Source organism: Dermacentor andersoni, chromosome 3, assembly GCF_023375885.2.
Source record: "Dermacentor andersoni chromosome 3, qqDerAnde1_hic_scaffold, whole genome shotgun sequence".
Taxonomy (NCBI): Eukaryota; Metazoa; Arthropoda; class Arachnida; order Ixodida; family Ixodidae; genus Dermacentor; species Dermacentor andersoni.
Genome location: NC_092816.1, coordinates 175,794,183 through 176,370,898, shown reverse-complemented (window position 1 = coordinate 176,370,898; position 576,716 = coordinate 175,794,183). Strand labels below are relative to the sequence as shown.

The following is a 576,716-nucleotide window of genomic DNA, read 5'->3' as shown; positions in this document are numbered from 1 at the left end:
AACAAGCAGGGCGTTGGGAACGGCTGCATTAGATGTTTCGTAGAAGGTTCTACGACTTTCCCACTGGTAGCTTTGTCCTTCTGTTAATACTTGTGAAGCTTCTTGACTAATCATGCAGTTAGGTAGAATGCAAAACCTGCATTTCAAGTTCACCTAGAGAGCTTTGACATATTTTTTAAACTTTAGCCGCAGTTAGCTCCCACACCTTGCATAAACGATTTGATTGACCAGTAAAAAAGAATGCGGTTTGCATGGTACAAAATGAATTGCGTTAATCCTACGGATGAATGATAGCAACACAATGTCATTGTCTGTACGACTGTAACTGCTTGAATTACAGACCTACCTTGTAAGCAGACTACTCTTTACAGCAGAAAAATATGCTGAGTAGCTGGTATAGTTCGAGGCGGTCTGCATGCATCAACGCCATAAATGTTGAGTATTACATCTAAGAAAAATATAAGAAGCGTCGGGAAATTCAATGCCTATTGTAAATGCATAATTACCGAACTTAAAAGCCGATTTCATCGAACAGAACCTAATTTTGTTAAGCAGACATGAGAAACCTTACCTTTTAAAGCTAGTTACAAATTTCAGCATTGTTCAGAAGCTTACATAAATATTTGGGCAATGCAATTATTTGTATATCTAGAAACTCTGGCGGCACGCTGGTGAAGGCGTCTCGGATTTGCGCCTCATGTTCTTGCATAGTACGGTGCTCGGTGCTGTTATATACTTCTCGCTTCGCCCACCTCGACAAAACATTCTATGGCGTCGTGTGGGGCAGCATGGTAGCCAGACATGTACACCAAGGCGGCCATACGAACGCCCTGGAAATTGGCTTGCCAAATCACTTCCCGAGAGGCCACGCGAGCCGGTGTGTTTTGCCATTTTTTCGGTCACACATGTTCTCCTAACTGAAAAAAAAACGAAGTCATATCCTTATGTGGGGCATCTACAAATACCAATGTGTATTTAATAAACTCCGGAAATTAAATCGGCTCGCAACTTCCATTGCCTAGTCGCAAAAAAATGTCACATTCTGCTGATGATGCATTGTTCCAAAGCGGCCTCCGCATTGTCTTTAGTGCGGTGCTAGCAGTTACGAACCTTCACAAGCCAATCCGTGTGACTTACGTGAAGGACAGCGCCGTCACTATAGAAAACGTTCTCGACCTATTTGGGCCATTCGCCGTTACTACATAAGCATTATTGCAGCATACTCTGCGGGACAACGCGACTGTATCCGTCATTCTTTTATGATACTATGGCTTGTGCGCGGAGGAGGAGGAGGAGGAGGAAAGAACTTTATTGTGTGCCCTGCGAGTTGGTGGGGAGGGCCAAAGGCCCCGCCTAGGTGACGGCCAGGAGTTCTTGGGTCCTGGCGGCATCCTCGGCCCGCTGGACGGCCCATAGTTGATCTTCGAGGGCGGGGCTGAGCAGCGCGGCTTCCCAGTGCGTGCGAAGGCTGCTGCTAGAGGCCGCGTTTTCTTTATTGTTATTTATTCCTCGGCATTCCCATAATATATGCTCCAGAGTGGCTCTGGATTCACATGTTTTGCATTTGTCCGTAGGATATACATACGGATATATGATGTGCGAGAGCGCAGGATTCGGATATGTCCTAGTTTGTAACTGCCGCCATGCGACAGACTGCTTTTTTGTCAATTTTGCGTAAGGTCGCGGGAATATGCGCCTCTGTAACCTATAATGTTTTGTAATGTCATTATATGTTGTCATTCTGTCCTCCCACTCCCACTCATTTACCGCACCGTCACGTCCGGAGGCTGTCGGGGCGTCACTTGCGACTGCGGCTCGGTCTGTAAGCCCTCGAGCCGCGTCGTGTGCCGCCTCGTTGTTGCCGTCCTCCGCGAGGGTGTGAGCGGGTGTCCAGGTGATGCAAGTAGAATTCGTAGTGCCTCCGGGGAGATTCGGCCGTTGGCAAAGTTTCTTATTGCCGTCTGAGAGTCGCTGACTATCACGGTTGCGTTAGTCTGAGCTGCTGCGAGTGCTATGGCTACTTCTTCAGCTATCTCATTACTTGTGGTGCGTATCGTCGCGCACGTCTTGCACCGTTTCTCCCTATAGATTACGGCTGCCATAAACCCCCGTCTGCGACTGTATCGAGCCGCGTCTACGAACACTGCGTCCTTGTTGCTGCCGAATTTCTTCTGTATTTGCTTCGCTCTGTTCTTTCTTCTGTCCTTATTGTGTTCTGGGTGCATGTTCTTTGGTAAGGGAGGTATTACCAATCTTTCCTTCGTATCTCTCGGAATGTCCACCTTGACACCATGCTGTGTGTGGTAACGTATGTCTAATCTCTCTAGGATGTGTCTGCCTGCTCTAGTCTTAGAGAGGCGTTCATATTGTGCCGTACGTTGTGCTTCAATGAGCTCGTCTATAGTGTTGTGTAGGCCTAATTGCAGCAACTTGTCCGTGCTGGTGCTGATCGGTAGTCCTATGGCTAGTTTGTATATTTTCCGAATGAGGCATTCTAGTTTGATCTTTTCCGCGACCTGCCATTTTAAGTATGGTGCTACGTACACTATTCTACTTATTACGAAGGCCTGTATTAACCTGATCGTGTTTTCCTCTTTCATCCCGCTATGTTTATTTGTTATCCTTCTGATTAGCCTCATGATGTGCGCTACAGTTCCCTCCAGTCTTCTGAGGGTTTCTCCGTTGTTGCCCTTGGCTTCAATGAGGAGCCCCAATACCCTGATCCTATCGACCTTGGGTATGGGTTTCCCATCGGCCGTCTTTAACTGTATCTCCTCTCTATGGGTGAGCTCTTCCCTGTAGTTGCCTGGTTTGCGACCTCTGCGAGTCGGTCTGTACAGTAACAGCTCCGATTTCTCTGCCGAACATGTTATCCCTGTCCCCTCTAGATATTTTTCGATTGTTTCTACCGCTGTTTGAAGCGTTTGTTCTATCTGCCCGTCACTTCCGTATCTCACCCATAGGGTGATATCGTCTGCGTATAAGGTATGATTTAGACCCTCGATTTCTTGCAGCTTGACTGGCAGCCCGATTAGGGCCAGATTGAATAGCATCGGTGATAAGACCGAGCCCTGTGGCGTACCTGCGCTGCCTATCTCGATATCCTCCGAAACTAGGTCCGCTATCGTGATCTTTGCCTTTCTACCAGTTAAAAAATTGCGTACATAATCGTACGTGCGTTTTCCCAGTCCTAATTCGCCTACTCTATCTAGTATCGTTGCATGTGTTACGTTATCGAAGGCCTTTTTTAGGTCCAACCCGAGAATTGCCTTTGTCGATCTGCCCGAATCGTCTATGATCTGATGTTTTAGTTGTAACAGAGCGTCCTGCGCTGAGAGGTTTCTCCTGAATCCTATCATCGTGGGCGGGAGCGCGTCGCAGTCTTCGAGGTAGGTGGTTATCCTCGCTAGGACCACGTGCTCCATGAGTTTCCCCACGCAAGAAGTGAGAGATATGGGTCTCAAGTTCTCAATTTGCAGTCGCTTGCCCGGTTTAGGTATTAACACGATTTGTGCCGTCTTTCATTGCTGCGGAATCTGCCCTGCCTCCCAGCATTCGTTAATATATTCGGTTAACTTAGCTATAGACTCATCGTCCAAGTTCCTTAGCGTTTTATTCGTTACACCATCTAGTCCGGGTGCCGACTTGGTATTGAGTTTCTGCAGGGCTGCCCTGACCTCTGACTCGCCGATTTTGCTGTCTAATTCGTCATTTACCTGCCCTGTGTAGTCAGGGTGTATGACGGGCAGCGCTTGCGAGATGTACCTTTTCTCGATTTCCTTGAGGAAGTGCTGCTCTGTCCCTCGGTACGTTTGTATTAGCCGATTTATATTTTGCCTATGTGCCGACTTTGTCCCGTCCGGGTCTAACAAATATCGAAGGATGTTCCACGTTTTTGCCATTCCAATCTGACTGTCCATGTTGTTGCATTTTTCCTCCCACTGTTGTTTGCATAGCTGCTGGGCGTACTTTTCTATGTCCCTGTTCAATTTGGCTATCTTTCTACGAAGCGTCCGGTTGTGTCTTTGTTTTTTCCATCTCCGTTGCAACCCTGCCTTAGCTTCCCACATGTGTAGAAGCTTACTGTCTACGTTCTCTAGATGCGCCTCCGGCGGGACCGTTTTCGTAGCTGCCGCCACATCTGCCTTTAGTTTTTCGGTCCATTCCTCAATACCTTGTGTCGTGTCATCGGCCTCCTCCCTTATTTTCCTGAATTTGTCCCAGTCGACAATCTTAAGTGGTCTACCCTTTGTCTTGCGCGGTCCTGCCCTTACCGTTATTTCTAGTATATTGTGATCGCTCCCAAAGTCGTGTTGCGTATTTGTCCACTGCGCGTCCCGTATGTTCTCGGTGAATGTTAAATCTGGCGTAGTATCCGCGCAAACGCTGGTACCTATTCTCGTGGGAACCGATGGGTTGGTCACGAGGGTCAGGCCTTCCTGTTGCGCGTCTAGCCATAGGTTCCTGCCTTTTTGAGTTTCGATTTTGTAACCTCATGCCGCGTGTTGGGCGTTAAAATCGCCTCCGATCACTACCGCTCGGTTGTCCGCTATGGCTAGGGCTTTTTTAAAGAGCGATCGAAATTTATGGTGTCTGCACTTTGGACTGCTATAAATATTTAATACAAAGAGGCTGTCCTTCGTTTTCCGCATGGGTATGAGTTCTAAAAGAATGTGATCGATTGACTTAACTTCCGTGTCGTGTTGAACGACCGAGTGATTTCGCTTTACCAACGTCGTTAGCGCCTACGTCTCCCCTTCGGCACTCCCAAAGGACTTGTAACCCGACAATTTTGCCAGCCCATTTGTTTCCTGCATCATTATAATATCCGGGTTTTCTTTGTCTTTAAGGTGTTGTTGCAAAATGTATCGTTTTCGATCGTATCCTCTACAATTCCATTGCCAAATCGTGTATCTAATTCGTCTGTCCATGGCGGCGTTACAGGTTCTCCAATCCCTCGGCGGGTACGGGGGGCCTTGTGTACGGCTTAATGGCCGTCTTAACCGGTCCCCCCCTACTTGTTTGCGGTCCCCATATTGCTAGTTTGGCTTCGAAGTCAGCCATCATTTGTTGCACTTGCTGTAGTATCGCCTTTCCTAGCGCCTCCATCTTTGCCTCTATCTTCGCCTCAAGCCTCACTTCCAGTTGTTCTAGTTTAGTTTCAAATTTTGTTTCGTTCTGTTTGATGCTGGTTTCGATTTCCTGTTCAAATTCCTCCTGTCTTCCTTGGAGCGTCGTGACTGGCTTGGGTTTCTTTAATCCGGTTTCAATCGGAGCGCTCTCGGTTTTACGTTTAATGGCGGTGAGGGCTACGTCCTCTTCCATTGCTGTCTCTTTTTCCTCCCTTATAACTCGCGAGCTTTCCTCGTTGCGTGGCACTTTCCCGCTCCTCAAACGGTCGTTCTCTTGCCTGAGTTTTTTAATTTCATCCATAAACGCAACATTGCTCTGCCTGATTTGCGCCAATTCTTTCTCTAGCGTCTTAACTCTATTTTGAAAAGCAGCCTCTGCCTCCGCACGCGCCCCGGAAGCCGCGTCCGCCCAGCTCACCTGTAAGGGTCCCGCGGCGCCGTTGATGTTGCTCTTTCCTTTTGGGCTCTGAGATCTTCCTCCCCCCTGTGCTCTGAGAGATTCGGTATTACTGGTCTTGGGTCTGGATCTCGATCTGGTTCTGCTCGACGTCGAGCGGCCCCTTTCCCTTGCCTGGAGCTTGGGGAAATCTTCTAGTCCAGATCCTTCCCTTGTCCGATGTTCCGACCGCTGTCTCCAGTCTTCCCGTCCTGGCCTGTACAGTCTTTCAGCTTCCCTTTCGTGGTACATCGTTTCTTCTTCCTGTCGTCTGACTCGCTCCCAGCGGCGCCTCTTTACCAAATAGGGTAACTTGTATCTGGCATTACATCGGCGATCCGCCGTAGGGTGGTCTTTGCCGCAGAGCTGGCACTTCGCTTCGCACTCGTGGTCCTGTGGCGGGTTCTCCATCCCGCAGCCTCTACATATCCTGGTGTTCGGGTTCGGGCAGACATCGGCTCTGTGTCCGAGGCGTCCGCACTGGTAGCATATGTCTATTTGCTTTCGGTATAGTGAGCACTTGACCAGTGCCCTTCCGTATCTCACGTAGTTTGGGACGTGATGCCCGTCGAAAAGGATGATGACGTTCGTGGTGTTTCCCATCCTTTTGGCCATGAGGACCGTCGGATTCCTTGGTGTTACAAGCATCTCCACTATTTCTCTAGGAGACACCTCGTGCGTTACTCCTCTTATCACTCCCTTAGATGTATCCTCCGGAGCCGACTCGTACGCGTTGGCTTCGAACTCTTTGTCTCCCATCCTCAGTCGAGTGATAGTCCTGTATTTTTCGGCACGCTCCTCCGATGGCGTGCTGATCACTAGAATGTTCTGTTTGTAGTTGGCACACACCGTGTCATCTTCCGATTCCTTCCTGGGGATTCCCGCGGCGTTGACGACGCAGCCTTCTAGGCGATTGATCCCATAGTCTGTGACCTTAAAGCTGTCACGTGGGCGCACTATTATCTTGTACTCCGCCTTCGGCAAACTGGGCATCCTGCTTGCCGCCATGATTTGTCTTGCTTTTTGTCCCTTGTTCCACCTATTATTGAATGCGTTCTCGCTGGAGAAGCGCGCTGCCTGATCCTTGGCTCCGTGAGATTTTGTCCGCTCATTGGCACATCCTCCTCTCTTCACAACGCGCCAACCTGCTTCGTCCTCATACTCTTCTCTCGTTATATCATCCCCTTCGACGCTCACCGCTGCCATCTTGCAGCTCTAACCCGAAAAGAGGCGGGGCTCCAGCCACCAGCTTCGTTGGGTCAGGCTTAGCGGCCGTGTCGGCGTGGCGCTATATAATGTGGTCGATGTGCCGAAAATAAACAGTCCACCTACTTGAGAATGATATCACGGTGGTCCGTGGAACTTGCACTTCCTTCTCGATAATAAGGCGTCGGTGAATTCTTCGGTGTACGCCGAGAATCATTCAAAATCTGCGGAGCCGACGCGACACACATCCGCACTTTGCGTCTTCTTCTTCTTCCCCTTGTGCGCGGAAAAAAAATGTTTTGAGAAAGAAGGATAAATTGCGTGTCACGGAAGGACACGCTCACGGGAATTCACATGTTGGAACTTTTTCGGATCAACTTTAGAATAAATGTCGCTGAATGGTTTCTAGCATCTGAGCCGACGAAAAGGAGGGTCGCTGATTTCTTCTGCTGGCATAAGGTATGGATCCTGATGTTAATACACGAACAATGTCAACTCTTAACAGTTGTTGCGCTGACAGATGTTATACCCGTCATACGCTTCCTTTCACGATTTTTTCATGCGTACTGTGGCGTGCAGCAATTTATACATGCATGCTTCAGGAGCGTGTTCACGAACCGCAAGCCAGGCTTCGGTGTGCCCTGTCGCCTACATAAAGCAATTCTCGCCTGTTTGGTTCAAAATATTTTAGTTTCTGATAAATAAATGGAAAAGTGTTAACCTGATCCCAAATAGATAGATATCGACTTTCCAGGCACCGAGTGCTAATGAAGACATAAGCTATCAACAAAACAATGTTCTAGCTCTGAGAGATGTTTTCTATTGACAAACGAAATAATTCCTACGGTTGTATGACTATTTATTGTCTGTCATGAATAATGTTTACTTTATTTTACTATGAGCCCTTGCAAAAACCACAATTTGCAGCTCGCAACAGACAACATGTGATCCAAAACGTTATTCATCAAGAACGCATATAAAAGTTTGTTTTAACGTTATATCAACGCTTTCAGGGATTAATTATTTGCAGTAGGCCTTACTTCAAGTAATGAGATGCACTCCTCAGTGTCGGGCAGTGCAAAATGAAGGAATAGTTGATACTCGTCCTCACAATCAGCCCTGAGGTAAAAATCGACGCGCTGCTCCCACCAAAAAGCAAACATGAAAGTGTGACTTGCAGCTCCTTGTCCACGCGTTTTCAGCAGGACTGCAGTGATTTAAACTATCAGCAACAAAATTCACTGTGTCACCACTATAGTGATTTCAATTGACGCGTACTAGTCAACGGCATGACAGCTCTTCGTGAGTGCACAAAACCATCTCAACTTGCGCTCAATTTACTTCGAAGGATCTATAAGCCATTCGCATGTTTTATCGCTGCGTTAAAATGTGAGTCTCACAATTATTAACTTGTACTCTCTTTGTAAATGCGGAATGGGGGTGGCAATCACTACTAAGTTTTTTAGTGATGTTATTTGTGCGATGAAGTAGCAATAAGAGGAAACTGTGCTCACTCTGCTATAAATCCTTTGGCCAACGAGTGGAATGTGACCAACGGAGTCCGGGAGTAGGGGGGGTCCATTTCATTCATCACGGCTCTGACGCTGCGAAAAGGACGCTCCTTGCAAAACCAATTGTCTTGAAAAACCTGTAAAAAATGCAGGTAGGCTGGCAAAATGAGTAATATTTCGCGTAATTTACTACGACTATATGGCCATAAGGTGAGTGCTGCCTTTTACATTACGGGCTTTTGATTTTTTTTTAATCAAATTCGGGCAAGTACAGACGGATTTTATATCGACCAACTCTCCCGATTGGCATTGGATATTTCCGAACGCCAACCAATTTCGCAATCCTACGGATGTCGCCATAAATGTCGCTAAATCCTGTGCCACCCCCACCGTGGAAACAACTTATAAAAATAATTAACATAAAACGTGTCATGCTGCACAGCCGCATCACAATTGTCTTTATCCGCTAGGTAGAAAGTCGTATATAAATTCAAGTTTTTTGCGTATAGGCTGCGTAGGCCTAAGTCGGTTCTTTTCAGACAAGACATGCACCAAGGATTGCGCGTGGGTAAAAGGTCTAATATGCGTTTTATAACTGCTGCTTCCGGGAGATAGCAGGGATGCTATCTCGCGGAATTAATGAGATGACATCAACGCCAGAAAGGTTTTGATCTCCCACGGCGAATAGTAATACGCTAATAAGGCAATTTAATATACGAAGAACATTATGCAGTCACAACAACGTCATGATGCTTAAAGGTTATGAGTGCACAGTGCTCCACTTAATCATGCAGATCTTCGAAAGGCTGTTCGAGTGCATTCTACGAGCGGCGTTTATAAAGTTTGTATTATTGCCATGAAGGAAAAGAGACAAAGAACTGAAATATGAGAAGAATTTTATTCTTTCTTTAGGTTATCTCCTCCGAAAGTCGAGAACTTCTGTCCACAATGGATGGACTGCCGCAGGCCATCGCCGTAGAGCTCCTCATTGTAGGTGTTCCGGAAGAGCTCGGTTAGAGCGATCACTTCATCGTCATCCCGAAAACGTTTCCTACACAGTGTGCTCTTTATGCGAGGGAAAATTAATAAGTCACATGGTGCGTGTTCAGGTGATGATAATGGGTGGGGCATAATTCAGTAGCCTATGGAGGCTGTATGTTTCACCGTCACCTGTGCCGAGTGATCCGTTTAGTAGCCTCGCAGCATATACAAAAAAGCGTTATGATCGGTGCAATCGCGTTGTGAAGTTCCGCGAGGTTCTTGGGTGCTCTATTCGTAACTATGTCTTCGGGTTGGCCTCTCCCGAAAGTTTTTCTCTTGCTACACAGGGTCTTATGAAGTACTACGTCATGTTACCGACGTAAATTACCCGATTTCGCCGCTACAGTTTGATGCATCCTCAAGTCCGACGCCTGTTGACGCCGTGCACATTTCGAGGCTGAAGCCATACTTCGCTCCCAATTCTTCGCCTACCATGCGCCGACACGGCACTTCACCACTCGCGGTCCTGATATGGAAGGATGAAAGAAGAGAGAGGAAGAAGAAGATCGCGGGACGGTGGCTGCTGCGTGTTGTTGGTGGTCAGCTATTTCAACTACTCTGACCCATCTTGTATATATATTGCAAATAAAGTCTTTCTATACTCTCAACATCTCCGTAACAATATTGAAGCACCTTGGTTGAGGCGAAAGGAAGAGGAAGAGGACGACGGATCTTTTTGGTGCGAAGCGCGGAACGAAAGCGGTGCTAGACTGTCTTTCCTAGATTCATCCATGTCATCCATCATATGTAAATAAACATGCCTCGTCCGTAACAGTTTTGTGGTGGAAGTGCTGGGTACTGAAACAAGCAGCTCGGTTCTGCAACCATCTGATCTAAGCGGAATCCGCCGCCTTCCTGGCATGACCCCGTTGCCGCTGATGGTTGAGATTTCTCGTGGTTAAGACAGACCCCGGAATGTCCCAGTTCCTGCAGCTACAGCCCCTGCCCTGGCTACAGCTGCTGCTTCGGTACCTGCCTCAGCCCCGGCTGGTCCCTGGCAGAGTCAGTACCTGATAGAGTCTCGCAAGTTCGGAGGCAAATTTGGCGAGGACGTGGATGAGTCGCTCACACACTACAAACAGTTCAGCAACTATTACAATTGGGATGCGGTACCTCAGCTTTCAAAGGTCGTGCTTTTCTTAACGGACATGGCGCTTGTGTAGTTTGACAATCATGAGGACACCCTTAGGATGTGGGATCGGTTCGCGTCCGAAATAACGGAGTGTTTGGGGCTCAGTCGCGAAGAGGAAGCAGGCTGAACAAACGCTGCTGCGAAGAGCCCAGGTCCCAGGTGAGACGTGCACAACGTATACTGAGGCTATATGGTAATATATATATATACTACTTCTCTTCACTAGATCTACGATCGCGTATTGGCAGATTTCAATGCACCCTGCTTACAAAAAGACTGCATTCGTGACGCCCAATGGACTGTATCAATTTACTGTTATCCCGTTTTGGCGTGACAATGCTCTCGCTTTGTGGACTCAGATTTATTATTACTTATTAAGATTTATGGAAGCAATTCTTTGCGGTCTGAAATGGGAGGTATGTTTGTGCTATCTAGATGACGTTGTCATTTTCGGACATACCTTCGAAGAGCATTACGCCCGTTTATGTATCGGTTTAGACTACGTTGAAAAGGCCGGCTTGGTTTTGAATTCGAAGAAGTGCCGGTTTGGCGAACGACAAGCATTCGTCCTTGGTCACCTGGTTGACAAAGATAGTGTCAGGCCAGACCCCCGAAAAATAGAAGCAGTCAATACCATTAGGCCAGCTCAGACACTAAAATATCTCCGCAGTTTCCTGGGATTATAATCCTACTTCCGACGGTTCGTGCGCATTAGCGGACGTTGCTTATCCATTGGCAAGTCTTCCGAAAAGACAGTCCATACGAGTGGAAACCTGAATGCAACACGGCATTCTCTCAAGTTTCTGCTGACATCAGAACCCATTCTTCGTCACGTCGTTCCGTCTGCTCCTACTGCAAGTGCAAAGTGATGTTATCCGTGTCATGCATGATGATCCGACGTCAGGCCATCTTGAATTCATTCACACCTTACATCGAACACAAGGGCGGTTTTATTGCCCTAAGATGCGACATTCTATTAAACAATACGTGTCGAGCTCCGACAAGTACCAGCGTCACAAGCGACCTACAGGCGCTCCGCAAGGCGTTCTTCATCCTGCACCGCCGCCTACTACTACACCTTTCGAGCAAGTTGGTATCGACCTGCTCGGACCATTTCCACGATATTCGAACAATAATCACTCGGTCATCGGCTGTGTCGATCACCCCACTATACAAGCGGAAACCGCTGCGATATCTTCCTCCGCAGCCGCTTGTGTATCTGCCTTCTTGTTATGCTGCGTAATTCTTCGCCACAGTCGGCCTCGTGTAATCGTAAGCGAACGCGGTCTCCGATTCGTCGCCGACACCGTGGAAGAATTGCTTAGACTGTGGACTTCGCAGTTCCGCCACTCAGCATAATATCATCCCCAGACGAATGGCCTTGTCGAACGTCCCAGCCACACCCCGACCAACATGCTGGCTGTGTATGTATCGTCCAATCACAACAACTGGGATGACATCTTACTGTTTATCACCTACGCATACAATACAGTGACGCACGAAACCACAGACTTCACACCTTTCTGGCTTCTCTACACTCGGGAACCGTGCCACTGTCTCGATACCATTTTCACTTTTACGCTCCATGCAGACAACTCACGCTGTGCTGAATAAGCTCGACAAATTGCTCGCCTGCGTACATTGGCATCACAAGATCCCTCCGAAGGGCCGTATGACTGCCACCACGACACGCTTTCATTCGAAAAAGGTGACTTGGTGTGGCTGTAGATCCCTCAGCGCAGAGGCAGGTTACTCCAAAAGTTTTTGGCTCAGTGTGCCCTTCCCTTCACAGTCATTGACCGCATTAGTGATTTAGCGTATGTGCTCGCCCCTGCAAGGTCACCAGGACTCCGCTCTAGCGCTAGTCAACTTGCGCACGTTACGCACCTCAAGCGATATCACACATCACTCAGTGCTAACTCACATGGCAGGCTTCGTCTGCGAAACGGGGAATGCGACGCCTTGGTTGACGCGAAAGGAAAACGAAGTGGACAACGGATCTTTTTGGTGCGGAGCGCAGAACGAAGCCGGCGCTGGACTGTTTTTCCTAGACTCATCCATCTCATTCATCACGTTTAAATAAACACGCCTAGTTCGTAACAATATGAACATTATGAACGTCTCTCCTACTAAGCGCCGTCGCCAAAAGACTGCGGTCGGCTGCATGGTATTTCCAGCTTAGTTAAAGAAGCTATGTTTCTGTGAGCTGTTAAATTTATGGAAGTGCGTACTGCTTGAATGGCTTGATCAGTAATTTGCTAAGGCGGTTCAAAGTGTAGCGACGCCCAAAGCGTTCAGTTATCACAATTCCCCCAATAACTACCGTGCATGTCATTACCCCACTGTACTCGATGAAACCGTTTATTCGACCTTCACGGCAATAAAAGGTTGTTATGGGGGTACATTGAACGAGCCTATTTTTGCATTGTAGTGTAAATATTATTTAACATTTCAGTGGCAGCCTAAAAATGCAGTCGTATTAGAGGAATGAATAAAGCACGAGGACGTCAACCCCGTAAACGACGAGTCAAAGGCTGTTACCGAAACGGCAACTAGAGTTCCCCTTTTAGAAATTGAGAAATCGGTACACTCCGCAAATGTGACTTTTATTATTTAAAGGCGCATTTACATCAATGCAACAGTAACGCATCTACGTCTTTAGCGTGTCGCATCCATGCAAACGGGAATGATGCGCTATGAACACGAATACCCACCAGACGCAGCTTTAGGGATCCCTGAGCACGCCCCACCGAAGATTTCAGTTAATTACTGAAAGCGAGAAAGCGCAGCTAGGGAGTATATTGCTGCCTTCACTTTTGAGAATGGTCCGTTATTAGAGAAAACAAGATAAGGTTTAATATATTGGTATCCTGCTGCCAAGACGCGAGCTTTACTGCCAACGTAACACCTTGCCTTGCCCTCAAGTAACGTCCGAAAGCGACAGTCATTCTCTGCCTTTTTCGTTGAAGAGCTGAGGGAGCGAGTCCAGTTGAGGTCAGCAGCACCGTTTCGTTTTCCTTTTCATTCGGTTAGCATCCTCCGCCTATTTCAGCCACTTCGAGTCTAGTTATCTATCGAGCCTTTTACGGCACCGAAGTGAGCCAAGTTGTCTAGTGGATTGAGTCACTGTATGTGTTCGTGGTCGTGATGCCGTCGTCATTCTAACTTCGTCAACCGACTCTCGTCATGCCGTCTTCGTAAGCCATCGTCGTCATATAGTCGCCATCCCATTGACGATGTTTGGCTGGTGGCAAGACGACATCATTTCAGCAACGTCATCCCATTGTCGTCACCGTCATACCAGCTTCGTCGTTTCATCTACCGCATTCCTTCTTCCTCACAGCATCGTAATTATGCTGTCGTTATTCAGTCATGAATATGTCGCCGTTGTCGTGCCATCGTTGTCACTGCATCGTCGTCATGCATTCGTTGACATACAGTCATCCTGGTCTTTTCAACTTCCTCGTCAATCATTATCAGGCCGTCGTCGTGACGCACTCGTCCTAATTCCATTGTATTCCCGCGTTCGTCGTCGCGCTGTGGTTGGTATGCCATCGTCATCAATTGAGACTCGCCATCCAATTGTCGACGTGCCATCATCATCAAACTGGCTTCGTCATTTCGCTTACGTAATTCCTTCTTCGTGATCCCGTTGTCGTCATCCAATGATGGGCAGGGCTGGCCCTGCTGAGCGAGCGTCATAGCAGAAAGGCCTGATCCCGGACACAATGTATGTCCCATATAACGATACATTGAAGATTTTAGAATTACCACTACGATTCTAAATAAAGGTGTCTTCATCAATAAGGTGTGTGGCTTCGTTGTTTGAATGCTAATGTTATTAGCAGCTACAGCCGTAGTGAGATGGGTTCTGGTGGATTTTTATTGCGATAGCAATTATGTGGACACACAAGGCGCTTTTCCGCCGTCGTAGGCGCCTGATGTTTCGTATAAAGTCCAAGTGCAACAGCATCGCGACCGCGCGCCGTAAGCTGTGTTCTCGCCGCTTAGTTAGCGCAGACGCTGGAGGCAGCACGAGGGTGCATTCGCTACTTGTGCTGCCGCCCCTCCTCAGGCCAGCGTTCTGACAGCGAGTGTCCGTGGTCGTCGATTGACGTGTGCTCATGTTTGCCTTGGCCCGCGTGACCCCATGTTTGGTAATCTAACAAGTAAACAAATCTTTACAAGTTTATATGGCCACTAAAAGTACTAGGCTTACTGCGTATAGCTGTCTAAAATTTACAGTCGCAATCGATGCTTCGCAGCTCCAGTGTGCACTTCCCCGGTTGTTCTCGCAGTGGCATTGACAGTACTGCATGAGCAGAAAAACTCACCAGAGCGGGTCATTCTACCGAAAGCCACTTTCAGTGATCTTAAGGCTGTATTCAGATGCAAGGTGCGATAGCGCTGTACTTGTGGGCTTCTGCAGAGGTAGTAGTGTGAATTCGTCACAATGGTTGTTGTTAGGACCAACTAACTTTACTAGAATTTGGGACGTCGTCTGTTCGTCTTAGTAAAAAAAATAAAGCTTTTGCAAACTCCAATTATCTTAAGATCATTTTTCTTGCTCAAGGAATAAGGAAACAGCTGACTCACCTCATCCGCAAGAATTACTAGCTGATTTTTGTAAGCAAACTCAACAATATCTTCGATCTGCTGCGTGGAGAGCACGGTACCTGAAAGTGAAGAAAGAAATGTTATGTCAAGTGATGGCTTTATCAAAGCAACGGGAGTGGCGATATGGGTTCTTGGTTGATCATCATGGAAGGGCATGTAGTGAAGCGCAGCCATAACTAGGCCACAACAAGAAACAGACCACAGACACGAGCGCTAACTTTCAACAGCGCATTTTTTTTTTTTGGCATCAGTTGCACTTGTACGCACCCAAAACCACGTGCACAGTGATTTTAGTGTTAATATATACTACTTTAGAAGCAAGCACGAAAGAGAAGTGCCGAAAGAAAAACAGGAAACCTATGTGTGCATAGCAGATGTAATTACCTCTCAAGGCATGCACAAATAATCAGGCTCTTTAGCGGACAAGGACAATGAAGGTTGACTGAATCATTTATGATCCTCAGGGAGAGGATGCGCAGAGTTTGAATGGCTAAGTCTATGGTTAATCCTGCAGTTTTACATTCACTTCTGCCAATACAATAGCGGTGCCTTCTAGAACGGGACGGTATGCGAGCGTTTTACACATTTTTGCACTGTTTCTTGGCCTACAAATCCGTGCAAACGTTGAAGATTGGGCGAGTAGGTAACCTTGTACCGTGAATGTATTCTCAGAGCAAACATATTTAGAAAAAGGGACCGGAAGAGTGAAAGAGCGCGGACTTCCTAGTTTTATTTCCACGAAGAAATGCAAATATACGCTGGCAAAATAAAATGCATCAAATACACTTAAAACTGCTTACGTGGGGGAATGCAAAGCATTATATTTGCTTTGTTGAGATATTTCTTTCTGCGTGTTCTTTGTCCGCGCAACCACTCGCCTGCGCTGTAACTGCGCCTCGGTAAGGCAAAATAAAAACGCAGAAAGCGTCTGAATGCGCTCGCTAGTTCGCGAGGAATGCACAACTCGTAGGACAACTCAGCGGCATTCAATTGGACAATAATGGTTTTTATTTTACACACTCGTGACGTGGCGCCAACTCCTGCTCACTGACTGCGCCGTCACGTGTCCAACAACGCACGCAAAACACCACACATTCAGCGAGCGAGATGGCTGCGCCGTGACGTGCGCAATGACGCTCGCACTACGCTGAGATTTAGTCAAACAGAACCGGGGAAGCGTGCTCGTCTCCCGTCTCGGAGGCGCGGGTTCGATTCTCACCCAGACCGAAATTTACCAAATATTTTCAAATGGCTTAATGTACTTTGTTTACTGGAATTTCCCTCAGAAATCGGACTCCGATCCGCTATTTTATTATGTGATTTTACTCTTGACCGTAGGCCATTTTTGCTATCATCGTTCGCTAACACCACCGACTACAACGCCGGATTTTTGTGTAATGGGCACATAATGCTTTCGCATTAAAAGAAGAAAGCAAGGCATATGAATGATATGCAAGGAGAGCAACTAGTACATTACAGGGGAGCTGTTTACCTCTAGCCCCCTTGAACGTCCCCCACGTGCGTTCCCAGAGGGAGCACCTTGGCCGGCTTACGTCCTTATCATGGCGCGTGTACAGGAACACGTGGGTTGATCCCGGATATTTGTGCAATACCTGGCCATTCCCAAGGGGGCACCCAGGCCGACTTGCGTGTGTATCACGGTGCGTGGACAACAATACGTGGGCCGATGCCGGAGATAGTGCATACCGAGCCTACCCGCGGTGGAGGTGCAGAGCTGCTCCGATCTCGGGGCCCAGCAAGGCCCACATTGCTCGGGCCAAAGCAGCGGTATTCCTATGACGTCCCGGACTGAGGAAGACACCTAGTCTGCAGGGGGCCCCTACACTCTCTTTTCTGTAATGAAGTTTTTCACCACCACCTCCACCCATGCTCCAAGCACTCCGCCAACTTCCAAAAATAAGTTAGATATCGGGGGTCCAAATAGAACCACATAAATTCCGCGTTCGAAGAGAAACACTATACATATATACACAAGTGCATTTAGTGCAGCAAGTTGGCCTTCATGCGCTTTCTTTGCTTTAAGTTCTATTTTACGAATAATGAGAGGGGGAAAGAGTGTGGCGACGGCGCCTGTGGACATGGCCAGCGTTTCTGCGCTTGTGACGTCACGCGCGTGTTGCGTGCCGGCACGACTGTAGCAGCAGTTGTGGTAGATGCATGGGAAGTGCGGTGATCGCGGAGGCACTTCTGTGGCCATAGTGTAGTGCCGTATAAAACAAAAATGCACGATTTCATAATGTATATGCAGCCCATGCATGCAGCTTAAACAGCTTCGCTGGTAATCAGTTCCCACATGCATCTTGTCGCCCCACAAATTTTCATCAACTGTCGTGACTTGAGGAGGTGCTCACATTTGCCTTAGAAACCAATAGGACATTCGGTTTATTGATTTGACAGCGCTATAGAAGGTACGCTCACACGTATATAACCCAGCGTATATATATTTTCAGCATCGATAATTTCGCGAGTTAGCTGTGTCCTATGCTTTTTCGTCACTTTGCATTCATTAAAAAGGGGTGCGCAACCGCACCTCTAGTGTTTCTCAGCGGCTGAAAAGACCAACAGCAAGTTTGCGTGCTGTCAAATATTTTACGCGCGAGCGTAAATTCCCCGCCCGTGAATAGGCGAAGTTAAGTTTGAAGCCGGGAAAGAAGCGAGCGTCGGAGGAGGAAGACTCCTGGAGGTAAACAGAATCGCGCGCCGGGGACACCGCGAAGAAGCGCGTAGAGCGCGCGGCAGAGCAAAGCCACCTAGAGTAAAGTTTAAAGCCCCAACCACAAGGATCCGACTTGCGACGAATTTTAGGCTTCGGCGCCGGCCAGCGGCACGCAGCGTTGACGCTTGACGAGGTTTATCAACGGCTCACCACCACAAGACGCTCTCGACTTCGGCGTGTTTCAAGCGTAGCGCAATCTGGCCAGTTCTTCCCCCGAGTTTAGCCATCCAATTTCGGAAAATGTTGCGCTAACAAAACACTTGTTTGTACTTCATAAACAATTGCTGTAGACTTAAAACTTCCTAAAAAACTGTAGTTAGATTTATCAGAAATTTTGCATGTCTGTACTGAAACATGTAACACCAGTGACATAGTATCACTAGCAGCAGCCATGCTCGCTAGCATCGCTAGAGCACACGTGTGAACTCCGGCATTCGTTGCAGCTTCTTGTCTGTGAGTACTGGCACGCAACCTTCTCCTACATTGTAGTTAGGACCGACAGTTATCAGTGGACAGAAAAGAGGAGGAATTGCTTTTCTTGTAGAAGAAGCTTCTGTTGCTGAAGTTAAAGCAGAGAGATGAGAGACGGGAAACGCCGTTGGGTGGGTGAGGCCTGTGTTCCTGCACCGAAAAACGGAAAGCCGCTATTATACAGCGGCCAGCAGAATTTCTTCATTTAACACTGCTTTTAACCGATTTGAATTGGAAGGCTTACTGAAAAAAGAGGTCAAAGCACCATTGGTGCAAAGCAAACATACCTCTTGATTGCGCAGCCAAATTTAAAGCTAGCGTCTTTCCATCATACAACTAGTACGCGTGGACTGTCGCAGATATTCTAAGTCTATATTTTTCTTTCTTGAACAGATGCAGCGCATGCGCAACAGCGACCAAGATCTTTTCTTTTTCAAATATTACCGAATGAAGCCTGGAATGTTGGACCTACTGCTGTCCTACGTTCCGGAAGACTTTAACCGCAGTCATGTCATCAGAGAGCCATTAGAGCCTGCTGAACGTTTGGCGACAGCCTTGAGGTGAGCCCCCATTTATTTCGCACTGCATAGCCTACTTCCTGCTAGTTTGCATAACGGCACTCTTCGCTAGTTGCAGCGGGGTCGTAAATGTTTTATTTTCCAGTTAATGTGAATACGGAAAATGGTATTGTGTGCTAACCCCACGGCCCCTGCCACAGAGCCAGATGTAGAGAATAGATGGTCTGCCAAGCAAAAATATCAGTGACCACGAGCAACAATGCCGCCTGTCCCGCACCCCCCCTCCTGGCATTCCCCAGCCTTGGGAGCACACGGCGTAGGCGCTCTATTATCTACCATGTGCACGGTCCAATAGCAGTGCAGATCAGATTGCAACAAACAATTATATACATTTTATTGCGTTCTGTATTACAGCTATGTGGCCTCAGGTCAACATATTCAAGACGTCGCCATGGCCTACAGGGTAGGCATCGAAACAGCTCGCTTGAGCATCGACGTGTCAGGTCGTGCAATTTGGGCTCGACTGAAAGATCACTTCATGAAGGTATTCTATATATAGAGGCCCAATGCTTACAAGTTGAACTCGCATGCTTTTGTGCCGTAGCAGTGCAATTAAGACTAGTTAATATAGATTTTTATTATGGTTCTAACCGCAGTAATCACCAAATACAACTAGAATGAAGATAAAATACAGAACTGCTCTGAATCACCAGGGATCAAAAGAATACAGTTACAGAAAATTAATGTGTCTTCTTTATTATCTTTTTTTTTGTTTCGCAGCAGTTACAACCATCTTTATTAAGGATGGTTGGATATTAATGTCTGTGGAGCCATGTCTAGAAAGGGACTTGTCTTCATTGGGGCCCTGTTATCGAACTGTTAGCTCCAACGAGATTTCCTGTTCGACTACTGTTGATCTTTTCAAGTGTACATATTTCTGTGATTATTTCTCTAATTTCACGTTCAATAATGTAGAAAAAATATTTGTTCCCAAATGTGTAGTTGAAACATGCTGACATTTACTTCAATGTTATATACCATTATCAATAATGGACCATTTTCAACCTACCAAAATATGATATTTTCCATGATGCAGATGCCCACCGAAGCTGAATGGGTGCATGTTGCAGATGACTTTGCAAGGACATGGCAGTTCCCAAATTGCCTGAGGGCTGTGGATGGGAAGCACATTGCAATCACGCAGCCTCGCCCCCCCCCCCCTCCCCAGATCTGGAAGCCTGTATTAGGACTACAAGGACGTGCTGTTGCGCATCCTATGCACTGTAATATAGTCACAATTAATGCACAAAGAGCATCGGACATGCTAATTTGGCTTACCAGTAACAATGCTGCTGTAATATATGTACTAACTATCACTCCTACATTCCCTCTGTCTAGCACGCATTTTACATCGTCTTGACGGCAGCTGTGAACAGTGCATACAGATACATCCTCGTTGATGTCGGTGTAGAGGGCCGCAAAAGGAATGGAGGCGTTTTGAAAAATTCAGTTTGGGAAAGCTCTAGAGAACAGAAATCTAGGACTACCATCGGCGAGCCCATTCCCGGGAACTGGGGTGATGGCACCTTATGCCTTCGTAGGTGACGAAGCCTTTCAACTCAGAGAGTACTTCGTGCGTCCATTCCCAGCGAAACAGCTGAGGAATGATTGAAGAATACTCAATTACAGGCTGAGCCGGGCACTGTAAGTGGCACACGTTCGTGCTCCTGTCGAGAAATTTCTTAATGCATCAGTACATACAGAGTGTCGTAATTTTTATGATTACTGTAGGTGCGTAGAGTATGCCTTTGGCATAACGGCAACAATGTGGCGCATTCTGCTGAGAACAATCAACGTGCACCCTAAGAATGTGGACTACATTGTAAAAGCAGCTTGCATTCTGCACAATTTTCTCACTGTGCTCAACAGCCAAACGCAAGTGCATGCAGACAAGGAGGACAATTTTATAAATGCCATTGCAGGCCAGTGGCGACACCGCATTGGCACAACAATTACCAACTATGAATCTTACTACTTCGCTCTACAAGCAACACACGCACGTAATTACAACGGTAGTGCTGCAGATGCCCAGAAGTTCTTCAATGCTTATTTCTGCAGCAGTATTGGGGAGGCCCGTGGCTGTGGCTACAGCCGGGCATTACAAAAGAAGCGGCCATGAGGCAGGTGCAGCGGGACCAGCGTCTAGCACCTGACTGACAGTAAGCCTTTTAATTATGAATACTCAAGAAAAACAAAGTGTATGGAAGCTTTTATGAACACCTAATTCACTTTTCGAGGATAAAAATTGCCTAGTATAATTGGCTTATCTTTACTGCTTCAATCAGTGTGATAAAGCTACAATGGCGCTGTGGCTGCACTAAGCTGTTAGCTTTATATCAGGATATTACATAACGCATCCGAGTAGCCAAATGCTCGCAGCATGCGGTTGCCCAGGTATTCGTAGATGTGAATTGCAAAAAGTCATGCCCTGGTGGAGGAGTTGTGCCACACCACTGCAGTGTAAAATATAGTGCATTTCGCTCAGAAGTGTGTGCCTGTGCCCCGATTGGGAATTAGAGACAGCCCTTGCTATGGTGGCAGCACAGTGTTAGGACGTGATAGCTGCTATCGGACATTACACGGGCTCCCGGTTCCTTGAATTTCCTTTAGGGTTGGTGTGCCGTGGCTTCACTCTGGGCCACTGCTTGTGCCAGTATCCGAGCAGCTGCAGGCTTCCTGCATGTGGTTGTCCGGGTACTGGTGCAGACCACTCGCAAATGTTTCGTGCTCTGGTCATGGTTGCAGAACTCTCTCATGAGTGCCTTTTTTTGTTAACGCTTGCCTCGGCTTGGCGTAGCTCATGAGAATCACCATCCAGGCCTTGCGCTTGAGCATGAATGTTCTATGCATGTCAATTATTGTGTCAGTTGTGCTTTCTTTCTTTGCTTGCATTTTTGCTTTTTTATGTCGCAACATGAAATAGATGGGCTCCTGGAGTGGCTGGTGCTGCTCAGTTGAAAGATCCTTTTGCATATCTTTTGGTTCCTATTGGCCTTGAAACTATTGTTTTGTGCTATCTTCCGCCTCATTGATCAAATGGCTGTAAAACGAGACTATTGCAGTGGCACTCTCGGCAACACCTGCCGGCTAGAGAGTGCGGTCCCCAGGTGGCAGATGGGGGGCCTGCTTTTGCACATTACAGCAAAACCAGTGGTGCTCGCATCTCGCCGACCAACATGCCTTTTTTCCTTCCCTGATTTTTTAGGTACTCCAGCTGAAATTGGGGTTGCAGAGTCAGTTTATGTTGTGGAGCTGTATAAATCTGATGCAGTCGTGTGCCCCGTACGTTGTTCTGTTGACAGAAACGCTGCCACTACCATGTGGCTGCACCAAACCTTGCAAGACGCAATCCCCCAACAGTTAGCCTGCTGCCCAGTTCTCTATTCCATGTTTCTATTTATGTCACTAGTTGACAGCAAACGTTAATGACCATAAGTGCATGCCGTTGCATGAAACATTGCATGGCACACTGAAGCAAAGAAAACCAAATCGCAGATTCAGTTTGCATTTAAGGGCATCTCTACCTCTTCATGGGTGGTGCATAGCTTGCTGCATTAAACATTTGCTGCAGCACAGTTCTGTTGCTCGTCTTAATCTGCAAGCTACAGGTAACAAATGTGTACGGCCAATAATGGCAGGCTGCATGCAAGCGGTGATGGGTGGCTCGAGCATAAATAGTCCCTAAACCAACTCCCAGCTTTCAAGCGACTGATACTGCTCCATGTGCTTTCGTTTTTTCACAGTTATTTCAATGTGCATAAATTGAATGTATACAGCAACTCCACAAAGTGTTCTGAGCGCGCCATGGTCATATTCTATGTCAAGAGAACAAGGATAAGTGAGAAATGTGCATACTCTTCTTCTTCTTCAAAAAAGAAAACTGCAATGTAAACTTTACATAAACCACCATAAACAAGGTCAAGAAATATTACAAGATGCCACTTAGTCTGCCAAGGCATGGACAATGTTAACCTTGAAGCCAGCTATGTGGGATGAGATTTATGAGAATAATAATAAAGAAATAAGCCGGTTCGAAATAAGACAGAGGGTTGACGTCCTTGCGCGCTACCTTTTTTAAGTGACGGTAGGCTACGCAGAAGGGCCAGCTGCCATCTTTCTTCTTGACTAGGACGACCTGTGATGCCCGTGGACTGCATGAAGGTTCAATGACGTCCTTGGTGAGCATCTTGTCGACTTGTCGCTGTATCACTTGTCGCTCGGCATAGGACACGCGGTAAGGACGTCATCTGATTGGGCTGGCGTCCCCAGTATTGACATTATAAGTGACCAGAGATTTCTGTCCCAAAGGACGGTCATTAAAGTCAAATATTTCGCGGTAGGTTTTTAGTATGCGCTACGTAACGGCTGGCTGAGCAGGAAGGACGTCAGACGCTATCATCTTGTCGATATCACCGTCGACGAGATTGTGCGAGGAAGGGGAAGCGGGAGAGGAAATAAAAGCGGCAGTGACGAATGCAGAAACGGCACACTCATCGATAGAAAGATGTGGGCTAGACTCATGCCGCCTGGCATAATTTGCGTGCACCATCTAAAGTTTAATATGGGTAGAGACGTTCGATTATCCGTAACTCTAATAAGGGTGTTAGGAAGAGCGACGTTTTTGGTGAACAAGACGTGAACGATCGGGATCAAGATGCAATTGCCATCGGGAATGGGAGAAAAAGATGCAAGTTCACATATATAACGGCTTGAGGAGGTAGATGAACCTAATCCACTGAGCGCAATCGCTGTTGGCGTGCAGTAGAAGCGTCATGGTATCACGGTAGGTCTAGCTGAAGCAAGCCAGTTCCCCAGTCAATAAGGGCAGAATGGGCAGACAGAAAATCTATACCGAGGAAGAATTCATGCGAACATTTCTCGAGCACGGCAAGTAGTACCCTTGTGGATCGGTGGGCAACACTTATTCAAGTGGAGCACATGCCTAGCACGGGAAACATTCCTCCATCGGTGACACGAATAAACGGTGCTGTGGGTGGTGTTAGGATCTTCTTAACGCGTCGACGAAGCTCTGAATTCATCTTTGATATCTGAGCCCCAGTATCGACTAGAGCAACAACATGTGCATCATCCAGTTTAACGTGTGTCAGGTTTCGTCTTGCGTGCAGTGTGGTCAGATGACTTGGCAGGCGGGTGGTTGATGCAGCATCAGCTCTGGGAGGTGCATCGTTGAGTTTTCCTGAGGGAGTCGATCAATAAGCGGCGAAGGGCGGCGAAATCGGGGCGAGCGAAATGATTGGCGACGTCACAAGGGTGAACGGGACTTGTAACCACGTGGGGATGGTGAATGACGATACGGCATGGAGGTAGCGTCGTCGTCGGTGGTTTCAGGAGGCTCGCGGTAGGGCTGAAATCAGCGATGTTCCCTGTCGGGGCGACGGTTGTTATCCATGAGGCGCCTGATACCAATACCATCGGCTGTTACAATGGCGCGCCACATGTCCAGTACGACAGCAGTTGAAGCAAAATGGACGGTCTTCTGGAGTCCTCCATTCGGCTGGATGGCGAGTACAGAACGGCGGCCTTTGACCTTGGGCGTGCGAAAGTGAGGAACGGTGGTCGATCGGATGGTAGGGAGCTGCGGCGCACTCAGAGTCCAGGCCAGCATTGGAGAGCTCCAGATGAACGACAGCTTAGACTAGTGGCACCATCTGGAAATTATGGTCACAGGTATGGCCGCACATAGAAGCAGGACACACAGCCTCAAGTTCACGTCGGATGATTTTCACGTGTTTTATGGTGAGCGGCGCTGACGGCTCAGGTACCTCTACGCCCGACGAGCGAAATGATGGGCAATGCGTCGACTTTTGGCGGCCTCAGAGCGCTTCCACTCTTGGATGATGGCATCGACGGTGTCGCAGTCTTTGCAGATTAGCTTATTGAAGGCATCATCTTCTATGCCCTTTAACAGATGGTGCACTTTCTCGGACTCCATCATGCCGTCATTCACTTTGCGGCAAAGGGCAAGCGCGTTCTGTATATAAGTCACGTATGACTCTGTCGCTGTCTGCGCACGAGATGCTAGCTCCTTCTTTGCTGCTGCCTTTCTACCTGCAAACTTGCCGAACAGGAAACGCATCTTTTGCCCCTTGCATGCATCCCAGCTCCCAATTTCGTCTTCTTTATTCTCAAACCACACCTGCGCTGTTTCTTTGAGGTAAAATAATATGTCTGCAAACATGATCGTCTCATCCTAGTGATTGTTCTTATTTGCACGCACGTACAGGGGCAGCAAGTCGTCGATGTCGGCGTTGTCAGTCCCACAGAATGTGCCTGGGTCTTTTAGCTAAGCCAGGACGACCGTTGTCGCTGCAGTCGCCTTGGTGGGCGCCGACCCTTCTTCCGCCATTGTGGAGAAAGCAAACGTTCGGCCGCTGCGGAGCTCCGTTATAACGTGTGGGTACCCCCACCTCCCACCAAAATGCCACGGGGCTGAGAGTAGCCAAAAGGGATGGAAAAGTGTATTTACAAAATATATGCAGAGAGAGACGGCTGCAGGCTAGATGGCCGCAAACAACACGAGCGCTACTCTGATCGTCGTCTTTACCGTCTTTCTGGCGCATTCTTCCATGCTTGGCAGGATGCGTAATTCAATTACGCGGGAATAGCGCGTAACAATATTAATAAAGCGCGCGGAGCGTCGCTCCAACCACTGTCTAAGCGCGAAAAGAAATGGCTTCGCTAGAACATCGCGGCGTTGAACTTAAGTAAACATAGAGATATCCTTACATCAATCACACACACACACACACACACACACACACACACACACACACACACACACACACACACACACACACACACACACACACACACACACACACACACACACACACACACACACACACACGCGCGCGCTTATGTGCATGGATGAATGTATGGATGGATGTTATGAGCGGCCCCTTTGAAACGAGGTGGTGGGTTGCGCAACCAAGCTCTTGTTATTATACTGCATAATGGCCTACCTAGGTTAAACGATAAACAAGAACACTATGAACTCCCGCAACCAAATTTGCAGATCCCCTATTGCGAACTGTGCTTTTGTACGTCTCAGTTTTTTGTAGTTTCCCTACTTTTCTTCCACCAATCCTCCAATCGCCTCTAACTAATCCCTATTGCGGACATGTTTACTTTTTCACTGCTCTCGGTGAACCAGGAGCTTCTAGGAGGCCAGTGGTGCCTAAATCGACCGCTGGGTAGACGTCTTCGCATTCTAATAATACATGCTCCATAGTTTCCCTAGCTTTACCGCAGCAAGCACATGCTTCTTCTTCCTTCTTATATATCGATTTATAGCTACGTGTTCTAAGGCATCCAGATCTCGCTTGGAAAAGTAATGAGCTTCCATTTCAATTATCATAAATTGTTTCTTTCCTGATTTCGTTTTTTCCTCTGAAGTAGTTACTCATGGCAGGTTCCTTTTCAATTGTCGCCACCCATGAGATTATTTCAGCCTCTCTAACTTTCCGCTCGACGTTCTTTGTTGCTGTGTTGCCCACACTACAGGCCGCATACTTGCTGGTAAGCTTGCTAGTTCTCTTTCTCCACTGTGAATCAATGTTTTTCCTGTACAGATACCTCAACGCTCTCCCAGCCCACTTAATTTGTTCCATATTCCTCAGTCGTTCGTCATACTCAATTTTACTGTGAGCTTCCTCACTTCAAAACTAGTCCAGCCCATATCACCCTGCACAGCTTCATTTGTAGTCTTCCCGTGAGCGCCCAATGCGAGGCGACCGCTGATCTTTGGCTCACATTGAGTCCTGATTGTACCCCTGATTTAAAGCTAGCAACCGCATTTCCAAAAGTAAGTCCTGGAACCATTACACCTTTCCACATACCACGGAGCACCTCGTACCTATTGTATCCCCATAGCGCTCTGTGCTTCATTATGGCTGCATTTCTCTTCCCCTTCACTGTTAGTGTTTCTTTCTGTGTTTTCATATATCTGTTGCCTTCATTTGTCCATTTACCAAGGTATTTATATTCTGTTACCCAAAGTATTTCCTAGCTCTGTATCGACACTGTCTGTTCACCGTTCTAATTGAATACCATAACACGTGATTTTCTAACACTACATTTCAAACCTAAATTGTTGCCTTCCTGTCCACAGATATTAGCCAGACGTTGCAAATCACTTTGCTTGTTAGCTAGCAACAAAATGTCGTCCGCACAAAATAAACCTGGAAGTTGCTGCTCTACTACTGCACGCGCCTGTTTGTATGAGAGATGAAAGCTTATATTACTTCCTTCTAGCATCCTCTCTAACCTCACCATGTACGTCATAAACAGAAGTGGGGATAAAGGGCACCCCTGCCTCAGTCGCTTGTTGATATGAACTTTCTCCTAGCTACTCATCCCTTCCCATTCAACGCAAACGGTATTTACAAGGTAAATCTCCCTCAAAAGCTGCAGACAATCGTCACCTCAGCTTTCCCTTTCCAGAATATCCCACAAAATGTTGCGGTCTACTTTGCCATACGCTCCTGTAATGTCTAAAAAGGCCACATATAACGGTGTGCTTTCTACTCTTAACATTCCAATACACTGAGTAAGAACAATTAGGGTATCATTCAAACGCCTACCTATTCTGAAGTCATTCTGAAGTTCTCCCAAAATGCCATTATTCTCTGCCCATGCTTGCAGCTTTAGTTTGATTGCCTGCACAGCTAGCCTGTATATTACCGATGTAACGGTCAATGGTCTATACGAGTGAATTCTAACTTTCTGCCCCTTACCTTTATGAATTCAATTCATTCTACTTTGTCGCCAACTGTCTGGTATTCGTCTATCTATTAAAGTTTCTTCTGCTGCTTTCACCAGAGACTCCTTACTTTCTGGTCCTAGTTCATTAATCAGCCTAACTGGAACCTCGTCTTGTCTTGCGGATGTGCGCTTCAGAATTTCATCTTCGGCTTGCATACGCACTTCACTTGTCGCCCCTCTTGTAGCACTCAAAAGGGGAGGACCGTTTACCCCTTGCATGCGTATCTTGCGTCACCACCACCGGTGACCCGAACATCGGCTACAATACCTTCTTTTCGGCGGAATGTAATGCTGAGTAGCATAACCTGAGGTCTAAACCTTTCATGACAAGCAACTATCAGTGTCAAACCTCTAGCTCGAACGGGAGCTGCGATACGAGAATAGTTAAACTCAAAGGAGCGCCGGCTGCTGAAGCACAGCGAGACAAGCGCGTACTCAGGCATCTCGGCCTATACACTGCAGACATCAGCCAGCCCTTCTCGTTTTGATGCGTGAAATTAGGATGAAGAGAAGGTTAAGCCAATGCCTCAGAATTTGTAAATTGATATATGGGCCATAAGGTAATTAGTTCGAAACTTATTAAGTTAATTTTTGTGAATTATTCGATTATGCATTTCAATTTTGCTGTGCAAGTAGTGTCCGCCACTTCGAATAGAGCACCTCATGAACTAGAACTTTGCTATCTGCCACAGGCAACGTTTAAGAATTTTTCCAAAGTGTTCCCTGAATTACCCGTATACCTGGCGCCGCGCATTTCTCGCCCTAGAGCTGCTCACCAGTACTCAGCGCCTTCCAGTATGTGGCGCCTGAACAGTGTCCCAGCAACCAGCGCGCGACAGTGGACCCATAATCTCCCATGTCACTACACACTGGATAGTGGGTTTTGCAATAGGGAAAACTCTCGAAAGCTTGAATGAGCATTTTCTAGAAGCTGTGTGATCATTCCAGATGTTTCAAACTATCGGTATACATCACTTCTGATGCTGCCTCCATTCTCTGCACGAAATGATGCAATAAAGGCTTATAAACAGATAAAAAACGGTGCTTTAACATTTTCACTTAGTTCCTGATTTAAAAAAAAATTAATTATGCGCCAAATCCACTTTCTGATTATGAGGCATGCCGTAGTGGAGGACTCCGGAAATTTCGACCTCCTGGGGTTCTCTAACGTGCACCTAAATCTAAGTACACGTGTGTTTTCGCATTTCGCCCCTATCGCAATGCGGCCGCCATGACCGGGATTCGATCCCGAGACCTTGTGCTCAGCAGCCCAACACCATAGCCACTGAGCAACCACGGCGGGTAGTTCCTGATTTACCGTCGTACTGCAAAATTCACCGGCATACTACCCCTATCATATACATCTACATAAACATGTGTATATTGAAGTAGTAACTTGGTACTGAAAAAAATGTTAAGGTATGGAAGGTGTCTCTAGTGCCTGTTCAAAGAGCGATGATTTCACATTTCTTTGAATAGAGCCAGATGGTTAAATCTCTTATTCGTAAATTTGTATCATTTGTAATTTCTAATCGGCTACCTTTGCAACGTTGCACGAGTACAGCATAACTTCTTATGCTGGGCAGAATGGAGTCATTTTGAGGCGTTTTCTCTGATCATGAATGCAATGGTATTTGTTAGCATTCGTTGTTTCAGTGCACGATAAACATGAATAGTTTGCGTCTCGTAACATGTGTGTAGCGCTCCCTTGACTAACCAGAAATTAGTAATCGAAAATTGCGTTGTCCTTGTATGTTACAGTGGTCCTTGAGAGGCTGCGCACTTATTGGTCGCGCGGTAGACTGGTCTTATCACGTGAAGCTGTACTCACTTGACGGGTTGCCAGGATTGACTAAAACAAGGCATCGTGGCTTGCATTTCATGCGCGAAGCGTCCAGAGCCTTCTGCATAGCGGTGGTATCGTGAGCCCAACCGTGATCTTCATCCAAGCAATAACAGGCCTGTATTTTTATACAGTAAAAATATTAGTGAAAGAATATGGAAAAAGTCTACAAAGAAATATTACGCACATGGAATAAAAACGGACTAATGCGGGCTATTTTAAGAACAATTAGAACAGAATACAGTGTAGGGCAGCCACGTATTCTAGATCACTGCGCAGACCGTTAGACGCTTGGAGTTACGACGAGTCAAATTCCCAGGTATTTCGGTAATAGCAGCTTGGCAGTTCGGTAGCAGTGCATCTTGAGCACACAGCTAAGTAGCTATCTGCTTTGCAGCTTACCGCTTTCGTCGCTTAAGCAAGGTTTGAGTACGGGCTAGTTGTTATTCCATGGTATTCCATGGTCGCTTAATTGGCCGCCCGTGAAACAGTGGTGTGACGCCTACAAGATTGCGGAGCTACATCGCCCTGAGACTTGGAGAAAATTGCAGATTTCTCCCTAATTAATCATAGCGTTTAATGCCTCACTATTCGTCTTCAAGCGGGATTTTTTTTCAGTAGTCTACAGACTGCCCTGTTGCAACAAAAAAGAATTATTTTACTTTGTGGATAAGCTGCTAGCTCATCTTAGCGGCACGGGCAAAATGTTCGCTATACTAGGTGCTTTGAACATAGATATGGTGGCTGAAAATACAATAACACCGGAATATAACCAGCTGCTGTACACTTAGGCATGCTCGAATATTATAACCTTGCCAACACAAGTAACAGCACATAAGCGAAACCTTATCAGATGACTGTGTCACTAATGTACATGTTTCCCCTGTGACTGCTGGCGTCATGGCCTTTGACATAAGCGATCATCTTCCAATATATTGTTTTCTGCGTTGTTCCCAGAAATACGAGCCAAATGCGCCTGTATATTCCTACCGCCTCATCAATACAACGACGCTAGCCTATTTTCGTTCTCTTATTCGTGAGAAAAAAAACTGGGTATCTGAGATAACTGAAAGTGAACCAAATAAGGCGAACAACTCATTTTTCGATAGACTAATCACTTGCTACGACATAGCCTTCCCACAGCATAGTGCTCCAAAACGACAAAAAAAAAAAAAAAAATTGAAAGCCATGGATAGATGTGCTTTTTACAAAAATAGAAAATAAAAATAAAATGTGCCATACATTTCTTAAAACATGAGGCATGAGTCAATTAACCAAAGTCAAGGAGTACCGTAACCAAATAAAATCAGAATAAAAAAAGGTAAAAGAAAAATATTATGAGGACGCGTTCTCGCGCAATTACACGAATCTAAGAAACGTTTGGCCGGAAAATAGGAAGATATCTGGAGGAAAGACCAGCCTTCAAGACCTATGAATAGCTTCGGTTAACGGTACTCTTGGAGGTGAAGAAGCTGTCTCTGTCCTAACCACTGACTTTGTTGAATGATGCAGCAACATTTCTGCAGTAGGTCCAGAAGATATACGGCATACTATTTTGAAACCGACTGTGCACAATTCTTTAATGTTATTTCCGGCGACACCAAGCGAAGTAGAAAGCGTGATAAATAACTAAGAGTCAAACAGTGCTGCAAGTTTAGACGGTATCATGGCATCTTCTATAAAATGTGTGTCTGGCATCGTCTCTAATGTCTTACCTCACATTATTAATCAAATGTTTGCTTCCGGAGCTTTTCCTAGCAAGCATAAGATAGCCAGAGTTTGCCCGGTTCATAACGGTGGCGCTGACCATAGTGTAAACAATTTCCGACCCATATCATTACTACCTCTTTTTTGAAACTTTCTGAAACTGTCCTAAACGCTCGACTAGAAGGTTTCTTAAGGAAATATGCTATTATTAGTACGGCACTGCATGGATTTCAGAAAAATTAATCATGTGAGGATGCGCTTCAAACTATAAAACATCAAGCACTGCAAAATGTTGAAAAACATTTGAGCATAGTACGCTTATTTCTGGACCTGCGTAAGGCGTTTGACAGTGTAAATGATGTTTTACTTCTGTCCAGACTTAATGACTACGGTATACTTCGTACAGCATAGGATCTAATGATACTTAACGAATCGTTACCATTTTGTTTCATTTAATCGAGCGACTTCCTCACATAGACTGGCGTGCCACAGGGACCCCTACTCGGTCGCTTCGTGAAATTTCTTCCTCACCTAATATCATCATGTACTCGGATAATACAAATCTTGTCTTTAGAAATTCTTCCCTGCAATGCTTAGAAAAATAAATAACTGATTACATTAATTTATTATGTGAAGGGCTCTACATAAAAAACTACAATCGAATGTAAGCAAAACCAAGTCTATAATATTTAAACCAATAAATAAGCCATTGTGTTTTAATGTAACTGTTTTATTTCAAGCAAGGAGGCTAGAACAAGTAACAACGCAAACGTTTTTGGGGGTGTGGTTTCAACAGAACTTCTCCTGGGACAATCATGTCAATAAGCTTAGCAATGCTCTTAGCAAGGTAGTAGGCTGTATGTATATACTAGGCCTTTTTTTACTCGGAGCTAAATTATTGTACCTTGATTTAGGGAACAATGACAACAGAAAACTATGAGAAGTTATTAAGCTTGCAAAAAGAAGTAGTCGAATTTTTGAAAACTACCATGGTAGGCCGCGTGGCACACCCACACACAAGCTGTTTGGTAAACATTTACTGATAAAAGCAAACCAAGTTTTTTATTATAGATTACTCTTACATATAAAAAAAAACCACAGGCTGCATGTTGTGAGCAAACCCACGTCTTCTCCTGGATACCCATTACGTAATCAAATCAGAAAAATACCATTTACGCGTACCAACTACGGATGTCAGAATATAAACTATCAAATACCAAGGCTACTAAACATCGTTGAGCGAAAAATTCATTTTCCCGCACCTCATTTTAAGCACTATATAAAAAGCTTTCTCTTATATTATCAAATTACTTATGCATAAAATGGTATCGCACTAACATTTTTATGCACTATATATATATGTCTTAATCTGCGCTGCACTCTGAATGTACGAAAAAAATTTAAGCGTAAAATGTATTTTTACATAGTAACTGTATAATGTACAAACTATCTTGTTTATTTGTATTTTCTACATCGTACTCGCTCGTTCTTGTGCTATATTTCATTTTTCTTGCATTGAATTATCATGTAAGCCGAACGCGCATAGAAACAAGAGCCAGGCCATGTGGCCTTTAGCTCTTGTTTCCTATTTTTGTAATAAAGAAAGAAATAAACTTCAAACTTCCGTCCTTCTTTCCCATGTGAAAACCGCGGCTCAGAAGATGGGTCATCCTATAGTTCACAGATGTCCGAATACGTTGCCACCACATGTCCAACAAGAGGCATACATTGGCAATACCTCATTGCAAGTGAGACGTGCTTTCTGACTTCAGCATGTGCGAGACCCTTTTATTTGGACTCCCGAGTTTCCTGGCCGAGCTTCATCAGTGTCCATGGTATCACATCCTAGCACAGGTTGTCTATCCCCTGGGTGTGGGGATCTCCAGGCGTTCCCGACAACGGTAAACACTGAATGCGGCAAGTACTGAAGAGGCGCGTGCCGTGGCGTTCATGAGAAATCGAGATGGAACAAGAGGTGAGGTGAGTGATGAGCGACGTATTATGGCTCGATGCGAGTTTGACCCAAAACAATACACGATGAGACATTCAAATACATGTGAGCCATTGAGTGAATTCAAGTACATTTCACGTCATCGCCATCTGTCTTGCGGTGAAGCTGTCACGTTCAAAATAAACATTTATTCAGATTTGTCCTTCTAGATCGGCGGCCCTTTGTGTGCGTGTTCTCTTTACAGAAAAATAAAAATACAGTTGGCTTGTTCGACCTTGCAGAACCACAGCGCAATTTGCAGTCAAGCTGTTGCTTTCGAGTAGTTGCAATAAAGATTTCACTTGCCTGACATTAAGCCGCACACTTTAAAACGTTGCCCGCATAAAACTCCCTAATTCGTAACCTTGCCGCTATTAATTTAGTGGGCAGAGGTGGGAAGAGTGGGACAGTTGGAGGTGGGGGACAGTGAAAGTAAAAAAAAAAATGTAACCTCATACATGAGTGCGCTAGTACGATTTGTCGGCAAAAGTTCTGTCTTGCTTTGTGTTTCTTTTTTTCTTTCTTTCAAAGGCAACAGAAGGTAAAGAACGCTCCTGGCACGAATATATGTGCGATGGTCACGATACCAAGAAAAGAAACGTGGGAATTCTTCCTTCCCACCGATCCAGATGCCTGTTCAGTATTGACGCTTTTCCCGGAGTAGCTTATTCTAGAGAAACCAGATGACGCTGTCTGCAGCAAGCCGCATGTTGCGTCAGCGACAGCGCACAAATACGAAACCATTACCACTTCCACCTTGCTTCTCTGTGATCAGTAATCGGAAACAGAACTGAGTTTTCGCTAACGCACTCTGCTCCAATCGTGCTGCAAATAGTCAAGCGGTGCATTGAAGACGTGCGCAGTAGTCGACCGCGAAAATGGTGATTGCTATATCAAGGAATGCAGCTAATTTGTCTGACCAAGCTCACGGACTGCTGTTACACAAAGGTAGCTTGTGTTGCCGGGCCTTCGCGACGCACGACTTTCCCGGAGAATAAGACTTCACGCATCGGCCAGCGTCGCATCGCAATCGTCCAAAGAAGGGGCTTTAACCATGGAACGTCGGCAAGAGGGAGTACCGCTTGTTAAACAATGACAAAGGGAGCGCTGTTGCCGCTCATTGTAAGTTTCGCGCTCAGTATCACGCACATCTACCACAACTGGCACGGGAACTTACGCCCACTCTGTCGCCAGCGTATCAAGAATATGTAATAGGCGCACACTTGAATATATGCAGCGCACTTTATACGCACAATAAATAGCGTAATACACCGACAGCTGACATGTTGTCGAAGGTAAATGTCTCGTGACGGTCCACAAGAGTAAGCGGTATAGCGATAATACAGGGTTCGGCATATTTCGCTGTGCGTGTTCAAAAAAAGGTTTTGCGCTAACTGCACTGTTCTTGCTCACGCTTTGTTGAAAGATCCCATTTCGGAGCCTACATCGTTTGGTATAACACATGCCACAGTTAGCTGGCTGCTGTTTTAAAGAAAGTTGCCTGCACTTATTAGGTTGCGAGCTGCTGCAGCGACGAAGCTAGCATAAACATGTGCCTGCGCCTGCAGGCAGCTGCAGAAAGCAACCGGTCATGGGGGTTTGCTCTAAGAAGATGTATGGTTTGCTGCGTGTTGCAGGAGCCGGCAACACGCGGCGAACCTCCCTCATCGGCTGCTTTCTGCAGCTGCCGGCAGGCAGGTACACAAATTTATGCTAGTGCCGTCGCTACAGCAGCTCGCATCCGCGTAAGTGTAAGCTAATTTGCACTTCTTGAAAAAGCAAGCAACGAACTGTTGTGTTTCACTAAAAGACGTAGTCTCCAAACTGGGACAGTTTAGCAAAATTTGAGCAAGAACAGCGTAGCGGTGAGCGCAAAACTTCTTTTTTTTTTTGAAGAAGCGCAGCGAAATATAAAGGACCCCATACATCTCTGCTACAAGGCATTTCAATGCACACTCTAAAAGAAGTTGCACCCTTTGGGGTGTATATTTGCCACAGAACAATAATCGTTATCTGTCTTGCCCATAGTTCCTTTCTTTAACGCTGCAAGCCCTGTACTTCCAAGTTAGGAACGGCATGCTCGTTATCAGCAAGACAGAGCATTCTCGACAGGAAAGTAGCGGGCGCGGCGTTTTCAAGAAAGGAAACGCAAGCAATGCAGAAGACGATTATTGTTGTGTGGCAAATATACACCCTAACGGTGCAACTGTTTGTAGAATTCACAGAACAGCCAAATTTCAAGCCTCGCGCGTAGTACGAACAAATCTATCGAGACTTAGGACACCTGCGACCGATTAGGCAGAAAATAATGAGGTAGTGACCGCACCGAAAAATTTCACTCACTCAGAAACATGACAAGCCACTGTTTCAAAGTATTTGCCAAATAAAGAAGGAAAAGCCAAACACACGGATGCTTATTCAAATCATAATCGGAAAGTTTGGATTGCTTGGAACAAATACTTAGGCCCACTTTTAAAACAAGCACTACATACGCTGCTTGCGCATTTTGGACTTAGGCCTATCAGCTCCGAAAGCGCTTTTATATGTTAGCTGCAGTTGCGGACAGAGCGTCTTGTCGTCCACCGGGTCACCATCTAAGATATCTCCCGAAACAGAGGTTTGTTAAACCGCAACGGTGTGATACACGTCCATTTAAACACGGAGCCAATGGAGGTAGCCGAGGAAACGAATACACATGTCACAACGTAATCAAACATGACAGAGCCCACGGTATTGCCGCTTAAAGGGTCAATAGAGCAACCTTCGTGAGAAAAGAGAGAGAAGTGGCCGCGTGATCGAATAATAGTAATAAAAAAAAAACACCGACGACCGTGTTTGTTTTCAATGTCCGCCCCCGGATGTATGAAGTGCAATATATGAATTTTCGTGCCATATGTAGTGCGTCCCATTGCTCGATTTGTCCCACTATTCTGAACAGAAAGGCTGGGTAGAGATACATTTCATTGCTTACAATCTTCTTTTTACGATACCTCCAGAACAACCTCGCAGGAAGGCTTTCTGTGATCGTGTTGCTGAAAGTCTGCTTTAAATTTAGAGTAGTTGGACTTCTACCGATGCGACCGATCAAGTATTAAAGAAAACTTTCAAGTGAAACCTCTCCCGCTCTTCCCATATCTCCGTTAGAAGGCTTTAAAACGCTTTATTAGTAATATTGCTGTTGCTTTTTGGAAAAGCTAGGATCCAGCCACACATAATTTACTTCGAGGAAAGGTCGCTCATATTTCGCCCCATTTCCGTGAAAATGTATTTGAGAGGCACAGAACCTCTCCGATGAGAGCAAATAAAATTTTGTGCCGCTCAAAAAAAAAATATAAATAAGAATATTAGTCACCCCCCCCCCCTCCCTCTGTGAGGAACGATTGTCATCTGAGCTAGATGGGCCCCTTAATAGCGAACTTCACCTCCGCAACGGGTTGCCCGGTATTGCGCAATCTTCGGGTTTGGCCCAGGTATGGGGAATACTAAACGCCTGCCTAGCTTCACCATGGGTTGGTCCCGCATTGCACTATCATGGTGTTCGGCCTCCGTATGAGGAGTGCTTAACGCCTGCTTCGCCTCCGCCGCGGGTTGGCCCGGTATTGCACTCTCTTCGGGATCGGAACACGTTTGGGGAGTGCTTAAAGCCTGCCTCAGTTGCGCTGTGGGTCGGCCCGGCATTGAACTATCTTCAGGATTGGCCCACGTATGGACCTGCTACCACCTGCTTCGCCTCCGCAGCGGGTTGGCCCGGTATTGCACTATCTTCGGGATCAGCAAACGTGTGGGCAGTGCTTAAAGCCTGCCTCACTTCCGTCGTGGGTCGGCCCGGCATTGCTCTATCTTCGGGATCGGCACACGCGAGGGGAGTGCTTAACGCCTGCTTCTCCGCCACCGGTTGTCCAGGTATTGCACTATATTCAGGAGCAGCCCTTGTATGGGTAGTGCTTAACGGCGGCTTCGCCTCCGCCCTGGGTTGGCCCGGTATTGGATTATCTTCGGGATGGGCCCATGTATGTTCTGTGGTTAATGCATGCCGCACCTCCACCGCGGGTCGTTCCGGCATTGCACCTTTTTCGTGATTGGCCCACGTAGGAAAAATTGTTGGTGTACGCGCGGACGCGACCCGCCAGGACCTAGCCATATACAACTTTGTAAAAAAATAAAAGACAAACACATTTACAACGGTCCTGGTTGTTCGAATACATCATAATCATCATCGTCAGCCTATATTATGTCCGCTGCAGGACGAAGGCCGCTCCCTGCAATTTACAATTAACCCTGTCCTGCGCCAACGGATTCTAACTAGCGACCTTGAATTTCCTAATTTCATAGCTCCACCTAGTCTGCTGCCTTCGTCGACTGCGCTTTCCTTCTCTTGGCCCACTTCGTGTAACCCTAATGGCCCACCGTTTAGCTAACCTACTCATTAGAAATATTTTCTCCCATTCTTCCAGCATCTCCGCTAAAACGCTTTCACTTTATTAAAATTTGTTTTTACAAAGCTGGGATTCAGACACATATTTTGCGTCGCGAAAGCGTCGTTCATAATGTTGCCCTATTTACGGCCTTAAGCGTAAATTACACGTAATTTACGCTTAAGGCCGCAATTATTACACGCGCTTTGAACTCTTCCCGCTTATTACCCATAACTTGCCCGCACACTTACCCACTGCTAAAGCAGGTGCATTCTTGAGTTCACTGAAGACATTGGATAAACTTACCCCGAAACCCACATCACCCACATCACCCATTAAAATAAGGGAACAACGGGCACTCTGTTGTTATTTGCAACGCTCCTAAGTAACTTAGAAAGGTTTAGTTTTCACCACAACATAAAAGTAAAATGTCCACCATTTCCACTAAATGCAAGCGCGGTTTAACGTACAATTCTTTGTTGACACGAGGAAACAGCATGTTATGATCATGTAATGTTTACAAACAATTCGTAAAGCGTTTAACAAAGATAGTCGTTACTGCACAAGATTTTAATTACTCACATTCACTTGAAATTATCCCCCCCCCTCCCGATTTATCTGCTTCTTTCAGCGTGGCGTGAAAGCAGGAATATATCAATTTTCAGTGTTTCTAGTGGCATTAACACCCTTTCTCGGTGATTGCGGTTTCCACCTGGTTGGGTTGCTTGGCGACCGCTCTGCACTCTTTGAAAACAGGATGACAATAGTACACTCATTAGTGCAATTGCCCTGTTGCCTAACCTTTAGGCACGTTCTTTTCTAAGCTACGTAGATATTTTCACGCGAGCGTGGGATCGTATACACATCCTTCTAAGTGCACCCCCATATTTCTTTGCTTCTTTGCCCATGTGTGAGCTCTTTGTCTCATATAAAAAAAATATCTCTGGCCTGGTCGAGTGCTCTACATTTTCAAATCGTCGCTAAACAAAAACAGCGTACCTCGCAATCACCAATGAATGCTTCCATTACACGGAATCACACAGCTAATGCGCTCGGCGCAATTATTTTGGGAGTACTCTTTCCTGAATTCTCGACGTGTCCATTGACTTAAACAATTCTTTGTGTTGTCGTAGCAAAGCCAGAGACACCATTCTTCGTCCAGTCAAACCCCAACATTATCAGCAAGCGATCTAAAAATGCTAAATGCTAAAAATGTTCATTAGCCAATACTGCTAAAAAATTACAATTATTTCAATTTGCTATAAGTCCTGAGTGTAATTGCAAAATAGAGGCTGTCGAGCACACTAGGCCTGAATTTGAAACGAACATTGTCTTCTTATCTGCCGAGCATTTCCTTTTAATTACGTCTGATTAATGGAGCAATGCTACCTTGTCAAAAGAACAACAGAGAAGCGGGTGGCTCAACCACTGTTTCTCAACTTTTTCGCGACATTACAATGAAACTTTTAACTTACCAGGTAGTAGCCTTCCTGCTTAAACACATCATGGAAGCCCATGTATTGTGGAATACAGGTTAATGCACCGGCTTTCTCCCCGTTCAACCGTCGCTTTAGCACTTGAAGTACAATCTGGAATATGGCGGTAATAGGGATACGAGTCAATTAAATAATTGGTATGACAGGTGTCCTGGTTTGCCGCGAGGCATAATGTCGGGATGAAGTTGCATATAAATACGGAGGCCTCTTTCTCACAGACATTACAACAGCGACCTATGAAATGTATTCTCTACGAGCACGCTGGAGGATATTTTCGGGCAATGAGGACACAGCGGGGGCCCGACGGAAGAGAAAAAGAGGCTACAGGTGGCGGGATAGAGCAGCCTTGTATTCCGGAATATCATTGTTGTGGCCACGGTGCAGCACGCAGTGGACAGTGATGCTTACATGTTACTTGTAAAATATATGAATATGCTTGCAAATACGGCAAGCATAGTGTTTTAATAAATGCACAGATTTACACAGTTTTCGGTTGGCAAGGGTCACCTTTGCTTTGCAAGAAGAGTGATATTCTTATTATCGGGAAGAAAATTGAGGTGTTCTTTCTTTCTATTAATCAAGTGACTTGCTAGTCGCATGTTTATCATTCATTTATTTAACGGTTGTACAATCATACAGTTCAACCTGATTCAGGCCGCCCAGTAGGCATTGTCCAAGAGACGCTGGAGGAGTGTCGAGTATCATACATTCAGCGTCACAGGTTTGGAAAACGGGCCTTCGCAGCAGGCAGAAATGGTCTCCTACACATATTACGAAATCTCTAAATTCTTACAGCCGTACTTTAATGTGGGTTAGTTGGTGAATGCTGCTTGCAGCACTATGGTGAGCACAAAGAACGAATACAAAATTAACCAAGTCGACATAAAGAAATTCGGTATTATGTGGCTCAGAGCTCAGCTGTCTGTATTTGACGTGACACTACAAAACGGTGGCATATCTATAAAAGCATACGTGGACACGTGCATGTGCCAGAATTCGGCAGTGTTTAGTGTATTTGATGCGCAGAGTGCTGAAAGCAGCCGGTTTTTCAAAATAAATGTCCCTTAGAAGTTCGAGGCCCGTTATACATACTACCCGTGCTCCTTTTCATCCTCGTTTCTTGGCGCCCATATATTGCTTCTCGTAATATTTTTGTTGTCTTATTAATACTAATACTTCCTAAATTTTAGCGACAAGTCGCTCAGGGTTTTTTTTTTTTTTTCTTCTCTGCTGCTCGCAAAAGTCCCTTCCACCAATAAGGCGCGTGCTGCAGATAGTATTGTAAAGCTGTCACAAAAAAAAAAAAATATATATTTTATGAAGCTGTCGTTTAACGTCGCTACAGAGATTTAGCTCGCATTTGAGGTCGTTTTTTTCTTCTCATGATAAGCTGAAAGGCATAGCATCAAATGCAGAATGGTGCACAGCACAGAACAGTGTATGCATTTGCTGCGTCGTAGGATCAATTATTCACTATGCACTTGAACATGTGAAATAATCTGTACACATATTGCAGATTAGTGAACGGTATGGGCAAATTATTACAAAGACAGATCAATTCATGCGTGCTGGCAAAACACGGTAAAATAGTCCGTGCATCTATGGTGCACATCACAATCATTAAGCGCGCATTATTCCACGGTAGGAGAAATTAAGCATACGTACGGATACTCCATGCATTACTCCATGCGTTATCCAGATATTCTCGGCGGCAGCTTGAACGGAATCTTTCTTGCTGATGAATTCGGCAATGTGCGTTCGGATGGTTGGGTGCCCTTGTAAGTCCATAGAACCTGAGTGGGCAAATGTCACATTCCAGTTAGATTTTAAAAGCATGCTGATCACAACAGCGCATAACACTTTGCACCAAACGCTCCTAAAGAAGCTTGCACTCTTTGTTGCTTATCTTGTTCTAGAACGATAATCGTCATCAATCTTGCGCGTATTTCCTTTTTTTAAAGCTGCGCCATCGGTAGTTCCACGTCAGGAACACCATGTGCGTTACAGGCGTGACATGGCATGCTCGACAGGAAAACTAGCGAACGCATAGTTTTCGAGGAAGTAAACGCAAGCACGGCAGATGACGATTGCTGTTGTGGGACAACCCCTAAGGGCGCAAACTTTTTAAAGAGTGATCACAGTTTCTGCCACAGCAATTAATAGAGAGCTAAAGAAAAAAAAGGAAAGATGGCGAAGCAGCCCACAGCAACACTGGCTACGGCTGGCGTCCTACGACTCGAAACTACTTCCAGTATCGCCAAAGTTACCGTGGCAAGTAAAAAAGTGCTTGTGCCAATAATCCAAATAATTTTTCGTCAAAATCGAAGCAGAAGCGCTCAAACCCTATGTTCGAAAGATATGCCTCACGGAGTTTAAGGGTCGTTTGGCTCTATTAAAGGGGGCATGACACGGTCACCCAACAATTTGCGGTTTTCCGTGAGAAATAGTAGTAGAGGGTCTATTATGGCTATACACTGTAGAAACTGGGCAGTAGACGCACATTGACGTCCAAAATATGGCTAGAATTTGTCGGCTCTAAGCCGCGCCCTCGGGCGCCGACCACTATATTACCACGCCATGTGTGACGTAATGTGCTGCACGAAACCAAGCCAGCGTCTGCTACAAAATCGGCCACCGCACCAGGTGAGGTCAGAGCGTAGCCGCCGGTTGTTGCCGTATTTTCTCCGAATATCGCGTGCCATGTCTTCGACACCACCAAATTCGCGTGAAGCAGTAAGCGACGAATATTGGAGCAGCCGAAGCTGCGAAGGCTTCGTATGCGCTGCGCATTTTGACTTTAACCCCTTTGCCAGCAGCTCAAGTAATGAAATGTGGCCTCCGAGATATGCGCGCGCCGGCTTTTGCGCAACACCAATGTCGTCATCTATGTGACCACGGTTACTAAGCTGCCTTCGTCCGAGACAGCTTAGTGAACGTGGTACTATAGATGGCGACATTGGTGTTGCGCGAGACGATGCGGATGCTTTTCAGTACTGTTGAGTACCATAGATTCATTAATTTATTTCACCATATGCGAGAAGCGCTGCTTAGGCAGACGTTCGCGGGAGACGAAGTCTGGCACTCCTTCGCACAATGTAAATTGTTATGCGTCTAGGCTGTTTGCTGGAATGCATTCCATACATATATGTCTCTCGTACGCGTATTGTTTTTCCTCTGTAGTTGTAAGCAAATGCCGGCACACATCTGTCCGCGGCGCAAGGATCTTGCGTGATGTACGTTTTGGCACAACCTCTGCTTGAACTTGCTGTAATACACTCAATATCAGTAAAGACATATATCAAGGCTGACGTATCGCCAGGGCACCACCTGTCAGATGACTCGGTACGCGAATTTGGTCGGCATTACGTCTCGCCGCAGCGTCAACTTTTTGACGGGTATCCCAAACTTGTCGAGCAGGTGCAAATCGTCGTTGTAGCTGCCTGGCGTAAAGTGTCCCGGGAACAAAACAAAAGCTTCAGATGAGCTCCAGTTCTTTTTGCCCAGTATAATGTCCCACGCTCGACGGGTTCCTTGGGGAAGCTGAAGAACGATACGGGGCACCCCGTGGTCCGTTCCCTCTGGCACACTGCAGCGCTACATAGGCAGCACTGTGGCATTGTTTCAGCCTCTGCAAGTTGAACAATTCCAATGGCAAGCTGAAGAAAACAAACTTCCGGTATGCGCGCACAGCTGAAGCAAGGATTCTTCGCCGGAATATACCTGCTCGCTCGGCAAGTATGCAGCTTGTGACGTCCCAGATCGCGAACGTGCCAGTGTTGCGCGACTGTTACCCCGTTCGAGTGTAGTGTAAAAAATTCAATTACAAATCAGGTTCTGGCTCAAATGCGCAAAAACTTTGCCAACGTGTTCTTCAACGCACAAGGATTACTTCACGCAATACAGATTATAATAGAGATTTGCGTGTCGTGTCCCCTTTCAGCGAATGAAAAGCCGCCCAAGATTCTTACCCCGCGGTTTGCGCTAAGTCATCGTTTCCGCACGTCATCTCATCCCAGTATGTCATAGATGTCATCCTGCTGATTCAGGCGTATGGCGTCTGCGGTGGGGAAATGGAGAGAAATTCCCTTCATTTTATTTTGTATCCTGCCTTTCATGTTTTCTCACTGGCTCTTAAATAAGAAAATTTTGCAGCTCATTGCTGCTAGACGGATCAGTTGCCACGCGTCAGCGAATCATAGCTGTCCTGGCGTATGCTCTTTTTAGTTTAGCAACGCCAGCAGCGTAATATGATGTGCCGTGAGGCTACCACTATTTCTTGCACCTATCAAAGGAAATAACCCATGAAACGCTCGCAGGTGCACGCGGAGCTCCCTCGTGTCGACATGGAGAACGCAGAAGTCATGCTGGAGGTATTGCTTCCCGTTTGTGAAATGCTGAGAGACGACTTCTTCTCCTCCTATTTCCTATATTGCCTTTCAGCTTTGACCACTGATGACATTTGAATCCTTTAACCTTCGTGATGATGTATACATAGGCTGTGGCTAAAGGTACGTCCGACGTCTCCCTTCACCTTTCTTAAGTTAGCTTCTTAACAAAGTACGTTACAAAGTACGTCAGAGGGATCCGGCAGTGTCCTTAAGGAAGTGCGTCTGCTGTTTCACGTTGCTTTCCGTGTTTCAGGTTAGGATACGTCAGGCGTAAACACGCTGACCAGGTAAATACATCTTCCCCCACGTCAGTACTTATTCTGTGTGTGTTTCGGTGCAATGTGCCTGTTTTAACGCAGTCCGTGTACATCGGCGTACTGATCATTGCTGGAATAACTGCCGCATCTGGTTCCATAGCGTTAATGCGAGCTTCCAGAGAAAAAGCTGCCACTCAGTCACGCACTTTAGCTATAGCCACTGACCTAGTTGCACTGCAGACAGCTATTGTTGGCCTCATAGACCAGAAGGCCGAGTCTCGTGCACTCTTTACCAACTCATGAGCGGCCCTGCAGTACTTCAAGTCGCCAAGTAAGCAAGAACAACTCGTCATGGATATCGGACGCCTATGCGTGAAAGCCTGCGAGCTGCATGGCAGCGTTGTGCTGCAGTAGTTATCAGCCCACTGCTGTATAGAAGCTGACTGCGCTACAGAAACTAAACACAACACTTCGAGAGAAATGGTCCCGATACATGTCTCAAGAAAGGACGCGGCGATACTGACGTCTGCGCACGCTTGGCCTTTACAGTGATCTCTCTGGACAGTTCCAAATTTTAGTACAAACCCTTATATAAAAATTATCCTCCTTGTGATGCTTATATGCCATGCGTTCTCAAAAGGCAAGATCAAACATGCTTTCGTCATATCAGACTCATCGGGGCTTACACGTACTTCAAGTGCAGGATTTAGGTGACGGGCTCGCCAATGTGTTCTGAATGCAAGGTCCTTAAAGACCTGTAAAATGTTGTGCGCGACTGCTGCCGCTATTTGTCAGAGAGACAGTCTATGAAGGTGGCACTACACCACCAGTAAACCACCAGCTGCGCTTTGCGAGCCACGAAAGCGCTGCTGATGTTCTTCGGGTCGCATGCCTTAGCAAAATTTTGTAAATATATCTATAGCGTATATGTGACTGTACGGGCTGGTTAAGTGTTTATCACTGTGTATAATATACTGTTGCGGTGTAACCAAGAGTGGCGCCAGTCAGAAGAAGGACGATTTGACGTGTGCAGGTGGAATCATTCCCAATTTGTTACGCTACAGAAGTCACATATAAATATGTATTTACAATATTCAGAAGAGAGACAAGCATGCATAAAAAAGATGGTTGTCGAGAGCGATTCCACCTCTACTCGTGAAATCGTCTTTTCTGACTGGTGCCACTTTTGGTTGCGCCGTAACGTAACCTCCGCCTGCGCCGCCTCAGCGCTAACTACAACGGAGGTTAACTCTCGTCAAAGTAATTCTTCAGCTGGGATACATAGACAGCGTCCGTGGGGACACGCGAGTCTAGAGGAGCGATTTCGCTGTTGACATCGCCACGCTGACGCCATATCGTGTAGGGCGCTGTGTATCGTGGCAGCAGCTTTTCAGACAAGCCAACGCGGCGACGTGGTGTCCATAGGAGGACAACGGAGCCAGGAGTTAATGGAACGTCGCGAAGCGCAACCCTGAGACTCAGTGGGCCGGGAGCCGGCAGTCTGGCGTGCCGTGTGAGCCCGGAAGAAGACGTCTTGAGCATATTCAGTGGAGATTATTAATTGAGGAAGGAAGCAGTCTGTCCAAGGGCAAGGAAGGGTAGCAGCTGAACTGAGGATAAAAGAGGGAAAAGCCAGCTGTGCAGTGACGGAACCAATTATAGGCGAAAGTTACGAAGGGTAACGTGCTGTCCCAATCACTCTGGCCCCCGGAAACGTACATAGACAGCATTTCTCTCTATGTTTGATTGAGCCGCTCCGACAGTCCGTTTTTCTGTGGTTAGTAGGCGGTAGAAGTCTTGTGCTCAGTTGTACAGGAGCGAAGTCGGTCTTCAACTACTTGGGATAAGAATGTGAGGCTGCGACCCGTGAGGAACTGCCGAGGAGAGCCGTGGTGGAGGATGACGTCACGTAAAAGGAAATATACCACCTCAGTTGCACACCTTCTGCGCAAAACTCGCGTGATCGCGTACCGGTCGCGTAATAAGTTGTGACAGCCACCCAATTATTGCCAGATTTCGACGCCGGCAAAGGGCCCAGATGATCGACACCGAAGCGAAAGAAGGGTTCTGAGGGTGCATCGATGGGGTGAAGGCGTCCAGCGGGCACTGCAGGTTTTTTTCAGTAATGGCGGAGTGCACAGGCTTGAATGTAGCGGTGCACAGAGCGGTACAGGCTTGGCATGTAGAAGCTTGGCCCTGCAAGTCATATGTGACCAGGACGCAAGAGTCGGTGTCACGCTTCATATTCAGGGCGGTCGAACGGGTGACGGGAGTGGCAGTCGGCGTCCTTGAACAGACGGCATGACGTGTATAAAACAGCAAGTGAATATTGTTGGAGCAGTAGCGCCGATCTACCGAATCGTCCAGTGGGAGCCAGCACAAGGTGTGGTGATCGGTAACCACGGGAACAGGGAGGCCGTGCAAGTAGGGGTGGAATCTGGCAACTGCCCAAACTAAGGCGACGCACTCCCGTTCGGCAATTGAAATATTCCTCTCGGTGGGTCACAGGAGGTGGCTGGCGTACGCAATTACGTGCTCTGCGTCACGCTGCCATTCAACAAGTACAGCCCCAATTTCATGGCCACTGGCATCCGCGTGAAGTACAGTGGCAAAAGGTGCATTATAGTGAGCCAGCAATGGGGGAGCCGTTAGCAACCGTACGAGGGCGGAGAAGAGTTTGGTTTGAGCAAGGCATCATGCGCAATGCAGCGTCCTTCTTAGGTCGGTGAGTGGACGAGCGATTTCGGCGAAATTCTTGATAAATCGACGGTAATTCGAGCATAGCCCAACAAAGCTTCTTACCTCTGGGGAGAAATACGGAACAGAAAAGTTCTGGACATCGCGAAGCTTGTCAGGGTCGGGTTGAACGCCAGCGGCACTGGCGAGGTGGCGAAAAACGGCAAATTGACATAGTCGATAGTGGCAGTTGGATGTGTTCAACTATACCGATAAAGCAATAAAACAATACCGCTCTTCCAGGTATTGCTGCAGTCTGCTATATATCACCCTCTCATAAAGCTTTCCCATGCAGGACGCGAGCGATATCGGCCGGAGTGTATCGATCAAGAGATTCTTTTTGGTTTGGGGACTATGATTTTTTCATCCAATTTCCATTCCTGGTGCAAGTAACCCTTGACCCCGAGTCGCTGTTGGAAATCTTTGTTATTCTCGCTAGGGCCGCCGAAGCCTGTTTCGTATCATTGAATTTGTGATCGAGTCTGGGCACGGTGCCGAGTTTTTAACTGCGGCTTGTGACGCCTCGCACACTTAGGCGAGTGTTATTTCCTCGTCTAATTTAGGGTTGGCTTCTCCCGCGTATGGCCTCGTCGTGTAGGACGATCCCGTCGCGGTTGAGGATCCTATGTATTTGTTCTGAAGGACGTCTTGTAGTTCTTGGTCTGTATCTTCTAAGTTGTCTGCTGTAATTTGAAGCTTCTTGTTATTCTCAGTACGTGTGCTCATGCTTCGCAGCATGCTCCGTAGTTTTCGCCACGTACTGGTCGTTCCCAGACTTCCTGATAGGGTTCCGCAGAACGTCGCTCACTTGTTTTCAGCTAGCTCGTTGGCGTGGCCTTGGGCTTGCTCTGCCAAGAGAGCGATGCGTAGTCTCAGGTGTTTGTTTAGTCCTTGTCCTTTCCACCTTTTGGCCAGTTTCCGCCGCTCTTCTCCTAGGCTGACCAGGTGAGAGTCTACCACCGGTGCCTTCGCCGTGCTCACAATGGCTTTGGTGGTGTCCGCGTGCACTCGTTGAAGAAATTGAGTACATTCCTGCGTGTTGGTTGGGGTGGTATCAGACTCCTCCAGCGCTCTTTGGAATTCGCTATAACGAGGCCAGTCGGTCAACTTAGTGGTGCCTATTGTCCGCCAGATGTTCGGCGTGGAGAGCGCTGTTCTTATGCCCTCGTGGTCTCTTCCCAGGTATTCTTCGAGGGAAACCCACTACACCTCTTTGACGTCAACTGTAAATGCGCGGTGGGGCACCATGTCTCTGCCGACACTGTTACCCGTGCACGTCGGTTTGCCGATTTGATTGATTGCCCGTAAGCCCAAGGCCATGGCAGTGTGCTCGAGTATAGGAACCCTTTGGGCGACGTTATCGCGTATCCCCATAGCATGTGGGGTGCGTCAAAACCCCCCGCTATCACCCGCCTTATCCCTGGTACCCGTTAAACTTTTTGTTGCCGAGAGAATTTAGGGTAGGTTATCCTCTTTGCTTTTGGTTGGACAGTGCATGTTTGTGATTATTGTGTGTACCTTACTTCCTTTTATTGGCATCACACTGATAACTATGGAATTAGCACGTCACTCAATTTCTGGAAGTGTTAATAATTGAGCGTTTATCGACTTTCTCGCCAATGCGCCGAGCTTCGAAATTTGGGGAATGATAAGAGTGTAGTATCCTTGCATTTTGGCCGGCTTGACTCCGACCTCCTGCAGACACATCACTTTCGGAGCGATTTCACAGTTTTCGATAAACTGTCGGAGAGCTGCCGCTTTCCTAGAGAAGGAGCGGCAGTTCCATTGTCAGATCTCCAACTGATCTGAACTTGTTATTCGTTGTTGCTTCTTAGTGTGACTAGCCATGCTGGCCACTCATATTTTGTGCCCTTTGTGTTTCCATGTCCGAGCGCCGTCGCATTCTGTCATACAGTGGCTTATTTAAAATTTTGCTGAACCCGCTCGTATCGAAATTGCGCGTTTTTTTTGTCGGAACAGCCTTCGTGACTGCTTTAAGTTGTTCTGCCACCAATGACTTATGTTGTTCCATGTCATTCGTGCATAGTTGTTGAAACTCCATTAGCTTTTGATTAACGAACGCCATCATTTCATGTATGAATATTTTCATGTTTTCCGTGATCATTGTTTAGAATGGCGCTGCCCTTGTTTGCTTGTTATTTGAGATTGGTGTTGTCGGAGACGGCGCGGAATCCGACGTTATATCTGCCGTGGCCTTCGTTTTGGCTACTTCTTTAAACTGACGCGGCGTTTGCAGCTGCAATATCTTGTTATTTAGTCGTGCCTCTAATTGTAACTTTTGTTTCTGTAGTGATTTTCGTTTGCGTTCTTCTAAAAACTGTTCTCTTAGTAACGTGTAGTCCTTTTCCATTTCCTTGATTCGTTTATAATTTTCGCCGGTATTCTGTTTTAGAGCGTTGGAAGAAACAAGCCCCGCCCAGCTCACGTGCTGTTTTTGAGGCAGTGACGACTTTGACCGCTGGGAAGCTCTGGAGGTGGAGGGGTCCCTTGATGGGTTAGTGCTCTTCGCTTCGCTTCTCTGTGGCGACCTGGATCCCGATCGGCATCGGCAGAGGTCTTTCTCCGTCTCCGTTGACTCAAACCAAGGCCCCGCGGTGTCTTTTTGGTGTTCTTCCCCGACCGCTCCCGCGATCGAGACTTCCGAGTAGTCTTCCCACGCTTGGTGGCGATCAGTTCGAGCATGCTCGAACCGCCGCCACACACACGGCGCACTTCGCTTCACATTCGTGTCCTTGTGGGGTGGATTTTCCTGTCCGCAGCCCCGCCATACCTTCTTGGGGTTTGGACACACCTCTGAACGGTGTCCTTCTTGCATGCACTCCAGGTACATTTGGATTATCGGTCTGTACTCCATACACCGCATCTGTACTACTATGTAGTACACGAATTTGGGGCGCGTGCCTCCCGAGAAGGAGAGGAGAGCGGTTTTGGAGCTTCCTAGTATTCGGGCCCTCTCGATGGTCACTCCTTGGGTCCTGAATCGCAGGTGTGGCTGGAGATCTGCTGATTTGGTGTGGGCTGGGAATCCGTGCACCACCCCTTTGTAGTTATCTTCTGGATCCACTATGTACACGCTGAAGGGCCGGATGTTGTTCTTCTTGTTGTTTTTTTTCGACGAATGACGTCCGCCACCTCCAGTGAGGGTGTGGAGAAGATGGTGATATAGTCCCTTCCCGGATTCGCAGTATGAAATCATCTCCGGCGATGTTTTGTTGGTTCGTCCGTTTCGTGGGAGTATCGCCCAGGTATCCCGGATAATCGCCTGTGGTATCTCTGTTGTGACGCATTCTTTCAAAATGTGTCCCTTGTGGGGTTTCAGTATCATCTTAACGTCATTCTTCGGTAATCTTGGTAGAGGATACTCCTTATTTGTATGCATACTGAGATGACCCGTGCCCATCTCTCCTTTCTGCCCGTCTCCTTTCGCGCCGCCAGCTGATCGCTGTCCGTTAATCTTATTCTTGTTGTTGGAATAAATTTCCCTGTTGGTCTGCTTGGTAGCGTCTCGCTGTCGTCGCAATAAAACTGGCTGCCAGCCGTCCGTCGCGTGGTTAAGGGCGGCGATCCCCTGGCTTTGGCTAGCCCCCGCTTCATACATTCGTATTAAGTCCCCGTTTGCGTCCGTGTTGTTATTCGTATGCGGGGGGATTATTTCGAGATGCATATCTTCTGACGAAGCCTGCTCCTGCTCTCGGTAAGGGCGATCCAGTTATTAACAAGTAGCGAAGCGGTCACTCCCGCGCTAAGCCTATCGAGGCCTAAAGGGGCTTCCGCCGCTTCTAATTTTCAAATTCTTATTGGATGAGAAATTCACTCACTGACTTGAGCTTGGTCTTGAAACGCAGCTATTGTCGATTGTAATCTGAACGGCTGCTCGAGGCAGGCACACTTGGTAATATTCGGCTAAAAAGTCGGTAGTCGGCAGAGCACATGTGAAGAACGAGTTCTCATGCGAACTTCTTCCTCCTCAACGACAATAAAATCTCGAATGAATTTTATGTGCGCGGGGCGAGGAAAGGAAGGACAACTCTAGTTTATCCTTATCAATAAATACTTTTTCTCAGCGTCCACTATAAGAAGGGGCGGGGACACCGCCATAGCTTGCAAAGCAGTGCACCTCTTGAAGTGGGCCGAAAGGCGCGCTCGTAAAGTTCACCTGCTGCAATGCGCCCCTCTCGTGCGTTGCGTTTTGCTTGTTGAAGTTTACGTGAATTTGCTATTGCGGGTGGTTTCATCGTTTCTTAACGTGTGCAATCAAGTGTAGTGAGTTGCGTCTACCAGGTAATTGTTTGTTTTAGCTGTTTTCGTGCGGCTACGCTGCTCCACAGGCTTGGCGTCCGATGATGGGACCAGCACTCTGCACCTATAGCCTTCGTCGTCCTCTACAAAAATAAAAGTATGTTCTGTACAGGGGTACGACTTTGACACCCGTACGAAAGACATTTTGCTGCATCGCTTCCCGCGCTGAAAGGCCGAAACGCCCACCAAGTCGAATGGCTGTACATTTGAATGGCAGGCCAACAAAACAAATGTCACACCTTTGAGAACAATATCAGGGCGCGCAGATGGCGCTAACGCACATGAACCGCCGAGGAACCTCCATCTTTATAAAGCACGGGCTTCTATGGAAGGTTCGCTACCAAGTATATTTACCGTGCAGAAACTACCGCAAGGCAGCCGTTGTCTTATCATTGCGGTGAAATCTCCGGTTGCAGCACTGAGTACTTGGGTTATACAGCAATGCACAATATTTTTTCTATTATTTTATTTGTCTGCAGCAGTTTGCCTGACGCAGCCAAAAACCTTTCCGGCCCTTCGTCACTCTCGTCTTGCCTATGCAAGACGAGAGTAATCACTGCTGCGGTGCTGCTGAACGCATGGGACCGTCTCGTAATGCATTTGATTATGTATCTGAGAGCGGAATGCGCCGTTCTTGCATGCTCTACAGAGCAAATGTAAAAACAGCGCAAAAAGCGTACTTGTACGACCCGATGGTTCATTAGATCTGGCTGTAGAGCAGCCGTGAGGACGGGTTGCTTGCTCTCATCTAAATTATCAGCTCTAGATGGAGAAAATGTTTTCAGGACACACTGGCAAGAAATTCTAACTGGGAAAAAAGTTTCCTTCCGCTGGGAATCGAAACTGGGACCGAGGCCTGCAAGAATGAGATTGGCTTCAACGCCAGCGATGGAACATTGCAGCTGGCTTTTCCAGTTGGTACAGTAACCACTGCTTGAGAGCTGTTTTGGCCTTTTCCGCATTATTTGTGTTGACTTCACTGTTTTTGAGGTCGATTCTTGAGCACTATGTGAGCATTCCTCTCCAGTCTCCGGTCTCATAGCGTATTTAACGCCTACATACAGTCGCTTTCAAAGGCCTCTTTCGTTGAAACGTTCCGCCGCCCTAGCACTATTTGCCGTCGAAGTGCGCTACGGCATGTACTCCTCCCTCGTGTTCCTGCAAATTCCTAGCTCGCACATGTGATGACGGACAGGTATGCGTATATGGATAGGCAGCTCTGAACGTATTTTGACCACTGCGTGTTTAACGTAGTGCGAAGCACCCCGGAATGCAGACTCGCGTTGTGACAGTACAAATACGGTCGGAACTTGGCGACAGCCCAAACTAAAGCCAACCACTCCCGCTCGGTGATGGAGTAATTTCTCTCAGCAGGTGACAGCAGGCGGCTGGCGTACGCTATCACGCATTCGGTACGATACTATCGTCGGGCGAGAGCAGCGCCTATGTCATGGCCGCTAGTGTCAGTGTGGACTTCGGTCGGTGCAGATGGCTCAAAGTGGGCAAGTACAGGAGGGGTGGTCAGAAACCCGATTAGAGCGGAGAACGCGTGAGCCTGTTCCGGGCCCCATGAGAATGGCGTGTTCTTCTTTCGAAGATCTCGTAAAGGCCGAGCAACGTCAGCGAAGTTTTTGATGCAACGGTGAAAGTAAGAAAACAGGCCGACGAAGCAGCTCACGTCGGAAGCAGAACGTGGCACAGTGAAACTGTGTACGGCGTGAATTTTTTCCGGATCGCCTTGGGCACCGGATGCGTGAACGAGATGTCCCAACACAGTAATCTGATGGCGCCCGAATTGACATTTCGTGGAGTTCAGTCGGAGGCTGGCTTTTCGGAAAACTGCAAGAATTCCAGCGAGTCGGGTAAGGTGGTTGCCGAACATGAGAGAAAAAACAATAATGTCGTGAAGGTAACAAAGACAGGTGGTCGATTTGTAGCCTTGCAGAATAGCGTCCATCATGCGTTCAACTGTCGCAGTAGCATTGCATAGGCCAAAGGGCATGACTTTGAACTGATATAAGCCAGTTTGCATGATGAAGGCCGTCTTCTCGCGGTCCATTCCATCAGCTGAAATCTGCCAGTAGCTGGATCAAACATCGATGGAGGAGAAGTATTTAATTCCATGCAAGCAGTCCAAGGCGTTATCGATGCGTGGCAGTGGGCAGACACCTTTTCGCGTGATCTTGTTTAAGTGCCGATAATCGACGCAAAAACGCCAGGTGCCATCTTTCTTTTTCAAATGGTCGACAGGCGAAGCCCAAGGGTTGTCTGATGGCTGGATGGCTCCTTTGCGGAGCATTTTGTCCACGTCTGATTGGATGATTCGACGTTCAGCATGCGATACACGATAGCGGCTCCGACAAATAGGATTCTCGTCTCCAGTGTTTATACGGTGGTGAACAACAGATGTTTGGCCTAAAGGCCTGTCACCGAAATCAAAGATGTCACTGTATGATTCAAGCATAGAGACCTATGTCTGTGGCCTGGGCAGAGGTGACGTCAGGTGCAATCATTTTCGCGAAGTCATCCGTTAAGGAACCAGAGCTGTGAGCTGCAATTGGCACTAAGAAACCACTCTCCGCATTCAGAGCCTCAATGTCAAATTCGAAACCAAAAGAAACGCTGGCCAAGAACATGCCGGCCGGAATCACTTGAGGGCACAGGCTGAAATTCAGAAGTGGCAAAACGACGTCGTTATTAGTAACCGTGACGAGCGTATGCGGAACACAAGGTTCCGGTTCAAAAGCACGTTGATGATGGGGCGAAGGGTATATTCACTGTCAGGAACTTGTGGCAGGGCGGTCATAGTGGCGTAAGTAACTGCCTCGGGTAGCAGGCGCACATGCTGAAGCGAGCACAAGTACGGTGGGGCGCTGGTCGGAGGATCGGCGAGTTGAAGCAGTTCTAACTGAAGAACGCCGGTTGTGCAGTCGATGAGAGCAGAATGAGTGGATAAAATGCCCAATCCAAGGATATCGTCGGGAGGGCAATTGTCGATCACAGCAAAGAGAACAGAAGTAGGGCGGCCGGCTATGCATTAACGCGCAGCACACATTCAAAGAACAACCAGCACTCCGCCGTCGGTCCCACGAAGCACTTGGGCCGCTGCTGGGGTGAGGACCTTCTTTAAACGTCTATGTAGGCTAGCACGCATCACATATACCTAGGCTCCAGTGTATACGGGTGCTTGGACAGGTACACCGTCTATTTTAACGACAATTACACTTCTTGTGGCCACAAACTGATGATTTGCTGCAGTAGGAGACAATGCAGCACCACCTCCGACGGCTGCATTTCTTAGTTTTCCGAAAGGGTGCGGCCAAACGCCCCAGGAGAGCAAAGGCAACGTGGCTGCGGCGAACGGGAAGATGGTCGACGTGTTTGCTGTGAATGAGAGTGGTGTCCGCGAGGCGATGGTGAGCGACTGTACCACATGTTCCTAGCGGAGTTGTCGGCACTGTTAGACTCTTCGGTGGGCGGGCGAAAGATTGACATCGAAGCGGCTCAGGTTGGTCGGCGCACGAGGTGTTCAAGGCAACGAGTTGCGACAGTATAGGGCGACGTGACCAATGCGGCGACAGGTGAAACATATCGGCTGGTCGTCCGCAGTTCTCCAGTCAGTCGGGTTGTGATAAGGTGGAGAGAAGCGTCAGGGTGGGGTGAAAATAGTAGAAGGGCGTTCGTTAGCTCTGCGATTGGCGACAGCACAGACAGAATGTAAACCAATGTTTTCAGGTACCTGGCGAATGATGGCTGTAGGAGAGGAACGGAAAAAGTGGTAGCATAACGGCTACGCGATCAGAAAGCTGCGGGCGCCATCGCATCCAGTTCACGTCGAATGATTCGCACCACATCCTCTGATGGCGACGCCTGCTGCTGTGCCGGTTGATCTTTACACGTCGATGTTGCGGCAGTATTGGGAAGTGTGGCGAATGGTTGCAAGACGCCTCGGCTATTGGCCTGCTCGAATTGTCGGCAATCTTTAATGATAGCGTCAACTGTAGAGCACCTTTTGCACATGAGCAGATTAAAGGCGTCGCCAGCAATGCCCTTAAGAACGTGCCCGACCTTCTCAACTTCTGTCATGTTGTGATCGGCTTTACGACAAAGTGCCTGCACGTCCTGGATGTACGAGACATAGTATTTCGTGGGGGATTGGGCACGGGAGGCCAGTTCCTGCTTTGCGCGGGAAATTTACGGCCGGCTGGTTTGACAAACACCTCTGTCAACTTCGCTTTGCATTGGTACCAGCTGGTTAGCTCCTCTTCGTGGTTTTCGTACCACACCTTTGCCGTGCCTCTTAGGTAGAACAACAGGTTAGCTAGCATAAGCTTAGGGTCCCCTCCGTTGATTCCACTCACGCGTTCGTACATAGCCACCCACTCTTCAACGTCGGCGCCATCGGTCCCGCAGAAAGTTCCAGGATGCTTGGGTCGCACAACCACAACCGAAGGTGATAGCGACATAGCTGGCGCCGGTGATGTTGGACGCGGCAACGACGTTGATCCCGCGTGCTCACCGTCATTCATGGTACGGACGGTGATGCGACGTCCACTGCGGAGCTCCGCTTCCAGCCGTGGTACCATGCACCTCCCACCAATATCTTACGGGGATGTTGGAAGTATAGAAGAACTGTATTTACAATATATGTACAGATGAGTCAGAGTAATTAAGATGGCTAACCACCACCAACACGCAGCATCCAACGTCTCCGATCTTCTTGCTCTCTCTTCTGTCATGCTTGCGTAACAGTATTTTCGCAAACAACGGTTAATTTTTTTAAATTCTTGCTTTTCCTTCCTGTTTGGCTGCTGCCTCGGCTCTACCTTCGTAGATAGCTTAATTTTTAAACGCCTTGCGGCTCTTCTTTTTAGTTTCCAAGTTCGCACTAATGGTACTGTACAATTATGGAAAATCCAGACGAGGTAACGGATGACATTTATATTGGTCATGCGTATAACGGTTATTGCAGGGTTTGATGATGGACGGTCTTTCACAGGATTTTATTTCCATCTTGTCTAACGCACATGACGAGATTTGGTTCCTAGGATCTGCCAGCGTCGCGACGAGGCGTCACTCGAGGAAATAATAAAGCAAAATGAAAAGTTAAACGCAACTGGTGTTTTCTGCGGCCGCAACTCGCTCCATGAGCATACAGACCAGCTGACTACGAAGTGAGTCCCATTCCTGGTCCCTGGATCAGTCTGAACAAAGAAGGTTGAACTAAGGAAGCAACAGGGATGCGCGTGGCCGTTGCCATAGAAGGGGACAACTGAACGCTTCTTGAGTTTATAGCGCGGGCATCGAATCTATGAGAAAACTGGCCTTCACACCTCAGGAGATGCTAACGACTACGGCCATCCAAAAGGAGTGAAAAAAAGCAGCAATATGTTGACCTCCGAATAGCTGTCGAGTCTCAAGGTTGATTTGGCAGCGCTTTAGGATTGTGTGTGAGGAGTGGAGCCGTTGACGAGGGTGGGGGGTTAAGTCGCTTAATTTCGTGCCCCTCCCCCTTTCTGGGCACATGCCTGGTGAATGGGGAAGCTTACAGTAGGGTTGGGCCAAATGAAATTTGGGGTTGGGTCAATTTTAATTTTGGTGTCGGGTCGGCTTCAAGTTTGGAGGTGGGCCAATTGAAATTTGGGGGTGGACCAACTTGAAATTTGGACATGGGTCAATTTAAATTTCGGGGTGCGCTAATTGAAATTGGGGGAGGGGGGGCAACATGAAATTTGGACATGGCTCAAATGAAATTTTGGGGTGGGCGTTCTTGAGCATTGGGGGTGGGCCAACTGGAAAAGTGGGGGTGGGCGAAGGTAATTTCGCGGGTGGGACAACTTAAATTTGTGGGTGGACCAACTTCTTGGCCACCCAAATTTGCATGTGGCCGAAGTGATCTTCACCTCGATTCCGGCTGCTGTTCCTGCGCATCGGACGCCGGATAGGACGCCCAATCGGACAGCGTGTCAACCGCTTCAGGCCGCAGCATATGAAAATTGGACAGTACACAAGCAACCACTGTGGCGTGGACACTGTCAGAGCTGTTCAAAAACAATTCCCTTATATCTATGGCCTCGACGCCTACTGCGACTTGTGATGTGCCGTCGCGACGATTTAATCTTTCTTTTCTTCAACACTCTTGTACGTTTGAATATCATTATTTATCAAGTTGAGTTGCACTGTGTGTTCATCGGTCTTCTAAGCAAGAAATTCCCTCTACTTCTTTCTTTTTTAATCCAGTGCAATATTCATTGTGTGGTGCTACACAAGGATCAGCATATGCCAAGCCATAGGCGCCGACTACAGGAGGGCTCCGGGGCCGGGGCCCCCTCCAGATTTTTCCAGCTGGGGCTGAGCAACCTCCCCCCCCCCCCCCCCAGCGATGCCAAAGCCTACAGCCCTCCACCCCCTGATATGTCAGCGCGAGTGTTTTGTCACCCACATCACTTGAGGTTTCTTTTGGCTTGCCTCGACCGTGTCATTTAAAATTTTGTTGAGGCTAATAGCTTATTGCGTCATTGTAGGCGCGGCCGTGAACGGATTTTAATTCATACTTTGATTTCTTTCTGCAAATCCTGACAATAGGAGAATCAGCGCATTAGCAGTACCACCGGCGGCTACTTCACCCGTATTGTCTCACTTGAACAGTGTTTTAAATTGCCACTGTAAGGACCGTGCACATACACAATATATTTAAAATGTACAAAGGACAATGTTTATTATATTTTTAATAAGAAGAAGTTACGCCAATGAACAATTATTTCTAAAGGTATGCTTAGCTTACGCATAAAGAATGAATACGTTGCTGTATGTTCACTTCGCTTCAAAATGCCTTGCGTGCATTTTTGACCCTGGAAAAAACCTGTAAACTTCAGTGACCCCTTCGCCAAAGTCTTTTATCAATGCCATGTGAAATGCGCGTGAATTATATCTGTCTTAGCATCGCTTCTCTTTCCAGTAAGCAAAGCTCGCCACTAATTAAAAGAACGCTTCTGATAATTTACAATATTTGATGATGATGATGCGTGTGGTTTAGTGGCGCAAGGGCCAGATATGGCCAAAGAGCGCCAAGACAGTGTTAGTGATTTCGCGGTGGAATGATGGGTCCTGTGAAGAAGATGTCAATTAGCTGTAAAGTGGCCTAAAAATGGTCGCTGTAAAGTGCGTAAAATCTACGTGCTATAAAATTATGGCGATGACTAATGACGAATACTATGAACACTAGAATGTATTGGGAAAAATGATACAATGTACAAAATATATGAGATGATAAAATTTTCTAAGAGCACTACTGCCTCGCCAGAGCCCTTGAGCCCAAGGGACGAGAGGCATGTGCTATACGAAACAACTATCACAGCGCTATCCTCTATTGAGAGGAGGCGCTACGAACGTATGGGCTACTTACATGTAATACAACATCTTTCAGGAAACCTAGGACATCGGTAGTATCAAAGAGCGGTTCTGCACCGAGTAACACAACAGGATGAAGGGGGATGTGCTGCCGGTATGCTAAGGGAAAATGCTTCTTTCTTTCATATTCGGCTTCCCGACACTCCAGCAGGACGTGGAGGACGGTCAGCCTCTCCCCGCATCTACCACAGGTTGGAGGCTCGTTTCCAGTAAGTAAAAAGTTATGTGTGCCAAATGTGTGTCCTATTCTTAGACGACAGAATAGGACATCTGTCCGGCGTTATTTGGTTACGGAAGGCCAGAATCCTAACTGTGGCTTTATCACGTGGAGCTTATTATTTGTTTCCGCGTCCCATAGGCGTTGCCACTGGTTCAGTAGTTCCCCCGTAAGAAGGGCTTCAGGTCTGTGACAGGAACTGCAGCGGTGGGATTAGCAGAATGTGACGCAACTGACGTGGCCATCTGGTCCGCCAGAACGTTACCTTCTATGCCCCTATGACCTGGCACCCAGCATATGATGACATGCTGATTACCAATATACGCTTTACACAGAGCAGAATAGAGTTCGTTAATTACCGGATTTTTGTGGTTTGAGAATGCCATCAAGGCCTTCACAACACTAAGGGAATCCGTATATATAACTGCTTTCTGGAGTTTTGATTTCCTGATATGCTTCACAGCCGACAATAGTGCGTAGGCCTCAGCCGTAAAGACACTAGTTTCCGCATGCAGTACATCGGTTTCCGAGAGCGATGGCCCGACGGCTGCGTAGGACACCCCGTCGTGTGACTTCGATGCGTCTGTGTAGAACTCCGTGCAGGAGTATTGTGCTGGAGTTCCCGGAAATGCATTTGGATTTCAATCTCTGGAGCGTTTTTTGTAACTTCCATGAAAGATGTATCGCATTGTATCAACTGCCACTCCCAAGGAGGTAGCAGCTTGGCTGGATGCATTAGGCGAAGTTCGAGAAGTGGAACATGCATTTCATGACTAAGCTCCCTCACACGCAGCGAGAAAGGCTGTCTTACGGAAGGACGATTACGAAACAGTGTAGCATATGTCATATCATTAATGGTGTTAAAACAGGGATGTTCAGGATTAGAGTGGACTTTCAAAAAATATGTTTGGCTGATGTATGTTCTCTGGATACGAAGTGACCACTCATTCGATTCTGCATATAAACTTTGTACGGGACTCGTTCTGAAAGCTCCTGTGGCTAAACGGATACCCAGATGGTGAACAGGGTCTAGCATCTTTAGCGCGCTCGGGGCGGCAGATTTATATACCACGGCACCATAATCTAATCGTGACCGGATGAGGCTCTTATAGAGATTCATTAGGCACTTCCTGTCACTACCCGACGTAGTCCGGGATAGAAGTTTCATTATGTTCATTGTTTTTAGACACTTTTCTTTACGATGTTTAATGTGTGGGACGAAAGTGAGTCTATTGTCGAGTATAACACCTAGAAATTTGTGCTCTTTGTTTACAGGTATCTGTTGCCCACACATTTCTAAGCAGGGATCCGGAACCAGGCCTCTCTTCCTTGTAAACAAAACACAAGAACTCTTATGAGGATTGATTTTGAATCCATTTTTCTCTGCCCACCCTGACACCTTGTTCAAACCATGCTGTACCTGTCTCTCGCACACTGCGAGGTTACAGGATTTGAAACCTATTTCAATGTCGTCCACATAGACGGAATATAAAATGGCCGGTGGTAAGGAAACACGAAGTGTTGTCATCTTGAGAATAAAGAGTGTGCGACTGAGCACGCCACCCTGGGGTACACCGGTTTCTTGTATAAAAGGACGTGACAGCACATTGCCTACTTTCACCCGGAAGGTACGATTGGACAAGTAGCTTTTTATTACGTTTAGCATATTACCATGAATGCCCATTTCTGACAAATCTCTCAAGATTCCGTAGCGCCAGGTCGTATCGTACGCGTTCTGCATATCGAGGAATATCGATAAGAAAAACTGTTTGTTTACAAACGCGTCACGAATATGTCCTTCAATACGTACAAGATGGTCGGTTGAGGAGCGCCCTTCTCGGAAGTCACACTGATAGGGATCAAGCATTTTGTTTTGTTCAAGGAAATGGATGAGTCGCCGATTTATCATTTTTTTCAAAAACCTTACACAGGCATCTTGTAAGAGCTATGGATGGGTCTTTCCCCTGCTTCAAAACAGGGACCACAATTGCTTCTTTCCATGCAGTTGGAAAGTATCCTGCAGCCCAAATAGTGTTGAAAATTGTGAGTAGTGTAACTTGGGTGTCATTGTGTAGGTTTTTGATCATTTCATACGTGATTCTGTCAGAACCTGGTGCGGAGCTCTTGCATGATCTCAAGGCAGCTCTGAACTCGGCAATACTAAATGGACAGTTGTATGGTTCATTCTTTCGACATTTTCCTATGAGTGGCTTACATTCTTCTATTTGTTTGTATTTGAGAAAGGATTCTGAATAATTTGTTGAACTTGACACGCTCTGAAAGTGCTCCCCAAGTGAGTCTGCCTGGTCTTGCAGCATATCACCCTGTGTGTTTACCAGAGGGAGTGAATATGTTTGTCGCCCTCTCATTCTATTTACGCGGTTCCAGACTTTGGCCTCATCTGCAAACGAGGTAATACTGAATAAAAAGTTCTGCCAACTTTCTCTTCTGGCCTGCCTGCGGGTACTCCTGCCTTGAGATTTTACTTTCTTAAAGTTGATAAGATTCTCTGCAGTGGGGGAAGCACGTAGCAACCCCCAGGCTTTGTTCTGTTTCTTACGAGCAATCCTACATTCGTCGTTCCACCACGGGACACGCCGTCTGCATGCCAAACCACTTCCTTCAGATATGCATTTAGATGCGGCATCTATTATAAACGCTGTAAAATACTCCACAGCGGCATCAATTTCTAGAGAAGACATATCAGCCCATGAGATGCTAGATAGATTTCGATATTTCTCCCAGTCGGCTGTATCTATCTTCCACCTAGGAGCTTGTGGGGGAAATTCATTTTCTTTAGATGTTCTTAGCAGTACGGGGAAGTGATCGCTCCCGTAAGGATTGCTCGTAACTTCGCATTTGAGTTCGGGCAGTATAGACGCGGAAACTACAGTAAGATCTATTGACGAAAAGGATCTGTTTGCAAGAGAGTAATATGTGGGTTCTTTCTTATTTAGAAGGCACGCTCCAGAAGAAAAAAGGAACTCTTCAACGAGACGACCTCGCGCATCGATGCGAGAGTCTCCCCACAAGGTGCTATGCGCATTGAAATCGCCCAGGACAACATAAGGTTCTGGCAATTGATCTACATAGGATTGAAATTCATGTTTCGTTAATTTGTAATGTGGGGGTATGTAAAGAGAGCTAATGGTGATGAGTATGTTTAGGAGAACAGCTCGAACCGCCACTGCTTCGAGAGGCGTTTGTAGCTGTAAAAGTTGACACGCGATGCTCTTATGGATAACAATGGCGACACCGCACGATGATGCGACAGCATCATCGCGATCCTTGCGATAAGTTATGTACTGTCGGAGAAAGTTTGTGTGTTTGGATTTTAGGTGTGTTTCCTGTAAACACAGCACTTTTGGATTGTGTTTTTCTATGAGTTCCTGCACATCATCTATGTTTCTAAGAAGACCTCTGATGTTCCATTGAATTATTTGTGTATCCATATTGGTAGTGAATAGGTGCTGTGTGTACGGAAACGGATGTTATGCCTTAGATTACAGAGCTCTTTCGAGGCCCTGTAATCGGGGTTTTGCCCTTTCTGGAGCGTTCGAGGGAGCCTCGCCGCTCCTTAGGCGCTTGGCGCGCCGTGAGGACAGGTGTAGTGTCCATTGCCTCTTGTGAGGCGCCGGACACATGCTCTTGCGAGCGAGAAGTTTTCTGTGAGGGTCCTGCCTCGGAAGGCAAGATCCCTGCGCCCACCAGCCCGGAGGTCGATGGGGCTCCCTGAGGGATCTGGCTGCGCCGGCTGTTGCCAGCGCTGGATGGGGCCGGGGAGGTTGGGGTAGCCTCGGCTGCGCACACCTACGGGGTCGATGGCCCCGTCGGCTGTGTTGGCGTAGCAGCTCTAGCTGCAGCCGCCGGGGGGGGGGGGGGGGGGCGGATGGCGTCACTGCCGCCTCACTGGGTGTGGGACGGTCAGCCGCCGGAGACCGTTGTGGCAATGCCCCCTGAGGCGCCACTTCGGCAAATGTGTTCTTAGGCAGGTATGCCACCCGCCTACGTGCCTCCTTTAACGATATATTTTCTTTCACTTCGATCGTGCCAATTTCTTTTTCTTTTTTCCAAGACGGGCACGACCGCGAGTACGCGGCGTGCTCTCGCCTTCACAGTTTACACAATGGAGAGAGTTTTCACAAGATTCAGAGGTGTGCTCATGAGCACTGCATTTCGCGCAGGTTTGGCGGCCTCGGCATCTCTGTGAACTGTGTCCGAAACGCTGGCATTTAAAACAACACAGGGGATTAGGAACATATGGGCAAACACGGAGCTTGATATACCCGGCCTCGATGGACTCGGGCACAACACTTGTGCCAAAAGTAAGTATCAGATTTTTGGTCTGTATTTCCTTATTATCATGCCTCATCTTAATTCGCTTTACATTTATGACATTCTGCTCACTGAAGCCCTCCAAGAGCTCAGCCTCAGTCAGCTCCAAGAGATCATCATCAGAGACTACGCCACGGGTGGTATTCATGGTACGATGAGGAGTTACGGTTACTTTGGCGTCACCAAATGAAACTAGATTAGGTAGCTTTTCATACTGTTTCTGGTTGCGGAGTTCCAAGAGGAGATCGCCGCTTGCCATACTGGATGCTTTATAACCTGTACCAAAAACTTGGGTAAGAGACTTGGACACGAGGAATGGTGAGATTGTTCGCACGGGTTTGTGTGGTGTTTCGGAGTGCACTACATGGAAACGAGGAAAATTTTCTTTTTGACGGGCAAAACATTCGAAGACATCATCGGTGCGCCCCCTCTTGAGGGAGCGATCAGGTAAGGGGGGAAAGAAGAAGCCATAAGGGATTGTAATTTCGGCAGTAACGCCAGCCACCCACCGTGGAGTCCTACAAGGGGACGTTGCAGGACCTGTGAAACACGGCCTGCAAACGCCAGCTGTACATTACCACTATAACCAAATATGATATAACCTAGGCTGGCTATTCACACAAGGTTAACCCTTGCTGCCTGCAAAATTGGAAGTAAGCGGAAGCTAGGAGAAGACAGGAAAGATGAAAAGTGAGAGAAAGAAGACTAGAGGAAGAGAGAGACAGGAAAAGGCAACTACCGATTTCCCCCGGGTGGGTCAGTCCGGGGGTGCCGTCTATGTGAAGCAGAGGCCAAAGAGGTGTGTTGCCTCCGCCGGGGGGCCTTAAAGGTCCAAACACTCGGCATCGGCTCAACCCCCAGGATCCCCCTTTCCCCAGACACGGCTAAGCCGCGCACGATTACACGCAGGAGGGTCCAACCCTCGTGTGCTCGGGTACGTGGTGTCGCAACACACCAAACGCCTGCTGACGCAGACGCCCCTGCGAGGAATTTACAACATTTATTAGGGATGGAAAGGTGACACTTGAATGCAGAGGTCATAAATAGGTACATGGTGTCCCAATTAAAGATCATGCACCAAGACTGAAAAAAAAAAGCAATGCGTTGCTCGAAGAAAACAGTGCACATTGTTCCGATTACAGTGCAGTAGCTGGCGGTATTTTTTCGTTACGGAGATTTAATTAGGTAATTGTATTTATTATCTAGGTCGAGACGTACAATCATAATTATCAACGAGTCAATGAGGCCTCTCTAGGCACAGCCAAGGGACATCTAACTGCGGTATTTTCAGCAATGTGCTAAGAGCGTACTATTTTTTCCGACTGATAAACAAACCCTGCGAAATACGGCGTCTACCACGTGACTGCGCTTCCACCGGCATCATAAAGCAGGACCCTCGAACAGGCTCCTTCTGAGTTAGCTAGAACGAAATGAAGGAAACAAAGAAAAAGATCACCGTCCAAGCACTCCGTATCCTGGGCCTGCTGGACAGCCCAGAGTTGGTCAGCCAGAAGAGGGCTGCGGAGAACCGCCTCCCATCTGGCCGAGCTGTTAGCGATGATAGAGCGTGACCGGGCACACCGCCAGAGCATGTGGTCTAACGTGGCTATTTCTCCACAATCGTGGCAGGTAGCATTGGTGTAAATATCAGGATAGATTTTATGTAAAAGCGAAGGATTGGGATAGGTATTCGTTTGTCTGACAAACTCTGGGCTGTCAAGCAGGCCCACGATGTGGCCGAGAGGCTCGGCCTTCCGGTTCCCACGTTGGAGTGGCCCGCTTCGTGAAGACTCACGACCTGCAGGACTTCATTAAAGCTTTACCATACCATACCATACCATACCATACCAAGCACTCCGCACAGATCGTTACCCACCGAAGCTGAAACGTGCGGCCTCGGTGTTTATCGCTCGGTTAACCCCGACGGTTCATTAAACGGCAGCTTGGTAGGCTGCCGGATCATAGGTACGCAGTTGCTGCTTGCGATCGGCTGCACGAGCCTGCTTTTGTGCCCCGGCTGCAGCACCGGGGACGGCGCAGACGAGCGCGTTCCCGGTTCTGCTCGCGGCGTTGCTGGCCCGCTATTTTGTAGTGATGCATTATGCCTTATTCTATGCTATTCTTATCATCCACCACACAGGGCCGCCTGATCGCGTTGATAATGTGGGCAGACCGTCGCTCTGACCAGTGGCCAAGCGCGAAAAGCCTGAAAAAGCATGGAATCGGAAATGGCATCGCTACAGAATACCGGCCCTGATCGAAAGCTGCCTACTCCTCGAGAGTATGTACGACGCGTGGTCTACCCATGTCGGAGCCGGAGAGAAACTGCTCAGCGCCCGCTCAGCTGCGACAGAGAGCGACGACGTCACTATTAGCGCAGCCAATCACGCGCCTCTTGCTTTTTTTTTTTTCGTGCATTCGCATGGGGTTGCGCTGGAAGAGTTTTCGGCGTACAGACGACAGACGACAGCCAATACCTCTTCACTGTAATACATCGTGATAGAGGTATTGCCTTATCTGCCGCGCCTCGGCCGAAGTAATACATCGCGTTTGGTGCTAGTTGGAAACAAGCGGTGATGGCTATTATCTTAGCGTAGATAAAGTGCCCGAAAGGTTCTTTTTCTTTACCACAAGATCGAATTGACAACCTTAGTGTAAGTGTTTAAAGGTGCATTTCGTTTCCTCCCAGCCGCCATGTCTTTCTCTAGTGACCACAAGGTAAAAATCATTAAGGGGAAGAATAAAGGGAAAATCAGACATCCCCCTGTTCGTAGCAATTGCTACAAAGGAAACCCATACGGGTTCCTCGAAAGAAAAGCCTCATAGTTGAAGAAACATTCGTCCTGGTAAATGAGACGTCCACCCAAACGTAGCTAAGTGCTACAAAGAAAACCTATATGAGTTCCTCGAAAGAAAAGCCTCGCAGTTGAAGAAAAATCGCCCTGCCATCTGCTAGCCGCCTGGTTAGGTCTATGGTAGAGCGGCTGCGCCGGAAAAGTGGCGGTCCCGGGTTCGAATCCCAGAGACGGACAATTTTTTCTTCACCTGCGAGGTTTTTCTTTCGAGGAACCCATATGGGTTTCCTTTGTAGCGCTAGCTACGCTTGGGTGAATGTCTAATTTCCCCTTATTAATTACTGCTCTCTACCTTGCTGGTTTCCGGAGAACTGTTACGTCAGAAGGTAAAAATTATCCTTGCCTTGGGAGCTGAAAATGTCGACAAGACGAAGGCCGCAAATATATATCAGTCATGGAAGTGCGGCGGTAGACCAAACGCGTCGACTGTCATCAGAAATGATGAAAACCTGAGACAGACCGGCAGCTTCAAAAAACAGCGCCGCTAGGACTCCATCATTGAGTCCTAGCCTACACACGGATGTTCTAGCATTTATGGCCTCAAACCCTCATGCAAGCATGCGGGACGTGACCACCCAGGAACCAATTTCCAAGTCATCCGTTGGGAGAATCCGTAACGAAGGCCTTTCACTCTTACCACCTTAACGAACACCAATGCTTGGAAAATAAGGACCCGTATAATCATCTAGATTTCTCGAATCCTTACAAAAGCCGATCAGTCACCGGAATTTTTGAGCAACCTGATGTGCTCAGGTGAAGCCAATTTTTACAGAAACGCCCAGGCAAATTCACATAATGAACACTATTGGACTGATTACAATGCACACTGAGTAAAGCGCAATCAGCACCAGAACCAGTGGTCGTTCAACATATGGTGTGGAATTTACGCCGGTGTTATAATCGGTCCCATCTTCTTCGATCGCACTCTGACTGGACAGCGTTACGTGGATGAAATCCTTGAAGGAGTGGTGGATGAGTTTCTCAGCCAAGTCCCGCTGTCACGTCTTCCGCTTCTGTGGTGTCAAAATGATGGAGCACCAGCACACAGCAGCACGCCGAGCACGAAATTGGCTGGATGCGACTTTTCATGCGCAATAGATTAGAAGTTACGGGCCTGTAAATTGGCCGCCCAAGTCACCTGACCCCTTTCCACTCGATTTATTTCTTTGGGATTACGTTAAAGATCGTGCTTACATGATCGAGGCGGACGTCAGATTAGCTCAAGACAAGGATAACGGATGTCTGCAGTAGAATTCGAGTGTCGGTCGTAAAGAAAGTCACTGGATATGTGATAAAGCAGACTCAGTACTGCGTAGCTGCAGAAGGAGACCTATTCGAACACGTCCTCTAGGAAGCAGCTGGTGTTCAACGGCGCTACGAATTCATAGATAATAAGGGCCCATTGAAATCTGATGTATTTTTTGTGCAGGCCTATTTGGCTAATCTATAAGTGGCTATTTACTTTCTTGACCGCATCGGTATTGCCTTTTCTCAACACATGGGTAGCTTCTCGGTCTGTTTGTTTCGCTTTTATTTTGCGTCATGAAGCTGTTTTTGCGGCTTTGGTCCAAAGCAAGTTTCTGGCGCGAAATATAGCAGCGCGCACTCTGTTGAAGTGGTGGGAACATGCTATGCCTATTACATTGCTTTTCGCGTTCCGTGCGTGGCCAGAGCGGCGCTTCGGCAACATTGTCAAGGTTTCTTTTTATCAATGTGATCAGTCGGCCTTGAGATACGGATAACAAGTGTGACGTTGAGAGGAAGGAATAGCTGCAAAGCCGCGAAACCTGCTGTTGATGCTCCTTCTGTACCATTATCAAGGTGATGCGCTGTCTCTTCGGGTTTGTGACAGGCAGTGCACTTACTTTCAATTAGCTTATTTGAGGGCGCTGCTTTACGGATGCTGGTTGGAGCGCAGTCACGCGGTATTTTTCATATTTCGTGAGGTTTGTTTGCCAGTCGGAAAAAATTGCTCGCAAATAGTACGTTGCTGAAAACACAACAGTTAGGTATCATCGGGGGGTGTCTGGGGGTGCCTACAAATGCCTCTTTGACACTTTCATAATTCGGACAGTACTTCTCGAATTAGATGATTAGTTACAACTGTCGAATTAATTTTCAGGAACGAAAGAATCACTGGCGGCTACTAACTGTATTGGAAACAATATCCACTAGGTTTTCTTCGAATAACGTGACTGCTCTTTTTTTTAAAGTCCTGATACACTATAGTTGGGTACCCTGTATAATTCACTCAGTAACCGAAATGAGGCCAAGCCAGATTCCCGAAATCAGAATCAATGACAGTCATGTGCAGGAGCGCTTACGTTCGGACTCACATAGCAATAAAAATAAAAGACAGAGGCTGCAGTTTTGACGGAAAGCCGAAGCAGTATTAGTGACAGCGAAGTATACGACAATTCCACGAAGGCAGATTGCACCACCGTGATATATATATATATATATATATATATATATATATATATATATATATATATATATATATACATATGAGGCTCCGAAAGTTGGTCGAGCCCCAGCCCTCACCCCCATCGGAAAAAGGAAGCTTTCTGCCTTTGTGCCATCCTTTCTTTAATGTGCTTTGTACCGCTCCCTCTCTATCCCAGTGAACTTGCCAGCATCTAGCATCAGCAAGATCATAGACCAAAGCTTCATTACACTAGACGTGCTGCGCGCGCGGGCAGCTTCTAAGGGCGCGCTTTCTGCTACTCGTCGAACATCGAAGCTCCCACGCTGTATCGGGAATCTTCCCCGTGGAAGTGCTTGCTGCACACCCGAATTGTAGCCGAAGGCTCTTTGCCAGTTCTAAGCATTGCGATGCAAGCTTCACGCAGCTTCTTGTCCAAAGGCTATGTGTGAAGACTGACAGCGGGCTCCGTTGCGTACGTCCGGCCCTGCGGCAACGAGCAGTAGCCTGCCATGTTCCTACATAGTAAGGTACGTAAAAGCGCAACACAAGACACGGACAAAAACAAGGTTAAATCGGCGACACGCCGCTTTTACCTTCCATTCGTCCGTGTCTTGTGTTACGCTGTTATGAACCTTACAATGAATCCTAACCAACTGGCACAACTTGCCCTCTTCATGCACTTTCGTACATGTTGGACGGCTTCAAAGGAAGCCACTACCTATTATAGTACTTTCAAGTACTGTTAAGCACACACCCGAAGCGGGAAAACTTCCTCAATTAATCAGATCCACTAAAACTTTATTTTTAGCTCGCTTCGGCGCTTCCGAAGCAGCCGACGCGGCAGCTGTTCCAACGTGATCCCTCATACCAAGTCACGCCGACGGCGGCTGCTCCAGCTCAGGCATTCGAAACAGCATATTTTGAGTCTGTCATAATTATAAGCAGGGTAACTGCATGAGACAACCTTATTTCTGTAAGACCAGTTTCCTCAGAGACCAGCCCTGTAAACATTGATATTTTTTCAAGCATTATTAACTCCATCACCTAGAGGACAGGTTTACCTAGCGTGTGAGAATTTTTGTGCTGTTTGCTGCGTTATATATTTTGTAACTTATACTGCATGTTATACTTTAACAAATTGCATGAATTCGTTTGGCGATTATTCGTAACAAACAAAGTACTCATGCGTCAAAAAGATTACTAATTTTCTTTCCTAAATTCTTGGCACATTACCACAACTTAGTGACCCTAGGCTCAATCATCACAGCAGCGCTTCATTTGTACCTGAATTCGACAGTAACTTTTGTGAAGCACTTTCTTTCTGCATACCTGATACTTTGCCTCTGCCGATTTACGAGCGAAAAAATTAGCAATAGGTAAATATGTTAATAACTTGGCTCACCAACAGATCGACCTGGGCACTTATCGAGTATTTCTCGCGCCCGCTCAACGACGTCCTTTGGCATGTTTTCAGCAACTCCTGCATGTGCGCACACGCTGACAACCTGCAAACAAGTCATGCAATTTCACAGAAAGCGTTATATATGAAAAGTTAAATTGTCATTTTGAGGATTCAGTACGTTTTATTCGTCCTTTTAGACGGCATGTCAAAATTGAAAATGGCCCGACCATGCTGAAAGTGATTCCGCTGTTTTAGCACCAAGTTGGACAGCGAAATTAATTTCGCTTTTCTCGCACGGCCGCTGTCAGGGCAGTACCTCACCAAAAAAATGTTGCCACACTAACTTGTATTCTGAAGCCGGCATCAGCCTCCAATGCTGCTTTATGTTTTGAAATCGCTGTCAGTGTGTTGTATTATGTCCCAACTACAGGATGAATCCCATGTGTCTGCAGGTGAAGGTGTCTCTGCAACATCCTCGATGTGCCTCTACTAGACGAAACATTGCAATTTTCAAGGGTGAGAAGCTTGTGTTTCTTCGGCAGACGTTAGGGAGCTATTCCACAATGTGCCGCAAAGAGGTGTTCTCTCCGAAGTGAAGAGCTTCATAGAATGCATTGACATGTTTGGGTCCATCGACTTAAAGAGTTTCTGATTACTTTTGCGGAGAAATAAACGCCCACTGAGTGTAAAAGTCAAATGCAAACTGAGCGTAAGCATATTTTTCGTGCTTGTTGAACGGGTATTTGCAGTCTCTGTTCGTGAAATTCAAAGAGTGTGCGTTGATACAAAACCAACTGTTGTGTACTGGCGTGCCCGATAGCCTTGAGACTTTACGATTTATTCATTGTGCGAAGTGTCCGGTGCATTATGCCCAACTTAGAAACAAAAGGCGTCAAAAAGTGCTTTAGATATGTTGAGGATTCTGTGGTGAGAATATCATGAGCAGACTTCTCTTCAGCAAGGAGAGATGGCATAAACATTAACTACCCTACGCTCTGGCAAGAAGGATAACCGGCGAAGCTCTATTGGGATGACTATATTGACAACTATATTGATTTATATTCACTGCTATTAGATTGCTACATTGATTGAATAAAGAAAGATATACGTAACTTCAGGGTTTTTATCGCCTTTATTTTGTCTGATTCGTTACCCCAGTGACCATGGCTTTGTGGTCGCTGTAGTACACCGCGATCAGTTGTACTGCTATGCTATACAAGTTCTTAACAAAAGTTAAAATCTATACACTACTGGTGACGCTTGGTCGGCACATTGGTGTCCGTGTAGAATTCAATTCCAAACCGTTTCAACAGGAAGGGTACAATGCACGCACTGAAATCTCGGCGCCCAAGCGGACACGTCACGTGGTGTTTTTTGTATTTCACGGGTATCATCAGTAAGCTGAAGAACAATAATACTTAATAGATCTAAAGACAGAAACTGTTTATTCCAACGTTTTGCAAACGGCTGTGCAACTTTCCAGTTGGAATTTTTTCCCTAGCTTTGTTGATTCAGAAATTGGTTAATTAAACTTGACTAATGATCTAACCAAGCCAAATACAAAAAACAGCGTGCATCGGCATATTTCTAAACTCTGGCTAAAGTTAGCTGAAACAACATGTATAAGCAGGAAATGCGCGGCGTGTATCACTCATACAATGTTTCCACCCTTCACGGAGAGACGGGCGTGAAAGACAATGAGGCAGCCTGGTGCGGTCGACATTCACAACATATTGCAACATTGTAGTGACAGTGAACACCCACGGTGCACCAATCGCAAGCCACGAAACTATTATTGGGCAAACCTTAGCCTAGCACGACAAGCAGGTAACACTTGGCGCAATGACACCGGCCAGCACACTCGTCGATCGTCGAATCTGATATGCGGATCATTGGCGTCGGCGTCTATACCTCATTCGTCGAAGGTTCCCGCGTAACCTCGGACGATGGTTTGTAGCCAGAAATAAGATCGAATGAGCTTTCCGCTTAGTTGACATTGGGGTATGAGGGCCCAAGCTGGGGGCGCTATAGCGTAAAACTATTCCAAGCTTTTCTATTGCAATTGTGCCACCAGCCCTTCGCGATTGGTCAAAAACGTTTTTGGACCACCCCCACTTCACCTGTCTGTCACGCGACGTCACGAAAACCGAGATAGCTCCCCATCTGATATGACGTGTACACGCTGATTGTGCATGATTTGACCGAAGAAAAGTAAAATAGTCATTTCTGATTCAATGCCTTTTCGCCATTAGCCCTCCGCTATTGGTCAAAAGTTTTCGAGCTGCACCCCCTTCACCTGCCTGTCACGCCAGTTCACAAAACCGTAATAACTCACCACGTCAAAGCGACATGTACGCGTTAAAGATGCATTAATCCTTTCCTACATCTCCCAGTTTACAACAACGTTCCGCCACATCAAGGGCACTGACAACGTTCCAGTCGGTGTTCTGAGTCGCGTCAATGTCGTTTCTACTTTGACGTCGGAACCTTTCCTCATCGATGTCGACTTATTCGCCAGTCAACAGCGTGACGACACCGAACTTTGTACACTCCGGAATTCGTCAACGTCCCTGAAATTGGAGGACGTGGTTGTAACTCCAGGTGGTACGTCCGTCGTCGGCGATACGTCTTTCGACACACCTAGACCATACATTCCGGCATCCCTTCGCAGACAGCTTTTCGAAACCGTGCACATCCTGTCGCATCCTGGTATACGCGCGACACACAAGTTTCTTTCCAGTCGTTTCGTTCGTCCTCGGCTAAACGCGCAAGTTCGCGATTGCGTTCGCTGCTGTTTGTCGTGTCAACGCTCTAAGATCCAGCGTCACCCCATTCCGCCTGCCAAGTCTTTTCTTCCACCGCATTCTCATTTTGACACCGCACACCTGGACCTCGTCGGCCCTCTCGCACCTTCGAAAGGTTAGTGCTACATGCTGACATGCATCGACCGCTATACACGGTGACCAGAAGCTTCACCTATATCTGACATCTCAGCGCCCACTGTGGCAGCAGCGTTCGCGTCTACATGAATAGCAAGGTTCGGCTACCCATCCACAATAGTCACCGATCGCGGTCGGCAGTTTCACTCAGCACTCTTCAACGAGCTACTCAAACTACTCGGAACCACGCGTTTTCGCACGACTGCTTACCACCCGCAGTCCAATGGCCTAGTTGAACGTTTTCACCGGCATATCAAGACCTCCTTATGGCGCATGAATCGCCGGAGAAGTGGGTTCTACATTTGCCTCTCGTCGTACTTGGCATCCATGCCGCACTTAAGAGCGACCTAGGTTCCTCCTATGCTGAGCTAGTCTACGGCATTCATCTACGCCTTCCGTGCGATTTCTTTGTCGCCACTACCAAAACACCTATGCCATCACCTGCCGACTACGTTGCCGGAACCCGCCGTGGTTGCTCAGTGGCTATGGTGTTGGGTTGCTGAGCACGAGGTCGCGGGATCGAATCCCGGCCACGGCGGCCGCATTTCGATGGGGGCGAAATGCGAAAACACCCGTGTACTTAGATTTAGGTGCACGTTAAAGAACCCCAGGTGGTCGAAATTTCCGGAGTCCTCCACTACGGCGTGCCTCATAATCAGAAAGTGGTTTTGGCACGTAAAACCCCATAATTTAATTTTTTATACGATGCCGGACTGCAAGATTTCTTCAGCCAGATACGCCTCGTGCCTACACGTTTACAAGAAGCAAGGTCTGCGTACGTTTCTCCCGCACTCGCCTCTGCTACCCACGTTTTCGTGCGTAACTGTGCCGTGCGGAAGCCTTTGCAGCCACACTACTTCGGGCCATGTTGTGTTCTCGAGCGGCGTCCGACGACTTTTGTCGTGAAGGTCAACGGCCGATCAGACACAATTGCCCTGGAACGTCTCAAACCCGCCTACTTCGAAGTACCCGTGCCATCGGCTCCACCAATATGTGACGGAACCCTGCTGCATCCTTCGATGCGGCCTCCGTACGCGACACCCAAGACCAACGCCAAGACACGCCGCGTCACGTGGACTTTCCATCGGTCGTCGAATATTCCTTCTCTCTAGGGGGGAGCCCTGTGTAGCTGCAGCGGCATCGGCGTCGCGTGAGAATTACGTAGTCGCTCGCGTCTACACGAGGCACGCGTAGCTGACATGCTCCAGCACGGGCAAGCGTTTCGAAAGGGATTGAAAAATGCTGCGCTAAGAGATCGAGTGTCGGGTCTACGTGGTCGCTCTTCGCCACAACAGCATCTTGCAGGGTGTCTTGAATGTGTCCTGCCGAGCCGCGATTCATACAAAGGGTGATATCATCGGCGTATATAGTGTAGTGTAAATCTGGGATGGTGACCAGCGCTCGATGTATGTGGCGCATGGCGAGGTTTAAAAGAGTGGGCGACAGTACGGAGCCCTGTGGAATGCCACTTTGGGGGTGGTCGTAGTTTGGGGATGTGACTGCGCCTAAGCTGAGACAGTATGTGCGGCTGCGAAGAAAGCAACGGACGTAGTTATATAGCCTGCCTCCACAGTTTGTTGCTTGTAGCTCCTCTGACATGCTGTCATGATGGACGTTATCGAAAGCCATTTCGAGGTCGACGGCAAGAATTTCCTTCAGTTGAGCGGTGCTGGTGGTGGCGAATATTGCTTCCTGTAGTTGGAGAAGCGCATCCACGGTTGAAATGTGTTGTCTGTAACCGGTAAGGGAGTGGGGGGAGGGGCGGGAGGTGTTGTGTAGTGTGCAGGTGTGTGTGAAGTGGACGAAGGATTACTCGCTCCATAAGCTTTTCCGCACAAGTGAGGCAAATGGGTCGAAGATTGTCAATGAGAGGCGGCTTGTCCGGCTTGGAGATGAAGGTGATTGTGGCCGTCTTCCATTCTCTAGGAAGTGCACTGGAATGCCAAGCACTATTCATCAGTTCGAGTAGGTTATCGTAATCTCGGTCGGCTAGGTTGCGAAGTTGGTGTACAGTGAGATTGTCGGGGCCCGACGCCGTGTTTACGCGGGTTTCTGCCACAACCTTTTTGAGTTCGGCTAACGTGATATCCGCAGCTAGGGAGGTGTCGTTAGGTTCGTGTCCACTGTAGTCTTTGCACGCGGGTTCCGTTGGAGTGGCGGTATATTTTAACCATAGGGCACGGTAAAGGTTGTCGGGAGATGCGTATTCGTCAAGAATTTTGCTTAGGGTTGTGCGTGCGGTGATATTAGTTTGAGAAGGATTAAGTAGTCAACGAAACCCTATTGCAAAACCCAGTGCCACTGGGTTTTGCAATAGGTTTTGCAGTGCGCCGGATTATGGGCCCAGTGCAGCGCGCTGGACGCTAAGGCGCTGGACGCTGGGGCGCTGGGAAGGCGCTGGGAAGCGCGGCGTACTGGGAGGCACTGGCTACCCGTGCGAAAAACAGCTCTAGCGCGTTAAATATGCGGTGCCTGGGCACCGTATATATTTGTTTGAATACAGAAAGCAAGAAAAGCCGTTTTAGTGCAATAAAAAAAAGGAAAAAAAACGTAAAAATAAAGCTACTCGAACAAGGATTCAAACGTCAGACCTACAGATCCCAAGCCCGTCACTTTACCACTAGGCCACGCCATCAGACGGAAGTGTGCAGATAATTTGCCATGTCAAAGCCGAGAAGCAGTTTGTTTCGCAGAGCTACGTCTCGTACAGACATGGTTGATGCGCTATCGCCCAGCACCTAAAACTCACGCCTGTACCAGAAAGAAAAAGTTGCTGTCCGTATTCAGCAGTATGCTTGGAAGTGCCACACCATCGATTTTTACTTGCGATTGCTATTTTCACTTCGAAAAAAAAAGTCCTAAATGAACCGCCGACCCGGGATGGTGTATGGCCTGTTACTGCCGATTTCGATAGCCATTTCTTGTTCTTCACGCAAAGGATATGCACCGTTTCCTTAGTTCAGTGATGCCTTTCAGTCAACACGCCTGTCTAGTCATAGATCTTCGTCAGAGAAGCGCAGGCTAGTGCTGGGAGCCTTCGGCGATAGCACACATACCTGTGTTTATGACGCGTCACATCTGCGGTCATCGCTTCTTGTGCTGGCACTGTAGACAAGAAAAAATTGTTCAAGAACATCGATGCGAAAGCTGAAATATAGAGTGATTTATCCTTCTTAGATTTCTTGATTCCTGCGCCTAGACACGCCGATAGCTTGAGGACGGACTCGGCGGATACGCTAGGCCTAAGCTTCGGTGGGGAGCGATCGCGGTGTGGGTAGCTGGCGAAAGCTAAAATGTGTGTATTTGAGCCCCAGAACTTTTTTAGTACATTTTAGTACGCACGAATCACCTCAGCTTTGTTATCGGCGCGATAATATCAGTCAGCGATAGGCTTCAAACTCGGGGTCCGTTCGCGCGCGTCTGAACATGTCCACTCAACACTGCGACAACGGCGACAACTCCCAGTCATATGTTACGTGCGAACTACTAAAAAACTAAATCGATGGTGTGGCACTTCCACGCATACTGCTGAATACGGACAGTAACTTTCTTTCTGGTACAGGCGTGAGTTTTAGTTGCTGGGCGGTAGCGCATCAACCATGTCTGTACGAGACGTAGCTCCGCGAAACAAACTGCTTCTCGGCTTTGACATGGCAAATTATCCGCGCATTTCCGTGTGATGGCGTGGCGTAGTCGTCGTCCACTTCCGGCCACCGCAGTGAACGGACGCGGAATGTCTTGCTCCCCAGGAGCGGTTACAGCGGCCCTTGGCCGCGGTTCCCGGTCAACGGAAAAGCCTTCTCCGGACTACCAGATGGTTCTACCACAACTTCCTTCAGGTGCTAGTGTTTTGAACACTATTTTTATCCACGGCGAAGTTAAAGCACGGCCTTACCGTGTTGAGAAATTCAGAGACGCGCTTTCAAGACTGATGCTGCTGCCGGAAGTGGTGGCCCTCGGGGCTTATCAGATGAATCATGTGTGGGCCGTAACTTTTTCGAACGAGGCGGCAAAAAAGAAGATACTTGACGCTGAAGCATTTCTTGTTAAAGAACATCAATGCGTGGTCATTGACCCGTGCAATCAGGGTGTCAGGCTCAAGCTCTTCTGGCTGCTGCACGGTGTTCCCGATGAAGACGTCCGAACAGCGTTGGCACCGTACGGGAGAGTGACCCAAGTGACGAGGGAGAAGTGGAAAGTACAAGGCTGCAACGACAAAGGAACCACGACACGGTCTGTGGTCCTTAAACTCAAGCCCGGAATGACAGCGGACGACCTACCACATGAGCTTCAGGTCGCGGAAGACCTGGCTCTCGTCATTGTCCCGGGCAGAGCACCCCTCTGCCTCCGGTGCCGTGGCACCGGACACATTAGACGAGAATGCCGGGTTCCACGCTGTGGGCTGTGTCGTCGCTTCGGCCACGAGGAGACCCAGTGCGTGAGAACGTACGCCAACGTTGCTGGTCCAGGCAGGAGCGAAGACACATCGGAGCTCCTTATGGATCAAGAGGATGCCGAGGAGGCCGCTAAGGAAGCAGCTGAAGGGGCGGATGCTCAGTCTACATCTCTGGAAATGAAGACCGAAAAGGTGAACTCGGAGGGGACTGATAAGGGCAACGTGCCCGATTCTGCGCCTCCACCTGCCAAGGTTCAAGTCAAGGAAAGTGGTGTTGAGGCGACGAGTGCGTCTTCAACTATCCAAGCAACCCCAACCACCGTGGTTGACGAGACAGTCAGCATCTCCGAGAGCATGGACATGACTTCCAACGCTAAGGGTGCCGGAAAGCGGTTGCGCGACGATGTTGAGGACCGCAGCCGAGACACCGACGGCGTGGGTACCGAAAGACCGGCACAGAAAACCCAGACAGGCCGAAGGTCGACGTTCAAGGTCAAACTCAACGTGCCGCCAGACAGACGGCTTCTACACGGGCCACCTCCGCCTTAGCGGAGGTAGTGTCCCGGAAAGAACTTCCAAAACCCGATCTTTGATCGGGAATGGGCCTGCGACTACGTGGGTTGGCAGTCGTCGGCTCGAAAGGGAGGGCCATGTTCAACGAGCATCACTGCATACCAGAGTCCGTATGTTTCCTAAGAAAAATTGTGTAGGGGCGTACCCTAAATCTAACTAAAACAATGGCAGACGCTATTAACCTCACCAGTCTGCTTCGTTTGGCAACATTAAACGTCAGAGGGTTGTCGCAGAGGCGAAGACAGTGTCAGATAAGTCGCATGTTCCTAGAAAAAGACATTGATTTGATGGCTGTCCAAGAAACAAAAATTGAATCTGAAGAAAAAACGGCTCGATTGGTTGAAATTTTCAGAAATAAGTACAATGTATGCGTTTGCCACGCGAGTGGTACTTCTGCGGGCTGCCTTTTGTTTATTAGAAATACCATTGGGATAATAGAGCAACAAGTTACTTCATGTGAAGGGGGGCGTTTGCTTATTTGTGATTTTTCTTTTTCTGGATTGCTGTGGCGGGCGGTTTGTGTATACGCCCCTAATAATGCTCGAGAACGTGAACAATTTTTCGTTTATCTGAGGTCTTTCTTGCGGTGTGAAAGACACGTTCTAATGTTTGGCGACTTCAATTGTGTATGCCGGCCGATAGATCGATCGAAAAAGCAACTTAGCCAAGATAAAAGTGCCGCACTTCTGCATGAAATTTTGTGTGATGTTGATCTAGAGGATGTTGGGAGTGTTCTTGGTTCTTACAGTCATGTGCAATATACGCATTTTCAAGGAGACAGCCACTCAAGGTTAGACCGCATCTATGTTCCTGTTGACTTAGTTCCGCTACTTTCTGAATATGGTGTAGAATGTATCAGTTTCAGTGATCATTGTTTGGTAACGGTTACGATAGGTATGAAAAAGAAAGTACAAAAATTTAATTGGCACCAATGGAAACTTAACGACAACCTTATGCAAGATGAAGTATTTCTTAAAAGAATGAAAGAGAAATTAGACGCTGTGCTCCTTGAGGATGCAAAAAATGTTGTAGAAGCTTGGGAGATGTTGAAAACTGAAGCGAAAACAATTGCTTTAGAGAGAGCATGCGTGTTGCGGCAGAAACAAAAGCAAGAAGAAAAGCAACTACAATGCACGTTAGCATACCTGTTGAACATGGAAAGCGGCGGGGCTGGTATATTTGCTCATGATATTAAAGAACTTAAAGTGAAACTTGAAGTGATTGATGAAGAGAGATATCGTGGCGCGGTTTTAAGAGCACGTGCTGAACGTGTATGGCTGGGTGAAACGCCCACCAAGCGAGCTTTAAGTGAAGAGAAGAGGTACGCTATGACCAAGGAAGTAAAAGAAATCGTTTATCAAGGGCAGCTTACAAATGACGGGGAAATGATAGAACGTGCTTTCGTTGACTACTATAGCACGCTGCTAAGCAAGAGGACAAGCGAGATCTCTGCGTTCAAGAGTGAATATTTATCTCTTATGCCGAAAATTGATGGTGAACTTAAGGATGCCCTTGAGAGGCCGATTTCTGTAGCAGAAATTGAAAAGGCTATAGATGACCTTAGTGTAAGGAAATCGCCTGGACCGGACGGACTTGGGGCAGCAATATATAAAATTTTCAAGGTTGAAAAGGCTGAGCCTCTGCACCGCGTCATAACCAATTGTTACGAACAAAAATGGACGCCTCCTTCTTTCCGACAGACACACGTAGTACTGATACCTAAATCAACAGACCACATTAAACTTCAATCCGTAGAGGCTTACCGGCCAATAAGCTTAGCAAATATTGATTATAAAGTATTTATGAAAGTGCTCGCCCATCGCCTTCAAAGTGTAGTCAAATCCCTACTAGGTACACATCAGACATGCGGTATAAAAGGCAGGACTATATTCACAAATATACATATAGCGCGAAGCATACTTGAATGTTGCGATACGATGGGAGATCATGTAGCTATGCTACAACTAGATTTGGCCAAAGCTTTTGACAGGGTGTCCCAAGAAATCCTGTTTATGCTTCTTGATTATGTTAATGTCGGATCAGTCATTTTGGACGGGGTAAAAATGATGTATGATGGTTGTACCACAAACTTAATTATTAACAACAAACTGAGCAGGCGGATTGCAGTAACGTCTAGCATAAAGCAAGGCTGTCCGACCTCGGCCTTGCTCTTTGCACTTTATTTAGAACCTTTCTGTTTAAAGTTACTACATAGCCATAATATTCGCGGGTACACATTCCTTGGTAGAGAAATAAAAGTTTTAGCTTATGCCGACGACATAGCAGTGTTCTGTCGCGATAAACAGAGCACTGCAGAAGCTGTGAGAGAAGCCCAAGCTTTTTGCAATGCTTCCGGTAGTGCCATAAGTTGGTCAAAATGTTTAGGGCTTTGGCACGGGAATCGGCCAGATGCACCAGAATTCTTTTGCAAAATGCAGTGGAGTGTATTACCCGGCACTTATCTTGGGGTTCCGCTCAGTGCCTACCGTGAGCCAATCGAATACTGGACGAGCGAGAGAGACGGAATGAAAGAGCAAACTAACAAATGGGGAGGCCACAACTTTTCGATGTTTGCTAGGGCCAAAGTATGTAATATCTTTTTAGTAGCTAAAGTGTTCTACGTCCTGCAGGTGCTATGCATGAGCCGATCTTCAATTCAAAAAATACACAGAGTGTTTGCAGAGTTTATTTGGGGTTCGGTGTGGGAACGCACGAGCAGAAGTAATTTTTTTCACACATTGCGCAATGGGGGACTTGGTTTAACGCATTTGTTTTTCAAGCAACTTGTATCGAGATTTGTTTTCTTCCGCGACCAAAGCGATGGGTTTCTGCGGACGGTAATCCAAGTGAGATTGCGCGATGCTTTGCCCGATTTTGTTGTATCGTCGCACGCAATCAAACCGATGGCACTAAAGGGCTATCTGCGTGAAGTTTCCATGGCGATACGTCTTCTAAACGCTCGTTTTTCGAAAGATTACTTGTTTGCAGTCTCACGATAACAATTGTATAAGGATCTTGTTGAAGTGTTTGTACCTACACCAGTGTATCGTTCTATGTATTACTTAGGGCCTGAACGAGATGTTTTCAAGCGAGTCAATAATATGCCTGTACGAGCTAACACAAAATCATTCTTTTTCAAACTCCATACCGGCACACTGCCTGTTAAGCCATGGCTAAGAAGCAAGGGCTTGTTTGTCCCATGGTCAGACAACTGTCTTATATGTAACAAGGAAGAAACTGTCGAACATATTTTTCTTGACTGCCACGATGCCCGCTTTCTTTGGGACATCCTGCAAAGAACTTTAAAAAAGGAGCTTCCTATCACTGCGTTCGGAATAAGGTTTTTGCCATGTGCTGAACCTGACGGTGTGCCGGTGGACATGTTGATGCTATTGTGTACGCAAAGTGTGTGGCGAACTTGTATGGCTGTACGCAATACTGATGTTGATGCAAGGTCAGCAATGTATTATTTTACTGAGAACGTTAATTATACAAGCGAAGTGTTGAAACTGCTGAGTGATCCGCCAAATTGGCTTTCAGTGTTGGACAGTTTGGCTTCGATGAAGCCATTTTAACATGACACGTCAGTCTTAGTAACGACTAGACGTTTTAACATTCGGTTTTATTTGACAATATTTGTATGTACTTGCCAAGCCGGTAATAAAGAAAAAAAAATGGCGTGGCGTAGTGGTAAAGTGACGGGCTTGGGATATGTAGGTCGAAGGTTCGAATCCTTGGAGTACTTTCATTTTTACTTCCTTTTTCTTTTTTTTATTGCACTAAAACGGCTCTTTTTTGCTTTCTCTATTCAAAAAATATATATACGGTGTCCAGGCACCGCGTATTTAACGCGCTAGAGCTGTTTTTCGCACGGGTAGCCAGTGCCTCCCAGTACGCCGCGCCTTCCCAGCGTCCAGCGCGCTGCACTGGGCCCATAATCCGGCGCACTGGGTCCCAGTGGCACTGGGTTTTGCAATAGGGAATAGACGCCATGCCGAGGCAAGGTGCAGGGTGTCACTGAGTTTACCGGAAATGCTATACCACTGCTCCCATGTAAGAGAGCCCGAATAAGCGGCAATTTTATCATTGAGGAGAGAGATGCGTTTGTGCAGGCAGCGGTTACAATTGTTTCGTCTCCACCTGCGTATAAGGCCGTGACGGGCCTCCCAAAGGTGGAGAAGATGGGCGTCCGCCGCCGTCGCATCCTCTGATTGCTTTAAGGCGCGTATATGATGCTGAGTGCGATGATGAATTTGGTGCATCCAAGTGTCACAGTCGGTAGGGGTGGAAAGATTGTCTCAGTTAAGAGTCCTTACGAAACTTATGAAGGCTGACAGATTTTCTATAGCTGGGAGCCTGGGGGGTGACCTTAATACGCGTATAATCGCTATGAACGTGTCGTGCGTATTCGTCCATGTGGTCTGGGTTGGACCATTGTGGAGGGTGAAATTTGGTGTAGTATCCCGTTGCACAGAATTCCCGTGACGGGTGGGTGACTCGGGATCGTTAAGGAGGGTGGGTCGTTCTTGCTGGATGACGGTTAGGAGTTTGGTGCCGTTGGCGCTATTTTTGTTGTATTCCCATGCTGTGTGAGGTGCGTTGAAATCTCCGGCGATGAGGTGAGCGAAGATTCGTGAGGATCGGAAACGTGCTGTTGATTCAAGTAATTGAAGGGACTGTTTTGGTGAACTGTACGCGTTTTTTACGCAGACGTGATGAGCCGAAGTCTTCGCAAAAGGGCTCGAGGGAGATAGTTTACAACCTCACGCATAAAAGCGGGAGGTTGTAAACCGCCCGGTGGACACAATCGACGAATTTTTTGCCGTGATTTCCACAACTTGAAAAAGATGGCCAGGAGGGCGAATGTAAGAGTTTTTTTTACTGCTCCCAACAAGCTTGGCGAGCTTTGCAGGTTAACGGATCCGAATGCCGTCCCGTCCGATAAGTTCAGAAAGCATTACCACAAAAAGTTCGTCGATTGTGTCCACCGGGTGGTTTACAACCTCCCGCTTTCATGTGGGAAGCAATATATCGGGCAAAGTGGGCGTTGCCTCAATGATAGGCTCCGCGAACACAGCAACAACATAAAAAATGGCACCGGTGGGTTCTTGGCGATTCATTGTCACGATCATGGATGCAAAGCCATGGAGGACGAATGTGCGATTGTGTCCCGTGGCAAGACGCAGCTTATGCGTGCAATACTGAAGCGCAGATGATTGCAAAATTGGGTGATAAGTGTTTTAGCTTCCCTTCACTGGCTCTCACAGAAAAATAACTAAGTTTCTCGTAGGCGGCATCACATGACTCGTAACTATGTTACACGAATCCGCCGTCTACACCGCTTCACATGTATAAAACCGATTCAGTGGTACAATAAACTTAGTTGAAAGTTTGCTCTTAGTGTGTCTCCTTCTCTTACCTCCGTGTCGTTTTTGTTCCGCAATATTACTTGTGTAATGGATTACCAAGATGACCGGAATGCTGCTGTCATTAAGGTCGAGTTCTGAAGGGGCTGTTGACAATGCGGAGTGGAGTTGATGTTGTCAGAGGAGCGGATGGTTCATCGGTCTTCGCGGAGGCTGAGCCGTTTGAGGTAGGTGGCTTTACCGACGGCAATATCAGCCTGTCGACGTACCTCGCACCCGGGGTCATCGGCAGCGTGGTCTTTGCCGCAGCTTGGACATCCAGGCTTGCACTCGTGCGGTATTTCGGGATCTGGGATGTCAGTCCCACCAGTTTTGCAGCGGGGTAAATCATGGCGTGGACAAATGTCTTGTCGGTGACCGATGGCCAGGCATGTGGGAGAGAACTACGCGCTGGGGTGGTGAGGTGCGCATCGCTGTGCCCCGTTATTGTAATACACTGTGTATGGGACGTGGGATCCGCGAAATGTAACGAGGGATGTGCTGGTCTCGCCCATCATGCGAGCAGACAAGATGTCGCAGTTGTCAGCCTTGAAGTGTTTGAGGAGGTCTGTCGATGAATTGTGGGGTTCAACTTGATGTATGACGCCCTTGCAGGAGTGATAGGGAGGCAGCTCGTATATCTTAATAGAGAAGAGTCCGTAGGAAATGTTCACTGATTTGATGACAGACCACTTGGGAAAGATGTTTAAGTCCGTGACACGGAGGTTGGCAAGGTTCTTTGATGCGTGAATTGTGGTAATAACTTATAGGATTTCAGAGTCCGTGAGGCGGGCTGCACGACTCACGGCAAAGTGCAGCAGATGGGGCCATGGTGTTGCAAGTTCCAGACCTTGAGAGGGACGAAAAATTAGGAAAGTCTCCGTTGGTTTACATCTTGGTCGTCGAGGAGCCACCGTAGACCAGCCTTCGTTGTCTGTGACGTAGCGTGGAGGCATGGTGGACAGGCAGGAAGCCAGCGACTGCATGCACCTTGGTACGCTCCGTCGTCGTCAGCGGCTCGGGGCAGTGGTAGGTTTAGCGGTCGGCAGCGGTGCAAACGGACGTGATTCGTGCGTATGCCATGGTGAATGGCACACAGAGCGCTCGACGCCTCGGGAGGCCCGGGCAGGGGGCAACGGGCAAAAGTTACGCCTGATTGTTTCGGAGTGCGCGCCGACGGCGCGTACGTTCTCTTCGGGCAGATTTCGGGGTCCGGAGCACTCCGACGGAACGTCCGTTCACTTCGGATGGCTGTGGTGTTCTCCTGGGGCACTGTAAATAGGCTGCGACGTCGAGATTGTCTTTGTCGGTGACGCGTGGTAGCATGGCTTGCAGCGTCGACGCCGGGTTATTTTCGTAAACCAACTTAAACGGCATCATGTGCGTTGTTTCTTGCACCGCCGTCTTGTAAGCAAAATCTGCGCCTGGAAGGATGGCAACCCAGGTTTTGTGTTGGACGTAGATGTACATTGCCAACAAGTGAGCGAGGGTCTTAGGCGTTCTGTAAGACCAGTTGTTTGTGGGTGGTAAGCGGTAGTCTTACGGTGACTCTTATGGCTGTATTTCAGGATGGCTTGAGCCATCTCCGCTGTATAAGCTGTCGCTCTCCGTGATGATATATGGAGCAGGGTATTGTAGCACGGTGTTCTCGATTAAGAATTTCGTCGCTTCTGCCGCACTATCTTTGGGCAGAGCTTTCGGTTCGGCGTAGCGAAAGCGTAGGCGAAACCTTTCGAGGCTCATGGTGAAGTTTGTGTCGTCAGAACTGACCGCCGGAGTGTCCGCCTAAGCGTCATCACGCCATATGAAGACAAATTAAAGAGAAATCAAATAATATGAAATAGACATGTGCACTTACAGAATACACCCCCCCCCCCCCCCGCTCCCTGGTCAGAATAATCGACACCACACACAGGGGTATGTGCCGCTTATTCCGACGTGCCGAGCGACTGAGGCATACTAAAGCTGTGATAGAAAAGTGCATAGGAAAGTAATTAGAAAGTGCGAGAAATTCTGGACTATCGGAGTTCGTATTGCATAGGCATAGAAGGCCATCACGGAGGTCGACCAGGCGGGGGGACGCGTCGGAGTAACGAGAGCTTAGACGATGAATGGTGGATCTCAAGTTCTCATCGCTGAGCTGTTCGCTGCGTATGTAGCTCGAGTACATGGACGAGATATGCCGTGCATGCTGCTTTACCATTATACGCAAGGCCCACTGCCCGCTTGTGCGTCTGATCTTGCTGTCTCACTTCGTATAATTTGTATTTCTCATTCGTGAAATGGAAGGAGGCTCGAGAAAAAAGCGAAATCAATTTGCTTTAGAAGTTCGCGCCACCTTTACAGAACAGTTGAGCATATGTAAATAATTGTACCCGCCAGGATTTTTGAGCAACAAAAATAATCAAATTGTTGGAACGAGAAAAAGAAACAGAAAAAAAAGTAAGAACAACACAGGCTAATTACACCATTATTACACTTGTTCAAACTAAGTGGAAGTGTTACGTTGCCCGCATATACGATACAGCAAGTACAGTGCAAAATTTACGACTGTGGCATTACAAAACCTTTTAATATTTTGTTGTTTACTTTGTCTACCTTTATATTGTGTGGATGAAGTGTGTTAATAATACACGAATAGGGTAACAAAGCATTTGGTCGCGAAATGTCATAGGCAAAAAGGGGATTCTCCGTAGTTCACATACCCTAGACATATTTAGATGCGTATTATGTGCGAATGTTTCGAGCTATTTTAGCATGTTGTGAGTGTTTTCTTTGCCTTGATTATAATACTTAGCTAAACTGCATGAGTAAAGGTGTGAATTGGAAGGCAGTTTAGCCATTTAACAAGATAACGTGTATGTGCTCTGGTTGCACACCAGATGTATTACGCAGTGCTTTATTTTGCAGCTCATGCATCCGAGTTAGAGGAAGGCTAACTCGGCCCCCATAGAAGACAGAGTAATTATTGCAAGGTAAGAATTGGGTACTGTATATATGTAGTCTGACAGCTAACGGCTAAAAGAATTCGAGCTTATCCAATATAACGACGGCTCTTGATGTCTCTGTAATGGCACGGTTCACTTTGAGTCCACCCATGACATACCTCTTCGAAAATGGACACTAAGCATTTCAATTGTATATACTACTTCTACAGAAGAATAACCGATTGTAAAAGTGAGTCAACGTAGCTGTATTATGTGTATTACGTCTCAAATTTTCGAGCTATTTTAGCACGTTATGGGGGTCTCGTACGCCTTGATAATACTTAACTAAACTGAACGACTAAATATGGGAACTGACATGCTGTTCAGCCATTTAAAAGAATCAGGGCCAGTGTTCATAAAACGTACTCATGTTAGAGAAGTACGTAAGAGCAAATTTCAGCCAATCCCCCTGCTGGACGTACCTTTAGTAAAGGCAGCCAGCCAATGGCAAAGGGCACTTACGAATGAAAATAATTGTGAATTCGACCTTGGATCTATGTGCGTTGGTTTCATACCGGCTGTATGACGCAGTGCTTTATTTTGCAGCAAATGCATTTGAGTTAGAAGAGATAGCCTACTTGCGCCCCGTACAAGACAGAGTAATTAAGTTGAGATAAGGATTGGGTACTATGTATGTATAGCTTGACAGCTGACCTCAAAAAGAATCTGAACTTATCAATTATACCGACGGATCTTGATGTCTGTGTAATGGGACGGTTGACTCCAGTCCACCCGTGACACATGTGTTTGAAATTTGACGACAAATTATTTTAACTGTGTCTGAAACTTCAATGGAAGATTGGCCGATTGTAAAAGTGTGAGTGAACGTGGCTGTTTAATATCTTGGTATAAAAACAAGAAAATTTTTTTCTTAGGTCAATCTCTAAAGCCGCATTACGTTGCAGATGTATAGATCTTGAGCTCCTCCAATAATCTTTATATAATTTGACTGAAATGTACGAGAGCGAAATACCGGAAGTGTCATTATAGTAAAATGTATCCTGCATCAGAAGTCAACATTTCCATGTCGTTCCTGTAGAAGTTAAAAAGTAATGGTCCTGACATATATTCCTGTGGTACCCTGGTACGTGTTGACCGTAGACACAATAATAGCAGTGCACATACATTCCTTGCCTCGTATTACCTAAATACGATTTTATAAGGGGACGAAGTATACTCCGCATACCGCGCAGTTAGCGCTTAATCAATAAGGTTAACTGGTTCAGGCGGTCAAAGGCCTTGGAAAAGTGAAGGTGTAAATGTGCAACATATTCTTTTTCGAAAGCTTTCAAAACATTCTATGCGCCAAACGTGCGTGCTCTGCATACCGGCTCTTTCAGAAAGCAAGCTCTTTAAGGGACACTGAGGAAATATTCAATTAGCATATTTTGAATCCCAGTGTTCTGTTCTAATCTTTCAGCAAATGCCGGTAGAATGGAAATAGGGTGGTGATTTGTCAGGCTATTCTTATGTTCTCCCTTAGATAGCACAAAAATGATTGATATTTGCACCATTTTTGAAAACGCGCCAAGTGAAAATGCTAAGTTATCAGTGTTAGCTGAGGAGATATGACATCAATAAAATAGCAGAATGTGGGTGTAGGCTAGTTGGTTAGCCGTGATTTTGAAAAGTTACCGCAAAAAAACGTGAGACTTCAAGCAAGGGCCAACATGAAGCGGTGTTTCTCACGCTTCGTGTTGTCCCTTTCTTCAAGTCTCTTGTTTTCTTGCGGTAATTTCTCAAAATGAATAAGATGCTTTATGGACCTTATTTGACTGCCATCCTCGTCACGTATATAGCTCTTAATAAATAAAATGAATACATGACAGATCTCACTATCGCGAATAGGCTCTAAGTGGAGACTATTCATATTCATAGGCACTCTTTTCGAGGTCTCAAGGAAGTTAACTAAGGGGGATGGTTTCCGCGACTGTGTAACATGGGCAAGCGCATACTAGCTCAGATTGTTCGCTTCCGTGCGTTTTTGCTTTTGTTATGGTGTCTGCGACGTGATAAAAATGTGTAAATGATAAAACCAGTCATTACTTAGTCCTATCTCATGCTGAATACAATCTATTAACGGTGGTTTGCTGATATTATTCAGGTCAACTGCGTCTTTTGGCGCTTGAAGGCGCAGCGGAAAGTCACCGAGACGGGGAACTGTTCCGATTTACACGTAGCAGATATCGCAACAGTATTAACCTTGGCAGTTCTTTGGCAGACATTCTAAGAGGCTTATGCGTGACAGCATTATTATTAGAATTTACTATCTAGCCCGCTACGCCATGAAAGTATGCCGAAGTCCTTATCTATTGGCATGTCCCGGAACAGGACGACTTCTTCTTCAGCTGCGAGGGTTTTCTTTCTAGGAACCCGCTTAGGTTTCCTTTGTACCGATTTGCTGCCTTTGGGCAGATGTGTTATTCTTCTTTTTTTAGTTATTTCTGTCCACCTTGCGTGTTTCTGCAGAATTATTACGTCATGTCTACCGCAGTTTCTCAGAGCAGCGGGGCATATGCGCGTAGAGCTTAATGTATAACGTATCGCATTAAAATGAAACATGCAACGAAAACTGTCTATTACGAGATGTATGTTTCGGTCGACTGCATAAATTCTTGTGCGCTGCAGGGCTATTTGTAAGAGCACGTTTAGAGACAAAAAGCCCAAAGGCAGCATACGATTACATAAGGGCAAGACCATGATTTCCATGTTTGCGCTGCCCTTTCTATACTGTTTTCGCACAAACTAATAGAACTTCAACTCCTTATTCCCTATCAGTTGCCATGTTATCTAAGCTATTAAAAATACGAAATATGCCTTTTTCCAGGTCTTGGTAGCGGACCAAAACACGCATTTATATTTATTGGATGACCATTTGTCACGTATCCGAGCACATTACTTCTTAGCTGGTGCACGTGTAAAGAAATAGATGAGTACTTATGAGGACACTGTGTGTGCTTGCAAAAAGAATTAACTGTTGATCAATAAATAAATAAATAAATTAATTAATTAATAAATCAATAAATAATATCTTGAGGCTTTCCGTAGCACCACTCACCTGGCGAAGAAAAGTTATTGGCTTTTGGCCTTGCGCTTGTGGATCGCAGAGGTCACACCTAATGAGATAGGGAAATCCATGCTCTCTACCCTAACCAATAAGGAGAAAAAAGCAAGAAAGATATTGCCGAGACAAAATCTGCGGGTAAATTTGCAAGTTATTTGCAATGAGTGAAATACTATGTGAGTGTTAGCTCTAATCGGTATTTCTAGACAAATTTCTTTAACTTCTGAATAGAGATTGCATCCAACCATTATTTCCCGCTAATGCAGGAGTGTTTCCAGTGCACCATTTGAGAGGTCAATATCAGAGGAAGACCTTGTTACTTAAAGGCGCATTAGAGCTTCTGTTTCACACTGAGACAAAAGCAAATGAAAAGATCTTGTCGTGCTTACATTTTGCAACGAAGCTTCCAAGTTGTTTGATAACTCGAACATGCGCCAGAACGCCTCGTAGCCTTTGTATACATACGCGTGGTCATGGATTTCGTTCATTTCTACCCTCCTTCTGATCAGCTTGCGTGTGCAAGTAAGGCAAAGGCGCAAATGGAAGAATGGCGACTAACGACAGCCCGTACTTTTCTACTTATATAGCGTTGTTCAACACGTCGACAAAACTAACCTTCATACGCCTACTGCAGATGTGGCATCCTATGCTTGATGCTTTACGTGTCATACGCCTCTGTATATTTGCGATAACGGGACATGTTTCAGGGGCTGCGTGACGTTTGTCGTCGTGCGCGACGTAATACTACAGTTGAGTTACAGCGTGTGTGATGTGGCGGTCATAATAATAGATTTGAATACCATGAATTCTTTTCCAGAGAACTCTTAGCGAAAATATTAATTTCCAAACTCTTGCGCCTGGCTCCACATAGCACTTGACCTAGGCTCAACAAAGTGAATGGTAGCGCCACCCTTCGAGTAAAGTTTCCTCTACGCTTCATAAACTCCCAGAGCAAGTCCTAAGCGAAAATGTGACAAATTGTCCTCGGCGTCTACTAGAGTGCGCAACAGTGATATTGCGCTGTTAAAGCAGATCATCGTTGCATTTAGCAGATATGCCGGAGTGTGGCTTAATATAGCAGTCTCTTCTTCAGCCATTCCCACCCGAACTGACCTGGAGACTCAATTCAGGCTCCGCTACAAGGCCCCTTCCTTGGCGGTGGGCACTGTAATCCTCGACTCAAGACGCGCCCTCGGGCTCCCATAAACCTATTTTTACCCAGTCAAGTTATTTTTCTCTATCTTCAGTCGATACGCTGCAATGATCTCCACTAGACGGATCACTAACGTAGATATATCTGGCAAGTCAGTTTTGCGGAAGCCCGCAAGGCGGAGAAAAGTTTACTCTTTAGTTATCGGACCTACACACACACACACACACACACACACACACACACACACACATATATATATATATATATATATATATATATATATATATATATATATATATATATATATATATACACTAATTTGATCGACAATTTTTAACATGGTGGTACACGCTTCTGTTAGATTACTTTCACTGGCAATCACATGAACCACATTAAATTACCACTGAGCTTTAACTATTGCTCATATTTGACCATTTCTGAAAGATTGCGGACCCTGGAAAAAGAAACCTCCGACTAAAAGTACCGCCCAAACTAGCCTTCAAATGCTCGTAGCACTTACGGACAAATGTCGAAGTTTCATCCGAAAGCGAAGCATCGACGGTGATAGCAATTTAATGGACAATTATACAAAGTATAAATTGTGGCTTTATCTGTCGTATAATTTGGCAAACATTTGCATCCAACTAAATTAACAAGCATGGCGCCACGCGCACGCGAGAGAACATGAACACATATCAATCGATGAACGCAGACGCTCGCTGTCAAAACACTGGAGTGGGGAAGCATGGCAGCAGCAGCGATCGAATTGACCTTCGTGCTGCTTCTCGCATCAAAACGAACTAAGCCGCGAAAGCGCAGCGCACGTCGGACTCTGTCCCCGTCGCAGATGACTTTCAAGATACAGCAGCCTGGGAGGGCGGCCGCTTGGAGTGTCTGTATAATTGCTATCGCAATAAAAAATGTTACCCAAAATTTGGCCTCTGGTCACCTCGGTTGCATAATGTTCGAAGGACAGCAAGAATTAACTCACAGAAAGTTCTGTCGGGCTGGCTAACTTTCCGTAATGACGCCTAGGTTGTTACAACGATGTCTCATCGCCTGTTCCAGTGACCTTATTGATTACTGTGCAATATTGTGCAACACTCCACATTAATGTTGAGTATACTGTAACGAATCTGAGCAATACATGTCGATGCTTCAGCGCCACTTGAAGCCGCATTAGACTATTTTGATTGCACAGAAAAGCCGATCGAACGCATTATGCAATAACATGACTATTCTGCATGCTCGTTGACCTTACAGCATGGCTTCGCGTGCGTAAAGAACGCAGTCAAAAACGAGCCAGATGCTTGCTGAAATGAGCAAAAAGCAATGACCCATGCAAAATAAGAACTTAAGCGTTTTCACATTTGCGAAGCTGCTGTTTCCCCGCGTAGTTTAGATATCACTATGCCTAGCATTGACGAGTTCAAATCTGCATACTTCTTTTTTACGTGGTCAAACTTACAAAGCTGCAAACTAAGAGCCAAGTGCATATTTGTTAAACCTACCTTTTTTTTTTTTACTGTCAGTACTTCTACTAAAATAAGAAATTATTAGTTTCCTTCTAGTTCCTTGAAGTGCTGCGTTGAAAGAGTTAATGTGCAGGGCTCTCCTGCAGTGCGCAAGCGACAGCTTTGCTAGAAATGAAAGGAAAAGAACAATTGTCGTGGTTTCTGAAATGACGAATTGTGGCGCCATCGCTTTGTACCTTGTAGAAGCCTCAAAGAACTACACCTCCGTGGTGCCCACTGGTGGGTTCTGACGCCCTGAAATCAAGACCGCGAAAAGTGGAGCTGTAGTGAATGTGAGAAAAAAATATGTTGTCCTGTATCTTTACATTTAACATGTGACCTGAAAGATATGTACCCCACCAATACTTTTCGTACTGTCGAAGCTCCATATGTATATTCCTAAAGCTTTATTTATAGGCCAATCATTTGTGTCCTCGCTCCCTTATTCTTTTTGACCAAAAGCGCAGCAGATAAAGCTATGGTCTTGTACATTGTGCCTTGAATCTTTGCTTTATCAGTATGTAATTTCTGCCAAGTAACCGGGCAGATTATACGCAGAAGAATGGGGGGCTGTGACCATACTTCCATAACCTGGCTGATACAACGGGGCCTTGCTATATGAATGAATAATATTACTATGAAAGGCTTTATTTACAGAAGATAGACGATAGGCTGACCCCACTGTCCATCAGCCAAAACACTTTGTTACTCTCTCCTACTTCCTCAATCGACTTCTGATGCGTTCATTACTTTCACTCGGTAGCAGAGGAAGGTTATGGACAGGAAAAGGCAGAGAGGTCGGCTGGAAAGTGGAGTATCTGGCATGCTGCCCTGCGCAAGGGAAGTGGAAGAGGTGAAGAAAGAGATTCATAACGTGGGATGATGATGTGAGAAACGAGATAAAAAAACACATCGCATAAGTGCCAGCCGAGAAGCACAGGCTGAAAGCGGCCGAAGGCTGGTTCTTTCATTTTGTTTTCTTGCTGCAAGCTGTGTAGGCGTCGTGCGTGCTGCAAAGGTGGGTACCTTGAACAGACAGGAAATCCACAAAAGTCAAAAACAGGTGGGACTCGTGCTGCATATTATATCGAAGCTTTCTTTGCCTTTTCCTTCGACTTTCCCGCTTCTGCTGCTGCTGTTGTATGGCACACCGCGTCGGGGGGTAGTTCAGAGCGTGTTCTTGTAATCTCAGCGCTGACACCCGTTGTTGCAAATGGGTCGCAAGCCCCAAGGGTAGCGTTGGCCTGGCGGCCTGGGGCACAACTGGAAGCATCCGAAGGTCCTGGCAAAGCATGAGTCGACTGCTAACAGAACAACTTGTTTATTCTAGCATCGCAAAAGAGCGGCCGGTCAGGTCGACCGAAGTGGAGAGACGTGAGAGCACGTAACTCAACGGAAGAAATCTGAGCCTCCCCTCGGCGTCCGGGGGCAGCTGCTTTTATAGTCTCGGAGTCGAGGGCAAGAGGGAACGCCTGATAGAGGCGCACGTGACGCGCGGCACGGACAGGCTGAGAGACACGTTGGGACGAGTGTAGTGACGCATCCGCCGGGCCGGCGCCGGTCAGACCTTCTCGCTTCACACTTGGGGAGCTCCTCTACCCGGCTGCCGCGCTTTGACAAGCGTGGGCACCAACATGCACACACACACACACGCACACTTGAAGACACGTGGCATTGAAACATGCCTGGACGCGCTTGGCGGGGAGGCGTATCGGCGGCGCTGAACGGGCCAAAATGTCCGCCGCTTTGAACGAAGCCCCGGCGTCCATTGCATCCGCGCCGGCTATACCGCGCGTTGTAGGCGAAACGTAACAGACCGCCCCGCCGGGGGAAGGAGATCCCGATGGTCAGGGGACTGCATCCGCTGTCCGGAGGGATGTCGCTCGATGATGCTCATAACCGAAGTCGGGCGTCCTTCGGCGTTTCTTGAGCGCAGCGCACAGAGAAGGCCTCGTTCTCTCGTTCAGGTTCACCCAGGACACTGCAAAGTGACTTCGGGAGAGTTGACATTTTTGTTCTCGTTCCCGGCAAGCGTTAGAACTACGCCGAAACTCAACCGCTCAGTCAGCAAGCACGAAACAACCCTCACCAAGTCCTGCCAGGTTCTTTCCCCTTTTATACCACTGCCTAGTTCCTTACAGTAGTCTAGCAGCACTCAGAACGCGTCCACAAATTGGAAAATTGCACTAGAAAGCACGTCATCACTTTGAAACACTAAACAAAAGCAATATGTTAAAAATCCTGCCTCAGGAAGAAAAACATCAGCAACAAACAACTCTGAGGCTGATTCCTACGTTAGGGGCTTCGACTTAAGCCATCGGCGTTACCGTTGAGACTCCCCTTTTTGTAACGCACCTCAAAGGAATATTCTTGCAAAGCGAGGCTCCAGCGCAGGAGGCGGCCATTTTTGGGAGAGATGGTCTTCAGCCATTGGAGAGGGCAGTGATCCGTCTCAATGATAAACCTCGAGCCGGCTAGGTAGCATGACAATTTCTGAACGGCCCACACGAGACACGCACACTTTTTCTCGGTGGCGCTGTACGCCTGCTCACGACTGGTCAGCTTACGACTAGCATACAGGACGGGGTGTTCCACTTGTCCATTTTCCCGTTGGCACAGTACAACGCCCATGCCTCGCTCACTAGCATCGCACTGAACAACGAACCCTTTTGTGTAGTCTGGCGATCGTAGCACAGGCTGGCTTGTTAGGGCGCTCTTTAGGGCGCTTAAAAGCTCTTTCCTTTGTCTCGTCCCATACGACTGTTTGGGGCTCTGTTTTTCTTAGAGCATCCGTCAGGGGAGCCGCGATATCAGAGTACCTGGGGATGTACCTCTGATAGTAGCCGGCGACACCTAAGAACGACCGAATATCGGTCTTCGTGCGCGGTTGCGGGAAGTCTCGCACAGCGGCCACCTTTATTTCAGAGGGGCGGCGACGACCCCGTCCAATCACGTGACCGAGGTAGACAACCTCGGCCTGTGCTAACTGGCACTTGGGAGCCTTGACTGTCAAGCCCGCATCGCGCAGGCGGGTTAGCACTGCCCGCAAGTGGGCCATATGCTCAGGCCAGGATGCGGAGAATATCGCTACGTCGTCTAGATACGGTAAAGCGAATTCTTACTGTCCCCGCAAAACTTTATCCATGAGGCTTGAAAAGCAGTATGGCGCGTTCTTCAAACCAAAACTCAAAACTTTAGGACGGAACGTTCCCATTGGTGAAATGAACGCCGCATACCTACTAGCCTCTTCTGTAAGTGGAACCTGCCAATAACCCCTGACAAGATCTAGGGTGGAAATAAACTGAGCGCTACTAACTTTCTCAAGGCGCTCCTCGATGTTAGGGATCGGATAAATTTGATCCTTAGTGATGGAATAAAGCCTGCGGTAGTCGACGCAAGGACGAGGTTCCTTGCCCGGTACCTCAACTAAAATCAAAGGGGAGGTATAATCACTCTCACCCGCCTCAATAACTCCGAGCTGTAGCATTTTTTTTACCTCAGCCTCCATAATATCGCTCTGGCGGGGTGACACCCGGTACGCCTTGGATAGTACTGGCTCTGGGGAGGTAAGTTCTATGTCATGAGTAAGGACAGAAGTCCTACCAGGCCTCTCAGAGAACACACCTTGAAACTCTTGTAAGAGCTGGTGTAGTTCGGTTTTCTGCTCAGGCGACAGCGATGCTTTACTGATGAAGTCACTAATCACTTGATCGGTGTCTTTCCTGTTCGTCACTGAGCCTAGTCCCGGAAGCTCGACCGGAAGCTCTTCGGGAACGTTTACCATCATGCACACCACTGCTTCCCGTTGTTTATAGGGTTTGAGCAGATTACAGTGGTAAACTTGCTGTGCTTTCCGCTTTCCTGGCAGACTCACCAAGTAGTTAACGTCCGACAGTTTTTGAACAATCCGTGCTGGGCCCTCCCACTGCACGTCGAGTTTGTTCTTTAGCGACGTGCGCAATATCATGACCTCATCGCCCACCTCAAAACGACGGGCCCTGGCTGTCCGATCATAATAAACCTTGGCCCTCTGCTGGGCCTTTGCCATTGCTTCACCTGACAACTCCTGTGCCCTTCTTAAGCGTTCGAGGAGCCTAAGCACGTACTCCACCACGACTGGGTCGTCGCCCCTGCCTTCCCACGATTCTCGAAGCATGCGAAGCGGAGATCGCAGCGAGCGACCGTACACCAGCTCAGCTGGCGAAAACCCCGTAGCCGCATGCGGCGCGGTCCTTAATGCAAACATCACCCCAGGCAGACACAGCTCCCAGTCAGTTTGTTGTTCAAAACACAATGCTCTCAACACGCGCTTCATGACGGAGTGGAGCTTCTCAACGGAATTCGACTGTGGGTGGTACACTGAGCTGTGTAACAGCTTTACCCCGCACCTTTCGAGAAAGGCTGTCGTCAAAGCGCTCGTAAACACCGTGCCCTGATCTGACTGGATTTCCGCAGGAAAACCAACTCGCGCAAATATGGACAGTAGTGCATTGACTATCTCAACTGAGCTGAGTTCTTTAAGCGGCACTGCTTCAGGGAACTTTGTCGCTGGGCAGATCACAGTCAAAATGTGTCTGTACCCCGTGGCTGTTACCGGCAGAGGTCCCACTGTATCAATAACGAGCCGTCTGAAAGGCTCCGTAATGATAGGTACCAACTTCAACGGCGCCCTCGATTTGTCCCCTGGTTTGCCCACCCGCTGACAGGTGTCGCATGTCTTCACAAAGTGGTCTGCGTCCCGAAAACACCCTGGCCAATAGTACTCTTGCAAGACACGGTCCTTAGTTTTCTTAACTCCTAGGTGTCCGGACCACGAACCCCCATGCGACAAGCGCAACAGATCTTGACGGTAGCACTGAGGCACGATCAGCTGATCGAACTCCACTCCCCTGCGGTCTAGATACTTCCGGTACAGGACCCCACCTCTTTCCACAAAGCGAGCATTTTTCTTGGCGATACCTTCCTTGACAATGCAGCGTATGTTTTCTAGGCTGCCATCCTTCTTTTGCTCGGCTATCAAAGCCACCCGGCTGACTTTTAGCAACCTCTTAAGTCCGTCTGATGTAGGCGCGATGAGCAAATCTGCAGAAAGCTCTTCTAACTTTCCCGTGTCGGGCATTTCCTGTCCAGTATCTGGTGCCTTTAACGCTACAGGCTCAATTTTATTCAGTTCGGGCGTGCTCTGAATATCAGCTTGCTGCACCTCTGACCCTTTCTCATTGTTCGACAACGTCGGCCCCGCAACTACCGCCTTTGCAGCGAGCTCCCGAACCTTCGATCTGGTTAAGGCCTGAACGCTAGCCTCACCAAACAAAAGCCCCTTCTCGCGCAGGAGGTGATCGGACCTGTTCGAAAATAGGTACGGGTACTGGGGGGGCAGCATAGATGACACTGCCGCCTCCGTCTCAAGTGCTCCGAAAGGTCCTTCAATGAGCACTTTTGCTACGGGCAGACACACGCTATGAGCTTCCACGGCTTGCTTGATCCATGCGCACTCGCCCGTGAACATATCGGGTTCTACGTAAGAGGGGTGAACTACATCCATTGTAGCTGCGGAATCGCGAAGCACTCGGCACTCTTTCCCGTTCACGAGGAGGTCTCGCATGTAAGGCTCGAGAAGCTTCATGTTCTCGTCAGTGCTGCATAATGATAAAAACACGACTTTTGTTTTTGTTTCTGGACACTGCGCCGAAAAGTGACCCGGCTTCTGGCACGTATAACACACGCGCGCTTGCCTCGTCTCGAACCGCTTTCTGCGTTCGGCTTCGGTTGCCGCCGTCTCCTTACGTTCGGTCGGACTGCTTTCGCTCGCATCCGAACTACGTGTGTCCCCCTTTGCTCTCATGGGCGTGAGCTTCGGCCTCTCAAACTTGGAGCCAAATTCACCCTTTTGACCGTCCTTAGCTCCGCGAGCTCGACGCGTCACAAACTCCTCGGCTAGCTCAGCGGCTTTAGCAACCGTACTAACGTCTGGCCTATCCAAGACCAAGTACCGCACGTTCTCAGGTAACCGACTATAAAACTGTTCCAGCCCGAAACACTGCAGAACTTTCTCGTGGTCACCAAACGCTTTCTCTTCTTTGAGCCACTCCTGCATGTTTGACATTAGCCTGTAGGCAAACTCTGTATATGACTCACTTCTGCCTTTCTCATTTTCCCGAAACTTCCGACGGAACGCCTCCGCTGACAGCCTGTACTTTTTTAGCAGACTCGATTTCACTTTCTCGAAATCCTCTGCCTCCTCTCTCTTCAAGCGAGCGACTACGTCGGCCGCCTCGCCGGGTAACAAAGTGAGCAAGCGCTGTGGCCACGTTTCCAGAGAGAACCCCTGCTTCTCGCACGTTCGCTCAAAGTTAACCAGGAACAAACCAATGACCTCTCCAAGCTTAAACGGCCGCATCAGGTCAGTCATTTTGAACGATACTCGTTCTCCTGCACCGTGTGCCTGACTTCCATTACGAGCGCGTTCCATCTCTACCTCGACACGCTTCATTTCCAAAGCGTGTTGACGGTCGCGCTCTTCTTTTTCTTTTTGTTCTTTTCGTTCGCGCTCATCTTTCTGTTCTTTAAGTTCGCGCTCCTGTTTCTCTTTTTGCTCTTTTCGTTGGCGCTCCTGTTTCTCTTTTTGCTCTTTAAGTTCGCGCTCCTGTTTCTCTTTTTGCTCTTTAAGTTCGCGCTCATGTTTTTTTGCGTGCTCCTCAATGGTCTCAAGGCATTCCGACAGCTCGTCATCCTCAGCTTCTAACTCAAGAATAGCCCTCAGCAGTTCTGGTTTTCTGAGTTTGTCTGAGACATCCAGACCCAACTCTCTTGCAAGCTCCAGCAATTTCGGTTTGCGCAACGACTTCAAATCCATGGCTGCTCTGAATGCTGCTTTCTATACTGCCTACTATTGTCTTGCCGCAAACTAACCCGGCAGCAACGACAACTACAATTACCAGCTCTGTTTCTGACACTAACAAAAGCCTGGCAAAACTCAGAAGAAGAAAGTCCCGCACTCACCAAACCTCGCAGCCAAGAATTCAGCGCAGTCGTTCCGCTGCAGGCAACCAGTCATCACACAGGGCTCGTTGCACTGCTCCCGGATGGTCGTTGTGCTGCTCAGCATACAGTCGACCGGATATCTTCGCTGCTGGCCTCCGTTGTCGCGATCTCACCGCTGGCAGACAGTTGTTGTAATCTCAGCGCTGACACCCGTTGTTGCAAATGGGTCGCAAGCCCCAAGGGTAGCGTTGGCCTGGCGGCCTGGGGCACAACTGGAAGCATCCGAAGGTCCTGGCAAAGCATGAGTCCACTGCTAACAGAACAACTTGTTTATTCTAGCATCGCAAAAGAGCGGCCGGTCAGGTCGGCTGAAGTGGAGAGACGGGAGAGCACGTAACTCAACGGAAGAAATCGGAGCCTCCCTCGGCGTCCGGGGGCAGCTGCTTTTATAGTCTCGGAGTCGAGGGCAAGAGGGAACGCCTGATAGAGGCGCACGTGACGCGCGGCACGGACAGGCTGAGAGACACGTTGGGACGAGTGTAGTGACGCATCCGCCGGGCCGGCGCCGGTCAGACCTCCTCGCTTCACACTTGGGGAGCCCCTCTCCCCGGCTGCCGCGCTTTGACAAGCGTGAGCACCAACATGCACACACACACACACGCACACTTGAAGACACGTGGCATTGAAACATGCCTGGACGCGCTTGGCGGGGAGGCGTATCGGCGGCGCTGAACGGGCCAAAATGTCCGCCGCTTTGAACGAAGCCCCGGCGTTCGTTGCATCCGCGCCGGCTATACCGCGCGTTGTAGGCGAAACGTAACAGTGTGTATAAGGACAGGAGCGAGATATCGAGGAAATGTGACGCGCGAAACTCGTTTGTACGTTTGCACCGCGTGGAATGTGCACAGTGACCTCCGGAGATCCCTGGGCGGTGCCCTATTAGCCTCTTGACAGCTGTAATTATCCGTGATTCCCCGCAAAGGCATAGCAGAAATTGCAGTGGTTACCTTTCTACTAACGTGCAAATTTAGAGCGAAGCTTGATGGTATGGTAGAGAGGATGGGGAGAAGAGACTGCGTAATGATAGCAGCGACGCAGTCGCGAAATGAGTGAACAGCCTGGCCAATCTTCCCTAGCAGTTCTCTGACATAGAGGTGAAGTAGGAGATAGGAAATAGTTACGTGAGCAAGCAAGGAAATGCTGCTCCAAGACACCACAGTGGTTGCGGGAAAACGGGATAAATTTAAATTCAAGGTACGGTACGGCACGTTTCTGATATTTCTGAAAAAATAAACACCATGAAAGTATGTGAAGCGGACAGCTCACGCAGGGCGTGCAGAAGCCGAGCCGCAATAATTATAGCGCACCGCAGGGTCTAGGCGACGCTATGGAAGTGCTCGCTCGTAAGAGCAACACTTGCGCGCTCGGTGCGTTAGCTTTGCGGCTATGCAATCGCTCGACGTCGCGGATTTGATCCCAACCACGGCAGCCGCATTTTGAAGGGGTAGAAATAAAAAGCGCTCGTGCACTTTGACTTGGGGACACGTTAAAGATCACCACGGTGTCTAAGTTAATTCGGATCCGTCACTACGAGATGCATCATAATCCGATTGTGGTTTTGGCAAGTACAGCCCCTATAATTCAAGTTTAATACTTCTGCTACGATGCGACGTGCCTTGTCAGTAAATGACAATGATCAACCCTGTCATAGGTTATGAAATATGGCGCACAACAATGCCTCAAGCTAAGAGCTCTCCCTGTGTGTTTTGGTTACTACGCGGACAAGCAGCAGTGGTGCACGCAAGGTAACGGTCCACATCAACTAGCTACTCTCATGTTAGACTAAACGTTAAGCTTTCGCCGTCAACATCACCGCCAATTATCGGCAATCAAAGCAAACAGCACAGAAAGATCCGCGGACATTGATTCCAAAATTCGTATCTGCATAGTTTTTCTTTGCTGGCGGCTCTCGTGGTCATCCCATTGTCATGTGATTTGTACAGTGCCTGGCCTCCGTACGCGGCTCCAACAAGCCGCCTTTTGTATGCTCCGAGTGCGCGTGGGCTGCACCCTAGCGGCGAGCGCTGGAAACATGTTGTACGGCACATGACCTCAGAGTTTCCAGGCCGTTCCATTCGGGCGGAAAGCGCGCAGTAGGCGAAGTTTCCTCTCCCGCCACAGTGGCTCTAGCCATGGATATGACGTAAAGCCCCTATATTATAGCCCCTAGAATATGGGCACCATGCGTCCATTTTGGAAAGTAGCGACACTCTCCTCTCGCGCGTCTTCGTCCTAAATTCTCCTCGGATTTCACTCGTGGATTTTATTTGCGCACGGCACGCTATTCCTGCTAGCGGCCGCCGAACGCCGCAGAAGAATCAATGCATACGCTTTTTGTTTCATTGAAGCGTTATGGTGTGGAATTCGTTGCCCAATGACAGTGATATGACTGGTAAACTTGCGATATCTCGTGGCAGCGCCGCCTTGGCCATCCATGGCGCAGCGGAGCGCGGTATGTGAAAAATTGAAGCAGTGCAGACAATTCATGCGTTCATTTCGTGTGCGTGGCTTTAAAAGCACTTAATGTAAGCAAGAATATACATGATGGTATTTTTGCTTTAAATCCACCTTTATCTAGGGGCTTAAAGCATTTGAGCCAATGCCACTACGCGAGACGCATTCCGGGCTTGTGCGAAGAGCCAATAAAGGAAACAACGCACGCCCTTTAATTTCGCTTACGTCGCTTCAGAATAAACCAACAGCTTCCAACATGTACAATTTACCAGAACAGAAATGAAGGGACAAATGGAATGCGCATAGCTAGTATTCCGTTACGAGCCCCGAATAAAGCCCGTCAGTTACGCGATTTCCTTTCGTGTTGCTGGCTACTTACTGCCCTAACTGTTAGCAGCAGTCAAGTGATGTTTTATTTTTCAACCGGAAAGTCACAAACTCAACGGTGGGCGCTTACGACATGGACTTGAGAAATGAGGCCATATTCTTCAATTTATCTATACGAACTTAACATTATTTGGTTTGGTAGGAAACCTATGGGCATTTTTTTTTCTTAGAGCAATAGGCCATCGGTGTTCAAGAATTTCCGACACTTGACTATACGAACTGTCGAGCTGCTAGAGATGCGAGTACTAGTTAATAAAAGAAAAGATGAAATCGTGAGTTCGACAAAAACTCGTCTGGTTGGGATTACTTATAGTCATGAACAAGGCATCCGCATGGAGCTGAATCGTCTTGGTTTTCTTTTCTTTTGATATTTTTGGTCGGCGTACGTTTTACCCTTGTCTAAAAAAACGATGGTTCAGAGGTTTGTAGGCGTGACTGCTTTTGCGACTGGCAGGCGATACGCAAAACAACAAAGAAAAAGCAATCTATTGGGCATTTGCCTCACAGTAGTTATTATTAGATGAAAGGTTTTTTCCTAAATTTTTATTGGTGAATATAATTTCATGAGATAAATGCAGCCTCCAAAGGCAGACCAGTACGATTCTTCAGCTTGAATTAATCGTCTGAGAATTGCAACGTGATAGCGGTTTCTATGTTTTGTTACGGTGGGAAAAGAGGACGACAACGTCATCAAAGGTGAATATGACGAACTGGAAACAGCCTCTCGGGATTCTCAGCTGCTGTTTATATAAGCCTTGTAAATACATCATGTAAATAGTTTTATACCCGTGACATTTTGGTGGACGTGCGGGGTACGCGTCTTCGCCACGGAGCTCCGCAGTGGATGTCTCAACCAGTCTGGGACCATGCTTTCAGTGGAAGGTACCGCGTCTGCAGCTGCTATACTGACTACGCATACCCTGTGCGTTGCTCTACCTCAGCCACAAGACCCCTACAAGTTTACCGGCCTCGATGGGGTGGACGTAGAAGAGTGGTTGATGTATGAACGCGTCAGCAAGGTGAGCAGGTGGGATCCGACCGTAATGCTGGCCAATGTCGTGTTCTACCTCGACGGAACACCCCGAATGGGGCTTTACACAGACGAGCAAGAGCTAACCAGCTGGGAGTTGTTGAAAGAAAAGCTGTCCGGCGTTTTTGGCAATCCGACCGGTCGACAACTAGCCGCCAAGCAATAACTCGCCACGCGTGCCTCAAACTGCTATCGAGTCGTATGTCTCCTACATTCACGACGCCCTGACCCTCTGTCGTAAAATTGACACATAGATGCCAGAGGCCGACAAGGTTGGACACATTATCAAAGGCATCGCGGACGACACATTGAACCTTCTGGCCTTTAGAAACTTATCGACTGTCGACGCCATCATGAAGGACTGCCGCCGTTTCGAGCAGGCCAAGAGCCGCCGTATATACAATCAGGTTACACGGCTTCCAAATACTGCAGCGACCTCTTCCTGTACCAACCCCACCGACCAATCTAGCTCGCCGCCACCAATCGAATACGTGACCCGAATTCTACGTCGCGAACTCAAAGCAGCGTTTCCTGCCTCGCCTCAACAGACGTCTTGGAACAATACTGGTGAGACGATATCTCTGATCTAGTCCATGGTTCGCCTGAAAATCGCTAATATGGGTCTTCCCAGCGCCTGCTCCTGAAGTCGCCCTGACACCCTCCCTGCTCCTATGCCTCAGTCGTATCGCAGTGCCCCTCACAGTGTCCGTTATCCTTACACTACCATGAATCCATCGGACTGGCGTGTACCTGACGACAGGCCGATCTGCTTCTACTGCGGCCTAATAGGTCACATTTCCCGTCACGTCCGCACCCGTTGGCCGTCCCCTGCTAGAAACACTTTCTCGAAGTCAATTTCGCCACGAAGTTTTTCACCCCGTCACTTCAACGACGCTTCCGATGCCACTACCTCGACTCGCCGCTATGCTCGCTTGCCCTCGCCTCAACGTCGCCAGCCACGTCCGCCCCAGCTTCCCCGCTCGCCGTCGCTGACCTACCCAGGACTGTCCCAGCAGGAAAACTAGGCAATGCGGAACCTCGAGGTGCTGCAATGCCGGATTCGCCGCAAAATCCTCCTTTGACACTGTTTACGAGAAATAACCTTCTGGACGTCCAAGTTGATGGCGCACCCGTCACAGCACGCATAGATACCGGAGCACACATACCGATTATGATCAGCCGCCTACGCCGCCATTTAGAGAAAATTGTTACGCCTGCCGTTACTCGGTTCGTACAAATTGCCGACGGTAGCACGGTGACCGTGGTCGGAATGTTTACTGCACGTGTGAGCATTTCCGGCCGCCATACTGTCGTCCTTTTCACTGTGCTTGATCAATGACCTCGTACTAGGCCTAGACTTCCTCTCCGCCCATTCAGCGCTCATCAATTGTTCCTCCACTACTGTGCGTCTTGACCTGCCTCTGCTGGATGTTCCTCTGACACCACACGAAATTCGCCTAAGACCAACAGACTTTGTTCACGTTCCACCAAAGGTCTTGACGTACATCGAAATGTCGCTTTCTACACCAGTTCCCGATGGTGATTACATCTCCGCTCCCGTAACTGCCGTCGTTCTCACTCACAGCGCTACTGTCCCGCATGCAATACTGGGGGTCACAGACAATCGCACGTATCTCCCTGTGGTGGATTTCGAGCTCGCCAAGGAAATTCTGCTTAAAGAAATTCTGCCTGGCTACGATCACTGCTTCAGAAGTTACCTGCCTTGAGACTCTTGCCGTCGACGCTTCCTGTGAACTTTTCCGGTCTGCCAAATGTACTGACAACGACATTAGAAAATGATCGCCCCGAATCTCACTCCTGCCGAGGCTGAACAGTTCTGCAGTCTATTGCTTTCCTACAAGGATATATTTGAACTGAACAACCTACCCTAAGGCCAGACTTCACTTGTGAAACATTGCATGCATACATGCGATAATCCACCCATCCATCGGCGACCGTACCGAGTTTCAGCGTTGGAGCGCCACGTCATCAAAACGGAAGTTGACAAGATGCTAGCGAAAGACATCATTGAGCCATTGTCAAGTCCCTGTGCGTCACCTGTCGTGCTGGTCAAAAAGACGGCTCATGGAGATTCTGCGTCGATTACCGCCACCTCAACCGCATCACGAAAAAGGACGTCTAACCACTACCTCGTATCGATGACGCCCTCTATTGTCTACACGGGGCACAGTATTTTTCGTCCATCGACATACGGCCCCGATATTGGCAAATCGCTGTCGATGATCTAGGTCGTGGAAAGGCCGCCTTTATAACGTCTGATAGTCTTTACCACTTCAATGTTGTGCCTTTTGGGCTATGCAACTCTCCGGCTACCTTTGAGCGTATGATGGACTCATTACTCCAAAGATTCAAGTGGTCGACTTGTCTTTGCTACCTTGGTGATGTTATTGTGTTCTCGGCCTTGCTCAGCACACACATTGAGCGCCTTTCAGCGGTACTCACCCTTTTTCGCAAGGCCGGTCTACAGCTCAACTCCAGAAATGTAACTTTGGCCACCGCGAGATTACTGTTCTTGGGCATGTAGTCAATGCGACTGACATCCGACCGGACCTAGAGAAAATTCGCGCCGTGAAAGAGTTCCCTGCTCCACAGTCTGCAAAAGATGTCCGAAGTTTTCTGGGCCATTGCTTTTATTTCCGCCGCTTTGTTAAAAATTTTGCCACCATAGCACGCCCTGTCACAAATCTCCCAAAGAAAAGTGTGCCGTTTTCATAGGGATCCTCTCAGGCCGCCACCTTTTCTCGCATTACCACCATGCTCACCACCCAACCGACTCTAGGACACATCGCTACTTCAGCCCCTGCAGAGGTACGCACCGATGCGAGTGGCCACAGAATCAGCGCTTTCTTGGCACAAGTTCAACACGGCCATGAACGTGTCATCGTGTACGCTAGCCGTCTGTTGTCACCTTTGGAGCGGAACCCCCTCTTTATACGGCAGGCCCTTTTCTATTTTGAGGGACCATCGCGCCTTCTGCTGGCTTTCGTCCTGAAGGGAACCCACAGGGAGGCTTGGACGATGGGCTTTGCGGCTACAACAGTGTTCCTATTCGGTGGTATATGGGTCTGGTGGCCTACACATGGACGCCCACTGCTGATCCCGTTACCCTGTACATCCGCCTGCCAACGCCGACACGAATGCTTCCCCAAGTGTTATTTTCATATCCCAGCTTTTGGACATGGCCAACGAGCAACGCCATGACGCTACTTTGAGGACCCTCATTGACCGAACGGTATCTGTTCCTACTGATCCATCGTTACGGTGGTTCGTCCTCAACGACGGGATATTATACCGACGCAGTTTTCATCCTGACGGTCCTCTCCTTCTTTTTGTCGTTCCTCAACACCTCCGTTCAACCGTGCTTCAGAAGCTTCATGACACCATAACTTGCAGACACCTTGAGTTTTCTTGCACTAATTACGACCGCGTGCGCCGCCGCTTCTACTGGCCCGGCTTCGCACGCAAACCCTGTCAATATCGCAAGAAGCCAGCGACGCTTTCTGCCGGGTACTTACAGCCGATCGACATTCCTCCTAAGCCATCCATTCGCGTGGGTTTGGATCTCCTTGGCCCTTTCCCCGAGTCCAGCTCCGGCAACAGGTGGATCGCTGTCGCTACTGATTGTGCGACGCACTATGCCATCACTCGGCCACGTCCCATGAGCTGCGCAACCGACGTCGCAGATTTCCTACTCCGGGATATCATTTTAGTACATGGCGCGCCGCGACAACTCCTTAGTGACGGTGGTCGCACTTCCTTCTCCCAAGTTATGGCCGATATTCTACGCTCATGTTCTACCACGCACAAACTAGCTACCTCCTATTATCCCGAGACCAACGGCCTAACTGAGCGACTTAATCGGCCTATGACTAGCATGCTATCGAAATACGTTTTACCCTACCACAAGGACTGGGATGTGGCGCTACCTTATGTATGGTTCGCCTATAATTCATTACGCCACGATACTGCTAGGTGTTCCCCCTTTTACTTACTCAACGGTACGCTTAACCCGCCCCCCCTCCTCAATCGCCGCCATCGTAACACATATTTTTCACCAGGCTCGCTCGTACTACATTGGTCCCCTTGCCGCCGAGTGGGGCTCTCCGAGAAACTCCTTCTGTTCTACAAAGGCCCTTACCGCGTTCTACGTCAAGTGACCAATGTCACTTACGAGATGATCCCCGTTACCTCCGTCATGCCACCCAGTTCCACATCACCTGACGCCGTACACCATCTCTCGGCCTTACTATGCCCTTACCGACGGCCCCGTCTGAAGCACCGGGACGGTGCTCTTTCTGCCAGGGGTCGTGTTACGGTGGCAAAAGAGGACAATGTCGTCGGCGGTGAAGACGACGAAGTGGCAATAGCCTCTCGGGATTCTCAGCTGCTGTTTATTTATGCCCTGTAAATACATCGTATAAATAGTTTTATACCCGTGACAATGTATTTCAGGCGAGAGAACATACTCGGCGTATTCCTGTTTAATTACGTTGTTACATAACAACGTCGCCCGTAAAGGGTAGTTTTTATTGTAAACATGTCAAAAGACGTTAGTGATATACTGTATAATATCATAGTAGGATTCATGCCTTGCGCCGTAAAAAAAATGCCTCTATGAAAAAAATTTAATTCGCCACACAGAACACACGTAAACATACAAAGAGCAAAAAGTATCACGCTACCATGGCTTTCTAAGTGCTACATTCAGAAGTTCAGAAGGAAAGTATTGTAACTGCAGCATCCGTATGATTTATTGGCAGAACTGAAGCTGGCAACTACACGTGGCATTCTTGCTGCCTATCTTATGTTTCCCTCACCTTGGCTTCTTTTCTCTCCTTCGTGCACCTGTCTTTCTATTGCGACGTGGACTGAAAATAAACGAACATTCCAAGGTCAACAATAATAGGTCGTGAATCTTTGGGCGAAAACACGTTTCAGAAGAAATTGTCACCGATATCAGCAAGGTTACTTATGAAAGCAGTGATTGAAGCGCGACTATGTTTGGAGGCAACAAACATTGGGAAAGGAAAAAGCATTTTTTAATTAAAGCGAGATAGAGTTAGACTCATTCAACGAAAATGAAATTTCTTATCAATCTGACATATTCGCGACGAGTAAAGAAAGGACAACTCAATTTTATTTTATCATTATCAATAAATACCTTTTTTCAGCGCCCATCGTAAGAGGGAGCGCTGAGGCTGCTATCGCTTGTAAAGCAATGTAGCTCTTGAAGCGTTCAGACATCAGGACAACAGAAGTGCAATTACTTGTACGTACTGAATGAATTAAAGACATTATAAACTAATGGAAATGAAAGTTTATGAAAAAACAACTTGCTGCAGGTGGGAAAAGATCTCACGTCTTCACATTACGCGCGCGATGCTCTACTAATTGAGCTTCCGCGGCGCCGTTCCCCATCCACTTTCTTTGGTATTTATGTTTCCTACTGGAACTCTGGAAGCGTTAGCCAGCGCCACCACTCACAAACCTTGGCGGCGGATGTGGAACATCCTTTCTGCCGCCGGCGTCACGATTGCGTGATATATTTAGGTGAAGGCAACTTGTCAATAAACCCACGCATGCTACCTGAAGGCCTCAGTGTTGCCAAATTAAAGAGCCTCGTTATATAATAAACGAGAAGAAAGGGGGCCAGATTATTTGCCAGACCTAGTGGCCAGATTATTTGTTAATCATATCATCAGAAGCCAACAAACAAAAGACACCAAGGAAAACATGGGTGAAATTACTTGTACTTGCTAATGGAATTAAAGAAAATGATAAATTAGTGGCAGTGAAAGTAGATAACGAAACAACTTGCCGCAGGTGAGGAACGATCCTACGTCTTCGCATTACGCGTGAGATGCTCGCATCGCATCCGTAATGCGACGAATGCGAGGACGTGGGACGTGAACGGGGCTTCACTGCAGACTTAAATTGTGTCCGACTATAGCTGCCGTTTAAGCTGTTAGCATACGAAACACCTGTCAGTCGCAATGTTGAGTAGGAAAGCACCGTATTTGAACCTTGTCAATTAAGTCTCAATACAGCTCTTGAATCAGCCCAGAATTGTGATACTGGGTCCAGCCTAACTGATTCTTCTCCCAACTCTACCATACCACCTAGCTGATTGTTCTCGCAACTCGATCATCCCACTCTTGGCGATCATTGCAGAATATTTCCACTATATTGTATTTGTCACAACTTTTGCTATTCAATACCACCTAATAACAAGTCATCGCGCGCCCGTCGCGTGCCTCGGGCGTTGAATCCAACCGAATACCCTCGTTCCTATTAGGCTGCAAAGCACAAGGCCGCTGGATCGAATACAGGACACAGGGGCATCATTTCTATGGAGGCGAAATGAGACAACACCGGCGTACTTTAATATAGGTGCACCCTAAATTTCCGGAGTCCGCCACTAAGGCGTGCGTCATAATGAACTCGTGGTTTTTTCACGTAAAAACCCTTTCCCGGAAGACGAGATGGGCCGGGGTTGTGTTGCCAGTAACCCGGATCATCAGCACAGATGTCGCCCGAAGTGGGATCTCTGCGCGGGTCGTCATCTTACTGCAGATAAGAACTGCAAGCAGACATTTAAGGTCCCATACGTCGTCACGCAAAGGAGAAGGCCTACACACAATCAAGAACTCTATGAACACCACGACTTCTTGTACGCGGAGGCTACCCCTCTCAAGTCGGCCATCAGCGAGAATCTAGGTCCCGGAGTGTGGAGCCCAGAGACAGCCGCTATCGGGTACTGAAAGATGATACCAGCCCGAGCCAGGACAGAGCTTCATCCAGGGTTCACTCAAATGACCAGTCATCCTCGCGGGTCCGCAAAGGTACCAGGTCATGCTCTCGCTCGAGAGGGCGAACCCGCTCCAGGAGCACATCTGGGACCAGAGGTTGCTCCAATTCCCGGTCCCGCAGGCTGTGTGTCAGCATCCAGAAGCCAGATAAGCATGGAGCTAGTCCACATGGGCGGACGGAGTCAAGGGAAAGCCTAAAAAGGTAACCGCGGGTTCGCTGCCAAGGCATAGTAATGCTAGGGTAGCTTCAAGGTAGCGGTAGCGCGATTCAAAGGCGGGACAAAAGAAGACACAAAGGGACACACACAGCGCTAACTTCCAAGTGTTGGAAGTTAGCGCTGTGTTTGTCCCTTTAAGTGTTGGAAGTTAGCGCTGTGTGTGTCCCTTTGTGTCTTCTTTTGTCCCGTCTTTGAATCGCGCTACCGCTACCTTGAAGACGCATTACCAACAAGCCCACATTGCAACCCTCGTGAGCTAGGGTAGCGCAGTTTGAGAAATAGAAGGCAATGATGAAAAGGGCAATGGAGCAACTCAAAGCCGAGATAGCGGATCTAAGGAACGTCACTAAACCTAATTTAGCACGCTCTTCCGCGTCACCTTAGTATGTCGGGGGCGAAACTCCTGTGGAAGTCCCAGTTGAGGAATCACACTACGAATGTCCGGCTAAATATAGAACCATAGCGGAGCCAGAGCCGAGAAGTTCAGCCATGAAAGGAAAGTCAGAAATCAAAGACACCATTAAAGCACTTAGCATTACGATTGGGGCAATCGAAACCATGCTTGACGGTCTCGTGAAAAGTTTCAAATCACTTCGTAGCACACACGGCGAGCTTGAGATGCGCGCGTTTCACACGAGTCAACCACCACAGCCTACTAAGCGCAAGGAGCCAAGCTCCGCCTCGACTGAGCAGACAACGGTTGCATTTACTAGGATCTCATATGACCAACTAAGTTCCAAGTCTAATCATGTCGGGAAACCGCACGCGAATTCGAATCTAGAAAAAGACCTGTACGGAATTCCAACCCACGAGGAACATCCTACAGTAGTTTATCAATTCGCGTCAGGAGGAGCCGCTCGTCATCCTTCTAAAAGAAACCCTCACGGATTCGGTCCCCTTACCGGGCTGCAAAGCGTATACGACACACAGTAAAGGAAAAAGCGGAATCAGCACTCTGGTAACCAATAGAAGCAATTTCATCTGCTATGACACAAGCGATAATTCTAGAAAAGTTAACACCCTAGAAAAGGTAACTCCTTAGAAAATAAACTCCCTGTTAAAAATGATACCGGAGTGGTATAAACAACCGCAGTATCTTTATACTCATTATACAGCATGCATGGTGACCACAGGCATAGGTTTGCAGCGATTGTTGCGAAAGCGGCCAGCAAAGCAAAAAACTCCCCCATAATTGCAGCCGGAGACTTCAATGCTCCGCAACGAGCGTAGGGGTGCCCTCAGAATATCCGCAAAGGGGTCGACATATGGCAGAGTGCAGCTAATCACAACCTAGCTTTAATTGCCAACCCGGCATTCTCAACTAGACGGTAATTCCTGCACCAGTGATTCTACAGCAGATCTCACCTTCGTCAAGAATATGGATTCGGCGAACTAGGCCAACTTTTCAACGGACCTGGGCAACGGTCAAAACATCTTAGCCAGTAGCATTAACGCCGAGAAGAAACGACTCAGAAATTTTAGCATCACATATTGGGACCTGTTTCGCAATATCAGGGAAGAATGTAAGCAATCCAAGGTCCCGACCCCTACCTTGGACCAATGGACACAGCAGCTCAAAGAAGTTAGGGTGGTCACTAATTCGATCCAGACCGACCTCGAAGTCAACAGGATGGACAGTCATCCGGCGCAACTTCTGGAAGCCAAGAAGTCGCTCCTTGACAGGTGGAAGGCATACAGGTTCAATCGCAAACTCCGTAAAAGATTTCAGAATTGAATAGAACCACAGAAGTGCATTGTCAGGACCTAGTCCAACAATAGTGGGATGAAGTTTGCAGTTCGGTGTATGGTCAAATGATGACAGATTGACATGAACTTCAAGTCTAATCAAAGGCAAGTGATTGAGAAGGTTCTACACGAGGCGAGGCAATCGGAAACCGAAGATGCTACTGCAGGTAAACTGGCAAGCAGATATCTACCGGTCGAGAACGCCAGTCCAATCGACTACCCTGCATGCAGGGCGAGCCAAATCCAAAGCTCGACGAGTGATTCTGCACTAGCGAAGTTAGGGCGGTACTGCACACGCTAAATGACAAATTTGCTCCTTGTCCAGACGAAATCTCCAATAGAGCTCTAAAGGACCTGGACGATGGCTCCATTGAGCACCTCACTAAAGAGATTAATCAGGTCTGGGAGCGGGGATATCCGCCGAAAACATGGAAGTCCGCATCGGCTGTCCTCATTTAGAAGCCGGGAAAGCCCACGGGCCATACAAATCTTCGGCTCTTCTCTCTCATGTTGTGCATCGGTAAAGTGGCGGAGCACGTCATTCGCAAACGTGTTTCGGAACACGCTTAGAAGAACAATTTGTTTACATACGACATGTTTGGCTTTCGTCCGGCTTTGTCCACACAGGATGCGATGAAGATAATAAAATTCCAAGTCGCGGACAGCCCAACCTGAGATGTGAGGGCTATCCTGGGTTTAGATCTGGGGAATGCTTTTGACAATGTTTCTCACGTTCGCATTCTGAATGCCATGTAGGAGCTCAAACTGGGTGTTGCCTTTCGTAGCTATATAAGCCCCTTTCTCAAAGCGAGGCAGGCGATACTCAAGATCGGTGATTTCGAGACAGAGGCATTCGAGCTCGGACCTAGCGGTACGCCACCAGGGCGGTGGTATCTCCACTTTTCTTCAATGTAGCAATGAGGAGTCTCTCTGAAAAGCTCCCTGCCGCTGGTGCGGTCAGGCACACGCTTATGCAAATGATATAACCATCTGGTGCACCAAAAGAAAGGAAGGGGAGGTCGAAACAGGCCTCCAGACGGCACGACATGAGGTGGAATCATATCTGGTAAACACAGTACTGAGATGCTCGCCTATAAAACCGAGCTACTCCTTTCTAGGTCAATCAGAAAGGGCCCGAAGCCTAAGAGTTTGGAGCTGGTCTTGAACGTTGATATCAATCTAGTTACACGTGAAGGAAGCCTCATTCCCAGAGTCGACTCTATTCGCGTGCTAGGCATGGTTATTGAATACAATGGGTCCAACAACCTCACGTTAGCCGGAATCACCACGCAAACTGAAAATGTAATTAGGCTCATCAGGAGAGTCTCTAACAGAATGGAAGGCTTGAAGGAAGACAACCTTCTCAGGCTTTTCCACGCCTTCCTTATGAGTCACATCATTTAAGTAGCAGCTTCGCACAACTGGCACACTTGTGAGAGAAAGTTGCTAAACATCCTCATTCGAAAAAGCGTCAAAAGGGTACTCGGCATCCCCATGACCACCAGTACAGAACGTCTCTATCAATTGTGTATACACAGTTTATTGGAGGAGATTATCGAGGCGCCGGAATCGGCCCAACTGGATTGCTCTTCGGCGGGCAGAAGGCTTTTGGCCATCCTGAGCCTAAACCCACTACTTGTTGAAGAGAGACGGCATCGAATCACTGAGGAGCAAAGAGAAGGCATTTAGGTTGTGTCAATTCCTCGCAATGTACATGCGAAGCCAAACGGGGGAAGGCGTAAGGCCAGGGCGATTGCGATCCTGAAGAAGATCAATGACGAACCGCTATCCGTCTACTTTGTGGATGCGGCTCAAATGGCCGCTCGTCTCATTTTGGCATACTGGCAATAGATCCAAGAAGCCATGCTGTTTCGGCAGCCTCTGCTGCTGGCACCACATCTAAAGCAGCGCAGGTTGCTGTTGCTTTGGCTCTTTTCGACGACAACAGAACGCAAGTATACAGACACTCTATATCGGCAATCAGGGCGTTTCCCAGGCCCGCGTGCTAACACTCCGCGCGGGAGGAGGAGCCTTGTCACAGTCAAATGTCTAAGACTTCCGGGACACTCTTTTCGCCTTCATTTGAATTTGTAAAACATTTCTATCTTGACAGAAGAATCTGTCCCCCACCACATAAAATGCTCACAAAACCTCAAGCTATAACCCTTAGGATGCTTCAGACTTGCTCCTATCCTAGACTGGCCTTCATCCACTGTTTATTCCCGGACGTTTTTAGCTCACAGTGTCCAAGCTGCGGCGGGACATGCAATTTAGAGTGCATGCTCTGGCGGTGTCACTGGTTATGACAGGATAAGGACATCACTGAACAGAAGTGGAACTCGGCCATCAACAGCTCGAATACCAGTCAGCTTTGGGCTGTACGACAGCCTGCAATGCGGCGGTCAGGTTAGGCCTAACTGTCCCCACATGGGAGCGGCCCGCGATGCACCCTAAGGGCCGCGCTTCTCAGCATCCTTTTAGTAAAATCCTTCATATCTGTATCTGTATACTCGTTCTTCCACGTGCCCATATCACAATGTTTCAACAATCCTCTGTTATACGCACTGAACATGGCCGGAATTGCCTTCCCAGGCATAAAGCTGCAAGCATCGACCCCGCTGGCTTCAAAGTCACAGTTGAATAAATTGTGTTATCGTCGATAACACATAGGCATGACTGTACTGCACTGCTCTACCTTGTGTTATTTTATGCGCTGTTACAATACCTACCCCTCATGTATTCTCCGCCACGGGGCTATTGGCGTACTTTAAATAAATAATAACTAACTAAATAAATAAATATTCAAAGACAGATAGGCATAAATATGTCTTTCTTTTACATTTATTGAAGCACATTAAGTGATGAAAAATACTTTGATCCGTTTTTGTTTAGAAAACCTTCATACTAGCAGCAGGCGGTCAGATATAGGTGACTAATTTTCCGCGGATAGAGCTCAAATACGTGATATAAATACAGACGTTAATACTTATTGTCTACAGATAGCCACTTTGCGACTGCGATTTGTATTTACTGTCAGAAAATAGGATATACACAAATATTACTTGTCATGCATCTATAAGCAGCATCTTGAGATATTTGAGTTCTTACCTATGCGGTTGAAAGGAGCTTATCGGACCGCTCATAAAAAAAAGGGTTTGCTCCGAACGACATCTCACATACAAAAAATACACAAACACACACAAGCACAAGTACACACACACACACAGAATTAGCATAAATTTGCGCATTTGTTACAATATTGTGAATTATCCATAGCTTGGTTTGCATGTGTGTAGTATAGATGCACTTTATTTTACTTGTTTTGAATGAAGAAAAGCTGCGGTGTTTTTTTTTGTCCTCTCACTGGTACTTCATCAACAGTTCCTCATGAAAGGATTGAAGTCTGCCAAACAACTCCAACAGCTGCTCCCTGGGTGGAATTATTGTGATCCTGCAAAAAAGATTACCGTGTGAGCAATGCAGCACGAAATGGCAAAAAGAAGTCAAGAAATTCCTGAGAATGCATCTCTGTAGTTGTCAGTAAAGGTGTGCTGGATGTAGCGCCAGCATGAAGTAAGGTATTTCGCACACATCGACCTTCTACTGTGGTTTCTTCCGAGTTCCAAGTTTGTTATGCATTCGTGGTTTCTCTTCTGTGTCAAGGGCATAGAGGCCGGCCGTGGTAGCTTGTAGTCTCTTTCTGGCTTCTATTTGAGCGGCAGGGGCTCTTGCACTAAGCTCTTCGCCGGTGCCTGATACGCTGGTCGGGTACATGACTCGATAAATAAATTGTTGCATTTTTAATTAGGGTGCCAAGCTTGCAATGTATAACCCACTTCTATGAACACTTTGTAGCGACGTGCAAAATGTTTTCCTGACAAAATTACGTTCTCTTAATTACAATCGTTTGCACTTCGACCACGAAGCTGTCATCAGCCTGCCGGGATCCGCGTGCTCTCGCGCAGGTAACTTCATCTATCTTATGTGGCGGGCAAATTTTTAAAACGAACATTGCCTCGAACGTCTGCTTTATCTGAGTGTAAAGCGTCACTGCAGCATCACGAGGTTGCGGGTTGAAATGCTGGCAAATCCTTCCCACGGTGTGCGCATTTCGAAGGGCTATATGCGAAAACACCCGTGTACTTAGATTTAAGTGCACGTTCAAGAACCCTTTGTGGTCTAAATAATTCCGGAATCCTTCACTAGGCATTCCTCGTAATCCGACTGTATGGGGCGTTAAAACTCAGAATTGTTTTTTCACTGCAACATATTTAATAGTCACATAATGGCGATGGTTCAAATTTAGAATGAAAATTTAGAATCAGCAATGCCATTCGACGTTAAAATTGTACAGTTCTCACAGTGCGATTCTCAAAATTAAGATTCTAAGGTTAAAGTAGCGACATTTTAACGTGTACACCAATAGGTCCGGGATATTTATTTGATTCCTCTAGGCGTCGTGAAATATCCCGAAAATCTGAAAGAATACATCAGAGAAAGTGCATAATGGAACGTCGACATTTCACTGCACTGTACGAATTGTCGGAGTATAGAGTCTTACCTGTGCTTCCATGTGTCCTGGGGACACATGGATACATTTAGGTGGCTGTAAAGAAGCCTAAAAATAGTCGCTCTAAAGTACGTAAAATGTACGTGTTATACGATTATGGCGATGACTAATGACGTGTACTATGAGCCTTAAAGTACATTGCGAAATATGATATGATATGCAAAACTTGTCAGATGCGATGATAGGCCACAGACTAAGGCCTCACCAGAGTCCTTGAGACGCAAGGGCCTGGAGACATGTTCTATAGAATACTGCTATCGCAGCGGCATCCTCTGAAAAGAGGAAGCGCGCCCGATTCTGAGAAAGATGGACCGATAGCTGCGTAAGGAACCCCTGCATCTGACTTGGAAGCATCCGTGTGAAACTCAGTGCAAGAGTACTTATATTGGAGTTCTAAAAATGGATTTCAATATGTGCCTCTGGCGCATGTTTCGTGGCTTCTACAAAGGACAGTCTATGAGCTGCCACTGCCATGGCGGCAACAGTTTCGCTTGAGTCATAGTACAATGTTCAAGATTTCGGACAACCATTTGGTCAATGAGGTTCCTCACACGCAAAGCAAACGGCTTCCTCACTGCAGGTGGCTGTAGAAGAGCATAGCAGCGGCGATATCGTTTATGGTTGAATAACGAGGATGTTCTATGTTCGTTTGTACACTCAGAAAATATGTAAAACTGCTATATGACCGCTGCAGATGAAGAGACCACTGATTTGACTCTACGTAGGGGCTCTGTATTGGACTTATCCCGATTAATAGTGTTTATGGCGCACGGGCTACAACGACCAAAGAGCGCCAGTAACAGTGTTTAGTAGTGCGGTAGAATGTTACAAACATGACTGCGAGTATAAGAGGTTGCAATACCTGTGATGTGCTGCGGTGGCTCTAAAGGCCTAAGAATGAAAAAAAACATGAGTTTTGCATTTCTTGAGAGAATTTCGCATGATCATGTAGAATTTGGGGTAGCGTAGGGAAGACGGGTTTAAAAGCGGTAAGATGTGTTCTTTAAAAAGTTCACATAACAGCCCGTCGAGGTGGAACATCGGCTCAGCAGATAGGAAAAACGCAGGGTGCATAGGTAAATTGGTGCGGCAAAGTTAGCAAAGTATTTTTTTTTCGCGTAGCTTCCATGCCTGGGCATTGTATAAGATATGTATGACTGTTAATTGACTTCCACATCTGATGCAGACTGGTGGATTGGTACCGTTTAGGAAGTATGAGTGTGTTGCATGTGTGTGTCCTATCCTCAGTGTCGACATAATTACTTCCTCCTGTCTATGACGGTGTACAGGTGTTTGTGTAATGTAGGGTTGAATGATGTGAAGTTTGTTATTATTTTATGTGTCCCAAGCTTCTTGCCATGTGTGACGCAGTATTCGTCGAACAACAGGTTTCGTATCTTCATATGGCACACAGCATACATCTATATGGGGCCTTAGAGCTGCAAATGCCGCATTTGCGTCAGCCGCTTCATTACCAGGTACACTATTATGGCCAGGTATCCAGCAGATTATAATATGTAGCCCTTTCTTGTAGACTAAAATAATTATGAAGTTTTACGTGCCAAAACCACTTTCTGATTATGAGGCACGCCGTAGTGGAGGACTCCGGAGATTTCGACCACCTGGGGATCTTTAACGTGCACCTAAGTCTAAGTACACGTGTGTTTTCGCATTTCGCCTCCATCGAAATGTGGCCGCCATGGCCTGGATTCGATCCCGCGACCTCGTGCTCAGCAGCCTAACACCATAGCCACTGAGGAACTACGGCGGGTTTCTTGTAGGCTAAGGATAAGCTGCTGATAAGAGTGTTTATCACCGGATTCATTCTTCGTTTTTCTAGATGTGTCAACCGGACCACACTTAAGGGATCTGTGTATATTACGGATTGATTGATCTGTTTTATTGTTATTTCTTTAACTTCGAGAAGTATAGCATGAGCTTCAGCAGTGAAGTTACGTGTGTGTTTGCTTAATCCTAAATGGCCTAATAAATCTGGACCAATTGCAGTGCATGATGTTCATTCAACAGTTTTTGAAGCGTCAGTGTAAAATTCTGGACACTGGTACTTACTCTGTAGTGATAAGAAGTGTTGTCTTACAGCTTCTCGGGGTGTATGCTTTTTGTTTGTTTCTGTGAACGAGAAGTCACAATTTATAGTGACTGATTCCCATGGTGCTACTAACTCGTTAGTGTTATGCGGGTGAACGTCCCAAGCAATATGTTGTTTTCCTTCACATAACGACAGTGCTTTCAGTAGAAATGGCTTGGACTTGTCCTGCAAGCACCAGTTGCAAGACGGATAGCCAGATAGTGGACGGGGTCTATGATTTAATGCACATGGTGTTGCGTAATTATAAATTATTGCTCCATAATGAAGGCGGGCGCGGACAAGACTGTCATATAAGTTCAAAAGACACTTTCGATCACTACATCATGTAGTGCATGACAGAAGCTTGAGAAGGTTCATTGTTTTCAGACATTTTATTTTCAAATTTTGAATGAGGGGAATAAACGTGAGCTTTGACTCTAAAGTGATTCCGAGGAATTTATGCTGGCTGCTCACAGAGAGTTGGTCTCCTTGATCGTAATACTAGGCAGTGGTGCTAACCCTGTCTTGTTTGAGAAGAGTACGCAGGTGCTTTTTAGGGTGTTTGTTTTGAAGCCGTTCTCATCCCCTCATTCAGGCAATTTGTTTTTTCCAAGCTTTGCTTGTCGTTCGCAGATAGTAATATTGCATGATTTGAAACTTACTTGTACATCATCAACATAAACATAATAAAACATTGCGTGTGGAACGACTGTATGCAGGCTGTTCATTTTTACAGTAAACAGTATGCAACTAAGTACGCCCCCTTGCGGAACACTGGTTTCATGGGTAAATGATTTAGATAAAGCATTACCTACTTTTACGCGAAAAGTGACAGCTTTCATTGTGTTTAACATGTTCCCATGGACGCCCGTCGCGGAAAGATGGCGGACGATCCCGAATCGCCATGTCGTGTGGTACGGATTCTCTAGGTCTAGAAATACTGAAAGTAAAAACTGCTTATGCATGAATGCATCGCTAATGTTTGGCTCAATGCAAACAAGGTGGTCTATTGTCAATATTCCCTCTCGGAAATCATATTGAAGGGAGTCTAGTTAGTTCTTGCATTCTAGGAAGCTGATTAAGCTCCGGTGTAGCATTTTCTTTTCAAAAGCTTTGCACAGACAGCTTTTAAGCGCTATTGTCCTGTAGTTGCTGGCTAAGGCCGGGTCTTTCCCTTGCTAAAGTACGGGGATAACTATAGCTTCTTTCCAGGATGATGGGATCTACCCCGCCGCCCGCATGTTATTGAAAATAGATAGGAGTGTTTGCAGTATTTCAGGGTGTAGGTGCCTAATCATTTCGTATATGATACGATCGCCACCTGGCGCCGAGTTCTTGCAAGAAGCGAGACACGCCTTAAGTTCCGTCAAAGTAAATGGGCAATTGTAAGCATCACTCGATGGCCTTTTGCGGCTTAGAGGATGCTGCTCATCGTATTCTTTGAATCTTAGAAATGTTTCTGTATAGTGCGATGCACTCGACATATATTGAAAGTGTTCACTTAGACAATCCGCCTGATTTTCCAGGCTACTTACCTTGGCTACTTACCTTGGCTAGTTACTAACGGCAGGGGATGTGACTCCCAACCTATTAACTTATATAGCATATGCCATACTCTTGTTTCTTCAGTGTACGAATTTATACTAGAGATGTACCTATCTCAAATTTCTCTCTTTGCACGTGGACGTGTTTTCCGGCCTTGTGACTTGGCTTGTTTGAAATTAATAAGGTTTTCGGCGGTTGGACAATTTCGAAGGAATCTCCAGGCTTTATTTTGATTTTGTCGTGCTTTTCTACATTCGTCGTTCCAACATCGGATGCGACGTTTTCTTGCCAGTTCATTAGTTTTCTTGATACATTTAGTTGCAGCATCAATAATCAAACCTGTTAGATATGCCACAGCGTCGTCTACGTTAAAACCAGCAATGTTATCTCCGCATAAATACGTCAGCTTTCGGAACAGTTCCTAGTTGGTTGAGTTCACGTCCCATCGCGAAAAATCTGGCGAGCATTCATCCTGTTTCGTTGGATGGATGGATGGATACAACTTTCTTGTATGTCCGGCAAGGTTTAACGCGACCCGCGCTCAGGTCTCCCACGGAGGAACGTCAAGGCCCTGCCTCAACGCCGCTTCACGGGCTTGCTGGACTGCCCACATCTGAATTCCGAGGTCTGAGCTGCGCAGAGCGGCGGCCCACCTCGACGACAGGGTCTCCGGAGTAACTGCCATCCCTTCTATAACTACATTGCACTCCCACAGCATGTGTTTGAGTGTTGCTGGTCCTTCCTGGCACAATTTGCACGTGTCGTCCTGATGCTTATCTGGGAAGATACGTTTGAGACGGAATAGATTAGGGAACGTGTTTGTCTGTAGTTGTCGCCAGGCGACGGCCTGCCTCCTGTTCAATTTGGGACTCGGCGGTGGGTATATCCTTCTGGCGTTCAAATATGCACTGGTGATGTCGTTGTATCTGGTGAGCCTGTCCCGTTCTGCTCGAGAAGCGTTCGCTATCGTGCGAGAGGCGTTGCCCTGTTCGGCGCGGCGGGTCATGTCTCGCGCCGTCCGGTGCGCCGTCTCGTTTAGGTTCGGGAGCGCGTCGCCTTCCGTGGTTTCGTTAGGCTTAAAATAATCGGAAAGTGGTTGCTCCCAAATGTTTTCTTCAGGACTGTCCACTCAAGATACGGACTTCGTGTACTCGATACTATACTTAAGTCTACGGATAAGTACGTGCTATGTTCCACACTGTAGTAGGTTGGCTGCTTCTTATTAATTGTACATGCTCCTGAGGAAAGGCCTCTCGCATCGCAACGAGTCTCCCCCGCAAAGTGTTATGTGCGTTTAAGTCGCCGACACAGGAATGTATATAGAGCTAATAGTGACTAGCTTGTTAAACAGTACCCCTCGGACAGCAACTGCCTCTAGTGGCGTACGGAGTTTTAATTCCCGGCAGGCAACATCTTTGTCAACTATGAGAGCCACACCCCCGGACGACACGACAGAGTCATCGCGGTCTTTACGAAAAATAGCGTACTATCGGCGGAGATTAGTTTGCGTATGTTTTAGGTGTGTTTCTTGAACACACAGCACCATTGGACTATATCCATGTAGGAGTTCTTAAATGTCATCGAGATTGCGGAAGAGACCTCTGACATTCCAGCGTACTATTTGTGTTTCCATTATGGTAAATGTGTTGTGTGCTGTGTGTTTAAGAGAGGAGGATTAGCTCACGGGCCCTTTACAGGCGGCATGACGCGAGTGTTGCCTTTTTTGGAGCGCTCGAGTGAGGCTCGCCGCTCCTTAGGCGCTGGTGGCGCCGTCTTGCTGGTTGTGTCCATTGCCTCTTGCGAGGCGCTGGACACGCGCTCTTGCGAGCGCTGGGTTTGACTTGAAGGCCTCGTCTCAGTAGACGAGACCCTTGAGGCCACCGGCCCGAAGGTCAATGGTCCCTTCTGGTGTGGCGGAACAGCGTTAGCTGTAGCCACTGGGAAAGCGGGGGGGGGGGGAGGGGGGGCAGATGGCGTAATCGCCGAGTCACTGCCTGTGGGCCGGAGAGCCGCGGAAGCCGTTGTGACGCTGGCCCTTGACGCGTCACATCGGCAAAGGTGTCCTTTGGGAGGAAGGATACCCGCCTACGCGCCTCCTTGAAACTTATGTTCTCTTTTACTTTAACTGTAACAATTTCCTTTTCTTTTTTCCAAGATGGGCGCAACTGCGAGTACACAGCGTGCTCCACATCACAGTTTACACCGTGGAGAGAGTTTTTAGAAGATTCTGAGGTGTGCTGCCTCGGCGGCTCTGTGAACTGTGACCGAAGCGCTTGCATTTGAAACATCGCAGGGCATTTGGAACGTATTGCCGAACACGAAGCTTCGTGACTCGGCCTCGATAGACTCGGGCAGAGCACTTCTGCCAAAAGTAGGTATCAGGTGTTTGATCTGTATTTCCTTATTGTCACGCCTCATCTTAATTCGCTTAACATTGATGACGTTCTGCTCACTGAAGCCCTCCAGGAGTTCAGCTTCAGTCAGCTCCAAGATATCATCGGAAAGTACGCCACGCATTGTATTCATACTACGATACGGAGCTACTGTTACTTGGGCGTCCCCAAATGATACTAGATTGGGTAGCTTTTCATATTGTTTCTGGTTGTGGAGCTCCAAGAGGAGATCACCGTTTGACATCCTGGATGCTTTATGACCTGTACCAAAGACTTGGGGGAGAGACTTAGACGCGAGGAATGCGGAGATTGTTCGTACGGGTTTGGTTCTTCAGAATGGATTACATGGAAACGAGAGAAAGATTCTTTTTGACGGGCAAAATACTCGAAGACATGATCGGTGCGCCCCCTCTTCAGGGAGGGACTATATGTAGAGGGGGGAAGGAAGTAGCCATAAGAGACTGTAGCTTCGGCAGTAACGCCACCCACCCACCCTGGAGTCCTACAAAAGGACGCTGTAGAACCTGTGAAACACGGCCTGCGAACTCCAGCTATACATTACCACTATCACCAAATATGAAATAACCTAAGTTGGCTATTCACACAAGGTCAACCCTTGCTGCCCGGAAAAATTGGAAGTAAAAGGAAGCCAGAAGAAGACAGGAAAGATGGAAAGGGAGAGAAAGACGAAGGTTGGAGGAAGAGAGAGGCAAGAAAAGGTAACTACCGATTTCGCCCGGGTGAGTAAGTCCGGGGGTGCCGTCTATGTGAAACAGAGGCCAAAGAAGTGTGTTTCCTCCTCCGGGGTGCCTTAAAGGACGGAACACCCGGCATCGCCTCAACCCCCATCACACGGCTTTCCCCAGACACGCCTAATTCGCGCACGGCTACAAGCGCGAGGGTCGGACCCTCATGTGCTCGGGTACGTGGTGTCGCAACACACCAAACGCCTGCTGACGCAGATGCCCCTGTGGGGCCGCTCTTCCCGAAACAATCAGTACTCATGTGGCTCAACTTCACAAACGGGCCATAATAGAGTTCTGGATAAGGATGCCCAAAGTTTGGGGGACGCAAACCGCCGGTGTACAAAGGAACGTAAAGGGAGCAAAAAAGAGCACTGATTGCGCACAAGAAAGTTTGCGTCCCCAATTGCTTGGGGTAGGCTTGGGTGCCTGATACTATCTAATAACTCTTTCTAAATTACATTACTGGCGCTCCCGCAATTGAGAGTAGAGGTAAGCATGAAATGGCAACCGGCAAAGGAAATTGGTTGGAGATGATGCTAGCCAAGATCTTAAAATAGCTGTGGTGCATGTTCGCAACGGCACATCCAACCACACCACACCGCACCACTCCATACGGTGCACTGGTTCAATTGAACGCTGCCCAGCTAGAATAAGAAAACCGGCTGAAGGCGGAACGACAGCCAGCGAAAGACATCAGGGAGACGGTGCGCACTGCTCAGCTAGACGAAGACAATCGCCTGAAGGAGGCGCCATACAGCGTGACGCCATCTTTCGAGGCGACGCGAAACCCGCGCCGAGGAACTCAGGCACAGCTGGCGTTCAAAAGACCCCAGGGAACTCTGTATCGGCGCCAAATAATGGCTATTGGAAATAACAAATAAAACTTCAGCGTACTTGATGTTACAGCCTGAGTGATATTGTGAACAAATACTAGGGTGAACTCGGAAGCAATATTTTCCGTAATTTTGGGGGGCAGTAACTAGCATATCTTATGGGGGCCTGTACAAAGGGTTGAGGGCCAGAGACCGCATTCTTTCGAGTTTTGACTGGTTACCCAGATGATCTCGTTTTGTTTTCGCAACTTTCCCCTGATGTTTTAGTTTGAGCGCCCGGGCAGCGACTCTGGCTTTTGGCTCAAATCAACTTGAAAGTCGCCGCCAACGGAAGCTAAAAGCATTTCATGCTTAAAAAAGGTAACACACACACACCCTCTCACACACACAAACAGTAATACCAGCCTTGCCACCAAGGACAGGTAAGCGCCGTAACTCATAATAAAGGCTAATGCTATGAAAGCGAGTCAAGTTACTCGAGTAAATGAGGATAGTTCGATACTAACCTGTTCGACCGCAACGACCATTGAAATGCATGCATTGTCATTCTTACGCAACTGTTTGCCACCTGTTTGAACGCACTTTCATGTTTCCAACAATACACATGCGCAATTCACAAGCTTTTTACTTTGCCCATGTTACCATATGTGTAATATACGCGCTGCATATACCTAAGCAAACTCTGAAAATACTGTCGTGCATTTGCATTAACGGCGCCGGAAAAATCGGGGTGTGCTGCGGCTTCGACTAACATATCAGCTTGGCATGGAAGAAAAAAAAGCATATGGTACAAGCTTGTAACAAGCATTCCGAGCGCTGCCTAAACTTCTTCCTTTATTGCCGCAAACGGGCAGACAATAATCGGCAGACGTATGGCCATGGCGAGGCACAGTTGTCAGCGCATGGCGGATAATAAGCATTTTACAACATCTTTGTGATGATTGTGCAGCGAGATCTGCAAAACATATTTTTTGTCAGATGTTATTTCATTTAAGACGCAGGCGGTAAACTTCAGGATGCCTCATGTATTGCTTATGTATCGTTTCAAGAACGCGATAAACTAGGTACATAACTTACCACACGTGCCTTTGCGGACGCGCGCAAGTTCGCATTCCACGCGCTTTGCGCTTGCCGCGTGTCGCGAGGAATGGAGGTTTGCATCCACAAAGACGCATGACAGCGCGCACTCACTGTGCTCACTCATTGACGCATTGGTAGACACCACTTCGTAATTTGTTATCGACAGTGTTTAAAAGTGCTTCGATACCTCTGAGCGTAATTGTAATAATTTTATAGCTGTTAGATCAGCACAAAGAGGAAAGAAGAAGCACTTTCTCGCTTCATAAAAACCTGGGTCGGTATAACGTAAAACTATTCTGTTCTGTTTCTATTCCAAAATGGCCGACACCGCTCGCTCATTGGTCGAATTTTTTGGGGCCGCGCACATTTTTCCTGCCTGTCAAGCGACGTCAGGAATGCTCAAAAACTGCCGCGTCAAAGTAGGTTTACGCACTCATTATGCTAAATTATGCCGAACAAACCCGCCAAATTTGTGGAATAACCGGTGAGTGCCCCGCTCCGTTTGGAATAGAAAAAAATGGCGGCTTTCTTGATTGCGTTGGCGGCGGCGGCGGCGGCTCGTCAGCCCGGGCGCGGGAGGAGGGAGCCGGAGGATGCGTTTGAGATGCCAGACGATCTGTTTCGGCGGCACTTTCGCCTGAAGAAAGAAACTGTGCGGTGGCTGTGCGACGAAGTGGCGGAGGAACTCGGAGGCGTGAGAAAAACGGCGCTGTCGGTGTAGCGACGAGTGCTGTGCGCGTTGCGATTCTTCGCAACGGGCAGCCTTCAAGCCTCGGTAGGGAGCGAGGAGACGATCGGCGTGATCCAGCCTGCGGTCAGCAAGTGTGTGCGACGCGTGGCGGAGGCAATCGTCCACGCCGGGGCCCGCAACAAGTGGGTCCATTTCCCGAGGACGTCGGAGGAGAAGGCGGCCGTGAAGGAAGGGTTCCTTCGACGCGGCTCCATTCCCGGCGTCATCGGATGCGTGGACGGCAGCCTTATAGCGATCATCGCACCGAAGGGCGAGCAGAAGGCGGCATTCATGTGCCGCAAAGGCTACTACGCCCTCAACACAATGTTCGTAAGTACCTTAATTTTTGTCTAATTTGCCCGTCATAGCAACGCGTGGCTTATCTGTGCGCGCTCTCGTCAGATCTGAGACGCAGGCATGCGGATCCTCGCCGTCGACGCTCTGCGACCGGGGTCAGACCACGACGCCCACGTCTGGAGAACTACGTGGTTGCGTCGTCGGTTCCTGGAGGGGGCATATTGCCAAGGCCGGCGAACACCTCCTCGGTGAGCAGCGGGAAAATTTTGTACAGTTGCAATCCTGGCAGCATGCAGCAAAGCGTGCTCGCACCGTAAGAGAATATTGAAGCCCGAACCCCTTATGTTATAGTAGGTTATTAAGTATAGGCGAGATGTAGAAATATTTCAATAGTATCTGCACGAAACAAAGTGGTAAAACACCTGCGCTGTACTTTAAACTAATTTTTAATGTGAGCGTACAGTGCATGTGTTATCACATTCTTTTTTACACTGAAAATCATTTGTGAATGAAGACTGCACAAGGAGCTGCCTTGCTGCAAATAGGGATGCTACTATGTCCCAGCTATTGTTATCCGTGATCACAGCTGTGTCAGGTGCTCAGCCTGTATACTCCTTTATTGCAGCCTTTCTGTAGTAGGTCCATTTTACATGACCGATGCTTCGCCTACTAAACTTTGTGCAGACTTCATACCATTTTTTATGATCCTGCAGGTGACAGCGGCTACCCCCTGGAACCATGGCTCCTGACCCCAGTCACAGGCCACCCTCCCATGCACACTGCAGAAGGCAGGTACAACACTGCACATGCTGCCATGCGGTCCGTAGTGGAGCGGTGCATTGGGCTTCTGAAGAGCCGCTTCCGCTGCCTTCAGCGGTACCGCGCCCTCCACTACGAACCAGACCGTGCTGCCAACATCGTTGCAACATGTGCAGTGTTGCACAACTTGTGTCTTCACGAAGGTGGCGTGTCGGACGATGTTAGTGATGACAGCATCAGCAGCAGCAGTGACGATGAAAGTGGCTACCCCTCCCCACAGAGAGTTCCCCGAGTGAGGCCAGCACGCATAATGTACACAAAAGGCTGTGCTGCCCGGGATAATGTTATTAGCTCCTTCGGCACGGCACGGCAGCAGCACCAGCACTACCTGAAAAGGGTGCGAAGCGGCTGCGTCGACAGCAGCAATAAACACGTGCCTGAAACTGCAGGAAGATGTTTATTACTGCTGTCTACACACCTAATAGACAGCAGGAACCAATGTGAAGAAATGTGTGCAATTAGTGGATAGCGTGCTGTTTCTTTATGGAATCTGCTCAATCATAACCAGCGTTTTCATGTGTCCTCTGCCAGTGAGCTGTCACTACCGGAGATGATTGCATCATTCCATTGTGACACTACATGTGAGCCTTTCATTTAGTACCTGTGGATAGAACACTTTGTGTTCGTCAGCAGAATGTTGTAGCCACTTCTCTGGGCAGCTGGGGTTTGCCAAATTATTTGCTGCTGCTGCTGCTTGTTCTGTCATCACCGACACTGTCACCACCATCTGCACTGTGCATGGGAGGACATTGGTCTTCGTCTCCTCGCTTCCTATTTGGGCTGCTGCCAAGCACAACACTTCTCGCTCCACCATGTGTACTGTTCTCACGCACCTTGTAGGCCCTGCGGTGCTTAGCCACACAGCCACCGCACAGTTCCTTGACATAAGGCCAAGTTATGCCAAAACCGATCGCCTGGCATGTCAAGCGCGTTATTCTCCCTTGGGAGAGTGTGCATATGTAAATAGTTCTGAAATTGAAGGAACACAAATTGTAAATATTTATTTCAAGTGCCACTTGCATTGATTGTTTAAAATCGTTTATTCATATCTGCATTGTAAATAAAACCATGTGATCCATCTTCAATGCCATCTTTCATCAAAGCAATTGACAGACAAGCACACAGAGCATGACTTCATGGCGCCAAAATAGCAGTGTTATGTTCACTACATGGGACCCAGTACACTACCAATGGCAGATGTTAAACTGCATAAATATGACACGAGCATAATGATGTTTTTTTGAACTCGCACACAACCATTTATCCTCATCCAGCAACTTAACAGCAAGAAAGATGTCTTGTCTATTATGTAGTCAGCGTGTTTGTAGCACGAAATAGTTCAATGACTAGTGCCGTAATAAAATCACAATATAAAACAGGCATCACATGCTTTTAAGGAACGACAAGTTAGAAAATGTTTGGCACTTCAACGGTATTTCATATAACGGCTACAAGAGCAGCCTGGCAGCGAATGTCAAAATAGTGGCCACATCGGTGCCTCCATTATGTATGTCACAAACTGTGCTTAACTACAATGGGGACTAGATTGTACTGCTATCATAGGTAAGGACACCTGAAATATCATAATAACTATCACAAGTAACAGGCGCTTGGTGTTTAAAAAAATTCCAATTCGGCCACTTTGCATTGCGTAGGCACGAAATGTTTGACATTGCAAACATGACATACATATGGCATGAAAATTCATTTCCAGTTATCACAGCATTGTAGCTAAGTCCACCTGTATTTGTGCGAGACAATGTCGAAGTTGCTGTAAAAGTGATTGCATAGTGTATATCTTCCTTGGAAAAACGGTGCGCATTGAAACATATCAGTAACAGCAAAACAAAAGTGAACACCACCTAACGGAAATATGGCAAAAATTCTACATATAATTTATAACGTCTCACTTGGGCAAACTTGCACTGCAAGTGAAAATACATATGAAAAGAAATTACCTTGAAAAAAATATGATTAGGGACAGAAATGTAGGGAAAACAGTCATATCATCCTTTAGTGCTACATACAAAAAAAAAACACACACATTCGTGTTTCAAGTGACATCACAGCACTATCAGTTTTCGCTGCCATGGTCGCAAATGACCTGCACATAATTTCACAAGACTGGCTACAACTCGGCACAGCAGCTTTCGAGGACGTATGGGCACCACCACTAAATGCTGCAGCGGTGATTTGAACGGAAAGATGGACAACACTTGTACCTACTAGTACTAAAGGATGATATGGGGGGGGGGGGGGGTGGACTGTCCCACATGGCTGAGGCTGATCGCGGTAGCGAGCCAGGGCAGCCAGGAGCTGGCGCAGTGTTGTCGCGATGAGGCCAGTGGCCTCTCTCAAAGCACGCATATCTGCTGCCAGCTGCTGCTGCACCCCCCGGGTCGCCCTCAGCTCCTCCACCAGCTGCTGATGATGCTGCGAAACAAATTCACTTACTTCAGCTGCAGGTTATGCAATGTAAACGTTTGACTCGCACTGTTTGCAAGAGTTACAGGTTCAGCAAGGTTACTCTTGAGGGCAGCGAGATCACTTACATATGACATGAGAAATGACCGTGCAAACGTATAGGGTCTGTTATGTTTAAAACATGTCAAACGTAGCAAATCCTACCAAGCTGCCTCTGCCTGTCAGAAGACAGTATTCGTGACTAGTTAAATTGTTAGACAAAAGATGATCATGCTGTGGTGATACATGCAACCATGGAAATGTTTTTTAAGTTGCTATGTGCTAAAGAACACCTCAAAGGAAATGTATAAACGTGCATGAGCCAATGAGCCAAATGACTACAGATGCCTCTCATGTGTAATGTGGTTGTAATATACATTACCATGCGCACTAATCACCTCTTTAAAAAATGACCTGGCCAAGTTGTACGTACCTGCCTATTTTGCTGCAGCAGCAGCTGGTGGAAACTGGCGGCCTCAGCGTTCGCTGCCTCAGCCAGCTGCCCCTGCCGCGCATACTCGGCGGCTGCCCTGCAGGCCGCATCCTCCAGTGGCTGTTGGCGGGTTGGCGGAGTATCTGTACCGCCCGCACGGGGGAATGTATTACTGCGCAGCAGTGTGTGGCAGAGAAAAAAAAATGAGCTTCTGTTACAGACCACCTTCGATTTAAATCAGGACCTATATTCGGAGATAGTTGCGATCGTTTATAGAAAACGTTTACTTACCAGCTATCTGTTGAGATGCCTTCCAACCTTCATCAATTCTTCCGCATCCTATGCGAATAAAAGCAAAAGTGAACACCATGCGATCACCGCAGGTGTTCAGATGCTACTGCTCAGTCATTAAGCACAAGAAAGAATGATGTGTTTACTCACCGAGCACTACGCTTTCAAAGTATTCATGATGTTCACAGCTTTCGAAATTCTTCTAGGGCGAAAGTACATCTCGTACGCCGAGATTTCATCTAATCAGGCAGCTTTACGGGCAAAAATACACCAAGTGCGGCCCACAGAACCGATCAGCTGTTTTCACGTAGCCGCCATCTTACGTGTGCGTTGCGAAATGGATTGGATGCGGAATTGTCGCATGTGTGGCTATGACTCGAAAAATTAAAATATTTGTGTTTACTTTCAAGCGCGCTTCAACTTATCTTGCGTCAAAAGATTACAAAACAATTTTACTCTCAGCGACATACAATTGTTCTTTTATTAGGCATTAATATCTAAATGTTAGTTGCTATACGGTCCCTTTGCAAATAAAAAACGAGCAAAACATGCTTCCAGCAACGACGGAGGCTGCTGATTGGGCAGATTGAAAAACGTCGCAGGTTCCCGCCCCCGTACGCAGAAACAGTCACGTCATTTTGACGTCCGGAGTTTGGAATACTTTTTGTTTGGAATAGAGTTACGTTATCGCGCCCCTGCTTGACTGAGAGTTGAATGGAGCGCGCAGTAGCTGCGTATCCAGGCGCGCCGACGAGAGGTAGACCAAGTGCGCGATAATGGAGAGGAGCTGTTCACCGAGATTGCGCTGCGTTTCGACCCGTACGAACCGTGTCATACTGTCTGCGCATGCGGGGGCGCGCGGACGTGAGGTTGCGCACGTCCGCAAGCGTACGTGCGCTCTGGGCTTTAGGAGCCCGTCCCGTCGGCGAGCGTCGGCGCAACCGAGCGAACGAGCACAGCGAAAGATGAAAGCGAACGCGGAGCGCAGCAAGGTAGGAAAACTCGAGGGGGAAAGCGAAGGAGAGTGTCGCAAAAGTGCGAGAAGAAAAACGTGGTGCGGCCACGATGGCTGCGAGATGGCGCGAGAGTAGCGTTAGCGATGCTTGTCGGCGACGGCTGCTTTTAATCGTGTCCATGGGTCTCCCACGCGCTGGCTCTCGCACTTTTCAGATTAGCGAGACAGTCGCGCCATCTTCACACCGTTTACAACGTGCCGCACGAGACAGACTGCCCGCGGAAGCCACTATATCGCGATATGAAAACGCGTGTAGCGCTGCGCTTATATTTCGCACTAGGGAGTATCGTAACCGTCGTTGAATTTTTTGTAGGCATCGCCATAGCAACAAGAACTGTGTCATCTTGTATCGATCAGCTAAAGGCAGTATGCAAGGTTCCTGGCAGCTTTGTTAGCATATAGATGGGGGTTTATTATTTTGCTGAACAAGCTTTATGCAACCGAACTCTGCCTACACACACAGAGTACACACTAACTTCAAACTTTAAAGCCGCTAACTCAATTCTTCTTTCTTCAAGGGCTTTGCACATCAGCACAGTAGAGAGGGTATACTGGACGTATAGAGGCGACCAGCAGAGGATCAGCTCGTAAAGTTGGATTCACACGACGACGCAGGTAGCTGATTCAATCCACAGACGAGCGTCACGTAGCTCAGCTGCAAGAAATCGGACTGCTAACAGCTCGTCTGCGGCATTGTTCTGATTCTGCAGGAACGTGCGGCGTTGTGTTTGTCGACAAAAAAATTAAATTATGGGGCTTTACGTGCCAAAACCACTTTCTGATTATGAGGCACGCCGTAGTGAGGACTCCGGAAATTTCGACCACCTGGGGTTCTTTAACGTGCACCTAAATCTAAGTACACGGGTGTTTTCGCATTTCGCCCCCATCGAAATGCGGCCGCCGTGGCCGGGATTCGATCCCGCGACCTCGTGCTCAGCAGCCTAACACCATAGCCACTGGGCAACCACGGCGGGTTGTTTGTCGACAAAGTTCTGTCCGTCGTGTGAATCTAGTTAAATATGGACACTGCAAAGGAAGTGGCCAGTCTTTAGGATTCGTCGTGAATGAGATGAAATGGTGAAAATCTTTTTGTTTAGAACGATGAGAGTGCTCTGAAGACGTTTAGGGAGAATATACCACGGTGCCTTGAGGGGAAAATCTATGTACTCGGCTGTATAGGTACGCTTGGCAGCATTGGAATGACTCGCGAAGATCTAGAAATCTTATTCTATAGTTGTACCGCACATCATATTTATCTTTAGTATCTGTTTCGGAAAACGGGTGCGCTTTTCCTGCCCACCTGACGTGAAATCTTCCCGGCAACCGTCCAAACGCTGAGCCTGGCGTCACGCTGACTCCTTTCTTTTTCAGTAGCTCCTCAGCGTAAAATTCATCAGCACCCTTGTTTTGTCGCTGTAAAAAACAGAAAGAGAACGGCGAATTAGGCTGAAAACAGGCCTGCGAGCCAGTCCACAGGCGAGACAAAAGTGGGCTTACTGTCAGACAGGGAATCAGCTTGAAAAGATGCTACTATTCGAAAATTTTGCTTATACTAGCAGATAGGGGGTAAATATTAATATACGATGAAAGGGAGTATGAAGAACGAGTGAATGCTGCTGCAGGGTGACATTTTGGGCACTAAATGCCCTACTAAAGGCGGAAATGTGCAAGACAGCTTCAACAAGTCCTAATGATATCCATACCAGATTTCTGTGTGCTCGTTGTGTGTGTTTTGTGCCGAGAAACTGTGCATACAAAAAACCAGCGTCTATGCCTGGTATAATTGGGACCAACGGTACATTCAAATAAATAAAAATAAATAAATAAATTAATAAAATAAAACGAAATGAACGCCTAAAAGGAATCCTTATAAAATAACTACCTATGCATTTGACCAAAGAGATTAGCAATCGCGAGCTGCTAGATTCTCGTGTTACGGGTACGGCTGCACATACTGCACAGATACGGGTGCGGTCGAATTTTCGCTCAAACACTTTGCAAATTACAAACATTACTAACTCGTGTTAATTGTTAAGTTTGAAGCAGAAGAGGGCGAAATGCAGCGTGAAGAGCAATTCAAAAGCCGCTGCAGATATTTTTAGAGAACCGGCATATCTTTCTCTCAACGGCAACTCAGGAAATTGCATAGAATTTCCCACAGTCGCAGTTTGCGAATCTTCCTTGCAAAATATAGCAAAGTGTGCAGAACAACTTTGCTATGCCAAGTTTAGTAGCTCTATGGCTGGGAATGGTAGTTCCGTGATGAGGAAGGACATAGATGCACCTTATGGGCCTGTTCGTTCTTCGCATCGGCGAATAAATCCGCCGTTGCTCCTATAACAGTAAATCATGGCAGTGTTTGATTCGTCGCGGTGATTTCTAATTTTATAATCTTAGGCTTGCTGGTGAGAGTGAAGTGTGCCGCGTTGTGTAGGAGCAGGCTTGTTGAACAAAATCGTTCAGACGTCTAAGGTATGAAGCATACACATCTAGAAAAGAATTCATAGAAAGTGTTTTCGTAAAGGGAATATAAGAATTTAACATGGCAAATTAGTTTTGCGGAAGCCCGCAAGGAGGAAAGTTCATGAAAGGTAAACATTCGAAATAGTAAGATTCAAGGATTCGTTATTTGCGACTTATTTATAAATAGACTTCCACACTGCAGAAATTGGGCACGATAAAAAGAAAGCATATAGGGCTACATTCTGCAGCGTTTTCTCAGTGTCAGGCGTTACAGAACTAGAATATCAAATGTTTGCAGGAATGGAATATATCCATTGCTGTTCGTATTCAGGGAAATATTGCATGTGCAAATAATTTCATGTGCAGCACTTTCGTGCTCCAACCAACCTCCTTCCTTTCGCAGGTGCACCACGCAAGTCGGCTTTCCGCATCAAAACAACCTTGGTGTTAAAAAAGATGTCAGAGAGATCACCGTGCCTCAATGTAATGGGCAACCAGTACCGAATGTTATATTCCCTCATTGGACTGCAACCAGTGACCTCGAGTTCACATTGAGGGAAGATATAGGCAAAGGCGTCGATCACAAGAGTACCGATATGAACAATTATGCCTCTGCGCTACTGAATTTGTTCATTCAAGTCTTGGGCAGATGGAGATCTCTGTGAGTCAGCCTTGTTCTGGAACGGGCCTAACTTCGATGATGAAGGTTAGGAATACAGACAGGCGATCTAAGTGTACGGTCCGTCTTGCATACACAATTGTAGCTGTACTTATACTTCTGTCCTGCAGTGTCTGATTTTAGTGAGCCACAATATTTTACGGAACACGATATCTGAGGAAAAGCTGAATATATGCGCAGCTTCATAACGCAGTCTAGTATTCGCATTTACAGCCTCTACTTGTGTATCTGAACAACATAGTGATGTTCTGTTTTACTGACAACTTTTACACGCTGCTAGGAAATTGAACGTTTATGAGATCTTGTGTTCCTTTAGCTTCTATGGTTGGCTGCACTTTCCTTGCCGCAACAGCAATGTGGTACAAATTCCAGACGGGTCGCGTTGTTGCAACAAGCTGAGAGTTCAATATTTGAGCATGCTTTCAACAGTCGCATATTCTAACTTATGTTATAGCTTCCTAAAAATATATATACATATTTATTTGTTCTCCGCTTGGGTAGCTACAAATTTTGACAACTTCAGTGTGTCACATAAACTTCAGAGGCATCGACACTGCGAAAGCAGCGGTGCTAGATGCGTCACGAGCACATAGGCCAGTCGAAGCTAGTTCTTGTAGCATTGGCTGGATTTTCGCACTAGATGTTGGTGTTTTCTAATTTCTGTAGTTCTATGCGACACGAAATCACCATATTAATCACTGAACCAAAGTAGTAGATGCGTTTACTTTTGTTGCACTCCCATATTAGGCAAGAGTAATGACGCATCAAATATAAAATACCGTATACGTTCATGTAGTAGCTTCACTGTCTATAGCCCTACGTTGGTCATGCCTCATGGCTATACTACGTAAGCGCGGGAGATGCCTCTTGTGGCGTCAGCACTGGTGCCATTGACCACGATGGTGGCGTACTCGTGGATCGGCGGCTCCGAGAAACGAAACTAATCGTTACGAGGCACAAGATAATTGAAAGTGTAAATAGACGTGTAATAGTGATGAAACAGAGAAAAACAGAGACCAGATTCCGTATGCCAACAATTGAAACGAAAATGAGCCATGGAGAATGACAAATACATCAAGAAGGAAATCGGGAAGGAAAATCCGTACGACAACAGTGTGGGCATTGCCTGGCAATCAGAGGCCACAGCCGGCTTGCTGAGGACAGAAAAATGCCGGAGCAAATATTCGCAACAAGATGAGGCATGCGTCTGCGGCTGCAAAAGTACGGAGACGACTTAGCGCATCCTCTTGAAGTGCTAAGGTATTAACACTGCAAAATCCTTACAAAACGTCCACCTTAAAGAAGCGCTGGTACTCATTAGGATAAAACCATTACTTGGTCAGTAGTCGAGAGAAGCAAGAGACGTTTAGAGTGTTGGCACAAAGAAAGCAACCAACAGATTTATAGAACCGAACAAATATAGACAACTGTACAATATTCAGATAGGGTTCTAATGAAGACAGAAAAATATCAGAAAGAAAGCAAAAATGATTATATATATATGCAGGTTAGGTGACTATTTATTACAGGCCTGTTTTGCATGGGATGTAAACATATATTGTCATCATCAGCGCCTGGAGTTCAATGGAGGCAGAATGGAAGCACTTTCGTACTGAGTTTTAGGTGCACGTAACTGAAGTTCTAGCTGGACAAGTGAAATAAAGAGTCCACCAGTGCGCTTTTGGCTCACAGTTTCTGCATCGGTTCGTGTAGTGGTTTCCATTTGCCAGTGGACCATAACACACATCCATCATCAGGAAAATAAATGGATCGGTTGTTTGAATATAAGCTTAGTAATTCAAAAGCTTTAAGGGGCTCATACACCCGATGGACTTGAAAAAAAAATGCGTTATCTGTCAAAATGGTACATAACTATCATCATCATCATACCCCCCTATGTAAGCAAAAAATGCAATCGCTCATCCTTTTCGTAATGCAGAGGCTACAAGCACTCATTAAAGTGAAGCGTACAGTGCATATATTCATTGGAATCACGGGTACACACGTACAAGAAAGCGGTGTCTAGTGGAGTTGTGTAAAAAAGAACACGTGACTTTCTCAGTGGCTGATACGCCCGTCAGCAAGCAAAAAAAAATGCAAAGGCTCATACCCCCGTAAGGCTGAGCCTTCAAGAGCTCAGCAAAGTGAAATGAACATCGCATATATTCACTGAAATCACGCATACAACATACATAGTATCATATCTTTCAATACCCTGCTGAGAGGATGAAGCTGATGTCGAAATGCCGTTAACGTGAGTCTGACCGCACTGAACGAGCGCGCGAATCCTCAGCTAAGCGTCGAAAACGAGCCCATGAAGGAGAACTGCAAAAGCAGCAGCGCGAGGATGCGGGAGGGCGCTTTACCAAGTGTACAGCAGCCTTTCGCATTCGCACGCTACAGAATCGTAACATGCTGCCGAATTTTCTTGTGCTTCATCTTATTCATAATAAACTGCATTGCAGAATTGGACAAAAGCCGAAATTTGTAAGAAGTGTGTGCAAATGTCTTACAGACAAGTGGTGCGGAGTGTTGGCTTTCATGAGATGGACACCTGTGGCACCGTGACCTGTATCTAATGTCAGACAACAACTTGCGTCGGAGTTTTCGTACAACCAGGATGTCGTTGAGTACGTGCAGTTAAACACTTGCAGCGGTAAGGAGCCACCAGTAGCAAGAGCCAGTACCATAGCCTGCGCTGAAACCCCGAAGTGGCCATACCAGGGGTGCTATTCTAGGGGATATTCTGTAAATGTCCACATATTGGACATGTATATTTGGGGTGCAGCTGAAGCGCTGATTGGCCGCGCTGGGGTACCAGCGAAAAAGCAACGGACTCCCGCACATAGCTTCCTTCTCGCTCGTTCAGCGCGAGCCATGAGTGGCCGCCGAAATGGCGCAAGCAGCGTGAACCCCGAGATTCGCTGGTTCGCTGCTCACGGTGGCTTGGACAAGTGAAACCACTTGTGTGTTCGAGTCGCCGGCGTCAGAGTTGGTAAAGACGTTAGCTGGAGCCATCGCCCCGTTTACACGGCGGACAATCCTCGTCTATTCGCCCGAAGGGGGTGAAAGTTGAGGTCGCGGCCGCACTTCACACGAACGTGTTCCGTCAGTCAGCCGGGCGAATGGTCGTTAAGCACGGCGGCTCTTTGCCTAATCGAAGGGCTGGCAGTTGAGGAAATCGACAGTAGCACACCTTCTTCAAATGAGCAGGAATGCGTCGTTCGCAATCCCCTTCAGGACGTGGCTAACCTTGTCAGACACTGGCATGTCGCTGTCAACTTTACCACGCAGCGCCAGCACATTCTGTTTTACGACAGGTATCGCTCCGTGGACGTTTGGCTCGAGTTAACAGCTGTTTCTTTGCAGCAATTTTCGACTGGAGGCCTTACCGAACAGGTCACAGAGCTTTTCATTCATTGTATCCCGGCTCACAAGTTCATTCTCATGTCTGTCATGCCTCAACTTCGTCATTCCATTAAGACAAAACACCGCATCGGCCAGCATGACTGTCAAGTCGAAGTGATTGTCATCGCTCACCCGTTGTAATTGCGTCAGCCACCCCTCAGTGTTGATGCCATCGGTCCTGTTGAATGTTGCAGGATTTTAGGGTGGGCTAACACAATTGTGGTCCGCGGCGCAGCAGCAAATTCTGGCTGGTCTGCATGGTGGTCGCGCCGCTGGGGTGACCGCTTCGCAGCTCCCTCGCCTGGCAAGGTAACCCCGCACCTCCTTAAATGTGTGACGGCGCCTCAAACAGAGGAAAAGCGAAGCACGGTGCATAAACATAGTATTTACAGAGACTACCAAGAAGACTGAACACGCGCATCGTCCCTGGGATCGTCTTCTTCTTTGTAAGTTCAAGGAGCTGGCTCGTAACAATATTAAGCTCGGATATGTTTGAGGTGTACGAAATAATTCGGGTGCGCATTATACCGTGAACCGTTTGCAGTCCTGGAATTAATTTCGGCCAGCGGCAGACCAGACCTCTAAGACCTCCGAATGGGGCTTAAACTCCTTTACACATCTTTGATGCATGAGCTGCTTCAGTCCGCATACGTTCACGAATATTTTGTATGTCCTCTTCGTACACATGCATGTATCGCTTTTCTGCCTCATTACCAAACGTTCGAAATATTTTTCAGCAGAGGCTAAATTAATGGACCGTGTTCTGATAATCGTGCGTTCGGCGGACTTAAATTCTCTACGTGGGAGGCGGGAGAAGTTACGGCGAAAATTAACTCACGCGTGCTAATGCGTTCACAGGCTGTGAAAAGACTGGCTTTCACGCTGAACAACACCTGCCCATGTAAACACAACGTTAATGGCGTAACTGCCTGATATCCAATTTTCGCATCATGTGAGAAAGTAGTAGAAGAGGTGGACCGAATTTACTGTGAAAGCAGCCTCTCTTGGGTACAATAAAATTAACATAAACAATAGCTCGTCAGACGACGAACAGCCGGCATGACGTTAGCGCACAAACGTCTCTGATACATTTAAAGATTAAGACGAAAAGTATCTAATATGGCTCCGGTTTGCAGTAAGATGAATTAGTTCAGCAATGGTGGTGATAACGCAAGGGCCCGGGATGGCTGAGGAGCGCCAGAAAAGAAGGAACGCAAAGAAAAATATGGCCAGAAATAATCTGAGGATGATAGACAAATTGAAGCGTTAGCTTCCCCAAAAAGCCTGCCGAGATATGCTGCGGGAGAAAAACCCCTACAGTAGAACTGCGGCTATGGCGCTCAGGTTTTGAGCTTGACGTCGCATAGTCGATAGATGCCGCGGTGGTCGCATATCGACGAGACAAAAATGCAAAAATCGTCCCCTACATAGTTATATGTGTACCATTAAGGAGCCAAACTGGTGAAAATTAATTGGCAGACGCCCACTACGGCGTGCCTCATACTGAGAGCGTGTTTCTCACATTTGAAAGAGCATACATTTATTAATTTTGACAGACATCTCCTGCAGATTTTTTTCGTTACTGCTATAAGGCATATGGGTGCCACTGTATTGCACTGCTACCAGGGACGGCCAGCGTTATGAAGCACCTTAAAGAGATAATAAAGCAAGACAATACACAGCTTATAAAGGATTGTTTTAAAACTCTGTTGTCATTGATTTTACGATAATAAGTTGATTATTAGAAGAAAAATAAAATTCGAAGGAATTTTGGTTGTTTTCATTTAGTTTCGCGCCGAAACCTCAAACCGGTGCACCAGTTTGACGTCACGCATTTTAATGTGCTTTTTCTATTTGGGCCACGTTGGTTCTTCAATAGATACCGAAACTTGCCATATTTAGTCTTTGGCTCCTTCAGAAGAAAATGCAGTCCATAATTACCGGTGAATAATTACCTGTGCCTTAGTAGACATTGTCCAAATCTATGAGCTGGTGCGGGAACTGTAAGTCCACGCCTTCACCCTTCTTTGGTGTGTTTCGTTTTCTTTTCGGTCTCACCAAGCGTCTTCGCGTGGTAAGAGTAGTGCTTTTGTTATTGTCAAAGAGTGAAGTACAGACACAGACGAAACTATTATTCTCTTCAGCGTGCTTTTAAAGCCCTAAACAGGACGTATACCTTGCAGCTGTATCATGATCATATATAGTTGCAGTGCTATCCTGATTAGTCCACTGGGTCTCCACCATTGATCAGATTGACTCCGGGATAGGTACAGCTTGCATGGCCAGACAAGCCCACAAACAAAAGTTAGGGGATGTCCCGCAGAACAACAGCTTCAAAGATATTTCTCCAGATCACTTGCCTGAGCTTCCTCTATGGCTTTCGCAGGTATGTTGACACGAACGTAGGCGGACGTGGCACCCTGTATTGGTCTGCAATACATGCCTTCAATTGCGTTTAACCTTTCCTCTGCAAGCCGCGCTCTTTCCGCCAGGGATTCGATTATGCTTGTTTTCTCCTGGAAGAAAAGCGGTGTGATCCCTTTTGCTTCGACTTTCTCTTGGTAATTGCAAAAGGTGGCCGAAAATCTTTCTCGCCGACCAGCGGGTAATCAAGGCTCAATATTACGCAGTCACATAACACGAGAGAACACTCGTAATTTAACACATCAAAGTCCGATTGGCGAAGCGTCCCGCCGGTTGGTTTTCTCGGATGCTGCGGCAAGAAATGGATTGCAGAAAATCTTATCGGGCAAGAGCAACAACACACACTTGTGAACTAATGTACCTCTTAGCAATTTCTGATGAATTTTTTTGAACGTATAACCACAAATGCAACCTAATACTATGCGTATTCCGCGTGCACCAATGCTGGGGACGCGACTCTTTGTGCCTCTAGCAATATAGCCAACGCAGCTTCACTTGCATTTGCAGGCGGCTGCAGGGACTGCTAGTCCAGAATCTTTATGTAAACTCGTTGACCTACGTAAAGAATGAAACGCATTATGATTAAGCTTTAGCTCGGCACCAACTCCGTTTCCGCCTACTCCAATACATGTAAAACGCAGAATAATTTTTCTTATTGAACCTCATTGCAGATTTTAATGACAGTCGCAGAATTTGAGAAATAAATGTTCAATTGAAGTGCCTGTTGGAAGAGGAATTTCAATTTATGGCCTGAATATTTTTGCAAATATTGCCAAATATAGACTACTTTAAAAAAATGAACGCACGAAATTTACAAATCCGCAACTCTCCACCGAGAATAGATATCGCTGTTCTGTAATTTGTATCCATCACAACATCGAAAGCAGACAAATTTGATATATTTTATATGTTACATGATATTCTTACAATATTTACAAAGGAATTGCAAAAGTGCTATTCACATATTAGTGATGTATTTCAAAGGCTTGTATAATACATCACATTTGCCCGCTTTAGATGTACACTAGGTGCAATATACATAATTCTGGTATTGATTTGCTTTATTGAGTTATAGTTGTAAAATTGATAGTTTCGTTTTCTAAAGATCTGAAATTTCCAGAATTCTTTTCTGATTTCAACTTTTTCTTTTAAATGCAGCAAACCTCAGCAAAGTTGGTGCAGTGGCTGCCGAGAAAAACGATCTTTCCTTTCCCATGCATTTCGATAAGAAGCCCCGAGCTAAAGCATCCTCCTGATAACACAAGCACTCAAGTCAAGAAGTGCGTTGGACTTGAAGGTAAATACGTAAATTTTAGAGGCAGCATACAGACTTCAGTCATGACAAAATACATTTTCACGCGGGTTTACTCGCACGGTGGTGGAGAGGCTCACTCGCATCCCTGATTACTTTTGGGGTTGCTTATAAGCATCCCATTAAAAAGCAAGCATGCATGAATTTTGTCAGCTGTGTTTTCAAGAATCACGATGAGATTGCTTTGCAGTTCGTGATGATTTGTGAGTCACCATCCTTAAGTGAAGCAGCATCATTGATTTTTGTGTGGTGCACGTACTTTCACGTGAGAACACATTTTAATACATCTTACCTTATTGTACAAGTCGTAGGAAGGTTCAGCAAGCTGTGGGGGTTTTACCATGCAGTCCAGGGCAGCCTGGTGATGCCCAAAAGTAAAAAGAGCGTAAGTGCTGCAAACTATCATTCTGTGGAATTAGACGAAGACGTAGTGCAAAGATATATATCAAAGGACTGTGAGCACTTGATATGTTGTTCTCAGTGTTATGAGAAAAAGGAAGAGAAGCAAAAATTCTTGCAAATTCGGTGTCGGTGCCGCAGTATGCTGTACGACATTAACAAATCAATTCAGCTGACAAAGATTTATTCACACTACTTTTACGAGAACATGACTTCATGACGAAGATTATATTCGAACTTTCGTACATTTTTTGCGAAGCTGGAAGATCGTAAACGCAAAGTTCTCTTTCCTTAACCGTCGAGTCCTAAGATGTAGAAGTTTGGATCAAATCTAATGCATCACTTTTCAGGAGATATCTGTTCTCGTTACCTAAACTACTTCAGAAACGACTGACTTGCACTTATCGTATCTTTCAAAGGCTAACCTTTAGCTGGCAACATCAAAATTGCAGTCGCTTAAGCGATACGTATTTCCTGCTTAGTGGTAGGCTGTTCCGTTATATTCAACTAAAATAGCTGCGTAAGAGAATCCGTACAGTATTTGTAGGTGTCGTTATATTTGCATACACGCCAGCTTTGTTTCGCTCGTTCAGTGAAGGAGACTATAGTACCATGGCCTTATTCATGACAGCTGTGTGGTGGATGGTTTTTTTTGGCAGAACAAGAAATATGATATCTAAACTCTGCTCCTTTAAAGCACTGCGCGGTCTAAAGGTTCTACTAAATTATTTTTCACAGGGAAGCTATGCATAAATATTTAAAGATGATCCTCCCAACTATCACTCTGAAAGATATTGACTTGAACATCTCGTTTACTAACACAAGAACACACAAAAACACGGTTGCTTCTGTTGTGTGATAGAAGTGAGAGAGAGACAAAAGGGCAGGATAGACAGGGAGGTTAGCCAGTTTATGTACCGGGTGGCTATCCTGGGCTGGGGAAAGGGTTAAAGGGAATAGGAGAAAGAAGAAAAAGAAGAACAGAAAAATTCACACAGTAACGCGATGCTACGCGCTACAACATTCAAAGACGGTCGCACAATTTGCATGTCCTCAAAAACTTCAGCAAAGCTCATAAGGCCTTGAGTGCCGAAGCCCACCTGGACCAGTGTCCTAGAACTTTTCCCTCTGTGAAGGGGTGATTGTCCAGTTTTTCTAGCGCGGTCAAGAGCACTTTTCTTGGCACATTGTAACGGGAACAGTCACAAAGGAGGTGCTGGATCGCCTCCTCGCAGCATAAGGTGTCGCAAGTAGGGCTGTCGGCCATTAAAATGCGGAAGGAATAGGAGTTCATGAATGCCACGCCGAGCCACAGGCGACACACAAGTGTGGCTTCCGCTCGTGTTAACCCTGCTGCAAGACGGAGTTGCAGACGTGGATCCAATCTGTGGAGGCGTGCGTTCGTGAATTCACTGGTGTTCTGCAGATTCTAGGTGAGCTCGCGGGCGAGGGAGCGAAAACTTGTCGCTGCATCTGTTCTTGACAGTGGTATTGGTGTAATATGAGCACCATCGTGGGCCAATCGGGCAGGGTCATCCGCACTGTGATTTCCCGAAATTCCGCAGCGACCAGGTATCCACCGGTAGATGATGTTGTGCCCCTTGTCAGTTGCGTGATGGTGGAGTAGTCGGATGTCTACGACTAATTGCACATTAGGTCCTTGGATGAAAGGGAACATCAGACACTGCAGAGGTGCCTTTGATTCACATAAAATGAACCATGAATGAAAGGGGACATCAGACACTGGAGTCACATAAAATGGACCTTGGAGGATGGATGATGGACAATGATTTGTGACAGATAAACTCTAGCGCAGCACGGATAGTTGCGAGTTATGCAGCCGTCGATGATGTAATGTGAGACGTATTGAATTTGATGGTCACAGACTGCGGGAATTACCACTGCTCCAACTGAACTTTTATGGGAGACAGAACCGTCCGTGTAAACGTGGATGCGTTCTTTGCACTTGTCATGTAGGAATGAAATTACGGTTTGTTTGAGGGCGAAAGATGACATCTCCGTTTTCTTTTTGATGCCGGGAATGACAAGAAGAGCCGGAAGTGGATGGAGGCACCGCAGCGGTAGAAATTATAGTGTTGTAGGCGTAAAGTTTGACGGTAAAGTTCCATGGTCGGTGGCAATAATCCTGCTAAACGCTGAACGAGCTCGAGCGGCGAGTATGGAGGCGAGATGGTGTGACGAAAGTCGGCCGAAGTGCCTGATATTCATCCTTAAAATGTCGACTTTAATATACGCATTTATGGGGTGGTCATGCGCGATGGCTATTGTTGCTGCTGTGAATGCACATCTTGGAAGACCAAGGCAAATTCGCAGAGCTTGAGCTTGCACAGTCTGGAGGACACGAAGGTTGGTCTTACCGGTCCCACGCCGTACAGGTAAGCTATAGCTTTTGAGTGCTAGGAACACTGCGTTATAGAGTTGGAGCATCGCACTCACAAACGCACACCATGATTTTCCCGCAAGAAATCTGAGCACGTGGGTTATCATGACTAGCTTCCTTTTTAGGTAGGAGGTATGAGGACTCCAGGAGAGGTCTCCATCTATTATCGCTCCTAGAAAGCGGTGCGTCTTCTCGAAGGCAATAGGCTGTCCATTAATTCTGACAACGTATCGTTTCATTGCTAAGCGCGTGAAAGCAAGCATAGAGCACTTCTCGGAGGACATCTCCAGACCTCGTGCTCGAAGATAACTTGATGTTAGTGTGGCCGCTTCCTGAAGTCTTGCGCGCACCTGGGGACGCGTCGCTGCTGATGACCAAATGCATATCTCTTCTACATAGGTCGACACATGGACGGATCGCGGAAGGGTATGAACCAGGTCTATGAGCACGAGGTTAAATAGAGTGGGGCTCAATACGCCGCCTTGTGGTACGCCACGGTAGTTGTTATGTTGTGATGAAGCAGTATCCTGTGTTTTCACAAAGAAAGACCTGTCCTTCAAAAAGCTGTATAACCACTGAAAGGCAAGTCCAACTAGGCACTGATGTACTCATACTTCTGACAACATTGGGTAGAGGCTCGTGCTCAGGTGGCAGTCCTTGATGTCGACGGCTTGTCCGTTCGTGAACAGGAGTCAACTCGACCGGACTTTGTACTGAGCTTGTAGACGCTGTTCGATCTGGGGGTGGTAGCAGGTACCGCGTCCCTCCACCAGAGAAATGTAACGTAGATTGAAGACTGAGTCCTGCAAAATATACACTTCTCTTTAATGGCAGGCCAGAAGAAAAGCGTGTAGCTTACGCGTTTTATCGTCTTTCATGGCGCTGACCTTTGCGCGCACCGTCTCGCGGTGCGGGAGCCCGGCATCATTGTGTCGATATGCAAATATGAGAGATTGTCAAAGGCTTCCTCCAGGTCAACTCCCATGATGGCTCTGACATCTCTCGTCTGAACGTTGACAATTTGATGGTTGATTGACTTCATGGTGTCCTGGGTCGAAAGTGTTGGCCGGTAGCCAATCATGTTGTACGGAAAGAGACCGTGTTCTTCAATGTGTTTGTGAATGCCGGTGTTAATGATGTGTTCGCCATTTGCCCATAGAGGAAGTAAGCGATATGGGCCTGAGATTAGACATGCTCAAGGGGCGTCCCGGTTTCGGGATAGGAATGACTGACGCCAGTTTCCACGATGCCGGGATGGCGCCCGGTTCGCACACCCTGTTAATATCGTCCGTGAGAGTTTGTATGGAAGCATCGTCCAGATTACGGAGGAGGTTATTAGAGATCCCGTCCGGGCCTGGAACGGAGCGCCCATTCAGCCCTATGAGGGCCTATCTCTCTTCAGCCGTGCTGGAAGGTTCGTCTAGAGGCTCCGCGTGCGAACCCTCGTAAGGCGGATAGTCGGCGTCGCAAGAGAGATTAATCGGCAGATATTGTAGCGCGAGTTTTTCGAGTATTTCTTGGTCTGAATGTTCCTGTTTGGCCACATGGAGAATTTTGTTGATTGCCCCCTTTGGTTGGATTTCGTGTTTGATTCATTCAGAAGGTGCTTGAGCAAGTTACATTTGCTCCCCGTGCGCGCCTGGCCATCAACCGAGTTATAAACCTCGTCCCACTGTTGCCTAGAGCGCGTCTGACAGTGCTGCTCAACCTATTGATTCAGCTCAGCAATCTTCTTGCGGCGCCCACGGTTGAGCTTTTGTCCTTTCCACCTCACTAGAAGGGCGTTTTTTTAGCTTCGAGTAATTGCGCTAGATGGCTGTGCATTGTCGACCTTAAGATCAGTAACTAGGGACTTGGTGGCCGTAGCCACATCCTGTTTGAGTGGTGCTACGCAGTCGTTGAAAGATTCCAGTGATTGGCGGTCCTCAGCAGCTTGCTCGTTGTTTTTGCGGAAAAGGTCCCAATCCGTTAATGTAAATTCCATTGGGGCCTGTTCTTTACTTCCATCGAGGTGGCGAGAAAGTAGTGATCACTGCCGAGACTTTCGTTAAGGTTGTGTCAGGTTACCGACCCCCAGTTGGCCACGAAGCTGAGATCCACAGTAGTCTCTCTGGAGCCTGAAGTGCCAATTAGGTATGGAAGGAGGGATCAGTGTTTAAAGTGAGGTTGTCGTCCGAAGCCGCCTGACATAGATCTCCACCCTCTGCGTTAGTGTGGTTATATCCCCACTCCTGATGCGGGGAATTAAGTACCTGGCAATTATGAGTGGGCTACCGCCTGCCTTTCCGACTGCCTAGGATATGAGCCACGTGAAGCCTTGTCTCGTGTCCCTGGGAGTTCTGTAGATGTTGAGGATGACAAGGCTGTACCTAAACTACCTGCATGGTATAACTCTTTGGTCAAACCATGCAGGTGTGACCAAAAAATCATAAAGCTGAGCACTATTAACAAGTGCTTAGTTTTATGGTGGTTCAAAGAAAGATCGTGAACTATGGTGGTGAACTTCTTCGAGGCAAGGGCGCAGAAGCCCCTTTTATCCTGTCCGAAAAGACAATGAGACCTACAGCCCCATAGGGTGAATGAGCCCGTCAACGTATTTAGGAGTAGGATAATGTGCGGCTTGTTCGGATGAGATCTCCTCCTTTAAGCTCTGATTAACAACTGTTCCATCGCCAAATTAGGATGTTACTAGGTCGACCCTCCATGATTTATAATTTCAATGGATTCTTCCCTGCGGCGGATTTCTAACCACCGAAACCGGCGATGCAATTCCAACCGCGGATTCGAGCGCTCCTACTCTCAGGCTCACAGCAGAAAACGCTTCGCCAAGGGTCTTCAGCGTATTCCTCAATTCGGTCTGAAACTCTTTCATGTCAGTTCTAAATTCCATAACCTCAGATTTGAGCTATTTCAGTCCCTCATCTTGTAAGGGCTTTGACAGGGCTCTCTTAGCGAAGCGCCCGGCTACAGGCGCCGGCGACGGGATCTCAATAGGCGTGTCTACTGTCCCTGATGCGGGAGCCTATTGCGAATGCGGCGACGTGGCCGCTAATTTTAGTTCGTCTACCACTGCTTTAAGACGCTCAAAGGCACTCCTTAGCAAACCGTATTCGCGCTCGAGTTGTGCGATCGTAGCCGCGCCAAGCTCTGGCAGTGGTGATACTTTCCTCATTACCGTGGGTGACGTTCCCTTGACGCAGGCCTTGGCACAGTTGGTCCAGCGATTGTCCCCAGCGGGTGGTGCTTGTACTCGAACGGGAGGTGGTCCCCTGGATCAGGAGCGCTCCTGGAGCGGGAGCACCCGCTTGGCGAAGAGCGTGGTGCTCTCGATGTGGATCGGCTGCGGCTCTGCGCCTAGTCAGCACCGGTCGGCGCAGGTGGTTTGGCGCGCTCACGTTCGCGTCTTCGTCTGCGAACCACATGCGGTACTTGTAATCGCTGCTTGCACAGCTTATCCGATGTAGGGTGCGGCCCTCCACACAGGGCGCACTCGGGGGTTCACGTGTGATCCTCGGAAGGGGGATAGCTTCCCGCAACTTCTGCAAATCACGTACTGAGGCGCCGGGCAGACGTCGGCCCGGTGGCCTAACCTTGCTCATGCGTACCATACATCCGATTATCGATGGTAAAGCGCACACCGTAGCATACTTGGCCCCCACATGTCACAGCTGGGCACCTTGGGGCCGTCGAAGAGAATGACGACCGTTGTAGGGGTCTTTATGCGCTTGACCTGCAGTGCTCTGCAGTTTCTCGGTTGAACAATCATGCTGCTGAGCTGCTCTTTATTAAAGACCAGGTCGACGCCTCTGACGACCTCTTTACACGTGTTGTTCGGTGCGGCCAAGTAAGAGCTGACCTAATAGCTAGCCATCCCGACTATGGCTACTTCAATTATATACTATGCTCGGACATTCATTTCGGGCGGCGTAGGTAACGAGAATATTCTGCATAGGGTTGGGACACAATGTCTTCGGCTATCTCAGCCGGGCTGAGTTGTGCTGCCACTGCCAGGGCTTGGGCCACTTTGAGTTGGCTAACATTCTTTACGTTCAGGCCACTTCAAGCTCTAACGATGGTGCTATAGTGCTCCCTCGGTAGACGGGGAAGTCTCGATGCGGCGGCAAGACACTTCTTCACGCCGGCGAAGGTGCGGCTTCCGTTGGAAACGTCGCCACGTGTTGGCGAACTTCCGTACCCGTCTTGTACGAGCTCACCGTGTTGCTTGCGCTTTGCAATGGCCGTGGTACATACCTACTCAAGGCACTCTTCGGGTGCAACGTCCTCCCCTTGGACTTCAACTTGAATTGACGTCTTGTAGGAAAAGCATACCCGCGTGGGGGCAGAGTCGCCTCCGCAGCACTTTCGCCAGGGGAGTAAGCCGAGCTGTTGCAGGCCTAGTGGCCGTCCGGCGTCGTCTGGCAGAGAAGCTCCGAAAATTCGGTAACAGGACCACTCACCGAGAAAAGTCTGGTATCGACGTGATCCTCAGAGCAAACTGCGTCGAATGACGTAAAGTTCACCCACAGGAACTACAAATTTCCAACCCAGAACATTGAAAGTAACGTGAACCAATGTGTGCACATTCGTACTGGTCGGCTTCATCTTCCTTAGCTCGGATGCTCCTATCTAAATACAAGTAAAATGAAATGAATTTTTCTTGGATAGGATAGGATACACTTTATTGCTCTAATTTACAGAGTCATGCAGTGGTCAGGCCAAGTGCTTCCATCTTCTTGTCGATGGTGACTCCCGTCTTGCTGGGTTGGCGCCCCTATTCCACGGCACCACTGAGCGTGGCTGCTCGTCGGGCATGGTGTGCCAGCCCCCGTTGGAGGCATGGGTTGCCGCTGGAGAGCACACTCCCCGTCTGCTCCGCACTCGGATTTTCTATATTGTAGAATGTTTTGTTTTTGCTCCATCAACCACGGCACCAAATCTGACGAGGTTTGTTGCATTTAAAAGAAAAACTTTAAATCTTGTGACTGTTTGTTTCGAATGTTTTATTTATCTTTGAAATATATATTCTGAACTTCCTTTGATATTAATGTTTTTGTAGATATCTTTTTTATTGTTCTTTTTATCAACTGGCCGCAGAAATTTCGCTTTCTAGAATTTTGTTTTACCTAATAATTTTTTTGCAATATAGGTTTTTCGAAAAAGCATTTGATTATGCATGATATGCTGTGCTGCAATGTGTGCTGCGTTAAAATTTTTTGTGGTAGCGAAATTCTTTCCCGAGACATACAAAAAGCTAGCATTTTATCGCGGTAACGAAAGAGTTAAGTGTACTAACAAATTAACTTAGGTATTTGTAGGTGTTATTTCTTTGCAGATTTCGGCTGAAGCTCCCTGTGTACTGATGCGGCTTTTTTACTGTGACCCTCGGTCGACTCTACAAAAAAAATTGTCAACTTATATTTCGCGGGCACAAACAATGTAATATAGATGAGTCGGATACTCGGTTTCGACCTCATGCGTGCAGAGTTACAAAGAAAGCTGGAACATTCCATGTGAGATATCTATTGTACGTATTAAGTTTCAACATGACGTTAGCTGGGACAGAATGGCACTAGTGGAAGTTCTTTTGGTGTTTAACTGTCTTTATAACATGCCCATTTCTGAAAGGCACTAAACATTTTTTTTTCAATACCATAAATATATGTAAGAAAATTGGGAGGTTGTTTGAACTTGGTCTTTAAGAGGAAGCTTCAGCTCGGGCCCAACTCCGACGCAGCCTATTCAAATACATGTTAAACGCCAAAGCGTTTTTATGACATAACACAACCGATTTTCATGAAATTTGTTGCATTTGAAAGAGAAAGTTAAATTCTAGTGACTGTTGGAAGCGGAATTTCGATTTAGGGCTTGAATTTTCTTAAAACGATTTTCAAATATTTCACCGTTTGGAAAAAATAGAAGCACAAAGTTTACAAATTCACAGCTCTGCATCAAGAACTGATATCGCGGTTCTGTAAACGCCATCCATTAGATTATTCAAAGCGGACAAATTTGATATGTATTTTACATCTTACCTGAATTTGTTACGCTGGTTATATGGGCTCTGCAAAAGTTACATTTCCCTATTAATAAATTTTTTTAGCGTCAAGTGTAACATACCAGTTTTGTCCGCCTTAGATGTACTATTAAATGCAATTCACAGAATTCTATTATCATTTTTTGTTGTGGGGTTAAACAGTTGTAAACTTGATAGTTTCGTTTTTTGAAAAATATGGATATTTGCCAATGTTTATTAAAAATTGACGACCTCACTCAAAAATTTAAAACCAACAGTCACTAGATTTTAAGTTTTTCTTTTAAATGCAATAAACCTCGTAAAATTTGGTGCAGTGGTTGCCGAGAAAAGCGAATTCTCCTTTTAGATGTATTTAGATAGGAGCACCCGAGCTAAAGCTTCCTCTTAAGAGCGGAAAGCGATAGCATTCAAAGATCCCTGACTGCTTGTCACGCTTCCTGGCAACTGCGGTGCATGTAACAGTAATGTTTACTGGGAAACGCTCGCAGCGAATGCTATGTACGAAGTTGGGCTCTCTTATAGAATCGCGGGCTCTTGCGTGGGCCTTGATGCGGTGGAGGCGAGGGTCATCTGGAAGTGTTGCAAGGAAATGGGCGCACCACTCCTTGCCCTACAAGGTATTCGCACTCTGGCGAGCGCGAATGGCGGACGCCGTGACCGATCTATGGATGGGAGAAACACTGAAAAAGTGGGTTGTTTGAGTTTTTGCGTAACAGAATTACGTTATCTCTTGTATTCAACTTTCCATCCAACGCTATCTTGTCTGAAGGTTGCGTGTAAGTCGTACTTTACGATTATTCTGCATATTTTAGCTTGAGAAATTCAGTTCGTTCTGTAACTTCCTTGCGCCATATGGAGGGCCTGGGTACGGGTGTTCCGAAAATATTTTTGCCGAAAGGACGTTCGACGCTGAACGCCGCATGCCAACGCCGCATTTTCTGCGAGACGGGGACCTTAACGCTGTCGCGTTAACAGTCTCTCCAATGCTGTTTACTGCATCGTTAGAAGTATTCACGCTATTAGACTGGGAAGGCTGAGGAGAGAAGATCAACCGGAAATATCTCCACAACCTTTGGGTTGCAGATCAGATTGTCTGTTCAGGAACACCGGAGATCTATTGCAACAAAATATCGAGCACCTTAAGCTACAAAGCGTAGAGTAGGGTTCCAGATTAACATGCAGAAGACCAAGGTAATGTTCGATAGCCTGGCAAGGGAAAAAGATTTTGTATTTTATTATCACCAGCCAGGCTATGTAGCTTGGGAAGGAGTATCGTTATATAGGTCAATTACTCACAAGGGACCCTGAACATGAGAACGAAAATTGCAGAAGAACAAAATTGGACTTCAGGGCAAACGGAAGGTGCTACAAATCATGACTGAAAGTTTACCACTGTCTTTGAAATGGGAAACGTAAAATTCTTCCTATATACCGTTGTGAAAATGTCGGGCAGAAACTTGGAGGTATAACAAAGAAGCTCGATAGCAAGTTGAGAACCAGGCGAAGAGCGGTGGGACGAGAGATGTTAAGCGTAAGGTTAAGGAATGCAAGCAAGAGGTGTGGATCAGGTTGCAAACGGGGATAGCTGATACTCTCTTTGATATTAAGAAAAAACTAATAACAGAGCTTGGCAGGGGGTTGGGAAGAATGGGTGTTCTGAAAAGGGCAGCGCAGTCGAGCACGGCAGAAAATTAGGTGAAGTAGTGAAATTAAAACCTTTGCAGGCGGAAGTTGTAATCAGCTAGCGCACCAAAGGGTAATTGGAGATCGCGGGGAGAAGTCTTTGTCCAGCAGTGGACATAAACTACGCTCATGATGACGATGTATATAGAGCACGCTAGACAGGTGGTCGGTCACGTGCGGTTACCTTACCTGGGCTAATAATGGCACCATAGACAAGGTCATGGCACTCTCCAGATTTCCCCGATCCGTAGAGTCCAAGTTGACAGCCTCCAAGTATCCGACTCGGAAGCCTGCCCTTTGTAGAAGAAAACATGGTCGTTACATGATCTAAACAGACTGTGACACATTAGAAAAATTTAATTAACCTGCGAAAGAAACGGCATAAAATCAGTTCTTGAAGCCACAAGCTATACCTTGAATTGCTGCCCAGCAGGCTCTCTCGCACAAAGCTAAAGCTATGGCTGTCGCCTTGCGTTCTTTCGGTTTTTCATCCTCCCACCAATGACTCCTGGGGAATGATGGAAGTATAAAGCGTGGTGGAGGTGTCGTACTCGTCTTCTGCATCCCTATGGCAGGGTTTTTAAGTTATTCCTAGTCCGTCTTTTTCAGATCGTGCTAGCGCATGCGCCGTGTCCTAGTGGTTGCCCGCAAAACGTTTTGGAAGGCTCGCGCGCGCGGCCGCGGCACCCGACATCGGGGTATTCCTCAGAAAAAGCATTTACAATCTCACCGACGCACACTGCTGCAAACACTCGTGCCGTGTACCGCGCTGCAGCTCCACTGGTAGCTCTACCTCCGTGTTGAGCGGAAAACGTGCGTAGTGCAAGATCGCAACTCCACTTCAAACCATGAAGCAACCATGGCTTCCTCCGGAGCGCGCCCTTAATAACGTAGCAGCCGCCTTTATTTAATGGCTAGCAAATTTATCGAAAAACCCCGGCATTATACTTCGGCGACACTTCGAAAACATCCCGTTGCTAACGAAGCCTTCTTGCAGTGTCGGCCCTCACCTGCTCGTGGCGCCTGGCATCACATTCTCGTTTAAGTCGCGAGTCTACACGAGCCTAACAAGACGCTGACGTCAACGATTGGCCGAGTATTCAGCACAGAGTGTCGCCCAGACCATTTTATCATACCAGGCCGACAACCTCATAACTGACGAGCGCGAGTTGTCGTGGTACGATGGGCTTTCTTGTCGATGGCGGCAAGAAAATCAGCGTGCCGACCATCGTTCGACCGAACCCAGCGCGATTGGCCATCGAACCGAGACGCGATGGCCGCAGCGCTTGTATATATAATCATTCGCACAGAAAATACCTCAGATAATGCCTTCGAATGTGATCTGCAGAAGCTGCAGCACTCTCAAACCGTGCGCATAAAATTTGAGCCAATGTTGACCCTGTTCAGAGGAAGCTATAAGGGTTGGTGCCGTCGAGTTCGTCCACGCGCTATAGGTGGACCTGAACTTCACAAACAAAAACAGTTAGGACTTAGGAAACTGATTTTACAGTTGCCCTCAACCCACCCTGGTTTGTTAGTGGATATGGTGTTGGACTGCTAAGCACAAGATCACGGGATCGAATCCTGGTTACGGCGACGGCATTTCAGTTCGGGCGAAATACAAAAACACCCGTGATTTAGATGCGCGTTAAAGAACCCCAGATGGTCAAAATTTCCGGAGTTCCCTACTACGGCGTGCCTGAAGTTCTGCTGTTTTGACATTATTTCATATCACCAGAAAACAGCTTCAGCCTCCCAGTTTTAGTATCGTTGAGCTCTCGCCAGGCCTGAATGGACTCGACGTAGAAATGGCGGTCACATGAGACGTAAAGCGTGCTCACGCCTCAGCTTCTGGCTCGGACGTCGTCCCGGATCGCCACGCCGAGTTACAGCGGTCAAAGAAACCTCGTCCTTCTTCGGGAGGGTCGAAGTGTATTCTGTGACGTGTGTAGTGCATGTACCCTGGAATTGGTCCCTGGGTGCCGACTCGAACTCGACCAGGTCAGTTCAATAGCACTTTATTACTAAATATGACTGACACCCTGAATATTAATTCATTAAACGTACAGGGGTTTAGAATACCTATAAAACAAGTCGAAATTATCAGCCTGGTCCACACCAGTAAAAAATGCGGGATTTTACGTACCAAAACTACTTTCTGATTATGAGGCACGCCGTAGTGCAGGACTCCGCAAATTTCGACTGCCCGGGGTTCTTTAACGTGCACTTTAATCTAAGTACACGGGTGTTTTCGCATTTCGCTCCCATCGAAATGCGGCCGCCGTGGCCGAGATTCGATCCCGCATACTTGTGCTCAGCAACCTAACACCATATCCACTGAGCAACCAGCGTGGGAGCTAAATATTGTGACTTTCTGGGTTTACAAGAAGCAAATTTATTTCACCATTGAACATGTTCTTCCTTTGAAACGTACTTTTAACTTGCTTTTTCTCTTTCGCGACATCACGCTCTAGAGAAGTCGGTATTATTATTTTTAATAGAGCTTTCTTGCGAGATCTTCTTGTTTTTCGTGATGGGTCAGAGCGGATAAATGCATGTGATGGTGTGGTATCTTCATTTAGGTTACGATTTTGTGAACCTATGGACCGGCGCAAGCCAGAAAGTCCAATCATTGTTTTCGTGACCTAGACGTGTATTTGCTGGACGGTCGTCACGTGGTGCTTGTTGGTGATTTTGTGTTTTAGAAACGGGAGCAGATGTGCAAGCCCCGGACTGGGGTCGCCCTGATTGGAACGCACAGGAGTTATGTCGCCTCGTGAAGCACTTTTTGTTGCTAGATACATATGGACTTTTTCATGGTCCTTCATTTGTCTGGACGTGGCGACGCGGTGCGTCGTCAAGTCGGTTAGACCGTGCCTATTTGCCAAGCAATTTGGCTCTGTATGTCTTGCATTCTGATGTCATAACTTTACCTTCATCTTCTACTTATGTTTCCGGTAACAGACCAGTTATGCTTCAAGTTTGCTTCCCCAGTTGCTCATCAGGAAAGCATTGGCGCCAGAGTCTTGGGCACATCTCTATCTAGATGTGACCGAGAGTCGTGGGACGGACTCAAGGTGCAGTGGCGTCTGTATTGTTCAGTTGAAGGACGTGCACTGAGACGACGTATGTCAGAAGAACTGACGGACACTGCCACAATGCTCCGCATTGCTCTTCGGGTCAATCGACGGACTCCGATCATGCGGTCATTGCAGCGTAAGCTACGGAGGCGTTTCCAACGCCTTATTGCAGCACCGTCTTTGTCAGCTGCTGCTTGGCCAGTCAGATGTAATTCATCTGCGCACCCTGAAGTTCTGGGCTTTGCAAGACACTAGTTTTTAGACAATCGAATATATTCGGTTTGGCGGACCCAGGAGAAGTTCTTGTTATGTCACCTCCCGGGCGTAATTATTCGCTCTGTGTATCACCTTTTGAAAACATGGTGCGTACAACTATGCGAATTGCTTAGTGGCCTGCGTCAGATTTCACCTGAGGTCGCTGACCGTCTTTGTGCAAGACCGTCAGCTGGTGAGGTGAAGGTAACATTATCTTCCATGAAGCATGGCTCGGCCCCCGGGCCAGACGGGTTACCCGTTGAGCTTTATCTAATATTCTGGTAAGATAGTGGTGCCACTTCCGTATCTTTGAGAAGCTTGAATTTGCGGCTAGTTTTCGCGACGGTCGTATTGGGCTGATACCTAAGCACGATCTATCATCAGTTCGTCCAGACGAATGGAGGCCAATCACGCTTCTCAACGTTGACTACAAGCCCTTCACAACTGTTGTCACTCGACGCTTACGAAGTCGAATGCCTTCCTTAATAGGACATCAGGCATGCTCGGTCCCTCGCATAGAGATACATAATCTTTCCTTCGTTACGCATAACGTAATCACGTATACGATGACCAGGTTAGCACGTGGTCTCTTAATTTCCCTAGATCGAAAACAGGCATTCGATCGCCTTGAACATAGCTGCATATTTAATGTACTGACGTCGTTTGGGTTTTCTACAAATTGTTTTAACTTGTTAGGAATGCCTATTCAAATATCCAAAGCACATTGTTTCTTGATGATCGTGAAAGTGCACCATTCCCTGTTACATGCGGTGTTCGTCAAAGGTACCCTCTATCCCCAGTACTTTGTCGTCAGCCTTGAGCCATTTCTGCGCTCGGTACTGAGAAACCCTTGTGCGGTCGCACTGCCCAGTAGTGGTGTTTTGAAGTTAAAAGCCTTTCCCGATGACTTCACATTGTATCTCAGGAAAGAAGATTGTTTATCCCGTAGCCTTCGTATTTTGCCTGAGTACGGAATTATTTCAGGTGCTGCGCTAAATTTTTTAAAATGTCGTTTCTTCATTGGTTCACCACAGACACGCCTAAGTCCCCTTTTCCTTCTGCAAAAGAGCGATTATATTTGCAGTTTAGGCCTTCATTACACCTTTGATTATCAGGTTCTGGGTGGCTCCTAATTCTTGAAGTTATAAAGCGAAATATTCAGTTTGTTCAATGGTATGCTTTACAGCTATTAAAGAAAAATTTATTTAACACAGTCTGTATTTTGTGACCATGTGTTTTATTTTTGTCCCATTGTGCAGCCACCATTACGGGTTACTAGGTGCTTGCGTTCCCTTCTTGCATCCTTCTTCTGGTCGGGCAGTACAAAACTCGTATGCCGCGCGGCGCCTGGGCGACCAAACTCTCAAGGTGGGTTCGCACTCCCATCCCTGTCTGTCCGATGCCGGCTGCTTGCTCTGTAATTTCTGCTCAACCTTTTACAACGTGATCAATGTCCCGCGCGTGAAGTCGCCTGTCATTTCCTTTGCGCGAAAATTTGCTACATGTTACCGGGTTTGCACTGAAATCGCGGACCGGGAGTGTTAAACGCACCTGTATTTGACTCTGCGGCCGTGGCACTTTATCGCCACGTACAACAGGTATGTCCTGACGTAAACGTTCTGGAAAACCGTGTATCAGATACATTGTTCCAATATTGTGTCGTGGGGTGCGATAACCACGTCATTTGTGCTTCGCCATCTACGCGACTGCATGTGCGTATACGGTGGGGAAGCGCTCCCAATGCATGATAGACTCGAGCGGTGAGGCATAGTCCCATCTTCGCCGTGTTCCATTTGCCTTCTCCAAGAAACCAGCAAACAGGTGCTGTTGCAATTCGTCGTTGCTAGGGTATCTTGGAGGGCCGTGCATACTGGTTTCCATGGTCGCTGTTCACGTGACCGTTTCGCGCGACTTTTGATTGCTGCGGGGGCCTTTTCTCTATGGCGTAACCGGTGCGAGGCAGTTGCCGCGGGGCATCGTCGCCGCGCTCATTTTCCACTTCTGTAGATGCTATACTCTGAGCTAGTGTTGTGTCTGTCAGAGGAGTTGTTCCTCCTTGGGAGGAGGAGTACTTTCGATAGTGGTCATACCGCTCCCTATCGATCATTGGTGGACGCGTATGGCTTACTTTTCGACCAGCCTGGTTCTTCTAGCAGGGTCATCAAAAGAATTGATTGAATGTACATAGAATGTAGATGGCCGTGATTTCTGTGTGTGCGTGCTCTCGTACACATTACCATTTTTTGTACATACACATCTCATAGCTTCACTACAAAATTATGCAAAGTGTCTCTGTCACATTATCATTTACATAACCATTGTGTACACTGTATATATTGAAAATCATTTTGTATCATGTGAAAATTACGTTATTTCTAACTGTGCGTTTTCGTGGGCCTATGTGGCTATATGTTACAAAGTGAGGACTCAGACACTTCTTTGAAAACGTGCCGTCTATACAATACATTGTACTTTGCATATGTTAGCCTGGTGGAATTATGCCGTGATTATGACTCAGTATTAGCATCGTCTCTTGTTAAAATAAACTTTTTTCTAAGCAAATTTCATATGAGAGATGCCCCTTTTCCACACTATGTGAAGCTAACGGTCTGTGGCTGTATATTTCGATGTAAACGGATGCTTGTCTTTTTGAATACGACGCGCCAGGCTGTCCACGAAATCGTCTTTTACGTGCAAAATGTATTGAAAATGGGTAAAAAGAATACAAAAAGCGTGGTGCAGGTGCAGAAATCAGCGACAACGAAGTCCAAAGCATCCAACCGCATCGGCAGACAGAACTCAGCGTGCCCTTAGTCGGCCGCCCTATTAGCACAACTGCGCACTCAGGCCTGCTTATCGGAGCCAGAGTCGGTGAATGGTACATGGCTTCCTGGTACGACATACTGTCCCGGAGAAATCATTAATAATTCATCGCGATCCACGAAATGGTAACCGACGCACAGTCCACACGGGCGCAGGTACACAAATCAACTGGGGAAAGCCCCAGCACCCTTCCAAAACGTTTCGGGCGGCGTGCGGCAAAGAGCAGCACAGAGAAAGGAAAAAAGCGGATCATTATCCCAGACCCTCTAGCGCGGTCGTCTGATGTTCCGATGCTATGCGGCAGCTATACACCCGCAGAGCCAACATGTTATGTCACGTGTGGTATAACGACTGTGGTGCTGACTACAGTGGTGATGATTTTGCCAATTTTGTCATTGATTGTCAGCAGCCGAAGTTCGCGGTATCAGTGACGATATCTCGGTTGTTTTTAAATTGTACTTTCCGCAACACATAATAGAACATATGGAAAAATGCTCCTTTAGATATGGCATTATGCCTTGATGAAGAGCTTCTTTCTGCCGAAAAAACCGTAATGTGTCCTGTACGCACAATCAACACACAAGTCATGTCTATCACTCAACATGCGGGCGCAGTTACCATAGTGCACAAATTCGACTTTTTGTTGATGGTTGCGAAGAATCGATTTTTTCTACGTATTAGCAAAATTTCGACGACATTGTGTTGTCGTCAGAAAACCGTACATTGAAAATGAAAAAAAAAATTTGTTGAGTTTCATTTGAGCGGTGGATTGCTACATGAAAACTATGTATCTCAAGCTCCACACAGTGCCTGCGTGATATTAGCGAGAATGCAACAACAGTGACAGTAGTCACAACATAATCAGTGAGCAGGCAGGAATCACTAGAGATGTCCGTGACCATTTGCACAACTTGCCTTAAAGTTAACAGGAAAGAGGGTCCGTCCCAAAGATGAGAACGTGTGCATTTTCCAGAAGCAGATAATACAAAATTAAAGCAGGAAAATAAATGTGAGTACGGGACAAAAAAGAAGACACGGAGGAACGGTTTCCCGCTTCTTCTCCCATTGTCGCGTTTTATTTTTTAACACGAAAGTGTTTTATGGTGGGTTCGACCGCAATATATGTCCCGTTCGGCACATACCTCTGCAATCCTCATCACTCAAATGAGCGAGATGACGTTAAATTGCTATCTTCTACCTCTAACTATGCTTAGGAACGTAGACATAGAAAGGGTTGCTTCATTTAAAAGAAGTGTGCTCTTTGCGACGTATATTTGTTGCAATGAGGATGCTTACGTATCTCTTTTATCACTGATTAATGTCGTAGGCATCATGGCTGACTGCCCAGACAGTTATAGACCCAGTGAAAATGGCAGTGCATGCAAACGTATTGCGGTCTAACTCACCCGCCTTCTACGCGCAGCGGTGTTCCGGGCGTGATCCCTGAGAACCGTCAACGCTCAGTGGCGCCGCGGCGGCTCACGCCGTTTTCAAGCGGATGCTCGCCATGAAGGTTTTGCGCAAGTGCATGGACTCGCGATGCCGTCGCAGCTCTAACTGGCGCAGTTTCGCCTCATACGCACTCACCATTGCGTCAGATATACCCGTGACGTCCTGCAGCCTGCGGGGTTCCCTTTACACTGCGCAGCAGCCCAGGCCTCTGTGATTGCTATCGCTTGCAAGCTCACCGGCCTCAATTCGTAAACTAGAATATGTGCCGTAATTTAATTAACTCAGAAGCTAATTAGTACATTCTTGTTAATTAGTTGAATATGTGTTTCGATTTCTTGTGCCAGTAATGTACGCCTCATTGAATAATTCAGCTCAAGGACGAGAACTATTCTGTCTGCCACTGGCGATGTTGAAAAATGTCATAAAACTTCGGAATGATCGCCCTTTACGTTACACGACCATGCACAACTACCTACAGCAAATCTTTAATTATATGCCTGAGCTTTTTCGGAAGAAGCGACAGAATGCAAAGTGGTGGCTACTGTATGGATACAGCCGCGATATCCTGCATTCTGTTTAATCGCATAATTAGTGAAAATACAATTCACCAGATTGGCAAACGTTACCTTAGGTCAGCACTTCCACTGTGAAAATGATACAGCCTTCTAGGAAACATGTTTTTCAGCAGCTTTTTACTTTCTTCTTGTTACGTATTCATTTCTTTCTTGGTCTTATAAAGCGTCCGCGAAACACGAAGACAAAATTATGCACAAACTCCACTGGAGTTTTCTTAGTATACATAATTTACTTAATTTACCATTTACTTATCTGCATGCACCCCAGTGCCATTATCAACATTATCAAATTTGATACAATCAATATAAACCATTATCAATACTAATCGGTTGTTATCAACCTTTTAAAACTCGATGCGACCCTTACCAACACTTATCGGTCCTTATCTACCTTAGAGGACTTGATCCGGCCCTTATCAACTCTTAGTGGTCCTTAACCATCTTATCAGAATTTCTCCGACCATTATCGTTCTTATCCATCATCCATTATCATTATCCAAACCATTATAAGCCTTATCGTTCTTCAGCACCTTATCCAACCTCGTCCGACCGTTATTAACCGTGATGAGAACTATATAACCCCTCATAACTCTGTACCTTATCAACTGGCTGACTTCTTATCTGTCGGGGCTGCGTGACGCGAAGTTCATGATGCCTTAGGGATCGGTGGCATTTTGGTCGGTCTCGGAACCTCCTAACGGAAGGCGCATCCGGCGACCACTGTAACGCATCGGGGATGTGGCGTGTTGTGGAATTTGCATATGTCTACAAGGCTCCAACATTGGCTCGAAATCTGGTCCTATAGTGATGGCTTGTATTCCATCACTGCCAAATATTTGTGCAAAGCCTATATAAAAACTGTTCTCCTTAGAGATTTGTTTTCTACCGTCGGTACCATACACTCATATGGTTCAGATATATTCCCCTTCAGCGAGCGTGAGTGTTAAGCGAGTGGGTAAAACACTCGGCTTGGAGCATAGAGTTGTAGGCTCGAAATTTGACGCCGCCAACTTTTCGAATTTATTCGGTTTTTCTTAACAGAGCGCATCATGTTACGTGTTACGGAAGGAAAGACCGTCGCACACATTTCCTGCTTGAGTCACCTAAGAATGCTTACGATTTAAAGAACGCTCGACAAGCCCACTTCCACGCCGTGAATGCACTGCTCAGAAACTTACCGCACGTGAACGAAGAGCGCATCTAGCATCATATGCAGCCTGGTCTGCTTTTCGCTGTTGCGAACCACCGCGACAGAAGCACATTGCTGGCGTAGTTCGCGCAGCTTGTGTCAGTGCCTTGTCTGCTTTCAAGGAGTAGCGCACAAGGTTATGAAACTGTTCTTAGGTGCGCAGCACGTTTGAGAGCACTGTAGTCACGGCACGTAAGTGGGTCACCTGCAATATATTTTTTTTTCATATCTCCCAGGCTTTCCTTAGGATCCAAAAAACGTGGCTACACAACAAGTGGCACATTGGGAACGGCTGCATTAGAGATTTCGTAGAACGTTCTACGACATCCCCACTGGAAGTTTTGCCCCTCTGTTAATACTTGCGAAGCTTGTAATTAAACTTGACTAATTATGTTATTACGTTGAATTCAAAACCTGCATTTTAAGACCGCTTAGATTGCTTTGACATGTTTTTTTTTAACTTCAGCCGAAGTTAGCCCCGACACCTTGCATGAACGATCTGATAGACCTGTAAAAAAGAATGTGGTTTGCACCGCGCAAAATAAATTGCGTAAATCCTACAGACTAATGAAAGCAACACAATGTCATTGTCTGTACCACTGTAACTACTTCAATCACGGACCTACCTTGTAGGCACACTAATCTTTAATCCAGCAAAATATGTTCAGTAGCTGATTTAGTTCGAAATGCTCTGCATACATCAACGCCATAACGGTGGTGTGTTACAACTAAGAAAATATATAAAGCGTCGGGAAATTCAATGTCTATTGTAAATGCACAATTACGAACTTAAAAGCCGATTTTATTGAATAGAATTTAATTTTGTAAAGCACACACGAGAAATCTTCCGTTTTAACGCTCGTTACAGATTCCAGCTTTGTTCAGAATCTTACGTAAAAGTTTGAGCAATGCAATTATTGATTAATGTTGAAACTCTGGCGGCACGCTGGTAAAGGCGTCTAGGATTTGCGCCTCATGTTCTTCCATAGTACGGTGCTCGGTGCTGTTATAGACTTCTTGCTTCGCCAACCTCGACAAAAGATTGTACAGCGTCGTGCGGGGCAGCATGACAGGCAGACATGTACAACAAGGCGGTCATATGAACTCCCGGGAAAGTGGCTGCCAAGTCACTTCCCGACAGGTCGCGCGAAAGGGGGTGTTTTGGAGTCTTCTGTGTCACCTATGTTGTTAAACTGGAAAAACAAAGCCATATCCTTGTCTGGAGCATGAACAAATACCAATGTGCATTTATTGAACTCCGCAAATGAAATGGGCTCGCAACTTCAAATGACCAGCTGCAAAAAAAAAAAAAAAAATGTCACATTCTGCTGATGATGCAAGCTTCCAAAGTGGCCTCCGGATAGTCTTCAGTGCGGTGCTAGCAGTTACCAAGCTTCACAAGCTAATCCGTGTGGCTAACGTGAAGGATAGCGCCGTCACTATCGATAAAGTTCTCGACCAATTTGGGGCATTCGCCGTTACCACATAAGGATTATTGCAGCATACTCTACGGGACAAGGCGACTGCATCCGTCATTCCGTTATGGTAATACGTCTTGTGCACGTAAAATATTGCTTGAAAAAAGAAGGATGAATCGTCTGTCGCCCAATGACACGCTCACGGGAATTCTCATGTTTAGACTTGTTGGGACCTACTGTTGAATAAAAGTTGCTGCACGGTTTCTAGCATCAGAGCCGATGAAGAGGCGGGTCGCTGATTACTTCTGCTGGCATAAGGTTTCGATCCTGATGTTAATAAACGAACAATGTCAACTCTTAACAGTTGTTGCGCTGACAGATGTTATACCCATCATGCGCATCCTCTCACGGTTGTTGCATGTGTACTACGGGGTGCCGCATTTTATACATGCATGCTTGAGGAGCACGTTCACGAACGGCAAGCCCGGCATCGGTGTATGCTGTCGCCTACATAAAGAAATTCTCGACTGCTTGGTTCACAATGATTTAGTTTTTGATAAATAAATGCAAAAGTGTTAACCTGATCCCAAATATAAGATAGATGTCGACTTTCTAGGCACCAGGTGCTAATAGAGACATAAGCTATCAACAAAACAAAGTTCTAGCTTTGAGACATATTTTCTATTGACAAACAAACTAATTGCTGCGGTCGTATGACCATTTATTATCCGCCATGAATAACTTTTACTTTATTTTACTATGAGCGCTTGCGAAAAACACAATTTTCAGCTCGGAACAGACAACATGTGATCCAAAACGTTATTCATCAAGAACGCATATAAAGGTTTGTTTCAAAGTTATATCAACGCTTTCAGGGATTAGTTATTTGCAGTAGGCCTTACCTCAAGTAATGAGATGCACTCCTTAGTGTCGGGTAGTGCAAAATGAAGGAATCGTTGATACTACTCCTCACAATGAGCCCTGCGGTAAAAATCGACGTGCTGCTCCAACCAAAAAGCAAACATGAAAGTGGGACTTGCAGCTCCTTGTCCACGCGTCTTCAGCAGGACTGCAGTGATTTGAACTATCAGCAGCAAAGTCCACTGTGTCACCACTATAGTGGTTTCAATTGACGCCTACTAGTCAACGGCATGACAGCTCTTCGTGAGTGCGCAAAACCATCTCAACTTGCGCTCAATTTACTTCGAAGGATGTATAGGCCATTCGCATGTTTTATCGCTGCGTTAAAATGTGAGTCTCACAACTTGTACTCTCTTTGTAAATGCGGAATGGGTGATGCAATCACTACTAAGTTTTTTAGTGAGTTTATTTGTGCGATGAAGTAGCAATAAGAGGAAACTGTGCTTACTCTGCTATAAATCCTTTGGCCAACGAGTGGAATGTGACCAACGGAGTCCGGGCGTAAGGGGGGCCCATTTCATTCATCACGGCTCTGACGCTGCGAAAAGGACGCTCCTTGCAATACCAATTGTCTTGAAAAACCTGTAAAAAGTGCAGGCAGGCTGACAAAATGCGTAATATTTCGCGTAATTTACTACGACGATTTGGCCACAAAGTGAGTGCTGCCTTTTGCTTTACGGGCTTTTGATTTTTTTTTAATTCGGGCAAGTGCAGACGGATTTTATACCGACCAACTCTCCCGATTCCCTACTGGATATTTCCGAATGCCACCCAATATCGCGACCCTACGGACGTCGCCATAAATGTCCAGAAAATCTGTCCCATTCCCACCATGAAAAGACCACGTCAAAATAATTAATATAAAACGCGTCATGCTACACAGCCGCCTCACAACTGCCTTTATGCGCTAGGTAGCAAATCAGATTTAAATTCAAGCCTTTTGCGTATAGTCAGCGTAGGCTTAAGTCGGTTCGGTTCAGCCAAGACATGCAGCGAGCTGTGCGCGTAGGTAAGAGGTCTAATATGTGTTTTATAACTGCTGCTTCCGGGAGATAGCATGGATGCTATCTCGCGGAATTACTGAGAGGAAATCAACGCCAAAAAGGATTCGAACTCTCACGGCTAACAGTAATACACTAATAAGAGAATTTAATATAGGAAGAAAATTATGCAGTTACAACAACGTCACGATGCTTGAAGGTCTTGAGTGCACAGTGCTCCACTTATTCACACAGATCTTCGAAAAGACTAAGAGATTTCTTGGCATAATTATTGATAGAGATCTCCCATGCACATGACCCACTGCACATGACCCACTTGAAACAGCGTATGACAGCAATCTGCTAGCTTTTCAAATTTCTGGGGGGGGGAGAGACTAGGGAAATGTCAGTTCATGCAATGTTGGAATTGTACAGGGCTCTTTTTCTGAGCTTCTTGAGATACAGCTTGCCCGTACTGACCAACACTTGCCAGAGAAATCTTCGTGCTCTACAGGCTATACAAGCCCGAGCTTTCAGGGTTCGTCTTGGTTTGCCAAAATGCACATCGACAGTGGCGACTATTGCTATCGCCCGGGACCAACCCATGCAAGCACATATTGCGGTGGATGTATTGAGAGTGCACATTAGGGAGTTTTCCCGTGCCTGTTGCCGTCATCTGGCGACACTACCATCTGAAAGGCCGCAGGGATGATTTTGTGCTACAATTTCGGATTAATATACGCGCCTTCCACCAGGCTTCACCCCCGCAACCACGGCATCGATTCCTCCATGGTGTTTGGCTCGACCTGAAGTGCGCTTCTTGAGATACAGCTTGCCCGCACTGACTAACAGTTGCCAGACAAACCTCACCGTGCCAGGAATCATGAAAAAATCTGAGCTGTCATCAGCTGCTCTTAAACAACTGTGCAGCTTTTGCGTGAGAGGTACGCCGGCTGCGTACATATATATACTGACCGATCGGCAACTCCCCAGTGTTCCTTTGGAGCCGCGGTTTTTCCAGCGAAATCCACCACCATCAGTTTCAAGACGTGTCACCCAACGACACCTAGGCTGCGGATCTTGCAGCTCTTTGCGCTGCACTTCGTCTTGTCAGCCAAGAACAACCTCGTAGATGGTCAATATTCAGTGACTCGAAGGCATCACTGCAGTCTTTGCCATCAGCCCTGCAGCGTGGACCACACGATCAGCTGGTATTCTAGATTAGAGAAGTAATCCATACGTTGACTGAGGAAGAACACCGCGTGACCATTCAGTGGCTTGCCAGTCACTGCGGTGTCATTGGGAAGGAACACGCCGATAACGCTGCTCGGCTGACTCTTCAAGGCGACGAAGAGGAACCGATAGCCTTATCAAGGACAGATCCCACTATAAAACTTCAAATGCTCACCCGTGATATCACGTGCTCTTTGTGGAACGCAGGAATGTTTCAAACCAACCGGCTGTACACCCTAGACTCCTCTCTAAGCCTTTGCATTCCAGCTGGCCTTTGCCGTCCCGAAGTTACCCTTCTTTGTCTGCTTTGTCGAATATGGCTTGGGGTGGTCTTCACTAGGTTCTTTGCATTCTGAATCTGATGAGATGACGACGCCTCCTGTGATGACTGTGGTAGCGAGGAAACTCTTTAACACCTCCTCTATGACTGTCTTGACTACAATTTACAGAGACGATCGCTCGAAATCGCGATAGCGCCATTCGACCAAAGAGCTCTGGCAGATGAACCTATTTTAGAATGCCGAAATCACAAAACCATCGCTGCGGAGGGCGAGGAGGGCACTTTTGCACTTGTTAAGGGCAACAGAAGTGGACAAGCGGCTGTAGCCTGACCAGATGTTTATAGGGCTGCAAGAGCTACTGTGCTGTGTGGTGACACAATACGGTGACTATATTTGACTGTGATTGCATGTCTATGCTCCTTTCTTTGTATATGCTATCAATTTACCTCCTCCCCTCTCTCGCCAGCGTAGGGCATCAAACCGCATCTACCCATCTGGTTAACCTCACTGCCTTTCCCCCTTTCTTTTGTCTCTCTCTCTCTCTCTCTCTCGAAAGGCTGTTCGAGTGGCTTCTACGAGCGGCGTTCATAAAGATCGTAGTATTCGCATGAAGGAACAGGGACAAAGAAATGAAACTTGAGTGGAAGTTTATCCTTTCTTTACGTTATCTCCTACCAAAGTCGACAAATTCTGCCAACAATGGATAAACTTCCGCAGGCCATCGCCGCAGAACTCCTCATTGTTGAAGTTCAGGAAGAGCTCGGCCAGAGTGATAACTTCCTCTTCATGCCGAAAAGCCGTTTCCCTAGGCAATGTGCTGTTTATGTGAGGGAAGATTAAGAAGTCACTTGGTGCGAGTTCAGGTGAATAGGATGGGTGGAGCAAAATTTCGTAGCCTATGGAGGCTGCATGTTTCACCGTCACCTGGGCTGAGTGATCCGGTGCATTGTCATGGAGGAAATGGGCGCCTTTCGTGAGCTTTCCTCTGCGCTTCTCCTTGATGGCACCTTGCAATTTGGTGAGAGGCTCACAAAAGCAATTTTCTATAATAGTTTGGCCTTTGGGAACATGATATATGAGAAGAGCACCATGGTAGTCTCAGAAGACGCTCAGCCTGACTTTGCCTGATGAGGGCACAGCCTCGGCCTTTTTTGTCCGGGTGAGTTACCGTGCATCCATGGTTTGCATTGAAGTTTAGTTTCTAGGTCATATTTGTTCGCCCAACACTCACCAACGTTTATCAGGCGATCAAAAAAGTCGCGCGAGTCGCTCTCGCAAACTTCATCATTTTTACAGCTGCTTCCTTCCGGAAGTTTTTTTGTATTGGTGTCAGAAAACGCAGAATCGAGCGCGCGGCAACATTTGTCATTTGCAGCATGTTGTGATGTATGTTGTGCACATACCCTGCACTGAAAAGAACAGACTCATGCGCTAGTCGGTACTACATAACTTGAGGTGAAGAGCAAGAGAGCACGTCGGAGAATGGAAAGGGCCGAAGGCGCAGGATGCCGTACCATGGTGTATATGTGTTAACCAGGTGCAATAAAAACAGTTGTTAGTACCACTGTGTCTTCGTCCCCTTGTTTTCCTACGTACTCTGTGGCACTCAAGTCGTGCACTGAAGTTAACTTGTTCTACTTGTCTTTAAACAGTCAGCCACCGGTCAGCATGCACTAGAACCTCCACTTGCGCAACAATCCGTGGCTCAACATCGATGATGATGATGATGATGATGATGATGATGATGATGATGATGATGATGAAAAACGTTTATTTGGTCTATTTTGCAGTGATTTTTGCGGCTTCAGATGGAGTAATCCATCTTCTCTCCAACATCGAGCGATGGGTGGCCATTTCGTTCTTCGTCGTCCAGGCGTGTTTAACCGCACTTAAATCGTCTTCGCCGTTTGACAACACTGTCATAAGCTGAGTCATTGCCATCTGACACCGACACCAGCTCGGCATAAATCTTGGCATCTTGTTCCTTGAAATACAGAAAGCGGATTGCTGCACGTGTTTCAACTTTCCCCGTGGGTGCTGCCATATATGCTTTGTTACCCTAGCGGTGTTGCGCGGTATTATAAAGAACACAAGTTTTATATTGCTTTAAATCTAGATAGACGCTTGCTCATTTTGGTGCCTATTCTATACGCCTTTTACGAATAAATGACAGTGCTTATTGTAACACCTTGTTTGAGGCGAAATGAAAAGGAATAGGACGACGTATTTTTTGATGAGGAACGCAGAACGAAACCGGTGCTGGACTGTTTTTTTCCTGGCTCGTCCATCTCATCTATCATCTGTACATAAACACGCCTCGCCAGTGACATTTTTGTGGTGGAAGCGCTGATTACACAACCAAGCAGCACGGCTCTGCAACCACCTGATCTACGCCGAAGCCGGGGCCTTGCTGGCCTGCCCCCTGTTGATACTGGTGGCTGAGATGTCTCGCGGTGAAGACGGAACCCGGAATGTCCTAGTTCCTGCAGCTGCAGCCCCTGCCCTGGTTACAGCGGCCCCTTCGGTGCCTGCCTCAGCCGCGGCTGGTCCCTGGCAGCGTCAGTACCTGATAGAGCCTCTCACACTCGGAGGCAAATCTGGCGAGGACGTGTACGAGTGGTTCACACATTACAAACAGGTGACTAACTATTGCCATTGTGATGCGGTAACTCAGCTGTTCAACGGACATGGCGCTTGTTTGGTTTGACAACCATGAGGACACCCTCAGGACGTGGGATCGGTTCGTGTCCGAAATGACGGACTGTTTTCAGGAGTCAGTCGCGAAGAGGAAGCAGGCTGAACAAACGCTGCTGCAAAGAGCCCAATCCCACGCGAGACGCGCGAGACGTATATTGAGGCTGAATTGAAGCTCTGCAGGACCGCCAACCCTCACGCGTCAGAGGAATATATAAAAGGTCAGCCACCTCTTCAAATTAATTGCCGAGGATGTATATAACTTCCTCATCGGTAAAGAGAGCCTTGGTACCGTAGCTGACGTCACGCGACGTTGTCGAACGTTCCAGACCCTGTAGGTACGGCGTATCACGACCAAATTTGGTGGGGTACCGAATGTGACTGCCGTTACAAGTGTTGACGACTACACGTCCTTTGATCTCGCGTCTACAATACGGGATATTGCACGGAAAGAACTCACCCAAAACGCGCACTCGACACCTTATGATGCTGCCCCAATCCAGGGTCCCTCTAATCATGTTTCTATCGCTGCAACTGGCGTCTAGGACTACACATACACTTCCCACTCGCCACCGAGGCCGCAGCGCAATCACAACCCAGAGTCGAGGTACGAACACCGCTTCAACTATCCTCGTCAGCAGGCCGATACACACCAGGAGCCGCGTGAAGATGCGCTTGCTGGCTAGCGCCGCGACAATCATGTCAATAAGCTTTGCAATGATCTTAGCAAAGTAGTAGGCTGTATATATAAAATAGGTGATCTAATACCTTTATGGCTAAAGAAAGCAATATACTACGCCCTTTTTTACTCGAAGCTGACTTATTGTGTCTTGATCTGGGGAACAACTACAACAAAAAACTATGATAAGTTATTAAGCTTGCAAAAACGAGTAGTCCGAATTTTTGAAAACTACCATGGTAAGCCGCGTGACTTACCCACACACAATCTCTTCGTCAAACATTTATTGATCCGAGCAAATCAAGTATTTTATTATAGATTACTCTTACATATAAAAAGACACAGGCTCCATGTTGTCAGCATACCCACTTCTCTTCGATACCCATTACGTTATCAAATCAAGAAAATACCATTCACGCGTACTAACTACGGACGTCAGGATATAAACTATCAAATACCAAGGCTACTAAACATTGTTGAGCAAAATATTGATTTCTGTGCGCCTAATCTTAAGCAATGTATAAAAAACCTACTCATACACTATCAAATTATTTACACATAAATTGCTCTCGCACTAAATTGTTTTTTATGCACTATATATGTATTCCTTAATCCGCGCGGTAATGTGATTGCACAAACAAAAATTGAAGCATAAATGTCTTTTTCACATAGTCATTGTATAATGTACACATTATCTTGTTTATTTGTATTTTCTACATCGTACTTGTTTGTTTCTTGTTATATTTGCTTTTTTAGTACATGGGATCATCATGTAAGCCGAACGCACTTAGGAGCAAGAGCCCCTGTCAGGCCAAATGGCCTTTAGCTCTTGCTTCCTCTTTCTGTAGTGAAGAAAGGAAATAAACTTCAAACAAACAAACAAACAAAGCTTTTCAGGAGTACAATGCATATCGCCAACCTCCTGTGTGTTGTTGTGGTGCTAACGGGCACATACCTTGATTCTGTCGTCGGCGCAGAGAAACATCACGATACGATGCGCCATAAACGTTTCTTCGCGCCGGCAATGGTCACAACAACAGTCCCTGGTCCGCCCATTCTAGGAGCACCTAACGATAAGCGAGTCGGCGCAATAGTTCACCCGCTTTTGACCATAGTTTGACACCGCCGTCAGCCCAACTGCGCCGCTCGCCTTCACCACGACGGTGGCTGTCATAACCCCCACCGCCGGGAAGTTAGCCGGCACGGCCGATTGAGGTGAGGTCGCACAAAATGATTTAACTCAGATGCCTCCGCCAGTTATGATGCTTAGGAACAAAATACCCGTAATGATAGATGGAGTACGTGTAACAACTTCAGTGGACACTGGTGGAACCATTTATGTTATGAGTCATTCCTTCAGATTTCGTGGTGTCGTCGGGGAAATGCTTCACCCTCTCGGAGTTTGCGTTGTTAACGTCTTGTTGCCAGAAAGGTGTTCCCAACTGAGTTCCTGGTTCTACAGCGGCGTACACAAGAAGATATTGTCGGCATGGACTTTATCCAAGGGTGTGGTGCTTCCGTCAACTGTGGTGCCGGTGAACTTCCAGTCATCACTGAAGTTATTCCTGCCCTCGGTGACGACTTGCCACCCACACGCTGGTTGTTTCCGATGAATTGACAGTGCCACCATCGTCTGTGCGGCCAATTGTCGTGTTCACTTCCGCCATCATTCAACCTCTCACTGGTCAGTGTGCTTAGAAAGATATCTTAGTGCCTCGATGTATTCTGTCGATCAACAACCGAGCCACGTTTTTGTGGGCACTTAACTGTTCGCCAGTGCCTGTTCTACTTCCTCGAGGAATGAAGCTACTCGTCTTTGATGATGCCATCTTAAATTCTATCACTGCCGTTAACGAAGAAAAAGGTCGAAAACGCTTGACCGTTTATGAATGCAGTTGTTCCAATGGGTCTCACATTATGAGCATGGTTAGTAAGAACCTACGGTCACACGAACGACAAAAATTGGCCGAGCTATTGGAAAGACATGCTTCTGTGTTTGACTTCTGCGAAAATGAGAATGGGCCATTTTTGCTCTCTACTCAAGCTCAGAACATGATCGATACAAGCTCTGCTCACCCAGTCCAGCATAAACTTTACCGAGTGTCCCCATCGGAGCGGGAAGTTATTGCCGAACAAGTTCAAGATATTGGCGCAATATAGCCTGCACGGCTGCTGCGCCATAAAAATTCCAAATCATCATCATCAGTTCAGGATATGCTGCAGAAGGGCGTTACTCAAGAATCGTGCAGCGCATGGGCAGAAGCTGTCCTTTTGGTTAAGAAGAAAGACGGCTCTTGGAGGTTTTGCGTTGATTATAGACGATTAAACACCGTCAACCAAAAGATATGTACATTCATTGCTTCGGATAGACGATTTCAATGACTGCTTGCATTCGGCTTCCTACTTTTCTTCACTAGATCTACGATCGGGTGTTCCCAGATCCTTATGCACGCTGGTGACAAGAAGACTGCATTCGTGACGCCCGATGGTCTGTATAATCTTAATGTTGTGCCGTTTGGGCATTGCAATGATCCCGCTACTTTCCAAAGATTTATGGACTCAATTTTTCGGGGTCTGAAATGGGAGGGACGTTTGTGCAATCTAAAATACATTGTCATTTTAGGATGTGTTTTCGAAGAGCAGAACGCCCGTTTAGGCCTCAGTTTAGACTTCGTTCAAAAGGCCTGCTTGCTTTTCAATTCTATGAAGTGCCGGTTTGGCGAACGACAAGCATTAGTCCTTGGTCACCTGGTTGACAAAGATGGTGTCAGGCCAGACCTCCGAAAAATAGAAGCAGTCAATGCCTTTAAGCCACCTCAGACACTAAAAGAACTCCGCAGCTTTTAGGAATTATGCTCCTACTTCCGACGGTTCCTGCCGATTCGCGCACATCGCATCGAAATGTCTCTTGCGAAAAGACAGTCCATAGGAGTGGGCACATGAATGCGACGCGGCATTCTCTCAAGTTTCTGCTGACATCAGATCCATTCTTCGTCACTTCGATCCGTCTGCTCCTACTGAAGTGCACAGTGGCATTCTCAGTGCCATGCATGATGATCCGACGTCAGGCCATCTTGGATTCATTCGCACATTACATTGAGACACAGGAGTGGTTTTACTGGCCTTAGATGCGACGTTCTATTAAGCAATACGTGTCCAGCTACGGCAAGTGCCAGCGTCACAAGCCACTTAAATGTGCTCCACAAGACCTTCTTCGTACTGTAGCGCCGCTTACACCTTTCGACCGAATTGGTATCGACCTGCTAAGGCCATTTCCACGATATTCGAGCAATAATCGCAGGGTCATCGTCTGCGTCGATCACCTCACTAGATAAGCGGAAACCGCTGCGATATCTTCGTCTACAGCTGCTTGCGTCCTTGCCTTCTTGTTACGCTACGTAATTTGTCGGCATGGTCCGCCTTCTGTAATCATCAGCGACCGTGGTCGCCAATTCGTCGCCTACACCGTGGAAGAACTGCTTAGACCCTGCCACTCAACACCATATCATCCTCAGATGAAGAGCCTTGTCGAACGTGTACCATCCGCCCCCTGACGAACATGCTGGCTTCTATGTATCATGCAATCTCAAGAACTGGGATGACATGTTAGCATTTATCACCTACGTCTACAATACAGCAAAGCACGAAACCAAGGACTTCACACCTTTCTTCCTGCTCTACGCCCGGGCAGCGCACACCTGTCTCAACACCATTTCCCCTTTTACGCTCCATACAGAGGACTCAGTTGCCGAAACTTTGTGCCGTGCTGAAGAAGCTCGACAAATTGCTCGTCTGCGTACATCAGCATCACAAGATCACCCCAAAGAGCACTATGACCGCCGCCGCCACTCGGTTTAATTCGAAAAAAGGTGACTTGGTGTGCCTGTAGATCCCCCAGCGCGGACGCTGGTTATGCCAAAAGTTCTTGGCTTGGTTTCCCGGTCCCTTCACAGTAATTGACAACATCACTGATTTAACGTATGTGGGCGCCCCTGTAAGGTCACCAGGACTCCGCTCGAGCGCTACTCAACTTGCGCAAGTTACGCGCTTCAAGTGATATCACACATCAATGAGCCCTAACTCCCGAGCTGGGCTTCGTCTGGGAAACGGGGAATGTAACACCGTGGTTGAGGCGGAAGGAAGAGGTAGAGCACGACGGATCTTTTTGGTGTGGAGCGCAGTGCGAAACACGCGCTGGATTCTTCTTCCGAGACTCATACATCTCATCCATCGTCTTTAAATAAACACGCCTCGTCCGTAACGATATGAACATTATGAACGCCTCTGCTACTGAACCTCGTCGCCAGAGGGCTGCGGTGGGATGCATTGTGTTTCCAGCTTAGTGAAAGAAGCTGTGTTTCTGTGAGCTGTCAGATTTATGGAAGTGTACATTTTGAATGGTTTGATCAGTATATAGCTAAGGTGAATAAAGTCTAGCGACGCCCAGAGCATTCAGGTATCACAATTCCTCTAATAACTACCGTGCATATCATTACCCCCACTGTACTCGATAAAAGCATTTATTGTACCTTCACGACAACAAAACGTGGCTGAACGGCTACATTGAATGAGCCTATTTTTGCATTGTAGTGTTAGCATTATTGGACATTTCAGTGCCAGGGTAAAAATGCAGTTGTATGAGAGGAATGAATAAACCACAACAAGTGCAACCCCGTAAAAGACGAGTCACAGGCTGTTACCGAGATGGCATCTAGTATTTCTCTTTTAGAAATTGACACATTGGTACCCTAGGCAAATGTCACTTTTATTATTTAAAGGAAAATTTACATCAATGCGACAGTAACGCATCAATGTATTTAGCGTGTCGCATCCATGTAAACGGGAAGGATACGCTATGAACACGCATCACCCGCCAGGCGCAGCTTTAGGGATCCCTGATCACGCCCCGCCGAAGATTTCAGTTACTTACTGGAAGCGCAAAAGTACAGCTACGGAGAGTGTTGCTGCCTTGATTCTTGAAAATGGTCCGTTATTAGAGGAAACAGGATAAATTTTGATATATTGATATCCTGCTGTCAAGACGCGAGCTTCACCGCTAACGCAACACTCTGGCTTACCCTCAAGCAAAGTCCGCAAGTGATAGTCATTCTATGCATTTTTGTTTGAATAGCTGAGGGAGCGAGTCCACTTTAGGTCAGCAGCACCACCTCGATTTCCTTTTAATGGGTTGCATCCTTCGCCCACTTCAGGCACTTCGAGTCTGGTTATGTATCGAGCCTTTGACGCCACCCCAGTGACCCAAGTTCTCTAGTGGATTGAGTCACTATATGTGTGCGCGCGGTCGTGATGCCGTCATCATTCTAAGTTCATCATGCCGTCTTCGTGAAGTCATCGTCGTCATATAGTCGCCATTCTATTGACGATGGTAGGTCGGTGGCATGATGCCATCATTTCAGAAGCATCATCCCATTGTCGTCACAGCTTCGTCGTTTCATCGACCTTATTGCTTCTTCCTCACAGCTTCGTAATTATGATGTCGTTATTCAACCATGAATGTCGCCGTTGTCATGCCATCGTTATCACTGTGCCGTCGTCATGCATTCGTTGACATACAGTCATCGTGGGCTTTTCAGCTTCGTCATCAATCATTATGACGCCGTCGTACTGAGGCCACCGTCGTCATTCCTTTGCCTTCACGTGCTCGTCGTCGTGCTGTCGTTGTTATACCATCGTCATGAATTGAAAAAAAAAAATAAAAAATGGGGTTTTAAGTGCGAAAACCACTTTGTGATTATGAGGCACGCCGTAGTGGAGGACTCCGGAAATTTCGACCACCTGGGGTTCTTTAACGTGCACCGAAATCTAAGTACACGGGTGTTTTCGCATTTCGCCCCCATCGAAATGCCCGCCATGGCCGGGATTCGATCCCGCGACCTCGTGCTCAGCAGCCCAACACCAAAGCCACTGAGCAACTACGGCGGGTATGTCATCAATTGAGAATCGCCATCTAATTGTCGACATGCCGTTATCGTCATACTGACTTCGTCCTTTCACCTACGTAATTCCTTGTTCGTGATCGTGTCATCGTGATCCAATTATGGGTATGGCCGACCCTGCTGAGCGAGCGTCATAGCAGAGGCCTGGTCCCGGACACAGTGTATGTCCCTTATAAAGATATAATGAAATTTTGGAATTCGAAATAATTAAAAATAAAGAAAATTAGAAATAAGAAAGTTCTGAAATTTAGAAGGAAGGAAGACGAAGTGTCTGCGAGCCAGAACGCTATTTCTCTAGCTCAGCTGTTTTTTTTTTCCTTATTTCTGCGTACATCTTTGGAGAGCCGGCATGGTTCGTGGCGTGGATGCAAGTTGACTTCCCCGTGCCTCTGCCGGGAATGGCGTCTTCAGCGGCGGCTGCGTCTAGGAAGCAGACCGGCCTCCAGAGCGATACCGACGCCGATGGCGCCAGCGTCTACTCGCTCACCAGTGAGGACCTCTCCGATGACGCCTTCGAGCTTGTGCGGAGCAGCAAGGCGAAACGAAGACGCACCACCAGGGCATACATGTCTTCGAGCGCGCCAACGGTAGGACCAACTGAGAATACCGCACTCAGTACGATTCTATTTGTACCAGAACTCACTACCGACAACTGAGGCGACTCAACAGACAGTGAGTATCGCTGCAACTTGAAGCGGTGGCGCCAAATCAGATAGCAGATGTTAGAGTGAACACACGAAAAAAATGTGTTGGCTATGGACGTTACACATTAGACTGCGCTGAGAAATTGGACTACAGTTACAGAACTAGGTGGCGTTAAGCTCCGCTCGTACATCCCCCAGAACAGTGGTTCACCTACTGGTGTCACCTACGACGTGGACGTCTCCATCTCCAGCGCCGACTTGCCGATTCTAGTGAAGCCTGCCGTTGACGGCGTCGCCATAACACATGTGTATCGCCTCGACACATCCCGCTGTGTAAAAATTATATTCAAGGGTGAGACTCTCCCTTTGCACGTCAAGGTGGGCCACTTTAGACCCCCTGTGCGACCATTCATCCCAAGGCCACTGCAATGCCGCGATTGTATGAGGCTGGGACACGTGAGTGCCGTGTGCCAAAAACGAGAGTTTGCTCACGCTGCAGCGAGCCCCACGCTGCAGACTCTTGTGCGGCCACGGTTCTCAAATGCACAATTGCCTTGGGTCCCATGATGCTTCCTCGAAGGACTGCCCCAAAATGAAGAAGGAAAAGGTGATTTTGAAGCAGATGGCGAGAGACCATTTGTCTCGTTGGGAAGCTGTTGCGGCCGTTAGAAAGCGACGCTCCCGACACCGCCAGACTTCAAAGAACGCTGATACCTCTATGAACAGTACGCCCCATCTGACAACACCTCATCCTCTGCCCCCTAGGCCTGGGGAAATTCAATCTAAATCTGAGAAGGGCATGGGGGAGAACAATACAACTTGGTCCTCACTACTAAAGGAACAGCTAAAGCCAGAACAACAGCGGCAGTCACAACCGAAGCCACAGCTGATGCCGCAGCCTATGCCACAGTCGGTGGTACAGCCGATGCCACACCTGGAGGAGATTCCACAGCCGGAGGCGATACCGCAGCCGATGCCACAACCGGAGGCGATGCCGCAGCTGATGCCACAGCCGGAGCCGGAGCCACGTCAAATGATACAGCTGCGCACGGCTGTAGAGCGAATAGCGCGGGTTCCTGACAAATTGCCCGAAGAAGACAGGCAAGTCGTTATGATGCCCCAGTCTCTGATGAATACCCTTCGAATGCTCTTAAATAACCTGCACACTCCGTCAGCGCGAAGTGCAATGCAAGTGCTGGATGCTCTCAATTCAGTACTTGCAACTCTTGAGTAAGCATCATGGCCCACCCGCATCATTATATTCGCACTGAAGTCAGAACGGCTGGGGTTTAGCTTTAAAATATACTGCCACGCACTGCAACGTACTGCTGACGCCCACCGGATCCTTGGTCTTCACTGGTAACTTCAACGTGCATCACCAGCTATGAACCACCAAGAGTGACGGCACCCTAACGTATCGACGGAGCACTTGCTTTGACTTGACTGATTTCCAAGCACTTTGCTGCATGCAGAGATAGTGTTCCCTCTGTCCCGCTTTCCTCTTTCTGTTCCCCCTTTCCCTTCCCCCAGTGTAGGGTAGCAAACCGGACGCTCGTCTGGTTGACCTCCCTGCCATTCCTCTCTTTGCTATCTCCCTCTCTCTCTTTAGAATGACCACTTGGATTTTAAATAAAGGTATCTTCGGCAATAAGGTGTGTAGGTTCATTGCTTAAATACTAATGTTATTAGCAGCCACAGTCATAGCGAGATGTGTTCTGGCGGATTTTTTATTGCGATAGCAATTAGGTACACACTCAAGTCGCTTTTCCGCCGTAATAGTCGCCTGATATTTCGTATAAATTCCAAGTGCAATAACAACGAGGCCGCGCGCCGTAAGCAGCGTGTGCCAGTAAAGCGTGCCAATTGAGCCGGAGAAGTGACTCGATCTCGCGCGCGCAAGGCAGGAAGGCGGGGAGGAAGCGCACCATCTCCCATTGCGCGCAACGAACCAAGGGTGGAGGAGGCGTAATACCCTGCCGGCAGCTGCGTTATGGCGCGGCCACGCGGGCTCTTCGTGAAAGCGACCGGAGATATGGAAGAGTCAAGGCGTAGCGAAGACTGATAGCCTCGTGTGCGCTGTGTTCCCGCCGCTTATTAAGCGTAGACGCTGGAGGCAGCACGGGCTGGTTAATTCCTCCTGCTGCTGCAGCGCTTCCTCAGGCCAGCGTTCTGAAAGCGAGCTTCCGTGGTCATCGAGTGAGATGTGCTCATATTTGCCTGGGCGCGCGTGGCCCCATGTTTGTTAATTTAGCTAATAAGCGAATGTTTACAAGTTTATAGGGCCAATAAGAGTAATATGCTTACTTAGTATAGCTGTGTAATAATTTACAGTCGCAATCTACGCTTCGCTGCTCCAATGTGCGCTTCACGGGCGTTCTCGAACTAACAGTGACAATACTGCATGAGCAGAAAAACTCCCCAGAGATGTTCATTCTACCGGAAGCCGCTTTCAGTGAATCTGAAGGTTGCATTCAGATGCAAGGTGCGATAATGCTGCACTTGTTGGCTGCTACAGAGGTAGCAGTCTGAATTCGTCACAATTATTGTTGTTGGGACCAATGAACTTAGCTAGAATTTGGAACGGCGTCTTTTCGTCTTCGTACATAGTAAAAAGCTTTTGCGGAATACAGTTATCTCAACATTAATTTACGTCCTCGTGGAATAAGAAAACAGCTGACTCACCTCATCCGCAAGAATAATGAGCTGATTTTTGTAAGCAAACTCCACAATATCTTCGATCTGCTGCGTGGAGAGCACGGTGCCTGAAATTAATGAAAAACGTTATGTCAAGAGACGGCTTTATCAAAGGAACGAGAGTGGTGATATGGGCTTGCTGGTTGATTATCATGGAATGGCATGTAGTGTAGCGCAGCCATAACAAGGACAGAAGAAGAAACCGATCACACACACGAATGGTAACTTTGAACAGGAAAATTTTATTTTGGGATCAGTTACACTTGTACGCATCCAAAACCACGTGCACAGTGATATCAGTGTCACTGTACTAATTTAGAACCAAGCACCAAAGAGAATTTAGAAATAAAATCAAGAAACGGAGGTGCGCATAGCAGATGTAATCACCTCTCAAGGCATGCAAGAATAATCAAGCACTTCGGCGGACAAGGACAACGAAGGTAGACTGAATCATTTATACGCCGCAGGGGGAGGATGCGCTGGCTTTCAATGGTTAATTCTATTGTTAATCCTGTAGTTTCACATTTGTTTCTGCCTATGCCATAGCGGTGTCTTCTAGAACGGGACAACATGCACACATTTTATACATTATGGCACTGTTTGTTGACCTGTAAATCTGTGCGAATATTGAAGAGTGGGCGAGTAGGCAACCTTCTACCGTGAATTTATTCACAGCGCTAACGTATTTAGAAGAAGGGACGGGCAGAGTGAAAGAATGACTTCCTAGTTTTATTTCCATGAAGAACTGAATACATACGTTGGCGAAATAAAATGCGTCAAATGCACTTAAGGATGCTTACGTGTGGGAATGCAAAGGATTATAGCCGCTTTGGTGATGAAACGCTTTTCTTTCTGCGCGTTCCTTGTCCGCGCAACCATTCTCCTGTGCTTTAACTGCGCCTCGGTAAAGCCAGATGAAAAGGCGCCAAGCACATCAACGTGCTCACCAGCTCGCGGGGAATGCATAACTCGAAGGACCACTCAGCTGCATTCAATTGGACAATAATGCTTTTTATTTTATACGCTCGTGACGTGGCGCCAACTCCCACTCACTAACTGTGCCGTCACATGTCCAACAACGCACGCACAAGAACACACATTTAGTCAGCCAGATGGCTGCGTCGTGAGGTGCGCAATGAGGCACGCACTAGGGTGATGTTTAGTCAATCAGAACCGGGGAAGCGTGCTCGTCTGACATCTCGGAGGCCCCGGTTCGACTAACACCCAGACCGAAATTTACCTAGTGTTCGTCTCAAATGGCTTAATTTACTTTCTTTTACAGGAATTTCCCTGTGAAATCTGGCACCAATTGAACTATTTTATTGGTGTGGTTTTACTGTTTACTGTCGGCCATTTTTGGTATCATCATTCGTTAACGCCGCCGACTACAACTCCGTATTTTTCCGTAATGGGGCATATAATGCTTGCGCCTTAAAAGAAGGAAGCGAGGCATATCATAGATATGCAAGGAGAGCAACTAGTACATTACAGCGAAGCTGCTTATCTCTAGGCCGCGTGTACTTATTCCGCGTGTGTTCCCAGAGGGAGCACCTTGGCCGGCTTACGCCTGTTTCATGGCGCGTGGACAGGAATGCGTGGGCCATTTCCGGATATTGTGCAATACCGGGCCATTGCCAAGGAGATGCCCGGGCCGGCTTGCGCCATATCACGGTGCGTGCACAACAATGCATTGGCCGATGCCGGAGACAGTGCAATACCGAGCCGACCCGCGGCGGAAGTGCAGAGCTGCTCCAATCTCGGGACCCAACAGGCCCACATTACGCGGGCCAAACAGTGGTATCGTCCTATGTCGTCCCGGACTGAGGATGACACCTAGTCTGCAGGGGGTTCCTACACTCTCTTTTGTGTAATGAAGTTGTTCACCACCACCACCCCGGCTCCAAGCATTCCGCCAACTTCCAAAAATAAGTTAGATATCGTGGGAACAAATAAAATCGCATGAATTCGGCGTTGTAAGAGAAACACTATACATATATAAGCAAGTGCACTTAGTGTAGCAAGTTGGCCCTCATGCGCTTTATTTGTTTAAATCATATTTCAGGAATAATGAGAGGGGGAAGGAGTGTGGCGACGGCGCCTGTGAGCGTGGCCTGCGCTTCTGTGCTTGTAACGTCACGTGCGTGTTATGTGCCGGCGCGACTGTAGCAGCAGCTGAGGCAGACGCATGTGAGGTGCGGTGACCGCGGCGGCGCTTCTGTGGGCGTAGTGTGGTACTGTATGAAAAAAAAATTGCACGATTTCATAACGTATATGCAGCCCATGAATGCAGCTTAAGAAGCTTCGCTGGTAATCGGTTCGCATATGAATGTTGTCGCGCCACGAATTTTTATCAACTGTGGTGATTCGAGCAGGTGCTCACATTTACCTTACAAGCCTAGAGGAAATTTGGTATAATGATTTGACAGCGCAATAGAAGGTGCGCTCACGTGCATATAACCCAGCGTAGACATAATTTCAGCGCCGATAATTTCACGAGTTAGCGGGGTCGTATGATTGTGCATCCCTTTGCATTCATTAAAAATAGTTGCGCAACCGCGGTCGATGCAATTAACGCCGAGGCGAGCGCGCACTGTACTGTAAACGTTGATGTGATGCTCACGCATCCCATCGATGCCTTTTTGTCCGACGCATCTTTTTCTATATATCATTAGAATTGAATACGCGACCCCTACTACACAGGGGACGAAACGTCACATGTGCTTGACAGAACAAGCAGAGGCGCATTCGAGGGCTGCGTTCACCAACTTCTCTAGTGTGCCTCAGTGGCTGTAAAGACCAACAGCAAGTTGATGTGCTCTCAAATCTTCTACGCGCAAGCGTAAGTTCCCCGCCAGTTAATCGGCGAAGCTATGTTTGAAGCCGGTGAAGGAAGCGAGCGCTGGAGGAGGAAGGCACCTGGAGGCGAAGAGCATCGCGCGCCGTGGAAAGTGCGCAGAAGCGCGCAAAGCGCGCGGCAAAGCAAAGCCACCTAGCGTTAAGTCTAGGTGGCGTTGAGCGAAGCGTCGAAGGAGAAAAGAGGCAAAGCGTCTCAGAGGAGGAGAGTATGCGAAGGCGCGCAAGGTTAACCTCCTTTGGCAGTTGCTAGGGCTTCTGTGGGCGGAATGGACGTCCCGGGTTCGTCTCGTGTTAACATCGTCCCTGCGCGCCGCATGCTGTGTGTGCGAATGAAGGCATGCGACGGTGAGCCGACGATGGTGGTTCAATCTCCTTCTCGACTTCGGTGGCTGCTTCGTGTGGCGCGGCCGCGTGCGTCCTATCTTGAAAACAACCTGCGATGTGGACAGTCTAGACGTCTAGGCGCTCCGCATGCCGATAGCTTCCTGTGCGCTATGGTACTGATGCGCTTGCGCTTAACCCGCATTCACAAAGTGTAACATCAAAGTAACTTTTTTACGGCGGAGCTGGATATGTCTACCCTCCCATAGATTTTTCAATGTCCGTGCCTCAAAGCTCTTGCACCCTCTACGAGGACGCAAAGCAAACCAGTAAGGCATGTCCTGAAACCTGGCGTACCAATAGGAAAGCAAGGCAACGGGCGGCAAGCAGCAGCGAAGATGGTGCCCGAGAGGCTGCCCGTAAGCAGTGGACTCGACAGGAATACTAGTGCCACGAAGTGGACAATGCGGCGAATCGACGAAGGTACAAGGCCGGTAAATTATACGACCACAAAGATGCGTATGCGAAGTTTCAGAAGGACTTTCTGGACAGACATTTCGGATTCATTTGTACGGTATACGACAGGCTGTGGTTCTAGAACGACTTTATGGCGAATGGTAACGTTCGAGATGTCGCGAAGCGTGAACGCAAGGTGGTTTTGACAGCTACCCCCGCTACAGACTAAGCAAGGTGTTCCGTTTGGCCATGCCGAGGGAGCGCTAATGCTCGTAGCGCACATCGATCATTTGGTGTGACAGGTTTGCTAACCAGCCATCTGCTGCATTTCCGCGCCTCCACTAAGAACCGAAAAGGCAGTTAGTATGTTGCGTGCGCTGGTATCTGTAGGCAGCACGTAGTGCATACTGCCGAAGAACAAGCTGCTCACGAGGCCGAACGTCGGGACCGCAGACGTGAGCGAGCGCGGCGGGCGGTAAGAACCAGCGAGGAGCGTGCCTAGGAGGCTGCCCGTAAGCGGCGGGCTCGAGCGGAAAGCCCTCCAGATGGCGAAGAGATTAATGTGGCGCGACGACGGAGGTACTACGTTGGGAGACTTCGTGGACAAAAACGTTTGGCTTTAGTTGTCGTGTGTGTGACCGATTGTGCCTTGAAAACGACCTATCGGTGACTGCGAACATTCGTGATGTGACTAAACGCGACAGCATGACTGAGGTGTTGTTACGCATGTTTGGTAAACGTTCATTTTCGTAGTTACTCGCACAGTGATCTTTGTGTAGTTCTTTCACAGCTCCGCTGGTAACCGACATTCACAGGGTCGAATGGTAGCAAATTTTTATCCTATGCCGGTATCATGCGCATCGGGCAGCACAGCCAGTCGCTTCTTTTTATTAGGTTCAATTACCAAAAGGACGTGTCCTTGCCGAAACAGCTTCCGCAGCATTTCGGCCACAGCGAAAAGCAACGTTTCAATTTAACCGGCGTCCAACAACTGGCCTACTTGTGTGTCGAAACTGCGCTGCCGAGCGCTAGGGCAGAATAATTTTAAGGCTCTGACAAAGCGTAGATTTGTGATGCTCCACTTAAGTATATATAACTTCCAATGCGCCGAGCTGGGACACTATAAGCCAGCTATTCCAAACTGTGTGGGATTCCCTTCGGCAATCAGCCCTACGCGATTAGTAAAACTTTTTTCCTGTTACCACCGCTTCGCCTATCTATCACGCAACGTCACGAAAGCCGCTAAAATTCTTCATCCGATATGGCGTTTTCACAGTGAATATGCCTGAATGGACCCAGCAAAAAAAAATTATTATTTTTGATTCCGCAGCTTTTTCCCCGTTACGCCTCCCCCATTGCTTAAGAGGTGCGGGCTGCTCCCACTTCACCTTTCTGTCACGCTATGTCACAAAACGTCAACACTCACCATCTCAAAGTGGCGTGTACGCTTTCAAGATGCATTAATCTGCTGCACAAAACTGAACTTTTTTTTTTTTTTTTTCGGAATAGCAGGAGACTGCCGCGCTCAGAAAGGAATAGAAAACATCTGCCCACAGATCACTCTGGCTATCGGAACTGCCGGAAGAAATGGTTTATTTGCGTGTAATAAAACTTTTAAGTGGCGGTATATCGTTGTTAAGCTCCTTCGGCATGTGTGCGACAACGCTCTCCCAAAGTTCCTTTGCTGAGGATCCGTTTTAGCGGCTTTTATTTAAACTTTTTGTAGCACGCCGTAACAGTTTTCAACTAGTAACAGCAAGGTAATCGAAGGTAAGCAGGCCAATCCCAAACACTGTCACCCCCATACTCATTGAGTTAGCTACGCCGTAAGAAAAAAAGGAGCGACCAGTGGCGTAGCCAGAAATTTCGTTCGTGGGGGGCTCACTTTGCAGCTCGGTCTCCTGCTTATAGAATTAGTCGAGGGATCAATATATATATATATATATATATATATATATATATATATATATATATATATATATGTGATTCAGCAACCTTGTTTACATTTTCGTGCATATGCAACGACCAGGGGAAAATCTCAATGATGCTGCCCTTTGTTAGAATGTATTCCGCAGGAGCAGCTGTCACCGGCTGTGTATTGCGAGTAATTGCTCCGAAATTATAGTCGCAACAGAGAGCACATGTAAAAAGCAGGAGTTCTGCAAAATATACAAGGACTAGTCAAATGAAAGTGAGCCAATGGGAACATATGACAAACGGGGTACCTTATTTAAAAGTAGTCACCATGAGTATTTAGACACTTGTCCTACTAACGAGTCGCGTAATTCCCGTCTCATAAAACTCCTTGGGTTGCTGCCTCAAAAATCTGTAAATGAATACACGTCATCTTCCGACACGAATCTGGTTCCCTTGAGCAGATTTTTCAAATTTTACCAAATGTGGAAGACGCAAGGCAACAGGTCTGGGCTGCATGAGGGATTTTGCAGCGTTTCCCACTTGAACTTTGCCAGTTTTGTATTAACCACATCAGCGACGTGGGAACGGGCAATGTCGTGAAGCAAGATGTTCCCAATGCTCAATTTTCCACGTCGTTTGTTCTGGATTGCGACACGCAGCCGATCCGACCTTTCACAATATCTGAAACGATTTAGAGTCTCTCCAGGTTTAGAAAATTCGATCAATAATGGCCCCTAACGATCTAAAAAGAAGTCAACACTTTTCCGGCAGAAATGACGGCCTTTGTTTTCCTTGGGAGTGGTGAATTCAAATGTTTCCGCTGTAAGCTTTGCCGTAGTGTTTCAGGCTAATCGTAGCGGCACCATGAGTCATCCCCGCTCACAATTGCAGACAAAAAATCGTCACCCTCATCTGGGGTTCTTTGACGTGCACTTAAATCTAAGTACACGGGTGCTTTCGCATTTCGCCTCCACCGAAATGCAGCCGCCGTGACCTGGATTCGATCCCGCGACCTCGTGCTCAGCAGCCCAACACCATAGCCACTGAGCAACCACGGCCTTTTCAATTGTGTTGGGGGTGATTGCACGGTCGCTTTGGCCCGACCATGCATCGTCTTTGTAACTTTCATGTCCTTCTTTGAACAGTTTGCTACAACGCTTCACAGTGGCCAATGAAACGCAATGTTCAACGCATACGGCAGCCATACGGCGAATAATTTCTTTTTGGGAAACATCTTGGTTTGTCAAAAACCTCACGACACCAAGCTGTTCAACTTTTGGAGTGTCCATTATGTCACGCAACCATGTTCAACCCAGTGTATGAGAGCATTAAAGAACATTTAACCTCACCTCTGCATGTCACTTGTAAATGAGATGCGTATGTGCTACGCGCATGCCTCGAAAATAATGAACCGAACTATTATTGCGCGGGGCGGGTTGTCTCACTTTCATTTGACTCGCCTTCGTACATTAGAACTGCGAAGATAAAATGGAATATACAAATGTGAAGATACAGCTTGATACAGGGCAAAAAATTGTCACTGGAAACAAAGTTCACTGCGCATATACACAAAACCTGGCAACAAGATGTTTAAATATACGTATAAGTCTCGAATAAATCTACGTACCTAAGAAAAAGTCACTATATATAATGCTTCAAACAAGGCAAGTAAACAGGTTGCGCAACCACAGATTCACAGATCACAGCACCCTCCCCCCCTCCCTCCACTCCCAATATGTATCGCGTGCGACGGAAGGCGGCGCGCTTCCTCCCCGCTTTTCTGCCTTGCGCACACAAGACTGAGCTACCATCGTCGGCTAACCCCCTCCCCCTTCCCCCCCACGCTTTCACTCGCACATAGAGCATGCGGCGCGCGGTCACGATGTTATCGCCCTTGGCCTTTATTTATACGGAACATGAGGGCAACGGCAGGAATGTGCCTGGAGTCTTCATATAGCTGCTATTGCAATAATTTTATAGTATCCGGCAACTGAAGCGTACCGTGGCCCATTACTTTCCGCAAAAGAAGTAACAAAATCGAACTTTCACCATACGACAATTCGCTGCGCCGCAACAATGTCTTCTTTTTTTCTTTTGTGGGGCGTGGGGCGGCGAAATAGAATAACGCAAAGGAAAGCATGTTGGCTACAATCGAATGCCTACTTTGGGCACCTAGTGTGGCTACCGAAGGAATATCGAAGAAAACGTGTGACGCCTGGTCCACAGAAAGCCATACGCATACTGCTCGGTATCCTACACCGGCGAGACAAAATTTTCCGGAGAGGTTGCGCTCAAGCGAACGCGTTGCAATCCGTCGAGTCCCCGCAGTGCTGGCGGCGAGCGACTGTGCGTTGTTTCTTTTTCTCGTCTGCTAGCCAGAAAGCGTCCAAAACTCTGCCAGGCGAAAATGCAGTCGGACAGAAAAAAAACGAACGCGCATCCAAGTGCGCCGCGCGGTTGTCGATGCAGCACGAGAAAAACGCATGCGCTCTGGCTGGATCGGCAGCCCGCGGGTTGCGAGAACAAAAAATAAATAAATGAATAAATAAATAAAGAGGCTCAATGTATCCTCGCGAATAAAATTCTAGGCAGAAAAATAAATAAGAACTCAGTTACAATGGTGGCTTTAGTGTCTTGACATGGATGCTTTGGCGCAGGTGAAGAAAAAATGTTCATATTCTTTTCCGTGACCTGACGGCACAAATGAACCACCACAACGCTTTGTCTCATTGCACCTCGCTGCGTGCTTTATCAACTTGTCTGATAGTATGTTGATTTGGCTTGTCTCGTTGTATGGCCCGATGTACGACTTTAGAAAAGTCGATGCACCTTTGGCGTCAAATGTTTACAACAGCATTAAACCCACAAAGTTCCGGAATTGAAAATCTAAAGCACGACTTTGGAAATGTCAATGCACCTTTCCCATCAAAATGTTATGAGAACTTTATACCCACAAAGTTTCAGAATTGAAATCCAAGCGCTCCGTAGATTCCGCGGCCTCCGCGAGATGCCGAGACGAGCCCGCTCGCCATCAAAACGCCCTTGAAATTTTGTGCTCGGTGGGGCTCCTTGCGTTACGATATGTGACTCCCGATGCATGGGCGTTTCTGCAATATCCAGCCCGATTTCGCAATGTTTGCGCTAAAATGTATTTTCGAGCGTGAATTAAGGACATTCTAGACAAAATCAAGCATGATTTCCGGCGCCGGGAGTTGTTTTGGTCGGCGGCGCATGACAGCACGAAAAAATTTCGGGGGGGGCTGAAGCCCCATAAGCCCCCCCCCCCTGGCTACGCCCCTGGGAGCGACCCTTGCCCCATTAAGGGAGAAACGGCGGTGTCCCCTATGTTCGTCTTTAAATGAAGAAAGTTTCCTCCCCACTGCATAGGAGCAACGATTTCTTCCTCTCCACAACCAACAGGCTGACTCCAGGCAAGCGAAGCGATCGAAACGACTAGGCCTACCAACTGTCCTAGTTCGCAGCTAGAAAACAACGCACGCATCATAAGGATAGTGTACGTTACTGATATTTAAAAAAAAGCAATCTCTCTAAGCTTTCTCTGGTACATACAACAAACCACGTGCGAGTACGCCACGACTTTGTAGCGATGCCTTCCGCAAGATTGCCACCCACCGTTGGCGACCGGCTGATCATATTAGTAAAGCGCGCGGAGCATCGTTCCATTCCCTGTCGAAGCGCGAAAAGGAATGGCATGGCTAGAACATCGCGGTGTTGAACTTACGTAAACATAGGGATATCCATACATCAATCCGCCGCACACACACGCTTATGTAAAGAACGCGCTTAGCGCCAACTGGAGAGGCTTCAAATTATTAAACCGTCTAGTTACTGCGCGGCCCGATAGATGGCGGTCAACGCTGCCAAAAAAAAGTTGTATTTGAGGTTGTATTTGGTTGTATTTGGTTACGAGGTTGTATTTGAAGAAAAAAAGAGCATGAAAGAGACCCAGGAAAGGGAGCTGGTTCTGACAAATTTAAACTGGAAGAAAGCGGAAGAGAAAATTCCTAAGCGCGCAGCCACAGGGCTAGACGAAGTTCCCGTTAGGCTGATAAATGAACTAGGACCAAAAAGTAAGGAAGCTCTGGTGAAAGCAGTGGAAAAAACTTTAAAAGATGGACGAATACCAGACAGTTGGCGACAAAGTAGAATGAATTTAATTTATAAAGGTAAGGGGGAGAAAGACAGAATTCACTCGTATTGACCGTTGACCATTACATCGGTAATATACAGGCTAGCAATGCAGGCAATCAAATTAAAGCTTCAAGCATGGACAGAGAATAATGGCAGTTTGGGAGAGCTTCAGAATGGCTTCAGAATAGGTAGGCGTTTGGACGATAACTTGTTTGTTCTTACTCAGTGTATTGAAATATCAAAAGTTGAAAGCAGACCATTGTATGTGGCCTTTTTAGACATTACAGGAGCCTACGACAACGTAGACCGCAACATTTTGTGGGATATTCTGGAATCGGAAGGCTTAGGTAACGATTGTATACAGCTTTTGAGAGAGATTTACCTAGAAAATACCGTTTGCGTTGAATGGGAAGGGATGAGGAGCGCGGAGAAAGTTCAAATTAACAAGGGACTGAGGCAGGGGTGCCCTTTATCCCCGCTGCTGTTTATGACGTACATGGTGAGGATGGAGAGGGCGCTAGAAGGAAGTAATATCGGGTTTAATCTCTCATACAAACAGGCGGGTACAGTAATAGAGCAGCAACTCCCAGGCTTATTTTATGCCGACGACATTGTGTTGCTCGCTAACAAGCAAAGCGATTTGCAACGTCTGGCTAATATCTGTGGACAGGATGGCAACAATTTAGGTTTGAAATTTAGTGTTAGAAAATCAGGTGTTATGGTATTCAATGAAAACAGTGAACAGACAGTGGAGATACAGGGCCAAGAAATACCTCGGGTAACAAAATATAAATACCTTGGTATATGGATAAACGAAGGCAATGGATATATGGAAACACAGGAAAAACCATAACAGTCAAGGGGAAGAGAAATGCAGCCATAATCAAGCACAGAGCGCTATGGGGATACAATAGGTACGAGGTCCTCCGAGGTATGTGGAAAGGGGTAATGGTTCCAGGACTTACTTTTGGAAATGCGGTTGTTTGCTTTAAATCAGGGGTACAATCAGGACTCGACGGGAACCACTGGTCAGTGGGTCGCCTCGCATTGGGCGCTCACGGGAAGATTACAAATGAAGCTGTGCAGGGGGATATGGGCTGGACTAGTTTTGAAGTGAGGGAAGCTCGCAGTAAAATTGAGTATGAAGAACGGCTGAGGAATATGGAAGAAAGTTAATGGGCTGGGAGAGTGTTCAGGTATCTGTACAGGCAAAACATTGATTCACAGTGGAGGAAAAGAACTAGGAAGCTTACCAGCAAGTATGCGGCCTGTGGGGTGGGCAACACAGCAACAAGGAAGGTCAAACGGAAAGTCAGAGAGGCTGAATTAATCTCATGGGTGGCGACAATGGAAAAGAAACCTGCCATGAGTAACTACTTAAGAGGAAAAAACGAAATCAGGAAAGAAACCATTTATGATAACTCAAAGGGAAGCTCATTACTTTTCCAGGCGAGATCGGGATGCCTTAGAACACGCACCTATAAAGCGAGATATAACAAGGAAGAAGAAGCATGTGGTTGCTGCGGTAAAGCTAGGGAAACGACGGAGCATATTTTATTAGAATGTGAACACGTCTACCCAGCGGTCGATTTAGGCACCACTGGCCTCCTTGAAGCCCTTGGGTTCAGCGGGAGCAGTGGTAAAGCAAACAAGTCCGCAATAGACATTAGTAAGAGGCAATTGGAGGATTGGTGGAAGAAAAGTAGGGAAACGACAAAAGACGGAGACGTACAAAAGCACAATTCGCAATAGGGGATCAGAAAGTTTGGACGTGGTAGTTCATAGTGTCTTTTTTTTTTTTTTTCATTGGTTAACCTAGGTAGGATATTAGGCAGCGTAGTAGCAAGAGCTTGGTGGCGCAACCCACCGCCCCGTTCCAAAGGGGACGCTCATAACATCCATCCATCCATCCATCCAAAAGTTCGCAATACGGGATCAGAAAATTTCGTTGTGGGAGTTCATATTCTTTTTTCTTTATTTTTTTATTGTTTAACCTTAGTAGGACTTTAGGCAGTATAATAGCAAGAGCTTGGTGGCGCAACCCACCGCCCCGTTCCAAAGGGCACGCCACGGAGGAAGGAAACTCAGGAGAGGCCCTGACGTCACTCTTTGTGAAGCTAAAGTGAAGCCGGAAGTTGGCGTTGCTCATGGCGTTGCTCCGCCTATCGAGCCAGCTCTCTTCTCTTGTTTGCATTTCTCGCGAAACCACGCCGCGCTGCGCGCAACCGTGCTGCTCGGACCCGCGTGCTCCGCAGCAATACTAAACAATCGTTAGCATGATTCCGCCAAAGAGGGCAAAATTTCCCGTGGATATTCCTTCGTCCGTTGTCATTGCCGTGGCGCGGTACATTGCGTACACCGTTGCATGCGCGTTCATTTCACGAACTTTAGTCCCTCCTGTTCCACCTGGCCAGAGCAACATCCGGGAGAGCACGGTCCATATAACGCAGCGCAACAAAACTCCGAGACCAACGCGAACCTGCCCGCACGGCGCCGTTGCCACGGTACGAAACCTACGGAGCAACACGTGTGAGCGCACAGAACCAAAACAGAGCCGCCATTGTGGCCCGAAAGGCGTGGCGGCTACGGCAAAAAAATAAAAAAATTAATAAAAAAAGAGGAGAACCTACTACGTCACTTCCTCCACACTTTTCTGCTAGCGCGCGGAGGGGGTAGGGCCTCTCCTCAGTTTCCTTCCTCCATGGGGCACGCTCATAACATCCGTCCATCCAAAAGAGAGCTGTCGCTTTATTTCGGATTTTCCGCTCGGAAAAGTAATGACCACGGCGGTCCCGACAGAGGAACACACAACATTTCCACAGACGTACTATGCACAACAGAGCACTGTCACACATACTGCACAAAACAGAGAAACCACAACACACGGTACAGACACAAACACTGCTCGATCTACCTACATGCATATGCCTTGAAACCTTCTTATATAGCCACAATGTTCCTACCTGCATAGTACCGCCAGTGAGCCGCTATCTGTTACACGTAATTTCGCAATAAATTTCGGTATAATACTTGTGTGGATAGTCACCTGGTAGGCATGGCAAATCCACACAGATCTGTCAATATATAACCGCACTATGATATTGAATAGGGACATCCAATTAGCAACATGGTGGCGACGGCGATCTAACCCTTTCCCTTCGAAGCCGAAGCGGATGGCGCTTGAAGAACCGCTGACGTTTGCAAAATACATTCTATTGAGATCGCTTCAACGTTTTCTCGCTCAATTTCATAGAGAAATGACAATCTGCTACCGGCGGCGCCCGTACGCCGCTGTAAAGCGGGTACGTGCGAGTCTGCGCACAGTGTGCCGGCGGCTGCTGGCGGCCAGACTTAACGCCGGGCGTATGTAGGAAGGAACCTGACCGGGACGCTGAAGCTACCGCTTTTGAGCAGCCTTCTGAATCATCTTTTGCCTTCCTGTCCACAGACTAAAAGTGTTCTGCTTCGTCGAGGACGTCGTTCGCTGCTACACGCAGAGCAACGGCATGCGATTGTAAGGATATTGGAGGAGAGCGGACGTAAATATTAGCATAGCATCCAAGGAGGCTATGATAGAAGTTACACGCCTGATGTGAGGATACTACTAAATACGAAGACCGAGGATTTCTCACCGCGGTTGGCGTGACTGGACCCGCTCACCAGTGACGATATCAGAAGGTTAACTTCATGTGTCTGTTCTGTTACATCCATCTCCAGGAGAGTTGTGGTAACGAAGATTGTTGCGATACAATCTACTAGGCTACAACTGCTATTACCATATGGTAAACACAGTTGCTGAAGCGTAACCGTCGCGACAAGTGACCGGGAAGGATAGCTGCGACTTTGCATCTGCGGCTCTCGCCGAGCGCCTCTACAGCAAAGTTGTGTCTGCGCCGTGCTTGCCGTGCTTTGTGCTAGAGAAGGTGGTTTCGCTTCCTACCGACGTTGGGGTTCCACAGTGGCCTGCAGCTTTCTAGGATCCCGTCAATCGACACAGTGCACAACGCTGCTGTACCCATGTGTGTCCCATCAGTTTGATCTCTCATTCACGCCTGTGTATATCCGTTTGCCCCGTACCCTTGGGCCTTTCATTAGGCTTTTCATATTTTGTAGTTTCAATTGTCCCTTTACATGTTATGTTCGAGAGTGTCGAGAGACGTCAACAGCCGTATGTGCAAAAGTGCAACTCGGAAGTCAGCGAATTGCAAACACTTTTTCGAAATTTATTTTCTGGATACTTTTCGTTTGTACGTTTGCTTGTACTCCGGCTTTTATGAAACACATGTATTGTTCGTCGGTGCTTCCTGTCTCCGTAGTGTCACGCGCGCTACACGATGCCTCAGGGAGAAGCCGCCGCTGGCGGGCGGAGGCGCAGACGAACCGGCACGCAAGTGACGCTGGATATACAGCTGTATATATGGTTGCATGGTGCGCTCGAGCGCCTCCTTGCTCTGGCGGCAAGGTTTGTGTTCCAGCTATGGATCTGACGGCGTCGCTTGCGGCGGTGATGCGCTCAGACCGCCCAGCTACGTGCCGATGGCGCCAGCAAACGTATTTTGATTCGCTTCGAAACCGTCGCGGATGACGCTTCATTACGGCCACAAATACATACACTTGAGATAGTTTAACCTTCTTATCCTGATTTCACGCATCAAAACGAGAAAGGCTGGCTGATATCTGTGGTGTTTAGGCCGAGATGCCTGAGTACGTGCTTGTCTCGTTGTGCCTCAGCAGCCGGCATTCCTTTAAGTTTACCTATTATCATATCGCTCCCGTTCACGGTGGAGGTTTAACACTGATGGTCGCTTGTCACGAAATGCTTAGACCTCAGGTTATGCTACTTAGCATTACTTTCCGCCGAAAAGAAGTTATTGTAGCCGGTGTTCGGGTCACCGGCGGCGGATACGCACGCAAGGGATACGCAAGATACGCACGCAAGGGAGAAACTTTCCTCCACTTTTCATTACCACAAGAGGGCGCGACATGTGAAGTGTGGGTGCCAGTCGAAGAGAAAATTCCTAAGCGCACATCCACAGGGCTAGACGAGGTTCCAGTTAGGCTGATTATTGAACTAGGATCAAAAACTAAGGAAGCTCTGGTGAAAGCAATGGAAAAAACTTTAAAATATAGACGAATACCAGACAGTTGGCGCCAAAGTAGAATGAAGGAGCGCATGGCAACGTATACCGGGACATTTTGTGGGATATTCTGGAAGAGGAAGGCTTTGGCAACGATTGTCTAGAGATTTGGAGAGAGATTTACCTAGACAATACCGTTTGCGTTGAGTGGGAACAGATGAGGAGTGAAGAGAAAGTTGGTATCAACAAGGTACTGAGGCAGGGGTGCCCTTATCCCCACTGATATTTGTGATGTACATAGTGAGGATGGAGAGGGTGGTAGAAGGAAGTAATATCGGCTTTAATCTCTCATACAAACAGGTGGGTACAGTAGCAGAGCCATAGCTGCCATGTTTATTTTATGCGTACGACATTGTGTTTCTATCTAACAAGCAAAGTGATTGCAACATCTGGCTAATATCTGTCGACAGGAAGGCGAAAATTTAGGTTTGAAATTTAGCGTTAAAAAGCTGGTGTTATGGTAATGAACAGTGAACAGACAGTGGCAATACAGGGGCAGGAAATACCTCTGGTAAAAGAATATAAATTCCTTGGTATATGGATAAACGAAGGCAATAGATATATGGAAACACACGAAAAAATAACAGTGAAGGGGAAGATAAATGCAGCCATAATGAAACACAGAGCGCTATGGCGATGCAAAAGGTATGAGGGGCTCCGGGGTATGTGGAAATGTGTAATGGTTCGAGGACTTACATTTCGAGATGCGATTGTTTGCTTAAAATTAGGGGTATAATCAGGGCTCGACGGCAACCAAAGATCAGTGGGACGCCTCGCATTGGGCGCTCACGGGAATACGAAGCTGTGCAGGGTGATATGGGCTGGACAAATTTTGAAGCGACAGAAGCTGGCAGTAAAATTAATTATGAAGAACGACAGAGGAATAAGGAAGAAAGTTAATGGGCTGGGAGAGTGTTGATGTATTTGTACAGGAAAAGCATTGATTCTCACTGTGGGAAAAGAACTAGGAGGCTTACCAGCAAGTAACCGGCATGTAGGGTGAGCAACACAGCAACAAAGAACGTCAAGTGGGTAGTCAGAGGCTGAAATATTCTCAATGGTGGCGACAATGGAAAAGAAACCAGCCATGAGTAACTACTTAAGAGGAAAAAGGACATCAGGAAAGAAACAATTTATGGTAACCAAAAGGGAAGCTCATTACTTTTCGAAGCCAGATCAGTATGCCTTAGAACACGCACATATAAAGCGAGATGTAAGAATGAAGAAGCATGGGCTTACTGCGGTAAAGCTTGGGAAACGATGGAGCATGTTTTATTAGAATGTGAAGCTATCTGCCCAGCGGTCAATTTAGCACCCTGGCCTCCTTGAAGCCCTTGGGTTCAGCGAGAGCCGGGGAAAACTAAACATGACCGCCATAGAGATTAGTACGAGGCGATTGGAAGATTGGTGGAAGAAAAGTAGGGAAATGACAAAGAATGGAAACGTACAAAAGCAAAGCTCACAATAGGGGGCCAGGAAATTCGGTTGTGAGAGTTCATCTTGTTTTATTTTTGTTTTTCTTTTTTTTTACCTACGTAGGACATTAGGCAGTATAATAGGAAGAGCTTGGGGGCACAACCCACTGACCCGCTCCAAAGGGGTCGCTCATTACATCCACCTATCCATCCCTGTGAAAGAAGAACTCACCGGCCTGAAGGAGGAAAACGGCTAGTTCCTCCTTTCTCGCGCCCCCCCCCCCCCCTTTTTTTTAGGCTGCACTTTCACTCTGTGATGTTCGGCCCCACCGAATGCTTATCCAATTCTGCGTGCTCTTCGCTTCTTAACAGCCAATCAGATAAGGAAAACCTGTGAAAGTGTGCAATGTTTCTCGATTTGAAAGCAAACAAATGTAACCTCCTCTAAGCGAGAAAAGCATTTTACGGGGCAGTTCAAACAACGCTGCGAGTGGTCGCCGAATGCTTGCGTCGGCGGTTGCAGTAATTTGACATCAGGTGATTGAAATAAAAACACATTAGAATAGTTTGATGTTTCAGTGCCTCTGTAAGGCGAAAGTAGATTTATACTGGTTGGCTTATAAATGCAGCATAAGTAAGTAGATAAGTTATAAACGCTTTAGGTCAAGAAATTTTAGGGTATCATTTACAGGCAACTCACGTGTCAACTGCAGCTGCTGGAAAAGCTGTCGAAAATGGCTACAATATCTAATACTATATTGCGACTGTAGACATATTCACTGTCGACTAGTACCAAAACAAAACGACAGACGAACCATTGCAGTTTTAATTAGCCCAAATGCCACTGCAGGTCGTGATGTGCAAGATAAATATAGCTGAGGATGGGCGCCAAACAAGATACAATGCCATTCCCAATTTTTTTTTTTCTTTTTTTTTTTGACACGGCGAAAGTAGATTTATACTGGTTGGCTTATAAATGCAGCATAAGTAAGTAGATAAGTTATAAACGCTTTAGGTCAAGAAATTTCAGGGTATCATTTACAGGCAACTCACGTGTCAACTGCAGCTGCTGGAAAAGCTGTCGAAAATGGCTACAATATCTAATACTATATTGCGAATGTAGACATATTCACTGTCGACTAGTACCAAAAAGTTATCAACAAAACGACAGACGAACCATTGCAGTTTTAATTAGCCCAGATGCCACTGCAGGTCGTGATGTGCAAGATAAATATAGCTGAGGATGGGCGCCAAACAAGATACAATGCCATTCCCAATTTCTTCTTTTTTTTTTTGACACGATAGCATGTGCGCGATGGCTCTCAGTAGCTGGCGAGGTACACATAAATCACTTGAATTTTCGTAAAGTAGGGACGCTCTCTTTCTCCGCCTTCACCCTTCCTCGTTTCTCCTCTCTTTCGCGCTCCCTCCTCGACAATGGCACCACCTACTTGAGCGTAGCAGAGGACTTTTCGCAGATTGAATGCACGTATAGCAAGGCGGTGCGCTTTAAGGGCCCAAACATGGTCAATCCGCCCGACCGTTCAGCCCTCGTCCGCCTGCGTGCGGGGGGCTCTCCAGTCGAGACGGACGAGCGGTCACAACTTTCCCGTCGGCGCGTCTCTCATTGGCTGGTCCAAGGCGGACGGCGTCGGGTGTCGTCACGGCAAAGATGGCGCGTGCTCGAAGCAAAGCGAAGCGGGGACGCGAGGCCTAAGGTACAGCCACGTCAGAAACAGTCTATTTTTCTCCTTGTGATTTTTACTATAGTCATCTGACACCCGCGCAGATATCCATCGAAGGCAGCAAGCTGATGTACCCTCCAGGCTTCATCAGTGCGTGCAATCGCCGACAGAAACAGACGGAGCGCAGGAAGTGTGTGTTGTGCTACGAGAGCGTCGGAAGAAATATTTGAAGCCGTCAACTTCGTGATTTTTTCTGCCATGATGCGCGTGTGCGTCGCAAACGGGTAATCAATCACATACACGTGCATTCTGAGCAGGACACATGTTCAGGGCGTGGAGAAATAAATAGCGTCCGATCGGCCAACCCAGCGTTCGCGATTGGTATCTGTTCTGTGTATGCGGCTCGTTGCCGCGAAGTGGTGAACTCCAGTCCTTTGCGACGTTCAGAAGTAATGATAGGATCAGTCGCGATAAGTTTTTATTGCCTCGTTATCGCTTCCATTCCGCGTGTGCTATACAGCGTGTGAGCCGTAACCGGCTGCGATGCGCCGTGGTGACCGCGACGTTCGGGCCGTGTTCTTGCTGTTATGAAAAGTGCTCGCAAGCTACAAATCGTGGTATATATCTGCGATGTATCCCAGCGTTGCTGGGTGCAGAAGTACTCATTCTACGTGATGTGCGTGTGCTCAGAAGTGAACTGTGCAGAAGTGTTGCCGATCGCGTTTTCCTATGTAGTACGCTTATAGATAAGCCCTATCACACCGGCCTTTTCTGCTTCGTGCATGCATCGTTTGTTTCAAAAGTTGTTACCGCATGTTTGAAAGTAGTTTGATTGTGGGGGAGTTCAGGGAACATCATGATAGTTACGTGCGTCAAGACATACAGCGCTGTCCTGAAACGTGGACACGCCTGACAGCACTAATGTCATGAATCAAAATTTAGGGCAGCCTTACTTTTTACCATGTGGACATTGGTGTCAATAGGAAGAATTTCTAGATTTAACGAAGTAAATAACTTTATATTTTGTGATGCAAGCGGCTCACGTACCCGAAAATCCTAACTGCTTGTTTATGGCTGGTGACTGAGCACAGAGTCTATTTGTAAAGACACCAGTAGCATGATAGATCAATATGTTATAGGTAAGAACTGGATACTTCCTTTTTATTAAGTACAATTTTTACGTTTGCGGAGAAAAGCAATATTAATGTAAAAATGAACACGTACGACAAATAATAACAAGTAACGAGTAAGTAAATGTCACAGGTATCGTGATATATGATATTTTGCTAGCAAGAAGCAGAAATGTGTGAATGAAATTGTGTCTAGAGTTCTTCACTGGCTAGCTATGGTCACGTTACTTATCCAGGCAGATTTTGGGTAAGCGAAAGTTTACCGTTACTTTGTATATCCACCCCATTTTATTATCTTGTTCGTGTCGCCTGTTATGGCACAAGCCTTCAGTTTAAAGTGAACAATAGCACAAGTACCAGCATTATGTGCCTGATAAGTGGTTTATTTTCTATCTTCGTGTTCCTTCTACCAACAAATGTGCATTAAACTGTTCATGTGCTAACAAATGTGCATTAAACTGGCTTGGGCCTGCAAAGTATGTCCAATAAACGTTTTTCCAGTGCACTTTCATCTGACTCTAAGCTTACTGCTACCTATGATTTCTGCGTGTAGGATGTTGGACGCTATAAGTCGCCATCTCACTGATCTTTGTTTTGCACAGACCACGGGTCCACTCAATAATTGAGCCGTTTTCATTTGCGCTGCCAAGCTATGGAAAGAGGTGCCTCGCCTCTTGTCATTCTTTAGCATGTTCATGGCCACAGTGCATTGCCCCTGAAAAGTCAGCTGCTATCACAATATAAAACTTGCCTATTGGCTGTCATAAGTTTATACTGAACAAAAATTTCCACAATTATGTAAGCATTAGTTATGTCATCGAAGCCAGCCAATGAGGACGAACTGCTGGCAAAATTTTCAAGCGACTCTGCCAGCACAGTGTCTCCTCCCTATGTTATGTTAGCCACGGTGTTTTATCAGTGTGCTGCATTTTTCTTTTTTGACCAAAATTTACTACCTAGCCAAATAAGATATTGTCAAACCATGAATTTTAGGCCGATACACATGGTCACTTCTTTATTTTATCATATTCTGGAAATGACATTCATGTCTTGCTTAGATTAGCAACATCTGCTTAACTTATGCACGGAGTTGAGCTGCTGCATGTGAGAATAAAAAATCACTGCGCAGCTTATAGGAATTAGAACTGGTACGAAAAAGTTATTTGTGTTTATGTCTCGTATAAGTTGTGCTGGTTTATTTGATGTACATATTAACACGTAAGCACAAATGTATGTGTACTTTGGATTTACGTGCATGTGTGTGTGAATAAAACAGCACAGCTTCTAATATCAAGGCATGTTGCACCAACTATAGCCCAATAAAGATGTTCTGTATGGTGTTCAGCTGATCTTACTTAAATTTTATTACATGGTGCAGTTACAACATTTCGTAACTGTATGTAAACCAATTTATGGAATGTATCCACTGCATGTGAGAATGCGTATTTTAGACGAATGAAATAACGGAGACAGCAGCTTTCTTTAGCTTTTGCCATCACTTATTAGAGGGATCTTGTTGATTATGCCATCCAAACAACTCATATAAAGGTTTGTTTTTGGTATACCAGCAGTGAAATACTGAATTCAGCTGCATTTTGTATACTAGTGACATGAATTCCACAGGTCACCGTTCTGTGACGTGTTGTTCTTCAGTCACACGTGGTGACTGTGTTTGGTGTCATGAGTTATAGGCTCATTTTCACATGGGCCTTTCGATGAAGTGAATTCTGTCTCTTCAACAGGCAGTTCAGTGGAAAGCCACCACTGAACCAATAGCTCAAAGACCGATTCCTGCATGCTTTTTGCCAATCAGGTAGTGTGCGGGAATTATGTGTGATACATCACTTCACCTACACCAATAATCACACAGCTAAAGCTGCCACATATAGTTAAGTCATTGATATAGGGAGATGAAGATGTTGCACGTATGCAATGGTTACTCATCCCTTAAAATGTGAATGACTCAAGCCTTTGCGAGATATCAGTCACACACAAGTAAAAACAAGTGGAATAGTGCCACCATCTCAGCTGGTTTGTCATGATTACCTTGCCTGCAAGTTTCTTCTCTATATTGGATACGGTTCCCATTTGATGAATTCACAGCTTTCACAACATATACTGCGCTAATGAAGTTACACCACAGATACCAATACTTAAGGAGGTATATACTATTAGAGCAGAGAACTTATTGGTAAGCTCAAAAATATGCAGGTAAAACTACGTCGAACAAACTATTTTCACATTAGGAGATATACCACAGGCAATGGATGCACATTCAGAACATGCATGAATGAGTGCCTTGTGTGGAAGATTGAGACGCGTCATGCCGAGAACCTGTTTGACTTTTGAATATTGACTTAAAGAAAAATTCCAGTCAGTACTTTTGTGTCGGAGGGTAGAATATCAAAGGAGAGGTGCAAAATGGATATTGTGTGTAGTAGTCCCTTATGAATGTTCTACTCAAATTGTTTCGAACATAGCTATCTGTGTGCAGAGCATTGGACAAGGTAACATATGTATGTCTGACACATTAAAAATCTTTTCCATTGAACATTCTGAGTTCAAAATGCTGTTTTCTGAGAGTAGCTGTTTTCAGCTACAAATAGCGCATATATATATATATATATATATATATTGTAACGATGTTAGTAAAAGAACGATATTTATTAAAGGCGAACTTGTGCCCACTAGTAAGAGTCACTGCGGTCGTGAAGAATATCCGCGGCAGTCGCGTTCTCCAACTGGGCTCGAACCGTCTTCCTCTTCGCCTCGCGTGACACCTCGTGCGCGTGGCGCATGCGAGCCGAGTCCAACTGGCTGCCCGTGCCACGAAGATCGCTGCCTATGGTTGCTGAACACCACCACTGTACGGCGTGCACGGTGCCCAATGCAAAGGGCGCGCAACTTAAATGTCACCAAGTTGGTCGTGGCATTATCCCCCTCCTTACCGCATCGGCCCGATGCGTGAGAGGAAGTAGGGGTTCCTGTGGGCTCTCACTTTTTTTGTTGTTGTTGTTGTTCATGACCTCTCCTGGTAGGGTTTCATGCGGACAACATGCACAACTTCCGTGGAGTTGCGCCGTCTGGGGCTCTCGTGTCCAGCGGATTTGACTTCGTAAGTGACGTCGCTTATGCGACGAAGTATTTCGTAGGGGCCGAAGTATCGGCACAGAAGCTTTTCAGACAGTCCACGGCGTCGCACTGGGGTCCATACCCACACCTTGTCACCGGGCTGGTAATGAGCTTCACTACGGCGCTGGTTGTACCGGTTGGAGTCGATGCGTTGTTGGCGGCGTATTCGGTACCTTGCCATCTGTCGTGCCTCCTCGGCTCGTTGCAAGAAATCATCTAGGTCAGATGAGTTATGGTTTTCTTCATCTAACGGCAACATAGCATCCAAAGTTGAGGTTACTGCTCGGCCGAATACAAGTTCAAACGGGGTGACTCGTGTTGTTTCCTGAACGGCCGTATTATATGCGAAGGTGATGTATGGCAAAATTTCGTCCCACAGCCTATGTTCAACGTCGACATACATCGAAAGCATGTCGGTCAGTGTTCTGTTGAGGCGTTCAGTTAAACCGTTTGTCTGCGGGTGGTACGCCGTAGTTTTCCTATGATCAGTATGTGTCATTTGCAACAAGCATTTCATTAGGTCCGCAGTAAAGGCCGTTCCACGATCGGTAATAACAACTGTGGGAGCGCCATGCCTGAGCACGATATTGTGGACAAAGAATTTTGCAACCTCGACAGCCGTTGCATTGTACAGGGAATCAGTTTCTGCGTAACGGGTCAGATAGTCCGTGGCCACAACTATCCACTTTTTGCCTAAAGATGATGTTGGGAAGGGTCCAAGGAGGTCCATACCGACTTGTTGGAATGGGGCTTTTGGTGGCTCTATTGGCTGGAGGAGGCCGGCCGGTTTTACGGATGGAGTCTTGCGCCTTTGACACTCGCGACAAGTCTTGACGTAGTGCTGCACGGATGCTAATAACTTGGGCCAGTAGTATTTCAGACGAATCCTGGCGACTGTACGGCTCACGCCCATGTGTCCAGACGTCGGCTCATCGTGACATGCATGCAAAATTTCGTCTCGCATAGATGTGGGTACGACAAGTAAAAACTTTGTCTCGCTGTTCTCGAAGTTTCTCTTGTAGAGGACACTGCCTCGCAGACAGAACGAAGATAGCCCCCTAGAGAAAATACGCGGGAGTTGAACGTCGAGTCCCTCCAGGCGCTGTATAAGGGGAAGCAATTCCGGGTCATCTCGTTGTTGTTGAGCAATTTGTGACGCGTCAACAATGCCAAGGAACGGGAAATCCTCTTCTTATGACACAGTTGTCTCGACGGGTGCGCGGGACAAGCAGTCGGCATCGCTGTGTTTCCTCCCGGATCGGTATACGACCGTAATGTCATACTCTTGAAGCCTAAGGCTCCATCTTGCTAGTCGTCCGGATGGATCCTTGAGATTCGCCAGCCAGCAAAGCGAATGGTGATCGCTGACCGCTCTGAATGGTCTACCATAGAGGTAGGGCCGAAATTTACATATTGCCCAAACGACTGCAAGGCATTCTTTCTCGGTTGCGGAGTAGTTTGCCTCTGCTTTCGAGAGCTTACGGCTGGCATAAGCAATTACTTTCTCCTGGCCGTTATTCCACTGCACTAGTATGGCACCGAGGCCGACGTTACTCGCATCGGTATGAACTTCAGTGTCGGCTGTCTCATCAAAATGGGCAAGGATTGGAGAAGCTTGCAGGCGTTTCCTTAACTCGTCAAATGCGTCTTGTTGTTCGCTTTTCCACATGAAAGGTTGATCTTCTCTTGTCAGTATTGTAAGGGGCTCAGCAATGTTTGAGAAGTTTTCCACAAATCTTCTGTAGTATGCGCATAAACCCAGGAAACGTCGCACTGACTTTTTGTCTGTGGGTGTCGGGAACCTCGCAACAGCTGCTGTCTTTTCGGGATCTGGACGAACGCCTGCAGCACTGATAACGTGTCCGAGAAACCGAAGTTCATCGAAGCCGAATTGACATTTTTCCGGCTTAATTGTCAAGTCTGCTGCGCGAATAGCTTCTAATACTAGTCGCAGGCGCTCGAGATGTTGGTCAAATGTGGTGGAAAATACGACCACATCATCCAAATACACTAAGCATGACTGCCATTTCAATCCTGCAAGCACAGAGTCCATCATTCGCTGGAAAGTTGCGGGCGCGGAACAGAGGCCGAATGGAAGTGCTTTAAATTCGTAGAGGCCATCAGGGGTTACGAATGCTGTCTTTTCACGGTCCCGTTCATCCACCTCTATTTGCCAATATCCACTCTTGAGATCCAGGGAGGAGAAAAACTTTGCACATCGGAGCCGATCTAACGTATCGTCGATACGCGGAAGGGGGTACACATCCCGCTTGGTTACGCTGTTCAGTTTACGGTAGTCGACGCAGAATCGAAGTGTGTTATCCTTTTTCTTAACGAGCACTACCGGAGACGCCCATGGACTGCTGGAAGGCTGAATAACGTCATCTGAAAGCATCTCCTCTACTTGCTTCTTGATGATCTCCCTTTCTTTTGGTGAAACTCGATACGGGTGCTGGCATACTGGTCTTGCGGCGTCCTCTGTAATGATTCTGTGCTTCGCAACAGACGTGCGCCGTACCTTCGAGGACGTGGAGAAGCAGTCAGAAAAATCCTTTATCAGGGCATATATCTGTTTCTTTTGGGCTTCCGGGAGTCTCGGGTTGACGGTAATTGATCTGTCGACACTGCAGGTTCCTGGAAGGGCAGTTGACGTAGTTAGGCTGCATAATTCGGTCGCTGCACAGAACTCGCGGAAATAGGCAATAGCTGTTCCTTGTGCGATGTGTTGGAATTCATTACCGAAATTTGTAAGTGCGACATGTGCACGGCCATCGCTTAACTGAACAAGGCCCCGAGCCACGCAAATACCTTTGTTGAAAAGGAGCTCTATGTTTCCATCCGCTATGCCTTCGCGGTCGGAAAATCTTTCATTTTCCACAAGAACCATTATACTGCAGCGTGGCGGCACAGTTACGTCATCGTCAACGACGCGCAGTGCGGCGAGACGTCGCTCCTCGGATTCTTCCACAGGTATAGCTTGTTTTGTGGAGAAAGATACACTGGACCTACGTAGGTTAATTATGGCGCCGTTAGCTTGTAGAAAATCCATTCCCAATATAAGTTCCCGTGAACATTCTGGCAGTACAATAAAGTCAGAAACGTAAGTAAAGCCTTTTATCGTAAGTCTTGCGGTGCATCGTCCAAGGGGCGTAATAAGATGACCGCCTGCCGTGCGTATCTGCGGACCAGTCCACTTCGTCACAACTTTTTTTAAGGTGCTTCGCCATCTTGAAGCTTACTACCGAATAATCAGCGCCGGTGTCGACTAAGGCATTCAGCTCGCATCCGTCTATTATCAACGGCAAATCTGACGTAATCGTTTCGTTCCTGCACCTGTAGACTGGAATTATCTCGTCACCGCACTGGAATCGCGTTGGAGGATCTTCGTAACTCTGGTTATCAGCGGCCTCACCTCCACAGGTCGCTTGCTTCAGTTTTCCTGGTGTGGGCTTGGTGAACGACGCCTAGGCAATCTTGGAGACGCGCGTGGGCTAGGCGATCGGTAGCGCATGGGCGACGGTGATCGTGGTTGACGTTGGCGAGGAGTCACGGGGCTTTGGCGCGTCGACAAGTATTCTTCGATCTCCGCTGGCCGTTCACCGTTTCGGGGGCATGGTGCGCTTAAGGGAAAACCCCTTAACCCAACTTGACGGTACGGGCAGAACCTATACAGGTGACCCGCTTCTCCGCAGTGGAAACACAGAGGCCTGCGCTCGTGGTCACGCCAGACGTCACTTTTCCGGGGCCTTTGTTCCGCAAAATGAGGTGCACTACGTACTAAAGGCTGATAGGCAGCCGGTGGTTCCAGTAGACGAGGTGCACTGCGTACTGTAGGCGGGTAGGGAACGGTCGTCGCAACTGCTCCACTACTGTGCACCGCGGGTTGCCTGAGTACGTCGGCGTACGTTGGGGTGCGCCGCGTCGGCTGTGGCTCACGCTCTGGATCCCGTATGATGTTCCTGAGTTCGTCCCGGACAACGTCGACTATAGATAGTGCAGCTGGAGCCTGGGGTATCTGCAACTTGTTGAGCTCTTCCCTGATCACTGACCGGACAAGCTCCCGCAGGGCTTCCAGGTCGTTTGGCAGGCCTCCAGGGAAGACATGGACAGGTGCGCAGTTTGCCTCACGGTTGTATTGCCGAGCCCGCTGTTCCAGGGTCTTTTCGATGGTCGTTGCTTCACACCTGAACTCGGCGACCGTGCGCGGTGGGTTGCGAACGAGAACTGCGAAGAGTTCCTGCTTTACTCCACGCATGAGATGGCGTAGCTTCTTATCTTCACTCATGGTGGGATCAGCCCGCTTGAACAGGCGGGACATGTCCTCGATGTACATCGCCACGTTCTCGTTTGTGAGCTGGTTCCTGGCTTGAAGTGCGATTTCCGCCTTTTCTTTACGATCCGTGCTGGCGTACGTTGCTAGCAGTTGTCGTCGAAATTCCTCCCAAGAGGTCAAAGAGGGTTCGTGGTTTTCATACCACGTTTTTGCGAAGTCTTCCAAAGAGAAATATACGTTACGGAGCTTCTGTCTCTCATTCCATTCATTAAAGCTCGCCACTCTCTCGAACAGCTCCAACCAATCTTCCACGTCTTCGAACGAGTCACCATGGAATGTTGGCGGCTTGCGAGGTTGGCTTACGACTAGCTGTGCCGGTGTTACCTGGGTAGTCATTGTGGCGGCGTTCGTTGTGGGAGTTTCTCTTGGCACGAAGAGAAGAGGGCCGAATTCAGGCGAGTCGCCTCGAAGACGGCGGCTGGTCCGCTGGTGTACAGGTGTCAGTTCCACGGGATGGACTCGCAGGTTGTCGGGGCTACGCTGACTTTCGTTCGTGGGGCTTCGACTCATACCCCGCACCTCCACCAGAAATGTAACGATGTTAGTAAAAGAACGATATTTATTAAAGGCGAACTTGTGCCCACTAGTAAAAGTCACTGCGGTCGTGAAGAATATCCGCGGCAGTCGCGTTCTCCAACTGGGCTCGAACCGTCTTCCTCTTCGCCTCGCGTGACACCTCGTGCGCGTGGCGCATGCGAGCCGAGTCCAACTGGCTGCCCGTGCCACGAAGATCGCTGCCTATGGTTGCTGAACACCACCACTGTACGGCGTGCACGGTGCCCAATGCAAAGGGCGCGCAACTTAAATGTCACCAAGTTGGTCGTGGCAATATATATATATATATATATTTGACCTGCACCAGAAAGAGGTCATGTCACAAAATAATGTCTACACCTTAGTGTTATGTTGCGTTTCATGGTGTCTCAGTTTACTTACTACAGTTTTGAATTTACAGATTGCTTCACATGTTTATAGCTAAAAACCACAGAAAACTACGTGCATTGTGACTGCATGGTCAGAACATGAGCGTTTGTGTTGTATCCTTCCAGTCATTCGATGATGGGGGGCCTCGCACTATGAATATAGAATGACACACATGCAAAACTGAGCATCTACCCTTACATAGTAAACGGTTTTTTGAATGCTCGGCAATTATGCTTATAAACAGATTCTCACAGCAAATCTACGCCACCTTAATTTAAGGGCGATGTAAAGGGATATTTGGGAATAGCCGAGCTGTTCCAGCGTGCCTGCAGGAATAGAGCATTGTCCAGTGGCACCATATAGTCCAGGCGTAACAGTGAACCACTAATAAAGAAAGCGGCTGATAATACTAACCTGACCCATAGGTCAGGTTAGTAGCATCATATTATCTAACCCGCACGCAAAGTTGCTTTCAGTGTACTCAACTTGGCAGCTTAAGTTTAAGTGAATAGTTTAAGTGAATAGTGAACAGTTTAGGAGAATAGTTTAGTGAATAGTGAATAGTTGAAGAATATTTAATAGTTTAAGTGAATGGCGCCACGCTTTCGAACGTCACTCCTATGCATCATGGCATAGCAACCCGAACACGTTAACAGTCTTGCAGCTTCCGAGAACGATATTGGACTAACGTGCTTCCACCTAAACATCAGATCTGCCTACCATAAACAGGGCTTGCTAAACGTCTTGGACCAATTTTGCTTTAAAATTGACATAATTATGCTGACCCAAACGCGGTTTAATTCGGACTGCGATGTCATACAGATTGATAATTATCAGACTTTTCTTCTAAACCGTCAAGATAAACGTGGTGGAGGTGTGTTCTGAATATCAAGAAGTGCATTACTTGTAACCTACTTTTTGAATTTCATTTATAACACATGATGCAGAGTATGCTGCTATTCCATCACAGAAATATATTGTAGCTGTAATGTGCCGCCCTCCAGATCGAATTGTGCATACATTCGTTGTGTCATTGGAAGGTTTATTGAATTATGCAAGTGAAAACGACCTGGTACTAATACTGGGGGGTGATTTTAACATCGACATGCTGAATTACTCAAATGCTCAACAGAAGTTACAGACAATGCTACCTTCATACTGTTCTACTAATGTAATTAGAGATTTTACACGAGTGACAAAGACAACAAATACAACAATTGACCTTTTTATAACAAACCTACCAGAGCACAAAGTTATTGGTGATGTATTGGCATCAAGCATTAGTGACCACCTATTTATGTTTTTGTTGGCAAAAGTGCTTAATAGAGACCGTACGACACTTCCACAAACCAAGGAAATTCAAGATATTTGCGAAAATACATACATAATACAGAACTTTCGCATTCCCCTTATAAAAATAACATGGGATGCCGTATACATGTCTCACACCCCTGACGCTGCATATGACGAATTCTCGCGCCTATTTCTTCATGCGTACATGAAGTCATTTCCATATATCGTACACAAGAAAAGTAAAAAAGCGCGCAAGCCTTGGATAAATAAGGAATGCCTTAACGTGATTAAAAAGAAAGTAAGCTTTTTAACAGCTTCCTCCAAGCGCGTAACACTGATGACTAGGACATATTTCGGACACACAGAAACAAAACTAATGCCTTATTACGGAATACAAAGCGAAACTATCTCTACAGTTACTTCGATATCGGGAGAAAACAGAAATTGGACTTAATGTGGAGGAAAATTAATGAGCTACTTAATCTGGTACCAAAAAATGCAGAGGTTGGTGAAATAACGCTGAACAATCAACTTAAACAAGAAGCTGAATGAGGGAAAAAATTTGATCACTACTTCATAAATGTAGTCACTAGCTCTCATTCTCCGGAGGCAGTAAATGGGATCTCGAGAAATTCTACTATATGAATCCCACAACTGAGAGTGAAATAAATAACGTGTACAAATTTCTTAAGACCAGCTTAACGTGTGATACCGACAACATCCAAATCAGGCCAGTAAAGCACGTTCTTGACATCATATTGTCACGTGGTGGTGACGCTGAATAACACAGTAGCAATACGGTGAACGACAAAACTAATTTTTATTGGGCGAACCTGTGCGCACAAAACAGGCTACACTTGAATTATATGGAATTAGAGGCACACCGCTCACGCTTATAACATCCTACTTGCAACATGGAATGCAATGTGTTTGCATTCATAGAAATTTATCTACGTGCAAAGCAGTTACCTCAGGTGTCCGCCAAGGGAGCATACTTGGACCGCTTCTATTTAATTTCTATATAAATGCCATTACACAAGGTAACCACGGCGCAGAGTACATAACTTATGCAAATGACACAACAACTTTTCTTCGCACTCATCATTATGAAACTCTTCAAAGTAATATTAATGAGGCTCTACGAGATCGACACAACTGGAGCATAATAAATTCCCTTGAAATTCACATAGATAAAACAAAAGCTATTATCTTCACACCTCGACAGTCACCTGCAACACCCACTTTGAATCTGACCTTAGAGAATTCATAGAAATTGTTGACTGAGTAAAGTAACTTGGTATAGTTTTCCAAAAGCACATGTCTTGAGACATCCATGTTAACCACGTTGCTACGCAGATTGCAAAGGCAGTAGGAATTCTGGCGAAATTCAAGTTGCACTTACCAACAGCTGTCAAACTTCATATTTATAACGCACTACGTTTTTTACATTTAAATTATTGCTGTCTGGTGTGGGGCACAACCACGTTAACGAACCTAAACCACTTGCTTATATTACAAAAGAAAGCACTTCGTCACATTGCATGCATTGAAAACACTGCACACACAAAACCTCTATATATAAAATACATATTATAACTGTGCGTAAATTGTACCCTCTAAATCTAGCCAGAAAATATAAATATGATTCAGACGGTCTTCTACGTACACTTTCAGAGTTGACACCACTCACAAGGTCTTATAAGTCACGCAATGATGATACCTGGAAAATGCCCTTTACACGCCTTATGTTAACAAAAGAAATGCTTCGTCACACGCTTCCAAAGCTGTTAAACGAACTTCATCAATACGGAATGAAATTAGAAACAACTGGGAACCATGCAATCAAGGCATTTTTTGTTAGGAAAGATTGATCCATTTCTTTTGTATGAAAGCTATATATTATGTACAATTTTATTCCAGATTTCCGTATTATTTTTTTGCAGTGTTATAATTGCATAAAGCATCGATGAATTTATTGTCACGAATGCCTTAGGGAATTATCATTGTTCAACATGTACACACATTTTTTGTATTTCCACGCTCTCACTGTATGCCATGTAAACCAAGGCTCGAAGCTTCTCAAGTGGATAGATCCACATTTTTTCGAGCCCTCGTCTTCCACAAAAGAACATATTTGTGTGTGGAATAATGTTTTTGGATTGATTGATTTACTGATTGATTGATTGATTGATTGATTGATTGATTGAATAACCACAGCTTTGATTTGCCAAGTTATATTACTGCGCGCACACAGCGCTACAACAAAGTCTGTACAATGGCGAGCAATGCGCCAAGGAATGAAAGATTGCTTGTGATGGGGGGGGGGGGGGGGATTGGAATAGAAGTTGTGAATGCATACCCAATTCACCACTGTGCGTGCTTTCTTCTGCAACAGTTTTACATTTGGCACAGAGGCTGAGTCACTGCAGCCTGTTGACTGCAAATTTCTGTGCTCTCACATTGCTAATGGGGCCATCATTCATTTGGCTAGCCGAATAGTGAATAGATAACAAAGCACAACAATCTTTTAGTTTTACGCAGAACACCTTGTGTATTATCACGAAACTGAACCTAAGGAACGATTCGCTGATTTGTTATGCAAATAAAACATGGCAATGAATGTTTCCTCACTTTCTCTGTGGCCCTGTCTTCTGCCATATGAGCCTTCATTTCACTGTCATGTGCAAGTTGAAGCAGCTACTAATTAAGAAAGACAAAGACAAAACTACTAAGTACATCAACCTTTTCACACGACAAGAGGTCACTGAACTCACTGCTAAGGTAAGTCACTTGATATTCTCGGTTTGCTTTCAAATAAATACAGGTAATGGCCAGCAGTTTATGTTACGCTAAGCACTTTTAATTTTCCTAAAATATGACTGTGCATCAGGTCGCTAAGTTGTTATTGCAGAAATACACAAACAACATGCAGCCCATGCCCAGCTAACTCAAAAAGCCTGAGTAGTACAAGCCTGAGTAGGAGTACAATAGTTCATGTATCATATGCATCCTGTGTGAGCTTATTTTTTATATGTAGAGCACTCAAAATAGGACACATATGTTTGATGCTGACAGTATCAAACAGTCTCAAGTCAATCATCCTTGTTTGCTGTCATGGGTCAGAGAGGGAGCATGCCTGTCCTGGTACGGCCTAATCTTGTGCACTTTAGTAATGTTTTGTACATTGTTGAAAGGTTAGACTAGGTATATCTAAGCAGTAAGGTGGCAACAAATTGGCCACCTAGGCTAGCAAAAAAAAAAGAATGCAATTGTTTGATTTCACTCAAAATAAGTTCTCTTATCAGCAATATAAGTTATTTGCTTTCAAATAGATACTCCCCTTGGAAACATCTCATGAGTATGTCTGCATGAGCTCATCGCTATACATTCATATTGATTTTATGCCAGTCCTAATTAATTGTACACTCATTGCTTAATCTTCAATTGCTTGCTGCATGAAGTTAACCACTTATTCACAACCTTTTTGCACACAGTGAGAACATCATTCATCGCTGTGCACATCACTTAAGGTTATATTTTGTTTGAAAAGTTTACATGCAGCAATTATTAAATCTCTAATATTCATGTTTGTTGCCTCATTTTCGGTGGCATTATATATTTACAAAAGACATTTTATGCATCCAAGTGCTTTAAGCACTCTCTTTAAGAAGGCAGAGTGAAAAAAAATAGCATGAGCGAGCAAATGGAAGCATATCAGCAAGCTCTACTCGGAGCCTCACACGCATGATCAGTGGTAAAGATGTGTGTCTTGGCGACCTACGCAGATGAATTACGCGACATCTGTGCTTGTGTTCCGTATTCTTGCAAGCTGTCGCTAGCACTACAGAAACTAACCCATCGCGCCGAGCACGGGGATTTCGGACGAATTGCTTCCGGCGATACTATCACTTTCGCGTGACGTAGAACGCAGCACGTTGGATAATTCGAGAGGTTTTACTCAACCAGTCAAGGCAGCGCGCACTGAAAGCAATCGTCCGAGAATACGTCACAAGTTGCGACATGATGCGATTGCAATGCACGTGTAAAAGGTGGCGCTGATAAGATGACTGTGCGGTGTTTCGAAGAAGCATGACGGTTCCAATGCAACACATGCGGCTGCACAACAGAATGTGGCAGCCTAGAGTTGCATTTTCACCGTGACGCAGAAACTTGAAATCACATCTTCAAAAATATGCCTGTGTCGTCTGCTGCAGCGCCTCCTCTACATAAAGGAGGCGCTGTACGCTGTCAAAGGTAGTTGCAAACCTTGAATACCTTTGCTCCGCCGAACGTTTGCCAGCTGTCAACAGGCCGCGTCGCCCAATAGGAGTGTGCGTCCGATCCGCTCGTGCTGGTTGAGCGTGCAGCGAGTTTTGCGACACCATCCGCCTTTTGGACGGGCGGATTGACCATGTTTGGGCCCTAGTCATTGGCGTTGGTTCACTAGCTCCGTGTAAATTCGCGTACAGCATATAATTTCTAAACGGAGGCTTATACAATTTCAGTGACGGCAGCTTTTTCTTTTCTTGTTTTGATAGCTATTGAAACAAACAAGGTATCTAAACGAGCGCTAACGCCATACTGTGACTACTCGGACTGTGTCGTGCGCGCTACAGTTAGGTGCGCAACATTTGCCACGCGCGTGTCGCAAGATCATGTTGGAAATGGTTGCAAATAACAGTTTTAAGATCGAATAGAATTATCCTGGCCCCAGCCAGCACTCAGCCATTTAAATATACCGTGTCGTCCTTACCACGTGAATTCGCGGCGCGTATCAGCTATGACGGACAAAGGCTGGCAGAGAGCACGATCGCTGCTCTGAACGTTCGATAGAGTATTACAAGCTGCAGTGCCGCCAACGTGTGTGGTTGCCAATCTTCTAAGCCGGCTCACAGGTGGGCGCTGGTTCTATTATGTTTTTCTAGCGTCAACGTTGACAGAAATACGCGCGGCCGATCATACAGTCGGGACTCTGCATACATAGAAAATGTAAACGTTTTTTTTAGTATTCGTTAGCGAAGCGGGAACAAGGCAACAGTGCTTCATTGAGGATAAAACAAGAGCGTAGTGAGCTAACGTCGAGTAAATCATTTTTTGAAGTTAGTGACTCACCACAAAGAACATTTCATTTCGCGTTAATAGTTCGTCAATTCACGAAGTGATGCACTTGTCGCAAACCTAGTTGCACTAAGGTGCATGTATTGAGGATGGTTGCATTCCACGGGAGCTGCTTGGAAACATACAAGGCTAAAGTCTAACCAACTGATCAGTACTTTTTTTTAGTGTTTCTAGAGAGAGATGCCTCATGATATACTTAAAGGCAGAGCAGTGCCAGTCAAATACGTGGGCGCTGGCGGCAAGGTGGGATTTAGTCTGTTGCGCCGTAAGCATAATACGGAAGAATTCAGTTGAGCACAGAATTCACATGCAAAAAGGAACTACGTTGTGAAACCGACGAATCACTCGGCGTCGTACGTCTGCACAAACAGCATCGAGGTGTGATGACTTCCCAAACGGGACGCGAACTTTTCATCGAAAATGGAGCAAAAATACCATATCTATCAATTATTAGTAATTGTAATCCTGAACTACTTATGTACTCAACACATTTTCTCAAAAACCACAATATGCAAGATGCCCTCAGGCGAAAGGAATAAAGCTGTTAAAGACGCACTTGCTAGGTATCATTCCGGTAAAACACAGCACCCTTTACAAACGAGGCAGGGTGAAAACGTCGCACCCAGACAACATCAGTTATGCATGAGGCAACTAGTAACAGTTCAACATGCGCGAAACTACGCATAAATAAGATGCAAGAACATGAAGTGAGTGACAGCTGGTGCGACGATTTAGCGGGCCGCATAAAACCAACAACTTCAATTCTGACAAGTTTCAATAGCTTTAACTTACAAGACAGTGCGCGTGTGCAGTCATGCTGCCTAGCTAGCGAAACTCTCAAAAGCTTGAATGAGTATGTTCTGGAAGGTGTTTAATTAATCAAAATGTTTGAAACTTTCGGTATACATCACTGTATAACGAAATTCTCTACACATGTCGATGTAAAGTGCTACTTTGGTACTTTGGCGGCGGTGCATGAAATGCTCACAAACAGGTAAAAAACGGTACTTCAACATTTTCACTTAGTTTCTGATTTACCGACGTACTTCAAACTTTACCTGCATATTACCCCTACCATATACATAGACATAAACATGTGTACATTGAAGTAATAACTAGATACTGAAAAACAAATGTGAAGGTATGGAAGGTGTCGCTAGTGCCTATTCTAACTGGCATGATTTCACATCTGTTTGAACAGAGCCAGATGGTTAAATCTCTTATTTGTAAATTTGTCTCATTTTAATTTGTAATTGGCGGATTTTGCAAAGTTTCACGAGTACGGCATCACTTCTTATGCTGGGCAGAATGGAATCATATTGAGGCGTCTTCTCTGATCATAAATTCAACGGTATATTTTAGCATTCGTCGTTTCAGTGCACGATAAACATGACTAGTTTGCGTCTCTTAATATGTGTGTAGCACTCCGTTGACTAACCAGAAATTAGTAATCGAAAACTGCCTTGTCCTTGTATGTTACAGTGCTCCTTGAGAGGCTGGCACTTATTGGTCCCGCGGTAGACTGGTCTTGTCAGGCAAAGTTGTACTCACTTGACGGGTTACCAGGGTTGACTAAAAGAAGACATCGTGGCTTGCATTTCATGCGCGAAGCGTCCAGAGCCTTCTGCATAGCGGCGGTATTGTGAGCCCAACCGCGAGCTTCATCCAAGCAATAACAGGCCTGCATTATTGTACAGCAAATATATTAGCGAAAGAATATAGAACAATGTTTGCAAAGAAATATTACGCACATGGAATAAAAATGGACCAATGCGGGCTATTTTAAGAACAATTAGTTCAGAAAACAGTGTAGGGCGGCCGCATATTCTAGATCACTGCGCACACCGTTCGACGTTTGCAATTACGACGACTCATATTCCCTCGCGAAAACGGCGGCTCAGAAGATGGGCCGTCCTATACTTCACAGAAGTACGAATGCGTTTCTGCCACATGTCCAACAAGAGCCATATATTGGCAATATTTCCTGGCAAGTTAGAAGACGTGCTTCCTGACTTCAGGATGTACCAGACCCTTTTATTAGGACTCCCGAGTTTCCTTGCCGAGCTTTATCAGTGGCCGTCATATCACATCCTGGCACAGGTTGCCTACCCCCATAGCGTGGGGGTCTTCAGGCGTTCGCGAGAATGGTAAACACTGTATGCGGCAAGTACTCAAGATGCGCGCGCCGTGGTGTTCGTGAGAAATCGAGAGGGAACGAGAGGTGAGTGATTAGCGAGAAGACGTATTGTGGCTCGATTCACATTTGATCCAAAACAATACACTATGAGACATTCAAAGAAACGTGAGACATTGATTGCATTCAAGGACATTTCACATCGTCGCCCTCCGTCTTGCGGTGAAGCTGTCACGTTGAAAATGAACATTTATTCAGATTTATCCTTCTAGTTTGGCAGCATTTTATTTGCTTGTTCTCTTGAAAAACCAAACAAAACATACAATAGACTTGTTCGACCTTGCAGAACCATAGCCCAATATCCAGCCAAGCTGTTTTTTTTTTTCGAATAGTTGCAATAAAGATTTCACTTGCGTGACATTAAACCGCATACTTTAAAACGTTGCCCGCATATAGCTAACTCCTTCGAAACTTTGTCCGCGTTAATTAATTTGGGAGAGGTGGACAGTAGGAGGAGTGAGGCAGTGAAGATGAAGAAAAAACGTAACTTCATGCCCAGTTGCGCTTGTTCAATTTGTCGGCAAAAGTTCAGTCATGATTCGTGTTTCTTTCTTTTTATTATTGTTTCAAAGGCAAGAAAAAGACAAGAACACTGCTGGCACGAATATACTTGCGATTGTCACGATACCAAGAAAAGAAACGCGGGAATTTTTCCTTCCCACCCGTCCAGACGTATGTTCAGTATTGACCCTTTCCGCGGAGCAGTTTATTCTAGAGAAACGAGATGGCGCTATCGGCGGCGAGCCGCATGTTGCCTCCGCGACAGCCCACGAATAAGAAACCATTACGACTTCTTCCTTGCTTCTCTGCGATCAGCCATCGGAAACACAATCGAGTTTTCGCTGACGCATTCTGCTCCAATCATGATGGAAATAGTGAAGCTGTGGATTGAAGACGTGTGCAGTAGTCGGCTGCAAAAATAGTGACTGGTATATTAAGAAAAGCAGTGGATTTGTGTGACCAAGCTCACGGACTGCTGTTACACAAGGGTAGCTTGTGTGGCCGAGCCTTCGTGATGCACGACTTTCCCGCAGAATAAAATACTTCACGCATCCGCCAGTGTCGTATCGCAATCGTCCAAAGAAGGGACTTCAACGTGGAACATTGGCAGAAGTGAGTACCGCTCAGTAAACAATGTTAAAGGGAGCGCTGCTGCTGCTCATATTAAGTTTGGCGCACAATATCACGCACATTTACCACAACTGACACCGAAACTTACGCTCACTCTGTCGCCAACGTATCAAGAATAAGTCGTGAGCGCACAATTCAATATATGCGGCGCGCCTTATACGCACAATAAATGGCGTACTACAGCGACAGCTGACATGTGGTCGAAGCTAAATGTATCGTGACGGTCCACAAGAGTAAGCGGAATAGCGATAATACAGGGTTCAGCATATTTCACTGGGCCTGTTAAAAAAAATGTTTCTCGCTCACAGCTGCACTGTTCTTGCTCATCTTTTGTTGAAAGATCGCATTTTGGAGCCTACATCGTTTAGTATAACACATGCCACAGTTAGCTGCCTGGTGTTTTAAAGAAAGGAGTGCGGATTTGCCTGTAGCTATGAGGATGCCAGCTGCTGCAGCGGTGGAGCTAGCATAAACACGTGCCGGCGCCTGCGGGCAGCTGCAGAAAGCAGCTGGTCAGGGAGGTTTGCTCTAAGAGGATATATGGTTTGCTGCGTGTTGCAGGAGCCGCCAACATGCGGCAAACCTCCCTGATCGGCTGCTTTCTGCAGCTGCCGGCCGGCAGGTACCCAAGTTTATGCTGGCGCCGTCGCTACAGCAGCTCGCATCACCGTAAGTGTACGCCAATTCGCACTTCTTAAAAAAGCAGACAATGTACTGTTGTGTTATACTAAATGACGTGGGCTCCAAAATGCGATATTTCAGCAAAATTTGAGGAAGTGCAGCGGGGAGCAAAAACTTCTGTGTGGAACAAGCGCAGCAAAATATGCAGGATGTCGTACATCTTCGCTACAAGGTATCACAATGCACAGAAGAGCAGCGTTTCAAGCCTAGTGCGCAGTACGACCAAATCTATCGGACCTGAGGACACTTGCGAGCGATTAGGCAGAAAATAATCAGGTAGTGACTGTACCGCGAAATTTTACTGAGTCAGAAACATGACAAGCCGCTGTTTCAAAGTATTTGCCAAATAAAGCAGAAAAAGCCAAACACACTGACCCTGATTCAAATCATAAGCAGAAAGTGTAGATTACTTGGAACAAATATTCAGCCGCGCTTTTAGAACAAGCACCACATACGCTGCTCGCGCCGTTCGGACTATCAGCTCTGAAAGCGCTTTTACATGTTATCTGCAGCTGCGGACAAAGCGTCGCGTCGTCCACCAAGTCACCATTTACGATATTTCCTGAAACAGAGGTTTGTTAAACTGCAACGGTATGATACACGTCCATTTAAGCACGGAGGCCATGGAGGCAGTCGAGGAATCGAACAGACATGTCACAACGGCATCAAACATGCCAACGCCCGCGGTATTCACGCTCAAAGGGTCAATAGACCAAACTACATAAGAAAAGAGAGTGAAGTGGCCGCGTGGTAAAATAATAATAAAAACATTAAAAAACAAACGGTTGATCACTTTTGTTTTCAATGTATAAAATTCACTATATGAATTTCCCTGCCATATTGATATTAAGGCACACATTTTTGCTTCGCGAGGACGTTGTTCATGATGTCGCACCCTTTGCGGCCTTAACCGTAAATTACATTACGTAATTTACGGTTAAGGCCGTAATTATTCCAAGCGCTTTGAACTCCTGCTTATTACCCATAACCTGCCCGCAGACTTACCCACCGATAAACGAGGTGAATTTTTTAGTTTACTGAGGGCGCTGGAGAAACTTACCACCAAAGCCGCATAATCCATGAAAATAAATGAAGAACCAGTATTCAGCAATTATTTGCAACGTTCCTAATTAACTTACAAAGGCGATTAGGTTTCGCCAGAAAATAAACGTAAGATATCCACTATTTCACTAAATGCAAACGCGGTTAATTTAGCGTACAGTGCTTTGTGGTCCCTAGGAAACCGCATGAGATGGTCGTGTAATGCTTACGAACAATTGGTAAAGCGACTTTTAACAAAGGCGGTCTTTATTACACAAGCTTTTAAATACTCACACGCATTTGCAATAATCGCCCCCTTCTCCGATTTATCTCCTTCTTTAAGGACGCCATGAAAGCTGGCATAATCGTTTTTCAACGCTTCAACTGGCATTAACACCCTCGCTCTGAAAGAAAATCGCGATTTCGCCCGCTTGGCGAAGCATGGATTGCGATAGCAAATCACTAGACAGCTACACAAAGTAAGGATACCAGCTTTATCGACCGTATAGGCTTGCAAACATTCCCGAACTCAACTACAAGCATGATTTTACGCGGCCAGGAGAAAACATGAACCTATTTCACTCGATCACCCCGGAACTGGCTCTCAATATGCTGGAGTAAGGAAGCGCGGCAGATGCAGCGAGCAAATTGACTCTCGTGCTGTCTCCAACTTCAACGCGCACTAAGAGGCAAAAACAGCGCACACGAACCTATCAGCATTCGAGGTGCTCTCGCCATTGCAGATCGCTTTCAAGATAGGGGCCGTGCGGCCGCGTGTGGTCGTGCCATAGGCAGCCGTAGTAAAATGCCGCGCTTCCCTCCCCTTCCTTCGGTGCCTAGAGTAGTGCGGAAGAGGGCTATGATCTTTCTTGAGCGCGACTGGCCTGTGTGAGCACCTTCGACTTGGCAGGGCCCTCCGCGAGCGTGCGCGAACTCACCGCGTCTTTCCCCACTATCTTTCTCAGCTTTCTATTCCCCTTTTGCATTCCCCTGTATAGGGTAGCCAACCAGACGTATTTGTGGTTACCATCCGTGCCTTCCCCCATTATATCTTTCTTCTCCTGCGCACGAAGTAGAGGACGAAGACAGGATACTCGACTATCGCAAGCGCAAGCCTTCAAATCAGTTTTATTGGCGAAAAGGGTGAATTCTATAGATAGGTTATGAATGACGTGCATTAGATTGCTGAAAACGCGAAAAGGAAACAAGAAATATTTGAACAATTAAATTAAATTATGGGGTTTAACGTGCCAAAACCACTTTCTGATTATGAGGCACACCGTAGTGGAGGACTCCGGAAATTTCGACCACCTGGGGATCTTTAACGTGCACCTAAATCTAAGTACACGGGTGTTTTCGCATTTCGCCCCCATCGAAATGCGGCCGCCGTGGCCGGGATTCGATCCCACGACCTCGTGCTCAGCAGCCCAACACCATAGCCACTGAGCAACCACGGCGGGTATTTGAACAATTAGGCGGAATTTGAGAGCGGTGATAGGTACGGTATGCACTAAAAGACGAAATTCGGGCCAGCAAATCCTAGTTCTTTTAGCCATCGAACGTGTCATAGATAATCGTGCTGGTTTTGTAATAAGCCCATCGAAGCTCTGCTGACGCACTGCCTCTTCCAGTGATTAGTCACCACCGCCTCAGCGATTGCGGTTTTCACCTGGTTGGGGTATTGGGCGACCACTCTGCTCTCTTCGAAAGCAGAATGACAACAGTGCACCCCTAAGTGCCATTGCAGTGTTGCCTATCTTTTAGGCGCGTTCTTTTCTAGCCTACTTAGTTATTGCCACATGAATGTGGGATCGCGTATGCAGCCTTCTAAGTGCGCCCCCCCCCCCCCCCCTTATTGATGCGCTTCTTCGCCCGTGTGAGCTCTTCGTCTCAGATTTAAAAAAAAAAAATGTGTCTGACTTGACCGAGTGCTCTAAATTTGCACATTGTCGCTAAACAAAAACAGCGTTCCTCGCAAACACCAATGAAGGCTTCCATTACACGAAATCCCACAGCTAGTGCGATCCGCGAAATTATTTTAGGAGTACCTTTTCCTGAATTCTCGACGTGTCTATTGACTGAAACAATTATTTGTGTTGTCGTAGCAAAGCCAGTGACACCATTCTTCCTCCAGCCAACTCCGGCCAGTATCTGCAAGTCATTTAAATACACTAAATGCTAACAAGATTCATTAACCAATACTGCTAACAAAATCACAATTATTTGAATTTGCTCTAAGCTCCGAGATTGATGATTTCAACATAATGGCTATCAAGCACACCAGGCCCGAATTTAACAGGAATAGTCTTCTTATCTGCCGCAATATCACTTTAATTACGTATGATTAATCGAGAGATTCTACCTTCTCAAAAGTACAACTGAGGTGCGGGCGGCTCAACCACTGTTTCTCAACCTTTTCGAGGGATTACAATGAAACTTTTCACTTACCAGGTAGTAGCCTTCCTCGTTAAACACATCATGGAAACCCATGTATTGTGGAATACAGGTTAATGCACCGGCTTTCTCCCCGTTCAAGCGTCGCTTTAGCACTTGAAGTACAATCTGGAATATGGCGGCAATAGGGATACGAGTCGAATAAATTATTGATATAACAGTTATCCTGGTTTGCCACGAGGCCTAATGTCGGAATGAAGTTGCATGTAAAGTGGAGGCCTCTTTCATGCAGACATCACAACAGCGACCTATGAAATGTATTCCCTACGAGCATGGCGGAGACTTCACGCTGGAGGATACTTTCGGGCAAAGAGGACACAACGGGGGCCAGACGGAAGAGAAAGAGCAGCTACAGGTGGTGGGACTAAGCAAGCGTTGTATTCCACAATATCATTGATTTAGTGGTGATCATGGTGCAGCACGCAGTGGACAGTGATGCTTACATGTTACTTGCAAAATATATGAATATGCTTGCAAATACGGCAAGTATAGTGTTTTAATAAATGCAGAGATTTACAGAGTTCTTGGTTGGCGGGGGTCACCTTTGCCTTACAACAAGGGTGATATTCTTATTATCGTTTGGAAAATTCAGGTGTTCTTTTTTTCCTATTCATCAAGTGACTTCCTAGTCACAGGTTTATCATTCATTTATTAAATGGCTGTACGGTAATACGGTTGACCCTGATTCACGCCGTCCAGTAAACATTGTCCAAGAGACTCTGAAGCAAGATCCAGCATCCTACCTTCAGCGTCACACGTTTGGAAAACGGGCCTTCGCGTTAGGCAGAGATGGTCTCCTACACATTTTACAAAATCTACATATTCTCGCAGTAGTACTGTGATGTGGGGGAGTTTCTGAATCTTGCTCGTGGCGCTACGGTGAGCACAAAGAAGGAAAACAAAAACTAACCAAGACGACATCAATAAATTAGGAATTAAGTGGCTCAGAGCTCAGCTGTCTGTATTTGACGTGACACGAAAAAGAGGTGGTATATCTATCAAAGCATATGTGGACACGTGCACGTGCCAGAATGCGACAGTGTTTAGTGTGTTTGATGCGCAGAGTGCTGAAAGCAGCCGGTTTTACAAATTAATCCTCGTTAGAACTTCAAGGGCCGTTATACTAGGCGTGTTCCTTTTCATGCTCATTTCTTTGCGCTCCTATAATGCTCCTAGCAATATTTATGTTGTCTTATTTATACTATTACTTCCTAAATTTTCGTAACAAGTCGCTCAGGTTTTTTTTTTTCTTCTCAGCTGGTCTACGTCGCTTCTATTACGTCGCTATAGAGATTTAGCTCCCAGTTGAGGCCGTTTTTTTCCTCATGATAAGCTTGAAGGCACAGCATCAAATGAAGAATGGTGCACAGCACAGAACAGTGTCTACATTTCCTTCACTGTAAGATCAAATAATCCCTATGCACTTGAACACATGAAATAATCTGCACATACATTGCAGATTAGTGAACATTATGCGCAAATTATTACAATGTGAGAACAGTTCATGCGTGCTACCTAAACACGCTAACATAATCCGTACATATATGGCGCACATCACAATCATTAAGTGCGCATTATTCCACGCTAGGAGAAATTAACCGTACGTACGGATACACCACGCATTACTCCATCCGTTATCCAGACATTCTCTGCGGCAGCTTGAACGCAATCTTTCTTGCTTATGAAATCAGCAATGTCCTTCCGGATGGTTGGGTGCCCTTGGAAGCGCATGGAACCTGAGTGGGCAAATGTCACACTTCAGTTAGTGGTTAAAAACACGCTGATAACAACAACGGAACCACTTTGCATCGAACGCTTTTGAAAAGTGTTTTCAATGTGTGCCCTCTTTCGGGCTTATTTTGTTTTAAAACCATGATCTTCATCAATCTTGCCCCCGTTTCCTTTCTTTTATAGCTGCACCTGCGATACTTCCAGGCCACGAATGGCATGTGCGTTATCAGCGTGACATGGCATTCTCGACAGGAAAGTAGCCAGAGCAGAGGTTTCGAGGAAAGAAACGCAAGCGGGGCAGATGACGATTGTTGTTGTGGGACAAGCCCCAAAGGGCCCAAGCTTTTTAAAGAGTAATAGCAGTTTCTGCCACAGCAATTAATAGATAGCTAAAGGAGAAAGGACGGCGAAGCAGCCAGGAAGCAACCCTGGCTGCGGCTGACGTCGTACGACACGAAGAGACATCCAGTATCGCCGAACTTACCGTGGTGTGTGGAACTGTGCTCGTGCCATTAAGCCAAATAATTTTCGTCAAAATCAAAGCATAAGCGCCCAAACGCTATGTGAGGCCGAACAGAAGCTACACACCAAAATAAAAACACTCTTGTAGTGGGTTGGTTACTGAAACACCCTTACTGCACCTTTATGTTAATAAAAATTTTCAAGAATTCATGCACTTCTTAGCAGAACGCGCTGCGTACTCCCGTACTGTACCTCTGCGTTCTTGGGGGGTTATAAATAGGCCCTATGTTCGAACGATATGTCTCACGTAGTTTAAGGGTGGTGTCGCGATTTTAAGGGGGCATGACACGGTCACCCAACAAGTTGCGGTTTTAAGCGAGAAATAGTAGTAGAGGGTCTATTATGGGGCTGTACACTGTAAAACCTGGGATGTAGAAGCATATTGGTGTCCAAAATGTGAGCTAGAGTTTGCCGGCTCTAAGCCGCGCTCTGCGGCGCGGACCCCCATATTGGCACGCCATGTGTGACGTATTGTGCTACATCGAACCAAGCCAGCGTCCGCTACAAAATCGGTCACCGCACCACGCGAAGTCGGAGCGTATATGCTGCCATTGGTTGCCGTATATTGTGCAGATATCGTGTACCACGTCTTCGACACCCCCAAATTCGCGTGAAGGAGCAAGCGACGAATATTTGAGTAGCAGAAGCAGTGAAGGCGTCGTATGCGCAGCGCATATTGACTTCGCCCCTTTGCCAGCAGCTCAAGTAATGAAATATGGCCTCCGAGATATGGGCGCGCCGGCTTTCGCGCAACACCAATGTCGCCATCTATGTGACCACGTTTCTTAAGCTGCTTTCGTCCGAGACAGATTAGTGAATGCGGTCACATAGATGGCGACATTGGTGTGGCGCGAAACGATGCGGATGCCTTTCGGCACTGTTGAGAACTATTTCATCGTATGCGAGAAGCACTGCTTAGACATAATTTAGCGGAAGACGAATTCTGGCACACTTCGCACAATGAAAATTGTTGTGCGTGTAGCTTGTTTGCTGGCATGCATTCCATGCATACATGTCTCTCGTATGCGTATTGTTTTTCATCTGTAGTTGTAAACAAATGCCGGCGCACTTGTTTCTGCGGCGCAAAGATTTTGCGTGATGTACGCTTTGGCTGTACCTCTGCTTGAACTTGCTTTAATGCACTCGATATCAATAAGCAAAAAAATATCAAGCCTGACCTATGACCAGTGCACTCATTGCCTGCGGGATGGCACGCGAACTCGATCGGCATTGCATCTCGCCGCAGCCTCAGCTTTTTCACCGGTGTCCCAAACTTGGCGAGCAGGCGCAAATCGTCGTTGTAGCTGTCTGGCGTAAAGTGTCCCGAGAACAAAACAAAAGCTTCAGATGAGCACCAGTTCTTTGTGCCCAAAATAATGTCCCACAGTTGACGGGCTCCTTGGGGAAACTGAAGAACGATACGGAGCACCCCTTGCTCTGTTCGCTCTGGCACACTGCAGCGCTACATAGGCAGCGCGGGGCACTGTTTCAGCCTCTGCAAGTTGAACAATTACAATGGCAAGCTGAACAAAACAAACTTCCCGTATGCGTGCACAGCTCAAACAAGGATTCTTCGCCGGGATATACCTGCTCACTCGGCAAGCATGCAGCTTTTGACGTCACGGCTCGCGAGCCTGCCAGTATTGCTCGACTGTTATGCCATTCGAGTGTAGTATAAAAAAATGAAATACAAATTACATGCTGGCCCAAATGCTCTAAAATTGTGCCAACATGTTCTTGAACGCACAAGGATTACCTCACACAATAGAGATTATAGTCGATATTTTGGTTTCATGTCCCCTTTAAGCGAACGAAAAGCTGCCTGAGGTTCTTTCCCCGCGGTTTGTGCTAAGTCATTGTTTCAGCACGTCATGTAGTCACAATATGTCATGGATGTCATCTTTCTCATTCAGATGTATGGGGTCTGCGGTGGTTAAAGGGAGAGAAATTCCCTTTTCTGCCTTTTATTTCGTATACTGCCTTTCATGTTTTCTCACTGGCTCTTAAAAAGAACTTTGCAGCTCACTGCTGCTAGATGGTTCAGTTGCCACCCGTTAACTAATCATAGCTGTCCTGGCGTATGTTCTTTTTAGTTTAGCATCGGCAGCGGCGTAATATTATGTGCAGTGAGGCTACCACTATTTCTGGCACTATCAATTGAAATAACTCATGAAACGTTCGCAAGTGCATGCGGAGCTCCCTCGTGTCGACACGGAGAACGCATAATTCATGTCGGAGGTATTGCTTCCCGTTTGTGAAATGCTGAGACAGGACTATTCCTCCTCCTATTTCCTATCTTGCCTTTCAGCTTTAACCACTGGTGTCATTTAAGTTCTTTCACCATGGTGATGACGTATATATAGGCTGTCGCTAAAAGTATGTCCGACCTGTTCCTTCACCTTTCTTAAGTTAGACCTTCGAAGTACGTTACAAAGTACGTCAGATGGATCCTGTAGTGCTATTATGGAAGTGCGTCCGCTGTTTCATATAGGTTTTTCCATGTTTCACGTTAGGGCACGTTAGACATAAGCACGATGACCAAGTAAATACATCTTTCCCTCACGTCAGCATTTATACCTCTTTGAAGGCAGTACGCACAGATCGGCATGTCATCATTGCTGTAATAGCTGCCGCATCTGCTCCCACAGTATTAATGCGAGGTTTCAGATCAATACCTGCCACCGTGAGTCATCGCACTTCAGCTACAGCCACTGACCTAGTTGCACTGCGGGCAGCTATTGTTTACATCATAGTCCAGGCAGTTGAGTTTTGGGCCTCTTCACCGACTCATGAGCGGCCCTGTAGTACCTCAAGTCGCTAAGTAAGCAGTAACAAATCGTCAAGGACATCAGACGCCTATGCATGAAAGTGTGCGAACTGCATGGTAACGTTGTGCTGCAGTAGTTAGCAGCCCACTGCGGTATACAAGGCCGCGTCTAAGCTGACTGCGCTACAGAAGTTGAATACACTTCAGAGAATTGGTCCCGATACATGTCTCAAGAAAAGATGCGGCAACGCTGACATCTGCACACTTGGCGTTTACACCGATCTCTCTGGACAGATCCGAATCACAGTAGACACCCTTATATAAGACCGATCCACCGTTTGACATTTATATGACATGTGTCTTCAAAACGCAATATCAAACATGCCTTCGCCATATCAAACTCACCGTGGCTTACACGAACTACTTTAGGCGCAGAATTTAGGTGACGGGCTCACCTATGTGTTCGGAATGCAAGGCCCTTAAAGACCTGTAACATGTTATGTGGGCTTGCTGCCGCTACTTGTTCGAGAGACAGTCTGCGAAGGCGGCACTACACCTACAATGGGACTCCAGCTTGGAAACGCGGTACATTCATGGCCCGTGACAAAGCACCAGCTGCGCTTTGCGAGCCACGAAAGCGCTGCTGATGTTCTTCGGGTAGCATGGATTAGCAAAACGTTGTAAATATATCTATAGTGTATATGTGACTGTATGGGCTGTTTAAGTGTTTATCACCTGTATATTATATTGTTACGATGTAACAAAGAGCGGCGCCAATCAGAAGGAGACCATTTGACGTGTAGAGGTGGAATCAGTCCCAATTTGTTACGCTGCAGAAGTCACATATAAATATGTATTTACAATATTAACGAGAGAGACAACCATGCATAAAAAAGAAGGCTATCGAAACCAATTTTACCTCTTCATGTCAAATCGTCTTCTGACTGGCGCCACTCTTGGTTGCACCGTAACATAAACTCCGCCTGTACCGGCGCCACCTCGGCGCTAACTGTAAGGGAGGTGAACTCGCGGCAAAATAAGGCTTGAGCTGGGACACATGCACAACGTCCGTGGGAAGTGGCGAGTCCAGCGGAGCAATTTTGTAGTTTACATGGAGAAGCTGACGCAATACCGTGTACGGCGCTGTGTAGCGCGGCAGCAGCTTTTCAGACAAGCCAATGCGGCGACGTGGTGTCCATAGGAGGACAACGGAGCCAGGATAAATTCGAACGTCCCGAAGCGCAAACCTGAGACTCAGTGGGCTGGGAGCCGGCAGTCTGGCGTGCCGTGTGAGTTCGGACGAAGGCGTCTTGAGCATATTCAATGGAGACTATTCGTCGAGGAAGGAGGCAGTCTGTGAAAGGGCAAGGAAACGTGGCGGCCGAACTGAAGGTAAAAGAGTGAAAATCCAGCGGCGTCGTGACGGAAGGAATTATAGGCTAAGGTTACGGAGGGTAACGTGCTCTCTCAATCACTCTGGCACCCGGAAACGTACAGTCATGTTCAATAGGACCTGCAACACCGGTGCCCGTGGTCGAAGGGCCTCCAAGACTGTGCGGCTGCGAAGACACATGGTAAGTTCGAGACCTAAACACATCTTCAATTAGTTGTATTTATTAAACCACTATTTTGAATCTCAGAGCCGCCGCGCAGCCCTGGACCCTCTTCGACCACGAACAAGGGTGTTGCAAGTCTTATTGAATTGAATTGAATTTTTATTCCGCAAGAAGAAAAATGAAATGAAATGAGGAGCCCTGACCCTCTAGCACACGGGGAAGCATAAAAGCGTGCGGCTAAGGGAGTACGACCTACTAAGAGGAAACACTTACAGGAGTTATAAAACGTCACTTGAAAAGGGAATTATGCAGTAGTCAAAGAAATAGTAAATCATCGTATCACATCATCATACAAACATTAAACGGAGTTGTTTTGGTGATTTACTAGATATGTCAATATTACGTTCTTTTATTATGTGGTTTAGATGTGTAAGCACTTGAAAGTATAACATTTGATTTCCGTAATTGGTTCTACATTTGGCGGCGTACCACACTTCAGGATGGCGTACATTATATTACAGTATGTTGCACACGACTGTACATAGACAGCAATTCTGTCAGCGTTCGATGTGTTTGGTAGGCGATGGGAGTCTTGTGCTCGGTAGTACAGGAGCGAAGAAGGTCTTCAACTACTTGGGACAAGAATGTGCGGCTACGATCAGTGAGGAGTTGCTGGGGTGAGCTGTGGTGGAAGATGACGTCAGGTAAAAGGAAATCTGCCACCTCAGTTGCACAGCTTGTGCGCAAAGTTCGCATGATCGCGTACAGGGTCGCGTAATAAGCCATGACAATGACCCACTTATTGCTACATTTTGACGTTGGAAAAGAGCCCAGAAAATCGACACTGACGCGAAATAATGGTTCTGAGGGCACATCGATGGCGTGAAGGCATCTAGCAGGCAGTGCAGCAGGTGTTTTTTTTTTTTTTTTGCAGTGCTGGCAGAGCACACAGGCTTCAACGTAGCAGTTCACAGAACGGTACAGGCCTGGCAAGCAGAAGCGGTGCTGTGCAGATCAAAGATGGCCAGGACGCAAGAGTCGTTGTCCTGCGCATCATATTCAGGGTGGTCGAACGGATGACGGGAGAGGGAATTTGCGTCCCTGTGCAAACATCCTGAAGTGTATAAAACAGCAAATGGATATTCTTGGAGCCGTAGCACCCATCTACCGAATTGTCCAGTGGGAACCAGCACAGGACGTGGTCATAGGGAACTACGGTTAAAGTAAGGCCGTACAAGTAGGGGCAGAATCTGGCAACTGCACAAACTAACGCCAGGCGCTCCCGTTCGGTAACTGAAATATTCCTCTGGGCGGGTCACATGGAGGCGGATGGCGTATGCAATTACGCGCTCTGCGTCACGCTGCCGTTCAATACGTACAGCACTAATTCTATGACTATTGGCATCCGTATGAAGTACAGTGACGGGATATGGATGATAGTGAGCCAGCAATGGTGGAGCGGTGAGCAAGCAAACGAGGGCGGAGAAGATTTGTTTGAGCAAGGCCCCATGTTAAAGCAATTAACGGCCTTCTTATGCCGGTTAATGGGCGAGCGATCTTGGCGAAATTACTGATAAAATAGCGGAAATAGGAGCATAGCCCAACAAAGCTTCTTACGTCTACGGCGGAAGACGGAACAGTTCTAGAGTTCCAGAGTTCTAAATTACTAGAGGGCGTGAATCTTGTCATAGTCGGGTTGAACGCTAGCCGCACTGACGAGATAGCCAGGAACGGGAATTTGAACGACGTTCGAAGTGGCACCTGGGTGAGTTGAACTGCTTCGCGGCGCGTCGGAATACAGCGAGAATAGCCGAAAGACGCGTTCGATGGCTCGTGAAAGTTGGTGAAAAGACTATGGCATTGTTTAGATAAGAGACATGCGGACCATTTATATCCGCCAAGTAAGGAGTCCATCATACTTCCGAAGGTTGCCGGGCCATCACAAAGGCCGAACTGCATAACCGTTATTTGGTAGAGGCCGTCAGGCGTTACGAAGCCTGTTTTCTCACGGTCTACGTCATCTAACGAGATCTGCCAATAGCCTGATCGGAGGTCCATTGATGAAAATTATTTGACTGCGTGCGAACAGTTCAAGGCGACATGAATACGCGGCAAGGGGTAGACATCCCTGGGTGCGATTTCGTTGAGGTGCCTGTAAATTATGTATTTATACAATACTGCAGGACCAAATGGGGGCCCAAGCAGGAGGGGCAGAATACATATATATTTACATATGCACGTATATATATATATATATATATATATATATATATATATATATATATATATATATATATATATATATACACACACATGAAAAGGAAATACAAAAGCCGTGCCACATAAGTAAGTATGAGAAACAAATGAAAGCGATGGCTAAATACGAGTAAGAGAAGGTACACCGATGGAAAACAACTTGACAAACATTACAACAGTAACACGCGCACAAATGAGCCCTTGCAACCACTATCGCGAGAGGAAAAAAAAATACCGAGTACCAGAAATTGAACGACCGACTATTGCAAAATACCGAAAATAATATAATAAGGAAGGTGTGGAAAGTATCAAACCAAATTCACGTATAAAAAAAGAAAACAGCAACAAGGCTTGCCGTCATAGCAATACCCTTAGTAATAAGCACACACACGTTCAATAGAATCGGTGTTTATCAATTGTGATAACGGCAGACCACACAAATGCACCAAATGCCGTCCTTCTTCTTGACAACGACAAGGGACGCCCACGGACAGCAAGATGGCTCGATAACCCCTTTAGTCAACATATTATCGACTTCTCGTTTCACTTTCGTCCTCCATGTTAAACACGGTACGGCCGGCGGCATATGAGATTGGCGTCTCCAGTGAAATTACGGTGGGTAACCACCGATGTCTGGGCTAAAGGGCTACCGTCAGGGTAAAAAAATGTCGCGGTAAGTTTCCAAGAGACGGCGGAGGTCATCAGCTTGTGCCGGAAAAAGATCAGGTGCAATCTTCTTGCCAAGTTCGTCTGTGAGAGTCGGTGAATGGGAGGTTCCTGTAGTGGGCGAGGGAATTTCGGTGTCAAGAGCCGATATTTTCCAATCGTTCACAGGCGAGATGTCATCCAAAGACATGCCTCTGGGAAGAATTTAATACGAGCTGCTAAAATCAAGGAGAGAGAGAGCGAAGTATGATTGCCTGTAACCGTGAGCACTGTATGGGGAACGACCAAATTTATTTCAAGCAGTATGTCAGCGGTGGGGCATACTACATAGTCGCTGTCAGGAACAGATGGGAACGACAGTAAAGTGAAATACGTAGTGGCTGCAGGCGACAGGCGGATGTCTTCGGGAAAGCATAACCGTGGTTGTGTGACTGTTCGACTATAGCACCCGTGGGCAGTTCAAGCTGATTGAGACCAGACGTGCAATAAAAGAGGACTGAATGGGACGATAAAAAGTTTAAGCCAAGTATAACGTCGTAAGGACATTTTTCTAAAACGGCAAACAGTCGTTAGGCGCCCCGCGATGCCAGTCGTAGCGGTGCACATACGAAGCACGGTAGGCGTACCTCCGTCGGCGACGCGGAGGCTGCGGGATGCAGCCGGTGTGAAAACATTGTTCAGGCATCGGCGCAATTGGGCACTCCTTACGGATACGCGCGCGTCAGTGTCAATGAGTGCTGGGACACTGACGCCATCGACTAAAACGTCTATCGAGTTCTGTTTCGTCAGAAAAGTGATCAGAGGTTTTTGCTGTCGAGTCGTCAATGCAGCGTCACCTACGGGAGCTGCATCGCTTAGTTTTCCGTTGACGGACAGCCACATCGGAGACGGTGCGCGACAAACCTGTGGTGATAGAGACAATGGTTAACGAGCTGGTGGCGAACGGGACTTGTGACGTCGCAATGATGACAACGGACTGTTCCAAGGAGCACGAGCCTCATTGTTAGGCTGTTGCGGTGGAAATACAGGCTGGTACGACGCTTGCTCTGTTCGGGCCGATAGTAACTGGGGAATGGCGGTCGCAAAGGGGAGGAGACGTTACGGTTGTTACAATGGCGAGCAACGTGACCATTACGCCGGCAGACAAAACAAATTGGCCGATCGTATGCGGTTCGCCACCCGGCTGGATTTCGGTAGCGTGCAGGCAAACATGGACCAGTCGATGAACCTGGTGCATGAGACAGCCGTGAAACAGCAACGGCACATACAGAATGAACTCCAAGATTGGCGAGCTCTTCGCAGACTACTGCCTGCCCAAATGGGGCTGTAGGCATGTTGTTCGGCTCACTGGGGTGGGAAGAAGGGCAGCAGGAGCCATGGCTTCAAATTCGTCGCGCTATCCGTGTCAGGTCATCTGATGATGATGGTCGCTGCACTCCTAGCCTGTCGTCACAAGAGGATGTCGCAGCTGTATTCGGCAGACGTGCGAACGGCATTGCAGTGCGGCGGTTATTGGCGTGCTCAAAGCGTTGACTCTCTTTTATGCTGTCCTGTACTGTCTCACAATTTTTGCACATGAGCAGGTTGAAAGCATCGTCAGCGATACGCACCCTTGAGTACTTGCCCAACCTCCTCTGACTTAGCCATATCGCTGTCGGCGTTACGACAGATAGCCAGCACGTCCTGGATGTAAGAGATGTTTGATTCTGTAGACGTCTTGGCGTGGATTGCTAGTTCTTTCTTAGCCGTGCTCTTCCGCCTGCCAGGACGCTCGAACAAGTTCCGCAGCTTCTGTTTGCACGTATCCCCGTCGTTAAGCTCTTCCTCGTGGTTGTCATACCACACCTTCGCTGCGCCTTGTAAGTAGAAGACCAATTTAGCCAACATAATCGTCGGATCCCATTTGTTGTGGGCACTTACACGCTCACATGCGGCGATCCAGTCTTCGACGTCGAGGTGGTCGGTGCCGCTGAGTGTTGCTGGATACCGCGGCTGAGCCAGCACAACCGTCGTGGTTGTAGGCGTTGTGAGTCACACTATGTCGGGTCCTGCTTTGTCCATCACGTTGTCCAGTCCATGGTGTGACCCATGCGGAGCTCCGTTGTTGTTTCACGTGGGTACACATCCCCTCTCACAAATTTGTTGCGGTGCAGAGCTCACATATAAAGATATATTTACAATATTTGCAAGAGAGATAAGGATGCATAAAAAAGATAGCTGTCCAGATCGAGTCTACCTCTACACGTCAAATCGTCGTCTTTTGACTGGCACCACTCTTGGTCGCACCGTAATAACATTAATAACCCAGTACCTTGAATATCACGTCAGGCGTACATCCAAGGTTACATCTCAAGCATATCAAAAAAGCTTGCATCTCTCTTTCTCTCTGAGAGCAAGAAAAATGCTTTACATGTGGCACCCCTCGACGGCATATTATAACTACATGCACTTAGCGCAAATATCGAGCGATGCTGCAATTACACTTCTTCAGGTACACACTGCAGTCCTTGGAGGAAATCCCCTAGTGTTGCACCATTCCGCAATTACTAAGTGGTTGAAGTCGAAACTGCAATCGACATATTAACAGAATCGTTTACTACCGAAAGCAGAAACTTAACTGACAGGAAAGCATTTATTTGCAGAAGTTTTGTACAGGGAGTGTGCGGGGGCTGTCCTTAAGTGGCTGCCCCTTACACACCTAGGTGGGGGCGCCCATTGGCGTCGGCCGCCTCCCGGGCCCGCTCAACCGAGGACAGTTGGGCCGTAATGTCAGAGCAGCCAAGCAGGGCTGCCTCCCAGTCCTCCCGGGAAAAACTCGGTAGGGGGGGGGGGGGGTGCAGATTTGGGGTTTTTTTACATGCCCACACCAAAAAAATTGGATGTTCAATAAATTTCTGCGCACACGTCAGCAAAGTGATCTCGTTGCATTTAGGAAGTTAAGGAATACACTAAATAAAGAACTGCGAAAAGCTAAAGCACTCTATTACGAGAGCCTTTTTGCAGCCGTGCAGAGAAAAAATCCAGAAAAGACTTGGACAATTATCAATGATGCAATCAGACAGGGGAATGTGAATCGCAGTTTTGTTGAGATAACCGTGAATAATGAAAAGGTTTCAGGCATCCTCTTAACCGAACGTTTCAATGAACACTTTGTGAACATGACGGCATCATCAAATAACACGCTCAGTGGTACTACTGTTAAGAGATGTACGCACAGCATTTTTCTCGAGCCTACTGACGATGCCGAAATTTGTCGTATATTTTTGGGCTTAAAAAACAGCAATGCTGTTGATGCAGACGGCATTCAAATCAGACCTGTAAAATTTGTAATTGATGTCATCGCAGTTCATCTCGCATTTGTGTTTAATCTTGTTATAGAATCTGGACATATTCCAACAAATATGAAGAAAGCAAGGGTGTCAGTTATTTTCAAAGGTGGGAACCGAAATGACCTGGGGAATTATAGGCCTATTTCCATTTTATCCGCTTTTTCTAAGGGTTTAGAAAAACTGATTTCTGCACGCATTACCAATTTCTTTGCGAAAAATGACGTTCTTTCTGATTGTCAACACGGATTCCGCTCGGGCAGGTCAACCGAAACAGCTTTGTTACGCCAAAAAGAACTAATAATTAATAATATTGATGCGGGCAAACTAACGTTGGGTATATTTATTGATTATAGCAAGGCATTTGATCGTTTAAGTCATCAAATTTTAATAAGTAAACTAGAAGGATATGGTATCCGTGGCGTGGCAAATCAGCTCTTTCAATCTTATCTGTCTGGGCGGACGCAGTGCGTTGCTATCGAAAAATACTGCTCTTCATATAGGGAAATTAAATCAGGTGTGCCCCAGGGTAGCGTTTTAGGCCCGATATTGTTTAATATCTATGTAAACGATATTGCTGAAATAATAAGTGACACATCCATTGTACTATACGCTGACGATACGAGCCTGTTTGTCTCTGACAATGATCTTGATAATCTGTTACAAAGATCTCGCAGTATCCTTTCTAAACTGTCGAGTTGGTCTCGTGATAACGCTCTAACAATTAATAGCTCCAAATCAAAGGCCATATTGTTCAAGGCAAGAGGCAGGCGGTCTTATTTAAATGAAGAATTATTGTTGGATGGCGCGCCCATTGAGATTGTAACCAAATACAAAGTATTGGGCGAGACGCTGTCAGAAGATGTGAACTGGACATATCACATTGAACAAATTATGAAATCATTGTCATCTGCCGCAGGTGCATTGTCCCGTTGCCGTCATTTTTTCCCAGAGAAAGTAAAGTTGTACATATATTATGCCTTGTTTCAAACGCATCTGAATTATTGTGCGCTTGTATGGGCTACCACCACGAAACGTAATCTTCATGCGCTTCTTCAACTTCAAAAACGAGCACTTCGACATGTAGCGAATGTACCTTATTGCCATTCTACTGCGCAACTTTTTGAAAGTTATAACATAATACAAGTAACAAACATTTACGAATACAGGCTACTGTATTCTTTCTGCTTTGGCTCCGAAAAGTTTCAAATATTTTAAAAAAATACGTCACGACTTGAATATGACAGAAGTGATGCGCGTACCCGCAGCAAAGACAGGTGGTTAGTACCGTACAGGCGTACAAATTACCTCATGCAGTCGCTAAGACACACGCTACCTTCACTGTTCAATAAATTTGGGAAAGAAATTGTTATGACAAATACCTTGACTCGAAAACAGCTTAGAGCATATTTTTGTAAAAAAATTTTTGAAATGTGATCTTTGTAATTATTGTAAATGTAACCCATTGCATTGTATACTGTATTTGTATTTGTACTGCTGCCATGTGAGGGCCTTCAGGCACATTCAAGCTGTATGTCGCAGCTTTTCGCCTGGAGGACCCCCAACAGGTTTGTTGGAAATAAAACATTTTTGATTTTTGATTTGATTTGATTGATGTGCAGAATCTCAGAGGACATTTACTCTCAGTGCCGGCACTTCCCCTTCGAGGGGGGTCAGAATATTTTAAGGCTGCCGGCCACAGTAGAGTTTTGGTGCAAAGGCAAACGGGAATGTGCTCTTCTGCCTTTGTGAGGCCCTTACCGGCTTTAGGATAGGTGCAATCGCCGGATTGGAAGAGTTGAATGATCTCTTTGAAAACATGGGCAGGATTGGATTCGGGGTCCGAATCGGTGGGGAACGAGGGTGGTGCCCGGAAAGTGAGCGCGTGGGCGACGTCATGAGCCATCTCGTTTCCCTCGAGGCTTGTGTAAGCCGGCGTTCACATAATCGTCCCGTGCGCGGGGGCACAGAGATAGTCGCTGATTTGCAAAATTTTGTAGGTAAGATACGGTATGTACCCCTGCTCGATATTGCGGCAGGCACCCCTCAAGTCGGTGATGATGACCCACGAGTGGTGATCGGCGGCGGCTAGCGCGATGGCAACCACCTAAGATCTGTCTCATGCGTCGATTTAAACATAGGTTCCCACTCGCTCGATGTAGTACAGGAACACAAAATTTTGGGTGTTGTATTTTCTAGTCACATGATGTGGAACTCACACATAAACCTTGTTGCAAAGAAATTGTCTGCTGCTTTATCTGTGTGATTTAGATGCCGTCATGTGTTCCCACCTCGTGTAATGTTCCAGCTTTTATCATTCCCTTTTTCGGTCGCATATAAACTATTGCACCTTAGTATGGGCTACCACTACACAACGTAACATTAACAGGCTGTTGCTGCTCGAAAAGAAAGCTATTCGTTGTATTCACAACGGTCACTATTTACATCCTACAAAACCATTATTTCAAGAAAGCACAATAATTAACGTCAAAGATCCTTGCGCATACCGTCTTCTACACCAATTACAATTTGCAGATAAAAAAACCATACGATTCCTAAAAAAATGTGTCAGCCCTCGTAGAACGAGCCCGCCCCCGTGTAACACGAGGATCGGAAAAATGGATGATAAGGCACCATCGAACAAATTACTTTATGCAAACCCCGACATACAACGTACCCGCGCAATTAAATGAACTGCGGAAGTGCGTAAATGGAGATACGGTTCCATCAGGCATGCTATTGCGCGATGTCGTTGTCTTTGATAAATTTCACCTCACTTTGAAATTTGTACATTAGTTGGTTTCCACACCTATTCAGAATGTACTCATCACATGTATATTCATTTCATTTCTTGTAAGTTGCACATGCACATTCTTGTTTGAAATTGCTTGACTGTTTGAAGTTTGTAAATTAGTTGGTTTCCATACCTATTCAGAATGTACTCATTACATGTATATTCATTTCATTTCTTGTAAGTTGAACGTGCGCATCCTTTACTGTTGCTTAACTTCCTTTTAATTGTTGCTAATAATGTTCATTTTTTAAAGTGTAACAGTATATATTCCCCTGGCGCTAATGTTATTTACTCGAATTTCAACGCGCTCGTAATGATTATGCATGTATATAGATTTATTCATGCCTAGGGAAGTGGATATATACCACGTCTTGTAATAATGAAGCTACTTACGAAAGCTTATTGTTTGTATTGCGGATGTGTGTGATGCTGATGTTGCCTGGTGGTGGCCCCCTGGCCTCGTCAAGCTGTATGTTTACAGCTTTCTTGCCAGGGTGGCCTTCAACACTGTACTTTGTGCATGTTGTAAATAAACTTGACTTGACTTGACTTGACTCCGCGAGTGTAATGGCTTGTGCATGGAAAGTGAATCCACTTAGTACAGTGTGTTGGTGGACGACGGTGGTCGTGTACCTACCCTCATGTCACGGGCTGGAGCGTCCACGTAGGAGGCTCCGTGTTTGTGTCCGTAGTGGCGAGCCAAGGCTTCCGCCCGTACGAGGCGTCTGACACTTTGGCCCTCTCGTGCCATGTTGGCCGGAAGAGGGCGCACGTGCAGGGCGTATCTCCACTGTGATGGGATATGTACGCGCTCCTCCGTATGTATTGAATGATGGATGTGTAGTTGGGCAAGAAGGCGGCGGCCCGACGGTGTTTTAGAGAGTCTCCTGTATTGATTCATCAAGTGTGCCTCTCGCAGCTCCTTAAAGGTGTTCACCATCCCCAAGCACTGGAGGCGCTGGTTGGAGGTACTGACCGGCAGGTCGAGGGCACGCTTTCAGATTTTTACGGAAAATTACTTCGAGTGCATTATCGCCAAATTTGTGTAGGTGGAGGTATGCAGCCAAGTATAGGACTCGACTGGTTACAATTGCACGTGCCAGCCGCCAGGCGTCCATGCATTGTAACTCCCCGCGCGTATTCGAAACCCGGCGGACTATCCGGCTCCACTTGTCCCTCACTTTACGTAATTTGGCCAACGTTGTGTCACCTCTGCCATTTTTGTAAATAAAGAACCCCAGTACTCGTACCTCGTCGCGCTCTCGTATAGGTCCACTGTTAAAGGAGACGTAGATTTTGGTGGTGCACTTTTATGAGGCGCATATGTGCATAAATTGAGATTTAGACGGGGAGCACTCAAGGCTGCAGCGACGGGCGTAGTTGTCTATGATGTCCCCCGCCTGCTGCAGGTTGGCCTCCATTTCTCCTACCGAGCCGTGTTTAGCCCAGATGGTGATGTCGTCGGCATACAGCGCGTGCTGGATGCCGTCGACCCTCGCCAGCTGAGCGGTAAGTCTCATCATTGCCAAATTAAATAGGAGGGGCGAGAGGACCGCTCCCTGCGGGGTCCCTCGCGTGCCTAATTGGTATGGGCCGTGCTCGGTGTTCTGAATCCGAATCTATGATTGTCGTGCAGTGAGAAATTGCCTAACGTGCTTGAAGGTGTTTTGGCCGCAATACGTTTGGGAAAGATGCGTTAGAATAATTTTGTGGCTGACGTTGTTGAAGGCCCCATTCAAATCCAAAGCGAGTACTACTTTGTCATTGAGGGGATATTCGATCGTGTCGAGAATTTCTCGGTCAAGTTGAAGCAAGACATCCTCTGCGGACGGGTGTGGGCCGAACCCGAAGATGATGTCTGCAAAACATTCTTGTTCTGTCACGCACCATCGCCTCCATTAATTTTCCCACACAAGAAGTAAGGGAGATGGGACGGAGGTTGTCTGTGTTGATGGCTTTACCAGCTTTGGGAATGGAGCTGACCACAGCGGTCTTCCAATCAATTAAGAGGGGTGTTTCTCCGATCCAAATAGAGTTGATGTAAGCGAGGAGTGTGGAGTAGGTAGAGTCGCGAAGATTTGCAAGTAATTGAAGTGTGATTTTATCCTGTGCCGGTGCTGTTCCTCGCTTCATTTTTCCTAGGCCCGCCTTCAGGTCATGTAACTGGAAAGGTTGGTCCATCTCCGCTTTCTCGGGACCAGCATACGAGTACGCGGGCCCTCGGGGGTCCTGCTGAGTACAGAGGTATTGATGTCGGAGTCTGAATGGCAATTTTGGAGACATGGGGCTGTTACGTTTTGCCTACGACGCGCGGTATAGCCGGCGCGGATGCAACGGACGCCGGGGCTTCGTTCAAAGCGGCGGACATTTTGGCCCGTTCAGCGCCGCCGATACGCCTCCCCGCCAAGCGCGTCCAGGCGTGTTTCAGTGCCACGTGTCTTCGTGTGTGCGTGTGTGTGTGTGTGCCACGCTTGTCAAAGCGCAGCAGCCGGGGAGAGGAGCTCCCCAAGTGTGAAGCGAGGAGGTCTGATCGGCGCCGGCTCGGCGATGCGTCACTACACTCGTCTCAACATGTCTCTCAGCCTGTCCGGGCCCAGAGTCACGTGGTCTCATCCCGAGACGTTCCTTCTTGCCCTCAACTCCGAGAGTATAAGAGCAGCTGCCCCCGGAGGCCGAGAGAGAGGCTCCGATTTCTTCTGTTGAGTAACGTGCACTCCCGTCTCTCCACTTCGGTCGACCTGACCGGCCGCTTTTTTGCGATGTTAGAATAAACAAGTTGTTCTGTTACCAGTTGACTCATGCTTTGCCGGGACCTTCGGATGCTTCCAGTGCCCCAGGCCGCCAGGCCAACGCTACCCTTGGGGCTTGCGACCCATTTGCAACAACGGGCGTCAGCACTGAGATTGCAACAGCTCGTGCCAGCGGTGCGATTACAACAGGGCCCTTGCTCCTGTATGTTTGTCAGAATTCGGTCCAATCGGGTAACTTTGCCTGTGCGAAAGGTCTTGCCAATGGATGGATGGAAATGAGTGTATTGAGTATGCAGTGGTCGCTGCTGAGGGTTTCCTCGGTGTTGACACAATCTGCATATTCAATATCTTTGGTGAGGGCAAGGTCCACACCAGTGGCGTAGCCAGAAATTTCGTTCGGGGGGGGGGGGGGGGGGGGGCTTACGTTGCAGCTCGGCATCCTCCTTAAGAGGAAGCTTTAGCTCCGGTGCTCCTATCTAAATACATGCAGAAGGGGAATTTGTTTTTTTCGGCAACCGCTGCACCAAATTTGACGAATTTTGTTGTATTTAAAAGAAACACTTGGGGGGGGGGTGTTCTAATGACTGCTGGTTTCGAAGTTTTCATTAAGGTCGTCAATTTTTTAATAAAGATTGGCCAAAATCGCAAATTTTCATAAAACGAGACTATCAAGTTTAAAACTCTAACTCAACAATGAAAAATGATATCACAATTCTGTGAATTTCATCTAATAGCACATCTACAGCGGACAAAATTAATATGTTACACATGAATGTAAAAGAATTAGTACTATGGAAACACGGCTTTTGCAGAACCCTTGTACACAATGTAACCAATTCACGTAAGATACAAATTGACATACCAAATTTGTCCGCTTTGACTGTTATAATAGATGCTGTTGACAGAACCGCGATTTCTGTTATTGATGCAGAGCTGTTAGTTTGGAAACGTCATGCTCCTATTTTTTTCAAACTTTTAAATTTTTCTAAATATTTTAAACAAAATTCAGGCCCTAAATTGAAATTCCGCTCCCCACAGACACTAAAATTTAACTTTCTCTCTGAAATGCAACAAATTGTATTAAAAACGATCCAGAGGTTATCTCAGAAAAGGGTTTCTGCGTTTTACATGTATTTGAATAGGCCGCGTCCGAGTGGGGCCCGAGCTAAAGATTCCTTTTAAACAATTTGTCGAGGGATCAAATAGATAAATAATAATTGCATTGCCATCGCCAAAGATGCTGCAAACAAATTCTTGAACGCTACGCACCGTAAAAGCAAGTAAAATATATCATTCTTCATAAAAGAATGGTCTTATGTGCCAAAAATTGTGTCCAAAATAACTGATATCAATGCTTCCATGATTTTTGTCTATTTAGTAAGTATTGAAAATATCACACGAACTTTAGAACTATATCAGTTAGAAACCAGCAAAGCAGTGCATGCCGCTGATATGAAAAATGTAAAGGCCATGAAATGAACAAGTTGAGGGCAAATATGTTAATGAAACTTTGTCATTCAAGAACCGTGTTTACATTCATGTACGTATGCGACGGCCAGTGGAAAATATCAATGACGCTGGCATTTGTTCCAATGTATTACGCAGGAGCAGCTGTCACCGGTCGTGTATCGTGACTAATTGTCCCGAAATTATAGTCGCAACAGAGAGCACGTATAAAAAGCAGGAGTTTTGCAAAATATATGAGGGCGAGTCAAATGAAAGTGAGCCAATGCGAATATATGACAAACTGGGTACTTTATTTAAAAGTCGTCTCCATGAGCATTTAGACATTTGCCCCATTGACTAAGGAGTCGTGCGATTCCGGCCTCATAAAATTCCTTGTGTCGCTGCTTCAAAAAGTCTGAGACTGACTCTTTTACGTCATCGTCCGACACGAATGTGGTTCCCTTGAGCGGTTTTTTTTCGGTTGCCCCAAAATGTGGATGTCGCAAGGCGACATCTCTGGGCTGTGTGGCGGATGTTGCAGCGTTTCCCACTTGAACGTTGCCAGTGTTGTATTAGATACATCAACGATGCGGGGACGGGCATTGTCGTGGAACAAAATGACCCCATTCGTCAATTTTCCACATCGTTTCTTCTTGATTGCAACACGCAGCCGTTCCGGCGCTTCACAGTATCGGAAACAATTGATAGCCTCTCAAGAATTAGCAAAATTAGACTGAACATGTTTTATCCGGAGACGTATACAGAGCCTTGTTGCCAAGATTGTGGTGCTTTAGCCAAGCTCGAACACATGCTCTGGTCTTGCTAAAGAATTGAAGACTCGGCGATCAAGGATGCGTCCTGGTGGGAGGCTGCACTTCGCAGCCCGGACCTGGATGAACAAATCTGGGCTGTCCAGCAGGCTCACGACGTGGCCGTGAGGCTTGGCCTTCCTGTCCCAACGTGGGAGCGGCCCGCTTAGTGGTTAATTATCACTACTTGCAGGACCAAATAAAGTTTTCCTTGCTTCCTATCCGTAATGGTCGCTGACAATCGAAAAAAAAGGCAACAACACCTTTCCGGCGGAAATGATGGCCTTTGCTTTCTTTGGGCGTGGTGAATTCGAATGTTTCCACTGTAAGCTTTGCCGTCGTGTTTCAGGCTCGTAGTAGTTGCGCCATGGTTCGTCCCCGATCACAATTGCAGACAAGAAGTCGTCACCCTCATTGTCACAGTTCGGCTGATCCGAACTTCTCCGTCTTCTGGCGGTGGTTCAAAATCTTGGGCATCCATTGTGCACAGAAAATGCGATGACAGAGATGTTCATGAATTATGGCGGGAAACGAATCGTGACTGATGTTCAGACGTTCTGCCAGTTCATCGGTCCTTATCCTCCGTTCTTGTCTCATCACCACATCAACCTTTGCAATTTTCTTAAGGGTGATTTCGCGATGGCTTTAGTCCCCTCTTGGATCGTCTTTGCATCTTTCACGTCCTCCTTTGAACCGTTTCGTCTAACGCTTTACAGTGACCAATGAAACGTCATGTTCAACGTACACGGCAGCCATACGGCGACTAATTTCTTTTTACGAAATACCTTCAGCAGTCAAAAACTTCACGGCACCACACTGTTCAACTTTTGGAGTTTCGAATATGTCACGCAACCATGTTCAACCGAATGTATGAGAGTATTACAGAACCTTTATCCTCACACCTGAGTGTCACTTTTGTAGATAAGACATTCCTCTATTCTACGCACATGCCTCGCAAATAATGAACCGAACCATTATTGCGTGGGCTGGGTAGGCTCACTTTCATTTGACTCGCCCTCGTACATTAGAAATGCGAAGATACAATGGGATATATAAATGCGAAAATAGAGCTTGATAAAGGGCAAAAAAGTGTACGTATACACAAAATGTCCCAACAAGATATTTAAATATGCGTATAAGTCTGCAATAAATGTACGTATCTAAGAAAAACTCACTGTGTATAATGCGTCAAACGAAGCAAATAAACATGTTGCGCAATCACAGACTCACAGAATCCTAGATACCGCCCCCATCCACTCCCCCACAATTCACCGCCACAATTCAATGCCTACTTTGCGCACGTAATATGGCTACCGAAGGAATATCGAAAAAAAACGTGAGACGCATGGTCCACAGAGAACCAACCATACGCATACTGCTTGGTATCCTACGCCGGCGAACCAAGACTTTCCGGAGAGGTTGCCCTCAAGCGAACGCGGTGCAATCCGTTGAGTCCCCACAGTGATGGCGGCGAGCGACCATTGTCTTTTTTATCTCGTCTGCCAGCCAGAAAGCGTCTAAAACTGTCCCAGGCGAAAATCCACTCGGCCAGAGCAAACCAAACTCGCACAGAAGCGCGCCGCGCGGTGGTCAGGGCAACACAAGAAAAACGTATGCGCTCTGGCTGGCTCTGGCAGCCCGCGGGTAGGGTAGCAAGACCAAAAAAATTGAAGAGGCTCAATGGGTCCTCGCGAATAAAAGTCAAAGTAGGAAAAATAAATAAGAACGTAGTTACCTTGGCTGGCTTTAGTGTCTTAACATGGATGTTTGGCGTAGGTGAAAAAATAATTTTCTATTTTTTAATGTGACATGACGGCACAAATGAACCACCACAACGTTTCATCTCATCGGACCTCGCTGCGTGTTTTGTCAACTTGTCTAATAGTGTGTGGTTCCAATGCATGTATGTTCCAATACAAGACTTTAGAGAAGTCAATGCACCTTTGGCGTCAAATGTTTATAACAGCATTAGACCCACAAAGTTCCGCAATTGAAAATCTAAAGCGCTACTTTGGAAATGTCAATGCACCTTTCACATCAAAAGTTTATGAGATTTATACCCATAATGTTTCGGAATTGATATCCACGCGCTCCGTAGATTCCGCGGCATCCGCGAGATGCCGCGGTGAGCCCGTTTGTCATTGAACACCATTGAAACTTTGTGCTCGGATGGGGCAGTTTGCGTTATGTGACTCCCGGTGCTTGGGCGTTGCCACGAAATCCCGCCCGAGTTTGCAATTTTCGCGGCGAAATGTCTTTTCGAGCATGAAAAAGACATTCTAGACAAAATCCAGAATGATTTCCGGCGCCGGGGGTTGCTTTGGTCGGCGGTGCATTGACAGCACGAAGAAATTTTTTTGGGTACGTGCGGTACGTGCATCCGAACGAACGAGCGGGGCGCAACTTCCGAACAGATCCAGCGCCACAGCTTGCACACTTAGAAGCTTAGTGACTTGATATCCATGTCGAGAAACTCAATATAAAGAACTTTGCACACCACTGCTTCGCATTACGCAAACACTGCCAATAAAATTATGCCTCTGCGAGTGATAAAACACGTCACAACGGTGCGCTGTTCACTGACGACTCCGATGACAACCAGAGATGGCGCCGGTAGGCCTAGCGTGGCGGACGCTGCGGCCGACGTGGACGGTGCTTGTGAACTAGCCCGAACTCGTCGAAGAGCACTTATTTTTGCCAAAACAATTAACACTGTAGACTTCCGTCGCCCGTAATTAAATACAATTGGTTTACTCGACGCAGTGGTTGCGAAGGGCAAACGTGCAAGCCAAGCGAGCCGCGGTGTGTGCCGTCCGCCTGCGAAATGCCCTCGTATCGCGGCTCCCTATCTCGCCAGTAGCTTAGAAGTAGCGGACTAGGCGCTGCTTTGCAAAAGAGGCACACGTTGGAGATAATTCTGCTGATCTGGTAACAATTTCTTGTCAGAAACTAATTCTAGCCAACAGGGAGAAGAAAACGACGGCGAGAAACCGGCCGCCGGCGCCGCCCCTGTGGAGGGAATGTCAGAGAACGTCACAGGCCGGCCGCACCATCATTGGCTACGGCCAAATTACGGTGGGGTTGTCGGACGCGTCGGACGATGAGAACTTGCCCTGTTTGCCGCATGCCGGACGTCCGATCCGGCCCTTCGGCATGGTAAAACAGCTCGATTCCGGCTGCCATTCCGGTGTGTCGGACGCCGGACCAGACACCGAATCGCACAGTGTGTGTCCGGCTTCAGGCCGCAGCATATGAGAATTTGACAATACACAAGCATCCATTGTTGCGTGGACACTATTATCCCTGTAGTTTTTTAAATTATGGGATTTTACGTGCGAAAACCACTTTCTGATTATGAGGCACGCCGTAATGGAGGACTCCACAAATTTTGACCACCTGGGGTTCTTTAACGTGCAGCTAAATGTAAGTACACGGGTACCTTCGCATTTCGCCTACATCGAAATGCGGCCGCCGTGGCCGCGATTTATTAGAGCTGTTCAAATATAATTCCGTTATAACTATGACCTTGACGCCTGCTGCGACTTGTGATGTGCTGTCGCGACGATTCAATCTGTTTTCTTTTCTTCTAAGTGCCTGTACGTTTCAAGAGCATTATTTCTGGACTTGCGTTGCACTGTGTGTTTATCGGTCTTCTCACCGACCAATTACCCGCTACTTCCTCTTTCTTTTTTAATCCAGTACATTATTCATTGTTTGGTGTTACACATCGATCAGGATATACCATGCCTTTATTTTAACGTGCTTTGCACCGTTCCCTTTCTATTCCAGTCAACTTGCCAACATCTAGCATCAACAAGATCATAGAGCTTCATTACACTAGCTCGGCTGCACGCGCAAGCAAGCGCCTCAGTGCGCGCTTTCTGTTGCTCGCCGAACATCACAGCCCGGACACCGTATCAGAAATCTTCCTCGCGGAAGCACTTACTGCACACCCGATTTGTAGCCGAGGGCTCTTTGCCGGTTCTTAGTTTTGCGATGCAAGCTTCAAGCAGCTTCGTGTCCTGCGGGTACGTGTGAAGGCTAGCACCGGGCTCCGTTCTGTACTTTCGGCCCTGCGGAGCCGAGCAGTAGCTTCCAATGTTCCTACATTGTAAGGTAAGTAACAGCGCAACACAGGACGCGGACAAAAGGAAGGTAAAAATGGCGACACGGCGCTTTTATCTTCCTTTTGTCGGTGTCTTGTGTTGTGCTGTTACGAACCTTACAATGAATCCTAACCAACTGCCCCAACTTGCCCTCTTGATGCATGTTCATACATGTTGGATGCCTTGAAAGGCAGTCACTACCTATTATACTGCTTTCAAGTGCGGTTATCCACATACCTTAAGCGGGAAAACCTTTCCACTTAATCAGATCCGCCGCGCAGGTGCCGCTTTAAGCTTTAGTTCTCAGCTGGCTTCGGCGCTTAGCGAAGCAGCCGACGCGGCCGCCGTCCCCACCTGGTCCCTCATACCATGTCACGCCCAGGCCGGCGGCTTCAGCTTTTCCAGTGGTGGAGCTCGCACGCAATATTTGCCAACTGTCACGAATTTGGCGGAACAGACACGATTTACAGGAAACGTCCTGAGTCGCCACTTGGCCCATTCGGTACGACAAATCGCTAGACTTTTGGTTTCATGTGTTTTTAATACTTAATAGGCCGTATTTTCTTTGTTTTATTGCTTGACAGGCATGCTGCACATACTTGTGTATTCTTGCATTGTAATGAACATAAAGGCAATAACGTTTTTGTCGTGATTTAAGTTCTACTGCAGACCCTTAATCGTTCACAGTGTATCTCTACCAGTGCTGGCAGCCGCGTTAGCCAGGCAACCTTACTGCTCCTTTCTTTATGTAAATCACGATATGTTAGGGATAGTGAAGACTGTGAGACTTTGTTTTGAACGTATACATACTGGCAACTCCTGGCACTGACAGAGTGTACCCATGTTATCTGCTGCGATGGATTTCCCCGAGCACGCGAGGTCGCTGCCGGAAGCTACTCGTTAGGGTAGCCTGAGAAGCTTACTGCCTGCGTTGAGCAAGGCCCCAATTATTTCCCTATATATGGCTGGAGAAACCATCCGAAACGTTGGCTGAACGTGCGATTTGGCAATATATGTGTTTACCGTGTGACCACGCCTGGACTATAAGCTCCAGTAGCAGTGAAACCGCAGAGCTCGGTCAAGCTGGCTTCACACGACCGACCAAATACCGCGGATGACCGTTACGTGGCTAAGCGCCACCCTATGACGTCGCGCACACCGACAAAGCAGATAAGCTGTTGGCGGTGCCATCCACGAGACGTTCATTTGAGGGATCGCCAGTCGTTTGCGCGCAAGCGCGAGTGAGTGCGGGCGCGAGATAGAAAATCTGGGGGCTTTTGCTCCTTCAATTTATGACTTTGCCTAGGCACTACGGAGGAGGTTTCTTTGTCGCGTGTTGTATGCGTTTGTCCCCTAGACATGCCGGCGTTTCGGAGTGCGGTCTAGCTCCGCCGCTGGCTGCCTGCGCGGTGAGGCAGTGGGCACAGACGCCCCATTTGGTTATCGCTGTGTCTGAAGGTTCTGACTGGTGTTGTATAAGTCGCAGGTCGCTTTTTTTGTTGCGACGATAGATTGGATTTTTTACAAGCACTGCTCCATGAGGGCGCATGTAACCGGCAAACGGAGGCCTCAGGAGAGCACCTGTTATAATAATTGAAATTGAAAGAGCGTAGGTTTGGGCATGTTGGTATTCCATAACTTTTAGGTTTTTAGCGCACCAAAAGGGACCAGAGACAGAGGTACGACGCGGACACAGCGCTAACTTCCAACAATCATTTTATTCTACCAAGCAGTTCACATATATATAGGTAACAGACAACAGGGTGCGCATACGCATATATGTACTGGTTTCTAATCAAATGAAACAGCAACGAGACATGTGTAATGGAAAGTTAAGATGATATCGAAGATGAAAAAGCGACCATGCATAGCCAAACATTTTTTCTGTAATTGCAAGATTAAAATGCCATCTCCATCAACGTGTCACAGAGGGTGGCTTGATGGAGATGGCATTTTTATCTTGCAATTACATATAATTTTTTTGGCTATGCATGGTCGCTTTTTCATCTTCGATATCATCTTAACTTTCCATTACACATGTCTCGTTGCTCTCTCATTTGATTATAAAACCGCACATATGCGCATGCGTACGCTGTTGTCTGTTACCCATATATATGTGTACCGCTTCGTAGAATAAAACAATTGTTGGAGGTTAGCGCTGTGTCCCCGTCGTGCCTCTGTCTCTCGTCCCTTTTTGCGCGCTAAAAATCTAAAAGTTATAATGAAGCAGGCGGCGCAGAATCGCTGGGGCACCTAAGGGCTAGCGTGGAGGTCAAAGCTGCAAGCAGGGCGGCACGTGGATTGGGGCCGCGGAGGCCGAAGCGTGCCGGGGGTGTTCGCATAAAAACGTTGGCTCTCCGCGGGTTCTCCGCAAGGGGAGAGGAGGAGGCGAGGGGGTCGCGCGGCGGCGGCAGAGTTTAAAGAGTGGCGGTACTTTCAAATTATCAAGGGACTTTACTGCCACCGGCGCGGCCGAGTTTCAGAGGCCGAGTGCCATTCGTGGTGGCTCAGCAATACGTCAAGCTCCTTCGCGGATATATCCATCGGGTGAATCCAGCCTAAGGCGTAGGACGCCTTGTAATGGAGGGATATGTGCGGATAATTCATTGAGCTCACTGAGTATCGAGGGCGCATGAAAACGCGATAAGAACATTCAACACCATCAGCCGCCTCCAGTGCACTAGTTTGCCGGGTAGATGCTATAAAATGAAACACTGACAGGCACGGATAACAACCGTCCGCAAAATCAAGTCGAAATATGAAAGCTTGCCATTTTACTTCAGGGTTCCTATCACTCGCGGCAGCATTGCTGCTTCGCCTTGAAGCTAATTAATTACATTTTGCTCGTGACGAAGAGAATACTGCTGCAGCCCCATCTTGACGTGCCTTGAACGATGCATTGAGCGTCGGCTTATTCGCGCGTGCGACGCACAGTATGCTTTCTCGTGTTTGTTCGACAGCACGCGCTTGATCGGTAAAATTTATGTGGCAGCTAGTTACAAGCAGCTGAGCGCTTTGGCCCAGCTGTACAATCGGGTAGCTCATTTGAGATAGGAATACAGACAGTACATCATGACTCCGCGAGTTGAGTTGCGTGTGTAGGGTAGTGGCGGTTGGAATCGCTTTGGCCCCCTGTCGTTCTTTATAACCAGTGCAGCACAGGCAATTTCAATCGCGATCAAGCCCGATAAGATGAATTTTAGAGCGCAGCTCTTAGGCGCCCGTTCCTGCACCAAGTGCCAGCGGTGTCCCTCGCAACCGAGCGAACGAACACAGCGAAGAATGGAAGCGAACGCGGAGTGCAGCGGAAGATGAAAGATGGCGATAGCGAAGAGAGCGCGAGGAGGAAAGCGCAAGAGGAAAGTAGAGTGAAAGGGCGACGAGAGAAGCGTAATGCCGCGCACGGCGGGCTTTGCATTGACGGCGGCTATGAGAGGGCGCCAGAGTAGCGCGCGTCGTCGGTATGGAAACAAAGCGCTGCAAGAGCGCATGGGTTTCTGCGTCGGTTGCTGTGAATGGCGCCCACGCGTCACCTACGCGCTGCCTCTCGCGATATGCCGATTAGCGAGGCAGTCGCGCCACATTTGGCTCCGTTTCCAACGTGCCCCACGAGACGAATTGTCCGCTCCAGCCAATATATTGCGAAATGAAAACTCGTATAGAGCAATTCCGATTTCGCATTAGGGAGTATCGCAATTCTCAGTGAACATATTTCCGGTCGCGATCAAGAATGGTAGGTGTTGCACGGTTCAGCAATCCAGCAAACCATGTCCAGCTGATTGAGCTCACTCAGCATTACGGTACAGATGACAACATTTTATTGCGATCAACTGGACCACTAGAAATAGTGGTCGAAAATGCTCGCGTATAAGCACCTAATCAGGATTAGACTCGGAAGTGCTCTAACGTGCCTGAGTGACTGGGGTGTAGTTCATCATGGACGAAGGAGCCCGCAAATACCCGCAAATGGTCGCATGACTTGCCGCTCAAGGCACTTTGCGTGCATTCGCGGGCTTCGTTCATGCTCGGAAAAAGGCTATTATGTGGCACGTTATAAGTAACAGAAAGCTGTATCGGGAATTTTTGATGTTGCTCCATAATTGCCTCACTCAAGCTTTTCATGTAATTATAACATTTGAGAAATTGATTAAATATTTAAATGTAATTGTCTAATTGGGCGGAGTGAAAAAACATATTTAAGAATCTAAAAGCCACGGCAAGCAACATTATCTTGTTTCTGTCCAGGTACGTGGCATTTGCATATTTTTGTTGTTTGGCTGAAGTTACGTGGCACATCCTGTATATCTTATTATTTAGAGAGAGAGAGATAAACCTTTATTATGTCCTTGATGGGGACCAGAGGTGACGGCGGTTGGGAGATTAACCCCCAGTCCCCACTTCCTCAGACGGCGGCCAGTCCTTGCTTTCTGGCGTCGTCTTCGGCCATCTGTACGGCCCAGAGATGCTCCTCTGGGTCCAAGCTAAGCAGCAAAGTATCCCACCGCTCGGCCCTAGTTATGATGCATGTAGTGTTAGTGCGGTAGGTGTTGGTGATTGAGTCTTTGGGGCATTGCCAGATAATGTGATCGAGGTAAGCGCGGGTCTCACACGCTTTGCAGAGTGGGGAGCATGCATCGGGGTAAATGCGGTTGCATAGCACGGGGTTCGGAAAAGTTCGCGTCTGAAGTAATCGCCAAGTGGTGTATTGAGATTTATTCAGTGTTTTGTTTGTTGGGGGGTAGCATAACCGCTCTCTGCGGTAGTGGAGGAGAATTTGTTTGAGCGTGACCATTCGGTCCCGCGCGTGACCGTGATGCAGAACAGAGGGCTGGCCAGGATCGGTATACTCCGGAGAAGGATGATGCGCCCGGTGTGCGAGAGCTCGGCCGGCATCGTGGGCGGCTTCGTGTCGAGCCAGACGCGCGTGTCCAATGGACCAGATAATCTGGATGCGGCGTTGCCTTGAGGGAGGAGTGCCAGAGAGTATCTTCTTTGCGCATGGGGTGCTTTCAGTACTCTTTTGCAGCTGTGAATGGCCAATTTTGAATCGCTGATGATGCAGTGTGCATTGGTAGCCGCGTAAGCCAAAGCAATGGCCGTTTATTCTCCTTCTTTGGGCTACGTGGTGAGTATTGATGCGGCCGCGGCGCATCAATACTTAATATTTAGCGTCCCATTTATTCAGGTCGGAGAGTGAAGCTCAGCAGTCTGTGAACGTTCTCATTTGTTGTGACGGTCTTTTAGCTCTTTATAAAGCGAGCATCAATAAATAAATTTGAAGGTCTCAGTTTCGTCACGTATGCCCAATTTCTCGAAAGAGATCGGAAATAATTTTCACAGGATTTATGATATTTCAGAGAAGCGGCATATAGTTACAACCCGCTTTCCCGAGCACTCTGCCACTGGGATTGCATATCCTGCAGCGTCCTCGCAACATGTTACTTCAAGAAAGAAGAAATGAGTTCCGACGGGATGCAAAGATTCAGGCTCAAAGAACAAAAATGCATCAGATTTTATCTAACAGTTTTCAGGCATAAGAAACAACTTATTTTGAGCCTGTCATAATTCTAAGCAGCGCAACTGCATGGGACAACTTTATTTCTGTAACAACAGTTTTCACAGGGACTAGCCCTGTAAACATTGATATTTTTTCAAACAATATTAACTGGACTGACCCATCAACCATACGGCAGTGCTACGTAGAGTGTGAGCTTTTTGTGCTGATCGCAGCGTTATATTTTTTGTAATTTACACTGTATCTTATAAGGTGACAGATTGCATGAATTGGTTTTGCGATTATTCGTGACAAACAAAGCACTCATGCGTGAAAAAGATTACTAGTTTTATTTTTTACATTATTGGCACATACCACAACTTAATGACGCTAGGCTCAATCTTCACAGAAACGCTTCATTTCTACCTGAATATGTCCGTAAATTTTGTGAAGCTGTTTCTTCCTGCATGCTTCATGTTTTGCCTGTGCCAATTCATGCGCGAAAAGATTAGCAAACGGCACACATGTAAATAACTTGGCTCACCAACAGAACGACCTGGGCACTTATCCATGATTTCTCGCGCCCGCTCAATGACGTCCTGCGGCATGTTTTCAGCAGCTCCTGCATATGCGCACACGCTGACAACCTGCAAACAAGACATACAATTTCATACGATGGAGTAATAAATAAAAAAATCATTTTAATTTATATAATTAGTACATTCATACATTTTATTCATTTTTATAGGATTTAACCCTCTGTTGCATGAATTATGAAAAAGTCATCTTAAAAATTATTTTTTCACCTTTAATTATTGATTGAGTGAACAAACACATATACAAAAAGTTTCAGAGGTATAACGACTGTATTCATAAAGATACAGCTTTGTGCCAAATTTGGCACACTATGAAGATGACCGAGCTCTCTTGCTGCCATGGGCGGATAACAAAGCTTCGCGGACGGTGGTATTTTTAGCGCGATGTGTGGAATTAAATGAAACAGTTGTTTGCTTTGTTCAGGTACAGATGAATGTTGCACTTCCTCTATCTTACCGAGGACTTGTTTGTGCTAGGTGGACGCTTACAACTTGGTTCCTTCTGATCAAATTCTGGCCAGTGGCCAACTTGGTCAGATCAGTCGTCTTTGGGTGGCATTGCGGCCACTAGTCCCTGTACTTTTTTGACTTGAACCTGGAATTCGATGTTTTGAGCAGAAGGCCTTCCTGGTCGCTTGTTGGGTAGGCACTTGTTATGCGAGGTAAGGCATTCTGCAATTTCTGTTTTGAAATGAGCCAGCGGTAGTACTTTTTTCTTCCCAAGCTGCTCCTGCACCCTCCTGTACAATAGCCATGCTGCTACTACCGATAAGTCTAGCATATGCGTAAAAATTCGAAAGTGCCATTTCTTCGACTTGATATGTATGCGGTAAAGCCCAAGCAGTGAGTCCAGCAGGTCGACCCCGCCCATGTGCCTTTTGTGGACCTTTCCTACGCTGGGGCAATCAATTTCGCGAAACTCCTTGGCGGAGGTAAACCAGCACTTAGTCTTTTGGACTGGATCTCTCTCAACAAAGCTCGACAGAAATGTCACGGCGCGGCTATCGTACCACCGCACACACGATAACTCCACGTCATCTATTGCACTTGTGAGTGCCTCTGAAGCACCACGTCCTTTACATTTAAGTTCCTTTTCGCTTTTCAGGCGGCAGTTTGGTAGATGATTCGCCCTCACTGTACCGATCGATAAAATTGCATCTTCTGATAAAGTGACCTGCAGCTTCGCGCTATTGAACAGATGGCAGCACGTTACCATATTTTGTCTTTCAAGTTCATACTGTGCCAAATATGGCACACACCGATCTCGTTTCTCTGCTGTAGTTGCATAGAAAATTGAGAAAACTAATAAATGACTTGAATTGGTGAGACCAAGAAATATGCAAAAATAATTTTTCTATGTTTCTGGAGCGGAAATTTTCAGAGAAAGAAAATACCAATTGCTCGTGTTTGCCTCCTCCGAGTTTCACGTTGCTTCCCAAAATCTACATCACCTCTGTTTTGCGTATCGCTCAAGAGATGGCAGCACTTGCCCATAATAAGTGCGCCTAACTATGAGAATTACTCTGACGGTATCACATTCTAAAATGGGAATCTCACACACGCGAAAAAGAAATGGTACCTGGTATGTGCCAAATATGGGACCCCATGCCATAGAGGGTTAAAACATTTTATTCGTACTTTTTAGCTTGCATGTCAAAATGGAAAATGGATCGAGGACGCTGAGAGCGATTGCGCTGTTTTAGCCGCAAGCTGGACATCGAAATAATTATCTCGCATGGCCGCTGTCAGGGCAGTACCTTACAAAAAAAAAAAGAAACTGCCACACTAACTGGTATTCTGAAGCCGGCATAACCTCAAATGCTGCTTTATGTTTTGAAATCGCTGTCGGTGTGTTGTATTATGTCCCAACTACAGGAAATCCCATGTGTGTGCAGGTCAATGTGTCTGCAACGTCCTTGAAGTACCTCTACTGGAAGAAATATCGTGTTTTTTCAAGGGCGAGAAGCTTGTGTTTGTTTGTTCCACAGATGTCAGGGTGCCATTCTACAATGCACTGCAAAGATATTTTCGCTCCTAAGTCAAGGGCTTCTCGAAGAGATAGACATGTATGGGTTCATCGAATTAAAGAGTTTCTGATGACTTTTCTGGTGAAAGAAATGCGCACTGAGTGTAAAAGCCAAATGCGAACTGAGCGTAAGCATTTCTTGTCCCCTCCATGGGGACAAAAATGGAGGGGACATTTTTTGGGGGGACACAAGTTACGTATGGCACGCATAGCGACGAAAGCGGAAACACTAGAGAAGATTCAAGGAGCAAACCCGCGAAGAACAAGAAAGAAGTGCGGTGTTTTCTGGAATTGACGGGGTTCTACAGGGACTTCATTCAACATTATGCGGAGATAGCTGGTCCTCTGGCGAAATTAACAAAGGTGCAAGCAATAGAGGGAAATGGAGAAAAGTGCAAGAGGACGCATTTGCAACACTCAAGCAGCACATGGCCCATCCTGCCATTCTATTCGCGGCCACCATAGAAAGCGAGTTTGCTTTGCGCACAAATGCATCAGAGAAAGCGCTTGGGGCGGTCTTGCTACAAGAAAAATAAAATATGGTATATCTGGTATGCTATGCAGGCAAACGATTGCTTGAAAGGGAAAGGCACTACTCATCCGTGGAAAAAATATGCTGAGCTCTTGTATGGGCGGTCAAACGGTTTGACATATAGATGAACGGAAAATATTTCAGGGTGCAGACATATCACTAACCCCTTGAGTTCTTACACAAAACAAAGTTGACTAATTCCAGAGTGATGAGATGGAGGCTTATGAATCAAGAATATAGCTTCCATGTAGGATAAATCAATAGAAGAGAAAATGTTGGAGCAGATTTTATGACTAGAACTTCATAGTACATGGTGTGACAGGCGTTACATTAGTTTACTCTAGCGGTGTTGCGGTATAGGAGTGTTCGACAATGATTTTTTGTGTGCAATAGTGAACTCGGTGATGCGTACAGTGTAGTGATAAGTGAATCGAAGTGAGGTGTGGGGAAGGTAACCAGTGGTGTAAGTGACAAAAATGGCGGAAGTAAGCAAGTGTTAACGTTGGACCGACATATGAAGACAGCGGAAACATCCCATACAATGAAAAAGAAGTTTTTCAAAGGGAAACACTCTTGAAGTGGGCATATGTCATGAGCCAATAAAGAAAGAAAGAAAGAAAGAAAGAAAGAAGAAGGAAAAGCAGAATATCAGAAGAGGACAAGAAAGCACTAGGAGTTGGTGGAAAAAGTAAAGAAAAAAAAGAAGTTAGAAAATAAGAGCGTCCGAATAAAAGGAATACTATATATGAAAGAAGTGCAAAAGTGCACGCGGAGCTACGTGGCCAAAGGGAAAAAAAGACACGTATCCGAAGAGAGCGGCCAAGCTACGCTATGGAATGAGGAGAGGCAGAAGGAGCTGGAAGCGGTCAGGGCGGATGGAGCGCGGCGACGGCGGAAACCCAGTGGAAGCTGCTCTTCAGCTGCCGCGGCCGCGACTCGTGGGCTGAGTCGGCGTTCCACCGGAGACCGCACAGCTACAGGCTGACGGAGCCGTTTTCCCGACTACCCGCGGCTACGATCCACAGGCTAAGAGGAGTCGACCGGGCGATCCAGGCGCGTCGGTCACCCCACTGCCCTGACTCAGTGAGCCGGTCTACCGTGGGCCGAACGTCGGAGACAGCGACTTCGAGTGCACGACGCATCGGCGGGCCCAACGACGTGTCGTCGGAAGCAGCGACAACTAGGCGACGCGGCTGCGTCGATGGATTTGATGTAAATATTTTGAACTTCATAACACGTCGAGTGTAAGGACTTTAGGCAACATTCTCAATTAATTAGCTCGCGTGGTGGATAGTTTTGTCGTGTGTTAGGTTTTTTTTTGCTATTGGGTTTTGTAACGCGTGCTTTCTTGATATATGTATTTTTTATGCTCACTTTTCTAACGGAAACGTTCCTGGCGTCGTGTTTACCAGCATGAGACTTTGACAATGAGCCATTGCTTTGCCCTGCACTGCCACCGCGATCAGCCCACGGTTTTCTATCGCCCCCCCCCCCCTCCCCCCCCCCCCTTCCTTAGTCGCAGAATATCCTCTGTCGGTCTCGGCATCAACGGGTCTGACTAGGCTATCGCGTTCCACTCATAAAGACGAAGCTTGAACGTACTACAATGTTTTTGACCGATGATTCCGAGTCTTTCCTCACAACTAATTTTCCTCTGGACTTCTCTAACTTCAAAAGAGGCCCAGACCATGTCACCCTGCACTGCCTAATCTGTGGTCTTCCGCGGGCTTCCAAAGCCAATCGACCTACCAATCTTTCGTTAACTTCCAGCCCCGACAAGATTTCTGATTTTAAGCACAATCTACCTAGTGCACGGTGCATTTCGGCCGGCGCTGATTGTGTGGAGCTGAATGAGGTCGAAAGAGGCTGTCTGTGGACGCGCCTGTCTCCTCGCTGGCACCTCAGTCCTGCCAAGCAGCACTTTAGCAGCAGCCGAAATGTACATGCACACTATGAACTTCTACAGAGGACATGAATTAGACATTCACATTTTCAGAATAAGCCTCCACCCTCGTTCTCTGGTGCGAATCACTGACATCTCACACAGGGGTATACGCCACTTATTCCGAGCTGTCCAGCGAGTAAGGCATAATGAAGCTGGTATAGGGAAGTGGATTAGAAAGTTGTTGGATGTTCGAGAAGTTCTCGATCATCGGAGTTCATATTGCGTAGGTATCGAATGTCATCACGGAGTGTGACCAGGTGGCATGAGGTGGATGGGCGAGAGCTTAGACGACGGATGAAGGATCTCAAGTTTTCATCGCTGAGCTGTTCGCTGCGTATGTAACTCGAGTCCATGGATAAGATATGCCTTCCATGCTACGTGACCATTATACGTAAGGCCCACTGCCCGCTTGTGCGTCTTATGTTGCTGACTAATTTTGAATAATTTTTATTTCTCATTCGCGAAACGGAAGGAGGCTCGAGAAAAAAGTGAAATCAATTTGCTTTAGAAGATCGAGCCAGCTCTACACAGAAGTTGGGCATATGTAAAAAATTCGAGCCGCCAAGATTTCTGTACAACAAAATTAATTAAATTGCTGTAACGAGAAAAAAACTAGAAAAGCATAACACAGGCTAATTACATATATTTACTAACATAACCACCGCATAACAATTGAATTATATAATATAATTACTATATAATATATAATTACTAATTAATATATTTGTTCAGACTAACTACGCGTAAGTGTTCCGTTGCTCACATATATGGTGCAGCAAATACACCGTAAAATTTATCATTATGGTGCAAGAAAAGCTTCTCAATTTTTTTGCTTAATTCATCTTTATATTATGCGCATGAAGTGTGCTGTAATAGAGGAAGAGGGTGGCAAATTATTTCGTTACAAGATGTCGTACGAGAAAACTGGATTCTCCATAGTTCACCTAACCTAGAGAGATATCGATGCGTATTATGAAGCAACAAAACGACGGACACCATCCAAAAGAAGTACTAAAAAGGATTGAATCTAAAAAGATGTTTCGGCTTCCCTACGGCAGCCTTGTTCACAATGGGATGAAGGAAAGTTCTCGGAAGCTCCGTCCCGCCCAGACTGGCTTCTGTCGAACCCTCGACTTCAGATGTGTATTACGTGCGAATGTGTCGAGCTATTTTAGCGTGTCATGGGGGTTTCGTTTGCCTTGATAATAACACTTTGCTAAACTGAATGAGTAATGGTTTGAGCTGGAATGCGGTTTAGCCATTTAAAAAAAAGTCAGATGTATCTGCGTTGGTTTCACACCAGCTGTATGACGCAGTGTTTTATGTTGCAGCACAGGCATTTGAGTTGGAGAAGTTAGCTTAGTTCTGCCCCATACAAGACAGAGTAATTAAAGTGTGAGAAGGATAGGGTATTAAAAACGTGTAGTCTGACAGCGAACGGTAAAAAAAAAAAACTTCAGGTTATCTAATATACCGACGGATCTTCCTTTCTGTGTAATGGCGCGGTTCAGTCGAGTCCACCTATGACATACCTGTTCGAAAATGAACACCAAGTATTTTAAGTGACTATACTATTTCTATGGAAGATTGGCCAATTGTAAAAGCATGAGTGAAAGTGGTGGTATTGTGCGTATAATGTCTGAATTTTGCGAGCTATTCTGGCCCGGTATGCGGTTTTTGTATGCCTTAATAATAATACTTAGCTAAACTCAATAAGTAAATGTGTGAACTTACATGCGGTTCAGTCATTTAAAAAAAGTCAGGGCCAGTACTCATATAATTTTCATGCACAAGAGCTGCACGTAAGAGCTAATTTCAGCCAATACTGACGCTGTACATACCCTTAGAAAAGGCAGCTAGCCAATGGCAAAGGGGACTTATGAACGAAAAACATTCTGAATTCGGCCTCAGATGTATGCGCGTTGGTTTCACACCAGCTGTAGGACGCAGTGCTTTATTTTGAATCAAATGCATTTGAGTTAGAAGAGATAGCAAAGTTCTGCCTCGTAAGAGACAGAGTAATTAGGGTCAGATAAAATACGGTACTATATATGTGTGACTTGAAAGCTCAAGGCAAAACAATTTTAACTTATCAAATAGCTGACGGATCTTGATGTCTGTGTAATGGCAATCTTTACTTGAGTCCAGCCATGACATACGTGTTTAAAAATGGACGCCAAGTGTTTTAACTTTGTCTACTACTTATATGGAATATTGACCGATTGTAAATGTGTGAGTCGACGAGGCTGCTTATTTTCCGGGTACAAAATAATATTATTTATTTTGTTTCACTTAATCTCTAAAGCATTATTCTGCTCTGGACGTATATATTTTGGACTCGTGTAATAATCTTTATATGAATCGACTAAAGTGTATCAGTGCGATATACCAAAAGTGTTCTCAGACTAAATTATGTATTGTGCATCAGGAGTGAACATTTCAATGCCGTTTTTGTAGAAGTTAAAGAGTAGTGGTCCTGAAATATATTCTTGTGGTGCCCCTGCAAGTATTGACCGTAGACAAGATAAATAGCATCCTACATACCCTGCTTGCCTTTTATTGCCCAAATACTGTTTTATTAGGGGAAGAAGTATACCACATATACCGCACAATTGAGACTTAATCAGTAAGGTAAACTGGTTCTGGTGGTCAAAGGCCTTGGAAAAGTCAAGGTGTTTATCTCCAACATATTCTTTTTCGAAAGCTTGCAGAATTTTCTATGCGCCAAAAGTACATGCTTTGTATATTGGCTCTTTCGGAAAGGCAACCGGTCACGGTGGAATGAGGGAAAGTTCAATTAGAAAATTTTGAATCCCTGTGTTCGGTTTTAATCCTTTCGCAAATGCCAGTAGAATGGAAATTGGGCGGTGATTTGTCAAACCATTCTTAAGCATTGCTTTAAATAATACAGTTATTCTGGATATTTTCACCATGTTTGAAAACTCGGCAATTGAAAGCGCTTGGTTGTAAGTGTTAGCTGAGGAGACATGGCATAAATGAGCAGCTTGATGGACGTTATTGGACTGCCGTCAATGTCACACACATGACGGTTGTTACATAATACGAATACATTCCAGATCTCACTATCTCAAATGAGCTCTAAGTGCCCACTATTCATATTCCTTGGCACTATTTTCGAGGTCTCAAGGAAGTTAGCTAAGTCAGATTGTTTCCGTGACTGCGTAACATGGGCAAGCGCAAACTAGCCCAGATAGTCCGCTTCCATGCGCTTTTGCCGTTGTTATGAGATCTACGTCGTGACAGAAATGTATGAATGATAAAACCAGTCACTGCTTAGTCCCATCTAACGCTGTGTACAAACTATTGACGGTGGTTTGCTGGTATTATTCAGGTCAACTGAATCTTTTGGCGCTTGAAGGCCCAGAGAAAAGTCACCGAGACGGGCAAGTGTTCCAATTTCCACGTAGCAGATGTCGCTACAGCATTAACTTTGGAAGTAGCTTGCGAAATATTTTAAGAGGCTTGACGGCATTATTATTAGAATTTACATTCTAGTACGCTGTGGGACGACACTATACCAAAATCTTTCTCTTGGCATGTCCCGGACCAGGGCGAATTTTTCTTCAACTGCGAGGGTTTTCTATCTAGCAACCCATTAAGGTTTTCTTTGTAGCGATTTGCTGCCTTTAGGCGGATGTATCATTTTTTTTATTAGTTACTTCGGTCCACCTTGCGTGTTTCTGCAGAACTATTACGTCATGTCTACCGCAGTTTCTCAGAACAGTGGGTCAAATGCGCACAAAGCTTCACGTATAACGTATCGCAATAAAAATACACATGCAGCGAAAACTCTCTATGACGAGATGTAAGTGTGGAACGACTGCATAAATTGCTGCGCGCTGCAGGACTATTTGTAGGAGCACGTTTAGAGATGAAAAGTCCAAAGGCAGCATACGATGACATAACGGCAAGACAACGATTTCCATGTTTACGCTGCCCTTTCTATACCTGTTCTCGCTCAAATTAATAGAACTTCGTCTCCTTATTCTGCAACAGTTGGCTTGTTACTTAAGCTATTTAAAATACGAAAGATGCATTGTTGCAGGTAATAATAATAATAATATTTGGGGTTTTACGTGCCAAAACCACTTTCTGATTATGAGGCACGCCGTAGTGGAGGACTCCGGAAATTTTGACCACCTGGGGTTCTTTAACGTGCACCTAAATCTAAGCACACGGGTGTTTTCGCATTTCGCCCCCATCGAAATGCGGCCGCCGTGGCCGGGATTCGATCCCGCGACCTCGTGCTCAGCAGCCCAACACCATAGCCACTGAGCAACCACGGCGGGTCATTGTTGCAGGTGTTGATGGTGTACCAAAACACGCATTTAATTTATTGGATTACCATTTATCATGTATCCGAGCATATTACTTTGCGGGTGCACATGTAAAGAAATAATGAGTACTTTTGAGGACAGTGTGAGTGCCTGCGGAAATTATTGGCTGTTGATAAATAAATAACTAAATAAATAAATAAACAAATAAATAAATAAATAAATAAATAAATAAATAAGATCTTGAGGCTTCCAAAGCACCACTCACCTGGCGAAGAAAAGTGATTGGTTTTTGGCCTTGCGCTTGTGGATCGCTGACGTCACACCTAATGAGATAGGGAAATCCTTGCTGTCTACCCTAATCAATTAAGAGAGAAAAGCAAGAATGATATTGCCGAGACAAAATCTGGCGGTAAATTTGCAAGTTATTTGCAATGAGTGAAATACTATTTGAGTGTTAGCTCTAATCGGTATTTCTAGACAAACTTCTTTGACTTCTGAATAGAGATTGCATCCAACCATCATTTACCGCTTATGCAGCAGCGTCTTCAAGTGCACCATTTGATAGGTCAATATCAGAGGATGACTTTGTTACCTATACCATATTAAAGCTTCTATTGTATTTTGAGACAAAACTAAATGAAAAGAACTTGTCGTGCTTACATTTTGCAACAAAGCTTCCAAGTTGTTTGATAACTCGAACATGCGAATTACCGCCTCGTAGCCTTTGTACACATACGCGTGGTCGTGGATTTCGTCCATTTCCACCCTCGTTCTGGTCAGCTTGCGTGCGCAAGTAAGGCAAAGGCGCAAATGGTAGAATGGCGACTAACAACAGCCCGTACTTATGTACTCATTTCGCGTTGTTCAAAACGTCGACAAAATAAACCTTCATACGCCTACTCCAGATGTGGCCTCCTACGCTTGATGCTTTACGTATCATAAGCGTCTGTATATTTGCGATAACGGGACAGGTTTCAGGGGCTGCGTGAGTTTTGTTGTGGTTGTTGTGAGTTTGTTGTGACGTGCCGCTCATAATAATGGATTTAAATGCTGCGAATTCTTTTTCTGGAGATCCCATAGTAGAAGAAAATTTACTTCCAAGCTCTTGCGCCTTGCTCCCCATAGCACTCAACCTAGGCTCAGGAAAGTCGATGGCAGCGCCGCCCTTCGACTAAAGCGTCCACTACGCCTAATAAAATCCCAGAGCAAGGGCTAAGTGAAAATGTGTGACAAACTGCCCTCGGCGTCTACTAGAGTGCACAATAGTGATGTCGCGCTATTAAATCAGATCGTCGTTGCATTTAGTAAATATGCCGGAATGTTGCTGAATATAGCAGTTTCTTCTTGAGCCATTCTCACCCGAACTGACCTGGAGGCTCAATTAAGCATCCTCGACAAGGCCCCGTGCTTGGTGGTGGGCGCTGGAGTCCTGGAATGAGGACCCACCCTCTGGCCCCCATAACCCTATTTTTACTAAGTCCTTTGTCTCACTCTTCAATCGATAGGCTGTGCTGATCGCCACTAGACGGATTACTAGCGTAGATATGTATCTGGCAAATACGTTTTGCGGAAGCCCGCAAGGTGTAGAAAAGTTTACTCTTTCGTTACCGAGCCTATATACATACACTAATTTGATCGACAGTTTTCCTACATGGTGGCAAACATTTCCGTTAGATTATCCCTACTAGCAACACCGTAAACCATATTTAATGACAACTAAACTTTAACTGTTGCTCATATTTGGATAATTTTGGCATATTACGCAGTCTGAAAAAAGAAACCTCCGACTAAAAGTACCGCCCAAACTAGCCTTCATTCTTAAGGAAAAAAGTCGCAGCTTCGTCCAAAAGCGAAGCATCGATGGCGATAACAAATTATTCGACAACTATACGAAGTAAACATAGTAGTTTTATCGGCCACATGGTCTTTTAAACATGGGAATACAACTAAGTTAACAAGCCTGGTGCCACGCTTACACAAGCGCACACATCTCAGTCGATGAGCGCGGACGCTCGCTGCCGAAACACTGGATAGGGGAAGCACGGCCGCAGCAGCGAGCAAATTGACCTTCGTGCTGCCTCGCGCATGAACGCCAACTAAGCCGCGAAAGCGCAGCGCACGTCGGACTCTGTCCCTGTCACGGATGACTTTCAAGATGCAGCAGCCTGGGAGTGCGGCCGGCTTGAGTGTCTGTATAATTGCCACCGCAATAAAAAGGCTACGCAAAATTTGCACTATGGTCACCTCGGTTGTAAAATGTTTGAAGGACTTCAACAATTTACACACAGAAGGTTCTGTCGGACTGCCTAACTTTTCCGACTGACGTCCAGGCTGTTATAACGCTGACTCACCGCCTGTTCGGGTGCCCTTATTGATTAGTGTGCCATATTGTGCAACACTCCACATTAGCGTGGAATGTACTGTACAGAATCTGAACAAAACACGTGGATGCTTCAGCGCCACTTGAAGCCGCACTAGACTAGATTGCTTGCACGGAAAAGCCGATCGAACGCATTATGTAATATCATGGCTATTCTGCATGCTCGTTGACCTTACAGCATTGCTTCGAGCGCGTAAAGAACGCAGTCAAACACAAACCAGGTGCTTGCTGCAATGAGCAAAAACAAATGGCCCCGGCAAAATAGGAACTTAAGCGTTTTCACACTTGCGAAGGTACTGTTTTCCAGCGTAGCTTACATATCCCTATGGCTATCATTGGTGAATATAAATCTGCATATTATTATTTTACGTGCTCAAACTTACAAAACTGCAAAGTAAGAGCCAAGCGCACATCTGGTAAACAATTTTTTTTACCCTCAGTACTTATACTAATATAGCAAATTATTACTTTGTTTCTGGTTCCTTGAAGTGTTTCGTTGAAGGCGTGAATATGCAGGTCTTTACTGCAGTGCGCAACGATATCTTTGCTAGAAATCAAAAGAAACGTACAATTCCCGTTGTTTCTTAAATAACGAATTATGGCGCCATTCTGTGTGCCCTGTAGAAGGCTGAAAGGACTACAACTCCGTGGTGCCCACTGTTGGGTCATGACGCACTGAAATCAAGACCTCAAAAAGTGTAGTTGTAGTGACCTTGAGAAAAAAAATATGAGGTTGTGTAATTTTACATTTCATATGTGACCTGAAACACCTGCATGTCACCAATGTTTTGTGTACTGTCGAAGGTCCGTATGTATATCCCTATGACTTCGTTTATAACCCCATTATTTCTGCCCTTGTTACTTTATTCTTTTTCACCAGACGCACAGTTGAAAAATGTTGGGTCTTGTACGTAGTGACTTGCATCTTTGCTCTTCTAATATGTGAGGAGCACCCGAGCTAAAGCTTTCTCTTAATGTTTACGGCGTCTGCAAAGGGGCCCTGTTAATTGCTTGCCGCTAAGAACAAAAGAAGCCAAACATTGAACATGGAAAGTTTCGGATACTTTTACCGAGCCAAGGCGTCACCTCCTCCCCTCCCCCCCCATATCTGCCCCTGGCCCCTAAAAGGAAAAGACGAATTCGTGACGTTACGCTGACTCACCGGGGCTGTGCTTCGGCGCGAAGTAATAAAAAAACATTAATAAACCTTCACGTTCCCTTGTTCCTCCCATATTCATCCAATTATCGCAAAATTAACAATATAGTTTTGAAAAAGTACAAGAAAGCGGAAACTCATTTAGCGTATATAGTGTTCCTTTATTGCTACTGCATATCAGTTTTCAGTTGGACTTGTCTACTACGAAATAAGTTGTCTACTACAAATGAGTTTCTACTACGAAATCCAATATGATGATAAATTGATTTTTTTTAGAAAAAAGGGCTATCTACAACTATCTATTTATCTACAAGTGCTGCAAGTGATGAATATACGAAGATTACGTTTTATCAGCTAAAATGTGTATCAGTAGCCGACCTATACAAATCTACCTGAATTAATCATTACTTAAAATATGGAGAGAGCAACACAGTTTTTTAAGACACTTACGTTCCTAACAGAACGACTGCCGTTTTAGTACTGCACGAAAAAAAAAAACATTAATGGTTCGTACCACGCATACTCAGGAGCTATGGCTGCCTCATGGCGAAATGTATATTGCACGCTAACTTAAACAATTTGTGAGCATGTCTCCACTGCCAACTTTTAACCAGATTCTTAGATCAGGCATGTTATCTTCAAAGGTGCTCGGAAAAGACATCTTTTCATGCGTTAGATGCTTCTACCTACAATTCTATAGCTAAAACATTGCAGCATTACCTGGAAGTGCTGTTATGTTCATTTCGTTCAAAGTTATACTTCGAGTTGTACGTGTTGTAGATATTGCTTGTTAATCTACAAAACTTACTTGATCGCTATGTGGAAATGTGACGCGTCCTTTCTATTCTGCTTAATTGTATGTCGCAAAGTAGCTGCAAAGATGCGCAAATAAGGCGCAGAGCTCGTCAAGCCTTCATGGATTTTTCTCTATGCTCCAAGCATATGCCATTTGTGTACGTATGCTGAAATAAATTTAATTTAACTTGATGTGATAAAAAATGGTGCGGGCTTTGTCTTTCGTAATTTACGATTGACGAGTATGATTTAACATGGGTGGGTTGCACTTGTAGGCCTGCCGACAATTCTTTGGAAATGCAAGGTGCACTCGAAGGTTTCTCGTAGTGGGTCGCGCATTGGTTAGTCATATCTGTGTGCACACCACACCGCGATAAGTCAGCATAGATAGTACAGTCTACGTCAGGAGAGCGCTGTACGAGCGGTAAAAGCTTGGCCGTTGCCGCATTGAACAGGTTTGGTCAGAGTTCCGAGTCCGCCGCGGTGTCGAGACCTGTGACGCGAACGGCCTCGAATTGTGCCGTGATGGCGTGGTCATAGATGGAGGCGCAGGCACGTTTGTAGATTTGGGAGGGCTAGCATGAGGAGGCCAAATGTGACGGATGAAGCTATGGCAGACGTTTTTGAACGTTTCTATGTCGTACAGAAATGAGGCCCATGTATAGGATTACGTGCTTTCGGGCTAAGCTAGGGCTGTCGGCTTCTTTGAGCTGTTCAGAGGTGTGCGGTAGCCTGTAAGTGTTTGCGGGAGGAACTATTCGGTTCTGAAGTGGGATTGATAACGTCGGAGAGTTTGCCCACGAAGATAAGGGATACGGGCCCGAGGTTATGAAAAAGAAGAATTCGCCTGATTTTAAGATAAACGTTATGTCCGCATGTCACAATTCCAAGTAGACTGCTGGTAATTCAATGCTTGTTGTTGAACACGCCGAGTTGTTGACAACCTTGATAATTAAGGATGCATAGGAGATGGTATGATGCACCATTCACTCCCCGTGCCACATTGTGCTGGATATTGCAAAGGACAAGTAGCACTTCAGCATCAGCGATGTCGCCGTCTAAGGGTGTCACGCGACCATGGGAACTATCCACATACTATCAGCGGGGTTCAACAGCAATTCAACGCCGTTTCATCTGTTCGTGTATGGTCCATTTGTCAAGCCTTGTGTTCTGCAGAAGCGTGTGGATAACTTTAGTGGTGTACTGTTTGGTTTAAATCAGATGCATGTGAGTACATAGGAGTGACTAATCTGGTCTTTGAAGTTCTCAGTGCCTGTTCGGGGCAGTCGCAGAAGGTGTTCCAATTCTTGAAGGTGATGGTGGAGGGAGGGTTGACTATTGTTGGGGCTTAGGTTGCGCAATTATAGGGACTGACCGTGGAGATCGTGGCTGGCATTGGTGCCTTGGGCACGGTGGTTTATATATCTCTCAATATAGCGAGGATGGCGGTGATGAAATGCACGAGTTCTTGCGTGGTTCGATCCCAGCTCGATACTGGCGTCGGCGGCCGCATTTCGCTGTCGCTGCAATGCAAAAAGTACTGATGTGGCGACACACTCCGCGCATATTTCTGCGCAACCTCCGCCTTGTTATCATCCGGTCCAGCGTAACACATCCAGTGGGGCGAAACTCCCCGGTTTCGGTGGCGGAGGTAATTGGCGCCATCGCTGTATTGGGCGAACCCGAAAATCCGTCCCTTCCATGGCCTAGTAGATCGTCGCGCGCGCTCGCGCCGATCCAGGTGACCGAGCCCCTCCCCCCAACTCCTCTGCAATCGCCCTCCCTCGTTACTTCCTCGCAACACCCTCACCTTCGACTGTCTTCGCGCGCACGCCGTGCGGCCCCGCCGGCCCGGCGCCAGCTCAGCCCGCTGCATGGTGTTTCATGTTTCGTTATCTGCTGTTATCGCGAAGCGTGCGCTTCTGTGCGTTCACCGGCGTGGGTAGTTTCGTGGTCCCCCGTAGCTGTGTGCTTGTGCTTCGCGATCTTTCGCCCGTTTCACGACTCGTACCGCTCGTGCATCGTGCAGTGGCGCACAAATACCTCAAACACAAGCCCTGCAAGGTTGTTCAGGGTGCCTACAGAGAACAGGTGAGCGCTCAGACCCAAGGACATCAGAAGGCGCATGTACACGAACACAGCCCTGTCCATGTGTGTGCCCCATGAGTCTCCGGACTTCGTTGCGCCTTTTTCGTGCTACACTTGCCTCTTCCCGGCAGAGAAAACTGACAAATAGATGTTCCTCCTCATTGTTACCTGGTCTATGACTTGTCTTTTTCCGTGCCAAGTCTCATTCTGCAACTTCAGTAACTTGCCCAGCTTTCCTTACCGCCCTCAGTGCTTTTTGTGTGTGTCACGTTCTACAAACTTACTAACAGCTGAAAAATTACTGTTCGTGTTTGTGTACTATCTCAGTAACCGCCGATGGGAAAACCGCGCGAACAGCCGTCATGTGTAGGCATGATACGCATTTTTTTTCTTCTGGAAAGCATGAGCATTGCAAGTGCCCTACGTGCAGATTTTTGTAGTTCGTGTTTAATATACAAACGAGTGCCCAGTAAATACGACTTAGTGCCTTAATGACGTAATTTATTGCTAAGCATTGCAATCGGATTGAAAGAAAAGTCGTGTTGTTGGCTTATTTTACCTGGTCTTTGATTGAGGAATAAGCCTTTCTGCGAATGTTTTCTATGTGCTGCTGCAAAAGCCGTATACCTTCTGTTCCCCTTGCCAACGTTACTCGAGTTGTGGCCAAGTGCAAAATAATGTGATAGTGTGTATTTCAGTTTTTAGTAAAACTTTATTTTTGTTCTTCCATGTCTTTTTCAATTTGTTCAGCAGTAATGAACATGTCACGTGTTTCATATACTTTCGTGCAGATGTATGTCGGCTCTTTTTTTTTCGTATGGCTCTCAATCAAACAATGTTAGCATTTTATTCTATTTTTTAGGTATTTTGCGTGTCATTGTTTTTGTCATTACCAGTGAGCTTTCCCTTTTTATAGTTTCCATGACCATGTCATACATGTCGTCCAGTTTTGTGCAATATCTTAGTGCATATATCAGAAGCTCGTCTACATTTCGGTCTAGGGGGCGTTATATAAAAATCTTGTTTTTTTATGTGTGTGTACATGAAAAGGCCTTCGCGTTTTCTGGCGCTTTCTTTTGTTATTTCACCGTGTGTGAACTTTTGCGTTTAGTACTCTTGTATATGTCATGCATCTTTCACTTTTGCTCATTTTTTGAGCGTGTAACATACCGCGTTATAAGAAAAATCTGTTTTCGGAAACGAAGTCAATAAAGCAAGAGGAAAGATCTGTTGCGTTGGAAGTGAAATTTTTTTTGTGTCCCGGCACATGCTGGTATAATATAAGTATGGGCAAGACTGCGTGCGTGCCAACGCACAGCCAACGGCGCACCACGCGCCAGCTCGCAAGCAATGCGCGCGATACGCAGCGCATTGCTTGCGAGCTGGCGCGTGGTTCGCCGTAGCACGCGTGCGTGGTTCGCCGTAGCACGCGTGCAATAAAAAAATGCCCCTCGGACAGGTAAAAACAAAAAGAAAGTAAGCGGTGGGCGCGGAATGGGGGAAAGGGAGAAAGTGAGCGGAGCGGGCCGGCATAATAAAACGAAAAGGAAAGAACAACGTTTGGGAGAGGAGGCGCCGCGTGGCTGCTCTTCCTGTTGCCATTACAACGTAAACAATCGTGTGCGCCGCCATTTTGCTGCTGCGTCTCCCATTGGTTAGGGCCGTAACTGAAGGGGACCTTGGCGCTAGCGTCGAAAGAGCGTCTGCTCGAAAACAAACAATGGCAGCCATGCGGAGATTCACCCCCCTGACACTTCTGCACGCTGGGGCCGAATCTTATAACGGTTCGGAATACGAACCATTGGCTTCGCTGCTTACGTCACTAGATGTGCCACTCCCAAGCCGGCGGTGGAAGAGGGGGAGGACGCGACCAATTGATTAGAGGGTGCCACCTCTGAAGTGTACGTCATTATATGACGAGCTAATCGAGGAATTGCAGAATGTTTCTGCTTGCTAAATAAATGTAAAATATAAATTAAATATTATACGCCAAGTTCTGAAGTATAAACGTGTGGTGCCGGGCGTTTACGCAATATAGAAGTAATTTATTAATGTCATTCTTTTTTATTCTCAGCCCACAGGTGGTATCGCAAGCGTAAATGAGTTAAAGCTATGTCGTCTGCTACCAGGAGCTCGCACGATGCACGCAACAGGAACGCACTGCCGGCACTTCTCAAGTAGCGAGCGCGACAAAACCGTGAAATGGTTCTTAGGGACACCTTTACTAGCGGACTATATCAATTTTCCATCTTTTTTCGCCCTTCGTCATCGGCTCGGACATGACTCGCTCGCCGCCGCGCTGCCGCTGTCCCTGCGATAAGCCCTACGGCGCGTCGCGTGATAAAAGCAATGGAACTTGAAATCGAACATTACGATACACGGGCCCTGCATTGCCTGCGCGAAGTCAAATCGAAGAGTGTGGTGCTGACGGTGCGCGCTGTGCCGTGAAATTGAGTAACAAAGTGCGGCACTCCCGAACCAGAGAAAAAGAAGGCAGCCAAATAAGAGATCTCCACAATATCTTCCCGTCCTGACTGTATAGTTTTATCAGCCGAACGAAGGAAGTGCTGAACCAGCCTAGGTTGAACCCTTCTGACTGCTGAACGGCGATCTGCGAGCTATTCACGCTGGCGATAGCACCGAGAATTCGATGTCACCATGCAAATATCTCCTTGGCATTGGCTTGGAAGCTGAGGTCACGGGAAAGCTGACCCAGCCCTTCAACCGGCCAACACAGTAACTGCGAGAGCAACTCTGTCGACAGTGTCAGCAGCAGAGATCTAGGTCATTCCGATGAATGCTTCACGTCCGACCGACCTCTGGGAGTTGCAGGCCGGTGGCGATGAACCGTAGCGCGCAATATTCCTTCCTCTGCGTGGAATGGCCACTCGTGCGCTTGCACCCGAGTCCCCTCCATTTGATAGCGTAGCCTGCAAAAGGTTTACTTAGAAAGCCAGCAAGGGCGGTGCAACTCATTATCTGTCACTTCTTCGAACGCGTATCGCGCTTCCAGCCGTGGTCGACACCGAAAGAGGAACGCCAAGCAGACGACGAAGGCAAGTAATAGCCTCCGAAGCAACCAACGCACGCGCGCGCGACGCCCGCGTGTCTCCGGGGTCGCGCGACCTGCGCGCGCGGCCAGGGTCACAAGCCAAAGCCAAGCCACAGCAACGGAACCGAAAGCGGACTACCCCTTCGCCGGTTCCTACGACCGGTTCGCTTTGAAGATGATTGACACATGCGTGACGTATTCAAAAATTGCGATACCGCCCCGCTGCCTCTGACGACCTGTGACGTATCAAAATTTTGGCCAATCAGATGAGGCCAAAGGAACGGTTCCCCAACCGAACCGTTATAAGATTCGGCCCCTGGACTGCGTGGCCGATAAAACATAGCGCCACCGCCGCATCAGCCGAGGTAAGCGTCAGCGACGGTGGCTACAAAAACAGGCTGCCCGGCTGAGAAGGACCGCTTTGTACCTTCCGCTACCGAGACGAAAGTAGCGTTGGCATGCCCGTCCGCTACCATCGTTAGTCGAATAAAGAGTCGTTAGGCTTTTATGTTGGGATACGTCCTTCAGCAGACACGACATCCCACATCTAGTGACCCGGACGGGTCCGGTCTCGCGCACATCACGGAAGACCGGACCCGCTACGATTATGTCGTCGCCCACCTCGATGCCCGCTACGCCAACGAGGTCCAGGATATCCTTGCCAATACACCAACGGCCAACCTTTACTAACACCTCAAGACTGAACTCATTCGCCGCCTGTCACTCTCGGAAGACCAGAAGGTGCGACAACTGCAGTCCGCAGAACTTGCCGAGCCCAAGCCTTCGCAGCTCCTCCGCCACATGCGTGCTCTCGCGGGCAACATGGAAATCCAGGATTCCTAACTGCGAACACTTTGTCTTCAACGACTTCCACCGCGCGTTCAGGAAATTCTGCTGGCTCAGCTTACGCTACCTCTCGACCAACTTGCCGGGGTCGCTGATCGCGTCATCGAAGTCTCTTTGCCGCCGTTGTCGCCCACCGTCCAGGCTGTCGCTGCGCGGCTGAACACCATACAGCTTGCGTGCCGCATGGACGATATCAAACGACGGCTCAGCTCCATTCAACGACGCCTGGATCAACACTTGCCGACGCGCCACTCACAAAGCCATGGCCAGAACACCACGCCGTCGCAGCAGCCTGGTGACGACGACCGGTGCTACTACCATCGACGCTTCGGAGACAGAGCACGACAATGTCGACCACCCTGATCCGCTAGAAATCAGGGAAACGCCAAGGGCAGCTCGTAGCCACGGCTGCGAGCTGCCAACCTGGAGCCTGCCGTATCTTCGTCACCGACCGAATTACAAAGCAGCGGTTCCTTGTCGACAGCGGTTCCGACAATTTCTGCTACCCGCCAGCCCATCTTCAAGGTTCCCGTCCTTTTACGTCTTTCGAGCTCAGCGCAGCAAACTGGTCCACAATCAAAACTTACGGCTCGCTCCACCTGCACGTCCAGCTTAAGAACCTACGCTGTGACCTTCATCGGAATTTTGTCATCGCCGACGCCACCAAGCCAATCATCGGCTCAGACTTTTTGGCGCACTACAACCTCCTTCCGGGCTGCCGCCCCGACCGTCTCATCGACACGGCAACGGCAAATTCTGCGCCAGGACAGCGAACGACTATCCACCAGCCAAGCATCAAAGCACTCAGTGTCGAACATAATTCACCGTACCATGCCATCTTCGCCGAATTTCCCGGTTTTACGTGCCCCAGCGGGTTGCCACGTGATGTGCAGCACACCATTGTGCGCTACATCTGGACCACCCCAGGCCCCCCGGTTTTCTGTCGCGCCCGTCGCCTTGCCCCGGACCGCATGCGCATAGCCAAAGCAGAGTTCGAAGCCATGCTCCGGGAGGGAATCGCCCGCCCCTCCGACGGCCCATGGGCCTCGCCACTTCACCTCGTCCCGAAGAAGACCGAAGGCTGGCGGCCCCGTGGGGACTACCATGCACTGAATGCCCGCACGATTCCGGACAGGTACTCCGTTCACCATATACAGGACTTCGCCCATTGTATTTCTGGCTGCCCCGTTTTCTACGTGCTAGACTTGGTCAAGGCCTACAAGCAGATAGCCGTCAATCCGGACGACGTCCTTAAAAATGCAATCATTACTCCTTTCGGCTTGTTCGAGTTTCCATTCATGAGCTTTGGTTTGAGGAACGCTGGACAAACCTTTCAACGCTTCATCGACAAAGTCGTCCGTGGCCTCGACTTCTCCTTCGTCTATCTTGAATACATATTGGTGTTTTTCCGCAACACCGACGAACATGACAGGCACCTTCGTCAGCTTTTATAACGCCTCGATGACCACGGCCTACTCGTGAATGTCCCAAAGAGCACGCTCGGCGCTTCAGTCGTCGAATTCCTCGACCATGAAGATTTCATCAGAGGGAACTCGACCCTTACCGCAACGCATCTGAGACATGCAAAATTACACTCAACCAACCACCGCTAAAGACCTTCGCCGTTTCCTCCGCATGCTGAACTTTTACACGCGTTTCTTGCCACACGCAGCCGACTACCGGGCTTCTCTCCATGATGCCTAGGCTGGTCTACGAGGAAACCAACCCGTCACGTGGACACCGGCTTTAACGCAATCTTTCGAAAAATGCAAAGCTGCCTTCTGCACCGCCACACTTCTCTCCCATCCTGTGCCAGACGCTCCTATGGGGCTCTTCACGGACGCCTCTAGCATCGCCGTCGGCGCCGCCCTTATGCAGTGCGTAGACAACACCCGGCACCCTTGGCGTTCTTCTCCCAGAAACTCTCAGCTCGCAAAACGACCCCTTCTGCGGCCAGTCCCACCGACGAAACCACGACCCCCGCCCCATCGAGTTCGCCAGCTTACTACAGAGAACTTCTGGCAATTTACGAAGCAGTTCAGCACATTCACCACATTCTCGAAGCACAGCACTGCACTATCTAATCCGACCATAAACCTCTGACCTACGCCTTCTCTCAACGCCGCGACAAACTCCCGCCGGTCCTCCCACCAGCTCTCGTTCATTGCCCAGTTTATCACCGACATCCAACATTTCAGCGGGAAGGACAACATGGTCGCCGACGCGCTGTTAAGTGTGGCAGCCACCAGCCCTTCGCAGATAACAGCTGATGTCCTCGCCGAGGCTCAGACTACGGACGCCGAACTGCAGCAGCTTCTTAAGGGCGGGTCCTCACTACAGCTGCAGCAAGTCCCCATACCTGAATCGACAACGACTATCTACTGCGACATATCAACAGCACCAACCAGGCCTTACGTGCCCCTTTCCCATCGCCGTGGCCTCTTCAACCAGCTACATAATAGCCGTCCCGGCATACGCGCCTCAACACGCCTCGTGGCCGACCGCTATGTCTGGCCCTCCATGCAGCGGGATTGCCGAACCTGGGCGCGCTCCTGCATTCAATGCCAGCGCGCTAAAGTCACCAGGCACGTCAATTCACCACTCTGCGCATTCCCCCAGACCTCTGGTCGGTTTCAACTCGACCACCTTGACATTATAGGGCCCTTGCCTCCAGCTGGACGCTATCGCTACTGCCTCACCGCCATCTATCGGAATACTCGATGGCCTGTGGCATGGCCCATCGAGGGAATCACCGCGGAAGACGTCGCCTCGGCCTTCTTGGCCAGCTGGATTGCCCGCTTCGGGCCCCCTCGCCGCGTCACCACCGACCAAGGACAGTTCGAATCGCACCTTTTCCGGCTCCTCGGGCTGACTATCGGGTTGGAACGCTCGTGGACCACCAGCTACCACCCATGCGCCAACGGGATGCTCGAGCGTTTCCACCGACATTTCAAAGCAGCCATCGTGTGCCACCCGTACTCAACCTGGCCTGAAGCCATCCCAGCCGTCACCCTAGGTCCTCGCGCCACCTTCAAGCCCGACATTCAGGCTACACTCGCAGAGCTTGTCTACAGGGAACCCCTCCGTCTCCCAGGCGAATTTCTTGCTGCACCGCCATCCTCCACCGCGATGTCAGATCCCACCGATTTCATAGCCTGGCTCCGACGTACCATCGCTGCCCTCCGCCCGTCATATGCAGCTCACCACTGTAAGACCGCCCCCTTCGTCTTCAAGGATTTGGCAACGTGCTCGCACACTTGTCTCCGCGACGACTCCGTCCTCCGGCCTTTACAGCCACCTTACAGCAAACCCTACCCAGTTCTCCGTCGCGACGGCAAAACCTTCACCTTGCACATTAACGGGGATGCCGTCCGCGTCCCTATCGGCCGGTTGAAGCCGGCCTACACCGATTCCGCCCAACCAGGCAATACCAGTGCACCCACAGACGTCCATCCACGACCGCCGACATCGCAGCCTGCTTCTGTCACTACATGCACTGGGCGTCGGGTACGCTGCCCAGATTTTTACAAGCCCTGAGGACTCTCCACTCCGCGGGGGGGGGGGGGGGGGGATGTAATGTGGCGCCACACTCCGCGCATATGTCTGCGCACCTACCTCCTTGTTATCATCCGGCCCAGCATAACACAGCTGCCCGCTGGACTGCGGGGCCGATAAAACATAGCGCCACCACCGCGTCACCCGAGTATGCGTCACGGACGGTGGCTGCAAAACAGGCTGCCCGGCTGAGAAGGACCGCTTTTCTACCTTCCGCTACCGAGCCGAACGTAGCGTTGGTATGCCCGCCCGCTGCCATCGTTACACGAATAAGGAGTCGTTACGCTTTTATGTTGGGATTCATCCTTCGGCAGGCACGACATACCACACTGGTATACTCAGATAGCATCATCATCATCAACCTGGTTACGCCCACTGCACGGCAACGGCCTCTCCCATAGTTTTCCAACAACCCCGGTCATGTACTAATTGTGGCCATGTCGTCCCTGCAAACTTCTTAATCTCATCCGACCACCTAACTTTCTGCCGCCCCCTGCTACGCTTCCCTTCCCTTGGAATCCAGTCCGCTACTCTTAATGACCATCGGTTACCTTCCCTCCTCATTACATGTCCGGCCCATGCCCATTTCTTTTTCTTGATTTCAACTAAGATGTAATTAACTCGCGTTTGTTCCCTCACCCAATCTGCTCTTTTCTTATCCCTTAACCTTACACCCATCATTCTTCTTTACATGGCTCGTTGCGTCGTCCTCAATTTAAGTAGAACCCTTTTCGTAAGAATCCAGGTTTCTGCCCCGTAGGTGAGTACTGGTAAGACACAGCTATTATACACTGTTCTCTTGAGGGATAATGGCAACCTGCTGTTCATGATCTGAGAATGCCTGCCAAACGCACCCCAGCGCATTCTTATTCTTCTAATTATTTCCGTCTCATGATCCGGATCCGCCGTCACTACCTGCCCTAAGTAGATGTATTCCCTTATCACTTCCAGTGCCTCGCTACCTATTGTAAATTGCTGTTCTCTTCCGAGACTCTTAAACATTACTTTAGTTTTCTGCAAATTAATTTTTAGATCCACTCTTCTGCTTTGCCTCTCCAGGTCAGTGAGCATGCATTGCAATTGGTCCCCTGAGTTACTAAGCAAGGCAATATCAGCGAATCGCAAGTTACTAAGATATTCTCCATTAACTTTTATCCCCAATGCTTCCCAATGCAGGTCTCTGAATACCTCCTGTAAACACGCTGTGAATAGCTTCAGTGAGATCGTATCTCCCTGCCTGACGCCTTTCTTTATTGTGATTTTGTTGCTTTCTTTATGGAGGACTACGGTGGCTGTGGAGCCGCTATATATATCTTTCATTATTTTTACATACGGCTCGTCTACACCCTGATTCCGATATGCCTCCATGACCAGGGGCGTAGCCAGGGGGGGGGGGGGCTTATGGGGCTTCAGCCCCCCCCGAAATTTTTTCGTGCTGTCCATGCACCGCCGACAAAAGCAACCCCCGGCGCCGGAAATCATTCTGGATTTTGTCTAGAGCGTCTTTTTCACGCTCGAAGAGCCATTTCACCGCGAAAATCGCGAACTCAGGCTGAATTTTGCGGCAACGCCCATGCGCTGGGAGTCACATAGCGCAAGCAGCCCCATCCCAGCACAAAGTTTCAAGGGTGTTTTCATGGCGAACGGGCTCGCCGCGGCATTTCGCGGAGCCCGCGGAATCTGCACTCTATCATGGAATTTATGGAGCGCGTGGATATCAGTTCTGAAACTTTATGGGTATAAAGTTCTCATAAACATCTGATGTGAAAGGTACCTTGACATTTCCAAACGTGTGCTTTAGATTTTCAATTGCGGAAATTTGTAAGTTTAATGCTCCCATAAATATTTGACGCCAAAGGTGCATTGACTTTTCCAAAGTCGCACATCGGGCCATACAACGAGACAAGCCAAATCAACATGCTATCAGACAAGTTGACAAAGCCCGTAGCGAGGCCCGATGAGACGAAGCGTTGTGGTGGTTCATTCGTGCCGTCATGTCACATAAAAAAATATTTTTTTTTCACCTGCGCCAAAGCATCCAGTGAAGACACTAAAGCCAGCCAAGGCAACTACGTTCTTATTTAGCTTTTTCTACTTTGACTTTTAATCGCGAAGACACATTGAGCCTCTTCATTTTATTTTTTGTTCTCGCTCCCCTACCCGCGCGCTGCCAGAGCCAGCCAGAGCGCACGCGTTTTTCTCGTGTTGCCCCGACCAGCGCGCGGCGCACTTCGGTGCGCGTTCGGTTTTCTCTGGCCGAGTGTATTTTTGCCTGGCAGAGCTTTGGACGCTTTATAGGTAACAGACGAGAAAAAGAAACAGTGCACTAGCCGCCATCACTGTGGGGACTCGACGGATTGCACCGCGCTCGCTTGAGCGCAACCTCTCCAGAAAGTCTTGTCTCGCCGGTGTAGGATGCCGAGCAGTATGCGCCTGGTTCTTCGTGGACCAAGCGTCTCGTGTTTTCTTCGATATTCCTTTAATAGCCATATCAGTTGCCCAAAGTAGGCATTCTATTGTGACCAACATACTTTGCGTTTTTTTTTTTCATTACGGTGCCCCCGCACCACAAAACGAAAAAAAGAAGCGTTGTTGCGGTGCAGCGAATTGTCGTATGGTGAAAGTGCTATTTTGTTATTTCTTTTGCGGAAATTAATGGGCCATGGGACGCTTAAGCTGCCGGATACTCTTATTATATTATTGCGATAGCAATTATATGGACACTCTAGGCGCATTCCTGCCGTCGCCGTCGCCATCATGTTCCGCATAAAGTCTAAGTGCGATAACATCGTAACCCCGCGCCGCAAGCTGTATGTGTGAGTGAAAGCGTGTGGGGGGTGGGGGGAAATGGGTGAGCCGACGATAGTGGCTCAGTCTTGTGGGCGCAAGGGAGAAAAGTGAGGAGCAAGCGCGCCGCCTTCCGTCGCGCGCGATACATCGGGGGGAGTGGATGGAATGGGGGCAGGATCTAGGATTGTGTGAATCTGTGATTGCGCAACATGTTTATTTGCCTTACTTGACGCATTATATACCGTGACTTTTTCTTAGATACGTAGATTTATTGGAGACTTACTTTACGTATGTTTAAATATCTTGTTGCGAGGTTTTGTGTATACGTGCAGTGAACTTCGTTTCCAGTGGCACTTTTTGCCCTTTATCAAGCTGTACCTTCGCATTTGTATATTCCATTGCTTCTTCGCATTTCTAATGTACCAGGGCGAGTCAAATGAAAGTGAGCCTACCCGCCCTGCGCAATTATGGTTCTGTTCATTATCTGCAAGGCCTGCGCGTAGCACACAGGCATCTCTCATTTACAAAAGTGACACGCAGGTGTGAGGATAAATGTTCTTTAATGCTCTCATACACTGGGTTGAACATGGTTGCGTGCCGTAATGGACTCTCCAGAAGTTGAGCAGCGTGGTGCCGTCAGGTTTTGACAGCTGAAGGTGTTTCCCAAAAAGAAATTAGTCACCGTATGGCTGCCGTATACATGGAACCTTGCATTTCATTGGCCACTGTGAAGCGTTGGAACAAACGGTTCAAAGAAGGACGTGAAATTTGTAAAGACGACCCAAGACCGGGCCAAAGCCATCGTGCAATCACCCCTAACAAAATTGCAAAAGTTGATGAGCTGATGAGACAAGAACGGAGGATAAGCATCGATGAACTGGCAGAGCGTGTGAACATCAGTCACGGTTTGGTTCACGCCATAATTCATGAACATCTCGGTTATCGGTTCTTGTGTGCGCAATGGATGCACAAGATTTTGAACCACCGCCAGAATACGGAGAAGATCAGTGCTGTGTTTACTCATCTGATCCGGTATCACAATAAAGGTGACGATTTCTGGTCTGCAATTGTGATCGGAGACGAACCATCATGCCACTACTAAGAGCCTGAAACACGACAGCAAAGCTTACAATGGAAACATTCAAATTCACCTTCCCCAAAGAAAGCAAAGGCCGTCATTTCCACCAGTAAGGTGTTGTTGACTTTTATTTTTCGATCGTCGGGGGCCATTACTGATAGTATTTGCTAAATCTTGAGAGACTATCAATTGTTTCCGATATTGTGAAACGCCGGATCGGCTGCGTGTCGCAATCAAGAACAAACTACGTGGAAAATTGACGAATGGGGTCATCTTTTTCCACGACAATGTCCGTTCCCACGTCGCTGATGTGGTTAATACAAAACTGGCAAGGTTCAAGCGGGAAACGCTGCAACATCCGCCACACAGCTCAGACCTGTTGCCTTGCGACTTCCACATTTTGGGGCAACCGAAAAAACAGCTCAAGGGAACCAGATTCGTCTCGGACGATGTCGTGAAAGTCAGTTGCAGACGTTTTGAAGGAGCGACCCAAGGAGCTTTATGAGACGGGAATTGCGCGACTCTTTAGTCATCGGGACAAATGTCTAAATGCTCATGGGGGCTACTTTTAATTAAAGAACCCCGTTTGTTATATATTCGCATTAGCTCACTTTCATTTGACTCGCCCTCGTATATTCTGCAGAACTCATGCTTCTTATACGTGGTCTCTGTTGCGACTATAATTTCGGTGCAATTACTCACGATACACGACCGGTGACAGCTGCTGCTGCGTAATACACTGGAACAAATGGAAGCGTCTTTGAGATTTTTCACTGGCTGTTGCATATGTACAAGAATGTAAACGAGGATCTTGAATGACAAAGTGTCATTAACATATTTGTCCTCAACTTGTTCATTTTATGGCCTTTACATTTTTCATATCAGCGGCATGCACTGCTTTGCTGGCTTCGAACTGATGTAGTTCTAAAGTTCGTGTGATATTATCTTTACTTATTAAATAGACAAAATATGTGGAAGCATTGACATCAGTTATGTTGGGCACAATTTTGGGCACATACGAGTATATTCCTTTATGAAAAAAATACATATTTTACTTGTATTGAGAGTGCGTAGCGTTCAACAATTTGTTTGCAGCATCTTTGGCAATGGCAATGCAGTTATTATTCGTGTATTTGATCCCTAGGCAAATTGTTTAAGAGAAAGCTTTAGCTCGGGCCCAACTCCGACGTGGCCTATTCAGATACATGTAAAACGCAGAAACGGTTGTCTGAGATAACTCCTAAATCGCTTTTAATGAAATTTGTTGCATTTGAGAGAGTATGTTAAATTCTAGTGTCTGTTGGAAGCGGAATTTTGATTTAGGGCCTGAACTCTGTTTAAAATATTTAGAAAAATTCGAAAGTGCGAAAAAAAATAGAAGCACGAAGTTTAAATAATAATAGCTATGCATCAAGAACAGATATCGCGTTTCTGTAAACGGCATCCATTACACCATTCAAAGCGGACAAATTCGATATGTAAATGTGTATCTTACGTGAATTGGTTATGTTATGTATACCATTCAAAGCGGACAGATTCGATATGTCAATGTGTATCTTACGTGAATTGGTTATGTTATGTACAAGGGTTCTGCAAAAGCCCTATTTCCATAATACTTAATTTTTTTGAGACTCATGTGTAACATATCAATTTTGTCCGCTGTAGATGTACTATTATGTGCAATTCGTATAATTGTGATATCAATTATCATTGCTGATTTACAGAGTTGTATACTTGTTTCGTTTTCTGAAAATTTTCGATTTTTGCCACTTTTCAATAAAATATTGACGACCTAAATCGAAAATTCGAAAAAAGCAGTCACTAGAATTTAAGTTTTTCTTTTGAATGCAACAAACCTCGTCAAATTCGGAGCAGCGGTTGCCGAAAAAAATGAATTCTTCTCATACATGTATTTAGATAGGAGCATCCGACCTAATGTTTCCTCTTAAGGAGGAGGTCCACCTGCAACGTGAGCCCCCCCCGAACGAAATTTCTGGCTACGCCACTGTCCATGACTGCTGAGGTTTTGACAGAATCAAACAACGTAATCAATGAAAGCTATATATAAGGGTTGGCTATATTCCGCAGATTTCTCTATCACCTGATTGATAGTGTGAATATGGTCTATTGTTCAGTAGCCTTTACGGAATCCTGCCTGGTCCTTTGGTTGACAGAAATCTAAGGTGTTCCTGATTATATTTGCGATAACCTTAGTAAATGCTTTGTCGGCAACGGACAGTAAGCTGATCGGTCTGTAATTTTTCATGTCTTTGGCGTCCCCTTTCTTATGGATTAGGATTAGGTTTGCGTTCTTCCAAGATTCCGGCACGCTCGAGGTCATGAGGCATTGCGTATAGAGGGTGGCCTGTTTCTCTCAGATATAGGTGCACGTCAAAGAACTAGAGCTGCTCAAATTAATCCAGAGCCCCCTCTACGGCGCCTGATATTCAGATCGTCATTTTGGTACCCAAGAGCCTAGAATATATATTTAACCCGCTAGCATTCTTAGAGTTGCTATCTATCTATCTATCTATCTATCTATCTATCTATCTATCTATCTATCTATCTATCTATCTATCTATCTATCTGTCTGTCTGTCTGTCTGTCTGTCTGTCTGTCTGTCTGTCTGTCTGTCTGTCTGTCTGTCTGTCTGTCTGTCTGTCTGTCTGTCTGTCTGTCTGTCTGTCTGTCTGTCTGTCTGTCTGTCTGTCTGTCTGTCTGTCTGTCTGTCTGTCTGTCTGTCTGTCTGTCTGTCTGTCTGTCTGTCTGTCTGTCTGTCTGTCTGTCTGTCTGTCTGTCTGTCTGTCAGTCTGTCAGTCTGTCTGTCTGTCTGTCTGTCTGTGTTGTGGCGTCACAGTAAGGGCGGACATTTAGTGAGCCTGAGAGAAACGGTGAAGGGCGCTCGGCACAATCCACTATGATAACGCAACTACCGGCAAGATGAAGAAGGGCATACACATTATGAAGATATACAAATGATGAAGTGCACAATAAATGCCCACTTCAATGTCCCCCCCGCGAGAGCGTCCATCCTGGCTGCAGCCTAAAGGTGGTACGGGGAACGCCGGGTGAAGGGCTTCATACGAGAAACGTGGACTACTTCGGTTGAGCGGCAACGGCGGTCAGTTGAGGGAACAACAGGGGTCACACGATAACTAACGCGAGAAGTCATTTGCAGGACCGTGTATGGGCGAATAAAGCTGGACTCAAACTTCTCACACAATCCAGGAGTGTGAACTGCTGTCCAGATCAGAACTTCCTCGCCAGGTTGGCAGAAAACTACGCAATGAGATGAGTCATAATTATCCTTGCGGTTCATTTGGCTGGCTTCGGTGTTGAAGTGGGCACGCTGGCGACAATGGTCAAGGCGGGACACATGTTCTTCGCAGGAAGATGGAGATGGACTGACAGTGGCAGAGGCTGTAGGGCATGAAGTTGAACTCGTAAAGGGCATCTGGAGTTCTAAACGATGTCTTTGGTTTGACGTCTTCGTGCATCGGAATGTGGCAGTAATGTGAACGCAGATGAGGGCTGGAAAATACTCGGCACCTTGCACAGAGTTGAAGGCATCGTTAATGCGAGGCAGAGGGTATACATCCTTGAGCATGATCTTGTTCAGCACTCGGTAATCTACACAAAATCACACGGAGCCATCTTTCATTCAGACCAAAACGATGGGAGACGACCAAGGGCTAGCAGATGAGCGGATTATGTCACGTTGCAGCACGTCGTTGACGTTTTCGTCAATAATGTTGCGCTTGGCTAGAGACACGCGATACGGCGAGCGACCTATGATGGATCTGCGATCTGTCTGAATCTGATGCGTTGTGACAGAAGTCAGACCCAATGTCGAAGAATGGGCGTTGAATGAAGTTTCATGCCTCTTCAACAAACTAACTAACTGTTGCGTCCGCGAAGGGGTCAAGTAAGGGCTGATTGCGGCTGCGAGAGCGGATGTAGATGGAGAATGTCCAGCCTAATTGATTTCAGGGGGCTCGCCTTAAGGGGAACGACACAGAAAGGCTCGGAATCAACAACGCAAGCCAAAGTGTCGCCTTGAGGAAGGAGAATTTTCTCCGATGTTTTCCTTGCAGGAAGAAGCGCGGACCCACTGTCAAACCTAACTAGGCCTGATGCAATGGCTATCCTCTTTTAGAAAAAGCGCACAGACGGTAACACTAACGCATCTCCATGGTCGATGACGTCGGACATGATGGTTCGAATTTGCTGACAGCCTGGAGGTAGCTCGATATATTCTGCAGCGAGCAGAGGAAACGGCCTATACATTTGATCGCCAAGCGAATAATTGGTATCGGTCATTTGTACGACATGTTACCTACAACATACAGAAGCAGCAGCCCATGCAAGGAAATTCCATCCAACATGAGCTGGTGGGAGCATGGCGACAGCGCAGCAAACTATGTGGTGGATAATGGTGTCGATCATTACACACAGTACAAAACGCGGAAGGGTGGATAGAGTGCCCTTAAGCTGCAACCGGCAGTGGACCATCGTAAGGCGTTGTAACTTTCCTGAGAGGCTTAGGCAAATCAGCATGCATATCAGATAAAGTGGCACCAGTGGGCACGAAAGCTTCAAGTTACACACCCTCAATGAACACAGCCATTACAAGGGCGCGATGGAGGAAGTGTAGTCTTGTTGGTAAACGCAGCTTTTCCTCCGAAAACTCCATTACTTTGTTTCCCGGGCGACGGTAAGAAGTGAACGTGGCAGGCCGGAGAGGTGATGAGGAGCGGTGGAAGGGCGAAGGTGAGTGGCGTCTGGTGCTACGGTGACCGTGCAGTGTATCGATCGGTGCGGGCGGAGGTGTGGACCGGCGCGGAGGGGACGTGTAACGCCGGTTTTGAGAAGTGGCTCTACCAAAACACGCAACGCATTCACTCATGTCGTACCCACTACGCTCATCTTGTTGGCGCTTGTGGCGAAAACGTGATATGCGGACGCGATGACAACAGTAATAGCATATAGGACGAGACGGTCACCGGGCGGGTGACCATCTCCGGTCTGGCCAATCGATACGCTGGGAGATAGTGCGGTCAGACAGGGCGATGAAGGCTCAAGTGGTATTGAGGGGACATTGGCCGGAGGAGCGACACCAACCTTCGCGTATGTGGGCAAAGGAAACGTTGAACGGGCGCCCGTTGGAGGCGCGGTAACAACCTGGGCGTATGTTGGTTGCAAGCGAGGAGCAGGAGGGTCAACATCCGCAGAGTAAGTAATGGACGCGATCTCCTCCTTGATGACGTTGCGCAACGCTGCACCAGAAGACTAAGGAGTAAGGGCCAACGGAGAAGAAAAGCCAAGTGATATTGAAGTTCCTCGCGGATAATCGTCCGAATCATTACAGGTAGGTCAGGGTCCGCCGTAAAACGGCGTTCGCAGTCCGGTTGCAAGCGTACGTGCTCGAGCTCGTCGAGGCGCTGGCGACGGTTCTTCACGGCAAGCGCGCTCATGGCCACAATACCAATACTTTAAGAATACGACGTACACTGTCCGACTCAGCTATAGCATCATTTACACGGTGACAGAGTGCAAGCTTGTCCTCGATGTACGATGTTTTGGACAACACCAAGAGTTTTCTTCGCAAGGCCAGAGCGAACCGCCGGCGTTCTAAATACTTGCAAAGCTGCCGATTGAAGGAGGTCCAATCGGAGAAATTAATCACATGGTTGAAAAACCAGGTCTTCGGCACACCCGTCAGATAGAACGAGACATGGCGGAGCTTGAGTAGGTCATCCCACCGATCGTCCAGCCAGTCCTCCACATCTTCACCGCGAAGAACAGCGAAAAGATAGGGACCACGCTGGTGGCCACTGATGATCGAGAAAACGATCGAGAAATCAAGAAAAAGAAATGGGCGTGGGCAGGACATGTAATGAGGAGGGAAGATAACCGATGGTCATTAAGGGTTACGGACTGGATTCCTAAGGAAGGGAAGCATAGCAGGGGGCGGCAGAAAGTTAGGTGGGCAGATAAGATCAAGAATTTTGCAGGGACGACATGGCCACAATTAGTACATGACCGGGGTTGTTGGAGAAGTATGGGAGAGGCCTTTGCCCTGCAGTGGGCATCACCAGGCTGATGATGATGATGATGATAATCGGAGAAGGTGCGGCTTGCGGTATCGAGATGGTTACGCCATGAGCGCCAGGCTGCTCGTCCTGCGACATGCTGGCGGATAGTCGGTACAAGTGGCGACCTGAACGAAACTCCAATGAGTAGGCCAGGCGTGCAGAGGACGGGGGACCAAGAAGCTCCTCCACCACGTGTGACGTCACAGTAAGGGCCTACCTTTATTATACACGGTGAAGGGCCCTAGGCACAGTCCACTATAATGATGCGACTACCCGCACGATGAAGAAGGAGAAACACATGATGATAATATACAAATGAAGTGTACAATAAATGCCCACTATCTATCTATCTATCTATCTATCTATCTATCTATCTATCTATCTATCTATCTATCTATCTATCTATCTATCTATCTATCTATCTATCTATCTATCTATCTATCTATCTATCTATCTATCTATCTATCTATTGCAATGAAGCAGACGCGCCTCTCGTGTTTCCGGTAGCAGCTCGGAGACGATGGCGACGGCCCGTGCTGTGATTTGCAAGGGAGCTCAGGGCTGTTCGCTGCTGCTAGCCTGCTGTTTATCTGCTGCTTCTCACCTTTATTTAAACATCATTACATTTGGTGGAAATTGCTGGAAGCCCTAAAGTGACTCTGGAGCCCCGCAATCGTACGTTGCCCAACGACTCCATGACTGATGCGACCGACGCCCGACTGTACCTATGACTGCCCCTGTCACTTGCGCCGGCGTTTTCCGCCAGCGCGATCCAGCCATCTTTTGCGGGACCAGAGAACATGCTGTCGAAGGTTGGTTCTCCTCCTATGAACTTGTAAGTGCCCACAATAAGTAGCACGGTAGTCAACAGGCCTATTTGCTTCGTATGTGGCATTGCTGGTGACGTTGCGCGCTTTTGTCGTTGTAAGATGTCATCGCGCCGTGACGCCTTCGACCAGTTTCCATCCGCGCTACAAGATGCCGCCGAGATACGCTGCCAAGATGCCGCTGACTCGCCGTTGAAGCACATTGATCGCGACCGTCATTCAGACAGTCACCGTTTTCTTTCTCCACCTCGACGGTCGCTGTGACCTATGCGTCGTCGGCATGCCGACTGCCGAGGGAAACTGACTAGCGCAGTTTCCTCGAAGCTGCGCTAGTCAGTACAGAATGTCATTGACGTCCATGTCGAGGGAACATCCGCCCAAGCGCTTATCGATACTGGGGCTGCCGTTTCCGTCATTCATGAAAATCTCCGTCGCAAGCTGAAAAAAGTCACGGTTTCTCCATCTGGCATGGTACACTGCACTGCTAGCGCCCAACGCATTCATCCTACAGCTGTATGCACCGCCCGTGTAGTCATACAGGACGTTTGGTACATTACCGAGCTTTTTGTGTTGCCCTCCTGTTCTCACGATCTCATCCTCGGGTGGGACTTCCTGTCACGTCATAGTGCCATCATCTCGTTCTCGGCCGCAAGCGGCCCTTTCGCCGCTACGTGCCTTGCTATCGGTCGGTGCCGACAACAGTGTTCACAAAGTCTTCGTTGATGATGATGCTGATCTACCTCCGGAGACATCGGTGCTTGTGACCTTGTCGTGAACTGCCGTGCCAGACTCAACTGCGGCGTTTGCGCCATATAACATGCTTGCTCACCGCAAGGGCTTATTTCTCACGTTCGCCATCCTCACTGTTAGGTCTGAATCCGCTTTCATACCCCTCTGTAATCCGCAGTGACGATACTGCGCGGTGAGACCTTAGGATTTGTGCAAGCTGTCACGTGTATTGAAGATTTTGACGTTCACGATGGCGCCACCCGTTTACATCTGGAGGTCATAAGTTCCGTCTCATCACCACCGCCTTCAGTAGTTTTCGAGCACACCATCCCCCCAGACCTTTCGCCGCCTCATCACGCTCAACTTCTTACTCTACTGAACGAATTCGTTTCTTCGTAAGACTGCAACGAACAATCCTTGGGTCGCAGGACAAGTGTCTCTCATACTATCAACACCGGTTCCCATGCCCCATTGCGACAGCGTGCGTATCGCGTTTCCGCAGAAGAGCACCAAGTTATCACGGAACAAGTGAATGGCATTCTGCAGCGCGGTGTCATTCAGCCTTCTCAAAGCCCTTGGTCGTCACCTGTCGTTTTAGTGCGCAAAAAAGATGGCACCATTCGGCTTTGTATCTATTATTGCCGCCTAAACAGGATTACAAGGAACGATGTCTGTACACTGCCTGGGATCGACGATGCTCTCGTATGTCTGCAAGGTGCCGAATACGTCTCGTCTCTAGATCTCCACTCTGGCTATTGGCAGGTTCCTATGCCTGAGGTTGACCGCCGAAAGACAGCTTTCATCACTCCTGATGGCCCGTACCAGTATAACGTTATGCCTTTAAGGCTTTGCAAAGCTCCCGCTACCTTCGAATGCATGATGAGACTTGTTTATGTTACCTGAATGTCATCGTTGTTTTCTCACAGGATTTTCAGACAAATCTTGCCAGTCTGCAAGACAGCCTGACCTGTATCACTTCAGCTGGTCTGCATCTCATTCTCGAGAAGTGCCGTTTCGCTGCCCAAAAATTAACTGCCTCGGGTCATGTTTTCTCGAAAGACGGCATCCTTCCTGATTCCGACAAGCTCCACGCAGAGGCCGAGTTTCCGAAGGCCACATCTATCAAGGCCCTACGAAATTTCATAGGCCTGTGCTCTTCGATGCTTTGTGCCAAACTTCACCTTTATTATCGCAACCTCGACGAAGCTGCTTACCGGAAGCAAGGACATTCCCACGTGGTCATCAGCATGCGATGAAGCCTTTGACAAGTTACAAGTCGCTGACTTCCTCGCCGATTTTTCGCCATTACGACCCAACTGGGCCGACAGAAATTCACACTGACGCCAGTGGTGTAGGCTTTGATGTGGTCTTGGCCCAACGAAAAACCACGAATGAAGAATACGTGGGGGCTTAGGCCAGCCATACCTTCAAAAAGCTGAGATGAATTACTCCGTTACAGAGATGGAATGCTTAGCCATCACTTATGCATTGGGCAAGTTTCGTCCTTTTCTCTACGGCCGACTTTTCAGCATCATTACTGACCATCACTAACCCTTTGTTGGCTCTCCTCCTTGAAGGACCGGTCGGGCAACCTCGGCCGTAGGGCGCTTCCCCTGCAAGAATATGACATTCATGTCGTATACCGCTCTGATCGAAAGCCTTCCGACCCTGACCTGGTCTCACGCTCCCGAATGGCACCTGATGTGGCTTCCCTTTCCGTTCCTTCTCCGACCTCAGACCCGTCACTACTGACCGCTATTGACATGCCCTACAAGCAACGCAAGGACCCATCGCTTGCCCTGCTGCTCGACTACCTTGCCGCTCCTTCGGTCGTTCCTTCAACGCGGACGCTACGCCGTCAAGCAGCCGACTGGATGGATGGATGGATGGATGGATGTTATGAGCGTCCCCTTTAAAACGGGGCGGTGGGTTGCGCCACCGAGCTCTTGCTACTATGCTGCCTAATATCCTACCTAGGTTAAACAATGAAAAAAGAAAAAAAAAACACTATGAGCTACCACGCCTAAATTTTCTGATCCCCTATTGCGAGCTGTGCTTTCGTACGTCTCCGTCTTTTGTCGTTTCCTTACTTTTCTGCCACCAATCCTCCAATCGCCTCTTACTAATGTCTATTGCGGACATGCTTGCTTTAACACTGCTCCCGCTGAACCCAAGGGCTTCATGGAGGCCAGTGGTGCCTCCTTGACGTCTTCACATTCTAATAAAACATGCTCCGTCGTTTCCCTAGCTTTACCGCAGCAAGCACATGCGTCTTCTTTCTTCTTATATCTCGCTTTGTAGGTGCGTGTTCTAAGGCATCCCGATCTCGCTTCGAAATGTAATGAGCTTCTCGTTGAGTTATCATAAATGGTTTCTTTTCTGATTCTGTTTTTTTCTCTTTAGTTACTCTTGCCAGGTTTATTTTCCATTGCCGCCACCCATCAGATAATTCAGCCTCTCTGACTTTCCGCTTGACCTTCTTTGTTGTTGTGTTGCCCACCCTACAGGCCGCAAAATTGCTGGTAAGCTTCCTAGTTCTTTTCCTCCACTGTGAATCAATGTTTTTCCTGTACAGATACCTGAACACTCTCCCAGCCCATTTACTTTCTTCCATCACCCTCAGCCGTTCTTCATACTCAATTTTACGGCGAGCTTCCCGCACTTCAAAACCAGTCCAGCCCATATCACCGTGCACAGCTTCATTTGTAGTCTTCCCGTGAGCGCCCAGTGCGGAGCGACCCACTGACTTTTGGTTCCCGTCGAGTCCAGATTGTACCCCTGATTTAAACCAAACAACCACATTTCCAAAAGTAAGTCCTGGAACCAATACACCTTTCCACATAGCTCGGAGGACCTCGTACCTATTGTATCCCCAAAGCGCTCTGTGCTTCATTATGGCTGCAGTTCTCTTCCCCTTTACTGTTATGGTTTTTTCCTGCGTTTCCATGTATCCATTGCCTTCGTTTATCCATATACCAAGGTATTTATATTTTATTACCCGAGGTATTTCTTGGTCCTGTATCTCCACTGTTTGTTCACTGTTTTCATTGAGTACCATAACACCTGATTTTCTAACATTAAATTTCAAACCTAAATTGTTGCCTTCCTGTCCACAGATATTAGCCAGACGTTGCAAATCACTTTGCTTGTTAGCTAGCAACACAAAGTCGTCGGCATAAAAGAAACCTGGGAGTTGCTGCTCTATTACTGTACCCGCCTGTTTGTATGAGAGATTAAACCCAATATTACTTCCTTCTAGCGCCCTCTCCATCCTCACCATGTACATCATAAACAGCAGCGGGGATAAAGGGCACCCCCGCCTCAGTCCCTTGTTGATATGAACTTTCTCCTCCCTCCTCATCCCTTCCCATTCAGCGCAAATGGTATTTTCAAAGCAAATCTCTCTCAAAAGCTGTAGACAATCGTTACCTATGCCTTCCCCTTCCAGAATATACCACAAAATGTTGCGGTCCACGTTGTCGTAGGCTCTTGTAATGTCTCGAAAGGGCACATACACGGTCTGCTTTCTGCTTTGTATATTTCTATACACTGAGCAAGAACAAACAAGTTATCATCCAAACACCTACCTATTCTGAAGCCATCCTGAAGCTCTCCCAAAATGCCGTTATCTGCCCATGCTTGAAGCTTTAATTTGATTGCCTGGATTGCTAGCATGTATTTTACCGATGTAATGGTCAACGGTCTATACGAGTGGATTCTGTCTTTCTCCCCCTTAGCTTTGTAAATTAAAGTCATTCTACTTTGTCGCCAACTATCTGGTATTCGTCTATCTTTAAAGTGTTTTCCACTGCTTTCACCAGAGCTTCCTTACTTTTTGGTCCTAGTTCATTTATCAGCCTAACGGGAACCTCGTCTAGCCCTGTGGCTGTGCGCTTAGGAATTTTCTCTTCTGCTTTCTTCCAGTTTAAATTTGTCAGCACCAGTTCCACTTGGGTCTCTTTCACATACAACCTCGTCATTGCCTTGAAAAGATTCGGCTGTAACTTTTTGGATGTTATTTATTGCCGCTTCTCCTTCCAGTCTGTTTTCATCGTCGTCTAGGATATGTTGTTGTATTGTGGTTCACTTCCTGCCTAATAATTTTATGTGGTTCCAAAATATTCTAGGTGCGGCCTCCTTTTTCACAGGTATTTCTGGCAACCAACGTTCACTTTCACCTTTTAATTTTGCTTGCACCAGCATTTGAACCATAGACTTTTTCTCCCGGCATATTTCCCATTTACATGTTACTTCATCCTGTGGTGACTGCGCCTTCTTTGCCTGCCTGTGCTCTCAAGATACTTTCTGTCGTTCGGCGATCGCTTCTCGTATCTGCTTGTTCCACCAGTTTTTCGGTTTCTTTTTTCCTTTCCAACGAACAAGTTGTTTCTCTTTCCGTATTTCTGTCGTTATTACACTTAGAAGGTCACCATATTCCCACTCTTTACTTGGCCATTTGCCAAGTTCTTCCTCAACTCTAGTGACTATATTTGACATTTGTTCAGCGTTCAAGTTTGGACTGGCCATTTTGCTTTCCTTGCTCTCTTTCCCAACTACATATCACATTTTCAAAATGATGCCTTTATGGTCACTACCTATGCTGCTAAACCCTTCCTCATCGATGCCCATTTCTCTCAACTTATCATGAATTCCTTCCGTCATCAGACGTCATCAACGGTCGATTGCCGGTTTCCCAATTCCCACGTGATCTGTCCTTCACACTTAGGCCCTGTATTCACGATCACGAGGTTTTGTTGCTCACAAACGTTTAGCATTGACTTCCCGTTATTGTCGGTACAGCCATCTAAATCCTGTATGTGGGCATTCATGTCACCTAATAGGACAATTTCAGCACCATTCCCGAAACCCTTAATATCAGCGCTTATGCATTCAACTAACTCTTTATTCCTCTCTGTGCAATTTTTTCCGGTTCACGAATATGTAACGCCCAGCCAAGTTTCTTTCCCACTCATTGTACCTGATAACCGAAGTTGCTCTTGACATTGTGAATTTACTCTTTTCCATTTGGCTCCCTGATGGATGAGCGTTCCGAATCCCCCTCCCTTTCTTTCCGACTTAGTTCTGTTGCACCCTTCCCAAACATAATTCTCAATAACTGTCGGCTCTTCTGAGTCTCTAAGGTGCGTTTCTCTAACCGCATACGCCCCTATTTGTTCTCTACGTAACTGCTCCTCAATCTCTGCCCACTTTTCCTTTCTTCTGCCGCCCTGCATGTTTCTGTAGCCTATTGCATGGCAAGCTCTTTTCCTTGCTTTCCTCCTTTTTCTGTTATCGACGGCGATGCTCTTCTGATGATCCCCTAGGGGACCTTCTTCATTACTATCTACTCTGACCTCTTGAGTGCCTGCGGGACCCCTAAAGAAGCAACAGCGCGACCACCAAGTCGCCGGCCCACTTCTCGTGCTAGCCTGTAATTGAAGTGGATTCCGTCTCGTTTAAAACCACCACAACTTCTCACTTCCCTGTTTATTTCAACAACCTCGAATCCGTTCTCTCGGCTCACTTTCCATATTGCCTCAGTAGCAGCCACTACGGCTCTTTGTACGTGACTGTCACGCACAGGCACCTCCGGCACCGTGCACACCACGATCTGCACCTGAGGGGATAGCTCGCGCAAGTCGTCCACCCCCTTCGCCAAGCGCTGGGCTAGTCCTGGATCTTTCCTGTTTAGGACGTCATTTAGCCCACCTGCTACTATGACAAGGTTGCGCACGTGGGCATTTTCCGCGAGCTTTTCTTTTGCTCGCTCCATGACAGAACCCAGTGTCCGCCCTGGAAATGTCCCTACCGCCAGTCTTTTGTCGCCGTTCACCCTCTCCACAATTGCTTTGAGCACCCAGCCAGGTTTGAGTCGCCAGCGATAATCACCCTTTCATTCTCTCCTACCTCTCCCTGCTTCCCTTTGTCCTTTTCCGTGTGATTCGGAATCGACAAGGGGCATTGGCCCCTGGGCTCCTGCCTTTTCCGCGTGGCGGCCTCTAGGTAGCTGCCGCTCTTTCCAGCTAACCCTTCATCACCCTACATGCGTTCGACGTATTTCGCTGACCTTCCCTCGCCTGTCGCGTCGGGGGGTCTGCGTTCCATTGTCACGCACATTCTCGGTCATAATGGCGGCCCTGTTCAGCTTTTCCTCGGCTGCTTCAAGTCTCTTTTCAACTACCTTCCGTGCATCCGGCTCCTCGTTTAGCTCATTTTTGAGCTCTTGCGCCTGTTTGAGAAGCTCTTCCAGGAAGGCCTCCATTTTCTGCAGCCTAGTATCGACATCACATTGTGTGCCGGTTGATTCCACGCCCTCTCCATTCTCATCCGTCTCCTCATCTGCCTTGGGGACCCCCCGCGTACTGCCTGCTTTACCGGCTTTCTCGCCATGTATTGCACGGCTTTTCGCAAATACTATAATACTCTAATAATGCTACTACTGATGCAAATGCTATAATACTATATCAATGCAGAGCACGTTCCTTTTAGCAAAAACCAATGCGCACACGATCCAAATCCTCAAAATGCCGCAAAGCAACTCTCACCACTGTGTGAAAAACGATCAGTGCCGCGGAGACCGAAGGTATGACACGCTCTCGCACGCGCTCAACCACGCGGCCGCGCTCTCACTTTTCTACCAAAACACGCACAGTAAAACCACTAATAGCTATTTGTCTTGCCACTTCCAAGCTACCATTTAAAGACTACAAACACTCAATGACCCACCCGGCTGCACGTGTTGGAGCACGTGGCACGAAAGTACGCTCTAACCATCCTGCAAAAGAAATGTACACGAAGCACACCCGCGCACCCGAAATACGAGAGACAAAAAAAGGAAAGACAAGGAAAACCACCCAATTACTATTTAAAGGCAAAAAACGAGCAAATAAAAAACAGAAGCAAGCTCAAAGCATGCACAAAAACATTATTTCGTCGCCGCCACGGAGCCCCGAAAAGCACGTTCATCTCGCACTCTGCCGTGCGAAACAACACCCTCTACCGCCACAACTATATGCCTGACGGTCGGAAATGGCTTCTGGCTGTGCCTCGTCACAGGCGATCCGATATGTGAGCGTACTTCCTTGCTGACCCGGAAAGCGCACACGCCGGTGTCCTAAAAACCTTCACAAAGCTGGGGCAACAATACTACTGGCGTGGAATGAATCGGTTTGTGCTGCAGTACGTTGCATCGTACTACCTCCCAACAAAGCAAAACTCCTGCACTGCGCCCTACGGGCCCACTACAGCTGCTAACGTGCCCTGCTCGACCACTCGACCGCATAGGCATCGACACTCTATGGCCCGCTCCCGTAAAGCGGATGTGGAAACCGCTGTATTAGTGTTGTGCATCGATCACCTGACGCGCTACGCTGAGACCGGCGCTCCTCCGGCCGCGACCGCGCGGGACGTTGCGATGTTCATTCTTCACAACTTTGTCATTGCGCCCGGTACTCCTCGATAACTACTCAGCGATAGGAGTCGCGTCTTCCTGTCAGAAGCGACACAATCTCTCCTTCGCGAGTGCCAGATCATTCACCGGAAGTCGACCACGTAGCACCCCCAAACAAACGGTCTCACGGAGGGCTTCAACCAAACACTGGGCGACATCTTGAGGATGCACGTCTCATCCGACCACACCAATTACGACACCGTACTCCTGTTCGTTACTTTCGCTTATAACACCACCACACAAGCGACCGCCGGTTTTTCACTTTTCTCTGGTATTGGCGTGAGCTTTCGTGTCCGCTGGATACTATCCTGCCCCTTCCGACCTGACGCTTCCGAGTGCACAACTATTTCAGAAGTCGCCCGATACGCTGAAGATTGCCGCCAGCTGGCTCTTCGTTGACCAGCGAGGATCAGAAGCATAAGAAGACAAGACACGACAGTCAACAGGCCACGCCCATATTCCCTGCTGGTTCCGTTGTTTGGCCTCACATGCTTGGCCTTTCTTCTAAACTACTTGCGCGGTGCCACGGTCCGTACCGCATCATCGACGCCTCCTCTCCTGTGAACTATATCGTTGAGCCCGTCACACCATCGCCGGACCTTCGTTATCGAGGTAACGAGACAGTGCACATTCGCCGTATAAGCCTTATTTCGGCCCCCTCATCTTCTCTGCTCCCTGAATTGCCAGAATAGCTCCGTTTCACACCCGGGGCCAATGTAATGAGGCAGACGCGCCTCGTGTTTCCGATAGCAGGTCAGAAACGACGGCGACGACCGGTACTGTAATTTGCAAGAGAGCACAGGCTGTTCTTTGCTGCTAGGCTGCTGTTTATCTGCTGCTTATCACCTTTAATTAAACATCATTACACTGTCTATTCTATCAACATTGTCACTAACATTACGCACTAAGGTGCAATGGTGGCGTAGAGGTAGAGTATCCGCCTCGCGTGCAAGAGGACCGTGGCTCGAATCGCGGTGCCCCGCAATTTTGCACAGGATTAAAAAAAATCCGCGTGTTGAGAAAATTGCATAAGCAGGCCTGGAGTGCGGCCTGATCCCGGTGACCAGAACCGGTAACGCACTACCTCACCAGAGCAGGATTGGCCACCCTGGTGCAGTACTTGGCCACAACCTCCTATATGAATGCAACAATAAAATCCCGGCCCTCAATCCCCAGCGGCTGCGAAGCAACTGACCACGGTGGCAGCCAGACCTGTGACGCAGCAGAGGGTGCTAAGAATACCAGGGTCCGAACAGGCCACCATTGGAATCTGAGCCTGGCAACGTTTAACGCTAGGACCTTATATAGTGAGGCGAGTCTAGCAGTACTATTGGAGAAGCTAAAGAGGAGTAAATGGGATATAATACTGCTCAGTGAAGTTAGGAGGACAAAAGAAGCATATACAGTGCTAAAATGCGGGCACCTCCTCTGCTACCGGGGCTTTGCGGAGAGACGAGAATTAGGAGTCGGATTCCTGATAATAAGGATATAGCTGGTAACATACAGGAATTGTATAGCATTAACGAGAGGGTGGCAGGTTTTGTTAACCTAATAAGAGGTACAAATTGAAGGTCGTACAGGTCTCCGCCCCTACATCCAGGCATGATGACCAGGAAGTCGAAAGCTTCTATGAAGACGTGGAATCGGCGATGGGTAAAGTCAAAACAAAATACACTATACTGATGGGCGACTTCAATGCCAGGGTAGGCAAGAAGCACGCTGGACACAAGTCAGTGGGGGAAAATGGCATAGGCTCTTGGAATAGCAGGGGAGCGTTATTAGTAGAGTTTGTAGAACAGAACAATATGCGGATAATTAATACATTTCCGCAAGCGAGATAGCCGAAAGTGGAGGAAGGAGGAGCCCGATGGCGAGACTAGAAATGAAATAGACCTTACACTCTGCGCTAACCCTGGCATCATACAAGATTTAGACATGCTAGGCAAGGTGCGCTGCAGTGACCATAGGATGGTAAGAACTCCAATTAGCCTATACTTGAGGAGGGAACGGAAGAAACTGGTACGTAAGAAGCCGATCAATGAGTTAGCGGTAAGAGTGAAAATAGAAGAATTCCAGATCAAGCTACAGAACAGGTATTCGGCTTTCACTCAGGCAGAGGACCTTAGTGATGAAGCAAAGAACGACAATTTTATGAGCATCATTAAGGAGTGTGCAATAGAAGTCGGTGGTAACTCCGTTACACAGGATACCAGTAAGCTATCTCAGGAGACAAAAGATCTGATCACGAAACGCCAATGTATGAAACCCTCTAACCCTACAGCTAGAATAGAACCGGCAGAACTTTCGAAGGTAATCAACAAGCGTAAAACAGCTGACATAGGGAAGTATAATATGGATAGAATCGAACATGCTCTCAGGAACGGAGGAAGTCTAAAAGCAGTGAAGAAGAAACTATGAATAGGCAAGAATCAGATGTATGCTGTAAGAGACAAAGCCGGCAATATCACTACTAATATGGATGAGATAGTTCAAGTGGCTCAGGAGATCTATAGAGATTTATACAGTTCCGGCGGCACCCACGATGATAACGGTAGGGAAAAAAGTACAGAGAAAATTTGAATCCCACAAGTAACGCCGGAAGAAGTAAACAAAGCCTTGGGACCTATAAAAAGGGGGAAGGCAGCTGGGGAGGATCAGGTGACAGCAGATTTGTTGAAGGATGATGGGCAGATTGTTCCAGAGAAACTGGCCACCCTATATACGCAATGCCTCATGACCTCGAGCGTACCGGAATATTGGAAGAATGCCAACACAATCCTAATCCATAAGAAAGGGGACGCGAAAGACTTGAAAAATTGTAGACCGATCAGCTTAATGTCAGTTGCCTACAAAGTATTTACTAAGGTAATCGTAAATAGAATCAGGAACACATTAAACTTCTGTCAACCAAAGGACCAGGCAGGATTCCGTAAAGGCTACTCAACAATAGACCGTATTCACACTATCAATCAAGTGATAGAGAAATGTGCGGAATATAACTAGCCCTTATATATAGCTTTCATTGATTACTCGAAACCTCAGCAGTTATGAAGGGATTGCGGAATCATGGTGTAGACGAGCCGTATGTAAAATTAGCAAATAATATCTGTAGCGGCTCCACAGCCACCGTAGTCCTCTATAAAGAAAGGCGTCAGGCACGCAGATATGATCTCTGCAACTAAAGTAATGTATAACAGTCTCGGAAGAGAACAGTTTACGATAGGTAGCGAGGCACTGGAAGTGGTAAGGGAATACATCTACTTAGGGCAGGTAGTGACCGCGGATCCGGATCATGAGACTGAAATAATCAGAAGAATAAGAATGGGCTGGTGTGCGTTAGGCAGGCATTCTCAGATCATGAAAAGCAATTTGCCATTATCCCTAAAGAGAAAAGTGTATAATAGCCGTGTCTTAGAGTTCTCACGTACGGGGCAGAAACCTGGAGGCTTACGAAAAGGGTTCTACTTAATTAGAAGACGACGCAACGAGCTATGAAAAGAGGAATGATGGGTGTAACGTTAAGGGATATGAAAAGAGCAGATTGGGTGAGGGAACAAACGCGAGTTAATGACATCTTAGTTGAAATCGAGAAAAAAAAATTGGCACGTGCAGGACATGTTATGAGGAGAGAAGATAACCGATGGTCATGAAGGGTTAGGGACTGGATTCCAAGGTAAGGGAAGCTTAGCAGGGGGCAGCAGAAAGTTAGGTGGGCGGATGAGATTGAGAAGTTTGCAGGGACAACATTGCCACAATTAGTACGTGACCGGGATAGTTGGAGAAGTATGGGAGGGTTTTCGCCCTGCAGTGGGCGTAACCAGGCTGATGGTGATGGTGACACTGTCTATACTTCTGTCAACGTAGCTATGTATCTAACCGTTTCGCCGCCTACTAGGATCAGTAGGTAGTCAGTGGTGGAGTGGATAGCACATACGCAGCTGTGTTCAAGTTGACTCAAGTTGCTGCGATGGTTGGAAAGGAACCATCGCAGCAATTTGAGTCACTGCGTATGTGACCATGCGTACAGCCGTCATCATTATAAAAGGGGTACACGCGAGCGCGTGGTACACAGCCTCGAAGCCCACATGTGGCGCGCTGCCGCGGCGAGATGTGAAACGAAAAGTAGGCAGCAGTGTCATTCCTTGTATTGCCTGTACCATTTCATCCAGTTTTAGTTTTTATCGCTTTGTGTTGTTATGGCAGACAACCGGACATAAGCGTTTTTGTTCGAAACTGACAGGGTGATCGTGTTATCGCCGCTTCGGGAGTTATCGACGAGAATTGCGATGATAGCTGAGGCTGCGTAGATGTGTTATATCTGTCTCTCGTGTTCTGTGATTCTGTAAAGGACCGCGATATGACAGATATACAGGGTGTTTTTCTTTAACGGCATCACATTTTCAGAATTGCCTGTGGAAGATAGGACAATTATAATCCTTGATCGAAATTACTCGATCAGAGGGCCATTACTTCTTGCGATAAATCAATGTGCTCAATAAATAATTACCACAATTACTTTAATGGAGCAGTACTTATTAACATTACGGCCAATATTTCAATCTACGAATTATAGTCAATGAGTTCGCGAGGTCTATTCACTTGGGGCGAATTCTCAGGACTGCACCAGTTTCGCGAAACTCATTTTCAATGTATCTGAGGAAATCCATTGGTGACCCAGTAACTTTTGTGGTTGAATGAATGGAACACGGTTTTCTTAAAAAGTAGCTGGAACGCAATGCATTTCGCCGGACACTTTTAAAATTATTATCTCGAAGCTGGTGCAGTCCGGAGAATTTGTTCCAAATGGATGCGCCTTGCGAACTCATCGGCTGTTATACATAGATTGAAATAGGGGCCGTAATCTTAATTATTAAAGAGTTAATTAACGTGATTATGGTAATTATCCATTTATGTATTTTGATTTCGCATCGAAGTAATGGCCGCCTGATCGAGTAATTTAGATCAATGATTAGAATTGTGCTATCGGCCACAGCTAGTTTTTAAAAATTTGGTATACCCCGTATAAAGCTCGATCACGAAAGCACAAAGCGGTCATGTTACATATTCCATATAGCAGAACTTCGGATAGAAAGCAGGTTGAACTGCAATAAAATAAAACATATTACGAGAGTAAACTACGGTTTTAACCTGCAACTATGGCTGAGTAAAAAGGCGCTTTTGCACTGCTGTTTAGTAAAAATTAGGGCTCTTAGAACGCAAATAATATGACGACCGCGCCGGCCGTGTCACTCGATGCGCTAGCAGCTGGTGTAATGGGCAAACTATTGTACGGCCTAGAAATGAGTGCAAACGAATAATATTGAGATATGTAAAAGAAGCAATTTATGGCGCCATTTAACCACGCAATGCTTATGGAAAAAAAATACGCACCCATGTTTTTCAACATCACCAACCGGGATGCGTTGAATAATAAAAGATGAAAGCACTTGTTTTGCTACTAAATATGTACTCAATGGAGACCACAAGCACAGTGCTTCGCAAACACCAACATGCCTGACAGAAGATTACCCGACGTCAACTCCTTGTAGCAGTGGTGTCCCAGTAACGGGTCATGCTTCTAATGTACTGTATGAGGCACTCCATCCTGGAAGGCAGAGAATCATGTAAAGCTTCAACGAACGCATTGTCTAGTTGTAGACGCACCCATTCTTCCTGAATTGCTTCCCAGATTGAATCAGCATCCACGGTACTGAACCAGCGCCTTGACAAGTTAAACTTCATGAGTCCCCGCACATTCTCACTTATATTGAGATCAGCTCTCATTTGCGGCCATTTAAGCCAGTATACTCTTCCAGCGTCCAGAAGTTTAGACACTCGTCTGGCTTGAAATGAGATTGCGTCCCACACAGTCAGAGCGGTGCTAGCAGTTGCTACCACATGTTTGAAATTCTTGTGGCTGTACCGATTGCCCTTAGGTCACCACAGATTCTTCTGTTGACACATCGAGTCGAGAAGATTGATTCGTCAGAAAAGACTACCGTCTTCTAGTCCCAGAAAGTCCAGCTTCGCTGGTAATTCGCACACCACTGGGGAGCTGTCTTGTTTTGTGCTGACAGAAACCGCATTTTGGCGGTGACACGACTGTGCCGACCAACGGAAGCCTTTGTCGGATCGTAGAATCGCTTACGCCAAAACGAATGACCCATCGCAATCTCTTCCCGCTCATGGAGCGCAACTGCTACGGATTTTAAATCCTCATTTGATGACGTGGCTCAGGGTCGGCTTCTCTGCGCAGCATCTTTGTTGCGAGCGTTGTCTCGACAGACTTGAATTACTCTGTCGACAGTTCTGACTGGTATGCGGCACTTTCAACGAATGACTGTCACGCGAACGCTTTAGGGAGCTGCGCCATTAACGAACTAGGTATGTGCCGCTTTTCAGTGAACCTCTTGCCAAATTGGGTCACTCAGTTCGTGCCACTCAGTGTGCGGCAAGCGAGAGAGGATAAACATGTTTATTACATAAACGAAGCTTTGGAGAAGCGCCCTCTTTCTACAATGCCTTGAGCTCGGGCCGCCTCCTAGGTGCTCGCAGTAGCCATGGCTGATCCTCGAAGTAGGAACTGGCCAAGGCTCTCTCCCAAAGATCGTTGGCTTGATAAAGTTTCTGAGTGTTTAATGGTGCGTATCTGCAACTCCCTACTATGTGCCTGATGTGGGGCATCCGAAAAGGATGTCCCACATCCACCACATCCGACTTCCATTGCTCTGACTGGCACTAGCTAATACTCGTAGGGTTACATATAGTAACCACAAATACCCCAGTTAGTGGGACAATTGACAGCCGTTGCCGTAGCAAATTTGGTTGCGCAACGCACACGCAATGCGCAGTTTGTGGGTTCGCCTCCCACTGGCGACAAGTTATCTTGTTGTCTATTTTCATTTCCCTTTTCTTCACTATTTCCTACATTCATTTTTAATAACAGTTAATTTCCTCGATGCTTTCCTTCGCTTCACTATCTGTTGTCTTTATGTGGTCCCGATCGTACCAGTTGTGAATGTTGTTATGCCCTTGCGGATCGGGTCGTTTGTTGCAATTTCGCATTGAAGAGGCAGTTGATCACCTATCCCATTAAATTCTTTTCGCTATGCTTGTTCATGCAAAAGGCGATCGTGTCATTGTTGAAAGTGTAAAATTGTCCTTTGCAAATTCTTCTACGCGTGTCATTGGTAATGTTGAGGTGTCAGATATTGCCAATGTGCCTTCAAGTGTGTGCCAGGGTAGTCCAATATCGCCCTTCCTTTTTGCGGCATATCTTGGACCATTTTGTCCTAAACAGTGTTCAGATAACTGGCTACGTACTACAATTGGCCCACGTGAAAACCTTCAAGCATGCAAATGATATCGCTTTGTTTTGCTCAAAGGCAGCATTCGCCAGTTGTATCAGTAGTTGAAAACTATTTTGAACAGAAAGGATAGAAGATAAACCGGGAGGAATGTAGTAGTGTGTGGCCCGGAAGTTGGTATGATAAGCCGAAATATTTCATGAAATTAGAGTGCTCCGGGCTGCCTAGTCAGTGCTTTACCCGGCCCCTTGACTCTTATCAAGACACAATGTGGAACGAGCAAGAGAATATGAGCGAGTAAAGAAAGCTAACGGGTGTCAAGTCGGGGTTTGTTTGTGTGGGCCAGGTATGCAATATCTAATATTTTTCTTTTTTCTTTAGTTTCGTACCTAATGAGCGTGTTGCATATATGCCAACGGGAAGTAGTCGTCGCCTGTCGAATACTGAATGCCCGGTTTTCTATGGAATACTGAAGCACAGTAACTAAAAAGGAGTTCTGCAAGGACATTACTGATACCATGTTTCATAAACCCATGTATTGCTCAATATGCAGTTGAGGTAAGGGACAAAATGTACTGAAAAGAGTTAAAGTTATGCAAGATATATCATCTATACAATCTTTTTTTAACCGCATAGTAATAATCTGTAAAAAAATAGCATTAACGGAAAGGCTTATTCGTACCTTGCTCGAATGAGTGCTTAGTTTGTAAGAAACCGGAAACGGTAGAACATGTTTTAAAATATTGTTAGGATCCTATTTTTCCTACGGCATCCTCCAGCGTACCATACATAAGAAGTTTAAAGACATATGCAATCAGATTTCTACCAGTAAAAAGCGCGCGAGGCGTGCAATATGACCTCATCATGCTCCTAGGCCTCCACAGTATATGGAACACACGTGCGCAAGTGAGGCATGCAGATGTCAACTTACGTGCTGTGCGCGAGAACTTCAGCAAGTGTCACATATGTACGAGAATAAGCTGTTGAGCCAGTGTTGCTAGTCCCATCGCTTGTTAAAAATACTTCGTACCAATTACAGCAGTTAAAGAAGGGCTTCACCGAGCCTTGTTATAGTTATCAAGAGGAGGAGCACCGGACAGAAGGAAGTCGTAGTAGCTTAGCGACTACGAGCATGACCTTCATAAGGAAGTACCAACAGACAAGAGCCCAAGCGAAGGATACAAACACTGGCGCTTCACTTTGTCTGTTGGTGATTTCTTCTGAAGGTAAATGTGTAGCGACACGGTGACGTTTGCGTTTTGTTTTTGCGAGCATGAGGCTTCGCGCCAGGGAGGCAGGGGCAAGATTTCGAGGTGTGCACTTTCAAAGCATCCGTGTTGCGCATTCTTTAAAGAATGTATTAGGAAGTGTAAGTAGTTGGAAGATTGAGGACAATTAATGATGGATGCTGCTACAAAGAATTTTATTGAAGAAATGCATAAAAATTAACACGACAAATTTTAAACTCTTTTCAACGTGTCCATGTGTGCTGCCTCAATTAGGCTTAATTTGCAACAAGGCGCGCTGAAAAAAAAAGACAAGAAAACTAAAAAAAAATGTGTGGGAGTTTTTTATTGACCGTCTGTTACGAGCCAACAAAGTGAAAGTTCTATGAATACCTATGAGTACCTATGAATGCCATTAGTATACAGCCGAGATTTATTTATACTTTCGGAGTCGTTATTTGGCAGCGACAGGCGTAACCGTCGGAATTTCGTCATTCCGCTGGATACGCAGTTTCAATGGTGTGAAAACACGGTGTCCATGAAAACGGTCGCCCGCATTGCGTGCTTCAATAGCCTTTTTTTTCTTTTTCGGAAACTACTTTCTTTAGGGGGGAAGCTAAACTTAAATTTCTGCTTTTGAAGGGAGGGTACGAGGTAAAACTGAAGATATGAAAGAAATTCACAAACCTGAAATGTAAAACCCGTTTCGAACCACCGCGGAAACTTCCAGCAGAATGACAGCGTACGTCGCTAAAAACGCGAGAGCAAATATACACGTAGTACACGTGCGTAAAATTTGTTTTCTTTAATTCAGTAAGCCACTTCCTTCCGAATATCAGGGTGCAATTTCGCTCACGGGGACAGACGCTGAAAAGGTATACCATTTTCCCTTTGACACCTTAAACAAATTGAGCTGCAAATACCAGCACACTGTTTGTTCGAACAAACGACTTAACCAAGTTTGTCTAAAGTTCTCACAGACATAAAAAAAAACTGTCGGAAATTTGTGCTTCAGGTAGCGGTAAAGTGCCTACGGCTACGAAACGGGATCTAAGAAAACAGAGGTAGTTATAGATACACCTAATGTGACACTTACGCAAATATCACGGCCATTGCTCTGGCTGGCCATGAACCGGCTCCGCGGCTGACGCCGAACGCCTCTATGAAAGAGACGTAGAACAGGCCCGACGTACAAAACATGCCCGCGGCACATAGAATGACAGCGCAGCCAATAACTGCCACGCGGCAAGAAGTCTTCGCATGGTTGACCGTACGCTGTATCTGGGGTCGCGGCTCATTATTCATCGGAAGCATCGCATTTCACGACACGTGTGGTGGTGACACTGCATAGGAAAAGAAAAATCAATACCAATTCTGGTTGTTAAACGGTATAGAAATAAACGCGGTAATAATGAATGGCTGCCCGGCTCTGCAAACCAAACGAAACAAACTTTCTGAACTTAACTGCGCTCAACACGCGCAATGCGAGAGTGCACGGAGAGAGAGAGAGAGAGAGAGAGAGAGAGAAAGCACTCAATCTCAATGTAAGCAAAGTGCCGAACGAGCACCATGTTCCACCGTTGAGGCGATAATTTTCCAACAATGGGGCTCTTTCGCTAAGGCGCATCAGTGCCACCTGCCCGACGTTCTCGTGCCTGCAGCTGGATTCCAAACCTTGCTAATGTGCCACGTGCATAGCGCACGGCCAATTGTGTGATCTCTGTTTCCGTTTTGCTGCGCCGTACCGCAGACAGAATTCCTGACGGCGAAGGCAGCTGCCAGAGCATTCAGTCACCGTCAGGGCGAGACGAGACGTGGCATCTCGTAAATCCAGTCACGCACCATCGAGTCAGTCTCGCGTCAGCTGTTACAGGAAAATGTCGCCCGAGCAGTCTACAGCGCGCGCATGGCGTGTTCTGGACAGCTGTCTTGCTCTCTGTACAACGTATGTTTCGAACGGGCGGGTATTCTGTACGTACGCATATGAAATGTTGGCACGTCCTTCTATTAAACAGATACCAAGTGGTTTAGACTACTTCATTAGAGGTAATATTAATGATATCATACTTAATACTGAGCAGGGCAGCGCACAGAAAGAACAGCAAAAGCAAAGAGGCGACGACACAAACGCTGCGCTCACAACTAATATTTCTTTTGGAAAACGCAGTACTAAATAGGTATGACAGCACAAAACCAAGCGATAGAAAGAAAAACAACACCTCATATAAATGAAAAACACAGAACTACTAAACCATAGCTTTCTTTTTAAGTTCTAGTTACGCGTCAACGTGTATGCAAGCCTACCAGACAAAAAAAGTTGTTCTTTATCGTGCACCATGACAGAAGGCTGGCGTATACAGATGTTCTCATATCCGGCGATGTGAAGGGTCTGGATAACCTCCATGATTTGCTGATTACTGTGGTGTGGAAGTATTGTAGTGCCATTGAATAACAAGCAACCGGACATTGAGCAGTGGTCTCTTAAGTACAGATGCATGCTAGTTTGAGGTGACCGCTCGTGTCCCGAAAAACGGGTACTGATATTGTCAGCCAGCTATTACAAGTAAAACAGTTTACCACCGACAGTTTGACAAAGAAACGTCTGCCTTTTTGCGATGGCTGGTCCTCGGAGAGCGCGCGCGCAACAGTGAACTTCGTCGTTCTCACCTTAAGGGTCCCGTGTCATCACGTGCAAACTTATTTTGCGTCATTGCTCCCCTCTAAAATGCGACCGGCCCGGTCGCTTCAAGGGCAGCGGGCGCGCAGTATGGGCAAGAGTGCCAAAATGAAAAGAAAAAAAAACATTCAGTAATGTACACAATGCTGAAGCGGTTTGTGAGGGTTGCTTATCCCTCGCGTGCGTAGTACGGCTTCATCCGTACTACGTGGACGACTACAGCACGGCGACGGCGTCGGTTCGAACCAGGATCAGAGCTTTGAGGCACCACCTCGTAGTTCACATCACTGAGGTGGCGTACTACTTCATAGGGGCCGAAATAGCGGCGCAACAATTTCTCTGAGAACCCACGGTGCCGGATAGGTGTCCACACCCACACGCGGTCGCCTGGTAAGTACTGGACATTTCGTCGGGTACGGTTGTAACGGTAGGCGTCGGTATTCTGCTGGGTGCGGATGCGATTCCGAGCAACCTGGCGAGCTTCCTCGGCTTTCTCGACGAAATCTTCAGTGGTGTCATTCCTTGTGGCTCTGTTGTCTACCGGGAGCATGGCGCCTAAGGGGGTTGTAACGCAACGTCCGTAAACAAGCTCGAATGGTGTAAACTCGGTGGTCTCCTGCACAGCGGTATTGTAAGCAAACGTGGCGCATGGCAAAATTGCCTCCCATGTTTTGTGTTCCACATCAATGTACATGAAGAGCATGTCGGCTAATGTTCTGTTTAGGCGCTCTGTTAAGCCATTAGTTTGGGGATGATAGGCTGTGTTCTTTCGGTGGTCGGTGTGCGTCAGTGTGACGACTTGTTGCAATAACTCCGCTGTAAACGCTGCACCACGGTCAGTAATGAGAACAGCGGGTGCACCGTGACGAAGCACGATGTTGTGGACGAAGAAGCTGGTGACTTCAGCAGCGGTTCCCCGTGGCACAGCTTTCGTCTCTGCATAGCGAGTTAAATAGTCAGTTGCCACGATTATCCACTTATTTTGCAAGGATGACGTGGGGAACGGCCCAAGATGGTCCATTGCCACTTGCTGGAACGGCGCCGGAGGCGGATCCAAAGGCTGAAGGAGGCCGCCAGGCTTGACGGGTGGAACTTTACGCCTCTGACTGTCACGGCACGTTAGCGCATAGCGCTGAACCGACGAAAATAGATTTGGCCAATAGTATTTTTGCCGTATGCGCACTAATGTCCTCGCGAAGCCTAAGTGGCCGGCACAGGGATCGTCGGGACACGCCTGTAAAACTTCCTCGCGCAGTGCCGTTGGGACGACGAGAAGGAATGTTTCCTGGCTGTTCTCGAAATTTTTCTTGTACAGGACATCGTTTCGCAGGCAGTACGACGTGAATCCTCGGGAAAGTGGGCGTGGGACGACAACGTCAGCTCCCTCGAGATATCGGATGACTGGAAGCAGCTAAGAGTCTGCACGTTGATAGTCAGCCATGCGCACCACGTCGACGACACCAAGAAACGGCAAATCTAGCTCCAAGTCGGAGGATGTCAAGGGAATAGGAGAACGTGACAAGCAGTCAGTGTCGCTATGCTGATGGCCGGATCTGTAGACAACAGTTATGTCGTATTCCTGGAGGCGGAGGCTCCAATTAGCGAGGCGACCTGACGGGTCTCGTAGATTGGCAAGCCAGCAGAGGGAGTGGTGATCACTGATCGCTCGAAATGGCCGGCCGTATAAGTAGGGCCGGGACTTGCTGATGGCCCACACGACTGCTAAGCATTCTTTTTCGGTCGTTGAATAATTAGCTTCTGCTTTTGTCAGACTACGACTCGCATACGCAATTACACGTTCTGCGCTACCTTGCCATTGAACCAGAATGGCCCGGAGTCCTACGTTGCTGGCGTCGGTGTGCATTTCAGTTGCCGCGGTGTCATCAAAATGCGCCAGCGCTGGAGAGGAATGAAGGCGTTTACGCAACTCGGTGAAGGCCTGCTCTTGGTCTACCGGCCACGCAAAGGGCACATCTTGTCGCGTCAGTCTCGTGAGCGGTTCAGCAATCCTTGAGAAGCCTTCAACGAAACGACGGTTGTAAGCGCAGAGGCCCTGGAACTGCTGTACAGCCTTTTTGTCTTTAGGACGAGGAAGCTCGGCAACGGCAGCGAGTTTTTCTGGGTCTGGTCGTACTCCTTGGGAGCTGACCACGTGGCCTAGAAACTTGAGTTCCTGGAAGCCAAAGTGACATTTTTCAGGCTTGATGGTGAGGTTGGTCTTGCGTAATGCGGTAAGGACACTTCGTAGCCGGGCGAGGTGTTCATCGAACGTGCTGGAAAACACAACAACGTCGTCTAGGTACACTAGACACGTCTGCCACTTTAGTCCAACGAGTACAGTGTGCATCATTCGTTGTAACGTAGCAGGAGCGGAACAGTGACCGAAAGGCAGCACTTCAAATTCGTACAGCCCATCGGGAGTCACAAAGGCGGTTTTTTCATGGTCACGCTCGTCCACTTCGATTTGCCAGTAGCCTGACTTTAGGTCTAACCACGTAAAAAACTTAGCGTGACGCAGACGGCCCAAGCATCATCGATCCGTGGCAGGGGATAAACGTCGCGTTTGGTGACTCGGTTAAGCCGTGTGTAGTCAACGCAGAAATGGAGTGTGTTGTATTTCTTTTTTATTAGTACGACAGGCGATGCCCACGGACTTGTCGACGGCTGGATGACGTCATCATTTAGCATTTCTTGAACTTTACGCTTAATCGCCTCGCGCTCCACAGGTGACACGCGATACGGATGCTGACGGACAGGCCGCGCCTACTCCTCTGTAACGATCCGGTGTTGCGTAACGGAAGTGCGCTGGAATTTGGATTCCGTGGAGAAACAGCAGGAGAATTCTGTCAGTCGGCCGAGCAGCTCATCCTTCTGTACATCTGCTAAGTCAGCATTAATGTGGACGCGGGTATTCAGGCTGGCGTGAGTTGTTGCATCCGGTGAAGTCATTTGTAATGTGCCGATGTCCGAGAAGTCAGCAATGTCGTTCAGGAATGCCACCGCTGTACCTTGAGGGACGTGCTGATACTCATGGCTGAAGTTTGTCAACAAAACGTGCGAGCACTTAGGCTGTATTCGAACAAGGCCCCGGGCGATGCAGATGTGTCTTTCGAGCAGCAGCGGGATATTTGCCTCGGCAATACCCTCATAGCCGTCGAATGCGTCGCAAGTGACGAGGGTCAATATGCTGGTCCTTGGCGGCACCGTGATGTTCTCGTCAACAATCCTCAAGGCGTTGATATACGTGTCGTCAGTGCTGCTACCTGCTAAGGCCTGCGCCGTCGAAAACGTTACCTGCGACTTTTGTAAGTTAATCACAGCTCCATTAGCCTACAGAAAGTCCATTCCCACAATTAGGTCCCTCGAACAGCTTGGGAGGATAACGAAATCTCCGAGGTACGTAAACCCACGAATGCTCACTTGCGCTGTGCATCTTCCTACCGGGTTTAGCAGATGGCCTCCTGCAGTGCGAATCTGCGACCCAGTCCACTCGGTAGAAACTTTCTTCAGCTTGCAGGCAAGGTCCATGCTCATAACTGAGGTGTCCGCTCCAGTGTCGATTAACGCCATTATTTTTTCGTCGTCTATGATGACGGGAATGTTCGACGTTAATACCTCTCGTAAGGTGTTTGACTCCGTCTGTAGGTCTGTGTCAACCTGTTTTCGTCGTTGTCGCAGTAGTGGAGGATCTTGCGTACGGTCGTCGTCAGCGGCCTCACCTCCGGAGGTCGCTGAACTCAGTTTTCCCGACCCGCCGGGCTAGGCGAGCGGCGTCTCAGAGCGCCGCAAGTAAAGGCTAGGCTTGGTGATGGTGACCTGTAACGAGCAGGAGACGACGAACGGGGCTCCTCCCATCGCTGATCAACATTGCGACGATTCGCGACGAAACTCTCTATTTCCGGCGGCCGTTCACCAGGTCGTGGACGAGGTGCATTCGGTGAGAATCCACGGAGCCCCACATGACGATAAGAACACATTCTGTAGATGTGTGCGGCTTCGCCACAATGAAAACAAAGGGGCTTGTAGTCTGTGATGTTCCAGACGTCGCTCTTCCTAGTCCTTGCTTCGGCGATGTGCGGTGGGCTGCGAGGCGGCCTGAAGCTTACGTCCATTTGTTGAGTGGGGTGTAGCATGCTGCACGCACTTGAGGGTGGCCGACGGCGTACTGCTTCAGCGTAACTCATTTCGGCGTGCGGTCCCTGCTGTAGTGCCTCGTACTGTCCAGGAATATGGATGGCCTGTCGGACCTCGGCGCGCATCATTTCCGCAATGGAAATTTGTCCCACAGGGGCAGTGATCGTCTGCATTTTCTGCAGTTCCTCCTTGACGACAGCCCTGATGAGTTCTCGCAAGGCGCCAACGTCGTTACCGAGGGTAACGGCAGAAAGCTCCCTTGAAATCACGGCGTTACGGTTGTTTTGCCTGGCCCGCTGTTGAAGGGCCTTTTCCATAGTAGTGGCTGCGTCATGGAACTCTGCGAGTGTCGTCGGCGGATTTCGAATGAGGCCAGCAAAGATTTCCTCTTTGACGCCACGCATGAGATGGCGCACCTTCTTTGTTTCAGTCATAGAAGGGTCCGCACGTCTGAAAAGCCGATTCATGTCTTCTACGTACGCCGTCACCCTCTCATTCGGGCCTTGAATTCTTGCCTGCAACGCTAACTCCGCCCTCTCATTCGTGTCCGCGCTGGCGAAGGCATTGAGGAACTGTCTACGAAATTCTTCCCATGACGTCAGTGTCGCCTCGTGGTTCTCAAACCATGTTTTCGCGGAATCCTCAAGAGCGAAGTACACGTAGCGTAGCTTACGCTCGTGCTTCCAGTCGTTGAGGTTGGAAACCCGGTCAAAATGGTCAAGCCAGTCGTCGGCGTCCTCTGAAGTACTTCCGTGGAACAGATTCGGCGTCCGGATGTGATTGACGATAACGTGCGATGCTGCAGGAGTGGCAGGAGGTGATTGGTTCGTCATTCTAGTTCGTTCGGCTAGCAGACCGTGCTGTGGCTGGAGTCCCTGGAGACGTCGGCTGGCACGTACGTGCACAGGGGTAAGCTCGGCTGAGCTACTCGCCGGGTTTAGGTCTGGGTTATGCTCCGGAGATCTTAACATCGACCGTACCCCGCGCCTCCACCAGACATGTCACCCAGCTATTACAACTAAAACAGTTTACCACCGACAGTTTGGCAAAGAAACGTCTGCCTTTTTGCGATGGCTGGTCCTCGGAGAGCGCGCGCGCAACAACGAACTTCGCCGTTCTCGTCTTAAGGGTCCCGTGTCATCACGTGCAAACTTATTTGGCGTCGCTATAACGACCAGTCTGTCCTACGCACATGCGAACACATGCTAGAGTCACCACCGAAACACTACATCTAACAAATGGAACCACTGGTTTAATCTTGTTGATTCGAATTTCTGAGAGCGGCTTGCTGCCCATCTTTGTATACACACTTGAAAGTTCGTTGGGTGCAGAAAAAAGAAACTCTCATGTCATAACGACTTACTAAATTCCACAATGTGTGTACTTAAGGTATCACAGCACCCTCCTTTATACTGTCTTTAGTTTTCTTTTCTAGTACAGTGTATATGAAGACCCTTGCGCACCATGTGAGCCAATTTTTGAGTTTTTCTGCGCTGTAGCTGCATTCGTATCCTGCAGTTTGTAGCTCGTATTTGCCTGGATTTCAAAATTTTATGATTTTTTTTCTGGCCAAGATTAGACCAAAGCAGCGCACAAAAAATCACGATGTTAGGATATCGTTTCATGAATGAGTTGAGCTCCTCGTGCAATAATCCACACTCATGTTCCATTGTTACCTCACGATAATAATTGATATTACCGCATTCAAAAAAGGGCTTGCTTGAGGCTAACTTTTTGATGTTATTATTGTTATTCGTACATTTTATGTAATCTTTATGCCTCGTTTTACGCATACAGCGCAATCTCAGTGCGCGGCATCTTCCCCATTGTGCCCTCGCCTCATTTTATGCGGGTTCATAAGTATTAAACCTGCTATGATGTGCCTTATGAGGCGTATACATCCATATGCACCGACATACTTATACCGGCAAATACCATAAATAGTTTGCGTGGGCTCACGTTTATTCGTGCATATATTGGGTGTCCTAGCTAACTCTGGCTTAAAGGTATCTTTAAAGATATGCCCAGAGCTTAAGGGTATGCGAATGCTATGTATCTGGGCAGTACCAAGGTAATGTTGTTTGCCGTCACTTGAACATACTCAAATTATTTATTTCATTCTGGCGAAATAAATCATTAGTACTAATTAATCAACTTCTCAAATATAATCACATGAAAAGTTTGAATTAAGAAATTGTAGAGCCTCATGAAAAACCCCCCATGCAGCCTTCTGTTGCTCAATACATGCTACATAAAAGTGCTTTACCAAGTGTGAAAGAAGCCCGCGAATACACGCAAAGTGCCACGAGTGGCCATTCAAGCGACACTTTTGTGATCACTGCATTCGCTATAGATTCTATAGCAGTAGATCCATTCGTACAAGAAACAGGTATGAAAGTGCTAATAAAAATTTTTAATGTAACTTTTAAATGACGTTTCCAAGAATAATTCGTCTGGCTCGTCCTCCAGCTAGAATGATACGAAATGAAAGGCAGCCGGGTGAGAGAGACAAATCATCAATTCAACAAATCATAAAACATCAAGTACACGTTCAGGAACTCATTTAAATCGACGCAGCCAACAACAACAGCAAAGCATCTATTCCAGTTAGCTACAACACAGAAACACACGTCTGGAATCTTCAACATCAGCACGCACGACGCACGTTCTATCAAAGCTAGAGGCCAAGAACTATCTACACAGACGGTGGACGCGGTACCAACACTCCTTCAATAACACCCGGTCATACGGAAGCCCACAACAACCCGCGCAGCCTCCACGCATACAGCTACATACTCGAATAACCAGATACAAAGATAGACATGGGTGCCTGTCACGACAAGAAAATAACGCGTAAAAAGACACCACCTGAAGATATTTTGCCCCAGAAGTCTGCCAGAACCGACCCCTCTAATCCTTTTCCTCTAATCCCAAAAACTCGCCGCCAAACAAACAAATTACAGATTTGCCCTAAAAATTTACACTAGCTGTAATAAACAGAGGAAAATTCCAAAAAGTCTCCGAGGTAAGGTTAGATGTGCTCTCCGCTCTTTACCCTCCAGGCTGTTATTGAAGTGGAATGCTGTACTAGAAAATCCATCGCTTTCTTTAATTGATATTTTTGAAGAAGACTGCAAGGAACAACTTACGATAATTAGAAATCAGCTCCACAGTATAAATTTATCTGAATCGGAAAAAAAGCAGAACTTGAACGGTTCGTCGAAAGTAGGGCAGAAAAATTATTATATAAATACCAACACAGAAGTATTAAAGCTGCAAATCCAGCCAAGGAAACTAATGTAACCCCTACAGCCCATAGTTCCATCAATAGTGCTACAAGCGAGCATCCAGAGCACTGCAGCAACGCAGTAGATATATCCCAGCTTCTAAGCCTCGATGATGTTGAATTCCTGAAACGGACTCTAACGTTTTGTCGCACAAACAACGCAGTGAACGAATCCGAACGCCACAAAGATATAATATAGTTTTCAAGACGCATGCGCATCAAGGTGTTCTATTTAGATGGTCCACATGTAGGAAAACAGGAAAGAAACTTTATTAGACCACCTAGTCCGTGGATGCTGGAAGCCGAACAGTGCCCAGACGGGTTTATAAACAATACTAATCTGAAACAAAATTCTAGAGCCAGCGCAGTATTGCCCAAAACGCGAAAATTTGTGCCCCGCTCAGCGCCAAATCCTTGAACTCGCGGGAACAAATGACATTGTAAGAAAACCAGCAGACAAAGGCGGCAGTATCGTAATATAGACTATTGAAAAGCACAAGAATGAGGCCTCCAAACAACTAAGCCACGACACCGAACTTCGGACTTCATCAATACTGTGCAAAGCACAATCGCGGAGCTCCTGTCCAGGGAACTAAGCGCGCAATCTAAATATCGTTTCATGATGCCCATGAACAAATAAGCAGGTCACTTTTATGTCCTTCCTAAAATACACAAGGTTCCCGTATAAGAAATATTTACAGCAGAAATCCCAGGTACGCCTATAGTATCTAATACAGACACGGCTACCGAGTTACTGTCTAAATTCTTAAATCATCACCTGTCAAAGCAACCGCACCACCCTCCCATCTTTTGTTCAAGACACGCCGCACTTCTTTCGAATTATCGACGGCATCAATGCCAACCAAATTCTTTCCTACCGCGCTATTCTATTCCCTTTGGATGTTCCTGCCCTTAACACTAACATGCCCATAAGTGAAATAATTGAAGCCTTGTCGAATCCCCCGCAGTCAATGCCAAGGAGCACGCTCCTGAAGTGTACCTATCACTCCTTAGGTTAGTTGTCGCGCTTAACTATTTTGAATTCAATTCTCTTCACTACTTGCAAAGTTTCCGCACTAGCATGGGAACACCATTCGATACCGGGTACGCAAACATTTTCATGGGGCAGCTTGAAACAGAGCTATTGAAATCCTACCCTTTAAAAATCCACACCTATCTGCGTTACATTGACATGTCTATAATATGGGAACACGGCACAGACGCGTTAACCGACTTAATTAGCCATTTCAATCGCTTTCGCCCGAGTATTAAATTTACTGCTCACCACTCTCCTAGTGGAATCAACTTCCTCGACACGACGGTATACATAGGGAAACGGAAAAATTGGAGGACGCTTCAGCTTCGCCTTCGAGAGTGGAAAGCGATAGCGTTATCGCACCTCGTTCGCACCGCCCACTCATTCACCAATCACGCGGTGAGCACCGAGCAACGCAGCGTTCGGCGCGGCAACGGAACGTGCGCCTGAGCAAGCGGAACGCACCAAAGAACTCGGTGCCTCGGAGCGAGAAATTGTCTACGCGAACCAAACGTCGCGATCACACGGACAGCCGGGCCGCGATGCGCCATGAAGGCGGACGCGATCATGGGGCTGACGCCTCGATGGGACCGTCCTCTACCTCACTTGGGAGCGCCATGAAGAGGCATGACTCCTCGCCAGCTGCACGGCACACATCGCAGGGGACGCTTTCCCGCCAGACGTGCTACGGCACAGCGATCACGTCAGAGGTGGCCCGCATCGGACGCTGCGCCTAGGAATCGCGCTGTGAGCAGAAAGAGGAGCCGCGTCGCCTAAAGACGAGGGTTCGAGTGACGTACGCTGGAAGTTGGAAGGGGAGAGAGCGAGAAAACTTATTAAACGCAAGGGTATTGGGGCATCCTCACACTGGTCCCCGCACGGCCCCAATGCGCTCAAACGAGACGAAGGGCAGAAGCGGGCGAGTGGCGCGCCACCTATCGGGGCAGCGCCATACATTGCGAGGAGGGGGGTCTTCTGTGTTTGCCGCAAGATGGCTCTGCGTTTGCGCAGAGCGCAGAAGAAATCTAGCGGAAAGCACTTCGGTACTCGTTTAACTGCGACTTGTGTAATTTACATGCTCATAATTACCGATATACACAACAGTATAACTTTCTACGGCATATTTCTAAGGCAACACCGCATTCACTAGATGCGCTTTTGTCCCGCTTTGAACCATCGAACTCATCGCTGAGTGGTAGCTTCTCCGTCTCTCACTCCGGAGACCCTGGTTCGATTCTCACCCAGCCCATCTTGCAAGTTGTTTTTATTTATAAAATGTCTTCCGCCATTTTTCGCTCACGGACAAGGCCGCCGACGACACCGGCTTTTCTGCGATACGAGCTCCTTAACGCTGTCGTGTTAAAACTGAGAACGACGCTTTACCAGAAGCCTACAGATAGCCAGCAATATTTAGACCACAATAGTCATTACCCGCTATACTGCAAGCAAAGAATTTCTGTAGGACAAGTGCAACGAATAAGAAGAATCTGTAGCGAATACAACGATTATGTCTACCACTTAAATTACCTTAAAAGAACGCTAGCAAAAAAACTATCCACAAGTTACTCTCGACACAACTTGTGACGTGGCGTCAAGATTGGAGAGACAATCGCAGTTAACTAATGAAAGAGCGTACGCCACAATCTGTCAGACCACCAGCCTTTATGAGAAATTATTCTAATGCCCTCGCAAACGTAAAATATTATTCTGCAAAAATACTGCCCAATATTATCAAGTAACCATCGTCGGTGAGAAGTGTTTCCAGATATACCAAGGGTTACCTATCCCTGCTACGGAATCCTTAAAGACATGTTAGTGCTCACAAAAGTCAGCCAACATCATTCCACCGCAATAAAAGCATGTTTTCGCCCCAGGTGCAAAACCTGCAGGCACTTTCAAAATGACATTAATATTAAAAGCACCGCAAATAGTTATACACACGAAGAGAAAACTAGGTTTACTTGAACAAGTTCGGATGTGATTTTATGCTGGAATGTTCCTTCTGTAAGCAACAATATGTCAATGAAACGCGACAATAATGAGCGTCAGATTAAACGAACATCGCCTGCACATAGCTGAAAAGCTTCCCATAGCCGTCGCTGAGTATATGAACCACCCAGGTGATAAATTTTATGAACTTAAACTCGAGTTCTTACAGTCAAATTACCGTTCTAAACGAGACACAAAGTACAGACAATCATACGTCATCCATAAGTTCAAGAAATTGCAACCAATAGACATAAACATTTGAAAAGGAGCTTTAGAATCTATTCTCTATGCTAGATTTCAAGCTATGGGCAACAACACTTAGTTTGGTTGCTTGGTGGCGTTTTTCTCTCCCTTTCTTTCCTTTTTTATGTTGTATTTATATATTTATTCCATTTCAGTAATTTAAATTCTTTTTTTTCTCACGAACACCCCTTTCTGCCGCTCCTTCTATCATCTCTTGACACGATTGGCCAGACTTACAGTGAAGCAGATAATAGAGAGGTGTTGTGCACGCCGTTGACACAGCGACTGACACACGGCCTACACGTGACTGACCGCGTGACCAGCCGTGTCGCCAGCGTTGTGCGCAGCACTCCTTTATTCTCAATTCTACGCCATCGCCGAAAACACATCTGTCTTTGCCGCACGCATCCACCCACCTTGCCACCGCTACCCTTTAGAAGAACCCGACCTATATATACTGTGCTGCGGAAAGCACATATCGCCTTGAATAATACAAGTCCACTTGTCGAAACGTTGGCTCCGGCATTTACAATGTTGTCGTTTTCCTCATTCTCTTCAATTTCCATTTACCGCCTTCCCCGAGTTTTCCCAGGTCAGATTTGCTATCTCTTGCAAATAAATTTCAGGAACTACCGTACTTGAATACTTGTAGACCTCGAATGAGTAGACTGGGTCCACTTGTATTATTGCATACATTGGTACCATTGTAGGTGCCCTGTTCGAGGCGTTCACAAAAACAAACGATTAGACAGGCACTACGTGACAACGTACCGGTCAGAAGTGGCTTCCTAAAATTCAGCAGTGATGAAATTGAAGCAATATTGGCAACACCAATTTGTGACTGGGATTGTCAGCAATTCAATGCAGTGTGAAGGCTTATCCCAAGGTAACCTTTTCCGTGTATGTGAGCCGCAAGGGACGTGCCCTGGAAATGCAAACCTAGATGCCGGAAATAAAATGAAGTGCAATCGGAACAAACTCATTTCGAAAGAACATAGTGCTCTTTCGAGTGCATATTTATTGGAACGAAATCCTAATTACGATAACATGGTCTTGCTTGGCAATCATCACATGAGCAAACTGCCAGTTGACCCAGTTTAATACACAGAATCCATTGTTGTCTAAATTCTACTATGTAAAACATAGAAGCCTTCTTAAGCAGTTCTTTGAATGGCCGCTGGTCAAGTCATGTGACCTCGATGGCTAGAAGATTGAGATGCATCGATGTAGGCGAATTTAGTGAGCCGGGATATTGTGCGCTTCGCGTGACAAAGCGGTTCTGGAATTCCATTTCCTTGTCCTTTTACCTTTTTGAGATGCGTGCTATATCTCTCTACGCCTGTACATACGTGTCATCTGCGATCCCAAAGGGACGCTAAAAGAAAAGAATTAAGTATAGCTATACTGAAAGATTAGACTTCTGTAACATCGAATTCGCCACTCGTACTAAGAATAGAACGTTTATAATCGAGTAAATGACGGAAATTGGAAATGGATGTGGCGTCACGTATTCCGCATTATGGTATGCCTCTCATGTGACGTCAGCACCGGCTGATGCACACAGAGCGGCAAAAGAGAAGGTCACGTTTCGATTACGTAAACGCGTCCGTTATGTCGCTGGCGGTTCAAGTTGAGAAGAAGTCGCGGGGGCCTTCAGCAGCAATGATTCGCTCAGCAAAGGGACATATTGGCAATGAGATAGCGATGACACGTTTTTAGGCAAGTAATTTATTTGTATTATAGATACACTCTCGGGTTGTCCTTGAAGAAATCACGTGCGCGTCTAGCGAGCAGACAAATTCGAAGGAATTTGAAGCCCGCTCGGAAGGAAGCCCATTTGTGAAAGCGTACTAGACGCGCGTCTCCTCCGCTCCTTCCTAGCAGCCTCAGCTTGGCCTGTTGGCTGCGTGCCAGCTGGCGGCCGCGCGCCGCGACAAAAACAGAACCTCGCAGGCCGCGTCATCAACGTCTGTGCCCGGCTTACGAGTAGCACGCGCGCTGCATGCAACGTGTATAGAGCAGATTCGCCGACGGGCCGTTGCCTGCCGCTCGAAGACAGCAGCAGGCGGGCAGTGTCGTAATACACGCGGTGGAGCCCGAGACCGCTAACGCGAAACCTCTGCCACTTTACCATATGCTTCCGGATCAGTGGTCCGTTGATATTGAAAGTGTTCGTACGCAACGCAAGCAGTTCCGCCCCCTATTAGCTGGACGAACGTTAACTACCTTCGGAAATACGTCCTGCATTTTCCAGTAAGGCGCGCTGCAGAGAATGCGCAGCGTCAACGAGTGAGCCCCGGTTGTTGGATTACCCAGAAAGCGGCGTGCTATAAGGCAAGGTGAGCATTTATAGACTCACTTTTCTTGTTAGCACCTGCTTGACTGTGGGGATATACGTGACCTTTAAAATATCTAATTGGAAATGCTTTCCGGATCCGCGACTCAATATTGAAGTTATTGAAATTTCTTATTTTTGTTATTTCCCAATATCTGAAACTGGCATTGTTTCACACACTGATCAGATCATCAACTTCTGCGGGGCGTGCTGGTTGACCAGCGGATGCAATAGAATGTTGAGTGTTTAAGTTTGCGATGTGGCACAGGTTTGACTTTACCTCATGGTTTATATTGCGTGACGTTATCGTTTTTTCTGAACTTACTAGCACTTCACTTGCCCTTAGAGCGATTACTTGAATATTTACGGGAGGAAAAATTACCCTTGCTTCTTTATAAAAAAATAAATCTCAGATAATTACACGTCCTTTCTAATGCGAGCGCTTAATCTTTATTATCCTAGAGTTGTTTCGCTAAATTATTTCTAATATTCTTTTCTACGTTGTACTTACCGAGGATCTCCGCCCCTTCTTTTTCACTTTGTTCACTCTACGCGCTATCCACAACCTGGGAGGAAACAAGGGCTAACAAATATTTTGCAGCTGTGGTCTCACATTCGTGCATATCGATACCTTTGGAAAATATGCCCATAATAAGGCCATGCTCGGCTCTTTCGCATTAGTGTGCCACATAATGACTTGCAGTTTCGCTTTTGATTCACAACGTACGTTTCACTTCTGACGGTTGTCAGAATCGAGAAGGCCACGTATGCGAATTCGCCGTTCCTAGTTTTGTAATCGGCCTTTTAAAGGCAATAGCGTTCCGCCTTTATTCCTAATAGCGTTTACAGCGACTAGCTTATACCCGCGGTCTGGTGGTGCGTTATGTTCTACTGATAGGCGCTACGTTTCAAATGTTTATCGCTGACGTGCCAACAGCTCAAACATACGCTAGAAGGCTTGCTGTTGTCGGCTACATATTGCAGTAAGCGCCTCTTACAGGCCGTTTATTGTTACTGTAATTAGTGCGACAATGTGCTTTCATTGCCCCTTCCATTTATTGCAATATAGATGTCCTCATTCAGTGCTGCCTAACGGCGCCTATACCTCAATGTAATTTAAGACTATCTTACCTTTTTTATGCTCCTTTCAATAACCGTGTAGGGCCACCTACGATTCGCAAAAATCAATACAACGCACCCTATCCAGTACTACGACCATGCAAAATTCAGTGCGCCGAGCAAAATCCCTACAATCAGGGTGTCCCCACTAATGTACGCAAGGTCCTTTTGCCAATTATGTCCAGTACTGAAAAGTAAAAAGGAGCGGTAACTCAGCTGTGGGTGTATTAAGCCCTCTGATTACCGAAGGCTATTCAAGTTCATTTCATACTGCAGAGCATTACAACAGACACCCCCACTGTTTGGTGAAGGCCCTACCACTTTTCAATCACGGGAAATGTAACCTGCCGTGTTCCGTGAAAAATAATAAAGTAGTTTTAGCTTCCATGCTATGCCGGCAGCCACATTAGAATTTTTGTACGGGGTTTGGGGCATTTCTTTTAAAATCTGAAATTACTGATTGTAAACGAAATCGAAATTACTTCACTGTCCGTTAGTGACGGTTCATCACCTTCTCTTTCCATCAAGATAGCTCTTCGCAGTATTACTTATCCTTCTGATTTGATGCCGAGAAGGAATAAGATCTGTATTTAGAAATACCGTGTATTTCCACTAATTTGAGACTCTAAAAATGTTATAGGCCTCTCATCGTCATCGATTGTTCTAGTTGACTTAAGTTACAGTATTTCTCGGTGTGCAATAGGCGAATTAGTTTAGTTTGTATGCGCATGTATTAAAATATTTGTCTCAGTGCTTAGTGCTTAGCGCACTGTCGAGCAAAGCGGCCAAAGGACAGGGCTCAAGCGACAAAACAACATAGGGCACCTGAGCGCACAGGTGTTGTGTGTAGTGTGTTATTTTTCTTGCCAAATTCCTGTCCATTCGTCGCTTTGCGCAACAGTGTTAATTATGGCGAACCACCAGCCGACTGTGGAATTTTCGTCTTGATGTATTGAAGAAGCTGGACAGCATGCTTAGGCACACCTAATGAAGTTGCTTTTTTTCGATGACGTTATTTTTTACGTGGTTCTTTCCTGCAAGCTTTCAAGAAAGTTCTTGATGTCTATTGTGAAGGCCCGTAGACTACGGGAACCATAGCAACGCGAGTAAGGCCATCAGCGCAGGTGTTCTTTGAGGGCACTGACCTAAAGCTTTTAGTTGTGATTGTGGAGGACTGTACATTTGGTTCATCACTCTGCACATCACTTGTCTCTGGGCACTATATCGTGGGAAGGTACAGATAATGTGTGCGAACGTATCATCTCTGCTGCATGTGTCGCACGCCAGGCTGTTGGCGATTCAAATAAGGAAGGCACGCGAGTTCTCAAATGCAACGCCCAGCCACATACGGTGCAGCGTGGTCTGTTCACGTCGTGGTAAACTAAGCGGTAGGTAACGTTGAAATCCTTCAGGGGCAAATTACATTCACGGGACGTCAATTGTAGCCCAGGAGCAGAGTCTCTTCGAGAAGCGGAATCAACCCACGTTGACCACTTTCATCTACAGATCGGGCGGCTTGGTAGGCGTGGTCATTCCCGCTGATGCTTCAGTGTCCAAAAAGACAGATAATAGCTCGCCGTACAATAAGTTACATAAACATGCATGGTAGGGGATGAAAGGAAAATTGGTTAGCGATTAAACAGCACATAAATAAAGAAGTGTGTATGCGGTTACAGAAACGCACCTTAGAGACGTAGAAGAGCCACCAATGTTTGAAAATTTCGTTTGGGGAAGGTGCAACACGACATAATTAGAAAGAGGGGAGTCCGAATGCTCATACATCAGGGATCGAAGTGGGAGAGAGTAGATTCAAAGTGTCCAGAGCATCTTTGGTCATCAGGCGCAGTCAGTGGAAAGAAAACTTGGCGGTATTTATTGACAGGAAAAATCGCACAGAAGAATCAACATTTATTGGAATGACTAAGTGAGGATATTAGAGTTTCCGGAATGATACCGGAATTATCCTGTTGGGTGACATGAATACCTCCGTGCACGGTCTAGACAGTTATACCGAGAACAACGGAAAGTTAATGCTACATCTCTTTGACCTACATAACGTCGTTGTCCTGAATACGGGACCTAAATGTGTAGGATAGATCACATGAGAAGACGCAAATAAGCAATCGAGCATTGTTTACTGTCACATGAAAGAAGAAATGTATGATAAATTGAGAGAAATGGTCATTGACGAGGTAGGGTATAGCATCATAGGGAGTGACAATAAACGCATCATTTCTTAAATGCGATACGTAGTTGGGAAACTGAGCAAGGAAGGAAGAACAGAAAGTCTAACTTTGGAACGCTGGACAAATAACAAATATAGTGACAGGAGTCGTGAAAGGTATTGGCAAATGGCCAAGCAAGAAGTCGGAATATAGGAAATATCTAAGCGTAATGACGAGAGAAATAAGGATAGAGAAGCAACACGCCTATTGGAAAGGAAAAAAGAAATAGAAAAGCTGGTGAAACAGAGACATACGGGAAGTCATCGATGCACGACAGAAAGCATCAAGAGAGCATAGTCAACTGTGCAAATAATATTCACAGTTGAGCAGGGATGAAATAGACAGAAAATGTGATATATAAGGGGAGAAAAAACTATGGTCCAAATACCGGTGCAAGCAAAGGCAAAAGGGGAAAGTGAACATTGGTATTAAAAATACATGATGAAAAGAAGGCCGTACCTGGTATATTTATAACCACATCAACTTACTAGGCAGCAAGTCGGGAACAATGCAAAATGTCCTAGACAAAGATGGAAAAAAGTGGAAGGGGATGCGGCATTAAATGACATTCGAAAAATGACAGCAGAATAATTTCAAGGCAATGGCGATGTGGTTTCTGAGCAAAAAGAACATGAAGGAGAACCAGATGGGAAAGCAGCCGGTGCTTAGAAATTTCAACTGGAAGAAAGCTGAAATTTCCAAACCGCACAGCCACAGGACTAGACAGACTAGGGCCAACACGTGAAAAAGCTAGGTTGGAAGCAGTAGAAAAAAAGCTTACAAGATTGGATAATCGACAAAGTAGAATGAATTTGATTTATAAAGGTAAAGGGGAAGAAGGCAGAATTCCCTCATATAGAGCGTTGGTGATTACATCGGCAATAGACAGGTTATCAATGCAGGCGAATAAATTAAAACTGCAAGCATGGGTAGAACACAGTGGCATATCGCAAGAACTTCAGAATGGTTATGTAATAGATAGGCGTCTGAATGATCAGTTATTTGTTCTCACTTTGTGTATAGAAATATCCAGAGAAGAAGACCATTACATGTGGCTTTTTAGACATTACCGGAGCGTATCGCAATGTAGAGCGCAACATTTTATAGGATAGTCTTAAATCAAAGGCATAGGCGACGAATGCGTAAAGCATTTGAGGGATATTGAGAAATTACTGTTTGCGTTTAATGGGAAGGAATGAGGCACTAAGAGAAAGTTATCACAAAGGGACTGCGACAGGGATGTCCTGCATCACCGCCGCCGCTTATAATGTACATGTAAAGAGTGCTAGAGGGAAGCAATATCGGGTTTAATCTGTCATACAGATGCGCGCGATTATAGAGCAGCAGCAGCTTCCAGGTTTGTTTTACGCTGCTTGCTAACAAGCAATGTGATATGGAACGTGTGGCTGATATCTGTCTTAAGAAGGAGAGAATTTAGGATTAAAATTTGGTGAAATTAAGTTTTATGCTATTCAGTGATAACATTGAAGAGACAGTGTTAATGCCGGGCCCTGAAGTACCTCAGGTAAAAGTGTACAAATACCTTGGTGTAGGGATGAACGAACATGATAGATATCTGGAAACACAGGAAAAGAACCATAACAGCAAAAAGAAGAGAAACGCTGCTTTAATGAAACACAGAGAATCATGGGCGATAAAATAGTTACGAGGTGCTCCGTAGCATGTGGAAAGGTGTAATGATGTCAGGACTTACATTTGTAAATGTGGTTCTTTGCTTAAAATCGGGGGTACAATCGGGACTCCATGGCAAGCAAAGGTCACTGGAAAGACTGACATGGACCCCTCACGGAAGGGCAACCAATGAAGCTGTGAATGGTGATGTGGGCTTGGCAGGTTTTAAAGGGAGGAAAGCTCAGAGTAAAATTCATTTGGACGGAAGACTGAGGAATATGGAAGAAAGTTAACGGACCGTGAGAACCTTCAGATGTTCGTACAGGAAAAAGTTGATTGACAGAGCAGGACGAGAGCAAGGAAGCTTACCAGCAAGTACGCGACCGGTATGGTTCGCAACATGGCAACAAAGAACGTCAAACGCAAAGTCAGAGAGGCTGAGCAAGTCTCTTCGGTGGTTCCGACACAAGAGAAACCTGCTATGAGTAACTACCTAAGAGATAATAATCAAAATAGGGAAGAAACACCTTACCATAACCCAAACGCAAGCTTCTTACTTTTCGAAGCGAGATCAGGATGCCTTATAACCAGTAGTAATAAATAGAGCTATGCTAAGGACGATGAAGCATATGCTTGCTTCGGTAAAGCTAGGGAAACGCTACAACATGTCATATTAGAATGTGAAGATACCGACTCAGCTGCCGGTTATGCTGGTCTAGCCACCTTGAAGCCATTTAGCTCAGGGATAACAGGGAAACGTATTTGCAATAGAGATTAGTGAGGGCGATGGGAGGTTTGGTGGCGGAAAGTAGGGAGAGCACAAACAACGGTCGCGTAAAAAAACAGTTCGCAGTAATGGTTCAGAAAGTTTTATGCTGGGAATTTTTTTTATTTGTGTGTTTTCTCAAAAGTATAGGTAGTACATTAGGCAAAATAAGAACAGGAGTTTGGTGGCGCAACCGATTTCGCCGTTTAGAATGGGACGCTCATAGCATCCATCCAATCACAAGCGCGCATTGAGGTCATGTCATAAATATATCGCCGGATTTCATCAGAGCCCTGAATAATGAAACATGAAACATAATATCGCAGAAGCTACTGCATTAGTGATTTTATATCGCCTAGCTTTTTTCGCCTTTTTAGCCTTTCTTTGTAGTTGGCCGGTGGTCGGTGATCGGGTTAGGCAAGCAAAACGTTGGTTGGCTCACTCACTCGCTTGTTCACTCCTTCTATCCTTCGTTCGTTCGTTCCTTTGTTCGGGCCATTGGTTTACACTCACAACCTTCGATGGTTTCTCCGCAAATGTTTTGATCGAACTCTATAAAGTCTTTATTCGCAGTTATGTGCAAATATAAATATTTAGAAATTTAATAATAAACATAACTAATACTCTACAAAAGTAAGTCCGAGTAACTCTAGTCGACTTAGAACAATGTACCGCTGCACTCATTTGAACAAAATGTACAGCTTTTCTGTAAGGTTTGGTTCAATTGAGTGAAACAATACAGTGTGTTCTTGATTAATCGATTCCGGGAACTACTACCTCGATTCGCAAAAAAAAAATAAGGAAAACAGCTGCGCTGTATCAGGGTGGCAGTCGTAGCGGGGTGAATGGTCTTGTGCGTTCGGCAGGCGGTGCATGTGCCCTAAGGCAGAGAAATGACGTAACCAAATGCACAAATTACATTTGTTCACGCATTAGAAAGGTTACGTGCCTAATTTACGTTGCAGCTAGAGGCGGTCTTACGATATAATTTTCTAAGCGTGCTCACTCCCTATTCGTAGTGGGTTCGTTTCTTTTGCAGAGGATGTTTATGCACTAGGGAAAAGAGCTGACCCTCCTCCCTTCCCTCTCCCCCCCCCCCTACTGGTAGCACCCGAGACTGCCCTGCGTCGCTCGCACCATAGGCATCCTGCCTTCCTCGATCACCTGCACTTCAGCTCCCGGTGGAGACGTACACGTTCCGTCGTGGCCAGACGGGTTGAATGTCTCTCTGACTTGCTGCCAGAGTCTCCTGACGCCATTTCTTCACCGTACGTGTCTTAGGCAGAGAGATCATAGACGAACAAGCGTGCAATTTCCGTAACAAATAGCATATGTTTAGGCCTCATGACTCCTGATCAGCGTTGGTTTGAGTTCGATGCATTATACTAACATGGTTAAGTACACCGAACAAGATGCTAAATTTAGCTCCGTCTGCGACAACGGCGTCATCTGTGCACGCGACACAAGCATGGTCGGGTAATGGCGTCTTTCCTCTACACAATGATACCACAGATTGCCACGTGGTCAGCACGGTTGAACAGGTACAATAATGCTAGAACTTTTTGTCGTTATGGGCGACCTTAGCAGGTGACCTCGCACCATGCGTCCAATCTTAAACATTTTTCACGTAAAAAAATGAAAGATAAAGCAAGAAATATGTGGCCTATTTCTGAGAGCCAGAGAGTGCTACTGTTTCATAGAACAATTTTGAACCGAATTTGTAATTACAAATATCCCTTGCCACGGCGGCTCAGTCTGTACAGCGTTTTATTGCCTATAGCATGAAATTGTGGGTTCGATTCCACGCCGCAGTGGTCTATTCGGTCCGCCCGCATTGAGAAAAACGCTCACGCACTGTGGTTTAAATGCGCGTTGTAGATTAACGTCGGCCACTTGTGTGGGTTGCTTGAGGACCTTACGCCCAATGTTTAGTTTTTACCGCAGGTTTCCGCCGCAACACATGCGGTCTCAAGAGTAGCAAGCTTAAGGTTTTGCTCTATGGGACAGGTTGCGCCTGCATCGATATCAACTACGGGAAATTATTATTGGATCGATACGTATGTTTAGATTCACAGACGAGAAAGAGCCAATCGCGACGCGTATTTTTCGAATGGTAATGTTTTCGCGGGAATTGAGTAATAACAACATTTATGTGGCCCTGTTTGTCAGACTTTCCTCGCGTGTGCTGCTGGAAGACAGCGCCCGTGAAATATCGTTCTCCGTTTTGTCTACCACACGTTCTTCCCTTAGCTACGGCAATGTTCCTTCAGGCAAATCACAAGAAATAAAAGGCGGGCTGATGAAATTACGCGAAAAAAGACGGTGATTTGCTGTTGTGTCTCGAAATCTGTCTGTTACGACCATTACCTACATCTGCGTGATTGCGCGTGTTCCTCCACGTCTTTCTTAGAAAAGTGAGTCCATGGTGCTTTGTAGAGGCCAGGGGCACTTCCTTAACAGGTTGTATGCGTATTATTTTATGTGGTAATATAGATCGCTTTCGGGTCTTTTCGTACATGCAAGAGCGCGTGAGTCGAGGGGCATGTTTGCCACGACTGCCACTTCGACATTGCTCTTCGCTGTCTACGACCGGTTTATTTTTCGAGCTTATCGGTCTTGTGGTTTGAGATCAACAAGAACAGAGTACCTAGAATACAGACAGCTTTTCGCATATTTCCCAACGTACCGAATACAAGTATGCGGAATATGTCCTTTTAAACGCTCATGCATGTAGTATTACGAAGAGTAGTAGTGCGATATTGCATACCGTCTGAAAGTTATGCGCATGTTTGGCTTTCATAGAGGCAAATAATGTCGCACTTAAAGATAATCTGATTTTCAGCCACATGAATGGAACTTTGCATGAGTCGGCACATTGTTTCGTATTTAGTGCAAGTTATTACGATGAACATGGGAGCAGTACCATTTCCAGCTTCGGCTTAGGTTGTCCTGGCAGAAAGTATTAACGTTTGCCTCAGCACATGGCGTAAGTGCTGCCCAATTTAGAGATGTGGCTTGAGCCGTACCTTGGAAAAACAAGCAGTCCAACCGTGCAGCTTCGGATTTGACCTCATGCCAAAATATAGAGCCATATTATATCTAATAATCACCTGCATATGTGGAGGTGCCGTTGTGGTTGCTTTTCAATTAACGAGGGTGCTATATTATTTTGCACAGATAGCATAGAGCAGGAGCGCTTAAATATAAGTCACTATTTACACAAAAAATCAATGTCGGATTACGATAAAATCACAACATTGCCATTTAAGACCTTTGGGCTTCCTTATTTTGCGTCTGCTCAGTCCACTTCAGGAACTGAAAGTCCACAGAGGTGAGCCGCATAGCCAGATCGCTGTTTTGGATACAAAAAGAAGCTAAGCATAAAGCCTTCGAGTGCGCTTGCTGACTTCCTAGCTTACGCAGCAAATGTTCCCTTTCGTTCGGCAAACATGATTGCAGGGCACTTGACGGTTTCCGCGTTCTGTGTTTTTCACGTGCACGAATGATCCGCATTCGTGTATTCATGACTGCGAAAATATAAAGCAGCATATGACTACCGTGCACAGAAACAGGGCTGCGCACGCATCACTGGCTTTTTGGATTTTTTTCTCTTTTTCTAACAGAACATGAGTTAAATCAGAACAAGGGCTTTGTGGTGCAACCAAGCGCCCCGTATCAAAGCGAATGCTCGTAGCATCCTTCCATCCATCCACCATTGAATGTGGTTTCTAGTTAGTTTGGTCATCATAATATATCCCTGCTTTTGACAAAGATTCAAGATACTGAAATAAAGGACGTATGGTGACTTTAATAATGAACACCTACGAGACATCTTCATTTCATTACGAAAATGGACATCATTCAATGTTCCGACCTATACAGAGAGCCGAAACCATATTTACAAGAATATTGTGTAAATATTAATGAATATTTAGCTTGAAATAAATCATTTGAAAGTAGAACTGTAATGTGCCTTTACACTACTACTGAGATGGTGACGAATAAATTCTACTGCCCTTCCCATTTAGGGAAACATCGGTATAATGCATTCGTGCCGCGCTTCAGAAGACGGTATTCGGTACTGAAGAATACAGCTTGGAGGTGGGATTCGTAGTATTTTTTGGTGCTATATTGGGCAAGCGTGTAGTTATGTTGTCGATTGAAAATACGTGTTACTGTAATAAATGCAATGATTGAAGCACTAGGTATAAATCTTTCGTAAAAATGGTGTAAAACATACGTATTCTTCCAGCAACAAAAGCTCTGAGACCTGAAATCTATATATTTGGCGCGTCGCCTTCTGCGAGCAAGTAGCACACCTTTAAACGCGGACATTGTGGGTTTCTTTAAACGTTCACTGTTGCTTATTTACGACAAATTCGCACATTGCGTGGAACAAGAATGCTAGTTTCGAAGCTTTGCTACGCAGCTCTATATTTTTCGCTGTAATTTCAACCAAACGTACTCATGTAATATTGCCAGTGGCTACTAATTCTGCCTATCGCTAATACTTAACAAACTTCATACTTATTTAGCTTTCAAATCCAATTGATCCAAGACAGCTAGAGGCTCACAGAGGAACATTGCAAAAATTTCTACACTATACCAAGCAACAAGCATGTACGACGGGAATAGTACAATGTAGTCATTTGTCAAGCCGGATTGGTGTCAACTGTCATCCAACAACACAAATATTGCAGGGCTAGCACGTTTCCAGTAAATCGCACAAGGATAATATTTCTAGGAAACCGTTAATACAGCTGTTCGATAAGGCCAATATACTGTACTATTCTAGGAACATCATGCGCTCTCTGGCCACTCTTTCGTGGCTCTACAATTGAGACTGCAAGCAAAAAAAAAAAAAAAAACGTAAACATGCGCCTTTGCAGTGAACGTGAGGGTTGCGACTGAAGACCGGCTGGCGCTTCTGGGAACAACACACTGCTATAAAAAGGTCCGTGCCACGAAGTGCGCAACCGTATGATGCGAACAGATATTGAGGCGAAGAAAGTCGTAGGGGAAGTTAGCTGAATTATAATGCGCAGCATTATAGGTGGAGTAGTTCGAAAATTCTGGTCGTCTGACCGTGGCACCAAAAAGACGTGGACTGATTCCGGAGACAGTGCAATACCGGGCCGGCAGTGATCCGGTATTGAAGCCTTTCCCAGTACAGGGAGAGAATGCGCAGTTTAAGCCTGCTGCGTGCGTGGCTTAACAGGGGCCGGCAGGTATGGCTTGATAACGACTCATTGTCCGCGCAAGCATTATACGCCTCGGTGCAAAGCAGTGTACGTGGCAGTCTAGCAGCGCCGGAGCACGACTACGTGCCCACCACGAGACAAGGCGGAGTAATCGATCCCGTATACGTACCTCGTATCCGCCGCACGAAAACACTAAAGTACATGTCATATTTCAGCACCCGTTCCCAATACACAGAAACTGTAGGTGTAGGAATGTGCAAGACAAGAATATGTGCATATATATATATATATATATATATATATATATATATATATATATATATATATATATATATATATATATATATATATATATATATATATATATATATATGTATATATGTATAAGTATATGTTTGTGTGTGTGTTCTCTTTATTTCCAGACACATGCCCAAACATCACTGTTCCCGCAACCTGTGTCCAATACAGACGCAGGAGAAGCAAGCCGAAGCCCGGTATAACAGTACACATGTTAGATTATTCCCGTTCGGGTTGGTTAAGCTAATTATGTTATTTCATGTGTAGAAATGATAAGCTAAGGGAAAGGAAATTACGAAAATTAACAGAACTTCCCGCCGGTGACAGTCGTACCGACAACCTAAGAAATACGCGTGCGTTGCCCTGCGAATTGTGCTGCGACTGTGACTGCTACCGCACAAACAATCCTTGGTATATATATATATATATACATATATATATATATATATATATAGGTATACATACCCACACATTCTTTCGCCAGTGCAATTTATGGCCATAGCGGCCCCGGATAATGCGTAATGCGCAGGTTATGCGTTCCGTTCCTACTGGCGGTAACTTGTTTTTTGTTCGCCTTTCATTTGACTTCAGTTCATTAAAACTACAGTGCAGTTAGAAAAAGGCAACTAGAAATGCCGTCTCTTGTGTTATCATTTGCTTTTTTATGTTTTGGCTTCACGTGGTTGTGACTATAAATAAAATCGGACCTCATAGTTTCCCTTATTTTCTTTGGAGAAGTATGCAAGAGCACTCAAGGCTTAGGTCACCGGGACCACATGTTAGCTGCTAAATATTGATCAACTTCTAAATAATCTTTATTGAAAAACAGCACTTCAGAGATAGGGCCATTATTTTAGTTGTTTGCACCAATTCACTACGGAAATTCAAAATAAAATGAAGCATAACTGCAGGGCTTTCCATGTCACCTTTGTGGGCTGAGTAAAGATTAAGATATAGAGCCTTCATTATAATGCTGATAAGAAAACGAAAAATTGCGTCAGGATGATGCTTGGAAAGAAAAGGAGGCACACGGCATAAATATATGCATGCAATGGTAATAATGCTTTATGAGCTCAAAGACGCGGAAATTAATTTCAACATTTTCGAGCTAATTAAGGTAATAAACCCGTATGCGCTTTCTCCGAGTGAGCCTAAAACCGGAAACGGAAGTGTGGCTTCAGACATCGAAAAATATGGTGCGATCGTGGGAGATAAGTGCGGTCTAAAGATATGGGTTTATCCTGAAAGTAGTGCTAAAACTGTCTAAAAAAAGAAAATGAGGTACAGCAAAGGTTGAGTAAGGGGCTCCATGCATGTAAAAGCAGGATGCACCTAAAGCACAGTGAACGAGTGTAGGCGAGGTTAAGGTGACGCAGCAGTGGTTGACATTAAAGAAAGACAATGCCTTCCGGTGAGTTCCTCTCTTCCCTCTCGAATAACAAACATAGAAGAACAAGGAACAACAAACCACATGGCACACTTATGTGCCCCAAAACACCTTGCCTTTCTTCGATATCAACCGCTAGTTAGTCGCTGTAGCTTTCTTTATATCTTTTTAAACTGAGGTCTCAGTTAGCTTATAGGCAACACCGCGCAGGTAAAAGATCACGCGGTTTGTTCTCGTCCTTGATATCGAGGCTAAAAACGATGGGATATGATATTTCGATCTCATTTCTGCCCGCGATTTTATTGATATCACAAATAAAAGAAAAAGTGGCGTCTTAAATAAAGCCTGAGGTCATTTTCTTGGTTTTGTTCAAGTTTGGTCAAACATTTATTGGAAGATGTAGATCCTTTAATAGGTTTGGGCAGCGAATAAGTGCTGCTAGAAATGAGTTTTTATTTTCCTTCGTTATGAAGGAGGAATCTGGGCTAAAAGCTGAACGGCCTGGCGGCCCTCATAGATCCACCATACAATTTGGCATAATAGAGTACCACACAAATTTGTATGGTTAACAGGATATGAACATGTAAATTGCAAGGGTGCTTCAAGTGTTACATAGGACCAGCGAGCGTTCGTAAGGTAGCACAATGAACATTATTATCTACAATGAAAAACATAATTTTTGATCAAGTAATTATTACTTGGAAGTATTCAGGATATTAAACTGGGAATGCTTAGGAGTAAAGATCGACGGCGAATATCTCAGCAACCTTCGGTTTGCCGATGACATTGTTCTATTCAGCAACAATGCAGACGAGTTACAACAAATTATTGAGTAGCTTAGCGGAGAGAGGGTAAGAGTGGGATTGAAGAATAATATTGACACGTGTACTTCTTTATCTTTATCGGGGGACCACTTCTCACCATCTAACAAATGTTCTCGCACAGCGCAGTACGCGCCTGCATGTAAAATAATTTTCTGGAATCTTATCGATGGTTCCATGCGCTGTCTTTCCCCGCAACTTGTGTAATCTGATTGCATGTATGCGCGACGCGAATAGTGTAGTACTTTGTGGAAGACACGCGCGTCCCAGCGGTTACTCTGGAACATTCGACGACTGAACTATAAAAGCCGACGCGCTTGACCCGCTGATCAGATTTTCGACGATCGCCGACTGTGTTCGACGTTATCGTTGTGCTTTAAGTGTAGCCTGTCTTTGTGGGCACAGGTTCGCCCAATAAAAGCAAGTTTTGTCTTTCACAGTATTGCTACTGTGTTTTTTAACCTCACTACCACGTGACATCTGGTGGAGGTGCTTTTCGACCATGTACCGGACGCCCCCGACAAGCCGTGATCCAAGCCAGGACCGCAAAGAGAGCACCAACGTAGTCCCGGACCATCGAGCAAGCCGTCGTCTAGAACAGCTGCCCCCGGAGCATGGACTTCTGCCTGAGAAGACCAAAAAGATTGTGACCAAAACAACCACAATGGCAGCCCCAGTGTCACCCGTCGTACTTCTACAACCCAGAGAGCCCCCTACCTTCCGTGGAGCTACGTCGGAGGATCCGGAAACCTTGCTCGAAACCTTCGAAAGGATCTCGACCTTTAACGACTGGACATCTGAGGATAACCTACGACATGTGTACTTGTCCTTGGAAGATGCCGCGAGGTGAGGTCTCGTCGTGACCTCACCTTGAGTGTGCTCGAAAGTCAAGTCAGCATCCCGCCTCGCTCCAGCATTGTCATTTCCGTCGGCACCAAAACACCTGACGACGTAGAAGGCGTCATCAAGGGTGACCAACATCTACTGCTCGACCGTGAAATTTGCGTCGCAAGAGGGATCGCTCGACTGCACAAAGGAAAAACTAAAGTGTTGCTGACAAATTTCAGCCAGGAGTTCAAACACATCAACAAGGGCACTACGATCGCGTACATCGAGGAAATTCTGGAAACCAGTAATACGTTAGTCCTCTCCGGTTCTGCCGCATCAACCAGACTTGGACGTAAATCCAAGTCTCCCCATGAGCAAGCAGCAACAGCTCAGGAGTTTTCTCCGACGACACGAGGACTGCTTTTCGACGTCATCGAGGATTCGACAAACACCAGTTGCAAAGCATCGTATAATAACCGAAGAGTGCGCTCAACCACTCCGCCGGAGCCCTTACCGAGTTTCGACGCGAGAACGTGAAGCCATTAGGCAAGAAGTCGACGAAATGCTCCGCGACGACATCATCCAGCCGTCGAAAAGCCCGTGAGCATCTCCTGTTGCCCTGGTGAAGAAAAGGGACATGCGTTTAGACCATAGTAGCAGCTGCAATTACTTGAAAGTTCAATTTTTATTTACCTTTAAGTACGAGTTTTAGGGAAGTATAGTATTTGTGAGCGAAACGAATCCGAGTTATTAGAAACAGTGCTGTTTAGAGTGTATAGCTTATGGTGTTTGCAGCAAATGAAAATAGTAGACCGGATCACTTAAGTAAGCCATACGTGCTGAATAACGGTGGCGTAAAAAATTTGTTCTGCCTGCCATTGTAGCCATGGAGGTACCACAAAGCCCTATTCTGAATGAATAAAGGTTTCTGATAGTAACAGCGGTGGTATCCCATAATAAGCACAATAGATTAGCTTAGAGTAGGCGAAGGCATAATATATCAGCAGCCTTAACCTCATGGCTATCAGATTGACTGCCCTACAGAGACAGCCAATGTTTTTTTTTTTTCAGTGTTAATTCAGAGGTGTCGCCGAATCAAACACCAAGAAACTCAATGCAGGCAAGCTGGCGTACTTTTACGTCTCCAGAATTTATTGTTAAAAGTAAAAAGATAAACAGCATTCATGGACCTGAGAATTATGTTACTTTACACAAACTTAAGAATAGTGTTGTGTTGCAGCCTGAATTATAACCTACTTAATTGTTTGCCATGGTTAGTGATTTTATTAGATACCACATTGTCAAGATTATGTTCATATCGCCAGTATACGCAATCATGCCTATAGCAACTGGTAGATTAGTAATTTCATTATAATCACTAAACATGATAGTGGCCTCAATATGGATCCCCGGGGAACTTTGTAGTCATAGCTAATCGGTTGGAAAAGAGATCATTCACCCGTAGATATTTCTCCCAATTACATATACATCTCTGTGAGAAAGTTATTTCAACCCCACTTATGACATAATAATTGAAGTTGTCTAAAAGATTATCATTTTGTAAACAGTTGCATGCCTCACAGAAATCTAGGCATATGCCAAGGGTGTATTATTTGTGTTCAACATTTTCAGTAATTTTATCATTCATAACAAGTAATGTTTTCCCTAGATTTGTACTGAATAAATGCACGCACTAAGAAAAGAACCAAACAATTTTCCATTAGGCGCAGTGATTAGAGTAACGTTTTTATTCTCTGCTGTTTTAGTTTTATCAGTGACTTCAGGCGAGACCTTACAGCAGTCGCTTTGAATCTTCGCAATACGCGGAATAAGATAATTGGTTTTTTGTAGGTTTGACTTTCTTACGCAGTTTACTTCTACACGTTTTCTAATCATTGACCACAACGTGGCCTCGCCCACGGAGTACGACAAACGGGAGCGCCGACTCGCCTGATAGCGAACCAGGTGCTTTGTGGCTCGAATCGTAAGTTGCGCGGAAACTTCCTAGCGCAGCACCCAAACCTGCGCCGCCTGCAATGGCCCACGTACGGGCCCACGCGCGGCGTGGCGTTGGTTGGTTGATCATGTGTGACCATATCTGTGCTAACTGCTATGTTACATGGCAAGCCTTATGGCGCATAAGTACGTGGTTTCGGAGCAAATAATACCAGTTGTTAGCCAGCGATTGTGTTGTGGTTTGTGCTTCTTCTTCTCCGTCTCTTGTCACGCTGCGCCTTTTGAATAGCCATGAATGAACTAGCCCAAATCAAAGTTTTCCTTCAATTTATGGCATGTTTCGGCCTGTGTCCTAGCTTGCTACACCGACATGCTGTAGTTCAAACAACTGCTGCGACCAGTTTAACATGTTCCGCTACAATTAATGTTCACTGCACCACTTGATTCGGCCACTGGTGGCAGCATAGCCCTAAAATAAGCGAGTACACGCAATTCAGGCCTTCAGGAACATAAGTAAACATTTGCTTTACACCGGTATTCTGCAGACCTAACACAACCTTATTGAAGTGATGGTCGCTAATTTAGTAGGAGACTGACTCTAATGCAAAAAAAAAACATTTTATTTCATTTTCTACTTAAATTAGCTAAGCCCCAGCAGGCCCCCACTATCACTAGCTAATACATCACTGCAGCTCCACTAAAAGGACGCGCTGTTACTGCCTTTATCTCCCCGGCAGAACTGCGACGGCTAACTTCCGCGACACAACACTTTTTCACTCTTTGAAATAGACTTGTCGCATCTGTACTGGCTGCAGTCGCAATCGAAAAACGCACCGCTAGGATGCAGCGCTTCAAGCGGCGACAAAAGCAATACCTTGCCATCCTGCCACTTAATATACTCGTAGCTGAAACGACTGCAAGAGAGTTTCGCAGCCTCGCTCGTACCATCACGTTAGGTTATTGGCATACCCCACAGAACTCTAGGTGTCGCTTATACAGCCTCGACCCATCACTAAAACTTAAATTACCAGCAAACCTTTCACGACGTGACGCAACACTACTGTGTCGGCTGTGGGTAGGAGTAGTATTCACCAACTCCTACAGCTATCGTATTGGAATGGCGGACTCACCATTGTGCACTAACTGCAAGTATGAAGAGACGATCAGTCATCTTCTGTGACACTGTTCTCGCTTTGATAATCAACGTCACTCTCTCCAATGTGCCGTGAATAGAATAGATGACAGGCCATTTACAGAAGCAAAAATCTTGGGAGCCTGGCCTCACAGTTCATTAATCCAGGAAGCAGTTAGAGCACTTCTTCAGTACCTGAAGGCAACAGACTTGAGTGCCCGAATGTAGACATCCTGCACCTAGCTTTGTGCATGTGAAAATGCGGTATAGACTCATGTTTTCTCTATCTCTCTTTAACTCCCCATTCCCCTCTCCTCGTGTAGGGTAGCAAACTGGACTCAGTTTGGTTACCCTCCCGGCCTTTCCTTCTTCCCTTCTCTCTGTCTTTCTCTCTCTCTTTCTCTCTTTTGGCTGTCGACATGGTCGTTTCTAGGTTGGGCGACCATACAGCGCGTACATCTGGTATAATTAGCTAGGGAAGAAAGAAAGGGACGAGTATGCCTTTGAAAGGCGACCTAAAAGAGAGCAGGTGAGCAGAGGCCGGGAGCGGCGGTTTGCTTTTATGATTGGGACATTACATGGCTGCAACAAATGCTTCGCAAGACAGGAGAGTCGGCGCTTGGTTCCGTGGTTTGGACTGTGAACGAAAAGTTGGTACATTGTGTGAATGTTGTAATGCGTAAGGATTTCTGTGCTTACCCAATGAGAAAACCGTCCGTCCATCCGTCCGACCGTCCGTCCGTCCGCCCCGTGAGGTGATCGCTTTCAACATAGAGTCCGCAGCAGCAAGCGAATTCACCTTCGTGCTGCCTCTTGCTTCAACGTGAACGACGCAGCGAGAACACAGCGCTCACGAAGGTCTTGGCACGCGCCGCACCCGGCCCCTTTCGCGGATCCCTTTCCAGATGTGGACGCGCGCGTTTCTCTTCAGCGCGAAGCGGCGAACACACAGCGCGCGAAGCTATCAGCAGTCGGCTCTCGCTGTCCGCTTCGCCGATCGCTTTGAAGATATGGTCCGCGCGGCCGTGCCAGGGTACGTTTGATCGGTCGGTGCCGCCGCCGGAGTGGCATGATTTTGGTTCATAATGGTTCGACACAGATGGACAAGGCGCTAACGAGCAATAACAGCTTATGATGATCGGAACGTTAACAGCGCCACCTGGCGCAGCCATCGGCAGTACATTATTTGGGTTGTCACTGCAACTTGCACCGCCGTCCGCACCACTTCGCGTCGCCGCAGCGTTGTCGTTCGTACTGGCCGGATCAAGCGTTATCACACTGATAATGACACCGGGCTGCGTGAAGATGAGCAAGTGGCACAATGCTTACGCGTACTTAGACAACTCCCAGAGGAGTTTCTGCGTGAATTTCTTCGTGTAACTGCTTGCTCATCGGCGGCTTCCAGTACGTACTGTTAAATACTCTTTGAATGAGTGGCAAAACATTATTATAGCCTTCCAAGAACTTTTAAATGAATTCTGAATACCCCTTATATCTGATATATTACATATGTTCTGCGAATTTATTATTATAAACGAGGTAATTCAACTGCTTCACAGTTTCATCAAGTTTCTTTTTTCACGGGAATCATATTTAACAATATGGTTCGTTCAGTACGGGCAGTTTTGTCGTGCTCTGTAGGAATGAAAGAAAAATTTGAAATGTGATCACTGACACCAGAAATCAGTAAGTCAGTTTATGCATGAACATAATAATCTTTTGTGACACAAACTTCTAGAACTGTAGCTGTATCACTGGTGATTGTAGACGGTACAGTTATGTAGTTCTAACACGCAAATGATGAAACGCAGCTGTTGAATCCTCCACTATTGCAGTCATCAGATAATTCACCTAAATTTATGTATACTATTATTACAAACGGAAGAGAAATGTAGTTCAAATTTTCGAGCAATCTTTCAACCATAAATTAAGATACATTGTTTTTTTTGTAGTCGGAGGCATGTTCGGGGGCCTCTAAATTATCACAGTAAATTGAAGCAGGCACTAAGCCTGCGTCCACAGTTAGCTTTTCTCACTTCTCACAAACCTAATCTCATGCCTAGTATTTAGTGCGTAAGTTCACTGTTGTTTCTCCATGAGCTTCTCAGACGCTTCTCGATCTCCAGATGTTAATGCTTCGTTGGGCGACCGTATAACAATGCAGCGTTGCAGGCGAGGCACGTCTGTTACGCTCTCGCCCCCCCCCCTCTTCGTATAACGTCCGAAGTACTAATTCCTGCACACTGCATGCACTGAGCATGAGCAACACTTTTCGCTGCTGCCATAGAATGAGCTGATAGCACGTGCTCCCGTGTCCCCGCTACAAAAGATGAAGACAGTACACATAGCTCACGCGGTTCGTAGTCAAGGGTGCAGTTGACCACGACGGCAATATTTCGCACCCAAGTTTGAAATCGATATCGCATTATTCTTCATGACAAAGTGCTAGGAAGCGCGGGACGTGGAAAAGCTAACACCAACCCCAGTGTTAGACTCCTATTCCACGCCGTTACCTTGTTGACGCTTTGGTCTGAAGATGAATTTGTGCGAATTCACCTAAGTTTCTGTTATTTTACCGCGTTCCCGTTCTTCGCGCGCTCCGGCGGAAAGAGCGCTTGATGCCCCTGCAAGATATTTCGCTCAAGCTTCAGAAATGTGACCTGGGCGCCAACAGCCAAATCTTGTGATTACTTTCGAAGCTCTGTGATGACTCATGCTAGAGAAAGAGATGGGCTTGTTAAAGGGGAAACGCAGAAATCTCGAGCTAAGCTTCTGTAGCCCTCTGTAGAGCGTTTGAATAAGTGAAAAAAGGAAGAAAAGGAGCGGGAGGAAATGACAATCAGCTTGTGATAGCAGCACTACCAAGTCGAGGCAGCGCAGCCGCTGATAGTAGCGCCAAAGTAAATACACCTGGTAGCGAAGCTTTCATAAGAGACTTTTAGCTCAGCGGGTTTACGTTTCGCTCCGCTCGCGGTCTCCACCGTTGCGCCAGCGGAGCGGCTCGCGAAAAAAGAATTTTAGCCCGGCGGATCACTCACCCGCTCGCGCGAGGTAAAGAGCGGGGCGCTCTGCTGCCCCACCTAGTGGTCCGAATAGGAGTTACTGAGAAATGAAATTGAATTACGCTTGCTTTTATTATGCAAGAAATGATGAATAAAGATATATTACATGTTCTCAGTACATTATTTTTTAATAATGTACTGAGTACTAATGTAGGGGTCAGAGCCGCAGTCGCCGTCATCGATGCAGAACTGCCGGCGTGGCCGGCGTTCATGTTCGCGCCTGCCATCGTGCATTTCCCATACGCGCCCGCGCGCGCTTACGCACGCTCGCGCGCTGCGTATACCCTCCGCTGGGGAGTGCTTTCCAGCGGGCGTAAACGCTGCTCCGTAAAACCGCTGGCCGCCTCAGCGTGGTGCGCATGCGCAGTCGCGTCTCCACTCGCCCGCTCCGCTCCGCTGGCCGTAAACCCGCTGGGCTAAAACTCTCTATAGAAGCCCATGCGTTCAAAATATGGCGGTTCTTCAGCGGTTCATAGTGTCCCTGTATATGCTCCCGCAGGGAGCAGAGTTGCGCATAGGTACGCCGTTGTGCTCCAGCTCTGCAGTGAAACAACTCCTCGAGCGCTCAGGAGGCAAATGCAGCGCTGTGTTCCATTTGCTTTCTTCTTTGGTGGTCGCGAGCTATATGCGCCAACTGTTCGCATGCGGTGAGCAAGATGGCACTTTTTAATGCAGGCTACTCTCGAATGATTGGCGCAGCCGGAGGGGTGCCAACCCCCCGGAATTTTTAGTTTTTATGTACATATATACACTCACATGTACAAACACACGCACGAACGCACATATAGGGGCCCACTCGATCCCTCGAAATAAAATCATGATTGCGCCCGTCACTCAAACAGCTCCAACATTCGCGTGTAAACGCGCATTACCTTGCAACAAAAAATGGTGCAATCTTTATCAGCATGGATAGGAAGTTCTGTCGCGGAGACCGGAAGGCAAGAAATGATTTAAGGAGTGTTTAAGGGAACTTAGCACATGTGTGCTGGACAATTATGTGAGCACATTTTGCCTGCCGAAACCAGACGAATAATGATCATGGCCAAGAGAACTATCGTGCCTGCAGTTATGTCAGTGACCGTTAACACTGACCGTCATTCACAGCTGCTGCACGTTTTCGATATATACGGTACAGACACATAGAGTTAAACTCATTTCAAATGTTGACATGCGCATATTTTATGGGGAGCTTACTTTTACGATGCATACGGCAAACTTAACAGCTGCTTCGTAGTAGCAAATTTGGGAGTAGAAAACGATTCAAGATGCACGAGCTTCTAGATCAAATTTATTTCCTACAAGGGTATGGATGAGCAATGGCTGGTGGCAGCAGGGGATGAGTGCTGGTTCTTGGATCCTTGGGGGCAGAATTCAAAGCCACTGGAAAGGTAACAAGTTATTAGGAGTAAGAACAGGTTCTTTTTATTGCACTTTAATCACGTAAGACGCCAAACTTGCAAAGTAATTATTCACACATTGCAGACTGTAATATGACGACAGATCTTTCTTTATCTCTTCATACTACTCAGGTTAATTTACTATAGGACAGCACTTATTAAACGTACAAAAATAATTTCACATTCCTCACGTCGACTACGGCTGATCGAACAGGCAACGTATTGCGAGCGGTAAATGCTGAAGCTATCACAGCTGTCTCATAAGCGAGAGCGCACGATGTTTTAGCATACTACAAAACAATGAACGCGAGTACATTAAGCGACCTTACATGAAATATGAGAACGCCGCCAAAAATAGAGAGAAGCCAGGATGCAGCGGGCAAACCGTATCTGCTAGTATTTACTCTGTTTTGAACATACTGTTATAGATCCGCATAGTTAGAAGAATCGTACAAGATACACAGCGAATTGCGCTGGTTGGTAAGTTAACATTGTTGGCGTATACGTGCAGCGCGACACAGACGTGTCGTCCATTCTTTGCCCCGCGTCTGTGTCGCGCTGCACGTATACACCAAAAATTGCACAAGTGAACAACCTGTCATGCCAGACGCACGCATTTCAGTGTATACAGGAGTGTTATTCGAGATAAATGCTGATTTAGTGTAAACAAGCCGAACTCATCTCTGTAAACAACGCGAACGCACCTAGCATATCCTCGTCCCTTTCGGAGCTGGCCGGTCTCGCACGTCCCCACGGCACCGCGCAAAAAGCTTTGCCACCTTACGTGCGATTTGTACGGTTTGGTGCGCTGCACCCCGTCATACTGGAATACAAGTCTCAAAATTGTGTTTTTTACCACTTCACTAAAGTTATTAATTTAATGCCCTCGAACACTGTACCTGCAACCGGGAACCGATCGGTGCAACGCACGCTTGACGGTCCGCTGATTGCAATTTCGACAGCACTAACGGAAACGAGCCGGCGCCGTGCCCGTGAAGTTGGCTTCGCAGCGGTGCAGTTGATCATTCGACGTCATTTTTGTACCACGTGATAGCGTTCGGCGAATAGCGGTGCGAGCGGCGCCGGAAAAGTTACACGCAACTCTGCCCCCTGCGGGAGCATATACAGGAACACTACCGGTTCATAGGGCTTAACGCCATCTTATGAAGAGGGCACACTCCCGGCGCAAAAAAAAAAGCAAAAAAAACATTGTGACGCCATATCCGTTAAAAACAAAAGTGACGTCATTTTCTTATAATATACGCGAAGTTTGTTTTGCTGGCCTGCCATTACAGCTGTATATTTAAATATTCTGCAATTCGACTTGATGGGCCTTTCGAGCTTTCAGCGTGGAAAGCGATGCCAGGAAAGGTCGGCCGTACGGGTGTCGAAATCGCACCCTAAACAGAAAACACTTTCTTTGGAGGCCGATGAAAGGTTTAGGTGTAGAGTGCTGGTTCTCTCGTCGAGCACCAAGCCCGTTGGTCTGCGCAGTCGCACTAAACCAACTAAATAAGCAATTATCTGGCGGTCGTAACACTTTTGACTGAATAGGTAGAGAAACGATAAAGCTACCCACGTCACCTAATTCCGACAACCGTCGACGAGCAAAACAGCACACCGTGTGAGGGGGGCGTATGCTCGCAGGTGAATTTTACAAGCGCGCCTTTCTGCACACTTCAAAAGCTGCATTGCTCTGCAGGCGATAGCGCCCACCTTACGATGGGCGCTGAACAAAGGTATTTATTGATAATGAAAAAATAGAGTTGTCTTTTCTTTACTCGTCACGCGTATAAAAAATTGATTAAGAATTTCATTTTCGTTGAATGAATCTAACTGGGCCTCGCTTTATTTAAGATATATCTTTTTTTCTTTCCCAATGTTTGTTCCCTCCAAACATAGCCGCGTTTCAATCGCTTCTCCCATAGCCATCATTGCTGATGTCGGTGGCAATTTGTTCAGAACCGCTTTTCACTCGAAGCTCTGCGACCTATTTGGATCGACGTTGGTAGCGCGGCTGGTTTGTTTGATCAGCACACGTGTTTTTAGAACTCAGTGTAACGTTCGCCGTCGCTTCAGCCACATAAAACAATCCCGGCCTTCTCGGTTGCATCTTTCTGCAGGTACCTGCCAGCTGCGCTACCGAGTGGTCACTGAACTAGGGCGGGGACGACGAAGAAGGGGCCGGAAACGGTCATGTCGGGGTTTCTGCATTCCGACTGGTGCGAAGTGTATCTATGCAGTATGCCACTTCAGCAGGGGGCCTCCATGAATGGCGCTGTCGACGCCCTCTCACTGTTTGCCTCGTCGTCGCGCTCGGTGTGCGGCAACTCCTGGGAGAAGCACTGGCTGCTCGTGTTTGACTACGGCGAAGAGGAGGTGCTCATCTGCGATGCTGACATGGACCATTTGGGGGAGCTCACGGGTCGGACCTCTTGGAAAAAGAGGGCGGCGCTACAAAACTACGAACACAAGGTAATTGTGAGCCGCGAGGATAGTTGAGCTAGAAAGCTGGAAATTATGTCAGAACTGTGTCTTTCTAATAAGAGGGCCATATACATGGTTGCTTGTTTATTAGCACGAACATCATTATTTTGCTTACTCAGCAATCAACCGGAACACTTGAAAGTGCCCGCAACCAGGACACAGAAAATTTCGCCTAGGCGCTAGAAGTTGTTACGTGCCCTCTAGGGAGCCCTCTAGAGCACGAATTTTTCAAATTGGTTCAGTAATAGCGGAGATAGAAATATTTCAGTGATGCGAACCTGTGATTTCAGGAGACGAGCTTAATCGCCAACATAGGCACTCTCTCCACTTGACCCGTCTAGCCTCCGCAAGTGAACTTCCTTCCCTGCGTTCTCCCATACCGGACATCGACGATCGCGTGGCGTCATGGTTCACGCCATCTTCATTTTTTTTCCTCTCGCTTTTTTGTTGCGGGGTGCACTTTCGCTGACGGTTCCGTGCACAAGGTGTTGCGTTTGCCTCGTTTCGCGCAGCGCGCGACTAGCTGTATAAGTCAGTGCTACACAAACACTCAGACAGACACAAGCGGATAACTGAACATGATAGTGCGCTGGAACATGGCAGAAAATGACATAAGCCGCGTTTACATGAATGCGACAGTGTCGCATCGCATCGCATTTCTAGCGCGTCGCATTCATGTAAACAGCGGTAATGCGCTAGGAAGGCGCATCGCATTAATGCGCCAGGCGAGGGTAGATTTATGGGCGCGAGTCAACTCTCGCAGAGCATGTAAACGCAGGATCGTCGCATTACGAATTATGGGAAGGAATTAGCTGCGGGACTACCGCGCTGGTGAAGCTGCGAGACAGCAACGCCCGAAGCAGAAGCAAAATGGCGCCCGCCACGGCAACTTCGCTCGCCCCAGCGTGCTCTACGCTAGACTACTTCTCGGCACTCAGCCGCCAACGTGCACTCGGCCCACTACCGGAAACCAGTTACCCCGGAAGTCGGCTGCAATCCCCTTATACGACACCATGTGGCGGTACGTTCTCGCGAGAGTTAATGCGCTACATGTAAACGGCGTCGCGTCGCCTTTCCCAAATGCGCTTGGAAATGCGATACGCCACTGTCGCCTTCATGTAAACGGGGCTATAGTTTCGATGCTTCCGCGCACGACTGCAAAATGTTGGAACAAGCAGACGAAACGGAACTACATCTCTCTTGCTGCGGTGCGAAGGGAAACAAAAAGAGGTAGACATTTGGTTTGTGTGTTTTATTATTAATGTATTTATTATTATGTATCTACTGAAGCAACAGATCACGCAAATATCAGATGTTACCTAGAATAATTCCCGAAGTCACTTGACGCTGTTCATAGTGACACGTGATTTCAAGGCAACGCGAGCGGAAGGGCAAAAGGCATTCGATTTGCAATTTCAGCTCCATCCGCGGTGAGTTCCAATGGAATACTTAGCAGACGCAATCGTTAGCGCGCATTGCATGCACTGCGCTTGTCAGCACAAACTGGCCAGAATAGATCAACATTCACCAAAATGTTGAAACAAAAATGCGGCATATAAAATCCAAGCGCAAGACCAATCACTTCAATATATACATATTCTAGTAGCGTTCAGAACAGGTCAAATTGCAGCGTTTCTTTCTCTTTATTCTGCCACACTATAAATGATGGAATCATGATTCCGACTGCTTTTTATTCTATACTTAGAGAGTTCAGAATGACAAATATGCTGAATATTTCAACTACATCATCATCATCATCAGCCTATATTATATCCACTGCAGAACGAAGGCCTCTCCCCGCGATCTCTAATTACACCTGTCCTGCGCCAGCCGATTCCAACTAGCACCCTCAAATTTCCTAATTTCGTCGCACCACCTAGTCTTCTGTCGTCCTCTACTGCGCTTCCGTTCTCTTGATACCCATTCTGTCACCCTAATGGTCCAACGGTTATCTAGTCTACGCATTACATGACTTGCCCAACGCCATTTTTTTCCACACACCTAATCCACAGCGCTCTCTTTCTGTCTCTTAAAGTTATGCCTAGCATTCTTCGTTCCATCGCTCTTTGCCCAGTCCTTAATTTGTTCTCAAGTTTCTTTGTCAGTCTCCAAGTCTCTTCTCCATATGTCAGCACCGGTAAAATGCGCTGATTGTATACCTTCCTTTTCAGTGATAACGGTAAGCTTGCAGTCATGAGCTCACGATGTCTGTAGTATGCGATCTAACCCATTCTTATTCTGTGAATTTCCTTCTCATGGTCAGGGTTAGAATTCTCTGTGATTAGTTGACCTAGGTAAACGCACTCCTTTACAGACTCTAGAGGCTGACTGGCGATCCTGAAGTTTTGTTCCCTTGCCCGTTTATTCATCATTATCTTTGTCTTCTGCATAGTAATTTTCAACCCCACTCTTTCACTCTCCCTGTTACACTCCCCTCAATCATTTGTTGTAACTCGCCTGCAGTGTTGCTGAATAGAACAATGTCATCGGCAAACTGAAAGTTGCTGAGGTACTTACCGTCGATCCTTACTCCCATACCTTCCCAGTATAATAGCTAGCATATTTCTTCCAAGCACGCAGTGAATAGCATAGGAGAGTTTGTGTCTCCTTGTCTGACTCCTTTCTTTATATGTGTCTTCCTTCCTACCGTGCATATTAGGAGGGATCAGGGAATACTTGGCTTTCAGAAGCATTATATAGTCTCTGAAATGTTTTGGACAAATTTTTTACACGCGTAGGTACAGCTACAGTAAAAAATTGGCGACATAATTAAACTGAAGCGTCGCCTATCAAGTGAGCTACGGGCAACTACAAGTTATCCTCCTCCAAAGCCATGGTTTTTCTCAACTCGTTTGCCGAGTGATCTGGGCTAAGCTCCGCTTCACTGGTTCTGCGTCATGATGTGACGTCGTGTCGTCCACTTCGTGTGGTCTTGGAGCCAACACGCGAAGCTTCTCTAACGTCTCCGCTAGCCGTCTGGCCATCAATCCACAGTTGAGTGCTGCGCAAGCCGCGTGCGTTGCGTGGTTTCTGTTTCAGCGCCTGAGCTTCTACGGTATTCCGGTGGGCGCAGAGGAGCTGGCATTTTGACAGCTGGGTTGGTCCGTAAACTAAAGCCCCTCCATACTACTACCGCTGTGATGAAGAGGCTTCAGCGTGAGTGGCTTGCTTGGTGCATCCACCTGGTGGCGCAGAGCTTAACTGCCGAAACGCAGAGCTCCTATTGCTGTAACCAAGTATAAAACATTTCAAGAATTTGAAAAGACGACGTCTTCAAGATTTGGGACAACCTAAAAATGTCTATTGTTTATTTATTTATTCAAAAAAAGTCACAGGCTCCACCAGGAGTATTGTGTGAGGCGGGATCATGCAATGTACATCAACATAAGTGGAAGCATTACAAAGAAGACATAACTAGTACAAGAGAAGTATACTAAGGTACATAAAACGAGGTGAGGCTACACAGTAGTTACAAACTACCAAAATGAGTGGCGACGTACACAATGTAAAGGTGCATAATTTAACACCGTCAAATATTACAAAAGTAATGTAAGGGTACATCTCTTGACATTGCCAAATATAGAACTTAGCGAGAAGCGTGTACTTAATTAAGAGAACACTAATGAAAGCAACTGGTCACGAAAAAACAGCGGTTACTTCGTGACCAAAATGAACAAGGTCATGAATGTGGACGACGTTATCATTTCAATTGCTAGTGGTAATGCTGATGAAGGCCTTTGTGTGCCCGAAGGTACGTTTCAAGGAGCGGTTGTTGCGCAAACGGCGATACGTTCGTAACGGCTGGGAGAGAGGAAGGGTGGTTTGGTATTGACGGTTCGCTATATGAAATAAGCAGATTAGAGGAATCTTTCTGCGTGATTCTAAGGATGATAAGGACAGAGAAGATTAAATATTAATAACTCTGGAATGACAGCTGTAGTCTTTGGTGATGAAACGCGCGGCACGATTTTGTACACGTTCAAGAAGATTGATTAGATAGGTTTGAAGAGGTGACCAAATTGATGACGCATAGTCAAGTTGAGGACGGGCGAATGTGAGATATTCCAGTGGTTTGGTCGAATTAGGAGCACCGTGAAGGTTTCGTTTACGGTAGCCGAGAGTGCGTGATGCCCGTGCTGTGATTTTATCTCTGTGAGTTGTCCAATAAAGTTTGGATGAAAGATGCACGCCAAGGTACTTGTAAGACGTGCGTGATACGTGACAGTTATTAAGAGTTTAGTTAGATACTGAAGCTGATTTCTAGCGGGTGAAGGTCATAAGTCTACATTTATCGTATTAGGAGACATTTGCCAGCGTGAGCACCAATTAGTCACGAGATCCAGGTCTTGGTAGAGAGCAAGATGATCAGCTGAAGAAGAGATGTCACAGTAGGTCACTCAATCGTCTGAGAAAAGTCGGATGTTAGAGGAGACACCCGCTGGCGTATCATTAATGTAAAATAAAAATAACGAGCGACCCAAAACACACTACCCTGGCGGACGCCGCAGGTGACATCTCAGTTGAAAAGGAATTATTCACGGTGTATTGTTTACGGAAAGAAAGAAAATTTTTCATCCAGGTTAAAATTAAGGAATCTAAATTAAGGGACAAAAATTTGGACCTCACGCGACAATGCGGAACGCGATCGAAAGCTTTAGAAAAGTCGATGAGTATGTCCATGTGATGAGTATTATCCATGTGCATGAGTAAATTATTGGTAAATTCTAAGAGTTGTGTGTCACATGAGACCTTTTCTAAAACCGTATTGGTTCGAGTAAAAAAAAGAACTATTAGCTTTTAGGTGCGGGGCGATGTTTGAAGCAATGACATGTTCACATAATTTGCATGGGACACTCATTAAAGATATCGGGTGATAATCACTTACATTAGATTTGTTGCCTGTTTTGAATATTGGTATGATTTTTCGGACTTTCCATTCGTGCGGTATTCCACTCGTTGATAAGGATTCTTGAAAGATGGAGGCAAGTATGATGCTAGACACTGTGACTATGTATTTAAGGATTTTAGTATAAATGTCATCAACTCATGCGCATGTCGATACTTTGAGGTCGTTAATCAATGCTGCAGTTCCGGCAGTAGTTGTGACTATGGGGTCCATATAACTATAATCGTCTTCTTCCGTAGATGGAATGCTGGAATAGTCTTCCTTTGTAAAAGCACGCGTAAAGTATTTATTGAATAAAGCAGCGCTGTTCTCCGCTTTAACGTTTGTCCCGTCAGCATCTATTAGTGAAATGTCAAGGTCAGTGTTCGTAGGAGATATTGATTTCGAAAACTTTCTAGGGCTATGCGTAATAAGAGAGTGAAGGCCACATGACACATATTTGTGTTTGGCGGCGCGAAGAGCATGATAGTACTCTTTTTATACAGCCTGGTGTTTCATTCAAGACTGAGGCGTTCCACTGAGCTTTGCCGTCTTAAAGAGCCGTTCTTTATTTTTCACTGCGCATAGCGATCTGTGGAACATTGGTTTAGCTAAGTTCGTTTTAAACGAAATACGGGGTATATGCGCCTGAACCAAATCAGTTAGTTCTTGCTCGAAAAGCGACCAGCTTTCCGTGACTGAGCGAAAAGAGAACGATCGAAGGAAGGATTTGCAAGGAAGGTTTCAAGGCCCTGGTTAATAGCATCAAAGTTTGTTGTGTTATATTTGAAAATGGTTACGTTATCTGGTGCAGATGTGACAATAAGATCTAAAGTGTTCGCTTGACCTTTGTCTTCGTAAAGAAATTGAGTAAGTGAGAAGTCAAAGGTCAATGGAATGAAAACGCGAGTAATACTTGAGCGTGACGTTAGGTGGGTCCAATCTGCGTCAGGGTAATTGAAGTCACGAAGAAAGTCGATTGTAGCTTTAGGATATTTATGTCGGATAGAGGCAAGGTTATTTGAAAGATCGGAAACAACGGAAACAGAATTATCTGGAGGCCGGTTCCGCACACCGAAGAGAGATTGGGAAGCAGATGATGCAATACAGATCCATAGTATTTCCAATGGGCTGCCGACTTCTGCAGGGAAACTGGAAAAGTGTTACTTTACAGCGATGAGCAGGCCTCCACCTCTTCTACTATCTCTGTCTTTCCGATATGCGATATATTCATCTGTGTCCCCTAGTACTTCAGAGTTCGCAATATCTGTATGAAGCCAGGTTTCTGTTAGCAGTACAATGTCGCAGTCACTATTATCTAAATGGGAACGCATTTCGATCTGCTTTCGAAGGAAGCTTCGTACATTAGTAAATGATACGGACAACTTTGTTATTGCGGCTACGCTTGAGGTCAAGGGTTTCACGGATGGACATTGTGTAGATGGCCGCACTAGCTATAGGGATAATTGCCTTACTGTATCGGTTGCGGCATCGTATATATATCCTCAATTCTTCATTCGCATTCGGTCAACAGTGAGCTTGCATGTGGCGTTTTTGGATATTGCAAACTCCAGTAGCTTCTTTCTTGCCACGCGTGTTTGAAGATAGAACTGCACGTGCATGTCGTATGGGCTATCTTTTACCTCGAAATCCTTTTCTATTACGCGTTCTTTATTTTTGAAAAATGCATGCTTTAAGATGATAGGTCTGCATTTTTGGTCGTGCTATCGACCAAGGTGGTTTGCTCGGTTGATTTGGGGTGACGCTAATGAGATGTCAAGGTATCCCGAGCATAAATTGATTACATTGCCTTCAGACAGGGACCAAGGCTCTGACGGGTTATTGGGAATTCCAAAGAATGACAAATTCGAACGATGTAGTCTGTTTTCGGCATCGCCACAACATTGTTCGACAGATTTCAGTTTGCCAAAAAAAGTAATGCGCACTATCTGGTTATTCGAACGATGTCGCCAAAGGGTTCTTTTTAAGGCAACGGCGTCTATAGCGAGTGCTCTTGCCGAGAGTTGTTGCTGTTCTACGTCAGCGGAAACTTGCCAGTGCCTAAGCGCTTCGAAGTCTTTTGAAATGGCGGTTTAACGCTTTCGCGTTAAAGAGCCAGTGTTGGAGAAGATCCGGCGTGCCGCGTCAGACGTCCCATCAGCGAAAAGATTTTCAAACCACGTATACCCAGGCCTTGCAATGACGCAAGGAATTGACTGAACTTATCGAATTTCTCAAGCGGAAATACGTAGAAAATTTGTAAACTACGACTTGCACATAACCTACAGACTTAGTAGCTCTCGGATTGTAATTGGACTATACGAGAAAACATAATTCTGTTACGCGAAAACTCAAAGAAATTCCTTCACAGACACCAACCTGGCGTGGCATTCAGAGACCGGCCACTGCGTCCGACATATTGCGCGTGCTGGCGCGATGGGTGTCTTGGGGGCCACGGAGCGGCGCGCGCGGTCCCTCGCATTTACTCCAGCTGGCGCTCGCCTCCGCCGCATCGCGGCCCACGCAAGAGACCGCTGTTCCACCACAAAGCTTGCCTTCATGCACAACGTTCGCGACAAGCGTTTCAAGGTAAACATTACGGTTACATACGCACAATTTGCCGGGAAGCCTGAGAAGCAGTCAGGGATCTTAAAGGCGAAATTGGCGAAATCTTGAATTTAAGGCGGATTTAAAGGCGAAATTTTCGACCGGCTTTTGGACAGTCTCTCAATCCTTAGAAAGTGCTGAACTCGTGTAATGTCCGGGGTTAGTTTCAACTTCGCCTGAGAGGATTGCGAGTAGGTTACATAAATTACACGTAAGACGACATTTGGATCGATCAACAACCCTCCGGGGCGAAGTGACGGCCGCAAACGCGTAGACGCTGTCGCCGATCGGATACCGACAGAACGACGCGCTGCAGCCACTGCGCTCGCATGTTGCTTTGCAGAGGGACACTGTGTCGCAGATTCACATGTCGCAGATAGCTAGATTCGCCGCCCCACAAGCTAACAAGGCCGATCCATCGTACTCGCGAAAAGAAAGCTCGAGGCCAACACTGACCGCACAGCACGTGCCAACACGGAGGACGTTGTAACACAAGCAGACCACACTTGCTGTGTGGCGGAAGTGCTTGAGTGTAATAATAAATTACCTTTCTGTATTCTCTTCGTGTTACCTTTTCATAAGAAAGATATTAACCAACCTTCCAGTTATAAACATACCGAAGTCCGCGATCATGACTGTAACCAGGACAACGGTATCATCAATTTTTGTTTACGCAATTTACGGCACTTCACTTAACAAAGTTGAAGAACACAAATATCTAGGCGTTACATTAACCTCGTAGCTCAAATGGGACAAACATATCAGTAATATAATCTCAAAGGCGCTGCGCAAACAATGTTTCCTAAAAAGAAGCCTGGCGCTCGCAACCAAGTCAACGAAGCTGCTAGCCTACACATCATTTGTAAGGCCTGTTCTCGAATACGCTAGCACATTCTGGTTTCCGCCTACACTGACTAACATAAGTAAGCTAGAATCAATACAAAGGAAAGCTGCGAGGTTCATCCATAACAAATATAGACGTACAGACTCGCCAACACATCTTTTAACCCAGTGCGGTTTGCGAACGCTATCCACAAGAGCGAAACACGCTCGCTTAAAATACTTGTTTCAACTACTAAAAAAATCACTATAGGATACATGCCTCCCAATACATTTCATTCTCCGAGGCTCGACCTACACGTGACAAGCATGTGCACACATTGACAGAATGCGCATGTAAAAATGACACATTTAAGTATTCTTTTTTCCCGCTCGCGATAGCAGCATGGAACCAACTTGATCCTACTATCACCAACATTGAATCATTATCCGAATTTATCTCGCAAACAGAACAAAAAAAAAAAACTGTGCGTGAATAACAGTACCTATTATGCATGCACGGACACCGGCACAGATTGCTTTATTCGTTAGGAAATTTTAATAAACACTTTAGTTTTCGACAGCTTATTCGTTTGCCATAATGATTCCTAAACACTCGTAGTTTATTTTAGTTACTTCTGTTTTATTACTTGCCCTTAGTAATATCTGTGCTATTTATAAAGCATCTTGCTCTCTTACATTTCGTTTTTTTATTTACTATTCCGTTTAATCTTAACACGGTTTACTTGTATAGTACTATGTATAACTTGCACTGCTTATGTCGTTTTTTACTTTTTGTATAATCTATACTTTGATTTCCTTGCATTGTACAGCTGAATTATTGTACTGCCCAACTGCCACGCTCTCGAAGGAGAGCAGCAGTATTGAAAATAAATAAATAAAAATAAATAAATTACGAACATTTGCTCACCATAAGGTTAGAAAAATTATCGATGGCGTGACCTGGGTAGCCAAACGAATAGCTCGCCCTATGGACGTTACTTGGGGTAATTACGCCAATGCGTAATTAGCCCAAGCAACGCCCAAGCAAGCCCAATTTCCTGAAAACTCAGGAAAACATGTGTGTTGCAGCTGCATAGCAACGTGATTACGCGTCGCTGCATATTGTTTCGAATGAATTGCGCTACGAAGACGGCGCACATAGTTTATGGAGAGGCAATAAATTATTTAGCTTCTGCGTATGTCCTATAGGCAGAAGAATTTCAAGAAGTGTGCCTTGCGGAACACAATCTTGAAATGGAGGTGGTCTGTAAATGGACCTTCCGCAGTATAATATAAAAGAAAAAAAAAGTACAGCCTGATCAAATTGTGCTCACGTGTTCTTGTGACGTCGTGTTTTTGTTAGGGCTTAATTGTGATGCCTCGTTAATTACCAAAAATACAAATATTTCGCGTAGTAAGCAATGTACACTGATACTTATTACTACGTCAGTATTTTCCAAAAAAATTAAGCAAATGCACTACATTCGAGGCGTTGTGCAAGTGAAATCGTTTCTGTAGTTTCGTATGTTCCTACCGTTTAAGATTGGCCGCATTACATTCTTGCATCTTTATTTTGGGGGGTACTTATAATATAGCACGGCATGATGATACGATCACTAGAGTGGAGGATTGGGCGAGTTGGTACTGCATTCTAAAACTGGTACAGCGCTACATGGAAAGGAAGAAACAAGCCGAGCCGGCCAGATAAAGGAACAGAGGGCTGACTTCCAACTGGTTTATTGGCAAGTTCCACGAAATATCTGGCCGGCTCGTATTGTTTCTTCCTTTCTATGTTGCGCTGTACCAGTTTTAGAACGATGGTACGAACTGCTCTTAATGGCGTAAGAATTATTAGGCGACTACTCTGGAAGTCTGTCGATCGGTCTGTATGTCCGTTCGTAACGCTTAACACGAGGCGCTCCATCAAGTAAAACAGAACAAATTCGCAATGAAAAACGTTGGCAGTGGTGAGTTTTGGACCTACGACCGCCAAGCTCAGAAGCGTAGTGTCTTACCCACTGGGCGAAACACACACGCTTCCAGAAGGTGAATATATCTGGAGCATATGAGTTTTGTAATCGTTATAAAGTTCTTGTTTCTCGTTGTCACAATAACTAACACTTACATTCTGCCGTTCCTCAAACTTATAATGATTGCAACCACTCGCCCACCTCTATTGTATCTATTACGGACCCCAATGACTTTAAAAATGCCCTTGAATATGTTGCCTTAATTTGCTTTCTGTTTTTGTTATATTTGTTACCACTCCCTTCTGTAACGCCCTAAGGCCCTGAAGATATTAAAATAAATAAATAAATAAATAAATAAATAAATAAATAAATATGTTGTACCGGTGGTATAAAACAAATGCCACGCGTGAACAGTTTTTATGAGGGCTTTGTTGAAAGATTTCGTGAAGGTGGATTAAAAGAAATCTCTAAGATAATATGTAGAGTCGACCTAGAGCCTTGTAGATATCAGGAAAATTTCGGTTTTGCCAAAATTTAATGCAAAACACACCACATCCCCAACGCGTTCCGGTAGTCACGGGATGTGCCTTCCGTTCGGGCATTCCTTCACCGATCGAAATGCCACTGACCTCTGATGGTTTATGCTCTTCGCAGCATGCAACACACGCAAATAAGCAGTCAGTGAGTTAATAAGGAGTGACGAGGCACTTATGGGTGTCGTCACGGTTGATGATTTGACGCGGATGGATATGGTGCTAAAGAGCGATAGGGCTTATAAATGTCGAAGCAATTCTGATAAGGTTGATAAGGACCGACAAGGGTTGACAACGGCCAGATCATGTCTGATATGGTTGAACAGGGCCGATAAGGGTTGATAAAGGTCGTCTCATGTGAGGTAACTTTGAAAAGAACTGAAAAGGGTTGATAAGGATTGGACCGATTGGGATAAGGTTGATAACCACCGATAAGGGTTGATAAGGGTCGCATCTACTCCATTAAGGTCGATAACGACCGAAAAAGAATTGATGAGGGGTTTGCACTGGTGAGATCGCGTTTGATAATGACACCGGGCTGTGTGGAGATGAACAAGTGGCACAATTCTTAGGCATACTTAGACAACTCCAGTGGAGTATTCTTTTTTATATTTTTGGAGTTTCTGTTGCGATAGCAACAATATGGATGTTCCAAGCGAATTTTTGCCATCAAGTCAGATGAACGACGTGGTTATTCCGCCTATGAGGGAGGCTTTGCTCCCAGATCCGACGTCTACCTTCAGGAACCCAATGTATCATTGTGATCATTCTCACTCTAACCTCCACTGTCCCTAGGCATATCTCGGTCTTCCCGCTCATCACGTCGTCCTTCTCCGTCACCGTTCTTCTGTACTTCATCACCCCTGCGTCCTGCCTCAAATTCTCTGCAGCTATTCGGAAAACTAGAAGGTGCAGTTTTTGGAGGAGAAACTGCCTGTTCTCGAAATGTCACAATTCTTCCTGCTGGCCCAACAAGCTTACTCGCTGTTTGTATGGGAGGTGTTTCCGTCGACGCGCTTATAGACTCTCGTGCCGCCATCTCTGTTATTCGTCGTGAATTGGACTTTCGTCTGCGCATAGTGCAAACTCTATATGTTGGCCCCGTCTTATTTGGCGCTAATGACAATCCGAGTTATCCTACCGGACAGTGTACCACTCGTGTCCTCATAAACGGAATTCGCCATCATATCTAGCTTACTATGCTTTTGTCGTGCGCTCATGCGATCATCTTAAGGTGCAATTTCTTGTCTGCTGCGTCTGTTGTTATTTCGTGCGAACAATCACTTATACATATTACGGACACCGAGCTTTCTGATGCTCAGCGGCAGATTTTGCCCTACCAACCGGCCATGCGTGTATTCGTAGCGTTCGTTCAAGATATAATAGACAGTTTTAGTTTAGCGTTTGCAACCGAACGTAAAAGCATTACGTGCGTAAGAAATAGCGTCGTCCTCACTGCGTATGCTTGGAATGTTATTGGGTTTCTGCGGTTTGCGTGCGCTATGATAATGCACGTTATTTGGTGCGTTTAACGTCCGTAATGTTAACGGACGCTAAGAAATAGCGTTGTCGAACATGGCGGCACTCATGGCTCCCGCCTCAGCGTGAATTCTCGTGATGGCTACGCTCTCACTCGCGTTGATCGCCAGTAACTATTGCAATCACCTTTTGCTCTCTCCAAACACACCTGAAAGCTTAGTTATGAGCGCACAGCGCGTCCATTTTCTGAAATTCTTTGGCGATTATGGCACCCATACGCCTAACGAGACGCGACCACATAGCAACATAACAACAACAAGATGTCTGTAATGCATCCTCTTGGCTTGGATACGTTTGGCACGACGGGCCAGACGGCGCCCTATTTTATAACATTTTCTTCACGTTTGTGTTTCTGTAAGGTAAACTAAAGGACTTGAAAGGACACGCACCGTAACGTCCCGCAAGTATGCTTACGTTTAACGAACGCAAGGCGACAAACGCTATTATAAAACTGTCTAATATAGACGGCGACGCAGTCGCTTCCCCTATCAATGCTGCATTTCTTGAGAAAGCGTCATCGCCTCTTGTCTAGTGCGTTTTTCATGCAGCTGCAACAGTCTCATCGCCTAAAACATGACAGCAGAGCTACTTCTGCTGCCGGAGGGATCCACCGTGGTCATACTTGTCGATGCCGCACCAGTATGTGTCGTCGCTGCTTCACCTGTTTCGTCCCTCGCTCAGTGTACGCCCACGGCAGGTTCATCCAGTGCCGTCAGGGTCACTTTGAGTTCAGATCTCAGCTCAACGCAGACGGATGCCTTGCTGACCATCTTAAGGAAACGCCAAACTTACTTTAACGTTTGTTCGGATGGCTTGGGTCAAACAACGCTAGCCGCTGATGAATCCCGCGTGATTCTCCACCACCCTTGCCGTGTATCGGCTTCTAAACGCACAGTTATCGAAGCTCAAATCAAAGACATGCTCCTCGGAACGTTATACAGCCTTCCGCAAGCTCTTTGTTGTCTGCTACCGTCCTCGTTAAAAAAAAGGACAGCTCGCTACGCTTTTGCGTCGAATATAGAGCGCTAATCAAAATTACCCGATAGAATGTCTATTGTATGCATCATATTGGTGATGCTTTGGCTGCCTTACAAGGTGCCTAATACTTATTGAGCATCGACTTAAGTTCTGGCTATTGGCAGATCCCGATACATGAGCCCGGCGAAGAGAATACGGCGTTTGCAATGCCTGATGGCCTTTCCGAATCCAATGTGATGCTTTTTGGTTTCTACAGTGCGCGAGCCACATTTGTACGAATTATCAATACTGTACTGTGCTGCTTCAAATGAAAAACCTGCCTTTGTTACCTGGGCGACATTGTCATCTTTTCGACCAGCTTCTCGCAGCACTTGGAACGTTTAGACACCGTTCTCACGTGTCACGTCGTCAGCAAGCACAGCATTGAACCCGATCCCAACAAAGTCGCTACCTAAAACCAGCCACACCTAAAGGCGTTTGTAGCTTTCTCGGTTTAGCGTCGTACTTAGGCTGCGTTGTCCGTGTCTTCGCTACTATCGCGGGCGCACACGCACGCACACGCACGCACGCACACACAAACATCTTTGTGTATATGTATACTGTATAGTCAGGGGACTTTTCCCTAGGGAAAATACACTTAGTAGGATGAGAAGCAGTACTCAGCAGACATCTCAAGTTTCTTTGCCCGAATATAACCATGAAGTCTTGTTTCGCACACTTCTATACCTGCCATCTCGTCTGTACGCCTCCTGCTTCATTTTGTCAATAAACCCATGTCATGCGCAACAACTTTGGTGGACGGTGCTGAGTAATTGCTTTGCACAACTTTTTTTTACGCGTCCTCTGACGAAGCCGGCGCTTGGGCGGACTACCGCCTGAAGACATGAGCGTGAACGACTCACAAGCAGCTAGCGGTAGCCATGACAGAAGCATGCAAGGTGACAGTAAATACCCTAGGCAAGTCATCTGTTCGATCGCTCAGTATGAACTCCGCACATTTTTCCGTAAAGCTTATAGTGATGTATACGACTGGCTGAGGTATCATCGAAAGCATAAGCGGTCACAATGGGTAGAAGTCATGGCCCAACTTGTAAATGTCGCTTTTTTTTTTCTCATCGGAATTGCACTTCTCCGGTTAGAATATAACGAGAGCATGCTGACCACGTGGGAAAGGTGCGTGGGGAAAAGTAAAAACTGCTTCGGTGACTCAATTTCATAAACAAAAGAAAAGGTCTAAGCATATGCTTTCGCGAAGAGCTCAGTTGCCCCTGAGAAACATGCAGAACCTGTTTGTCTCGTCTCTCGTCACCATACTCCTACGCTAACGAAGACGACTTCGACGACCATGTCGCCAGCATTACTGAATTTCGGGACGTCAGCACATTTACATCTTAAAAAAGCCAGCAGATCCCACGCCCTGTGGGAATCGATGTTATGCGAAATACAGGACAGCACTTAGCCAGTTGTCCAGAAGGTCAATGTCATAAGATGCCGGCAACGCTTCCTGCAGGCGTTTTGCCAGCCAGTGAAACCACCTACTTTACCATTTGAAATTGTTAGTATCGACTTGCTCGGCCCCTTTCGAAAAAGTAATGCCGATCGTGTTTGGATTATTGCGTGTGTCGAGTACTTGACGCACTATTGTGAGACGGTGGCGCTTACCTCTGCTACCACCGTCGATGTGTCGCGCTTTCTTACGAACACAACTTTCTCTTGTAATACTTACTGTTTGAATTTACCTGTAACCCACTCGCCTCTGTCCCCCACTCACAGGCCTTGAGGGTACAATAAATTACATGAAATAAAACATGTCACTTTGTATCTCCGCCAATGGCAAGAATTGGGATGTCATAGTATCCTGTAGCCACGTACGCCTGCCAGAAGCGCGCAAAAGCAAGCAAAGATTACCGCGAAATTGGTTGCGGGGAACTTTTTCTTATTTTGCAGGCTTTCTTTAACGCTTACAAAAAAAAAAGATCATTGATGTAGCCCGTAATGCGCTACAGAAAGATTGATCGGAATTTTTGCTGGTAGCCTCCAATATTGTTACTGACAATTTTGCTGTGAATTTAATTGAGAGGTTGATTATTTAATAATAAATTATGTATTAGGCAAGATAAACAATATACTTTGGCTTGCTGCAAGAGACGGCATGAAACAACACTTTCGTTCTGTGTAGCTATGTGACAGTCACATAATTTTACATTTTGGCCCATGTTACGGGGGACACCGTGTATATTGCTCTTAAAGATTATTCTGTAGGTTCGCGTATTGCCTAACGAAAGACTATGAAGACCACGCACGTGTAAACGGAAGTATTTCTTTTACTAAATTCCAGGCCGTGACACGGCCTTCGCCAGAGGAAACCATGGGTTGCTAAGCAGGCGGTTTTATAGGCTCACATCTAGGTGCCATCAATATGGTTGTTCATTCGATGAAAATAGTCGACAGTAGCATTACTGTGACAATGAGGAAAGACGATCACGGTATAAGGGCAATGTGGCATGGCAGGCACTTACAAACTTGTTACCTAAGTTAAGCCGGTGAATCCCCAGTCTTTGTTTAGCACTTTTAGCGCCTTATGACCTGTTTCTGATCTGTTAGCGCTATTTCTTTAGTTGTAAATTTGCGCACAGCAAAGCGCGGGGGAAAAGTGGTATATGCGTCGTTCACGAGAGCGTGCATGGCTGTCATCGGTCAGATACAAAGACATGAAGAGAGGCGAATGACCACTCGACAATGAACTCCACTTTTCGGTAGGGGCAGAGCTGTAAAGCAGTAATGGTAGCATGTAAATGTCATGTCGGACCGTTTATGTACGGCGTTAGGTACAGCAAAAGAGACCGCGAGCGCATCCGTTGTGCGAGTTGGCGGGAAGTAGGAGCTCGACTTCCGCGAAGCGATTACCATGCTCCCGGCCTACTGACGCGCTATTGTTACGCTGGTGAGCGGGAGCGTTACATATAGAACACGCTAGCATCTCTACATACCAGAAGCACTAATCCCTGATGGCGTTCTTTTGTACTCTCTACGCATTCTTGCTTAATAGGGGTGGGCAAATGTTCGATGTTCGAAATACTAATCGGAAAGTAAGCATGACAATTATTATTCCACTTTTATACGAAACTATCCGCTGTTTTCAGCTGTCCAAACTGACAAAATATTTCGCAACAACTGGCCAGTAAAGTTTGCTTATTTGTTTTTCACCGTTTGGTAAATAGAGCATCGCAAGTAATCGGAAGTATAACAAAGACTAACGCATTCGAAGTCATGCAGAAACAATATGTATAATTACAGTTTTGCTTTACGTTTTGCGGCAGAACTCCACATGGAAGCCTGTGAATTGTGCTTGTTTCCTGTCATGTAGTGTATGTCACAGTCTAGTTATGTAGCATTTCTATCATTTAGGCTACGACCTGTGACGCTTTCATTGCAACGGGCACTTTTCATATCTTTTACCGCACATAAGTAATCAAGCAGATTTTTTTCTTCTCTTACCACAACATCTCACTGTTTTTGGGAAGTCATATTTTAGCGCTTTTGGAAAGTTTGGTTCCATGCCGATGCAATTTATTTCTGAAAAGTTGTTTGCAGCATGGTCTTAAGAATGTTGAAAGAATATTCGTGCTGTTTTCATTAACAACGAGTGGTGTTGCGTTTAAAACCGATCCTTCGAAGCTGATCTTTAGTTTTGTTATACTAGTCAGTAGAGACGTCGGGCCGAATATCAGCCAAATAAGTATCGCTACAGTAATGTAGGTTTCGGCGTTTGAATATTCCCTATTTAATGCTTGCTCTGGTATTCGAACAACATTCATATGTGCACCCATCTACCTTTGACAAATTTTGGCGTTTTTTTTTTGTACGACCGACGGTTTTCGGCCTCTGTCCAAGGGTGGCGCAAATAAAAAAAATATCTGAGGACGCCTAAGAAGCACTTATGGTTTGTGAATGCGAAAGCAATTATGTCCAATTGAACACCGCTGAGCATTATCTTTAGCTATGAACTGCTCTCAGGCAAACCAGCGTGTTGAGAGGCTTGGAGCGTTTTGATTTCGCCTTACAGAGGCGTACTTCGCACGCAGGCGAGAGCTTGCGCGTACAAGGACCGCGCGTATAACGCAGGATTCTGAGAGCGAGGGTGATTTCGCATCGTCGCGATGCCCTTTCCCCCCACGCAACACCTGGTGCGCCACTGCTGGAGCTGCTGTACCCTGGCGTCGCGGCCAATGGGAACTCCGCCGAGGAGTGGTCGTGACGTGGCGTCGCAGCTAGCTAGAACTCACCTGCCGTTTCGCTCATTGAGCCATTTGACGCATTCGCATAAAATAAGCCACAACAACTGATGTCGTGAACTTCTTTCTCTTGCAGAAGTACCTTGCAAAGCGGCGCATTCCAAGAGCACGCATTGAGCAGTACATGAGGAAGATGTGCGACTCCGGCCGATACCATCTAACGGACAACAACTGCCAGAAGTGGGCCCAAGACCTTCTGCGTGAACTAGACATAGCGCTTCCTGCTGACGAGCTGGATGCCCGCACTGTCGTCAACAGCTACATACAGCCAGCGGCCCTTACTGGTGCCGTCGTCTTGGGCGCCGGCCTTCTAGGTGCGCTCATATTCGGTGGTGGTGCCCGTAGAAACAGACGGGAGTAAACGGAGTACCGCGTAACAGCAATGAACTTTTAAGCATGCGTATTAGGACATTGACGTACGGCTCAAAATTTTCTAACGCACGCGCTTGTGTGAATGTTCCAGCGTATTCTTAACAATAATGTCCCACAACCCGAGAGGCTGCTCCACAACGACTCAGCGACTCGAACACCGACCTTCCTGTCTGATAGATTGGAGTGTGAGGCACGTTGAAATTTCCCTGTAGTGGTTTGAGAATATCACCTATTCTCAACTATGTACCTATGCGCTGTTGTGCCGTCTCTCCTCGCCTAAAGTCACAGAACTTCTATTTGAACACTGTTGCCCAACACTCCATGTTACCTGCCTCATATCAAGGCGCACATAAACGGTTTCTTGAGGTATTACGTGAGGTTGTCCGGAACACCTGAAGAGAATTAAATCACTGTTTAAAACACCTATGTGCACGTTGTAGTGCACTGTTATTGCGATACGGCAATATTGCACTACTCCACTTCAAGGTAAAGAGCCTCGTGGATTTACATGGTTTCCTTTCAGACGCATTCAATCGTCTGCAGAAATTTTGAGCGCTACTATTGATGATTAAATGTGAATGCTACATGTAGCTGCAATAAAAAGTTTTCATACTTCGTGAAATATTTTTTTTAGCTATAGGTATGTGCTAAAGTGGTCACATTTGCTTGACGTGTAGTAATCGCTTCAGGGTGGGGCAGAGATCCAAGCTTTATAGTGCCGTTCACGTTGTTTGTAACTGCTCCAGGCAGAGTTGGAGAGACGGCAGAGCTGCCTATACTGTTCAAGTGTTTACGTGTATTTTTTGGTGATGTCTGTAATCACTTGTGTGCTTATTTAAACATGATGCAAGGAAGCTAATTTGCAAACATCTCCGAAGACAAATTAAACGCTACGGTAATTACGGTACGGTAATATATGTTTAATTGAGTCAATTTTCTGCAACGTGTTGATGCTATTGACGTCCTAGTCTTCGTAATCCGCAATAGAATTCTGCTTATATTTGCGCCTGTAGCAAGGAAGAAGTTTGTAACATTCTTTCTCTGTAACGGCGCAAATGGATGGTATGCGCCTCGCCCTTTGCTTATTCAAGTCCTGCCTTTACACGCTGTTTAGAAAATGAGAAATGAACAGTCCCGATACTTCGTAGAACCACGGCTATGTCAGCTGGTAAAATAATTTACGTAAAACGGGAATTGCGTCACGAGCGCCAATATCTCCTCTGGTGCTTGGTAGGTCAAACTCCGAAAGGAAAAGACAGAAAGAACGAAGCATGCTTCCATGGCAACGGTTTTGTTGATGCACGAGGGAGAAGCGCCAGCCAGCTTGTCTGCTACGCGCTCGACGAACCAACGACTTTCTCTGAGGCGCCAGCGGAAACCAACACCACTTGTATTTATTTTTTCAGATTGTTTTGCACTTTCAGATTCGTTTTCGACACCCTTCGGCTTCTAATTTTCTTTTCTTACTCGCAATGCATATGTGCGAAAGCTTGTCTTTTTCTGTTCAGGATGCGTGAGCCAGCATGCCATGTCGCGCGCCTATTTTGTTTCGGCAAAACATAAGTAGGCAAGAAATGTGGTTTATTCCCTGTTTTTATTAGTAACCTATGGAATAGCAAGGCATCGAACACACAACACAATACCGTAGAGATGAGTGCCTCATTGGCCCGTACAAATGGCCGCATTCTGTAATGCGATCATACATCTTTCGCCTTCCTACAATTACTGATAGACAGAAACTTGCTACAGAGCCATGTTTGTTTGTTGCACACAAGACAACTCTACCAAATCATTCTTCTTCGCAACAGTAAGTCGTGAATAATAAAAAGTTTATCAAGAGCTGCAGATCCACATTTCTCGCGTACAAGTAAAAAAAAGAAAATTTTTGTTCCATACAACAGGTATACTTGCTGGTCAGAAAAACAAGAAGCACATGTCATACCTTGTCCATTTTCTGCATGCCCTCCTTGTGATGATTTGCCGATAAAGATTTAGCCAATTATATTGAGAATGTCTATAGCCTTTCTTTATATGTGGTTTTGTTTCACAATATAACATGTAGGACCAGAAAAATTTGATTTGGATCTGTAACATTGCGAACAAGGTACCAATAGAAGATTTCTCGCGAGCATATTGCAGATGGTTCTTAAAAGTTGTAATGCATTTCGTTTGTTGTGTCGTCACTTAGGCATAAATAGCACAGTTCCAAGACAACAACATACATACAGCGCTACGTTTTACTGGTTCAGAAGCAGTGAATGCAGCAGAAGCGCGTGTCAACCAGCGGTTGATCGTCAGTAGTGGTTGGGTAAGGACAGAGCGGGGCTTAAAAGTATTATTGAGCGCCTAGCTTCGGGACACGTAGAAATAATTTTTATAAGCAACGCAAGTCAGCTGTATTCAATGCATCAGGGCAACCTGCTCAGTAGAATTTTCTTTTGGATGGTTTTCAAGACCTTCCACTAATATGCAGAATGTACATTAGCCACTTTCGTTAACACAGTCTATGTGCTCAGTTTCGTTAAAATTGGTTGAAGCATACAACAAGTGTTAGATCTATGTTACGAGTTTCATCATTGGCTGGAGGTCCCCGTCGTGAGAAATTCGGTGTCGACATAACAAGGAAGCGAAACCATTTCACCTTTCCTAGAACACTCATTTCTGGTACAGCATGCTTTCTTTCCTTATAAAAAATTATTAATGACATTGCCGAAAGGAGCCCTCCCCTCCCTGCTTTGCCACTTTTGCCATATTAATGAAACCACTGAAGTCAAGAGTGTCGAGCAACATTATTACTTCCACACTGAAGTAAGCTCAAGAAGATTACAGCATCCCAAGATCAATGTATGGTAGCTATGTAATTATCTTTGAAAAGGAGGGTGCAAGTGTGGGAGCGATGATTGTTTGTATAAAGAATACGCTGCACGATGCTCATACATCTATTGAAATATGCCGAAATATTTCCTAAGGGTAGGCTAATCAGGAGACCGCCCTAAGAACTATCGGAATTACAAAAAGAATAAAATATCAGCAAGAAAATGCTTTCTAATCTTCAAGCTTCTGAAGCTTTCTTCTTGCAGCAGATTTCCTCTCACGCTGATTCATGATATCCGGTTTCACGTCATATATGCGCAGCATAAGCCACACATAACAGAACTTCTGCAGGAGGTCTATACGACACGTATTAGAGCAAAATAGTGTTTATACTTGACTGATGTTTAGCTTATATTTCAGTACACTGGAAACACCGAACAATTGCGTGACCACGCCAACGTGCTCCACGAAATATTTCTCCATGTCCTTTCCTTCCTCTTGCGACAATGCAGCGTCACCTGGCACTGCAAGAGTAGGTAAAACTGTGGGCTTATGTGATACATTAACTACTCTAGGGTTTCCCTCGTGGTAATCTTTCCGCAGCTCTCTAACTTCGCTGACTTGCGTTACTATCGCGAATCATTGATTAATCGCTTGATGACGCGTGCGGTCTCTGGTGAGTGTGTTTTCCCTTTTTGGCCTCGGATGTGCGGTGCAGAACCTGTAAAGAGACATGCATCCTTAGAACGTTTTGATGGGCTAGTCGTCATACTTTCGGCAAAATTTGCACGTTAGGTGAAGGAACGCTACAGACAGGCACACAGGACAAGCGCAGCACCTTATGTTAGAGTGTCATATTCCCCTGTAAAGTGAATTCCATTGGCAACACTTGCGTGCCATAACACATTGCTTACTATTTATGGAAACACGATATGAAGGGCCCCTCCATTATCAAATTTCGAGTGCATGTGACAAAAAACGAAACTGTTCACGTGAAATAATACTTTCAATCCATGCAAGCTAGTTGCGATATTTCCTTGCAAGACTTCAAGCAGAAATATGCGTTCAAAATTTGATAAGCAAATTTCAAACTTATAGTGCTATCATATTTATATAACGTGTTAAGCATTGCTGGTTCTCAATAGCTGGCTGTGATTACTAGGAATAAGTTTTTAGAGCTAGCTTTTTCGATCGCTGAAAGTTTTTGATTCATCTTGTTAAGTATTAGGTAAATGAGCGTTTTCTTTACTTTGGCTTAATTTTTCTGCAAAATACTCATTAGAGGAGAACTTCTCATACCGTAAAGCTGCTGGGCAACTGAGCATTGGAATTTTTTCCTCCGGAAGAATTTCTGCTATAAAGCGGCAAACGAAACTTTGGGAGAAGACGGCCGCGCGCGGCAAGAACTGGCTTCGCCGTATCGTTCGCTGTAGCGCCGAGCGCGGCGTGACATATTGCGAACGGGAATTCACTCATTGTCCAGCGAAAACTGTTCGGCGTCTTAGTTTAGCCTATAATCGAGAACCTCGGGCGCGGCGCACAAGCAAGCGATAACAATACTCCGTTACATACGTAGCAGTCAACGCTGTGAAAGCAACAGAGAGTGCTTGCAGCGGCTTTATTCGCACTTGAATATACGAGGTCTGTTAGAAAAGTATCGGACCTTTTTTTTTTTTTTGCCAACACCTGATTGATATAAAAGAAGCGCGCTTGCACCAGCTGACCCTGAACTTTAGCGCTCATGCACGAATTTTTTCCCGTCTGCCGATAGCGTCAGTCGTTGGGACGAGGCGTTTGAGTGAGGTAGTGCGCAGTGCTCTCGTTGGTTTTTTTACTGCAAGGAAAATGGCGGAGCGACTGGAGCAGCGCTACTGCATCAAATTTTGCCAGAAACCGGGGGACAGCCAAGTGGAAACCATTCGGATGATTCAGACGGCTTTCGGTGTGTATTCTATGAGCAGCACACAGATTAAGGAGTGGTACAACCAGTTTGAAGACGGCCGCACGTCGGTTGAGTGCGAGCCACGCTCCGGTCGGCCATCAACATGCCGAAACGACCAGGTCATTGCCGAAGTCAACGCTGTGCTGATGCGGGACCGTCGTGTGACTATCCGAGAAATTGCGGAAAAGGTGGGCATCAGCCCTGTTTCTGCACATTCTATTATGACCGAGGATTCGGCCATGAAGAGAGTTGCGGCGAAATTCGTGCCGACGCTGCTCACGGTGGAGCAAAAGCAACTTCGTGTTGAGGTCTCAGAGGACATGCTGGATTCCACAAACAGTGACCCCGACTTCATGAAAACTATAATCACTGGTGACGAGTCTTCGGTGTACGGGTACGACCCCGAAATTAAATCCCAGTCGTCACAGTGGAAGCATTCCACGTCGCCAAGGCCAAAGAAAGCCCACCAAGTGTGCAACATGTCAAAGTGATGCTGACTGCTTTCTTTGACTCCCGCGGTGTGGTACACCGCGAGGACGCACCATAAGGTCAAACACTCACCTAAGAGTACCACACGGATGTCCTCCGTCGTCTACGTGATGCTGTGCGGCGCAAGAGACCGGAGTTGTGGTGAACAGGAAATTGGCGCATCCATCACGACAATGCTCCTGTACATTCCTTGCGCATGATTCAGACTTTTTTGGCGATAAACCAGACTCCTGTAGTTCAACAGGCTTTTTACTCTCCTCATATGGCCCCCTGCGACTTCTGGCTGTTTCCCAAAATTAAGCGGCCATTGAAAGGAGCGCGATTTCAGACAAGAGAGGACATTATGACTTCAACGACAGCTTAGCCAAAACAGGCATTCCATTCCAAAGAGGCCTTCTCGGAATGCTTCTAACAATGGCAGCACCGCTGGGAGAAGTGTGTGGAGTCCCAAGGAGGTATCTTTGAGAATGATTAGGTTTCCAACGCTTCAGTTATGCAGTTTTCTTTCTTCGGAAACTGGCCTGCGTCAGCCTGCGGCCTTTCCCACTTGGAACACGACATCACATTTAGTAAGATGTGTCAGCGGCTTAGCGATACGTGAGAATTCCCTTACAAAGCGCCTGTAGTAGGCACACATACCAAGGAATCTACGCACTGCCTTCTTGTCGTTGGGGGGCGGAAATTTTACAATGTCAGCTGTCTTCTGCGGGTCGGGGCTGACACGACATTTGCTGTTGACGTGGCCTAGAAGCAGAAGCTCACCGTAAGCGAAGCGGCGCTTTTACGGCTTCAGAGTAAGCCCTGATGACTTGATGGCCTATAGCACTGTCGCAAGCCGCCTAAGGTCATCGTCGAAATTTCCAGTGAAGACGACGACGTCATCCAAGTAAACAAGACAGGTCTGCCACTTCAATCATGCTGAAACCGTGTCCATCACGCGCTGGAACGTTGCAGGCGCCGAGCACATTCCAAATGGCATAACCTTGAACTCATACGCCATCTAGCGGGATGAAGGCGGTCATTTCGCGATCTCTTTCGTCTACATCTATTTGCCAGTAGCCAGACTTCAGGTCCATCGACGAGAAGTATTTAACGTTGCAGAGCCGGTCCAATGCGTCGTCTATCCGTGAAAGGGGGTATACGTCCTTTTTCGTGATCTTGTTCAGTCGGCGATGATCGACGCAGAAACGTAGGGTTTCGTCCTTTTTCTTCACCAAGGCTACAGGAGATGCCCACGAGCTTTTGAACGGCTGGATGATGTCGCGCAGCATTTCGTCGACTTGTTGCATAATAGCCTCACGTTCTCGCGTTGAACCTCGGTAAGGGCTCTGGCGGAGTGGTTGAGCGCACTCTTCAGTTATTATGCGATGCTTTGCGACTGGTGTTTGTGGACTCCTTGATGACGTCGAGAAACACTCTTTGTATTGTCGGAGAAGACTTCTGAGCTGTTGCGGCTTACTCATTGGGAGACTTGGATTGATGTCGAAGTCTGGTTCGGAAACTATGGTCGTCGAGGTAGATGCGGCAGAACCGGAGAGGACAAAAGCATTACTGGTTTCCAGAATTTCCTCGATGTACGCGATCGTAGTGCCCTTGTTGATGTGTTTGAACTGCTGGCTCAAATTTGTCAGCAACACTTTAGTTTTTCCTTTGTGCAGTTGAGCGATCCCTCCTGAGACGCAAATTTCACGGTCGAGCAGCAGATGTTGGTCACCCTAGATGACGCCTTCTACGTCGGCAGGTGTTTTCGTGCCGACGGAAATGATAATGTTGGAGCGAGACGGGATGCTGACTTGACTTTCGAGCACACTTAAGGTGTGGTGACGACGAGACCTTTCCGGCGGTATCGCTTGATCTTCCAACAGCGTTATCGATTTCGACTTCAGGTCGATGATTGCACCGTGTTGGTTCAGGTAGACCATGCCGAGAATGACGTCTCGTGAACATTGCTGGAGGATAACTAACATGGCAGGGTAAGTCCGGTCATGAATGGTAATTCTTGCCGTGCAGATTCCAGTGGGTATTATGTAGTGCGCTCCAGCGGTCCGAATTATCGGGCGTTCCCATGCAGTCTTAACTTTCTTCAACTGGGTGGCGATGGGTCCACTCATGACGGAGTAATCGGTTTCTGTGTCCTCTAAAGCAGTGACTGCGTGGCTGTCGAGAAGCACGTCGAGATCGATGGTGCTTTGTCTTGTGTTGCAGTTTGATCTTGGCGTCAAATCACGGCTGCGTCATGTTGAAATGAAGATGGAACGTTGCGTCGTCAAGTCATTTTTTTCTTTGTATTCTTGATTTTATGGCTTCGTCGGGATGGCACCGTCTCGCTGATATATCGTCGAGATTGTCGTTTCGGCGCCTTCGTCGGCGGCGGATGGTCTTCGTCATTTCGACGAACAACAACCGCACCTCAGTCAGTTGCTGCTTCTAGTTTTCCGGATATGGGCTCACGGACCGGCCCCGGCTGGGCCAGTGTATGCACGGCGCTGCGGCGACAGGTAGCGGCCTGGTGACACAGAACGGGACGGTTGTCGAGGGCTCCACTGAGTGGCGGCGAGGTAGGGACGGGTATCGCGAGGTCGTTCACCAAGCTGTGGTTGCAGCACGTTAACGGCGAACCCTCGCAGTCCCATCTCGCGGTGTGGGCATCGGCAGTAGACGTGACCGGCTTCTCCGCAGTGGTGACAGAGCAGGCGGTGGTGAGGAGCGTGCCAGCGCTCCTCACCACCGCCTGCTCTGTACACGGGTTCGCAGTACACGGGTGTTTTCTGTCTTCCTTGGAATGCTGCGTGGGGCGATGGGTTGGCGTGCTGGCGGTGATGGTTGTGGACGACGGATCTGCGGCGTCACTGGGCCCTGCCAGGGGCACGGAGAGGGAACTTGACGGCGGGCTACAGCGGCGTACGTCATCGCCTGCGGCAGACTCGGCGGCGATTCAGGGGCTACTCCGAGTGATTGTTGGAGCTCCTCGCGTACTGCGTCGTCAATCGAAGCCACTTGAAGCTGTGATGAAGGGAACAGCTTCTGTAGCTCCTCCCGCACAACCGCTCGGATAGTCTCGCGCAGGTCGTCGGTGTCCAGTGACTGAACTCTGGCGTAGTTTGTCAAGTTCGTGCGGCGGGTAAATTGCTGGTTTCGCATTTTCAGTGTCTTTTCGATGCTGGTGGCCTCGCGAAGAAACTCGTCGACGGTCCTCGGTGGGCTTCGTACAATTCTGGCGAAAATTGCTCCTTCACAACACGCATGAGTAGGCGGACATTCTTCGCCTCGGACATTTCCCGGTCGGCATGGCGGAATACATGGCTCATTTCCTCCGTGAAGATCGCGGTGGTCTCATTAGGCAGCTGCACTCGGGTTTCTAGTAGTGCTTGGGCTCGTTCTCGGCGTACGACGCTTGTGAATGTCTGCAGGAAGCCGCTTCGGAACAGATCCCACCTCGTTAAGGCGGCTTCTCGGTTCTCGAACCACGTCCTGGCGGCATCTTACAATGAAAGAAGACATGTCGAAGTAAGTCATCGCTGTTCCAGCTGTTAAATGCGGCTACCCTCTCATACGTCTGAAGCCAGGATTCCGGGTTCTCGAATGCTGAACCGCGGAACGTCGGAGGCTTCCTGGGCTGCTGCAGCACGATGGGGGACGCTGAGCCTGCCATTGGGGTTGACTGGGCGAAGATCTTCCTGGTCGTCTCAGGCAAAGTTCGTGCTATGGGGCAGTCCTTGCAGCCTGCCGCTACCTTTGGCGACAACACGAACGTCGCAAAGAACCTGCGGAACTTGGCGACGTGGAAGAACACAGTAGTAATACTGTGAAAGACAAAGCTAACTTTTGTTGCGCGAACCTGCGCCCACCGAAACAGGCTACACCTAAAGTACGACAGCGACGAACACAGTCGGCGATCGTCGAAAATCAATCAGCGGGTCAAGCGCGTCGGCTTTTAAGCATCAGTCGTCGAATGTTCCAGAGTAATCACTCGGAGCCGCGTGCCTTCCACAAAGTTCTACACCATTCGCGTCGCGCATACATGCAATCAGGTTACACGAGGTTCGGCGACAACAGACAGCGGATAGAAGCATCGATAACATTCTAGAAACTCCCGAAGCATGCAAGCGTGTCGTACACTGAACGATAAGATTTCTTAGATGGAAAAAGCGCTCACCCGTAAAAGATAAACGAGTTCACGTGTCACTATTCCTTCGGGAGAAGCCGGATGATTAAAAGAAATGAAATTATGGGGTTTTACGTGCCAAAACCACTTTCTGATTATGAGGCACGCCGTACTGGAGGACTCCGGAAATTTTTGGCCAGCAGGGGTTCTTTAACGTGCACTTAAATCTAAGTACACGGGTGTTTTCGCATTTCGCCCCCATCGAAATGGGGCCGCCGTGGCCGGGATTCGATCCCGTGACCTTGTGCTCAGCAGCCCAACACCACAGCCACTGAGGAACCACGGCGGGTCAAAGCCGAATGATTGACAGACATGCCCAGCCAGCTCGCTCTACGATGTCTGTCTTTCGAGAAGAGGCTGTTCAAGAGAGTAGTGTGGTTACAACTTTCGAACTTTTATTGGACTACGTAGCATGTGTGCATTTGTTTTTCATGTGTGTCCTAATGCAACGTAACGATTTTGAATGGCACTACTCACAATTCTATATAATAAGGATAAAAAAAAGCGCTGGCGTGACTTAGTGGTACAGTAGCTGACTCCCGCGCAGCCGGCCTGCGTTCGATGCAGGCGGGCACAAGGTATTTTTTTCTTCTCATTCCTCGCGATAGCCACGTTTTATGGAACAGGTTATGTCATGGTATCTAGTGTTGCTCGACCACCTGATGTGTGATAGATTAGAAATAGAATTTTAGGATGGTATTAGCGACGCTAGAGTTCATCTATCCATTGTTTCTGCTCAAATAATGTTTGCTTACATGCCCAATCGCATAAACCTTTCCTGACATTATGAATGCTCATGACACAGCAATAATGACACGTCTGTTTGAATCAATTTGCTTGGAAGCCTCGTGATCAAGAGTCTATAAAATTAAGATAATGTTGCATGGATATAAACACGCGGTACCACTTTTCATCGGAAGCAATTATGGACTGAAAATTCAGGAAAAGACAACCTTAAATTACGGATAACACAAGATTTGTTTGCGTTTGGTGCACGCATTCCAAGATCTCTGGAATTATATGCAAAGTACTTGCTATGAGGACTCTACTGCAGGTCGACTTCCCTTCCTTTTCTTCTCATTATACATTTATTGTTCTGTCTCTTTCTCTAATGTTACTGACATCAAACAAAAAGCATACACATAGCAAGTTTATGTGAACATGCCGCAAGAAGGCAGGGAGACACATTGAAGGAGAAAAAAAAGCTCCGCCCTCTGAACAATCTGTAGAAATGGCGAACATAAACGGCTACTTTTGATACTTCTTTTTTGAGAGCAATAGCTGTAAAAGTGTACAATATTTGTTGCAAAACAATGGCATAAGAGCCAAGGGCAAAACATGGTAGGTTGTCAGCCACTTTGGCGTCGCCTTGCTGGCTGGATAAAATGTGTTTCGGCTCCATAGACGAACCGCACTTTCGACCGCACAGAAAGCCTTACCACCTGTTCTAAATATCGCAAGATAAAAACAATGACGTTCGCTAACACTAGCAGCTGTGTGACGTAAAGATGCTTCTGCCGAAGCTGTGAATCGAACACATTGTTATATCGAATGTTACAATATGAAATGTCGTTTGACAGCTATGCCTAGTGGCTTTTAAGGATATATTTTACGCATGCATATTTATTTGTTGCGTTTGATGTTTCAACTATTTCGAAGCGGTAATTACGGAGAGAGTCGAAATCCACGATAAGCATATTGCTACGGAACAGCATTTACGATGACAAAGAGGCGAGCAGGATGAAGACGACGACGACGATTAGAGGCTAGCGCGGGTTGTTGCCTCTTGGCCAAGTGCGGTGTATTTCTTTGTAAATACACTTGCATATAGCTTTTCGTCTCCGTCTTTCTAAGTAACATATCTGGTGGAGGAGGACGTTCCCTGTACCTCATCACGGAGCTTCGCAGTGGACGGTACGTGGAGCCTTCCTCATGGCTCCCGGCGACGACAACTCGACTGCGTCGGGTCCGACACCTGCTGCCACTTCGATGACCTACATCACTCTCCCCGCTCCCCGTGATCCTGGCGTATTCTCGGGCAAAGATGGGGAAGACGTTGGGGACTGGATTAGTCTGTACGAACACGTCAGCCGCAATAACCGGTGGGACCCTACTATCTTGCTCGTCAACGTTCTCTTTTACCTCGGTGGCACACCTCGAGTGTGGTTTCGGACTCACGAAGATGAGCTCACCAGTTGGGATTCGCTTAAGTAAAAGCTCCGAGTCTTGTTCGGCAACCCCTACGGTCACCAATTTGTCGCGCAGAAGGCGCTTTCCGGCCGCGTACCGACGTAAAGGGAGCCCTACGTCACGTACATTCAGGACGTTTTGGCTCTGTGCCGCAAAGTTGACACATGACTGAGTCAGACAAGGTTTCCCACATCCTCAAAGGCATTGCCGATGACTCCTTCAACTTGCCCGCTTTTAACAACGTAGCGACGGTGGAGGCAGTTATATAAGAGTGCCGCCACCTGGGACTCGCTCAAAGCCGACGTATCGACCAGCTGTTCGCCCGTTTGCCCTACCACCCAGCGACTTCTTCCTGTGCCGACGCTCCTCGTCCCAACAACACTGGCGATGTTACCAGAATCGCCCGGCGTGAGATCGAGGCCGCCTATCCGGCTGCCTTCGATTCCAGTCCCTCCAACGCACCTTAGTCACCGTTTCCCTGATCCAGGTAGTTGTCCGCGATGAGCTCGCAAACATTGGTCTTCATACCATCTGCTCGGCCCATCGCCCTGATACCCACCCGGCTTCTCCTTACTTCATCTTTTAAACGTCACGTTTTCGCAACCCATCTGAATGGCGCACTGCTGACGACAAGCCCATTTGTTTTCATTGCCATCGAATCGGGCACATTTCTCGGCACTGTCGCAGTCACTGGGGTTCCCCGACCCGGTGTACTTATACTACCTACTCTTGGTCCCCAGGTAGCTCTTCTAGTTCTTATGCCGCCCGCTCCGATAATGCCGCCACTGTTTATCCTGCGCCGAACCGCCCCTATTCTCGTTCGCCTTCGCCCCAACGACGACAATCTCGCTCCCCCAGCCCCGTCGCTCCTATTCGCCGACTCCCTTCGCACGCCGCTCCCGTCCGGAAAACTAGACGATGCAGCACCTCCCTACGCCGCCAAATTCTCTACTGACGTTGCCCACTCATCTGAACCTTCTTGACGTGCAAGTTGATGGTGTTTCTGTATCTGCTTTTATAGACACTGGGGCGCATTTCTCGGTAATGAGCGCTGACCTTCGTAACCGGCTGAGGAAAATCATCACGCCCGCCACGACGCCTGTTGTCCGTGTCGCCGTTCGCGGAACAGCCTCCGTAATTGGTATGTGTGCCGCCCGTGTCTCCTTCGCCGATCGTTCCACTATCGTGCTTTTCACAGTCATCGCCCACTGTCCCCACGACATCATCCTCGGCTTAGACTTCCTCTCTGCACATTCTACTCTCACCGATTGTTCCGCCAGTACTCTCCGCCTTGACCTGCCTTGACCTGCCTGAACCACACCCCAGACGCCTCAGCTCCGTCGACTTCGTTCGCATGCCACCTTCGGCACTGACTTACGTTGACTACGTGTCATCCTCACCAGTTCCCGACGGTCACTACATCGCGGCTCCTATGCAAGACGTCCTCCTTACACACGGGATCACAGTACCTCATACAGTTTTATCTATTACGGCGAATTGGGTCTGCCTGCCTGTGGTCAATTTTGGCTTGACGACACAAGCGGTGCCGCGCGGGATGTCTCTGGCCCACCTTTGCTCATTCGTGGATCACTCAGTAGCATCCAGTGCAGTAGACGACACTTCATCCAATACTCCTCTACCATCGCAGTCGGCAAATTGTACCATCGCCGACTTATAGAAAATTATTGCACCCGACATGCCGTCCGAGCACGCTCGTGCTCTACCTTCCTACCACGATATTGTTCACTTTAATGATCGTCCTTTGCCCTAGACTACAGCTGTCAAACATTGCATTAATACCGGCCATGCCCCTCCTATTCATCGCCGCCCGTATCGAGTTTCACTGGTTGATCGTCAAGTTATTCACGCAGAAGTTCGCAAAATGCTTACCAAGAACATTATTGAACCGTCATGTAGTCCATGGGCGTCACCTGTTGTCTTGGTAAAAAAGAGGATGGCTCATGGCGCTTTTGCGTAAATTATCGGCATCTTAACAGGCTGCCCAAAAAGGACGTGTATCGCCTACCTCGGATTGATGACACCCTTGACTGCCTCCACGGTGCTCGCCATTTCTCCTCTATTCTCCTTCGCTCCGGCTACTGGCAGATTGCCGTTGACGATCTCGACCGCGAGAAGACTGCTTTTGTAACACCAGACGGTCTTTATCAAATCAAAGTGATGCCGTTCGGTCTATGTAACGCTCCTGCCACTTTTGAACGCATGATGGACTCCTTTCTTCACGGTTTCAAATGGTCCACGTGCCTGTGCTACTTGGACGACGTTATAGTATTCTCCCCAACGTTTGCTACGCACCTCGAGCGCGTCTCAGTAGTCCTGGATGTTTTTCTTCGAGCCGGTCTGCAACTCAACACATCGAAGTGCCAATTTGGCCGTCGCCAGATTACCGCCCTTGGACATCTCGTTGACGCGAACGGAGTGCGACCGGACCCAGGCAAGATCCATGCTGTTACGAACTTCCCTGTTCCAAAGTGTGTCAAGGATGTGTGCAGCTTCATCGGCCTTTGTTCGTACTTCCGCCATTTCGTGAAAAATTTCGCTGCCATAGCACGACCCCTAACCGAGCTTTGCAAAAAGACGCCCTTTTCCAGTGGGGTGATAACGAGGCTTCTGTATTTTCGCTTCTAATCGACCTTCTCACAACGCCTTCCATTTTGGCCCATTTCGATCCTTCTGCGCCTACCAAAGTCCGTACTGATTCCAGCGGTCACAGAATTGGCGCAGTATTGGCACAACGCCAGCGCGGCCACGACCGTGTTATTGCTTACGCCAGCAGGCTCCTGTCGCCAGTTGAGCGCAACTATTCCATCACTGAGCGTGAGTGTCTGGCACTAGGTTGGGGGGGCTGCGAAGTTCCGCCCATACTTATATGGCCGACCCTTTTCCGTTGGCACAGACCATCACGCGCTTTGCTGGTTATGCTCATTGAAAGATCCTACAGGAAGACTTGGTCGCTGGACCTTACGCCTCCAAGAATATTCGTATACTGTCCCCTACAAATCTGGCCGATTACACAAGGAAGCTGACTGCCTGTCTCGCTACCCAGTAGACGAGCCTGACGACACTGACAGTAGTACCGCCAGCGGCATTTTCTCTGTGTCTGCCTTCGCTAACATCGCCGATGAGCAGTACCGAGACCTATCGCTACGAGCACTCATCGAGCGTCTGCGCTCTACAACTACCGACGCATCCGTTCGCCGATGTGTCCTCCAGGGCGGCATTCTGTACCGAAGGAACTTGGCCCCTAACGGATCTGATCTTCTTCTTGTCGTGCCGAAACATCTACGACAGACCATGCTCTTTGAGATGCATGATGCACCCACTGCAGGACATCTTGGGGTAACCCGCACGTACGCACGTGTCTATTGTCCTGGTCTCGCTGGCTCCGTATGATGCTATGTGGCTGCCTATGATCCCTGCCAGCGTCGGAAAACACCTCAGGTGCTACCTGACGGTCATCTCCAGCCGATCACCATGTCTGTGTAACCTTTCTTTGTGTTGGATTAGACCTCCTCGGTCCCTTTCCCACGTCATCCTCAGGGAACAAATGGGTAGCCGTCACTATTGATTACGCCAGCCGATACGCTATCACGCATGCTCTCCCTACCAGTTGCACCACCGACGCATCGGACTTTCTCTTGCGTGACGTTATCTTGCTTCATGTCGCCCCGCGACAGCTGCTTACTTACCGTTGTCGTAACTTCCTCTCGAAAGTTATCGCCAACATTGTGCGTTCCTGCTTCATCCAACACAAGCTGACTACCTCATACCATCCTCAAACCAATGGCCTGACAGAGCGGTTAAACCGTACTTTTACCGATATGCTGTCCAAGTACCTTTCCGAGGACCACCACGACTGGGACATAGTCCTTCCTTACGTCACATTCGCATATAATTCTTCCAGGCATGACACCGCCGAATTTACTCCATTTTATCTACTGTATGGTCTCGAACCGACATTGCCCCTTGACACGGCACTTCCTCCTGCTGCGATCTCAACAAGCGAATATGTGCGCGAAGCCATCGCCCTTGCCGACCATGCACGCTAGCTTGCCCGTGTTCGACTGATGGCCTCGCAAACCACTCAGCCGCGTCAGTAAATGCCCGCCACAATGACGTAAAGTTTTCGCCTGATGCGCTCGTGCTCCTGTGGTCGCCCTCTCGTCACGTCGGACATTCAGAAAAGCTGCTTTCGCGACACACAGGACCCTACCGAGCGCTGCACCAGGTGAGGCCTGTGACGTGCGAAATTGCTCCTGTGTGTTCAACCTCGTCCTCTACTCTGGCATCTAGTGATGTCGTGCACGTCAGTAGCCTCAAGGCCTACTACACTGCTTCCGAGTCCGGCCTTTAGTCTCTCCTGGACGGCGCTTTTGCCGCTGGTGGTAGTGCTACGAAACAGTTTTTACAATGACGAATAGGCGAGCAGGGAGAAGACGACGACGATGATTAGAGGCTAGCGCAGGCTGTTGCCTCTTGGCCAAGTGCGGCGTATTTCCTTGTAAATATACTTGTATATTGATTTTCGTCTGCATCTTCCTACGTAACAGCATTCTTAAAAAAACTATATATATCGACTGCAGAAAGACTGTACGTTGAGCAACTGGGAACGAATTCAGAATGCGGTCGCAATTGTTGCTGCCTTACGAATCTGTTGAGTGTAGTCGTGGCAGGCTGTCCTCAGCGACAGCTTACACAGCGGCGTCACCAGAAAGTTTGATCGGGGGGGGGGGCTCACGTTCCAGCTAGGCCATGATAACTGCATTGCCGCTGCCAGATATGCTGCAACCGAATTCTTGAGCGCTACGCACTGTCGAGACATGTAAAATATGTATTTCTTCATAGAACATACTCGAATGTCCCCAAAACATTTTGCGAGACATAACCGATATCAATGCTTCCACCGTGTTGGTCCATTTAAAAGAAAATATCACACAAACTTTGGAACTATATCTGTTCAAAACCAGCAAAGGACTGCGTCCTGCTGATATGAAAAACGTGAAGGCCATGAAATGAACAAGTTGAGGACAAATACTTTAATGAAACTTTGTAACTCATAAACATTCCTTACATTTTTGTACATATGCAACGACCAGGAAAAAATCTCAATGACGCTGTCCTTCATTCCAATGTATTACGCAGGAGCATCTGTCCCGGGTAGTGTACCAAATTGCATCAAACTTATAGTCACAACACAGAGCATATAAAAAACCAGGAGTTCTGCATGATATACATTAGGAATGCAAAGGTACAATGGAATATACAAATGCGAAGATACAGCTTGGTAAAGGGCAAAACTGTCATTGGAAACGAAGTTCACTGCATGTATACACAAAAGGTCGCAACAAGATAATTAAACATACGTGTAAGTCTGCAATCAATCTTCGCATTTAAAGAAAAGTCACTGTATATATTGCACGAAACAAGGCAAATAAACATGTTGCGCAATCAGAGATTCACACACTAGAGAATCCTAAGCGCGTCCCCCCCCCCCTCACTTCCTTCCTCCACTCTCCCCGATGCATCGCGCGCGACGGAAGGTGGCGCATTTTCTCCCTGCTTTTCTCCGTTGCGCACACAAGAGTGATCCACCATCTTCCTCTCACTTATCCCCCCCCCCCCCCCCCCTACGCTTTCACTCACATCCGCGGCATGCGGCGCGCGGTGATGATGTTATTGCCCTTAAAGTTTGATGAATAAGCGCGCGTAGATGCACCGAGAAAGATAAGTGAATATTTATTGGCCTTTCGGCTCCCTATACGGGAGTCTTGTTCACAATAAAACCCATAATAGAGATACAACGTATTTAAGTACATTTCAGTACGTGACGCAAGCAGCGAGTGTACACCATCGGAAATATCCCGTCATGCCCATTCAGCGTGTGCCCCGTGGTCAGTAGGTGCAAGGAGTCTAGATGCAAGCGTGATGCACGCTTTATTTCCTTTGCCAGGACACGTGAACTTGCCCAGTCAATATTGTCACTGTTTACGTGATGCATTTACAAGACGTACATAAACAGCAGCTGAGAATCCCGAGAGGATGTTGCCACTTCGTCGTCTTCACCGTCGACGACATTGTCCTCTTTTCCCACCGTAACGAAATTGTGACCTGTGGATTCCCCATGTTCAGCAAGGGCACTTGAGGCCACGTGCCGTTTCTTGACGTCATATTCAGGCTGTTTCACAGGTTTCTTGAAGTCACCTGCCTCGCCGATATACTTGTAATCACAGTTCTTGCGCATTATGGCGTAGAATACACCAGGGAAATTTTCCTGTTACAATTTGTCGTTTTCGTTTATATAAGCGTTTCTTAGTTTGCAGGCTTGCACGCGCCCAATTTTGATGTCGTGCCTGTATCCGGGCCATATGGAATGGCAGCTCACTTCTTAGAAGGCGACGTAGTGTGCTGTCTTTTAGGGAGTGACACTTCTTTCCTTGCCGAGGACAAGAAAGACGGAGAGTAGCCACAGGTCCTTAAATGATCACAGATGCTCCCAATATCACGTGTGCACTCCTCCTGTCTTGTGAAAACGGTTTTTAATCACTGGAAAAGCGTAGAAGGAACCTACCTTTTATGTGAAAGCGGATATATCGAGTTAAAATGCAGGTACCGGCCTGTATAGGCCGGTACCTGCATTTACGGTACCAGACGCTGCGGTACCAGACGCTGAATAGAGGCCAGAGTCACCGCGGTTGTCAATAACATCATGAAACGGTAAACAACCGTGTGCTTCTTGTTCGACATCAAACTGAATCGCCTGTTCCTCGCCGTTAAGAAAAGCAGCGAAGGCAGCGAGAACCTTCTTGTGAATTAGACAGAAGCAATCATCTACATATCCCAGGAAAACCTTTGGCGAAGGGCTAAAACAAGCAAACGCTCAACATTCGACGTCCTCCATAACCAGATTCGCAGCAGAAACTGGTATAGATGCTCCCACAGCCATAGCATGTGTTTGCAGGTAAAAAGGCTGTTGGTAGACGAAGTATGTATTCGACAAACAGAACCCAAGAAGACGGGACATATCTGAAACGTCAATCAGACATATCGGGCAGCAACATATCGGGCAGTAAGCTTTGAGGTCAGGGGTGCAAACCTTTACAGCCACTTCTACTGGAAAGCTTGTGAATCATGCCGTATTTTTTTCCAATAAAGACGCCAGGATTGCGTAGGCGAGTGCCGCTTTTTACAACGGGTAGCGCAATGATCCGGTGTAAAAAATGGGAATGCTTGTACAGAGCTGAGCGAGTGTAGTCCGCATTGGGCCGCATTGGAACACCTTCCTTGTGTATGTTTGGTACGCCACAACGTGCAAGAGCTGATTCGTTGTGACAAAGTAGTCGGTAATAGAGTGATTCATGATGGGGCGGGACAAAATTGAAGTCGTCAGCTAGAAGCTTTTGGAAATACCTTTGGATTTTTTCTGTGGGATCACGCGTCAGGAGAGTATAGGTATTGGCGTCACCAACCAGTGCCAGCATTATTTTGGTGTAGTCACCACTCTCAAGCAAAACAGTTGCGTTTCCTTTGTCAGTCGGAAAAATGGCGATGTCTGGATTGCTTCGAAGCCGGTCAATGGCCTCATGTTCCTCTGGCAACATCGTGGAATTTCAAGAAGGATTTTGAAGCCCAGAAAGCACGTTAATGACACGCGTTTGAGTTTCGTCACGTCTAGTGGCGTCGACTTGGCTTACCAGCCTTTTCAACACAAATCAGCTACTTCGTATCTCTTATAGGCCCTTTGCTAAAGATCAGACCAAGTTTCAGTACTGAGAGTTCCGCTTTGTCAGGTCAGGCATATAGGAAGGGAGATTGAGTGCAGCCTCTCTTGGTAATCTTTGGGACGTAGCGTTTCAGGATGGTCGCAGACTTTCCAGTGCATGACGCCATTATTTAGTGTTCCCACGCTTGCTTAAAATTAGCGTGTCGCTGTATTTGAAGCAAATTCTACCGGGCACAGGAACTCTAGTCGGTGACCGTATCCAGCTTTTCTGCACACAAGGGTTTAGCTTGCGTGAGTGTCACCACGTAGCGTACTGATCTTAAACTTTTCAAACTTCCCCCAGTGGAGCGGTGATGACGTCAACAAAACAAAAATAAAATAATTAAAAGCTATCTCTGCTCATTGAACTTCGCTACAATGCTTGTGCCGCCGGCATTATAACTGTTCTTGACAAAGCATAGCCTCTCGTCTCCTGGAGCTGACTTATCATCCTAAGACCGTTTAGTTGCCGTGAGCGATGGTTCATTCCGTGCTTTTGATATTCTTATATTTTTCTTTTATTTTTCTTTATTTCTTTCTTATTTTTCATGCTACGGAGTAAACAAGCTAGGATAACCGTCAGCAGCCCTCCATGGTAGCCGTTCTTCAGTCGCCAGACATTCTTAACGTCCGAACATCGCAGAGCGTCTACGAGAGACGCCGTCGTGGACGGCTTTTGCTTGCGAGCTGTCGCTTTCGTTAAGATGGCTCCAATTATTCACCTAGTGACTCTGCTATCTGCGCTCATGAGCTACCGCAGAAACTGCAAATTTATACGTGCTGAAGTATTAAGATGCATACATTGATATGTTGGCTTTGCACCTTAAGGCAGAAGGCACCACACAAGAATTGATCAAACTCTGTCTGTGTCGTCGTGCGTTAGCATGCTATGGCTGAAGCTGCTCCCAATATTACGTAACATTTACTGGCCGCCGGGCAAGGTAGACATTAGGAATAACATATAGAGTATTTGCACTTAGTTCCCAAAGTAGTCTGCTGACACCGTTGTCCACGTGCGTGAAGGAAGTCCGCTATTTAAAATTATTGTACAGTAATATATGCGGGTTTTGTCTGTTCTCCATTTTTTATCATGCTGCCGTTCGGCCTTTATAATATAGACGCAATGTTGACTAGCAGATATCGAACGCCAAAGGGCTACCCACATGCTCAAAGACCTAGAGCACAACTCCTGACATTTACTTGTATTCAAGAGTTGTGTGACTGCCGAGGACATCCTTAAGCAACGTTACATAATGAATTATGGCGTTTTACGTCCCAAAACCACGACGTGATTATGACGCACGTCGTAGTCGGGGATTCCGGAATATTTTTGACCACTTGGTGTTCTCTACCGTGCGCTTAAACCTAAGTAGACGTGTGTTTTCGCAGATCACACTCTTCGAAATACCGCTGCCGTGGCTAGGATTCGATCCCGCGACCTCGCGCTTAGCAGCCGAACCCCATAGCCATTGAGCAACTACGCGGTTAACGAATGTTGGCAATTGGATGAAGGTGACACTCGGCACGTGTGACAATTTGTTCCCACCCTCATTGTCCGATAAGCGGCACCAGCCAACGAAGAATGACACCGCAGAGTGCATTGTATTTAATGTGATAGAGTCGTCGTCCAAAATTTCTGACCCGAAACACCCTGTTATGACTGACGACCAGGCATCTCGCTTATACGTGCAGTCGCCTGACAGCTGCCGTTGGCCACACGACCTACTTGACCTGTCCTCAACACTTGCCGACATTCTCGCTTTAGTTCACAGCATCTGGTTTCAGCTGAATTGCTTCAACAACCAATTTATTTGTGTAAAAATTTGGCCACCCTGTCAACGTTATTCTTTTATTGTTAGGTCATCTTTTATATTCAAGCTAATGCTGTCCTGAGATTTCCAGCGGTGTCACCTTTCCCAAAATGCCTCCATGTTTGTCGGCCATTGTTCATATTTTAGCGGATTTTTAATAGACGTTGAAACTATAGCATGACCTCGTGACCACGCTGTTCAAAAAGTAATTTTGCTGAGGCCTTGTGCAAGCTTTTGCGTTCTTCTCATTCATCAACCTCCTGATTTCCATGTCACCTGTATACCATTTTGACGACTACGATCCGACGAAAGTTTGCAATTATATAATGGCGGTAGGATTGAAGCCGTTTAAGTCAATGCTACCATCGACACGACAACCAATATTGCTCACTCTGAATGAAATATTGCATTAGTCAGCGCCATCATTAAGCATATAAATTCACAGTCTAAAAATTATGCGGATCCCGCACACTGTGCGAATCGATATGAGCGAAGTTTTCTGTGTTGTTTGCTTTGATTACGTACTTAGCGGTATTGCTGACTGGGATGCACGATTTCTTCAGCGTATATTCAATACAGTAATAGTGAGTTGATGGCAAATGTTACCTTGCGTGCACTACTGCTCTTTTTCTGCGTAGCACAAAACATGCAGCGAGCCGTGTTTGCTTGAGGCGTTGTTGTGCGCCATTGTTTGTAACCTGTGAGAGGGTTGAGCATTGTCATTGCTTCATATGGCAGATCGCATCGCGGCAGACGTGTTGGCAGAATTGTGGTGCTCTACGTGCAAGACCACTATGGGATTAAGAAGCACGCCATAGTAGCATACTCCGCATTAATTTTGATATCCTGGTGCTCTTTCCCGTGCTCCTAAATCAAAGTGCACGACCATTTTTTATTTCGCTCCCATCGAAATGTGGCGCCCGCGGCTGGGATCGAACTAGCAACCTCAAGCAATGCCATGATCGCCAAGACACGGCGGCGGGCACAGAAGTGTTGACTTGACGTGCGACCACTTCAGTAGTGTCACCAATATGATAATTAATTGCGGCTTTGCGTCTGCAGGCGCTGCGCCAGTTGTCCACCTGACAAAATTGTATGGTGTTTATATTTTAGAAATAGCATGAACGTACAGAACTGTGCCTTCAGTTTGCCCGCAACCACTGTCGTGCCTACAGTAGTAGAGTTTCCTTGTGTCCCACGTCGCCTTTCCCTTTGCCATTCCTCCCCCCTGTATGAGAACTGCGAGTGAAGAATGCTAAGGCTGATATTCACCCATTTCGTGAATACGCCGGTTCTACCCATTCTGCGCCTCTTCTCCCTGCCCCCTCTCTACGATTCTATCTAGCTCTCTTCAGGACTGGTGTGTTAGGATAAGGGTAAGCGCTGCAGTTTCCGCAATACTTTTTGCGGGGGTCACGGATAATTACAGCTGTTAAGAGGCTAATGTGACGACGCCCAGTGAGCTCCGGAGCGCACTATGCACATGTGACGCGATGGAAAGGCCCAAACGAGTTTCTTGAGCTGCTTTTTCTCATTTCCGCGCTCCTTCAATGTGTATGCTCGCTCTTTACCACCTCCCCCAACCACTTTCTGTTTGTCCCTCTTCCCACTTCTCGTTTTAGTTGCAGACGCAGGCAGAATGGACGCCGAAACGAAAAAGAATATTGCTTGAGCCGCTAGTTGACACATGATCCTAACTTTGGCAGGCCACTCTCATTGGAGCGCATGTGGAGTTGCGGCTGCGTGCAGAGCGTCGCCTCAGCTTTATTGTAAATTGGCGTACCACAAGGCGGAATCTTGAGCCCCACTCTATTTAACATCGGGATGATCTACCTTGTTCATACCCTTCCGCAATTCGTCCATGTGATGATGTATGCGGAGGATATATCCACTTGGTCGTTAGGAGCGACGTGTCCCCAGGTGCGCGCCAGACACCAAAAAGTGGCCACACTAAAATCAGGTTATCTTCGAGCACTAGGTCTGGAGATGTCCTCCGTGAAATGCTCTATGGTCGCTTTCACGTGCAAAGCAATGAGACTGTACGTTGTCCGAGTTAATGGACACGCTATTGCCTACGAGAAGAGGCACTGCGTTCTAGCAGTGATAATAGATCGAGACCTCTCCTGCAGTCATGTCTCCTACCTAAAAAGGAAACTAGTCATGATAACCCGCGTGCTCAGATTTCATGCAGGAAAGTCATGGCGTGCGTGTATGAGAGCGATGCTCCAACTCTATAACGCACTGTTCCTGGGTCTTCTACCCTATAGCTTACCTGTACTGGGTGGAACCGGTAAGGCTGTGCCTCCGTGCCTTCCGCTCCGCGCAACCTCTAGCTCGGCGTATTTGCCTTGGACTTCCCAGGTATGCATCCACGGTAGCCATAATAGCCATCGCACATGACCACCCTATCAATACGTATATTCAAGCCGACACTTTAAGGATGCACATCCGACACTTCGTCCCACTTCCATCGCATCATCTCACTTCCCTTCCTGCCGCTTGACCTCGTTCAGCGTTGAGCAGGATTATTGCCGCCAACCAAGGATCTTTACCCTCAAATTTCACGCCTGAAACACGACCATGTCTACCGCTGTGGTGCCTCCATCCACTCCAGGCCCTTCTTGTCATTCCCGGCATCAAAAAGAAAACGGAGATGTGATCTTTTGCCCTCAAACAAGCCGTGCTTTCATTGCTACCTGACAAGTACAAAGAATGCATCCACGTTTACACTAACGGATGTGTCTTCTCTAAAAGTTCAGCTGGAGCAGTGGTAATTCCCGCAAAATCTGTCACTATCAAATTCAAAACATCTTACATTACATCATGGACGGCTGCAGGACTCGCAGCTATCCGTGCTGCGCTGAAGTTTATTGGTCAGAAATCATTACATTCATGGTCCATATTTTGTGACTCGAAGGCAGCCCCCGCAGGGGCGTCTGCGTCAGCAGGCGTTTAGTGGGTTGCGACACCACGTACCCGAGCGCATGAGGGTTGGCCCCTCCGCGTGTAGCCATGCGCGGCTTAGCCGTGTCTTGGAAAGGGGGGATCCTGGGAGTTGAGCCGATGCCGGGTGTTTGGGCTTTTAGGCGTCCCGGCATAAACAACACACCTCTTTGGCCTCTGCTTCACATAGACGGCACCTCCAGACTAACCGACCTGGAGGAAATCGGCAGTCGCTTTTTCCTGTGCCCCTCTTCAAACGTTTGCTTTCTCTCTTGCTTTTTCTTCATTCCTGTCTACGTATCACTTCTTCTCACTTCCGTATTCTGGGCGGCAAGGGTTGACCTGGTGTAATTATCCAACCTTGGGTATCTTATAATAGGTTATAGCGGCGATGCATGGTTGGCGTCTGTAGGTATTTTCCCGACCTTGTAGCGTCCCCTTGTTGGGCTCGGTGGTGGGTGGCCACCATCGCCGCCGAATTTCCAAACTTTGTATGGCAAGCGCTTTTCCCCCACTGCCTGATCGCTCCCTGAAGAGGGAGCACACCGATGAATCATTCAGCTTTTTTATGCAACCTAAAGAGTGCTTTCCGAAATACGAAGTTGTTCACAGTCAACACGAAACTGAGACAGTCCGAATGATATCACCTTTTCTTGTAGCCAAATCCCTCACTGAAGCAATAGGCCCAGGTTATAAAGCAACAAAGATGGGCAGTGGTGATCTTCTTCTCGAAGTTCGCGACAAGCCACAATACGACAGACTTTCGAAACTTGTAGCGTTTGGTGACATTCCCGTCTCAGTACGCCCACACAGGACGATGAATACAGTGCGCGGGGTCATCCAACGCCAACATGATAGCACAAGGCCTTTTCACTCCAATCCATGCCGTCATGTTACTTGGCCCGATTGCCATAGAATATAATGGGGATGCTCCCGAGTAGGCAACAGTGATTTTGACGTCACCGCTTTCATCACGCCAGCCTTGTCAATAGAAATTTGGGCCAGGTATCGTGACGTCACGGATCGGAGTGAACAGGCCTCGTGCTATCTAGGTGGCGTTGGGTCATCTCGGAAGATGACCTTCTCGAACTTAGTGAAAGTGAAAACTAGAAGGATGGCAAGAACGGAATGTTGTCAAGGTGCAGAGAATAAAAATTAGGTGAGATGACAAAGAGATACCAACTAGGCACATAATCATAACATTTTGAGCAAGCATTCTTCCTTAATCCATCGAAACCGGTTACTGTAAGCTTTCTGTAGGACCGTACATTCCGAATCCGCGTCGATGGTTTAAGTGTCAGAATTTGGGCATGAGTTGCAAACCTGCAGAGGGCGGGCTACTTGTGCTAATTGTTGCTTCATCGAACACTTTTCCGACGTTTGCACTACAGCACCCCACTGTGCCAACTGTGAAGGAAACCACCCTTCTTACTCGCGTTCCGGCCCCTCGTTGAATAAAGAAAAACAAATAATAGAGCTCAAGGTCAAACGAAATCTGTCTTTTCCAGAGGCACGTAAGCGCTTCTATTTACGCAATCAGTCCAGTCGTTCCTACACCGATGTGGCACGCCGGGGTGCAGCGCTACATCATTCGGCGGCCGGCCAAGTCACACGGAGTGTGATGGCGGTCACGCAATCAGCACCCTACCCCACGTTTGGAACAGCCAGCGCTGTTCCGGCCCCCACAAAGGAGGGCCAGCCGACCATCGGGCAATGTTCGACCCAGCGCCACTGCCCTTGCAGATCGGCCCAACACTCCCGCGAAAGTGCACGCTGCGCGGGCAGTATCCACCGCCTCAGATGAGGTGATGGATACGAACACACCTCCGGCGTCTCAGACGCCCAAGGAACGGCGCAGCTCCCTCGAGTGCGGCGCGAAGAAAGAAAAAAAATTTGGAGTGGCTTGCTCGGCTATGCCAGGATACACGTAGCGTGAGGTAAGGTTCAGCTGGGTATTCTTAGCTTTCCTGGTTGTCTAGGATTAGCTAGGTTATAATCCTTACTGCTGCTTCAATGACACACACACGGTATACGCATTATGTGACACATGTATATTTATTTTTGCTTAACGTCTGGTTGCTTCTCTTTTGCCACAAAGACGGCTCGGTGGTCAGTGTAGTAACACACTGACGTCTCTATGGCCCCAACGCAGTATTTGGAATTGATTGTATGTCTCTGATACACAAGATCAATGGTGGTTCCCCATTGGGTCGTCTGTTGCAAACTGTCCATGTGCCGCAGTCTTTCACACACGTCGCACACATATCCAAACGGATTGTTTACGAAGTCTGTCTCGAAGATCCGAGTCGCACTGGCACTTTCGCTAAGTTTCACCGCATAGTCAGTCAATCGGGAAGTCTTGACGTCATCGGCGGCGTCTTGTTGTTGCTGCAGCTGAGATGGTTGGGCACGTCGCTCAACCTCCTGGCGACGCCGCTTTGCTAGACGTTCCTTCCTTTGCTCCGGTGTCTACGCACCACGTTTAGCCTTCTTTTCGTTCTTCCTACGCTCAACCGCTAATTTCCAGGCAACTACTTCAGGATCCGAAGAGTTAAGCTTCTCCGCCCTTCTGCGCCGCTGAGTAACAATTTTGCTCTCCTTCTCCATGGCTATTAGCGGCGAGAATTAGGAGTGGCGCCCTCCCGCGAGTGACGTAACGGCCAGGACGCCGCTCGTTCGGCTGCCGCGCACGCTCGTAACCTTAATGTATGCTTGGGGTATGGGTGGCTCGAGCCGTGCTTATTGAACGATATGTCGGCTGCTTTCTGCTGCCATGACTGAACCACAGTTCCTTCTCCTAAAGCGCATGAGTTAATAAATTTTGCGGCCTGGATATCGCAAGCTGCGTAGCGTTGAAGGAGTCTACTGGCATTGCAATGGATATATGAGCCGTGTCTGTCCATAAACTTTGCGTAAAAGGAATGTCTGCAAATTCAACACGCGAAGTTGTGTATGATACCTCGCTGAACACTGAACATTCCCTTAGTATTTAGCTATAAGAGACAGTGCGTTTTACATGGAAGAAAAATCTTGGTAATTGGAATCAGCATGTTATCCTTGTTAGAAAGGCACTGCCCAGCGAAGCTGTCATAATGATTCTTATTACTTTGGTGTGTTGTTCTATTCAAATATGGTCATTCATTAATGCGTAAAAATATTGTTAGGCGCGCATTTCTTATGAAAAAGCTTGCTGCTACATTCAGCCCCCTCTCAAACAGGCCTCCAAAAAACGAATGGCTTATGGCTGCTGACACGACGGCGCGTCATGTAGAGTATTTACATCGTTAATTCACAAACGCCACAGTAGCAATCTCCTGAGAGAAAAGTTTCGTTGTTAAGATCGAGAGCCAATCAATTGCAAGTGATGAAATGTTTCATAGTGGCCCTCAGTAGCCTTTAACGACAATATGGCACACCCCTGATCAAGTAACGGTAGCAACCGACTGTCGGTATGGCGAGGCACGCTATGTTCGCGAAACCCATCAGTTCATTACAACTTCGAATTGAAACCACAAAGGTTTCTTTTACAGCGCCAACTGGAATGGCTAAAGTATTCTCGAGCTACTACAGCGCAGCTTAGATTGCCTAGAAAACGAAAATTCAAGCACCTTCTGTCTCACCATGTCTCGATCCAGCGTTTAATTATACAAGCGGATAACTATTCGCTTCGTCGGTACATAAAAGAGAACCTTGCCCAACTGCAGGCTAAATAAAGTTTGCTCCAATCCAATGGCAAACATTTACAGAGAAAGCACCAGAAGCCTTTCATTTACTTTCACTTGATTTCTGGCCCTCCACCAGGGAATTTCGATATCTTCAATATGTCCCATACTACTAATGATTGACGCTTTGACTTCTTTCTGGCTGCAGCCATGCGGTCCAACAGGCATATTTCACTAAAAAATTTGGGCCGAGCAGCCTGTCTCAGTTCGCCAAAAAGATTCCTCAAGTATATTCCTCAAGCAACAAGCACCAGTAAATTTATCAAGTGAGTTGAACGTGTAGCACGGAAAAGGGAATATGTATTGGTACATTCCTATTTGCAGTCTGTAAATAGCTGTAAGCCTTCATTAACTTTACTTCAAATTTCCTCCGCTTAAAATAAACATGTGAAGAACCGCCTAATGTTGACAAGCAGTTAAAGAAGCAAGTGGTGCTTGTAGAATCTAAACTGCACTATTAGTTAAGTCCCCGTGTTACTGCCGATCGTTTCTGTGAAGAAATGCAAAAATTCGATATTATATCATGAACTACTTGCCGTAGCGGATTAAAATCAACGTAACTGTTGTAGAAGTCATATATAGCCAACGTTTGTGACATACTTGTTGCACCGCGGCAGGTATGGTATCATAACTGGATTCTTATATGCTATGTTTTTGCGATTGTCCATCCGCGCATAAAAAACCCGCAATGGGCTGGTCTGCGCTCCTTCGGCTGGCTCTGTAGCGTTGCCTTTGAGAGCTGCATTGTTGTCTAAGAAATTAGCTCTTTGAATAAATGTTCGCAAAGGAAGACACCGTAAAAATATATTTGAGACGACCACCATAAGTATACAAGCAGAGAAAACGAGGGAGAACAAACGAAAACACCGCAGAAAGCGCCCGGACAACGCCCGAACTGTAGCACACGACAGCCACGAGTCCTTGCCCTGACGTCACGCGAGCGGCGCTCGCAGCGCCCCTGTAGTTCGTTCTCGGGGCTAATACCACACTGGCAAACGCCCCGCTATATGTATACCCCCACTGGTACCTCTGCGCATGCGCACGAAATGAGAGGCGCTATCAAGTGGCTCCGGTGCAGCGTCAGACTTGGCTACTGAGCAACGGAGGCGCACAGCTGGGCACGCGCCGGCGCCAGTGCGTCTGCCGCGCCTACGACGTCACTCATCTGGAATGCGCAGACCGGCGAGGCGCGTGCGGTAGTGGCGGCTCCGGCGCGCCATCTGTGCACCGTATGACGTCACTACTTCTCGCGCATGCGCCGCATGGCTCTCCAGGAGCCATGCGAAACTGCTCAACCTCGGCCAGTATAGCTCACGCTAAATTATCTCGCATCAAGGGGCCTAGAAAAGTCTCGTGAGCTAATATAATTTAATCACTTAGACACACAGCACTAAACACATATATTATGGATACACATATATTACAATGGGATGTCAGGGGTTTACTCCACAACTTAGACGACATTAAGGAAGTTTTACAAAGGTACATTCCAAAGGTGCTGTGTGTCCAAGAAACACACCTTAATCCTTCGCGCACGAACTTTCTCCGGCAATGTGCCGTCTACCGAAACGACCGCAACGACGCCCTTGCCTCATCTGGCGGTGTGGCAATAACTGTAGATAAGGGTGTTGCCGGCCGGCAATTACAGCTTAAAGCACCCCTAGAGGTAGTTGCAGTACGTGCGGTGCTGTTTAATAAGCCGGTCACATATATCCCCCGAACTACCAACTTTCAAAAACTGAACTTCCCACCTTTATTAACTGCCCGAACCTTACGTTGTCGTTGGAGATTTTAATGCCCACAACACCTTTTGGGGAAGCCGTCGTTTAGATGCCAGAGGACGCTTAGTCGAAAGCTTCCTCTTCACTACAGATGCTTGCTTGCTAAATGGGAAAGATCGTATATTCTACAGTGTCGCATACAAAAAATTTTCATCTATCGATTTAAGCATCGCATCGAGTTGACTCTTGCCGCATCTGGATTGGAGCATCTGGAGTGATTAAGAATCTGTACGGGAGCGACCGTATGAATCCGTACGGATTCCCGTACGGATTAATAGTCACGAAACTAACAAAAGGTGATGAGTGCTCTCCACATGTCTCCCGGTGGAAAGTCGATTGTGCCGACTGGACACGATACAGCGAGCTGACACATTTGACTTGGTGTGACATCTGTAATGTTTCTATCGATGATGCACTGGCATATTTCAAGGCGTTTATAGTTGATGCAGCGTCAATATGTATCCACATAACAAATCGATCACGCTGTAAGCGACGTGTTCCATGGTGGAATGACGACTGCAAGAAAGCGCGTAGAAATCAAAATAATGCTTGGAACAACCTTCGAGACTCTCCAACTACAGAGAATTTGATCATTTCTAAGAAAATAAAGTCTGAAGGTAGAAGAACGCAGCGCCGTGCCAAAAGGCAAAGCTGGAATAGATATATTTCTAGCATTAACTCCTATACTGACGAACGAAAAGCGTTGAGCAGAGTGAATAAAATTAAAGGTCGGCAAACTCATCCTCTGCCATTAGTAAACACGCAAAGAAATACTCTTCAGGACCAAGCTGACTCTCTAGGGGCACATCTTGAAAAGATTTCTATCTCATTGCACTACTCAGATTCATTCCTTAGATACCAGCAACAAGCCGATCGACGGCCTCTCGATCGAAAAGGCAAGAGCGATGAATGCTACAACCGTTCTTTTAATATGGCAAAATTTCAGGCTGCACCAAATAGTGCAGCCTGAAAAAAAAAAAAAAAAACACCCCGAAGCACACAAAACACTCCTCTCTCTTTTTAACGTCATGTTCTCTGCGAGCTACATCCCGTCCGCCTGGAAGCAAGCAGTCATAATCCCTATTCTAAAAGAGGGCAAGGACCCGTCTTTGGCCAGCAGCTATATGCCTATAGCTCTAACAAGCTAAAATTACTAACCGGCGCCTGGTCCATTTTCTTGAAAGCAACAAGATACTAGATCCGTTGCAGTGCAGCTTCAGGGAACATAGATCCTCAAAGATGAACTTGTCCGCATCGAGACAAATATCCGGGATGCCTTTGTGCACAAAGAGTTTTTCTTATCAGAATTTTTAGACATCGAGAATGTATATGATACTACCTGGCGTTTCGGAATTCTTCGTGATCTAGCTGGAATGGGCGTCCGACGCAACTTTCTAAACGTGATTCAAAGTTATCTGTCCAACCGCATACTATTGTTCGCATTGATAACGTCCTGTCTCGTCTATTTACTCAGGAGACTGTTGTCCGACAAGGTGGAGTGCAGAGCTGTACATTATTCCTTGTAAAAATGAATTCGCTCCATACTATCATACCACGGACAACGTTTTATTCCGTATACGTGGATATTATCCAAATAGGTTACAATTCATGCAATCTTAGTACCTGTGAGGGCAAGTGCAGGTTGGCCTGAACAAATTGGCTCAGTGGGCTGACAAGAACGGTTGTAAACTAAACCCTCAAAAAAGTATGTGCATTCTCTTCTCCATTAAGAGAGGTGTAATACCGGAGCCCATTATTGATCTTAATGGACAACGGCTGTGAGCCATGAACATAAATTTCTGGGCCTCATTTTAAATTCTAAACTAACTTTTATCCCACATTTAAAATATTTAAAATTGAAGTGCTTGAAGACCATGAGTCTACTGAAGCTCTTGTCCCGCACGTTTTGGGGAAGTAACAGAAGATGCCTCTTGAGCTTGTACAAGTCTTATAAGGTCACGCCTTGACAATGGAGCAACTGTGTACAACTCTGCCACGCCTATTGCTTTGAAGATGCTCGATTTCGTCCACCACTTGGGTATCCGTCTTGCTAATGGAGCGTTCAGGACAAGCCCCGTAGAAAGCCGGTATGTTGAATCTAACGAATGGTCTCTACATCTTCAAAGAACATATTTAAGTTTCTCATACGCCCTCAAGGTGAAATCAGATTTCCATCATCCATGCCATTCAGATATTCACGAGCTGTCTACGGCCAGGCTTTTCCGTAACCGCCCAGGCACTAGACCTCCTCTCTAACTTCGGTTGGCAGCATTGTCCGAAGAAACGGGCGCGTCGATTTTAGAGAATGTCATAATGGCAACTACGCGGCTTCCAACGCCTTGGGAGTGGCAGACTATCGAGCGGGACGTCTCGTTTGCATAAATATCAAAATGAGCACCTGAGGCACTCATACGTTCACACTTTTTTGAGCTTCAGGAGAAGTATTCTTGTGCTGAATTTTACACAGATTCCTCTAAGTCTCCTTCTGGTGTTGCTTACGCAGCAACAACACCATCATTTTTAATATTCCGTACATTGAATCCACATACATGTATTATTACAGCGGAAGCATATGCAATACTCTCTGCAGTAAAGCACACCAAGCAAACGAAGCTCACTAGGGATATTGTGTTCAGAGACTCACTGGGTGTAGTACGAGCAGCAGTGAATGTACGTAAACATAAAAAAACTGTGTTTAATGAACTGTATATATTTTTCTATGCTCAGCTTATAGTGTTAAACAAATGCTCATTCAATGCTGGGTATCTGGCAACTGTGGTATAAAAGCCAACGAAGCTGCCGACGAGAAAACTACTTCAGTAGCTTTTAGTGACACGGACAAAAACATACCCATCCCAGCCACAGATCGTAAACCATACTTGCGTCACAAGCTGAAAAGCCACTGGCAGAAACAATGGAATACTCAGATGTCAAATAAACTGCACTTGATCAAACCCATGTTGGACATTGGGTATCGGAGAGATCATCACAATATAACGAAGGGCTACTTTGCCGATTAAGAATAGGACCCACTTACGGTACTCACTCTTACCTCTTAACTGGGGGTTATCTTCCGACTTGTAGTAAGTGCGGCCAAAATCTCACAGTCCTGCACGTTCTTATTCAATGCCCTCCAATAGAAGCACAGAGGAAAAAGTATTTCATTTCTGCATATCGCGAAAACATACCTCCTCAGGCGAAATTTTTTCTTAGCAACGAACTGCTTTTTAATCTGAAATTAGTCTCGGAGTTTTAGCTGGAACAGACACTGAAAATCATTTGGCCAGGGAATGTTTAGTGCACAAATAACAGAACCTGTACTCAAGGGTTTTCTTGAAGCTAAAGTATCATTGTTATGCTTTTTCGCATCAAGCTTTTAACGAAACCCCATTGCCATAGCCCACAGCACTACTTAGTGAGTATCATTATTTTAGCAACTATATACTTTATGCCATCCACAGCGACAAGTATTAGGCCTTTTTACAGCCATGTCATTTATACCATGTGGAATTCATTGTCTACACCATTCAAAATGCATCATTGACATTACCTTTGTCATGGCGCTCTTTCGCCATACCTGGCCCTTGTGCCATAAAAGACCGCACATTATCACCATCGAAGGCACCTCCCCAGGGTCTGCTGCCCCCTTTCAACCACTGACATAATGTGCAATTATTCGCAGACATCCGACTACTCCAGCATCACGCAATCGACAAGGGGCAGAATATTGTCTACCAGTGGATACCGAGTCACTGTGGAATTTCGGCAAATCACAGCGCGGATGACGCTTCCGAATCGGTCCACGATGGTGCCCATGTTATTTCATTACCATTGTCAATAACAGATGCAGCCACAAGCCTTCGGTCCCTCGCACGCGAGCACACGCGTACTCTGTGAACACCAGTGTATTCACGAACGCACGTCCCTGCAGATCGGATCCACGTCTGAAACACCATCTTCCTCCAGGGTTACCGCGAACGGTAGCAGAACGGTAGCGAACGGTGCCACCTGTGGCTCTGCGTGGCATTCACGAACTCGTATTCCTTCCGCATTGAAATAGCCGACTACCGTATGGCAAGTAGGGCTTACTTGCGACACCAGTGGCTTCGATCGAGCACCTCCTCTGTGGCTGTCCCCGTTATAATGTGCCAAGAAAAGTGGTCATGACTGCGCTCTGAAAACTGGACTTCACAGAACGCCCCTTGACAGAAGAAAATGTTCTAGGACACTGGTCCAGGCGGGTTACGGCACCCAAGGCCTTAAAGGGACACTAAAGGTTAATATCAAGTCAACGTGGACTGTTGAAATACCAACCCATAAACCTCGAAACGCTTGTTTCGTGCGAAGAAGAGACTTATTTTAGGAGAAAATGCGTTCTGAAGCGTCCGCGTACCTCTAGCGCAGTTCAAATCGCCCGCCCTCCGATTGAGGAGTAGTGAGGTCATGATCTCATAGTGACGTTGCGCCGTCGGTGAGTAAAACGGCTCCCGCAGACGGCGCTACGGCTTTTCTGCACGAGACGCAAACGCGCGGCCAGAAAGAGCCAAGACAGAGCCGACAGCAGCGCGAAAGCGGAACTATGGTGGCTAGCGGAAGAGAAAGCGCACGACGATAAGCTGGTTCTTTATTTTATAACGCCAACTTCGACGCTCGTTGCAATGGATGACCCTGACAACGACACATTAGCTCGCGATGCTGGGCTCGAGTTCAGCGATTTAAGCATTGATGAACGTGACCTGCTGTTGAGGGCTCGCGCTGCCGGCGTCGTTGCGTACTACTACGACGACGGCCTGCTTTGAAAGGCACTTCACGCGACTTCAGTAAGTCGGCGTTGAACTCGTAATCCTCTGGATGAAAGTGCAGCGAGCACACTACGTGATTTTTTGGCTCTTTGCCAGCGCGCTGTGGCAGAGGTACGGCACTTAACCACTTCGAACGGAGAGGTTCACTCGTTGGCGCACAGTGATAAGTAACGTTCGATTCGCCGCTGCAACTGCCCTTGGCCAAGTTCCACGGACCGTTCGCGCATTCCACGACATCACATGGACGTGGCATTCTCGCTGCTTGTTCCTAATGCAAGTTTCGCGAGCCAGCAGGACAACCGCAGCACGACGCGATAAAAAAACAACTGAAACTCCAAAGCGCGCGTGGCGCAAAGTCGAGCGCGCAGAGTCGAGCGAAAACGAAACCTTTCGATCACCCATACTACTCAAGGGTAACATCAAAATGTTATTTTTTCTTAGAATCCAATAGAAGTAGACAAGTAGCATCTTCTTCCGTCTTATAATCTAATGAAATGATCTTTTTAATACGAGTAGTTGAGTACTAGTGACATGAATTATGATGAGGAGTGCTTTCGTCATCGGGCTAGTACCGGAATGTCGCTGGGGGGTCTCAAATCGTGTCATGCATTTACCTCAATTTCTTGGTTACTAAAGCTCTGTTCGCGATTATATTGACGCCTTAGACGTTCTAGAGCATTGTTTTATCACTTTAACTAGACTTTCTGGTAACCTTTAGTGTCCCTTTAAGGGCTCTGCTGAAGTTTTTAAGGACCTGTTAATTGTGCGACCGTATTTGAATTTTGCAGCGCGTAGCATCACATTACTGTGTGAATCTTTCTCAGTGTTTTTTTTATTGTTTATCCATTTATTCCCTTTCCCCAGCACAGAGTTGCCAGCCGCTACTTACACTGGCTAACCTCCCTCTCTTTCCTTCTCATTTGTCCTTGTCTCTCTCTCTTGCTTTCACTGCCTCTTTTCGGTTAAAATTGAAACGCTGGGCAAAAATTATACTTCCCGTTGTATTTTTTCTTGTTTTCTAGGTTTAAACTAAAAACACTCTGTCCTAACTTTAAAGCACAACAGCTTCGTCATCAGCCACTTAAAAGCTCATTTACGCAAATAGTGATTTTTTAAGAAGTGGCATAAGGATACTACATTTCTAGGTCATGTCGCCGCCAATACAGGCCGGCACCACATATCGACGAAAGGAATACGCGGCGAGGGATGGCCGATGAATGAACAACTGATGCGATTGATTTCCAGTAAACGTTCATTACCAAAAACGCCAAGTGCTTACACTACCGCGAAGAATGATGCTGGGCGGTGACTCCAATAATTAGACAGTTTTAGTTTAGGGTTTGCAACCGAACGTAGACGCATTACGTACGTAAAGAAATACCGTCGTCCTCACTGCGCATGCTCCGAATGGTATTGGGTCTTCGCTGTTTACGTGCGCTATGATAAGGTAAGTTATTTGGTGAATTTAACTTTAAAATGTCTACGTACGATAACAAATACCGTTGTAGAACGTGGCGGCAACCATGGCGCCCACTTCAGCGGGGATTCTCGTGATGGTTGCCGTCTGACTCGCGTTGATCGCCAGTAACTATTGAAATGAGCTTTCGCTTTCTCGAAACTCACCTGAGAGGTTAGTTATGAGCGCATAGCGCGTCCAATTTCTGGGATCGTTCGGCGATTCTGGCGCCTGTACGCCTAACGAGACGCGTCGGCATAGCAACAGTAGGATGCCTGCTAATGGATTGTCTTGGCTTGGATATGTTTCGCACGAGGCACCAGGCTGCTCCCCTGTTTTATACCGTATTCCTTACGTTTGCGTTTACCTGCGCTAAACTAAAAGTCTTGAAAGGACGCGCACCGTAACTTCCCGCAAAGGTGATTACATTTAACGTATGCAAAGCAACGAACTCTACTCTAAAGCTGTCTATTTACTCGCCACATCACACATATACACTATAATTCAGCCAGTTTCACCAACTCTCGCTTTTGTTCTATCGACCCTAAACTGCAACTTCGCCTGCCACCCGGACTCCAGCTTTCCCTCTCTTTGTCCCCAGCTGCTTTCCCAATGGGGTGAGACGTGCTTCCACCGATGTTTGCTCCTTATTTTTCCCAATAAATGAAGACATTCACTCATTCATTCCTAAATTGCGGCAGGAAATAGCGTGTCTTCATCTCCATAACCCCACTGTCTCTCATCTGGACTCTCCCATCGCAAACAATGTTGCTGTGTTGCAAATGGCTGGGCTTCGCATATGCAATTTTCTAGGAATGGCCAGCAGCCCGGCGTGCATTTTCGGTGGGTGACGTGACAGTAAAGAGCGCCTTATCGGCCACTTTCGCACTCAGTGCTCTGCTCCGTGAGCTATTATTAGCCGCTAGGACAAGGCATGCAACGAAAAAAACCTAGCTGGGCTGGTCGTGGGCAACTCTTCTGGGATTCATGATGCGTCGATCTAAAATATACATGTCTTATCTAAGCCAGAATGACAGTGATATAGCGAGATGAGTTGCGGTAGCTTTTGCGTTTGGACTAACTACGCTCTTCACGCAGCACTATCGTCTTCTGCGTGTTTGCGAACCGGAGTGAAGGGCAGTAAGGTAACGCGCCTTCCTGAAATTAAATATTCGGAATAACCCTTTGTTTGACGTTTGGACATATGTCAAGGGTCCACGATATGAACCAACTTCAAGTCGGCATCGGCTTGCAAAGGGGGAACTTAGGTGAAATGTTGCCAAGCGGATAGGCTTTCATTTACCATAAGGATATCTTTATTGAAATTCCTTAGCATAAGCTGAAAGCCGCCTACTACGCATATACATTTTTTGCATTAATAATACCTCCTGTTAATATCAGATAGCTGTCCCTAACAGCCGCCTAAGGTAAAAAGTAAGTTACGAAAAATAAATTTTAGCGTTAAATGTGCAAACGCACGCGCCAACAAAAGTCCTAGTTCATTTCCGAGTATTCAATCAATGAAGATGTAGTACGTCTATACTGTCACGTTGCAGTGATGTGAAGAACAAGGCTTTTGCGAAAGAGTGATTCGCGAATCTAGCTCATTAAAAGTGACCTTGCGCTAGAAAAGAAAATAAGACTCAAAGTACAACGATGGCTCCGCGCAAAGTAGTGCTGCCTCTGAATCTGATCTACGGATCAAGACATCGGTTGATCAGATTGGAATGCCCGTACATTGTAGCGCAATGTCGGTCCTCAAATATGATGGAGAATGTACGCCAGTATTCGCTTCACGCGGACAATATGATAAGATAACGCTCTTTCGCTAATGCATCCTTGACAACATACTTCGTATTATAACAGATTTAGGGGCGTCTTGAGCTAACCGATGACTTTCGAACAGTGGTCAGATTCTAAAGAAAGCTCACCCCCCCCCCCCCCCCCGAAAAAAAAGTTTAATAGTATACAGTATACACCATGCTCGTGGTAAAAAGGGCCCCCAGGGCTGCAGAGCGGCGCCGACATATCAAAAAGTCAAGAGCTAAACAACTTCATATTATCGGTACTTATCAAACCAACATTTCCTGATTCAATGTAGTACTGTAGTCCAAGGACCAACTCCGCCACGGGTAATGTGTCGGAGCTCATAACTCACGTGACTGTACGTATGTCAGCATCAATTGTCACAAAATCACAGTATTTTTTTCCTGTCTGTCTTAAAATTAGGCAGCCAAAATATATGCAGCAAGAGCATCACCATAATATTTCTGTACTCTTCGTTATAACGTACATCTCTACGCTGATCCATATGTTAGAAGATACTGAAATATATATCGAATGCTTTCCCCCAGGCAGCGGTTTTTATACCTGATGATGACAGGAAACCGAGCCTGATGCCATCAACGGTCAGAAATCTAATCGGGAGCGCGCGCAATGTTCTCGCGCACCTTGTGTGATGCACCGTAGCGCTGAAGTGCTTTTTGTGTAGTGTAGAGATTAGATTACGGGGTTTTACGTGCCAAAACAACTTTCTGATTATGAGGCACGCCGTAGTGGGGAGGACTCCGGAAATTTCGACTACCTGGGGTTCCTTAACGTGCACCTAAATCTAAGTACCACGGGCGTTTTGGCATTTCGCCACCATCGAAATGCGGCCGCCATAGCCGGAATTCTATCTCGCGACCTCGTGCTCAGCAGCCCAACACAATAGCCACTGAGCAACCACGGCGGGTTTGTGTGATGTAGAACAGCCCATTGTAAAGGCAGAACTGCACGGCTGGGCACATGTGTTTAAGCTAATAAGCTTGATTTGCACCTAGAATGCCTGTCCAAGCTTTCATACTTGCTTTATAAGAAGCCTACAGCACCATCAATATACGGGCTGCTTTTAACTGCATTAAACAAAACTATTAAACCAATACAAATATTGGTGACATGAATTTATCATTCAAGTGTTCAGACTAGTAACCTCTGGATGCGGAGTAATTTGAGAAGTTGTGTACGTCATTAACAAAGCTACGATAATCACATTTTCAGTAATTGATCTTAGGTGGCTAAAGAAAATGAGCAGTTTGGAGCCCGTCCTCCACATCATCTAGCCTAGCGAATAAATTTTTATTAAACACGGTTCTGTAAGATCTAGGGGAACAAAAATTTTCTAGTTAAACGCTCTTGGAAAGCGTAACTGACGCAAAAGGAGCACTTGTGTGAAGTCACAGAAAGAACAGCGCTCCAACACGGGACACAAAGGAGGAACTACATACACACTGCGCTAAAAACTTTAAGCGCTGTTGTTTCTGTGATAACGAACCAACTAGCCCCTCAGTCGATCCTTGCAAACCTGTGAAGTTAACCTGACCGCACCTTGCGTTTCGTGATGCTGTCCTCAATAGTATTGCCCCGTGAGCATGTTCCTTGTGGTCAGTCCGCTTTCGATTTTCATTCTCGCTGTCTTTCCGAAGGCAAGCGGTTTCAAGTTTTAGTGTCAATATAGCAGGGCACGTGTGCCACCGAAAACTTGCTTGGTCGCTGAAGCGATGCATGACGCAATGATGATGCAGATTTAATGCGTCGCTGGCATCAAGACAATGCGCCGCCGCCGGGGGCTTGGTCTAAGAGCTTGGTCGCTGCTCACGGAGCCGTGCCGATGGTGACGGAGCCACCATGACAAGATCTGGGGCGGCGATATTGACGGCTGATGCGTTTTTTTCTTATTTTTTTACAGCGAAGCCTTTAAGTGCTACTGTCCCCATTATTGTGTCCGCGTGTAGAGCTAAATCCCGAGATAGAGAGAGAGAGAGAGAAAACTTTTATTGTCAAGTTTGAGTGGAGCTTTCTTTCCCAGCGGTGTGGGCTAGCGTGGCGTCTGCTTTGCCGCGACGCTATCAGCCCATTCCGCCAAGCGTATCTGGTCTTGCGGGTTGGAAGTTTTCGTCTTTTTCTCCCACTCGTAATGTGAGGGAGCTCGCCCAAAGAGTTCTATCGGGGGAGGGTTCTCTTGGCATCCCCACAAGCTGTGATCTTTGTCCGCCAGGGGACAGCTACAACGAAGATAGTGCAATGCTGGGCCGACCCCCGGTGGAAGTGCAGTTCGCCATTACGGGGCCCACATACACAGCTTCGCTGGTCATACTTCTTCCCAGAGTGGAATCGAACTGCGTTTTCATTTTTTTGCATTGATTCCTCTTTTAGAAAGAGGAAAGGCTATGAACCCAGCGCCATTAGTTCTCGTATCGTAAACTTAAATATGGGTTTAAATAAACTCTATATTCCGTTCATCCCCAAGAGTACGTGTAAGCGGGGAAATGCTCGCTCGGTCACTCGCTTACACACTCACACCTGTCTGCCACCCGCCTTTTTCTATAGTCAACCTGCAGCTTTTGCTCTTCGCGAAAAACCCACGCGTTCCATTGAAAACGCGCTAGTTTCGTGCCGGGGCCGCTTAGAGCGCTAGTTGGTACATGTCCAGAAAAGCTGGATATTAGGCATAGAACGTACCATTCTCCAGCGTACGAACCTTAGCCTTGCACTCCGATATTGTTGCTTGCAGTAGTAGTCAGTCATCCCTTGAAATCACGCAGATTTTTCGCGTTTATTCAACAGGTATTTTTCCGGCCAGACGGGCTGCCGTTAAACTTTCGATTTCAGCTCTTGGAGTTTACATGGAACATGAGGGCGACGGCGACGGCAAGTACGCGACGGAAAAGTCCATGCACTTGCTATCCCTATAATACATTAAGAGTATCAGAATCCTGCGGCCCATTACTTTCAGCAAACGAAGAAGCAACAAAACCGAACTTTAACCATGCGACAATTCGCTGCGCTGCAACAATGTCTTTGTTTTGTCGGGCGGTGCCACCGCATTGAACAATAATGCAAAGGAAAGCTTGTTGGCTACAATCGAATGCCTACTTTGGGCACCTAATGTGACTACCCAAGGAATATCGAAGAATACGTGAGACGCTTGGTTCACAGAGAACCATACGCATATTGCTCGGCATCCTACACCGGCGAAACAGAAGACTTTTCGGAGAGGTTGCAATAAAAGCAAAATGAAGGGGATGCCCTCAAGCGGAGGCGTTGCAATATGTCGAGTCCCCACAATGATGGCGGCGAGCGACCACGGTTTCTTTTTCTCGTCTGCTAGCCAGAAAGCGTCCAAAACTCTGGCAGGAGAAAATTCACTCGGCCAGAGAAAAACGAACGCGCGCAGAAGTGCGCCGCGCGGTGGTCGGGGAAACACGAGAAAAAAGCAGGCGCTCTAGCTGGCTCTGGTAGCTCTTGAGTAGCGAGAACAAGAAAAGTGAAGAGGCTGAAGTGTCCCCGCGAGTAAAAGTCAAAGCAGAAAAAATAAATAAGAACGTAGTTACATTTACCGGCTTTATTGTCTTGACATCGATGCTTTGGCGCAGGTGGAAAAATGTTGATACACTTTTCTGCGACATGAAGGCGCAAATGAACCATTACAACGCTTCGTCTCATAGGACCTAGCTGCGTAATTTGCCAACTTGTATGATAGTGTGTTGATTTGGTTTGTCGGCGGTGCCTGACAGCACGAAAAAATTTCGGGGAGGGGGCTGAAGCCCCACAATCCCTCACCTCCCCCCCATGGCTACGCCCCTGTCCACAGATTAAACATTACTAAGGCGAAGCTGTCTTTTCTTACCATATCACGGCTTTGTCTGGGTCGGTCGGTCGGTCACTGGTCGGGATCTCGCCGATAAGATTCAACATCAATTGGAAAGAAATTGCGGTAGAACCCATCTGCCGATGACGGCAGATGATAATGCGTTATCGCTGAATCAATATAACTACACACCGTGTTGCCCTCGCGGAAACAACTTATATATGATCCGTGTACTGCGAAGCGGCTCTTTTTTCGCGGTTTCCTAAGTACACTCGGTGGCATCCAGCACCACCGCCGCGCAGCCTGCACGTGGCCTCCGAAATGCGTGGCGAATCAGTGCGTGCGAACGCTGAGAAACGCGTCATGCGGCAAACGGGCAGCTCTCTCGCTCTTCTTTCTGGGCTCATTACGCCATCTAGTGGCACTGCCGAAAAGCCCGCACGTGGCCCCCGAGGCAAGAAGCGGGGAATGCCGGTGCCAGCAAACGTTACGAATTGTTCGCTCACTTGCTGCACTCCAAGCCAGACTCAGGGACCCAAGTTGGCGAGAGGTTCATTAAAATGCGACGCATACCTAGTGCATTCATGGGATAGTTTGCCAAAACGTCGGAGCTTGTTCTGACAAGCAGCCCATACTCGGTGCATTTGTGGCGCTGCCTGCTAAAGCGTTGTGTCCCTCTCGGCGGCACTCGTCCCAGCTTGCTCCCTCCCTGTTTCCTTTGTGAGCTCGTTTGTTTCCATATCTACTACTACTAGTGCTACTACTACTCCTACTACTACTACTACTACTACTACTACTAATAATAATAATAATAATAATAATAATAATAATAATAATAATAATAATATTAAAGCGTCGAATAACTGCCCTTGAGGAACCATTGAGATGTGGGCTCGATATCGCTCAGCATCGAGAAATTTAAGAGATATTTTCGTTATCGTAAAGCGCCACATAGCCAGTGGCACATACCTAGTCACCCATGTTGGCGTCAAAGGTATTCATTCAAGAGCAGCACATACCCAGTGATGCAAGCATGCATCAAATAAATTCATTGAAGACAAGCACAGATATAGTGGCCCATACCGAGTATGTTTTTTCGAAACGGTTTCTTCGAACAGTGGTGTTAACCAGTCGTGCATCTACAGTGAGCTATGTCGGCGTCAAAGATGTTCGTTGAAGAGCGGCACGTAAATACACATTGCCGCATGCTCAGTGACCAAAGTTGGTTCAATGGTTCGCTTCAAACCCAAGTCGTGAGAACAATGGCCCGACTCACTAGCCCTCCCGCGTGCGCGCACGCACACACCCCCCCCCCCACCTCAAACACACACACACACACACACACACACACACACACACACACACACACACACACACACACACGCACGCACGCACGCACGCACGCACGCACACACACACACACACACACACACACACAAACACGCACGCAGCCTCCGGAAGCTCGTCCGGCTCGCCAGCGCAGCAGCCTGGTGCCTTAATCCTTAGGCCACAAACAACGGGTAATAACGAAGAAGCGGGCAGTACATATTGTGTCACCGACTACCTCCTTGAGATGATCGCCCGATGTTGACGATGATGATCGTTCCTATGCTATGACACGCACCCACAAGGGGGCATCGACGAAGAACCATGTCCGCGTGTTCATTATGACGATGATTTCCGTACTATGACGCATACCGAAAACGGGCGATTGGCGATTAAGCGGGTGGTACATATCGTGCCAACAAGAACATTTTTCAGATGACCGCCGCGTGTTGACTATCATAGAAGTTTCGCTTTGCATAGATTTCAACATTTACTTTGGACCTGCTTATTTCTTTTTGTCACTTTGTGCATATTTATGTTTAGCTAATTTCTGCAAATAAAGTGTATTCCTCCTCCTTCCGTGCTTTAATAACGGATTGTTGCCTCCTTGTCAGGTTAGGTGACAGTGAGATGACTGCCTATCCATAAATGGTATTCCTCTTGATCAATGTTTGCACAATAACAACATTTTGTTCACACACGAACATACTGCTCCTGGTGCTGCCTTTATTGAGCCAAATTGCCTATTTTAATATCGTACTTGTTCTGTCACGTTGCAGAAAACTGAAGGTTGCAGAAATCTACAATGCAATCGTGAAGGCACATAATTTTCTTGCCCCATTGTGGGCAAGGCAAGGTGACAAAAATAGAAGGCTGCTGAAACACATATTTTCTGCGAGCACCATTGTCAATCTGAGATTAAAAAATTCCAGAAGTGGGCGAGGTGGGTGACACTAAGGCCCTTAAACTGATTTCTGAGCTTTCATGTTATTTCTTTACATTACAGTTGTGACCAGTGGCAGGGGTGAGTCAAACTTATCTGAATGCACATCAGTAATTCAGCGTAGAGACAGTGTAGTTTCATAAAAGCGGCACATGGCTTCCTTGCGACTCAGGACTTCAGCTTTGTGGGACATTTGCAGTGATGCCGCACTTTATCCCTGCTATCCGAACAAGTAGAATCCATACTGAGCACATAGTGGCCAGCCCCGTCATAAGGCGCACTAGGTTGCCGCACAAACACATACTGTTCCCAAAGAAGCCTGTTCGAAAATGGATAAAAAGAGATAAGCTATGCAATGAGTTCAGACGTTGCTTTGCTCTAAAATACACAGGAAAGTAAACAAGAAAACACCAGCACTTAGAGCAGTTAGGTTTTTAGTTTAACGCAGAAAACTTCAGGGTGCACTGTATCGCCTTCTGTCACGCTCGCATGTCTGCTACATTGTCAGGCTATAATGTGTATTTAATGTGGCTATAATGACTTGTAAAGCATGGCTCCCGTGCATTCGTGCTAAAAACGCGCGCTATCATGCGGCGGCAGTGAGCAAAAACAATAACTGCAGGTGAAAATTGTTTGACAGTTTTGTACCTGTAGTGAAGGCAAATGCCCGGCGCTGCAGCCGCATCGCCACTCGTCCGAGAGGCGCGAGCTCGAGATTGCCTGAGCTGCTCTGGTTGAGACACGCTGCCTGCTGCTCTCTTGTACTGTCTTCATATTAAATTCTGGTGGAGCTGCTGCGACTTTCCCCCAAACTGGAATTACGCACCCGAACTCTGCCATCCGTCATGCCTGACGACCGCAGCCCGACATCCCCACCAGTTACTCCAGCCATCGTATGTGCCGGTGCCCAGCGTCAGCGGGATCCTGCTATCTTCAGCGGCACCGATGAGAAAGACGTTGAAGGTTGGCTGCAATCGTATGAACGCGCCAGCAACACCAGCAAATGGGACGATCCCCTCAAGCTCAGCAACGCGATATTCAATTTATCGGGCGTCGCCAAGCTGTGGTTCCAAAACCACGAAGCCCATCTCCGCACGTGGGCTAGCTTCAAAATCAGCATCGAAGAAGTTTTCGGCCACCCTGGCGTGCGCAAACATCGCGCTGGACAGCGCCTACAAAGTCGATCGCAGCAAATTGGTGAAACGTTCACCAGCCACGTAAGGGCATTGTCGACCTCTGCCGGCGTGTCAACCCGACGATGGCGGAGGCGCACAAGGTACGTCACATCATGAAGCGCATTTCCGATAATGCCTTTCATATGCTGCTTTCCAAAAACCCAGGCGCTGTTTCTCAGCTCATTGAGCTTTGCCAGAGTTTCGACGAGCTCTGCAGACAGCGTCTTCTCACGTGGCGCCCCCTGCGTCAGATGAAACCCTCGCGAGCGTGACCGCTGCTCTTAAAATGAACTCCCTGCTTTGCCAGTTAAAATAGTTCGTCCGTGCTGAGGTCCCTCGTCAGCTTTCGCTACTGCCCTCAGCCACGCCATCACCTTCGCCTTTGCCGGCCAATCTTCGCCAGGTCATCCACGAGTAAGTTGCGCAGCTCTCCCTTCTGCCCGCGAGACTCCACCGGTGCCGACCCCCGTTGCTTTTCCCGAGGTGACTGCACCTCTCAGGTATACCGAGGCTCTCACGTGGCCACCACCTCCGACATTTGCGCCATTCCCATCAGTACCGCCACTGCCTCCAGCTCCTCACTTAGTGCAGCCGCGGTACCCACACGGCAGTGGACAATGGCGTACTCCTGACAGCCGGCCAATATGTTTTGCGTGTGGTCTACCTGGCGACGTTGCATGATTTTGTCGTCGCTGCGCAACATACTACCACCGCAGCTTCGACATGGAACCATAGGTTTCCGCATACCCGTCATCACTCGCGTCTCAGAACCCTGGCCAGATGTTTTCCTACTCGGACCACCGCCCTCTTATTGACCGCCGTTCACCATCGCCTCGACGCCGCTTGCTTTCGCCGATGTGGCGTCGTCCTTCTACACCGGAACGGGAAAACTAATCGTCGCAGTTCCAGAGGCAAGAACTGCGATGTGGACGGCGTCGCTGCACTCGGCCTCTTTGACACTGGTGCCGAAGTTTCAGTTACTACTGCCAAACTTTGCCGTTCGCTCCGAAAAGTTACGACGCCACTGTCAAACGTGTCACTTCGCACGGCCAGCGCAGACCGCATCAGTCCTGCAGCTGCGTGTACTGCTCGCGTTGTGATCAACGGCCTCCTCTCTATCGTCAAATTTTTGATGCTGTGTTCTTGTTCCCAGGATCTTATCTTGGGTTGGGACTTCTTTTTCGCTAATACGGTCGTCATCGACTGTTCTCGTGCTGAAGTGGAATTTCAAACGCTGTGTCATGCCCTAATCCTTGATGCTCGTGAACCTGAAGATAAAGTATTCGTTGCCGAAGGCGTCACAATTCCGCCGCACTTATCTGCCATCGCCACATTGTCATGCAACATTGTTGCTGATGACAGCGCACTTTTTACGCCATTTGCAATTTTCACTCGTCGCAAATGTTCCCCGCTGCCTTTCGCTCTTTTGGACGTACGTGCTGGCGTCAGCAGACTGCTAGTCGCCAAGCGACTGTCCTATCCTCTCACTTTGCTTCATGGGGAGTGCGTTGACCGTGCCCAGTGTGTCGAGCCTGCTGCCATCATTGACATTCCAACTGGTTCCATCGCTACTCACGAGGTCGCCGGAGTAACCTGTAACCCCGCGCGGCAGCTGACTTGCCCCGATGTTTTACATAGCTCCGTCGACGACACAGTTGTTTCTCAACGCGCCCAGCTTCTGCGCCTTCTTGACAAGTTCCGTTCGTCTTTCTATGCCAGCATGTTCCCTTGGGCCGCACGTCAACTGTTTGTCATTGCATTGACACGGATACCAGTATGCCACTGCGACAAAGACCATATCGTATATCCCAGACAGAGCGCCCTGTTATCGACGACCAAGTAGCTGACATGCTCAAGCGCGGCGTCATTCAGTCTTCGGATACCCCATGGGCATCTCCCCTTGTTCTTCTTGACAGGAAGGATAGATCGATTCGATTAGTGTCGATTACCGTCGTCTTAACAACATAACTCGTAAAGATGGTTACCCTCTTCCAAGAATCGACGACATTCTTGACTGTTTCCAAGGCGCGGAGTTCTTCTCTTCTATCGGCTTTCTTGAATTGCTGACCTTCTAATTGAAATCAACTTACACCTCATGGAATGAACAAAATTACATACAAAGGAATGGTGTTTGTATAAGATCATGCCTGGCGCTGGTACTAAGGGATATGTATCTAGCTCATCATGATCGCAATATTTATGGTCACCTAGCCGCGTCCCCTGTTCCCAAAGTATGCAGGTTTGGGGACGACTGCCTGATATTTATTCATTGCACTGATCACGCTTTTGAGCCTACTGTTCCTGAAGCCTTGTAGATCTTTAAGAAAGAGCTGGAGCCTCTAAACTTACGCGTGAGGTCCCCATTGACAATTCCTTGCGCTTTCTAGATCTCAGGTTGTGCCTTGCTAACAAACATGTGTGCTGGTGCTTCGAACCGAGAAGTAAGAAACCACTCTTCCCTTTAACTCCGCACACTCAAAGCTCGTTAACCGAGGTGTTATGAAGTTATGTCTCGTTAACAGCCTCAATAAATCTTGCCCACACGAGATGCAACATAGTCGTGCTGCACAGGTTGATTGCCTTTCTTGGGCTGGCTACCCATTGGCCTTAATTTCAGCCATAGCGGAACAGCTTTTGAGGCGCACAACACGTGATGAGCCCCTTAGTAAAGCAACCAGCTGGCTGAAATAGGCAGGTTTGCAGTGCTACCGTATGTGCATGATGTCTACCATAGGCTAAAACAAATTGGGCAGCGTGCAGGAATCGCAGTCGTTTTCTCAGCCGCGGAAAAGTTGGCAAGGCTCTGTAAGTCTGTAAACGCGCCTAAATCATATCATCAGAGTTCTTGCTCTGTCGGGCACAGAAAACGTTTTGTGACGTGCACAACGAATGTAGTCTACCATATTCCCCTGTCTTGCGGCAGTAAATATGTTGGACAGACAGGCAGGTGTTTAAACTATTGTCTAAGAGAGCACTGTAACAACGTCCACAGCACTGTACAAGGCCAATTGGGCATCCATTGCCGGGATTGCGGCTGCGTGCCCCTCTTTGAAGATACTGAAGTTTTAGCGAGACACGGCTCGCAGCTCACCCGGGCAATTGTGGAAGCTGATTTCATCAGAAAACTTGGTAGTATGTGCGTTAGTGCCCCCTCCATCGCGCTGAACCCTAGTGAAGTCACGTATCTAAACAGATAGAAATCGTAACGTTGGTTTTTTTCAAGTGACCATGCTCTTAGTACAGTGACTTGCTGTTAGAAGACCCCTTGTGACTGCCTTTCATTTTCTGCGCATGCCCCCTCTTGTATATAAACACAATTTGGCAACGCAATAAAATATTGTTGGAAGTCAGCGCTGTGTATGTCGTCTCTCGCAGTCCTTGTCCATCGCGCTGTACGTTATTCCTTGGCCTGTGATCTTACTTTCGCCGCTTCGTTTGGAATTTTGCGTCCATCACCGCTCCCTTGAATGAGCTTCTACGGATCGAATTGAACAATTAGCCCTGGTCGTCCGCTTGTGATAATGCCTTCCAAGAGTTCCGTCGCCTACTGACCTCGCCGACGCCAGCGGTGTTGGACTCGGCGCTGTGCTCGCGCAGCGCAAATCTGGATTTGACGTGTACGTCGCTGCATACGTAAGCCGCACGCTCACCAAAGCCGAGAAGAATAATTCCGTTACGGAGAAGGAATGTTTGGCCATAATCTGGACACTTGGTAAACTTCGACCCTACCTATATGGCCGCCCCTTCGACGTGATTACAGATCACCATGCACTTTGATGTTGTATTCATATAGGAGCTTGTAGCCAAGTACTGCACCAGGGCGGCCAATCCTGCTCTGGTGAGGCAGTGCGTTACGGGTTCTGGTCACTGGGATCAGGCCGCTCTCCAGGCTTGATTATGCAATTTTATCAACACGCGGATTTTTTAAAATGTTTTTATCCAGTAGAAAATATCACGGCACTGGCATTCGTAACCACGGCCCTCTTGCACGCGAGGCGGAGGCTCTACCTCTGCGCCACCGCTGAACCTGGCAACGTTTAAAGCTAGAACGTTATCTAGTGAGGCGAGCCTAGCAGTGCTATTGGAGGAATTAGCGGGCAGTAAATGGGATATAATAGGGCTCAGTGAGGGTAGGAGGGCAAAAGAAGCATATAGAGTGTTTAAAAGCAGGCACGTCCTGTGCTACCGTGGCTTAGTGGAGAGGCGAGAACTAGGAGTCCGATTCCTGATTAATAAGGCTATAGCTGGTAACATACAGGAACTCCATAGCATTAACGAGAGGGTAGCAAGTTTTGCTGTGAAACTTAAGAGGTACAAATTGAAGGTCGTACAGGTCTACGCCCCTACGTCCAGTCATGATGACCAGGAAGTCGAAAGCTTCTAAGACGACGCGGAATCGGCAATGGGTAAAGTCGAAACAAAATACACTATACTGATGGGTGAATTCAATACCAGGGTAGGCAAGAAGCAGGCTGGAGACAAGTCAGTGGGGGAATGTGGCATAGGTTCTAAGAATACCAGGGGAAATTTTTTAGTAGAGTATGCAGAAAGGATCAATATGCGGATAATGAATACCTTGTTCCGCAAGCGGGATAGCCGAAAGTGGACGTGGAGGAGCCCAAATGACGAGACTAGAAATGAAATGGACTTCATACTGTGCGCTCAGCCTGGCATCTTACAAGATGTGGACGTGCCCTGCAGACCAAAAGCTCACACCCTTCGCCATAGCACAGTTGGTAGCGCAAGGCACAAGCAACGCGGAGTTTGTGGATTCGCCTTTCACTGGCGACAAGTTATCTTGATCATTCTCATTTTCCTTTTCTTCATTATTTTCTACATTCAATTTTAACAACAGTTAATTTCCTCGATGCTTTTCTTGGCTTCACTGTCTGTTGTCTTTATGTGGTCCCGATCCTACCATTTGTGAATGTTGTGATGCCCTTGTGGATCGGGTTGTTTGTTGCAATTTCGCATTGAAGAGGCAGTTGATCACGTATCCCAAGAAATTCCTTTCACTATGCTTGATCATACAAAAGGCGATCGCGTCATTGTCGAAGTGTAAAATTGTCCTTTGCAATTTCTTCTACGCCTGTCATTGGTAATGTTGAGGTGTCAGATATTTCCAATGTGCCTTCAAGTGTGTGCCAGGGTTACCCAATAACGCCCTACCTTTTTGCTGCATATCTTGGAGCATTTTGTCCTAAACAGTGTTCAGATAAATGGCAACGTACTACAATCGGCCCACGTGAAGGTCTTCGAGCATGCAAATGATATCGCTTTGTTTTGCTCAAAGGCCGCATTCGCCAGTTGTATCAGTAGTTGAAAACTATTTTGAACAGAAAGGATAGAAGATAAACCGGGAGAAATGTAGTAGTGTCTGGCCCGGAACTTTGTATGATAAGCCGAAACATTTTATGAAATTACAGTGCTCCCGGCTGCCTACTAAGTACTTTAGACTGCCCCTTTACTGTTATCAAGACAGAATGTGGAACGAGCAAAAGAATATGAGCAAGTAAAGAAAGCTAATGGGTGTCAAGTCGGGGTTTGTCTATGTGACCAGGTCTGCAATATTTAATAGTTTTCTTTTTTCTATAGTTTCGCACCTAATGAGCGTGTTGCATGTATCAGGAGTCAATGTGGAATAGCGTTTCGGCGTCTTTGCTGTGTTTACTTGAGCATCCAGTTGGTTCAAAGCAAGCTTGCGCAATCTCTTCCGTTAAGGATACAGTACTTGGTCTCTCACATCTTTTGAGACAAGTTCACTTTTGATTTTTTTTTCTTGAAGGTTCAGCAGGACAGATTTCTCCTCACTGCGATGCACATACGCTTACGTGTTATTCTCCCGGTATTTGTGGTGTCGTCATGAGGCGCACTGAGTGGTCCTGTCAAAGCATGCCAACTGGCAGTAGTAGTCGCCTGTCGAATACTGAATGCCCGGTTTTTTATGGAATACTTAAGAACAGTAACTAAAAAGGAGTTCTGCAAGGACATTACTGATACCATGCTTCTTATACCCATGTATTGCTGAATATGCAGTTCAGGTCAGGGACAAAATGTACTTAAGAGAGTTAAAGTTATGCTAGATATATCATCGATACAATATTTTATTAACCGCATAGTAGCAACCTGTGAAAAAAATGGCATTAAGTAAAAGGCTTATTCGTACTTTGGTCGCATGCGTGCTTACTTTGTAAGAAACCGGCAACGGTAGAACATGGCTGAAAGATTTTTAGGATCCTCTTTTTCCTAGGGCATCCTCCAGCGTACCATACAAAAGAAGTTGCTTTTAGAGACATATGCAATCAGATATCTACCAATAGAAAGCACGCGAGGCGTGCAATACGACATCATCATGCTCATAGGCCTCCACAGTATATGGAAGACACATGCGCAAGTGAGGAATGTAGATGTCAACGTACGTGCTGTGCGCGAGAACTTCAGCGAGTGTCACCTATGTACGAGAATAAGCTGTTGAGCCAGTGCTGCTAGTCCCAGTGCTTCTTAAAAGTACTTTGTACCAATGGCAGTAGGTAAAGAAGGACTTCACCGAGCCTTGTTATAGTCATCAAGAGGAGGACCAGGGGACAGCAAGGAAGAAGTCGTAGTAGCTTAGCGACTACGAGCATGACCTTCATAAGCAAGGGCCGACAAGGGCCCAAGCGAAGGTTACAAACACTGGCGCTTCACTTTGTTAATTATTTCTTCTGAATTCAAATGTGTACCGACATGGTGACGTTTTCATTTTGTTTTTGCGAGCATGAGGCATCGGGGGGCTAAAAATTCGTGGGAGTTTTCTACTGACCCTCTGTTACGAGCCAACAAAGTAAATGTTTCAGTACCATTCAAATAGAGCCGAGCTTTTTTTATACTTTCGGAGTCCCTATTTGGCAGCGAGAGACGTAACCGTCGGAATTTCGTCATTCCGCTGGCTGCGTTGTTTCAAAGCTGTGAAAACACGGTGTCCATGAAAACCGTTCCCCGCATTGCGTGCTTCAATAGCTTTTTTTTTTCTTTTTCGGAAACTATTTTCTTTCCGGGGGAAGCTAAACTTATATTTCTGTTCTCGAAGGAGGGTACGACATTTATCTGAAAATATGAAAGAAATTCACAAACCTGAAATGTAAAACCATCCACCGCCGAAACATCCAGCAGAATGACAGAGTATGTCGCTAAAAACGCGAGAGCAAATTTACACATAGCACAGGTGCGTAAAATTCGCTGTTTTTTATTCAGTAAGCCACTTCCTTGCGAATATTAGGGTACAATTTCGCTCACGCAGACAGACGCTGAAAGAGTATATCATTTCTCGCTTGACACCTTAAACAAATTGAGCTGCAAATACCAGCACCCTGTTTGCTCGAACAAACGACTGAACCAAGTTTTTCTAAAGTTCTCACACATACAAAAAAATACCTCTCGGAATTTAGTGCTTCATGTAGCGTTACAGTGCCTACGGCTACGAAACGGGATATAAAAAAAACACAGATAGTTATAAATACACCTAATGTGCACACTTACGCATATGTCACAGCCATTGCGCTGGCTAGCCATCAACCGGCTCCGCGGCTGACGCCGAACGCCTCCATGAAGGAGACGTAGAACAGGCCCGACGTACAAAGCATGCCCGCGGCACATAGAATGACAGCGCAGCCAATAACTTCCACACGGCAAGAAGTCTTCGCATGGTTGACCGCACGCTGTATCTGGGGTCGGGGCTCATTATTCATGTCAATCATGGCATTTGACGGCACTTGTGGTGGTGAAACTGCATAGGAAACGAAAAATGTATACCAATTCTGGTTCTTCAACGGTATAAAAATAAAACCGTTAATAATGAATGTCTGCTCGGTTCTACGAACGAAACCAAACAAAATTTATGAACTTAACCGCGCTCAACACGCGCAATGCGAGAGGTGCACGGAGAGAGAGAGCACTCAATCTCAACGCAAACAAAGTGCCGAACGAGCACCGAGTTACACCGTCGAGGCGATAATTTCCCAACAATGGGGCTCTGTCGCTAAGGCGCAGCAGTGCCACCTGCCCGACGTTCTCGTGTCTGCAGCTGAATTCCAAACCTTGCGAATGTGCCACGTGCAAATCGCCCGTCCAATTGTGTGATCTCCGTTTCCGTTTTGCTGCGCCGTACCGCAGACAGAATTCCTGACGGCGAAGCCAGCTGCCAGAGCATTCGGTCACCGTCAGGGCGAAACGAGACGTGGCATCTCGTAAATCCAGCCACGCACCATCGAGTCAGTCTCGCGTCAGCTGTTACAGGAAAATGGCGCCCGAGCAGTCTACAGCGCGCGCATGGCATGTTCTGGACAGCTGCCTTGCTCTCTCTACAAGAAATGTTTTGAACGGGCGGGTATTCTGTGTGTACGCGTATTAAATGTTGGCACACTCGTCTATTAAAAAAAAATCAAGTGGTTTAGACTACTTCATTAACAGGAAATATTAATTATATCATGCTGAATACTGAGCAAGGCAGCACAGAAAGAACGGAAAAAGAAAGCGGGACACGACACAAACACTGCACTCACAACTCATTTTTCTTTTGGAAAACGCAGTCCTAAATACGTATGACAGCACACAACCAAGCGATAGAAAGAAAACCCACTTCATATAAATGGAAAACAAAAATAACGTACAATAACATAGCCTTCCTTTTAAGTTCTAATTACGCGTCAACGTGTATGCAAGCCTTCAAGAAAAAAAGGAGTTCTTTATCGTGCACCATGACAGAAGGCGTGCGTATACAGGTGTTCTTATATCCGGTGGTGTGAAGGGTCTGGATAACCTTCGTAATTTGCTGATTATTGTGGTGTGGAAATATTGTGGCGTCATTGAATAACAACAAGCAACCGGACATTGAACAGTGGTCTCTCAAGTACGGACTCATGCTATTTTGAGGTGACCGCTCGTGTCCCGAAAAACTGGTACTGATATAACGACCGCTTGGCCTACGCACACGCGAACGCATGTTAGAGGCACCACGGAAACACTACATTTAACAAATGGAACCACGCGTTGAATCTTGTTGATTCGACTTTTCTGACAGCGGCTTACTGTCCACCTTTGTATACACACTTGAAAGTTTGTTTGGTGCAGAAAAGAAAAAAATAACCTACATGTCATAACGACCGACTAAATTCTACAATGTATGTACTAACTCATGTACTTAGGCTATCACAGCGCCCTTATTTATGTTGTTTTTCGTTTTATTTTCCAGTACACTGTATATAAAGACCCTTGCGCACCCTGTGAACCGATTTCTGAGTTGTTCTTCGCTGTAGCTGCATTCGTACACTGCAGTTCGTAGCTTCTATTTGCGTGGTTTTCAAACTTTCTGTAGATTTTTTTTTTTCTGGACAAGATTTGACCAAAGCTCCGCACATTGAAGAACGATGTTAGGATATTGTTTGATGACTGAATTGAGCTCCTCCTTCAATAATCCACACTCATGTACCAGTGCTACACCACGATAATCATTGATATTGCCGCAATAAAAAAGAGGCTTGCTTGACGCTAACATTTTGATGTAATTATTGCTATTCGTACATTACTATGTAATCTCTTTGCCTCGTTTTACGACGTGTACAGCGCAATCTCAGTGCACGGCGTCCTCTCCATTTTGCCCTCGCTTCATTTCGTGCGGGTTCATAGGTATTAAACCTGCTATGCTGTGCCTTATGAGGGGTATACATCCATATGCGCCGACATACTTATACCGCCAAATACCAGAAATAGTTTGCGTGGGCTCACGTTTATCTCTGCATATATGGGGTCTCCTAGCTAACCCTAGCTTAAAGATATATTTAAGTATATGCCCAGAGTTTAAGGATATGCGAATGCCACGTAGGTGGACAGAACCAAGGTAATGTTGTTTGCCGTCACTTGGACATACTCAAATTATTTTTTTCATTCCGCCTAATTAAATAATTACTCTTAATTAATTATTCTACTTTTGAAATGTTATGTATACATTAAAAGCATCAATTAAAAAAACTGTAGACCGACATGAAAAACCTCCCATACAGCTATCTGTTGCAAAATACGTGCTACATAAAGTATCTTCCCAAGCGTGAAAGAAGCCCTGCTAATACACGAAAAGTTCCACGAGCGGCCAGTCGCATGGCAGTTTTGTGATCACTGCATGCGCTATATACTCTAGAGCAGTAGACTCGTTCGTACAAGAAACAGTAAAAAAATTGCTAATAAAAAATTTCTAATATAATTTTTAACTAATTTTAATTATAACTTTTAGATAACGTTTCCAATAATAATTCGTTTGGCACGTCGTCCAGCTAGAATGATAGGCAATGAAAGGCAGCCGGGTGAGAGGGACAAATAATCAATTCAACAAATCATAACAAAAGATCCAGTACAGGCTCAGGAACCCATTTAAATAGACTCAGCCAACAACAGCCAAGCCTCCATCCCAGTTAGCTACAGCACAGAAACACACGCCTGCAATCTTCAACGGCACCTCGCACGCAAGTCTCCTCAAAGCTAGAGGCCAAGAAGTATCTACACAGACGGTGGACGCGGTACTAACCCCCTCATACCGAAGCCCACAACAACCCGCAAAGCCTTCACGCAAAGGGCTACATGCATCAATAAGCAGATACAAAGACAGACATAGGCGCAGGCCCCGACAACCAACCAGAAATGATTACCACGTACTACGGATAGCACACGCAACAATAGATATCGCCCTTTCCTCCAATCCCGGAAACTCGCCGCCAAACAGAAAATTACAGATCTTCCCTAAAAATTTACACTAGCGGCAATTAACAGAGGAAAATCCACAAAAGTCTCCCGAGTTAAAGTTAGATGTGCTTTCCGCTCTTTGCCCTCCAGGCTATTATTGAAGTGGAATGCTGTCCTAGAAAATGCATCGCTTTCTTTAATTGATGTTCTCGAAGAAGTCTGCAAGGAAGAACTTACCATAATTACTAATCAGCTCCACAGCATAAATTTATCTGAATGGGAAGAAAGAGAATTTGAAGAATTCCTCGAAACTAGGGAAGAAAAATTATTAGATAAATACCAACACAGAAGTAACAGAGCTGTAAATCCAGCCAAGGAAACTAATGTAACCGGTACAGCACACAGCTTCACCGATACTGCTACAAGCGAGCATCCAGAGCACTGCATCAACCTAGTAGATGTATGCCAGAGTCTAAGCGCCGATGAAGTTGAATTCCTGAAACGCGGTTTAACGTTTTGTCCCACGAATAACACAATAAGTGAATACGAACTCCACAAAGATATAACAGTTTGCAAGACGCATGCGCATCAAGGCATTCTTGTTTGATAGGCCAGACGTAGGAAAACAGGATAGAGAATTTTATAGACCACTTAGCACGTGGATACCGGAAGCTGAACAGTGCCCAGACCTGGATATTGTAACAAAACTAGCAGACAAAGGCGGCAGTAATGTAATATGGACTATTCAGAAGCACAAGAATGAGGCCTCGAAACAAATAAGCAACGACACCCGTTGCAGAAAACTCGACTTCAACTGAACTTCGGACTTCATCAATACTGCGCAAAGCACAATCGCCGAGCTCCTGTCCAGGGAACCAATCACGCAATCTGAGTATCGCTTCATGATGCCCATGACCAAAGAAGCAGGCAACTTTATCTTCTTCCTAAAGTACACAAGGATTCCGTAGAAGAAATATTTACAGCAGAAATCCCAGGTCGGCCTATAGTGTCTAATATCAACACAGCTACCGAGTCACTGTCCAAATTCTTAAATCAGCTCCTGTCAAAACACCCCCACCACCCTCCCATCTATTGTTCTAGACGCGCCGTACTTATTTCGAATTATCGACGGCATCAACGGCAACCGAATCTTTCCTACCGCGCTTTTCTATTCACTTTGTATATTTATGGCGTTAACGCTAACATACGCAGAGTGAAATAATTGAAGCGGTATCGAAATCCCTCACAGTCACTCTCAAAGAGCACGCTCCTCAAGTGTACCTGTTACTCCTTAGGTTAGTTGTCACGCTCAACTATTTCGAATTCAATTCTGTTTACTACTTGCAAACTTTGAGCACTAGCATGGGAACCCCATTCGCTACCGCGTACCGGATCATTTCGTGGGACAGTTTGTTGCAGATATATTGAAATCCTCCCTTTAAAAACCCACACCTATCTGCGTTACACTGACGACATATTGCCACAGCCTCTATGGTCGCCGCGGGTATGTGCCAGGCGATGAAAACGGCGCTGAATTAGCGCGCGAGTAGAAAAACAGAGATGACAACGAAGTCGTATTGACTGCGCTGATAAAGTGCTTTTACACGTCCTCGACACTGGCTTTCCCGTCTCCTACTACGCTGTGACAGTGGTCAAGGTGCGGGGTAGGATTGCCTCATGCTCGGCACCCCTACGCGGAGCCATACATCGAACACGAAATCACCTGCGTTCGTGGGAACTCCTGTTCACCGGTACAGTCGCCGCCTGCTAGGCCTGACGCCCGAGTTGAACCCTTTGCAGGACCCTGCAGGAATGCGTCTACCTACCTCAGCCATGGCTACTGCAACTCCATCGCAGGTGACGCTACAGAATCCTAAGATCCCGGAAAGTTTCCATGGTGACGCTTTTGAAGATGCCCAAGACTGGCTCGAGCAATTTAAGCGTGTCGCCAGTTATAATGACTGGGGCTCCCAGCAAAAGCTGGCTAATGTCTATTTTGTGCTTCAAGACAGTGCGCGGACTTGGCTTGTGAACTGGGAGAGAAGTTGGACAACATGGGATGCCTTCCGCACCCAGCTGCTTGACACATTCACTAGTAGCGACAGAAGAGACAACGCGCAGCGCCTGCTCGAATCCCGTATTCAAGAACCAGACGAGAGCGTTGCCATGTTTGCAGAAGATATGACCCGCCTTTGCCGCAGAGCAGACCCTGAGATGGCCGAAGAAAAGAAGTTACGCTATCTCTTGCGCGGAGCTAAGGAGGAACTGTTTGCCGGACTCGTGAGGAACCCACCGACGACAGTGGCCGAATTCACCAAGGAGGCTACCGCTATAGAACGGGCACTGCAGCAACGTTACCGCCAATATGATCGCAAGAACTCACCGGTGAATGCTTCAAATCTATCTGAGAGCTGCGGCACGTCTCTGCGGGAAGTCACCCTAGAGATTGTGCGAGAGGAGATCCGGCAGCTCGGGATTTCTCCTATGACACAACGGTGGCTTCTGTTGCTGATATCGCTCGGGAGGAAGTTCGACAGGCCTTTTCGTCGCCCGACCGGCAGGCGGTGCCGCGACCATTAACCTACGCGGAAGCTGTCTGTCGTCCACCTGCCGCCACTTCGATGCTGCAACCACTACGACGCAGCCATCACCGCCATCCCCGACGCCCTATTTTCGACATTCACAGCCGCCGCCAGCTATGCCGTATCGCCGCCAGCCGATCGCTGCGCCTCGGTCTTACGGCGAATCCCCTGCCGGCTACTCTCTTCGAAAGACCGATTTGTGGCGCACCGCTGACCGCCGGCCGCTATGCTTTCATTGCGGCGAAGCAGGACATGTTTACCGCGCGTGCCACTACCGCGCAGCTGGGTATCCAAGGTTTCCCAACTGCAATTACCTTGTGTTTGATGCTGCACGTACCTGCGACGAAAATACTACAAACTTTCGGGCGGAAGGTTCAGCGACGCCTCGATCGCGTTCCCCTTCTACGGCTCGTTACACCCCACCGACCCGTCGCGATTTTCCTGACGCCTCTAGGAGCAGGTCCCCTAGCCCGCGCCGGGGAAACTAGAGGCAGCGACCTGCGGGGGTGAGGTTGCAAACCGTCTAACTTTGCAAGAGCCCCCATCAGCGACGATCGACCACTAAAAAACCGACGACTCCAACCACACCCCCTGTAACCGACGCCGTCAGCGCCGATAATGTCGTTTGCATTGACAGCCACCAAGTGGCCGCTCTTGTCGATACAGGTTCCCATTTTTCGATAATAAGTCAAAAGCTGGCCGACATGTTGAGAAAAGCGAAGACACCGTGGACTGGGCCCGACATCAGAAGTGCCGGCGGCCAGTTGATGACGCCTATTGGAAAATGCACAGCCAGAATAGTAATCGCCGGTGCAACCTTCGTCGCCACCCTCGTCATTCTCTTTGAGTGCTGCAAGGAACTTATATTGGGGATGGATTTCTTGAGAGAGTACGGTGCAGTGATTAATGTCCGTGACCTCGTCGTCACATATGCTTCGAGCTCAGACGACGTCGACCCCGCGGAACACCAGCGACCCCGCTTACGTATCCCCGACGACGACGTCACGCATTCGTCGCGAAGCTGTTCCCTCGTACCTGTTACCTGCGACAACTTGAACACCGGGACTGGCGTCGCCGAACACATCGACGCACTGGTACTGAGTCAAGGCGTTTCCATCGCCAGGGCCGTAATTATCATAGACGACGGACGTGCTGAACTCCTGCTGACGAATTTTACCAGGGAACGTCGACACATTGTTAAAGGCACGGCTGTTGCTTACTTCGACGAATTTACCTCAGTAGATGACTGCCTTTCAGTGGAGCACGCGACGTCCACCGTGGCTATGCCTCCCCTATGGTTGACATCAGTCCCACCTTGTCGCCCGTCGAACGCAACAGCCTTCTTGAGCTCATCGATGAATTTAAGAGCTGCTTCTCATCAACGTCACGAGTCAGCCCGACGCCGCTCACTAAGCGCCGTATTGTCACCGAAGCCGACGCCAGACCAATTCGGCAGAATCCTTATCGTGTAGCACCGAAAGAGCGCGAGGCAATACACACCCAAGTGAAGACGATGCTTGAGGACGGGGTTATTCAGCCATATAAGAGTGCTTGGGCATCGCCTGTAGTATTGGTGAAAAAGAAAGACGGTAGCCTGCGCTTCAGAGTCGACTATCGAAAACTCAACCAGATCACAAAGGAAGACGTTTATCCGCTACCGCGTATCGACGATTCACTGGACAGGCTACGAAACGCACGTTACTTTTCATCGATGGACTTGAAAAGCGGCTACCGGCCAATAGAAGTTGATGAGAGAGACCGTTAGAAGACCGCTTTTGTGACGCCCGACGGACTTTATGAAATTCAGGTGCTCCCCTTCGGTTTGTGTTCTGCGCCAGCAACGTTTCAGCGACTAACGGACACGGTACTCTCATGCCTCAAATGGCAAACCTGTCTGGTGTACCTCGACGACGTGATTGTTTTCTCCGTCACATTCGAGGAACACTTACGGAGACTAAAGAAGGTCTTTGAAGCAATACGCTCAGCTGGTCTAACCTTAAAACCTCAAAAGTGCCATTTTGGCTTTGAAGAACTTCAATTTCTCGAGCACGTTAGTCGTGAAGGTGTCCGAGCTGACCCTGATAAAATCTCTGCCGTTGCTAATTTACCAACGCCATCAGATAAAAAGGCCGTGCGACATTTTCTGGGCATTTGCGCCTACTACCGACGTTTTATTGCGGAATTTTGGCGCATCGCATGGCCATTAACACATCTCACCACAGAAGATGTCCCCTTTGGGTGGGGCGAAGACCGGCAACGGGCATTTCACGACCTACGGCAACGGCTGCAGGCGCCTCCCGTGCTCGCACACTCTGATGACGACGCTCCTACGATTCTTCATACCGACGCTAGTAATGTCGGCCTAGGCGCAGTGCTTGTACAGCGGCAGGACGGCACCGAAAGAGTGATTGCTTACGCCAGCAGGACGCTATCAAGGACGGAGGCTAACTGTACCACGACAGAAAAAGAATGCCTCTCACTGGTGTGGGCCGTCTTGAAATTTCGGCCATATCTCTCCGGCCAAGTCAGAACTGCTGGTGATTCCACCGACAGGAGCGGGCAGGAAAAGAAAGAATATGGAAGTCGAGTACGAGCGGCCCAAGATCACGGTCAAAACAGCGGGAGGACAAGTAATACCGGAGGTCGAGAAGATTCGAGTGCTCGGGCTGCTCATCCAGCGAAACCGAGTCGACGGTGAAACGGTCAACAAGCTCGCGGCCAAAGCGGCCGCGGCAATGAGACTCCACAAGAGGGTGTCCAACAGAAGAGCGGGGATGAAGGAGGAGAGCCTGACTAGGCTCGTTCAATCCTTCGCAGTTAGCCACATAACGTACGTGGCCGCTTTCCACAACTGGAGGCCGAGCGAACGTAACAAGATAGACGCCACCATACGCAAGGCGTATAAGGCGGCACTCGGCCTCCTCGCGAGCACGAGCACCGAAAAATTCATGCCGCTGGGAGTCCACAACACGCTGGAGGAAATAGCCGAAGCACAGAGAACGGCGCAACCCTAGCGTCTCTCTGAAACGAGAACCGGAAGAAAGATACTGCGGGACCTTGGCCTCGAGCCGAGGGAAGGCGAGCAGCAGAAAGACGTACCTATACCGGATAGCATCAACAGAAAGCTCAGGGTCTGCCCGATCCCGAGGAACGTGAACCCCGAGCACAACAAGGAGCGGAGGTTGGCGAGGGCCAGGGCTCTCGTGGACCTCCACGCCAGAGAAGAAGGCGCCATCTACGTGGACGCGGCGGAGTACCGAGGGAAGAGCGACGCATACGCAGTGGTGGCTGTCGGGGCATCGACGGGTGCAACGAAGACCGCGGCGAGCGTCCGGACTCGAGAGGCGCACCGGGCGGAGGAGGTGGCCATCGCCTTGGCCGTCTCCGACCCCGGATGCACTACAGTGTTGTGTGATTCTAGAACGGCAGTGAAGAACTACGCCAAGGGTAGGGTATGTAGTGAGGCTGCGCGCATACTGCGCAAGGCCGAAGACATCGGACGCACAAGCGCTGTGGTGATCAAGTGGTTTCCGGCCCACATGGGCAGTGACGTGTCGGAACGCGGGAACGTGAACCACAACGAGACGGCCAGCTCGGCCGCGCGAGGACTAACCAACCGCGCAGCTGCAAGCACGGCCGACTCGGAGTGTTGGTCGCGGTGCAGTGCCAAGGACAAGATGACCACCTTCAACGAAATAGTGAAGTGGTACAGACTTAACAGACAAACTATGCCGCCACCTCACCCGGGGCTTACCCGGAAGGAGGCAGTGTTATACAGGCAATTACAAACGGGGTCCCTGCTCACCCCGGTGCTAGCTAAACACGTATGTCCGAGCGTGTACGCGAGTGATGTGTGTAGACTGTGCGCTAAGGAGAGAGCCACCGCGGCTCACATCCTTTGGGACTGTAGTATAAATCCACGAGAAGCCAACGAGAAAACGACGATCCCGCCGCAGCTAGAGGCTGCAACGAGGAGATATGACCAAGATACACAACTCAAGGCCGTCCAGCAGGTCTCGGCAGCTCTAGAGAGGCAGCGACCTCGCGAAACCGAGGAGAAGGGGGGCAGCACCCCGAGGACGGGGGCGGCGGCCCTCTCGGATCCGCGGAAGTAGCGAGGAACCAAGACCTCGAGGAGCACAATGCACGAGATTGACGTAGTGGCCGCGTCGCGGTAAAAGCTTGTCCTCCCTGCGTGGAGGGAGCCTAACCGACTCTGCAGGCATTTTCACTAAAGTTGTTCTCTCTCTCTCTCTTTTGTATGGACGGTGTTTCACCGTTGTCAGTGACCATCATGCACTTTGCTGGCTGGCTAATTTAAAAGATCCAGCTGGTCGGCTTGCACGCTGGTGTCTTCGGCTCCAAGAGGTCGACTTCACGGTTGTCTACAAATCATGGAAACGACACACCGACGCCGATTGCCTTTCTCGGTCTCCTCTTGAGACTGCAGTGCACGGCGATGATGACGCGGCTTTTCTGGGCGTGGTAGATACTGTCGCCGTTTCATGCCACCAATGCGAGGAAGCAGAAATGGTTCCTCTTTGCGATTACTTGGAGGGAAAAACAAGCACCGTGCCGAGGTTATTCGGGAGAGGGCTGCCTTCGTTTTGCTTGCGCCACGACGTTCTCTACAAAAAAGACCTTTTCACCGAGTGGCAGCAGCTACTTAATCGTTATTCCCGCATCTCTTCGCGACGAAGTCCTACATGCCTGTCACAAGGAGCCGACCGCTGGTCACTTGGGTTACACCCGCTCATTGGCAAGGCTTAGGCTAAAGTACTATTGGCCAATACTTGCGTCGATGGTGAAATGTTACATACAGACATGCCTGGACTGCCAGCGCCGTAAAGCCCTACCCGGCAAGCCAGCAGGACTGCTGCATCCTGTCCAGATACCGCAAGCGCCGTTCGAACAAATTGACATGGACCTTTTAGGTCCCTTTCCACTGTCTACTGCCGGAAACAGATGGATAATCGTCGTCACAGATTACCTTACTCTATACGCCGAAACAGGTGCTATCCAACGTGGAACAGCAGCCGAAGCAGCGCGATTTTTCATCGAAGCCGTCTTCCTAAGGCATGGCGCTCCCGCATTGGCCATAACAGACAGAGGAACTGCGTTCACGGCTGCGTTTCTGGACACCGTTTTGCGACTAAGTGGTACCACTCACTGAAAAGCCACGGCTTATCATCCCCAAACCAATGGGCTGACAGAACGTTTGAATAAGACTCTGGCAGACGTGATGAGTATGTACATCGAAGTCGACCACAAGAACTGGGACGTATGGTAACGTATGTAACGTATGTAACTTATGGTAATACCATACGTTACATTTGTGTTTAATGCGGCGAGCCAAGAGACAACACGCGTGACGCCTTTCAACCTCGTTTACGGCCGGGAAGTGACAACAACGTTGGACGCAATGCTGTCACACGGAGCTTACGCAACGCGCAGATGAAGCCACGCAGCTTGCGCGTTTCCGAATCCAAGAACAACAGGAATACGATGCCCAACATTACAATATTCGGCACCGACCCGTCACATACAACGTCGGTAACCAGGTGTGGGTCTGGACTCCGATTCGTCGGCGGAGGCTGTCTGAGAAGCTCCTGCGAAGATACTTCGGCTCGTACGCAGTTCTGCGCCGCATCAGCGATGTGAATTATGAAGTTGTCCCCCACAGCCATAACTGCTCCAAATGCCAGCGGCATCTGCCCGAGGTTGTGCACGTGCTTCGTATGAAGCCATACTTTTCCTCATGACCTGAACTTTGCACCGTCTGTGCACAGCCTTCGGACGTTGGTGCATCAGGACGATCCCTCCTTTTAAAAGGAAGGCCAAATGCCACATCCTCTATGGTCGCCGCGGGTATGCGCCAGGCGATGAAAACGACGCTGAAGTAGCGCGCGAGCAGAAAAACCGAGACGACAACGAAGTCGCGTTGACTGCGCTGATAAAGTGCTTTTACACGTCCTCCACACCGGCTTTCCCGTCTCCTACTAGGCTGTGACAATATTTATAACATGGGAACACGGCACAGGCGCGTTCGCCGACCTAATTAGCTGCTTCAATCGCTTTTACCCGAGTATAAAATCTGCAGCTCACCACTTTCCGAGTGAAAGCAACTTCCTCGACACGACTATCCACATAGGAAACGGAAAACTGAGAACGACACTTTAACGGAAGCCTAAGGATAGCCAGCAATATTTCGACAACAGTCATCACCCGCGATACTGCAAGCAAGGGATTTCTGTAGGACAAGTGAAAGAATAGGAAGAATCCGCATCGAAGACAACGATTATATCTACCAATTAAATGACCTTAAACGAACGCTACCAAAAAAACTATCCACAAGTTACTCTCGACAGATCTTCTGATGTGGCGTCAAGGTTGGAGAGACAGAAGGAGTTAACTAAGAAACAGCGCACACCAGAATCTGACAGACCGCCAGCTTTTAAAACAAAATATTCTAATGCCCTCCCAAACATAAACAACATTCTGCGAAAATACTGCCCAATATTATCAAGTAACGAGCGTCGGAGAAAAGCGTTCCTGGATGTACCAAGGGTTACCTATCCCCGCAACGGAAACAATAAAGACATGTTAGTGCTCACAAAAGTCAGCCAACATCATTCCACTGAATAAAAGCACGTTTTCGCCCCAGGTGCAAAGCCTGCAGGCGCCTTCAAGGTGACATTAAATATAAAAGCACCGCAAATAGTCGTACACACGAAGTGAAAACTAGCTTTACTTTCACAAGTTCGGATGTGATTTTATGCTTGAATGTTCCTTCGGTAAGAAACAATACGTCAGTGAAACGGGACAATCAATGAGCGTCAGATTAAACGAACATCGCGTGGACACAGCTAAATAGCTTCACAAAGCCGTCGCTGAGCATATTGACAAGTGTACTTGTTTATCTTTATCGGCTGACTACGTTTTACCGCCTAAAGATGTTATCGCACAGCGCAGGACGCACCTGCAAGTATAGGAAGTTTCTGGAATGTTATCGATGGTTCCATCCGCTGTCTGTCACCGAACCTTGTGTAATCTGATTGCAGGTTTGCGCGACGCGAATGGTGTAGAACTTTGTGGAAGACACGCAGGTCCCAGCGTATACTCTGGAACATTCGACCACTGATGTATAAAAGCCGACGCGCTTGACTCGCTGATCATACTTTGACGATCGCCGACTGTGTACGCCGCTTTCGCCGTTCTTTAAATGTAACTTCCTTTTGCGGGCACAGGTTCTCCCAATAAATGTTAGTTTCAACTTCGACAGTATTGCTACTGTGTTCTTCATATGTCACTACCACGTGACAATATCAACCACCCAGGTCATAACTTTTATGAGCTTAAACTCCACATCTTACCATCAAATTTTCGTACTGAACGAGACAGAAAGTACAGAGTACGTCATCGTCAAACACGTCATCCATATGTTCAAGACGTTTCAACCAATAGATATAAACTTTTCGTAGGGAGCTTTAGATTGTATTCGCTATACTAAATTTCAAGCTATAGGCAGCAACGCTCAGTTTGGTTGCCTAGCGGCTTTTTTCCCTGCCTTTGTTTCCTTTTTTCTTGTATTTATATATTTATTCCATTTCAGTAGATTTTTATTTTTTTCACGAACACAGTTTTCTGCCGCTCCTTTCGTTATCTCTTCCAAAGACACGATGGCCCACAACTATCAGCGAAGCAGATAATAGAGGAGTGCTTTGCATGCCGTTGACACACCGACTGACACACGGCCGACACGTGACTGACCGTGGGACCAGCGGTGCCGCCGGTGCTGTGTGCAGCATTCCTTTATTCTCAGTTCTACGTCACCGCCGATAACACACCCTCTGTCTTTGCCGCACCCATCCACCCACCTTGCCCCCGCTCCCCCTTAGAAGAACCATGCCTATATATACTGTGCCGCGGAAGGCATATCTCGCCTTGAATAATAGAAGTCCAGTTGTCGAAACGTTGGCTCCGGCATTTACATTGTTCTCGTTTTCCTCATTGTCTTGAATTTCCATCTACCGCCTTCCCCGTGTTTTCTCAGGTAAGATTTGCTATCTTTTGCAAATAAATTTCAGGAACAACCGTACTTGAATACTGGTAGACCTCGAATGAGTAGACTGGGTCCACTTGTATTATTGCATACATTGGTACCATTGCGGTTGCCCTGTTCGAGGCGTTCACAAAAACTAAAACGATTAGACAGGCACTACGTGACAACGTACCGGTCATAAGCGGCTACCTAAAATTCAGCATCGATGAAATTGAAGCAACATTGGCAACACAAATTTGTGACTGGGATTGTCAGTACTTCAATGCAGTGTGAAGGCTCATGCCTAAATAATCACCTTTTCCGGGTATATGAACCGCAAGAGACGTGCCATGGAAGTGTAAACCTAGATTCCCCAAATAAAATGAAGTGCAATCGGAACAAACTCATTTCGAAAGAACATAGTGCTCTTTCGAGTGCATATTTATTTGAATGAAATTCTAATTACGATAATATCGTCTTGCTTGGCAATCATCACGTGAGCCAACTGCCAGTTGACCCAGTTTCATACGCAGAATCTATTGTTGTCGAAATTCCACTACGTAAAGGAAAGAAGCCTTCTTAGGCAGTTCTTTGAATGGCCGCTGGTCAAGTCATGTGACCTCGATGGCTCGAGGATTGCGATGCATTGTTGTAGGCGAATCTAGTGAGTCGAGATATTGTGCACTTCGCGTGACAAAGCGGTTTTGCAATTCTATTTGGTTGTCTTTTTACCTCTTTGAGATGTGCGCTATATCTCTCTATGCTTGTATATACGCGTCATCTGCAGCCCGGAAGGGATGCTAAAAGAAAAAAAATTAAAATAGCTTTACTAGAAGATTAGACTCCTATAACAGCGAATTCACCACTCGTACTAAGAACAGAACGTTTGTAATCGAGAAAGGGACGGACATTGAAAATGGCTCTGGCACCACGTATTCCCTCGTTGCCACCTTCCATCGTTGCCGCCCCTCCCGCTGAGATGCATGCGCCACTTTTTATTGTTCTAATTCTCTTTCTTTTGCCACACTACATTGAAGTATTGTTCAAGCACGCCGAAAATGTATCGTATATCTTGCCGCGTATATGGCCGCATGATTACGGGTGATTCCGAAACCACGATGTTGGAACCTTTGAGAAATACTATGCCGTGTCAGCAGCAATGTGCGATTCCGCAACTACGAGGCCGGAACCGTTTAAAAATCGCTCTATATTGAGTTACTCATCGGATTAGCTAAAGGAATCTATCGCGGACAAATCAAGGACATCTTTAGCGACGTAAGATTCACGAAATAGTCAGCACTAATTCTCGCAACGTGCTGCCGAGGCGTGCCAAATGAGATGCATGCGCCACTTTTCATTTCTTCTTATTTTCTTTTTTTTCCACGCTACATTGAAGTATTGTTCAAGTACGCCGAAAATGTATCGTATATCTAGCCGCGTATATGGCCGCATCATTACGGGTGATTCCGAAACCATGGTGTTGGAGCCTTTGAGAAATACTATGCCGCGTAAGCAGCAATGTGCGATTCCGCAAGTACGAGGCCGGAACCGTTTAAAAATCGCTCTATATTGAGTTACTCATCGGATTAGCTAAAGGAATCTATCGCGGACAAATTAAGGACATCTTTAGCGACGTAACATTCACGAAGTAGGCAGCAGAAATTCTCGCAACGTGCTGCCGAGGCGTGCCAAATGAGATGCATGCGCCACTTTTTATTTCCTCTCTTTTTCCTTTTTTTTTCCACGCTACATTGAAGTATTGTTCAAGTACGCCGAAAATGTATCGTATATCTAGCCGCGTATATGGCCGCATCATTACGGGTGATTCCGAAACCATGGTGTTGGAACCTTTGAGAAATACTATGCCGCGTAAGCAGCAATGTGCGATTCCGCAACTACGAGGCCGGAACCGTATAAAAATCGCTCTATATTGTGTTACCCATGGCGATCAGCTAAAGGAATCTATCGCGGACAAATCAAGGACATCTTTAGCGACGTAACATTCACGAAATATGCAGCAGAAATTCTCGCAACGTGCTGCCGAGGCGTGCCAAATGAGATGCATGCGCCACTTTTCATTTCTTCTCATTTTCTTTTTTTTTGCCACGCTACATTGAAGTATTGTTCAAGTACGCCGAGAATGTGTCGTATATCTAGCGGCATATTCGCCGCATGCGTACGGGTGACTCCGAAACCACGATAATGGAAACTTTGAGAAATAATATGCCGTGTCAGCAGCAATGTGCCATTCTGCAACTACGAGCCCGGAACCGTTTAAAAATCGCTCTATATTGAGTTACTCATCGCTATTTGCTAACGGCATCTATCGCGGACGAATCAAAAACATTTTTAGGGATGTAATATTCACGAAATAGGCACCAGAAATTCCCGAAACGCGCTGCCGAGGCATGCCCACTGAGATGCAGGCGCTAGTTTTGATGTCTTCTCATTTTCTTTCTTTTTCCACACTGCATTGAAGTATTGTTCAAGTACGCCGAAAATGTATCGCTTATCTAGCCGCGTTTATGGTCGCATGCGTGGTACTGATTCCGAAACCACGATGTTGGAACCTTTGAGAAATACTATGCCGTGTCAGGTGTGGATGTGCGATTCCGGAACTACGAGGCCCGAAATGTTTAGAAATCGCTCTATATTGAGTTACCCATCGCGATTAGCTAAAGGCATCTATCGCGGACGAATCAAGGACATTTTTAGGGACGTAAGGTTCACAAAATAGTCAGTACTAATTCTCTAAACGCGCTGCCGAGGCGTGCGAACTGAGATGCATGCGCAACCTTTTATGCCTTCTCATTTAATTTCTTTTTCCATACTACATTAAAGTATTGTTCAAGTACGCCGAAAATTTATCGTATAGCTAGCCGCGTTTATGGCCGCATGCGTGCGGGTGATGCCGAAACCACAATGGTGTAACCATTGAGAAATACTACGCCGTGTCAGGCGTGGATGTGCCATTCGGGAACTACGAGGCCGCAAGTACGAGGCCTGCTTAGAGCAAGTGCCCTGTCTGGACGAAACAGAAAATTAAAATGTGATCACTCACGGCAGAAATCAAAAAGCCACTTTAGGCATGAACAGAATAATCGTTTGTGACACAAACTTCTACGACTGCAGCTGCATCACTAGTGATTGTAGAGGGTAGATTTGTGTAATTTCAACGCGCAAATGATGAAACAACACTGTTTTATCCTCGAGTATATTAGTGACCAGATAATTCACTTCAATTTATGTGTACTATAATTACAAACATATCCAGCTTTTCTAGACACGTACCAACTAGCGCCCCAAGCGGGCCCGGCACGAAGCTAGCGCGTTTTCATTGGAACGAGCGGGTTTTTCGCGAATAACAAAGCTGCAGGTCGAATATTGAAAAAGGCAGGTGACAGACGTGTTCTGGAAGACAATCCACACGAGCCAAATGCAGTGATCACGCTATGGCACGTAAGAATTCTGTTCCCACAGCAGTTAAAGATTTAGCAATGGATGCCTTTGGAAACGACGAAAATTTTTACTCGATTTGCAAGGCAAGAATGATGTCTGTGATAAAACTACGGCCTCTATCGTAATACCCAGTGCAGCGTATGTAGCCCGGAGAATCTGCTTTGGATTGATGCCTATCTCGACTCTCCCCACATGGCGCAACACTGTTCCCAAAAGCGATTTTTGTAACACTGTCATAAAAATTCACGTGGTATCTTTAAAAGCATGAGTGTAGCACTTAGCGAGGCCTCGGTAGCCGTGGCCGAGTGGTCGAATCGCGCGCACCTATAGTCCCGCGTCACGGTGGCCGCTGTTCGATTCCCCCTTCGCTCTTTTCTTTAAGCCGAATAGGACCTAGTTTTCTGGTCTCTCACTAGATGGAAGAAACACAAAACCCAAAATTTGCTTTCGGTTCTGGTTTTGCAGCAGCGCAGTTTTTTTATAAGCCGCATAATACTTAGTTTTAGTCTCCTACCAGATGGCAGAAACACAAAACTCAAGGCTTGCTTTCGGTTCTGTTTTTCCAGTGCTGCTCTTGAAGTATTATGTTTTAAATTTTTTCGTCTTAAAACATAGCTTTGTCGTGTTCATTTGTTAAGGCATCGCTTTTTTAAAGATTTTATTCATTGGACATCATAACTAGAAGCTTGCACATGGCTTTGTGTTATACAAAAAATAAAAGCTTTCGTGTTTGTAGCGTGGAACCTGGGCGAACAAAATGACTATTCTTATTGCGTTCTTCTGGAAGGTCCGTTTTCTTCGATTTTCGGCTGTCACTAATGGCACACACTCCGAGCGAATCAGGTGCACCTGGGCCACAATGCCGCCTGGTGGCCAGTGCCATTCCTATGTAACATTCGTGTGGAAGAAAGGGTCGCTGCCCGAACGTTAGTTATTTCTAAAGATTCATCCAAATAAAAAATGTACCAACTAGAAGATGTGCAGCGTCTGGATTAATAGCTACTGTTAATGTGTTGCCCACAACCAAGTTGTATGAATCCGTACCATTTCGTGCTGTGTCTGCCCCGGTCGCACTACAGAGAAGTTAGCTTGGCTAGCCGTCAGCATTGAGGATCAACATATGGCGTCCTTCGTTTGGTGCATTTGCTTTTAATGCACAGCATTCTTTGGCGAGTACCCCAGAAATTTGGTAGCTAAATCGTGCAAAATCATGTCTGTATTCCAATTTCCCATATAAATACATAGGTCTTCATTAAAATGGGTGGGGTGGCCAAATTGAAATTGGATGTGGCATCAGCATAAATTTGGGCGTGATACAGGGATGGGGCAAGCTGAATTTGGTGGTGATATGGGAGTGGCCCAACCTAAATTTGGAGTGAAATGGTAATGAGCCAAGCTGAACTTGAGGCTGATATGGGGGTAGCCCAACCTAAATTTGAGGTGATAGATGGGTGAGCCAGGCTAAGTTTGGGGCTGATATGGGGGTGGGCCAACCTGGATTTGGGGATGATATGGGGTGGGCCAACCTAAATTTGGGGGTGACATGGGGACGGGCTAACCTAACGATGGGCGTGACGTGCGGCTGTGCCAAGCTGAATTGAGGGGTGATATATGGGTGGACTAACCTCATTGGGGGTGATTTGCGGTGGGCCATCCTAAATTTGAGGTGATTGAAGGGTGGGCCAGCGTTAGTTTGGGGTTGATATGGAGGTGGGCCAACCTAGATTTTCAGGTGGTATTGGAGTGAGCCAATCTAAGTTTGGTGGTTTGTGGAGGTGGGCCAATCTGTATTTGGGAATGATATGAAGTTGGCCCTGCCTAAATGTGGGGGCAATCTCGGGGTCGGCCAATCTGAATTTGGGGGCGACATGGGGGGGGGGGGGCAAAGTAAATTTTGGGGTGTGTCGACTCGAAATTTGGGGGCGATTTATTGAAATTTGTGGGTGGACCAACTTCAAAATGAGGGGTGGCCAAAATTAAATTTGGGATTGGGCCAAGTTTAAGGCTGGGCCAAATGAAAATCGGGCGTGGCAGACTTTAAATTTGGGGGTAGGCTAATTTAAATTGGAGGGTGTGCCTAATTAATGTATCGGGGTAGGCTAATTGAAATCTGGGGGCCTGTTTACTAATAGTTAGACAACACCAGTGCTGCTTCTCCATCCTTTTCATCATCGCAAAGTACGTATATTAATAATTCTTAGCCAATACCGCTCAAGGTGAGCTACCACTCGAGCCTTCCCAGCCCACTGGGCTAATAATGTCACAGGAGTGCTCTCATCGTGACGGCTGCGACGTTCGATGTGGAGATCCACACGAACTTATCGGAGACCGAGCTGACCATTTTCACCCTAATGTCATCGGTAACACTACTCGCTCGTGCTAGACGCAACAATATCTTACAATGATCATAATTCAACTTTCAATCCCACGCTAGTCGACACGCTCTCAGTGCACAATTTCGTCAATAATCTGGATAGGAACCTTGCTGGATATCGTGTTGTGAAGTACATAAGATTTCAGATGGTATTTTTTCGACCGGGCATGACAACGATTTCTTCCCGCCTGTCACAGTGCTTTGGACGAAAACCTAATCATGTTGCTCAAACGTGTTGCCCCAATACTACATGGGCTAAATGTACAAAAGTGCAGTGCGTGGTCACAGCTTCAAAGCCAGTCTATTTTGTGTACTGTTGTTGATATTGTAGTAATCTGGAGTTTTCCTCTTCATAAGAGCACAGAAAGAAAAATATTACAGTTGGTAGCTAAGCGCAAACTACATTGGAAGATCTGAAACCACCGATTCTTTTAGATTTGTGGGTTGGTCTTCTCGGCTGGTAGATCGCTGTCCGATCACTTCAACGAATTTTCTTTGTGTGCAACTGCAGCTAAAACGTCAATACTACCGTTTCATGGCCAGTACCTTTTTGCCCTCCACACAAACAAGAAGGACACCAGATAATTGGCACATGCACTTTTATAAACTGATATTGTTTTGCTGATTTCAGTGTAGCGAGGTGTCTGCGAATGGAGCATTTTCTTAGTAGCAGTCCTGTCTTAGCAGTGAGAAGCAGTTCGGTTGACTCTACCCATAAGGGCATACTAGCCATTGTAGCGCTTTACTGTAGGACAAGTGAAGTGCTAAAAACTTGGTGTGCCTTGCCCTTTCCGCAGGTCGTCCATCCATTATGTTATGGTGACGGCCAACGCTGTGTCCGTCAGGCCTCCTCCTCATTTTTAACTTCACCATCGCGAGAGCGGACGCAGAAAGGAAGCTTTCTTCACAATCAGCCGCAGCGAGATTCCACCACTCGTAACTGCTGCAATTTGCATTCGGTGGCTGGGCATGCTAACCACATCCTTAGTTTCACAATCGCTATAATGCACAGAAAAAGGAGAGCTTTGGTCGCTACCACTACCACGAATCCATGTCAATGCAGATATAAGTACGTGCAGGGGCTGGGCATGCTAACTTCTGCGCTACCACCTGCCGCCGCTACCTTAGATTTTCCATGCATACCTGCTTCTTGTTTTCATCGCAGACGCATGCAGGACAAACGCGCATAAGAAAAAATCTCAGTGCTCTTCCACTCTATGAAGGATGACCAGCAAAGCTGTGTATGTGGGCCCCTTAATGGCGAACTGCACTTCCGCCGCGGGTCGGCCCACTATTGCACTATCTTAGAGATCGGCCCACGTATGGGGAGTGCTTAACGCCTGATTCACGGTGGGACGGGTCGGTATTTCACTATCTTCCTGATCGGCCCCGTATGGGGAGCACTTAACACCTGCTTCACCGCCGCCGCGGGTCAGGTCGGGTCGGAATTTCACTATCTTCCGGATCAGCCCACGTATGGGGAGCGCTTTACGCCCGCTTCACCGCCGCCGCAGGTTGGGTCGATTTTGCACTATCTTCGGGATCCGTCCACGAATTTGGAGTGCTTAACGCCTGCTCCATCGCCGCCGCGGGTCGGGTTAGTATTTCACTATCTTCCGGATCGGCCCACGTATGGGGAGCGCTTAACGTCTGCTTCACCTCCGCCGCGGGTCGGGTCGGTTTTGCGCTATCTTCGGGATCGGTCCACGTATGGGGAGTGGCTAACCCCTTTAACCAAATTTGACAAGGTTTGTTACACTTTAAATAAAAACGTAAAATCTAGTGACTGTTGGTTTCGAATTTTTTATTTAGGTCATTTGTTTATTGAAAATTGGCAAGAATCGCAAATTTTCAGAAAATGAAACCATCAAGTTTACAACTCTGTCTTTCGGCAATGAAAAATGATATCACGATTCTGTGCATTGCATGTTACAGCACATCTAAAGCGGACAAAATTAATATATTGCACATGAATCTCAAAACAAAATTAGTAATATGGAAATACAGCTTTTGCAGAACCCTTGTACACAACGTAACAAATTCACGTAAGATATAAATCGACATATCGAATTTGTGCTCTTTGAACGATCTAATGGTTGCCGCTTACAGAACCGTGATATCTCTTTTTGCTGCGGAGCTATTAATTTGTAAACTTCACGCTTCTATCTTTTTCGCACTTTCGAATCTCTGAAATGCTTCTAACAGCATTCAGGCCCTAAATGGAAAGTCCGGTTCCATAAGTGACTAGAATTTACCTTTCTCTCTAGAATGCAGCAAATTTCAGTAAAATTGGTCCAAGGGTTATCTGAGAAAAGCGTATCGGGGTTTTACATCTATTTGAATAGGCCGCGCCGGAGTTGGGCCCGAGTTGAAACTTCCCCTTAACGGCTTCGCTACATAAAAAAAAGAAATAAAGAACATAAATGCCTCAGCCGTCAATACTGTCGCCCCAGATTTCGTCACGATGGCACCGTGACCATTGGCACGGCTCCGTGAGCAGCTACCAAGCTGTTCACTTTTGTTATCTTCCTTTCCTGGGCGGCAGCGCATTGTCTTGATGCCAGTGACGCGCTATATCTGCACGGTCATTGCGTCATGCATCGCTTCTGCGACCAAGCAAGCTTTCGGCGGCACACGTTCGCTGGTATATTGACAATAAAAATTTAAACTGCTTGTCTAGGAAACAACAGCGTGAATAAAAATCGAAAGCGGACTGGCCGGCAACAAAGAACATGCTCACGGGGCCATACTATTGATGACAGCATCACAAAAGGCTAGGTGTGGTCAGGTTGACTTTACAGGTATGCAAGTAAGGACTGACGGGCTAGTTCCTTCATTGTCACAGAAAGAACAGCGCTACAAGTTGTTGGCGCAGTTTGTGTGTGGTTCCTCCTTTGTGTCCCGTCTTGAAGTGCTGTTCGGTGAATTTACGTATGCTCTTTTTCTGCGTCAGTTACGCCTTCCAAGAGGTTTACTAAGAAAATTTTTGTTCGCATGCCTCTTACAGAAGCATGTTTAATAGAAATTTCTTCGCTTGGCTGCATAATCTCGAGGACGGGCTCCAAGCTGCTCATTTTCTTTAGCCATGTAAGATCAATTACTGAAAATTTACTTAACGTAGCTTTGTTAATTATGTACACAAATTCTCAACTTACTCCGCATCCAAAGGTTACAAATCTGAACATTCGCATCATAAAATGATGTGACCATTGCTTGTATTGGTTTAATAGTTTTGTTTGGTGCAGTTCGAAGCAGCCGGCATATCGGTGGTGCGGTAGGCTTCTTATAAAGTAAGTATGGAAGTATGGACAGGTTATCTTGGCGCAAATCAACTTCATGAGCTTAAGAGGAAGCTTTAGCTCGGGCCCAACTTCGACGCGGCCTATTCATATACATGTAAAACGCAAAAACGTTTTACCGAGATTAACCCTGGACCAATTATAATGAAATTTGTTGCATTTGAGAGAGTAAATAAGTTCAATTCTAGCGACAGTTCGAAGCGGAATGTTGATTTAGGGTGTGAATTTTGTGAAATTTCTTTTTAAACATTCGAAATTTCGGAAATAATAGGCGAACGAAGTTTATTAAATAATCGCTCGGCATCAAGAACAGATATCGCGGTTCTGCAAGCAGCATCCATTAGATCATTCAAAGCGGAGAAGTTCTCTATGTCAATTTATATCTTACGCGAATTTGTTACGTTGCGTATGAGGGTTCTGCAAGATCTGTATTTCCAAATTATTGAATTTCTTTAGATTCATATGTAACATATCAATTTTGTCCGCTTTAGATCTACTACTAGATGCAATTCGCACAATTGTAATATCGTGTTTCATTGCTGAGTTACGGAGTTGTAAATTGATAGCCGCGTTTTCTGAAAATTCTAAATTGCTAATTTTTAATAAAGAATTGGCGGCCTCAATCAAAAATTTGAAATAAACAGTCACTAGATCTTAAGTCTTTCTTTTAAATACAACAGACCTCATCAAATTTGGCGCGGTGGTTGATGAGAAAAACGAATTCTGATTTCACATGTATTCAGATAGGAGCATCCGAGCTAAAGCTTCCTCTTAAGCACATGTGCCCAGCCATATGCACTTCTGTCTTCACAATGGACTATTCTAAGCGCTACGGTACATCACACAGGTTGTGCGAGAACATTGTCCACGCTCCTGTTTAGATTTCGGAGCGCTGGTGGCATCAGGCTTGGTTTCGTGCCATCATCAGGAATAATAACAGCTGCCTGGGAGAAAGCATTGGAAACATTTTCAGTAGTTTGTAATATATGGATGAGGGCGGACATGTACGTTAGAACGATAAGTACTGAAGTATTAAGATGACGGTTTCGCTGCATGTATTTTGGCTGTCTAATGTTAAGATCTAAAGAAAAAATGCTTTGATTTTGTGACAATTAATGCTGACATGAAATATGAGCTCCGACACAGTAACCGTGGTGGAACTGGCCCTTGGACTACAGGGCTACATTGAACCACGACATGCTGGTTTGATAAATACCAGCAATTGGAAAGTGTTTAGCTCTTGAATTTTCTGTATGTCGGCGCAGCTGGGCACTCCTTGGGGGCCCTTTTTACCACGAGCACTATGTCCCAGCTAATATAAAAAGCAACTGTATTCTCTCCTCTTTTGGGGGGAGGGGGGAGGGGGTGAGGAGCTTTTTTAAGCGTCTAATCACTGTTCCAAAGTCATAGGTTAGCTCAAGACGCACCTCCATGTGTTTCTAATATCCAGTATGTTGTCACGGATTCAATTGGCAAAGAGCGCTATCTTATCAGATTGCGCGCTTTAAGCGAATACTGGCGCACATTCTCCGTCACATTTGAGGACCCGAGATTGCGCTGCAACGTACGGGCATTCCACTATGATAAACCGACGTCTTGATCTGTAGATCAGATACAGAGGAAGCACTACTATGTACGCCGCCATCGTTGTGCTTTGAGTGTTTTCCAGCGCAAGCTCACCTTTTATATTGTGTTATATTCTCGACTCTCTCTTTCGGAAGTGTTTTGTTCTTCACATCACTACAACGGGTGAGAGTATAGACGTTCTCCATCTTCATTGAATGAATACTGGGAAATGGACTAGGTGTCTTTTTGGCGTCAGCGTTTACACATTTACCGCAACAATTTGTTATTCATAGCTCACTTTTAATTTAGGAGGCTGTAAAAGATAGCAACCTTATATTAACATGAGGTCTTCATGACACAGAAAATTTAAATGCTTATTAGTCGGCTTTCACCTCATGTTAAGAAATTTCAATAAAGATATCCTTATAATAATTAAAGCCTATCCGCTTGACAACGTTTCATCTGAATTCTCCTTTGCAAGCTGACACCGACTTGCAGGTGGTTCATATCGGGGGCCCTTGACATATGTCCAACCGTCAAACAAAGAGTTATTCCGAATGTTTCATTTCAGGAAGGCGTGTTACCCTCCTGCTTTTTATTCCCGTTCGAAAACAGGCGTAAGACGAAAGTGCTGCATGAGGAGCGTCGTAAGTCCCAACCAACCAGCTACCCTAACTCACATCACCTAAATCGCTGTCATCTACGCTTAGATAAGAAATATATATTTTGAATTGACGCATCACGAATCGGAAATGAGCTGCTCCCGACCAGTCCAGATAGGTTTCTTTCATTTCGTACTGCGTGCTAGCGGCTAATAGCAGCTCAGGGAGCAGAGCGCTAAGTGTGTATGTGGCAGAGAAGGCGCTTTATATACTTTCTCGACACCCACCGAAAACAGCACGCCGCGCTGCTGGCGATTCCTAGAAACTTGCATATGTGACGTCCAGCCATTTGCAACACAGCAGCATTGTCTTGCGATGAGAGAGTCCAGGTGAGAGACAGGGTAGTTATGGAGATGAAGACACGCTATTTTCTGCAGCAACTTAGGAATGAATGAATGCCTCCATTTATTAAGAAAAGGAGCACAAAGCATCAGTGAAAGCACGCCTCGGCACATTGGGAAAGAAGCGAGGCACAAAGAGAGGGAAAGCTGGAGCCCAGGTGGCAGGCGAAGTCGCAGTTTAGGGTCGAGAGAATATAAGGGAGAGTTGGTACAACCAGTTGAATTCCAGTGTAGGTGTGTGATGTGGCGAGTAAATGATTGGAGTCACCGCCTCGCATCCGTTCTTGGTAACAAACGTTTGCTGAAAATCAATCTTGAAAATTACTTATTCATCAGCCATGCCTCACCGCTCATTCCTTACTGGCAGGGTCGTTGATTATAACTACGCTGTCGCTTCGTGTTACGACTATAACTTGACACTTGCGGTTACGCTTGCTATACTCGGGACTCTTGCTTTTGCGGGAATAATATAAACATGGGTTTGCTGCACAGGTTAGAGAACAGACATTTTAGAACAGCGTTTCTCGCCTTACATACGCTCAACACACGCACCATTACAGCATGTTACAGTGTGCGTCCTTTCAAGACAGAGACGCGAGCGCAAACATAAGAACGCGTTAGAAGACAGGGTGCTGTCTTGGGCCTCGTGCCAAAGATATCCAAGCCGATGACATATTAGCAATCATGCTGTCGTTTCTATGCAAAGAGGTTATATATTTAAAGTTCTGGAGTGACAGTCCAATTCCCCGCCTACGGGAGCGCGTGAAGCCGGCGGCGGCCATATTGTTAAAGGAAACGGAGGGCGGCTCGAGTACGTCACCGCGGTATACGGCGCGGCGCTCCCTGTGCTGGCGGTTCTGCAAGGAAAAATAATATTAAACCCCTTCAAGAAGTATATCAGTCCGCCGTTGTGTGTCCCAGATGTCAAAAAAATGGCATGGTATTGGGCGCCTGGTGTTCTGTGTCTAATAAGTTGCGTGAACTGAAATACAGTCGCGTTTCCTGTTTTCATCATTCAGTAACCTGCCGCATGCATCGGCATTGTGATGCCCTTTCGTCGATACGTGGTGCTCGCCCGTATTGGCAGCGACATAGCCTCGAAATATATCATCCTTATGCCATGTCTAAAAATAAATCACTGTTTGTGCGAATGAGTGTATTTGCTTTTAACTTAGAAAACAAGAAAAAAATCCAACGGTAGGTCTCATTTTTGTCCAGCGTTTCAGTTTTATCCGAAAAGAGTCGGTGAAAGCAAATTTACAATAAAGCTAAGGCGACCCACGATCTGCACTTAGCCGCAAACACATGCGCTCTCATGAGAGTAACCTGCCAAAGTTAAGGTCATGTGTCTGCTGGCCGCTCAAGCAATCTTAATTTTTTTCTCGTTTCTGCGTACGTTCTGCCTGCGTCTGCGACGAAAATGAATAGCGGGAAGGCAGATAAACAGAAAATTGTGGAGGGAGGTAGTAGCGTAATGGTTAGCGCGCCCAGGTCCCAAATAGATCCCGGTGGTTTGTTTGTGAAAACAACTTTCTGTGCTCTCTGGTGAGGGCGACGCTCAGAATGAGGCAGCAGCCTGACGACAACGTTCGCCGTCTACGTAACAGAATAAGCGTGCGTGCAATGTCACACCTAAAGCCGAAAGTATAGTCAGAGGAAATACAGTATGCTGCTGTCGACAAAAAAAAATGGTGAGCAACGAGCAGTGTTATTGAGCGAGGCTGTAGACCGATAATGTCCCCATAGACTGGACCACGCTCCAATCCCGGTGCTCAGCGGAAAGGTACACGGACAGCATGTCTGCTAGCGTGTAACTGATACATCATTAAGGTCGTTGCGTGTTTGTGTTGTGTCTAACAGGAGCGAGTAGTGTAAGAGATGACACTGGAGAGAAGGCGGTGAATGAAGTCCGCGAAAATTACTTGAGGATAGCCATATTGAACGTCGACGCCATTGAAGAAAACTTGCGACTTCAGTTGCTCAGGTCGCCAGAAAGGCTTGAGTAATAGCATACCGGTGGGCACTATTTGGTAACCACAGCGAGAGATGCACACTTTGCTGAAGTAAACAGAGGAAAGGGACGTAGTGAGTTGGCCGGCCTTTTCGAGCTCTGGCACAGTTTGAAAACTGAATGTGGCCAAGTATGATGCATAAAATAGTATACGCCAACCCAAATGAATTAGCGTGGTCTTACTTGCACGACACGCCATGGTGGCCTGCCACCAGGACATCTTGAGTTGCAGCGATGACTGTTTTCATTGGGTGCTTGTGAATAAAAATGACAGCATTAGAGATGTCCCAGAGACGTTTCTACGGTACAAGAGCACATCCCCCCCCCCCCCAAAATAAAACACAAAAATGCACGAAAATAACCTTGCCAATAGGGGCATCATAAGATCCAGCACTACGGCGCTTGATGATCTTGTTCAGGATGACGTCAGCGTTTCATTCAGCATTTATTACTGAGAGAATTGGTTGAAGTTACATTTATTTGCATCACAACGGCGAGCGTACTCAGGCAAACATTGAGAGCACTTCATTAGAGGGTGCCTGACTAATGTGTGGAGATTACGTACGACAATGACAACAAAGAACACAGAAAGCTTCGTTTACATCAATTCGCACATACGTGAGATCGGCCAAATTTTCTAGACTATCAATTTATATGCTTAAGAATGGCGCTCATTAGTGGAATATTTGCATTCCCAGTGACCACAAGCGGCTGTCGTCTCCACGGTAGAATTGATTTAAACGGCTTTAATGCCATGCACATTATATCGTTGCCAGCTTCCGTGGGATTGTAGTCCTCAAAATGAAATACAAGTGACAGGGAAACCCGGTGGTTGATGAACGGCAACAAGGCGGTAGCTTGCACAAGACCTCAGTGAAATAAAAGGACTTTTTGAGCAGCGTGGTCAGGGGGCCATGAAATGGTTTCAACGTCTATTAAAAATCCTCCAAAATATGAAGAGAAGCCGACAAAAATGCGGGCATATTGGTAAAGGTGAAACCGCTGCAAATCTCAGGACAGCATTAGCCTAAATATAAAAGATGACCTAAAAATAAGAAGCCATTACGTTGACAGGGTGGCCAAATCTTGGCAAAAATAAATGGGCTGTTGAAGCGGTTCAGGTGAAACACGATGGTGCAAAATAACGTGAGAATGGCGGCAAGTGTAGAAAAGAGGTCAAGTAGGTCCTGTGGCCGACGCCAGCGCCCGACAACTCTCAGGCGAGAGCACTTATAAACGAGATGCCTGGTCGTCAGTTACAGGGTGATTCGGGTCTGAAATATTGGACGCGGACTCCATCACATTATATATAGTGCATCCTACGGTGTCATTCTTCGATGGATGGTACAGATTCTAGTGCAGTGAGGATGAGATCAAATTGTCACACGTGTCGACTGTCACCTTCCTCGTACTGCTAACGTTCCTTCCCCTCCGTAGTTGCGTAGTTTTTATTGGGTTTGGCTGTTAATCACGAGGTCTCGGGATCGAATCCCAGCCACGGCAGCCATATTTCAATGGGTGTGAAATCCGAAAACACCCGTGTACTTAGGGTTAGGCGCATGTTAAAGAACCCCAAGTGGTCTAAATTATTCCCGAATCCCCCACTACGGCGTGCCTCATAATGAAATCATTGTTTTTGCATGTAAAATCCCATAATGTTATGTAACATTCGTTGAGGATGTCCTTGGCAGTCGCACAACTCTTGAATACAAGTAATTGTCAGGAGCTGTGCGCGAGGTCTTTGAGTATGTCGGTAGCCTTTATGGCGTTCGATAAATGCTAGTCTACATTGTGGCTATATTATAAAGGAGGAACGGCAACATGGTAGACAATATGGAGAGCATACAAATCCCATACATATTACTGCACAATAATTTTAAATAGCGGTCTTCCTTCAGGCACGTGGATAAGTGTCATAGGAGACTACGTTGAAAACTAACTGCAAGTACTGTATATGTCATACCCAAGGGTGTACCTGGCCTGGTGGCCAGTAAACGTGACGTAATATTGCGAGCAGCTTCGGCCATTGCATGCTTACAGACGACGACAAAGAGACAGTTTGCTCAATTCTTGTGTTGTTACTTTTGCGTCAAGTTGCAAAACTCCTTGTATATGTCTTAATACTTAAGCACATCTCGATTTGCAGCTGTGGCGGTAGCCCTTGAGTGCGGATAGCAAAGTCACTAGCAAAACAATTGGGGGCACCTTAACGAAATCGTTAAGTCACAATCAAAAGCCGTCCACGACGGCCTCTCTCGTAGACGCTGTGCGATGTTCGGACGTTAACAATGTGTGCCGACTGAAGAAAGGCTGCCACGGTGTGCTTCTGACGGTTAGCCTAGCTTGTTTATTCCGTAGCATGAAAAATAAAAAATAAGAATAAATAAAGAAGTACCGTATCAAAAGCCCAGAATTCATCATCGCTCGTCGCTTCTAAACGCTCTTAGGATGACAAGTCATTTCCAGGCGACGAGCGGCTACTCTTTACCAAGAACACTGATAACGCCGGCGGGACAAGCATTGTGGCAAAGTTCAATGCGCAGGGATAGCTCTTAATCATTTTATTTTCCTTTTCTTGACGCCATCCCGCGTCACCGCGGGAAGTTTGAAATGTTTAAGGTCAGTACGCCACGTTGTGGCACTCACGCAAACAACCCCTCGTGTCCAGAAAAGCTGGATTTGCGGAAGAGAAATGTAGTTCACATTTTCGAGCAATTTCTCAACCGTAAAATAAGATATGTCGTTTGTTTGTAGTCGGACGCCTCTAAATTGTCACAGTAAATTGAAGCAGGCACTATGTCTGCGTCCGTAGTTAGTTTTCCTCACTTGTCACAGGCATATTCTCATGCCTAGTATTTAGTGCCTAAGTTCACTGTTGTTTCTCCATGCGCTTCTCAGACGTTTTTCACTCTCCAGATGTTAATGCTTCCTTGGGCGGCCGTATAACACTGCAGCCATAGAGAAAGAAAAAAAAAGTTAAGAGTGGACACTCCCATACACCCGCAGCGGCGCAATCGATCTTAGCGCGCCTGGCGGTTGGTGAGAGCAACTGGTCTGTACTTCCTAATTGGGTTTCGCTGGCGCGAAATTTGGTTTACCCCCGCGTAACCGATGTTAGGCTGTAGCGGAAGCTTGTCATTTCAGACCACTTTTCATCATCCAAATGGCAACGCTATTATTTGTCATTTTGGTTTAGCGATTCCCTATTTTGTCGAGTTCAATATTTGGTGTGAATTGAGGTCGTGACGCAATTTTTATTTCGATTAAGCTATAACAGATGGAGATAGAGGTAATCATATTTCACTACGGCTTTGTTCATCGCGCTTGTCTTCCGTGTTTTGGTGCAAGCGGTCACACGTATCAAAGAGACAGCGTTTTCGCAATGTCTTTATTCCAAGGCAAGATAGGCTTCGTCTGGGTCCTGCCGTTGTTAAAGCACCACGACACACAGCAGTAGCTGCCGTAGCTTGGACCGCCAGACGGCATGGCATCAGCACGGTCTCAAAATGTCAATAAGTGCACGCTTCGTTAATTACCAAACACATATGTACACGTCACAACTGAACAAGGAAACCGCTTTGAATGAATACCGAAGCGATGCACAATATAAAACCACCGACACATTCTGACCTCTGACCCATAAAACTCGGACTTACAAGGATCAGTGTTAAGACATCGTACAGGGGTGTTTAAAAGTTCCCAGGCCGCCATCCTATGTAATCCCATGGCATCGCGGCCTGTGAACTTTTGGACACCCCTGTACATACTCAGTATAAGGGGTACATTGGTAGGCAAAATAGCAGCTCACATAAGCGTAGTAAAGATAAATTCGAAACGTCCAAATACGATACCTTTGTTCAAATGCGCGCCACGCCACGCCTACGCGACAATACGTTGTGCATTGTATTCCGCCACGAAAAAAATCGTAAGGAACCGAAAGTTACTAGAATGCGCAGTGCTTCCCAACACGGCCGCCGCAATAAGTACATGCAGTAGTCATTGGAGACTTCCCCACCGTTACTTTTCTGTATAAACAAACCGCACGGATTTATACACCACCGTCCCTTCGTGCGCCGTAGATACGCACCTCACTGCAATACAAAACGCAATAAGCTACGTTCGCTGTTTATGTCACATGCCATTGTTTGCAAGCAATATTATTAAAATATTCAGGAGCCCTTACTCTAAATAGGAAAAGAGCAAGCAAAGCTTGGCTACAGCGTGCCTAACGTCCTGATTTTTTTATTTAGGTAGCGCCCGTCCCCGGAACGCCGTTTTCGGTCTGAATCGGCATGGCGTCTTTTATGTTCTTTCCAGCGTTCGTCAGCCTCTAGGACGGGCCAACGAAAGGACCGTCAAGCGTCACGCGATCATGTAAACGCGGGTTAGCAATTCAATTTTCTCGAAACTGCAATTTTCCTGAAATGTGCAATTCCTGATATCGACCTTAAGCGTTGTCCAACAGATCGTTTTTAGTCCGCTAACACAAACTATTTCAATGGAGCGGCGATACCGTGGTTATGGCGAACAGCGCTGGGCAAGAACGGATTACCCTCGCAAACCGAGACGCAGCGTCTCGATGGCGTATGACAAGCTGCGAGTCGCAGTGCAGTGCACAGCCGTGAACCGGTCCAAGTTGATGGCAGCTTCGCGTTGTTTGATCATTTTCACGGAACGCAACGAACAAAAATTATTCCGTTCTCGGCGGGGGTAGCAAGAAAGCACATGGTACAGCCCTCTCGCTACGTGTTTCTTGAGGGGGCATGCTTGTCGCATTGTTCTCGTCTTGTCGCCTCATATAGAGCCGCAAACTGTTTTTTTTTTATTTAGCGAACCTCGTCGCCCTCACAATTCAGTTACTCCAAGCTTCGCTTGAAAACGTGACTCACCTGTCTCACACACGAAAACACCGCCGCAGCCGACGTTCACCAAACCTTCCCGCTGGAACGCCGCTGGTACACGAATCGTTGATTTCTTCTCGATGGACGAATGGTGATTGGTGTTGATGGCAGCACGAATGAAGAACAAAAAGCACGGAAGGTGTCTTCCATAAATGCTGTTTTTATGTATAAGAAACACGCCAAATTTGGGCGTATAATTATTATTTTGTAAAACGATTGAGCAGAATTTATTACAACATTTTCTTTTTTTGCGCCTGCGTCCTCTGGCGTTTGCTGAGAGCAATAGTTCGTTACGTAGCCGTGACGCAGTTCCTGCGGCCAGATTTCTCGGAGTGTCCGCTCTTAGTCTTTTTCTTTATCTATGATGCAGCTTAGCAGACGAGGCACGTCTGTTACGCCCTCGCCCCCACCGCCCCCCTTCGTATAACGTCCGAAGTACTATTTTCTTTACACTGCATGTACAGAGCATTCGCAACACTTCTCGGTGCTGCCGTAGAATGAGCTGATAGCACCTGATGTACGTGCTCCCGTGTCCACGCTGCAAAAGGTCAAGATAGTACACGTAGCTCACGAGGTTCACAGTCAAGGGTTCAGTTGACCACGACGGCAGTAGTTTACCGCAAGTTTGAACTCGATATCGCATTATTCATCAGGACAAAGCGCCAGGAAGCGCCGGACATGGAAAAGCAAACACCGGCTCCGGTGTTAGTCTACTCTTATACGCTGTTACATTGTTGACGCTTTGGTCTGAAGATAAATTTGCACGAATTCGCCTAAGTTTTGGTTATTTTACGGCGTTCCCGTTCTACACGCATTCCGGCAGAAAGAGCGCTTGATGCCTCTGCAAGGTATTTTGTTCAGGCTTCAGAAATGTCACTAGGGTACTAACAGCTAAATCTTCTGGATACTTTCGAAGCTGACTGATGTAAGAGGAATGACTAATGACTGATGCAAGAGGAAGAGATGGGCTTGTTATATGGGAAACGCAGAAAACACGAGTTAAGCCTCTGTAGCCTTCTGTAGAGCGTTTAAATATGAGAAAAGAGAAGGAAAGGAGCGGAAGAAATGTACGATCCGCTTGTGATAGTAGCACTAGTAAGGCGAGACAACGCAACCGCTGATAGTAGCGCCAAGGTAAATATTGTCACGTGGTGGTGACGTTGAAGAACACAGTAGCAATACTGCGAAGGGCAACGCTAACTTTTATTGGGCGAACCTGTGTACACAAAACAGGCTACACTTATAGCACAACGACAGCGGCGAACACGGTCAGCGATGGTCGAAAATCTGATCAGTGGGTGAGGCGCGTCGGCTTTGTAAGAATCTGAGTCGCAAGCCCCAAGGGTAGCGTTGGCCTGGCGGCCTGGGGCACAACTGGAAGCATCCGAAGGTCCCGGCAAAGCATGAGTCGACTGGTAACAGAACAACTTGTTTATTCTAACATCGCAAAAGAGCGGGCGCTCAGGTCGACCGAAGTGGAGAGACGGGAGAGCACGTAACTCAACAGAAGAAATCGGAGCCTCTCTCCTGGCGCCCGGGGGCAGCTGCTCTTATACTCTCGGCGTCGCGGGCAAGAAGGAAGGTCACGGGAGAGACCACGTGACGGGGGAGCACGGACGAGCTGAGAGGCATGTTGAGACGAGTGTAGTGACTCAGCCGCCGAGCAGGCGCCGATCAGACCTCCTCGCTTCACACTTGGGGAGCTCCTCTCCCCGGCTGCCGCGCTTTGACAAGCGTGGGCACACACACACACACGCACACACGAAGACACGTGGCACTGAAACACGCCTGGACGCGCTTGGCGGGGAGGCTTTGCGGCAGCTCCGAACGGGCCAAAATGTCCGCCGCTTTGAAGGAAGCCCCGGCGTCCGTTGCATCCGCGCCGGCTATACCGCGCGTCGTAGGCGAAACGTAACAGCTTTTATACAGCAGTCGTCGAATGTTGCAGACTATTCGCTCGGACCCGTGTGCCTTCCGCAAAGTTCTACATCATTCGAGTCGCGCACACATGCGATCAGATTACACGAGGTTCGGTCACAGACAGCGGATTGAAGCATCGATAACATTCCAGAAACTTCCGATACATGCAGGCGTGTCCTGCTGCTGTGCGATAACATTTGTTAGGCGGTGAAACGTGTCGCCTGATCATCATCATCATCATCAGGCTGGTTACGCCTACTGCAGGGCAAAGGTCTCTCCCATACTTCTCCAACAACCCCGGTCATGTACTAATTGTGGCCATGTCGTCCCTACAAATTTCTTAATCTCGTCCGCCCACCTAACTTTCTGCCGCCCAGTACGCTTCCCTTCCCCTGGAATCCAGTCCGTAACCCTTAATGACCATCGGTTATCTTCCCTCCTCATTACATGTCCTGCCCATGCCCATTTCTTTTTCTTGATTTCAACTTCGATGTCATTAACTCGCGTTTGTTCCCTCACCCAATCTGCTCTTTTCTTATCCCTTAACTTTACACCCATCATTCTTCTTTCCATAGCTCGTTGCGTCGTCCTCAATTTCAGTAGAACCCTTTTCGTAAGCCTCCAGGTTTCTGCCCCGTAGGTCAGTATACTGGTAAGACACAGCTATTATACACTTTTCTCTTGAGGGATAATGGCAACCTGCTGTTCATGATCTGAGAATGCCTGCCGAACGCACCCCAGCCCATTCTTATTCTTCTGATTATTTCCGTCTTATGATCCGGATCTGCCGTCACTACCTACCCTAAGTAGATGTATTGTAAATAGCTCTTCTCTTCCGAGACTGTTAAACATTACTTTAGTTTTCTGCAGATTAATTTTTAGACCCACTCTTCTGCTTTGCCTCTCCAGGTCAGTGAGCATGCATTGCAATGCGTCCCCTGAGTTACTAAGCAAGGCAATATCATCAGCGAATCGCAAGTTACTAAGGTATTCTCCATTAACTTTTATCCCCAATTCTTCCCAATCCAGGTCTTTGAATACCTCCTGTAAACACGCTGTGAATAGCATTGGAGAGATCGTATCTCCCTGCCTGACGGCTTTCTTTATTCGGCTTTTGTTGCTTTCTTTATGGAGAACTACGGTGCCTGTGGAGCCGCTATAGATATCTTTCAGTATTTTTGCATGCGGCTCGTCTACACCCTGATTCCGTAGTGCCTCCATGACTACTGCTGAGGTTTCGACAGAATCAAACGCTTTCTCGTAATCAATGAAAGCTATATATACGGGTTGGTTATATTCCGCACATTTCTCTATCACCTGATTGATAGTGTGAATATGGTCTATTGTTGAGTAGCCTTTACGGAATCCTGCCTGGTCCTTTGCTTGACAGAAGTCTAAGGTGTTCCTGATTCTATTTGCGATAACCTTTGTAAATAGTTTGTAGGCAACTGACAGTAAGCTGATCGGTCTATAATTTTTCAAATCTTCGGCGCCCCCTTTCTTATGGATTAGGATTATGTTAGCGTTCTTCCAAGATTCCGGTACTCTCGAGGTCGTGATGCATTGCGTATTCAGGGTGGACAGTTTTTCTAGAAGATTTTGCCCACCATCGTTCAACAAATCTGCTGTTACCTGATCAGCCCAGCTGCCTTCCCCTTTGCATAGCTCCCAAGGCTTTCTTTACTACTTCCGGCGTAACTTGTGAGATGTCACATTATTCTTATTCTGTGGGATGTCAATTATTCAAATTACCTCTTGTTAAGTTTAACAAGACCTGCCACCCTCTCGTTAATGCTATAGAGTTCCTGTATGTTACCAGATATATTCTTATTAATCAGGAATCCGACTCCTAGTTCTAGTCTCTCCGCTAAGCCCCGTTAGCACAGGACGTGCCCGCTTTTCAGCACTGTATATGCTTCTTTTGGCCTTCTAACTTCACTGAGCCCTATTATATCCCATTTACTGCCCTCTAATTCCTCCAATAGCACTGCTAGACTCGCCTCACTAGATAACCTTATAGCGTTAAATGTTGCCAGGTTGATATTCCAATGGCGGCCTGTCCAGAGCCAGGGATTCTTAGCACCCTCTGCTGCGTTGCAGGTCTGACCGCCGCCGTGGTCAGCTGCGTAGCAGCTGCTGGGGACTGAGGGGCCGGGATTTGATTGTTTTGTTCATACAGGAGGTTGTGGCCAAGTACCACACCAGGGTGGCCAATCCTGATCTGGTTAGGGAGTGCGTTGCCGGTTCTTGTCACCGGGATCAGGCCACACTCCAGGCCTGTTTATGCAATTTTATCAACACGCGGATCCGGCGGGAGATTGCGCGACACCGGGATTCGAACCACGGACCTCTTGCACGCGAGGCGGGTGTTCTACCTCTACGCCACCGCTGCGTCGCCAGATATAGACAAACAAGTACAGGTGTCAATATGTCTGGTAGCGAAGGTTCCATAGAAGCCCGCAGGTTCAAAACATGACGATTCATCGGCGGTTCATTGGGTTTAGCACCATCTGTATGATGAGGGAACACTTCTGGCGGAAGCAAAAAACATTGTGAGGCCATGTCCGTTAAAAACAGAAGTGACATCATTTTGTTATCAAAGACGCGAAATTCGTTTTGGAGCCTGCCATTAGAGCTGTATATTTAAATATACGGCAATTCGAATTGATGGGCGTTTCGAGCATTCAGCGCGGAAAGCGATGCAGAAAAAGTTCGGACGTACGGGTGTCGAAATCGCACCCCTAAACAGAACACACTTTCTTGGGAGGCCGACGAAAGGTTTAGATGTAGAGTGCTGGTTCTATCGTCGGACACCAAGCCAGTTGGCCTGCGCAGTCACACTAAAATAAGGTAAGCAATTATCTGGCGGTCCTAACACTTCTGAATGAATAGGTTTAGAAACGATAAAGCTACCCACGTCATCTAATTTCGACCACCGTCGACAAGCAAAACAGCACAATGTGTCAGGGGGGGGGGGGGGGGGGGGGCCGTATGCTAACATGTCAACTTTACAAGCGCGCCCTTCTGCAGACTTCAAAAGCTGCATTGCTCTGCAGGCGACAGCGGCCTCATGGTGCCGCTCACGATACGCGCTGGACAAAGGTATTTATTGATAATGGCAAAATAAAATTCAGTTTTCTTTTCGTTACTCGCCACGCAATTAAAGAATGGCTTAGGAATATCATTTTCGTTGAATGAATCTAACTGTGCCTCGCTTTATCTAAAAAGTATTTCTTCTTTCGCAATGTTCGTTCCCTGCAAACGTAGCCGCGCTTCAATCGCTGCTCCCACAACCATCATTGCCGATGTCGGTGGCAATTAGTTCGGAATCGCTTTTCGCCCGAAGCTTCGCGCCCTATTTGCATCGACCTTGGTAGCGCGGCTACTACGTTATCTAGACAGACCGCACCACTTTGCCAGCTGAGCATGGTGTGTTTGATCAGCATGCGTGTTTTTAGAACTCAGTGTAACGTTCGCCGTCGCTTCGGCCACATAAAACACTCCGGAGCTTCTCGGTTGCATCTTTCTGCAGGTACGTGCCAGCTGCGCTAACGAGTGGTCACTGAAGTAGTGCGGGGACGACGAAGAAGGGGACGGTAACGGTCATGTCGGGGTTTCGGCATTCCGACGTGTGCGAAGTGTATCTATGCAGTAGGCCACTTCAGCAGGGGGCCTCCATCAATGGTGCTGTCGACACCCTCTCACTATTTGCCTCGTCGTCGCGGTCGGTGTGCGGCAACTCCTGGGAGAAGCACTGGCTGCTCGTGTTTGACTACGGCGAAGAGGAGGTGCTCATCTGCGATGCTTATATGGACCACTTGGGAGAGCTCACGGGTCGGACCACTTGGAAAAAGAGGGTCGCGCTAGAAAACTGCGAATACAAGGTAAATGTGAGCCGCGAGGATATATAGTTGAGCTATAAAGCCACAAAATATCATGACAGAACTGTGTCTTTCTAATAAGAGGGCCAGATACATGGTCGCTTGTTTATTAACACGAACATCATTATTTTGCTTACTCAGCAATGAACCGGAACACTTAAAGTGGCCGTAACCAGGACATATAGAAAATTTCGCTTATGCGCTGGAAGTTGTTAGGTGCCCTCTAAGGCACGTAACAACTTCCAGCAACATCCTCTAGCGCACGAATTTTTCAACTTGGTTCAGTAATAGCGGAGATAGAAATATTTCAGTGCCGCGAACCTATGATTTCAGGAGACAAGCATAATCGCCAACATAGGCACTCTGTCCACTTGACCCGTCTAGCCTCCGCAAGTGAACTTCCTTCCGGGCGTTCTCCCATACCGGAGATCGACGACGGTGGCCCATGCGCCATGGTGCGCGCCATCTTCATTTTTTTTTCCTCTCGCTTTTTTGTTGAGGGGTGCACTTTCGCTGGCGGTGCCGCGCACAAGCTGTTCCGTTTTGTCTCGTTTCGCGCAGCGCGCGGCTTTGTGCGCTGTGCACGAGAACATCTGACTAGCGGTATAAGTCAGTGCTCCACAAACTCAGACTGACACAAGCGGATAACAAAACATGATTGCGCGCTGGAACATGGTAGAAAATGACATAGTTTCGATTTCTTGCGCACACGACTGCAAAATGTTGGAACAAGCAGACGAAACGGAACTACATCTCTCCTGCTGTGGCGCGAAGGCAAACAAAAACACGTAGACATTCGGTTTGTGTGTTTAATTATTTCTCTAATCTTTAATTCATCTACGGTAGCAACAGATCACGCAAATATCAGATGTCACCTAGAATAATTTTCGAAGTCACTTGACGCTGTTCATAGTGACACGTGATTTCAAGGCACCCGCGAGCGGAAGGGCAAAATGCATTCGATTTGTAATTTCAGCTCCATCCGCGGCGAGTAGCAATCTAATACTTAGCAGACGCAATCGTTAGCGCGCATTGCATGCACTGCGCTTGTAAGCTCACATTGGCATGACCTGGAGAAGGGCCTTTTAATAGATCAACATTCACCAAAATGTTGAAAAAAAAATGCGGCATATAAAAGCCAAGCGCAAGACCAATCACTTCAGTACTTACGTATTCTATTAGCGTTCAGAACACGTCAAGTTGCAGCGTTTCTTTTTCTTTATTCTGCCACACTATAAATGATGGAATCATGATTCCGACTGCTTTTTATTGTATACTTAGAGAGTTCAGAATGACAAATATGCTGAATATTTCAACTACATCATCATCATCATCATCAGCCTACATTATGTCCACTGCAAGACCAAGCTTCCTCGCGATCTCCACTTACCCCTGTCGTGCGCCAGCCGATTCCAACTAGCACCCGCGAATTTCCAAATTTCGTCGCACCCCCTAGTCTTCTGTCGTCCTCCACTGCGCTTCCGTTCTCTTGATACCCATTCTGTCACCCTAAAGGTCCAGCGGTTATCTAGTCTACGTACATGACCTGCCCAGCGCCATTTTTTTCTCGTCATGTCAATTAGAATGTCGTCTATACGGGTATAGACGACATTCTAATTGACATGACGAGAAAAAAATGGCGCTCTAATGCTCTCTAATCCACAGCGCTCTCTTTCTGCATCTTAAAGTTCTGCCTAGCATTCTTTGTTCCATCGCTCTTTGCCCAGTCCTTAATTTGTCCAAAATTTTTTTTGTCAGCCTCCAAGTCTCTGCTCCATATGCCAGCACCGGTACAATGCACTGATTGTATACCATCGATTTGAATGATAACGGTAAGCTTGCAGTCTCATATGAGCTCACGATGTCTGTAGTATGCGATCTAACGCATTTTTATTCCTCTGCGAATTTACTTCTCGTGGTCAGGGTTCTCTGTGATTAGTTGACCTAGGTAAACGCACTCCTTCAGAGACTGTAGAGGCTGACTGGCGATCCCGAATTCTTGTTCCCTTACCCGTTTATTCATCATTATCTTTGTCTTCTGCATGGTAATTTTCAACCCCACTCTTACACTCTCCCTGTTAAGGTTCTCAATAATTTGTTGTAACTCGGCTACAGTGTTGCTGAATAGAACAATGTCATCGGCAAACTGAAGGTTGCTGAGGTATTTGCCGTCGATCCTTACTCCCATACCTTCCCAGTATAATAGCTTGTATTTTTCTTCCAAGCACGCAGTGAATAGCATTGGAGAGTTTGTGTCTCCTTGTGTGACTCCATTCTTTATATGTGGCTTCCTTCCTACCGTGCATATTAGGTGAGAGCAGGAAATACTTGGTTTTCAGAAGCCTTATATAGTCTCTGAAATGGTTTGGACAAATTTTGTACACGCGTAGGGTACAGCTACAGTAAAAAATTGGCGACATAATTGAAGTGAAGCGTCGCGTATCAAGAGAGCTACAACTACAAGTTATCCTCCTCCATAGCCACGATTTTTTTCAACTCGTTTGCTGAGTGATCTGGGCTAAGCTCCACTTCAGTGGCACTGCGTCACGATGTGACGTCGTGTCGTCCACTTGCTGTAGTTTTGGATCCAACACGCGAAGCTTCTCTAACCTCTCCGCTAGCCGTCATCCATCCCCAGCGAGTGATGCACCAGTCGCCTGCGTTGCGTGGTTTCTGTTGCAGCGCCTGAGCTTCAACGGTATTCCGGTGGCCGCAGACGAGCTGGGTGTTTTGACAGCTGGGCTGATCCGTAAACTAAAGCCCCTCCATGCTACTACCGCTGTGATCAAGGGGCTTCAGCGTTAACATGAGCGGCTTGCTTGGTGCATGCACCTGGTGGCGCAGAGCTTAACCGCCGAAACGCAGAGCTCCTCTTGCTGTAACCAAGTATAAAACATTTCAAGAATATAAAAAGACAACGCCTTCAAGATTCGGGACAACCTAAAGATGTCTTTTGTCTATTTATTTATTTATTCAAAAAAAGTCATAGGCTCCACCAGGAGTATTGTGTGAGGCGGGATTATGCAATGTACATCTACATAAGTGGAAGTATTACAAAGAAGACATAACTAGTACAAGAGAAGTATGCTAAGGTACATAAAAGGAGGTGAGGCTACACAGTAGTTACCGGAACGCGACTCGCGCTATCAAAATAAACGGCGACGTACACAATGTAGAGGTGCATCATTTAACACCGTCAAATATTGCAAAAGTTATGTAAGGGTACATCTCTTGACACTGCCAAATATAATAGTTAGCGAGAAGCGTGTACATAATTGAGATAAAACTAATGACAGCAACAGGTCACGCAAAAATAGCGATTACTTCGTGACGAAACTTAGCAGGGTCGTGAATGTGGACAGCATTATCAGGCAGATTTTTGCCTATTTCAATTGCTAGTAGTAACGCTGATGAAGGCGTTTGAGTGCCCAAAGATACGTTTCAGGAAGCGGTTGTTGCGCAAATGGCGAAACGTTCGTAACGGCTGGGAGAGAGGGAGGCGGTTTGGTGCTGGCGGTTTGTTATTATATGAAACAAGCAGATGAGAGCAATCTTTTTTGCGTGATTCTAAGGAGGATAAGGACAGAGAAGATCCAATATAAGTAACACTGCAATGACGGCTGTAGTCGTTGGCGATGAAACACACGGCACGATTTTGTATACGTGTCGGAGCGTTCATTATATAGGTTTGATGAGGCGACCAAATTGATGACGCGTATTCAAGTTGAGCGCAGACGGATGTTAGATATGCCAGTGATTTGGTCGAAGTAGGAGCTCCGTCCAGGTTTCGTTTACGGTAGCCGAGAGTGCGTGATGCCCGTGCTGTGATTTTATCTGTGCCAGTTGTGCAAGAAAGTTTGGGTGAAAGATGCACGCCAAGGTACTTGTAAGACGTGCATGCTACGTGGGAGATATTAAAGGTATAGTTAGATGCTGAAGCTGATTTCTTGTGCGTGAAGGTCATTAGTTTACGTTTATTGATATTAAGAGACATTTGCCAGCGTGAGCACCAATTAGTCACGAGATGCAGGTCTCGGTATAGAGCAAGATGATCAGCTGAAGAACAGATTTCACAGTAGATCACGCGATCGTCAGGGAAAAGTCTGATGTTAGAGGAGATACGCGCTGGCAGATCATTATTGTAAAATAAGAATAACAATGGACCCAAAACACTACCCTGGGGGACGCCGGAGGTGACGTCTCAGATGAGAAGGAATTAGTAAGTGTGTATTGTTTACGGAAAGAAAGAAAATTTTTCATCCAGGATAAAATTAAGGAATCTAAATTAAGGGACGAAAATTTCGACATCAAACGACAATGTGGAACGCGATCGAAAGCTTTAGAAAAGTCGATGAGTAGGCAGTCGATGTCTAGGCTACTATCCGTGTGCATGAGTAAATTATTGATAAATTCTAAGTGTTGTGTGTCACATAAGACCTTTTCTAAAACCTCATTGGTTCGGGTAAAAAAAAAACTATTAGCTTGTCGGTGCTGGGTGATGCTTGAAGCAATGACATGTTCAAGCAATTTGCATGGGACACTCTTTAAAGATATCGGATCATAATCACTTACATTAGGTTCCTTGCCTGTTTTTAATATCGGTATTATTTTCCCGACTCTCCATTCGTGCGGTATTCCACTCGTTGATAATGATTGTTAAAAGATGTGGGCTAGTATGATACTAGATACTGTGACTATGTATTTAAGGATTTTAGTATTAATGTCATCAATTCCTGCGCATGTTGATACTTTGAGGTTGTTAATCAATGCTGCAATTCTGGCAGTAGTTGTGACTGTGGGATCCAGGTACGTATAATCGACTTTTTCCATAGATGGGATGCTGGAATAGCCTTTCTTAGTAAAAGTCTTCATAAAGTATTATTGAATAAAGCAGCGCTGTCCTCCGCTTTAACGTTTGTCCCGTCACCATCCATCAGTGAAATGTCAACTCCGGTGTTCGTGGGTGATATGGATTTCGGAAACTTTCTAGGGTTATGGTTAATAAGGGATTGAAGGAAACGTGACACATATTTGTGTTTGGCGGTGCGAAGAGCATGACAGTACTCTTTTTATACAGCCTGGTCTTTCATCCAAGACAGGGGCGTGCCCCTGAGCTTTGCCGTCTTCAAGAGCCGTTTTTTTTTTTTCATTGCGCGTAGCGATCTGTGGAACCATGGTTTGGATAAGTTCGTTTTAAACGAAAAACGGGGTATGTGCGTCTGAACCAAATCAGTTAGTTTTTCCTGGAAAAGAGACCAGCTTTCCATGTCTGATTGAAAGGAGAACGATCCAAGGAAGTAACTGAAAAAGGTTTCGAGGCCCTGGTTATTAGCATCAAAGTTTGTTGTGGTATAGTTGAAAATATATTTTTGTATACTGTTACGCGAACAGGCAGGTATGCCGAGTACAGCAGACAGAAGCAAGTAACTAAACTAAGTGCTGTACTGTAAGGAGGTTACTTTATCGGGCGCAGATGTGACGATAAGATCTAAAGCGTTCACTTGACGTGTGACTTCGTCAACAACTTGAGTGAGAAGTCAATAAATAGTCAATGGTATGAGAACGCGAGTAATACTTCAGCGTGGCGTAAGGTCGGTCCAATCTGCGTCAGGGTAATTGAAGTCGCCAAGAAGGTTGATTGTAGCTTTGGGATATTTCTCTCGGATAGAGGCAAAATTATTTCAAAGATCGGAAACAAAGGCAAGAGAATTATCTTTCGGCCGGTAGAACGCACCGAAGAGAGATGGAAAAGCAGATGATGCAATGCAGATTATATAAAGGTACATCACAGGCTCCGGTCGGAGCATTGAGTGATGGAGGATTATACAATAAAATACGTGATGAGCATGAACAAGAACACAGAAAAGTAACAGGAAGCAGAACAAAAAAATGCATCTTTATACAGTCTTAGTTTGTAAAATATGTATATAAGCGCTCACGGAAAAGTTCACGGTTAGTGATTGAAACAATGGCATCCGGAAGATCGTTCTAAAGTGCGATGGCTTGTGGCAAAGCTGAGGAATTGAAAGCTTCAGTTTTACCAAATATTTGTTTGATTCTGAGGCGATTATGAAGCGGCCTGGATGTACGTAATGGTTTTTCAAGTGGCAGTGGGGATGGTGTTATGCTGTGAATATATTTGTGTATTAAGCATAAAAAAGCAACAGAACGACGAGTGGTTAACGTCTGGAGTGAAATGCCTAGCTTAATTTTTGTTATACTGGAATGGCGGTCATAGTTACATGAAATGAATCTACGGCTCTATTTTGTACGGCTTCCATCATTGTGATTAAATACTTTTGATGAGGCGACCAGATGGATAAAGCAAATTCAAGCTGTGGGCGGACGAAGGTTAAATATGCCAATTTGAATGTATGAGCGGAGCAATGACGCAAACTTCGACGTAAGTAACCAAGCGTTTGTGACGCTTTAGCACATATGTTGGTGATATGCAATTTCCATGAAAGGTCGAATGTAAGATGCAAGCCTAAGTACTTATATGACACCGAATGGGGCAGTGATACATCGTCTATTGAATACGTGAAGTTAGAAAGGGACTGTTTACAAGTGAAGGAAATTGTTTTGCACTTATTCGAGTTCAACGTCATAAGCATGTTATCACAGCAAGCATAAACGAGGTTAAGGTCCTTTTGGAGGATCAAATGGTCATGACTTTCAACAGTGCGGTATACGATGCAGTCGTCAGCAAATAGTCGCATGCACGAGGAAATGTTAGAAGGTAGGTCATTAATATAAATTAAAAAAGCGAAGGGCCTAGCACGCTGCCCAGTGGAACACCAGACGTGACATCAGAAAAAGAAGCAAAATTGTTGACGACTGTGAACTGCTTGCGAAAAGATAGAAAAGTTACGAAGCCAAGATAGCGTTAGGGAGTCTAGTCTAAGCGCAGATAGCTTAGCGATGAGGCGGCAGTAAGCAACGCGGTTAAATGCTTTTGAGTAGTCAAGAAAGATGAAATCAGTTTGAAGGTTATTATCCATGTTGAAGTGCAAGTCAGTGGTGAATTCTAGTAACTGCGTATTACACGAAAATGATTTTTGGAACCCATGCTGGTTATTAAAAAAGAAGTTATTAAACTCGAGGTGGTTATAGATATTCGACGCAATAGTATGCTCAAGCATTTTTTGCCACATTTAAACACTGGAATTACTTTTCCAACTTTCCAATCAAGCGGAAGATGGCCTGTTGATAAAGATTGCGAAAAAATGTGATACAGTCTAGCCCGGTTATAACGAAGTCCTGCTAGTAACAGCGCAAAATGTAGACAAGGGACGAGACAAGAAGACACCACAAGCGCTGACTTTTAACAACGTTTATTCCAAAAGAAACACGGCTTCTTATAAACATTGCCCTCACGTGTCGCAGTCACGTGATCGCACATCATGTGAAACAAGCACTTTTTTTTCTTTTATACACTCAAGATAGCGGTTGTACGTGCAAAAGCTCAAGTTCTTTTTTTGTCAGTAACAAGGACGGCGTGCTAACGCATTGGTCACGAAGTCTGGTAATCTCGGCCGCCTCAATTATCTCCCGGACCAGCTGGTCATTGTGTTTCTTCAGCACTTTACAGCGTCTAAATTCTGCGGCGCAATCTTTTGAGGGGCAATCCCTGATATGTATGCCTAGATTCCTGTTAGCCTGCTCGACGCTAAGTTTGTGTTCCTTCAGTCAAAAAAAGACTGACAAAAAAGAACTTGAGCTTTTGCACGTGCAAAAACTGAAGGAACACGAACTTAGCGTCGAGCAGGCTAACAGGAATCTAAGCATACATATCAGGGATTGCCCCTCAAAAGATTGCGCCGCAGAATTTAGACGCTGTAAAGTGCTGAAGAAACACAATGACCAGCTGGTCCGGGAGATAATTGAGGCGGCCGAGATTACCAGACTTCGTGACCAATGCGTTAGCACGCCGTCCTTGTTACTGACAAAAAAAAGAACTTGAGCTTTTGCACGTGCAACCGCTATCTTGAGTGTATAAAAGAAAAAAAGTGCTTGTTTCACATGATGTGCGATCACGCGACTGCGACACGTGAGGGCAATGTTTATAAGAAGCCGTGTTTCTTTTGGAATAAACGTTGTTGAAAGTCAGCGCTTGGGGTGTCTTCTTGTCTCGTCCCTTGTCTACATTTTGCGCTGTTACTAGCAGGATGGAAAACCAACAAGCCCAAGCTGCTATTCTAGCGATATAACGAAGTCGGCGGAAATCGGAAATCACTTCGCTATATCCGCTATTTCGTAATATGTGGATTACAAAAAAAAAGCAAACGTGGGCATACCGATTTATTGCCGCTGAAAGAAGTGGTCCAGCGTCCCCTGAACACGTTTCGCCAGTGCGGACTTCAGGATTGTGGCTTCCATACCATCCACCTTCGAACCAAAGATCTGGTCGAACTCCTGACTCCCGAGGTACATCCGTAGCGTGTCAACAGCTGCGATGGCCGCTGCAGAGGTGACCGGCTTAGGGGCACAACAAGCATCGTCGCATTCGCTGTCGGAAGCGCTGTCCGCCAAGGTCTCTTCCATGATACTCCCGGCAGCTTCTTCAGTCGTGAAGTCCTCGGTGGGAACAAGGTCTTCGTCGGCGAAAACGAAGTTCATGTGGCTTAGACCCGCAGGCACAAGGTTCAAGTCGATAGCGGAATCCCAAAGCTGCATGCTGCATCGATGCTGCCATGCGATGCAGTGAAGCAACGTTTCGCTCCGCGGGGGAGCAGACGACGAGGAAAAAATCGCCTCAACGACGCAAAAATGTGTTGATTGACAGATTATTTTTCGGTTCGTATTAAATCTCTTCGTTATATCCGCTGACGCGCTCTTATTTACTTCGTTAAAACCGGACCCAAAATGTGTTGAAAATGCAAAAATGGGAACGGGAAATTGAAATCCCTTCGTTATAACTGCTACTTCGCTATAAGTGGCTTCGTTATAACCGGGCTAGACTGTATAATATTTTGCTAGAGATAGACAATGTATTCAAGATTTTAGAACATATGTTATCGGGACCAGCAGAGGAAGGTACCATAAGGTTAGTAATGAGGCATGCGATTCCTTGAATTGTGATGGCAATGGGCTCCATGTATCTAAATTCATGATCAGGAATAATGGGCATTTTGGAATGATCTTCAACCGTAAACACAGATGAAAAGAACCTATTGAATTCACATGCGCTCTCTTGATCTGACAGCTCGATTTGGTCATCTTTTTGTAGCGATATCTGATGGATAGTGCTGTCTGGAGCAATGGTTCGCCAAAACTTTCTAGGATCAGACGCTAGTAATGAAGGTAGGTCCCGGAAGAAGTACTTGTCTTTAGCCGAGGTTACTTCAGCGTAGTACTTCTTTAAACACTTTTTTTTATTTAGCCCATAAATTAGAATCGCACGATTTCTTAGCACGTTTGTATAAGTGTTTTTTTTTTCTGTTACGTAGAGTACGAATATACTTATTAAACCAATGCTTATATTTATCATTCGTTATTGGTACTAGAGGAACGTACTTGACCATTAAAGAGGAAATGGCGTTTTTAAAAAGCACCCAGTTGTCATCAATGTTACGGTTTTGGAAGGACGGCAAGAAGGTTTCATTAAAGAACGCATCCCGGTTAGTATTCATTTTAGCATAGTTAGCCTTATTATATTCGCGAATCTGTTTAACCGTGACTCCCGTAAATTCTAAAGGCATGGTAATTTGTAACTGAAGCAGTTTATGGTCACTAAAACCATCTTGACAAAAAATTGTACCGACTGTTTCAGGAGAGTTAGTGAAAATCAGGTCTAGAACATTAGTTCCTCGAGTGGGCTCTCTGACAAATTGAAATAAGTTGAAATCTAAGGTTAAGTTAATGAATTCAACTGACTTGTGACAAGGGGATGACAGCTGCGGCCAATCAATGTTCGGAAAGTTAAAGTCGCCGAATATGCAGATATTCTCAGCAGAATATTGTTTTGTTGCATTGTTAATACTGTAACGAAATTCTTCTACAAACTATTGCTCATAATCCGGAGGACGATAGCAAGAACCAATTAATAATTTGACAGATAAGGATGAGCATGCAACCCAGATAATTTCAAGGGTTGAGTTAGTGTCTATGACATGCGATGAAATATTTCGATTAACAGCTACTAAGACGCCACCTCCTCTTTTTTCCGTGCGGTCATGCCTATATACGTTGTACACAGGGCAATCATAAAAAAATGTCGTTGTTGGTTATTTCGGGTCGTAGCCAAGTCTCAGTCAAAACGATAATGTCTGAATTACTGTCTTCGATAAAAGAACACACCAGGTCGCGCTTTGGGAGTAGGCTCCGAATGTTAGTGAAAGTTAGGATATCGACTCTACTGATAAAATTGATTGGGTTATTTGTGGCATGGCTCTACAAGTACCGTTTTCTACCTATCTTTGAGATGAAATGCCCTTGTCAGTTGCCTGATCATACGTGTAAGTATTATTGTCAATACGTAGCTTGTCTTTTGACAGCTTGAATGCTTTGTTTTGCGTTTTGGCAAATTCAACGAACTCCCTCCTAGGAAGCCGCGTCGATGGCGAAAAGTCTTCTCGAATCGAGAATGCAGAACCCTTAAGTTTGTGTGCAGATGCTAGGATGACCTGTTTATCCTTAAATAAGCTTAGCTTTGCTATTATTGGTCTGCGTTTGTACTCGGCGAATTTACCCAACCTGTGTACACGTTCAAATTGTGTGCCGGTTGTTTGTACGCCAAGTTTATCCGAACAAAACTTAATTATTTTCGATTCTGAAGCTGGTCAGTCTTCCTCATACCCTTCATCAAGTCCAGAAAATAGAAGGTTGCACCAACGTATTCTATTTTCTGTGTCGTCGCACCTTGTGACAATGGTTTGCAGTTGCTCGCTGATGTTGCGCAGTGGACTGCCAACCTTGCTTATCTCGGCCATATTGAGTGAAGAAAGAGTGCTTTCAAGGGTTGCAAGTTTGCTGGCCAGGACAGCGACTTTCGCAGATACTGCTGTTTGTTCGTCTTTGAGGCTTTTGACCTCCCCAGCGGTCGATTTTTGTTCTTCTTTAATAAGCTTAATTTGTCTATCAGTGGCATCCTGTTTGTCCTTTAAGCCTCGTATTTCACTTAATATCGCCTCCTGCCCACTGTCTAGTTTTCGAGCGGTTTGCAACACAGATGCAAGCGTTTTTTCAGAGTATCAAAGTCGGTTCCCGGATTCATAGAACCGGATCTACAGAGTTTTTGTTGGGCTGCCGATTTCAAGAGGGAAACTGGAAAAGTGTTTGTTTAAGGCGATTAGCACGCCTCCGGCTCTTCTACTGTCTCGGTCTTTCCGATATATGCTATATTCATTTGTGTCACCTAGTACTTCAGAGTTTGCAATAGCTGTATAAAGACAGGTTTCTGTTAGCAGTAGAATGTCGCAGTCACTATTATCTAAACAGCAACACAGTTCGATCCACTTTCGAATGAGGCTTCCTACATTAGTAAATGATACGGATAATTTTGTCATTGCGTCTACGCGTCAGGTTAAGGGTTTAACGGATGGACGTTGTTTAGATGGCCAGCGCTAGCTATCGGGGTAATTGCCTTACTGTATCGGTTGCGGCACCTTACATATACACTGAATTCTTCATTCGCATTTGGTCAACAGGGAGCTTGCATGTGGCGTATTTTGATCTTGCAAACTCCACTTGCCACACGTGTTTGCAGAGAGAAATACTCGCGTATGTCGTATGGGCTATCTTTTAGGTCAAAACCCTTTTCTATTACCCGCTGTTTATTTTAGAAAAATGCAAACTTTCAAACGATAGGTCTGCATTTTCGGTCGTGGTATCGATTCAGGCGGTGCGCTCGGTTGATTTGGGGTACGCTAATGAGATGTCAAGGTATTCCGAGCATAAATCGATTACATGGCCTTCAGGCATGGAACAAGGTTCTTACGAGTTATGGGGAATTCCAAAGAATAACAAATTTGAACGTCGTAGTCGGTTTACGGGATCGTCACAACCTTGTTCGATAGATTTCACTTTGCCAAAAATGTTATGGGCACTATCTGCTTCTTCGAGCGATGTAGCCAAAGGGTTCATTTTCAAGACAACGGCGTCCGCTTCTATGGCGCGTACTTGCCAGTGCTTAAGCGCTTCGAAGCCTTTTGAAATGGCATTTAAACACGAGAGCGTTAAGGAGCCAGTGTAGCATAAAATCCGGCGTCCCGCGTCAGATCTCCTGAGGTTCTCGAAGATGAGATGTTGATCGGAGATTCTCTAACAACGTATACCCAGGCCTTCCATATGATGCAAGGAATTGACTGAACTAATCGAATTTCTCAAGCTGAAATACGTAGAAAAATTGTAAACTACGACTTGCATACAACCCAGTTGAAGAAGACAACAGGAAATCCTGTCGCAAGTACAGAAATTTCTGTCGCGACTAGAGAAATTTCTCTTGTACGACGGAAGTTCCTGACGTTTCTGCAGTTGCGACAGACATTTCTGACGTTACGACAGAAATTCTGATCTCGCAACAGAAACGTTCTGTCGCGATGACAAGAGTTCTGAAGTCGCAACAGCAGCTTTCTATCGCGACCTAGACTCTGACGTTGTGACAGCAATTCTGACGTCGCAAAACAAACGTTCCGTCGTGACGGCCAAGAGTTCTGAAGTCGCAACAGAAACGTTCTGTCCCGGCAACAAAAGTTTATGAAGTCGCAACAACAACTTTCTATCACAACAGTGATTGTGACGTCGCAACAGGAACTCTATGTCGGGACTACACATTTTCTGTCGTGGCGTTAGAAATGTGCCACTTTCTGTCGCAGTGACAGAAGAGCTTTCCGTCGCGACGCTTTAAAATTGTAAGTTTCGCATTGGTGGTGTACACTGCACTTGCATGGTATTTAATCGTGGTTCTCTGAAGCCGGCAATGCTGATAGCACCGACACTGGTATTATAGTCGCTATGGCCAATTGTCATAATTGTGCCGTGACGACGAGGCACCAGCAACGCCGTGCCGGCCTCCTCAAAATCGGCCGCTGATCAAAATCATACCAGCTACTGGAATGACTGGGTATCCGTTTTGTTTTATTTGGTAAGATGTGGCACACAGGCCTGCGGACTTACATGTGCCGTTACGCTGACAGATTAGTCAATCTGCCAGAACTATTGCATAAGCTTAAGCAAAAAAGAAGTTTTGGGTTGTTCCACAAAGTTGCGTGAAAAGCTGTCTCGCTCGGGTTTGCCGTGAGAAGCCAGTATGCTGTTAGAATGAACACTCATCCACGAATGTTTATGTAGCTATTTTGCATTGAACAGACGAATTATATGCGCACTCAAAAGTGTAAAGAGCGAGAGGCAACTGTCGAAATAAGCAGTAACAACCCTAACCGAGTCCCCGGTCACCCTTGTCTATTTCTGAATTTCTTACTTAATATGGATATCGTACAGCAAAGTTGATGTTTTAGCACCTTATGATGTACCTGTCGATGGTGACAACACTTTTGCTCTTCTAGAGATGTGGCAGTTGACGCGGTGGAGTGAAAGCGCCTCTTGGCTCTTAAAATGCAAATATGAACATCAGCGCAGGCTGAGATTCTTACTGTTGATATAGGCAAGATGTACATTTACAGCCACGTTCGGTGTGGTGCAGTGGTGAGATGCTGGGTTCGGGATCATCAGGTCCCAAGTTCGAATCTCCAACCGGGAAGTTTTTTCTTTTTAATTCTATATTTTTCTTTTTTGTACTAACAAGTTTACATAGCCTTAAATAGGTCTCTGTCAATATTAATTAAATACTGATCACGAACCACACAACTTTCGAGTACAGCACGTCACACTGCTGCACGTCACACTACAGACAACAGAACGACAGAAACAACGTCCCAAAATACGACAGACTGAAATTTCCTGTTGTGGTTTTCAAGTGAGAACCTACAGACTTGATAGCTCTTGGATTGTAATTGAACTATAGGAGAAAACATAATTCTGTTACGCGAAAACTCGAAAGAAACCCCTTCACACACACAAACCGGGCTCGGCGTCCGTCATTTCGCGCGCCGGCGCGATTTGTTTCTTGGCCTTCCAGCTATTACGAACAACATTTGTTCAGAATAAAGTTGGAAAAATTATCCATGACGCGACCTGGTTAGCCAAGCGGATAGCTCGCCCTATTGACGTCGCTTGGGCTAATTACGGCAGTTGGGAGGGGGTGGCTGAAAACTCAGGAAATATATTATTTCTTGCAGCTACATAGCAACTTGATTACCCGTCGCTGCATATTGCTTCGAATGAATTGCGCTACGAACAGTTACGGCGCACATACTTTCTGGTGAGGCAATAAATTATTTAGCTTCTGCGTTTGTTCTATAAGCAGCAGAATGCCAAGAAGTGTGCTTTACGGAACAGAATGTTGAAACGGAGCTGGTCTGTAATTGGAGCTTCCGCAGTACGATTTAAAGAAAAAGAAAGTACAGCCCGACAATACTGCGTCCACGTGTTCTTGTGAGGGCACGTTTTTGGGAGGGCGTACTTGAGATGTCTCGTTAACTACCAAAACTACAATTATTTCGTGTAATAAGCAGTGAACACTGATACCTATTACTACGTCACCATTTGCCAACAAGATTAAGCAAAACGCTATATTTGAGGCGTTGTGCACTTGAAATCAGCTCTATAGTTTTGGATGCTGCTACCGTTTAGGATTGGCCACATTTCACTCTTGCATTTTTATTGCGGGGCGTGATGCACGGCGTGATGCATTTTTATTACACGGCGTGATGATACGATCACTAGAGTTGAGGATTGGGCGAGTTCGTATCGTCATTCTAAAACTGGTACGGCGCAACATAGAAAGGAAAAAAAAAGCCGAGCCGGCCAGATAAAGGAACAGAACGCTCACGTCCAACTGCTTTATTAGCAAGTTGCACGAAATATCTGGCCAGCTCGGCTTGTTCCTTCCTTTCTATGTTGCGCTGTACCAGTTTCAGAATGACGATACGAACTGCTCTTAATGCGTAAGAATTGTTAGGCGACTACTCTGGAAGTCTGTCGATCGGTCTGTCGGTCCGTTCGTAACGTGGTGAGTTTTGGACCTACGACCGCCAAGCTCAGAAGCGCAATTTCTTACCCACTGGGCTAAACACACGCGCTTCCAGAAGGCGAATATATCTGAAGCATGTGTTATAATCATTATAAAGTGTTTGTTTCTCGTTGTCACAATAACCAGCACTTTCATTCTTTCGCTCGTCAAAGTTATAATGATTGGAACCACTTGCCCACCTCTATTGTATATATTACGGACCCCAACCCGCCGTGGTTGCTCAGTGGCTATGGTGTTGGGCTGCTGAGGACGAGGTCGCGGGATCAAATCCCGGCCACGGCGGCCGCATTTCGATGGAGGCGAAATGCGGAAACACCCGTGTACTTAGATTTAGGTGCACGTTAAAGAACCCCAGGTGGTCGAAATTTCGGGAGTCCTTCACTACGGCGTGCCTCATAATCAGAAAGTGGTTTTGGCACGTCAAACCCCATAATTTAATATTACGGACCCCAGTGACTTTAAAAATGCGCTTGAATATGTTGCCTAAATTTGATTTCTGTATTTTGTTATATTTGTTACCGCTCCCTTCTGTAATGCCCTATGCGCCCTGAAGGTAATAAAATAAATAAATAAATAAATAAATAAATAAATCTTTATGTTGTACCGGCGGTATAAAACAAACGTCACGCGTGAACACTTTTAACGAGGGATTTGTTGAAAGATTTTGTGAAGGTGGAATAAAAGGAATCTCTAGGATTATATGTAGAGTCGACCTAGAGCCGTGTAGATATCAAGAAAATTTCGGTTTGCCAAAATTTAATGCAAAACACGCCACATCCCCAACGCGTTCCGGTGGTCACGGGATGTGCTTTCCGTTCGCGCATTCCTTCACCGATCGAAATGCCACAGATCTCTGATGGTTTATGCTCTTCGCAGCATGCAACACACGCAAATAAGCAGCCAGTGAGTTAATAAGGAGTGACGAGGCACTTATGGGTGTCATCACGGTTGATAATGGCTTGACGCGGATGGATAAGGCGCTAAAGAGCGATTGGGCTTATAAATGTCGAAGCAATTCTGATAAGGTTGATAAGGACCGACAAGGGTTGACAACTGTCGGATCATGTCCGATATGGTTGAACAGGACCGATAAGGGTTATTAAAGGTCGTCTCATGTCAGATAACGTTGAAAAGAAATGAAAAGGGTTGATAAGAATTGGGCCGATTGGGATAAGATTGATTACCACCGATGAGGGTTGATAAGGGTCGCATCGCATCGACTCCATTAAGGTCGATAACGACCGAATAAGAATTGATAAGTGGTTTGCAGTGGTGAGATCGAGTTTGATAATGACACCGGGCTGCGTGGAGATGAGCAAGTGGCACAATTAGGCATACTGAGACAACTCCAGTGGAGTGTCCTTTTATGTATTTTTTTGATTTTCTGTTGCAATAGCAACAATATGGATGTTCCAAGCGAATTTTCGCCATCAGTTCCGATGAACGACGTCGTTATTCCACCTATGAGGGAGACTCTGTCCCCAGATCCGACGCCTACCTTCGGGAAACCAATGTATCATCGTGACGTCGCTCACTCTCACCTCCACTGTCCCTAGGAATGTCTCGCTCTTCTCGCTCATCACGTCCTCCTTCTCCGTCACCGTTTCTTCTGTACTTCATCACCCCTGCGTCCCGTCTCGAATTCTCTGCAGCTATTCGCAAAACTAGAAGGTGCAGTTTTTGGAGGAGAAACTGCCTGTTCTCGAAATGTCACAATTCCTCCTGCTGGCCCAACAAACTTACTCGCTGTTTGTATGGGAGGTGTTTCCGTCGACGCGTTTATAGACTCTGGTGCCGCCATCTCTGTTATTCGTCGTGAATTGGACTTTCGTCTGCGCATACTGCAAACTCTATATGTTGGCTCCGTCTTATTTGGCGCTAATGACAATCCGAGTTATCCTACCAGACAGTGTACCACTCGTGTCCTCATAAACGGAATTCGACATCATATCTAGCTTACTGTGCTTCTGTCGTGCGCTCATACGATCATCTTAAGGTGCAATTTCTTGTCTGCTGCGTCTGTTGTTATTTCGTGCGAACAATCACTTATACATATTACGGACACCAAGCTTTCTGATGCTCAGCGGCAGATTTTGCCCTTCCACACGGCCATGCGTGTATTCGTACCGTTCGTTCAAGAGACAATAGACTGTTTTAGTTTAGTGTTTGCAACCGAACGTATAAGCATTACGTACGTAAGAAATAGCGTCGTCCTCACTGCACATGCTCGGAACGTTATTGGGTTTCTGCGGTTTAGGTGCGCTATGATAATGCACGTTATTTGGTGCGTTTAACGTCCGTAATTTTAACGGACGCTAAGAAATAGCGTTCTCGAACATGGCGGCACTCAGGGCTCCCACCTCAGCGTGAATTCTCGTGATGGCTACGCTCTCACTCGCGTTGATCGCCAGTAACTATTGCAATTGCCTTTTGCTCTCTCCAAACACACCTGAAAGGTTAGTTATGAGCGCACAGCGCGTCCATTTTCTGAGATTCTTTGGAGATTATGGCACCCGTACTCCTAACGAGACGCGACCACATAGCAACATAACAACAACAACATGTCTGCTAATGCGTCGTCTTGGCTTGGATACGTTTGGCACGACGCACCAGACGGCGCCCTATTTTATAACGTTTTCTTTACGTTTGTGTTTCTGTAAGGTAAACTAAATGACTTGAAAGGACACGCACCGTAACGTCCCGCAAGTATGCTTACGTTTAACGCACGTAAGGCGACAAACGCTATTCTAAAACTGTCTAATCAGACGGCGACGCAGTCGCTTCCCCTATCAATGCTGCATTTCTTGAGAAAGCGTCATCGCCTCTTGGCTAGTGCATTTTTCATGCAGCTGCAGCAGTCTCATCGCCTAAAACATGACAGCAGAGCCACTTCTTCTGCCGGAGGTATCCACCATGGTCATCCTTGTCGATGCCGCACCAGTATGTGTCGTCGCTGCTTCACCTGTTTCGTCCCTCGCTCAGTGTACGCCCACGGAAGGTTCACCCAGTGCCGTCAGGGTCACTTTGAGTTCAGATCTCAGCTACACCCAGACGGATGCCTTGCTGACCATCTTAAGGAAACACCAAACTTACTTTTACTTTTGTTCAGATGGCTTGGGTCAAACAACGGTAGCCGCTCATCGCATCGAGACCGATGAATCCCGCGTCATTCTCCACCACCCCTGCCATGTATCGGCTTCTAAACACAAGGTTATCGAAGACCAAATCAACGGCATCCTCGCTCGGAACGTTATACAGCCTTCCGCAAGCTCTTGGTCTTCCGCTTCCGTCCTAGTTAAAAAACATGACGGCTCGCTACGCTTTTGTGTCGAATATAGAGCGCTAATCAAAATTACCCGATAGAATGTTTATCGTCTGCTTCATATTGACGATGCTTTGGCTGCCTTACAAGGTACCGAATACTTTTTGAGCCTGGACTTAAGTTCTGGCTATTGGCAGATCCCGATACATGAGCCCGGCGAAGAGAATACGGCGTTCGCAATGCCCGATGGCCTTTTCGAATTCAATGTGATGCGTTTTGGTCTGTGCAGTGCGCGAGCCAAATTTGTTCGAATGATCGATACTGTACTGCGCTGCTTGAAATGGAAAACCTCCCTTTGTTACCTGAGCGACATTGTCATCTTTTCGCCTAGCTTCTCCCAGCACCTAGAACGTTTAGACGAGGTTCTCAAGTGTCTAGCCTAGGCATATTAAGAAGTGTGGATTTGTGAGCCGCAGCATAAAAGTATTAGGTCAAGTCGTCAGCAAGCACAGCATTGAGCCCGACACCAACAAAGTCGCAGCCGTACTGCATTCCCCAAAACCAACCACACCTAAAGGCGTTTGTAGCTTTCTCGGTTTAGCATCGTACTTCGGCTGTGTTGTCCGTGTCTTCACTACCATCGCGCGCGCGCACGCACACGCACGCAAACGCACGCACACACACGCACACGCACGCACACACACACGCGCGCACACACACACGCGCGCACACACACACGCGCGCACACGCGCGCACACGCGCGCACGCACACACACACACACACACACACACACACACACACACACACACACACACACACACACACACACACACACACACATCTTTGTGCATATATATACTGCATAGTCAGGGGATTTTTTCCCTGGGGCAAATACACTTAGTAGCATGAGAAGCAGAACTCTGCGGATATCTCCAGTTTATTTGCCCGAATATAACCATGAAGTCTTGTTTCGCACACTTCTATAACTGCGATCTCGTCTCTACGCCTCTTCATTTTGCAAATGACCCCATGTCATCCGCAACAACTTTGGTGGACGGTGCTTTGCACAACTTTTTTTGGTGCGTCGTCCGACGAAGCTGGTGCCTATGCGGACTACCGCCTGAAGACATGAACATAAACGACCTACAAGCAGCTAGCGGTAGCCATGACACAAGCATGCAAGGTGACAGTAAATACCCTAGGCAAGTGATCTGTTCGGTCGCTCAGTATGAACTCCGCACCTTTTTCCGTAAAGCTTATAGCGATGTATACGACTGGCTGAGGTATTATCAAAGGATAAGCGGTCACAATGGGTGGAACTGACGGCCCAACTTGTAGATGTCGTTTTCTTTCTCACCGGAATAGCACTTCTCCGGTTAGAATATAACCAGAGCATGCTGACCACGTGGGAAAGGTGCGTGGAGAAAAGCAAAAAAACTGCTTCGGTGACTCAATTTCATAAACAAAAGAAAAGGTCTAAGCATATGCTTTCGCGAAGAGCTCAGTTGCCCCTGAGAAACATGCAGAACCTGTTTATCTCGTCTCTCGTCACCATACTCCTACGCTAACGAAGACGACTTCGACGACCATGTCGCCAGCATTACGGAATTTCGGGACGTCTGAACATTTACATCTTTAAAAAGCCAGCAGATCCCACGCCCTGTGGGAATCGATCTTATGCGAAATACAGGACAGCACTTAGCCAGTTGTCCAGAAGGTCAATGTCATAAGATGCCGGCAACGCTTCCTGCAGGCGTTTTGCCAGCCAGTGAAACCGCCTACTTTACCATTCGAAATTGTTATTATCGACTTGCTCGGCCCCTTTCAAAAAAGGAATACCGATCGTGCTTGGATTATTACGTGTGTCGAGTACTTGACGCACTATTGTGAGACGGTGGCGCTTACGTCTGCTACCACCGTCGACGTGTCGCGCCTTCTTACCAGCACAACTTTCCCTTGTAATAGTTGCTGTTTGAATTTACCTGTAACCCACTCCCCTCTGTAAAGCCTTCACAGGCCTGGTGGGTATAATAAATGAAATGAAATGAAACATGTCACTTTGCGTCTCCGCCGATGACAAGAATCGGGATGTCGTAGTATACTATAGTCAGGTACGCCTTACAGAAGCCCGCAAAAGCAAGCAAAAAGTACCCACAAAATGGTTGCGGGGCAATTTTTCGCGTTTTTAGGCTTTCTTTAATGCTTGGGAAAAAAAAGACACTTATGCATCCCGTATTGCGCTACAGAAAGAGGGATCGGGATTTTTGCTGATAGCCTCCAATTTTACGATTCACAATGTTCTTGTGAATATAATTCAGATGTTGATTTATTAATAATAAATAATGTATTAGGCAAGATACACAAAATATTTGGCTTACTGCAAGAAACGGCATCTAGCAACATCTTCGTTCTGTCTAGCTATGTGACAGTCGCATAATATAACATTCTGGCGCATGTTACGTGGGACACCCTGATATTAACCGAAGGGATTATTCTGTAGGTCCGCGTATTGTCTAATCAAACACTGTGAAGGCCACGCACGTGTAAACGGAAGTATTTTTTTTTGCTAACTTTCCGGCCGTGACACGGCCTTCGCCAGAGGAAACCATGGGGTTGCTAAGCAGGCGGTTTTATAGGCTCACATCTAGGAGCAATCAATATGGCAGTTCATTCGATAAAAATAGTCGACAGTAACATTACAGTGACAATGAGGAAAGACGGTCACGGTAACAGGGTAATGTGGCATGGCAGGCACTTACAAACTTGTTACCTAAGTTAAGATGGTGAATCCCCATTAGGACTTTTAGCGCCTTACGATCTGTTTCTGATCTGTTAGGCTATTTCGTTAGTAGTAGATTTGCGCAGAGTAAAGCGTGGAGGAAATGTGGTATATGCGTCGTTCAAGAGAGCGTGCATGGCTGTCATCGGTCGGATACCAAGACATGAAGAGAGGTGAATGACCACTCGACAATGAACTCCCCTTTTCGGTAGGAGCAGGGCTGTATAGCAATAATGGTGGCATGTAAATTTCATGTCGGACCGTTTATGTACGGCGTCAGGTACAGCAAAAGGGACCGCGAGTGCTGCGGTTGTGCAAGCTGGCGGGAAGTAGGAACTCGCCTTCCGCGAAGCCATTGCCATGCTCCCGGCCTACTGACGCGCCATTGTTACGCTGGTGTGCGGGAGCGTTAGATATAGAACACGCAAGCATCTTTGCATACCAGAAGCACTAACCCCTGATCGCGTTCTCTTGTACTCTCTACGCATTCTTGCTTCATAGGGGTGCATGGGCGAATGTTCAATTTTTGACATACTAATCGGAAAGTAAACACTGACACTGACACTGACAATAGGAAACTATCTGCTGTTTTCGACTATCCAAACTGACAAAATATTTCGCAACAACTGGCCAGTAAAGTATGGTTATTTCTTTTTCACTGTTTGCTGAATAGAACATCGCAAGTAATCGGAAGTATTACAACCACAAACGCATTCGAAGGCATGCAGAAATAATAAAAATAATTACAGTTTTGTTTTAGGTTTTGCGGCAGAAGCCCACATGAAAGCCTGTGGATTGTGCTTGTTTTCTGTCATGTAGTGTATCTCACAGTCTATTTATGTAGCATATCTATTATTTAAGCTACGACCTGTGACGTTTTCCATGCAATGGGCACTTTTACATATTTTTTACTGCACATATGTAATCCAGCAGCTTCTTTTTCTTCTTTTACCACATCTCGCTGTTTTCGGGAAGCCATATTTTAGCGCTTTTGGAAAGCATGATTCCATGCCGCAGCAATTTATTTCTGAAAAGCTTGTTTGCAGCGTGGGTTTACGGATGCTGAAAGAATATTCGTGCAGTTTTTAATAATAATGAGTGGCGTTCTGTTTACAACCGATCCTTCGACTCTATTTAGTCTTGTTGCACTAGTCAGTGCAGACGTCGTGCTGAATTTCACCGAAATAGGCATCGCTACAATAATGTGCATGTCGGCGTTTGAATATTCCCTATTTGATACTTGCCATGGCATTCGAACAACATCCATATGTGCCCCCATCTACATTTAACATATTTTGACGTTCTTTTGTACGCCTGACGGTTTTCGCCCTCTGTCCTGGGGTAGCGCAACATATATATATATATATCCGTGGACACCTAAAAAGCACTTCTGATTTGTGAATCCGAAAGCATTATTGTCCAATTGAACACCACTGAGCGGTATCTTTAGTTATGAACTCAGGCAAACACGCGTGTTGTGAGGCTTGGAGCGTTTTGATTTGGCCTTACCGAGGTGTACTTCGAACGCAGGCGATAGCTTGCGCGTAGAAGGAACGCGCTTATAACGCAGGCTTCTGAGAGCGAGGGTGATTCGGCATCGCTGCGATGCCCCTTTCCCTCACGCAGCACCTGGCGCGCTACTGCTGGGCAGGTGTACTGTGGCGTCGCGGCCAATGGTAACTCCGGCTAGGAGTGCTCGTGACGTGGCATCACCGCTAACTGGAATTCATCTGCCGTTTCGCTCATTGAGCCATTTGACGCATTCGCATAAAAGAAGCCACAACAACTGGGGTGCTATGCAGGATGCGCCGAGTTTCTCGTTCACCCGAGTTTTACCCGAGTTTGCTCGATGGCAGTCAGTGAACGGATATAGCGTGAAACGCGTAAAGGCTGCAGGCAAAAAATTATGTAGACAAAAAGACGCGTATGACAACATGAGCGCACCCTGCGCGGCACGCTGCTTCCACGTTTCAAGCGCAGAAGGCTGCACAACGAAACGCGCCAGCGCCGCGTAATGTTATCAACGGATTATCGCAACTTAGCAATACCGTGACTGCCCTGCTGTCTGTCTGCACACTTGCCATGAGCCGCTTGCCACGCCTTTTCGGGCGCGTCAAGGGCGTGCCTCCTCTTTCGAGCACCATCTTCCTATCCTCCATCCAATGCGAACAGGGTACATGCGGCGCATTCTTGCACCTACACTTTCGCTCAAACGAATACGTTAAAACACAACAAATAAAATAACAAACATTTTTATTTCTTTAGGTATCTGTTTTTAGTTCTGAATGCTGGAAATTTCTGAGGACAAGGGGAGATCGAGCAAATTATTAAATTTTGCACTTCTTGCCGTGAGTGGCGACAGTGAAGCGAAAGCTTAGAACCGGATACATGGTAGCGGGTCGCACGCACGAGGGAGTTCATACGGTGAAAAGTCGCTTAGGGGCGCTGCAGTGCTATTCTCAACAAAGTCAGTCATCACCCCTCTTTCTCTATTAGGGGATTAGAAACGCTGCCCCGCGATACGGCTGTTCATCGCAGGCGCTTTAAGGCCCCCGCTTTACCCATTAAGAGCGGACACTAGTCATAGATACGGGAGCATGTACGCGAGGAATGGTTGTCGCTGCAAAATGGTGGTCCTTTGGCTCCGTAGTGACGCAGTTCACTGAAAATGTACCAGTTTATCTTTGAGCGCGAAGCCTCTGCGATGCATTGCGAAGTGCGTGCTTCCCAACGACACAAATAATCGCTCGTCATCGCTTGCCCAGTGAAAGTGCCTCTGAGCGCATGTACGTACGTAGTATTTGAGTGTTTTGTGCACTCCAAGGAGCTTGCGGATTACCTCTGCTGGGGCCAGCAGTGATCGCAGATGGATATCGTAACGACACCGCAGCAATCGCATTTTGGCAGGTGAGGACTCTTGTGTGCAGTTATGAAATGAGGCTTCGAACGGAGGAAGGTGTTGGAACTGTCGAGTGCGCAGTGCTTGTGATGAAGAAATGACATTGCACTGGGTCTAGAAAAGCGAGCGATTCTCGGACGCTGATCGTACGTACGACGCTGTGGCTCCGATACATCACCGATGACAGAGCAGTCATCCCAAACGACTGCTGCGATACGATCTCATCAGCATCGTCGTCCCCCTCGGCGCATCGACGCCTTGCAAGCAGCTACAGTGACGTGCCAATAATTATTTACTGTGCGCTACGTCGCCACAATGCAGGCAATGAAACCGTGCTGTGGGGCCATCTCAGCCCGAGGAGATATATGCGTAAGCCACCGACATTCAACGCTTTGTTTTGATAGTGGTGCTCCGTACATCACAGATTGACAGTGCGTTGAGTGTGTTTTATGTCGGTGGTGAAGATTATTGATGCCTCTCAGCTCGGCACCGCGTCGCTGTTGCCGAAAAGTAAGTTGGGCATCGCCCAACCGTGGTGGGTGCGCGCACAAGAGTTACATGCCTCGCGTGGGGCGTGACCTCTGGCTTTGAGTGACAGGCGAACTCGTGCTAAACTCGTACCTTGCGAAACCCCCTCCGAGTTCAACTCGGGAACATGGTAGCGGCAGCAGCAGCCTGTGTTATTGCATCCAGCGGCAGCAAGCGTCAGTATGACCGTCTGGACCCGTTCACGTACATGACCGCCGTGTAGTTTCAGCGTCATTTCCGCCTGTCGAAGACATCAGTGCGCTGGATGTGTGACGAGCTAGGCGAAGACTCTCGTCTGTGGAGACAGCGTGGCGGGCTTCATTCGCCCACCATCGAAGAGCGATTCCTCTGCGCCCTCCGTTTCTACGGGACTGGGAGTTTTCAGTGCAAGGCATTGCACAATTCGTTGCAGCGCGAGATGCGGATGTTGCGCCAAGCCGTTGTGCCTATGCATTTGTGGCAAAATGAAAATGCATTGAGAATCTTGGTGTGCTGGCTTGCACGAAGAAAATTCTTCAGAGTGTTTGCTTTGTTCACTCTTGATGCATGTGCCAGAGGTGCAGTGTATTTTTTTTTTGGGGGGGGGGCGTTATTCTGGATGTGCAAATCATATATTTTCATCTCATAATGGGGCTCTGATTCTTAAGCAGTAGAACAATGCAGATCCAATGCTTTGAAGAACTCGATGTGCGTGAAGATGTCATGAACCACCAAGGAAAAATTACATATCAGGAGAAATGTGCCGATGCCCATGAAAAGTGGGTCTTTAACCAGCCATGATAATGATAATTGTAGAGCAAATAGACCTTTTGTACAGCTTTAGAGCAATGAATACACAAAACGTGATATGCTCAAACGTGTAAAAGCTTGCCGCAATGCCAAAGTAGGATGAGCGACATGCAGCATATTTTGGCATTGAACATGTCTTGTAACTGTTATTTTTATTGTAAGCCTCGCAGTCACGCCATTTCCTCCGACACTCCCTTTACTGAAACGCGGAACTGTCTTTCCATTGGTGTCATGATGACGATGGTAACAGCGGCAGTAAGGCTGGTTAATGCTTGTCCCTTTGATTCCTGTGAGTTTAGTGGTAAACAATGTGGCACGTGCATACACCTGTGCTGCAAAATTTTACGCTTGTGGTGATTTATTGGAGAGCTAATTCGTGTTGGGACATTTCAAAGATGTGCGCCATTGTGGCTTAATAACTCGAGCATTTGTGAGGTTGAAGACTGGTTGTATTGGTATAGAAGCTTGAAGTTGAATTGCACAATTCGACGGGACACAAAGAAGAGAAATACACACAGCAGAACACTCTGCTGTGTGCGTTACTCTTCTTTGTGTGCCGTCGAATTGTTGCGCGATCCAACTTTAAATAGAGCATTGGGCGGACTGAGAAAGTGTGAGCTATTCAACAACAAGCCAGTGCCTTGGGACACAAATGTGGAAGTCTGAAGGTTTGCAAACGAGGCTTTGCTTTCAAATCCACCTGCTCGTGTAATACAAGCACTGATTGAAAGAACCGTCGTACAAAAATAATGGTGAAATGAACGGCCTTTGAAAAGTGTAATTTGTGTGTTGACACTAATGGCATAATAGGTGCCACACCAAACTCGACAATTGTACTGGACAGAGCAGTTTGTTTTCTATGTAGAGCACAAGCTTCCATTACATGCTGTGCAAATAACCAAGCTCAGTTTGTTTTGACGTGGCACACAACATTCACTGTAATCTGTTTTTCATTCTAAAGAAGTGCCAAACACCACCTCTTTTTCAAGGATGTCATGGGAATATTTGGCGAGACCTTTCTTACAGCGCCTCATAATGGAAGTGTGGCCAGCCAGCTTTGCTTGGATGCCTTTATAGATTTGTTCCTGATGATTGTGTGCTATCAAGTTGCTAAAGTCTATGCAACCAGCTCAATGCATTACGTGATTCTGTAGTCGGATACAACTTTAGGAGGCCACAGAATCTGCACTTCAAAGACAAGTGAACACAATCCTGCACCAATGGGCACGAACTCTAGACTGGCGTCATGCCGCCGGACGCACTAATACCCGCTCGTTGGAGAGGGACTATTTTTTTAGACGTGGAGGCAATCGGCTGCTGCGCTGTGGTCATCTGGGCGGGGCCTCTCCTGTCTTCTGAAGTTGTATCCGACTAGGGGATGCCGCTTTTCATACAACACAAAAGGACAAAGTGTACAAATATTTGGCCTATGAAATGGATACATCACAAGTGAGCTATGCATGGGCTTAAGTTGTGTGAAAATTAGTACATGCAAATATATGACATTGTTAAAGAATATGTGGTATCGAACATGCATGTAATGGCATGTTTAAATCGGGGAGTGTTGTATTCATATGCACAGTCTATAGGTGATAGCATTATTAAGCTCCTGCTGTTACCTGTCTTTTCATTGGGAAATACGCACACCGTTCATCTTGTGGCTAATCAACACGCACTGTATTCCTGCACATAGAAAGAACAAACAGCACAATGATGAGTATGCTGCATTAGTGTATTTTTCATTTACACGGTCCAAGACTGGCGCAGGTTGTCTTACGTTTTTGCCCATTTTGAAGAGACACCAAGTGCATGTTACAAGTGTCCTAATATGCACAGCACAATGTTTACTGGCATAATTTTTTTCATGCTCTTGAATAATAAACAAAATAATAAACTGAAAGATCCTTTATAAGGTGTGTTCTGTGGGCTCGACTGGAGAGCAGTGAGGGCACTGATGCTACTGTTGCAGAGCAGCCCTCTGGACCTTGCCACACTCTCAAGAGCACGTGCCTGGCGCTCGCCTACTGCCACCAGGCGGTTGCGTGCCTCCAGCAGCAGAATGTCTTGCTGCAAAAAAAAAGTGGATTGTTGGAATGAATCGACCGCATATAAACCATTATTTACAAATAAAAATGTTCATTGCACTATTGGTATTAAGTGCACTTAACTGTGGAATCCCTTAGTGTATGCATAATAAAACAATGTGTCGGGACAACGTTGTTTTATTTTTTATAACGGGGGTTGTCTTTTTCAGAGCAAATTGTCATGTTGATTAGTCTGCCAGTAGCTGAGGTGTCCCCGCACCTTCACGAGTCTCCACTGTCAGCACCACAAACCTATTTTTGTTCACTGCAAAACAAATGCCTCTCCCTACAATCCCTTCTTATACGAGATGATTGCATCCTGTGCCTACAAACATCATATTTTGTCCCATTACGCATTTTCTAGCATCCTCGGCTGCAGTTCTCTCTATCTTGACATCCATTCTGTCGCGCGTATGTAATCACCTCTTATGAATTGGCAACAAGTGATTGAAGGCGTGCATGCCCTGCCCGCCGATTCCATTTTTTTTCTTAATCTCAACTAGCATGACAGTCGCCACGGTTTACTAAGCCACTGTCTTCCTGCCTTAATGGTATCTCCAACAATTTTTGTTACTTCGCTTTCTGCACAGTCCTCGATTTCTCATGTTTCTTTGCTAACCTCCAGGTTTATGTTCCATATTGCATAACCGGTAGACTGCAGTGATTCTAGACATTTTTCAAGGATATCGGTAACGTGGCGATCACGATTCGGTAATGCCTCCCATGTGCTGTTCAACCCATGAAATTTTTTGTATAAGTTTCCTGCTTTATATCAGTACCTGCTATAGATATTTCACCTGGATAAAGATACTCTTCCATAGATTCTGCGGGCTGAATGTCACTCATGAATTTCTGTTATCACACCAAGTTATTGAAGGTTACCTTTATCTTTTCCATATTATCGCGGGCCCACGTACATGTAAAATCACGAACACTCATTGGTTCTCAATGCCTTTTTTAAACTCCTGAACATTCAGTTCGTCACTACGAGTGACTTAATCCTTGCACTATTATTGTGCTATAGATATGAAACAGTAGAAATATATTTATCTGCAGTTTGTCGATGTCTCCTTCACTGTGTTGGTTGCGAGATCCATCGTCGGCACTACCTCCTTGTCGCATCGTAGCTATCTACATAGGCCGTCTTCCTTTTGCATACACTATGCACTATTCGTGACACTCGCAGTCACGCAGAGTGGAGAAACTCAGCGCACTCACCGAAGCAGCACCGGACAAGTTGTTTCTTCAGCAATGCGCCGGGAACAGTAGGTGCGCGTTGCGATCTGTAAAACCGCCGAAACTACTGGCAGTCTTTCGGGGCGCACGGAAAGATTGCTCACGGAGGGACAGAACTATCCAAGAAGTAGTGGTCATCGTCGAGCCTGATCACTACGTCGCGCACTGCAAGCTCGTCGTACGAGTTTGTTTACACTGGGCCTGTTCGACGTTTAGCCGTCATGCTCGTCCGGTGAATGGATGTGATGACGCCACCACAGCGTTCCCTCGTACTATAATGCGAAGCGCACTAAATTATAAATTAGTCTAATAGACATTCAGTGTACATCTTCTAAGCTTTAAAATGCTTCTAAACCAGGTTAAAAGAACTAATAATAGTGTAATGAATGCATTTGCTTTATAACTCGCTTGTGCGTGTAATGCACTCGGTGGAACGACAAACAAGTGAAAGAAGGCACGACCATGCACCGACGGTTTGATCACGTGAGCTCGAGTTTGACGACCGCCCAGAAGGCAACGCCCAAAGAATAATAGCCACCAAGAGTGAATCTAGATAAACCAATGAAACTGGAGGCTTGTCGAAAGATAAACTGTGTCTCGGTACCATTTGTGCTTTCATCTTGGGGTGTCGCCAGAGCTCGTGAAGATGCCGAGTTTCGCCAAACTCGGGGCATCCTGCATAGCACCCCTGATCTCGTGGACCTCTTTCTCTTGCAGAAGTACCTTGCAAAGCAGCGCATTCCAAGAGCACGCATTGAGCAGTACATGAGGAAGATGTGCGACTCCGGCCGATACCATCTAACGGACAACAACTGCCAGAAGTGGGCCCAAGACCTTCTGCGCGAACTCAACATACCGCTTCCTGCTGACGAGCTGGATGCCCGCACTGTCGTCAACAGCTACATACAGCCAGCGGCCCTTACTGGTGCCGTCGTCTTGGGCGCCGGCCTTCTAGGTGCGCTCATATTCGCTGGTAGTGCCTGTAGAAACAGACGGGAGTAAACGGAGTACTGCGTAACAGCAATGCACTTTAAAGGATGTGTATCAGGACATTGACGGCTCAAATTTTTCAAGCGCACGCGCTTGTGTGAATGTTCCAGCGTGTTCTTAACAATAATGTCCCACAACCCGAGAGACTGCTCCACAACGACTCAGCGAATCGAACGCCGACCTTCCTGTCTGATAGATTGGAGTGTGAGGCACGTTGAAATTTCCCTGTAGTGGTTTGAGAATATCACCTATTCTCAACTATGTACCTATGCGCTGTTGTGCCGTCTCTCCTCGCCTAAAGCCACGGAACTTCTATTTCAAATCTGCTGCCCAATACTGCATGTTGCCTCCCTCATATCAAGATGCCCATTACATACTTCTTGAGGTATTGCGTGAGGTTGTCCGGAGCACCTGAAGAGTATTACATAGCTGTTTAAAACAACAACACGCACGTTATAGTGCATTGTTATTGCGAAACAGCAACATTGCACTCCACTTCCAGATAAAGAGCCTCGTGGATTTACATGGTTTCCTTTCAGACGCATTCAATTGTCTGCAAAAATTTTAACTGCTACTATTGATGACTTAATGTGAACGCTACATGCAGATGGAATAAAAAGTTTTCGTACTTCGTGAAATATTTTTTGAGCGTTAGGTATGTGCTAAAGTGGTCACATTTTCTTGACGCGTATTAACCGCTTCAAGTTGGGGCAGAGATCCAAGCTTTAGTGCCGTTCCCTTGGTTCGTAACTGGTCCAGGCAGGGTTGGAGGGACGGCAGAGCTGCCTATACTGTTCAAGTGTTCAAGTGTCGTCATCAACCAATAGAAGATGAAGACATCCGGCTTGACCGCTGAATTACTCTTTCTAGAGCAATAAAGCTTACTTCCTCCTCCTCCTCAAGTGTTTAAGCGTACTTTTGGGTGTTGTCAGTAATCAGTTGTGTGCTTCTTTAAACATGATGTAAACAAGCTAATTCGCAAACATCTCCAAAGGCAATTAAAGCGCCACGGTGTTCTGAAAATATTCTTAAGTTAGTCATTTTTCTGCAACGTGGTTGCTCATGGTTACCGGCAAAAAGAAAAAGCCAACAAAAACAGAATTCACGCCTGCACCTTCATGCCGCAAAAACTTTCCCTAAGTGATGATATTGGCGTCTCCATCTCCGCGATCCGGAATGGAATTCTGCTCATATTTGCGCCCGCAGCACGGCAAGACTTTTGTAACATTTGTTCTCGGTAACTGCGCGAAAGGACGGTGCGCGCCTTTCGTCATACCTTTTCACGCTGTTTCAAAAAGGAGCCAAGAGCAGTCCAGATAGTAAGTGAAACCTTTGGATGATAATGATGGTGGTGGCAGTGGTGGTTCATAAGGTAAACCAATCATTCGTTATGCCTTCACCACGACGGACTGGCTGAATTTTTCAATGCGGTGTATTGTGGGGCAAGGGCCAAGGATGAGGAAAAAGTGTCAGGCCGATGCTAATGAGTTAGCAGTGAAGCGAATAATTACGAGAGGTAATTGTGACGTGGCTGTAAAGGGGCCTAAAAAGGGTCGCAGTGAAAGGCGTAAAACTAACATGTAACAAAGTTATTGCAATGACCAATGAGGTGTACTGTGGGCACGAAAGATAGATTGCGAGAGAATGACGATATACCAAAATGTGTCAGAGGCAGCCATTTGGAGGAAGTGCTCCTGCCTTAACAAACCCAGTGAAACGCGAGGGTCCAGAGGCATGTACTATAAAAGCTACTATCACAGGAACATCCTCGGGAGAGAGGATGTGCTACGAATACATTGGCTAATAACATGTAACACAACATCGTTCGAGAAACCTAGGACTGTGTGTGTGTCAAGAAAAAAAGAACTGTGCCTGGAAATATTACCGCAATAAGAGGGACGTGCTGCCGGTTTGCAAGGAGAAAATATAATTTTTTAACAGCTTCTGCTTCCCCATACTCCAGGATGACGTGGAGCAGGGTAAGGCTCTCACCACATCTACCAAAAGTTGGCGGTTTATTACCAGTCTGCTAGAAACTGTGGGTGCCATATTTGTGTCATTCTCTCAGACGACTGAATAGGGAATCAAGTCGTCGTCTTTTTGTTGGGGAGTGACAGGAACCTCACCGTGGCTTAATTATGTGAAACATAACTTTTCTTTCAGCTTCCCACAAGTGCTACCAGTGGCTACTCAATTTCTTTCGTAGGAAAGGCTTAAAACCAGTGGCAGGAACAATAGCGGCAGGATTGATACCTTGCGATCCAAATGATGTGGTAATTTGGTCAGCCGGCATATCACCTTCTATGCTACTATACCCGGGCACCAAGCATATATGACATGCTGCGGAAACATAGGTTCTGCAAACAACGAAATACCGTGGCAAGCATGCTACGAGCGAGACACCCGGAATCTCGTCGCCAGCGGGAACCCCCCGAAGTTGCTCCCACGCAAGGATCTGAGCCAGCAGGACCTAGCCCTGCTTCTCCGAATTCGCATCGGCTGCTGCGGGACCACCGAGAGGTTGCACCGACCGAGAGGCAACGGCACGCCGTTTTGCGACAGGTGCGCCGATGTCGAGACGATCGACCACGCACTACTCCGGGTGTCCGGCTAGTGCAGCAGCGCGCACCACTCTCCTCGACGCTTACCGTCGCCTTGGGCTCCCGACGGACCGCACCCAGACGCTCTTCTTCCCGTCCGCGCATTCCTGTGTGGTCAGGCATGCCTTTCCGATGTTGCTTGACTACCTGGAAGGCGCTGACCTGTGCGTACGGCTGTGGTCGTGCTGCCTGCTTGTTCACTCCTTGCCGCTCGGCTTCTCTCCCCTATCTCCCCCAATCTCTCTCACCCCCTCTTTATCCCTATCCCATACCCGCACAGCGCTGTGGAGGTGCCCTCGCACGAAACGCAGTTACGGCGCCACGCTTTTCTCTTCTCATTTTCCAATTAAAACCACAAAGAAAAGAAAAAAAGAACCACCTGTCCAGCACTAGAGAACCGTTCCAATCTGTATTTCTAGGTCTTCCATGCGCGCATTCATATCTGCTACTAATACCGCCTGGCGCGATGTAAAGGACTTCTATTTCAATGAATAAATAAATAAATAAATAAATAAATAAACAAATTCTTCATTTTATAGCTGCTATCACTATCTGTCCCTAGGTAAGCTCATCTAAGCCACATATTTTTTCCTTCTCATCTGCTGTTAATCCATAAATTACCCTTACATGTCTCTTCTATCCTTTGCCACTTCTTACCTCGCCTAATCAGCATGCCTACACTTCAGCCTTTCCTTAGCTTAGTCGTTCTGCTGCACCAATCACAACTGCAGCAGTCGCTTGTGAAGCGGCTGCTCCAGATAACATAGACGCGCTTCGTCCAAGGCGTACGACCTGATTTCTTCGTCATTTAGCTGCGTTTGAATTTTCAGCCATTTCTCCTGCTTGCCACAACACTGTATTTCCGATCTTCTTTATAATTATCCTTTGCGGTTACTCACGTGATATTCCTCATTCTTCGCGGGCTTTCTTTATCAAGAGAAAAGATGAACAGGTGAAACGTACGTGACAGAAACATGCGACCTTTAAGTTTCTTTCAGTTTCAATTTTCATCAAATTCTTCATTTACAGCGTGGCATTCAGATCAGTAATTAAAAGTACATAAATGCAAATATTTCATTCAATTTTTCTTTGAATCCCATCAACAACACAATTAGTGGCGGCTACTCTTCGCGACTGTCAACTCGACTGTTGGTTACGTTCCAGTGTTCTTCGAAAACGCGATGCATGATAGCTGGGGCGCCCTCAACACCTGCATTCAGAAAATGTGATTGCTCAGCAGTATTTGAGGACGGCGAAGTGGCAAGTCGCCAAAGGGTGAACTGGCAATGTAAATCCTGGAGGCTGGCCAGATTAGCACACATGCGATTTTGCGTAGCACGCCTTGCACAGTCAGTGCGTGTGACGGACAAAGAATTACTGTTCCCGAATAGCCGCAGAAATTTCCGTGCGCCCTCTTCCCAGCCCTCGTCTTCTTTCCTTTTTTCGGATATGCAGACCACGCTGCCACAGGGGTGCAATCGCGCAAAAAGCTCACTTTCTGATCGTTCGATTTGGCCTCTACGTCACAAAGTGGGCCGTCCGCAATATTTGTGAGCACGGGAGGAGAAGCGCAGCCAATAGACCAGCGAGCGTGGCTCCGGAAATTTGCTTCGTGAATTTGAGCTTCGATTGGAGACAATACATTAAGTGCAGAATGTTTGCAATGCTGGAATAATTAAACACGTAATATGAAAATAAATTTCTTACTGTTGCTTCATATAATATACGCGGAAAATGTTATGCGGGAGAAGAAAACTAATTTAAGTGGCATATATTTTTAGTGCGCTAGATTGTATCGTACATGCGAAAACAAATTCGCGGGACCATGCAGTTTAGTTGGCGATCGTAGCTTTGTTTCCTCTGTTGGCTCGCGATCTACCGCAGTGTCCTCCCACAAAAACGTGAGAGTGGGCCCGCACGTTTCAGCACGTCAACGCGAATTGTTCGTCTCCTTCATAAAAGGACATCCATTCCTCGTGAGTTCATCATGCATGCTGAGCCGAGAGATTATGGTGAAGCACAAGCGGCAGGTGTGGAATGAACGCGCCGCCCTATTAAACGCGGAGGGCCTGGCCACAAAGACTGCCGAGCAATGGCAGGCCTTTTGGCACACGAAGAGATTTTTCTCTCCCGTCGTGATCCCACCGCAGGGTCCGAAACAAAAAAGATTAGTCCGAGGAGTGGTTCTGTTGGTCACAATGTTGACAATGCTGTAGGTAATGTAAGCGGCACTGGTGGAGGCCGCCTGCCCGGCCTTCGTGGCCGTGTCCTGCAACTGGTCGGAACCTCCACAGTGACGGGCTTGTCTGAGCCTTTTTTTCGGTCGCTGGACGAGGTAAGCCATTGATAAACGCAGCAAAAACAGGGGGATGCGCCACCATTTTTTTGGCTATCGCGTCGTGTATACTCGATTGTGTAGGCCTTCTTATACAGCAGTCACGAAGGGCGCTTTGAATCGCAATCTAGCCCAATTTGAACAAAGTTGTTGAGAGCAATTGACTCATTTCTTACACCTGCGGAAGGGATCCCGTCGACATTGACAAATATTATCCGGATCGGGCTCGTTTGCGAGTGAAAGTCGCCGTGTGACACTGGTATAGCACATATATTTGTTCTGCCTTTATGTGCCTGTGTGCGCTGCTGCATGTTGTGGGAGATACGGGGTTCTCCTCCGTACTCTTGGGACAAAGAAACGACAACACAGTAGTGCAAACAATCACAAGGGCATTTATTGCACCTTTCATAGATCAATGCCAGCTAGCCGAGTTGCTATCCCCAAAACATGCCGATGGGCGCGCGACAAATCTAGAAGTCTGACTCACCGAGCGACCGGATTGCGAGCGAATATGTTCGCCCCATGCTGTATCCCAACGCCTGGTCGTTCGCGTGTACGGTCACGCAAATGGTGGCACGTTCGAAGGCGGCCACGCGAGACAGTCTCGCAGAAGCATGGTCGCAGCGCGCGCGGAATGTCCACGCTGTTCGCCGACCCGCCGGGAAAGAGACGAAGAGCCTTTCTTTCCCGCGCCTAAGTAACCCCGCGCAGCGCAACACTAGCGCCATCTCTCGCACTGCGCTTCAACCACTCCGACCGCCGCCGGCGCCAGGCCATGCGACGGGCGAAGCCGCCCTGCAGGAGACGAGCTATGCGGGAAAACTAGATCTCAGGGGAGGCGTGAGAGTCACGCATCCCCACAATGTACGAAACGATTTACTGCTATTATTTTATGAGATTTATTTTGCGTTGTCATAAAACTGCATTAGTTGCATATTGGCATTTTTTTTCAAATATGCTCCTGTGTGTCTCATACATAAACCAGCCCTCCGTTGAAGTGACAGTCCCAACTGTGCCGGTGGGCACCTCAGCTACATGTAGATGTCTTTCACCTGAAAGTAAGCTTTTGCTTCTCCCTGTTACCTTTCCTTTGTGCAACCTATCTAAGCTATTGGGAGCGTGAACCACAACTTCTCTGAGCATTGAGTGTATATACTCTTTACAAGCAATATAGGAGCGCTGCGTCAGCAAGACAACCTGGGCCAGGACCCTCCAGAGCCAGTATCCTCCAGAGCCAGTGCCCTCCAGCTGTTCTACAGCCGACAGCTGGCCCCATCACTGTCATAAGCACTAAGTGAAAAGCAAATCCTGAAATGTCACATCTTGAATGTTCTGGACCTAACGCAGTTGTGTGTTTAGATAATTTTAAATTGTTAATTTTTTCCAGGCTCGCCACACAGAGTGCAGCGCCCTTCTCATGGTCCCTGTTGGCTTTTATACCGGGACGCCCTGGTACAACGCCTCGCCGACAACTAAGCGAGAGCTGTCATGCAGAACGATGAAAGAAATGAAGTGCGTTTGTCCTTGCCTTCTATATGGTGGAACATATTACACCGACAAATGATGGGTGCAATGTTTTTTAGTGATTTGATGACCTGTGATGAGCGGACAAAAACCCACATAAACGGGTAAGACAAGTGTGAACAGCTGAACTGAAAAAAAATACGAAAGACTAAGAGACACAGATGAGAACGTCTCTGTACATAATACATGGTCATAAACATGGGCACTTGTCATCAGACACGCAAACTAACAGCTTCATACAGTCATCATTGACAGCAACAGTTTCGCAAATTGGCTATGACTGAATAGACTAGCGAACATAGGTATTGACCTTCAGTCACACCCAATGACAGCTTAAAACATAATACTTTCCTATAAAACTGTTTCTTTTGAGCAGTTCCACAGATATAGCAAGTTACCTGTAATTAAATAGCGCGCTTTAAAATGCTCTCGCATATGACTTAATGCTTTAAAGCCGTGGCCGCACATTTTGAAGCATTAGTCAAACGAAATTTTTGCATATGCTGTAACTGCGCCTCACACATTTGTTCACACGTGCTGATTGTGATAGTTCTGCCCATAAAATTCATTTGCATAAAAATTCATTTGCGAAAGATTTCTGCCACAGCAGGAGGGAAATTGTGTGGTCTTTGTCAAAATACACCTAGACTGCTCTGTACCCTTTGCATTCATAATTAATTGCGAAGGCTGTAGCTAACACTTTAAATTTTGCCTGCACATCACCCATAAAGTTTTCTGTTGTTTCTTAAAATATGAAGAATATGTTTTTGTTGGTTGAATGTAGACACTGAAAGAAACAAACACAAACCCTAAACGACTAATCAGATATAGGAAGGAAACGAGGGTTCAATAATGGTTTGCAGCGCTGGTAATTCAGGCTGCAACAGGAGAGCTTCCCCACAGAATAGACTTGTCCTTGTTGTGCCTATTTCCATGGAAGTTAAAGTTCCTACCTTGTCGGGTTCGAGGAGTCTGGGAGATTATACGCATAATTGCAGTATGAAAGCCTACAATGCTTGAACTATTTTTCTACACGGTCCACAACATGATCCTTACTCGCAACAAGATACACACAGTGGGCCTAGCATTTTTGTTCACAAATACGTTTTCGTCGCTTGCTCATCCACTATCCCTACATTATTGCTATCATGAATTTTACAGGCATGTGTAAGTTTAAACATAGATAAGTATTGATATTTATTTGCGGAACTACATGAAAAACAGCAAAATAAAGCATGTGGCATAGAATAGCCAGTTCCAAATGCATAGAAAGAACAACACATGAAGTGTTTCTCGTTGTCTGCGCCTTTTGGAACTAGCATTGGTGGTGGTTTTGATGAACATGTGGAAATGTGATTGAGTTCACATACAGTTGGGCGCCTTTAGAACAAAGTGCTTCGTTATGTAGGTCGTTATGTAGGTCGCTTCGTTTAAAGGTCGCGCACTGCGCACCTCACACTAGAACCCGAACAGAATTATTCCTTCATTGTGCTGGTCACTTTGTTGTAGACGTGCTTGAATGTACAAAGGCCATATCTACTAGATGCTTGTTTGATTGTGCGGGAACAGGTGCTGATGTAATGATTTTTTGTAGCTTTTTCTTCACTTTCTCCAGGTTTCCGACCGGCTGGCTGCAGCAACTGAGCGGGTAAGTGGCTGCTGTAAAGCGGCAGACTGAGCAAGTGGCCGAGACACTGTGGCCAGCGGGCCAGCTTTCGCAGCTGCTGGCCATGATTATGCAGGAAGCAGTAGCTGCAAGAAGGCAGCAGTATATATTATTTAGGCTCTTGTATATGTTGCTAAATTTGCATTCTTTAATTGACGGAGCTGTAGATAAGTATATTAGGTTCAATGTGATTATTTGCTGTAGACCTTTGATCTTGCTGACTTCATTTTCTCCGTTTTTTATTTTTTTTACTTAGTGATGTGTAAACTTTGAGATGTTGCTCGAAGATACTAGTACTAAAAAGCAGTGGACTCGCCGTTATGTGCGCATAAAGTTGCATATCGTTATAATTTGCAAGTTCCAATAATATGTTTAAGGTATTTGAGTAAAATGCGTTAGATGCCAGTCATGAGAGCGTTTGCTCTTCGTATACTTTGTGTTGCGGATCTAGTTCTTTTTATTTTTTTCACAAGGTTCCACATCCTGCATGCACTTGGTCACTACAAGGGCGCTTTCCAAATATCCCAGACGTAAAGTATAGAGCGCCTCACTTTTTAATGGAAATCATTATTTGCCACCCGAAAGGCATTCACCAGCTAGCAGCTGATGGCTTGTGTACGGGGAAAATATTGTCTTATTCATATTGCTTTCAACTTTGTCACGTTATTTCTCCCATTTATATAGACGTACAGAGTGCAAGATTTGTTTGTGCAATGATTTTTATCATTGCATGCTTACCACTTTGGTAATGAGACGGCCATAGGTGTAACACGAAGTATTTCAGGCTGGTCACACAGGAACAGCTGCACCTGCTGTAGTATTTTTGCTACTGCGTCTATGTGCTTTTATATATTAGAAGCTGCAGCTATAAATTGCTTTACTGTACCTTATATTCAAGAGTAGTTCAAGCTGCTATACTATTATGTGATGTAGACACGTCGTTCAAGCATCCTGCTACGGCAACATAGTTGTAAGAGGACACGAGAGCGTGTGTCTTTAATAAAGTATTTCAGGGTATCCACATATGCGGCATCAGTCCAGCTCATTGTGAAATACTTCGAAATATATTACAACTTCAGACATGTTCTAGGTGGGATGTATGTGAATGTAAAACATGTAGCGCCGGACCTTTAAATGCAATTTTCTTTTTCTGAACGATACGAGCAAGTCTACATAATTGCAGCGATTAAGGGCATTCAAGTGATAACATTCCATTCAACTCCCCGATTTCTATCTTTTACTGCATTCTCTTTGAAAATACTATATCAACAATGTGCCCATTGCAGTGTGAACGCGATGGCTCTTCTAAAGTTCTTCTCGCCACAGTAATGCAATAAACGTTCAAATAGCACGTCATGTCTTGGTGTAAGACGTATCGTTTTTGTTTTGTATTCAGTATTTCTGTTAGAAAAGTGTTTTGTTGTTATGTAGTTCGTGGTTCTACTTGTTTAAAAATGAAATTACAAGAGACAAAAGAACACGAGAAAGACAGACTTCAGGACAAGCGCTCAGGCGCTTGTGTTGTTCTTTGCATTCTTCATGAATGTTGAGTCGCATGACGAAACAACTTGCCCAACAACGCGTCTTCTTTAACGTATCTCTTTCGTTCTTTCTAAACATTTTGTTGCTGTAACACACACTGTGAAAATTTGCAGTGGGGATCTTAGTATTAAGCAATACAAATATTTTTGAAAATGCCTTGCACATAAATCAATTCAATCCTGCTATTCACAGGTCGACCTTTTCAAATAATTTCAAAAGCATTATATGGTTTGTCTTTTCATGCCTATGTCAGACAACGCACGTGGCTTGTGGTTGTGCAGTATCAAAAACCTGCTGTTGCTGCTTGAGCCGGTGGTGTAGCGGTTACGCCAGTAAGGGCCAAAGAGAATAGGTTTATTAGCTGGCTCCTCAACTGCTTTGCCCGCAGGAACAACTGTCTTGGTGTTTCCTACCGGCATGTGTGGGGTCCTTGGAAAACAGGCACGCCCTGCTGCACTTGTCCTAGCTGTGGTTGCTGGTACTCCTCGGCCTCCTCCTCATCTCTGTCTTGCAGCTCCGGATCTCCTTCCTTCAAAGCAACGCTGTGCATAGGGGCGCAAGCTGCCACAATTGTAGCTGCTTCTTTAGTACGAAATAGGACGGTCAAGTACCTTTGAGGCACCGGAACTTTGCCTTCAATACGCCAATGTGCCTTTCCGTAACATTCCTCATAGAGGCAGGGGCCCGAATGTAGCGCCTCCCACGAGTGTGGGTGCCTGAATCACCTGGCACAGTTGTGAGCAGCCACGGCTCAAGGGGGTAGTCCGAGTCTACTGGATGTTGGAAGCATGGTGATTGTGTAATATGCTTCACTGAGTGCAACCTGTCTAAAGCATCACGAAGCACGCATTCACCACGTCGAAGGTTAGGAGAGAACCGGCTTAACCGTGGCGAGTCCCTCACAACGTACGAGTCATGGCAGGATCCGAGGAAACGGGGATCAATGGGCGCAATGCGCATGTTGGCTACGCACGCCTAAAAAAAGGTCAAAAATGGTTTAGGATAATAGATTCCACCTATACCCTTACCGTATTTCACGTTGTCATGTTGACTGCTAAATACTGTCTGAATAAAATTTTGCTGCACGAATATGACTTAATATTACTTCTCCAGACACAGCTGCGTTCTTTCTTGCACTGGTAGAAAGGAATGTTGGAAATTATTTTTTTGATTGCATGAAATGAGCAAAAGCAGTATGCACGATATTTTATGACTTAACGCTCATCGTAGCCACATGTGTCGTTCTATTCGTACTCGATCGTTACCGATTGATCGTATTGGAAATTTTCGCCCGTGATTACCTCCCTACCGCATCTTCACGAAATGAGCAAATCTCGTCCGAGAAATTCAATTCCAAACGGGCCCGATGTAAGTTGCTATTGCCTTGCGTGTGCACATTAAGAAGACGGTACATGAAACCGGTAAGGTAACATAAAAGCACAAAGCATACAATAGACAGCAGATAAGGAGTACATAGGCCCACGGTATTCAAGCTGTAAAAGGCCTTCCTTGAAATGAAGTCTACAATCTCGGCCAGGCTGATTTCTTCAGGCTGCTTTATGCTATGAGCACCTCGTCAACACAGGCCACTACTACGCGAATGCGGCCGCGATCGAAAAGGCCGCCTTTGCGCTAACGTTGCTGGCAGGCGTCATCGCGAAGCCCATACAGCCCTGTTCAACGGTTCCACGCCACAGTTCAATCTTTCGCAACCGCATAAATGCTCTTGCTTAAAGAAGCCTGCCCCATGCGGATAAATTCTTCGCTGCCGGTTCATTTCTGGAAGCCACACATGGCGAAGAAATGGATGTCACAAAGGACCTTCTCTTCCGTCGTGATGACACCGTTGCGACGGCCACTGATCGCGTCCTCCAATAGTACGCAGAACCACCACACTGTACCTTAGAGCCTGATGTGCCCGTGGAACTCCTCCTCCGTGAACTCGTGAAATGCGTCCCAAAATTTGCGTCACCAAGGCTGGCCGAGGGGTTCGAAAAGCGCGACAATAGAAGTGTCCGATTGTGACTCGTGATCGCCAAACACTGAATGCGGTTACTTGAGCACAACGTGAAACTGCAAGATGGAGGCCATTGTCAAAAAAATGCGCTTATAAGACTCAACATTACACAAGAAAATATATTTGTCACAGCGCAGGCAGAACCTTTAGTTTCACTGTGATTACAATTGTTTTCAATAATTCAAATTGCAAACGTTCTGCAATGGCGGATCGAATTTTAATCTCGCAAAAGGTGACCTGTGCCAGAGCCACCATAGTTGGGCAAGCGACGACATTACGTGCAGAACAAAGGCGCGTCGTCTCCTACTATTTCAATGGCCATTCACTCATCGTAGCGAATGGCCTCGTCGACCGCTCCACGCTAGTAGGCGCCGGCGCTCGGTTTTCGAAAGATTGACAGGATAATGGTGTGTGAGCATTTTGTAGTCCCACCGCGCCACAATGGCGGCCGCTTAGAAAAGTGCGCACACAGACAAATCACGACAAGGCAACCGAACCAACGGAAAAGCGGGCTGTTCACGCCTTTGCGGCCTCAGGCGTCCGCAAGCTACATTAGAAAAAAGCTATCGCATTCACCTGTTTACCTTTCTACCACTCCCGTCTCCTTGTATCTTCATCCCATGTTCGTTTTGTTATAACGAAAAACGCTAGCAGCGAGCGCACAACAATATTCGTGGGTGAATCAAGATTCAGTTAAGCTCCGTTGTAAATGAGCGTCTTAGCTGTGCATGCAGTGGTCTTGTCTTCCGTACCATTTTTGCTCTCCCCTTAGCTCAAATACAAATCGCGATCAACTACACCTGTCTGTTTCTGGTACCGCAATTACTCGAATATAGGTCGAACACAAATATCGGTCGCACCTATATTTTAACATGGCGGCAATATAAAATATTATATATATATATGTATATATATATATATATATATATATATATATATATATATATATATATATATATATATATATCTATATATATATAAGCGGTTCTCTTCTGCGACCGTCTGCACTTCCCAATATAGGGTTGTTTCCATTATGAAGAGGTGCTTGCGTGCCAGGTAATTATAAAGTGATTACAACGCGATAATTCAAGTAAGGAAATGAAGCCATGCCATACTTGGGCTGCTGTTCTGGGCCTGCATACTGACTCCACATGTTTCACTCACATATTTCATTCCTAAAATTTTACCAAGCTATACCTTCCACATATATGCCTTTCTCTAACAGCGCGACCGCAAGCATGTCGCACTATTATAGTTAGTTAGCATGCCGCACTCACGTAAGCTTGCGCATGAACGGAATAAAACACAGACCGAATCTTTTCCGCAAAACAATGCACAATGGCACTCCGTTACTCCATGTTTGCGGCCAGCAAAGCCTAACAGCTGCAAGCTACGATTTCCTTCCGAGACCTGCACAAGAAGAGCAGCATCGGTGGCACATCTGAATATACCGGTGAGTTTCACTTTCACATGAACCAACGCATATTAATATGTCATCGTAAAACGCACACTTCCGAAAGTATCGTTGCTGCAAATGGCTGTTAAGACAATATTATATAGAAACATGCTAAGGGAAGGTTGAAGATGAAGACGAAGTTCAATTATGCTACGAACGTCTCCGTAGATGTCGTACCACGCTCCACTACTCAAATATAGCTTGGCTTAGCTTCTAAGCATACGAAGAACTGCATACGGTTTTAAGCATACTTCTAAACATACGAAAAAGGCGCAGAGTAGTGCGGAAGTGCCCACATCGGCTCCCATTTTCCAATATTATCGACTGTTTTGCGAAGCCGACCCACGGAAACTATACCTTTTAAGAAGCGGCAAGTTCCGAGGATTGCGCACATAGTGGACTCTTATCGGTGGGTGGACTTTTCACCATTTTGTGACACCTTGCATTTCCGACCACGCCGTGAGAGCGCCAAGCTAACGGGCTACGCCTACTTACGGCGCGGCAGCGCGAGAAGGCGTAGGCCTAGCCCCCCCGCCGACGCGGACGACTGGCGTTCTAAGCGAACTAATGACCGACAGAAACCATGCCCGGGACCATAGTCGTCGAGCTCGATGAAGCGGGATGGACGACCGCCCTCGGCAGCAAACGAAAACAACCAACGAGCACGCCGTCATATGGCGGGCAACGTGTCACCAAGAATGTGCCGGCTGTCAGCCGCACGGCCAACTCGCCAGCCAAAAGGTTCATGAAGCAGGTGACGGCAGCCTCAAGGCTACCGAAATTACCCAAGGACCAAATCAAGATCATCGTGCGCCCCAAAGGAGGCCTCGACGTTTCCAAAACGGACATTATACTTCTCGCCCAAGCGCTGGCCATGGCGGCGGCCTTGACGGAACAGCAGACTGCCAAGGACAACATGTGCCCAGACAAGATGCAGAACATTTGGTTATTTCTACCCCTCACGATCAAAACGCGAGGGCATATGCTAGAATCAGCAAGATACATACTAAGCTCGGCAGCTTTGAGGTGTCAGCCTACATATCTGCTGCTGATGACACGTGCATAGGTGTAATACGAAATATCGACCCTTCGTTTGACGAAGGAGCCCTTAGGAGGATGATTCTGAACCCAAGAAACCCTGCGGAATTAGAAGTCAGAAGAATTACGAACACACAAGTAGTTGTTTTACTGTTCGACGGCATGCAAGTGCCCAACACGGTCATGTGTGGAGTGGCCCTCGTTCCATGCTTTCTGTACAAACGGCAGATGGATGTATGCTACGCGTGTGGCCACGTGGGTCACCGAGCTGACGTGTGCCCCAGTAGCGAAGAGGAAAAGAAGAAGTGCCGCGGCTGTGGGAAAATGAAGTCATCAGACTCACAAGAGGAGGAACACCAATGCACACCCAAATGTGAAGCATGCGGCGGCCCCCATATCACCGAGGATAGGACATGCAAACAACGCTACCAGATCCCAATATCGTTAGGCGTCGAAGACGACGACAAATGTTGTGAAAAGCACAGATGGCCAGCGGCGATGACATCAGTATCTCCTACGCACAGAGCTCGGTGACACCTGCGGCAGCATATGGTGGCTCGACCCTGCGAGCCCGCTCACAATCGAGGGGGCGCTCTCGCTCCAGGAGCCGAACCGGCTCAGGGAAAGGCGGGAAATCCAGCGCATCCAGATCGAGATCCCGGTCGCGGTCTCGCTCCCAGCCCGCGAAGCGGGCCATGTGGGCCGACAAAGTCAAGGGCTCCGGCACATCACGGTCGATGGGAAAGAAGACTACCACGGCCAAAAGATCAAGTGGTGAGGCACAGTCAGAGCAAGTGAATGATCCCCGAATCCAATCACTTGAGGCGGAAAATCAACAGCTCAGACGCGAACTTGCAGAGCTTAAAGAAGCCTTCAATAGCATTAGAGGGCAAATCTCGAACGGCGATGAGGATAAAATTAAAGATCTAGGCCCACTTGCTCGCAAACCCAAGCGTAAAGCTCCCAACCCATAACCGGTGAGCGAGACAGAAGAGGAGGATGAGATGGCTGAGCCGAGCGAAGCCATAGCTACCGCCGCCGGTCCTCCTGCCAAAATAAACAGCAGAGGCAAGCTAGCTGCCATAGGAAATACCCTAGGATGCAATAATGGAAATGCTCTCCGGGATGGCGACGAGATTAACTCCACTAGAGAGACCCAAGGTCCAAGCCAAAGGCAGGCTTACGGTGTCGACAGTGCAGAATCAGGCAAACGCGAATCCCGAAAGTGGGGCTAAAGGGCTAATTGATCATACTCATTAGGCAAGATGGCGAACGCAAATAGCAACATTCTGAAAATTTGGCAGTGGAACTGCGCATGATTCCAGAGGCGCGAGGGCCCATTGGGACAGTTCATCTGGTCTATTGCGGACAAGCCACAAGTTATATTGTTACAGGAAACGCAATGTACAGCTGAAATTTTCCTCTCGGGGTACCGCACGGTAGCACACAGGAGAGAAAAGGGCAAAGGTATCGCTAACCTAATCAGAAAGATCATCTCGTTCGTTGAGCACGAGCTCCGCGCGTAGAGAGCGGGCCTGGAGGCCCAGTTAATAGAGATCGTACCCAACAGAACAACCAATTCTAACATTTTCATTCTCAACGTGTACAGCGCACCATCGGACAGGAAAAGAGACCTTCAAACATTACTAGGCATCACGCCTAGGGCTGCGAGAAGCGCGCCTCTCGTTGTTGCGGGTGACTTTAACGCACCCAATACGGAATGGGGGTATGGTTACACAAGTGCAAAAGGGACAAACTTGGCCTTCAGCGCTGCAGAGCTCGGCTTAATACTCGTCACAGACCCACGGCTCCCCACCAGATCCGGTAATTCGGTCAGTCGAGATACGACTCCCGATATAACATTCCTCCGAGGTATCGAGGGCACGTGGGACAACCTCCAGGAGGGGCTAGGCAGTGACCATTACATACTTGAAATTCTGCTGCGTGCAAAACCCAGACCACCCGCGAGATATGAGTATGTGGGCTAGGACCTTTTTCGAAAAATCAGAAATGAAACAGTCCCGCCTGACGAAACCTATGCAGATCTGCTAGAAAATATGAACATGGCGGTTAATGGAGCAAGCAAAGAAATCATTACGGATCTTGAAGTTCCTAAAATGGACTCGAGACGTGCTCACCTACTGACGGACAAACACGCCCTCTCAGCCAGGTGGAAGACCCAAAAGCCTAATCGTTGACTCAGATCGAAAATCACGCTTCTTAACAAGGAGATTGAAACCGATTCGGCCCAGCTCGCCGGGCAGCAATGGAATGAGACGTGTACCGAAACGGACGGGCGTATGCAAAGAGGTAGCAAATGGAGCTTGCTGAAAAGTCTCCTCAACGATAAACAGTCCAAGGACACCCTTAGCCTTGCAACGGATAGGCTCATTAAGAAGCAAAGAGCAATCGGTCTCACCGACAGGGAATTAGCCAAAAACTTAGCACGTACTTATCTCCCCCTCGCCAAAGACGCGGATTGCCCGATAGAGCGTGTGAACTATATGGGATCCTCAGCACCTGATCTAGACAAACCTTTCACCGCGTCAGAGATCAGACTCGTTCTCTTCAGTCTACATGGCAGATCAGCCCCGGGACCTGATGGAATCACGAACAAACTCCTCAGGAACCTAGACAATAGGACAATCTAGATAGTCACGGCCAAAATAAATGAGGTATGGAAAAGTGAACAGGCCCCGATAGACTGGCGTACCGCAAAAGTGGTACTGGTACCCAAGCCAGGAAAACCTCCACATATAAATAATCTGCGGCCTATTTCCCATACATCATGCATCGCCAAGGTTGCGGAGCACGCGATACATAACAGCATCACTGAGCATATTGATAACAAGGAGCTCTTTAGACACGACCTAATCGGCTTTAGACAGGCGTTGTCCACACAGGACGCTATGCTTTTGTTTAAGAAAGCAATCTTTGATAACCCTACTCGGGACGTGAGAGGGGTCCTCGCACTGGATCTCTCCAAGGCCTTCGACAGGGTCGCGCATAAACACATACTGACAGAGATTTCGTCTCTCAACCTCTGCCAGTGGTTTCATGATTACACCAGATCTTTCCTCGCGGATCGCAAGGCACACCTCCGACTAGGCATGGTCAGGGCAGGAGCGTACGAACTAGGCACCTGCGGCACCCCGCAGGGCTCAGTCCTCTCCCCACTCTTATTTAATATAGCCATGCACAAACTCTCCACTCGCCTCGCTGGAATCCCGAACGTGGGTCACGCCATTTATGCGGACGATATTACGATCTGGGCGCCGGGCGGATCGCTAGCCATGCTCGAACACTCGTTACAAAGCGCGTTGGAGGCTACCGAAGATTCTCTTTCAATCACGGGCCTTGACTTTTCCCCCGCTAAATCACTGTTATACCGCCAGTCCAACCAGCGGATCAGAAATCTTGCGCCTCTGGAAACTCTGCCGATAGAAATTCGAGCTAAAAATGGGCATCCTATACGGAGGAAGGACTCGGTCAAGATACTAGGTCTCCTCATTGATACCAAGGACTGTAACTCGACGGCACTCAACAGGCTCATTGGACAGGCTAGTAATGTCCTAAGGTTTGTAGCCCGCGTCTCAAATCGAAGAGGCGGTCTCAAAGAGGATAATTTGCTCAGAGCTTATCAGGCGTTCTTCCTGCGTCATGTCATCTACATTGCGCCGTACCTTAATTGGGGTAAAGCGGAAAAGGCCAAGCTCGACTCCCTAATCAGAACCGGCCTCAAGCGCGCGCTCGGCCTTCCGCAGTCCACAAGCACTGAGAAGCTGCTGGAGCTAGGACTCCATAACACCATCGATGAGCTAATAGAAGCTCACACAGCGACTCAGATAATGAGACTTTCATCCACTAAGCCAGGGATTAGGATTTTAGAAGAAGCGGGAATCCAACCCAGACATGAACCGGCGATCAAAGTTAGCTTGACCCGGGAAACCAGAGCTCGCATCATGGTTGACGCCGTCGCGCGAAACATCCACCCAGTGCATAACGAGGGTAGAAGAGTCGCGAAAGCCAAGTCCATCCTTAAAAAGATCAATCAGAAGAAACTAGATGCCCTCTTTGTCGATGCTGCCAGATATGACAGTTGGGATAAGTTCGCTGTCTCCGTGCAAGACGCAGGGGGCAACCTGGTCAATGCAGCCTCTATACGAAGTTTGCCCATGTGGCGGAGGAAGCGGCGATCGCTCTGGCTTTTCACAGCTTAAAAGTTCCCGCTATCGTCTTCTCGGAGTTGCGTACAGCGGTTAGATCCTTCTCGTCCGCCCTCATATCTGAACAGGCGAACAGTATTGTGATTAAAGCACTTGAAAGGACTAGGGAGAGCAGTGAAGGAGGATACCAAATCTCGTGGTTCCCAGCCCATCTATATAGCTCAATCAACCCGCTTGGATGTAATCCTAACGAGCAGGCCCACCGGAGAGCGCGCGATTTCACGCACCGCGCTGTCGTGGGTAGCCAGGCTCGGAACGAGGTCAACATCCACAAAGATCCATCATGTGCTTTCCACGAAATTGTTTCCCATTATCGACTAGGCAGAAGGACATTCCCACCCCCTCACACCAAATTGAACAAACCTTAGGCTAGCACACTCAGACTCCCGCAAACCCGTTCGTATCCCACTCCTCGGTCCCTTAACAAGATAAATCCTGAACACTCACAGTCGTGCCCCAAATGTGGTCATGACTCATGCTCCTTTGACCACATGCTCTGGCTGTGCCCAGCCCTTAACGCCTCTCCACCCATCACGAAAGAACAATGGCAGGAATCTCTCATGAGCAGCAATCTCCACATTCAACTCCAGGCTATCCAGAGGGCCCACGACATTGCGGCGGGACTTGATCTCCCGGCTCCATCGTGGGCGGAGCCATCGACTTGATCTTCGGGAGCCTTTGGTTTTGCCTCCCCGAGGTCTCAGTCTCTCAGGACTCAAATAAAGTTATTGGCATGCCATGTCTTGGCCAATCCCCCATAGTGAGTATGCGCCACTGTCTGCGACACAAGACAAGACAAGATGTCGTACCTTGAGGTGTATTCTCCCCTCCTGTAAATTAACGTTACCCATCCTCACAGACCTGTTAGAGGTGCTGGGTAATCACACGATTCCGGAGGAATGTTGTCCACTAACGACGGAAGCACACCAGCACGAGCTTCGCCGCAGCCACCGACTCGCCGGTCTTGCACCGCTGCCCAGCAGCCCTCCAGAGGACCAGCAGCTCTCCACAAAGGCGTCTGGGTACCACTACCGGGAACCGCGGACCTTCCCCAGAAAACCAGGCGACGGCGTGGATGAGTGGCTCAGCCACTGCTAGCAGTTGAGCCAAGATAATCACGGCAAAGATACTACCCAGTTATCTTACGGTGGCTTGTTCCTTGCTTTTACCGCGTTGGTTTGGTTTTAGAACCACGAAGACACGTTGGCAACTTGGGAACGATTTGTGAAAGAAATTTGGAAGTGCTTTGGAGACCCAGCACGACGACGAAAATCGTGGAACAGATGTTGTCGCAAAGGGCTGAGATTACCGTCAAGGCATGCAGTACGTACACTCAAAATTTACTTAAACTGTGCAAATCAGTGGACAAGGTGGGCCACATTCTGTAAGGTATCGCCGAGGATCTTTACCACGTCCTAATCGGGAAGGAAGGAAGGAAGGTATTGAGTGTATAGCTGACGCGATTAAGCATTTTAGAATCTTCGAGGCTCCGAAAAGCCATAGCATCACATCACATCATTAGTCGACTAGCCAACGTCACGACGTTCGCTGCCGTCGGCGTGAGCCAAGATTCACTGCCTTGCGGTCTTTCATGAACCATCCGTTCAATAGTGCGCGAGGAACTACGACGGATGCTGCCTTTCCTGCGCGAGGTGGATACAGGCCCTGTGAACCAGTATCTACAATTACTATAGGCGCGCGTTTCGATAATGACAACCATGCTAACCGTGTACCAGAACAAAAGCTTCCAGTTCCCCCAGTTCCTCTTCTTACGTCAAGCAACCATATGCGCCCCGCTACAGCTTCTTCAGCCGACCGCCTTCTTCAGTTCAGCAGTGGAAAGAGTCCAATAGCGGAAGAGTGTCACGTTCAATAGGCCACAACTTTCACGGCTCCTCGTGAATGCTGCTGGTCCTGCGTGCTTGTACACATCATCCGTTTCCACCCTATGCAACCTCGACTACCTGAGACGCGTTCTCAGTGACCAATGCCATGTCCACAGCACATCCAATGACCCGAGTATAGGTATTAGCCTTCGACTCCAGCTTCCCAGCAGACAATGTACGAGCAGACCCTGCACAGCGATTCGCCCCGTCTGTGAGGAGCTTGAAGCCACCTACTATGCGCTAGCGACGATCCCAACCGCTATGGTCCCAGCCGCAGTTCTTCTCTCAACGACCGGGAAACTAATCCGACCAGCCGATGGAGGTGAGGTCGCTGGACATCCTGCATTGCAAACAAGTATGCCTCTGCCAGTTTCAACGCCTGAAAACAAGGTTCATGTGTTTGACGACGATGTTCCCACGATGGCTTTGATAGATGCAGAAGCAACTGTTTCGCTGATGATTTTAGTTTTTAAAAAACGATTTGGATGCAGAGTGATTTTTGTTAGGACAAACCTGTTACCTTTCGGACTGTGGGCGGTGAGTCGTTGCGCTCCGTTCGTATATGCTCGGTGTCTGTTTGTTTTGCGGGGAATGTGTTCAAGGCCAAATTTGCAGCCCTTGCTCATAACACGCGCGATGTAGGCCTTCGGAGCATTTTTTGCAAAAGTGTCATGCTACTGTAGACTGCGGAGCAGGCGAGGTTCTCTTGTCCGCTCTTGTTCAGCAACCCAGTTGTCGTCGAGACAACCTCGTCGTAGTTTGCCCCAGCTTCGTCCGCAGTCAGTGTGCCACTTAATGCTTCTGAAGCCAGTGCCAGTTCATTTGACCTCGTCATCGAGCCCTTGCGCTTTGCCTAGTGTAAAGAAAGATAAGCTTCTGTCGCGTTGCGTGATTTGCGTTATCGACGGAAGAGCCCGGCCATGGATGTAGAACTATTCATCCGAGTCAGTTGTACTCTCGGAGGGAGGGTATGCGCCTCCCCCTATTTCAAGAAGTCTGCAGCCTCTGCATTGGAGCCTTAAGCAAAGCGTCGAAGTCCACTGATGTTTATGCTGCCGAATATGAAACCCTAAGTAGCACTGGCAAGGCTATTTCCTCTTAGAAGTCCCAAGGCCTAGTTTATTGGCTTTCCAGACATGCTAAAATTTATTCTCATTTTGCTCAAGATGCGAATAAAGCTTAGCTACCGAATACATGCACTTCGCACAGGATTGACACTGGTTACGCCCAGCCTCTCTGACAGAGCCCTTCTGAGTTTCCGCGTCGGAGCACAAAAGAATTTCACAGCAAATCAGAGTTGTGATAACTACCGGGCTTATACAGGAATCATCAAGTCCTTAGGCTGTGCCTGTCATGTTGGTGAAAATAAGAAGGTTCCTGCAGCCTCTTCGTTGACTGGTGTCTCAACTCCATCACAAAAAAAAAACATGTGTACCCGCTTCCTCACATCGAGGACGTCATCTACTGCCTACCTACTGCATCTTATTTTTCTTCGACGAATTTGTGATCTGAGTATTGGCAAATTCTCATGAATCCGGCTGAAAAAGAAAAGAAAGCTTTTCTTACAATAAAGAGCGTGTTCAAATTCATTGTTATGCCGTTTGTCTTGGGCAGTGTCCCCGCAACGTGTGCAAGACATGTGGATTCAGCTCCGCAGGGCCTAAAACGAGAGATACTCTTGTTGCTGAGACCATGTGCTGATCTTTGGCCGCACATTTGATGAACATAAGTATCGTTTTCACATTGTCCTAACCTGTTTGGAGAAAGATGCGCTAATACTGAACTCGAAGAAACGCCGTTTTCAAAAGGCAAAGCACTGGTTCTCGGACACGTTTTAGACATACATGGCGTTAGAACAGACCCGCAGAAATCGCTGCTGTCAGTAACTTCAAGCAGCCGGAGTCTCTCCGGGAGCTGCGAAGATGCCTGCGCCTCTGCTCATACTTCCAGTGCTTTTCTCCCAATTCTGCTAATAAACGTATCCACAGACTGACTTGCTGAAAAAGAACCTACCTTGCCATTGAACACTGAATTGTGGACTAGCATTTTTAGACATGAAATTTCGCATACTTCAGGGCAGGTGCTACGCCAGCTTGATCGCTCTGCTTCCACAGAAATCCATACCGAGGCCAGTAAAATCGACCTCGGCGCAGTGCTTAATCAATTCTATGATAGTGATGAACACGTACTCACATATACAAGCCGTTCGTTTACAAAGGCAGGGCGCAACTATATACCAACAGAACAAGAGTGTTTCGCATTCGTTCTCGCCGTTCAAGAGTTTTGTAAATACGTCTACTGCCGTCGCTTCTCCGTCGTCATCGACTACCAATCTCTTTGTTGGTTGGTTAGCCTACGAGAACCCTCTGGCCGCCTAGAGCGATGGGCCTTGCGTTTGCAAAAGTCTTACTTTGTGGTATGCTACCAAATCTGTAACCGCCATGCTGACGCTGACTGCGTATCGCGTCTTTCTCTGCCGGTGACAGAGTGTGATGCTGACAAATTCGGTCAGTATCTTGCTGGGATTGCTTCTCCGTTTCCTTACCTTGTTACTTGCCGCACAGCAGGACATGATGACCGTAACTTAGTTAATTTATTCGTTTCCACTGGGTAAACTGGAAGTAAAAGCTGTTTTGTTGTGTACGACCACCTTCTTCAGAAAAAGAAAATGTTGCGGTCAAGGAGCCCGTATGCTTCTCGTCATTCTACATACTGTACGCTCTCACATCTTTCGCGTCATGCACAGCGGCCCAAGCTGTGACCACACGGGTATCGCCAGAGCGTTCCAGCTGATGCAGGAAAGCTTCTACTGGCCGATCATGTGACGCGATACCGAAGTGCACGTTGTAGGCTGCGAGCGACGACAACATCATAAGGGTCCTACGACTATGCCTCCAGGACTTCTTCATCCTTTGCCACCTCTTCATTTACCCTTTGAGAATGCCGGTGTCAATCTTCTAGGCCCAATTCTACAATCACAGAACGCCAGCCGATCGGTAGTCGTATGCGTCGACAATTACGCAGTGCGCAGAAACAGCCGCAATACCTCCTGCAACTGCCTTACACGTTTCGCAGTTCATCTTTGGCTTTTACAGCGAAGCTGAAAACCTGATGGATCTGTATGAATGAGTGGTATGCGCGGTTTCGTAGGGGTGGTATCTGGGCTCGCTAACGTCCATAAAGTGAACAAAAAAAGATGACGAAGGATAGTAACGCGCAGAAGAAAGAAAGAACACGTGTTTTCACCGCTCACCGCACCTGCGCAGTGAGGGAGCGCACCTGCGCTGGCCGGCGTTGTTCCCGGCTGCGCCTGCTGTCGTCTGCCCTCAACACAACGGCGCGGTGGTTGCAGCCGGAAACCAACGGCATGCGCGCCGCGCCGTGTAAGAACTGGATTGTGCAATGCAGAGGTAGACGATTGCAACAGTTGCAACTTCAACAAAATGGGAAAAGTGGGAAGACCACGCATTGTGCGCACGGCTGAAAAACAAGACGAGTACGAGCAGAGGCGTCGACAGCAGAGACGCGACTATAACCAATGACAACGTGCCCGTGCAAAAGCGGAGAATGCGGCCGGTTACTTGGCCTCCAAAGAACGTCATTGAGAGCGGATGCGAGATTCTAATCATCGGTGCCGAGCGCAAGCTACCGATGAAAATCGCGCACTGCAAGCCACTCTTGAGCGTCAAGCTAGGTCGTTTGAGTCTGCGTCCAGGCGGCAGAAGCGTGAGCTGCCACCTCCTTGGAGCTTCACCGGGGCGACACCCAAATCGAAGAGAATGTTTCCGGACGCGGAGTGTGGCCATAATTGCTCGGTTTGCAACTGACAGCTTCGCTGACTAATCCGCCATCATATGAATGGTTTGGTCCGAAACTTTTTTAGCATGAAAGTGTTTTACGGCGGGCTCCACGCTTAACTTCCTGTAACGGATGTAACTTATGTGGCGTCGGCGCCAATGAATGATATAGCTGGTTGGTTGTAGCGCTGTGGAGGCAACGCAAATTGTTATCCAATAAGAAGGCCGAATGCCCCTGGAGATGTGGTCGTCCATGCTGCGTCGTCTGCTCAGCTGCTGCTTGCCATCCTGTTAGATTCTCCATGGTTGGTGGATTGTCGCAAAAAAACAACAACGTTTTGACGCCATAACCATCAGCTGCGTTTACATGCATGCGACAGCAGGGCTTCGCTTAACCTGGACGCTTTCTTCTGCAGTTACCTTGCCGCGTTCTTAACCAGTAGTTCGGGCTAATGCCATTAGAAATATTTTTTATTTGGGAGTATTACAAATGTTCACCTGCGCCACAGCGTTTGCTCGACGTCTACTTGGCGTTTCCTCGATGCCGTCGTCACGTACCATGCAAGAGTGGGGTAGTAAATTAATCATGCAGCCAACTATTAGGCCTTTATAGCGTTCCTCATGGTCAATGCATCAGCAGTGTTATTAGTGTGGCACCATCTTATAACGAAGTATTAAACCAGTTTTACGGGTCGGCGCCATGTCTGTAGCCCAGCAGCGTAAAAACAACAGCCGATCTTAATAATTACCGCAAAACATACGTCATGCTTTGAAATTAGCTTGAGATGAGAGCGCTGACGGATTTTGCCGCTTGTTTCTTGCTGACAGCGCGGAGAGCCAGTAACAAGCATGAATTCGCATCGACGCGTGTGGTTGGCGCACTATGGGTGTTGCAACGTTCCTATAGTTGTTCACGGTTAGTGCGGCTATTGCGGTTACCGGCGGTAACTGCCCCAGTAATGCTCGGTATACGACGTGAATGCGCAAAGGTCCTAGCATGTCATGTATCGCTGTACCGTATCATGTAGGGATCAAAAATAGAGAGTTTTAGCAGTGCCGTATTACGATACGGTAAGTGCGGTATACGGTACGGTATTACCGTTCTGTACTAACATACCGCGATGACCGAAGACGTTTTAGCTGCGTGTGCTGCTCAGTGCGTACGGTAATGTGATAATGATGATAGTGGCTAACATTAGGGCTTGGCAGAATGCAATAATTATGCGCTGAGCGCGAAATATTCATTTTGACGAATACTTTTAGAAACTTTAGCTTGTACAATCGAGCATTATTTTTTACAGAAGCGCCCGGCTACGGCAAACTTAGATGCCAGTCACAAGGCCGGTAGCGACATCTTGTGACACTTCGTCCTGCAACACGTGAAACCTTTTGTTACATAGGTGTTCTTGTCTAATCAATACATAAAAAAGGGTTTGTTTCTTGTAAATTGCACTGCTGCTGACACTTTACACCAGCAGATAAGTAGAATATATAGTTAGTTACTGCAATAAAATGTCTGCGTCCTCTCTAAGTAAACTCTGCATCACTAGATGGCGCCACCTACCTGTTTTTTTTTTATGCCACTGTTTACTTGTCACTTCGTCGCTCCGCAGAAGGTGATTTAAAGTAACCTCTTTCCTTGGTATTACCATGGTAAAAAAGGCACGCGAGACGTGGACTCTGTGGCCGACATCAGATTCTCACTGTTTTGGCTTGGTGCAGCTCGGCTCGCGACCCACGGTGCCAGCCGAATCTTACCGACTCCTTACCGTCTAGTATGCCGTACGGTAAAGTTCGCGCATGCGCAGTCCTCGACCGGTACGGTATTACGCACTTACCGTACCATATACCGTGCTTTCCGTAGCACCGCTAAAAGTCCCTAATATCCCCCCGTAGTGTATACCCAATAATCCGATCGTTACTCCCGGAATTATATACCATAGGGAAAGGATATTAACTGTGTACGGCTCGTAGCTTCGGCAGTGCTGCAACCAGCTTCTGAGATGGAGATAGGATTGGTGAAGTACTACATCAATTAGAGTTTCATACCATAAATCTCTACACTGCATCGCGATAATGACGAGCGCCGACAGGGAGCGCTTTGATAGTCACAGCGCAGCGGAGACGCCAACGCGGTATAGCCTGGTGTTGGCACTTTGCGCATATGGTTTGTCTTTCTCGTCGGATCAGCCTGTGGCGACTCGTCGCCTAAGTAGTGGAGCTTCAACATGTATCAGCAGTGCTTACAGGATGCCTACTCCTTCGCTTGCAATGGCACCAACTAACTGCTGCGCTACGTGGCGCATAAAGCAATGACATCGACGGACGGATATCGCTTTGGACAGGCGAGAGACACGGCAGCGTGAAGCAGAAGCCTTCGCGCGTTCATGGCACACGCTTTGAACTATGCCACTCACATTCCTGAAGCTGAGAGCGTCGCAAATCAACTGGTTGCCCAAGACGCCCTCGGCGATTCGGCAGCCGGACATCGCTCGCCAACAGGACGCCACCCACAACGCAAAATTGCAATACGGTCACCAACCCGAAAATCGTGTGCCTTTAGCTGCAGCTGACCGTGAGTTCATGAAGCAAACATGCAACAGCTTCTGTGAAGATGTGGTTCCCTTTCATGTTCTACCGATCCACTCATGCTTTGCACCTCTGCGTGCGTTGTCACTGTACGCCATTCTGGGCCGTTGCCTGCACTAAAGCCGCTTTATGCTCCTTATATTTAGGTCCTGATATAATGTTCTTAGTGAGTGGGCCAAATATACCATCTTTCGCACATGCCTAACTATTCTCAGCCTGTCCTTCTAGCGCTCCCACAAAACGCGATTAGTTGGAACTGTAGCCTTCCCTACGTTATCATAAAATTGTTTATTTCCCTTCCTGATATACAACCTTTAAGCCCAGTGAACAAGCTCACCAATTCATGTGCAATATCGCGCAGGATATTACCTGCTGGTATAGCTATTGGTCGCATATGCGAAGGCCAAGTAATTCATTTTTAGTGATGGTTGTGCACTTTTCAGCGATTTGTCGTCCCTATTTACACACAAAATCCATTGTAGCTTAACGTTATTTGCAAGGAGTGCACGATCTGCGGGAAACCAAACAATAAATTGGCATAGCTATACCAGTGATGCACCGACCAAAATTACGGTAATCTAAATGTTGCCCATAGTAACTCCATTGATAACCCGCCAAGCCTAGTGCTTTCATGGTCCAAGTTGTCAAGGCGCACAGGATGGTCTGTGTAAATCCTGGAGCCCCTCCGCATTTACTGCTTGGGCAGGCCCTCCATATCTTGGCGGTTAGCGTACCGAAGCGACGCACGAAATCTGGAGCTCCAGTAAAGTGAAAAAAAAAAGATTAGCTCACGAATTGTCCAATGGGTGTACTCACATATTGACGCGTCAATTTATTATCGTTCCAAAATAGTATGTGTTGTGCATAACGGCATGAAATGAACGGTCTTGTCTTGTGTTGTACCCGCACGCTGAAGACGTGACCACAACGGCTGCCTAGCAGCTACCGTTCTCGCAATGTAATGCACACATAGCATTGCAATATGGCGAAACATTTGACGAGTTGGTTGCAATAATACATGATGATCAAGCTACAAATGTTTGTGTGCTCACCGGGGTTGACACCTCGGTCAGCCAACCGCCACCATGATTAAAATTGCATTTCACGACTCTCGTATGTTCGACCAATGCATATCACAGCGGGAATTGTTCTCCTCCGCAATATTCAACAAAACGGCGCACTTGATTAGTCGGCACAAATGTATAGCTCGAAGGGAAGCAGCGAAAAGAATGTTAAATAATGTGGAGAGAGAAAGATAAAGCTTTATTATGTCCTTGATGGGGTTCAGGAGTGGCGGGGGTCGGGAGACTAACCCCCCATCCCCCCCTTCCTCAGACGGCGGCCAGTCCTTGCTTTCTAGCGGCGTCTTCGGCCATCCGGACGGCCCAGAGCTGCTCCTCTGGGTCCAAGCTGAGCAGCAATGTCTCCGACTGATCGGCAGTAGTTATGACGCGTGTGTTAGTGCGGGAGGTGTTGGTGGGTGAGGCTTTGGGGCATTGCCAGATAATATGGTCGAGGTCAACGCGGGCCTCACACGATTTGCAGAGTGGGGAGTATACATCGGGGTGCATGCGGTTGTAAAGCACGGGGTTCGGAAAAGTTCGTGTCTGAAAAAGTCGCCAAGTGGTGGATTGAGACTTATTCAGTGTTTTGTGTGCTGGGGGGTAGCGTAACCGCTCTCTGCGGTAGTGCAGGATAATTTCTCTGAAGGTGACCATTCGGTCCCGCGCGCGACCGCGATGCAGGACAGAGGGCTGGTAAGGATCGGAAGACGCAAGAGAAGGATGATGCGCCCGGTGCGTGAGAGCTCGGGCGGCATCGTGGGCGGCTTCGTTTCCAGCAAGACCCGAGTGACCAGGGGCCCAGATGATTTGCACGCGGTGTTGCCTTGAGGGAGGAGTGCCAGAGAGAATCCTATGCGCTTGGGGTGCTCTCAGTCCTGTTGTGTAGTTACGAATGGCCGTTTTTGAGTCGGTGATGATGGAGTTTGCATTGGTAGCCACGTAGGCTATGTGGAGCAGCCTACAGCTAATAAGTAATCGCACTTTGTGGGAGCCCGAGAAAGCAGACCCAGAAAACAATTACGCATGTGCAACAGTTGACATATCTTGTCAGCTCCCAAATAGACCCATATGAGAAGACGAAAACCAGGAGCATGAAGACGCGAGAGCGCAGGCAATTGCCGACATAGAATACAGTGATACGGCACCCCCAGGTGCAAGTCACACTGGCGAATAAAAGCGAGTAGCAGTCCGCAGCACCCTCCTCGCCTATTTCAGGGGGGAAATCCGTTGACTTGTCCTCCATTTCGTTACCTTAGAAGCTTCAATGTCTGCGTTTCGCAAGGGGAGGAATTATCACTGGTGTTGTGGAACAAGGCGGGACTACAGAAAATAACAAGATTGACCAAGGCTCCAAGCTATGGGTGATGAAAGGTAAAAAGCAGGGTGTGAGACCGGGCTAGTTGATATTCCGTGCTGATGTGACTATGGCAAGAGTGGTCACGGGACACTAAAAAGGCGACAAGGACAAGCGCAAATTTCCAACTGGTGTTTATTACAAAAAGGTAGGTATATGTACTCTCGCGCACTCGATTGTAATCAGTCACAATCGTACAAGACAACATGGTAATCCCAAATAAGGACTGTGACTGGTTACGATCAAGTGCGCGAGATCATATATACGTAGCATCTTGTAATAAACACCAGTTGGAAGCTTGCGCTTGTCCTTCTCGTCTTTTTAATGTCCCGTGTCCACTCTTGCGCTAGTTACTTCAGCATGAAAGATCACGCACGTGACGCCCTGTTCTCGAATGTACGCAAAAGGGCCGCCGACGTGTATTCCTATCTGTTAATGTACACCCGGTGACGTCATCGCCCCGTGGCTCGCCGTCGACCTAGACACAAGAGATAAAGCAGCGGACTACATGTTATGTGCAGTAACAAAACACAAGAGCTCAAGAGCCTGGAATAACGACCTAGTTGCCCAAGCTACTAGACGACTTAGGTCAGTGGGGGGAAAAACTGTTAGGGACCGGCGCAGACATAAATACAGGAGAGTGCGTGAATTATCATAAAAAGAGTTATTGCATCATTAATACCATCAGCGAGCGCCTTTTCGCGGCCAACCTCGTAATAAGAGTTGACATGGAAGAGCAGGCTGCAGATTCCGACCAAAAGGTATAAACTAGATACGCAAGCACTTACCAGTTGAAACTGTACAAGATGGCAGCCACTTGACAGAAAGCAAGTCATGGTGTCGTCGTCTTAAGTTCATGCAGTAGCGGCTATCGTCTCGGAGTGTAATGCAGGAATATTAAGAGGACATTCTTACGAGAGACAAGCTGTTGGGTCTAAATAGCGGCATCTGGTTTCTGTCGCGCGTGCTCTTTTCCATGCTGTATTCGCTGTGCTACGTCTATGCCATAATGTACTGCTACTGTTCATTTGTTCGGAATAAAATCTTGTCTCTGTAAGTAAACGTTTAATAAATGAACAATAGTTACTACTTACATATTTTAATGGCAAGAATGCATGATGAAAATTCTTATTGATTCCCTTCTTCAGGTTTGCAGCGCGGGCAAATGTTACCCACTAATATGAAGCTTACGGTGTTGATCACTATTATTGCCGCACATTCACTAATTTGTGCAATTGCAACAGTTGTTCATGTACCAGTGCTTCTAAATGACAGAGGTAAGTCATTTATTTCTTTCATGTTACGGTTCTAGCAAAATCAAGAGAAGACCTTTTTGGTGAATTTTTTCACATCGTGTTGTCTAACATCGCATCGGCGAAACCCGCTCGTGCCGTTGGTTACTGCATTTGCCTTGCATTATCGAAACCCAAACCGAATATTAGGCTGTGATAAGTCCTGCGCAAGGTCTGTAAAACATGGCAAGGAAACTCGGCCACCAGCACTGACCACGTGATACACGCCAGTTCCTCATTTTTATTCATACCAAGCGGGACGCTATCCGTTTTGGACATGCCAAATTGTGCTCCACTAGGACCATAGTCAATGTCTCCGCTGGGGTTTCCATTTATTGGAGAGCCGGTTGTGTTCACGACGGAGCGCTGCTTTTAGAGTGAAGAACGCTGCTCCTCCAGTACTCGGTCCAATGTCCGCGGGATCAAAGTACAACTACCGAAAAGTCGGGGTTGAAGAAAGAACGGAGGTGCGCTTTAATGGCACAACTTTGTCTGTGAAAATTCTGTGTCACTTCGGTATCAATGGAACATAAGTGGTTCATAGGCGGTTCCCCAGCAATGGTGTGGCCCCACTACTAAAAAAATAAATAAATGAATAGCAGAAGCCTTTGAATTTCACTCGCCATTGTATTTAGAGATCTGCGTGTTTGTAGAATAATATTGCGGACATTACATGTAAAGGTTTTCCGCAGTGATATATTGTATTGATATGCAAAACCTCGGTAGACTTACTGGCGCTGTTTCGTGTGTCACTCCCTCTATATAAAAGCTGATTCGCTGTATTGCATTCAACATGCGGGACATCAAGCAACACATGGATCAATCGGCCGACCGGCCGAAAACTGTGCAACAAGGAGAAAGAGATACAAAAGGTTCACTTTTACATCGTTTATATGCATTGTCCTAATTTTTTAATTAGTGATCACTTAGAGTGAATGCGTTAGCGGTGTCTAGAAGAAAACCGCAAATAGAGAATTATAGTGCAGATTTGTAGTGTATAAGACACCCAGGGCGCGTAACTAATCAATATTTTTCTTAATTTCACTTCGTAGAGCATAACATGGTTTAAAATAACGGAGATAGTCCAAACCAATTAGGCCATACTTCTTAAGTAATGGTCGAGAAACATAATTGGTAGCGCTACTAACAATCACCCTTATTAGTTTGTTTTCAATCTTTTGAGTTTAAAAATGTTTGTAGAAGTGGTGGTTGCCCGCACGAGAAAACAGTATTCAGTGTAAGACATAAATAGTGATAAACCAAAAGCCTAGTCTGTTGGTAATAAGTCACGGTGACGGTACTTGTCCTAATGCATTCACTACCTTGTTAGCTACATAATCAGTTTGTGAGTCCTATACCATGTTCAGTCAATACAGCACCAACAGTTCTGCGGTTATTAACAAGTTCATTAGGGCTCCCGTTTAATAAGTGTGGACTACGTTGTACAAACTGCTTGTTTTTGCCCAATACAACCGCACGCGTTTTGGAAACAATAATTACTAAGCCGTTACACGATGCCCATTCGTTTAGCGTAAGCGGAATCGGGTTTCCGCGCAGGAATAACCTGTCAAACTCTTCGTCGGCTATAAACAGGCACGTGTCATCAGCATCATTAGTATATTTCCCTTTTCGCTCCAGATTAACTAAATCATTTATGTATATGTCGAAAAGGTATGGTCCTAAGAAGCTAACTTGTGGCACTCCAGGGGCCCTAGCCGAGCGGAGTAGACCTGCTTCGCATAGGCTCTGTCGACTATCATTATTCTTGTAAGAAATCCACATCGGAGGACTGAAGTCTTTGTCGGCAGACATTCGTAAAGTCATCCGGAACCTTCATGAGAAGTTTAAAGACCGTGAGTGCATATTATTTAGCGCATTTGGACTATGAAGTTCTCCGGGATGGCGCTGCCGTGTTAACCCTGACTCCGCCGTACGTGGCAGCGCAGAGGTAGGCGAGGCGTTCCGCCGCGTTTGCTGCCTCTCGCTCGCTTCCTCCGGTTTCTAGACCCTCACTATGGCGCACATTGCTGTATCCCAGTCGGTCGCTTCTAACTCTACCGGAGGGAGTGGAGGTGGAGTTGCTTCTACAGCCCCACCCGTCCCCGGTGCTAACGTGCAAGCTGGCGCCGGGCCTTCGTCGCAAGAAACCACAGCCATGGACTTCCAAGACATCCCGGAAGATTGCCATGACGACTCTGCCATTATGGACGAGGACCTTTCGCAAGGAACGACATCAGAATGTCCGCATTCCGATTGGTCTTTGCACCTCAAGCGAAGAACGTAGAAGAAGCTCGCCAGAGATGAGCAAGTACGCGTGGCAGGCAGGGTGGTCTCTCCGCTATCACCCTCCTCCGCCACCGCAGTGTCACCAATATCATACGCAGCTGCAAGCGCTGGGGCATTAAAAAAGCCTTCTCCTAAGAAAGGGCGCCGACTCCCCCTCCTGCCACGTAGCGACTTCAATATCATCATTGGAATGAAGAAAGGCCTTCAGGTGAAGAGTTTCACCACCACAAAATCTTGAAAGCCGTCTCGGCCGCCTGCGGAGAGAAAGTTGACGATTCGCATTCCCTCGTGCGCTTGAGACCCGGTTCCAACATAATCATTGTTAGCACCCCAGATGAGGAGGTCACGGATATTGCGCAATAATCACGCAGATTGTGTTGGGCGGCCACCTCAACGAAGTCAACTCTTACGTTGCGGCACCGGACGGAGTGGCCCAGGGTGTCATTCATGGAACCGACCCGGATACCCCGCCCGAGGAGCTTATGCCTCACCTAAGGGTGAGGACCGAAGGTGTGGAAATTGTGCAGGCCCGCATGCTGGGAAAGACTAAGCCGGCCGTGATCACGTTCAGCTCCCACGTAGTTACACGATGTGTCTAATAGTACAGAGGGGAGACGGAGTGCCACTTCTACGAGCCCACAAAACAAATCTGCTACGTGTGCCAGCGAATGGGACACCGATCGAACATCAAGACCTGTCTCGCTTGCGGCACGCATGACCCGACGGACGACCACGAGTGCTCGCTCAAGTGCGCTCGTGGTCGTTAGCACTCCTGCCAGCCCGTTCCTTTGCGTCACCCGTCTTACCCGAGCGTGCCGTCAGCTCCTCAAGGCCGGTGAGCTTCTGCGCCCGTGAGCAGGGCGAGAACAGTCGGGCTACGGGCCCGAGTTCTACGCCAGCCGCCCGGCCAGAACGCCGCCCCCGTCTGTCGTGCCGCCTGCTGCCCGAGGCCGGCGTTCGAGCTTCTGTGCCCGTGGGCAGGCCAAGAGCAGTCGGGCTACGGGCCCGAGCTCTACACCCAGCTCCCCGGCCAGAACGCCGCCGCCGTCTGCTCGTGCCACCAAGCCGCCTGCTTCACCTCTCCAGACCAGAGCTGGCCAGCTCCGGTCGCCCGGTCAACCAACTTACACCACGACCTTTGGTGAGACCGGCGCCACTCCTTTCGTCAGCTTGTCGCCGCGTCGCCGCGTCGAGACTGTTGTGTGTCTCTGCCGTCGTGGCAAGCCCGGACTCGCGCACTTGTTAGCTCCATACTAGCCCCAAGTGTGTTTCCTTCTGCGATGATGTCTATTTGAGTGTTTCTTTTATGTTTTCTATTTTCTTCTATTTCTTTTAAGCTTTCTTTTGTTCCATTAAGTATTTGTGTGTGTGGTCGAAAAGAACGGCTTTGTCCTCAATTGGGTTCTGGGAGGCTCCGCCTAAGAGAACCGTCAGAACCTTTTGAGTACACGAACCTTTGTCCCCATATTTGGGCATCACACCCTCCACACCGGCGTCATCTATATTCAAGAGGTCTGCAACCAGCCGATCAAGCAACGGGGTTACTACGTAATAAAACACGCGGGATCACCGAAGGTCGCGCTTTTAGTTCACAAAACGTTGACAGCCGTGGGACAGCATTATCAACATCACGACAATAATACCGTGCTAGTGGAAGTCCTCCCGGGGAAGAGGGGTAGATATAGCACTTTCATCCTGAATTTGTACAGTCCATCGAGGGCTCAAAAGGACGACTCCCGCAACACCATTTACGACAGCGTGAGCGCCGCTGGCTGCAACCAGCTGGTATTGGTGGGAGACATGAGCGATAGACACGACATGGGGCTACCAACAAGACAAGTAAAAGGGGAGGTGGCTCCTGGATGCCGTTGACCAAACGGGCGTCGAATCGATAACCAACCTCCACCAACCAAACTACGCAGGCAACAGCCTTAGTTGAGACACGTTTCCGGACCTGTCATTTGTCAAAAACGTAAGGGAATACTGATGGATGCACCTGGGCGAAAGACTGGACAGTGATCACTACATCCTCAGCATGTCGGTATCCACCCCGAACCTCAAGAGAAACATTGGCGAAATTAGGCTCACGGACTGGGAGGCGTACAGGGAGTACCCCCCTCCCCCCCCAAAAAAAATAACGGTATAACGGACATAGCGGAATGGATGCAGCACCTGCGGGACGCCCACATGCAAACTACCAAAACCACCCAGCGCACGGTCGAAACGCCCGAAGTCGCCTGCCGGCTCTTACACCTGTGGGAAGCCCGTGAGGGCCTCCTCAAACGGCGGAAGCGACAGCGGTTAAACCGGGAACTACGTCTACGTATTGAGCGTATAACAGAAGACAGAAACTACGCGACCGTGCTGACGCAGCTAAATTGGGTGCAATTATGCGCCTCGCTCAAGGGTACCCTATGTACGGCAAAAACCTGGGCCGTCCAACGTTGCCTGATCGAGCCCGACAAGGCGAAATCGACAACCCGTCGGACGCTTCTAGAAATCGCTCACACATTCCCCGGGAACGACCAGGATCTGATTGACACCCTAAAAACCTGATACATGTGTAGCGACCACATACGACCCTGCCTCCTAAAATACGAAGGGGAACCAAGACCAGAACTGGACGCTGCCATCACGGAGGAAGAGGTGTATGTCGCGGCACGAGTCTCACAGCGCAACACTCCTCCCGGGGTTGATAAAATCACCAATGCCATGATTAGAAACCTGAGCACGATGCACATCCTGGATTTGACCAAATTCCTAAACGAGGAACACTGGAGCAAGGGCCACGTACCGAACGAATGGAAACACGTGGAAATCGTGACCATTCCCAAACCCGGCAAGAAGCCCGTGATCGACGCCCTGCGTCCCATCTCGCTGACTTCGTGCCTCGGCAAGCTGTACTAGAGGGTCATCGAAACCCGCCTCCAACACTACCTAGAGGATGGTAACCTCCTCCCGCACACCATGCTTGGCTTCAGGCAGGGACTTTCTGCGCAAGATGCTTTCCTAATCCAAAGGTAAGTTCTCAAGGGCATCTCGAAATGAGAACACCTCCCGCTCGCACTCGACCTGAAAGGAGCCTTCGATAACTTCTCCTGCGAGGTCATTCTGAAGGGACTGAACATCAGCTGCGGGGTGCGCACCTTTAATTACGTCAAATCATTCCTAATGGGCCGGACGGCAACCATCTCAATAGGCCAGACTCGATCTGATACGGTCGACGTGCCGAACAAAGGAACGCTGCAAGGGGTGATAGTGTCCCCGATTCTCTTCAACGTCGTGATGCCAATGCTGACCAAAGAGCTGCGGAAGATCCCGGACCTAGGTTACGACCTGTATGCAGACGATCTCACGGTGTGGGCTACCAATGGCTCCCCTCGCGCGAAAAGAGGCGACCCTTCTGGAGCCCGCGATGGCCGTGGAGAGATTTGTGGCAGCGAGTGGGATGCGTTGAGCGCCCGAGAAGTCCGCGGTGATCCGGGTGCACGGAGCCGGAGTCTGCAAGTCCCCACGGCCCTATCAACCTCTCTCTAGGGTGCCAGAAGTTGACGAAAAGCAATAAGACTAGGATTCTGAGTTTTTGAATACACAGCAACCTGAAAGCCTCCCACACCATCCAAACCCTAAGGTCCGGCACCAACCAGATCTCGCGGATTATCAAATGAATAACAAGAAGCCGCAAGGGCATACGAGAAGAAGACACGCTTAGCCTCGTCCTGCTCTGGTGATTAGCAGAGTAACGTATAGCATGCCGTATCACTACCACTCGCTAAACAAACGTGACCAAGAACAAGTCGATGCCATCGTCAGAGGCGCGTACAAAACGGCCCTGGCTCTCCCTGTCACCACCCCAAACGAGAAGTTGGCGGCCCTCGGGACCCACAACACCTTCGCTTAGCTGTCGAACGCGGTTATGGCTTCGCAAAAAGCCACACCACGGTGGCGGGCAGAGTCATCTTCCACCGGACCGTAACGGCAACGAATCTCCACGCCCTCGATTGGCAACAATCAGTCCCGCCCGAGGTAAGGCGCAAGATCAAGGCGAATCCCTTACAGAAGCACACGAGTCATGAACTCCATGACGGACGATGCAAGGCTCGCGTCGACGGACAGCGCCGACAATTCAAGGGTGACCTGTACGTAACGTGCGGGGACCTGGCGCCCTACCCTGTAGGGGGCCTCTTCGGGATAGCCGCCGTGAACGGGAGAGACAACACCTTGACCCTCGCGGGCTCCGTTCGGGCCGAGACCCCAGCTGCGGCTGAGACCATAGCCGCGGCGCTTCTAATAAAACAATAAAACAGGGTAGGCAGAGAAGTTCATGTCGTCACCGACTGGCAACAGGTCTGCCGTAGCTTTACCAATAGACGAACACCGCTGCTGGTGGCTCACATTCTAGGCCTGAGCTTGCAAGAATGCCATCAAATCACGTGGACGCCAGGCCACACGGGACTGGGAGAGAACGAAAGGGCGAGCGCTATAGCTCGAGCGCTAATTAACAGAGCGGGGCAAAGCCAATCGTCTCAACAACCCCCATCCTATACCTTCATGCCCCTGCCATCCACTTACTGCGACCGACTCGAGATCCAACGATTCAACCGCAGGAATTATCCTCCCTCTCACAGAAAGCTCAGCACTGAAGAGGCAGTACCTCTCAGACCTATTCAGACCAACACATTCTCAAACCTACATGGATATCTACACAAACATATCTCACGTCATCTGCCCCTGGTGCTGTGACACACGCCCTACACTCTTTCACATCTTGGGGGGGTGTGGGGGCAAACCTCAACACTTAATGACGCCAAGCACGTAATTTGAGTGGTGGGAGGTGCAGCTGACCGGTGATACCCTGGCGGGACAAGCCCTCGTCCAGCAAGTACGTCAAGCCGACATGGCCAGTGGAGTCCTGGAATGAGGACACCAGCCACTCGACCTCAAGGGCAACGACCTCGATGGTCTAAATAAATGTTTCTCTCTCTCTTTCTTTGTTCCAATCTCCTGACGTAAAAATTACGTAACCGCCGACGCAAGCATCGGGTGGGGACCCGCAGTGTTGCCTCAACCACCCAATCGAACAGTCTCCTCCTTTATAGGAGAAAAAACATTGTCTACATTGAGAGGTTCTTCTTATCCAATAGGCTGACAAGAGGCGAGGAGCACGCTCAAGTGGAGAGGGTTTCGTCGGGGCCGAACCAGCGCAAAAAAAATAAATAACCGAATGAAGAAGAAGGTGCCTGCGTCTTCAATTGTTCCGCTTTCCCTTACTTAGCTTGAGGTGGCTTGTATAAAATCACAGCGGCGCGCCACATACATGTAAAAGTGCCGCTAAGACGGATCCTCAGTAAGGGATAGTTGGCAGAGCGATGTCGTATACGTCCCGAAAGGGCTCGATAGTAAAACACGTTGTGGCGCTAGTTGGTGCATAGCTTTCAATAGGTGAAGCGCCAATAGTGACGACACACAAGAAGAAATAGAGACAGGAAGCGCCTTGTCCTGTCTCTATTTCTTCTTGTGTGCCGTCACTATTGGCACTTCACCTATTGAGGGCTCGATAACGTTACACGGTTACGCGAGAAATTTTGTTATACGCAAATAAACCCATGCGCTCCGGCAGGTGCGAGTATCCAGTGCCTGAGCGATCGGCGGCAGTCATCTTCTACTGTTTTCGGAACGGAGAGTCTCTGGCTATTCAGAAAAAAAATCCAGTTTTGTTCGGTATATTAATGCATTTTGAACGCGTACACGCCACATTGACGCAATGAATTTTTTTCGGTTTCGTGATGTCTAGTGACAAAGAGATGAAGTGGGCGCAGCCTGAAATCCTGCTGACCAACAGCAGATGGTTAATAAGGAAAAGGGGCCGAATCAGAAGTAATTATATTTGCTTTGTTCGGTCGAATAATGCGTAATCAGTGTGTACATGTCCTGTCAAATTGGAGCTATCACGGTTTTCGTGACGTCGCATGACAGACGGGCGAAGTGGAGGTGGTCCAAAAACGTTTTTGACCAATACGTCATGCTACAACTTAAGCACCATATACTAGAAGATAGAACACGTACTACTAAAGCTATACTCGGCCTCGACCTCGAAAAAGCATTTGACAGCATAGCCCATTGCACCATTCTTGACCGCATCTCACGCCTTAATATCGGGGCGCGCGCTTATAATTACGTCAGACACTTTCTGTCTAATCGCACCGCCTTCCTTTCGGTGGGGGATCTCCGCTCCGACGCCCAGACTTTGGGCAGCGTGGGAACTCCCCAGGGCTCCGTTATCTCCCCAATGCTTTTTAATCTTGTCACGATCGATCTTGCCAAGGAGTTGTAGCAAGTGGACGGTGTCACCCACACCATATACGCTGACGATACAACCATCTGGGCCCACAAAGGCAGTGACGGCGAAATAGAAACGGCACTAGAATCCGCCATTGAAACAGTCAATACCTATATCCAAGGCACGGGGCTTCGCTGCTCCCCTGCGAAGTCCGAACTCCTTCTCTACAGGCCTACTCTCCGTGGCCGCCGTCCAAAATACTCCACCGCTAAACGCCATTACGAAGACATTGCGCTTCATCTCACGGATGGCAGCCCCATACCCCTCGTCACCAATATCCGTGTGCTCGGCTTGCTCATAGAGGCGAACGGAGTGAATGGCATGGCCCTCGCCAAAATCAAGATAAATACAGCCAACACCATGAGACTTTTGAAGCGGGTCTCCAACCGCCGTGGGGGTATGAAAGAGGAGAATCTGCTCCGATTAATCCAGTCATTCGTAATTTGCCACATCACCTACGTTGCTGCGTATCTAAACTGGTACAAGGCTGAACAAACCAAGATCAACATCCTCCTACGCGGTGTCTATAAACAAGCCCTGGGCCTCCCCGGTTGCACCAGCACTGACCTCCTCCTTCAACTAGGCGTCCACAACACACTGGACGAGCTCATCGAGGCCCAACGTCGCTCTCAGCTGGAGAGACTCACTCTCACAGCGACGGGTCACCATATCCTCACCTCGGACGGTATCACCTACCACCATCAACACGGCCATAAGCACCAGATCCCCTCCACCATACGAGCTTGGATTCACGCCGATCCGATCCCCAGAAACATGCACCCCGAATACAACCACGCACGTCGCACAGCACGTGCCACGGTTCTCACCAAATCCCTTACTCGCCACGACGGTGTGAGTTTCGTCGACGCCGCCGAATATTCCCACGGTACCCGCTTTGCAGCCGTCACCACGCGTGAAGGCTCTCTCCACCATGCTATCAGCCTAGTAACCCCACACGCTGAGGAAGCTGAAGAAGTGGCCATCGCGCTAGCCACACTAGACCCAACATGCCATACCATCGTCTCTGACTCCCGCTCCGCCGTTATCAACTATATCAACGGCCGTATTTCACACCAAGCCTTGCGCATCTTGCAACAAGCGCCCCGCTCCACCGACCATCAGGTTACACTCGTCTGGTTCCCGGCTCATGTAGGCACCGTCCACCCGCACCTCCCCAACCTCAACGAGGTTACCCACTCCCTAGCGCGAGGCCTAGTTAACCGCGCGGGAGAAGGGGAGGCTGCCCCCACCGGTAGGGATCGCCTGACACGCTACAATGATCTTGTGAAGTCCTTCTACTTAGAGCGTAGAACCTTCCCCGGCCCACACAACAAACTATCCCGAGCGCAGGCTACAACTTTCCGCCTGCTACAAACCAATACTTACCCCTCGTTACAACTTTATAACAAGATCTACCCAGACATTTACCCCAATCCCACGTGCCATATTTGCAAGACACAGCCAGCCACACTTCCACACATGCTTTGGGACTGTACACCACCAATACCCCGACACTAACCCCACGACCCTCTCGTCGAGATGGCACGCTGCCCTGCGGTGCCCCAACCTTGACGACCAACTCTGGGTGACCCAGCAGGCCTGCGAGGCGGCGAAGAGGCAACACCTCGACGTCCCCACGTGGGAGGCCTAGGCCCAGCCACCATCTCTTGCTGGTTTCAATAAAGTTTATTCAGTCAGTCAGTCATCATGGAGAGCACATTGCAGAACTGGAATAGAAACGTTTTGAATAGTTTTACGTTATAGCGCCTCAGGTGAAGTGCATTTAATTGAAGGTGCGTTACCAAAAGAACCATTCTGCTGGCGGTGGCTAAAGTAAGATTGGATAATTTGACGAGCTGCGCCATGAATGCCGTAGCATTCTAATAGTTGGATGAGCAAATTTCTTTTAAGAGAATCAAGTGCCTTCGTGAATTCTACAAAGACAAACAATATACAGCATACGTTATGTCTGCAATGCTCTGCAGTATAAATTATTTTTGATTATGTAATGCCAGTTGTGGGTTATATTTTTTACAAAAGCCAAATTGAGTTTCTATGGTTATGTTATGCTTATGGTTAAGCGATGAATCAAAAATGAAAAGCTTTTTTGATAATTTTGGAAAATCTAGGCGGAATTGAAATTGCTCTATGATTTGCTAACTCAATTGTGTCCCCCTTTTTAAACGAGGCACAAATTTTCGCCTAAAGTTTAATAGGGAATATACCATCGGAAATCCAAAGGTTGATCATATCATTTAGTTGTTTACCAATTATACCTGAGACAAACTTACGGGGCGGGCATGAATTCCAAAAGACATCGCAACAACTACTATTTCTTTAGTGCATATTTAGTAGGCAAATCTCAGTCTCCGAAACGGAACTCATGTACACTGCATCGGCATAGTCGCCTTTCAAATACCCTGAAGTGTTCCTGGAGTCACAGAAAAAGACAGGTTTGCAAGATAGTCATGGAACATATTGGCTAGCTCGGTACAATGCGCTACTTGCCCATTGATATAGTTTCATGTTTTGTAGTATTAGTCCTCCCCCCGAGCACCGAGTTGAGCTTTCTTCAAGTCGCACTCGTGTCTTTCGAGCCCGCTGAAAACATATTATAGAAGTTTGCTCAGCGCACTGAATTTATTTATTTAAACAATTACGATATTTTTAAATTACTGAAATAAAGCGGGGTAGAAAAGATAAATGAATTTCTTGCACATTAAACCTGTTTTAATTATTGGGTTGAATCCACCACTGATACATTGCGTCCGTATCCATACAGGGCGAGAGTAGTATTCATGCGGTAAATTCGTTTCTTTTAGATTTTTGAATATGCAAAGAAGGTATCAAAGGCCACGAGTGTGTTGTCAGAGGCAAGGTTATCTGCCAAGGAAATGGTTAGAACTTCGTGGTGAAAGCGGTCAGAAGTTCTAAGACATAATTTGCACTAATTAATGGTCGGGATCTTCGCACTAGGCTATCTTGTGAAAACACCAAATATAAGGGTATACGATCACTCAGATCACTTGCAAGAATATCAGATTTTTCATTTCGAATATAAGAACGAACAACGAAGAAATCAATTGGAGTAGCAGTGTTCTGACCAATTCAAATTGGCAAGTTTATAGCATTCACTCAGTGGAAGCTCTTGTACAGTGAAATCTGTTCGCTACTTTCATTGTTAATAATGCTCATGTTTATGCTAAATTGAAGGCCCCAATAGGTGACGTTGTTTCTAACGCAGTAATGAAGAAGCTCTTCGAGATATCTCAATAATGCAGTGTGGTTCCCACATGGCAGGCGGTAGACTGTAGAAATAATGAAAAAATTTTACCGACAGTATTTCATAGTCAGCTTGAACACGTAAAATCTCCGAGAAATTCAAACGGTAGGCCTGCTTTCACTAAAACAGACACACCATCACCGTGACAACCTACGTGATTAAGGTTGTAATACGTAAACCGGCCAGGAGGCCGGTGTAGGTGTGTCATTTTCATGCACATACCATGTTTCAGACATGATCCCGTTAATATCAAAAGCAAGTTGGTTAAAGAATGTCTCAAAGTGGGCATATTTATTTCGAACAAATTGCACTTTCAAGCGAAAAAATTTGAGACATGGCAACAGTCTTCGCCAAGGTGATTCTGCGAGTCGATTCAGTATGCATGATAATTTCATGAAGGCACGGCGTGCGCTTAAGAAGGTGATAAACCTAGGCTGTCAAGTCATTTCTTGACCTGATAGGAACAACCGGACGGACTTCTTTCCACCTAGCAAGAAATTTCCCTTCATTGTGCCAGACAAAATGAAAGTCACTGTTTCGTCTCCTGCAGAAGCTGCCTCGTTTGCTTAGTTAACTCTTCTAGAATGCGCACGTCTGTGTTTAAGCCCTCTCTGCTTATTTTGGTTGCGAAGCCAGTCATCCCTGACGGACCATCCGGCACCAGGCATATTATCAAGCTTTGATGAAACACGGTGCATGGGAGTTACATCAAAGGGAGATAATGCTGGAAGCTCAAACGAAGCAGAAACTGCACTTAATTTGTCGAGAAGATTTGCGTTCTCAGCTTTCGCTATACCGTGCTGTTCGAAATTCAACTTTAGATTGTGTCGCTCGAGTTTATTCATTTCTTTTTTCAGATCGTAACATCTTTTAGCTCGTAAGCTTGCTGGTCTACTTGGGACAATATTGTGTCATCTTTATCAGACAATAATTGCACACTTGTCGAAATAGCTTAAATGGTGTTCGTGAGGCTCCTGACCTTCTCTTATAGCTCAGCGATTGCTGCAACGCTAGTACTATCAACTACTTTCTTTTGCTTTGATCCGCTGCACATTGGGCATCGCCGCTGCTTTCCAGCACAGTCATTTCTCGATTTGAATGTTCTTTCGGAAATGCCTCAACATATACCGAGGTGATAGGAGCTCAGGCATTCCTTGTACAGAGTATCATCTGTGTTAGGCGCGATTTGTAAACCATGCAGAAATTTACAGACCGTGAATAGCAGCAAAATAAGCTTGGCCAATAAACGACATCAATTGAATTGCAAACCTAAGCCCGCTGTAGGCTTCACGAATGGATCTCATTGTTCCTTTTCAGCGTTTGCACGCTACCAACACTTATTTCATTCACATTCCAACCTTTGAACACCATTCCTTCTTGTAGTTTCTCCTTGCTACAACGAAATGCTCGTCGAACTCCCTTTTTCGCTGTAATCCGTCACTGTTATCGCTGTCATAATGCCTTATGGCACTAAATGTAGATCCATTCGATAATTCAAAGTGTCGCAGCTTTTACATCAAAAGACAGTGTGAAATTGGCAGGACTTCGCAAAACCTGCTGCTTCCCCTTTTATGCAACATAAAAGTTGCCTCCTGAAAGTGTCTGAGTTTTTTTAGGTTGTCTATGAACGGATGATCAATTGTAGTCGGTTCTCAGTAGGGGCAAATGAACTTGTATACGAATGAAAGTGGACTTTTTCGCACAGAAATACTGTTTACAGTTTCTGCTGTGGCTCAGAAGGGAAGCTGCCCGTTCCAAATCAAGCACGTATTACAGTAAGGATGTTCCTGGTATACTGTTGCATTTCCAATGCTTTGCAAAGCATTATTCCACACACTGTCTGCATACAAGAAAGTATGTCTTCCGAAAGTGGTGGCTGTTGTAGAAGTCGAATTTAAAGGCACTCTCAATTGTTCGAGAGTTATTGCTGCCATGATTGCTTCATTTTAGTACAAACTGTTCCACGTTAATCGAAAAAAGAAGCACGTTAGGCCTGCAACGTCTAATACTAGTTATAATGTAGCATCGCAAACGGATCACACATAAAGAAGAAAAAGACAACGAAACCCAGCACTTGCCCTCTCGCCTTCTTCTTTGCGTCTCGTCTGCCTTGCGCTGTTACATTATGCGTTTTTGTCAACTCGCCCAACTTTTCATCTTTGATCGAATACAGGAGTTGACTTTTATCCTGGCATTTTATGTCCATGTAGTGAACTTTATCCTTAAACATTTCTGCCGTATATATTTTGCTTTGTCCTTTTATAATACCCTAAATATTTTTGTCCGTTGAAATCTTGATACGTTGAAATCTACGTTAAAGCCTTTCCCATGCAAGAAACTGAAGGGCCGTTAGCAACGTACGTGGGGCACTTAAACACTTAGCAAACTTCCCGTTATGGAGCCAAGCGTAGAAAACTGGCCACCGCTTACAAAATTAAAGCAAAGGGAAGTTATCTCCCGTCTTAGGATAGGCCACACGTATGGCAGTCACTCCCACCTGTTGACCGCTGATCAGTTTCCTGTGCGCGACAAATGTAGCGAGGTACTAACGTTCCTTGACGTCTTTATAGTGTCGGGAAGTAGAAGCTAAAAGAAAGAAGTACTTTGCCCCGGCATGCAGATAACAGGTATCCCTCCACCCACCAATATTTCTTGGCATTAAACCACTTTTTCATATTAAGTTAGATTTAAAGTTTTCACAAGATAATGTTGCATTGCAAGTTATCAGCCCAAGAGATTTGTAGCACATCCTCTCGCTGGAGGTGCCTGCTGCGACAGCATTTTGTTAAGTGTGTGCCTCCCAGCGCTTGCTTTCAAGGGCTCACTGGTGAGGTACGAGTGCTACTCGCGCTAACACGTTTACAGCGTTATCCCTTTGTAATCGAACTACTTTCATGGCCATAGCATACATCACTGGTGATTATCGTTCTATGTATTTATTCTATAATTAATATTATTTTTATTTATAATATTATAATTCTTCTGATTATCCTTAGAGAACGCAACTTTCGTGTTGATAATAGACACCGTTAGTCATTGCCGTAATTTTATTACATGTAGCGTTTACGTACATTACAGCGGCAGTTTTAAGACCCTTGCGCCATAAAACCTTATATATCATCACCACCAGGTAATTTCCTTTATATTATGCTCTGCTATCCATAGCACTGATGGGTAAGGGGGCGGGTGTGTTTAAGGTTCAAAGTGGGCGTCCCTCGATGACCCGAGTGCATAGTAGCAGTGCGAGAAAGAGTAATTCTGCGATGAAGATACACTTTATTGAATTGCCGCAGTGTTTATCTAAACCTGGACATCCACTGTCTCATTCATGAGTACGGGACCTTACCAGTTTGGTTGTAGTTTGTTGCCGCCCTTACTTTGTTTGGCAAGGACCTGTTCTCCAGCGGTAAGCTTATTTTGGGTGGAGCGCAGGTTATACCTTTGCATAAATTTTCTGCATCGCTTCTACAGTTTCGCTGCATCTACAATTTTCGCTGCCCTGCTCATCTGTTTACCGAGCCCCTTAAGTTACGCCGCCGCTGGTTCCCTTAGCACTATTTCAGGAGTCCACTGCGAGGTCCACGATTTACCGAGGATGTTGAGGGGCCAATATGGTGCGCGGCCGTAATTAAGTTCGCACGATGACACCGCAGGAATATGGTGCGCCACTTCGCGATACGCCGACAGCAAGTAAAGCGTAGCAGTCCCACTCCCTTCCATGCGTTATGTTACATGACGCAGACCAACCTTGATACTTACTACCTTTCCACCGTTTCACATACTATCCCTTTGCGGTGGTCAGGCCTAACGAACCTCAAATAACGAAGAGTCAGGTTTAGAGCCTTTGGGTTTTTAGAAGACCCTGGTTACCCACACGTTGCCTGCTCCGCCGATCCTCGTTCGATACAGCTGTCTGCAAGGTTTGCCCGCCACCGGGCGTGCGGTGCCGTCGCGGCAAGGCGCTATGGGCCAATGCCATCATTGCCTTTGCAGAGGGAGGGGCAGTAAGAGAACTCCGGCATCGGAGCCAGCAGTCAAAGAAGCAGAGTGCGAGCGGGGGTTCGAGGCTGGGCTGGGCGCTCTTGCGTACGGGCGGGCCGCGCCGTTCCCACAGTACCTAATCTGTTCATGACATCCTTGGTTAATTTAACAATGAAATGTGTCCACTGGTCTCGACTTAACAGGTGAAACCCGTGGCAACTCTCGCAATTGCGCTTCAATTGAAAACGCAGGGATAGCCAAAATAAAGCCACTTTTATACGCTTCTTCTTGTTAGTTTTTTTTTCTGAGAAGTGACCCCCTTAAAGGCTTTCGTGTGCTAACACTAACGTTTCGGTACAGCGGGACTTCGGTACTACTAACTGCTGGCTTCAACTGTTAATTGCTCCCTCTGATAAAGCAAGTGCCTATTGGCTACCATATGTGCAGCCCTTCTTTCACTTGACGCCATGCGTTGGCTGGTGATTTATCTCCTCTCGGCTATTCCGCGAGGGAACATTTCGCGATCGGTCCAAGTCCCTTGCTGACCTTCATATCATCTAGATCTACAGAATCCGGACGTTACAACTGCTCCTGCTGCTCCAGTGACGTGAGATTAGTCGCGATTGTGCGCCGTCTTTCTTCTCTAATCAGGTGTTTCATCCCATAACCAGGTGTTTTCCTTATCTTTGGTGTTAGCTTCATGGCGCCCACTGTACCTTTTCCGACGAAAACAAGTTGGCGCAAGTGAGCCAAATTTTTTGCCTATGTAAGCTCGTGCCTCGCACTATTTTGAAACTAACATGAATACCTTCAAAATAATGGGTTTTTAGGAAACAAATAAAAATTGTGTCATAGTGGCAGTGGCACTGTATGAAAATTAGCACGGCACCTTTTCGCATTTTGTGGGCTTTCTCTGAATATAAAAACAGTTATGAAGCGCGTATTGAGCAACAAAAATTCTGGCCGGGGAGTTTTAAGGATTATCTAAATTTTTTCCATCAACACTTTTGTCTTAATATATCGATTGTGCAGTCGATCAGGTAACAAGTACTAATTTTTAGATAGGATAACTACCAAAAATTGCCCGTCTTGCTCCAAGTAACGGCAGTCAACCTTACCGTGGCTTTGTCCACCTCTGTGACACTTGAATATCTTTAAATTTTGGCATATTTATGTGGAATTCCCAGTGTAATACTAAGCAGAAGTGAACACCAGCAAATGCAGTCAACGGACTCTGTTTTTTTATTGTTGAATAAATCACCGCGTTATCTAATGAGTCATTAGATACCAGACCTGTTTTCGCGTTCTTTAGCTGCGGTATGTAAATATATTCATTTATTGTCTTTTTTTTTTCAGGCTGGTGCTTGTATCGTGACGTGCAACTTCCTCCGAATGCTACGGGAACCTACGAGTGGCCCTGCGAGCGACTAACGTGTAACGGAACTAAAGGCTCCTATTCTGGCGAAGTAATAATCGCAGGGTAAGATACAAGCTCAGAGATATTTGTTTAGCGCCTATTCAATACACAATAGTATCTGCATGACAGTCATCAAACCTAGGTTAGATCTACTGATGTCATATTTCCTAATATGCGTCCAAACGTCTTTCCACAGATAGGTGAAATAAAAAGTAATTAGTTACGCTTACTTTAATTTTAGTAACTACCTATATCTGCAAAATTACTGCAGTTAGGAAGGAGTGAATGCCTGATCACTAGACTGGTGGGCTCAAGGAAATAATTGAAATTGGTGAAGTGCTTCGGTACTCGTACAAGGTTGTCTTAGAAGCGAAGATTGTTTGTAAATAGACTGTACACGAGCAGAAAGCAGACATAAAAACAATTTCAGTTAGAAAAACAACAAGCAATGTTCAAACGTTGCGGTTTTGCATCCAGTTCCTCAAGTTTTCTAGTATGAACTAAATTTTTCATAAACTCCACTTAATGTTTTAAGGATATTTTGCTGAAGATTGGATACTTCGATATCTTGAAATCATTCGTTCTATTGTCTGAATTAGGCCCTAACTTAAAGCTCGAGTGTTTGAACGTTGGAGAAGGGATAATTTATTTAACTTTTGGTTGGAAGGGTTTCAGCCCCAATTATTGAGATCTCCACGTGCAAGGACATCAATGTTGGATGAAGCACAAATATTTCTCCTCTAAGATCAAAGTAGCAGCGCCACTTCTGGAAGTGTACTCAGGGTAATAATCACACAGTTAAGGGCGTTAAGAAATGTACAAGCAAGCTAGAGCGTGCGCGAAAAAAGGTGACAGTCATACAAAGCGCCATTTGCCATTTGAAACTTAACTTTTAAGTGATAGCACATACATTAATTAATAGAGGAGTTGTGCATGCGTCACCTTCGTTTGATAGGTTAAAATAGCCGACGGCGAAAAATCATTTTATAACGATGCATCTAAAAGACCGAGTTCCATGTCATATAATGAAAGAGACATGCCACACCTATCTCCGATTTCCTTACATCATATGCTTGCAAGGCCTCTCTTGCCGCTTCATAGTTACTTTTGCCGAGAATATTGTTATAAAGATTTACGAACTCGCACAGCAACAAGTTCTGCAATACACAGGTTATGTCCTAAAGTATTAGAACCTTACCACCTGCCACTATTGTAGGATGCACCCGCCGCTGTAGCTTAGTGGCTACGGTGTAGGGCTGCTTAGCGCGATATCATTGGATTGAACCCCGGCCACGACGGCTGCATTTCGACGGCGGCGAAATGCGAAAACACTCGTGTACACATTGAAGAACCCCTGGTGGCCCAAATTATTCCGAAGTCTCCCACCAAGGCGTGTATATTGTGCTTCATCATATTTCAGCATGCTTCACCAACTTGCCCCACAATCTACTCATCTTAAGATATAGCAATGTCAGAGATCGGGCTAGTTGGTAATCCATGATACTTTTTTAGCGCGAACACTTTAATGAGACCATGAAAGAACGACATAAATCTTTATAGCAGGGTCATCATTTAGGACTGGTCATACAATTTTCGTCATGCCACCATCGTCATAGCGCTTACAAGTGCGCCAGAGATGCTTAAAACGCCAGCGAACACAGCGAACAAGAGATCATGACTGCTCCACCATAATTATGCATCGGGGAGCAACAACGATGAACGATCCGATTTCACTCGCTGGAAGGTGAGAAAAGGGCTTGAATACATGAGAGAGTTTTCCGCACACTAAGGATGGAGTGCTATTACGTAAATAGTTTTATTTTTTGTTAATCGAGGAGTTAAAAGTGCCTGAACGAGTGAGAAGCTCGACGACGCAGCTGAACACCTGGCAACCTCGACCAGAGACAACAAGATTCAGCACGTTAAAGAGATCATTCTCACGAAGAACTAATTTACCATACAGGGTAACATCAGTCATACTGCTGCCAAACAAATCATCCTTTAGGTGACTTTCAACTGTTTCGGCCGCTTAAGGATGCTCTGCGAGGTTGTGAGTCTCCAAGACTTAAACGTACTGGAAGCGATAGAAAAGTGCCTTCGCGACAAACCGAAAACCATCTTGTTGGAACGAATACGCAAGCTTCTGGACCAGTGGACCATGTGCATTCCCTAAGCAGATTACTAGGTCGAAAACCGAGGTACATTTCGAACTCCTTTGCCTAAATAAATTGTCCAACAAAAACTTTCAATAACTTGTTACTCACCCTCGTATTTACGGCGCTTCTTCAGCGTCAAGGTGATGCCTTTTCCAAAGGGGAGCAATGCCTCCAGGTGTAATGTACGGCTTGTGAAAGGAAGAAGTAAGCTCGCTGCTGAGCGCATTCCAGGCCAATTAAGGTATTCGTAAGCGCTCAGCTAGCTGCTCCGTATTAGCACCATCTGTTCTTTTTAACATACGTGAGAACATATTTCTATAATCAGACGCCAAATGCATTGACGGCGCTGTTGGAAAAATAAAGTACGCATGTTACTGACGTATTTGTTCAGAATTTCGGACATGCACCGTATTAGTGTTGATGTCGCGTGGTTTTGGCAACACAAGAATGCAAATAATCGTGCAGCTTAGTTTATGCAAAATCTGTATGCAATATAATAACGATGGCTAGAATACGGGTCTATGAGTTAGTGTGTCCCAAGTAGCGACCACTTAGCCTGCTCCCCCGGAAAGGTACTTTGGCACAGGGTTCCCGGCTTGCGTTAGCGTAACGCGATTGCAGTGCCTTTCCTGTACCCGGAAGTAAAATGAACACATAATGCCAGAGAAAGATGAACAATCTGAAATAAGGCAATTGGTTATTATTTTAGGAGAAAAAACGTACATCTGAGAGCTTACCATATTCAATAAGGAGGCATTGACGCGTTCTTGAAGTGTTCGCGGCGACGTTGAGGCGACGCAAAGCAGGTTCGGGGCGTTGGAGGCACCAACACTATTTTTGAATTTTTTAAAGCAAGCGTGAGGTGGCAAGCTTGCTTTGTGGGGACACGTTGATCGTTTGGAGCCAGCTCTTCTGTAAGAGCTAAATGCATATTTTCTTTCCTTCCCGTTGCAGGTGTCCTCCTCCAGGTGACGCTCCCGAAAAATCGTCATATAAATGGCCAGAATGTTGCAAGAAAATGACAAATTGATATACAATAAATTTAATAGCAGCTATTACACGTATTTCAGCTTCACTTGAGCATATTCGAAAGTTTTCTAGCACAAGTCACTAGCTAAACACAAAGGAACAACACGAAAATGGCAAAGCGCAACTGTGAGCTTTTTATTTTATATGCAATCATTGAGTCGTTATCGAAATTAACAGCAAAAAGATGAAATAAAAATTCTACAAGTTAGCTCAGAACAAAAAGTATGGTTGTACTCTTGTGTGACGTCTATAGCCGTGCACTTAGAGCGATATGATTATGAGACAGGCTGTAGTAGGATGCTCCAGGTTAATTTCGGGCTACTTGGGTTTTTTCACATGAACCTCAATCTGAATCCAAGAGCGCTGTTGCATTTAACCGCCATTATAATGTGGCTGCAGTGGCGTGTTTGAACCCGCCGCCTTTAGCTCAGCTGTGCTCAGTCATCCACAAACCTACCGCTGCCGGGGCATCGGTACATTTCGACATACGTTGCAAGTATAGAAGTGCGAACACGAGTTTTTCATTCTGTGTGCCCGCATGTAGTAAGATAGTGTGTGAATGTTTTGCCTTTGTGTAAAACAACACCGAGTAATTGCTAACTGCAACTTATATCTTCTCTACTTTGTGTTCAGTGTATGTAGTTCCGATCAAAATCATTATCGGCGAGAATGAACAAGAAGAATAGAGGGAAGTGAACTTCTCAATTTTCGTTAATCACAATCGGCCGGTAGGCATGGCCGTGAAGTCGATGACCGGTCAGCCGTTGTGCGTTGCATGGATGGTTGCCTGAGAAAGTGCGTCGGCAACGGCGTTGAATTTTCTGCTGACGAATGTCCATAGTGTATTCAAAAATGTAAGAGAGCTATATCACGGGGCGAGTAGGCGGTGCTGGTGGACGCTAGGGCGGAAGTCAGTAGCATACGGTTGGTAAGGACATGGAAGGAGAGTCCCTCGGGAAAATCTAGAGTGCTTCACAGATTTCGAGCCGCTGTCGACTGAACAGGCTGTATGGGGTGCAAGCTTCTTGGAAACCAATGAGATAAGCTGCCAAACACCAGCAACAAACTACTGCAAGACTGCACTGACGGCGGTGTGCGATGCATCAACCATGACAGATCCTGAGGCGCCGCATTTGGGGTGGACGAGGAGCGTCGCGCTGGCAAGAGCTTCTTCGATGCCTCTAAAAGCGCGAGAAGTGGTGTCGTTCCAGGCCACAGGAGTACTCGATGTCTTGAGGCCCAAGAGAAGATCGTGGAGAAGCTGCAGTGTATTGGTACAGCTAGGAATGACGCGGCGGCAATAGTTGGCGAGGCGAAGCAATTGGCGCAGTTGCCTGGTAGTGGATAGCTGAAGAAAGTCACGGACTGGTGTGACGCGGGTCGGCAGTGGACGAATACCATGCGTTGACGAGATCGCCGTTGGAATTACACTCCGTAGCGCAAATTCGCTCTTCGGAACGTTAACGACAAGACCAAACTTGCTGAGTCTTTCGAGCACTTGACGTAGATGGAGCTTATGGGCTTCGTTGGTGGTCCTGTAGACGACGATGTCAAGATGGGCAAAGCACCACTTTTGGCCAGGTAATACCTGGTGAACGAAACACTGAGAGATCTGGGCCGCATTGCGAAGACTGAAAGGCATGCGAAGACATTCGAACAGGCCGGAGGATGCTATAAATATGGTGGTAGGCTTTCACCTGGTCGACCTTGCTAAAAATCGTGCAGCCATGCAGTGTCACTGTGAAATCCTAAATGTATGATTTTCAGTACCGGTCCGGGACAGTTGAGGGCATGATAATCGCTGCAGGGGCTGCAGTCACAGGCCTTCTTGGGCATCATAAGGACTGGAGGAGAGGCGAATGAAGGCAAGGTCAAGCATGTGTTAAAACTCATTTTTGGTGATAGCTAGACGACCCAGTGCGAGGCGACGAGCCCAAGCCAATATGGGAGGGACAGTCTTGACGATATGATATGTCACGCTCTGACCGACTGTGGACTGATAGGAGGCCGCGCAGGGGCGTCTGCGTCAGCAGGCGTTTGGTGTGTTGCGACACCACGTACCCGAGCACACGAGGGTTGGATCCTCCGGCGTGTAACCGTGCGCTGTTTACCTGTCTCCGGGGAAAAGGTGATCCTGGTGGTTGAGCCAATGCCGGGTGTTTGGACCTTTACGGCCCCTCGGTGGCGGCAACACACATATTTGGCCTCCGCTTCACGTAGGGGGCACCCCTGGACTGACCCACCCGGGGGAAGTCGGTAGTGGCCTCTTCCTGTCCCCATCTTCACTCTTCGTCTTCCTCTCTCACTTTGAATCTTTCCTGTCTTCTACTCCATTTTACTTCTCATTTTCCAAGCAACAAGGGCTAACCGTGTGTATCTACCCAGCCTTGGGTACATATATTAGGTTATAGCGGCGTTGTATAGCTTACGTCTACAGGTATGTTTCTAACCTCGTAGCGTCCCCTTGTTTGGATTGGTGGTGGGTGGCTACCGTCGCCGCTGAATATTCTAAGAATGACATGGCCAATGCATTCCACTCCTTCCAGATCGTCCTAACAAAAGAGGGCGCACCGAAGCAATTTTTGATTTCACTCCAAAAAGCAACGTAGAAACATTCCCACGCTACCATGTGACGCACAGTCAAGGATCTCTGCCAATGAGAAAAGTATCCCCATTCCTAGTAGCAAAATGCCTAGTAGAAAAAATCGGAAAACAATACAAGGTTTCAGAGATGTCAAGTGGGGACCTCCTCCTTGAACTTAAAACCAAAGACCAAGTAGAAAACCTCGATGATCTCACCAGTGTTGGTGACATCAAAGTCACAATCTCAGCACACCGTTCTCTCAACACAAGCAGGGGCGTAATATCAGAAGAAGATTTCTTAAACCTGAGCGATGAAGAACTCCTGGAATGTTTCCAAGAACAAAACTTAATCAAAGTTCAAAGAATAACTCTCTGAAGAAAGGACGAATAAATCCCGACCAAACATGTTATACTTACCTTTGCTACCAGTATTGTACCTGCTACACTTGATGCAGCCTATCTGAAGATCAACATAAGACCGTATATCCCAAACCTGAGGCGGTGTTCGAAGTGTCAGAGGTTCGGACATGCATCGCATTCATGCAGAGGTAAATGGACATGTGCAAAGTGTTGTGCTAATGACCATCAGTAGGAGAACTGCAATGCTGCTCCACACTGTAGAAGCTGCAAAGTAGATCATCCAGCGTATTCACGATCTTGCCCTTGCTGGAAGAAAGAAAAAAGAGATCATTGCACTTACGGTGAAAGAGGATTTCCTTCTATGAAGCAGGAAAGAAATTAGCACACTTACGTCAAACAACCTACGCCAATGCGGTGCGGCAGGGGAAAGCACCGCAGTGGTAGCAGGAGTCTACAGGACCGCAGTCAGTGGCCCAGTAGTAACTCCATCCGCCCCCTTGGTGGCAGCAGCCAGTGCTGCTCCATCATCATCATCAAAGATGGGCCTGCAGGCCCCGGTTTCACAGGGCCGCAGGCTATATCGAACTTCCAGGCCTGAGACGCGCGTCTCAGCGCCTAGTTGTCGACCAACCAGCGCCTCGGAGAAGGCTACGGAGGTCGACAGAAAAACTCCGGCGGCATCGACGCCAAAAGATCAGCGCTCTGTGGAGCGCAGTCAGAAAGATAAGCTCACAATAACTACGCGAAGAAAGGGAATATACTGCCACAGTACACTGTCAATAGTACATTTCCGCTAACAAATGTCACCTACAGTTGCTTAGTACATATATATAAATTAACACTCAATTCTGCCACTATGGCTTTTATCATGCATTGGAATTGTAGAGGACTGATTCACAATTTAGGTAACATCAAAGACATAACAAATAAGTTTTCACCAGTCGCATTTTGTCTACAGGAAACAAACTTAAGCCCTAAACACAGTCAATTCCTTAGAGGCGTCACCGTTGTCCGAAGGGACCGCGAATGTTCCAGCCATTTGTCAGGTGGAGTGGCATAGTCGTGCAGGGTGGCACTCCTACCCGAAATGTCCAATAAAATACATCTTTAGAGGCCGTAGTTTTCACCATTCTATACAACAAAACCATCACCCTTTGCTCACTATATATTACACCCCTTACACATTTTACTATTAAAGACTTAGAAAATCTAACAGATCAGTTACCGGAGCCATTTGTTTTAGTAGGAGATTTTAATGCTCATTGTACTCTTTGGGGCAGTTTCAAAAGTGACCAAAGAGGGAAACTCGTTGAAGATTTTATTCTGTCAAATGACATCTGTCTTTTAAACTCAGCTGCGTCAACTTATTTCTCACCGACTTTCCGCACTTTTAGTTGTTTAGATTTAGCTTTTTGTTCGCCCTCTCTTTTTACTGACCTTAAATGGGAAGCTCTCGACACGTCATATGGTAGCGATCACTTACTCGCACTCATCAAACTCCTATCATCACCACAAACCTTAGTAACTTGACCACGCCGATAAAAATTACAGCTCGCTGACTGGCCGGTTTTTATGGAGAACGCGAAACTGGAAAATGTCTTTTTCGCCAGAGCTTAGTATTGACGAACTTAATAAAAAATCATTGAACTTATAATCTCAGCGGCAGAAAATACAATACCCCAGTCATCCGGTATTGTGCACAAAAAGCTAAATCTTTGGTGGACAAACGAATGTACTGAAGCCAAAAATGAACAAAATAAGGCCTGGGGAATCCTACGGAGGTACCCCACTTATAACACTCTCCTAAATTTGAAACTGGCCAAAGCAAAAGCACGATTTATTCGAAGAAACGCGGAGAAATTATCATGCCAAAAATACATATCTTCAATGAATGGTGCAGTCACATCAAAACGAATGTGGGACCAGGCGAGAAAATTTAGAGCAGAGTACTCATTATACACAATACCACTACTTACGTGTCCTGGCACACAAAGAACACTACAGGACCAGGCCAACTTATTAGGTGAACACTTTCATAACATATCCAGCTAGATAGCATATAGATAACATATAGATTCTTAAAATATAAAGAGTCGTCAGATAAAAAGAGACTGCCAACCACTGGGGCCTCAGCTGGAATGTATAATAATCCCCTCACAATACATGAATTGAACAGATTTCTCTCTGCCGGTAAAAAAAGACGGCAACAGGTCTTGACCGTGTTCACTACACAATGCTGGCACACATATCTCAAGCATCGGTAGGGGCACTTCTTAAATCTTTCAATAAGATATGGGAGTCGGGGGTAATGGCCACAGATTGGAAAGATGCGATAGTGGTGCCTTTTTCTAAAATCTGGTAAACCCGCAACATCTCCTAGCAGCTATAGACCCATTGCATTAACAAGCTGTCTAGCTAAATCCTATGAGAGCATCCTAAACATTAAACTCACATTCATCCTTGAAACAAGACACCTAATAGACATGCACCAGTGCCGATGCAAAAATGACAGCTTCACCACTGACCATCTCGTGCGACTAGAACAGGAAATACGTGACGCGTTTCTACACAAACAATACTGACTCACAGTTTTCTTCGATTTTGAAAAGGCGTATGATACGACGTGGCGATATGCAATCTTGAGAAACCTGGCTGACCTGGGGATTCGCGGCAGAATGCTCAATTGTCTATGTGATTTCATGTCGAATAGGACATTTCAAGTACGTCTCGGCATAATACTTTAACGCACATTTGCACAAGAAAATGGCGTCCCACAAGGTTGCATTCTAAGCGCGACACTTTTCATAGTCAAAATGAATTATGTTAATAAGATCGTCTCATCCTCTGTTATACACTCATTATAGGTCGATGATTTGCAAGTGGCTTGCTGCGCTTGAAATCTACCCGCCTGCGAAAGACAACTACAAATAACTATAAATAATCTCACACAGTGGGCTGACAAAAATGGTTTCCGTTTTTCAACACACAAAACTGTTACAGTTCTCTTTTTCCAGAAGCGAGGGTTGCACTGCACTCCAGTTCTCACAATGCATGGTACAACGCTGCCGGTCAAAGACGACTACAAATTTTTAGGCGTAACTTTTGACACAAAACTGAATTTCCTGGCCCACCTCAACGCAAATAAAAATTAAAGCAAATAAAGCACCAAATATGATGAAGGTTTTATCGCACAAGCACTGGAGATCTGATTGAACATGTCTATTACGTATATACCGGTCTCTTAGACGTAGCATCCTCGACAACGTACTGTAGTTTATAGGGCAGCTAGGCAATCCTCCATTAAACGACTTGATCCAGTTCACAATCTCGGCCTGCAACTGGCGAGTGGTGCCTAGAGAACATACCTGTCCAAAGTTTATACGTTGACTGCAATGAGCCGTCCTTACAGTACCGCAGAGCACTACTTGTACTTTCCTATATACTGAGAATTCGGTCATCACCATAACATATATGCTACAGCAACCTAACACAGTGCAAATCATGGGTACGCTATACAAACAATCGGAACTTGATTCGGCCACTGATCTTAAGACACGAAGAATACTGTCAGACTTACGAAGTTCCTCATGGGGTACTGCAGGTTGCCGAAAGGCCACCAAGACTGCCCCCATGGTACAACTTTTCACAGCTATGTGACTGGACACTAACACATCTAAACAAAAAGGACATTCAACAAGAATACATAATACAAGAGTTCCGAGCTACTCAAGAAAAATATATTAACTACACCGAATTTTACACTGATGGCTCTAAAACACGAGAATACGTAGGTGTCGGGATCGTAACGAAAATTTGGGAAAATAGCATTCGGATAAATAATTTTTCTTCAGCGTTTACCTTCAGTTTATGCGATATGGATGACAGTTAAGAAAATTACTGCCGACAAGCAGAAGAATTCTATTATTTATACCGACTCGTTAAGTTCCCTAAGAGCCCTAAACATAAACTCCGCGTCTGAACCCCTGTTTGGCGATATCTTAAACATAGTATTTAACAAGAAATACGGAAGAACCATACGATTCTGCTGGGTCCGAAGCCATGTTTGGATAGCAGGGAATGAAGCTGCAGATAGAAGCGCATCCATGGCAGCGCACAAAAGCATAACACACATAACACATTCATACACAGACAGTATTCGAGCGGCTCGTAAGGCCCAAGTATCAAAATGTCAACAAGAATGGAACTCGTGCGTAGATAACAAGTTACATATGACTAAACCCCTGCTTCACGAGTGGAAATCATGCATTCACCAAGAACGGTTCTATGAGGTAAAGTTATGTGGACTTCGAATTGGACACACGCATCTAACACACAATTTTTTACTTCGAAACGAAAACCCAACAACATGCAAGAAATGTCATGAAACGCTTACAGTAACCCGCATCATTATATCATGTCCGCACACTGAAACACAAAAGCGGAAACATTTCAAAAATTTGTATCACTTACATATACCTTTGCACCCTGCCCTAATATTGGGCGATGATCCACTAGTGCCATTCACTGACTTGTTCGAGTTTTTAGATGAAACCTGTTATCTACATCGACTTTAAGGTAACCCAGCTATTGTTGCCTTAACATTGGATCTTATATTGTCCTGTGACTGGCGCAGCATGGCCTTAGTCGCTTTTGCGCCATTAAACCCGAATTAACTAACTGATAGGAGGGGGTCGGAAGACGTCCATGTCACCAATTTGTGGGTGAAGAAAAACCATACATACACTGATGGTTGGTGTCCACAAATTATATTTTAGTGGAGCCCGCTCAATCAGGTGGAAGCCTGATTCCGCCGATTCCACAGCTCGATCACCGTCAGCGTGCTGAGAGTATCCTGGTCGTCTTTTGTGACTGGACCATCGCGGCAGGTAGTAGTGTGCTACAATACCAAGTAACAGATAACGATGCCAGATAATGCATAGAGGAAGTAGTGCTACGCTCAATGAAAGTGAGAACTAATATTGCAAATGGTAGTGAATGTGGGCGGAAAGATTGCTTTCAGCCGGTGAGAACTAACGGCCAGCTCCGTATAACGCGCGTGGTGCTGCATAGCTATTCGGCTACCTTGGCCCAGTGGTCTTTATTGGGTATTTATGTACAACATTAGCTCTGCGCGTTAGCCAGCGCCGCTAACATCGAGAAACACCCTTTTAGTAGCAGGTATCACGTAGCGCGTGACAACAGGAGCATGCAGTGAATTATTCAAGTCGATATGCATGTTCTGGAGGCCACGATGTCAGGAAGGTCACATGTGCAAGCGACGCAAACACTACATCTAGAACTCGTAAGTTTTCTTGAACTATTTGCATATCGGAGGTTTATGTTATACGAATATAACTAGTTGGCATAGACTAATATAACTTGTTTGTATATCATACTAATACGCTTGTTAGCCCTCAGCGACGAACGATCCCCGCAATCACGTTGCTCGACAGAACGCGCCCTTTGCATCGACGCCTTTGTATAGCAGTGAAAGTCCGACCACCACGAAAGACCGATCCATGGAAGCGGGCGAAAGAGCCATAGGAAGCCTTGGACTATCAAAAAGAAAGAAAGAAACAGTGGATGTTTAGCGGTAAATGCGAAAGAAATGCACTAACACTACGTCGCGCTCCTTTGAGGTCCAGGATCCATGATATGTACCGCGTTCCCCACTTTACAATGTGTCGTTGAGGACCTGACTCGACGCACGCCCAGCCTGAATGAGGAGCGAACTGAAACGAATAGTAATCCCGAGCAGACTCAGAAGGTGTTTAAGTATACGCGGGTCCGACTAACACGGAGGCGACATACCCGGTTGCGCCGAAATACGAGGGTCACTTGATAAGTATGGTAAAAATACAAGAAATGGAGATACAATTCTGGTTCCTTCCAAGTGGCGCGCGAGAAGCACCCTTTTTATGACGGCAGAACTTGTTCACGCTAGTACCAACAGTTAGCAAGCTTTTGACAGTCATTAGAACTTAGCTGTTTGGTGACTCCCACCAAAATGGGAAAAAGATGAGTTGCGAGCAGCGATCAAACATTTTAATTAAAGCCGAGCTGAGCGAAGTTGATGAAGACTCTGAATCATCACTGAGGACCATTTTGTACTAGATAAATGAATTCGAACGTAGCCGAACATCGACGCAAGTGGAAGCACTTCCTGGGCGTCCAGCGGAGGTCACGACGCCAGAAATGGTATCGAAAGTTCCTGTAATGGTCAATGGAAGACCGCCGAGTGAAGGTAAATGAGATAGCTGAAATTGTAGGCATCTCGGCAGAGAGAGTTCACAATATTCTTCATGAGAAATTGCAGATGAAGAAGGTCTGTGCACACTGGGCACCGCGACTGCTGATGATCGACCAAAGGCGCATGAGGGGAGTAATCTCGAAGCAGTGTTTACCGATGGTTGATGGTGATCCGCAGGACTTCTGGCGTCGACGTGTGACAGTTGACGAGACGCGGTTACATCATTATAGTCCACAGTCTAAACAACAGTCATAGCAATAGTCTCAGCCTGGTGATGGTTCTCCAAAAAATGCACCGACTGTTTTGTTCAGCCGGAAAGGTGACGGCGACTGTCTTTTGGGATTCACGAGGAATAATCTTTCTAGACTACTTACAAAATAGGAAAACGATAACAGTACCATATTATGCAACATTCCCAGATCAACTGAAAAAACATTGCGCGCTAAACGACCAGGGTTAGCACGAAAAAAAAAACTCCGCTTTCACCAAGACGATGCTCCACCCCACAGATCGCTTGTTGCAATGACCAATTGCACGAGTTCGGCTTCAAGGTTGTTCCTCATCCATCTTATTCTCCGTGTATGGCCCCATACGGCTTTTTCCTCGTTATAAACTTAAATAATTGGCTGGGTGGAAGGAAATATTCTTCAGATGAAGAGGTTATTTCAGTGGTAAATTACTACTTCAAGGGCCTCGAGCCATCTTTTTGTTTCTGAGGAAATGAAAAAATTGGAGCACTTCTGGAAGAAGTGTGTAGAGGTGGAAGGGAGCTATCTTGAAAAAAAAATATTGCTTTCAGCAAATATGGTACCTTTAATTGATATTTACCCCACTTATCAAACGACCCTCCTATCTAGCACTCTTAAGCGCTGTAACATCCGGGTAGGGCCTGTAAGAGAATTGCACAGACGCCACAACCCTTCCCCTAAACAGCCGTGCCAGTAAAATAACATCACTGTCAGGTTTGAATACTGATTCTGTTATTTTTTTTTATTTTAAGGTTCATCATACTAGAAATAATTAATATGAAAATGAACGTGGTAAATATAATGCTTGATTACATTGTTTGCGGGCTGTCACTCTCAAACATTTTCAGGAAAATTTTGAGTAAGAACGGTAGACGTGGTTTGAACTAGTTTGGCAATTGAACATTATAGCATGTAATTTCCATATACGGCATTCATAAACATAAAGCATACATACACCTAAATATATGTAAAACCCACGGCGACGCAAAAGGCGACAACGATGTCGGGAATTCGCCTGCAGTCTCCACAGATTTTCCATGGAAAGTCACCTTATGCATTTTTCTGCCATCAGGCTTTCTGCCATTGCGTATGCGTAGGCACAATTTTAATGGCAGAAAACTCGGATGGCAGAAGAAAGCATGAGACTACCTGTAAAGTGCTCCATGGGAGTAGTATACTCTATACCTCTATCCTGCGGAAAACTGTACCTACGTCGGGCAAGAGAGATATGTTTGAATGACCGGTTAAGGGAGCATGCACAAAAAATAAAGAAGAGGACATGTATGCTCCTCTTGTTGCGCACGTAGAGTCACGTGGGTGCGACCACGATTTTCTAAGGCGCGGATTCTCGGAAGAAGCTCAAGACTAACCGCAGGTGTGGCATTCAAACATTTTTTCATCTAAAAGAGCAAGGTTCATTGTGTAAGCGAACGATTAATATCATTGTTTCCGATAGAATTTTCTTTTCTTAATGGAAGGCTTTTTAAAGGAGTGTTCTTCATTAGTTTTTTTCTAGGATTGGCCTTGATGTTTGTCACTGCGCATGCATGTTTCTGCATAAATTTGGGTTCCATTCGCTGAATAAACAGTTGGTAGCGAGCGCTGTGCTTGGGGTGTGTACTTGAGTGCGTGAATGCGGGAGTGCTAAACTGCGCCTAATTGAGGTATCCAGCTTTTCGGCACATCAGGATTTAGTTCGATGGTGTACCATCAAGTGGCGTATTGACCTTAAACTTTTCAAACTTCCCGCGGGGACGTGGTGATGAGACCATCGAAACAAAAATAAAAGAACTAAAGGTTATCCCTGCGCGCTGTACTTCACCACAAAATTTTTCGGCCGGCGTTATCAGTTTTCTTGATAAAGAGTAGCCGCTCGTCGGCTGAAAATTATCATCCTAGAAGTGTTCAGTTGCGACGAGGTAAACCCAACGATTGTTCATTCCCAATTTTTCAGTGGCTCCGCGAAAGGCAGCCACGTTTCCTTTTCTTTCTTTTTTCTTTTTTTAATTGCTGCGGAGTCAACGGACTCCGTGATCGGAAGCACTCCGCGGCTGCTTTTCTTCTGTCAAAACACATTCGTATCGTCCGAACGTCTTAGACTATCTACGAAAGACGCCATCAGGGACGGCTTCTCATTTTCGCCTATCGGATTCCTTTAGGTGGTCCATTTACTTCCCTAGCAATTTTTATATCCGCACTTATGAACTGCTGCAGCAGTTGCAAATCGAGGAAATATATGCCTATGTATGAAGATCGACAAATTAGCAAGTTGGTTTTGCACCTTGAGGCAAAAAGCACGACACAAGAGTTGTGCAAATGTCTCCGTTTCGGGATCCGTTAGCACGCTTTGGCCGAAGCTGCCCACAGTATTGCGACCCATTTAGTTGCCACGGGGCCAGGTACACCTTTTCACGCGACATATGCAGTATTTACAGTTGCCAAAGTACTGTCTTGTCCCCGTTATCCACGTGCGTGAAACAAGACCGCTATTTAAGATTATTGTGAACTAATGCACGCAGTATTTGTCTGTCCTCCATATTGTCTACCATGTTGCCCTTACGCCTTTATAATATAGCCAACATGCATACTAGCAGGTATGAAACGCCAAATAGGCTGCCCACGTACTCAAAGGCTTTGTGCACAACTCCTTACACTTACTTGCATTCAACAGTTCTGCGAATGTCAAGGAGATCATTAAGAATGTTGACAGTACGAAGGTGACAGTTCTTACATGAGACGATTTGTTCGTATCCTCATTGCCCGAGAGTCGGTACCAGCCATCGGAGGATGCCACTGTAAAGAGCATTGTATACAATGTAATAAAGTCCGCGTCCAAATTATAGACCCGACTCACACTCTAACGACTGACGATCAGGCACCTCTCTTATATGTGCAGTTGCCCGAAAGTTTGCGGGCGCTGACGTCGGCTACAGGAGTCTACTGGACCTATTTTCAACACTTGCTGACAATTCTAACCTTATTTCGCACCATCATGTATCAGCTGAACTAGTCCTGGAGCCAATTTATTTGTCACGAAACTTGACCACGCTATCAACGTTACGGATTTTTTATCTTTGCTTTAAGTTATCTTTTATGTTTAAGTGAATGTTCTCCAGAACTTTCTAGCGGTTTCGCCTTTGTCAGATGCCCGCGATACAACTTAGCATACCTTGGCTAGTAGTCCACCAAAATATGCCGTGCGAGATGTGTAGTCTTGTATCTGCATGGAAATGCATAATTTGCGAAGTTAAGACATGTAAATGTTATAATAGTGTGAATATAGATGATTGGTAGGATTATAAGCGATAAGGAACAATGAAACAAAAAGAATTGATCATAGAGAATAGCCATATGATAAGATTTAGGCGTATGCCTAGGGATACACAGGGCTCCATATAAAATGCGCGGGAAAGACTATAGTAGGGGTTGGTATACTGGGGGGGGGGGGGGGTATTTTGTGGCTGGGCCAAGAGAACTTTGGGTGTGAGCCAACCTAAAATTTGCGGTAGGCTAACCTAAATTTCGAGGTGGGCCAACCTAAATTAGGAGGTAAGCCAACTTGAAATTTAGGGGTGTTGAAGCAGAAATCTCGATTTGGGCCAACATGAAATTTAGGGGTGGGTTAACTGAACTTTGGGAAGAGCCCAAATTGAAATTTAGGGGTGGTCCAACTGAAATTTGGCGCTGGGTCAAGTTGAAATTTAGGGGTGGGGCAAATGAATTTTGGAGTAAGCCCACTTTAAGTTAAGGTGGGGGCTAACCGACATTTGAGGGTGAGCGAACTTGAAATTTGGGGGAGGGCCAACTTAAATTTTTGGGGGGCAACATTAAATCTAAGGGTGGGCGATCTGAAAATTTAAAAATTGAGGCTGGGCCAACCTGAAATTTGGGGGTCTGATAACTGAAATTCGGTGCTATGCCTATGCATACTTAGACAGCTTCAGTGGAGTTATTGCATATTTTTTGTGTGCCTCTGTTCACATTTTGGGAGATTTACGAAAGACGTCGCAACAACAGCAAACCACCTGACCGTGCTGCTCAAAAAGTCAATTTATTTACATGAAGATTTCTGCGAGCTTCTGCCTTCTTGCCGTTCTTCAGCCTCCTGAATTCACTATCGATTGTAGCCCATTTTGACGATTACAATACCACGGAAGTCTGCGACGATGCAACGGCCATGGGATTGAAGCCGTTTAAATCAAACTTACTCTAGACGCGGGAGCCGCTTTTTCGCACTTGGAATGAAAGTATTTCATTAATAAGCGTGATTCTTAAGCATATGCGTAAATTCAGTTAAAAAATTGTATTTATTTCTTGGCGTACAGTCGTGCGTCAACATTGTGTCATCGCGTCCTTTGCGGAATTACATCATTGGGAGAGCGCACTTGGCAGACTGGGATACTAGGTTTTCTTTTTCCTTCAAGAGTAACCTTACCCTTTTTACAACACGCCAGCGGTCTATCCAGTTTACCACAGACATTCAAGACTGTGTTTTTTCAGCCTGTTCATTACTTGCGTCCTCCACAGCTATACTGTGAAGGAGCTTCCCTTTTACTACACTGCACTAACAAGTGAGCATGCTTTCGAATTCTATTCCTTTAATACTGTAGTATTCTTGCTGCCATTGTCGCAGCTAATGAACACAGAATACTCGGGCGCCCTCAAATGAAATGCATTACCTTATTGCCTGAGCCCGCCCTCAATTGTGATGCAAATAAACATTACTTGAACTCATTTTACCCAAATTAAAGGCGGAATTAAATCCTTACGTCATCCTCAACAAGGTCAGTAAGGGCCGTAGTACTCTGTCTTCTAATGCCTGTATTCTCAAGGTCATTCTTTCAGATGTCAACTCGTACCGAAGAAACGTCTCCATGATGTATCTGATGTGTTAGATGTTATTCTCAAGCACACAATATAAACAGCCATGCGCAACTCCATAATGCCCTGGCGGCAGGCCCCCACGGCGTGCCACGTAAGTATGACTACGCTGATTCATTTCGATTGGCATATCCCACTTTGTGCGTCGTTACATCGCTGCATACTAACTTTAACATTGGTTGAAAAGCCGTCCATCTAACCTGACTGCCTTCTTCAGATTTCTTATATACCATGCGAGTTCTTTCATTAATATAATTTTCAACTCACTCGGCCCTTTCCCTGTGTTTACTTTCGCAAAGTTGACCTATCTCTGTGGTTACCAAACACGTCCAGCTGTAAGCTACCACTCAAGCCTTCCTGGCCACCTCGGCAGCTTATGTCACAGGCTTTCTACAGCGCGTCGTTATATTCAGTAAGCGAATCCTCAAGCATCTTTCGCGAACTTAGCTCACCCCTTTTTCACCAATGCCATCGCTGACACTACTCGCTCGTGCAAGACACAACACAAACACGCAACGACCTTAATGAAGTGTCACTTACGTGCCAGTTGACATGCTGTCGATGTATATTTCCGCTGATCACCGGGATAAGAATGTAACCCTGTCTTTCGCAACATTCGAGAACCTCATTCGGCAACCGCGATTGTTACTCGTCACTTCTTTTTTTTCTTGACAGGTGCATACTGCATTTCCCCTGAACATACTTTCAGTTTTAGATGCGACATCTGGGACTACTGGATGCTCGTGGTGATTCGCCTTGACTGATCACACAAGCGAACTCACTCGTACCCACTTAACCGCTTAACAGCAAGACAAAAAATTATGATGTGTAGCCACGCCTCAATCGCCTGCTTTTCACCAGAACCGGTTATGCCTATCAGTTGACCTAGTTTCGCCCTGCATCTACGTTCGTGTTGTGAGCCTGGGGCCTTAATTACGTACTTGACCCATACATGGAACCAATGAAGTACATAACTTACTTGTGTTTTTGTCGCTTACCAACTCTCTATCGCCGACAACCGCGCTTTTACATACTGCAAGAAAAAAAAGAAACGGACTGACATCCGACTTTTAAGCCTAAAAACGGATGCGCACTACAGGAACCAGTAAAGCGGCTGTTCTTCCTCTTTTTTTTTTCGTTCTTTTACCAATGTATACCATTGCAGTGTAACTTACAAATTGCCGGATGTTTTACTTATCTGTCGTTCTTCCAGAAGCTTTTCGTCCAAGCAGTAGTGACTTTTTCAGTATAGTGCAGCAATAATATACAGCTAACACACAACAAGCTTACAAGGCATTAGGAAAATATTCCAAAATTATTTTATTATAATGTGATTTCAAACAATGACGTTGGCAGCCGGCAGAAGGCTGAATTTAGCACGGCAATTATAATGCCGTGCCTAAAGGCTTGTAAGAACCATCATAATTGTCAAATTTGGTGCTTCAATTTCAACATGTATGGAATGCACTATATAGCAATGCGCTCTGCCCCAACTTCAGTGCCAGACTTTACTGTGTCGCGTTGGCGATGGCCGCAATTGGTCGCAAATTCATTCTTTACGAGAGCAGGAACTGTGGCAGGCTTCCCACCTGATTGCATTCGCATTTATAAGTTTTTTATTAATTTTGTTATATGCCGTAAGGCATCCCTCCTTCCTATAAAACAAAAGTGGGAACTACGTTGGAAGATTCGAAAGGAGGGACTTTTTTACTTCTTCATTGGACAAGGTCTTCGGCAGTGTAATCTCATTCTATTGGGCGGAGAGCAGGCGACAATAAAAGAACAGAAACGAAAGCCGCGTTATATTTGTGTGATAAATCCGAATAAACTGCGAGGCGGCGTTCTGAGGCCAGAAACTTCGAAATAAACCTTCCGTTATATTCGCGTAAAAACGGCAATTTAATATTGCGATTTAAGCAAAGCCTCCAGTTGCATGAATGACTTTTTGGAACTACCTGCAGTACATACGAAGTATTAAGTAATGTTTCTACCCATGTTTGCAACCATGTGACAGCGCTCACGAATTATGAAATAGTGGTGGCACCATTTAGTCAAACGTAGATGGATCGCAAGTGTATTCAGACTTTATGCTAGGGGTCTGATAATCTTTTACCACAATTAGTGGGTAAACAGCGGTGAATGTTCATTAAGCACTCTCATCACGGACGCTTAGTTTGTATGGAGAGACCGTTCACAATTTAACCATGCGAGGAAGTGGGATTGGCGGAACGTCCCACCGATACCTTTCTGAAAGCCTGTGGCAATCAATCGACGCAGGAGTATTTTTTCTCGACATGAGCGGCACACATCCGCGGACTGACATAATTCATAAAGCGGTTTATTTTTTTTTTCAATGCGGAACCGTAAACGCAGTGAGCGCCGCACGCATACCGCGGCCACGTATGCTGCAGGCGACTGCACTTTTTCATCTAGCAGTATGGCCGCCGGCCACTTCACTCGCTCGCCTATGCGGTGGCTGGGATTGCCACGCGGCAGTAAAGAGCAGCTTCTCTGCCACTTCCACACTCAGCGCTCTGCTCCGTGAGCTACTATTAGCCGCTTCGACGGCAGACCACTCTCGGAGAAAAATATCCTGGAAAAGGCCTAAGCATTATTCAATGCACAAGGCCACAAAAGACCAACTGTGTTTCTTGAAAGCGCCCGCACTGTGTGTACTGGAATGTTCGCTCTCGGTACCTCTTCATTGTTCTTTTTTTTCGTTTTCCTTATCTCTCTGTTTTTTCTTTTGATCCGTAGCATTACCATTGTAAAAGTGGAAAAGAGTGTTAGCGTGTAAGTTTCGCAAGCTGTTGATATGGGAGAGGTAGAGAGCGGATGGGACCGCCTAGAAAGGCGTGTATATATATATATATATATATATATATATATATATATATATATATATATATATCGTTATGAAGAAGAAGAGCACAAGGACAAGGCCAGCCAGATCATCTGTTCCGTGCCTGCAGTGCAACCAGTGGGCCAGCCGGATCGCCAGTGCTTGGCACGAGCGCGAGCCGTTCGGGCACCCAGCTGTTCCTGCTCTGCGTGACCTGCCTTCTCGATTACGAACAGACGCACCAGCTGAACTGTTCAATACACCCCATTGCAATTGGTGGAAGGTGCTGGGTATTCAAAAACACGTACGCCCTGGAACTCTGGTCTCGGTCTCTGCCTCCCGTCATGCCTGACTCTCCCCAGCCGACGACGCCGCCACCCACCGTTGCCTGCTCTGGCGCTGTCCCGCAACGCCATCCAGTGGTTTTCAGCGGTACGGATGAGCAGAACGTCAATGACTGGTTGTCTACCTACGAACGGGTGGGCTTGCACAATCGATGGGACGGGACGATACCGCCAAGTTAAATGCCGTCATCTTCTACCTTGCGGGAGTGGCTCACCTGTGGTTTAAAATCAGGAAACCGACTTTCAGGCCTGGTCCGCGTTCAAGGCAAGTTTCGCTGAAGCCCCGCCATCCACAAGTTGCGCGCCGAGCAGAGGTTACGAGAGCGAGCGCAACAACCCGGTGAAATATTCACCTGTTCTATCGAAGAAGTTCTCGACCTATGCAAACGCGTGGATGCTTCTATGCCCGAAAATGAGAAATTGAAGCACATTTTGAAGGGAATGGCCGATGACATTTTCCAAATGTTGATCGCCAAGAGTCCGCGCACCGTAGCAGAGCTCATAAACTTGGGCCAAAGCTACGACGAGTTGAGGAGGCAGCGCGATTTGACCAGGCGCCCCTCAGTGGCTGACGAGGCTCTCTCTTCCATGACAGTCTTCCCTGATCGCTCCCCCCTGCTCACACAAATCCAAGCTTTCGGTCGGGAGGAAATTTCACGTCAGCCTTCTATACTGCCCTTCGCTGAGCTACCCCAACAGCAGCCGCGGCTGCCACAGCCTCCTACACAGCTCGCCCCTACGCTCCGACGGGTTATAGAAGACCAAGTTGCTGAGGCTCTACCAATGCAGCATCAGCTGTACCCTGTCCCCGCGCCACCTACTTACGCATCTGTCGCCGCGCAGCCTCCTCGTCGAACACTCGTTGCGCTACATCCACGGCCGCAACCAAACGTTCATCATCCCGTTCATCGACCTGCTCCTGCGTTTGCTAATCCTTGGCTTGGCGCACACAAGACAACAGGCCCATATGTTATGCCTGAGGTATTCCCGGCCATGTTGCCCGACTCTGCCACCACCGCATGCTGCGCTCTGATGCGTTGGTGCAGTCACCTCCCTCCACCGATGTGCAACCTTTTCAGGACACTTATTTTAGTCAGCAGTCGAACCGGCCACCAGCCGAGCGCCTGGTCTTTACACGTCGTTCACCTTCCCCGCGTCGCCGCTCGTTGTCCCCCATGTGTCGGCGCCATTCACCCACGCAAGCGGAAAACTAAGCGCCGCAGTTCAGGAGGCAGGGACTGCGTCGCCATCGATCTGTACAAGTCCTCCATTGTCGCCTTCGAGCGTTGTCGAGCTTACTGTTGGCGGCGTCCCTACCGTTGCGCTAATTGATGCTGGAGCAGCCGTGTCTGTCCTAAACGAACGCCTCTCGCGTGCCTTACGAAAAGTTACGACGCCACTTTCGGGGTGATCGCTTCACACAGCAAGCGCCCAGCCAGTTCAGCCTTCAGCAGCATGCACAGCTAGAGTTGTTATTGAGGGCGTTCTCTATATTCTGGAGTGTGTGGTTCTCCAGTCCTGCTCTCACGACGTGATACTTGAGTGGGGCTTTCTTTTGCGAAATAACACCGCCATGAATTGTGCACGTGCTGAAGTCGAATTATCGCCTGTGTGTGACGTGCCCCTCGTCGGCGCCCCTTCTCTTCCCGCTAAGCTAGTCCTTCGGGAAGACATCGCCATACCGCCGTACTCGTCTGCCGTTGTTCCCGTCTTCTGTGGCGCTGTCTCTGAAGGCACTGTCCTCTTCGCTCCTTCGGAACTCTTCATAACCCCCAAAGATGTTCCCCTCCCTTTCGCCACGCTTGACATTTCCGCCGGTTTCAGCGCCATCGTTGTCTGCAATGCGCTTCCTACAGCCCTGACGGCTCTTCGCGGCGAAGCACTTGGCCATGTTCAGCCTCTTGATGACATGTTTATAATCGACGTACCGGATGCTTCTTATGCAGAGCTCACTGACTTCTGTGCACTTTCCACTTCTGCTTCGCCATCACCTGACTTATTCACATCTTTCATTGCCGATGACCTTACTTCCGAGCAGCGCTCTCAGCTTCAACTGTTTGCCCAGTTCCGTTCTTCTTTTGCTGTCGCCCAGCCAACTCTGGGTCAGACGTCAACCGTCAGCCACCACATCGACACTGGCTCCTACGCGCCATTGCGGCAGCGCCCGTACCACGTATGGGCCAAGGAGCGTCAGGTGATCAGTGAGCAAGGGGATGGCATGCTTCAGCGCGGCGTCATTCGACCTTCCGATATCCCGTGGGCATTACCGGTGGTTCTAGTCACAAAAAAGACGGTTCTTTTCCGTTCTGCGTCGATTATCCCCGTCTTAATTAATAAGATAACGCGAAAGGACGTCTACCCTCTACGGCGCATTGACGACGCTCTGGACAGCTTGCAAGGCGATGAATTTTTTTCCTCATTGGATTTGCGCTCGGGCTACTGGCAGGTCCCGATGTCAGCAGTTGATCGCCCCAAAACTGCATTCATTACTCCAGATGGTTTATACGAATTCAATGTGATGCCATTTGGTCCATACAATGCGCCTGCTACGCTTGAACGAATAATGGACAATATCTTGCGCGGTCTGAAATGGAGCACGTGTTTACGCTACCTCGACGACATCGTTGTGTTCGCCCTTGATCGCATCTTCTTCGCCTTAGGCAAGTGTTGACGTCCTTGACCAACGCAGGCCTGCAACTGAACCTGAAAAAGTGCCAGTTCGCCGCACGCAAGCTCATGATTCTATGTCCCCTCGTATCACAAGACGGCATTTGCCACCCTTCAAAACTTCGCGCTGTGGCAGAGTTTCCTAAACCTAAGACATTCAAAGAACTCCGAGCCTTCATCGGCCTCTGTTCTTACTTCAGATGCTTTGTTCGTAATTTTGCCTTGATTATATCACCTCTGACATAACTCTAACACTTAAGTGGCGCCAACGACCTATCCTCCTGGTCCCCTGCATGCGACACCGTGGTCGTGACCTTACCCCATCTCCTGGCGTCTCCGCCTATACTGCGACACTACGACCCAACCGCCCCAAATGAAGTGCATACCGATGCCAGTGGTATTGGCCTTGGCGCTGTCCTTGCGCAACGCAAGCCTGGCTACTCCGAGAGCGTCGTTGCTTACGCCAGTCATGCGCTGACCAAAGCAGAACGCAATTACAGCCTAACAGAAAAAGAATGCGTGTCCATCGTTTGGGCACTCGGGAAGTTTCGCCCTTATTTATATGGCAGGCCTTTCCATGTCGTTACTGACCATCACGCCGTTTGTTGGTCATCCTTTTTAAAAGACCCGTCTGGACGCCTTGCCCGCTGGGCTCTGCGCATTCAAGAATACGACATTCACGTCATCTACCGCTCAGGTCGCAAGCACACTGACGCTGACGCTCTGTCCCGCTCTCCGCTGCCAGCCGACACGGCCTCCATCTCCACCATTGAGGCGGTATCCTCGGTCTACATCGACACATTCGCATCAGAACAGCGCAAAGATCCTTGGTTGGCCTCTCTTCTGGATTTCCTTTCTGGCTCGCCTGCATCTCCCATCTCCCGCTCCCTGCGTCACCAGGTTGCCCATTTTGCTGTCCGGGATAACCTCTTGTATGGACGCAACTACCAGCCCGATGGTCGCAAGTGGCTCCTGGTTATCCCTAAGACTTTGCGTTCCGACATGTGCACGTCTTTTCATACTGACCCACAATGTGCACACGCAGGCGTTTGGAAGACGTATGAGCGTCTGCGGCATTGTTACTACTGGCGAGGAATGCTTACTTTTGTCCAAAAGCTTGTCCGCTCGTGCCCGCAATGCCAAAACCACAAATCTCCGCTTCATCCGGCCCACGGTTTATTACAGTCGCTTCCATGCCCTGCTCGTGCCTTCGACCATGTGCGAATTGACCTGTATGGGCCGCTACCGCTAACGCCCCTTGGCAAACGATGGATTATTGTCGCAGTTGACCACCTCACAAGCTATGCTGAAACCGCTGCTCTACCTGCAGCAGCCGCTAGTGACGTTGCATCCTTTCCGCTCCATCGTTTCATTCTTCGTCATGGCCCACCTCGGGGGCTGCTGAGTGATAGAGGCCGTGTGTTTTTGTCGCAGGTGGTTGAAGCTCTGCTTGCTCAATGCCGCATAGTTCACCAGACCACCACGACATACCATCCTCAAGCTAACGGGCTTACAGAGCGTTTCAATCGCACCCTTGGTGATATGCTCGCCATGTACGTTTCATCGGAGCATACAAACTAAGACATCATCCTCCAATTTGTCACGTACGCATATAATACGGCTACACAAAGAACAGGATTTTCTCCATACTTTCTTCTCTACGGTCGCGATCATTCCCATACCATCGATACGGTTTTGCCTTATACACCATACACGTCAGAGTGTACTCCCGTTTCAGCCGTCATCAGATACGCCGAGGAATGCCGTCAAATAGCCCAAAAGTTCACCTCCGCCGACCAACATGGACAAAAAGCCAATCGTGATAGCGACGCTACGAATCCGAACTTCGCTCCCGGCAAACTTGACTTGTTGTCCGTGCTTTCTACTGCGCCTGGTTTCGAGAAAACTTCTCTTGCAGTATGATGGACCATACCGCATCGTCGAGCGCACCTCTCCGGTCAACTATGTCATAGACCCGCTTACACCGACATCCGGCCAGCGCCGCCGTGGACGGGATGTTGTTCCCGTTCACCGCCTGAAACAATTCTATGACCCGCTCGTCTCCACGTCGTAAGTCGCCAGGATGGCTCCACTTTTGCACCGGGGGTAATTGTAATGAAGAAGAAGAGCACAAGGACAAGGCCTGCCAGATCGTCTGTTCCGTGGCTGCAGTGCAATCATTGGGCCAGCCGGATCGCCAGTGCTTAGCACGAGCGTGAGCCGTTCGCGCAACCAGCTGTTCCTGTTCTGCGTGACCTGCCTTCTCTATTACGAACAGACGCTACCAACTGAATTGTTCAATGCACCCATTCCAATCTATGTATATATATATATATATATATATATATATATATATATATATATATATATATATATATATATATATATGTGTGTGTGTGTGTGTGTGTGTGTGTGTGTGTGTGCAGGTTGGCCTGCATAACTTGAGCCAAAAATGAAAGGCCCATCGGAAGTGAATTGTACCGAAACGCATACTATTCGCCATAGCATAGTCACTCAGACAGATAAGCTTCAGAAACCACCGAAAGAGCTGTTTCCATTACGATACATCTCACGTAGTCCTCATTTCCGGGTTGCAAAGAAAGCCCGCGAAATATGAAAAAAAAAGCCACGTGACGGAGCGTTTACGCACTGGTGTTGTGCAACTCTCAAGCGTGCATTCGGTGAACAAGGTCGGCTGCATCATGGCTGCCGACGAAGAAACGGCAGGGCGTTGTTTATCTCCACCGCGGCGCTTGGCCAGCAGCATGCATTTGCGCCGTCCTTTGAAAATCCAAAATAAGGCCACTTGGGGTCTCAAGTTCAAGAATTTTTAGGCCATCGGGGTTGGGTTTTCAAGGCACACACTGGCTCAACTGTGTTGAGACAATTCGTAATTGCAGTTAATCGCAGCCCGACTAAGTGCTTTAGCACATGCGAAAAGAACATGCGAAAAAACAGCACCTCCACCAGAATGTTACGAGTAGAAAGGCACAGATGAAAGAGGCTATTTACAGGCTATCTACACTGGAGCCACACAGCCAGGCCGACACTCGCCCGCGCCAATGCACAGACCGACTTCATCGTCGTTCTCGCGGCGGTTCGTTTCTTGAGTATCTCCCGATAATATCGTAATATTATAAGTTCACTCACTTCTTAGGCGGCAGCCATAAAAGGCGCTCATGCTCAGACCCGCCATTTTCAACTCGACTAAGTGTCATAAATGCATATTCTTGTGAGGCCCACCAAAGGAAGATTTGTCCAATATATTGGACAACTCTGCACAACTCGCCACGGCTATGGAAACAGATTTTTCATCATAGACAAGAATTTTCCGGCTGCTACTAGGACCCGTGCAGCCATCTGATGACTACGGTCAAAGTAGCTCTGTTTCCCACGTCTCCAGGAGAGTTTAAAATGGTGGGACTCAGCACGAGCACCTTTACGCTGCCGTCCAAGAAGTGATTAAATTTATATGTTTTTCGCATGCGATAAAGCATATTTGGGCCTTAGTTGAGGTTGGTAAGAACTGAAGGAACAGAGAAAGGCGTATTTGAGCTACGAACCCGGTAGATTTCGCGAGTGCGCTATGTGTTTTACAATGTCCAATATATTGGACATTGGCTCTCAATGACAACAACAAGATTATAGTGTGCAGATGTAGTCTGTTGGCATTACTTAGGAAATAAGACATGTTCAGCAAATAAGAGAAATAAGAGTGGAGCCGCCTGGCCGGTCGACAGCTGAATACTGCGCGGGGCGCGACGGTCGTCGAAGTGCACGGGAGCGGCAGGCAAAAAGGAGCTGACTCCAGCGTCTGAATGAGGGCAGTAGCGGGCAATGTGACCTCGTTCGCCGCTATGAAAGCAGAGTGGTCGACGGTCGGCAGCGCGCCACCAGTCGGGTTCGGTGAACTGGAGGTCGTCTCACAGACTCCCGTTGTCGCCACGGCACGGGAGCGGCCCGTGGCTCAAATGGTGCTACCGAAGGTGAAGGAGGAGAACGTCGGACTATGTCGGCAAAGGTCGGCGGACGTGTTTCTGAACATGGGGTTGGTGAGGAGAAGGCTTGCCGCAACTCCGGGCGCACGACGTCGGCAACAGAAACGACCGGCGACTCTGTAGAAGGAATTCTGAGGGCTCGCAGCTCTTCACACAGGATGCCACGAATCATGCCCCGTAATGAAGAGTGGTCAACCATCTGAGCTGCGGAGCTGACTGATGTGTTGTTTGGCTGGTGGTCGAAGTGGCGGCAGCGTTGCTGAAGGGCCCGCTCAATGACAGTCAACCTTTGTTGGCGGGTTTCGACCGAGACCGGCCAACAGAGCTTCCTTAATTCCCCGGATAAGGTGATGCACCTTCTTTGCATCGGTAATATCGCTGTCAGCTCGGCAATACAGACAAACCATATCTTCCACATACATGGCGACGGTTCATTGCGTTACTGTTACTGAGCCTCAATAAGTTCTTGCGCGTAATTCCGCCAGTCCGACCTCGAGAATGTATTGAGGAGCTGAAGACGAAAATTGCCCCAGGTTTGGAAGCTCGTTTCCCTGTTTGCCAACCACGTACGAGCGCTGTTTTCAAGCGCTAAATAAGCATGGGCGAGTTTTGTTGGTCATTCCAGTGATTAACCAGAGCGACACGTTCACACTGGCCAAGCCAGTCCTCAACATCTTCAAAAGCACCATTGTGGAAGATGTCGGGAACGCGAGGGTGTTCAAGAGTCACCTGGGAAAGGCCAGCCGCAATTTGTGAAGGAGGGAGATGCGCCGATGATGTAGCCATGTCGGTGAGAGACGCAACGGGAGGGAATTCCGGGCTGAGGCCCAGCTGGCACCGACTGAAACGGTAGACTGGAGTCGTTATGAGAGGTGCAGCTTCGGGACTACGTGTGCCCCTCCGAACAGGGGTCGCCCGCACGGGGTAGCAGGCCCCAGCACCTCCACCAGTGTCGCAACGTCAGAAACAGGGGTCGTACAGCGCTATTCAGGAGGCACAGCGGCGGGTCGCCTTTTTAAAACCGAGCACAACTGCGACTTCTTCACAGGGCCTTGACAAAAACACCAATGCCTGCTCGCGCTGTCGTCTTCTTCATCGGAGTACTGGCGCGGTAATATATTGGGCAAAAATTTTAATCTGAATGTCTTTCTACGATTTCGAAGCGTATTCCTGCCTAAGCTTTCTTTTCTTGGGATGCGCTAAAATACCGAGTATAATTTTGAACCACCAAACGGGCTGCGGGGCTTTGTACTCTTTCTAGTTTAATTAGGTCTGTTATAGTCCAGGGGTCCCAGATGGTAGAAGCATATTCCAGTATTGGCCTTACGTTAGTCTTGTAAAGTAAGTTGCTTGTTTCTAAATGAAAACGTTTGGCATTTATACGTAACATACCAAGGACTCTGCGCGCCTTAGCAATTGTATAGTTAACCTGACGGTGCCAGCATAGTTGAGGGCTCAAGTACATACGAATGCAATTATATTCAGACACGGATTCAAGATTTATCCTGTTAATGCTATACGTATACACGTGTGGTGACCTTTGTCTCATAAAGCACATCTGCACAGTTTTATCAAGATTCACACCCATGCCCAATTTATCACACTACTCTGCAACCTTGTCTAAATCCTTCTGTATTTCGAGAAAATAGTTTCGCGAAAACCCGCAAGGTGGAGAGAAGTAATTAGTAAAGGGGAATTCAGACATCCACCCGTTCGTAGCGAGACAACAGGTAGCGCAGCGCCCCGTACGCGTAGTACTGAAAAAAGCCGGCGCACCAATTGGGCTCGTTGAAGCAGGACATTGAAGGTGAACATGGCGGTCCACTGAGATAGAAGTAAACGGTCTTTTCAGTTTCACTTAGAATGCTGGCCTTTTCATCCAGAATAAGCATCACTCCCTCACCGGGCGTAGATATTAGACTTCCGATGCGCCGCGCCGCGTGCTGCGTGCTCTGTCATTGCAACTGCCTAAATTGGCTGGCTTTGTGTATAGACTGCTGTGGCTCTATTAGATCAAGCTTCGGTAATTGATATTTATGGAAAAATATCAATTGCTGTCTACTTTCTACGAGAGAGCTTATTTTCTACCTCACCCGCCATGGTTGCTCAGCGGCTATGGAGTTGCGCTGCTGAGCACGAGGTCGAAGGATCGAATCCCGGCAGCGGCGGCCGCGTTTCGAAGGGGGCGAAATCCGAAAACACCCGTGTGCTTAGATTCAGGAGCACGTTAAAGGACGCCAAGTGGTCGAAATTTCCGGATTCCTCCACTACGGCGTGCCTCATAATCAGAAAGTGGTTTTGCCACGTAAAACCCATAATTTTTTTTTACTTCTACCTCCCCTGAAAAGCATGCTAATGCGTACGAGTCAATTTTCCAATTCTGGTTACCCGCATTGTGCGAGACACGCAGAAAGAGGTTAGTCTTTCTCGTGTTGCCCCGCCCTCCAGGCCACTCACTCCCGCCGCGCGTTCATGTTTCTTGGGCTGTAAGCTTCTGGCTGCTCGCGGTAGACTTGAACCTTAAAGTCAGAACAATATAAATGCGGCAGGTCTCTGGGCGTTTTCTGGCTAGCAGACGATAAAAAGGGGCAATGAGCGTTCGCTGGCATCTTTGTTTGCAACTGACAGCAACACATGGGCTTTGTACCTTCAGGTTAAATTTTACTTCGGGAGAATGAGACTCTATGGCAGCACGCGTCCGCTCTTGAGAGACATTTTTCAGAGCTGTGTCTGTGGACAGTGGTCTGTTTCGAAAGTGAACTTTCAAAGCTCCGTTGAAAGCGAACGCTCCGTACAAGTGAACGCTCCGTACAAATAGCTAGACAATTTCTGGGCAGCCCTAACTTAGCAAGCAGATTCTTTTTTCTGAGGCATTGTAGGCCTCTTTTCGGTTGCTTAGCTTGCGACTGACATGAAGTACTGGGTGCTCCTACCCATCTTTGCCTATCTGACCAAGAGCAGCTCTAAACCCTCGGTTACTGGCGTCGCACTGCACAACAAAGTCTTTAGGGTAGGCTGGGGTCAGAAGCACTGGGCCCAGGAACCTGTTCGGGCTCTTCTTTCGGAGCGACTCTGTCAGTAGGGTTGACATCTGGGAGTTTTTGACGATGTACCACTGGTAATACTCCACAAACCTATGAAATGCCTCGACGCCTATCTGTGTTCACGGCTGAGGAAAGTTAGTGGTAGGTACAAACTACTTCGTATGGCCACCGGCTTCCCTGACCCAAGACATGCCTAAGATAGATAACCTGCGAACTCCTGAAGTTGCACTTTTCGCAATTTACCGTGGGACTCGCATCATTAAAATGAGTGTTCAAAAAGTATCAATGGGGGAAAGAAAATCCACGTAGCGGCTGGCGCCTTCCGACATCGGTACTTGCCAGTACCATCTAACCAAATCTTGTGTGGAAGCGTATTTCGCACCGCTCACGCGTTCTATGCGCTCCTCAGTGTTTGATATGGGGTAAACTTGGTCCTTTGTGACCACACTCAATTTCGTACTATCTACGTATGAACGAGGTACTTTCCCACTCGCTTCTACGAGAATCACCGGGAAAGTGTAGTCACTGTCCGTACGCTCGATTACACGGAGTTAGGGCATACGTTATATTTTCGCGTCCATTATTTCTCGTTGGCGAGGTGAAACTCGGGATGGCTTTGAGATGATCGGTTTATATGTTTATTTATGAGACACCTTATAGGCCCAGTCGGGCATTGAGTAAGGAGGGCATTCTAACGATGATTTGTGTAGTACAATGGAAACAGCTGAAGGCTAAACCTTGCCGACCTGCACAGTGGTTCAACAGAAAATCATAACAACGTACAGAATGCCCAAGCATAACAGCAAATAAGAGAACGCAGATTAAGTAAAAAGTGCACATAGACGCTCACGAAATAGTTTACGATCTATTATCGAGACGGTTTAATAGGGAAGACTATCCCAGAGACATATGGCACCAGGTACAGGAGATCAATAAAAAAAAAGCAGTAGTTGTACCAAAAGATGCGCTTGAAGCTAAGATGATTACGCAATTTTGGAAATGTACGGGTGGTGCTTTCGATGGGTAATATGCATACCTTATCGCGATGAACATGTTTCTTTAAGTAGACAGAGCAAAGCAGCCTTGCGACGGATGTCTAGGGGCTCTAACGAGACATCGAGCTTAATGTGTGTTATACTGGATTTCTTATCAAGATTCCGAACGATATACCGGGTTGCTCTGTTCTGTACGCGTTCAAGCATGGTTGTCATTCTTGGTATGGTGACAATACAGCGGATGTACATTCTAAGTGCGGGCGTACGAACGTCAGGTATGCTAACATACGGTCGTCAGCAGATTAATTTTGCAAATAACATTTGCTTAATATCATGAGAGATGAGGTTTGTCCTTACTTGACGGCTACATAAACACTGACAAAACTCATCAAAAGCTCCAGAAGGTATCTTACTTGCTTGGTGTTGAGAGCTAACCGACTTACAGACAGATCTAATATGTCATCTACGGTGCACTCCACGCCTGCGTCTGCATGACAAAGTGCAATTTCGACCACTATCTCATCTGATGCGTTGAGTACGGCGTTCACAACCTCCTCCCTTCCGACATAGGGCTTCATTAAATTGCTGCAGCAAACGCTCACTTTATTTTCCTCGAACTTTCAAGGTGTTTTAGTCTCACTCGGAGATATTGTGTGTAACGTAGACACCCCCCCCCCCCCCCCCCCCTGTTCTTGTTGCTAGTTTTTCTGCGAGGGCCGTATGATCACAAGTTTGTTACCTACACTGAAAACTCGACTACGTATGTTCCTGTCGTAGTACGCCTTCCTTTTTTCTTAGGCATCCTTAAGATTTGTTTCACTAGGTGACGCGAGACACTAAAGTGGTCCGGGAACTTCAGCACGCAGCTCACTATGGTGTACCTTTCTGCCGTTCCTTCCTAGATATTTTGCAACATTCTGAGAAAAGAATGAAAGGTTCCGTCCTACACCACCTCTGCTGGGCTGGACAACGTTACCTAGCATGGAAGCGTCCTCAATGCAATCAATGTTGCGGGTAAACAATCCTTCCAGTCCTCTTAGTGCTCATGGCATAATGCTCGCAATACTTTCTTAAGTATGGCGTGCAATTTCTCAGCCCTCTTTGACTGCGATTGATACACAGAGCTGTTTATATACCTATCAAAGAACGTTGTGGTTAAGGCACTTGTAAAAACCGTCCTGTGGTAAGCTTTAACATTAGCCGAAAAGCCAATCCCCGCGAAAGTGACAGCAGAGCGTCGACAATCTCGCCAGACCAGATTTTTCAAAGGAATCGCCTCGTTGAACTGTCGCCAGACAAAGCATGGTCAAAAGTTATTTGCACCTCTTCTGCTCTGCGGCACGAGCACCACCGTATCGACTACCAGCCGTCGACGCTGTTCTGGGATCAGAGGAACGAGCGTTAAGGCGCTTTACGTTTATATCTTGGCTTCTCAACTCGCTGACACGCATCACGTGATCCTACATGGTTCTCAATGCCCTCAAGACATCCGAGCCAGTAATCCTCTAAAAAAGCCTCTGTTTTGTATTGTTGATTCCTAGGTAACCCGACTAGCCATGTCCGTGACACAAACTTCAGCTTGTGTCACCGTCCGCTCGACGTTTGTCCACCACGATTATCTGACAGAAAATCCGGCCTCTACAATCACTGTAGTGTGTGTAGAGAAGTCTTCTTTCTTAACGATACCTTCGTTTGGGCGAGTTGGTTCATGTTGACTGTTTCAACAAAAACACGCTAAATACGAAGACGAAAGGACCATATACAGGCGTCAAGCGCCAGTCCTATCGTATGTGGTCCTTTCATCTTTGTTTTTAGGGCGTTTTTATGAAAAGTGACCTATTTTTTCGTGTATGGTTACGTTCAGTGTAGCGCTACCCCCTTTCTCGTTGATGTGCAAGCACAACGCATCTCGCACAGTTCGAACGCCTGTTGACCACCACGACGGGAGGGTACTTTATAAACAAGTTCGGCATAACGTACCAAAACCAACAAGGCCAGAAAATGCAAATCCCCTACAAAATCAGAGACACCGTTACGGTGGCCAACATCCCAAGAAACGTACATGCCGATTACAACCGAGGTAGAAGAAAGGCAAGAGCAGAGGCTCAGCTCTGTTCATTCGGCAGGGAGAGAAAAGCGCGCTTTGTCAACGCAGCCCAATATCCAAACCGCCAAACATACACCGCCGTAGTCATAGACACAAACACCAAAATCAGAGTCGCATGCAGTGTATACACCAAATGCTCGGAAATAGCGGAGGATGTAGCGATCGCGCTGGCGCTGACAGAACAGGAATGCGAGGTCGTACTAAGGGACTCGCAAACGACAGTAAAGAATTACGCCGAAGGTACAATTTCCAAGGAAGCTCTGTCCATTCGGGCCAAAGAGGGCAGATCCAAAACCCCGAGCTCGAGGATAATGTGGTTCTCCGCACATGTCACCACGGAAGGCGACGCTCTTCCGAACCTAAACGAGACGGCGCACCGGACGGTGTGAGACATGACCCGCCGTGCCGAACAGAGCAACGCCTTTCGCACAATAGCGAACACTCCTCGCGCAGAACGGGACAGGCTCACCAGATAAAACGACATATCCAGTGCATATCTAAACGACACAAGGATATACCCACCGCCGAGTCCCAAACTGAATAGGAGGCAGGCCGTCGCCTAGAGACAGCTCCAGACGAACACCTTCCCTAATCCATTCCGTCTGCAACGTACCTTTCCAGATAAGGAACAGAATGACGCGAGCAAATTGTGCCAGGAAGGACGAGCAACACTCAAACACATGCTGTGGGAGCGCAATGCAGGTATAGGAAGGATAGCAGTTGCTCCGAAGACCTTGTGTCGAGGTGGGCAAACGCTCTCCGCAGCTCAGACCTCGGAATCGAGACGTGGGCAGTCCAGCAAGCCCTTGAGGCGGCGTTGAGGCAGGGCCTTGACGTTCCACCGTAGGAGACCTGAGCCCGGGTCGCACTAAGCCTTGCCGGCCGTACAAGAAAGTTGTATCGATCCATCTATTATTTAATATTGCTCGCAGGTACTGGGTGAAGAAGAAAAATAAATACACAAAACTTTGGAGACCACTCTAACACCTCCGCGTGGTTGATTTTAGGCTCTTTATTCCGCCGGAGGAAAACGGGGTTTTGCCATTCTGGTTCTCCACAGCCCGACGTCGTCCTCTCCCCGCAGGTGACCTAAGCCCGGCAGTCATGACCAACGCTTATAGTTCACGGTGTCTTCAAACATTCTGTGTGGTTCTTAGACGGCGGTTAGCAGAGCGCGATCCTCCTCGCTCGGGCCACTAATACAGCGGCAGGCGCACTTAAGAGGCACGTGACGCCGACAAAGCACACGTGCACATGTTGCCGACGAAGAATGGTGCGCAATGCGACGTCGAATGATTCCTGGCACCAAGCAGCGACTGCTGGCGCCGGGCTGACGCGTTGATGGCCGTGTCTGATAGCGTGGAATGGGGTTGCGAATCCGGGTGATTCCTGGCAAGAAACAGCGGCCGCTGGCGCCCGGCGGTCGTTCGGATGGACACGGATGGACACCGCCATCCGAGCGACATCCACATTTCGCATTCACACCCACATTCCGTGTGGAATGTGGTTCCGACGCCGGGTGATTCCTCGCAAGAAGCAACCACAGCTCGCGCCCGGCTAACGCTCGGATGGCCGTGTCGGATAACATAGAATGTGGTCGCAATGCCCGGTAATTCCTGGCAAAAAGCAGCGGCAGCGTGCACCCGGCTATCGCTCGGATGGCCGTGTCGAATACCTTGGAATGTGGTTGCGACCAAGGGTGATTTCTCTCACAAAGCAGCGGTAGCTTGCGCTCGGCTGCAGCTCGTATGGCCGTGCCTAATAGCTTGGAAGGTGCTCGACGGGCCTATCTGACAATGAATTTCTCATAGCAGGAAGCGTTCTCGTCATACACAGCACCGTATCACGTCCGTGATAAACGCGTAATCTCAAAGGTGGCCGCGGTAGTTAATTCTGCTGTAGTATAAAGCGTACCAGTGATCCAGAAAGGGAATCAAGATGAATCATTTAAGATGTGACCTTATAGCTCATATCATCGTCAATTCACATCTTCGATGCGAGCACCTTTTTCAGGTACCGTGCAGAATGTTTGTACCGTGCTGATTTGTATCACAAGTGCTCGGACATGCACGTGTGCGCCTTTCAAGCTGACCCACAGAGTGCTCATTCCGGTGCGTTCAAGACATATATGAGGTTGTGCCAGTGCATTTACTGGCGTGAAATGTATAACCGGGATGGCAAGTGCATTTGTGTTTGCGCCGCGTCCAAGCGATACCAGGTGCCTCCTAAGCTTTATGCCAAAACATTCCAACCTCTACCTTACCCAGAACTTGCTTTAACCGCTCGCATTGACCTTATGGTCCACTCCCGCCCATCACATCGGTGAACATATGGATCATCATTGGCGTGAAATACGTCACTCGCTATCTGAGAGAGCAGCCCCTCCAGGTGCTGCAGGACGCGAGGTTGCTTTCGTCATTCCACGAAATTTCGTGTTTCGACACGCTACGCCTCGTGAACTTCCCAGTGACAAAGGATTTGTGTGTCTACTCAAAGTTGTCGTAGCCCTCGTTATCGTGTGTCACGTAATTCACCACACGTTCACGGCGTGCCACCCACAAAGTAACGGGTTAAGTGAGCTCTTCAATCGCAGTCTTGGTGAAATCCTCACTACGCACGTCGCGTCCGACTATTATAACTGGGCCGTGGTTCATCCTTTTGCAACGTGCGCTTACAATTCCGCAACACAAGCGGGTACTGGATTCTCACCATTTTTTTCTATTATATGGAAATTAACCATCATGCACGTTTGACAATGTACTACCATACCATCCCCACGCCTCCGAATGAAGTTCCATATCAGAACTCGTCAAGTACTCAGCAGAGCGTAGGGAACTTGCCCGCATTTTTATAACGGAATATCAAGCACACCAACAGAATAGATACAGCAATGGCTTAACAACTACAACATTCCACACCGGCTCTTTTGTTCGGCTATGGATTCGAGCTAACGTCCCGAGTGTTTCGTGAAAACTTTTGGCTCATTATAATGGACCCTATTGCATCATCGACCGTACGTCTCCACTTAACTACGCGATCGAGTCTCTCACGCAATCTGAAGACATGCGCCGTCGTGGTCGGGACAGCGTACACGTCAGCGATCTCAAACTGTACTACGATCCCGTTGTGGTATCTTCATCCTAAGTCGCTAGGATGGCTCCTTTCCTTACCCGGGGCCACTGAAATGAATAAGAGCTGGACAATCGCTCCTGCGCCTTATCCAGCGAAGAGGAAGACAGCGCACGCCTCGGCGCTGCAGCTAGCACTTGTGTATGGCTCGGTCTGCTCGGTTGCTACGTGGCTGTGCCTACGGCTTCCCAGTAACTGTCAATAAAACCCGTAGTGCTAGCAATATTAGCGCAACAAAGGAATCATTAGCAGCTGAATGCTTAAAAGGTGAAAGAAAAGCAAATCACAGGCATCACAGAAACCGTAGGCAAGAAAATAGAGCTACTTCTGAATGTCTGTGAAACTACAGAACTGCTAGATGTTATGCCGCAGGAGAAAGACAGGCACGCCAAAAAATTGCTGGGTTATTAAGAGGGAACTACGCAAGTGGTAGGACAATAATACAAAGCAGGGTATTGAAGAGTGTAAGCGAGTGTCCAGACATCATCGAGAAGCCAAATAGTGGAAATTACGCAAATAAGAAGTGCTCCTTAGATGGAAGAAGCACCGAGAAAAGAAAATGGTGGGAAGTTTGCTCGTGCAAGAACAAACAAACGTACAAGTGAACGTTGGGTGCATAACACTTGCGAAAGCGATAAAGGCACACCAAAAAGATTCTGCAAACATGTAAGAACACACGAAGCAAAACAACATGTCCCTAATGTTACGGCCCCAGAGCCTGTTGAAGTTTTAATACATATAAATAGGCAGCTGCGCTCAAAGAGCAAGGCACTGCTTAATACTACCGTAGAGCAAGAGAATAAAACAAACAAAAAATCGGTTTGATAGGTGAGGCTTATACAGTGCTGACTAACGGTCATGTCCTCTGCTACAGAAGTCTCCCAGATAAGAAGCAATACGGGGTAGGATACTAAATCCATAAGCACATAGCGGACAAGACTGACGAATTCAATTGCATCATGGAGAGGGTAACAGCAGTCGTAATCAAACTTAATAAAAGGTATAGCTTAAAGGTGGTTAAAGATAGGTGAAGACTAAGACTAAGTAGAAGCCTACCCTCCAACATTTAGGCATAATGATGAATATATATATATATATATATATATATATGTATATATAGGTGCAGCGGTGGCGTAGAGGTAGAACACCCGCCTCGAGAGCAAGAGGTCCGTGGTTTGAATCCCGGTGCCGATACTTTTCCACCGGATTGAAAAAAAAAGAAATCCGCGTGTTGATAAAATTAGATAAGTAGGCCTGGAGTGTGGCCTGATCTCGGTGAGCAGAACCGGTAACGCACTCCCTCACCAGAGCAGGATTGGGCCGCCCTGGTGCAGTACTTGGCCACAACCTCCTATATGAACACAACAATCAAACCCCGGCCCTCAGTCCTCAGCAGCTGCGAAGCAACTGACCACGGCGGCGGTAAGACCTGCGACGCAGCAGAGGGTGCTTAGAATCCCTCAGTACATGACCGGGGTTGTTGGAGAAGTATAGGAGAGGCCTTTGCCCTGCAGTGGGCGTAACCAGGCTGCTGCTGATGATGATATATATATCAGTTTGATGAATATCTTGAATTAGCAATGAGAAAAGTACAAACTCGATATACTATAGTAATGGGTGACTTCAATGCAAAGTAGGGAAAAATCAGGCTTGTGAACAAGCAATTAGCAACTACTGCGTGGATTCTAGGAACACTCGAGGAGACACGTTCGTAGAATTCGCGGAAAGGACTAAGCTACGAATAATGAACATCTTCTTGAGGAAACGTAGCAACATAAAGTGGACCTTGAAAAGCCCTAATGGTGAAACAAGAAATGAAATTGACTGCATAATTTCCACCCATCCCTGCATAATGAAGGGTGCTGAATTGTTAGTTGAGTAAAGCGATGTGATCATAAGTTGGTGATGTCTAGGATTCACCTGAATTTTAAGAGAGAAAGAGTAAAATTGTTCTTCGAGAAACAGGCCAGCGTAGACACTCTGAGGGTAAAAGGAAATCAAATCTGGTTGGCACTTGCAAAAAAATATGTAGATTTAGAACAGAGAGATAAAGTCGAAATTGAGGTAATGAGTGAAACCGTAGCTAGGCTGGCTTCAGAGACGGCAATTGAAGGGGAGGTATAGCACCATGGCAGTCACTAGGCAAGAGAGAGAGTGAGGAATATAGGAAGGCAGGGATGTTAACCAGTCAAGGGTATGGTTGTCTACCCTACGCTGGGGGAAGGGAGAAGGGACGTGCACGGAAAGTACTTGAGGTAAAGCCGCTTGCGCAAACCAGACATTCTGAAAAAGCACAGAAGTGCCTTCACTGCCTTCTGAGCCGGTGATCGTTGGGGACGGTGCTCTTGTACTGTCTGTTCACTGAGATGAAGATCATCTAATTTCGTCAATGTATTGGACAAAGATTGTCTTTGTGCTTGAAATTGAGGCCAATGGCACAATAACTGGTCAATGTTCTCACATCCGCAAACATCACATGCAGGACTATCAGCCAGCTTTCCCAAATAACGATGAACCTAATAACGAAACGAAAAGGAATGAAAGTGACCAACTCAGAAGATAACAGAATTCGCGGAACTTTCAAAACTTAAAAAGATGATGAAAATAAGGGACATTAGAAATTATTACGTGAGAAAGACAGGCTGCCGTAAGAAGTAGGCGCAGCATGAAATCAGCGAAAAGGAAACTTGGCAAAGGACAAACCGAGTGTCACTTTAACTGCGACAATAGACTGGACATCCTACATTGACATAACAAGCACTAAAGCTTGCCGCCGTTTGCACCGTTTCCAGAGGAACTTCAAGTATACGCCGAAACCTTTGAAGGAAGCTTTGTATCATAAAGATGTTAGGGCGGTGTTAGAATACGCTTGCGCAGCGTGGGACCCCTTGAGAGACTTGGGGACGATCTTCATATCTCCGTCGATGGATCCGTGATACCGGAGACGGGCTCATCCACAGCAGCCTTCGTTGCACCAGCCCTACAATAGCGTAAGGTGTGCCGTCTCCCGGGACATGCAAGCTCTGCCGGAGCAGAGCTAGCATGGCTCCACCTTGCTGTGGACCTACTGACAGAGGAGCTACCAACGACTCGGGCAGCTATCTTCTGCGACTCCAAGGCGGCGCTGCTTTGCCTGCAGAGCCCTGACAAGGCTAGCCTTGGGGTTGGACTGCTCTCCTCAAGACTGGCGGCCCTTCAGGATGCAGGATGCTCACTAGCCCTGCACTGGCTACCGGCGCACGTAGGGATCCCGGGCAATGAAGACGCAGACACTCTCGCAAAGAGCGCCCACCACCCAAGCGTCCCCCTCAGCCCTGCTGTAACGGCCGCGGACTTCACAAGACACAGGCTGCGCCGGCACATCATCGCCTGCCATCCGTATAAACGTGTATCCTTGGGACGGCCTGCACGGCCTCTTCCACAGCACGGCCTCCCACGAAGGGATACCTCGTTGCTTCTCCGACGGCGGGTTGGCTGCTACTGGATGGCAGCCCGCCGGCACCGCCTTGGGAAAGCCACCTCGCCAGCCTGTGCCTCCTGCGGTGACCCAGAAACTCTGCAACACCTTCTGCTGGCCTGCCCTGCTCACCTGCAGCACCGGGGCCGACTTGTGCAGGAGTTCTCCCGCCTGGGGCTCCCATGTTGACGACAGGAAGACATCCTCTTCCCCAGTCGTAATCAGCTACCAGCCTTCCTAAGTGCCATCGAGTACCTCGACTTGTCGGGGCTCTCGGCGAGATTCTAGGAAATTTCTTCAAAGACGAATAGCCTAAAGGCTATTCATCACCTCGGGCCTCCTGATCCGCCTCAATTTCGCTTTTATTGGGCCACCTTCCATGGTCTATCACCAGTCCACTCCTCCGGTCCAAGCCACTGGGCCTTCCAGGCCGGACTGCTCCGCCGCTGCCATGGCGACTCTCTACCTTTCTCCCTCCTTCCATGTCTTTCAGTCCCATATCCTGCCCCCTGCTGGCGCTGAGCGGCGCTCCCGCAAGGGTTGCAGAAGATAGTGCCAGCCTTTCCTCCTTTCCCTACAAGAACCACTTCTCTCTCTCTCACAAAAGTTTTTGAGGATAAGTTAGAGCGCGTGCAGAAACGTGCTGCAAGATTCGTCACGAGCATCTACGACTACGAAATTAGAGAGACTACAAATTAGAAATGAGAATTAGAGACTACAAATCAGGAAAAATCTGGGGTGGAAGTTGCTGCTCACACGCAAAAAAATAATTAGATTAATCATTTTACGCAACATTATCAGTGTTGTTACAGGTATCCATAACAACATATATTTAATATCACCTCATTATCAGTCAATGAGACGCGACAATTGAAAGAAAAGAAGGGCCTACCAAGGTGATAATAATGTATTTAAGTTTTCCCTCTTTCCTCGAACATTCACAGGATGGAATTTTCTCCTGTATGAGATAGTTTGTGCACCCAATTCTTCATCAGCCATAGAGAAGTTTACATGAATCTGTTTTAGACAATATTTCCAGTGTGCTGTTTTATACATTGTGTAAGAAATTTTGTAATCGAATGTTTTTGGTACTGGATGTGTTGTCTTTCTCTCTAATTACGATGATTGTATTTTTAATACCATAAGTGATATGATGCTGTTTTTCGCGAAGTTCAGTCTTTGACCTTTACGTTTGTAATTAACGCCCCTACGATAATGCCGAACTCGGGGGCTGTAGGTATCCGTAATAAATAAGAAAAAGAGATGCATGCACTGAAACACAAGCAGTGTAATATCTCAGCAATTTCGAAGATATAGTAAATGCAGCGGAAAAATTCTACACTGACCTGTACAGTACCTCGAGGAGCCACGATACGTCCATTCGAAGCAGTGATGAACAGGGTGCAGGTACTCCTTCTATATCCAGCGAAGAGGTTAGAGGGCCCTTGCGAGACAGGAAACGGGTAAAAGGGGCAGGCGTATATGGAATAACAGTTGATTTAATCAAATATCGAGGAGACATAATCCTTGAAAAACTGGCGGCTCTTTAGTCGAAGTGTCTAACGACTTCAAGAGTCCAAGAGAATGGGAAGAATACAAACACTATACTAATCTACAAAAACGGAGGCGTTGAAGAATTGAAAAATTGTAGGTACATTACCCTACTCCCAGTAATGTATAAAATATTCACCAAGATAATTTGCAATAGATTGAGGGCAACGCTGAACTTTAGCCAAGCAAGGAAGCAGACTGGCTTCAGGAAGGGATACTCTATATTGGATCACATCCTTGTCATTAATCAGGTTATCGAGAAATCCGCAGAGCACATGAGCCTCTTTATATGGCTTTCATAGATTATGAAAGGCAATTTGATTCAGTAGAGACACCAGCAGTCATAGAGGTGTTACGTAATCAAGGAGTGCAGAACACTTACGTAAATACCTTAGAAAATATCTACAGAGGCTCTACAGCTACCTCCATTCCACACAAGAAAAGCAGGAAGATACGTATAAAGAAAGGGGTCAGACAGGGAAACAGAATCTCCCCAATGCTATTCACTGCGGGCTTGGAAGAAGTATTCAAGGTATAAACTGGCAAGGCTTAGAGTGAGAATCGACGGCGAATATCTCAGCAACCGTTGGTTTGCCAATGACATTGTTCCATTCAGAAATAATGCGGACGAGTTACAACAAATCATTGAGGACCTTAACAGAGAGAGTGTAAGAGTGGGACTGAAGAACAATATAGAGAAGACAAAGATAATGATGAATAGCCGGGCAAAGTAACAAGAGTTCTGGATCGCCAGTCAGCCTCTAGAGTCAGCGAAGTAGTCTGTTTATCTAGATCAAGTACTCACAAGGACCCCTGATCAAGAAAAGGAAATATACAGAAGAATAAAGTGGGTTAGAACGCATACGCGAGACATTGTGACATCTTGACTGGATAACTACCATTATCATTTAAAAGGAAGGTGTACAATCAGTGCATTTTACTGGTGCTGACATGTGGGGCAGAAACTTGGAGACTGACAAAGAAGCTTGAAAACAAGTTAAAACCAGGCTAAGAGCGATGGAATACAGAATGGTAGGCATAACTTTAAGAGACAGAAAGAGAGCGGTTTGAATTAGAGAGGAAACGGGTATAGCCGATATCCTAATTGACATTAAGAGAAAAATGACAACCATTCCACTCCATGAAGTTAGACGGGCAGCGGAAGCTGACGACCATCAACGATCCTAAAGCTCTCGCGTTCACTGGCACTCGATCTTCACAGTGGAATTGGTGTCATTTTTTGAATTGCGAGTATGGCGTCGTTACTCGTTCGCAGGTGTCCGGGCTCGTGATTGTAGTTTTCGTTCAGCATTGCGGGAACGTTCTTCAACGGTGGTTGTTTCACGCCGGCTCCGTTTACATTCTCGTTGCTGATCCCTCCAGCGCTCCTCGTACGTATGTTGTTCTTCGGGTGTGTGAACTATACGTGTCCATCTCATCGATAACCTAGCTGTTTTTAGCGAGCATACCTCTCCTGCTTACATACTGCGATAAATTTGACGTCATGCTGTGGTTTATGGCAAGCGTTCTAATCTGTCCCGCATTTTGACATCTGCGCCGCCGCAGTGCTCCCGTATGGGTTTTATAGAAATTGCTAATTCCATTTCTGTTTCCCCGACGTCGGAAAAACTACGGGAACGTATTCATATATGGTTGTCGCTATATAAGATGGAGCTGGGCAAGTAATCTAATGCATAGATTAGATAAGCGGTGGACCACTAGGGTAACAGAATGGGTCTCAAGAGAAAGGAAGCGCTGTCGAGGACGGCAGAAGACTAAGTGGGCCGATAAAATTAGCAAATTCGCGGGCGGTAGTTGGAATTGGGTGGCTCAAGACAGGAGTAATTGGAAATCACAGGGAGCGTCCTTCGCCCTGAAAGTGACATAAAAGACCCTCTGTTGATGATGAGTCTGAAAGCAACATGAAGCTCTTCTACGGAGGCAAAGGAGATAAGATGACCTCGCGCAGGCCACTGACAGTGACGTCAGTCATATACAAGGTGTTCCAACTCTCTTTCACCAAGGTTTAAAAATATGCAAATGTTACGTAGCTGGACAGAACCAAGATAATATTGTTAGCCGTCGCTTCGAGATACTGAAATTTGGTTTTTTTTTGCATTGTGCCTACTTCTATAACTGCTCTTAATTTGTCATTCAACTTCGCAAATATCCTAATTGGAGATAGACTGTTAATGAGGAAATTATACACAAACCTGAAAAGCTCCCGATACAGCTTTCTGTCGCTCAATACGTGCTACATGAAAGTGCTTTTGCGTGCGTCATTGAAGCCGGAGAATGCACGCAGAATTGATGCGCGACTAGCCATTTTAGTTACTTTGCGCATCTTCGCGGGAGTCTTTCACGCTCGCAAAAACATCATCATGTACCACGTATTGATAGAGTTAATGCAAAAAATGTAATCTGTCTATCTCCAAGCGACGGCGAGTAATATTACTTGGTTCTGTCTAGCTACGTGGCACATGCATATACTTAGGTCTTGATAGTTGGAACGCCCTGTATATTGCCACATCCAATATGCGGATGTCAATATCTAAAAAGAACGCGAAGCCATCCGAGAGCAAGTGAAGAACATGCTTGACGACGACGTTATCCAAACATCAAAAAGCCCGCGAGCATCGCCGGTAGTGATGGTCAAAAAGAAAGACGGCAATGTACGTTTTTATGTCGACTACCGCAAGCTGAACCGGGTGACAAAGAAAGACGTATACCCGTAACCGCGTATCGACGATTCTCTCGATAGGCTGAGGCATGCCCCGCTACTACTCGTCGATGGACCTGAAGAGTGGCTGTTGGCAAGTCGAGGTTGACGAGAGAGACAGAAAAACGACTGCCTTCGTAACTCCTGATGGGCTTTATGAGTTTAAAGTCCTGCCTTTCAGTTTATGCTCAGCTCCAGCAACGTTTCAGCAACTCATGGATATAGTTCTGTCAGGCCCGAAGTGGCAGACATGCCTAGTATACCTCGATGACGTCATAGCTATTTTGAAAACGTTCGAAGAACACCTGAGATGGCTGCTAGCGGTTCTACAAAGGATACGGTCCACCGCCTTAACACTGAAAGACAAAAAGTGTCACTTTGGTTTCTAGGAACTCCAGTTCTTTGGTCATGTTGTGAGTTATCAAGGCGTCCGCCCTCACCCTGACAAGACGACAGCCGTCGCAGTTTCCAACGCCAATAGACAAGAAGGCAGTGAGGCGTTTCTTTGGTCTCTGCTCGTATTACCGAAGATTCATTGGCAAGTTTTCACATATTGCTTCAACGCTAACGCACCTTACTAGAGAAGACGTTGCCATCATAACGGGCGAAGAAGAACAATCAGCGTTTAATGATCTCGGACAGCACCTGCAAACACCTCCTGTACTGGCTCACTTTGACAAAGATGCACCTACCATGATTCATACGGATGCTAGCAATGTAGGTCTAGGCACTGTGCTTGTGCAATGGCAAGACTCAGCCGAGAGAGACATTGCACACGCAAGCAGGACTCTCGCGTGCGCTAAGTCTAATTACTCAACAACAGAAAAGTAATGCCTTGCATCGGTGTGGGCAGTTATGAAGTTTCGCCCAGATCTCTATGGCCGTTCCTTCAGTGTTGTCAGCGATCATCACTCACTTTGCTGGCTGACGAACGTGAAGGATCCGTCCGATTGACAAGGGCGTTGGAGCCTAAGATTTCAAGATTTCGACATGACAGTGGCGTACAAGTCCGGACGAAAGCACTCCGACGCCGACTGTATTTCAAGGTCACCTATTGAGCAGGAAGTCACATAAAATGACGAACACATGGCTTTTATAGGTGTTCTAGACATTGCCACCATCGCTCGTCAGCAGCTGGAAGACAGCGGACTGATTCCGCTTATTGATTTTTTAGAAGGCCAGGTTACAAGCGCGCCTAAAATATTTACAAGAAGTTTGCCATCATTCTGCTTCCGTAAGAACGGTCTCTACAAGAAGAACTTCTCTGCAAAGGAAAGCAGCCACATACTTGTCGTACCAACGTCTCTGCGTCCTGAGGTCTTGCAAGCCTGCCACGATGAACCGACAGCTCGCCACCTCGGCTACACGCGAACCCTGGCCCGAGTCGAAGAGAAATATTACTGGCCAATAGAAGTCGGTGGTAACTCCGTTAGACAGGATACCAGTAAGCTATCGCAGGAGACGGAAGATCTGATCAAGAAACGCCAATATATGAAAGCCTCTAACCTTACAGCTAGAATCAAACTGGCAGAACTTTCGAAGTTAATCAGCAAGCGTAAGACAGCTGACATAAGGAAGTATAATATGCATAGAATTGAACATGCTCTCAGGAACGGAGGAAGCCTAAAAGCAGTGAAAAAGAAACTAGAAATAGGCAAGAATCAGATGTATACGTTAAGAGACAAAGCCAACAATATCATTGCTAATATGGATGAGATCGTTCAAGTGGCTGAGGAGTTCTATAGAGATTTATACAGCACCAGTGGCACCCACGACGATAATGGAAGACAGAATAGTCTAGAGGAATTTGAAATCCCACAAGTTACGCCGGACGAAGTAAAGAAAGCCTTGGGAGCTATGCAAAGGGGGAAGGCAGCTGGGGAGGATCAGGTAACAGAAGATTTGTTGAAGGATGGTGGGCAGATTGTTCTAGAGAAACTGGCCACCCTGTATACGCAATGCCTCATGACTTCGAGCGTACCGGAATCTTCGAAAACCGCTAGCATAATCCTAATCCATAAGAAAGGGGACGCCTAAGACTTGAAAAATTATAGACCCATCAGCTTACTGTCCGTTGCCTACAAAGTATTTACTAATGTAATTGCAAATAGAATCCGGAACACCTTAGACTTCCGTCAACCAAAGTACCAGGCAGGATTGCGTAAAGGCTACTCAACAATAGACCATATTCACACTATCAATCACGTAATAAAGAAATGTGCGGAATATAGCCAACCCTTATATATAGCTTTCATGATTACGAGAAAGCGTTTGATTCTGTCGAAACCTCAGCAGTCATGGAGGCATTGCGGAATCAGGGTATAGACGAGCCGTATGTAAAAATACTGAGCGATATCTATAGCGGCTCCACAGCCACTGTAGTCCTCCATAAAGAAAGCAACCAAATCGCAATAAAGAAAGGCGTCAGACAGGGAGATACGATCTCTCCAATGCTATTCACAGCGTGTTTACAGGAGGTATTCAGAGACCTGGATTGGGAAGAACCGGGGATAAGAATTAATGGAGAATACCTTAGTAACTTGCGATTCGCTGATGATATTGCCTTGGTAGCAACTCAGGTGACCAACTGCAATGCATGCTCACTAACCTGGAGAGGCAAAGCCGAAGGGTGGGTCTAAAAATTAATCTGCAGGAAACTAAATTAATGTTTAACAGTCTCGGAAGAGAACAGCAGTTTACGATAGGTAGTGAGGCACTGGAAGCGGTAAGGGAATACATCTACTTAGGACAGGTAGTGACTGCGGATCAGGATCATGAGACTGAAGTAATCAGAAGAATAAGAATGGGCTGGGGTGCGTTTGGCAGGCATTCTCAGATCATGAACAGCAGGTGGCCATTATCCCTCAAGAGAAAAGTATATAACAGCTGTGTCTTACCTGTACTCACGTACGGGGCAGAAACCTGGACGCTTACGAAAAGGGTTCTACTTAAATCGAGGACGACGCAACGAGCTATGGAAATAAGAATGATAGGTGTAACGTTAAGGGATAAGAAAAGAGCAGCTTGGGTGAGGGAACAAACGCGAGTTACTCATATCTTAGTTGAAATCAAGAAAAAAAATGGGCATGGGCTGGACATGTAATGAGGAGGGAAGATAACCGATGGTCATTAATGGTTACGGACTGGATTCCAAGGGAACGGCAGTGTAGCAGAGGGCGGCAGAAAGTTAGGTGGGTGGATGAGATTAAGAAGTTTGCAGGGACAACCTGGCCACAGTTAGTACATGAACGGGGTAGTTGGAGAAGTATGGGAGAGGCCTTTGCCCTGCAGTGGGCGTAATCAGGCTGATCGTGATGGTGGTGGTGATTACTGGCCAAGGATTGCCATGTTTGTCAAACAATACGTGCGCACGTGCCTAAATTGTCAACGACGTAAACCACCACTTATGAAACCTCCTGGGCCAGTTCAACCAGTCGAAGTACCCACGACCCCATTTGCCCAAATCGGGATGGACGTTCTCGGACCATTCTCGACTTACAGCACTGGCAATAGGTGGGTAATAGTTGTCACTGATTAAAGTGACACGCTATGCAGAAACCAACACCGTTCCAAGCGGCACCGCAGTCGAAGCAGCGCGATTCATTATTGAATAAGTGTTTCGAAAGCACGGTATGCCAACGGTGATAATAAGGGACAGAGGGACTGCCTTTATGGCTACTCTCCTAAAGACAATGCTTAGCCTCAGCGGCACAGCTCACCGAAAGACCACATTATATCACCCGAAAATGAACTGCCTAACTAAATGATTGAAGATGACTATCGCCGACATGCTGACTATGTACGTAGACGTGAAACACAAAAATTGCGATGACATTCAACAGTACATCACATCCGCTTTCAACACTGCTCAACAGGAAACGACGCGAAAGAGCCCATTTAGCCTCCTTCATGGCCGTGAGGTGACGACGATGCTCGATGCAATGTTGCTACATGACTGCTGTCATACAGGCACATAGGCTTTCGCTAATGCTTTCGCTCAATGGGCTGAGGAAGCGAGACAACTCGTCCGCGTCAGGAACACCAGACAACAGGACTGCGGCGCTCGACGCTTCAATCGACAGCCGGATGGCTTGGCGTCCCATATGTCTGCGAGGGCTTTCAGAAAAGGTCCTCAGGCGGCACTTTGGTCCGTACAAGTTTGCTCGGCGCCTCAGCGACCGGAACTATGAGGTTGTCCCTGACAGTCCTGGTTCCTCCACGGCGAGGCAGCTTCCACAAGAAGTCGTGCACATTGTGCGCATGAAGCCTTATTGTTCGGAACGAAGCACCCACGCCTCGTCTGACACATCTTCCTACCGCTAGGTGAGAATCGGGATGACGTTCTCTCTGGAGGGAAGCAAATGCCCCATCCAATACGCAGCACGTAGAGAAAGACGAGGATTTCGCGCATTGCAGAAGAGAAGACGAGGTCCCTGCGCGATCGTTTTTCAGTTTGCCTGCAATGAAAGCGTCCTGCCCTGTTTTTTCAGTTCCTGCTGCTTGTGAATTGTGGCAATATAATGGCAACGCAAGCAATAAAAGTAGAACTGTCGATGTGGGTAGAGAAAAATGTCATATACTGAGAACTACCGAATGTGTTCAGACCAGGCCGACGCTTAGAGTTTAATATGGTTGTGCAAAATCAGTGCACAGACATTTCAAAAGCCCAGAACAGACCTTTATGGGCAGCATTTCTACATAATAAGGGAGCTTACAAAAATGTAGACAGGGAATGGTTATAAGATATTCGCAAGTGCGAAGGCAACGATGAAGATTTCGCGTAGCTGCTTAGGAACATATATATAGGCACCAGACAACATATTTTATAGAAAGGCTGGAAATGCATTGAGGATGTGGAAATTCACCGAGGACCGAAGCAGGGCCGTCCTGTGCCTCCATTGTTGTTCACGATTTATTTTATGGATTTACTACGATGACTGACAAACAGTAAATTAGGGTTTGATTTGTCTACAAAGACTCGCAGATATGATTGCCACGGCAGCGACAAACTTATGCTAACAAATTTAGCAGAAATCTATTGAGAATTATAAGCTGTAATCAACAGGCGAGTAATTACGTGGTATGAATTCAACAGCATGACGCAGGCATATCCAGGCAATATAAATGCCTGGGCGTATATATAAATGTCATAAAGACTTACTCAAGTACCTAGCAAGCAATTTTGATATCAACGGCAAGCGGATATTAGCAATAAGGAAAGAGAGAGCACTTCGGGGCAACGAGAAATATGAAGCAGTGGGTGGAATCTAGAAAGGAGTAATGGCGCCAGCATGAACGTTAACGAATACCGTACGGTACTTGAAGACGGAAATCTCGTCATGGTTGGAAGTTAATCAAAGATCGGTAGGACGCTTGGCTTTGGTAGCACATGGTCAATCGACAGATGTGGCAGCACAGGTGACATGGCCTCTTTCGAGGTAAAATAACTGCAGAGCAAAGTTAGTTTTGAAGAAAAACTGATGTTCGCGGATGAAAATAATTTGGCGTCTAAAGTCCACAAAGTCATGTACCTCAAAAACGAGGACAAATAATGGAGGGAGAGTTGAATAAACTTGCTAACCAAGTGCACGGTAATTGAAAGTGTAAATAGACAAGGAGGAGTCATCAAAAAAAGAACGAGAGGGGAAAAGAGATAATAAAGTGGACGCAAAACATGGAAATAAAAATATAACATCGACTTACAAGAACCGCAAGAAATACGAAGGCACAATCTGGTCGTTAAAACACAG

General features: G+C 46.9%; 5 protein-coding genes and 1 long non-coding RNA gene across 10 annotated transcripts; 5 read left to right on the top strand and 1 right to left on the bottom strand.

The window, feature by feature from the left end:
- Positions 1–114,473: 114,473 nt before the first annotated feature.
- Positions 114,474–215,762, bottom strand: LOC126524141 (alanine aminotransferase 2-like). 2 transcript variants are annotated; one of them, XM_055067309.1, is made up of 9 exons: positions 215,668–215,762; positions 213,588–213,717; positions 178,155–178,234; positions 163,453–163,586; positions 151,481–151,586; positions 141,067–141,132; positions 139,399–139,554; positions 131,789–131,901; positions 114,474–114,635 (listed from the first exon to the last, which is right to left on the bottom strand). In XM_055067309.1, exons 1-9 carry the CDS (start codon positions 215,737–215,739, stop codon positions 114,545–114,547), a joined length of 948 nt encoding a protein of 315 aa, XP_054923284.1. In that variant the 5' UTR covers positions 215,740–215,762; the 3' UTR covers positions 114,474–114,544. The 2 variants fall into 2 exon arrangements, with proteins under 2 accessions (XP_054923284.1, XP_054923285.1); XM_055067310.1 differs by lacking the exon at positions 139,399–139,554.
- A 108-nt stretch (positions 215,763–215,870) lies between these two features.
- On the top strand, positions 215,871–359,157 carry LOC126524673 (uncharacterized). 4 transcript variants are annotated; one of them, XM_055067311.2, is made up of 3 exons: positions 215,871–216,030; positions 340,178–340,529; positions 358,247–359,157. In XM_055067311.2, exons 2-3 carry the CDS (start codon positions 340,251–340,253, stop codon positions 358,529–358,531), a joined length of 564 nt encoding a protein of 187 aa, XP_054923286.1. In that variant the 5' UTR covers positions 215,871–216,030; positions 340,178–340,250; the 3' UTR covers positions 358,532–359,157. The 4 variants fall into 4 exon arrangements, with proteins under 4 accessions (XP_054923286.1, XP_054923287.1, XP_054923288.1 ...); XM_055067312.2 differs by lacking the exon at positions 215,871–216,030 and adding an exon at positions 253,169–254,126; XM_055067313.2 differs by lacking the exon at positions 215,871–216,030 and adding an exon at positions 315,912–316,230.
- On the top strand, positions 271,686–273,011 carry LOC126524143 (uncharacterized). The gene has a single exon (XM_050172495.1). The coding sequence runs from the start codon at positions 271,686–271,688 to the stop codon at positions 273,009–273,011; it is 1,326 nt and encodes a 441-aa protein (XP_050028452.1).
- Positions 359,158–362,740: 3,583 nt separating the features above from the next.
- On the top strand, positions 362,741–363,789 carry LOC126524144 (protein GVQW3-like). The gene has a single exon (XM_050172496.2). The coding sequence runs from the start codon at positions 363,202–363,204 to the stop codon at positions 363,787–363,789; it is 588 nt and encodes a 195-aa protein (XP_050028453.1). The 5' UTR covers positions 362,741–363,201.
- Positions 363,790–448,685: 84,896 nt separating this feature from the next.
- LOC140216802 (uncharacterized) lies at positions 448,686–479,176 on the top strand. Its single transcript, XM_072287359.1, has 3 exons — positions 448,686–448,802; positions 448,906–449,257; positions 478,641–479,176. The coding sequence occupies exons 2-3, from the start codon at positions 448,979–448,981 to the stop codon at positions 478,923–478,925; spliced, it is 564 nt and encodes a 187-aa protein (XP_072143460.1). The 5' UTR covers positions 448,686–448,802; positions 448,906–448,978; the 3' UTR covers positions 478,926–479,176.
- A 12,789-nt stretch (positions 479,177–491,965) lies between these two features.
- Positions 491,966–529,817, top strand: LOC129382834 (uncharacterized). Its single transcript, XR_011893162.1, has 4 exons — positions 491,966–492,050; positions 509,156–509,284; positions 526,546–526,669; positions 529,717–529,817. It is a non-coding gene; the product is annotated as an uncharacterized lncRNA (long non-coding RNA).
- Positions 529,818–576,716: the final 46,899 nt, after the last annotated feature.

Excerpts from the sequence above, each read along its gene's own strand:
- LOC126524141 (XM_055067309.1), bottom strand. The coding sequence starts at position 215,739 with ATGTGTTATACTAAACGATGTAGGCTCCAAAATGCGATCTTTCAACAA. Across the intron at positions 213,718-215,667 it reads TGAGCAAGAACAGTGCAGCT|GCCTGTTATTGCTTGGATGA; the intron begins GTGAGCGAGAAA and ends ACAATAATGCAG. Across the intron at positions 178,235-213,587 it reads CAACCCTGGTAACCCGTCAA|GCACCGTGCTCTCCACGCAG; the intron begins GTGAGTACAACT and ends CATTAATTTCAG.
- LOC126524143 (XM_050172495.1), top strand. The coding sequence starts at position 271,686 with ATGGTCGCCGACGCGCTGTTAAGTGTGGCAGCCACCAGCCCTTCGCAG.
- LOC126524673 (XM_055067311.2), top strand. The coding sequence starts at position 340,251 with ATGTCGGGGTTTCTGCATTCCGACTGGTGCGAAGTGTATCTATGCAGT. Across the intron at positions 340,530-358,246 it reads TACAAAACTACGAACACAAG|AAGTACCTTGCAAAGCGGCG; the intron begins GTAATTGTGAGC and ends TTTCTCTTGCAG.
- LOC126524144 (XM_050172496.2), top strand. The coding sequence starts at position 363,202 with ATGGCGGAGCGACTGGAGCAGCGCTACTGCATCAAATTTTGCCAGAAA.
- LOC140216802 (XM_072287359.1), top strand. The coding sequence starts at position 448,979 with ATGTCGGGGTTTCGGCATTCCGACGTGTGCGAAGTGTATCTATGCAGT. Across the intron at positions 449,258-478,640 it reads TAGAAAACTGCGAATACAAG|AAGTACCTTGCAAAGCAGCG; the intron begins GTAAATGTGAGC and ends TTTCTCTTGCAG.